This window comes from Anabrus simplex, chromosome 12 (genome assembly GCF_040414725.1).
Source record: "Anabrus simplex isolate iqAnaSimp1 chromosome 12, ASM4041472v1, whole genome shotgun sequence".
Lineage (NCBI taxonomy): Eukaryota > Metazoa > Arthropoda > Insecta > Orthoptera > Tettigoniidae > Anabrus > Anabrus simplex.
In genome coordinates, this window is record NC_090276.1 from 98,953,319 (window position 1) to 99,357,576 (window position 404,258).

Below are 404,258 nucleotides of genomic sequence, written 5' to 3' on the forward strand. Positions count from 1 at the left end.
CAGTTTGATCACATTGCTGTGAGCTTGGTATCAGGAGATGGTGATGGATTTGAACCCCACACTCAGCAGGTCTGAAGTTTTTTTTTCGCCCGTCATTTTCATTTCAGGCTAGTGCTGTGTCTGTACGCTTATGTACATTTTAAACGTTTGAAATCTTAGCCCTCTTTCCTATCCCATTCTTGCCTCACAACCTGTCTTCATGTGATTTAAGGCAATGTATATGTAAAAATCTGGTAATGTTGTTTGACTCATAGTGCTCCTGTACATTGGTTTCTGTAATGTTGTAAGCTTGAGATACACCAACTTGTAAGCTGAAAATATTTTTCAAATGCCAAATGCCGTAAAAGTACTTAGTGGGATGTAAAGCTGTTAGCATTATTATTAAAAGGAAGGACAGATATGTCTTATGTGATAAGTCCTTGAACTTGCAGAAATCGCAATGAATTATACAATCTATATTCCCTCCCCCCTTCCTTTTTTTTTCTTTACGTCGCTCCGACACAGCTAGGTCTTATGGCGACGACCCCCCTTCCTTTAAGAATGCAGTTATAGTAATGCGTACATCAGAATAAAGGCAGGATTTTTTAAAATTAATTTAAGCAAGTGAAGGAGAGAATGTATGACTAGCTCAGGTTGGCGGATTCGAGTTAGGCGGTATTTGAAAGTGCTCAAATACGCCAGCCTCATGTCTAGATCTACCGGTACATAAAGAACTCTTGCGGGACGAAATACTGGCACCTCGGCGTATATGAAAACGATAGAAGTAGATAGTAGAAGTAATATTCAATTCTGCAGTGAGCTTGAAAGCTGACCTAATTTCCGTTCACGTAGCTTGGCACATTAGTGTTCTTATATGGTGGGTTCGAGTCCGGCGGTATTTGAAAGTGCTCAAATACGCCAGTGTCATGTCTAGATCTACCGGTACATGAAATAACTCTTGCGGGACGAAATTTTTTGGCAGTAGAACTTATTACATTATTATTTTCAAATCCGCAGTGAACTTGAAAGCTGACCTAATTTCCGTTCACGGAGCTTGGCACATTAGTATTCCTATATGTTTCCTGGTAAGCTTGAAGATATAACCAGCCTGCAGGCTGAAAATATGCCCAGTAATCTCTCTCCTTACTGGTTACCGGTATTGAAGAGAGAAGGAAATGTTCGCGCAAAAGAAAGGGAAGTCATTGGATGTCTGGAACTTTCGAAAATCACACTGCAAAGATTTATTAAATAAATTGTATCGTTTAACACGCCCCTCTTTTCAAGAATATGGTTAGTACGCCTACTGTATATCAAAATAAAGACAGATACATGTAACATTAATTTGAGTGAGAAAGTGTGTTTATTTCCTTAATTCCTCATTGAGCGTGGAAACCGACTTAATTATGAATATCTTGATTTATTTCATCTTAACTTTTATCATTTACTAGGGTAGGGACACATTCATTATCGGTGTTTATATTGAGGTTAGTTTGTTATGGTTATGTCTGGTGATTTTAATATGTAACCAGGCAGGTTGGCAGCAGTGATCAGCCATTACAAAAAAGAGAAAAGAAGAGCATCGGGCGGCGATATTTACTTTCTGGGGTATTTCCTTACGCGGCGATTACTATACTTCCTCCTCCCTTTTCTCCTTCCCATGACCCTGTTCCACCTGTCTTTTCCTATCCTGTACTCTACATTTCCCTTTCCTACCTTTTCCTTCCCTCCTACTTCCACACATCTCAGCAACAGTTCCCTGTCCCTCATCTTCCCTCTGGTGTTCTACCTCGAGTGACTCGTACCGATTTCGCACAGACACTTGTCCTGAATTCTGATCCTGAATAGAGCCCTTAGCCTGCAATCTCCTTCCCCTTAGAACATTAGACCACCTGTCTTCCTACAACTCCCCCTTTCCTTCCTATCCCTCTTGTACATCTACTGTAACCTATACATTGTTTGAGGGAAGCCTATCTCCCTTCCTGTCTTCTGTGAGAATCCTAATTATCTCCCTCAAACTCTCCAACTCCTCCTTCAGACCCCTCAATGCCTCGCCACACCCACAGTTCATGCACTTGCACTCGTTAGCCATTCTTTACCCAAAACAATGAAAAGGAAAGGAAAAATAAAATAACTTATGTGCAAAAAAATGAACGGAGGGATACATTGTCTGGGATAGTACTTAATGATCACACGGCAATAAGGTAATTAATATACGACTACACTACAATACTAGTTACTCTTACTCTATTTTTATCCTACAACACTCTAACAGGATAAAAACTGCTATTAATTACTGAATACCGTAAGCAATACACAAGAATTACACAATTTTAAACTGCAATTAAGCCTATCCTAATTACAACAACAGAATTTTAGTAAAAGAGTTTCTACGGATATCTCTACTATACCGGTACTACAAAAATATTTTACAATACTAAAATAAGCCCGCTAAATTCTAATAAGTTATTACTCGTATACTGGTGTACAGTTCACTACAATAATTTTAAACTACGTTCAGACGTATCCTAATTACAATACCGCTAGCCTACCGTATGTTACTACTAAGCACAAACACAAATGAAAATTGCAAGTTTGAAATTTGCAAGAACTACTGTAAAAGATTACCAACAAAGCTAAATGCTTAGACATATTATTATTAGTACTATGCTCTAATAGATACACACGAATAAAGCAGGCAAGATACGGTACTATCTAAATATACTGCATGTACACTACAATTCTCAGCTGAAATGTGGTTATATGAATTGTTTACCGCTGGTGGGTTACTATTATTTTCCCTACTACGCGGGATGGAGAATAAAAGTGTCCTTAAATGCTGAAAAATAAGAGGTTATCTACAATAATTTCTGTCAAAACTACGCCGGGGGCTTGAACTGTAATATTATTGGGATCACATATTTCAATAAATTCAACATGTGGATCAATATCTTTTCTTTCAATATCAGATACGTCTTCCATATAGGTATATATATTTATCCGTATTTAATCTCAACTGCTTCAATTGTGGCAATAAACAATCTACCTCCATATAAACAATACTCTGGCATACGTAACATTACCTACAGCATCCTATTCTCAAAATATATCGTCTTGGTTATGGCATGATTTATAATAACGGACTGTTGTTATCGAAAATTGAGTATAGTTTCATACAGTCACTTCCCCACTTTGGTATAGCTTTAACTTTTATGAAGACCACCTAACAACCTTTAAAAATAGGCTACGTCACATTGTAAGATTACTCACGAGAAAGTATCATATATTGAACATATTTCGAAGATATTACGACACGTCTCATTCTAATCCAAGAATACACAATCTATATTGCCTGAAAAAGGAACAAAAATGAACTTATTATACCGTCAAACTTATCTCATTCTGCATTTTGCCTGCCAGGTTGATTGGTTGGTCTCATTCGTCAGCTGCATCAGTCCTCTATGGTGTACACGGATCGGTCATCTGCAATCTGCTCTCGTCTGCCGGTAAATGTCGGCTGGATAGCCCCGGTAGTCATCCCCATCTCGCAGTTTACAGGTGCGTCATGACGTTCTCTTAAGCATTACAAGAATACAAATTCAAAGAAGAAGAAATTAGTGCATACATATTTCCAAGCCTTATTATATTACCAGTGCTGTCTATATATATATATCAGCTTAGATACATGTTTATATTTGGCTGTTGAGCAGACTACAAAAATGTCGGGTTTGGTTTTATACAGCTTTTGTCCGTATACTCTGCTATATGAATGCTTTCTTTAAGATCTGTCTGCTAATGAAATCTCTTCTCTCTTGCGGACTAGGTTTATTCAAGACCGACTCCAATCCTCAGACCGTAATATAAAAAAACATGGCGGCCGAAGTAGCCGGATTGCTGGTATTGGCTAACACGAAAATATAATTCATTCATTCATTCATCTATTTCAATTAATTCCAACGAGCCTGTAGGCTAATACATAGGAATTGTACAGGACATTACATACTGACGGGCACTTACACATCAAAATATAGTTTGTGTATATAAGATTATTAGTAAATGGTTGAGCATATAAACACATACAATATATAAAATATGTACATCATCAATATGAGGATTACAGAGAATTATTTCTGGCTGTATTTACATTTACATAACATAAAAGTTGCAAAGGTACAAGAATAGATTACAGAGTACTTTCATTTACATAACATAAGAGTTGCAGAAGTACAAGAATAGGTTTCAGATTATTTACAATTATATAACATAAAAGTTGCAGACGTACAAGAATTGATTACAGAGTATTTACAGTGGATATACATAACACAGAGTTTCAGGGGTACAAGAACAGATCACAGAGTATTTACATAACAAAAGTTGCAGAGGTACAAGAATAGTTCCGGACAGTTTGCAAGATTGTTTGGGAGAATGACTTATATGACAACTGATATTTTGATTTAAACAGCACTGTACCTTTCCCAAAAATAACGCTTGACTCTTTGTTTGAATTTTGCCAAAGTTGGTGCTGCTTTTACCTCCACAGGGATGTTATTAAATAACTGAATCGCAGAGAACTTCAAGCTATTTATACCATATTTATAAGAGCGAACATTGTATAAGGCAAAGACATTTGCGTGCCTAGTACTATATGGATGCTTGTCATAATTCAGAGTATATGTAGTGTTGTGGTGTATAAATTTATGTTTTATTTTATACATGAGTACAGCTGTATTGAATTCTGTATTCATGTTTAGGGGTGGTATTTTAGCACTTAGGTATAGATATTTTATTGGCGTTAAGTAGGGAAGATTAAGTATATTTCTAACAGCTCTATTTTGTACTACCATTAGCTCATTCAAGTCAGACTTCTTACAGCGCATCCAGATTACATTCAAATATTGTAGGTGACTATGAATTAAAGAGTAGTAGATCTGTTTTAGAAGATGTTGTGGGATAAGATAACTAAGTTTCTTTAAAATTCCTGCAACAGGTCTGATCTTTTTAGTAATGTATTCAACATGCTCTGTCCAGTTTAAGTTCCTATCAATCACCAACCCAAGATATTTGACAGTACTAACTAGTTTTATTTCAGTATTCTGCATATGTATTCTACTGTGTGGGATTTCATGCTGACCTTGTTTTGTCATTATCATATAATTAGTCTTTTGCACATTAATTGTTAATTTATTTGCTTGAAACCAAAAGCACAGAGTATTGAGGTCTTCCTGCATATCCTTAACAATGGAGTCTATATTGCAACCAGTATAGAACAAGTTTGTGTCGTCGGCATATAGTGTGATACGTCCTTTCAAACGACAAGTTGCAATGTCGTTGATGTAGACTAGAAAGAGTATCGGCCCTAATACCGACCCCTGTGGCACGCCATGGGTTACCCTAATTGCTGAGCTCCTACAGTTATTTAGCACATATTATATAAATGGAGGTAATTTGACATGATAAAGGTAATATCATAGGAAAAATCACTTTTACACGTATGAAAACGCTTCGCCAACAAGTACGCACCACACATAATAAACTAGAATCACATATGTTCTACTAGAAAAGAGATCAACAAGGTAATTATTTTGAAATTTCAATTCATCAAATAACGTTTTCTCTTATATTTCACTTCGCTGGATAGATGAAAATACATGATAAAACTGTTAAAATTATATTTCTAACATCATTTTGAATGTTTCAATATAAATTAAGGCGCGAAATTCCTCGATTTATTCGCTCTCATGAGAACTGTGAAAAATAATTTGTTACCTTAGTTCTGAAGTGGTGGACAATTTCTTAACTTCACCACCCAGTGAATGGGAAGTGCACCCGAAATAATAATGTTATTGGCTTTACGTCCCACTAACTACATTTTTTACGGTTTTCGGAGACGTCGAAGTGCCGAAATTTAGTCCTGCACTAGTTGTTTTACGTGCCAGTACATGTATCGACACAAGGCCGACGTATTTGAGCACCTTCAAATACCACCGGATTGAGCCAGGATCGAATCTGACAACTTGGGGTCAGAAGGCCAGCGCCTTAACCATCTGAGTCACTCAGCCCAAGTACAACCGAAATGATTATGTTAAGCCAATGAACGGCCCTGGTAATGTTAACATAATGTTGACATATGGCATAACAGCACTTCACACAATGCTAGTAACCTTAGTAATGAAACGTTCAGTCACTAAAGATATAATAGTTTTTCTTTATTTGCTTTACGTCGCACTGACATAGATACGTCTTATGGCGACGGTAATAGGTTTTTACCCATTAAAGAACATGAGTGCAAAAACTCTATTGACTAAACATTGATATTTAACCACATGGGCGAGCTTCAGTTCGGCGCTGTCGGCTTGATAACATATAACCACTGCATGAATCTGAAGGTGTTCGTAGTGTAAAACCCTACGTTACAAACCCAGCTAATCCCTCTAAGTCACTACTTCTTTTGTGTAACAGTATACAGATTGCTCCATCTGTCACACTTGTAAGTTTTGTTATACTCCAAGATCCAACCAAATATTTCCGCAGGCAAAGCACAGATTATTGAAAAATACACTTGCGTCTAGATCACTCGACATTTTGAAGCACATATACACTGACTGAATAATACAATATCAATTATATTCTATCTAAATTAATATTTTTCGAGGAACACGAATAGTTTGGAAGTAGAGAAACGGCTTCCCTAACCTCAGACTTATTCCCAAAGGGATGTATGCACGCTACAATTTTCTCATGGACTACAAAATAATCACGATGTATATTCCTAATCCATTTCTCTCTTAATGTTCTATTCCGTAGGAAACTTAAGAATAGTTGTGTGGGAGGCATTGCCATATTTAGACTAAAACCTGGTCGACCTAGTGCACTCATGTTCTTTAATGGGTAAAAACACGATTAAAACAAGCACATTACTGCGTATAATTACAGATCCTGTGTGTCCACTGACCCACATAAATACACTCGCACACTTATATTCTACAAGGAAACTAACATTCATCGTCAACTTTCATAAAATTACACCGACTACAAACGATAACAACAAACCAAAACAAAGCCACATTTTCAACAATTCCGGCTACTCGATTCGCCATCTTTGAACGATCGAGAGTAGCATTAAGGTCTGAGGATTGGAGTCGGCCTTGGTTTATTCAGTGCCTTCCTCTTTCTTCTCTACGAAGTTCCATGCCGTACTTCGTATTTGAGGAAATTCGCTGAGTTTTATAGTAACTTTTTACGTGTTTATACGTATTAACGTATAATATCGCCTTCTGAATTATTTAAACTTAATATCTGGAGTTTCTTCTTCTCAATACCTCTTCTTTTATTGAAGTAGTGCGTGCTGAATTATTTGCGAGTTTGCAGTTGTCTTATAACAATTTGAATGTTACACTTGTCTCGCTCGTGGCCACTATGATTCAGATTGTACCTGTATCGCAAAACTTGATCCTTTTCTAACGTTATTGACTTATAGTCCGTACTGATTAATTTCGTTCGCGGTAATCGTGTGTATTTTAACACCGTGTATTTGCAAACAGAACACTGGAACGGCAAACATGTAATATTCCCTTGTTGTATTATGACCTTGCGATTGGCCGTCCCCTTATGATTGGCGTGTTTAAGATGCCATAGTGATGGTAATGCTTTTGTTGAGGGTTGTTAATTGTTGTTGATAGATGAAGGGAGTAATTGGTTTGCCTTAATAAGTTTGAACCTTAATTGTGTAATTACACGTTCCCTTTTTCCCTTGTAAGATTACGTTTGTGGTGATTATTGTTAGGGGGTTTATGGCCTGGTGTAGGTCATTGATTTCCCTGAAACGATTTTGAATTCCGTGCAGATCTTTGGTGATTTTCTTCCCTTCTTGGTGTTGTCTAAGTTCCCCTTTACGGTGGCTTAGCAAGTTTATGACTTCCTGTCTGACGATATCTACTCTTGGGTGAAATCTAATACTAGTTATACTAGTTATGCGTAAAAAGAAAAGGAAGACCTCACTTGAAATTGTAACTTGTGTGTACTTGAAATAAGAAAAAGGGAATACTAAAATTTTAAAATGGGTATTGGAATCAAACAAGAAAATAGTTCTGTCAGCTGAAAAGATTAATTTTATCTTGTGGGAAAAGTAATAATGTTAACTTGTTTCTTTCATTTTATTTCATCGGCCGGACGTGTTTAAAGAGTGTTGATTCATTTAATTCTGATTTTAATTGTTTTATTTTCTCTAAAACGAGGATTACATTTTCAATTTGTTAATTTTCATTTTAACCGTTTGCTTAATTACACTCATTCCGCGTTTTAAGGAAAGTGTTGTTTTTCTTATTTCATGTTTAACCATTCAACATCGAGTCAGGTTTTATCTTAAATTCACGGCCCTCTGGGTAGCAAGCTGTGGTAAGTACTTTGTTTATCTCTCCCTATATGTTGTATCTTTATGGTGTTTGGGCTTCCGTCTCTACTTTAACCTTGTCTTTTACTCGTACTGGCTCAAAGGCGGTACCGACCAGTGCAGAGCTATTTACCATTCGAAGTAAGAATCCGTTGGCGCAGCCGGGAATCAAATCCGGGTCCCTTGTGTCCGAAGGCCGAAGCTGACCTCCCGTTTCCCTACACCACTCCTATTCAAAGTGTGGTATCGTACCTGCTAATCGTTTTCAGTGAGCACTTCACAGCCTGCACATTAGCTTATTTTGATTTAGTGTTTTTGTCTACCGCTACACGGAATCCTCTTTCAGTTTGTACCTCGCATTGAACAGCATTGCACTTTGTAACTCTTCTTTCGAAATCCACTCACTCCATTTTTTTCTGTAGCAGTGTACAGTAGCAACTGTTGCTTTTATTATACTCGTATACATATTGTTGCTAGACAACTCATCTGCCGCGTTCCCTGAGAAGGGAACAGAAGACTCGAATAATCGAGCTGTCGTTACGACCATTGCTGACCGCTCAGCTTTGGGTTTAACGAGGTTTCCTTTGCCCAGCAACGTTAGCGCATTATTGTTATTTTGCGGGAAGGGCCTTACCTGCTCGCCTGTTATCCTGGTGACCAGGTGTTGCTGTGGTGTCAAGAAGGACACAGATCTGTCATGCCTTGCGCCAGTGCAAGCACGATAAGCTGAAGATGATGATGACCACCGTATACTCAGTATTATTTAGCATCTAGCATCAATCATTATCTGGTTATTTCTGGTATGATCATAATATAGTCGTACGTCGAAGGTACGAATGTAAAGCTAGCTACTTGCTTTACGTCGCACCGACACAGATAGGTCTTATGGCGACGATGGGACAGGGAAGGGCTAGGAGTGCGAAGGAAGTGGCCGTGGGCTTAATTAAGGTATAGCCCCAGCATTTGCCTGGTGTGAAAATGGGAAACCACGGAAAACCATTTTAGGGCTGCCGACAGTGGGCGAATGTAAAACAATTGAATTTTTGGAGTTCACCAACCAAAATGTTTGAATACCACTGTTCTACACCAGAGTTGCTCAACTGGGCGCCCATCCTTGGACAGATCTTCTACCAAGTCAGTTCAGCCAGATTTGAACACCAAGTGCAAATATGTGTGGAACAAATAAGAAATTCCACAAATTCATGTAAATATGTAGAAAAGATAAATGACTAGTGCTTGAACTTCATTGATCATATTAAACAAGCATCTGAAATATCCCTGCAAAAACTTGGCTACATAACAAAGTACTCCAGAGGCTTTTCCTCGTGTTCATCCAATACACTGAAATACTGCACGGTACTCACATACGTTATCTATTTCCACATCTAGGATAGAATATGTGCAACATAAAGTTTTACGTTTTTATTCTATATAATTAGTATTTCACATGACCGCATATTACTAAAGAACTGAAAACTCTTAGAAATTACAATCACTTCAAAACTGTCTTATTAGCTTCATTCATAAACTACGTAGCACACAAAAAAGAAAAGTTTTGAATCAATGCAGAAAATCAACACCTAAGAGGGTCGATTCAGAAGTCAAGAAAAAGCTCAAACACAGGAAATATACTAAGTACATTTGAAAATGTATGGCAAAGACCTTTTGATGGTGTGACCACATAAAATGAATCTGCGGTAGACGAATATGGCAAATTGTAAACATTATTTCATTCCTTGTATTCTCGTATACAATGATTTGTACAAGCTGTCTAACACCGTTTAAAATATACAGTCTCATATGAGCAATATCTTACGTGGAAATATTCGTATTGCCCCCATTATTGCCTAGCTAAACCCAGCCAGTGAGCGAGAGATCCCAGGGTGGACCGTTCGTTCATGGTTATCGTTTTCTAGAGGCATTTAAGGGAAAGGGGTTGATGACCAGGCGAAGAAAATAAATTTTAAAACAAAACACTGACATTTATTGACATAAGCATATCAACAAAAAATCCTTGATGGCTTTGTTTTACAATGAACTTTTATAATATTCTTTTCCTCCGCAGTGTTTGAGAATCACACGTATTCCTCGACATCCAGCCTTATTGTTCTGGAATGAAAATCAAAGAAAAATTAGGCCTCCACCGCCTTTTAAAATTAAATACTTGACTGAAAGAATTCAAAACTTTAACAAAAGGGTTTCTACAAAATAATTAGACAGCTGTCTCGCTTATGGTTCCACAATAAAAATTGCTAGAGGTTTCTAGTCTCAGCACGTGGTTTAAGCTGAATTCTGATAAATTTCAACATTCAAAATATATAACATTTCTCAATTACACCAGCATAAGCTTTAATAAAAATCAAAGTTAATTTCAAATTTTCCTAATTAATTAATTGTTGTTATTATTATTATTATTATTATTATTATTATTATTATTATTATTATTATTATTATTATTATTATTAATCTCTAGCCTTGTTTGAGTAACATGTTCTTTACCATCACATGATCGTGTCTCTAATTAATGTATCTCACTACATTATCCGCTTAGCAATTATAATTTATATTTTGAATAATTATTCTTCAGTTAATTATTGTGACTCATCATCACTAGAATTCAAGATAATTATGCCGTTTGTGAACAATTAGTTCTGACATCTGCATGGCATTCACATTTCAAATTAACTTAAAAATGTATCGAAATTTTAAACATAAATGTCTTGGAAAATTTTGTTATCCACGTGTGAGCTAATTAAATAATAATTTACCTTACAAATCGTTTGCCTTTGCGAAAATAAAGAGATGATCTTTCCTTTTAAATCATACTAATCAACAAAATAAAATCCTATTCTAGTCTTCCTCGACTTAAACTTATTAAATTTTCCCTTTAGGGCGCAAAAATAACTTCTCAAGGTGGCACACAACGATGAACGTAATCTGTGTCGCCACAAGTACACGACCAGATAAAATCAAATGGAACAATCAAGATACATGGAAAATACTCGCATTTACACACACACACACCACATTCATACAGGGAAACACGCACTTTTATATACATTATTTACATCGAATCCTGCCCTTATAAGTTTATTCTTTAATTTTAAGCATGGCCACGTCAACATTCAGTAGAAGGTAAATTCGTGTACGGAAATTATTATATCATCAATAGTGACTAGTGATCGAAATTAGGGATATCACTTGGGTTGAAATATTCTCACAACGATGGAGATTCATCTAAATTTTGGAAATATAATTGAAGATTCCAATAAAATCCATAATCACTAGCATCACATGGGTTACAAATCGCAACTACCGCGTTCGTGAGCCTCAATAGCATTTTTATTATTCCCTATCCGTGAAATACACACGCAACACGTACTCGACTTACAACAAGTTCCCTTGTGCTCCCAATGACACAAGAACAAGTCAATTATCACAAATAAATTCTCCAATTGCTCAATTACATAATAAATATCCCGCAGGATTTGCCATATTCCAGACACTTCATGAACAGAGCACATTAAATCTCACATATAAGAAATCTAAAATAAGTTATGGCTCACGAGCGTTTAATTCTCTTTTACCCGATCTTTCGTTAATTTTATTATTACTCTAGTGATTATTACATCTACCAATTCTCATGAAATATCGTAAAATTAGATGACTCGATCCTAAAAAAATACAAGTGATCTTAAAAAGACACTAGGTTCGACCCTATCTCACAAGTTGTACACGTAAATTCAAGTCCGATTAATTTCAATATTACAAAGAAATATGGTTTATCGCGTGGTCAGTGATTTTTAGATACCTAACTCATATGCATGGGAAATCATTCAAAGAAAGACTACATATCTAATCTAATAGGTTCCAAATTTCATTCACACACATGACTCAACCACCACGACACCTCAAGAAATGGAAAAATGAAACGTTTCTAACTACAACAAAAGTAATAGATCTACGATTTAAAGAAGAAAGACCTCTAGTTTTATAAAGATGAGACAGAAATAAAATTGTTAAATGGTACTCAAGTTTTAGATGAGGTTCGATCCCAGGTAGTAGTCAATCATTCCAGCATTTCCCCGGTCAGTCACCTCCTCTTGACGAGATACGCCTCACATTTTAGAAATCCATGGAGACACGGCAGTAGACGTCCCACAATGAAGTTGAGGTGTAGATTCTTGAAGAATTATCCATCTTGATGTGCTGCGATCTTCAGATTGACTTCTGTTGCGTTCCAGACGTGAAAGCTGTAACTGAGACGGTAAAGGTTAATATAGGCACAAACACACGCAGAATTACTAAATATTCTCCTGGATAGTCACACTTAACTTGGTTTTTAAGTTGAATTTTACTCCATAGGAGTTAGTTAACTATTCCACTAAATTGTGTCAAAACGGGCGTCTGATCATACTGCAAATTTATTTCCCACGTGGTCGAGTAACGTAGCGTCGTAGAGTAGAATCACACAGCAGAGAGTTGTCCAGCAGAGAATCGAACATCCAAGAGAGTGATTTACTCGGAACAAGGCTTTTTATATCCTTGGCTTGCGAGGCGTGTACTCTACGAAGACGATAATTGGTTATCGGGTCTCTTGTAATTGGCTCAGACTGTTCGAGAAGCTGGCTGTCAGTCGTTCGCGCGTAGCAGGACAGCACATGGGCTCGTCACGTGATTTACGTTGGCCCTGTCGAAGCTGGATCAATACATCGCCCCTCTGAATGAAGAAAAAACTGGTGTGGAGCTCACTGATTACTTCCCAAATGACAAATTACAGCTCCCGGCAGACAATAAAACTTTTAATATTAATTTGTTGGAAATATTCTCGAGATCGCCAAATTTGACGGGGACATCATGAAGTCTTGTTTGTTAGCTTCTCACCTTTGGTTACTTCCATTAAACAACGCCGTAATCAGACAACCAACACAGGAACGCTAACGGCAAGAATGATTCACTCATAACCCATCTGCTGGAAAGATTTCAAAGTTTATGTAATGTACTTTCAAATGTTTGTCGTTGGCCTGTTTATGGGAAATAAAACACCATTACCATAGGGTAGGGAGGGGTAAATATAAGACAAAATCAAAACATTCATTCTTAGGAATACAAAAAATTATTTAAATTAATGTAAGTGATTAAAATGATGTTACATGGCATGCTGAATTAAATTTTAAAAGCAATTTTGCTCCAGTGTATATACTTCTTTTTTAAAGAAAATAAATCCGTCTTTTTACCCGACAATTGGGGTAAAAAGAAGTCCTACTATCTCCCGGCTGCGCGGTCCTAACCACACGGCTAACTCGCCCGCTTGTCAACGGTAAAAAGACAGTTATAAAAGTTAGAGAACCTGTATGCATAAAAAGTAGGAAGAATTATTACAGTCAAGCTAGTGTAATAATGTGGAACATCATACTGTTTTATTTGATTTTCTTGTTCAAAATACATTTCTAAAAACCTTTTTACAGGGTTCGCATTCCTTAATCATTGGATTCGGACCGTTAAAATCATCTCTACTATCTCCACGATGATTGCAGTGGCGTTGGCATGCGTCTACCTCAAGTAAAGCCTTTGTGTAGAGCGGTAGTTATTCCCAAGCAAAATCTACGTCGAGAGCAGCATACGTTGAGAGAAACTCTGATGGTAAATGGTTAATTAGATGTTGTGGCGTTCGAAGTAAGCTACCATGTGTGTAGTAGGCTGAAATAGCAGCACATACTAGTGAGAAATATATTCTATGTAATGCATCAGGTTTAACGTTCGGTGTACAATACATACTTCGCATTTAGAGCTATGTTTCGTGATAGTGCCTGCGCTTTTTCTCCCCAAGCTCATTCTTCACTTGACGATCCATAATCTTCAGCAGTTTCTGAACACACACTGATGGAAACGGTGACGATACTTTCCTATTTATCCATACACTTTTTAATGGTAGATTACAACTGGCTTTGCGTCACACCGACACAGACAGGTCTTATGGTTACCGGTACGATAGGAGAGAAAAGGAGTAGTGAGTTAGAAGGATGCGGCCTCAGCCTTAAGATACACCCACCCTAACACCCTAACTGGTGTGAAAATAGGAAACCACAGTTAACTATTTTTGAGACTTGCAACAACAGGGTTCGAACCCACTCTCTTCTGGATGTCCAACTAAGGGTGTGAATGAATTCGCATGTTTTATATTGTACCAGGAAACATTGATTTCAAAGAGCATGAGATCTTTCTAAGGGGTGCCTAGTCCTTAGGAGAGGGTACAGAGAGGGAGGATCGCAAGGCGAAATAATAGATATCATAACTTTCTTCCATTTATTCAATCTATGAAAAGTAATCCTATTATATCGCTGAATTGTAGTGATCAAGGATATTTATTGGAAAATATGTTCCAATTCCTACAACAAAATATCGAAAAATTATGTTGATCGTATAAAAAATCCAAATGAGTAATGTTCTCTTCAACCGGTTATGTCCATCATGATTTTCTTGATGTAACATAATAAAGCATGTTGAAATTAAGTTAATATTCCATTTAAACAAAATCCTAAAGTCCTTTCTATTATCATTTGGGATTTCAGAGTATGCTTTCTACGTAAATTAAGCAAAGTAAATTTTATAATTCCTTCTCGTTAAATTCTCAAACTTCAAATATAATACACTTGAAATTTATTTTCGATCTTCTGGTAGAAAGTTCTAAGTTTTGTCCTATTTTACGTAACTTATTATACACTTTATAAGAATATTGCTAATTAAGAGTTTATTGTACGCCTTCACTATAAACAAAGCACTGAATTGAAGTTCTGAAGTTCCAACGAGTGAGAGCATACGATATTACGAGAGCACGCTGTCTTCCAAAAGTCTGTCTGTATTTTTAAGTATTGTAGAACGTTAATTTTTAAAGTTTGCAATCTGGTAATAATTGTTCATCAAAATATTAGGTACCGGTAAGTGAGCTTTTGAATTGAATTAAAGTCCTTTGTCAGCAATGACATTGTCTATACGAGTTCTGTTGAAATCAGAATTATGTTTCTGAATGAAAAGACACTTATATCACCTGAATTGTGTCTTCTTGTTAAGCTCGTACTGTTGAATACTGTTCTGCAAGGCGCAATCTGGAACTCAGCTAACAGCAAGCACCACGATGTTCCATAATACCACGTCCCAGGAACCATCCCTCGTAGTACCAAGCCCACGTTCCACGTCGATCTGCATTAATGTCCGTCGATCTACGTCGTTCTCCGTCGATCTGCGTCGTCTTGAGTCGGGATTTCTCATGTTAATAAAAGAGTGACTTTAACACAAGAAAGTCCATCTGACTAGGCCACTGATAGAGTGCCCTACGTTGAAACGAGCACAATTTGGTTTGTGGTGTTAGAACTGATTATAATAATCACCATTCACTAGATGAGAAATGTTTCGAAGCAATATTTCTTTTTGTAAGTTGCAATAATTGGAAATCTTTTTTTTTTGCTAGTGGCTTTACGTCGCACCGACACAGATAGGTCTTATGGCGACGCGGAAATCTTTACACTCACTGCACACCGTTCGTGTTGTCAGAAATAACTCATTCGAAGCCCAGTTTATTATGACTCACTTTCACAATAAATAAATAAATAAATAAATAAATAAATAAATAAATAAATAAATAAATAAATAAATAAATAGCTCTCTTTCGTAATATATCGTAATGTTCCTTCTCACTGTCACAGTTCCTCAAGTATTCGTGTACGAATCCTATAAATCACAATGTCACTGAATTAGGAAGTATGCGTAATGTATTACGGCGTATTTACAGTTCATTAAACAGTCTGTTCACACGAATTGGTTTCAGATGGTACAGTCTGTTACGAAGAGTAGTAAACAGTCTTTATGTACATGTTAAAGTGGTTTTAGACTTTGATAATATTCAAATTAGTTAACGTGTTGCAAACCTACACTCACGATGTTCTATGTTGAAACAGCTCGTAACCATTAAAATTTAAAGTAGTCGTGCTAGCTTCAAGTTTGTTAAAGTTATTCACTCCGAGTCGAGATATTTTATAAGTTCCAATATTGGCGAAATATTACAAGTCTTATAACTTCGATGTTACAAACACATTCATTTCCTAAGTTCAAATGTCCCTGACGAATTGTAAGTCCAACAGTTTCTCAAGAAAATCCACTGGTTACTCACTGGTGCTCACATAAACTAAGTGTCAACTGGCTGTCCCGTAGAATGAACACTGAGTTCGACTTCACCTGTCGCGAGCAGCATGACTGACGAGCCAGCTGAGAGCGGTTTGCTTCGGCCTGGACCGCGGCTTTTATTCCGTAAAGCCAAGTTACTCGCCACGCCACGAGAAGAAATGTGCTTTCTCTCTCGCATGATATCTCTTGAGCGTCGTGATGGAATTTGTTGAGATTGACATATGTCTGCTTTCAGAACACCAGCTACACGATGAGGTATGTCACATTTCTGTATCTTCATCGGTAAAAAAGTTAGTAATTTTTTCTAGTACATTCGAGAGAAAGGCATATGACATGTGGCCCTGACGTCACCCGCAGGTTCATCGCTCGTGACGTGTCCTGCTTGCCACGAGGAACTTCGTATCGAGCTCACATAAGATGTCGAGCACATAGCGACATATTACTACCGTCCTTTTCCAAATATTCCGGCAGCTTAAAAATAATGTACCTGGCTTAAACAGTTCGTGGTACAATATATATATTCATGCTAGGTGTGAGATTAGATTATTTAATATTAGCAGACGCGAGTTTATTGTGTGTTAGCAGCGAGCAACTTTCCACCAACCGGTTAAAGATCTATGTCTTTCGCAGGAATGCAGGTCAGTAGTATGCGCTATACGGGTTCTGGACTATGTCATCAGCAGTTTTCTGCTGAGTCAGCACACGAGGTCATTGACCCCGCCAAGGTCATTGACTCCATGACGTCATGGCCACGTGACCATGACGTCACATTGCTTGTAAACAAAGCCACGTGCTTTTTGACAGCTGTCAGGACGACAGCGGACCCTAACCTCATTTTTTCGGACAAGAGAACGTCGCTAACATCATTGCTACCATCTTGACAGGGCCTAACCTCACTGCTGCCAACTTAACGACGTGGAGGAAGCGGAATTTAAAATCCACATGCTTTTAACAGCTGCCACCTTGCCAGGTCCTAACCACGTGGGCGTGGATTTTGAACAACTGAACGTCGCTGCTACCTGTACCTTCATCGGTTAAAAAGTTAGTAATTTTTATTCTAGTGCATTCGAGAGAAAGGCATACGACATGTGGCACTGGCGCCACCCGCAGTTCATTGCTCGTGACGTGTCCTGCTTGCCACGAGGAACTTCGTATCAAGCTCACTTCACTGTTGCCATCTTAACTATGTGGGCGCGGAATTTTGAACGTCGCTAACCTTACTGCTACCATCTTAACTATGTGGGCGCGGAATTTCAAAAAGTAACAGTTGTGAAGATGACAGCTGTTATCTTAACAGGTTCTAACCCCGTGCGGGTACGATCCAAACCTTGCTACTATTATCTTGAGAGGACATAGCTAGGGGGCCTAACCACAGTGGATTATAGTTTTAAGGATAGCTGGCCTTCTCGACACCACCTTAGAGGATTAAGGTTTTAAGGCTGGCTGCCCTTCTCGATACAATCTTCATCCTTACCTAGTTTTATCGTCAGATATCCCTTCTCTCCTCCTACTTATTACGCCCAGTTTTACAGAGAGATGCCCCTTCCCTCCTCCTTAACTCGTTTATTTTACAATAAAAATTGCATGATGAACATTATTAGTGATATTTTTGTATAATGCTTACACACCAGAGGCGCGCGTTTAATTTGCGGCACTGAACAGAACAAGAACGGTGACAACTCATCTACAGATTCAATTCCTACACCTAAGATAATGTGTTTAAAACGGATTCACTGTAGGCCAAATTTTAAACCCTATAGCTCAACAGCCTCCCGAAGGGGCCTTGGCCTACCAAGCGAACGCTGTTTAGCCCGATGACCTGCAGATTACATATCCTCTTAACGCATAGCAACAAGTCCCTTTCTGCTACTATCTTGGAGCGGCCTAAGCAGGTTCGAACCTGGCTCAGTCCGGTGGTATTTAAAGATGATTAAATATAACAGAATTTCGGCACCTCGGCATCCACCGAAATCCATAAAAGTAGATAGTAGGAAGAAAAGCCAATAACATTATTATTAAATAACTCGGAATATCTCATTTACATGTTCGATGTACCAGTCACATAGCCAGGTTCAAAATAGAATAAAGCCGCCATCTAACAGCAAAGATAACAATTGCGCCAGCTCCCGTCCTTGTGACGATCGGATAGGAGAAAGAAGCAAGCGACCATGTTCTTAATTAAGGTACAGCATTTGCATGAAGGAAGCTACAGAAAACTTTTGGGGGGACTGCCGACGAACTTACTATCTCCCGGATGGAAGCTTACGTTGTTCTCTCTGATTATTGTTATATAGAGGACAATTGCCTAGTTGTATAATGTTCATCATATGTTATTTCAATGTAAAACCGTAGGTTCGATTCCTGGCTAGGCCTACGGAATTTTTACTTTGATCTGTAGGCCGGTTCGAGGTCTACACAACCTACGCCGTTCTAGTGGTGCTGATTATTGTTTTCGGAGGAAAACCTGTCCCTCCACCGCATTGTTGACTACAAATCTTACATAGAGTGACAGGGATCTGAAACGCGGAACGCAGCGGTAACAGGCCGGTGCGCTGCCACCTGAGCTACGGGGGCTCTCTCAACGTTTAATACGTCTCTCAATAATATTACACATAAGATAATGTTGTACTGGGCAGGTTGGCCGTGCGGTTACGACCGCGTATGCATATGGTACCTATCGCCTCTAGGCCGCCTCGTCAAGTCGTATGTCTCCCTCTAGGAGCCAGCTTTCTCTATAAGAGCCACTATCTTGCCTCGAAGGTCGTAACTACTAGGAAGTTGCATATTGTCGCCATCTTGAGCAATCGCCCCTAGGCTGACTAAAAAGAGCATATGCATAGCCGCTATCTAGGCCCCAGCACCGAGCGATTAGAGGCCCTGCTGCCTGCGCTACGGTGGCTCTCTCAATGATAATACACATAAGATTACAGCGTGCTGACCGTGCGGTTACGAGCGCGCAGCTGTAAGCTTGAATCCGGGACATGGTGGGTTCTCTTGTCCAGTTTTACATCAAAAAATACTTAATACTATATGCAAATCTACAACAAAGTTCATTCATGTTGTTTCCTATCCTTCTGCAAACCCTCTGTTCTACATAGCAGGTAAGAGCGAGATACTGGGTATTCTCTCTAGTTGTATTCCAGCGGTCAGAGGCCGGTGCGCTTCCGCCTGAGCTATTATCCGGGACCTGCAGCACGGCTATCGACCTTCAAGTTTAAAATCATATGCTACAAAACTCACGGTCTATTGTCATGTCAGTCAAAATAATAATAATAATAATAATAATAATAATAATAATAATAATGAAATGGATTATTTATGTCGCATAGCCTGGATTATTGTTGCACCGACACGGTAAAGTGTTATAATAGTAAAGGCAGACATTGCGCTCAATATTTTAAATCATATCACATATTATAAATCTCAGTACAATGTGGAAACGGTACTATATGAAGAAGCAGACAAGTGTTCATCATTGGAATATTTCGCTGACACACGTCCGGGTCAAAGTTTAGTATTGTCATACGTGCACTCGCAGCGAGCCTCTGCCCACTTCTGTTGAACATCGTGCTAAGAGTAGAACTCTCTCCCCTTATGCAGTGAATGCAAATTAATTTTAAACATGATTCTTTTCCCTTTATTTTGAATATGTAAGTATTGATAATCTCAGGTAAGCTAATAAATGTAAATAATGTGCATACGTGTGTGATTACAATATCTATGTTTTACTGCGCAGTGTTACAAAAAATCAGTATTCTAAACACTAAACACCTGTTGTAAGTGTCGACTAAAAGGCATCCAGGAGGGGCTCTGAACTTTAGTGCGCCGGGATTAGCGATAATAGATATTCACATTAACTACTACGCTGCAGTGACGAAAATAATAATCGATACAGTCGTAGCATTTGCTTGGTATTTTTACTATGGGCTAGATCGCGGGGGCCGGGTTCGATTCCTAGCCACACAGACCTCCAACCAAGCCATTTGACATACAGTTTATTCCTACGTCGAATAACACGTTCGTTTAAATAGTGATTACGTTATTTTGAATACTAGTAGTGGCGGTGATTATTGTTTTAAGAATGTAAAACTGCAGAAAGCCATTGTATGTGTGCTGAGGATAGATCATTCATAGCTTCTATTTGCGTAGAGTAAAAAATGTAAAACCGCGGAGGACTTTGCCTACCAAGCGACTGCTGCTCAACCCCGAAGACCTGCAGATTATAAGGTAATGTGTAGTCAGCGTGATAAATCCTCCTCATCCAGGAGTCGCTAGCCCTGAAGCGAACCGTGCTATAGGCTAGTTCGTGGGGGGCCGGCTTCGATTCCTAGCCACAAGCCCTCTAACCAATATATTTGACATATTTCCACAACGTTGAATAACACGTTCATTTAAAGTGATCAGCATATTTTGGATAGTAGTAGTGGTGGTGATTATTGTTTTAAGAATGTAAAACCGCAGAAAGCCAGTGTATGTGTGCTGCGGATAGATCATTCGTAGCTTCTATTTTCGTAGAGTAAAAGCTGTTAGCATCAAATATTCAGTGTTCTAAACACCTGTGTGTGTTAATGTTACTGCAACACCCCTATACCGAGTGAATTGGCTACGCGGCTAGGGATGTGTATTCATAGGTACCGGTAAGTGTGTGTGTATTTTCTTCAATATAATCTACGATTAAAATGCGTGGCTTTTATTAAAATTCTAGACACTGTCGGGAATCGAATGACTAAAGGCCAGCGTGCTAACCCATTTAACCATTAAGCCGAACTAATATAAGCGTGTGCTATTATCAAATGCGTTGCAGGTCCCCGGGGTTCAATTCGCATAGGTGTAAAAATAACAAACCACGGAAAGCCTACATTATTAATCAGTATTCACATGTTCGATTCCCAGGCAGAACAGGAATTGTTTTGTAAAAATATTCGTTAGGAGATGGTAAGTATGATTACACAAAAAGACTTGTGTTTACCGGAATATTTTGAGACGTTTCTAAATTCTAAACGAATATCGACAGTAGATTCAGTCGCAGCATTTGCTTGGTATTTACTATGGGCTAGTTCGTAAGTCCAGCAGAAGATGCTATTTTTATGTATTGTCGTGCATTAGAAGATGGTAAATATTATCAAGAAGGACAGCGCCATCCAAGCCATTCAGCGTAAGTATATACCATTCTGAGTAAACATATCCTCTGCAGCGAGAGGACACTGTTCATAGTTATTTTGTTTGTCGGGTGGGGACGTAAAGCCTTATGCTAACCTTACAATGCTATTCCATGAAAGTATCTCAGTTAATCAAAATGTAATTTCTAAGTATGGTGTGTGTGTGTGTTCGCGCATAGTGATAAAATGTATGTGTGTAAGGGCTAACTCACAGCATTTGCTTGTCCGTATTTTTTCGTGTGTTCGGTTTTACGATAGAGAGTGTTGTGTGTGCATATAACATTAAAATAAGTGGTGCATTTGTTATCATGTATAGACTGTTGTTATCTTACACATCAGAGAGTTTCGATTCCATGTATGTAATTTTTATGGTAACTATGTAGACAGCGTACAAAATAAGGTTGGTTCAATTCCATGTATTAGAGATTTTTCATTCTAACGATGAACTAAGAGAACGGGGTTTGAATCAATGATCTTCTCATTGTTCGAAATCTATGTATTAGAGACTTTTATTTTTTTCTAATGCTAAACAGACTTTGAATCCATGATTTTTATTCTGTTTACGGTGACTATAGTGTTTGCGTCATAAAGTTGATGTTTTATTCGCGAAATAAAGAGAGAGAGGTAGTTTTATTCCATGCAATTTTCATCTGCCTGCGTATCAATTTCTCTTGTTTTAAGATGCCACGCGCCTCATTCTATAATCAAGGAAAGTTTTTTCTGTTCAAAACACGATGGGGAATGTATGCTGACTATTCCAATCTTTACTGTAAGATAACAACAGACTATGTTCTAAACACAAAAAAATTGATGCTCATAGTAGAGGTCACATCATTTTTGTTCCTCTGTAACAATTTTTTATCTTGTTCAGGAGGTAACACGTAACAGTAATTCTCTGATTAACATGTTTTATCTTGTTTAGGAGAGGAGGTAATGTGTCAGATGGAGATGTAATGCCTTAGCGATGGTGGAGTTAGGCTTCCTATAAAAATAGTAGAGGTGGGCATCTGTCCGTAAAACTGTAAGGAGGAGGAGGAGGGGATTGGGCTTACCTCCGTAACTGCGAGGAGGAGGGATTGTGCTGACCTCTGTAACTGTAAAAGGAGGAGGAGGAGGAGGAGGGATTGATCTAACTTTCGTAACGTCAATATAGTGTTGGTGAAGGGAAATGTTGAGAAGGGCAGCCCTGCAGCGGTCTACTAAGGTTAGACTCCCTACAAGATAGTAACAGGGAAGGCTAGACTTAAAACTTTAATTATCTAAGGTTAGGCCCCCTCTAAGATGGTGTCGGGGAAAGGGAGGGATATCGAGAACGGCAGCTAGCCTTAAAACTATATTCCTCTGTAGTTAGGATAATAGCAGTAAGAGATGGTGTCGGAGAATGGGTATATCGAGAAGGGCAGCTAGCCGGAAAACTAGGCCCCTCAAACTTAGTGTCGGGAAGGATATCTTGCCGTAAAACTAGGTTCTGTGTAGTTAGGCGCCTTAGCCGTTCCGCACCTGCACGTGGTTCAGTCCTGTCAAAATAACAGATCGTTCCCTTTTTCAAAAATTCCGCGCCCCCACGTAGTTAGGTTTGCAGCAGTGAGGTTAGGCCCTGTTAAGATAGCAACAGTGTGGGATAGTTACGAGATTAGGACCTGTCAAGATGGCAGCTGTCATCTTAACAGTTGTTTAAATTCCGTAGTTAGTTAAGAAGGCAGCAGTGAGGTTACGACCTGTCAAGATGGTAGCAGTGACGTTAGCCACGTTCACTTGTCCAAAATACGCGCCAAAACAAGTGCACGTGGTTAGGACTTGTCAAGATGACAACTGTTAAAAGCACATGGATTTTAAATTCCACGCCCCTACGTAGTTAAGGTACCAGCAGTGAGGTTAGGACCTGTCAAGATGGCAACAGTGAGGTTAGCGACGTTCTCTTGTCCAAAGAAGTTCGAGAAGTGTTCGTCAAGATAACAGCTGTCACCTTGAAACCTGTCTAAATGCACGTGGCTTTGTTTACAATGTGACGTCATGACGTCCGATCTCTGCAAGTCTCTATTCAAGAAACTAGTGGCGTTGCAGGAGATTTTGCGTCTGAGAGAAGAGTGTGAGCTTCGGAACATCAGTGCAGTAGAGAGCGCATTTAAACGCGCTGTTTCGCGACAGTCCGCATTTCCCACTCTTCTTTCTGGAAAACTTTAATTACTTCTCATGCAGTGCCATTTTGATAAAACTTGGGAGAGCATTGAAGCTTTACAAGAAGAAGAATTAATTCGTGAGTTTAAATTTTTATTTTTATTTCAAGAAAAGTTCTATTGTAGTATCGGGAAAGATAAGCGTATTTTATTCTACATTTCATTTTCCTTTCGATGTACTGGAAGAAGAAGAAGAAGTAGAAGAAGAGGAAGGAAGAGGAGGAGAATTTAATTTATTCGCACCCTTATAGGTTTTGTTTACTTTTATTTTATTTTTCCTTTATTTTTTTCTACTTAGGAAGTAAGGCAAACAAATCTAGGAATTTTTTTTACGTCGCACCAACACAGATAGGTAATGGAGTAGGAAGAAAGCGAACGTGGCCATATGTTATATATCTTTCTTTCTTTCTTTCCTTCTTGTCTTTCTTTCTTTTTCTTTCTTTCTTTCTTCTTAGAAAAGAAAGAAGGCAATCTAATCTAGGATAAGGTTATTTATATATATTAGTCATCGTTAGTCAATTTCTATATATAATTTATTAAGATATATGTTATATAAATGTCTTGAATTAGTTATGTATAGTTGAGACGTAAATATTTTCTTGATTGAGAGTAGTATAATTGGACAGTTCTGCCGCCTCCTCCTCCCGCAGGAAATTTGAATTTTGGCGGGAGACTTGAATTTTGGCGCGAGATTTGAATTTGTAAACAAAGCCACGTGCTTTTTGAAAGCTGTCATCTACAACACCGCATCGCTAACCTCACTGCTGCCATCTTGACGGGCCTAAACCTCAGTGGCACCAACATAACCTAACTAGCGCGAGGTAAACAAATCCACGTGCTTTTTGACAGCCACGTGCTTTTTGACAGACAACAACGCATCGCTAACCTCACTGCTGCCATCTTGACGGGCCTAAACCTCAGTAATACCAACTTAACCTAACTAGCGCGAGATAAACAAATCCACGTGTTTTTGACAGCCACGTGCTTTTTGACAGACAACAACGTATCGCTAACCTCAGTGCAGCCATCTTGACGGACCTAAACCTTAGTGGTACCAACTTAATCTCACTACCGCGAGATAAACAAATCCACGTGCTTTTTGACAGCTGTCATCCGCCATCTTTAAACTACACAGCACCGTGCTGCCCTCTTTATCGCAGTAGCTGCAAATTCGTCACCTGTCATCGGCAGTGCTGCCATCTTGGCGGGCCTAAACCTTAGTGCTACCAACTTAACCTCACTAGCGCGAGATAAACAAATCCACGTGCAGCAGTCATCCGCCATCTTTAATCCATAGAGCACCGTGCTCCCTCCTTAGCTACTTACCTTTGAAATGTGGTACATCACAGCTGTCATCCGCCATCTTGCATCGCAAGCCTCAGTGCTGCACTCTTTGGCTAGATACCTTTGAAATGAAGTGGCGGCAATTTGAAAAATTCTTTATGCTCTTGTTTGGAAACAAACCTATGCGCTTTTTTGACAGCTACCATCCGCCATCTTTCATCCAGAGAGCACCGTGCTGCCCTCTTTAGCTACTTACCTTTGAAATGTGGTACGTCACAGCTGTCATCCGCCATCTTGCATCGCAAACCTCAGTGCTGCACTCTTTAGCTAGATACCTTTGAAAAGTAGTGGCGGCAATAAGAAAAATTCTTTATGCTCTTGTTTGGAAACAAACCTATGCGCTTTTTTGACAGCTATCATCCGCCATCTTTAATCCAGAGAGCACCGTGCTGCCCTCTATGTGGTGGTGGTAAATTCTACGCGCTCTTGTTTGGAAACAAACCCATGTGCTTTTCTGACAGCTGTCAACCGCCATCTTTAATCCAGAGAGCACCGTGCTGCCCTCTTTGTGCCGGTGGCAAATTCCACGTGCTCTTGTTTGGAAACAAACTCACGTGCTTTTTGACAGCTGTCATCCGCCATCTTGCATCACAAACCTCAGTGCTGTACTCTTTAGCTAGATACCTTTGAAATGTGGTGGCGGCAATTTGAAAAATTCTATGTGCTCTTGTTTGGAAACAAAGCAACATGCTTTTTTGACAGCTGTCATCCGCCATCTTTAATCAATAGAGCACTGTGCTGCTATCATGCGGGTAATTTCATCAGCTGCCATCCGCCATCTTTAATCTACAGAGCACCGTGCTGCTCTCTGTAGTAGCGTGCAATTTGAAAAGTTCTGTTAGCTGTCATCCGCCATCTTTAATCAAGAGAGCACCGTGCTGCCATCTTTAGCTAGATACCTTTGAAATGTGGAGGCGGCAAATTGAAAAAATCCACGTGCTCTTGTTTAGTAAACAAACTCACGCGCTTTTTGTCAGCTGTCATCCGCCATCTTACATCGCAAACCTCAGTGCTACACTCTTTAGTTGAAATATGGTGGCGGATAATTTAAAAAGAAAAATTCTACAGCAGCCATCTCTCGACGCTAATTGCACAAGATGGTGGCTATACATGACTCCTTAAAGGTGCTTATGCAAGATGGTCGCTATACATAGGTTCTTATGAGATGCCCTTGGGATGCTTGCGCAAGTTGGCGGTTATACAAGGCTCCTTATGAGACACTCTAGGGATGCTTGCGCAAGATGGTGGTTGCTCTTATGAGGCGGCTTAAGGGTCCTTGCACAAGATGGCTAGAGACGCCCCTAAGGATGCTTGCGCAAGATGGCGGACGCAAGATGGCGGCTATACATAGCTCCTTATGAGACAGCCTAGGGGGTGCTCGCACAAGATGGCGGCTACTCTTATGAAGAAAGCTAGCTTAGAAGCTACTGCGCAAGATAACGGTTGCTGTTATGCATGCGGTGGAGAGCAAATTGAAATTCTATGTGCTTTATCAACAGAGCACCCTGCTGCCCTCTTTAGCTGAAATGTGGTGATGGATAATTTGATAAATTCTTTTGACAGGTGTCATCTTTAAACAGTGGCGACTATACATAGGCTGTTAAGACCTTATCATTCTCCTCCTCCTCCTTCTCTACCTCCTCCGCCTCTTATGTCAAGGCATAGCTTTATATCGAACAAGTTTAAACCTGCATCGCGAAGGCAAGCGTGTGCTGCGATAACATTATTGTGCATGCTTAGACTTGCGAAACATAAGAAGAGTAGAATCAAACGCTGTACTCGAAACAACATGTGATCAGAACATTTATTGATGTGTTCAGAACACAAAATAAGTGATCAAGACTAGAATCGAACACTGTACTCGATACATGTTAGGGGATACCCTTGTTCTAAGAAGATCAGATTGAAACATAACAAGACTAGAATCGAACACTGTACTCGATGTCGTTAACTTTAACATGTGATTAAAACATTGTTTGGTGTGTTCAGAACACTACATAAGTACAATCGAACGTTGTACTTAATACAACATGTTAGGGGATACCTTTGTTCTAAGAAGATCAGATTGAAACATAACAAGACTAGAATTGAACACTGTACTCAATACAACACGTCAGGGGATAACTTTGTTCTAAGAAGATTAAATTGAAACATAACAAGACTAGAATCGAACACTGCACTCCATGTCGTTAACCTTAACATGTGATTCAGAACATTGATTGATGTGTTCAGATCACTAAATAACTAGAATCGAACACTGTTCTCGATGTTGTTAACTTCAACATGTGATCAGAACATTGTCTGATGTGTTCAGATCACTAAACAACTAGAATTGAACACTGTACTCAATACAACACATCAGGGGATAACTTTGTTCTAAGAAGATCAAATTGAAACATAACAAGACTAGAATCGAACACTGCACTCGATACAACATGTGATCAGAACATTGATTGATGTGTTCAGATCACTAAACAAGTAGAACCGAACACTGTACTCGATACAACATGTCAGGGGATACCTTTGTTCTAAGAAGATCAGATTGAAACATAACAAGACTAGAATCGAACACTACACTCGATGTCGTTAACCTTAACATGTGATCCGATACAACATGTTAGGGGATACCTTTGTTCTGATAACATTAGATTGAAACATAGCAAGACTAGAATCGAACACTGTACTCGATACAGCATGTGATTAGAGCATTGTTTGATGTGTTCAGAGCAAAAGTACAACTTCTATGATTTACCTAGTGTAAAAATCAAAAACACACACTGTGCACATATCGCATAGCTATCTCGCCTATCACTTGCCTAGTACGAAAATCAAAAACACACTGTGCACATATCGCATAGCTAACTCGGCAACACTTCAAATGATTTGCTTAGTGCGAAAATAAAAAATCTATACCGCGTAGCTAACTCGTTCACCGCACTGCTAAGACGCTTAGTAATTGCAAATACACTGATATATGTCATACGAAAATCAAGAAAGCACACTGCGTAGCCAACTCGCTCGGTCACTCGCTTAGTAATTGCAACACGACTAGAACACTGATACACGTTACTCTTTTTTTCTCGAAACACACACACACGGATAAGAATGTTACGAGATACTACATACTTACATGTTTTAAAAAAATAGGGGGGTGAAAAATCTTAAATTATATGTACACATGTTGTCTCCTCCAAGTTGAAAGACGAAATAGACGCAGTACTGCGAGTTTCCGCTAAAGCTGGCGAACGGAAGTAGCATGATATCTCGGCAAAAAACGCGTGAGCTTGCATACACGCAAGTCAGACACAATGATGGATACCGCGATTCAAATCCTGGCAACTTATGCCGTCAGGAAGGGCATCCGGCTAGATCATGTAATTACACGTTATGACGATCGCGCCGGTCCCTCACCTAGCATTTACTATTTTTACGGCTTCCGACAGCAGGAGTTCGAACCCTCTATCTCCCGAAGTAGCGAGAATGATTGCAAGTACAAGAGTGTTGATGGTGATTCATCTGTCAGATGGGGGCGATTCTACTGTTACATATTACATTCTCAAGTAGTAGAGGGTGTGCAAAAAGCCAGCATTAAGTAAGGGCTGTTGATGGGGACGTTAAACCTTGTGCAGACTCCTTCGAAAATGATTGTGAGTACAAGATGTTGATGGCGATTCATCTGTCGGATGGAGGCGATAAGCTGTGTGCAGACTTCATCGGTAGGAGTAGGCTATGTGCCGGCACTGGGTTTTACCCTCTCCCTACTGTTGTATATTACATTCTTAGGTAGTTTCGAGGGCGTGCAAAAGCTAGCATTAAGTAAGGGCTGTTGATGGGGACGTTAAACCTTATACAGGCTCCTTCGAAAATGATTGTGAGTATAAGATGTTGATGGCGATTCATCTGTTGGATGGAGGTGATAAGCCTTGTGCAGGCTTTATCGGTAGGAGTAGGCTATGTGCCGGCACCGAGTTTTACGCTCTCCCTACTATTGTATATTACATTCTTAGGTAGTTTCGAGGGCGTGCAAAAAGCCAGCATTAAGTAAGTGCTGTTGATGGGGGGGGGGGCGTTAAACCTTGTGCAGGCTTCCCCGAAACTGATTGTGAGTACAAGATGTTGAGGGTGATTCATCTGTCGGATGGAGGCGATAAGCTGTGTGCAGGCTTCATCGGTAGGAGTAGGCTATGTGCCGGCACTGGGTTTTACCCTCTCCCTACTGTAGTATATTACATTCTTAGGTAGTTTCGAGGGCGTGCAAAAATCCAGTATTAAGTAAGGGCTGTTGATGGGGACGTTAAACCTTGTGCAGACTCCTTCGAAAATGATTGTGAGTATAAGATATTGATGGTGATTCATCTGTCGGATGGAGGCGTTAAGCCTTGTGCAGGCTTCTTCGGTAGGAGTAGGCTATGTGCCGGCACCGGGTTTTACCCTCTCCCTACGGTAGTATATTACATTCTTAGGTAGTTTCGCGGGTGTGCAAAGATGACGATTCATCTGTCGGATGGAGGCGATAAGCTGTGTGCAGGCTTCATCGGTAGGAGTAGGCTATGTGCCGGCACTGGATTTTACCCTCTCCCTACTGTAGTATATTACATTCTTAGGTAGTTTCGAGGGCGTGCAAAAAGCCAGCATTAAGTAAGGGCTGTTGATGGGGACGTTAAACCTTGTGCAGACTCCTTCGAAAATGATTGTGAGTACAAGATGTTGATGGTGATTCATCTGTCGGATGGAGGCGTTAAGCCTTGTGCAGGCTTCTTCGGTAGGAGTAGGCTATGTGCCGGCACCGGGTTTTACCCTCTCCCTACGGTAGTATATTACATTCTTAGGCAGTTTCGAGGGTGTACAAAAAGCCAGCATTAAGTAAGGGCTGTTGATGGGGGGGGGGTGTTAAACCTTGTACAGGCTCCTTCAACAGGAGTAGCCTATATGCCGGCGCCGTGCAGGCTCTTTCCATAGGAGTGAGCTATGTGCTATGTGCTGGGTTTTAACCTCTCCGTACAATCATAATCTTTTATGTTAGGAATTTACACCAGCTAAATTGTACACGGTTAAGAAAACGTTCCGTGAGTTACAAGTGGCTTATCAGCACGCAGTGTCCTCGTTCAAGGTTACTACAGCCGGAAGATGAGTGTACAATTTCAGTCAACGCATGCATTCCTAACCTCGCTCTGACTGACTGCGCCGATACAACTTCAAAGATAGTGTTCTATGTGGTAGAACAAAAAATGTAACCCATAGCCTGTTCCTAAAGCTTAACACTGTAAATGTTTGGAGCTACTGTTTTTACAGCTAGATGTGGTTCCTAACGTAACAAGGCCGGGATTAAAAATATGTTTTACAGCCGAGTGCCCCTTCCTAACATGAGATTTTAAATCGCAAGAATCTGTTTTACGGCCGGTTGCCTTTCCTGACGCGAGATTTTAAATCACAAGAATCTGTATTACAACTGGATGCCCTTCTAGGATTTTAAAAAGCAGTATCTAGCCTCTTACATCATACACTATTGTTTTACGGTGCGGCCGGTTGCCCTTCCTGACGCGAGATTTTAAATCACAAGAATCTGTTTTACAACTGGATGCCCTTCTAGGATTTTAAATAGCAGTATCTAGCCTCTTACATCATACACTAATGTTTTACGGTTGGTTGCCCTTCCTGACGTCAAAGAACTGGGATTAAGAATCTCTTTTACAACTAGACGCTCTTTTTAACACGAGAATCGGGGTTTTACAGCTAGATGCTCTTCTTAGATTTTAAAAAGCAGTATCTAGCCTCTTACATCATACACTATTGTTTTACGGTACGGCCGGTTGCCCTTCCTGACGCGAGATTTTAAATCACAATAATCTGTTTTACGACTGGTTGCCCTTCCTGACACAAAACTAGCAGTATTTAGCCTCTTACATCATACACTATTGTTTTCGACCGGTTGCCCTTCCTGACGTCAAAGAACTGGGATTAAGAATCTGTTTTACAACTAGTTGCCCTTTCTAACACGAGAATCGGGGTTTTACAGCTAGATGCTCTTCTTGGTCCAGGAAGTAAGATTTTAAATCGCAAGAATTTGTTTTAAAACTAGTTCCCCTTCGAGATGCAAGAAATAAGATTTTAAATTACAGTATCTAGCCTCTTACATCATACACCATAGTTTTACGGCTATTTACTCTCCTTGACGCGAGGACTAAGATTTTAACTCGAGAGAATCTGTTTTACTGCTAGATACCCTTCTTAACGCGAGAGCTAAGATTTTAAATCGCAAGAATTAATTTAACAGCCGGGTGTTATTTTTGATGAGAGAAACACGATTTTAAATTGTGTTCCACACCACAAACTATTGTTTAATAGCTAGATGCCCTTCTTGAAGCATAAACTATTAGTATCTAGCCTCTTACATCATACACCATAGTTTGACGACCGGTTACCCTTCCTGACGTTAAAGGACTAGGATTTTAAATCGCAGTATACGCGACAAATCTGTTGTAGCAGGTTTTATAACTAGATGTCCCGGTACCGGCACATAGCCTACTCCTACCGAAGAAGCCTGCACAAGGCTTATCACCTCCGTCCGACAAATGAATCACCCTCAACACTCTTGTACCCGCAATCATTCTCGTTACTTCGGGAGATAGCGGGTTCGAACTCCTACTGTCGGAAGCCGTAAAAAATAGCAAATGCTAGGCGAGGGACCTGCGCGATCTTCATAACGTGTAATTACATGATCTAGCTGGATGCCCTTCCTGATGGCATAAGTTGCCAGCATTGTGTCTGACTTGCGTGTATGCAAGTTCACGCATATTTTTTTTCTGCTGAGATATCATGCTACTTCCGTTCGCCAGCTATAGCGGAAACTCGCAGTACTGCGTCTATTTCGTCTTTCAACTTGGAGGAGACAACATGTGTACATATAATTTAAGATTTTTCACCCCCCTATTTTTTTAAAAAACATGTAAGTATGTAGTATCTCGCAACATTCTTATCCGTGTGTGTGTGTTTCGAGAAAAAAAGAGTAACGTGTATCAGTGTTCTAGTCGTGTTGCAATTACTAAGCGAGTGACTGAGCGAGTTGGCTACGCAGTGTGCTTTCTTGATTTTCGTATGACATATATCAGTGTATTTGCAATTACTAAGCGTCTTAGCAGTGCGGTGAACGAGTTAGCTACGCGGTATAGATTTTTTATTTTCGCACTAAGCAAATCATTTGAAGTGTTGCCGAGTTAGCTATGCGATATGTGCACAGTGTGTTTTTGATTTTCGTACTAGGCAAGTGATAGGCGAGATAGCTATGCGATACGTGCACAGTGTGTGTTTTTGATTTTTACACTAGGTAAATCATAGAAGTTGTACTTTTGCTCTGAACACATCAAACAATGTTCTAATCTCATGCTGTATCGAGTACAGTGTTCGATTCTAGTCTTGCTATGTTTCAATCTAATGTTCTCAGAACAAAGGTATCCCCTAACATGTTGTATCGGATCACATGTTGAGGTTAACGACATCGAGTGTAGTGTTCGATCGAGTACAGTGTTCGATTCTAGTCTTGATCACTTATTTTGTGTTCTGAACACATCAATAAATGTTCTGATCACATGTTGTATCGAGTACAGCGTTTGATTCTACTCTTCTTATGTTTCGCAAGTCTAAACATGTACAATAATGTTATCGCTGCACACGCTTGCCTTCGCGATGCAGGTTTAAACTTGTTCGATATAAAGCTATGCCTTGACATGAGAGGCGGAGGAGGAGGAGGTAGAGAAGGAGGAGGAGGAGAATGATAAGGTCTTAACAGCCTATGTATAGTCGCCATTGTTTAAAGATGACACCTGTCAAAACAATTTATCAAATTATCCACCACCACATTTCAGCTAAAGAGGGCAGCAGGGTGCTCTGTTGATAAAGCACATAGAATTTCAATTTGCTCTCCACCGCATGCATAACAGCAACCGTTATCTTGCGCAGTAGCTTCTAAGCTAGCTTTCTTCATAAGAGTAGCCGCCATCTTGTGCGAGCACCCCCTAGGCTGTCTCATAAGGAGCTATGTATAGCCGCCATCTTGCGTCCGCCATCTTGCGCAAGCATCCTTAGGGGCGTCTCTAGCCATCTTGTGCAAGGACCCTTAAGCCGCCTCATAAGAGCAATCACCATCTTGCGCAAGCATCCCTAGGGTGTCTCATAAGGAGCCTTGTATAACCGCCAACTTGCGCAAGCATCCCAAGGGCGTCTCATAAGAACCTATGTATAGCGACCATCTTGCATAAGCACCTTTAAGGAGTCATGTATAGCCACCATCTTGTGCAATTAGCGTCGAGAGATGGCTGCTGTAGAATTTTTCTTTTTAAATTATCCGCCACCATATTTCAACTAAAGAGTGTAGCACTGAGGTTTGCGATGTAAGATGGCGGATGACAGCTGACAAAAAGCGCGTGAGTTTGTTTACTAAACAAGAGCACGTGGATTTTTTCAATTTGCCGCCACCACATTTCAAAGGTATCTAGCTAAAGATGGCAGCACGGTGCTCTCTTGATTAAAGATGGCGGATGACAGCTAACAGAACTTTTCAAATTGCTCGCTGCTACAGAGAGCAGCACGGTGCTCTGTAGATTAAAGATGGCGGATGACAGCTGATGAAATTACCCGCATGATAGCAGCACAGTGCTCTATTGATTAAAGATGGCGGATGATAGCTGTCAAAAAAGCACGTGGTTTTGTTTCCAAACAAGAGCACATAGAATTTTTCAAATTGCTGCCACCACATTTCAAAGGTATCTAGCTAAAGAGTACAGCACTGAGGTTTGTGATGCAAGATGGCGGATGACAGCTGTCAAAAAGCACGTGAGTTTGTTTCCAAACAAGAGCACGTGGAATTTGCCACCGGCACAAAGAGGGCAGCACGGTGCTCTCTGGATTAAAGATGGCGATTGACAGCTGTCAGAAAAGCACATGGGTTTGTTTCCAAACAAGAGCGCGTAGAATTTACCACCACCACATAGAGGGCAGCACGGTGCTCTCTGGATTAAAGATGGCGGATGATAGCTGTCAAAAAAAGCGCATAGGTTTGTTTCCAAACAAGAGCATAAAGAATTTTTCTTATTGCCGCCACTACTTTTCAAAGGTATCTAGCTAAAGAGTGCAGCACTGAGGTTTGCGATGCAAGATGGCGGATGACAGCTGTGACGTACCACATTTCAAAGGTAAGTAGCTAAAGAGGGCAGCACGGTGCTCTCTGGATGAAAGATGGCGGATGATAGCTGTCAAAAAAGCACATAGGTTTGTTTCCAAACAAGAGCATAAAGAATTTTTCAAATTACCGCCACTACATTTCAAAGGTATCTAGCTAAAGAGGGCAGCACTGTGCTCAAAGATGGCTGCTGTCAAAAAGCATTTTTCAAATTATCCGCCACAACATTTCAAAGGTAAGTAGCTAAAGAGGGCAGCACGGTGCTCTATAGAATAAAGATGGCGGATGACAGCTGCACGTGGATTTGTTTATCTCGCGCTAGTGAGGTTAAGTTGGAAGCACTAAGGTTTAGACCCGCCAAGATGGCAGCACTGCCGGTGACAGGTGACGAATTTGCAGCTACTGCGATAAAGAGGGCAGCACGGTGCTCTGTAGTTTAAAGATGGCGGATGACAGCTGTCAAAAAAGCACGTGGCTTTGTTTTACTCGCGCTAGTTAGCTTAAGTTGGTACTACTGAGGTTTAGGCCCGTCAAGATGGCAGTACGGAGGTCAGCGATGCGTTGTTGTCGATGACAGCTGTCTTAAAGCACGTGGCTTTGTTTACAAATTCAAATCTCGCGCCAAAATTCAAATATCCCGCCAAAATTCAATATTCCCACGGGGGGAAGAGGAGGCGGCAGAACTGTCCAATTATACTACTATTGAGGTAAAGCGCTACGTGGACACCAACAAAACAAACACCACTGTTCCTTGAGAGAGAGAATTCTGCAACAATAGAGAGAGAGATTACTGTAAGTAGGTAAATCGAGTAGTAGTCAATAGAGTTGAAGTGTACAAAACAAATACTATTGTTTCTTGAGAGGGAGAATACTAGTACTGTAGATAAATCTAGTAGTAGACAATAGAGTAGAATAGCAAATAACTAATATTATATTAGTGTACTTACGGCCAATATATTTTTAGAATGCATAGTCCTTCAGAATCTAAGAATTATGAGTGGCGTCGAAACCCAACCAGGATACTAATACTTAGTTTCCTCTTCTGCGTAAAATTTTATCAGTAAGATATATTCCAGATGTTTTGTCTTGTTCAAATCTTGTTCATAGAACGCTCCACATATTGGTTTATTTTGATAGCCGTGAAGCAAGTAAATTCTCGGTAATGTTTCTTTTACTTTTCTTACAGTAAATAATTCATTACTCCAATTGGGAGTATTCGTACCGGTACTATGTCACCTACTTTAAATTTTGGTGGATAAGAAGACTTCTTTTTCTTCATTTCTCGTTTGTACACAGATGCAAGTTGTTGTGGATCATTTGTGACTTCTATAAGTTTCATACCAATCGTACGATGTTTTCGATTATTATATTCGTCTAATAGATTTGGTAGCATATGAAGCTAGTGGTAAGAACCACATGCAGAGAATTTCTGCCACATTCACTGCTTCAGTGTTCGATTGAAGCGTTCAACTACGCTTGCCTTCAAGCTGCTCCTTGTCGAATAGTGTTTAATATTTCTTTTTGTAATCCACTGTTGAAAAATCTTATTATAAAATTATTTTCCTCTGTCAGTTTGAAGATGTTTCGGAAAGCGTTTACATTTTGAATAAATGCGTTCCAGATTTTCTACTGCTTCTTTTCCTGTTTTTGTTTTAAGTGGAACTGCCCACGCATACTTTGAATAAGCACCAATTACAGTCAACATGTATTTATATCCACTATTAACTTTCGAAAACAGACATATCAACAAGATCAGCCTGGTGAAGGTCATCTTTCCCCTTGCTAATTACACTCAGTCTTTCAAAATCTTTCGTAGTGGAGCGTGGAGTTCTTTCGCTTTTTCTTCTCTGGTTTTGTTCATAAAGTATGGGTAAAATAATTGTTCTGTGTCGTCTATTCATTTCTTAAATCGAAGTCTGTCTATAGCTAGTTGTTGCCAATTGCTCCTTCTGTCCTCACATTCTCTTTAGAGAATCTAACCAATTTAAATCCATTTGCGAATGGAAGTTCGTCCCACGCAGTGTTCATTTACTCAATAAAACCCGATTTTCGAAGTTCTTCTTCGACTGAAAAGATTTCGTTTTCATGTGACGAATGACCTGCACTTCTAGATGATATTAACCTTTTCAGTCTCTCTACTAGGTTGTTTGGATCATTCTAATGAACTAATTCTATCTTATTACTTTGTTCATTTTTCCACTTAGCTATTTTTGTTCCCCTTTCTGTATGTTTGTACTTGAGTACACTTACAAATTTTGGTATGTCGTTCTTTTTTTCACTCTTGCATCTTCTACTAATGGCTTGATAACTTTTTGAAATTTGAGCGACTTCGCCCCTCTCATTTGCTTGCCTGCGTCATACTGTTTTCTGTGCACGATAGTGTAATTTAATATATGACCGTATGCTGCTAGATCATTAGACTATCATCATACAAGTTTGCATCTGGATCTTTCTGAAATATTAATTGAAAGAGACCTTCAGTTAAAGGATAGTTGTAATTGTCAATTATGAGATTGTTATCCTGAAACAGTATTTTTTACTCCCTAAATAGTGTTCTCCATTAACTACCCGTATCCCAAATATTCTATCAACTTTGTGTCTTAATTGTGAGTTAAGATAATTTTGCAGGGAGTTGTTTCCTTTTTTCCAGAGCTTCTTCAGATTTTTCTTTTAACTTATGTAACTATTTAATATACGGTTTTTTCTTTGCATTTAATCCATTCGAGTTAACTGTTTTTACACCTTTTCTTAATTTAGCTCATTTATTCTTTTCACAACCTTTTGCCTTAATGTTCGCCCGCATTTTTATAACTGAAGTTAAACATCCATTGTTTTACTCATATATAGTATATTCAAAGAGTGTATAGAGTGGAAGATCGTTAGTATTCCAACATTCTCATATCCCATTCTGTTAGTTAACACATGAACATTAAGATCTCCCATTATCATGATCCCATCTCCAACAATATATGTTTCCAGTTCATTCAGGAACTCTGTACTATCTTCAATAGTTCCTTGTTTACATGTACAGTATGTGCATTATTATAATTCTTTCATTTACATATTCAACTTCAGCTATTGGTTCAACATTCTGATTCACAACAAATCCCATTCCATTTCTTTTCTCTTTACTGTTACCCATCCAGTACAAGGTTCTTAGTTTCTTCATTCCTTTCCCTTTTATTTCATTTAATCCCAGGATGTCGAGTTTTCGTCTCTCCATTAGGTCAATCAATTCATTTTCCTTCCCATTCATTGTTAAAATAATTATTGTTCCAAATCAGGTTTTGTTCTCTGATCTAACACTTGCACGAACATCAGGATTACCATCATACTGTGCAACTGTAGCCAGAGAATTGTCAGTTCCACTTCCATTTTTAAACTTCCATTAAAGACCTGTATTATAGTTGAAAGCAACTACAAATTTACTCATCTGCTGACCTGCTAAGACTAATGCATCTGAGTATTTTCTTTTGGGGTTTACTCCCTTAGCCTTTGAAGATCCCTCTTATCTATAAGGCAGTGGTTTCCTGTTCTAATTTTCCCCAGAGAGGATGGGTTGCCTCATCCACCATCTTTGCCATTCCAAAGATCTCCTTCTCTGCCTAACATGCTGTTAAGTTCTTCACCCATAACCCTGGGCATGTGTTCCACGTTATACCCCATGAGGCAGGGTCCCTGGCTGAATTTAGCTCTCTTTCACACTGGGTTACTGATGTGGAGGATACCCACCCCCGCAACGTGGATGTCCCAGACAAGAATTACTCAAGTGAAGGATAGGGAAGATGACCCTATCTCCTTTGAGCCGGGTTAATGGTTGTGTATGATGCCACAACCAATGGCTATACTACACATATTCTTATAACAACAGCCCTGCAGCGTCTTCCTACAAAGATCTGGAAGTAACGGAAGTGAAATATGAACACTCTGTTATCTACGAGTATGTGGTGAGGAAAGCATGGCTGTTAGTAAGCAGTGGCGATTTGATGGACTTATCCCCCCGGTCCCTGCCCCTATCGGGCATACATCAGCAAGTCATGCGAGGTGGGTCGAGGGGAGAGGGACAGAGAACCTGCTACAATACCTTGCTCTCAGAAATACGTTCAAGGAATTTTTTTTCCAATTGCTTTGAAGTTTTTGTCAATGGAACAATGTGTCAGGTGCTTGCATTATAATGTGCTTTAGATTTCCATCATTCTCATTTGAAGTTTGGGCTTCACCAATAGCCTTGGTAGCCCTCAATATACGCCACTGAGTGTCAGTCAGCTCTCAAATCACTGTTGATCTGGTTCAAATGCCAATGTGATTAATTTAGAATCAAACTGTAAATTCTCTGTTGCATTCATATCTTGTAAGGTGCAATCAGGATCAAATAATGATCACTACAGTATTTGGATTCAGTTTATTGTAATGCAGTGAATGAAGCAGAACTGAGTGATTATGTAAACAACATTGTTTATTATATTGCTGGCTTTTTTGTTAGAAAATTGTTGAAGACCATAGAGTGCTGTGAATGTGCTGCAATGTTGACAGTGTCTATTAAACCAGGCCACAGTTCATACTTGTTGCAGAACTACATCAGATCGAACTGCTTTCACACAGCAAGTTTTCAGAGGTGGTCTTAAATTTGCTTCAGAAGCAGTGTTTAAAATAGTACAGTATTCAGAGAGGTGCTTCCATTCTCTTTTGAGGTTTTCAGTTCATGCTCACTTTGTTTATTCTGTGTGTTGATATCTTACTCTTCATCACCCAAATATTTTTCAATTTAACCATACAATTAATTCTGCTACTGATGTTGAAGATTTATATGAGACCAAGGTACTGAAAGATATTATCTCTACATACATTTTAGTTAGATTAAGAACACAGTGAAGAGCAGTAACAAACAGTGTTACAAATATAATAAAAAACTTCCGGGCTATTATGCCGTGGTCCACTCCTCTAGCTTCTTCCAGACGTTTCAGCTACTGCTGCGGTAGTCATCTTCTGTGGCGTCGTGTAGATACGCTCTCCTGTATCCCGCTGGTGACTGCAGTACCGCAGCAGTAGTCGAAACGTCTGGAAGAAGCGAGAGGAGTGGACCACGGCATAATAGCCCGGAAGTTTTTTATTATATTGACACCGGCCATGAAAGCGTTCATACTTTAGTGCTACTGTACGACGAAAGCTGACAAAGCTCATCAGAATAATGTATACAGCTCCTGAAATTATGTCAAATTTTTCAGTTTTGCTATAGTAATGTACAGTATGAAATGTGAACTTTTCATTCTCCCTTGTCCAGCTCCTGCTAGGTCGAGATGTTGATGGTGCTTCTCCTTCCACCACTTCACTTCAGTAATCTATGGTGGAGTTTAAATTATTTAAGTGGCTAAGCACCAAATGTGTCACGAGAGTACTGTACGATAAGGAGTATCGAACAGACTTTTTCCCGCCCTCCAAACGTCCAGGTTTGAATCCACTGATCGAGAGACAGAGCGCTGAAGGAGTATTGTGAGCATACAGCTAGGGCAAAGGGCGAGTGGAGCTGTTATGTCAGTATTTGGAAACAGAAAGTTTCCCCTTGTGTGCCAAAATCATAAGTCATGAAAAAGTATTTCATTATTCTGCCTTCTGACTGACTAATAGAACTTCTAACTCAGCATGGCTTTCAAGATGTTCCCAGGGGTCTACATATATGATGCAGCATTCTGCATCAAAAATTGCATTTGCAATACTACATGCTTCAGAATTATTCAGTGATAATAAAAGGATTACAAAAAAACCTGTAAACTTCATGGCCATGCACTAAAAATGATTTCCCGGAAAAATTTATGGCTTTAAAATAGTTCCTAAACACCTATTCTATAAGAACAATTTTTCAGAAAGAGGACTGCATTCTTTTAAATTTTAGTTGCCATCATTCACAGTGTAAATCAAGGTCCAGTCAAAAGGGAAATCTTTAAGTTCAAAATATTTTCTTTATTTCAGTTCCAATATGATCAGTTATATAAATACAAGCTACATCACTTCCATTGAGTTCTTGGAGACAAGTTACTGATTTAGTCATTTCCTTTGTAACTTTTCGTAATGTTCTAAGACAAAACTCCCAACTATTATTTTATATTGTCTCACAAAATATCTGCTGTCTCCAGACAAATAGTCAATAACTGCCAATTTTCTGAAGTTTGATCTGGATTTTTTTTTCGATTTGTTGTATGCGACACCGACACAGACAAGTCTCCTGGTGGCGATGGCAGCCCCAGCATGATTTAAATCTTATAGATTACTTCGCCAGAAGTCAGCTTAAGATGTTCTACCATTATCTGAGGAACACGCGATTGTTTGACTGGGCTTTCCAACAAAGACAATGGCAGCTAGAATATACAAGTGTAAGTGGTGGCGTATGACTTTTCGGGACCAAGCAAAACCAGCGTAAAAAGGGTAATTTGGAAGCTACTGTGATAATTTAAATGTTATAAAACTTTCTTCACTTTCGCATCAATGTTTGATTTATTTCCATTTCATGCAACCTATTACTTTTTGTTGAAAGTAGAATAACAAGAGCTTTAAAGGCCTGGCATATTTTGATTTTCTTTTTGAAACGAGATTATAAAGTTTTGCTAAACGTATGAAGAGAGCTCAATATATAATGGAAACACGTTGGTTTTATTGACGATTCAAATACCCAATCTTTTTGCTACAATACCCTATTTTTCAACTTAATCTCCGTTCAATGCTACGGCCTTATGCCACCATAATGTGAGGGCCTGTATGCCTGCACGGTATCATTCCACTGCTCGATGTTGGAGCCATCGTCGTGCTGCATCAGTAACTTCCCCATGACCCATGTAGTGCATCGTTCATTGGGCCACAGGTGGAAGTCAGAAGACGCGAGATCCGGGCTGTAGAGTGGATGAGGCAGGTTGTTGTAATGATGAAACACGCCGCGCCCAGTGACTCCCTGAGCTTTCGTCTGCTGCCAGGTCTCCGTAGACATTGTGAATATCTGTCATGCTCTGGTTTTCTGACAAAGAAACTCAATACTGCTCTCTGTTTGGTACGCACCTCCATTACAGATGCCATTTTGAAGGTTAGTTATAGAGCCACCACCTTTCGGAAATTAATAAAACTCTACGAGGTGAAGTGGGAATATTCGAAGATGTACCAAACAAAATTCCAGTTTTATAAAGCTGAAATTGGCCAAGAAATAAAATGTGTCGCGTTATGTATTGAACATCTCTCGTACATTAACAATAAAAGCCCCGAATAGAGATATTCATATGCCAAAGATAACTTTACGAATAATTGAGAGCTTCATACCCACAGAATACTATGGTTAGAAAGGTGGATGTTTCAAGTACGTCTACAATTAGGACTGACAAGGTTAATGCGTTTGAAGCACAACAGACATGCAGACTGAGTGCAGCCGTTGTAAGGCAGACCCTCCGATGAGGGTGGGCGGCATCTGCCATTTGTAGGTAACTGTGTGTTATTGTGGTGGAGGATAGTGTTGTGTGGTGTGTGAGTTGCAGGGATGTTGGGGACAGCACAAACACCCAGCCCCCGGGCCACTGGAATTAACCAATTAAGGTTAAAATCCCAGACTCGGCCAGGAATCAATCCCGGGACCCTCTGAACCGAAGGCCAGTACGCTGACCATTCAGACCATTCAGACACTGATGAAATGAGACAGTAACACAGTCAAGCCAACAGGGATTCATTAGCAACATAACAGCAGTACCATGCAGGGCGTAACAAGTCCTAGGACACTGCATGCACAGTTAAACCCTAATTAATGCCCGACACCACAGCACTCCTTCCTTCCAGACCAAGAGCTCCCAGCATGTTGTCAACGATGAAGTTCATGGAATCTCTAATACGGCCAGAACTCGTCAAATAGCCTTTGATGACAATACAAAAAGCAGGTATATTAACTGATCCAAGACCGACGCGATACAGCCAGTAGACATCCTTAAAGTGTATGTAAATCTACGGCTTAGTTCAGTTCCCCGTAGTAGAGTTGGGAACAAGGTGAGATGAAGATGTTTTCATGGCTGGATGCCCTTCCCTGTGTCAAGCTAGGAACAAAATGAATTATGGTGAATGAAATTAGGTAACGAGGTGGAAGGAGCTGAGTCTGGCATTTGCCTGGAAGTGAACCACAGAAAGTCATTCTCAGGATAGTCGACGGTAGGGTTCGAACCCACTCCTCTCCGGAACGCAGAACTTGGCTCCATAGCTGTAGCACATTAACATGCTCCGCCAATCTGTTCAGTTCTGCCTTGATAAATACCACCTCAAAAACCTGGAAATCATCAAGATTGTTGAACTCGCAGCACTGACCATCTACATGCATCCTCATGGCCAAAAGTCATGGGAAGACACTGTATGTGTGTTGGAATCATTCTGGAGGGACCCACACGTGTTGCACTATTTGTCTTGTGTAGTTACATGGAGTGTACACCAGCATTGACAGCTCGAATGGATTAAGATCGGGGATCTCGAGGGCGTAACTTCACTGGAGTGACATGTCTCTATTAGGTCATTCTAGGGCCAGAAAGGGATGCAGACGGTCTGATAGAATGTCCACATGATGCTCACCTGTCAGGGCTTCCTGCAGCAGGACAATGGGGCCTAATTGCGACCTTGAGAACGCCGCCCAGACCAGAACCGAGCCACCCCCCGCGTGGACACAATCTTGTTGATGCGCAGGATCCATAGCTTCTTGGGGTATATGCCACACTATCACGCGGCCACGATACAACTGGAACAGGGTTTCATTGGAGCATACCACACACCCCCACCGTTCCATAGTCCATTGCTGATGTTCGCAGGCTCATACATGCCCTTGAGCTCTGTGTCGAGGTGTCAGCAAAGGGACACGAGTTGATCGTTGGCTGGTAAAGCCTATGTGGTGCAGTTGTCTCCTTACAGTCCGAATAGAAATGGGCTCCTGGTTCACAACATTCAACTAAGCTATGATCTGACTCACAGTAGCCCATCGAGTGCCCAGTATGGTTCGGCGAAAGCGACGTTATGTTAGTTTGTTAAACACCTATGGTCTTAGGCATAAAGTATTGAATAGATGGTTTTTTATTAAATTATCCTTGATATCTATGCCTAACGTCATCTTCAATACGGAACAATAATGAGAGTTGTTACTTGTAACCTATGGTCTTCCCGTGCGGCACTTTACGCGGGTGGTAACATTCTCTCTGCGATATTGAAGATCCACCCTCGACACTGTTGACCTCGGAAACCCGAATTAGCGTGCCATCTCTGCAATGATACGATCTGTGCGCCAATGATCATCTCACGTTCAAAGTCGGTTAACTCGCAGTGTGTTGCCATCTTCACGACACTGGTGTCCGTAATAGACTGCTCAGCTATGCCGCAACGCTCAGGGGTCACACAGGCACATTTTCTAATTGACTCCCCTTCCTGTGACTTTTGGCCACTCAGTGTACAGTATTTCACCTTCATTCCTGTAGGCTGTAGATCCTTGTAGTCAGATTACTGCTGCTACAAATAGTGTTCAAATCTAATAAAGTCCAGGCCAGGATGGAAGAAGATCTTATTAAATGAAACACTTTACTCCTTTTAGCAAGTTATACATTTTCTTTATTTGTTCCAACACTTACAGCACATGTCTATGACAATATTTGCAGACCCACTTTATACATTTTGTACCATCGTTTCTGAAATGCCTCTTACATTTACAACACGTGTTTCTCTCAAGTTACAACATGTAAGGATACAGAAACATCTATACTGTTAATTCCATAACAAACAACACACAACCTGAAAGTTTTAAGGTCTGACTTGTACAAGATGAAAACAAGTAAAAACACAAAACATAAAGTTCACAAATGAACAGTTTGTGATAACCTAAGGATGAAGATACAGATTTCTTTATACTGTGACAAATTCTAGATAAATTGAAAGCATGCATTTCAAAAGCTCACTTTATCTTCATTTCTTAATCAAGTATAGTTTATTTAACAAGTCTTTCCTTCTTTTATCTAAATCTTTGTTTTAAATGCTGCAGTTTTCCTAAACAAGCTAATCCAATCATATAGATCTTTGAAATAGTGTTTTATCTTCATGAATGAAACTGGTCTAATCGTCAACAGTTTTGTATGCTACTCTGACATATCTTCCTTAAATCTGCCTTATCGAAGTACGTACTGAAGAGATGCACCTTTCTATGAAGGGATATTAATTGGTGCTGTTTATTGTTTGCATAAAGGATACTTCATGTTCATGGCTGGAAATTAGCTGTGTCTAAAACCCAGAAGCCATTGCAGAAAATTTGCCGAGAGCCTTAAGCTTGAAAACAAATGGAGGAAGTGATGTTAGTGGGGAAGAAGCCTAAGAAGATTGAATGTCAAAACTGGAACAGGTAGGGTGAGCAGACGTTGTCTTATCTGGACGTGTCCTTTCTAGACCAATGTCCGGGTCCGGGTGCATTATTTAAAAAACCCTAAATGTCCTAGTTTTGTAGTGAATCTGCTTATTTTGGGGCAATCTGTTTAGTATTTTGTTTTTACAAGTATTCTTCATTACGCGACAGCATCATTGATGTGATTATATACAGTACATGCCTTCTATTGTGATAATAGACTATTTACCACTCTCTTAGCAATACCCCGCCAGAACACTGCTGTGATAATGTGCGACAGCTGATAACATGACGGGAGATAAACAGGATTTGAAGGAAGCCTATGCTGAAAAGTGATAGTGATTATTGTGATGTTAAAAATCCTTTCAAACTGATAATGTCAAATCTCCTGACGAGTTCTGCAAGTTCAAACAATTCCTGAATGAGTGTAGTGATGACCGTGAATTTAACAAATTACGTTGTAGTCAGAATTGGGCCAAGTATTTCAATTCACGTAAGTTAATTGCCTGTAGTTCAGTGGCATTAAAACTTGCAGTTTTTTTTTTGTATAGCAGGCCACAATGCAAATGTAGAAAGACTATTTTCATTAATTTCAGCACAATGGACTGATAATAGAAACCGTTTCAAAGTAGAATCTGTGAAAACTCTTAACGGTTCAATGTAATCTAAAGGAATTTACATGTGTGTTAGACATGCCAAAACTCCTAGAGGCAACTGAATCTTCAGGAAAGTACCAGCAAGAGGTGTAAATTAGGTTTTTTTTTTAATTTTATCAAGATAAGAGAATGGATAAATTTTGTCTATGTGTGTGAAAATTACAATATATATGTGTGAATGCAGACTCTCATTGTGTCCTCTTTTTTCTACTTGTATTTGGTCATCCTAAACAGGTAGATCGTTTTGAGGGAGAACTTTGCCCAACAAGAGTGAAAGCTGGTACAAACAGTTGGGTAAAGGCAGGAACTCGATGGATGATGCAGTCATGTGAGAGACCAAGGCGACTGTTGAAGCACTCAAAGTATGCAAGTATGAATAAAAAGAGGGAATTTCAAATATCACAAGCGAGTTCTCTGCCAGTATAAGAACAAAGGATTTTCACAAATTAATCCTCTGGAAACAGCAGAACGCAATGGGAGGTATAAATCCTAACAAATTTCTAGATGTGGGCAACTTTCAGTGAAAATTGCTAAGAATAAAGAAACTTGTAAAATATTATTTTTACAATTGGCTTTACGTCACACTGACACAGATAGGTCTTACAGCGACAATGGCACAGGAAAGGGCTAGGAGTGGCTGTACAGACTGCTGTGAAAATGGGAAACCAGAGAAAATCATATTCAGGGCTGCCAACAGTGAGGCATAAAATTCTTGACTTTTATTAGAAGGTCCATCCAGCCAATACTAATGTATAGTCCAATTCAACTAAAAACTGAACATTCACAAAAACATATTTATGAAGAAAATATTTTGATCCATTAGGACCATCTTCAGCAGAGGAAAGTGTACAAATCATTTCAATTACGACAAAAATAAGTATGTACTTTTACGTATAAATATCAAAATACAAGTACAGTACTATTTTTCTGTTGATGAAAACAGTCTTCCTATTCACATGCAGACTAATGAAAATCAGAATAAAAAGTACTCGTTTTTTAATCTTTACAATAAGATTTCCGAATTTGGATGTTTACAAGTTGAAGTGCACTCAATACGATGTTGACCAAACCGGGAGAAGTTTTCTTACATGCTATCAGAAGCACATACACAAGAGACTTTCTGAAATGATGAATAACCACAACCATGCACCCATAGATCAGGATTTAGATATTTTACATAGAATACAGAAAGGCACCTTATGAAAATATTCACATACATATAGATCAAAGAACTAATATGAATGTAATCTCAGAAAAGGTCAATGAACTACTCTATGAAATAATAAGCAACATATCACACAACACAAAATACACTTATTTTATCCCCCTCTCCATGCCTGTTGCCGCAATAGTAGTAGCATTCCGTAGCGATCAACTGATCTTCCAGTTTGATGTTAGCTCAGTTGGCAGGCAGGGAATAAGAGAGTGAGACGAATGGAGAGAGAAAACAAAAAAAGCAAAAGGTTTATTTTCACACCAATCTTGTTTTCTTTTATTCTTTTCTGCTTTCTTTCTAATGTTTCCTTTCTCTAGACATCTTCAGACTCAGATTAATACTATGCATTTCACTGCCATCATTATTTTAATACAACTTAACTATCCGTGTTGACATCAGGCCTTTAATACATTTATGAACAAGATGATTTCAATAATGTATAATGTAAAAATATTCTTTATCTATTTGTCATGATGTTCCCCAGTAATTTTAAAGATTGTAATCTGAATTTCATTATTCTACACATGGATGAGAGCATTGTTTTTATTAACATAAAAAAGTAGGACTTGAATTCTTATATTCATATTTTTAAAATTATGTCAAGTACATATTTGTTTGTTTTTGTTGTAGTTCAATTTTTACTGACTGACTGGACCTTATAAAAGAATAAGAATTTTATGAGATTGAAAGTCAATACCAAACCAACATGAAACTACTGTTATGAAAGAGACGAGAATAAAGAAGAAGACTGTTGAAGAGTCTCAAGACAACCCTTTTTCTACACATTCTCATAGACTTGTAATGTGTTACATTCTTATTACAGCATTTGAAGCCACTATTATTGTCACAGTAACAATCTTAATATTCTTGAATAAAATTAGTTCAAAAAGTCGTCATTTCAATTTTCTGTTTCTCTAAGTCTTTGTTACCCTATGTTTAATTCTAAAACTTAGCTTATCCAAATTTTAAAGTGAAATATCTTGAAAAATGGCGAAGACATGCATTATAAACAAATTTTGTTTCTAAGGAGAAAACCCAGATTTATTTATTACTCCTGCCATGAACAATGATGAATGGGAAGCAGCCAATTTTGAGCTGCATCACCTCTAAAAGAGAGGAGCAATTCATGGCTTTCATCACCATATTCATAATAAGCAAAGTTTTCACTGTGTTTGTGGAAACTGCGGCTCGCAATGTTCACTCTACCATCTGTTCGACTGCATGCATTATGCATTGACAGTGTAATTTCTATATTTTCAAATCATATGTACATATTAACCAGACCCGGCCAAGAGCTGGAAACTGATGATGATGATGATGTACATATTGTGTTTAATATTTTCTAAAGGGAAACCTATTATATTAAAATACATTTTAAAATTAAAAATCAAAGTTTTGTTTCTGTAAGTTTTTCTTATTTTCTCAGAAATCCCTTGGCAAATTCTGAAAATAAACCCACAAAATTAATGCACTGGTTGCCACTGCTGCTCTAAAGTGTTTTGAATTCAACAATGCTGCGTAGATCAGTGTGAATGTGTAGGCACTGCACCATGCTAACCGTTAATATTTCTCCATGCACAATTCATTTGTTTAGCGATTAGGTGACAAGTGGCGAGTCTGAGCCTGGACTATCTCAACCAAAGAAGACAAGGAATGTGAGGCTAGTATATAAAAGTGATGAGTTAAAACCAGACCCCAAAACATACAGACGAAATGCTGTGAAATTCAATAAAATCCTTACACATACACACTTGGATGTCAACCTTAGGATAAGATTTGCAAAATTTTATATCTGGTACATATTTTTATATGGTGTTGAGGGATGGGTGCAACGTAGAACACTGAGGCCTTGAAAATGCAAACATTGAGGCCTTCAAAATGTAGACTTGCCACATGAAGTTCAAATCAAATCAATCACTAGTAATCTGCATTTAAGACTGTCGCCTAGGTGGCAGATTCCCTACTAGTTGTTTACCTAGTTTGTGTGAACATCACAGGAAAACAGCTACACGGGGATATCACGAGTGTGTCCAGGGTGGTGACAGGAAAGTCAAATTTCTTTGTCGATATTAATATTGTATATCATGAAGAAATATCATGTGAACTCCGTCACCATCTACCATGTTGGGGACGATGGCTGAGTTGTGGAAGAGGTTTGCTCTCAAGGAAAGCTACCTAGCCAGGATTGTGCGTGGGTCCGTGCTTCTTTCAAAAACATAAAATTGTACAGTACTGTGTCTTATGCCAACCCCTTGAGGGCCAGTTTCCTAAATAAACGATTATATATAAAAGTTGTGCAAAAAGTACGGTAATTGCCAATCTTGTGTGCATTTTGAGTAATAATTACATTTTTCATGAACAAATATTTCCACAAATATTAGCTCTATCTAAAAGTACGCATAACAATTATAGAAAATATATACACAGTCTCTCAGATAAACGCAGACTGAACATACGGTGTTTGTATTCTGGGCTACGGCAGGCGCGCACGTTTTTGACCTGAATCTCGACTGTTAACATGGTGAGACAGTTATCAATGCATCACCATTTTTTTGTACGTAAAAGTTCTGGTTTCATCTTAATGAACGTGTGAACAGTCATAACTCTCGCTATTGGTGTGCAGAAAGTCGTAAGGGCATTTATGATGTCCCTCATTATGATAGGAAGATTGCTGTTTGGTGTGCAAGACGAATAACTGGGCCTATTATTTTTTAGATGACAGTAAATGCGGAGTGGTTTCGAAATAGCATTTCGATGCCATTCTTCCATTCACAATTAAGTATTTATTTATTTTCCACCTAGTCGATACAGTGATTGCTTAAGGCAATTTTAAAGGTCAAAAGTGGTACATGTTTAGTATATTATCAACATCTTCAGCCACATAACACTGTTTAGATGAAAAATATATAAAATTGACAAAGTAATGCTTTAGAGGAAGTGTCCTTAAAATTAACATAAGATTGACACTTCCTCTAAAGCATTACTTTGTCAATTTTATATATTTTTCATCTAAACAGTGTTATGTGGCTGAAGATGTTGATAATATACGAAACATGTACCACTTTTGACCTTTAAAATTGCCTTAAGCAATCACTGTATCGACTAGGTGGAAAATAAATAAATACTTAATTGTGAATCTATTGAAGTGCGATACGGACCATGAAACTGATTTTATGTAAGCCATTCTTCCACTCGGTTAATGGAAGAAGAAAAATGGCGTGGGTGGTTTCAACAAGATTCAGCCCCTACTCATACAACAGAAGATTCCCTTCTTACAATCTCTGAAGTGTTTGCAGACAGAATGATCAGTGCTGCTCTATTTCCTCCCTCGTTCTCCAGATCTAACAGTGTGTGTTTTTTACTTGTGGGGTAAACCAACAGAAAAAGTGTCTTGAACGTTGGAGGAACCGAATAAAAACATGAATGAAATCAGAAACATTACACCGGCAGAACTTACTCGCATCGGCCAGAATGTGGTTAGCAGATACAATAACCCAGGAAGGACGACACTTCCAGCATCGTTTATAAAGTAAGATTTCTTATAAGATTGTATACATGCTTAAAGCACGGCAGCCACATGCGACATGAGGCAGCTGCCGTAACGCAGAGTAAGAACACCGTGCGCTCACTCTAGGTTTATATGACGAACCCTGTATTTCGATCTTATGTCTGGTGCATTTTTACCATACAAGCTATAATAATAGAGATATTCACTTTTTTTTTTTTGCTAGGGGCTTTACGTCGCGCCGACACAGATAGGTCTTATGGCGACGATGGGATAGGAAAGGCCTACGAGTTGGAAGGAAGCGGCCGTGGCCTTAATTAAGGTACAGCCCCAGCATTTGCCTGGTGTGAAAATGGGAAACCACGGAAAACCATTTTCAGGGCTGCCGATAGTGGGATTCGAACCTACTATCTCCCGGATGCAAGCTCACAGCCGCGCGCCTCTACGCGCACGGCCAACTCACCCGGTAGAGATATTCACAAAGATAGGATTTTATTTTCAAATCCGTCAACAGCAACCATCGCCAAGATGGCAACATTTGCTGCTGATGGTGGTGGTTGCTTAAAAACAACACAGTAGATCAGAAAGATAATGAAGAAGACTACTAAAATGAGAAGAAAAGGTGTGAAGGAATGATCACATAAAGAACAAGGACGAAATAAACCATACAATAAATATTGGCCTGGCATACCACGTCATTACCAGCCGAGGCCTAACTGGTGGCCACGGTGTGGCACCGTGGTTAGCCGGTTCAAGTCTGCGATGAGAATGTCGGCCGGCAGGGTGGGAGAGGTGGTGCTATACAATTTCTAATCACTAGATTGCGTGCAGAAAACCTGGATTAAATTCCAAACTTCCCCACCATGATCATATGAGGTAAATACATATGCCAGTGTTGATGGTGATTCGTCTGTCGAATGGAGACATTAAGCCTTGAGCATACTCCTTGGTGCTATTCGATAAGAGTAGGCTATGAGCTGGTAACACGTTTCACCGTCTCCCCACCTACTATCTTATATCACGTCATTCATTTCATGTTATCTCATCTCATTAACTCCTCTGATGAGGTTGACGTCGCGAAAGGCATCCAGTCGTAAAAACTCTCTGAAGACTCAACTCGCTTCACATATGACCCCGTAGAGAAATGGAGCAAGGGCTGGACAGACCATTGCTAGCTGAGGTGTGCTTTGTCTCTTCTGCTACCACTGATGAATGGTAATATCCTCGTTACATCAGTGCCATTGATGCTTTAACTTTTCACCTTTCTGCTACTTGCTGCCACACGTTAAGAATATCAAATGTCTGTAACAGCCCAGCTGTTGGGCAGAGGTTCAGCAGCCCTCCTCAATAAAAATTACAACCGCTCAAGAAACAGCAAGACCATGTAGCGATCGAAATGATCGCATGATTGCAATTGGCAACAACGGCATGAAGGAGTCTGAATATAAAATGACAATATTGGAAGGATCAATAGTCAGTGCATACGACAGTGTACCAAGGGAAAGAATTTGGCAATGCATGAAAGAACTTCAAGTGCGAGACAGCCTCATAGACAAAGTGAAAATGTATAGTGGGAACAGAAGCTGTATTCAAGTAAGATGCGGTTTGTCCGACTGGTTTGAAACAAAGAGAGGAGCGCAGCAGGGCAGCTCATTGTCACTACTTTTATTTATTATTGTATTGGATGTAGTAATGAAATCTATTAAAAGGAAAGAACATGGAGATATCAAAGCCTTCACATTTGCAGATGATGTTGCGATCTGGAGTGAATCAGAACAGGAATTGGGAGAGAGAATGCAAAACTGGAATGAGGAGTTTAAGAAATATGGCTTAAATATCAGCAAGAACAAGTCGGTGGTAATGAAAGTGTATGGGGAAGGAGCAGAACCAATAGTCATGTTAAATGAAGCCCAACTGGACAGCATTCCAGTTTTCAAATACTTGGGTAGCGTTATATCAAATGACAACCTAGCAAAACATGAGGTGAACAATCGAATCAATAAGGCAACACAATTTTACCACCAGGTAAGACACCTGCTGTGGGATGAGCAAATACCCATGAAAACAAAAATGACATTGTACAAGTCCTATTATACACCAATTCTTACATCAGTCTCGAAACCACAACACTGACCAATAGAGATAATTCCAAACCTCAGGCAGCTGAAATGAAATTCCTATGCACTATGATCCAGAAAACCAGGAAAGACAAGATTAGGAATGAGAAAATTAGAGAAGAAGTAGGAATAGATGATTCTCTTCTCAATAAGATTCAGATATCAAGACTGAAGTGGTTTGGTCACATGAAGAGGATGCCAGTAAACAGAACTGCAAGGAAGGAATTTGACAGAAAAGTAAAAGGAAGACAACCCGTGGGAAGGCCACGAAGGGAATGGATAGATTTAGTTAAGAGCGATGTACTGCTGAGAGGTCATGATTGGGACAAGTTGGTGGAGGAAGAATGGTACAAGGACAGGATGAGATAGTGGAGGCTCATATACCACACCCGGGAGATGGTTTAGGATGATGATGATGATGATGATGATGGTCAGTGCAAAAACTATTTCCTGCATTGACATTCGGAATGTTCAGCCTTTGCGGACGACAGCCATAGTGAGCGAGACGCAAAGAGAGGCAAAGAGAGGACTTCACAGCATGAGTAAGATAGCCAGAATGGTAGGGCTAGTTATGAAAAGACAAGGAGTCTGAACACTAGACCAGAAGGCAGAAAAGTTTAAGTAACTTAGAGAATATGTGAGGGGAAAAGAACGGGAGCAGCAAGGGCATAAAAAAGAGGGTGGAGAAAATGAGGACTACGGTACTGTATACTGACATGGGGCAGAGAAACTGGAGAAACTGAGGAAGATAATGGGATCAAGGGACAATCTGTACCGAAACGTGAGGCTGATCTCTTAAAAAATAAGAGTCAAAAGAGCTGGTCATTTGATCAGGATGGACAGGAAGAGTACGGGAGACAATGGGTAGGACGAAACGAAAGACTATCGACAAAGTATTGAAGAACTGGACTCAGATGGGATCAAGGTTGAAGGGACAGAGAATTGAAGAAATAAATATACATCAACCAATATGCGAGAGTTCAGTCACAAAAAAAAGGTAGAGGGACAGGATAGAGGAGCAATAATAAGGGAAATAAGAGGATTCTCAAAATATTGGACAAAGAACGGGAGAAAAGGAGCAAGATGATGAAGATGTTCTGGGAGGACAAAAAAGAGAAAAATCCAAACCATGAAAAAACAGCCCATGGTCCTACAGAGGCCGTAATGAATGAAGAAGAAGAATTAAACCAGCGTTTGAAACTCGTACAACTACTATGTGAACTAGGAGGCTCGATGGACTGGGAGTTATAAGAGGAAATCTACCTTTACTGTGGACATCAAGACTAGTGGCACTTTCAGTCACAACATGCTCCAACAGAAGAGAAGATGATGCAGAAAAGGAAATCTACTATAATCAACTCCATTGCATGGTAACTGGAAACTTAACGCACAAATCAGCACCGACAGAGGACAGGTGGATCACCAGTGAAGTCCAATGATAACGGAGAATGACTTACGTTGTTCGGTATCTTCAACGGTCCTTGCATTGGAAACACCCACCTAGCACATACAAAAATCAACGAGAAGAGTTGGAGATTAAAGAATGGGACTGATTACACCTGCATTAGTCATTCCTGTTGGATGTACGTGGATAGGAAGAGCAGACGGTGCATCAGACCTTGATCTTCTTCTGTCATCTCTATGTTCCTGCTTGAACTGAATACAGACACCTAAGCTAGGTGAAGGAATCAAAGAACATACCATACTGTCAAAGAAGAATTCCAACTTCAATTCCTTAAATAGTTCAAGATTCTGCAAGACATGAACACTTTCCAAAGAAACTTTTGTCAACAGTACTGAACATAACATCGGCCAAAAAAGAGGATCCCAAAAAGAACAGTGGATCCAAAACACAATATGGATGAATGCAGAAGGGCAATGGATCAGAGAGAATAAGCAAAAGCTCCCAAAGAGAAAGAAGAAACAATAATCCCTAAACAAGAGAACTGTAAAACTGGCTAGGGTGTTAGGCAACAGTCGCATAACAACTCAATAAAGAACGATGCCAGTACACTATAGTCTGGCTGGAGAATTTACACGAGCTAGGATTAATAAAAACGTCCCAGTCAAAAAAAAAAAAAATGGAATCACACTGCTCAGTGACAAAGAATAAGACAGGGGTTGAATTTCAATGAAATATTGAACCAGTCAAATCCAAGAACAGTGAAAAAATTTGACCATTTTTGGTCCTTAGTTGGTCCGTATTGACCAAGCTCATATAAATACTATGGGTAAGAGTTGGGTCCACCCGTCATTATATTCTAAAATTCCTAACTTTATACAATTATTTTGACTCGTACATGTTTTGGGAGACACCAATCTCTTCAACAGCAGCTTCTATATCACAAAACAAAACTTCCCATATGGATGGTGATGCTGATTTACACTTTTACCACTGAGACTTATGTGAGGGCCATTCAAAAAGAAACTAGCCAGAAGCTATAAAATGAAAACCACTGGAAGGATCGCAATGCAATTGCCCACAGAAGAAGATGCGGTCCCAATAAGAGAGCTGAGGTCCTAAACTCGCCACTGGAGGTTCATGGGTGCATACCTCCTGCAATGCACCCAGTCGTGCTGAAAACAGTGAATGGAAGAAAAGCAAAGGGGTGTAGAGCATTTCCTGACAGCAGGAGGGGAATGAAAATTCACTCAAGAATGGCACAAATGTATGGACAGCGCTGCATGTCCATTGTAAGGGTCAAGGCATGCCACAAGCAATTCAGGGAAGGACACGTGTCGTTGACCAATGATGCACAGTCTGGAACGCCACACCGCATTACCGATGCCATTGTCCAGCAGGTGGATGCCCTCAATATGTAAGACAGGCGAGTTACGGTAGCAGGAATTACCGCAGAGTTCGGAAGTGTTCATCCCATCATTAAAGACAGATTGAAATTTCGCTAAAAGTGTGCCCAATCGGTGCCTCACAGTATTCAACCAGCACAGGAAGCATGTCTCTCTTGAACATCTGCTGCGCTGTGCCAAGGAAGGGAATGAGTTCCTGTCACAAGTTATCGCTGGAGGCGAGACATGGTGTCTCGAACCGAAGACAAAACAACAAAGTCTCCAGTGGAAGCATGCAGAGTCGCCGTGACCAAAAAATCCAATGTGAGCTAAAGAAGGATGTGAGAAGCCAACGACTTACCTCGGACACTGACGTCAAGCAGTACGTTCAGAACGGGTTTACAATGCAGCCCCGAGACGGCCATTCACCGCCTTGTGTCACAATGGGACAACTGCCTCAACAGTGCTGGGCATTACTTCTGAAATAACTGTACAGGTTTTCATTTTATAGCCTCCAGCTCATTTCTTTTTGAATGGCCCTTGTAAAACCATGTGAATACTGGAGGCTAACATTGTAACTTCTTGCTCTCTGTTCCATCTTACCTAAACATAAAACACTTTCATTACAGTAATATTCAAAACAGCCTACAAACTGTTTAATGCAGTTTTCAACATGGCTTTAACTTTCAAGCAACCACCGAAAATTTGTACACAACTCCCACGCTTACATAACATCTACAGGTGTCTGGCTGGAGAGCGAGCACACACACCTGTCTGTTCTTGCTGTAATTGAACACTTAAAGTCATCTACTTTATCCTGATAAACTCGGAAAAAGTTAAAATCCTTGTCTTATTGCAGTTTAAAAAAATTCTAAAATAATCTTATCCTCCATTCTTTATAAGATCTATTATTTATTATTATTATTATTATTTACATATTTTACGCCCACATTGGAGCACTGAAATCAATACATTTGAGATAATTTCTTCTTCTTCTCCCAGAACTTTTTCATCCTCTCCGACCTGGAAGCCCTTTGTGTGTCCGATATAGTATATTGTTTCCGTTCAACTGCTTTTAGTTTGAGACTTATGCTTTTGTTCTTCAAAATCCTCTTCTCTTTTCTGTCTTTGATTTGTTGCCGAGTTATACCCAATTCTTCCAAATCGTCCTGAACTTCTTTGAACCAATTATTATTGATTTTATTCTTCAAAAAGTAATCGAATAGTTGTTTCAATATCCTGGTGTCTGCTAATCTTGATATGTAACAGAAAAAGGAAATTCTTCTTTTACGCATTGTAGATATTATTGATTCACATTCACGATAGACAATGTTGTTAGGCAACAATCTCCACTGTCCATCAACTTGGTGTTTTTTATTAATAATTGTTCTAAGAATTCTTCTCTCAGTTTTCTGTAATTTGTCTGTTGTAGATTTTACATTTAATTTGAATAAAGTTTCACTAGCATAGGTTGCCTCTGGTTTAACTATGGAATTATAGTGTTTCAGCTTAGCGTTTATCGAAAGAGATTTTTTTTTATAGGTTGGCCAGGTAAGTCTTTGTGCTTGTTTAAATTTAGTTGTTCTGTGTTCTATTGCTTCTTTTTCATTTGTGTTCCATGTTATTATTTCCCCAAGATATTTGAATTTCTGAACAATTTTAATCTCTTTATTACTGTTCAGCTGAATAACTGGTAAATCAACTTTAAAAGTTGGCATCATTTCTGTTTTTTCAAATGAAATTTGTAATCCCATTTTTTTAGCTATAATTTCTAGTTGTTCAATTTGAAATTTAGCCTCTTCTATTGTATTTGCAAGTAATGCTAAATCGTCCGCAAAAGCAAGGCAGTTGAGTTTTATTTTTCTACCGATCTTGATGGTTGGCATTTCTTGTTCCATTCACGCATAACCTTCTCCAATGCACAATTAAATAACAATGGTGAAAGTCCGTCTCCTTGTCGAAGTCCAGTTCTTATAGTGAATGATTCTGATAATTCACCTCTAAATTTAACTTTTGCCTTCGTATTTTTAAAAGTCATATTAATGAGGTTAACAAGTTTTTGATGTAAGCCAAATTCTTTAAGGCTTTTTAATAATGAGTCACGATGAATAATTACTTTTTTGACTATAACTGGTTGAACAATATCATGTTATGCTGGTGTTAGAGCAGATTGAACCTCCCGTCGTGTCCTTAATGGTTGATATTATTATTTGATTGCTCGATTGTCATACCTGTAAGACCCAGTAGGGCAGTAGGATGGCATCTTATAATTGTTGTTGCTCTATTAACACCACCCAGAGAACAATGGTTACCATTACTGAGCAACATTCAGCCTCCTCACATCAGACAGCAATGCTCAGACTGGACCAGAATACTGAAGAACAGTTACCTCCCAATACATCAGGATACAGATTAAAATGCTGTTAACAAGACTGAAATCACAGAAAACCTGCATGGAAGACTGCAAAGGAATCAGTCAATTCACATTTTAAACCTGATGAAACATGAATGGTCTCAAACATACCCTCACGGCATGAATCCCACTACAAAGTTGCTTGGGTTCAACCTTCCTCGCTCCACCTGGACCAGGATGTGCTTCTACTCTGCATCAGTTGGGCTGGAAAGCCTCTCCAGTTTGTGACTGTGGATCTGAAGTGCAAACAGTTGTGCACATTCTGAAGGCGCCCTCTGCTCCATCGAGGACATACATCATGTGACCCCCTGAGGCACTCTCTTGATTGGAAGAGCTGGACATTCGTCTCTAAGAAACTGAACGCCCTCACACTAAACTCCTTGCTGATGATGATGATTATGATGATGCTTGTAACAGGGCCTAACACCTAGGTCATCGGCCCCTAATGGTACAAAATGAGACAAAATGAAATGATAAATTAAAAGCTCAAAATCCTCCACTGATCACAATTCAAAACATAAGGATGAAGAATGAATGAATGGATGGATATGAATTTAAAACGATCAGTGGAACCGACCCACAGTGCCTCACATGCACAGAAGCTGGCTAGAACAATACTATTACTGACCAAGGGACTGCTTCTATAGTACAATACTGAATCGATGATACTTGTAGTAGAAAAGGGTCCAAAATCCAAGTCAGCGGCCCCGCACAATGGTACTTACCGCTACTAAAATAGAACCATGGTATTTGTCATGTTGCGGTACTAATCAAGAGTAACGCAGACTCGCGGTACTCCACACATCATGGTACTACTCACAGGTAATGAAATTCGCACATGCATTGCAGACCTTCGGTGTTTTGCACATTGCGGCGCCTTTTTTTATTTCTTCACGTCGCACCGACACAGATAGGTCTTATGGCGACGATGGGACAGGAAAGGGCTAGGAGTGGGAAGGAAGCGGCCGTGGCCTTAATTAAGGTACAGCCCCAGCATTTGCCTGGTGTGAAAATGGGAAACCACGGAAAACCGTTTTCAGGGCTGCCGACAGTGGGGTTCGAACCTACTACCTCCCGAATACTGGATACTGGCCACACTTAAGCGACTGCAGCTATCGAGCTCGGTGCGGCGCCATTTACAGGCAACGCAAACCTATGGTGTTCATCACATAAGTGTACTAATCACATGGACTCCTACTATCCAGTGGTGTTCCTCATATAGTGGGTACTAATCACAGGCAAGCTAGAACAAATAGTAATGCTATTTGCTTTATGTCCCACTAACTACTTTTACGGTTTTTGGAGACGCCGAGGTGCCGAAATTTAGTCCCACAGGAGTTCTTTTACGTGCCAGCAAATCTACCAACACGAGGCTGACGTATTTGAGCACTTTCAGATACCACCGGACTGAACCAGGATCAAACCTGCCATGTTGGGGTCAGAAGGCCAGCGCCTCAACCATCTGAGCCACTCAGCCCGGCAAGCTAGAACCATGGGTTCCATCATCCCACGGTGTCACTCATATAGTGCTACTAATCACAAACCTATTTGGTACCCAACATAGTGGTACTACGCGCAAGTAAAAGCGACCCACAGTGTTCCCAGCGTGGTGGCACTAATCACAAGTAGTTTTATGGTTCTAATTTAATCATCCCTTGGTCGCCCCTTTTAGTCGCCTCTTACGACAGGCAGGGAATACCGTGGGTGAATTCTTTGTCCGCGTCCTCCACCCACAGTGGGTATTAACCTCTTTAATGTGGACTTCGTGTGTGTGTGTGTATTCTTTGTGTAAAGAACAAGTGCATAGAGTTGATTGTCACCTGCAACATTATACGCTAAATAATAAATAAATCTTTTTATTGTGTTATAACGGAGCGGAGAAATCTGCTCACTCGCCAGCCAGATATGTACTACCTGCAGATGTTGCGTAAGTGTAAGTGTTATGCACACTTTTTGGTGGTAGCTTGAAAGTTAAAGCCAATGTTGAAAACTGTATTACACAGTTTGTAGGCTGTTTTGAATATTAGAGTAATGAATGTGCTTTATGTTTGGGCAAGACGGAACAGAAGAGCAAGAAGTTGCAGAAGTCTCAGTGGTAAGAAAGTGTAAATCAGCATAACCAATACTGGCCAAATGGACAATAATACCCTGCTACAGAGTTGTCATAGCAGAAAATGTTAGAAATCTCACTGTGGTGCTTCATTGATGCAGGATGGTGCCTTTTTACGTAGTAAAGTGGCAACACTGTGGAAAGAGGTAGTGGTAGTCTCCTTGCTGTTCACGGAACCACCAGTGTAGTTTGGCTGTTTCTTGTGCTGAAAGCGGTTAGTCATAACCTAACTGAAACGTGATCCTCAGTGTAATCTTCATATCAACCCTAAATGAAGCTAAGAAGCAGGCTATTCAGGCACAATGTCCAGGAATGAGTGTGAACCATGTATGGATAGCTCTGAAGAAGACTATATTCTGTTATAACATAGAAGGAGGCAGTGATATCGAACTGAGTGATTCCAACAAGACCGACCCAGAATATTTTGTATTTGAATGCCTTACTGTTGAAGAAGTAGAACGTCTCTTAAATGAATATTTCTTTAAAAAACAGAGGCTTATGCAACATTTGCAGGTAGTATGTGTCTGGCTGGAGAGCGAGCAGGTTTCTTTGCTCTGATATAACCCAATAAGATCAACAACCAGGCTCACATTCTAAGGACACAACGGGAGGTTCGATCCACTCTGTCTAACACCAGTAGAACATGATACTCTTCAACCAGTTACCTTATGAAGAGTAATAATTTAATTGAGGATAACATCATTTTAGAAAGATTTTTAACAAGGCTGAGAGAGAGAGAGAGAGAGAGAGAGAGGGAGGGAGAGGGAGAGTGTGTGTGTGGACCTAACTATTACCTGTAGTATTTATATGACCCAAAAATAGTCTACAGCTTTACTGCCATGATGCAAGAGGGGGAATAATGTTATTGGCTTTACGTCCCACTAGGCCTAACTATTTTTCAGGTTTTCGAGATGCCGGGATGCTGGAATTTAGTCACACAGGAGTTCTTTTATGTGGCAGTAAATCTACAGACACAAGGCCGTTATATCTGAGCACCTTCAAATACCACCGGACTGAACCAGAATTAGTTGGGGTCAGAAGACCAGTCCTTCAACCGTCTGAACCACTCAGCCAGGCAAAATTCATGTCTATGCAAATCCAAAAGTCAATAATGCAGTTCAGTTAGCTGAAAAACAACAAAGCACCTGGATTAGCTCCTGAAATATATCAGAGACAGTGTATTACATGCTCGCACCAAACAGCTGTCGGCAGTGCAAATGCGAACTGGAGAATTTGAGATGAGGAGCGACCTGCCAAAGAAGGGTAACAACAAATGGAGAGGTATGACTTTCCTATAATTTCCTGGGAAGGTCTCTAACCTTATGTTTTTCAGACAAATGCATCACTATATGGAGAAACAATCAGGATTTACAAATCGCACCCTTGTAACAAATAGATCCTGATCTAAGAAATATCACTGAATAGAGCACAGATCGTAAGAAGTCAATGATGATCAACTTCATTGATTTCAAGAAGACATCTGATTGGATAGTTTAAAACTATAGCCTTTGCAGGTGATGATGTGATAAACAAGGCCAAAGTACAACTGAAGCAGAATGATTGGAATGCTATATTCAAGCAATTTTGTCTCACGATAAGAAAGTCCAAAACGGCAGAGTTGCCTGTTAGGCAACAGACCATCACTCTAGATAGATCAAAGTTGGAACAAGTACATCAGTTTTGTTATCTTAGCAGTGTAATAACAACAGATAGTCGATCATCTTCCGAAATCACTAGTAGAATACAGAATGCAGCATAGTTTTAAACATCTTGTGAGAAACCTCCTTTGCGATAAGCAAGTTCCATTAATACTCAATAGAAGCTTCTTTGTACCGGTTACCACACACAGTCTGCATCCAAACCAAGACAACTACGAGCAAACTACAAGCAGTGGAAATGAAGTTCGTAAGAACTATGATCGAGGAAACAGAGAGTGATAAAATAAAAATACGCAATCTTGTCCAAGTGAAACAATCCCGTAGCAAGATGTGTCGAAGCCAGGCTGAAACGGTTTGGTCATCTCACAAGAATGATCCCACAATGAACAGTGGTTTGGGTAGAATGTCAAACGCAAACATTCAAGAGGTTGGCCAAGGAAGAGATGAATCAATCATATTAGAAACGATCTAGCTAGGCGACGTCTAGATTTGCAGCAGGTTATGGAAGAAGTCACAGATAGAAATAAGTGGAGATGCTCATTCACCGCACCCAGGAAAATGGAGCTGGTTCGAGATGATCTGATTGGATACATCGAGAATTACTATGGAACACTGTGAGGACCTATGGCATTCCTCAGAAATTCATCTTCAAAAGCCTTTATAACAAGTCAAGGTGCCGTGTATGAACTGACGTCAATACAGGAGTACGTCAGAGATGTGTTTCCTATTCTCATTTTCATCGATTTTGTAACATGAAAAGTGAAGAATGACTCCAACTTCAGCACACCATGGGAAAACAATTAGTTTAACAGATTTTAACTTGCACTCCTTGCAAGAACGACCAGCGGCTTATCTGTCACGAGAAGACAAAACTCATGTGGAGTAGAGTTTAGACTAATGCCCGGTTTCTGGAACACGAGATATCAAACCTACAGTGGCATCCAATGGTTAACTTGCGTTGCACGGACTTAAGATGCACCTATCGGTTCGACAAACCACCCGCTAACATAGAGGCCCCTTGGCAGGCGCATGAGCAGTACCGTACTGCATATCACCAGCTAATACATTGCTTTTGTGCTTTCTCGAATCTTTCGACGAAGTAGGTCTAGACATGATTAACGTTCTCAAATGATGAGAATTATTATCACTGTCGGCCTAATGTTCTTATGATGTATAGTGAGGATGAATTGAAAGACAGATTCATACCAAACAAATATACTATCATACGTCTGCTTGAGGTTATAGGTGACAATCTGCATCCTGTAAAAAAAATAGTTTTCCATTGTACCCTCTAGATCAAATATTATTTACGATACATTTTTATACTACTGAGTCCCATCATATATGTATCTGTAACCGCATTCATGTCCATGCAAGCAATGGTACCAGCAACTGAGTATAACAGATAATTACAAATTTATAGCCTACTTACACTGGCAGTGGGCACTTACTTTTATAGTGCAAATGTTTTAAATTAACGATATTATATTACAAGAAATTAACAATTTATGCAAGTTAATTATGCGATATTCATACTGTGGTCAAACAATGTGTATATTTTGGAATAGGTTTATAGCACTCGGTGCGCACTCGATCACGTGTGACGAGCTGCTCGATGTCTCAAACCTCCATTACTCGAATTTTCAGTATCTCAAGTAACTTCAATTTCTTGGCCGTCTGCCCTATTTTTCACGTATATTTATTTCTCTATTACTCGAACTTTGGTTACACGAATTTCTTGAACCAAACGTTTCCTGCCTTGAAGCAAAAAATGCTCTATAACTTTAATTTTGCACAACATTGTGCAATACAGCATATGTGGTTTTTGAGGAACAGTTAACAAGTAAAGAAAGGGTTACAGTGATACTGGGAACTTTTAGCGATAGGAAAATCAGCAAAGCGGGTGTGAATTCATTACCAGTCACGACTCCGGAAGTTGTGGATGACTAGCTCCGTTTATGAATCTTGGCTGCGCGCTTTCGAACCTACATACAGAGTCAGTCTTTCTCACAGTTGCCGACAAATATGTGGAAGAAAAGAAGGTTAACAGTAAAAAACAGAAGAGGCTGACAGGTATGTTTCTTGTTTCACTACCATATGTACTGTATTTTACCTTCTAAGAAGTTACTTTTATAAGGGATATAATTAAAGCAATGCCGTAAAATACAAGTTTGTTAGTATATTTTTAAATACTGTATTCAGTATAAGCCCGTAGTACATATGCTCAAAAATGGTGTTCTCTATATCTCGAAATTTCGATAATTTGAAATAAAATTTAGCTCCGGAGGCGATTTGAGATATCGAGGTTCCACTGTATTTCATTAGAAATCCTCAATCTATGTCAAATTCTTCTGATGGTCCTTAAACCCTACGAAACTGACACCCATGCCTGCAAGAACTATTTGGAATACCAATTTCTTGCAGCACGGAAAGCTCAGATTCGACGCATTACTTGTGTGCATGTGTCCGACAGTCTGGGAACGCATCTTGTGGACAAAAACAAAGCAGTGCGAGGGGTGACATCCAGTGAGTAATTATGAAAACTGATCAACGAGCCAATAGTTGGATAACTTGGTTGTTACCGGTATTGCGCTGTGCAATGCAGGAAGATTCATCAAGTCGACAACCGTTACAAATCAATAGCTATCTCACCATTCCAGAAACTGGGCATTACTCTAACAATTTAACTATCTGGTAGTATTCTTCCAACAGATGGAGGAACTGGAATTGGTGTCAACAGCCGTAAGTGCAATCACAAAAGAGTAAAGGAACTTCTTCACTAAAAGAATTTCACATTTTCCGTGTCCATAACTAGGCAATCGCAAGATAAATATGCACCACGATAGTCAATTTCACACAATTACGTTCCTAATTCAGATATAGGCTGCTGTATCATGCGACAAATATTAGTTCCACTTCACTGTACCATTCAACATAAAATAAATTTCTACCTTCTGAATGGAAAGATGTTGATTCCTGAAATATTTGGGAATCAACATCTTTATCATCTGATGGCCAGGCAGGCATCGTGTTTGATTCTGAATGGAATACAAAATACAAGCACTAACAGGCTCACTCTGTTATTCAGCAATCTCGCCACTAACCGCCAAGCAAAACTGAAAATTCTTGAGGCTAATGGCTTGCTCCCCAAAAGTGCAACTTATCCCTTGAAGTTCACGAAGACCTTTTCCCGTAAGTGTGGCGACGGCTCTTACTCGAGTTGCAAATCAGTTTTTTCAGAAGGGATGACAAATACAATAACATTTTCAGGTTTAGGAAATCTGATCGTACTATGCAGTAATAGCAAAAATTTGTGATGCAATTAGCGAGGTATTTTATATATAGATTTAATACGATGAGAATCAGGGCTTCGAATTTATGACGTGCTAAGCGAGAAAACGTGTCATTGAGGAACGCACTAACGAGGTTTTGCTGCATTTAAAAAGTCACTTAGTACAACACATCGCATAAAACTGTGTATTGTGATCACATTTTCGGATAAAGTATTTGCTGTAACGTTCAATGTTGAGTATTGTTTGTTACATATTTGAGGATTGCTGACAACAATGTAACGCTTATTACTGTACATTTCAAATCAGTCTGTCCGTTAAATAGTCAAGGCAGGCAATGCTGTGAAGATGGCTCAAAAGAAATACTCAAGAAAAGTCACGCAATTAGAAAATGGAGATACACTGCAAAGAAATTGAGTGCATCACAATGAATGATTTCTACAATTTGGAAGGACAGTGCATCAAATTATCTGAGCATAAAGATACTGAACAATCCTTAGTTCGACGGTTTAAGCATCAAAGAACAAGGGACCTGTTCTTCAAGCAAAAGCCACTGAAATTCCTTGTAGTCCTACTCCACAAATACTGTGCTGTACTGTAAACACAACACTAATTTCCGTTATGTTTTTTAAGTTTTAACTTAATTCTTTCAATTAACCATGTAAGTATGGAGACTAAAACTTCCAGATATGATATTTTTAGTAAAAACACTACCGGCTAGAACAACCTTGATTGGTGGTCCCTTTGGAGTAGTTATAACAGATTTCAACTGGCATTGCCCACAGCATATCTCCCAGTTGCCATGTTATGTTCAAAATAATATTTTCCCATTTCAGAAATCTTGGATGTACAGAGCTGAAGTCAAAACAAAACCTATCATGTTAGGAATAAGCATAGGAGAAGGTGAAATATGAGGAATATTTTCAAGTTTTCTGAGATTTTCTCAATACAGAACACACAGCACCATATCACATTTGTTAACATGCCCACCAGAACCAAGATAACTTGTCACTATCAGAAATGAGTCCATAAATTTATGTTCAGAAGATGATGAAAAACTTGGTAATTTGTGAACAAGAGGAAGGTAGAGGGAAACCAAAGAAAGTGAAGGACATGCAAGTGCAATTCCAGGGTAAGCATTTAATATTTGACAGATAGTAATTACAATCTACACATGCACGATTCACAAATCTGCGGTTGATCCCGGTCACGCCGTTTCTTTTGAAGTTAACAGTTTACTGACCTATGGTTACAGCAACAAACGGCATCGTTTCTCTTCAGGTTTCACTCAACCTGATTCTGGAATGACAGTGGCAAGAATATTAGAAGCCCTGTTAGCTCCAAAGAATAAGACAAAACATAGAACAATAATTTACCGTATTTACTTGAACAGTTGTGCACTAAAATTTAGGATCATGAAGAAGTAAAAACTGCCAACACAACTATCATTTCAACAAATGGTAGCTCATTGTACTCCTTCCTTGTCCAGGAAGTTTTTTGACTGAGGCTGTTATTGTCTTCAGAATTAGAATTAACCAAAGAGGCAGGGAGAAAACAAGTCTTCTGCGAGAGCTGCTCCTGTAAGTACCGTATTTAAGCGAATAATCCCTGCACCCTAATTTTAGGAAGGATCATTTTGAAAAAATGAAAAGAACTAAAATTCCTTCCATTCACAGAGTAACGTAGGCATAAACAAACATTTCATATCACTCCTCGAGTTTCACGTGGTCTTTACATAAATATGAATGTGACGGATATAGCTACTTTCCCTGAACATATTAGAGATGATGAAAATGCATAATCACTGCTATAAAATATATCTGTCATGAAAATTAGCAAGTAGGCCTTCTTACGTGACAAGTATTTAATTAATCTGAACTTGCAAGAGGGTTGATTTGCTGTAGATAGGAAGATTCTTTGTCTCTTGCATTACTAGAATCCTTAGCCCCGTGGTGTAGGGGTAGCGTGCCTGCCTCTCGCCCGAAGGCCCTGGGTTCGATTCCCGGCCAGGTCAGGGATTTTTCCCTCCACCTGAGGGCTGGTTCGAGGTTCACTCAGCCTACGTGATTAGAATTGAGGAGCTATCTGACGGTCAGATGGCAGCCCTGGGCTCGAAAGCCCAGAATAACAGCCGAGAGGATGTGTCGTGCCAACCGCATGGCTCCTCGTAATCTGCAGGCCTTCGGGCTGAGCAGCAGTCGCTGGGCAGGCCAAAGCCCTTTCAAGGGCGTTAAGTGCTGTGGGGTTTGGTTTTTCCTAAATTACTTAAAAATTCATCACACTCCATGTCTAAAACACTCTACACCCAAAATCGAAAATTACGTAACCCAAGAGAGTGTCGACAGTCTTGACGCAAGTAAAACCCGCACCCCAACTTCGTGCCTCAAATTATTTTTAAAAATATGCGGGGATTATTCGCGTAAATACGGTTGTTGGTCTTGAAGCAGTCAACATGAAACACATACTATTATTGAATTAATAACAGTCGCCTAAGAGAAAGCCAGTCCGTGCTTTTCTGCATTACGCATGAAAAAGTATGTTTCTTTCTGGAGACTAGCTGGAAGAAAGTAAATGGAGCATGCTGTCAGGGTCTGTCCTCTTTGAAGTGATACTTCACAGATTCCGAGCGTGGATTTGAGATATATTTTGTAACTGGGTCATAAAGTAAGCTGTAATCCTGAACTGACCCTCGGCTGTCATGCCGCACAATTCCACAAGTGACAACACAGTCCTCAGCAACGCAGGTCTCTGTGCTGCGGCAATATTTATTTATTGAATACAGACATAAATGTCGATTAACGTACCTTCTTCACACACAAAATACAAAAGATTCTGTAAAATAACTTATAAAAATTACATAACATAAAATATAAAAATGACAATTTTTTTTACACATTACAATTAATTCTTAACATACGTAAATGAGTTAAAACTAAAATTAAAGAAGGAAGGAAAGAAAGAAAGAAAGAAAGAAAGAAAGAAAGAAAGGAAAATAAAAAATTAGAGTACATAATGAGCTTCCAAATCTCCAGCAAGATAGAATTTTTCTTACAATTTACAAACATACATCTTAAGATCTGCGTTGAATGTGTTACGGCTAGAGAATAAGTCTATGTTATCACTGTTTGGACTGGAAAATGAACAAAGTTTTACAAGCAGGGAATTAATGTCATGTACAGTTCTAGAATTAGAGATGTTTGCTGGTGTGAGCCAACACTTGGAACATCAAAAAGGATAAGCAATTCTGAGCAATCAATTCCACCAGTAAGAATTTCCCTTCAAGGTTCCTGTACAGATATTGTTGAACTGTTCTGTAATGAAATAAAGTTTCAAATATTCTGTAACAATCGAGTCAAAGTGTTATAAGGACAGAATGTATTACAGTGGAACCTCAATTACCTGTTCCCGCAAAGTACGTCTTCCCAGATTATGCGTTCAAATTACGTGGTCCCACGAGCATCTGTGCTTTTATTTTATTAGATAAGGGAATTAAGAACTACTTGCGGTCGATTGTCATTTGGCTTGGCGTAATTAGATTTTTCGAAGAGTTTGGCTAATGAAAGTTGCTGAACTGAAAGAAGTTTCCCCCTGTAAAACTGAATAAAAAGTATCGAGATTTTGAACTCGTGTACCGGTAGTTAATGTGCGATGCCAGTTTCGCGGTCTAACTTGCCTGCCTCTCATCTGGAGGGCCTGGGTTCAATTTCCAGTCAAGTCAGGCATTTTTACCCAGATATAAGCGCTGCTTCCAGGTCCACTCAGCCTACGTGATTACCTTTAATTGAGAAGCTATCTAATGGTGAGACGGCAACCCCGGTCTAGAGAGCCAGGAATAACGGCTGAGAGAATTCGTCACACTGATCGTGCGTCACCTCGTAATCTGCAGCCCTTAGAGCTGAGCAGCAGTCGCTTGACAGTCAAACGCCCATTGGGCCTGTAGTTTGGTTTGATTTAGGAGTGTTTGCAAGATTATAATCACCGGTATAGGCCTACATATTTCATTTTTGTGGTGTTTAGCCAAATCGTTGATGGTTTTCATCCATTCCCGGATTTTACGTTTTCCCGTGTTGTAAGTTTTATTTTCATGGTCCCTCCAAAAACGGAGAAACGAGGTTCCACTGTGATCCTTTCCACTCGAATGTCTAGCTCTGTAAGACACAGTCTCTCTACTTAAAAATGTGATTTGTGACCGCTTAAAAACTCATGTCGAGCCTTTTTGACATTTGCCTGTTCAGAAAGACAGCTGCACATGTTCTAACATTTCTGTTAAAAACAATCTATAATGTTACCGTGGTCTTGCATTAGCTGGTAGTTTAATGTCTCAGAACATCTCGCAATGTTCAATTCAGGGCCGATGACCCCTTTAAATAACAAGCATTATGATCATCACATTCCATGGAGAGTAGCCCAGCTATCGTGGCATCCACTTCCAATAGCAACATTGAGGATACAGTACTAAATAGTGACAGTGATTTATCAGACATTTCTGAGTTTAGTGCTGGTGAACAATCCTCAGAGGATCAAAGTGATACTGTGTTATGGAAGAATGTTTCAAGTGACAATTGGGAGCCAATTGAATATCCCTTCTTCAAATGAACTGGGTTACAAGCCGTTAATATACCAGCTGATGCAAGACCACCGAAATATTTGCTTGTTTTATAACGAAAATGCTACTGAGGGTATAGCCAATGAAACTACAGTAGAAGGAAGTCCGCTATAGCGAGCATTCATAACGACAAAGAATGTACTAGTTATAGCGGATTGTCGTTCTATCAGATTTCTTGTAAAAGTTGGGAAAAATGCCACACACATTAAAATCAGTACGAAACGGTAATCATTTTGATCAAATCTTGCATTTTCGCCATATTTCCACACTACGATTTACTTACTAGTTATTTTTCTAACTGTGGGACAAATTAAACGTGTATGTTCAATTTCATTGCCTGCTGCCGTTTCTTGATGGATACAGTACTTTTGTATCCATCCCTTGGCACAGGCCAGAGTCAAGTGTAGCTTTCACCGAAGTAACAGTCTCATCCATGACGGTGACAATATTGAAGCTGCTAGGGTATGGGTGGTGCTGAGTATTGACATTCAGAGCACGACTAGTGCATCTGAGTGTTATGAAAGGTGTTGCTCATAGGGTCAGTCGTGCTGCAATAGCACTTTCTGACCCAGTGAGGAAAGCAATGGCAAACTACCTCACTCCTCATCTTGCCTAGTACGCCTCATTTTGGTGCTGCCATTGGTTTTTGCGGTTTCCTTATAACCGCATAACCTTTGGTGGTGCTATTTGAGGATCCAACCAGCTTCTGGGCTGATGACCTAACAGACAGATGTTCAATTTCATCCTGAGAAATTGTAACAGTATCACTCCAGTGGCTTCTGTGCCAAACGTTTCAGTTTCGTTATTCACACAGAGTCCTAAGCTAATCTCATATGTATCATGAAACCATTGACATTATAAATTTACTTGGTAATAGCCTTTCTGAAATTTAATCAGATTCAAGTAAACACAGTGCAAACTCGTTAGTGCGTTCCAATCCACATCGTATTAACGCAATCGCTTCAGGTTTAATGGTCCCGTGCCCTTGCTTAGAAAGCAGATTTAAATCGTCGTCAACACGAGTCAGCACTACTGTGCACCGCCATAAATGGAACACAAACCAGAATTTTCACGCAGAGTTTTCAGTGAAGCATTCAAAATAATTGTACTCAACAACAATGATGTTAGAACGAACATTTTGTGTGGTAAATCTCTAAACATTCCAGTGTACGTAGACACACTTCTCAATATTCTTTGCTCCAACGTAACTGGCTTATGAACCTGGGACATCAGAATGCTGAGGGCAAAGTAGGCCTTAATTTCATCCTCATTAGTGTCAAACCACTTTCCAGCATCTTTTTCCATGTGGGTCCGATAACTGTTCCACAGTATAAAATATTAGTTTCCCTCGCAAAGTGGGAAAAGACTGGTCCATAACCTCCAAGAATACAGACAATTCCGATACAGAGTTATCTGAATATTTGTCTCTCAGTTGTCCTCATACACCTGGAGAGCCTGACACTCGTATCAGATAATATCACTTTCACTTCAGATCTCTTCTTCAATGTTATCATAATCACCAGCACTGTCCTACGAATCTAAAACACTTTCAATTAACTCAGCAATAGCATTGCTTGCACTATGCCTGGAACCATGGCTAGGAGAATAACTGACACCTGATGAAATATTAGGCTACAATTAGGCAATAAATAATGGTGCAAATTCTTAGAGAGAAAGCTGTAAACAAGGCACATTCTTCTTCTATTCACAGAAGTTCTTGAAAGGGAAACCCTTACAGGGGTGTTCAAAATATAAGCTGGTATGTACGAATCTGCGCGGTGCGTGAAAGTCTCGTCATATGAGTTTAAGCCCTGGCCAATGCACACGTGAACGTCGTGTCAAATGAATCGAATGGGTTAAATCTTTTAAAAATACATAATTTATCGCATCACAAATTTTCACTATTTATGCTTAGTATGATCACATTTTTCCCAGCCCTGAAAATGTTCTGTTATTCCTTCTGAAAGGAATGTAATTTCCAATATGGATTAAAGCCCTGAGCACAGAAGGCAGGTCAGGGAAAGTTGCGCAAGACACGAGATGGTCTTGAATTCCTGAACTTGAGAGTAAATTACACCTTCAGGATGCATGAAAATTCAGTTTTGCTCTCCGGTTTTCATTTATATCGCTTAATAACTCACTAAGCCTGTTTGTGCTTGTATTTTGCATACCATTCAGAAGTTAGTAATTTATTCTGAGTTGAGTGATACAGTGAAGGGTAGTGAATATTTGTCGTGTGATAGATTACCTATGGATTAGGAACATAATCGCGTGAAGTTGACTAGTGTGGTGCATACTTGTCTTGTGGTAGCCCAGTTATGAAGACTGAAAAAGTCGTAAAATCGCTTACTACTGAAGACAAAATCCAGGAAGTAGACAGGCATCCGCATCTTTCAACCTTAGAGTTTCGAATCGAGTCTACTCAAGTTCTGTCACATTCAAGATGGCAGTCGGTCAAAGTCATTCTCTTTTCTTGCACATGGCCGAGTTTAACCTCCAAATAATTCATGGTCAAAGAGTATGACCAGAAAACAAGGTTTAATAACCCAGTGGACCTAAATATAAGGCTTCAGCTGATATTAGTTTTAGAAATGACATAATGCGCTAATAGTTTCATGGGCCCCAGTGCAAATGTTTATATTACTTGTCTGGCGTTTTTACACACCTTTTAATACACTGTTGTTATTAATATGCTCCAGTGGAAAAGATTTTCTTATTTGTTCTCTTGTCTTTCCATGCCTTTTAATACTCGCATCTCATCTTTAAAAATAGTAGGTGACCTATATCTTTCATTGTACCTGTACATACACAATGTAAAATACTCGCATGTCGGAAAAAAGTCAGGTGTTTACATATCCCTGTTGGATAATTTTTATTCGTGTATTCAACAGTACGTTTTCTCGCTTAACACATTCTCCTTCTTTGTCCCCTCTAGAAACGTCCTAATGAGGTTTTACTGAATAAACTAACCTCCAAACTCAATCCACAGCATTAAAATTAAGAGACGTTTGCTTCTTCTAACAAGTTGACTACTGCTATTGGCCACGTTATTTATTATGGAAACATGTTCTCTTTCATTTCGACTCGCATTTATCGAACTCCAGTCGACGAGTACCACTAATCAACTCTGACATCGCCTTAGAGTTCGAATGTCGACAAGAGAGCATGCAAATTCAATACAATCACTGAAGTGCATAAATATCGATAATGGAAAAAAATAACGCATGCTTAATCGCTTGTAATAACGGATGCATCAGCGACAGGATTCTCGCTGTAACCGAAGGATAATACTGTGCACGGTTTAATACAGGAATTTTCAAGGGACAGAAAAAGCTTGTTCTCGCTAAAGCCATAACTCGCTATAGTGGACTTCTTCTCCCTGAGGAGTAACTGACACGTACTCGGTCTACACAAAGGTGACATTTACTGAAATGTTTGTATTTACAACATGGGACTTGTCAACTGACCTAATTCACAATACTACCGTATTTTCTCGCATAATTAACGCCATTGCATAATTTACGCATGCCAATATTTTTGGGTCCAAAGTGGAAAAAAAGAAATTTTCATGTATTTGATGCACCCACTTCTTTGAACATCCATCATGCAGCTCCAGATACATTTTGAAATAAAGATGTCAACTACTCAGGTAGCAGCTTCCTATTGCGGAACCGCGTATTCCAAATACTGGGCAACGGGCTGTTATTAGCCGGTAGGAAATACCACTGCACTAGTTCAGTGAGAAGATCAGCGCAGAAGTGACAAGTGACACTATTCCAGTCTGGCACAAACTTTTTTTACGAGTGTTTCGGGTACGGGACATGGATCTGTTACACAACATTGGATATAACGTTTCTCATGAAATTCTGTCATTTAAAGGACTAGAAACAGCTGCTGCACATGGAATTAGTGTCTCAGATTCGAAGGTTACCCGAGGCTTGATTAATTTTATGAATAGGAATGGACTTTCTCTTTGACAAACAACATTATACCACAAAATGCTGAATGATTTCAACCAAATAGTAATTGATTTTCATCGCTTTGTGATTTGAGAAGCGTAAAGTGAAGGAATGTTTGCTCTCCTAAATAGGAACCACAGGTCAGAAGCCAATCAGTTTCCGTATGCTACAAAGTCGAACAATCGACAAGAAGGGGACATCGAGTGTTATCGTACGCACTATGGGAAGCGAAAAAGAACAATGTACTGCAATGCTTGCTGTAAGAGGCGATGGCAGAAAGCTTGCACCTTATGTTGTTCTAAAGCAATGCCTAAAGTAAAATTTCCGCGAGGGATCCACGTTCGTATCCAAGAAAAAAAGGGTGGATGGACACATCACTTGTACAAGATTGGATACGAAAGGTTTGGGGAAATATAGCAGATGCCCGGCACTTCTTGTGTCGACAATTTTTTTCCTTTTTTTTGCCGGTATGTTATTATTATGTACTTACATGAATTGTACTTTTATTAGTACATGTTTATTTCACTTCATTTCTCCAGTGTCGGTACTTCAAACCCACGTCTCCAACTTACCTGATGTACCCTATTTGAATTTCCAGAAAAAATCTCAACCCTGATCTTTACGCCAAATGATGATTAACCAAAAATGAGTTGAACCAATTGCATGTATATTATATTTGATGTATCTTTTAAATGTAAATGAATGTAAATAATCTTTTAAATATCCGAATTCCTCTAATAATTTACATATCCAAATTTTTCGCCTGTATTTTTTGTCAAAAAAGTATGTTAATTGCACAAGAAAATACGGTATTTACTCACAGCAATGGGTAACACATGCAATTCTTTGCAATGTTTTTATGTGAGTTAGATTTATGCAAATATGCTAGTTTGAAATGAAAAATAAGCTTCAAGACCTACAACTCCAAGAAATCAAACAAGTGGGGAATAATAATTGTTGTTCAAGCCAATTGTGCTACTGCATATATTCTTTCTTTGATTCCTTATTGTGGAAAAGTTACAGAAACTGTAGATAACCTAGATAATGCTGGTAAGCATTCACTACAATTGCCTGCAATTTGACAGACATGCTGAATGTTGAAGTGGAAGGTTACAAGGTTTTCACAGACATACTACACTAGTGTCAGAGAATGAGGCCAATTGTTGTGTGCAATTACACAAAGGAAATGTGTGGTATTGACCGAGCCGATCATCTTTCTGCTACTTACTCATTCATAAGAAAAACTCTAAAATGGTAGACGAAAATGTTTTTCTGGGGATTACAAATAGCCGTTGTAAATTCATAATTTGAAATTTGGAGCTATGCCCACGGACCATCTCAGATTCTGGGGGCAGCTGATAAAACAGCTGACTGGTGATCAACATGTTCCGAAGAAACTGTCTCAACTTATCAGCATTTGCAACCAACAAGGAAGAAGCAGAAAGATTGGATGGAAGAAAACACTTTCTAGGCCAGTGGACTAATTAATTTACCATCAGACAACTCCTAAATCTTTAAATGCTGACACAATCTCAAGATTTCTTTTGCTTAAATACTACTTTTGATTTGTAGTTTTCTTCCTCCTAGTAAATACAATAATTTTACATTTATTAACATTTAAGTATAAATAATTAATCTCACTCTATGATATAATATGATTAATATCCTTTTGAAAGTCATCCTGATCACTTCACATTATCAACAAATAACAAACGTAACTAAAGTGACAAAGAATGTGAGGCTAATCGTTCAATAGGAACAGAAACATAACAGGGTTAAGATTACATCCTTGCGAGACACGAGAAGAATTAATGAAACTTCTAGAAATTTTACTTCTGAATCAAACAAACTGCGGCCTATTATTTAAGTAAGAATGTAATAAAGTGAGTAACAGTTTAGGAAATCATAAATGGCACATTTTGTGTTTTTAAATTTTATGGCTAACCTTAGTCAAAAGCTCTTTAAACATCCATATCCATTACATCAGTGCATTTATTATGTTCTAGGGCATTGTGTACATTCTGAGTAAAACCCAGAAAACTTGTGAAAACCATGCTGAAATATTCGACTGAGTGGCAACAGTGTGGATATAAAAATCAAGCAGCGTGTGAGTATAAAAACCTGTGTGAATTTCAGAAAGAGAGCCATGGAAACTTCATGCAGTAGGCTTATTATGAACAGTTATCACATGCACGAGTGTTTAAGCAGGATACAGGTTTAGCAAATGGCAGGAGGCAGGGAGGATGCTGGATAAGGTTCCAGCTTTTTTTGTGAAGCAATGTCATTCCTAGCTTCATACTGAATTTTATGCTCACACACTGCTCGATTCTTTACATATCATGCAGACAATGATACCACAAGAGAACAGACACCTGGGTAATTACGCTCTATCTTGCCACCTGATGGAATTGTGCATAACCATAGCCAAAGGTCAGTTCAGGGTTGCAGGGTACTACCTCTCCAGTTAATTCTAATTGTTATTACAATCACAGCCTGAATCTCAACAGTTTCCGGAAGATTGATGTACTGTACATGTCCTTGTTAGTTCTACTACGTCACAACCAACATTTCACACACAATGCAGTGCTCACATCAGAAAATCTCAGTAGTTCTGCACAGCAGTACAGACAGATAAGAGAGTGGTAGCTCACTTCACCAAAAACACATACTGCTCTCGATCATGACACTGAAACAAATTTCCACTTTCTTTGGTATATGTTTATATCCAACTTTGATTTGATGAGACACTTTCAACCACTGTGGAGCAACAGGTCACGGTCACAGCACACTTTCTGCCGGCAACAGACAAATCAAGCCTGAGTTTAAAGGTTTTACACATTCGAGTCAAAAGTCCACAAATAAATGAGCTACTGATGGAGTTGATCAGGGAGACGGCTTGCACTATGCACAAATAAACACGGTAAAGGAGAAAGAAAAAGTCACTTCTACGTACATAGACTCCCCAGCTTTACACGTTACACTTGGCTGTCGGGAGCCGGAATCGTGCTATCGATACTTCAGCAGACACGGTTGGCACACTTGCACCTGAGTTTTATTGACCTGGCTCTCGGGAGCCATCATCATGCCGCAGATGTAACATCTCGAGAGTTGGAGGTCCGCGTGTGTCCTCACGTGGTAGGCGAGGCCGTTACTCGTCTTAAGCGTCTTGAGGCACACCTCACACTTGTAGGTGGGATGATGTCCACTGTGGATCCTTGTGTGGACACGCAGTGCACTCTTGCGGCCAAATTCCTTGCTGCACACCGGACACTTGTGAGCCGGCCGTACATCGTGACCCTTCATGTGGTACAGCAGCGAGCGGCGCGTCGAGAAGGTGATCCCGCACAGGTCGCACCGAACTATCATGCCTGGGTTGGCTGGCCTGGGAAGGAAACATAACAAGGTGTTCATGAGAGTTTATACAAATGTTAAGGGACACTGCAACCAATTTCTTTGTCAAAAATCTGTTAAAAACTTGAAATTCCAAGTCAATCTGCAAATAAAAAGCAGGAAGAAAAATTAGGAGCATTTTAAGACTTAACGCACAGACCTGCAACATGATACATAAAAATGTTCCACAGATACCAACTTTTGCTTAAATTTGATGGTATCTTCCATGACTGTTCAAACATAGAACAATAAAATTCGAGTGCAAGAGAGGAAAAAATCCTTTACAGTTTTGGAATGAAAATAAGATGTTCTGCAATACTTAAAAATGATTTCAGGTGAATTTTTAAAGTTACTGGAAATATCAATCTGTAATGTAAAAGACATGTTTTCAAACTGAAACTCTAATGCATGCAGAAGTTTTTGATTATGAGGCCTTTTTAATATGATAATCAGATTAATAAAAGCAAACTAGATCTCAAAACCTAATTGCTCAATTGAAACTTAATTTGGTATACATACTATTCTCCAAACATGAAGTTAGCAGTAAAAATTTCAGAAAATTATCTTCATAAATATGGAAGTTTCACAATTCAGTTCAAATCTCCCTTTTTTTGTCTTTCACAGCCAATGCATGGTGCATGTTAAAGAGAATGGGAGAAGAGACAGATATTAGAAATGGAGTTGAAGGGAAAGAGCCCTAGAGGGAGACAGATGAGAAGTGTTGCAAGCAGACCCAGCATACTGGGAGCAGTCTAGGCTGTCAGAAATAAGAATGTGGAGCAAAAGGAATCCCTGCTTATTTGTTTATTCACTGCAATGAAAGAAATTAAATGAATCTGACTGACTGTTAAACAACTCACGCTGCCTGAAGGGTGAGGCTACTTGGAGCCAAAGGCAGTGGCAATGCACTATGAGAGACTTGGTGCAGTTCCAAGTACCCTACCCAGTGGCCTTCCACCACAAGCACTTCGAAGGTGTGCTAGTTACCAACTGATGAACCCAAATTGGCACACTAGGGCGAAATGCTGGCAACTATATGGCTCAGAATGCTGAGTGACAAAGAAAATGGACAAACAGAAACTTCACGTTGCTCAGATGAGGTTAAGATGGGCTCAGTAAAATTCAAAATGATGCCACCCTAAAATCTTAGAGAAAGTGTGAATACTGTTTCTTCATCTTCAACGATGACTAGAGGAATACCATATAATCCCTAGTACCACCCGCCCCTGAATAAGTCCTGCACCCTATTATTTGAAAGACAAAATTTTAAAAAAAGTTTCACCCAAATTTATTTACAACCAGCTGATGTACCTGTGCTTTGCTACAGGATTCTCAGAAAGACTGACTTTGTGGTTTTCCTAACTGAAGTCAACATAGGTCATTATAAAAACGTCAGTAGGAACGTAGCGATTAAAAGCAATGATATAATACCAATATAAATGGTTCGTTATTGGACATTATAAATTTTCCAGCTAACTCATTCCTGTTTGCCAGCGTTTCGCCCCCGTGTGCTAGGCTGGGCTCATCAGTTGGTACCTAGCACACCTACCAAGATGCTGGCTAGTGCATACCGTGGAGGCCACTGTATAGGCTAATTGCAGCCACCGGCAGTGCCAATGCACTATGAGAGACTTTGTCTCCTTATAACAAAGTCTCCTTATCTTTTGAAAAATCACAGCTAGTAGAAATTGAGAATAATTTGGTAAGAAATAACTCCCAAAATTTCTAACAGACCTTTAAGAATAACCTGAAAGGTTATCAATCCCGGAGTATTTGCTTCAGAGATACAAATGGTAATATTGGCCTTAACAATGCCGAGAATTGTGAGATTCTGGCAAAACACTTCGAACACCTGCTGAACTGCCCTGAGCCAAATCATAAATTAGAATTTTCAGAAATTCACGAAAATCTAGAAGCTGATTCACCTCCAACAGCGGAAGAAATTAAGGAAGCATTAAAAAATCTTAAAAATAACAAAGCTAGTGGGAAAGACTCCATAACAGCTGAACTTTTAAAATGGGCTGAACCATAAATTATAGAAATCTACAAATAATCTTTGAAGAAATTTGGGAAACAGAAAAGATCCCAGAGGATTGGAAAGTGGCTCTAATACACCCATTACATAAGAAGGGTAACAAGTAAGATGTCAACAACTACAGAGGTATATCTCTTGCCAGTTGCTTACAAGATATTTTCAACAATACTACTAAACAGAGTATTATCGACACTGGACAGTCAACTGGGTGAATATCAAGGTGGATTTAGAGAGGGAAGATCTTGCTCTGAACAGATTTTTAACCTGAAATCTATAATTCGACACAGATTAATAAACTCCAAAGACATAGTTGTAACATTTATTGACTTTAAAAAAGCTTTTGACTCTCTTGATAGGGAAATCCTAGATAAAGTAATCCGGGAATTTGGAGTTAAAACTAAATTGGCAAACCTAATTCGTGAAACACTTACAGACACTATCTCGAAAGTAAAATTTATGGGTGAAATATCTCGACCTTCCAAAATAAATACCGGTGTCAGGTAGGGTGATGGTCTATCTCCACTCTTTTTCAATTGTGTCAAAGAAAATTGAAAGAATTTGGAATTGAAAACTGAAAGAATCCAAAATATTGCCACTCATGCTGGGGAAAAAGAATAAAGGTGTTGCAATAAATTGCCTAGCATTTGCAGATGACTTTGCCATACTTTCAGAAAGCCTTACAGATGCAGCAATGCAAGTCAGTCTCCTTGAAAAGACAGCCAACACGACAGGCTTGAGAATCTCTGCCGAGAAAACAAAATTTTTAACGAATATAAAACGTGCCCCAAAGTTTTTAGTCAAATATTGGTCAAATAGAAAAGGTAAAGAAATTCAAATATTTGAGTGAGACAATGCAAGAAAATGATTTAGAAAAATCTGCTATAGAGGAGAGAATACAAAAGATGGAAAGAGCTTACGGTATAACTAAGAATACTTATAACAAAAAGTACTTATCAAGAAAACTTAAAATAAAGCACTACAACACAGTAGTGAAACCAGAATGCCTTTATGCCAGCGAATGTCTAGCACTGAACTACAAGCTCGATAAATTAGAAATATTAGAAAGAAGAATTAAAAGGAAAATATTAGGTCCTCTAAGAATTGCATAGTTTTGGAAATTAAGAAGTAACAATGAAATTTACCAGAACATAGAAAACATATCAGAAACAATAAGAAAAAGGAGATTGCTATTTCTTGGACACATTTACAGAATGGATGACAATAGACTAACTAAACGAATCTTTAAGTACCTTTGGGAAAAGAAATAAACTACCACCTGGATTCAAGAAGTCAAGAAAGGCCTGGAAAGGAACAACATACAAGAAGAAGAATTATTGGAAAGAATGATTTTTAGGAAGAAAGTCTTACAAATGGAAGGATTCCAAGGGAGGAAGGAAAAGAAAACAGGCACAAAGTGGACTGAAGACAGGAAAAAGAAGCACAGTGAAACAATGAAAGAATACTGGAAGAAAAGGAAAGAACAACAGACTAAGGAGGAAGAATTGAAATTGTAACGTGGTGCTTAGAAGGCCGGAACGCAAGAATAATAATAATAATAATAATAATAATAATAATAATAATAATAATAATAATAATAATAATAATAATAATAATAATAATAAATACATATTCAGGGTAATTATGGATGTAAGAATAGACTGCCTCATGTAGTGGCTGACATCAGGGCTTCCCACAGGGGAGGGGTTGACAAATCAGACATATATTGGGGGGATATATCACAAAATTCCCCTCGCTCCCCTAGGCACTTGCCTGCCTGAATGTATATTTATGCTATTTTGTAAGATATTCTTATACAATCTTAGAAATTAATTTTAGACGATGGCTTGTTTTGAATCGTATAGTTTGTAAGGAGAACTGTGTACCTTAGTTCTATATCTGTGATATTGTTCCAGCAATTTACGAACAAAGGCCTCTCAGAAGAGGCTATCATCAATTTCAGCACAGACCCCATGACCCCATGTTTCTACTGCAATTTTCAGAGCCAGTGTGACATTTATAATTATATGTACTACTGTTCCAAGCTTTCCATCTGCATTTTGCACCTATTATTAGCAAAACACCAGTGTAAACTCTGGGTAAAAAATCCTAAATGCTCTCTGGTAAAAATACTTACCACTCCATATCGCGTAGTCAAACAATGTATTGACTCAGATTTTGGTCAAAACCTAAACAGTAGACCCCAATGACATGGTATTTAATCAAGTAAGTAATATTTTGTTCCCCAGGGTTTTGCCCTATAACGGGTTAACATTTCGTTTCAGGTAAAAACTCTATCATTCTTCAAATGAACATTGCAACAGGATAACAATACCCACTTGACCGTCTTATGGATCCAATTGATTACCGTACTAACATAACTAAGCATTGACATCAGCTAGCTCTGACACCTCAACATTTTATCATTAGCAACGTCTCCTACAAGAAATCCCATATTCCTTTCTACAACTTTCTGATAAATCAACAACCGTATATATTTTAACACACTTGATATGTTCACACTTCTATTTGACATTGGTCTCATTATCTTGAACTCATGTTATGGGTGTGGAACAAATATTCCCCTTAGATGACTGTGCATTCACACTCAAGGCCATCATAGTCCTAATGGTGCATAAGAAGAGGATCCATTTTGGTTTTAAACGTTCACATATTTGAGATTAGCCACATTATAGTTTTCAAAACTTTTAATATACAGGATTTTTAACAAACTTTCTGTGCATTGTCCTCATTTTAGATGTTATTGTATAACATTTTATGAAGTCGTTGTTCAACATTTTATTCTATAGTCTATACGATTAGAAAGATCCCATATCCAATAACTAAGATTGATACAGGCTGATGATGCCCATAAAAAAAAAAAAGTGAAACAGGTACCTATTAATTTTAAGTATTATGTATAAATTTTAACCAAATGAAATAGTGGATTGTGTTGTATTGAACAGGTGGATCTATAAATAATTATTATAATATTTGTGATTTACATCATCTTCAATACGGCACCAAAATGAGACTAGTTACTTGTAACAGTACTACGGCCTCGATCTAACAGTCCAAAGTTCCAGAGCTGGAATGACCAGGCTGCAGACTGTGACGAACACTCCTCTGCCAGTATTCCGTTAAATATGTACACTGCTCATTCAAATGAGTGCCTCAGAACAGGGATTGAATAGCTTGAATGCTATGATGAACCAGTGTGTAACGTACAAGTAGTCACAAAAGTTATGAACCAGAGGAATGGCATGCTAAAGAAGAAAGTTATCCAATCCCCAGCTACTTCCCATCAATATTCGGGCAGGCTGTTACACTTACTACGAACGGGCGAGTTGGCCATGTGGCTAGGCGCGCACATCATTGAGCTTGCATCCGGGAGATAGTGTATTCGAACCCCAACGTTGGCAGCCCTGAAGATGGTATTCCATGGTCTCCCATGTTCACACCAGGCAAATGCTGGGGCTGTTCTGTGATTAAGGCCAAGGCCACTTCTTTCACACTCGTAGCCCTTTTCTATCCCATCGTCGCCAAGAGACCTATCTGTGTCGGTGTGACGTAAAGCAATATTTTTAAAAAATACTCTGTATGCAGCAGTAATCCTATCTATCGGAGATGAGTGGCGACAGAAGACACAAAGCACATCACAACAAACAATGGTCAATGTAATGTTATTGTTGATCAATTTTATGAGCTTTCTATATTGTAGGCCTTCACATTTAGTTTTCTTTCGACTCTGTGATATTAGGGCACCTTATAAAAATACTAGCGCTTTGCCCGCAGCTTTGCTCGCATCATAGTTATGTCCCATTATATCATTTTATTTACCATTTTCTTTTGAAGGCCTCCGAACCAACGTTATGCGTTCATTGACTTTCAGAAGAAGTGTAAGACGTGAATGTTATCAACTAAATATTGATTTTTAAAAAGCACCAAAATGTAAGAGTAAATAATTATCTTTGCCCTCCCGCACCATTATTCGAAAGGCATAATAGCTCGCCTCTCACACCTTTTTGCTCAAAAATATTTTTATGAGTATCACGTTGTGGAATATTTATTGAATAGCCATCGTCACCGTAACGAAACATCATAGGATGTTTAAGTGCATCATAAGACGGATGAATTTCAGTGATACGTTTGAGTTTATCATTGTGGCTTTGAATAACTATATCTCATTTTTCAAATTGTTCGCCAACGATTACTAAAGCAACCTCATTAGATGTTGGAGCATTATATCGTCCTCTGCGAGTGTCAGCCGGCTTTCTGTTCGCATGAATAACTACCTTAAAATCTTGACATTCTGAAGACACCTTCTCAAGAGCAGTTTTCAAGTTCTTTACATAACACTTAACATCATGGAGCATTTTCTGCAACTGTTTAACCAAAGCCAGCTTAATATCTGGTATCTTAGAACAATGTATTAGTGCTTCCCTTTCATCTTCGCCAACAAAGTAAATCTGCAAAAATCCAGGATGTTGATGAGCATTTGGCAATAGTCTGCCTATGGAATGCTAAATTTTACCTTGTACTTTGAAAGTTGTCAAAGCCGAGTTGGATGACTTGTTTAGTACCTAAAGATGCCATTTGAAAAAAAATGCTATATTTTCTAATTCGATCAAAAAATTACCATGATCTGGAAGGAAACCCATTAAAAAACTGTACAATGGTTCAGGGGGAGATTACAGTGGTGGCAGCTGAACCTTGCCAGAATCGCAACACATACCTGGTGTTTCATCTTTCCACTTGAGAGCACTGCATGGATCATTGTACCAGTGGTTATCAAGCTGTTATCCTCCTAATTAAACTCAGGAACGTAAGACATCCCGGAACGAAACTTAATTTTAGAAGAACGCAATCGTCTTTCTCTTCGGACCCCAGGGTGATGTTGCTCATATCGCTTGAATTGTCCTGTGATATTTGCGATTATTTTGCTGGTGTGTAGCTGCCGCTACTCTATGAAACTCGAAATGATTTTTCTGGTATGTCGGTGCCACTGCTCTATGAACATTGAGATTGTTCTTCTGGTACGTGCCCGCTGCTGCTCTATGGATTTCGGGATTTTTCTTTTGGTATTTACTTGCAGGAATGGTATGTGTGGAAGGATTATTCTGTAAAAATGTGGCTGCTGCTTTATTAAATTGTATTTTTCTCGTAGCATTTGAGTATCGAGTATGATATTTTTCAGAAACTTCTGTAACAACGAATGAAGAACTTGTTTCTTCGCACAGACATTCATATGTGGTACTTCAAACCGTCCGTTAGAGAGATTACCAGTAAATCGCAATCTTTTTACGGTATTAGCTTCATCACTAAATGTCCAGTAAAACTTTCGATCACGATAAACTTCAAAGCGGAATGGGGATATTTGCAAGTAATCAGCTTCATTTTCCGTATCAAAATTTAATCACTAAATTTTACACTATTGAGAATCTTCCACCGTTTTGATACTTTATTTTGCCTTTTGGCAAATTTTTTATTTATATCTTAACTGTATATGTTTCGTTCCTTGTTTAGGAACATCCTCAGCTGTTATAGTGGCTTAGGTGAATGGTTAGAATTTTAAAATACATAGATTTACAAATACATTGATTCACTTAAGAACTGAATACGAATTAAGATAGATGATATTAAAAACAGTGTGGGGTTAGTGTGTTACTGGTATGAGAGCAGATGATTACATGGTTGATTGACTTAAAACTATGTCTATTCATCAGAATAGTTGTTCAAAAAATTTTTCACTTTGTTACATAAAAAGTCTGTATGCAATTAAAATTATTTAAAAAATGTTTGACTTCATAGCATTGTTCGAATTGTTGAAAGTTTTTCTTCCTTTCCTTCCAGGTAAGTTGTTGTATGTTGTGTGCTTGCTTATAGTGCTTTTGACTGAGTCTAATGTGGGAACTTTTGGAGCTGATTGCTGATCTATTAATGTGAAGGGAGCCTCGTTTCAAATTTCTGAAATGAAATAAAATATGGTAGTGGGAATTTGTTCGAAAGCTGTGTCTTTGCGTAATATAGAATGTATAAAAAAGTTCATTTACCTTGCTATAGCTGAATTCCGATTCTACTGTGACCCTGGAGGGACGTTTGATACTGCTTTGCGTCTGGTGAAGTAATGGTGTGTGTATTCCGTTGTATACTCCTCCCTACGGGGAGGTGGGGCTGCGGAGAGGGGAGAGGGCGTGTCGTTTACAGTGACGGCATCAACTTTGGGAGGGCTGGGTAGAGGGGATGTACAAAATGGCGGAGGCTCTGTCTTGTTCATTCTTCTACTATTTGTATTGTGTCTTTTGCCTAATGCTTCGAGACTTGATAATGTCCCTTCAAATAAAGGGTTTCTATTAACAATAGTTTCATTGAGGTTATTGTCTTGATCACTTTTTTGTTCTAAATAAATATGTAGATTTTCTAAAGTATTAAGGAGAGCTCCTTTGTTTATTTTATGTAATATAGTTAAGTCCTGCTCTATGGTTGTAAATTGATGTCCCGTTAAACTCATGTGCTGGCCCATCGCGGAAAATTTTTTTTGTCTTTCGGCATTGACATGTTCTTGGTATCTTACAGGAAAACTGCGCCCAGTTTGTCCGACATAACTTTTTTTACATTGATGGCATTTTAATTTATAAACCCCTGATTCAGAGTGTTTGTTTTTAGCTAGGGAATTGACAATGTTGTGATTAAAAAATTTTTGCTTCGTGCTGTTGCTGGTTGAAAATGCGATCTTATAATTATGTTTTCTGAATAAATTGGTTACTGTGTTTAGGTTAGGGTTGTTGAATGTGAACTTAGCGTATTTGTCTTTCTTTTTCGTTTCGGGTGTTAGATTGCTTTGCAATTTTTGTTTGAATTTCCCGATTATTTTGTTTATTATCTTTGGTTTGAAACCGTTATACTGGGCTTGTTTGCGAATAAAGAGCAGTTCTTTTTCTCTTTCTGTGTGTGTAAGGGGTATGTTAAACCCTCTGTATATGTAACTGTAATAAGCTGACCTTTTTTGCGATTCTGGGTGCAATGAGTAGTTTTTTATTGTGGTGGGAGTGAAAGTAGGTTTTCTATGTATCTTGAAGACGAACTCTTCCATTTTTCGTGTTACATTTATGTCCAAAAAATTTATTGATTTTTCTTTTTCTTTTTCTAGTGTGAACTTTATTCTGGAATCAAGTGTATTTAATTTATTGAGGATATCGTCACTGTTATTCTCTTTTTGCTCTATAACGGCAAAAATGTCGTCTACAAAGCGTATCCATAAATTAAGACCTTCTATTTGTCCTATTATTTTGGTATGTTCTACGTAGTCGAGATAAATATTGGCTAAAATGCCCGAAGCCGGAGCACCCATTGGGAGGCCTTCTTGTTTATATATTTTGTTATTGAAAGTGAAGTAGTTGTGTTTCGTAATGAATTTGAGTATGTTAATGAAATCCTCTACTTCTGGAATGCCGAGTTGATTATGTTCTATGAGATTCTTTCTGATAATTTTTATTGTTTCGTCCACTGGAATGTTTGTGTACATGTCCTTGATATCGAAGGAACATGTTACTTGATGTGGTGTTAACTTAAAGTTTTTGAGTACTTTGCAAAAATCGATGGAATTTTTTATTGGTGTTGTTGTTTGTTATTTCTTGATCTTGATAAGAAAATATAACCTCGTTAAATTTTATCTTAACTTTAATTTCGTATTTTGAGACCTGTTCACCCCCGCACCTTCTTTCACCTCTGCACATCCACAAAACTCTGTAACAAGTGGTAGCAGAGCGTGGTTGAATGGGTCTCAATTTAAACCCTTTTGACGGCTAAACATTGCTTTGATTTGAACTCTAACAATTATCTCAGTTGCTGGAATTTTTGTTTATTTGCCTTTCACAAAAATTTTCTCTCATCATGTCCGGCCCTCGCGAGGTTCTCCATCCTTTCTATTTGCGTAAAGAGGAATTAATTTATGAATTATCTCTCAGAAACGTTCAATCTGGAGGCACGGTTGCAGTCGACTCCAATAAGCTAAAAGATTCCCTTGATTTACCTATTACCATCCCGACTTTGGGAGAAAAAGAGATTGACGATGCTCTCTCCACGATCAATGACAATACTACTGAGCTAGCATCTGTAGTTAGTTTTTAGTGATCCATCTCCAAATCAACTCAAAAGAGTACAGGCTACGTTGTACCACTTTTATAATAGGGTATGTGATCTATTGTCTCTGAAGTTAAATGACGTTCAGGGTAAGGAAGCTAGCGCTCTTGCCGAAAACTTGTCCCAAATGTCTAGTAAAGTTAGTCAGTTGTTATCTGGACCTGCCATCCCTAAAGTCGACCAACCTATGGTAGTAAATATTGTTAGTGGGGAGGATTCCTCGAAAGAGGAAGGAAGTAGTACTGAGGCGACAACCCAACGTACATCTGCCCCATCAGAAAATATGTCAGATCGTCGCAAGTCCATTCCACCCTTTGTGTTAAATAATGCTCCTTCCGAATCTGCTTCTCCGCCACTTAGGCCCCTTCCTACTACATCTCCGGGTTTCAGCAATTTGCCGCATCCATTAGCAATGTTGCTTAGAGGTATCTCTAAGTTTTCGGTTAACACTACCAGTGACGTAATTGCATTTTTACGGTTCTTAGTTGAGTTTCAGGACCATGCTCTTGTTTTTTCTCTTTCTCCGTGTCAAATTTTACAGATAATTTATCCCTATGCAATTGGTGTTCTCTCGGACAAAATTGTTAGAGCAATAGCGGAACAGTCATCCATTGAAGACTTTCATGCACACCTTCTTGCAAATTTCATTCCTGCTCGTGCGAGGTCATCCCTGATTCAGAAGTACTATTATCGTGTACAGCGGTTGGATGAAAACTTGGCAGATTTCATCCAAGATATTAAGTTCTATACTAGGGTATTTGCTCTTCATTTTCCTGAGGATCAGATTGTACAGGCTATTGTAGAAGGTATTTCACCACCGTACCGATCATACTTGTGTTTTGCGTCACGTCCACAAACTTTCGCTGAGCTAGAAGCTATGGCTGTATCGGCTGAAGGAGTTAGATATGCCGATTCCTTGCGTGTCGCGAAAGAACCCCCTCCTTCTTTTAGTAATCCTCGGCCTCCACCTCGCTGACCAGTCACACCCCGTAAATGTTATGCTTGCGGGTCGCCTGACCATCTTCGCAATAAATGTCCATTGATCAAATCGAGTAGGACAAATAGTGGAGCAGGTTCATCACAAGGCTGTTTTAAATGCGGCGCGTTCTCCCATATTGCCAAGAACTGCCCTAATACCAACAGCACCCCCTCTTGCTCAACTTCGGGTGCAACTTCCAACAACAATCAAAAGTGACTAGTGGCTTCGGCTGAGTCGACTAATCCATCTTCCCGAGGCTCAGCCCCTGGTAAACAGGTCGAAATTTCAGAGAAAATTCAGTCTTCAAATTTATCTTTTGAATGTACCAAAGAATGTCTTAGGATTGCGGCGGACTCCCCCGCAGCCGTACCTTTTCTCAAAATTGAGTTAAATAATGAACCTGTAACAGCTCTTTTAGATTCAGGCAGTGTTTGTTCAATTGTTTCGGCTGAATGGTATTCGAAATTGAAATCTATTTGTAAACTTCCTGACCATTGTTCATCTTCTGTTCAATATGTTTCGGCTAATTCTTCTCCATTAGAAATTTTAGGTTCCTTATATGTCAAAATTCGTATTTTTAAATTTACTTGGAAAGTTAAATTGTTTGTGGCCAAGCACTTGTCTTGCCCCATAATATTGGGAGCTGACTTCATTTCTCACACCGGTCTAGTGCTCGACCTTCAGAGTAAGTCGTGCACATTCAAATTTGCTTCCAATTGTAAAATCCCCTTGTTAAAGTGTAATTCTGTATCATGTTCATCTATCTTGCCTACCCAGGATGAGATGTCGTTAGACCTTAGACATCTACCTGAGGAGCAGGCTGATAGTATTCGTAAGTTGTGTCAGTCATTTTCAGAGGTGTTCTCTGATACTCTTGGTGTTACTGACCTGATCGAATACAAAATTGAGGTCACGGATTCGATTCCTGTCCGTTTTCCACTTTATATGCTATCTCCACCTAAAATGAATGCTCTGAAAGAAATCATTGATCAAATGTTAAAGGATGGTATTATTCGGCTTTCTAAGTCAGCGTAATCTTCACCTATTTTTCTAGTCCCAAAACCCCAAGGTGGCTTCAGGCCAGTCATTGACTATAGGGCTCTCAATCGGAAGGTGGTGTTACAATCTGTGCCCCTTCCTGACCTTCATTTTTGTTTTTCATGGTTTCGTAAAGCTAAATTCTTCACCATCTTGGATTTGAATCAGGCCTATAATCAAATTCCCCTAGCTGAAGAGTCTAAACATCTTACAGCGTTTGCCACGGATTGGAATTTGTATGAATACAACCGCGTGCCTTTCGGGCTCCCCACGGGAGCAGCTGTACTCACTAGACTGCTAGATAGAGTCTTCTCCGACATCAAATTCGAGTACTTGTATCACTATCTTGATGATGTCGTCGTATTTTCAGAGACTTTTGAAGAACATCTAGATCATCTGCGAGAAGTTCTCAATCGCCTTCGTAAGGCTGGGTTAACTGTGAAGTTGTCCAAGGTCGCCTTCGCTAAGCCTTCAATGTCATTCCTAGGCCATATTGTCTCGCCCGATGGTGTTGCTGTCGATCATTCTAGAACACAGGCCACCCGTGATTTTAAACTTCCCAAGGACATCAAAGGGATCGCCAAGTTCATTGGTATGGTGAATTTCTTCAGGAAGTTTATCCCTAACTTCGCTAATAGAGCGGCGCCCTTGAACCTTCTCCGTAGGAAAGGCATAAAATTTGAGTGGGGACCTTCTCAACAAGCCGCTTTTGAAGATCTTAAATTAGCTCTGTGTAATGCCCCTGTTCTGGCTATGCCCGATTTCTCCAAAAAATGAATCGTCCAAACCGACGCGTCGTCGGCGGCGGTAGCTGCAGTCCTTCTTCAAGAGACTGAACTAGGGAGGCGACCCATCGCCTATGCATCTAGGACTCTATCGGCTCAAGAAGCCAAGTATTCCATCTATGAGCTCGAAGGTTTGGCAGTCTTATTTGCCTTAGAAAGGTTCTGTCTCTATCTGGAACATGTCAAATTCGACCTGGAGACGGATAATCAAGCCTTAAGCTGGGTCTTAGGTAGGCCGCGTCGTACTGGTCATATAGCCCGTTGGGCCATCCGAATTTCTGCCTTCCAATTTGACGTTAGGCATATCAGTGGTACTGAAAATGTTGTTGCAGACGGACTCAGCCGTATGTTTTCCAACGACGTTGAGACCCATGAAACGGTCGATAGTTCATCACCTCCCGAGTCCATGCTATCTGAGGTTAATGCCATCTTAACAGATGCCCTCATGCTCTTTAGGGACCTTGAGAAATATCAACGTGAAGATCCAACGCTGGCTCCGATCATGGAAACCCGTTCTTCTGGGGAACATGTTGTCCCTTATGTACTGAGGAATGGTGTTTTATGTTGCCCTTCGAGGCATGATAAGATGATGAAAGTTGTAGTTCCAGCTGTTCTTGTACCAATGATCTTCAAGTACTATCATGAGACCCCATTAGGGGGGCATTTAGGCATCTTCAAAACCCGTGAAAAGATCCGGGAAATGTTCATCTGGAAAGGTATGGACGATGAAATCCGTGAACTAGTAAAGGCTTGTAAATCCTGCTTGCTTAGTAAACCCACCATGTCTACCAAGGTAGGCCTTTTGTCTTCCCATCAAGCGTCGCGCCCAACGGAACGCCTGTATATTGATTATGTAGGACCCTTCCCCCAGTCAAAGGGAAATGCCAACAAGTTTATCTTTGTATGTGTAGATGGTTTTACTAGATTTTCCTGGTTATTTCCGAGTAAGCTGGCTACCGCTCAGTCCACCATTACTTGTTTAAATTCAATCTTTGCTTCTTTTGGTCCGTGTCAATATATTGTGTCTGACAATGCCAAGGCTTTCACATCTAATCTATTTCGTAAATTCTGTTTTGATCTGTCCATATCTCATGTGACTACTTCTGCTTATTATCCCCAACCATCTCTTGCCGAAAGAGTCAATCGCAATCTCAGGTCGGCCCTTATTGCCTATCATCATGAAGATCATTCTAGGTGGGACACGTCCCTGCATTGGTTAGCTTTTGCTTTGAACTCGGCTGTTCATGAATCACATAAATTTACTCCAGCTTCGTTGATGTTCAAGTTTGTTCCCAACTCGCCGCTCTCTAACCTCTGGTCTTTGAGTGATATTCTACCTGAGACAATAGATCCAGATAACATTAAAGATCTTTGGAAGAAGGCTAAAGCCAATCTTAAAGTGTCTCATGAAAAGGTTAGGGCAAGATATGATCGTGGACGGAGACCCACCAATTTGAAGGTAGGCGACCAGGTGATGGTCAAGAATTTTGTTCCCGCGGGCAAGCTTGCCGCCAGATTTCATGGGCCGTGTACTATTCTCGATTTCCTTACACCCGTTACCTTATTGCTAAGCAATCCAGCCACCGAGAGGATATTTAGGGTTCACCTGTCACAGGTGAAACCTGTATAATTTCTGTACTAACTTGCCCTGTATAATCTTGAAAGAAATAGGAAGGTTATATTTTTTTTTTTGGGGGGGGGGTTTCTTTTAAGGCCTTCTGCCCTTGGAATCTGTTTCCCTGTATGTAAGCATTTTTGTAAACCTTCCCCGACCAGTTAAACTGCCATCCTGTCCTTGCCATGGCCATTACCATGCTCCCGTCTCCTGCTCAACAACACACAGTGGCTATTCTAATGAAATAAATATCTCCACGCCGCTGGCCCCTCAACCTCGCCACAAAGACTGTACCCTAAAACAATTATGGTCCAACAAAATTCTGCCGCCGAGCTTTAATGTTTCAGTGCTCCCGCAGCAGCGCGGCGCCGTACCGCCACTGAGGTGGGGTAAGGGCCCGCCCCTCTCCAGTGAGGCCAACCAGGGTACGGCGAGCCGGAGTCCTCCTCCCGGCCAAGGCTGATGTTCGGCGCACAACCTGCAACTGGCCCGCGACCTGCATGTTCGCCGTGGGCGCGGCGTGCTTCAACTCCACTACTCCTCTCATAGTGCGGGCGAGCAGTATCTCAGGGTACTTGAGGGGTCCGAGCGGCCTTCTCTGGACACAAGCAGCAGCGGCCGGTCTGGCCGTCAAACTTACTCAACCTTGAATATATATTTAATCAGCTACATGGACATTTAATATCAACATTACTACTATTTTTGAATTCAACGACAATATCTGGTGGACTTAGAAAAATTTTCTCGATTTTCAAGAATTAAAGGTTTTTCCTTCTGAATTCAACTTCTACAAGCACAAAGACATTACATCAATAGTAACCAAAGAATTTTGAAACTGGATCCAATCATTTTAAGAAAACTTGTTGGTAAATACTTCCGCAATTAACTTCTATATCAAAATCATAACTTGGACCTTATTTTGAAACAAAAGTTATGTTCTTCTGTGTTACCCCTTGGAGGGACTTTTGGGGGGGGGGGGGTCTGTACCGGGTGGTACACCTCCACGCCGCTAATTCAAACTTTGCGCCAGTTGAAACTCCTCTACTGGAGGAAGTCTGAACTTTATCTACAGTGTTAATTCTCAAGTTTCTCAGAAGATGTCCCTACTTGTAAATTTTGAAGTTTCTGAACTGGGTCGTTTTCGATGTATTTTTGTTTTGCCTGTAGTAAGAAGTGTGGACATTCTCTTCCAGATGGCACTACTGAAGAACTACAATTATGCACCCTAGTGCGAAGTGAAAGAACTGTGTTTTTGGAGAAATTTTGGGTTTATAACTTTGTTCTTTGTTAAATTTCTTTCAGTCATTGTTTAAGTTGGCAATATTAACCCTTTCTTTCCGCCAGTTTTGAATTTGACCAATAAGGAATTTCTGTAATTAATTTTCCACCAATAATGTGTTTCTTCTTCATCTAGTGTAGGGGTTTTCGTTGTTAGCCAATAAAATGATTGTGGGCGGGTGTTCTCATTCCTGAAACGCCTCGAACTTTCCACGAGGGTATATAAACTGCTGATTTTCGGGTCTCCGCGCCACTTCAGTAACATCTATCTTTGTGTAAATTATGTAGCAGGGGGCGGGAAGCGCCTCTTTCTTCGGGCAGCAGTTCAACCACCAGGTAATGGCCTTTTAGTAACTTCTTTTCTTGCTAGCTCAGCAGTTTAACTCTCGGGGCAGGTCCGAAGCCTTTGACCATGCAACTTTCCTCTAAAATGTAAAGACACTTGGTATCAATTCTATCTTTTTAAACTACAATTTGGGATAGAGAGTGCTTAACCCTCTCGAGCTCCCACTCATTTTGCTTTGAGGTGAACTTACTTTCACAACCGTTTCTTCTAATGTAATGTAAATCGTTTTCTTATATAAGTCACCTCTTTAGTATGGGATTAGCCCTTGCATTAGCGACCTAGTGCCAAGTAGGTTTTAGTAAAGTATATTAGGAGTGCAGTTTCGCCTCCTCTCAAGTTGGTATTTTGGAGGCCACGTAATTGTCCCGTTTCTTCACTGAATAGGCCTCAGTAGGTTGGCTATTTTTACCCCTGTGTTATTTGTGTTTGGAGGTCAACTTGAAAGTGGAGTTTGGTGTGGCCTTTGATAGGCTTGAACTTAAGAGCGGGTTGCCCTTAAGAATTGTGAGTCCGGGGCTCGAAGCCCAAATTCTGTAAAAAATGTAATTGTACATTTTTAAATTGTTGATATTCAACTGTGTTTCTGTCATCCTTGTTATTTCTTGATCTTGATAAGAAAATATAACCTTGTTAAATTTTATCTTAACTTTAATTTCATATTTTGAGACCTGTTCACCCCCACACCTTCTTTCACCTCTGCACATCCACAAAACTCGGTAACAATAATAAACAAAATAATCGGTAAATTCAAACAAAAATTGCAAAGCAATCTAACACCCGAAACGAAAAAGAAAGACAAATACGCTAAGTTCGCATTCAACAACCCTAACCTATACACAGTAACCAATTTATTCAGAAAACATAATTATAAGATCGCATTTTCAACCAGCAACAACACGAAGCAAAAATTTTTTAATCACAACATTGTCAATTCCCTAGCTAAAAACAAACACTCTGAATCAGGGGTTTATAAATTAAAATGCCATCAATGTAAAAAAAGTTATGTCGGACAAACTGGGCGCAGTTTTCCTGTAAGATACCAAGAACATGTCAATGCCGAAAGACATAAAAAAATTTCCGCGATGGGCCAGCACATGAGTTTAACGGGACATCAATTTACAACCATAGAGCAGGACTTAACTATATTACATAAAATAAACAAAGGAGCTCTCCTTAATACTTTAGAAAATCTACATATTTATTTAGAACAAAAAAGTGATCAACACAATAACCTCAATGAAACTATTGTTAATAGAAACCCTTTATTTGAAGGGACATTATCAAGTCTCGAAGCATTAGGCAAAAGACACAATACAAATAGTAGAAGAATGAACAAGACAGAGCCTCCGCCATTTTGTACATCCCCTCTACCCAGCCCTTCCAAAGGTGATGCCGTCACTGTAACCGACACGCCCCCTCCCCTCTCCGCAGCCCCATCTCCCCGTAGGGAGGAGTATACAACGGAATACACACACCATTACTTCACCAGACGCAAAGCAGTATCAAACGTCCCTCCAGGGTCACAGTAGAATCGGAATTCAGCTATAGCAAGGTAAATGAACTTTATTATACATTCTATATTACGCAACGATACAGCTTTTGAACAAATTCCCACTACCATATTTTATTTCATTTCAGAAATTTGAAACGAGGCTCCCTGCACATTAATAGATCAGCAATCAGCTCCAAAAGTTTCCAAATTAGACTCAGTCAAAAGCACTATAAGCAAGCACACAACATACAACAACTTACCTGGAAGGAAAGGAAGAAAAACTTTCAACAATTCGAACAATGCTATGAAGTCAAACATTTTTTAAATAATTTTAATTGCATACAGACTTTTTATGTAACAAAGTGAAAAAATTTTTGAACAACTATTCTGATGAATAGACATAGTTTTAAGTCAATCAACCATGTAATCATCTGCTCTCATACCAGTAACACACTAACCCCACACTGTTTTTAATATCATCTATCTTAATTCGTATTCAGTTCTTAAGTGAATCAATGTATTCGTAAATCTATGTATTTTAAAATTTTAACCATTCACCTAAGCCACTATAACAGCTGAGGATGTTCCTAAACAAGGAACGAAACATGTACTGTTAACATATAAATAAAAAATTTGCCAAAAGGCAAAATAAAGTATCATAACGGTGGAAGATTCTCAATAGTGTAAAATTTAGTGATGGGGATATTTTGCCTGCTGCCGTCAACTCACATGTTCCACCATACGCTGAATCTTCTGACATGAAAAGTCGGCACTCTTCTGGGGAGGAAGAGTTATTACCAAGATGATTTTCAGACAAAATGGAGAACTCTATCCAATTGTTCACAACTTACGAAACAATAGCTTCACGAACTTCTTTATGCCGAAACCGAGTAGAATATAAAATGTAAGAAAGAGATCTAAATAGACACGCACAGTCACCTACAACAACACTTCACCATTAATGTTTAGATAAGTTACTGCCATTATGCTGTGCGCGTGAAAAAGACGTTATCGCGTAGCAGTCTGTTAGTTAGCTGTCTCCTTGAAATATCACACACCAGTACGTTGAACCTTCTGACATGAAAAGTTGGTACTCTTCTGAGGAGGAATAGTTATTAGCAAGGATTGCCAAGGTTCAAAGCCTTCTTGCTCAAGAGTTCTATCACACTCACTTCATTAGGCCTACTGGTTGACAATATTATCAGTGACACAAGACAGACTCTGGACTACCTCAACAATAAATTATTTCATCTCCACCTGCAACTTGCCAGCACTCTGTCGCTCAATGATTGGACCACGTTAGACAGCATTAGCAACACACAATCCCAGCGTACACTGGAACTAGCCACTGCCAAGCAAAACAAGAAATTCAACCGCCTCTTACAAAAACAGAAACCGAAACCACCTGCTCCACTGAAGAAGAATGTAATAGTAAACCTCACAGACAAGCCACTCAGTGAACCCACTACCTCCGTCTTGAGAAAAGGACTCAACTACGCAGTAACTCCGAATAGTATACCGGTAGAAGAAATAATTAGCAAAGTAGAAATTGCAATCCGGCACCTTCCTACCGAATCTGCAGAGGAGATCAGACAGGATATATCATGTCTACTGAGATCCGCAAAGCCGCCGCCATCCAATTTAACTAAAGAAGAAATTCATGCCCTAAAAACACTACGTCAAGATACGGAAACAATTATCTTACCCGCAGATAAAGGCAACGCTACGGTGATAATGACACGCACAGACTACACTCGGAAAATAGAACAATTACTCACCGATTCTACATACAGGAAAATTAGGAACCCTACCAACCGCATAAAGAACAAACTCCACACACTAGTAAAAAATTCCAGTATCCCAGCCGAAATACAGAAGAAACTGATATCCTCGGACCCGATACCTCCAAAATTGTATGGCCTGCCTAAAATCCACAAAGAAGGCATACCTCTGCGACCTATCGTGAGCGCTATAGGCTCTCCCACGCACGAGATCGCCCGTTACCTAGCTGGACTACTTCAGCCACATACAGGAAACACTGAAACCTACGTGAAGGACTCCCGACATTTCATCCAGCTCCTTAAGGACCAATCAATTGAAAGTACGGACCTATTAGTAAGCTTTGACGTCACGTCACTTTTCACCAAGGTGCCGCTAACAGAAGTATTTCCGCTATTAGATCAGAAACTTCCAGAAGACCTGTCAATACTAGCTAAAGAATGCCTTAGCGCCACTTATTTCTATTTCAACGGGGAGTTCTACGAACAGACAGAAAGGGCCGCGATGGGGTCGCCACTCTCTCCAATAATAGCAAACATGTATATGGAACAATTCGAACAGAAAGCCTTAGCTACATCTGAACTGAAACCGAAATGTTTTCTCCGTTTTGTAGACGACACTTTTGTAATCTGGCCTCACGGGAGCAACAACCTACAGCTATTTCTCGACCATTTCAACTCCATACACGTAAATATTCAGTTCACCATGGAAATAGAAGTAGACGGAAAACTACCGTTCCTGGATGTGCTAGTAATACGTAACCCCAATGGGACGCTGAGTCACGCAGTATACAGGAAACCCACTCACACAGACAGGTACCTACACGCCTCGTCTCATCATCACCCATCACAAAAGCAGGCTGTCCTAACATCACTAGTGAACAGGGCCATAGCGATATCTGACGCAGAGCACCTCGAGGAAGAAAGAGAACACCTCACGGAAACCCTTAGGAAAAATGGCTACTCGCTCAATAACATCCGACGAGTCTTTAAAAAATCAGAAGAGAAGAAAGAAAAGACCGCCGCAGGAGAAAACAACAGGAAAGAAGAACTGACCCGCCAGAAAACAGCGACACTGCCATACATTAAAAACACTACAGACAGGATCGGCAAGATACTGGACAAATACAACATAAAAACTATCTATAAACCTCACCGTAAGCTAGCCCGTTATCTACCACCAGTAAAAGACACAATAGAATTACAGGCCCCTGGAGTGTATCACATTGAATGTAGCTGCGGAGCTTGTTATGTAGGTGAGACAAAACGTCTGATCTCCACCCGCCTAAAAGAACATATCCGTCACACCAAGAACCAAAACACAGATATTTCAGCAGTAGCCAAGCATTCCTACGAAACTAGGCACGGAATATCATTTGACAAGACCAAGATCCTAGCAGCTATCCCTTGGAATCTGGAAAGGAAAATCCGCGAGGCTATCGAAATCAAGAAACATCCGAATAACATAAATTTAGAAGAAGGATACAAAATCAGTAATTCTTGGATGCCCATCATTCATAGTTTAAGACATACAGACCACAACATAAACACACGGGCCGCAACCCCATTACATAACAGCGCGGGCAAGCCCCCACTACCTGGCTGTGACATAAACTTTCCAGAAGCCTCGCGAGACAGCCAGGGCTTACGTCAGCCAGATAGGCTAGGATATAAAAGGCCAAGATCAAGGCCACTCTAGTAGTGTAATTTCTGCCTGCGAGACTGATTACCTCGGATCGAGTAGGGGTATTTCAGTCGCCTTGACAAAGAATACTGCAATGTATTCGAAACGTCGGCAAACTGTACGTGATATACGTACAAGTACAACACGGTTCAACCCGGAAAATAAATTATATAATATTATGCAAGTTGCCTCCGGTCTCTTCTTCTCCAGTATGAGTGACATATCTTCGAACCTTAGACAGTTTTGCAAATAACACATGCGCGCGACGATCATAATGAAGGAAGAACTGGTACTGCTTTCGCCTGGTCTGTTTTACCAGTTGTACGGTTGAAACAATTCATTTAAACTGTAAGCGGCTGCATAACTCGCTAACAAAATATAAAACTGTAATATTTCTCCTTGATAAAACAATATTCCTGTGTTAAAAAAAGCCGCCATCAGTCAGATTCGAACCTGCATTCTTGCATTCTGCAGTCCATTGACTTAACTGTTACACTATCAGGGCAGTGTACCGTAGCTTCTCATGAATTTACTGACAAACATTCGTATATGTAGGCCTATATACTGTTAATTGTATTTTCTTTTCTTTAAGGACACTTGGTTCATTGCCATCTTAAAATACACGGAAGTGGAGTGAATTGGCGCGTACGCTTGTATGTTGGAAAGTGCTGCGGCCATTTTTAACTGGCAAAAGCGAAAGATTCATGCGTGCAAGGGAAGTATTTCATCTAGAAAATCTTGAAAATAAATATATTTACATGTAACTAATCTCATTATTAGACCCGTATTGAACTATGCTATGATATACTAACAATTTGTTGCTTGTTTTGATCCACCTTTTCAATACAAATTACAGTTTGTGTTGCTAAGTTGTAATGTTACAACACTAATTTACCGGGACATGTTTCGCTTTTATTCACAAGCATCATCAGCCTATACAATTGCCTCAAGGTTTGTCATATTTGGATTGTTGTTACAAATTTCATTTCCTTGAATGTAAATCTAATTTCAGTGATAACAATATTTAAAACATAAGAATAATATACACATTAAAAATTATGACAATATGATTTGCAATGTTAAAATGGAGTAACTCTTAATTCTAAAACACATTGACGTCCAAACACAGTTTTTACAATTTGAAAATTTGGCTAAAAATTGCTTGCAATGTTAAAATAAAATTGTTTCAACTATAATTTGGCATTAAAATTTGAGTCATAAATACAGTATAAATATTGGATGTTAATATATAGGAGCCATAGTTTCTGAAGTGCGTTGGTTTCTAGAATACAGTAACATTTCAGTATTGAGAATTTTAGTTAAGAATTGTGCTCTCTAAATAATGTTATTTAACAAGACTGTAATTTTGCATCATGCGTGATTAGACTCATGATGATAATCTAGAATTGAAGTCTTGGGTTCGTTGGAAAATGGCTTCTAGATTTGATGAGGCTTGCTGCTGCAGTTTGGCAATTTGATCAGAGGAAGTATTGACATATTTAATTCTTGTTTGTAGTGACCAGACTCTCCGTTGGAAGTTGATTGTTTTGATTTAAGTAATGGTTAAAAGGGGCTTCAATCCAAATTTTGAGTATCTGATTATATTTCTTTCGATTTATAGAATGGAAGAAGCATCCGGAACAAATGGAAATGAACTTAAGTAATATTGTGTGTGTGTTGTGCTTGTAATGTGAGTGTTGATATTGCATTATCACTTACCCCTTTGTCTGCTGCTATAGAATCTTGTGGACCTTATTGCATTACTGTGACTAATGTCTGTTGTGGTTCTACTCCTTGTGTTGTACGTATGAAAGAGCTGTTGTGAAGGGCAGGTAGGGGGTTGAGGGGAAGAGATGTTGGGCGGGGCGTTTGCTATTGACGTGCTATGTGGTAGGGAATTCTTATCTGTTGTCGAGGTGGGGGTAGAGGACGATCCTGCAGGCGGGGCGTTGAGCTTTGGCGTGTTATGTGGAGGGGGACTTTTTTGCGTTGCCGAAATGGTTTCAGTTGTGAATGTATTTAGACTGAATATTTTAAAGAATTTGCTTTTATCTGATTTGAGATTTCGTAATAATGTTGGCAACTGCTCTATTAACGGACTTTTTATTTCAACCACGTCATTCAAGTTTTTTCCTTTATTAAAGTATTGATCCAAATAAATATATATGTTTTCGAACTCTGTCATTAGCTTCCCCTTTTCGATTCTTTTGATTATTGTAAGGTCTTTGTCTATTGAGGTGTAATGATGGCCGGTTTCTTTCATATGATTACTCATTGCGGAGTATTTATTGTGTTTTAAGGCGTTAAAGTGTTCCATGTATCTGGTTAGGAAACTGCGTCCAGTTTGGCCAACATATGAAGATTTACACTGTGCGCATGTTAGTCTGTATATTCCGGAGCCTTGAAATTTGTTATTGTAGGCATTTACTGTGTTATGGTTAAAAAATAAGTTTTTGTTAGTGTTATATGTTTTAAAGGCTATTTGCATATCCCGTTTTGTGAGTGGGTTTGCTATTTGGTAAATCTTTGAACTGGTGTAAGTGAAGGTTGCGTATTTGGATTTTTTAGTCTTTTCCGGTGCAAGGTTTGTGGCTATTTTGAGCTTTACTTTGTTGATGATTCGATTTACTACGTCTGCTTTATATCCATTGGCAAGTGCTAGTTCTTTTATAAAATTTATTTCTTTTGTAAAATTCGCGGGTGATAAGGGTATTTTGTAGGCTCTGTAGACCATACGGTACTGAAAAAGGTTGCTTGTTTGTGGGATTTGGGGTGGAGTGAGTCATTTCTTATTGTTATTGGCGTGTGTGTTGGTTTTCTGTATATCTGATAATCAAATTTGGATTTTAAGCGTGTTACAGTAACATCTAGATAATTCAATTGAACACAGTAAATGCCTACAATAACAATGAAATTTGTAAAGCTCAAACAGTTTTTCTACATAGGCAGTAGGAACATGCTGTGAAATTGTGGTATGCCTTCTAATGCTCGGTCAATTCCTCTTATAGAAATTTCTGATCCACCCTCAGCTTGTTTTAAACTCTGGCATGGAAAGTTTTCCGATTTTTAATGCTTTTAATTGGCACATTTCGGTAGACACGCCGTATAACAATTCCCACCACCTTTCTGTTACGTATTTGTAGAGAATCTTTTCAATTTCAGGAAACTGTGCACTCTGCCCGCATAAAGCTACAAGATCACTACTATTTAAAAGAAAATCGTTCTCCAACCTTGAATACAAGATTCACCTATATCGTATTTCCTACCGGCGGCACGATTTCCAATAATTTCAGCTTCCTTTATAACTTTCAGTTCTTCATTTACAGTAAAACACCGCAAATGCTTTGCTGAATTCATGTTTACACATGGCACTCTTAAGAATGTGAGACTGTAGACTGCCACCGAGCGCTTACAGTAAAAGAAAAGTGAAAGTGTGTCTAGGCTTGGGGGAGAGAGCGCTGAGAAGCTCAGTTGCCAAGTCACGGCAACCACGAGTGTGCCATGTTTGATTTCAGGTTTGCTCCATACTTAGAAATAATTTTAGTGAGCTTATAAACTACAACCGACTTTAAGGCAAGTTTTACACATTTATATTATAGAACAAATTTCCACTATCACATGAAATATATAAAAGAGAACAATACGGTACTCACAAGTGCACTTGTTATTTTCAAACAAACACTGTTGCAAGACATGGCTGAATCCAGTGACAACCCTTAGAACTAAACTACACTAAATAACGTAACATTCCCTAAGACGGGTGAAGTATTGCGCCGCAAAATGAAAGACTTCAATGAGACGCGCACCCAATTTTTAAAATCGGAGTCTTGGAAAAAAAAAAAAAAAAAAAAGTGCGGGCGGTATTCGGGATTGTGCGGTATGTGGCTCAGAGTAGAGAGGCTCGTAGTGGATGGCCAACAGTCCTAGCAGGTAGAGAGCCTGTGGCAGACTGGAGGACAGTAACCAGAAGAGCCAACCCCACCTCAGTGGGTAAAACAGAAGAAAAGCAGATACAGTGCCATAAAATAGGGGAAAAAAACCATCTTAATTGCACATTTTTAAATTTCCTGCTTTTCCGTGGAACACAAATTTGAGGGCAAGCTCTCACCGATACACTTGTGGCAACATTATTATTGCGATAACAATTCCACTTGAATTACCGTCAGGAAATAACGTAGTGCAGGTTATTAATGAGTGTGAATTAGCCGTTAATCTTGATCTTAACACGCAAGTAGGCCTATGATTACAACAACACAAAATAATAAAATTCGAAAGTAAGCTTTTTCGAGACATAAAAGAGTCTCCCTGTTTGTGGGAGGGGAGGGGGGGGTAAGAATAACACCCACGGTATTCCCTGCCTGCTGTAAGAGTTGACTAAAAGGGGCTCTCAACTCTGGAGCGTGGGTTGGCGACCACGGGGCCCTTAGCTGAGTCCTGGCATTGCTTCCACTTACTTATGCCAGGCTCCTCACTTTCATCTGTGCTATCCAACCTTCCTTGGTCATGTCATGTTCTTTTCCGACCTCGACAGTATTAGAGCATTCGAGGCCTAGGGGATCTTTCATTTTCGAGCCCTTCGTGGTCCTTGTCTTCCTCTGGCCGATACCTTCATTTTTCAAAGTGTCGGAACCCTTCTATTCTTTTCTCTCCGATTAGTATTACAGTATATAGAGGAAGGTTGCCTAGTTGTACTCCCTCTTAAAGCAGTAATCACATCCACCACTAAACGTTTCATTTTGTTGGGTGTAACCGATCGTAAAGATGTGCGTCCTGGAGGAAACAGGAGGTACAATGCCTGGAAAATGCAGTCCAGGATGTAAAGATTGGAAGTTCAAGCATTCGGACAGCCTCCAAGAAATATGCCACGCCATACACTAGTGGAACGCCCACACACCCTGGGCGTCTAAATTATTTCCACAGGCTTCCAAGACTTCAGTAATTTAAAAGAAAATTGCCAAAATATTTCTAAATGAAGATTTCAAATTTTTTAAACGTTATATTATTTTGCAGTGTCAACTATGTAGTTTCAATTCAACAAGAGACTTGAACTTTCATCGTGTGCGACCAGATTACATCATTACACAGGTTCGGAATCCCATGAGTACGTACTGGAGCGAGCAAGCTGGCGACACTGCATCGTTCGTATACAGTTGTCTGCCGTGTTTCCTTTCAGAGTTTTGTTTAAGAAATTACATAAAATGATCTCGTTTCACCCACAAAAAACAATTGGGAAAAGGTGAAACACTTCCAACGAAATGAAAAACTGACTGTAGTAGTGTACCAAACGTAACGTGTTTCTGATAAGCCGAGTACACAAATCATCAATGATCAGATGGAATGCATACAAGTACTAAACTCCACCAGTAATGCAGGTAGGGCTAATAAAGGACGACAGAAAGTTTAGGCCTAGGCAGCTGCAAGACATTTGATTTGAGAAATTTGATTAGCTTGATAAAAATGAAGCCTTGAGAAGTGGTTTCTATGAAATCATGCTGGCCTCACTATGAGCAGTGAAGCAGGTGGACCTCTAAATATTTTGCCGTTATTTGCACTCATGATACACAATGCTGAACGACATATTAAGGGGGCAGTTTAATTTCAGCAGTGGAGGGAGAAATTTAGTTTGTGGAGTGGAGGGTCTGTTGAAATGTGTACGAGGATATCAAACTATGATAGAGTTGGTTAGTTTGTTAGCTGTAATTTTAATAATTTAGTTAAGCAATTTCAGATGTCTAAAACTGTATCAAATTTGTAAGCAATGTCATGCTTAATAAAAAAAAATTTTTTTAAAGAAAATATAGGAGAAAAAATCTATCCAAAACACCATGAATTCACTATAACATCCAAAAACACTTCTGACCATGGCTCCGACACAACCCCTGATGGTCCTCTTCGTGTTTGACATGTAATTTGTTGACAAATGGACTACTGTTTCAAGCGGTACTAATTTTGCATCAAGAGCAAGCACATTTCTAAGGCCTTGATGTGGGAGAAGCATGCTGTCAATTTACATTGCCTTTCCACAGATGTACAGGCCTGCCTCTAAACAGGCGCCATCCCCAGCCAGTTCAAGAATTTCAATTCTGGAAAGGTGTTCAAATTTGTCAGACTAAATGAGGAGCTGCCTGATGTGCAGTTTCGTGTGGCACTCCAGTATCTGCAGGACCTAAGGCTGGACAGAAGTTGGTTGGCAAGCCAACAAGTTATTTCTTTATTTCTGTGGAGCAGTAATAATAATAATGTTATTGAACAGTGTTGGTGATAAGCTGTCACCCTGTCTCAGACCTGTTTCTATCTGGAAGGGTTTGCTGATCTCTCCTCGAAATTTCACTTTGGATATGTTGTTTGTTAGTGTTAACCTAAGTTTGTTGAGTGTTTTTTGGTAGATGCCATATTCTCTCCAAATGTCCTTCAACGTATCTCTATCTACTGAATCATATGCTTTTTGAAAGTCAACGAAAGATACGAAGATGTTCATTGGTCGGGCATTGCAATATTCACTGTTCAACGTGGTTCTGGATAAGGTCATGAAAACACTGTGGAAACATAATGACTCAGGTGCTATAATAGGTAGTAAAAATAAACATGTCAAACCCAAGTGTTTGGCCTTTGCTGATGAATTGACACTCTTTGCCGAGACAGAACAGGAAGCAATAACACAGATAAATGAACTGCAGGAGATAGCCGAGAAAACACGTTTAAAAATCTCCTTCACAAAAACAGAGGTGATGAGCACAGACAGGAATTATGTGAAAAGAATAATGAAGACGAAATATGGCAAAGTGAAGGTCACAAAGCAGTTTAAATACCTGGGAGAGATTATCAGTAGCAATGGGATGGATAAAGAGGCCATGGAAAATAGGAGACTTAAGTTGGAAAGGCTAAATACTGCCACCAAAGCCATTTACAACAAAAAGAATCTTTCCACTAATGCCAAACTAATACATTATGATGCTGTGGTAAAAGCAGTGATTCTGTATGGGGTGGAAACAGCAACACTAACGAACCTGGAAAAACTACTAAAGATCAAAAGAAGAATATTAAGGAGGATTTACAGCCCAAGGGTAGGAGAGGGAAACTACAGATTACGATCAAATAAGGAGATATACAAAAGAACAGAAGACCTTGTGCCACACCAAGTTTCCCTTGTATGTAATACATTCTTTGACTGCAATCGACTTTTCGGTCGATTTATCCCTGGACGTGACGTATGACTCGTTTTCTCCTTGACAGAGTGCGCTTCCAGCCATCAGCCGAAGTCTCTTCAGTCAGTCTTGTGTCCGCTTTCTTTGGAACAAGTTCGCAGGACGGTTGTAGCCGACATGGCGGTCGAGACAACAATGTACTTTTTGAGATACGAGATCTTTGACCTGTGCCGTTTATATTTCCTGCAATATATTTATCTACTTGAATGCCCGACTCTTTATCTCTGTCGCTATTTTGTGACTACCTAAAACTCACAGCAACGCCCGTCTATCAAGGTAACCCTTTTTTTGGCTTGCTATGGTTGCGTGGGCGTATTAGTTATGTACATTTAACCGTTAATGCTGCACTTTGTCTTATTGGTAGTTTTCTCTGATCTTGTGTGTTCTGTTTTTTGTGTGACATAAACCCGTAAGGATGGAGGATGGTTTTAGTCAGTGGTGTGTTTGTTTGGCGTGTATGTGATCTGAAGTTCGAGACCTATTGCCATTTATTTTTATTCGTCGATTCTCTCATGGCCGAGCTCTTGATGCGTGACGTTGTGTTTGACGCTATAACTGGTATTCATGTTCGTCCGTGGTGAGGCGATATGAATACGTTGCAAGCGTGATGGTTACGATGAAGCTACTGTGAATTATGTGGGGATATGCCTTGCCTTGATGCGGCAATCCTTTGTTATTTTACGCGTCTTGTATTGAGCTCATGAGTCCATGAAAGCACTTGTCTTGCTATGCGGATCTCTCTGTGTTCGTTATGTGTCTGGACAAAACTGATTATTCTACCCGTATACATTTCTTTTGGGTCTCTATGGTGAGTGTACGTGTGGTTGTGCTGTATGCTTGCCTGATTAACAGCATTCTCCTTTTCTTACAGTGTTATTTTTTAAAGTATTATTTACATTTTCTTATTTTCATTCCTCAGGCTATTTGCTGGCCTAATTATATATTTACGTTTGTTGCTTTCATTTGAATGAGTCTTCCTTCATTGTTAGCATTGTTTACTCGCCTCGTAACTATGGCAACCATATTTATTCTTTGATTTCTTTCTGGGATGCTGTGCTTTTCAAATGGGGGATTGTTGCGTGATGGATCTCTTCTCTGGGATGCAGGTCCATATACATGGAGATGTGTGAGATGTAACGTGTATGTTTTATTTTGATGTGCGTGTAAGTTCTTTCGATGTATGTCCACTGATATTAATTCATTGCGAGGACGAATGTGTCATACGTCGCGTGTATGAAATTATGTGGAGGAAGTAAATCGTATGTTACAAGTTTGTGATTGAAAGAAGCTTGTGTGGCCAAGTTTGATATGTTTTCAATCTGCCTCTTGATATGATTGGATGAATAGCCTTCACGATAAGTTTCTATGCATATCTCCGTGAGTAATATTTCAAGCTTGATTTTTTTTTTTTTGTTTGATCTCTTTCGCTTTATTTTTCATTAATAAACCCCCACGTATTTTGACCCCGTTCTTTCATTTATCGGGAAGGGTTCTGGGTTCTTTCCGTCTCCCGCTCCTCCCTTTAGTTTAACTTGGTTCGAGTCCAGCTCCAGACTGTTTTAGTCTGTTCCAGCCCGTCCACGGCCTCGTCTCATGAGGTAAGTTGGTAAGTATTCACGGACCTGTTGGTGTGTGTATGCGTGCGTGTGTGCGTATGTATATGTGTGTGTATGTGCGTGTGCGTGTCTACGGTAGCAGAGTGTGTGTAAGGCATGAGTGAGTGTGTGTATGAGTGTGTGCGCGGGGTGTGTGGTGCAACCTGGAAACAACAATAAGGAAAAGACACCTGCGATTCTATGGACACATGGTCAGAATGGATCCAGCAAGGTTAAATAAACAAATTTTTAATAAAATATACTACTTGAAGAGCCAGGAGGGGATATGCCTAGCAGATGAAGGAAGAACTCAAGAGGTTAGGAATTGCAGATGAAGAATGTCGTGATAGAGACCAATTCAGGGAAAGACTTTCCAACATAAAAGTTCTTGTGGAAGAAAAGAAAGAGCACAGAGGGGGAAGATGGACTGGAGAGAGAAGAGTGCAACATTCTGAAAGAATGAAGGCACTGTGGAGAAAGAGGAAGGAAGAAGGGATGATAAGAAGGAAGTGAAGTGGTCTTAACTTTGGCCGGTTCGCAAGAAAGAAAAAAGAATAATATTATTGGCTTTACGTCCCACTAACTACTTTTACAGCTTTTGGAGATGTCAAGGTGCAGGAATTTAGTTATGTAGTACTTTGATGGAACCAATAAAATCAGTATTTAAAAATTAAATTTTAGGCGCCTTCCCCTAAACTACAATTTCATCCAGGGTAAATAAAATTGTTTATAACTTAGACTGTAGTTTCTTATTCTCCGACTCTGTATACCGATTTTTATCCAATTCTGTTAATCCATTTTCTCATGGCTCGGCGTAGATATGGACTTGGCAACAAAAATACAAATTCATGAATATGTGTGCTATCTTAGCGGGTACGGTAACAATGTATGACGTAAATGATCAGAAATTTAATTCTATATAACTTTAGTTATGCAATATTTATCGATAGGGCCACTAATAATATAAATATTTGAGAACTAAATTTCAGGCCTTCCCCTAAACTACCATTTCACTCAGCGTGAACAAAATTATTTATAGCCTAGATTGTAGCGATTCCTCCCCCAACTTCACATACCAATTTTCATTAAATTCCCTTCAGCCGTTTTCTCGTGATGCGTGAACAGACAGACAGACAGACAGACAGACAGACAGACAGACAGACAGACAGACAGACAGACATTACGGAAAAGTAAAAGGTGCATTTCCTTGTTACTGTGGATATGACCGATACAGAAATACCATTCTTTTCCAATTCTGAGCAATGTACAGACAAAACTCGTATTTTATATATACAGTTTACCATAATTTTGTTTCTTGTAAAAATATAGTTTGATGATGTTGAACACAAGGTTGGCTGAGGTTGAGCCATGATGAAGTGGTGATTATTGGTTCATACATACAGAATATAATGAGTACATTGTTAGCACAAGTTCGGCAATGTCTTTTGAAGTTTTTCATGTGTTAGGTTTAGTTTAAATTATTTTTTTTCCGCTAGTTGCTTTACGTCGCACCGACACAGATAGGTCTTATGGCGACGATGGAATAGGGAAGGGCTAGGAGTGGGAAGGAAGCGGCCGTGGCCTTAATTAAGGTACAGTCCCCAGCATTTGCCTGGTGTGAAAATGAGAAACCACGGAAAACCATTTTCAGGGCTGCCGACAGTGGGGTTCAAACCTACTATCTCCCGAATACTGGATACTAGCCGCACTTAAGCGACTGCAGCTATCGACCTCGGTAGTTTAAATTAGCTATGTCATACTGTACCATAGGTAAATGAACCCTTCAACATTGAGAACTTGGCTAAATGACAGACATTATGAAGTATTTAGACAATGACTATTACTACATGAATTATTCAGTGGTAATAAGTAAGTTAATGTAATTACCGTGCCTATATTATCAAAATGCTAATAATGTAGGTTTTCTATTTTATTCTATCGTATGATGACAGGCTTAACCTTGATTTCTTAACCACAATACCTTATGATTATTTTCCTGCTTATTTCTTTATAAATCCTAAACTACTGCACAGAAATGGATCACATTAAGTTAAAAAAGAAACAAAAAAAAAGCAAAGTCATCTCCGTGCAGGCCACGAAGGCCCTTGGAGGGGTGGAACCTAAAGGCTACCACTATCCATAACCTCGGCACTTGTTGGGGTAGAGACGCCTGGCCGACTTTGCCCCCAGGAATTAATATGGCCCTCATTTTCGGTGTAGGCTCAGTGAACCTCAGGACCATATGCACCTCCAGAAATGAAAATTTTGATTCTTAATTTGTTTGACTTCCTGACGGGAAATCAAATCACGCCCTTCCAGGTGAACCGAAGACGCCTTTACCGCTTCGGCTAGGCAGCCCCTGTGTCACATTAAGTAGAGGTGTGACTAGAATGGAATTGCATGTGTGACCTAAAGTACAACGTGCTTAAGTAGTATTTTTCTAAAATTAAAATTTGGTGCATAATTATTTTTCTCAACTTCATAGACTGGATGCAGCCATGAATATTTTTTTTTCCTGTATACATGATATTTCTGCTATGTCTGATTTTTCTCCACAGTGATATCTCTGAATGTGTAGGTGTTACAAATTGTTAGAAAATATTGTGTAATTTCATGAGAAAATAACAAAAAGCTATCAAGCAAATCACACGAAAAGACCTGAGAACAAGGTATTCTTATTTTTTGGAATGTGACTCAAAACAGGTCAGAAATGGGGCAGGACTGTGCAGGAAGTGATGGTAGTGCATGGCATGACAATGAGAAAACACAGGACAGCCAACTTGCTCGGCAACTTCGAGTTCATCTTAATGTTCTGCGACTTACCTAGAAACTAACACTTTGTTCTCCCGAGATCTTGTGCTGTTCTGCTTTGGGTTCTTTTTCTTTTTCCGTCTTGTTTTATCCTGGAAAATGAAGAACTTTCTCAATACACTCTTCATACAGACAATAAACATATCAAATATATACAGCAAAAAGCTTACGATTTAAACACTGTTCGATGTGTGGCACATATGACCAAGTGCGTAACTGCAGTATTCCAGGTTGTGCAGATTAAAACATAGCACAGTGCGTTTCATTGACAAAGACCTTCTCATCAATTAAGCTATATTTCCTATGTATTTTCCTACGATGACTGTAGAGCAATGAAGGGGAAGTACAAGATAAAGGCCAGTAGGTCTCACAAACCTCTACAGCACTAGCAACTTCCACCTATTTCCAAGTTTTCATTAAAGTAAACTATAGGTGGGCCAGTACAACCTGCCAACAGTTGACAGTTGTAGTTCATGTTGGCACTACCGCAAAAAATAATTGAAGAACATCACCTGCCAATCAGAACGACCAATCCACTACTTTTCATGTCAGATACAGTTATGCATTTTATACATATTACTTCATATTTAATTTTATATAGTGCGTATAACCTTTTATTTACTTACAAAATGTGAGCATTTTAAAAAAATGTAATGTTTAAGAGAGCTGCAAAATAAAGATGAACTATTTTCATTCGGTTATTGTTGGCAATACGGCTAGTATAGTATATATAGTATATATATAGTATATACTATATAATATTATATATTATAGTATTGAAAAGTAGACCATTACAACATTAATTTAATAATTATATTGTAATTACAATTCAATATGGATCAGAACCATACAGTATACAACCTATGATTATAACCTATAATATAGTGGTGCCAATATGACTAATTATTATTTTTTTTTTTTTTTTTTTTGCTAGTTGTTTTACGTCGCACCGACACAGACAGGTCTTATGGTGACGATGGGATAGGAAAGGGCAAGGAGTGGGAAGGAAGCGGCCGTGGCCTTAATTAAGGTACAGCCCCAGCATTTGCCTCGTGTGAAAATGGTCAACCACGGAAAACCATCTTCAGGGCTGCCGACAGTGGGGTTCGAACTACTATCTCCCGAATACTGGCCGCACTTAAGCGACTGCAGCTATCGAGCTTGGTATTATTATTATTATTATTATTATTATTATTATTATTATTATTGAATATCCAAAGCAGTTTGGAACCCTATTTTACATAGTATACTAGGGTTATAGTTAAAATACATATTCAGTTTGACAATGAAAATGAATTCATGTATCTAATTGATGGAAAATGAAGTGGATGAAATTAATAAAATATTTGTAACAGCATGGCTTCTTAAACAAATGATACAGGGGTTTTGATAATACAATGTTGCAATAATTCAAATGAGAGTTCAAGTCAAGCCGCCTTCTTTCAAATGCAGCACATTCAAACAGTAGGTGGTCCACCGTTTGTGAGGATCCGCAAACACACACATAGCAATCACGACGATTCATTCCGAATCAATGAAAATAATAACCAAATTTGCTTCGACCAGTCAAAAATTGAGTAATTTCAAAGAATGGCACCAACCCGTTACTTTGCAAGCGGTTGAAAACCTCAGGGAAGAATATTTCTCTGGTGACTTGGCTTCTAGAGGAAGAAGTCCAAATGTTGTTCCATTGATTGATTATGTGCTTCTTTATGATTTTTTTTTAGCGTAGCTAGGTGACGTTTTGTCATAAGAAATTTCCAAATTAGATGTAGCTGCTGCTTTTGCCAGAAGATCAGCCTTCTCGTTTCCAGATATTCCACAATGTCCGTGAATCCAGTCAAAACAGATGTGCAGACTTTGTTGAACTGTTGTTCTAATAGCTACAGCTATTGGATTCAGATTATATTTATTATTTATTGCATTCAACGCAGCTTGCGAATCACTTGATAACCGAGATTTCTTATTGTTAGATTTGCACCATTCGATCGCAGACTTGATCGCCCACAGTTCAGCCTTGAAAATAGAGCGTGTGGAAGAGAGTTTGTACTGGGATAAGAACACCACAGAATCGTTTTCATGAACAATAATAAGACTAATATAGTGGTGCCATCTATAACTAGTTTGACTTCCGTATTGAAGTGTTGCTGTTTGTCATCGCTAGCACGTGGTCAGGTGTGATCGTGCGTTGATGAAAGTGGTGGTTTTTTTTGCGAGATAACTGAAGTTTTTTGTAACTAGTGCAGTGTGATGTCACGGAAACTAAGTGATGAATCGCGAAGTGATAATTTTTTGCGCCGAGGAATGCCCATTAATAATCAGGCATGTGAATTAGTGCAGAGAACTCGTGAGTTTAACAAGAGGGAGAGGGAATTTGTGCGCTTGCATGGTCGTCCCTCTATTCCTGCAGATCAAGTTGTGAAACATACAAGTCGAACATTAGGGCTTTCAAAGCATACCATTATTCAGAACGGTGTTTGCCTCAAGGAATTGAAAGAAATAGGGACTGGGGAACCTAGCAGAAGCAGAAATGGGGCTGATAGTGGGGAATTGTTTCTTAGGACTCCAGGAAAGAAACTAATTAAGTCATCACCTGTAACAGGAATTGATTCTTTCCAGGCTGATGCAATACGGAGACACATGTACGAGTATTACAGTAGAAAGGAATATCCTATCGTGGCAAAATTACTAGTCTCCCTTAGGCAGGAAAATCTTTTCTCCGGAGGTGAAACTTCCAGAAAACTGGTTCTGCGAGCCATAGGTTTCAGATATAACAAAATGAATGGAAGAAAAGTGCTGCTTGAAAAGTCTCACATTGTGATGGATAAGATGATTTTCCTTAATAAACTTGTCGGTGAGGATCTTCACCAGGTAAATATGGTTGGCAGAGACGTGAGCAAATGCTGGGGAGTGCATTGCTAAATCTTGGACTGATGACAGTCCTAAAAGCTCCAGTAATCAACCAACTGGGAGGGGCGCCAGATTAATAATACTCCACACAGGTTCAGCCAGTAGTTTTCTGGAAGGTGGTCGTCTAATGTTCCGATCGAAAAAAAAAGTTGTGATTATCACGAAGATATGGAACATGTTCGCTTTTTAGATTGGTTTAAAAAGCTCCTGCAACAGCTCAAAGGCCCGTCTGTCATTGTTACGGACAATGCACTTTACCACTCCGTAATAGTGGACAAGACCCCTACTTCGAGCGCCCGCAAAGAACGGTTATTGGAATGGCTACAGGCAAGAAATATCCCAGCGCATATGGGTAGGACTAAATTAGCCTTATATGCACTGGTGAAACAAAACAAACCGGTTTCACCGACATATGTAGTCGACGAGGTAGTGAAGGAACAAGGACACAAGGTTGTTAGGTTGCCGCCGTACCACTGTCACTTCTGCCCTACTGAAGTGAAGTGAAACATTACGTACACACAAATAACAAGTCCTTCACAATTACCGAAGTGAAAAGACTGTTCCAGAACGGTATTGCTCTAGTGGATGCAGCTTCATGGAGGAAGAAAGCCATGTCGCAACATTAATTAACTAGACAATGGCAATAGATGGCATCATCAGTGACTGTAAGGAGGTGATGATCTGACTGGACAACGAAGGCGGTGGTAGTGACGGCAGTGATCTGGAGGGTATAGAGCTTCTACCAATGTGAAGGTAAGAAGAATAACATTTCTGAATTTTCGTAAATTTAATAGATTTTACTCGGAATCTTTTGTGTTAGCACCGGTGTTTATTACTGTAACATTTATTAGTGTATTTAAAGTGAAATTCTTGTCTGCCGATTTCTTCTGTATTTTCTAACACCGCGATAATAAGAACTTCGTAGTAGATTTATCCCATATCATTTTGTGTGATGATATGTCCTATTGTAAACTTACTCGCTGTGTTGAAAGTGCGATTATTGTCGGCCAATTACATCTGTATTGTGTATCATCATAACATTAAAATCAGTCCTCCCATGTTTCTAAAATCTCACGTGTCATGCAATAAGCAGTTATGGTGGCAACATCGCTTCAAGCGGCACTGCGGTATGACCAACATATTACAAGTGACTATTCTCATTTTGGTTCCGTATTGAAGTTGACGTATGTCTCAAGTGTTATTACAATATTAGCCATCTTTGACGTACGGGAAGTCTCTTGTACAGTACGGTATTATTAACATACTTTCTTCTACATTTTGTTTCAGAAAATCCTGAACATTTCTTCCAACACATGTTTCAACGGAATTATATATCAACTTGACTATCTTTTAGATCCATTCGACTACCATAATTTCCGAACTCTGCTAGCTTTGACATACGTTTTATCACAAGCATCGCCTCTACAGAAGTTCCATTTTCTTCTTGACTTTCAGATATCCCAATCATATACATTTTAAACTTGTTTATTACATTCACACTTCCGTTTTAAATAACTGAAAGTGATTTTACCACCTTGGATTCAACTTGGGAATTGAAGAAACATCCCCCCTTTGATGATTGTTTTTATACTCAAGGCTTTCACAATCTTAATGATATTATAAAAATATGGATCCATTTTAGTTTTAGACTCTCAAAATCTCATGTTTAATCACGTTTTAATCTTCAAACTGTTAATTTCACTCTTTTAACATACTTTGGTGCATTATCGTTGTTCTAGATGTTATTGTATAATGTTTTACGAAACCATTTTCAACATTTTAACCTATAATTTATAAGTATATGTATTATTATTATTTTTTAAGATTGATATAGGCTGATGATGCCCCTAAGGAGGGTGAAACATGTACCTTTGACTTTTATGTATTATGTATAAAAAACATTTGACCATATGAAATAGTGGATCATATTGTATTGTATTGAACAGGTGGACTTATAATATTGTAATAACACTTGAGACATGACCAACATATTGCGTAGCTGTAATGTGCAACCTTACGTCGACCCACCTATACTAATTTCAAGACTATAAACGTATTGATCCGTTAATTCGCAAGCAAAATGAAGTGGGGGTGTGAAGAAATAGCGAAATGTCTTGACTTGCACACAGTCTAAATGTGTTCATGAGATTTTAATGATGTAAATTTTAAAATTGAAGTCAAACACACAAATGCACTTAAATCTATTATGAAAGAGTGGACGTACTGACGGTTGATGATGTCAAAAGCAAAATCCTTTCTATTAGTAATAACTACACAAATGAACTCAAGAAGATAAATAATGTTGTGGTAGAGTCACGATAGAAATTTATAAATCAAGGATTCCTTGTCCCGATTCTTGAAAATAGTTCACAAAACTTTAACAAAACATCCAGTTAAGACATGGAACTTCAAATACTTAAATAGCTGAATACCTTTACGAAATTCTAAAGTAAAATGCAGAAGCTATCATGAAACTACAGTACTCACCAGTGTCTCCATCCAATTACTTTCATGAAATTAGTAGCAAAATGTAGTGTCATGTAAACTAGTCTTAAACTGAAGAATTAAAGCACTGGCAAAAGAAAAGGAATGGGCAATGTCATCACATGAAGAGTTTTCCCCCGGGTTAGTGCCGAGACAACATGGTCGTCCAGTTGTACTTCCTCTTAAAACAATAATCACCACAACCCCCACACATGGAGCAGGTATTTCTATTTGATGCCCATGGGCAACCTGCATGTCTGAGCGAGTGTTGAGGATGATAATGAGGTAGGGAGAGCCCACTCCTGTCTAATAAAGCCAAGGGGGTTTGCTCAAAGCTTAACGTCACAATCCAATGTCAGATGCTAACACTCCACATCAAGGTAGTTAGAGTAAGACGTAGGGATCACGTGCAGGTCTCCCCAACACGCTTGGCCGTCGGTGACGTCTTCGGAACCCTCAGCACTTTGTCTTCTCCATGAGGTAACGCATAGCTGTGAGTTGCTCTATTTTAGCCACAACTTAGAGATAAGAGAACTTTATTGATATTTTAACCTCACCTCAAAAAAGGCATTAAACTTCATTATTACATTAGAGCAATAATAGATCAAATACAGTATGAATCAAGCAGTGTATTTCGGTCTGTATAAAAGGCTTTAAAAATACTAATCGCAGTGGAATGGCTATTCCATATGTTCATGTTCCCAACACCTATGATAACAATAAGACTCGAACATTAAAGCTTAATGACTGCAAGAAGTATGTCCATTGTTACAAACAATATTAAGAAACTTTATATACTATCCACAACACAAACAGTAAATGTTCTCCAAGTGACAGAAACTAACAACTTCCACGTTAACATTAGATAGGCTATATAAATTAATGAGCCTGTCTATTAACATTGTTAGCACTGGTGTTGTATACAACATAATAAACTGCCTTTCATAAAAAATTAACAGGAGTGTTATACACAAAGAATAATGCTGATATTTTAAAAACTGTATTATCAAACACTTATTTACAGTATCAGTGGAATTTCTTTGCTTTTCTTCTTTCTTTATCAGTATTGTACTAACAAAATCTTTCTCTTGAATGCTTTACTTTTGTTTAAAGCGTTCATTCGAATAAAAGAATGGCTTTTCACGAAGCAACTTGCATATTCATTAATTTAGGGGAATTTCTTCTTCAGGATATCTGTAAGATTTGTGATGATAGAATCATCTTTCAGTTCTTTCCTGTGGTACAATTTGAACTCTTCTTCCATCTGCACTACCGTGGTGTACCATCTCTCTGCAGGCTGCATCGAACTGTCTCTAGACGTCTTTCAAATCCAATTTCAACACCTTGTTGTAGGTTGACCTGTTTTCTCTCCATAATCTCTTTCTATGCCGATGTTCTTCTTCTTTACCCCAAGAGCTATATAGCCAGGGAAGTCTTCAAGCAGTTCATCACGAACCTTGGTTTCACCCTGTCCTCGAGCTGTTCCACTAGTTCTTCGAGGACTGTAACGAACCCTTGTTCATCCTCTGGAAGAACAGGATGTTGTAGGCTCAACGCTGGCCTTAGACTGGCACATGTTATCAGAGTTTCGATCGATTTCATCAGTAGCAAATGATAACATATTTGCAGGTAATGTTTCATAATCGTCTGGAGAACAGTTGGAATTTCTTATCGCCTCGGAAGCACTGAGGCTGAGAAGCAATGATTTCACCCTTTGCATCACAGCTGTCGGAAGAGGATGGTCATAAAATTTTCCGAACCCTCGAAGCTGAGAAAAATAGCTTTCAGTAATGTCTTGACTACACCTTGCTGCCACCGTTTATTTAGGTCAGTGGCTTTAGGGAATAAATGAAAGTGTATGTTTCGTTTCTGTTCGTGCCGGCTATGATTTGTGCAACCTAAAAAGTGTACCTATTACTGCTTTTTACATTTTATCACATAAAAATAAACACACATGGTTTCTTACATGCCACAGATGTGTTACCATCGTGCATTATTAGCCCCTAGCATCTGCATGCACAGCGATTCTTAATTAAACTACCTCTACCTCGTTCAGTGGCAGCTTCAATGCGAGGGTCCTGCATGACGTCACAGTTCTGCTTTGCTACTGCGCATCTCTCCCGTGATCCCTACCTTCTATTCTATGTACCTTGACTCCACATGAACACTACAGAAACACTTGGAATTGAATCCAGAATTTTCACACATAATCTAGAGAATGCAAAATGTATGCCACCACATCTCCTACCCTGCAGTCAAACATTCTAATGGTGAAATTCTTTCACCAACAAGACTCAAACCATGTTGTCAGATTATAAAGAACTGACGCCTTAACTACAGAACTGGCAACTGTGAAATATTCGACGTTTGTATTTCGTCTTGTAATTTCCTCGTTTCTTCAACAGATGTCATGACAGTCTACTTCTTGTCATTCTCGATGTGCACAGCAGCCAGGACTTCAGTTACATTCATATTTACACCCTCATTTGGCACAATTTTACAGAAATAAATGAGTGCAGTTTTCCAACAATTTGTTTGACTACATCTTGCTGCTACCGTTTATTTAGATCAGTGGGTCCATTAATTTTACATGTTTGTAAACAAATCTTCGTGACTCTGCTTTGATACTCTAATTTTATTTCATAGTTTTCCATCCGGTGCGAATTATTTACTTCTGTACATATATTATTACTTGATTGATTCATCATCATCATCATCATCATCAATGTCCCACTCCAGTCGCCCGGGTGTGGTTAACAAGCCTCCTCCACTCCTTTACTGTCCTTCTAATTTTCCTGCTCCATTACTTCCGCCACATCCAATCCAGCTTCTCTAATGTCCTTCCCAATCTGATCCATCCACCTCCTCCTCGGTCTTCCAACCGGTCTCTTTCCCTTCACTTCTCTTTTCAATTCTCTTCTTGCTACCCGTTCCTTTCCCATTCTTTTACATGTCCGAACCATCTCAGTCTTGCTTTCTGTATGTTCTGTAATAACGGTTCTATATTTAGTTCTTCTCTGATTTTAATGTTTTGGAGTCTATCTCTTCTTGTCTTTTTAACCGATGTTCTTAAAAATTTCATTTCTACTGCTTGGATCTTGACTGATTATATGTATTTTTAGTACGTGTCAAAATATGGCACCTTCACTTTATTATAGAAAATTAGAAATTAAGTAGTGCGAAATCTGTTGGAAGATGAAAGTGACGGACCTGACTGAGATTACTGAGAATGAACGGACAGTTTTGGAATGTTTATCAGCTATTTTTTAGCATGAAATATTGGAAAGTGTAAGTGATGACGAACCTCCCATAAAGCACCCTATCAAAACAATGTGGTCTGCGGTCACACCTCCAAATTATTGCATGCCAATACACCTCTCAGATTGATGAAACTTTTGCTAGTGCATTACATACATTATTGACAATTTGTACATCTCAGTCGGTGTATATATGATCAAAACTTTTCTTCTTACTTTGAATTTTGGAAGCCCACATTTTAAACAGACCGCACATTGTTCTAGTCAGAACATTTATGCAATTTTGTGTCACCACGGCATTCCTCAGTGGATTAGCTTTACATAGATATACAAAATCTCGTAGGTTTATTTTGTAACTTGCGGATATTTTGTATTTTATTTACATAACTGCCACTACGAGATTAAATATTGTCAGTTCTAGGGTTAATGATTATGGTCACCAAGCAGGCTACCACTTTACGTACATCTTCATTATAGACTGTTATGCCTGAACCCTCCACATTCTTCTATTTGCTTTGTTTAGTTCCACACCAATAAATCTTTAAAAACCGATCCTGGTCCCATTCGTCTCCCTCTACTTCTCTTACCCGCTGCAGCTGGGTCCATTAATCTCAAATCATCCCAGCAATACAGCTTTCTCAACCAAATTTGTACCCACCATAGCCTGAAACGCTGGTAAGACAATTATCTAAACTGAACAAGTATGTAGGTCTAAGCACAGCCCCAAGAAACAGGTAGCCATCATAAAATGACAAAGCCATATTTAAAAAACAAAGTTGATGAATCAAACTACAATACTAAAAGAAAAGAAAAACGGTCCATGTCAGCAGAAATAAGAAGTTTTCGGTAACGTATTACAACAATTTTCATGCACTTAACACTCAAAAATAATACAAACTTGAACTACCTGTCATTCAGCTTAAGCTATTACAACTGAGGAGATATCCGACAGTCCAGTCTAAAATGCCGAGAGGATTTGTTACGCTGACCACGCGTCACCTCGTGATCAGCTGAACAGTGATCGTTCAGAGTCGACAGTGCCAGCGGCTTGATTTATAAATGTTAAAAATTTTAACTCCACCAATGTCAGTTTCAAGTTATGTAAAGTTTATATATATAGATAATAACAGTAAAAGTTCCAGCTTACTTTTCGAAGAAAGAAGATCAATTTCTACAAATATGTCTTACTCACAGACGTAGATTTTCTCTTGGGTATAAATATAGGCATATTTTATGTGTTTTAACATCTCCAACCTTATTCTTACCAACAGTGTTTTTAATTATAAGTGCTAATTTTGGCATTTGTATTTCTTAACTGAAGATGTTCCATACCTTAGGGATGAAGCATGTACTAATCTTATAGTTAAGTACTTACTATATTACTTATTAGCTGGATTATGTTTGTATTTTCATGAACGAGCTATAAAGTATTGGAAGGTGAGATTCTTCTTTCAACGTTAGTTGAGTTAATGCCTGTTAAAGAACATGGAGAAGAAAGGAAACTATGAAGCAAGGATAACAGCTAAATTACCCAAAAATGAGAAAGGGGGAGTAAAAGAAGAATGGTCCTTAATCAAAGAAACCCTTGTAAAAGAAGCCACGGAAATTTGTGGAAAAACAAGTGCCACACCAAAAGAGAAGGAAACAACTTGGTGGAATGACCGAGTGAAGACAGCAGTAAAAGAAATATACTGAAAAGAAAATTACACCTCGAAAAACAAAAAACAGACGATAGGCAAAATGAATTAGAAACTGAACATCTAGTACAGGAATACTGGAAAAAGAAACTGGCTGTAAAAAGACTGATCCAGGAAGAAAAGGAAAAGTGCTGGGATGACTTTATTACAAGGATAGAGGAAGGCTGTCAAGGAAGTAAGAAACTACTATACAAAATAGTAAACAGTAAAAGAAATGAAAAAACAAACATCCTTGCACTGGAAACAGATGATGGTAGCTTAATACAAACAGAGGAAGGGATCAGGGATGAAATGAAGAAGTACTTCAACATGCTGTTAAATGGAGATGGGGGCAACACCACCACCAATGATTGTAGTATAGATGAAGCCATAAGCAACAAATACCCATTAACATGGCTTGAGGAAGAAACAACACTAAGGAGCATTTGAAATGGAAAGTCCCCTGGCTCAGACATGATAAAGGCAGCTGGAATACCAGGCTTGAATTGGCTATATAGTGTTACAGTGATTTGGGAAAGTAACAAAATTCCAGGAGGAGTCATCATCCCACTGTTCAAAAAGGGCAACCGATGGAAATGTGGAAATTACAGAGGCATCTCGCTGTTGTCACAATCACTTGAAGCTGCTGGAAAAGATCATAGAAACAAGACTTAGGAAGATACTGGAACCTTTGTTTGAGGGAGAACAACATGGCTTCAGGAAAGGTCGAAGTACTGTGGATCTTATCTTTGCAGTAAAGATGCTGACAGAAAAGTACTGGGAATACGGAAGAAATCTTGTGATAGCATTTGTGGACATTGAAAAAGCATATGATAGTGTTCCTCAAAACAAGATATGGGAATATCTGGAAGACCTAAAGGTGCCAAAGTACTTAACTGACAAAGTCAAGATGCTATACCAGAAGTGCTACAGCTGTGTCCAGATAGGCAACGGACGATTAAAATGGTTTGAAACAAAGAGAGGTGTCCAACATGGAAGTGCTCTGTCACCACTCCCGTTCATAATAGTAATGGACAAGGTCATCAAATCTATCAAGAAAATGGACAGTGAACCAAACGCCCTGGTATTTGCTGGTTATGTGCTTTTATGGGGAGAGACAGAAGCTGAAGTCCAGAAGAAAATGAATAGAACAACACATTCAAAAATTTTGGACTGAAGATGAGCAAAACAAAGACAGTGGAAATGACCATCAACAGGGAAGGAACAAGTTCAAATACATTTCTGGAAGGAGCAAAAATCAAATCAGCTTCCCACTTCAAGTACCTAGGAAGAACAATCTCAAAAGACAACACTGTTAGGCAGGAAATTCTCAGCAGGACACAGAAAGCATCAAACTTCTACAGTCAAGTCAGAATCTTCTCTGGAACTGCAAAATACCACAGAAAGCGAAAACAATCATGTACCACACTTACTTTGTACCAATCCTCGTGTACGGTTTAGAGACGTGCTACTAAACAAAGACTTCAGTAGAATCCAAGCAACTGAAATGAGATTCATTAGAACCATGAACTAAACAACCAGAAAGGACAAGATCAGAAATGAAGTGAATAGGAAAGTAGCTGGTATTGAGGTTCCTATTACCAGTGTCATAAAGAAATGCAGACTTCAGTGGTATAATGAGAATGAACAGGGAAAGACCTGCCAGGAAATATTTTGACCTTAATCTTGTAGGAAGACGACCACAAGGAAGACCAACAAAAGTTTGGATAGACACTGTAAGATCAGATGTGGAGGAGAGAGGATACAAATGGGAGGATGTACTGGATCAGAAGATGTATGAAGACAGTAGGAGATGGCGAGTGCTTGTACACCACACCCGGGAAACTGGAGTTGGGAAATTATGATGATAACGATACTTATAAGTTGCATCTAGCCTGCTGACAAGTACATTCAGTTATGCAGGTGTGTAAGTAGTGTTTCTTCCTGCCACTGCCCATTATTATGATTTGACCATCCTGTGGACAGTCCTGTCTTCCACCCCCACCCCCCGCCCCCAGCTCACCTGCCTTATTGAGCATTCCTTTCCTGGTGACAGAAGATCCATCCCTTTGACCTTTGAAAGTGAATTTATAGACAGGCAGACCGCAATGCGTTGATAACAGCAAGTAAATTTTACTATTATCAGCCTCTTCCCTGTTAAAACCTCAAGAGTGGTTCTTCTACGGGCTCCCAGCCTATGCTGTCCTAGGTAAGCTCAATGTTCAGCTTCTCCTTCACAATACTAAACATCATATTCGCTACATCTTCCTCGGGCTATTCACTGATCCTGTGGATGAGGAGGCAATTATGTCTAGAGTATTGCTCTGCTCGGTCCATTTTTTTTCCTCCTGTTCACAGTAATGAGGCTAACTCGTCCTTTATAGAGACCAGTTCAGCTCCAAAAAGGGCTGGGAATTCTATGAAATCTGATTGGAGATCCTGGAGCATGTCGTAGGAGTTACTAGCATTCCTAGCAGCCATGGCCACTCGGTCAAGGAGAGTCTGATCTTCAAAGGATGAAACCTTATTCTGCATGACCTTAAGGGTCACCTCAAATTTTATACACCCTTAACGTTACATTGATTAAACTGTTGTGACAACTAAATGAGTATTTGGTTACCACACAGAGACCAGACGAGCTTCTTGTACTTCAGTACAGCCCAATACATGCCATAGTGTTGTGATTTTAGGGAACAAAATCACTTTTCACGATGCAATTAAACTCCACTTACCTTAGCAACTACAGGAGGGACCTCCTTGGAGAAGTCTGACAAATCGACATCCAGCGCTGGCTTCACATCGTCGTCCTCCAGGAGCAGCTCAGTGTTGAGAATGTCAGGTGGCTCCTCTTTGAAAACTAGGTCATCTTTCCATAAGAGCTCAGGGAACATGCCTGAGTTTGTCTCCCACTCCTGCAACAGCTCAAAGTGTATGGCTCTCTATCACTAAATGCGTCATTGAAGGATTTCAAGCCACCTCCTACACAACAAAGTAGCCTACTTTCTCTCAAAAAATGGTGTGAGTCATCTTGAGGTGAGATGTAAGGGGCAGTCAAATGAAAACCCACTACAACCAAAAAGTGATGATACTTTTATCCCACTGGGAGACGAGATGATCAATTCCAGGTTTGTAGAAAGAGGTAGGCATTTCCTCGTCCAAATGAAACTGATATCCATGAAACCTTTCTTCAGGTCACCAAAAATGTGAAAATCACAAGGTGAAAGATGTCGTCTGTACGGAGGATGTTGAAGTCTTTCCCAAACAAATCATTGAAGCGTAGCCTTCGCCAGATTGGAAGTATGGGGGCAGTGATGTGTGCCATTCTTGGAATCTCCTATGCCACTCGTGCACACTCGTCATGGACATGCAGTGTTCGCCATATGATATAAATGTAGATTCCCATAGGGAACCTGAAATATTTGTCCCGACTATATAACACCAATATAGTCCATTACTGGACATTACAAAACATTATTAACACTGGCAATCAGGAATGAGTTGGCTGGAAAATTTATAATGTCCAATAACGGACCAACTATATTGGTATTATGTTCGCCACACACATCATACATGGGATGATGAGTTCCGTGTACTCCAGCCCCCAGAAAATGAACCACACTTCTCTGCTCCTGTCTGCTTACCTCCATTTCTACAGCTGGACGAATGCACTAGATCAGCCCGCGCACCAACAAGGACATAACCCAACAACTGTGTGCACCTGTGAGTTGTCACTTTAGTTCTCCTACCACAGCAATAGCGGTTTCGATACGTAACAACAGTGTTGTCACTGTGGTATGGCAGGTGTTTGGTTTTCATCTGAATGACCCTTATACATTTTGACAGAACTAGAATTATAATGAAGTAGAAACTTTACCCTTGGTGACATATCTAATGAATCACACTCTGAAAGTGTTTTTAAGAATTCTATACTCTTGTTTATGAGCAAAGTTAAATTCAGTTTGGGTTTAGAAACGGCCATGGTAGTAGCAAACCCAAGTTCTGGTTCAAAAAAATATATTGATCAACAACAAACTGTCTTTGAGCAAACCATAAAATGTATACCAAGATGGAAAAAATCTTCGACATCATACGGAAAAGAAGGACCAGGGGAAGTTAACACTGCAAATACAGTTTCTTGTGACCAGGAGAACCACAGTATGCTGGATCCAAGGGGTACACAGCGATCTAGAAGAAGTGGGAATACAAGAACAAAAACAATGTGATTTTTAAATAAAAATATTTAGACTTACACAGATTTTGAGGACAGAACTACTCCCATGGAGAGAAGAGCGAAGAAGGTTGCAAAGTATAAGAATCAAAGATATTGGACAAGGAGAAAGACCAGAAGAAACTAAGCTGTTACACATTAACGAGACCCTCAACATGGCAACAAAAAATAAGAAAAAACTGTCTTTTCGTGCTCACTGATGAGAAGTTTTTAACACCAACTGCATACATCAACTGAAACATACTGGGCTTGACAGTAAAGATGTGAACCAAATAGCTCATGTCAAAGTGGAGACATGTTACAGAAAGGTGTGAGACAAGGTTATATTGTCTCTGCAATTCTTCGAAACATACTCGGAAGGCATTTTTCAAAACTGATAAAGGAATCAAGATCAACGCTTAAGGAATACACACCTTCTGCTGTGCAGACGACACCGTGACATTTTCTGATAATTCAGGAGACCCGGAATTCATTTTAAACAGCAAGAACAAAGTAAGCAAGAAGGAAACAAACTTCATGGTAAACCGAAAATCTGCAATGCTGTCATCACCCTGGATGTCACATTACAAGTACACAAGAATGGGATTTCAATGTAGATATCACAATGAGAATCATCACTGCAAGACGACGTGTTACCGGCGCTGCTTTATCAATCTGACTGAAGATCAATGGGAAGGTATTGAGTACACAGAGTGGATGTTATCAAGGCTGATCATGTTTGGAATGTTGGTGATTTCAATTACATGTTTCTCAGAAGGGTTGTTTTTTCTCATTTAAGTTATTCAAGACACCCTGGCCAGTTTCTCCACCTCTGTGTTAAATTTTACTTAACAAATGTTAACTAACAACTGTTATTAATGTAAGTGCCCTGTTTCACGAACACATTTCCAACATTTGTTATGAAACAATTGTTAAAGAAAAATTAACACATTTCCGCGAGATTTCGGCAGTGAGCGTCTTTTGTTTCTTTACATAAAGCGCTCCTAACGGTATGTTGGAATAGTATTTTGTCACATGTGGTTGACATTATTATAGGTTATGGTAAGGAGAGACTGCTAAGACTTAAACATGTGCAGTAAGAGGCAACAAAAGCGTTATTATTATGAATGCAGGACAAATTTTGTTATAAGTTTTAATATGAAAGTATGCAAGTGTGCATGAAAAAGGAAAGAATGGACTGCTACCATAACATTCAATAGTATTCTTATAGGAGTGCAATCTAAGGCTCCTAAATCACCAGGTAAATGTGATAATTGATATGTTTTGAATGATTTCCAGGAATTCTTTTCCTGCGGTGAAAAATAATGTAATGCCTTGTTAATGCTGCAATGCCAGCAAGAATTCTTTGCAGAACTGCACACTCTTGTCTTGCACTCGTGAATGTAAGTCTCCTATAATTACATGAAAAGTGTCTCAAGCATAATATCAAACAAGGAGAGGCCAGACCCTGCAGTTAACCAATTTCAACAAGCTTCAATGTACCTGTGGGGGTGCACTCAACAGTAACTCGTGTATAACACTTTCGTTTTCGTAAAAAGCGAGGTCAAATGTCATGACAAAGGATCTGCTTTGCACAAAGTGCAAGTGATAGAACACTAAACGGCGAACAGATTTTACTTAAACATGTCAGGTCCGCAACCTAATAATTTCTGAACAATTCATGCATCCCTGATTCCAATGCAATGCATGTATACTTGGAGTTACACGACAGTCTCACTGAGTGGTGGCCTAGTGATCACCGTACTTGTTTGCGAACCTCATAGACGTGAGTTTGAGTCTCGTTGCAGCTGTAATTCTTGTAAAACATAAATTAATATTGCAGGGAACATGAAGATGAAAATGGGAACAAAAATATTACCAAATTGCAGTACACTATTTTCTACCTGAAATTAATATAGGCCTAATGGTTCTCACAGTTACTGCTGGTTCTCTCTCTTTTCTCTCTGTGTGGGTATATATATAAATTTTTTCTTTCTTTTCTTTCTTTCTTTCTTTCTTTCTTTCTTACTCTATTCACTCTCCAGGGTCGGTTTTTCCCTCAGAAGAGAGGCAGTGTCCTGCAGCGTGAGACTTTCGGTCGGGGGATAAAAATGGGAAGGAGGACCAGTAACTCGCCCAGGTAGCCTCACCTGCTATGCTGAACAGGGGCCTTGAAGGGAGTTTGGAATATTCAAAAGGAGAGACAAGGAAGAGGGAAGGAAGTGGCCACGGCTTTAAGTTAGGTACCATTCTGGCATTTGCCTGGAAGAGAAACGGGAAACCATGGAAAACCACTTCTTGCAGGATGGCTGCGGTGGGAATCAAATCCACCTCTACTCAGCCGACTTCCCGAGGCAGAGTAGACCTTATTCCAGCCCTCGTACCACTTTACAAATTCCGTAGCAGAGCCGGGAAGTAGAAGCTAATCACGCTAACCACTACACCACAGAGGCGGACATATATTAATTTGAGGTAGAAAATAAAGTTCACTGTAGTTTGCCTAATATTTTTATTCGCATTTTTTACCTTTACGTTCCCTTAAATAATAATTTAATGTGTATAAAAAAATATAGCTACGGCAAGATTCGAACTCACGTCTCATCGCGGTTCATAGACAAGGACAGCGAATACTCGGCCACCACTCCGCTTGAGCAACTCTTCAAGTATATACGCGTTGCATTGGAATCGGTGGATTCATCAATTTTTCAGAAATTATTAGGTTGCGGACCTGACATGTTTAAGTAAAATATGTTTGCCTTTTAGTGTTCTATCACCTCCACTTGGTCCAAAGCAGACCCTTCCTCATGACATTTCTCCTCAGTGTTTTTGAAAACTAAAGCATAATGATCCCCTTACACACGAGTTACTGTTGAGTGTCCCCCAACAGGTACATTAAGTTTCGTTGAAATCGATTGGACGCAGGTTCTGACCTCTCCTTGTAAAATCTATAAGCAACTGCTGCACTGGAGACACTTATAAGTTTCATTATGATAATTATTTGGGGATATTAGGTCGTGTATTATTTATTTATTATTTAGTCTGATCCAGGACACCCTAGATTTGCCATAAGACACAGAATAATTCACAATAACAATTTTGAGGGAAGATAAAAAGATTAATGTTTAAAAAATGATAGGTTACAATTAACCATGTTAAATGGCATGAACTCCATATAAATGGTGACGAAGAATCGAAACGGAGTATTTGATGAGTGAGACGACTATCTCATCTTGTAGGCTTCTTGCTAGTTTATATTTTTGTCGCCATGTGACAAAAGATTTGGGAATTGTTCCCCTGGCGCCAAAGAAAAGTCCAGTCACCGTAATTTTTTTAAGGTTATACGACTCAAGAAAGAAAGGGATGGTTGGATTATAGATATCCTTTTTCTCATTGTCTACGTCAGTCGGCTGAGAGGCTGAAGATTCAAAGCGTACCGTAGGATCAATAATTTCTGCTTCGTTCCTCCGTCTGTCAATCGCTATAATATCAATCCTGCGAGTGCTGCCTCCTTCGGCGAGGCAGTGGACTTCTTCGTACACTTCTAGATTTTTGAGACGGAGAGCATTAGTAATCAGGTTTCTGATGATGTTATGGCGTTTGATCCTAAGCAGTTCTCCTTGAGGGCAACTCCCCAACACATGTGGTAAGGTTTCATACTCACTGCAGTGTCTGCAGTGGCCTGTGCTGGTAGAACGTCCCGGCAGAGTACGTACTGGTGCAACCATCGCGGTCATCTTCAACATTTCCCTCCATTCCGAACAAGCTAAACCATCTCTTCTGGTAACCCAAGAATTAGCAGCAGGAACTTGAGCAAATAACTCAACACCTCTTCCTTTTTGCGGATATGCATACCAAGCTTCAAATTCGCGTGTTCTAAGTATATCGCGCAGTTGTCTAACAGATTTCGTTGATGTCTCTTCATTGAGTTGAAGTTCAGATAGGCAGCGAGTTTTTATTGCTGTGAAATTTCGAACAGCATTTACGTGCGAATCATTCACAGCTTCTAGCTTAAGATTGATGTTCAGCTGTTGAAGGTACGCTTCCCAAGTTGCACGCATTCGTGCTAACCCTTTATATTTGTGGCTCGAATAGGTCATACTTGTCGGTGTGTCACTCGGAAGTTGTAGAATTTCTTTAAGTGTGCTTCTGATCATGTTGTCGACTTTTAACAGACTTGATTTGGGAATTTTCTCAACCGAAACAGTCTGGAAGGGGTATATCAGTGTAGGGCCAATAAACTGATTTATTACAGTCAATTTTTGATGCGGTTGGAGTAAGTGAGTCCTGGTAATCTGATCTAAGTTACCTTTCAATTTTCCAAGTACATGATGTTCATTGAAGACTAAAGTCTGTCTGAACGTTGCCCCTAAATATTTTATTTCTTCACTATCATTTATACTTCTAATGTTTCCGGAGACCGTCACAATATCATCAGAATGAAGTTTACCATTTTCTATAATAATGGCATTTGATTTGTCTGCATTTATATGCAAACCTATTTCTTGAAGCAGATTTATGACAGAAGTGACTAGGATTAAAGCTGCTGCTTGGTCTTTAGCTGTGATCACCAGATCGTCGGCAAAGCATAGGGATGTTAAAGGTACAGTGTTAGGACCCAATTGGAAACCATACATTTCTGATACTTTGATGTCTGTGAGTTCATCAAGGATGTGGTTTATACCCCAGTTAAATAAGAAAGGTGAAATGTGATCGCCTTGGATCACTCCACATTTGATGTTTTATCTTATCTGTATGACCACGAGCAGTTTGAACTTGTGTTGTGTTTTCTGTGAGAAGGTTGACTAGTAACTTCTTAATGGATCTGGGTAGTATAGAGTTCTCTATTGTCGCCTTTAAGTGATTGTGTCCAATACTATCGAACGCTTTGCTGATGTCGAGGAATACTACGCAGCCTGAAATCTTTTTCATTACAGCTGTTCGTAAAATGCCATCAACAATATTCACGTTAATGAAAGAGCCAGGGGTCATGACAAAACCTCTTTGGAACTGGTTCAAAGGGATGTATTCCCTTACAATTTTATCAAGGATCTTACTTAATGTGTGCCGAATAATGGAGCAAATACTAATCGGTCTCCATTTGGACAGATCATTCTCTTCACCGCCTTTATGTATAAGAACAGTCCTCGCTGCCTTAAGAACCTCAGGAATGAACCCACTTTCAAATATTCTTCTGATGATATGGGCTAAAATATTAGCAGCAAGTGGATCATAAACAGATTTCAATAAAACCTTATCCGGACCTGGGCTAGTGTCAATTGCTATGCTCTTGATAATAGAGAAAACTAACTCTTGAGATATTGAAATTGTATCATCTGAGGTATCATTCGTATAATCGATATAGGAGTCTCTCATACAATCATTAGGAGTTTCAAATCTGTTCCTAAAATATCCTTCAACAACATCTTTCTCTAGTTTCAAATTATTAGTTCTTTTGCCACTTAAAATTTTTCTAATTGCTTTCCTCCTTTGGTAAAAATATTCATATTGAGTCAGTTCATACTCAAATTTAGCCTTCCGATGTTCACGATCATTCTTAGAGGATCTCTGTAGGTTACTGGAGGTTTTATACTGTCGGTTGTTATTTTTGTAAGTGCCACGTTTACGAGCTTCAATATATCTAGTAACTGGACTCTTTTGGACCTGGCAGTAGGTCTGTAGTTGTGGCAAGGAAGTTTACAAAATTAGTGACTTGTTCATTGAATTCAACATCACTCAATTCATGCTGAAAAATATCTAGCCATTTACTCAGTTCGTCGTGGTATGGTTTACTTTTTTGCTCTCTTTGATCAGAGGTTATTTCCAACTTCGTTGACTGATCATTTTTACTAGAAACAGGAATAGGATCTGAAGGTGGAATTTTACACTGGCTAGATGTATAGATGGATTCAACAAGCAGGCTCTGTATTGCTCTGGGTGTGATTTACTTATATGTATCTTAAGGCCTTTATACATTTGACCGCAAAATTGACATTGTGTTTTGTTATCAGTGGTACTCTTATTGGTGTCATTTGCAGCCATAGTACAGGATGTATAACCTCGATAATATAGTTACAGATTAAATTTGTCAATGATAATAATTTATTAGGCCCATAGACATTATTACTATGAAACTGTAGAATATATCAGAAAGTAGGGATGAGTAAATTATTTCGTCTTGTAAATGCAAACCATGAATTGAAGGTTTTATAGTGGGATATTTAAAGAGAGTTAAAGATGGCTAGAAGAGAGAAACAAAAATATTGAGAACATAGCCTAATTGAGACGTTGAATGATTAATAGACACAGAACACTTATATGATAACAAGCAGCTACCTTAGTAATATGTTGGAATTACCGCCTAGATGTCGTTGGTTTATCTGTAGCTTCTCTGTATACACTTAAAGCTACTGGACATATAAATCAACGCCGAACAATGTAAATCAAAATGGCTGTCATCTTGGCAAAAATTCAGCACACTTATTTAGTGAAAATTTTCTATAATGGGAGCACAGGTATGACGCTGACGCGTTTCAATCCTGCGACCAGAATCGTCTTCAGAGCAACAACAAAGCAAAATGGCTACGGTCTCTCCATAGTCACGGAGAAAGATGTAGACGAGTTAACCATGGAGGGTAGCCATGATCTACTCAGTATATAGTCATCACCTTTGTTAAAATTATTCGGGCGTTTAGCAATTTCTATCGCCTCACGAATGATTCTGGGAATAAAATGTTTCTCTTTACAAATGACAGAAGTTGCATCAAAAATTATTCCATGGTCATTATGTATGGCATGTTCCGCCACAGCAGACTTCTCTGGCTGGCAAAGACGTAAGTGCCTGCGATATTCTTTAACCCTTGTTGCTACTTTCCTACATGTTTGGCCGACATAAACCGATCCACAGGAGCAAGGAATCATATATATTCCAGCGCAGTTTAAACCAATAGGATCTTTGACAGATCGCAAACAATTGCCTATGGTGATATTAGGCTTAAATATGGTTTTGATATTGTGCTTTCTGAGAATATTGCCAATCCTATCCGTGACAGATTGCACGTATGGCAAGAAGGCCAGACTCAAAGGACGAGAATCACGTGACAATCTGTCTTTTGGCTTACGATGTAGAACTTTGTCGATCTGTTTCCCTGAACAGCCATTGCTCAGAAATGTTCTGGTTAGGAACTCAAGTTCACTGTTTAATTTATCCTCCTCACAAACCTCCCTTGCTCAGCTGATAAGAGTGTTAAGCATAGCACGCTTTTGGCAAGGATGGTGATGAGAGGACCCATGAAGGTATCTATTAGTATGGGTAGGTTTACGGTAAACCGAATGACCTCAAGTTCCATCTGATTTCTTAAAAACCAAAACATCCAAGAACGGCAAACATCCTCCACGTTCAGTCTCCATGCTAAATTTAATGTTTGGATGTATGCTGTTGAAGTGATCCAAAAATACGGGTAATTCGTGTTCACCATGGAGCCAGATAACAAATGTGTCATCGACATATCTCAACCAGATGGACGGCTTGAGCGTGCAAGATTGAAGACAACGCTCTTCAAAATCTTGCTTATAGAAATTAGCGATGACTGGTGCCAATGGCGATCCCATGGCAACACCATCCATTTGTTCGTATATTGTACCATGAAAACTGAAATATGTGGTAGTGAGGACAAGGTGAAACAGATTAACAATGTCACCAGAGACAAGGTGTCTATGATTGAAACCCTAGTGAACAGACGCAGCATCAAAACTGACTAGAATATCACCAGGAGAAACACGCAGATTGGATAAAATGCCAATAAAATGCGATGAATTCCTGATGGATGACTCATTACCTATGTACGGCTTGAGAAGTTCTCCAAGGTATTTGGCCAGGTTGTATTAGGGGAACCTATACTGTTAACAATAGGTCTAAGGGGAACTCCGTCTTTATGGATCTTAGGAAGGCCATGACGTCGGGGAATTGTGGAAGCCTGCTGTCGCAAACCACGAGAAACATCATTCGGAATCGAGCTAGCTTTAAGAAGAGACGCTGTTTTCCTATCAATGGCGTTGGTAGGATCATTTTTTAGCACCTTATGGGTGGGATCACTGAGAAGTTCCTCAATCTTGTTATTGTAGTCAACGGTGTTCATAACCAGAGTAGCATTGCCTTTATCAACATTTTATTCCCAGAATCATTCGTGAGGCGATAGAAATTGCTAAACGCCCGAATAATTTTAACAAAGGTGACTGCTATATACTGAGTAGATCATGGCTACCCTCCATAGTTAACTCGTCAACATCTTTCTCCGTGATTATGGAGAGACCGTAGCCATTTTGCTTTGTTGTTGCTCTGAAGACGATCCTAGTCGCAGGATTGAAACGCGTCACCTGGTATTTATTTAATATTACACGACCTAATATCCCCAAATAATTATAATAATGCCATTTAGTGGTCGTGAAAGTCTACGTATTAAGATTACCAAACTCTATGGGGAGAGTATTTATTACGACATGAAACGCTTTGAACGTCTGAGGCTGAAAAAGGCTCGTATATTGTCGTCTCTAAATTTCTGTGTTAGATGTCGGGACAATAACATCGTCCCTAAATTCGCGGTGTTCAAGCATCCGATTGAATCGCCACATGCTCGTAGAATTCTACGTAGGGCGAGCTTTGCTCTCATTCGAGAGCGCATTCATGCTTTGAGAAGGGAACTGGATTTTGTTTCAGGTGAACTTTATAAGCTTCATCTTTAAGTCGGACATTAGAGGTGAACACATTCAATCATCTGGACCTTGTATCTCACATGGCTTTCTTATCACTTTCATCTTCTTCAAGGGCTAGACATGTATCCAAATTTTCCCGTTTATCGATGTGCCAGAGGAAGAATTCTGTCCCACACTTGAATTCTTCTAAAGTAGTGGTTAATCTATCCACCACTAATTTGGATACTCCTATGTCTGTGCTCAAGAAGGGATTAAATTTTGCGATTTCACCTCCTAAGCTTCCGACAGAGGAGATCATCTGTGGTGTTGAGGATTCTCTAAAGCCCTTACCGGATCATATTGCTGAGGAGATTCGTCTTGAAACCGCCACCATTATCAGACATTTCAAACCCCCTCGTCCTAACCTTACTTCCAAAGAGAGGTATGCTCTTAAACAACTAAAATTGAACAAGGACTTGGTTGTGTTAAAGGCTGATAAAGGCAAGCAATACTACTCTGGTTATGAACACCGTTGACTACAATAACAAGATTGAGGAACTTCTCAGTGATCCCACCCATAAGGTGCTAAAAAATGATCCTACCAACGCCATTGATAGGAAAACAGAGTCTCTTCTTAAAGCTAGCTCGATTCCGAATGATGCTTCTCGTGGTTTGCGACAGCAGGCTTCCACAATTCCCCGACATCATGGCCTTCCTAAGATCCATTAAGACGGAGTTCCCCTTAGACCTATTGTTAACAGTATAGGTTCCCCTAATACAACCTGGTCAAATACCTTGGAGAACTTCTCAAGCCGTACATAGGTAATGAGTCGTCCATCAGGAATTCATCGCATTTTATTGGCATTTTATCCAATCTGCGTGTTTCTCCTGGTGATATTCTAGTCAGTTTTGATGCTGCGTCTGTTCACTAGAGTTCCAATCATAGACACCTTGTCTCTGGTGACATTGTTAATCTGTTTTACCTTGTCCTCACTACCACATATTTCAGTTTTCATGGTACAATATACGAACAAATGGATGGTGTTGCCATGGGATCGCCATTGGCACCAGTCATCGCTAATTTCTATAAGCAAGATTTTGAACAGCGTTGTCTTCAATCTTGCACGCTCAAGCCGTCCATCTGGTTGAGATATGTCGATGACACATTTGTTATCTGGCCCCATGGTGAACACGAATTACCCGTATTTTTGGATCACTTCAACAGCATACATCCAAACATTAAATTTAGCATGGAGACTGAACGTGGAGGATGTTTGCCGTTCTTGGATGTTTTGGTTTCTAAGAAATCAGATGGAACTTGAGGTCATTCGGTTTACCGTAAACCTACCCATACTAATAGATACCTTCATGGGTCCTCTCATCACCATCCTTGCCAAAAGCGTGCTATGCTTAACACTCTTATCAGCCGAGCAAGGGAGGTTTGTGAGGAGGATAAATTAAACAGTGAACTTGAGTTCCTAACCAGAACATTTCTGAGCAATGGCTGTTCAGGGAAACAGATTGACAAAGTGCTACATCCTAAGCCAAAAGACAGATTGTCACGTGATTCTCGTCCTTTGAGTCTGGCCTTCTTGCCATACGTGCAATCTGTCACGGATAGGATTGGCAATATTCTCAGAAAGCACAATATCAAAACCATATTTAAGCCTAATATCACCATAGGCAATTGTTTGCGATCTGTCAAAGATCCTATTGGTTTAAACTGCGCTGGAATATATATGATTCCTTGCTCCTGTGGATCGGTTTATGTCGGCCAAACATGTAGGAAATTAGCAACAAGGGTTAAAGAACATCACAGGCACTTACGTCTTTGCCAGCCAGAGAAGTCTGCTGTGGCAGAGCATGCCATACATAATGACCATCCAATAATTTTTTATGCAACTTCTGTCATTTGTAAAGAGAAACATTTTATTCCCAGAATCATTCGTGAGGCGATAGAAATTGCTAAACGCCTGAATAATTTTAACAAAGGTGACGGCTATATACTGAGTAGATCATGGCTACCCTCCATAGTTAACTCGTCAACATCTTTCTCTGTGACTATGGAGAGACCGTAGCCATTTTGCTTTGTTGTTGCTCTGAAGACGATCCTGGTTGCAGGACTGAAACGTGTCAGCTGGTATTTATTTATTATTACACGACCTAATATCCCCAAATAATTATCATAATGTCATTTATGGTCGTGTAAGTCTACGTATTAATCTTATAAGTTTCAATCATTAGAAACTCTAACCTATTTTCAATTTCTTCTAGGACCTTGTTCATTATGGCTTCGGTAATTAGATATCACTCTTCTGACAACACTAAAAAGTAGTTTTTTCTTAGTACGAGTCGTCCTTTGCCTTCTTCAGCAGTACAGCTTCAAACTTACGCCTTCTAGATGCCTCCATTTTGAAATTTTAGCAGCTGTTAAGAGGTTTAACACAGGGCTGCTGCCCTGTTAATTTAACACAAGTATTAACAATTTGTTAGTTAACAATTCTTGACAAGACAACCATTTTGTTAAATTATGCGCTAAGTCCCTTAACAGAAGTGTTAACACTTGAAACTTTAAGAAACTGGGCCCCTATGTTCTTGGAATTTTACAAAATGTAATTTTTGGTCTACGTTTCAATACTTTATAGACTATCACTGAAAATAATTTTAAAAATATGTTTAGTCATATTATATACATGTTTCGACCATTTGTGGGCATGAGCCTTATTTAATTAATAAAACATTGGAAAACATCTTCAAATCTATGAATGAATGGATATATAAATGATGAGCGTTATGAGTGGGAGAAACATTATTTTAAACACTCAGTGAAGGGTGTCATAAGACCTTCTCCCGTCTTTGTTAAAATTCACAATGTATTTGTGAAACTATTCTTGTGGATATAAAAATTGACGCGTTGATCTAAGAAATTCCTGTATTCCAATGTCAACGAAACGTGATTCAGACATCAAACAATAGAGGATAAAGAGAAAGGGGGAACTTAACGGAATGAACTTTGCAAACACTATTTAGCACACCAATGTTTCCGCATTCACATTTAATAATTAGAAGATATTTGCACATGGCCCATGGGAAGTTCCTAGAACTACATGTTCACTTTTATAACAACAAGAATAGTTTCACAAATACATTGGGAATTTTAACAAAGACAGGAGAAGAAGGTCTTCTGACAGACTCTTCACTGAGTGACAGTGAGCACTTCAATACAGTCTAATATGCTCGACAGACGCCATTGATATTGAACCTTAGTGAATTAGGTGGTGTCTGCAGACATTCAATGGCTTAATACTTGGCCACTTTCTATTCTGCATGTCGTTTCCTGCACTGCGCTGCCATCTGGGATGAAAGTGGCTAAATACTTAGACACAGAGTTATTGCATACCTAGCAGTATCACGTGTTGTGTATATTCTCAGTTTGTTGCTATTATCAAGCGTTTCTGGAGTGACTGCAGTATTATATCCCGATATTCATATAAGTACAATGGCTTGTAACTAGTGCACATTTTTAGCCATCAGCCTACAAATGAACAATAGCTAAATATTAAGCCACCTAGTTCTGAACTATAACCTATAAAGGATTAAATAATGTTTCACCCACTCATTTCACTCATTTATTAGTCCATTCATTCATAGATATGAAGATCTTTTCCAACACTTTATTAATTATATACGGCTAATGATGACCACAAATGGTCCAAACATGTACCTGAAACATAACATGACTAAACTAATATATTTAATTATTTGAGTGTTGGTCTATAAAGTATCAAAAGGTGAACCGGAAATTAAGTTTTGTAAAATTCCAAGAATTTGCACGTCAATACGGAACCGCAATGAAGTTCATTCTTTGCAATACATCTTGTGTGTCTGCAACAGCTATGACTGAATTATTTTTACAATTACTGCACAGGGGGTTACACAAGTTCCTCTGCATTGTAACTATTATTACTAATGTCGATTCAATAGAGAACTTTCAACTCACCAGGAAGGAAGCCTCGTCATCATCCAGCAAACGAACATCACTCTCTAGTTCCATGGTCCACCTGTCAAAAGAAAAATGGACATTATGTAGATTTTCATTCCCAAATCATCAATGAACAAAAATACTTCTAAAAAATATAATCTAGACAATCAGTTTATCGATTCAAAGTAAAATTAGAAATACAAATCTTTGAAGGATATTATCATTGTATGCCCACCCTCTTTTGAAAAGTCAGATAACCAGTCTTCTTCAGGGTAGCCAGCAATCTGGCCCTTCCAAATTGGATTCTTTCCCAGTTTTCCAGGATGTAAAACATGATTTTTCCAGGTTTTCTTCAAATTATGATCCATGCATCTCCATGCTAATTGTTGAATTATAATGATGAAATTTATACACTGCTAACTATAGGATTTAATTACTAAGTGAAAAGAAAAAGAAATTATATAAACTAGCAGAAGAAATTATTAACAAATCACAAATACAAAATTATTTTAAATGTATTAACTTATATTTATATTATAATTATAGAAAACAAATAAAAGTATCAGTATTAACTTATAAAATTTAATTATACATAAAATTATCGTAATTGTATTTAATAATTTTCCTGTCCCGTCGTCGCCATAAGACCTATCTGTGTCCATGCGACGTAAAGCGAATAGCAAATAAAATTCCAGCCAAGCAATATGACCGACTCTTCTGGTTTGTTCATCTTGAAAGCATGGTAACCATCTCCGGTAACGAGCTTGGAAACGTTTGACAAATTTCCAAGCTCTCTGGAAACGTTTAAGAAAAAGCCAGGTAAACAACTGCCAGGGAATATGCCACCTGGGTGACAACACTAAGTGCAGATCATTGATAGATATAGAGGGGGTATGTCCGTCAAACTGGTCTAAGCAGGTTATGCAAAGAAACTGTCAGCTGTCTTTAAATTTAAAACTGAATATTTTTAGGTTTACAATAATACTTCATGCAGCAGTGGCGAACTAAACCTGCTGTAGCTAGAGGGAGTTGGATTGAGGGGAAGTTACTGCATAATTCAAGTAACATGAGTAACATGAAAGCAGGGGGGCGGGGGGGGTGGAAGGAGTTAGCCGATAAGAAAATAGAGGTTCTTATCTTGCCTAATCTCCGCACAAACAAATTGCTGCTGCTGTTGTTGCTGCAACCTCACAAAGAATTGGAATATTTAGACTGTGAAGACTATGTAGCAAGTTTAGAAGTCACCGAGTGATTGATGTTTTAATACGTTCAGTGTGGATCACACGCCCAGCGCGTTGTGCAATGGATGCTAGAAAACGTGAATTACAGCTTTGCCGCGTGGTAAGAAAGACTCTCCTCGTCATCCTGCACATCGGGCAAGTCCAATCTACTAGCAGGCCCATCCACAGCCAGATTTGCGCATGCGTATTTCGTTTCCCGCATATTTTCTCTCCGCAGTTTTCGTTATACGCCTTAATTCTTTTTGAGATCTTTCAGCAGCAAGACAACTTCAATGCAACGTAAGAAAATGTATTTTCAGTTTCTTATTATGTCAAGAGAATTAAGAGTGTGATTCCGGTTTTGAAATAAATTCCATTACTGTGCTGCAAGAAGTTCAGTGAAGGACTGAACTTTTAACTGTCATTTATTTTTACATCATATTTATGAGTAACATGAAAGAACTTGTAGTAATCGTTTCTGACTCGGTCATGATGCTTATGTTATCACTTTATTTATTACTTTATTTATATTTTATTCAGATGGCTGACAATGCAGTTCCTTCAATATCACAAGGTCCACCCTGAAGAAATAATGCCACGGCAGTTGGCAATTTTGCAATGATAAAGACATTGTGACATAAAATTGTATAATAGCGAAGAGTAAATATGAATATATTTATGTTGTAATCATACTTATGCATTTGTTTGTTATTTGTGATAAATAATGCCCAGTGATCTACCCATGCACCTGGCGCGTGATCCAGCCGATGACCTGTATTACCTCTCTCCCAGGCATGCAAGTGGAATAAGTCCACAAATTCGAAATAACTGGTCATACCAATGTTCAAAAATTCAAATTATTACAACTTTTAAAGAGTTCCACGCAAATATCTTGCTCAGGTTGGTGGGAATGTTGAGCCCTTATTGAAGTGCTCATTTAATTAATCAATCATTTATTCGAATGTACGGGGAATATTTCATTTTTATTAAGTACCAGTAACTGGCAGGAAGCATCTCATTCAGCAGCACGTCGCAATTTCTACAGGGAGCTTGGAGCTCGGGTTTGTTTGCTCGCCAGCTAAGTTTAGAAGGTGGAATTTCGACATGACGTACACAAAGCAGAACAGGGAAACAATAGAACTCCAACAAACAACATTTCGGAAGCCCGGCGAGAGACTAGAGAAGCCTGCGAGAGACGTTTGAAGTAAGCATTATGACTGCGATGTGCTGGACCAATGATATGATAGCGTCACGGTCATAGGCATTAGTCTATGTAGGTGATGGCCCTGATCGAGGATACAACGGCGTCTTAAGGGGACGAATTAATAAAAACAATGACCACGTGGGCTATCTACCCTATTATTAGGCAAGATTCTGTGCAAGTAACATTGTGAGAAGTTTTTATTTACGCGAGTGATTGTGTGGGAACTTGTAAATTTTGTTGAAAGACACTCAGTCTGCATTTAATCTATTCAAGTTTTCTAAATACTGGGAGAATGGCATGTAACTTTCAATTTCCAGAGGGAAAGAACAGTTTCATTTAATAATTTCGAATGCATAAAAGCCTGCCTGTGTAAATAGTTTCCCAAGGGCATAAACTTTACAATTTCCAGTCCAGCTCTTAAATGGGAAATATTTGACCTAGTTACAGGATTAGATAAAAGAAGTTGTTCTGCGACTGAATGGGAACTGGTTTCACGGTCAGTGGAAATTACCCCGGCTGTAGTATTCTAGTAACTAGCTGGTTTAATCTTGACCTAGTTTCTACATCGTGAACAAGATGTTTTAGATGACATCCAGAAGCAGAAGCGGCAACGGAAAATACGACATCACTTTTCGACGCCAAAATGGAGATCAAAGGACTGATCCAAGTCTTTTCTGAAGGCTTCATCATCGAGATGGCTGGCTAAAACACGATGGGGGCCAGCAGTTCCTGAAATGGCTGGTGACAATAAGTCAACGAAATAGATGAGTACAGAATTTTCAATGTAACTGTGTGAGTGTGAATGTGTGTTATGTTACAAAAGGGGATAGGTTAGTACTAATATTTAAGTACAGGAAATTTTGCTTTGTTTGGAAGGACTACGTCCTATTTAAAGTAAATGATAGGTAGCTTATTAATGTAAATATAATTGTAACGTAAATGCAGACTGCTTGCATAAGGTTGCAGCTTGCTTTCTTACATTTTATTCTGATTTATTTAGCTGAGTGGTTAGCAGTGTTCGTCTCCGAGTTTAAATGTATATGTAAATAAGGATTCAAATTAAAGTCAGGAAGGACTAGATTAAAGTATTATTAATGGGAGCTCAAAGTGTACGGAAACATGCTGTCACGTTTTCTGGGATTTATTGCATGATGTGTGAATGAGAGTGAGAGACGGTGGATTTTGGATCCACAAATTTTGGTAACGTCATCTTCACTACTATTTTGTATATCAAGATTGTATATTAGTAATAGATTCACGAGTTCCGCAAATGCAGTTTCGTATTTCGAGTTCTGAATATTAGAATATATTTTCTGTAAAATGTATTATTTTATTATTATTATTATCATCAATGTGAATTTCCCGAGTTGTATGATTGAGATATTTCAGTAACTTTCCGATGTTCAGACATGATCAATTGTCTATGTGGCAAATTCCCGTTTCAGTTTATCATATTTATTACAGAGTTGGCCAATTTATTATTCATGTTTAACTTTGAGCACGGGTGCTTTGACTTGTGACTAGGGCGGTCTTGTTTCTTTTCGTGTGAGCATATATTAGACATTTTTATATACTTTTCCAGATTCGGCAACTTTAGGACATGAGATATTATTTAGTGTGATTTGAGTAAGAGGACGCGTTCCTCATCTGAAAGGCGTGCATTTTTCTTCATTGTGTGACTTGCCTCAGGTAGACAGTTGAGCAGCGTATGTAAAGGGTTGGACCCTGTGGTTTTGATGTTTGCTACATTATTTTGGGAGACGTGAATCTCCGCTTTGAGTCATTCCGCCGTGTGTTGTCGAGGGTGATATGTTTGTCTACCGAGGAGAGTTTTATTTGAGCGGCCTACACTTCGTGATGATTTTCCTGGGTTTTGTCCATGTCTCTATGTGCTGCCGTAGAAGAGTTTTATATCGCGACGTTTTGTTCGGATTTTCTTTCAGGATATAACCGCGCTGAGGGATATTTCAGGATACAATGTTGAATTATGTGTTGAAAGTTAAAGCCTACTCTGTTATTTTTTGTGAATTTGTGTCATATAATTTATTTCGAGAACCTGTGTTGAATAGGAAGTGTTGCTTAAAATGTAATTTGTTTCCTCATATTTTCCATCGAGGCTATGAGTGAATGAGAGTTGCGTGAATGCCGAATGCTTTTCTTGGTGAGCCCTGGAAAATATGACATGTTTTTCTTTCTTTGAATGTGTATATTTGCCATTTACATTGTAACGGTTCAAATCCCGTTACAAGATGATATCTGTATTTTTATTATTTTATCTGTATTATTATTATTATTATTATTATTATTATTATTATTATTATTATTATTATTATGTCCGTATTATTATTATGTTATCTGTGATATTGTTACTATTACTGTAATTATCAGTTTTATTCAATTCGATTTTGCAATTGCCTGTTGCTTGCAAGATTGTACTTACATGTATGCATATATACGTATGTGTAGAATACAACTCAATACCTGTACAGTGAGAATTGTTGTATATATCAGAGATTGAGTGTGACGTTGGGACATTGTGCAAGATTAGTGGCGATTCTGCCAAGTCATCGCCGCGCCATGGCTATGTCATCGTATTTATTTAGAATATGCGCTCAGAGAGTCAGCCGCCGCAGGGCTGTTTCACCACTGTCTGTAATATCTGTCGCGTAGGTGGGAGTATGTCATTGTTATTTCTGGAGATTACGTAGTTGTGTCAACCAACGTCTATATAAGGTGGGTGCATATTGTAGCGTCAGTCATTAGTTATACGGATGCAGTACAGTGAAGTAGTCTACTAGATCAAGAGGCCTTAGTTAGTCAGTCAACCAGTGTGAACGAGAGATGGTGAAGACTCAGTGAGCCATTATTGGTCATTGAGAGAGTGAGACCAAATGGTTGGTCCGTCACTTAGTGGAAGACACGGACGCAAGGGCTTACCATGAAGTCAGAGAGGGCAAACCAGGACCTGCCAAGAGGTCATACCATATTGACTTACAAAGAAGTCAGATGATATGGAGAAGAAGCAGTCACAAGGATGTATCACCAAGTTAGGCGTGACACATCTACAGTGAACACCAGATCAATGGATTACGTCGTAATTGCACTCAAAGTGTTGAAGGTACAGTCAAGTGAATCAGTGAGGGAAATATTTCGTATAAATTGTTAAATGTCCGGTCAAGAAGAATTCAAATTCATGGCTAGTTTCTTTCAGTTGCAATGTCATTATTTCATATTCTCATCTGTTTATCGCAACAAGACTCACTATTTTTTTATATATTATTTAAAGAATATATATTGTTCTATCAAACGAATTCATAGTTTTATTTCATTGACAGTAAAATATCTTAACCTCAAAATTAATGGGGAAACCGAACGCCAATCTCCTTTTCCCAGAACTTATATGGTATGTTGTCAAAAGTAAGCTTATTACCCCACACCCTAGAGATAGTCAAGAGTCTCATTCTATTATTGCTGTACTGAGTGGCAGCTGGCGCCCTTCAAATAACGTATGTGTAAGTAAGCAGGTAACTAGTAAGTGCGAGTACAAGGTTCGACGAGTGTGTAATTTATTTAATGAATGTTAATTTTCAGATTTTCCATTTTAAATGCAGATATTTCAGATTTTTCAAGTTAAATGCAGTTTTATATGTTTGTAAATATAGTCAGCGACTCAGGAACATGTTCTCAACATGATTTTGATTTTGTGTGGTTCCAATCCACATTGTTTGTTGTGATCAAGGGTTATAAATTTCATGTTGTTGGTCCGTATTGAACTGAGGATAACATATGAATAATAACACAGTAAAGGTTTCCACCTATTCAATACTAATATGTATTTAAAATATTGCTGTGTTATTATTCATATGTTGTTTGTTGTGCTCATGAGATTGCTCATTATTCAGGGTGTATATATTTGTGTGTAGGATGTTTTACCACTCAGCGTGTTATATTTGTACAGTTAGATTAGTTCTTGTCTCCCATTTTTGCGCATTAAATCACATCTGCAATGTCAAGTGTGCAGGGAAAGGGAACGTACTCATCTACAGTTCAAAGTGTTAACAAACAAAGCCAGGAGCGTGGTGCGAGCACGTATACCCGTGTTAACATTAATTAAACTTCAAGATTTTATTTGATATGTTAAGCATGTGTGTCGGCATACAATGAACATTTGTAATATATTTTTGATTCTCAAGATGGATACTATCAAGCTGAAAGAAAAAATCTGAGTCATGTTTAAAAAAATTGGATCACGTGATTTTTTTTCCATGTTTATCTTGATTATTTTCATAAACAGATTTTCCTCCAAAACTGACATCATGCTTTGCCTTGCTTTATTTGTAGTTCTTAGTTGACCTCACCATGTCCATATTTAGCTGTATTTTCCCCATCAAAACCAGGGTGTATATATTTTTAGGATATTATTTTTATCATAGTTCGGACTGAGCACACCTGTGATCGGCTGACTAGTCAGAGGCAAATAACCTTGATGGTAGAAACTGGGACAATGTCATCGTTTACAAACACGCAGTGAACGTGTTAAAGGACAATATAATTTTGATAATCAGCCCCTGTGTGGAAATGTCTGAAGAACAGCGACAAAAACCTTTGGTATTTTCAGCAAGATTCCTGATAGATTCGTCTCGCGTTTAGTGTATTACACCTTGGCTCAACATAAATTAAAATCATATCACACATTTCATTATTTGACAAATCCATTTTTGTTTTTCTGTCCTAAGAGCTTATCTGCAGGTCACAGTCAACTGACCTCGAGACAAATCGATCTGCATTGTACAGCTCTGCAGGGGAGAGCAACAGCTCTGTTGTTGATGTTCTGCTTAACTTCTCAAAAAACGCTGACCAAGTTTTCTAATTTATTTTTTCAAATATTAAGACAGGAAAAGCCTCCGTGGCTCAGACGGCAGCGCGTCGGCCTCTCACCGCTGGATACCGTGGTTCAAATCCCGGTCACTCCATGTGAGATTTGTGCTGGACAAAGCGGAGGCGGGACAGGTTTTTCTCCGGGTACTCCGGTTTTCCCTGTCATCTTTCATTCCAGCAACACTCTCCATACTCATTTCATAGCATCTATCACTCATTAATATATAAATCACTTTGGGAGTGGCGACCCCATCGTAATAACAGCCTATATCTGATTCATTCATTACATCCCTGACCCAGTCAAAGACTGGAAAACACGTTGTAGGTTTTCATTTTCATTAAGACAGGAGTAAAATCTTTGAAGATGTTTGCTTAGAATACCATTTTCCACCACCAGTTCAAATTATAATCATTACAAAATATGAAAGCCATTTCTTAGTAACAATGCTGATGTAGTACTTCAATATACAGTCGTATAAGTACACTAATTTTAATTCATAACCATTTTGACGACACACTCATGTGGAATAAAATATTTAAATTTTAACACATTAATGACGGGTTAACGTTAATTAACGTAGTTTCGTATTGGTGCGCGGGCGACCGGCTAAATAAATTAACGTTTTCTCACATTGCTTCATTCTTGTGCGATTTTATCCTCTCCGTTGTTTATTAATCTAAATATTTTGTGTTCTTTACAAAGTCTTTGTTGATCGGAATTTAGATAGATATATTCTTTCCTTGACAATGCTTTTGCACAGGAAGTGTGGTTTCATAACACTCAGTACTGAGTGTATTGTCAGGTGTCAGCATGGCGCGCCGTAGCAAAGACAGCTTGAACGATGATAAAATATTTGGAGAATTGCATGCTGATAGTTTATCTGATGTCCCTAGTGATTGCAAAAGGGTAAGTATTAGTGATTGTGAAGATATACGTCAACATCAAAGTATACGCGCGGAAGTGAAAGTGCGACATTCAGTTCAGACGAGTCTGTTGACGGCGACAATAATACGAGTGAAGATGCCAGTGAGGTTGATGGATGGACAAATAAGGATGAAAACAGAGTCCTAGAGTCATTCACGGGTTTTATAAGCCTCGCTTATACGGCCAGTAATTCCACGAGTATCCCGGAGGTAGTAGATCATTTCTTGGGTGATGACTTGTTTCAGCTTCTTGTGGAACAATCAAATCTCTATCATGAACAAAATTCAGGGAGGTATAAAACCTCCCCCAAATCCGTGAAATGGAAAAATATAAATGTGGTGGAAGGAAAAAGTACCTTCAGAAGTCTTGCAGAGTATGCGCTGCACACAAGGTACATCTGCTCGGCTTGTCAAGTTCCTTTGCACAAGGGCAGCTGCTTCATGCAATACCACACTAAAAGCAAGTACTAGAATCAGTCGTAAGTGCTCTCACCAAGTTTCAATAATTTATTTCATGTCATTTAAAAGTTACATGTATTTATATTTCATCCTACTTCTCATGCTAGGTGTGCTTCTGTTGTTGGTCCATAGGAAAGAATGGAGTATCACGCACCCAGACCACAATGTGTTAACACTGATTATGGACCTTAGTGTCCGAAAACCAGTTACGAATTAAAATTAGTGTGCAGATATGATTGTATATTGATTAATAATCATAAAACCAGTTCAAATGGCATACCTGATTTCAATTACACCCTGTATCGTCTTTGTGCCGGTACCTTTTAAATGTCGACTTGTTACTTGGTTTTTACAACAAACAAGTTTAATCTCTGTTTCTTTGCTTGTCTGTTACATCATAGGCACGGTATTGAAGTTTAGGATAAGGGGGAGTAGAACCCCCCCCCCCCAATGACACTACAGCCCTTGGCCTACCAAGCGACCGCTGCTCAGCCCGAAGGCCTGCAGATTATGAGGTGTTGTGGGGTCAGCACGACGAATCCTCTCGGCCGTTATTTTTGGCTTTCTAGACTGGGGCCGCTCTCTCAACATCAGATAGCTCCTCAATTCTAATCACGTAGGCTGAGTGGAAATCGAACCAGCCCACAGATCCCAGTAAAAATCCCTGACCTGGCCAGGAATCGAACTCGAGGCCTCCGGGTAAGAGGCAGGCACGTTACCCCTATACCACAGGGCCGGCATAGGGGGCGTAGAATCTTAGCTATAATTTGTTGATAGAAACTCGGGGGGATGGTGGCCATAAACATAAAACTACACGTATCTCCTTTGTGGTTGGTTTTACAGGAATATTGCTCATGACAAAATATTTAGAGTATTATTTACAAACATTTTAATTCTATACCTTTTACAGGTAACGTGAAAAATAAGGGAAACATTAATGCTGGTCATGTGAAAGTATGTTGTGGTAGTTGCTACGGAAATCGTCCTGGCAATTGTTTAAAGGTTTTGTACATCCGTCTGTATTCTACCTCTTAAATATTAACCTAACACTTGATTCTCGCATCAGGAGGAGCAGCAAAAAAGGGAGAAGGGCCACAGAGAGTCAGGAAGCAAGTAGCCTAAGTCACTACCAGCTGCTGACCTAAAATCTCGGGAGCAACAAAAGTGAAATCATGAACATGCTAAGCGATTGTCCCATCAAGGACAGATTCAACAGTTGCTCTTACATGATACTCGAGCTGAAAACATACAAGTGTTTAGCAATATCACTATTACGACCGCTCAGGATCACTTTAATCAATCCAAGTCTCTTTGAAGAGACTGTTCAGGCGTTGTGGTCCTCCGAGTACTTTTCCATGTTCCAATCTGCGTGCCCTTTCTCGTGCTGAAAATATTTGTGTTGCGAGTTTCTTTCTCACGAGTGTGAAGGGGATGTATGTCTCCTGGACTTTTTTAGTTTAATTTTATCTTATCTGTGGTGTCTTCTGGTTAGAGAAGCTGTTCTCCAATTTCGTTGATCCTGTTGTGGTATCAAGATTATACAGGTTTTCCATAAAAGAAATCCGGAGATTTGAGGCAAAATATTATAATGAAGTAAAAAACTTACATTAATGTTTAATACATGATTGGAAAGGTTGCATTTTCAAGGTTTTTTAACAATTTAATAAAGTTCAATATGAGCCCCTTTAGTGCCATGGCACACATCGTAACAGTATTCCACCTCTTCCCATGTCCCGGCCAGCATGTCTGGGGGGAAGGTTGCCACACAATTGATTATTCGTTCCCTGAGATGGCCAACATCACAAATTTTCTCTGCATACACAAGATTCTTGATGTCCCCAGAAGAAAAAGTCCAACGGAGTCATATCAGGGCTCCTTGGAGGCCATGGAATAGGTACTTCCCTTCCAATCCATCTGTTACCAAGTCAAGCGTCAAGTGCCTCACGCACACGCAAACTGAAGTGTGGCGGTGCCCCATCTTCTTGGAAGTAGACTAAACCCTTCTCCACCTCAATGTCATCTAACTGAGGAAAAACATATTCCTCTAACATGTCACAATTGACATCACCATTGATATTTCTTTCAACAAAAATGAAGGGACCTAATACTCTATCATGCATAAGACCACACCAAAGATTCACTTTTGGTGTGTCACGTTCATACTCTACGAACTCATGGGGCGGCTCTGATCTGTTTACAGACCCGTTCACATGAAAAGTCGCTTCATCACTAAAAATAACATTTATTTTTTTAAATCGTAATTTTCATTGATTTTGTTTAGCATAGAAACAGAAAAGTCAAATCTCTTAATCTTGTCTGTCGGTTTAATGTGGTGTAACAGCAGTTAAACGAAGTCCTTTATGAACTGTTGATCTTGGTAACTCCAACTCCAGACTGCGCCTTGTCAATGTTTTCTTAGTGCTTCGAAGGCTTGAAGCTCGGATTCTGTCCACATTCCCGGCGACTTTTGTTTTAAAACACTTCCTGTCTGTTTGAAAGCACTTAACCATTGGCGAAAGGTTTTATCCGTAGGCGGGTCAACACCATAATTACGTCAAAAGTTTCCTTTGTACCATAACAACAGAATGAGTTTCTATTAGCCAAATAACACACTGAGCCTTTTGTTGCGGCATTGCCATATCGCTGCAATCCAGACAGCACTGACTGCCGCTACGTTGTTTCAAGGTCAACGCTCCGCAGTGCTGCCAACTGTTGATGAAACATTCCCAATCGGTATGAGTAAAACTTGAGCTACTTGTTTCAGAGAAATTACCTACTTTTTTTGCTATCTTCTACAGTTATTAAGATACGAATTTTTAAAACCCCGGAGTTCTTTTATGGAAACCCTGTACTGTACCAGTTGTTTCAGAAGTCTAGTTGCGTGTCAGAGAATCCCAGTCTTCTGTTACACACAGTATCAGTAATGGGTTCCCACTCTCTGTATACAACTTTGTTGGGAACTTTCCACCACTGTCCGTCTTTCTGGTATTTTTTGCTGATGCAGGTTCTAAAGTATAGATAAGAAATGTGTTTTTCCACCATTCAATACACAATTTATTTTAATAGATTAAGCTAGTACCGGTTTCGGCTCTTTAACGGCCATCATCAGCTAGTACATGTTTTGTTTTAGCCATTAGACAATACACAAGTTGTTATTGTATTAGGCATCCGGATGTCTAATGGGGGATGGAATAATAGCATATAATTAAAATATCAGTGGTCAGGTTAAAAAGTTATAAATAGAGCATGAGTATGTAAAACATATTAAAAACACACAGGTCACAATATATAACATTTAAAAAGTTTCAACACATTAAAATTGTACGTATAGGTAGACACTTGTTAAAATTTTCCAATTTATGTTATATGGATTCCATTCTTCTGTCCTCTGTGCAGATCCTTCTAAGTAATGTTGATTTTAGTTGCGTAGGGTAATCTTCGAGGACATTTTGAAACTAGTGTACGTCTTATTGATGTGGGCCTTTGTCATGATGAAATTTCGTGATGTTATATATCCCAACTTGTGATATACTATGGCAAGTTTCAATACAGCAAACAGCAGGTCTCGAGCATGTATTTAGAAGTAGTCGGTGGTAACACAACATAGACGAGAGAAGTGTTACCACCGACTACTTCTAAATACATGCTCGAGACCTGCTGTTTGCTGTATTGAAACTTGCCATAGTATATCACAAGTTGGGATATATAACATAACGAAATTTCATCATGACAAAGGCCCACATCAATAAGACGTACACTAGTTTCAAAATGTCCTCGAAGATTACCCTACGCAACTAAAATCAACATTACTTAGAAGGATCTGCACAGAGGACAGAAGAATGGAATCCATATAACATAAATTGGAAAATTTTAACAAGTGTCTACCTATACGTACAATTTTAATGTGTTGAAACTTTTTAAATGTTATATATTGTGACCTGTGTGTTTTTAATATGTTTTACATACTCATGCTCTATTTATAACTTTTTAACCTGACCACTGATATTTTAATTATATGCTATTATTCCATCCCCCATTAGACATCCGGATGCCTAATACAATAACAACTTGTGTATTGTCTAATGGCTAAAACAAAACATGTACTAGCTGATGATGGCCGTTAAAGAGCCGAAACCGGTACTAGCTTAATCTATTAAAATAAAGTGTGTATTGAATGGTGGAAAAACACATTTCTTATCTATACTTTGAGTCTGTCAATACGGAAAATGAAATTTATAAATAATAATAAATGATGCAGGTTCTATCGGTCTGTGATTGTTCGTTCATCCGGAAATGTGTTCCTGCTGCACAGGTTGCTTTTGGTTTTATGACTGTGTTGCAGTGTTTTAGTTTTGCATTTATCGATATGCTTTTCTTATTTTCTACATGTCAGAGGTAAATTTTTGAGCTTTAGCTACGGTTAAGGTTTTTTTTATGTTTAGGTTGTTTGTTATTACTTCTCCAAATTATTTGGACTGGGTGACAATTTTGACTTTATTACCATTTTATGTTGACTTTTGAGTCATCATTTCTGTCTTTTCAAATGATATGTTGAGGCCAATTTTAGCTCAAATTTTTGAAGTTCTGATACCTGTGTTTTAGCTTTTCCTAAGTCAGTTCCTAGGAATACCAAGTTGTCAGGAAGACTAAGGCAGTTATTTTGATTTTTCTGCCTATTTGTACTTCTGGAGGGCATTTCTTAAACCATTTCTAGAGCGCAATTGAACAGTAGTGATGATACTCCATCCTGGCATAGACCTGTTTTCATCTTGACTGTTACCAATAATTCACCCCTGAACTTCACATTTGAGCAGATGTTTGTGAGGGTCAATTTTATCATATTTATTAATTTGGGGTATAGTCTGAGATGTCTTAGAATTTTTTGCAGAGATTCCCTCTGGATGCAACAGTATGCTTTTATTGAAGTCTGTAAATGTTATCACTACAGCTCGGATTGCATCTGGCAGTTCTGACCTTCAGATTTGCTCTGACTGTGTGCTAGACCTGCTGCTCTAACCACGATAACAATGTCATAGGCAGGATCTTGTTAAGTCTCTGGTAGCAGTGAGATGGTTCTGTAGCTGTAGGTTTTTTTTTTTTCTTTGCATGTAATTGTGGACTTGCATGTTTGCATAGCTCATTTGTGATTTCTGCTTGTTCTATAAAACTGTTGTTTTCCAGTGTGTGGTTTTTTTTAATGCTTGAGTATGACTCTTTCTGTGGTATCTTTTTCCAGAGAGTTGTTTCAAAATCAGTCAGTTATTGGTACCTGTTACTATTCTGTTTCAGCTTTCAACCAATAGCACTGGTCACCTCTACTCGTACTTACTTTTCTGGAAATGTATGATTATACTACTGCTATCTTTTCTTAGGGCTAAAACAATTTATTAACAAAACTCAAGCTGGAATAAAAGACACTACATGATTCCACTAACACTAAATAATCAATGTCAATGTGTATGGTACTTTTCAAAGGCCTGGTTTTCTTGAGCAGCTGTTACAGAAGAAATGGGTTACTCTTCCTCCTCCTTTCTTCTGCCTGTTACTGCATACAGCACAGTCCTTCATAGTCTTTCTAGAGTGTGGGTAGATAAAATGTGGCTTTCTGTTAGGTCGCTCTTCATCATTACTGGAGCCGGGACGTCCTCTCTTTCTAGAATTGGTGTTGCGAACATCTCCAATGTACTCTACTGCCAGCTGTTTTCTAAATGTTCCCTGTCTCAAGAGCTCCTTCTGTTCCTTCTCTCTCTGTATACTGAACAGCAGAATGATATTGACAACTGCAACATCAAAAGGCCAAGAAAAGAGCTCGCGCCACCACTTCACAGACCTCCTTCCAAAATTGTAGGAAGAAGTATAGTGATCCGAAGTACCCGTGCCTCCCGTGTAGTCAAGGATGACAGGGGGCTTGAGGATGGGATCAACACTTTTGGGTTAACGGCTGTTTCTCATTGTGCCATGTACTTACGCCATGCCAGTACCATTACCTTGTCTTTCTTTCTGTATGCAACGACTTCAACATGCTTCTCCAAATTTTTTAGTTTCCTTCTTTTCAGTTCATCAGTACTGTTCCTGTTAAATGGAAACCATTATTGTAGAGTTGCTCTGTGTAGAATCTGTCAGTAAAGATATGAAATACATGACTCCCAGTCAAATCTTGAGCAAGTTGCTGGCAAAGCTGCATCACAATCGTTGTTGTAAAGGGTTTGCCAGGAAGAATCAGAGACTCTGTAGTTGTAGAACCATAGTATGGCATGAATGTACACAGATAACCTGTAGCAGGATCTGCAGAAACATATATGCGAAGCCCCCACTTATTTCACTTTTGAGGATTGTAGCATTTGAATATGACTCCACCCTTAAAACTAACAATATTTTCACCAACTGATATCTTCCTGTTAGGAATATACAACTCTCGACACTTGCTTTCCAGATATAGAACTAGGTTGCATATTTTATCCCCTCTTGTTCCGGTGGAGCCTGTACTGGGGGAGGTTGACGTGGAACATCCAAATCACTTGAAAAAATTGTACATACATTATTGAAAAAGTTGATATTTTGCAGCTCAATCCTCAGAAAAATGGTCCTGCATTCTGGATTTTGAGTTCATTCCCATATTCATAATTACACCCAGAAAGGCTTTCATCTCATCCATGCTTCCAAGTGGTCCATAAACTTCTCTCCCGTACTGGCATGTTCTGCTGTTTGTCTCATCCAATATCTCTTTTAAAATATCACCTGTAAAAAAAAAAAGAATAGTGTGAAAATCTATTGGTGTTGGAAGGAGGCACACCAGGTGGTGGTTGGAAACCTGGAGTCAAATTATGCGGGAACATTAAACTCGTTGTGTGTAGAGCAGCCGTCTTCTGATGAACTGGAGCCCTCTTCAACTTCAGATTCACTGGATACTTCTGAAGCACCACGATACTCGCTTCCCGAATCAAGTTCAGAAATACAATCATCTTCACTACAGTTAAAATCATTCAACTCCCCCATGGCGCAACAGCGCCGAAGGGCTTTGGCCTACCAAGCGACCACTGCTCGGCCCAAAGGCCTGCAGATTATGAGGTGGTATGGGGTCAGCACGACGCATCCTCTCAGCCGTTATTCTTGGTTTTCTAGATCGGGGCCGCCATCTCACAGTCAGATAGCTCCTCAATTGTAATCACGTAGGTTGAGTGGACCTCGAACCAGCCCCAGATCCAGGTAAAAATCCCTGACCTGGCCAGGAATCGAACCTGGGGCCAGCTAAAATTATTTATAATTGCACTAATATCAGAACTGCTAGGACTACCTGAGTTTTTCGAGGTCATTTTGCACCTTACCGATGTAAACACAGCGCCTGATATACGTTCCGCAGTATGCTTGCTTAAACTCGCTAAGAATAATATTCAGAAGGCCATAGGTTCTCTAAAGTCTAGGTATTGCCTGAGAATCGCAAAATACTTAAATTATTCCGTTATAACACATTGTTGGAGTAAACATTATGTCAGAACACCTTCGACATACAAGATCAACAGAAAATCGCGATGTTGGAACATTTCTGAAATACGAGTTCTAAGGGTTAAATTTAGTATCATGTTGCCTTTGATGCTTTCACGACCTGTACTTACAGACGTGATACTTTATAGGCTTTTGCCAAGAAAATAAGGTGAAATTATTTACGTTTTGCAGAGAACTGTGCTCATCTCGACTGTCTATGGGAAAGGCTATACTTAAACAATTACTTTTTGAAATTTGGACATTGTAATAGAAGGAGAAATGGTACGTTCATTCATCACCAGATGGCTCCCCGAACGTGGCACAGTGTTCGAAGTGGAAGCTGACGAACCATCAGAATCAGTCTAAGATGGTCCCATAACATGTGTATGTAACATATGACATTGACAGGTGTACGACATGACACAAGCTGGAACGAAACATCTGGCGATGAGGAACGTACAAATTTAGAAAACACACGAGGTGAAATAAAGTGAAGGGACAGGGAAGAGAACTACCTATGTAAATCCTTAATGGCTGGCAACCAGGTATTACTTAATTGATAGCCAGTCTCGCTGTTGAAAGTGTTAGGATTTCTATGTATTTCCACAGCTTCCCGTATAATCTGTAGTGTCTAGTGTGGGTAAGAGCTCGAGCATCTTGGAACATGACATCACAACCCGACGATAGAGCGTGCTCACCTATTGCCGATTTGTCTGGCTGCTTGAGACGAATATTACATTCATGTTCCTTGATGCAGGTACCAATGGACTGGCATGTTGGGCTAATGTATACCTTATCGCAAGTACAGGGAATTTCGTATACCCCTGGATGTAAAAGTGATGACAATTTGTCCTTGGTTTTACTCAGACTGTGAGCAATTTTAGTGGCGGTGGAGTCACAAAATTTTCTTCTGATGATGATGCAGAGCACAGTTCTCTGCAAAACGTAAAGAATTTCACCTTATTTTCTTGACACGGCATAAGCCCAAAAGCCTATACAGTATCATGTCTATTAGTATCATGTTGTTTGAACATTTCTTACTGACACTGGAAATGACTTACCTTGGTGGTTGTCAGATAATGATCTGTTTTCTAAGTTGGCTCCTTTCTTCACTAAAACTCAATTTCCTTTTGTTTTCTCTGGGAGATTGCAACATGATCAGACAGGTATTCTCTTAGTATTTCGTTTGGCAGTGTCCACTTCCTTTGTTTCCTTGTTTATATGATTAATAATAATAATAATAATGTTATTTGTTTTACGTCCCACTAACTACTTTTTAAGGTCTTCGGAGACGCCGAGGTGCCGGAATTTAGTCCCGCAGGAGTTCTTTTACGTGCCAGTAAATCTACCGACACGGGGCTGTCGTATTTGAGCACCTTCAAATACCACCGGACTGAGCCAGGATCGAACCTGCCAAGTTGGTGTTTATATGATTAATTTTGTTTGTTTTTAATTAATATGTATTGTGGATTTCCAGAAAGCATAAGACTCAAGTGACAGGATCACACTAATAATCTCAACACTGAAAAACAGATAGACCTATATCATCATCATCATCATCATCTTTATCTTTGGCCTGTACACCACTTTTCAGCTTATATACTGTATTCATGAGGTCAGCACTCAACGATGTTCAGGCAACGAGGGGACCTGACTTGTGAATGCGAGACAGGCAAGCCGAACAGTATTTCCGTCAGTCAAGCTAGACTTGGCACGACTGAAGGAGCTCCACACTGCACTATCCAACAAATTTACTGCACTACATTTATTAGAAGATACAGAGTTAAAAGTAAAGTCCAGATCCTATCCCTCTATGCTCATCTTCCAGTCGTCCAATACAGCCAGGGATTTCGAGTGAATGTCTGGAACGTTGGGGGGAAAAAAAAAAAAAATGATAAAGCAGACTGACTTTGGACAATACTGAGAAAAAACCTGAAGGCTTCCAGACTTGAGAATTGATCACTTTACAAGAAAACAGGGTAAGAATACCAGGTCAAAAAACGACATCAGGAAAACCACGAACCTTCTGTCTGTCATAAAGACACTGCAAAATGGAAATGCAGCGGGAGTTGATCAAATCACTTCCGAAGTGATGAAGGCTGGGGGGAAACATCTTGCTGGAATGAAAACAGACCCATGACAATCTGGCATTCAGAACACACACCATCAATGTGAAAGAAAGTCATGAAGAAAAGAGATAACCAGGAATGTAAAAACTACTGTGGAATCAGTCTCTTTCCAATTCTTGAAGACCTAAATGGGCATATTGGCACCAATGTGGAAGGAGAAGCATTGAGGAGAGTACGAGAAATGAACAGGGTGAGTGTGTTGAATTTTGCCCAGGCATCGGATCTAACAATCTGTAACACTTTCTTCCAGAAAACCAAGACAGTTAATGACATACAGAAATGGAGGAAAAGAAAGCCAAATAGATTTCCTCTCATGCAGACGATTGTATCTCAAGGAGGTTACGAATTGTAAAACAGGGTGTCCACCAAATCCAAATTTTGAAATTCCCTGACATTTCCGTTTTCCAGACATAAAAACCAGTTTTTTCTCCTGACGTACGACAAAAAATAAAAATTTAAGGAAGTTTCCAGCTATGACAGTAATATTAAAATACATTTTGAAAGCTTAACATCCAAAAAATAAATGAGCAATTAATATGCATATTAAATTTCAAAACATGGAAGTTGAATTTAGTCTAAATTCACTTTAATCACTTTAAGATTTTTAAAAATTCGATTACCATTACTGCTTCAGCGAAGAAATTTCTTCGTCTATAGCCACCAACGTCTGTGAGTTTCTGCAATCACCCTCCACTTCTAATTCTTTCAGCAACAAAGTGACCTTAATACCCTGGCCAGAAACACAAACTGCCCTCTGCCTACCACAGCTACCACAACGAACTCTATCATATATGACTCCACTGCTTCTTCTTCTTCTTTCATTAAAGAAGGTTCACCAGAGGCGAGATGTCTACAGAATTATCCTTCAAGAGAGCAGTAACCAAAGCTGAGATTATATGGTGCATGCATACTGTCATGCAACACCATTTTTACATGCCGGTGAAGCTAGTGTACGTTTGTTTCCAGACTCTGAAATCACTTTGAAAGTTCAACTGCACAGAACGAAAGTTGCATATACAAGCACTCATGGCTTGGCTGCGTTCGTGATAATTCGGACTTGTCTTGGCCTGGTCTGCCTTAGTCTGTCGGAAGTTTTACGTCGTGTGCGACGCTTCGCTACCGGGATGGGCCACCTTCGGGTAAGCACTCTTGAATTCCATTCCGGCTAAAATTTCCGTAATGTTCGGTTGCTGTTTCGTATAGGAGTCTGCCCTACCCTAACCTAGATTCGCCAAATTAATTATTTATGACGCCTTAGCTTTTCAGCTGGGCTTGCCAGTTTGTTTTCGAGGCATTCCCATTTCTTATTTCACCAAATATGTAGATTGTAATTTAATATATTTACCTTGGGGTTTGCCTCTGGTAGTTCAGTGTCACTTGATGTACGCTAGAGTTTGGGAGAAAACGTTCACTTCACTGTAAATTGTAATTGCTTTTTACATTGCTTTTAACCTACTAAATTGCATTGTACAACTCGATTTGTAACTAGATGTATAGTTGGTTTGAAGTTTGAAACTTGTAGTGAAGCCATTATCAAAGAACCTCTAAGATATGTGTATCACAGAGCTTATAGTTCGTAAGTTGTAAGTTGGTGGATTTTGTTTCGGAATGTATTTGTAAAATTTCACTTGTAAATAATATCTTTCAAATTTAAGGATCACGGCGAATTATTTCGGAAACCGCAACCTAAGCCATGTCCATGCCCTCAGTAGGTTGTAGTTCCTTCCACCTTCCTGGTTTATTGTCCACTAGTTGGCCCTACTGATATTTACGTATTATGTTGTTGGCGGAGATCCGCATAGTCCATATGATGTTTCGCTGAGTGTGTAGTGTTTTCTGACATTGTGTAGTCGCTCTTACTTCGCCCCCCCCCCCCCCCCATTGTGTTTAGTGCTTTGTTTTTGTGTAACCACTGTAGTAAAGGTTACAATTTCCTTTGAAATACTGTGCTATAAGATGGCTTGAAAATTCGAAAGTCATTGAACATGCTATAGATATCCTACCTAATGTTGACAAATATGTGGAAGGAGAAAACAGGGACAAGAAAATCCCAAACTGTACAGGATTCAAAATAGTATCAACTTCACTACTGTGCTCTCTTACATTCTTACTCCGCTGCCGCGACACCTGTGTTATTCCACAATTTCTACAACAGAAGACTTTTCAACCCCTTCTGCACACAGAATTTATAACAGGACGGAACAAGCTCTTCTTAGGGAACATATTCATTTTACTTGTAAAGAACCGGCCCTTAATGATGAACGGCTTTTATCACTACATTTGACGACAGGGAACTCGATGCACTGGAGTGACCAGGACTGAATTGACAGGATTACTTACAACACCATGGAACATCGGGAGAAGGATACGCTGCGGCAGAAGAAAAAGTACGAATGTGTAAGTGGCAATATGAGGAACGAGAAATCCGATCGACAGAGTGGATCCTGCCCGGACAGTCGTTAATTTATCTAAGAATTGTTTAACAGAAGATGAATCTACTATTCTTGCAAAAGGAGGCAATTTTGCTGTTACACCGGCGGCCATCCCAATAGAAGATATCATTTCCAACATAGAATCAGCAATACATCAGTTGCCACCAGAGGTTTCCGAAGAAATACGTCACGACTGTTCCAAGATACTCTGCAAGGCCAAGTTACCAAAACTTAATCTTAGGAAGAAGGAGGGACTTGCACTAAAGAATTTAAAAGCCGACGAAAGTATTATCATATTAGCAGCTGACAAAGGTAATGCTACACCGTGGATTGTGAACGTAAGATCAAAGAACTTCTTGATCCTTCGATCTACAAGAAACTTCCCCGCGATCCGACTATGAGTATCCTGCGCAAGACCAATACTCTGATTAAGAAATCTTCTATTTCAGCAGAAGAACAGAAGAAGCTGAAGAAATTAGAAGCCTTGTGTCCAAGACTATATGCTCTTCCTAAGATCCATAAGTCAGACGCTCCTCTTCGTCCCATCGGCTCTCCTACTTATGAAGCTGCAAAATATTTAAGCAATTTATTGCAACCTTACGTAGGGACTAAGGACTCGCACATCAGAGACTCAGCCCTAAACAGATTGCGAACCTTGCAAGTACAACCAGCGGATATACTTGTTTGTTTTGACGTCTCGCTGTTCACTATGGTACCAATCAAAGATACTCTAGATCATATTCAACATCTCTTTACAGAGACAATAGTTTTATTTGAACATGTACTTACGACGACATTTTTCCAATGGAAACATGAATTTTATGAACAGACAGACGGTGTTGCCATGGGAAGCCCACTTAGCCCTGTTATTGCTAATTTTTATATGGAGTTCTTTGAAGAGGAAGCCCTGCAGACTGCTGTAAATAAACCCAGCTGTTAGTTCCGCTATGTGGATGACACTTTTGTGATATGGGGACATGGAGAGGAGGCACTTGACGGCTTTCTTACACATCTGAACAGGATGGAGAATTAGCTTTTCTGGATGTACTGGTGAAGAGGAAGAATGATGGATCCCTAGGGCATCAAGTATACCGAAAACCAACACACACAGACCGATACTTAAACAAAACTTCCAATCACCATCCTGGCCAGAAGCGCGCCATGATGAAGACCTTGGTGGATCGCGACCTTCGTGTCTGTGAACCAGAGTACGGCATCTTGATCTAGCCTTACAAACCAATGGCTACACGGTACAAGAGGTCAGGAGAGCACTCCACCCAGAAGACAGCCAGTGAATAGTAAGCGAGAAGAACGCAGGAAGAAAGGCATCGCTTATTTGCCGTATATGCGAGACTGCACGGATCGTATTGAAAGGCTCCTTGAACGTCACGATGTTAAAACCATTTTTCAGCCGACCCGACAGCTACGAAACATGTTACGTTCTGCCAAAGATCCATGTGACCCTCTAACATCTACTGGAGTTTATAGGATACCGTGCAGCTGTGGAGCTGTTTATATTGGCACGACTGGCAGAAGTATCAATACTCGCCTGACGGAACACAAAAGGAACTGTCGCTTAGGGCAATACGACAAATCAGCAGTAGCAGAGCATGCACTGCTTAACGGAAAGCATGAGATACATAACGAGCATACTGACATACTGGCCACAACATCCCACTTTCACGCCCGTCTCAACAGTGAAGCAATCGAAATACATAAACATCTGGCTAACTTTAATAGAAAGGAGGAAGGACTGAAACTCAGCAAGTATTTTTGTTGTTGTTGGCCAGTGAATGGGAGCCCCGGGGTGAAAAATAATGCCCCCTTACTCATCTGTTTCCGAGAAGTGCCGATGAGGCAGAAAGTCACTGTTGTCGCTACACTGGTGAGGGAAAAACGATCTGTCTGGAAGACTATAAGGCCTTCCGTCAGAAGAAAAACCCCCTTCTTCGCTACTGATGTATGTAATCAAATTTTATAGTCGGAGCGGTATAAATTTGTTTAATTCCCTTCTTAACAAACGGCCCCTTACGGGAGAAGAATTTAGTGGTATTTAGTGGAATTAGTGGGATCTAGTTTGGAAAAGACCGAAAAAAGATTGTTTTAAAATTTAAAACAGATCGTAAGTGATCCAAGAGCCACGGTACTTCAGACGAGTCCGCGGTATTATGTGCTCCCGATATAGGTGTGTTTTTTCTTACCTTGTGCATATTTCAATACCTCCGCTCATATAGACATTGAACTGCTACGTTTTCCGTCTATCTGCTGCCTTGTCTGCCTCACGACTGTTTGTGCTCGCTCCCCTCTCCGCGCCAGCTCCTGACGTCACCTATTTCCAGTACATTCCATGCCTGCCCTCTTCGGCCTATATATCTCACCACCTCGCCTTGATCGGCGGTCAGGTGTGTGTTTCATGTTGTTATAAGCAGTGGGAGTTTATACCGTTCGCACAGCTGGTCCTTGCTGGTTTTATAACCTGTGCTGGCTGGGTGAGCAGACTCGTATTTTATTATGATTTTATGTTAACATCTTTCTTGCTCCTGGTAGACTTTGTTACGATTATCAAGTTTGAACCTTGGTCCCTTTCGGACTTAACTGCGCATTGGAGCACTACCCCCACCTTTGTGAAGGTTAATAACAGTGATGAGGGAGTTATGGTTGGCGGACTAATGAGTGACTTGGAACTTTACTTGTGTCTTGAAATGAAAGTTATTTCGAAGTGGGTTTTTGCTGATCCTTGCCTGTTCTATCATACCTTTACCTGGGTTGTTTTTTTTTCTTTCCTTATCCTTTTCCTTTGCTCTCTTCTTGTGTTTTGCCATTATTACTTCCCATTCTCCTTTTTCTTATGAGAAATTGTAATGGTACTAAATGGTTAATCATGGTCTGCGAATCTGATTGGTATTCTTTCCCTTCAATTGTTTAAAATGGTGCCAATCTTGCTGTTTGAAGCACAGTGAATTCCGTTCGGGAGATTAATATAATGATAATATGCTCATTGTATTTTGGCATCCCAATGCTTAGGGAATGTTTCGTTCCACTTGAGTAAAAATTAACTGGACACCCTTTTCTAAGATATCTTCGTGGAACCTACTTCCTACGATGTCCATATCATTGTGATAAATTGGATCTAGTCATCTGTATGCTATTATAATGTAATTGTACATACTGTCATTTTTAACTTTCTTCTGTAAATTCTACTATTCTTGTACCTATGAAATGCCAAAGATAATGAGTTCAATTATTATGTACCATGTCAGTAAGTCTTTTTTCTTAATGCCGTTGTAATATATGTCTTGCTTTCTTGAAAACCTCCTCCTTTGGGATTTGTTATTTATTTGGCATCCCTTTTATATCAATTCTAACGCTCCTACCACAGAATGCCTCTAGGAAAGGGCCTTACTTTGTGTTCTGCGCGCTGTATTTGTGACGAATTGCGTATTGCCTCTTGCACGCTTCCGTCTGCTCTAATTGGCCGGTCACCTAAATATTGTTCACTACCTTATAATTAAGGGAGTTTCTCCTCTCCTCTTCGCTTGAAATCGTGTTTGAACTGGTCTAACTTAGAGATACGTAACAGCGGCTTCTTGGTCCTCACGATCCGTTTCAGCAATAAAATACCAGGGTCCTCTGAGTGGTTCGAGAGGATCTTAGCCCTGGTCATCCTTACTATTTTATTTATCTGAGATCTAAGGGTGGGGATACGAAGTTCAGCCCGTATCCTCCTGTTAGATTTCAGATAAGGTACTGTTGTCATCATTCTAAGTGTCTTATTTTGAAAGGTCTGTAATTTAGAAAGAGGAGTTTTAGCAATATAGCTCCAGGCCTCATAGCCATACAGCATGATGGGCCTGATACATACTAGGTAAACATTTCTCTTGATGGAGGTATATTTATTGCCTAGCAGAGGTCTCAAAGCTTTCATCCGTGCCGTGGCACGCTGACGGGCCTGTTCTGTATTGTATCTCCAGGACATAGTTCTGTCCAATATTAAGCCAAGGTATTTAATTTTTTCTGACACGGGGACATCATTAATAGTAAGGCGACCAAGGCTAGGCCTACGCCTGGTGAAAATAATTGCCTGTGTTTTATCTGCATTTATTTTCAGCTTGTTTCGGAGACACCACTCCCTGAAGGAATCGATCCATTGTTGCAGCCGCCGGACGGCATATTCATTTCGCTTCATGCTAATGTAAATGGCTATGTCATCCGCATACTGCTGGATCTCTACACCATCCCGTGTTGGGAGATCATTCGCATATAGGCCGTAGAGGGTGGGATTCAGCACTCCACCCTGAGGGACTGCAGCTCTAAGTACCCCAGGGGTGGATTGCTCCCCTTCACAGGAAACTTAGAATTTCCTGTTAGTCAAATATGACTGTAAAATTTTGACCAAATATTTAGGACCTTTATATAGTTCCAGGAGTTTTACTATTAATTTATCATGCCAGACAGTGTCAAAAGCTTTCTCTACATCGAAAAATACCGGGCGAGTTGACCGTGCGCATAGAGGCGCGTGGCTGTGAGCTTGCATCCGGGAGATAGTAGGTTCGAATCCCACTATCGGCAGCCCTGAAAATGGTTTTCCGTGGTTTCCCATTTTCACACCAGGCAAATGCTGGGGCTGTACCTTAATTAAGGCCACGGCCGCTTCCTTCCAACTCCTAGGCCTTTCCTATCCCATCGTCGCCATAAGACCTATCTGTGTCGGCGCGACGTAAAGCCCGTAGCAAAAAAAAAAAAAAACATCGAAAAATACTGCTGGCACGCTACGGCGCATACTGTGACATACTGTGTTAAGCGCAACACCGCAAGAGGGGCACTGCGCCTCGACCGGAACCCAAACTGCTCCGGTCGCAGTATGTTACTGGTGTTAAGGTATCCATTGAGGCGAGAGAGAAGAAGTCTCTTGAATATCTTAGATATATGTGATAACAGGGTTATCGGGCAATAATCTATCCTTCCCTGGCTTTGGGAAGACTATCATTTTACCAGTCTTCCAAATGTCAGGGAAGTATCCCAGTTTGATACAGGCCGAAAAGATTGTAGTTAAAAATATTACTGCTCTATAAGGCAGTGACTTGATTTCCTTATTCAAAACCCTGTCATCACCAGGAGACTTCTTCTCATTTAAATTTTTTATAACCCTACAAACCTCGCAAGGCTGGAAGTCAGGTACGTCATAGTTAGGTGTCCATTGTCCTTCGAAAGCCAAGGCTTTTCTGCGTATCTCACAGGTCCGTAGTTCATCATCGTCAGCTAGGTCGTGAGTTACACATTGACTTTCAATAGCATCCGCGAAAGCCTCAGCTTTATCATAAGGAGAGAAAACCAAGCCGTGCTGGCCGTGGATGGCATGCCGGGGTTCCTAGGTTCAAGTCAGACCGCGAGTGACACGCCAAAAGTCGCATTCTGACTCATGCTCTGAAAGATGTCAGCAGAATTCCTCCCATCTTTCAATCTTACGTTCCAGCAAGCGATTGCGGACTTCTCGGGTTAGTTCCTGGTATTCCGCCCAGTCACTAAATCGTTGCCATCTCTTCCTGTATCCGTTTTTAATTTGGATCAAATCCTTACAGAGATCCGGCATGGTATCGTCCTCAGAGCCTGGGCCATACTGAGGACGATTCTTCTTCTTGTTTCGTTTCGGCCAACTAAGGACCACGTCATTTCAACTGTTTGCCTTGAGCTTTAATGTTGGTCCAGTACTCCTTCATTCGTATACGGTGTTGCTCCTTTCGTTCTTCCGTCCATGCCTTTCCAGTTTTCATCTTCAGCTTTGGTAGGAAACTCTGATGTTCTTGGAGTTTTTTCTTAAGTGGGACACGCTCCTGGATATCTTCAAATGAGATCCCAATCTCCTGCAGATCTTTCTGAACCTCACTGAACCATGCCCCCTTCACCTTTTTCTCTTGGAGGAAAGTGAAAATGCGGTTGGTTAACCGTGTTGAATTCATTCGGGCCATGTGTCCATAAAAAGTAATCCTCCTTTTTCGCATCACATCAGTTATTTTCTCCACATGCGAGTACAACTCCTGGTTGTGCCGTCTCCTAAACTCGCCGTTGTCTTTTACTGGACCTAAGATTTTTCTCAAAATCTTTCTTTCCTTGGCCTCCAATTTCTCCATCATGCCTTTTTTGTTCATGGCGAGACATTCCGCAGCATATAGAGCCTCTGGCCGGATAACAGTGCAATAGTGTTTGATTTTTGCATTCAGAGATATAGATCTTTTGTTATAGACATTTTTAGTCAGATGGTAAGCCATTTCCATTTTATTCATGCGTGAAGAAAAGGCTTCTTTTTCGGACAAGTTAGGTTCTATCCATTCACCAAGATACTTAAATTTTTCAACTCGCTTGACTTTTCCGTGAGTCCCTTCTAGTTCACTTGGCGCCAGTTTGATGTTTGTAATGAATTTCGTTTTCTCAAAGGAGATTTGGAGGCCCGCCTTTGCAGCTTGTGTTTGAAGCTGGTTGATCTGCTTCGTGGCCACATCCAAGGAATCAGCGAAAACCGCAAGATCATCTGCAAATGCTAGACAGTCAATTGAAAGGTTCTTGTTCTTGTGGCCTAGTCTGACTCCGCTTTCGACTCCTTCATAACTCATTTCTCTGCGCCATTCACGGATCACTTTCTCAAGAACGCAGTTGAACAACAGCAGCGAGAGACCATCTCCTTGCCTAACTCCTGTCCGTATTTCAAAGGCTTCTGAAATCTCTCCTCTAAACTTCACTTTTGAGATGGTGTTGGTGAGAGTCTGTTGGATGATCACTCTTGTTTTACTGTCCAAGCCAAATTCCTTTAAGATCTGAAGTAGGGTATTTCTATCAATTGAATCATAGGCCTTCTTAAAGTCGATGAACGTTACTACAAAAGGCTTGCTCCTTAGTTTAAGATATGAAAGGACAGATTTCAGATTCATAATCTGCTCTACACATGACCGTCCTTTCCTGAAACCTCCTTGGTAATCACCCAGCTCTGGATCTAGCTGTTCTTCTGCCCTGATTTGAAGAGCTTTCGAGAGAATTTTGTAGGTTATAAGTAGGAGGGAGATGCCGCGATAGTTGTTAACATCCGACTTGTCGCCTTTCTTATGAAGTGGGTGGATTAGGGCAGATGTCCAGTCACATGGAAGTCTTTCAGCGTTCCAGATTTCATGTATGATGTCCGTTAATTTTTCCACTGCATTGTCACTAGCAAACTTCCACAATTCAGCTATTATCGAATCTTCACCCGGCGCTTTATTATTCTCCAAGGATTGGATAATCTGTCCGACTTCCTCTTTCGTAGGTGGAGCTGAATCTCGGTGAACTGTTGTTTTATCTTCAAATGTGAATCTGGACAATGGGGACGATTGTTATTATTATTATTATTATTAATTTTGGCTGCTCAAGATGTATTTCCGCACGTTGCTGACCTTATTATTAAGGTGAGCAATCGCACGGTCAACATCATTCTCGCTGGTGACCGGAAAGGTTTTAAGATTTTTATTGACATGCCACATGAATTTGTGGTAGTCAAAATTTAATTTAAAAGTAGGAAGAGATGGCTCATCAAGCCTAACCCAGGTAAGATTGAAGATGATAGGCTTGTGATCTGAATTTAGCTCATCAGGGACTAGAAAATCAATAGCCCTGCAGTAGTGTTTTGTAACAACGACATCTAGGACATCAGGTAAGCCACCCCCATCCGGATAGAAGGTAGGTTCCGTGGGGGCGTATACGCTGATGTCAGTATCAATCATATGTTGCTGTAGTATTCTCCCCTTAGGATTAATAGTCCTGGAATTCCAGTCGGTGTGCTTGGAATTTAAGTTGCCTCCAATGATAAGAGGGCGTATGGCTAAGATTATTAAGTACAATATCTAGCTCTGCAGTGTGTAGCGGAGCCTTGGGGGGGAGATAGGCTGCAAAAATATGATAATGATAATTATCATGTCTAATCTTGATACCGAGAGACTCAATAACTCCGAGAGGGAAGTCAATGACGTGATGAGAAAGCTTTGACTTAATCAGCACAGCCACAACCCCGCCCTCTCTGTCAGTTCTATCTTTGCGGTAAACCGCAAAGTTCTTAATTATGAATGGCATATGGGGCTTAAGCCATGTTTCCCCTAGCAGGAGGATATCAATGTTATGCTCAGAGATAAACGACTCGAGTTCGTACCTCTGAGCAGAAACACCCTTACAATTCCAGGCACATACTGTAAGGTCCATAGTCAATAAATGAAAGCCCAAGTAGGGTTCTGAGAAGTACCGCATGGCAGCACTTATCAGTACTCCAATCTTGTCAATCGATGTCCTCAGCTTGGTCATGGTGTCCTTAATGACAGATAGCAGTTTGGAAAAATTTATTTGCCTCACGAAGTTCAAAATGTCGCTGATGTCCAAGAAGTTGAATATGGGCGACGCTTCCTCTGAGGGTGCAGGGTTCGATGCAGGGGTGGGGGCGGCCTGGGCCCCTCCGACAGCAGCTGCGTAGAAGAAGTTGGGGTCTACTGCACGGGAGGGGGGTTGAGTCTTTCGCTTCTCGGTTTTCGAGACTTCTCTGACCACCTTCTGTTCCATGATATTCCGGAACAGATGGTATCCCCTCCAGGAGGCTGGGTGTTCACCCAGGCAGTTGGCGCACTTAGCTGGCGCCTCCGGATTTAAGGGTCAGGCAGCAGCCGAGTGGTTTTCGCCACATTTAACGCACCTAACAGGCAATTTGCAATAATTAGCGGTGTGCCCCCACCTCTGACATCGGAAACATTGTGAGGGGCCCTCGCGACCCCTGAATGCCTCAATTTTGATGGCACACCCGCCCAGATGCTTAACAGAATAAATGGTTTCAGAGAATTTTTCCTTCGGGAGGGTGACACTCATCACACTTAGGGGTATCAGTTTTTGGGTCACTGCATCATGCCTCGTGTACTGATACACGTCCTGAGGCTGGTACCCAAGTGCCACGATTTCCTCACGAACCCAGTCCACGCTGACTGTAGCAACAATATTGCGAATGATTACTTTTAAGAGCCTCTTACTCGCGAGCTGGTGCGTGTAGAAGCTCTTATTGTTTTCTTCAAAATATTGCTTAATGAGCAGACAGTCATGCTCATTTTCAGCGTGGAATTTCAGAGCATCCCTGGTGTTGATAACTCTGATATTCCCAGTGCAACGCGATTTCAGATAATTGTAGTGGCGCTGATACTCCGACTTACCAGCGACCACTATTGGGGGAACAGTGACTTTCTTAGGGGGCGTAACATCCATGGCCTCCCCCTGCCCTCCTTGGGAAGAGCTCTGCCCTGTCTCAATATTATTAGCAGAGGTCGAACTCGCGACCTCAGCGGGCCTAGCAGGCTGAGAGGAGGCAGCGCTAGTGGAGGGGAGGGGCGCTGCTGTAGAGGTAGGCTGCTTAGGCATAAAGTCAGCTAAGGTGAGGTTTCCTTCAATCGGCAAGGAAGCCAGGACACTAAATGAATTAGAGGTGGTAACAGGTTTGGGTAAGAGTTTTGTAGCCTTAGCAGTCTTAAGCTGTCTATGCTCTTTACGCGACTTCTTGCCTGCAGTGTTTGATTTAGGGATAATAGAAGCTATGCTAGCCGGGATCTCTCCAGTTTTCCTATAGTTGGCAACCATCTCCGTAATACTAGGCAGCACATTGATAGTCGAGGCAGCCTTGAAAGCCGACTGACCCGAATTTCCACTCATTCCGGGGTTAATCATGGAAATAAGTGGCGGAAAAACATTTCCACCATCTCCCGATGGCGGGGAGTTAGCCATCATTTACCAAAAGGCACTTATAAGTGAGTACACCAGCACGCAACTAAGCAAGACGATGTAGCACACTTACCAGCTTTTATCCCAAGAAGATACAAAAGGATTGTTAAATCCACTCCAGTACTTCACAGGGTTCAAGCCACAAAAACAAACTCGCACCAATCACCAGAACAAAGGAGACACAGTATCTTCGGCAGATTTTTCTCGAAAAAAAACTCAGCAAGGCCTGGTACACCCCTTTATATAACGTACGGCCGAAGTTTACTAAGATCAGGGACATTACAGTCAACCAACCAGATGATCAATTGCTCAGCACGACCCAATCTGAGGTCGTGCAGTCCGAGATCCAATCAGACGACAGACTGCTCGGAGCGACCCAGTCAGAATTCATGCCCTCATATATTCAACCTGGTGACATACTGCACGGCGCGAACCAATCAGAGGTCGTATACTCAGAGACCCAACCAAACGTCAGGCTGCTCGGCGCGACCCAATCGGAGGTCGTGCTTTCAGATAGTCAATCAGATGTCGGATTGCATGGTGCGAACCAACTGGAGGCCGCACACTTACATATAAATACAGCTGCTTCCCAAACAACTTTTGCAGTCGCCAGCGGAATACGGGAGAGCGTATCTACACGACGCCACAGAAGATGACTACCGCAGCAGTAGTCAAAACGTCTGGAAGAAGCGAAAGGAATGGACCACGGCATAATAGCCCGGAAGATTTTTATTATATTGACACCGGCCATGACAGCCTTCATACTTTAATAACTTCACTATCACTAGGATAGTGTATGCACTTCCTAACAATATCCAACACTAAAACAAGAATAGGTACATTATTATTAAGAATAAAAGAAATAAATTTTTCGCGGCTAATGACTGGCATAGCAAGGATGTTATGGCTGATCGAGACCACGGTGCCAATTTCTGCCGAGTCACATTCTTGCCACTTGTCTTTCACGAACTATACTGAGGTATGGTACACAGACGACCTATATACTAACCAATACGCAGATGTAATTAAAATTACATCTACACTGAAGACTATTAAACATATACCGCACATGCCGAGCCAGGTAGCTTAACAACGTGGCTGTAGACAATACAGTTGGCAGCCAGGTTTCGAGATTGCACTCAATCTATATAAATCAATATGAATGGCAGCTTGGAATTGGTTGAATCAAGACCGAATACATACAATCACACTTCACTAACTCACTTTATTTTAAATCTTGTTCTGTATTCACAAAATTACATGTGATATTACAAGCTACTAGTCGTGCCTCAAACTTCCGAACACCTCAGATAAAAGATAGGTTTAGAAACTCAACATTGCGTGGTCTGAACGGTGTCACGATGAACTACACATTTACACAAGGTTTACCTACATCAGCACATTTAATACTGTAATAATAATAATAATAATAATAATAATAATAATAATAATAATAATAATAATAATAATAATAATAATAATAATAATAATTGGCTAGGGATGTGGCGACCCCATCGCCCAGTGGAAAACCACTGCAATCAACCATCCAAGTGTTGGCAGGAAAACTATAACCTTTTGGGTTAGGAGGAAATGCCTACCCACAGTCACGAACATCGAGGCATCTCTAGATCTCAACAATCGAGTTGTTTTTTGTGATCTTTCCCAAAAGATCACCACTAGTTGTATTTTCAACTTGTAACCCTGGCATGATGGAACACACGCTACTAATGTAGCTATCCCAGGCCCTGGACACACATCCAGTTTCTCCCGATCGTCAGATTCTGGGGGATCTGGAACATCATGCTTCAGAGAAGGATCGGATCTTCTCAAAATCTCTTCGCCCCAAAAAAAGGAATTTCCTTGGAACTAGTACTGCTGAAAACCGGAAAGCTTAAACAACTGACTGATGCCCTGGACAAATTTAATATTCAAATCCTAGCGATCCAAGAAACCAGTTCTAAGATGAGAACTACTTTGACTCTGAAAACTTCAGGATGTTTAAGGGTAAACAAGCCATAAATATCAAAGGTAATTTACCAATACTCGGGGCGGCCTTTGCAGCAAGGAAAACCATCTTAGATTCAGTTATCGACTTTACATCACCATGTGAAAGTGCTTACAGTAAAATCAAGCAACAAAGCATATGCCTTGACAAATGCCCATGCCCCCCACTAATATAGACAATAAGAAAAATCCACAGAAAGTAGACTTTTGGGAACTGCTTCAAGAAACTACAGCAAGATCCCTAAACATCATGTTAAAATCTTATTAGGGGATTTCAATGCACAGGTTGGCAGAGAGAAGAAATACAGATCAATTGTAGGACTTCATCCTGCACATCGGTGTACTAATAAGAATGGAGAACGTCTAGTAAGCTTTTGTACATCATTCATGCTGAGACTCATGTCCACGCACTTTGATGATGATTGATGCTTGGTGTTTAAAGGGGCCTAACATCTAGGTCATCGGCCCCTAATGGTACGAAATGAGACGAAATGAAATGACAAATTAAAAACCCAAAAATCCTCCACTGACCACAATTTAAAACGTGAGGACGAAGAATGAATGAATGGATGGATATGAAATTAAATCGATCAGTGGAACCACCCCACAATGTCTCACATGCACAGAAGCTGGCGTAAAACAATAGTATTACTGACCAAGGTACTGCTTCCATAGCACGATACTTAATCGATAATGCTCGTAGTCGAAAGGAGTCCAAAATCCAAGTCATCGGCCCCTCATAATAGTACTTATCACTAGAAAAGTAGAAAAATGGTATTTGTCATGTTGCAGTACTAATCAAGAGTAGCGTAGACTCACGGTATTCCACACATTATGGTACTACTCACAGGTAATGAAATTCGCACTTGTATTACAGACCTACTGTGTTTCGCACATTGCAGCGCCATTGACAAGCAACGCAAACCTATGGTGTTCACCACCTTCCCTGCTGAGCTTCCCAATTTACCGCATGACCGGTTATGGCAACTCATTCATACCTGTAACCATACGCTCGGGAATTCCCTTCCGGCTGTAATTAGACATAATAGAAATGTATTTAAAAAAAGATTTTATAAATGGTACATAGACTTAAGAAATTAGTATTTAATGTTATTTATTTATTTATTGACTTTAGCGGTGGTGAAGATAGGGCTCGTGGCCCTCTCTTACACTTAACCACATAATTTACAGAAAATACATAGTCTATATAAAAGAAATGTACTATTCTATTAGAAAATCAAAGATAAGCTAAAAATTACACATTTGGACAATATATATTGAAGAAAGAAAGCAGAGGTCAACAAATAAAATAGAATAAAATTCAGAGCATAAAGATAATAAGAAAGAGACAAAGTCATAATGAAAACGTAAGATACAAACTGAAAAATAAGCAATTCATAAAGAGAACACAAGAAGTAATAAAGTAAATGGAAATATAAGTACAGCCATAATATGTAGGCTATATGAGTACGAAGCTAAATATTACATACATTACACTATAATAATAATAAAAAATAATATTATTATGTACTTTTACACTATAAGGATGATAATAATAATAATAATAATGATGATGATGATGATGATGATAAAAATAACCACAATCACACAACCTATTATACATCATCATACACACAAAACAATCAGTGGTATTCAACAGGTAATCTCTACATGCAGTCTTAAATTTTGATATTGAGTTCCTGACAGCAGCTGGGAGTGAATTCCAAAGTCGTGACCCAGCCACAACGAAGGATCTGTTATATATTGAAGAGTGGTTGACGGGAATAGCGAGGGAAGTGCCAAATCTTGTGTTACAATTATGGAATGAAGATAAATGGATAATCTACATCCTCAAGTAACAAGTTGCAGACATTCTGTAGTGGTGACATCCCAGCCCACCAATTTTGACATCTGACTGCGCTGCTACCAGCAACGAAAGCAGAATTCCACTGAACGGTTCCTATGGCTGAGTTAATTTAATTCTGTCGCGTGACACTAAGCACGTCTTACCATCCTTCAAAAATTGACAAACTTGGCCCAGATGGAAACTACCGCAGATACATGTAACTATATGGAACAGCCACAGAACACAGTACTTTAATATTCTCATTTCATTACAATGATTGACGTGAAAGACACACTTTGCCGGTACGAAGTTTTCTAACTGTGCTCAACTGTTTGCACGTACAGGGAGAGATGTATCATACATAAATAAGAGAGACTTGAGTGACTGAAAGCTTTCCACTGTCAAGTCACTACAGAGACAATATAGATAAGGAATTTAATTGTTACTTTCATTGACCTGTCTCACTCTTATTCTTAGCTTTGACAATATGAAAGTGGCTGAGGTATGAGTGACACTAGTAATGCCATTCCTTATGCAGCCAGTCCCTGCTATGAATAGTATGAAAATGTCGCTCATAGAGTCGGTTGGTGCAGGCATTTCAGTGGGCTTGGCACACTGATGTGCAATAGCAACTTCTGGCTCAGTGAGGAAAGCAACGAGAGACTACCTCACTCCTCATTTCCCTAGTACGCCTCTTCAGTGACACCTACGCCATCCATGACAGCTAAGGGTGAACCTGTTGAGGATTCAACCAACCTTTGGGCTGAATACCCAACAAACACACACTTACACCATAACCTATGCTGTTTATAATGAACTTATACTCCTTTTCGCCAGAGTTGGAGTTTGACAGTTGAGCGGCAAAGCGCTGAACTATAGAAAATAAACCAACACCATCAAACAATGTAGCTAGCATCACGCTCCACCCAAGGACTCTCGTTGTTTTGAAAGTCATGATTCATTATCTAAAGATTCATATATTTTCAATAATACACTATTCATACTAAATCCACATGTGAAAAATCACACAATCCTATCCTATCCTGAACTAACCTAACCTAAAAATATTCACACTTAATGAACACGTGAAAACGATCCTATAATATCTTACCTAACCTAATGTAACCTTCAACTAATGACTATAAACAAACTAATGGTAAGCTAATAGTAAAAATAATAACTGCACTGTTAAATGAAAACACGCTAACAATACAAATACTGTATGCACACACGATTAAATAATATAACACGAAACTGGTAAAAGACAGAATTTGAAGGGGAAAGGACACCAAGTGACTACAAAACACTGTTTATCGCCATAAACATGTCAACATTGCCCACGTTACCATGACATTTTTTGCAACACCAGTGCCGACATCAAATCCCAACTCTCGAATATAGACCTATAGGGCTAGAATTTCAAATTTTCATATTTTTCTAGTAACACAGACACATAGCTGTTTCAGTACTTACATTGGTGTTCATATTCTGGAACTTTGTAAGAAATGGAGTAATTATCACTTTTCAACAAGACCCTATTGAATTTATTATTATAAATTTAAAATTGCTCCAAATACATAAAAAACATAAAATAAATCAAACTTGAAATAAGTTTATCTTCTTTTAAACAGAGGATGTTTTTAAATTTATAATTGTGAAATGCATGTAATGTTCAGCAAGCCTTTATGTGGTTTCCTTTGTATTCATTTCGTTGTAAGGTAATGTCAAATCTTTTACCACTAGTCCAAGATTTATGGTTTTTACATAATTTCATACAATTTTACATAGTATTCAGTCAAGAAATTACTCTTTTCTGGGTGATCTATATGCCATTTTGGAATAATTTTCTTGTAACTGTTCTTGCTGAAACATCAATTGTATGATGTTCTCAAACTTCCTGAATTACTCTGGAGGATTTCCCTAAATTTCTTAAGAGTAATAATATGCAAACTGCCCTCATATCCCTTGGGACATACTTTAGGATTTCTACCAGTCCTTGGAGCTGTTTTTCTAGGATTCACTAATTTTGTATTTCTGGCATACTTTTAGAACTGCAAGCACTGTGGCATTGTCACCAGTCCTTCAGACAATCTTCATGGGCATGTGGCCTTCTTCACGAAAGGCGATTGCCCTGTTTTGTTAGTGACCTTTCTTAGAGCCATGTCGAGAATACCGTACTTTACAATGTCACTAGCTGCTCAATAAGGTGGCTCCGGTTCAAATCTTGGCCAGTGACTGATGATATTAAAAGTTACATCCCTGATTTGGATTCTAAGTGAAACTGGAGGGGGTAGGCTACATCAATATCAACAGTCATTTAAAACTACAAGCTTGCTTCCTTTTGATGATTTCTTTCTAACTGACATTAACTTCTGAAGCTATAACAAAGGTACCAGAATGGAAATTTAACTCAAAATGACTAAATAAATACTCAACACTGCTGAAATGGCAGCCAGAAGTAAAAAATGTAGTACCAAATATTCACCCTATTTACAGAGAAATGTTTGATAATTTATAGACCATCAAAATTCTAGCCCTATTTTATAAAATCACTTTTGTTAATGCTGCCTAGTATTATAGTCTTTGTTCAAAGGAGTAATCTTTCATCATTTGCATATTCACACTTGTTCTATTTCCGTTACAATATAACACCTATTCATTCAAAGTACATTTTTAACATTTCAGGTGAGACAAAGAGAAAGAAGATGTGAATTGTGCATATTGTAAAACAAGACTGTGGGGATAGGGAGGAGCATTCTGGATACCATAATTAAGCTGCACTAACGTGTCAACATACAGTAGGCTTCCTTGATAAAATCAAACATTTACAGGCTTGTGTCTTCACATGTTTACACTTAAAATTATTAATTTGCTCATTGGAACATAGGATGTTTGTCCTGGCAGAATGACATTTTACATCTTTCTTTTCTTCCAGTCTAGTAATATGTTTACTCATTTCCATACAGTTTTCCTCCACAAATATCACGTATCAGTTAATGATACTATTTTGTGTTTCATCCAGAAATCCAACCTCTGAGCTAAGAACCATTCAGCATTCAGTCTGCAAGCCTCTGAATTAACCAAGCATCTCCACAATTCAATTTTCTATTTGCAACTGGTCCTGTGGCATTGTTTAGTTCCTGAAATAATTAAAAACTGAGACATATCTTCATCAATTTGGTCTCCCTCCACTTTTCTTACTCTCCATGGTTGACTTCATTATTCTCCTCGGTAACCTATTCTCCTCCATTCATCTCATTATGACCTGAACACTGAAGCCAGTTTATGCATACAGCTTCATTCATAGAGTTTATTCCTAAATTGGGCTTTATCTCTTAACTCTAAATACTCTAAATGCTGTTCCCACCTGCTTGTAAAGACAATCATTCTCACTATCTTCATGTCTTAATGAAGACTGCACAATCCCATACGACAATGTCAGTCTCAAAACTGACCAATGTAGGCTAAAGATAATTTCACCTGAGACCTGTTGATCATAACTGTAAACTCATGGCATTAGCCCTGTTACAACTTCATTAACTCGTTACAGAACATACAGTACATCTAAAATAATCTACGAATATTGGATTTTCATGACCGCATTGTAATCAAAACCGACTTTCAACCTATTAGGTCATGTTGCGTACATTTAGTACGTGTTGAAGAGATGTTACGTACAGAACAAAATTGGCCAACCGGACACCAGTGGGATCCGAACCCACAACCTCCCAATTTCACGTCTATTGCTCTACCAATTGAGCTATGGTGGCCTAGGCCATCTTTGTTCTGTTGGAAAAAAAATTTAAAATTGATACATTTATAGGCTTGTGTCTTCACATGTTTACTTAAATACACTCTACAGTGTGATGGCAGTAGTGCCAGACCTGTGGCTTAGATCCTTTCCAACAGAACAAAGATGGCCTAGGCCACCATAGCTCAATTGGTAGAGCAATAGACGTGAAATTGGGAGGTTGTGGGTTCGGATCCCACTGGTGTCCAGTTGGTCATTTTTGTTCTGTACTTAACATCTCTTCAACACGTACTAAATGTACGCAACACGACCTAATATGGTGAAAGTCGGTTTCGAGTAAATAATCTACCAGTTCCAAGTTTTGTGATGTTCAACCCTCTCACATTTCTTCCCTACTAACATCACCTTAGTCCTGGCATTATCATATACTCTACATAGTAGGCTTTCAGCACAGTCTGCCATTAAAACTAAGTCACTGGCAGGGGCCAACCTGCTTACTACATTTCCATCCAACTGAATCCTTCCGTCATTTTACACCTATAAGTAAATGCTCTCTATATACTATGAGCAACAAAGGTGAGAGATTACAGTCTTATCAAATCCCTTTGAACCAAGAACTGATTCTACCACTATCACCTGATTATGAACGCAAATGCCTTTGATTACCTGCAATAACATATCTCTAATACATACCATAATCCCTCAGTATGGGTGGCGTTTTTCTGCTTGATACTCTGTCATACAGCAAGCATCAATTTTAAATTTCCTTTTTCCTCAATATCTTTTTACAACCTGCTTTATGCCACAGACTGATGTGAACACTGGAAACCACAGAAAACCATCTTCAGTGTTACCAGCAGTGAGAATCGAACCCACTATCTCCCAAATGCAAGCTAACAGCTACGTGACCCAAACCACATAGCCACTTGCACCAGACGAGCCGAACATGTCGGTGGACACTCACAGCACTAAAACGCTAATACACTAAATAAATAAATAAATAAATATCATCTCTCATCAAACAGGCTAGTACAGCAATTACAATGGAAAGGTCAAAGCTAGTTCCTGCACTTGCTTTTAGGGACAGTCCACATTTTTTTTACGTCGCACCGACATAGATAGGTCTTACGGCGACGATGGACAGGAAAGGGTTAGGAGTTGGAAGGAAGCGGCTGTGGCCTTAATTAAGGTACAGCCCCGGCATTTGCCTGGTGTGAAAATGGGAACGCACGGAAAACCATCTTCAGGGCTGCTGACAGTGGGGATCGAACCCACTATCTCCTGGATGCAAGCTCACAGCTGCGCGCTCCCAACTGCACGGCCAACTCGCCCGGTGGAACAGTCCATGGTATGGAACTTACGAACATTTCTCCCAGGACATGGTAACGTTCCTAGTAATCTATCAAACTATTTACTTGAATTAGGTAGTTAGTGTCATCATGGCTGCAGGAAGATTCTGGAATATAAAAAAATATATATCATTGAACCAGACCCTGTCACATGGCAAGCAAATATCAATTTTAATTTTGTTTTTCCCTGATATTTATCATCATTCAACCTAATTATGTCAGAAGGTGATTTTGCAATACAGCAACATAACCTCTCATCAAAGCTACCTGGTAGCTGTGATCATTAAGGCATCAAGTATATATGGTCTGACAACATGGTTAGCTGGTTTGAGTCCCGCTGGTGGAACAAACTTCACCAACAGAATGTAGGTCAGCAGGGTAGAGGAGGTAAGTTGTAATCACTAAATGTGCTAAACCTTTTGACAGTATTCATATGGAGCGAGGTCATATGACGCTGCTGATGGCGATTCGTCCGTCGGATGGGGACGTTAAGGTATGAGCAGACCTTCTGGTGTTGACAGGAGCAGCCTATGTTCCAACATTATCTCATCATTTCTACACCCAGACGTGCAGGCCGCCCATGGGTGTCAAATAAAAAGACTTGCGCCAAACGAGTCGAACATGTCATCGGACACTCACGGCACTAAAATATTAATCTCTAAATAAATATCATCTCCCATCAAACTGGCTAGTACAGCAAGTATAATGGAAAGGTCAAAGCTAGTTCCTGCAGTTGTATTTAGGGGCAGTCTATGGTAATAAAATGTAAACCTAGAAAAGTGGGCTTGTCGTAAAAAAGAAAAGTAATTTTCATAAGTCCTGTACGGTGGTACAAAAAGCATGAACCCACTGAAAACGTTTACTGCTATCTTGTAACCAATGCAGGTGCACTGTACGAAAAAACTCGGTAAAATATATTGATTACACATAATTACACACAGCCATCACAACAAACAAGACTTTGCAAGCACAAGTCAGCTATTCCTTAAACAAATAAATAAGTTCTGCTATGAACAGTGCGCAGTTAGATGGAAATTTATGTACGGGAACTTCACGTAATTACACGATTCTTAAGATCCAAAATACTAATATATTATATTTCTCTCAGCGGAGAATGCAATATTGTGCAACAAACATCCGTTGAAAATGATCAAATTTGTAAATATAGTAAAATAAGACAAAACATTAGTTTGACGTATAAAGGTTATGACAGGCAAATTTTTCAAGGAGAAGAAATGATAACCTACTTTCCCACCGAATTCTTTTCATCAGATCACATCTACGATTTATTTTATTACGAGCAAGATTATTTAAGTGTACCAATAATCAATAAATCACGCATAAACTGGTAAAAAGGCAGAGATTCAGAAATGGTTCTATTGCCAGCACAAATACTGCGTACTTACCGGCGACAAAAGAAAAGCAGTGAAAATCAACTGACAGAACACATTAGACTAAAGTAAAGTCAGCAAGACTCTTCCACTAGAATTAATTCACTGAAGGTTATCAACGGAACTGCTCAACACATTGATGAGCTATCACTCAGCAGACCGCGGGTACGAGGATCAACACTTTCAAGAACAAGCGGGACATGGGTGGAAAATAAACACCTGTAACATAAGTTCCGAGATATCTCGCATGCTGTCGTGACTAGAGCAAGACCGACTGGAGATGCCAAAGACATTGGAAGGAAAACATAAACTCCAACCACGTGCTTGATCGACTGATTAAAGCTATCGAAAGTATATCGACGCGTGTCGATGTGGTCGATGTACACTCGTAATAAATTATGTCGATTTAAGTAGGCGGTGGTGAAGGAGGAGGAGGAGTAAATATTGGTATTTTACGATGGCTGCACCTCCTACAAAACCGCCTCGGGCGGTTAAACACCCCAAAGAAACGGTGAGAAGATTATTCCCAAGCATAATTTTGTTTAATATATTATGTTTTAATTTTATGTTTCAAAGAAAGTAAGGTATACATTTTCTAACCTCAAAATGTTAAGTATGACGTTTGACATCAAAATCTCTTCCAAAAATGCATTTATAATGTTTATAAAAGTGTCATACCGTTTTGTAATTAGAAATGTAATGTTCAAAGAAAACTTTATAAATTATATACTTGTAGATATCTCTGCAAATCATCAAAACATATTTTGGTCCGATTTATTTTTTAGAGTCCTAACCTATAAGTCAGTAGTTCTGGAAAGGTAGACAGTGATATCCGAAATTTTTCTTCATACCTGTCATATTCCTTATTTACAATTGCAAGGAATAAGCGCACCATCATCGTATCTATGGAAAAGAAGTCCATGTAATCTGTATTAATCATATAGGGGAATGAGGATACTTTATTGCACCTGTCATTTGAGAGTGCCTACAAGTGAACTGGCGATGGTCCGCTTTTTTACCATAACCGATAACTTGAGTGTGGAGTCTTGCAGTGTTGGATGAACAACATTTCTAACAGGGTCTTTCTATCTTGAGTCCAGTAATTATGGAGCGACATTTGCCATTAAGATTTTTCATACTTCTTTGTTATTGAAGATGATCTTCGTAGGAAGATCGAAACACGTCAGCCTAACACGACCTAATATCCTCAGAATACAATATTGTAATCTTGCTGAACCTGTCAAGATGTTCTTGTACTTCCTCTCTGTGCTTCACATAGCCTACCACAATATCATCTGCAAACAGCATTTACTTCACCTCCCTGTACCCTTTGTCTCCTTCATAATTTCGTTCCAAACCATTATGAATAACAGTGGTGACAGGACACTTTCTTGTCGTGGTCCAGTTTAATTTCAAATCTACTCTCATCCCCACATGTGTATGGACAGTGCTGCAACAATTTTTGTACATTGCTTGCACATATTCAATCATTTGTCTTCCAGATCCTTTCTGTTGCATTACTTTCCATACCTTTTCTCGGGGTACACTATCATAAATCAAGGAATGTCATATGCTTCCATATTCTGAGTGTTTCCCCATTAATTGCCTTTCATTAATTCCATTTCAAAAGCCCTATCACTCTTCTTGTAATTTTCTTTCCACCTTTCTTCTCATACTCCTTTCTAGTACACTTTTAAATATTTTTGCTACCCGAGATATGAGCTTGATTTCTTGATAATTATCACATATGTTCTTGTCTCCCTTCTTTACACCCATCATTTGGTACAGATCTTTTTTTCATCTTTTCCTTCTCTTGTTGTGTTATAATGTCTCCTTCCCCCCCACTTCTTCTGCCTTGTGTGGACTCTTTGTTTTCTCTTCCTTCTTACAAGTCTATATAGCATCCTTTTACTGCTTCACACATCCTCTTCCAACTCACATGTAAATCCTTCCCAGTTTTTCTTCACTTACTGTACATACTTTCTTCTGTGTTATTCTTATTTCATACTAGCATGCTTTCTTCATGTTCTTATTCCACCATGGGATCTCTCTCTTTCACTCTATTTCAGCTCTTCTGCTACAACCACTCTCTTCACAGCTTGCAAATGCCTTCTCGAACGTGTTCCATTCCACTTCCACAGTCATTTCTGGGTAGGTGTTGTTTAAATTTAAATTGGAATATTTCTTTTACTTCCTTATCTTTCATTTTCCATACTTTTATTTTATTCTCTCTTATTTCTTTCATTTTCAGTATTGTTCCTACCTTCATTTTTGTTACCATTACTCTGTGGTAGCCTTAAGTAGGAATAAGGCACCTAGAATTGATGACATTCCCTCCAAATTACTGACTGCCTTAGGAGAAATCAGCACGGGGAGATTATTCCACTTAGTGTATAAGATATGAGACAGGAGAAGTGCCATCCGAAAGCCGATGCTGACAAGTGTGAAAACTACCGCACCAATAGTTTAGTATCTCACGCCTGCAAAATGTTAACGCGAATTATTTACAGAAGAATGGAAGACAAGTTGAAACTGAGTTGGCAGAAGATCAGTTTGACTTAACGAGAAATGTAGGAACACATGAAGCAATCCTGACATTACGTCTGATCTTAGAGAATCATTGATGGGTCTTGAAAAGTCATTTGATAACGTTGGTTGGACCAAGCTATTTGAGATTCTGAAGGTGATCAGGATCAGGTACCGAGAATGAAGAATTATCTACAGTCTGTATAAAAATCAGTCTGCAGTGATAAGAATCAAAGACTTTGAAAAAGAACCAGCAATCCAGAAAGGAGTGAAGCAAGGTTGCAGTTTGTGCCCCCCCTCCTTTTCAATGTTTACATGGAAGAGACAGTTGAAATCAAAGAGGAATTTGGGAAGGGAATCACAATCCAAGGAGAGGAAATCAAAACCTTGAGATTTGCTGATGATATTGTTATTTTATCTGAGACTGCAGAAGATCTAGAGAAATTGCTCGAAGGTATGGACAGAGTCTTGGATAAGAAGTACAAGATGAAAATAAAGTCGAAAACAAAAGTAATGGAGTGCCGTCGAACGAAGTCAGGTAATTTATTATTTATAAATTTCATTTTCCGTATTGACAGATTCAAAGTATAAATAAGAAAAGTGTTTTTTTAAATAGATTAAAATAAATTGTATTGATTGGTGGAAAAACACTTTTCTTATCTATACTTCGAAGTCAGGTAATGCAGGAAATATTAGATTAGGAAATGAAATCTTAAAGGAAGTAGATGAATATTGTTACTTCGGTAGTAAAATAACGATGGCAGAAGTAAGGAGGACATAAAATGCAGATTAGCGCAAGCAAGGAAGAGCTTTCTTAAGAAAAAAATTTGCTCACTTCAAACATTGATATAAGAATTAGATGTTTTTGAAGACTTTTGTTTTTAGTGTGGCATTGTATGGAAGTGAAACATGGATGATAACTAGCTCAGAAGAAGGAGAGTAGAAGCTTTTGAAAGGTGGTGTTACAGAAGAATGCTGAAGGAGAGATGGATAGATCGAATCGCGAATGACGAGGTACTGAATTGATTTGGCTAAATTTGCCAGAAGAAGAGATAGAATGATAGGACACATCTTAAGTAAACAGCTGGTTTTTGAGGGATGTGTAGGGGGTAAGAACGGTAGGGATAGACCAAGGTATCAATATGCCAAGCAGATTCGAGCAGATGTAGGATGCAACAGTTGTGTAGAAATGAAAAATTTAACACAGGATAGGATGGAAAGGAGAACTGCATCAAACCAGTCTATGAACTGATAACTCAAACAACTCTGTGGTCTCCATCAAAGGCTACTTCTGGCAAGGCTGTTACATTTAATAACTGTCTACGGTCTACACTTTCTACCCAGCCTGTTTCCCCATCCATATCTTGACATCTTTCTACTATTACAAGTGATTATTTTCATTTTGACCGTATTGAAAATCAATTATTAAATGTTGAACATTAATTTATTGAAACCACCTATTCAATACTGGTTAAGTCTTTATGACTATAACAATGTCATTACATTAACTTTGAGTATGGTACATGTTTCGCCCAGGCATCATCAGCCATTAATTCTATCTCCAAGTCAGAGCTCTGAGTGGGTGCTATTTTAGGATTAATCATAGTCAATATTATTTATATAACATTGCAAAGGAGTGATTAAGCCGTCCATGTTTTAAAGTTCTAAAGTGACATTCTACTCATGTTCCCATTTAATGGAATATATTGACTGTTAACTTTCATAATGTCGGTAATGAGAACGGCTTGCTGCAAGTGGAATTAAGTCATCTGTACATTTTTACAACTTATTGGAGATTAACATATGCTAGAACTATTCTTAAACATTATTTTTTACAGCAATTTACATAATGTATATACAAACTTATGGTACATTTTGGAACTGAACTGGTTGAACTTGTCTTGAAGTTTCAATGGAACGTCTTATTCATATCCTGTCAAATGGAGAAAATGCCAATGCTGGGATGGCATTATAGTCTATTGAAGTCATAGTATTTAAATATACCTTTTTATATTTGTAGGATATTGAAACATGTTCAGCTTAAATGTTTTTGTTTTTTTTTTTTTTTTTGGAGGTCTAAATATTCGATAGATCAGTATCACTCCTTAGAAGAATAGAATATAGAATATTTATAGAATATTTGTATAGAATATTTAGACCTCAAAAAAAAAAAAAAAAAAACATTTAAGCTGAACATGTTTCAATGTCCTACAAATATAAAAAGGTATATTTAAATGCTATGACTTCAATAGACTATAATGCCATCCCAGCATCAGCATTTTCTCCATTTGACAGGATATGAATAAGACGTTCCATTGAAACTTTAAGACAAGTTCAACCAGTTCAGTTCCAAAATGTACCATAAGTTTGTATATACATTATGTAAATTGTTGTAAAAAATAATGTTTAAGAATAGTTCTAGCATATGTTAATCTCCAATAAGTTGTAAAAATGTACAGATGATTTAATTCCACTTGCAGCAAGCCGCTCTCATTACCGACATTATGAAAGTTAACAGTCAATATATTCCATTAAATGGGAACATGAGTAGAATGTCACTTTAGAACTTTAAAACATGGACGGCTTAATCACTCCTTTGCAATGTTATATAAATAATATTGACTATGATTAATCCTAAAATAGCACCTACTCAGAGCTCTGACTTGGAGATAGAATTAATGGCTGATGATGCCTGCTATGCCAGGCGAAACATGTACCATACTCAAAGTTAATGTAATGACATTGTTATAGTCATAAAGACTTAACCAGTATTGAATAGGTGCTTTCAATAAATTAATGTTCAACATTTAATAATCTTTCTACTATTCTTGTTTCTGAACCACATATTGCCCACAGTTAACCCATTTCTCACATAAAAATTCACCATCTTCTCGCCTTCATTCCTCTTTCCGTATCAAAATTGTCCTATTATTTCCTCATTATTTTTCTGTCACTTCCTACAATTGCATTAAAGTCTCCCATGACAATCACTTCTACATCCTTTATTTCTCTCTCCAGTGTCTCCAGGAATGTGTCCGTTTCCAATCTGGAGTGCATACAGTTGGATGAAATCCTTTACTCCATTCTCTGTCCTTAACTGTATCTTTATTATTCTACCACATATGTAGTCCACTTTATCCACATAGTCACTCAACACTCTTTTGTTTGCCATATGTCCTCCAGTCCAGTAGACAGTGCATCCTTTCCTCAACTTCTTTCCTTCTTCTCTCCACTTAACCTCACTCAATCCCATCATAAATGTATTCTTCTTCTCTCTGATATCAGTCACATCTTCTGACTTCCCAGTTAGTGAGATGACTGGGCAAGTTGGCCATGTGGTTAGAGCTGCGAAGCTGTGAGCTTGCATCTGGAAGATAGTGGGTTCAAACCCCACTGTGGCTTCCCCTTTTCATACCAGGCTGTACATTAATTAAGGCCACGGCCTCTTCCTTCCCATTCCTAGGCCTTTCCTATCCCATCGTCGCTGTAAGGCCTATCTGTGTCGGTGCGTGACGTAATGCAAATTGTAAAAAGGGAAAAAAAGTCAGTGTGATGAGGTTGATTATTGATACCTTACATAATGTTCTCTACTGGTTGCCTGCTTCTTACATTACCCCAGCATAAGAATTGTGCATTGCTTCCAGGGCTGATTTGAAAGTGACATTTTAGGCTATTATTACCATGGGATCACTCATTTCAGATGCATTTTAAAGCTACTGCCAGCAGATGATCAGGCCGCTCCTAACATGGAGTACAGGTGGTGGTGGTGGTGGTGATTATTGTTTTAAGAGAAAGTACAACTCGGCAACCATCCTCAAACATGGAGTACAGACGCCTTATGCAGCCACCTTGCTACTCGATGAGGTCCATTGTCATTTCCTACACTCAGGAGAATATCAGCCAGGAGACTCATCTGCCCGAAGCTGTTGGTCATGTTAGGGGATCGGTTTATTTATTCCTGCCCGACACTGCCTGTGTGGTCTAGTCATTACCACAGTGGGGTAACCGGCCAGCAGCCTCTGCCTCTTCTTTCAACCGCCCATTCTTCTCTTTCATATCTCTGAATCTTTGAGCCAGCAGGCAGATCATCTACAAAAGGAAGGTCTTCTAGACATTTTCTGTTAGCCCACTGAATCCCCTTTTTCGACCTCTATTCACTGTCCTCAACACACTATCCAGCGCAAGTAGGAAGAGTGCTGGAGAGAGAATACAGCCTTGTCAAACGTAAGATGTCACATGGCTCAGTAAGATCTCCAATGTGCAGAACCTGACATTTATAACCTTTATAAAATATACCCTATTCCTCAAGTGTTTACCATATAACTTTTCTCTTGAGAGAATTGAAGGCGTTCTCAGAATCAGTGAAAGTCATGTAGAGGGTGTTTTGCTATTCTGCAGTCTGTTCCAGTGTTCCAAAAATTATTCTCATATTATTCCTTATGAGGCCGATACAACTGATCCTTCCTAAGATGTAATTCAACACCATCGTTCACCCACTCTAAAATAATCCATGAAAGAACCTCACTGGGTACCAACAACATTGTAATTCCTCTCCACTTATCCCCTTAGTATCTTAACAATCAGAGCTTTATCTCATTCGGCTGGTAGCTTCTGCTCATTCCAGATGCTTTCCGATAGGGTTACAGCAGTTTTGCCAAGGTCTCGACATCTGGTTTAAGTATTTCTGGCATGATAATATCCGTACCTGACTCTTTTCCACATCTTACTGTTTCGAGGTCTTTTCTACTTCTGAACAGGTTCGGGATTATTTATTTATTCTTGAGTCACTGCTTTTGTTGGTTACCAGTCTGCTCTGTATCTCTGCTGAGCACCTCCGAGAAATATTCCTTCTACCCTACTAACCTTCCCTCCTGAGTGGTCAATAATTCACCTCTCTTGCTTTTAATAGGCTTGTTGTTATTGGAGTCGTCAGTCCATAGACTGGTTTGATGCAGCGCTCCACGCCATCCTATCATATGCTAACCTTTTCATTTCTACGTAACTGCTTCATCCAATATCTGCTCTGATCTGCTTGTCATATTCATAGCTTGGTCTTCCCCGACAGTTCTTACCGCCTACACTCCCCTCAAAAACCAGCCGCACAAGTCCTGGGAGTCAAAAATACCTCCTATCATTCTATCTCTTCTTCTGGTCAAATTTAGCCAAATCAATCTTCTCTCACGGATTTGATTCAGTATCTCTTCATTCGTGATTCGATCTACCCATCTCATCGTCAGCATTCTTCTGTAACACCACATTTCAAAAGCTTCTATCCTGTTTCTTTCTGAGCTACTTATCATCCAAGTCTTCAGAGACATATCGATGTTCTAAGTAAGCAAATTTCTTTTCTTAAGAAAGCTCTTCCTTGCTTGTGCTGGTCTGCATTTTATGTCCTCCTTACTTCTGCCATCATTAGTTATTGTACTAACCAAGTAACAATACTCATCTACTTCCTTTAAGACTTGATTTCCTAATCTAATATTTCCTGCATCACCTGACTTTGTTCGGCTTTCAATAACAGCTGCTGCCCAGGTCTTGGCTGGCAGATATTGGATAGCCGTGTGGTCAGCACGCAACATCCCTCAACTGTATTGCCTTACCTCTGTGACCGCTGCTCACTGTAGCTTCGCAATTGCCCTCACGCCGCTGGGCCAACGCCATTCCGGACCTCACATCTTTCTAAACTACTGCCGGTACTAGTATCTAGGGAAAGGTACAGTGATATCCCTAACCTTATATTTAGGTGGCTGAAAATATTCATCATTATATTTTTCACTTGTGCCAGATAAATGTGTAGAATTTAATTTCCTAGCACATACCAAATAATCGGTTATGGTATAAAACACGACTGTTGCCAATATTGATCTTTTTTTTTTTTTTTTTTTTTTTTTTTTTTTTCTTGACATTGGTTAAAGTTCACCATGTCCACAAAAAACAAATGTAAATGCAAAAATGATTATGTTTGTACACCTAGAAGTAAATTGGCAATGGTCATGTCTGTACTGCAACCGAAATGTAGGCTGATTATTAAATACAAAACCTTAGGTGGCCAATTTTCTTATAAATGTTTACACACAGATAGCCTAGTCACAGTAACAAGGCATTCTCTTGATCACAAGCTGCAAATAACAAGCAGCACGGACGATGCGGTGATTGTGATCACATCACTACTAAAAATCACTGATATCAGAAAATCACGATATCAAATCATGCTGTGACTCACAAATCACGGTATCGCTCATCACTAAAATCTGTAGGGTTGTCGTAGTAGGTAGATGTAATATGTCTTGGCTGTTGTATGTTAATAATTGCTACTATTTTGTTTCAGAGTGGTTTGTTGATGTCAGTTATCCGAACACTATCTGCCAGTGAGTCCAATGAACAGAGAGATCGAGAGAAAGCCAAACTAGAGAAGGAATACAAAAGAAGTGATCAGCGCCTTGATGAGCTGGTGTCAGTCCATGACAAAGATCTCACACAGGTTATGCAGGTAATTCAACAAGCTGCCTAGTCTTAGCGCTCTAGTCTTAGTACCAAGAGAGTTTCTAAATCCTGGCATAATAATTATTGTATGTTAATATTTCATTTTTATGTTTATTATTATTCTTCTTCTTCTTATTATTATTATTATTTGGCTCTTTAAGGAGTATGTAGAACAAATAGTTAGCATTGTTCTCCTTGTTATCTTCCCGGAACTTCCTCGTCCTTTAGCCTCTTTATTTTCTGTGTCCATAGATTTTTTTTAGTTTCAGATTTCTTGCCGTTGCTTCCTTGGGTGTGAATTTGTATGAGTTGATTTCCTGCCTATATGTTGTCCACGTAGTTACCAGTGGGTCAGTATTGAATTCTGCAAGATCCTTTTGGGTGTCTACTAACCAGCGTTTGTCGGGTTTCATTGATGATGAGGAAAATTTTCATGGTCAGTCACAAGTCATTCACCCCCTGTGGGTGGGGGGCACAGACAAAGAATACACCCACGATATCTCCTATGTGTTGTAAGAGGCGACCAAGAGATGATGGAATTATGATAATAATTTTGTGTGGCTATTTCTATCCGAATGCAACCCTTGTAGAGCAGACCCTCCGATGAGGGTGGGTGGCATCTGCCATTTGAAGGTAACTATGGGTTATTGTGGCGGAGAATAGTGTTATGTATGGTGTGTGAGTTGCAGGAATGTTGGGAACAGCACAAAAACCCAGACCCCGGGCCATTGGAATTAACCAATGAAGGTTAAAATCCCCGACCCGGCTGGGAATCGAACCCTCGACCCAATGAACCGAAGGTCAGTGCACTGACCATTTAGCCAACAAGTCGGACATGATGGAATTGGAACCATGAGATTACTTGTGATTAGTACCACTATGTGAGGAGCACCATGGGGCAACGTTACTTGCAATTAGTACCATTATGTAAGGAACACCACTGTCTGGGCATTGCCTGTGATTAGTATCATTGTGTGCATTCTACTGAGGCTGAGCATACGGCATCATGGACTGGTAAAATATGTAGGAAAGTATTTAAGATTTATTACCACCTATTCAATACAATACAAGATGTTGACATTTAGGTCAAAACATTTTTCGAATTTTATTGAGACATGTTTCGTCCCTTACTGTGAGGCATCTTCAGTCATTAATCAAAACCTTATTAACTTTTGTCAGACAACATTTTAAACATTTTACAGCTATTATAAAAATGTTCATAAAACAACTAAGAATCTAATATGATGAACAATGTGTAGTACACTTAATGAATAGGACGACATTAGATGGCTCGAAGCCTTGGTCAATATTAGGTTTTTAATATGTAGTGGAAATCATATAAAATCATTTCAATGAAGATATACAGTACATTTAAATGATATTAAAATAGCAGGTTTTTAGATGATACGCTTAAAAATGAAGGTATCGTATGTGACAGTTGATGGCTTATGGCCATAGTCAGAGTTTGAAATATAGGTAAAATAATATGTTAATATACACATATGAAAAAGATTACAGTAAAAAATATAAAATATAAAGGAAAAACATTCCAAATGTTGGGCAACTGTTATTGACGCCAGCGTATATTTGCCCGTAATGTTTAATGGTCACTGTTCATAAGTTATTTATAGATGGGTTCAGCGAGATTGTGCTGACAAGAAGTGTGTAGTTGGCTTAAATTTATTTTGATTCATCCGAGTAAGTTTGTAGAGATGATGAGCTGTTATTCTCTACGTTGTTAAGAATTTTAACACGATGGTGGAATGGCTGTTGTTTTCTTAACAGATTAACAATATATTTTCAAAATGTTGATATTGGAAATTTTTGTATTATTGACAAATGTTGGGAGTTTAATGGGGCTGTTGAAAAATTTTTGTTGATTTGTGGTTCTATGGCATTGCTGGCCCGTTTGACTTGTTGCGTGAATCGTTGTCAAGATACTAGTGGTCGCCAATGCCATAGAACCAACCAATCAACAACATTATGAGTATTGGAAAGGTGGTGTAAAATTATTTCTTCAATTTTTATAAGCCTGTATTGTTGATTGTATACATTTTAAAAATACAGTCAAAGGTTCCACCTTTACAATACTAAAAAAATTAATTAAGGTGACATTAACATGTGTCGGCACATGTTTCATCCTTCTTTTTGGATATCATGAACTGAAAAATTCTTATAAGTACAATAGACAAGGTGAAAAATACACATTAAAATACGATTCGGGTTACAGAGTACATGAAGTTAAAATACATGATAAAATTTGAAGAATATTCTTAAAATGCTGGAGCTCAGTTGCTTTTTTGTTCTGTTGAAATGAAGATAAAATTGTTGAACACACGTAAGAACAAGCATCATCATCATCTTTTATTTGGGATATCCATCTTGTCCTTGGCCTGCCTCTAGGTTGCTTGCCCTCTAGGTCCCTTTCAAGACATTTGGATGTCTTTTTGGATCATTTCATTTCTGATCTTATCTCGTCTTGCTTTCTTGAGCACTGACCTCACGAATTTCATTTCTGCAGCCTGGAGTCTGCTGTTATCCCTTCTGTTGATGGTGCAAGTTTCCATGCCATAGGTTGTTACTGGTAGAAAGTGGGACTGATAAAGAGTCTTCTTACATATCAAATGAATTTTAGTATATTTAGTATATCCTGTAAAGTTAGAACATAGTTTCTGGACTGTCCCAAAGGAGGATCCTGACTTGGTGGTAAAAATGGGCTCCTTTCTGAACTCTGCTGGTGATTTCAGCTGATCTTCGGTCGTCTTAAGTTAGAATTCTGCCAAGGTATTGGTAGTGATCGACTTCTTCTGATTTATTTCCATTCAGCATAAAGTGCTGCTTACTTGCTTACTGTGCGGCTCCATGGCTAAATGGTTAACGTGGTGGTCTTCGGTCACGGGTCCTGGGCTCGGTTCCCAGCAGGGTCAGGAATTTTAACTATCATTGGTTAATTTCACTGGCACATGGGCTGGGTGTATGTGTTGTCTTAATCATCATTTCATCCTCATCACGACATGCAGGTCGCCTACGGACGTCAAATCAAAAGCAGAACATGTCCTTGAACACTCCTGGCACTCAAAGCCATACGACATTTCATTTTTACTTGCTCACTTTCATTGCTACTGTTTTGGTAGGACTGATTGTACTATGTCCGAGGTGCTGCCTCCTATTCCATAGCAACTGGTATCCAGACTCTCGGGACTACAGACTACAGCACGCAGGCGTTGCCCAGGGTTTACGACATAGAAAGTGACTACAGTAACCCTCACCATGAACCATCACTTACATGAATTTTAGTATATTTTTAAACATATCCAGATCCAGTGAAGTTGGAACATAGTTTCTGAAAGCTGATTATGGATGAAATTATTTTTTCAAAGTGTACCGATGTAGGCTGTATTTTAAATCAGTAAATTGTATTTGTGTGTCCAGATCCAGAGTCTACAGTGTAGTCTCTAAGAAGTAACTCTCGTTGATCTGTGTCAGTCTCGTCACTGGCTTTTACGATATGAAAGTGACAGAGATATGAACAGTGCACAGCCAGTCTCTTGTGAAAATGTTGCTCATAGGATGGGTTGGTACGTGCGTTCAGTGGGCCTGGCAGATTGATATGTAATAGCTACTTCTGACTCGGTGAAGAAAGTCTTTTAGCTGTTGAGTTGGGCTGAAAACTTGACATTTAACTTATTTGTCACATCAAAAATGGCCTACTGAAAGCATATAAATTGTATTTATGACAACCAGAGGAAATGGGTGGGAACAATGCCCGGAGGGACCTAAAATCGGAATCCGTTATGTTGAGTAAGGAATGAACTGGTTTCTTTATTGGGTTTATGCGAGATTAATAGAGGAAGATAGGTTACCTAGGAGAGTAATGGGTCTTTGGCTGCAGAGGTTAAGAGAAATAGAGCAAGACCAAGTAGATGGAGGTTACACTTGGTTTTTAGAGATCTTAAAATAAAACGTGGTCATGGAGCTATATGCAAATATATGGTTGTGGAGGTGTTAAGTCAATACACAGAGGCTTGCAGACTGAAAACGGAAAAGTAGAACAGGTGTATGTATGTATAAGTCAAGTGAAAAACAAACCCCCGCCATAACACACATTCCATGCAAAACGTGGCAACACTGTTGTTACATATTGATACTGTTATCACTGTAGTAGGAAAACTGCATGGTGACAACTCACACATGCACGCAGTTGTTGTTGCGCGGACTGTTCTAGTGTCTTCGTCCAGCTGTAGATATGGAGGAAAGCAAAGAAGAGCAGAGAAATGTGGTTCGTTTTCTGGTGGCCGAGGGTGCTGGAGTAGAACGCTGCATGTCCGTGACGAGTGCGCACAAGTGGCATAGGGTGCACATCACTGCAAGGCGATGCTTCAGCGATTTGATTGGGAAAGACTTCAACATCCTCCGTGTAGTCCTTATCTTTCACCTTGTGATTTTCACATTTTTGGCGATCTGAAGAAAGACATTCATGGACGTCGGTTTCATTTGGACGAGGAAGTGCAAGAGTGGGTGTGGTTGTGCGACCTACCTGATTCTACAAAATTGGAATTGATTGTCTCATCTCCCAGTAATTACTTTTGAATAAAACCATTCCATGGTCATGTTGTAGTGGGTGTTGACTGCCCCTTGTATGTATGTATGTATACATACATACATACATGGATCTTCAGTATGGACCGGTATGCCTTTCAGCATTCTATCTCCAGCCTCAGTCAATCTCATTGTTTGCACCCAATCATTCTCACTACTTGGAAGTCTGTTACTTCTAACTTATAGGGCTGCCTGGCCGAGGCGGTAAAGGCGTGCTCGGTTCACCCGGAAGGACGTGGGTTCGATTCCCAGTCAGGAAATCGTAAAATTTAAGAAACGAGATTTCCACTTCCGGAGGTGCACATGGCCCCGAGGTTCACTCAGCCTACACAGTATCAGGTTAATTCCTGGGGGCAAAGGCGGCCGGGCATAGAGCTAACCACTGTACCCCTCCAGGGGCCTTCATGGCCTGTATGGAGATGACGACTCTGACTTGTAACTTATGAGTAAGATATCCTGGTGCTGTTGTCAATTGCACTTTGGGCTAAGAAGCAAGATATCCTGAGTGTCACTCTGATACAGCAAAGTTTATCTGAAAAACAGACCGATGTCTGAGAACTCCCCCTTTTTTATCGCAACTGGGAGCTCACTGCATTAGCTCTGCTGTACCTTGATCAGATGTTAGTTTTGCTTAGTATACTACCAACTTGAGAGAGTACACATCTCGTGTGTGTGTTTTTTTTTTTTTTTCTGATATCTAATTACTTAGATAACAGTCCATTGGCAGTGATGGTGCCATCTGTGGTCCAGGAGTGAGTTACTCGTTTTCTCAGGAGCGAAGAGTGTGTGTGTCCAGTGTCATGACTGCATAGTAAGTTATGTACAATTTATTTATATCGTGTCAGAAGCATACATAAGTTTAAAATTAAATATAAGGAAAAAACATAAAACATAATATAAATACCCCGAAGAGCCACATTAAACTATGTGAGCCCAAAACTTTGCAACATCAAGTGCATTTGGCTTTGCTTTAACCAGGTCTTCTGTTGTGCAGCTGAATGTGCATGAACTACATTGCAGCAAATGGGCTGTGGTCTGCTCTTCTCCACATACACACAAGGTACTGTCCACTTCGAAACCCCATTTCTTCTGGTTTGCCCTGCAGCGCGTAACACCAGAGCGCACTCTATTCAGTGCTCTCCAATTCACCCAATCTGTGACATGGCCAGGAGGGAGCTCCTCTTTTGGGTCATCCATTGACTGATCCTCGTACGTTAACTCCTGATGCGCCATTCTTGAATTCTTGCTTGCTGCGCTGTTCCTGCAAGTGTTGAAGCTTTTCCTAGACTTAAGGCGCTGGCGTGGTGGCTCAATAATTGATTAAATGAACAAAGTTATAATAAATATGGACAGGGCGGACACATCAGAGTGTATTCGTGATGATGTTACAAACTTTCGCCGATGATGGAGGACGACAAATAGATGGATTTGAAATAAGGAACCATATTCCGGAAACGATAAGCAAAATTCTATTCATTTAAGGCCATTTACCTGCACAAGTTTCACAAACTACTCCATTTACAACATATGTTCAAAATGGCTTCCCCCTGCGTCAGTGTACTCGTTCGAACATCCTCGGTGTCGTTTGAACAGCATCGCAGGCAGCGAAAATTTTTGCCAAGAGATCCCCTTCAGTTTCAGCAGGTGTCTCATACGCAAGGCTTTTCACATGGCCCCACAAGAATAAATCAGACAGACTTTTGGTTTAACTTTTGACTGCCGGTCGCAGTGGTGTAGTGGATACCGCATTGGTCCACTAATCCCTAGTTAATGGGTTCAAACCTGATCTCAGTCGGTGGATTTTAAGGGTGTTTAAAGGTGACAACCCCATGTTGTTGGTTTCTGGCAGCTGCAGGACGAAATTCTGACACCCTGGCATCCGTTAAGAACGGACGGTTGTTAAATAACTTAGATTATTAATAACTTTTGTCTTGAACTTTTCTGTATTACAGTTCCTTATCTCAAATTGATCCATTTGCCATCTTCTATCTTCCCTGAAAGTTTGTAGCATCATCACGGATACACCCTATATTTCCATGCATGTTGTGTCTTGTGTCCGCACTCCTACTCCTGTCAAGCAAGATCAGAGGGTCTACTCAGGGCTTGAAGTTCACACCACAATCACTGCATATGAGCACTGGGGTGAAATTTGGTGTTAAACCAAGGCTTTGAGCATGAAGCCTAAGGTTAGCACTTGTCCTGCCCTGGCAGCCAGCAATGTGACTCCAACTAGCTAACTACAGTGCCACCATTTGAAATGATCCTCCTGTTACAGTTTTGTTTGAAAACATGTTTTATTTTTGCAGCTGTTCGGGAAGCTGTCGATGAGGGTCACATCGTCTCGTGAGAAGATCCATGCCGTGAAGGAGAACCTACAAGCATGCAAGATGCTGCTACGTTGTCGTCGTGATGAGCTCAAGAAGTTGTGGCTAGAGGGCGTGGAACATAAGCACGTACTGCAGCTTTTGGAGGAGATGTAAGTGTTAGTGTTCGCATCACACTGAGATCCCTTCATGCCTGTCATTTGGAACTCCAAGTGAGTTGGCTCTGTAGCTGTTGGCTTATGGTGGGTTCCAACCCAGTGTCGGTAGGCCACAGTCACTTCCTGTAGCGTCGTCTCCATAAGTCGATGTGATATAATGGAAACAGTAAAAACCCTTATTTAGTGAAAAATAAAAGAACTGGCCAAAACTGGTACAAGCAATCAGAGAAATCTACAGGACTGACATGCTAAAACGAGGAGGAAGAAGAGAGAAAGACTACAGCCACTCATTGCACATGAAAGAATGCTCGACTGAAAGGAAAGCCAACATAGTCTTAAGAGACCCATTTGCAAAAGAAGAAGAAGAAAACAAGTAACTTTGGCGTAACATGATGTTCTGCTTTTCTCACTTATGTCGTCAAAGTTATGATGTCCTCACAATTTAACCTAGTGATGATATAGATGTTGATTCCCATAAGAACCTAAAATATTTTTCCTCAAGGAGTAATTCGAATATAATTTGTCCGTTATTGGACATTATACATGTTCTAGGTTGCCAGTGTTTCGCTCCAGTGTGTCAATTTGAGCTCATCACTTGGTAACTGATGCACCTAGCAGACATCAATTTCTATAAGTGAGACGAAGTCACTCATAGTGCCAGTGGCTCCAAGTAGCCTACGCATTGGCCTACTATGATAGTAGTAGAAATGTATCCCCAAAATTCTATTTCTGTATGTCCAGTAGTTTTGTTTGAGCATTGATTGATATAGAGAAAGAGAGAGAGGGAGAGTATGAGGAGGGTGGCAGGGGTGGGGGGGACCAGAACTTGATTTGACACTTGTTTGTTCCTTTCCAATACCGATATCCCATTGGGATCCATTTCTCATTTTGTGTTTCTGTATTATCTTTATCCTGTGTTTTCTGCATCTGTTTGTTAACCCATTCACATCGTACGATGAGCTGTGGTTGAGGGCAATTTTCTGGCGCATGAATCAAATTACGAGCTCAGCTCGAAATGACACAGTCCCTCGCTTATATTGGTATATTAGATTCCCTTTGCAATATAATTTCTAACAATATGCACTGTAGAGGTATGTACTGTATTTCTGTATGACACTGGAATTGTTGAATAACAGTTTATTTTCATTGGTATTCAGTATGCATTATGCAGTAGAAGCGGTTTCGCAGTAATGTCGACAAGAGGTTGATAACGCCTGTAGACATTGTTGTAGATGGCGATTGTTACAGTAATGACGTTTTGTAAAATGAATCAAGTTCGAGGACAGTGATAGCAACAGTAAAAGTTAAAGTGAGAGTGGGAGGGAAAGTGCTGCGCCAGGTTCTTCCAAACACAAAAGAATTGTGGAGATTGGAAATTGGAGAGAGAAAAAATACGATAATCATGATATATATCCATTTCGTGGATACAGCGACGTTTCAGAAATACTTACGAAGATGTATAGTCCGTGCAGAATTGCGGTGCTGACAGATCCGCTCTTTTTTTTAAATGATCTCAAATGAACCCACAGCCAGCGGTCACTCAAGGAATGAAGAATGGGTAAGTCATAACTTTCAGTGGCATGAATATGAAATTTGAGTGAATTATGTGCAGTAGTTTTTATTTTATGCATGTTTTTGTGTGACAGGTACGCTCCAAGTACGGGCGGGCAAATTAAATCTGAATCTACAGTCAACAATGTGGCCGTTTATTGTGACTTGAATGGGTTAAAACAAGTTCTGTCAAGGGAGATTGTCCTTGGATGTGTTTCTCCTATTGTGTGTTTCTTTTCAGATTTCAACTGCAGTGTGTTGTTCTCATTGACTCCCAGCTATGCTAAAGTGTGTGAGACACAACATACACACAGCTTGATCAGATCTGAGTACGTATTTCAGGTGTTCTCTTAAAACATGGTATGACTGTTCGAATGAGGAAGAATGAGTCTTTCTTTTCAGAAAAATGCATTCGATTATCTCTCTAGTTTGCGTCCCATTCAATATTGAGTGTGAATCCCCATTGTACATGTGTCCATCTGATGCAAGGCCAGTAGTAGGCAGTTGTTTGCAGGCAGTGATATCAGAAGTGACATTGAAAGTGAATCAGAAATGTGAAGAATTGTTTAGTGGTAGTGGTGACAGTGGCTGACCCAAGAAAAACAATAATAATCTGAAAATTGTGTAGGTGAAGAATGTGACATTGAGCAGCTGGGCTTGAGTAAAAACCTGAAAATTGAAGAGTAGTGGTCATCATTGAGCAGACTGTCTGGTTGTTTGCTGCGTAGTTTCCCATTCCGGTATCTTCATGGATTTGCTTGAGATATGTATATCTTGGTCTTCCTCGAGTAACTGCTATCAGCTGAGAATGGCATAAGGTGTCGGCCGACCAAGAAAGACGTCTTTCCCTTCTGATTTACTCTGTAGTACCTCCGTATCAGAAACCTTTTCTATCCAAGAAACTTTAATTATTCTACAGAAACACGGCTCTTTGTCTCTGCCATACTCCTTCCAAGCAATTTGGGTGTGCAGTTAGGATCGCGCAGCTGTGAGCTTGCATTCAGGAAATAGTGGGTTCAGACCCACTGTCAACATCGCTGAAGATGCTTTCCCATGGTTTCCCAATTTCAGACCAGGCAAATACTGAGGATGTACCTTAATTAATGTCATGGCCACTTCCTTCCCATTTCTAGCCATCTCCTATACCATCATCTCTGTGTTGGTGCAACATAAAGCAAATTTTAAAAGAATATATAAGAATAATGGACGACATCATGAGAATGGCAAAAGCAGCATATGGACGAAGAGAAATGAACATGATGTTATTTGCAGATGATATTGTGATTTGGGGAGAAGACGACAGGAAGGTTCAAGAACAGTTGAATGTGGTGAATGGGAAGATTGAAGAATGTGGATTGAAAATAAGTGTAGAAAAGAGTAAAACTCTTGTTATGACTAGAGGGGAGAAAGAAGGGAAAGGTCAGATTAGACTTGCAGACAAGCCCTTGGAAGTAGTGGAAACGTTTAAATACCTGGGGACTGAATTAATGGAGAATGCTCGACTGGATGCTGAGATTAGTAAAAGGATTCAAGCTGGAAGTTGTTTCTATCATAGTGTAAGAAATATGTTATGGGACAAAGATGTGCCAATGGAAGCAAAGGATACTATGTACAAGATGTATTGTGTACCCATAACAACTTACGGAGCAGAAACTTGGACAGTGACAAAGAAGGATGAGAGTCGAATACAGGCAGCCGAAATGAAATTCTTGAGGAGTATGATACAGAAGAGTAGAAGAGACAAAATAAGGAATGAGAAAATCCGGGAAGAAATTGGAGTGGAAAAAATGAATGATAGAATAGAGAAGAGCCGACTAAGATGGTTTGGGCACGTAAAGTGAATGAGCGACGAAAGAATGCCAAAAAAGGTGATGGAAATGCAAATCCAAGGAAGGAGAGGTCGTGGACGACCTCGATTGAGATGGAAGGATACCATCCAATGCAGCATTATAGAAAGAAACCTGGACTGGGACACAGTGTTGGAGGAGGAGTGGTGGAAAGACCGAAGAAAGTGGAGAGGAACCATATTTGCCCCTACCCGGCTACAGCTGGATAAAGGGAAATGATGATGATGATATACATATATATTTTCTGGATGAGATAGGTAAACGTTTGGACTTCTTTTATCTTGCCACTATGTATCATTAAGTGGAGTTGTTTTGGTGATGGCAATGTAGCCTAGTGGTATAATACTGAAGCAATGCTGCAACCCAAAAGAGACCCTTACTTGGCCAATATGAGTGTGTGGCTTTGCATATCCGTGTTTGCTTCAGAAAATTTCACAGGATGAAATACAACAAGCTCCGGACGTAACATCTATGATTTTTTCCCTTCAATTTTATTTTTTCCTTCATGATCACCTGGAAATAGCTGTAATTAATAAACTGAAGTTTGCAGGAGAACCTACGAATAGCTGTGACTCATGTAAACAAAATACTAATTATAGGTGTGCAGGTAAAATAGTATAGCAGTGCTGTAATAGTGGAGTTGTTTTGGTGATGGCAATGTAGCCTAGTGGTATAATACTGAAGCAATGCTGCAACCCAAAAGAGACCCTTACTTGGCCAATATGAGTGTGTGGCTTTGCATATCCGTGTTTGCTTCAGAAAATTTCACAGGATGAAATACAACAAGTTCTGGACGTAACATCTATGATTTTTTCACTTCAATTTTATTTTTTCCTTCATGATCACCTGGAAATAGCTGTAATTAATAAATTGAAGTTTGCAGGAGAACCTACGAATAGCTGTGACTCATGTAAACAAAATACTAATTATAGGTGTGCAGGTAAAATAGTATAGCAGTGCTGTAATAGTGGAGTTGTTTTGGTGATGGCAATGTAGCCTAGTGGTATAATACTGAAGCAATGCTGCAACCCAAAAGAGACCCTTACTTGGCCAATATGAGTGTGTGGCTTTGCATATCCGTGTTTGCTTCAGAAAATTTCACAGGATGAAATACAACAAGTTCCAGACGTAACATCTATGATTTTTTCACTTCAATTTTATTTTTTCCTTCATGATCGCCTGGAAATAGCTGTAATTAATAAATTGAAGTTTGCAGGAGAACCTACGAATAGCTGTGACTCATGTAAACGAAATACTAATTATAGGTGTGCAGGTAAAATAGTATAGCAGTGCTGTAATAGTAGCAATAGATTAGTTACACAGCTGGTATAGCAAGATCCTCAGATTTTGTACTGATTGAAAACCTTCCAACATTTACATTTGGGAAGTTCCACCACTTTAAAATCTTACAGTTTTGCTTAGAACATTCATCAGCATTTATTTATTTTAATTTTTTACCCAACATAGGACTATTTTAATCAGGTTATGGAGGTTTTTCTTCTTGTCAGCCTAATACTGTATCATCCTTTCTGGTCCTGGAATCACTCTTCCCCTATTAAAAGAGTTTACTATAAACAGCTCCGTCCGTTCTATTGCTTCATTTCTGTTTTATTCTCTCCTGTGAATCTCCAAGTTCATAAATCTTAATCATAAAATCAATTCATTAAATAATAATAATAATAATAATAATAATAATAATTTGTTGAGGCTATTTCTAGGCGAGTACAGTCCTTGTAAGGCAGACCCTCCGGTGAGGTTGGGCGGCATCTGCCATATGTAGGTAACTGCGTGTTATTGTGGTGGAGGATAATGTTATGTGAGGTGTGTAAGTTGCAGGGATGTTGGGGACAGCACAAACACGCAGTCCCCAGGCCATTGGAATTAACCAATGAAGGTGAAAATCCCCGACCCGACCGGGAATCAAACCCAGGACCCTCTGAACCGAAGGCCAGTACGCTGACCATTCAGCCAACGAGTCGGACAAGTCATTAAATGATCACTCCAGTAATTGCACTCGAACGCTTACCGTAACCCGCAATACATGCTGTACTTAGCAGGTTGCTAAGCGCCTAACATTTTCATTAATATTCTGAGATATGTGATTTTCATAATTGCATGCAGGCGTGTTTGATTAATACCTGTCAAGACAGAGAGTGTACACTTCCTCTGATGATGGAAGAATACTATTCTCTGTTAGATATTCTGACCTTCCCCAGCTTCTGCATATACTCGGCAGATGGCAGAGCGTTCCTGCTAAGAGAAAACGTTTGACGTACGTACAGATGAGAAGGTATGAAGTCAACCAGTGTTCTGTATGACCATTAATAAAGTGCAGGGACAAACTCTTGAAAAAGTGGGTGTCTACTTACCCGAACCAATATTCAGCCACGGTGAATTGTATGTTGCACTATCTCGGGCAATGTTGACATCCAGATACGGTGAAAGCTGTATGGAAAGAAGTGTTATAAATTACATTACCGGTGTTAAATGCTCGTAAAAACTATTGAACAAACAACATGACTGCAACAGGCACAGGTCTCATCTCTATCGAGCTTCAAAATTTGTTCTCCTTTTGAGATTTGGATGCAACCACATCAGGGAGTTGCTTTCCAGTCCATTTCATCTGACAAGAAAATTCCCCTTTTCCATTCACATCAAGTTACAAGAACTTGCGTAGCAGTAAACTACTGTTTCATTTACTTTTGAGATCCCTCATTAATGACACATTCCCTATGGGAATCAACATCTACATCATTTGATGGCCAGGCAGGCATCTAGCTCTCATAGTGCATTGGCACTGCTGGTGGCTTCAAATAGCCTATGCAGTGGCCTCCACGGTATGCACTAGCCTTGCGTCTTGGGTGGTGTGCTAAGTCCCAACTTAGCACACAAGGGCTGGAAAATTTATAATGTCCAATAACGGACCATTATATTGGTATTACATCAAGAGTTGTCAAATAATAATGACATTTAGACCTTTTGTCTAGTCAAGGACAAGTTGTTTTACTTATGTACATTTTAACTGTCTGTTTTCTATGAAAAACAAAACCTGTAAAATTTTAAAAAATAAAAAACTAATTTTATAATAAATTAATGTTATTTTAATCTAAGAAAAATCATAAGATTTTAAAGTGGTGGAAATGTGGAACTTCCCAAATGTAGAAGTTGGAATTTGTTAATAACTCTACCATGGGTCAAGATGAAATGTATTTCTTGTAATCACTTACAACTTTCCAGGTGTTAGTACGACCAAACTGAACATCACATAACTCCCTAAAAGAACACCACCTGAAATATGAGTTTTAATATTAAAACCAAAACAGATCCAGTCCACAAGCAACACCAGCTACCATTTGGACATATCCAAACACCGTATGACTAAATGTCCAATTCATGGTTGCCTGGCTGTCTGATGAATTATCTGTTTTAAAATACAGTCAATAGACTGATCTCTAGCCACCACGTTAAATAACCAGAGATGAACTTCTGTGCTGCAGCTACTAACTGCAGTGGGTAAACTATTTCATTTGAAATTATGGCCTCAAAAAGAAAGCACATTACATTTGATCTGAACCAGTCAGGTTAGACCGATGACTAAGTAATTGAAAGTGTGTAAAAGTGAAGATGAGACTGATGAAGAAGCTGGTGCTGAAGTACGTGGAGTATATAACAGGTGCTTGTGGAGCACTTGTATGAGAAAGCATACCACTTCTTCACATAACAAATTCAAGGACTTTTTTTTTTCTGTGTTCAACTTTTCTTAAATATATGACAGATCCATTGTATCCATTGGTACTGAATTAATTTTCTCAGACACTTGTGTTAATTCGGCACATCTCTGGGCAAGAAATGGCTGTTATTTTCGTCTCTATCATGTATTTAGCATTTTTTTATTCCTTGTTAATCGCTGCATAAATAATCAACAGTGTAACCGTAAGTTGAGGTTGTGACTAACAGTTTCACTTTGTCTTTAAATATTTTATACTTTAATGCTTGGTATCTGGCTTCTCTAAGCCTCATTGGAGGCAAATATTAATAAATTCAATTCACTTCACTCTGTCTTATGGATTTTCACACTTCACCCGCTGGACATCCTGATTGTACAATTTTCTAACCTTCTCCAGCCTATTTTCCTACAGAAATATTAACAATATTTGTCTCTCGTTCAGCGACCAGCTCCGTGAGGTGCCTGCTCGATTTGCTACGTTTCTCTCTCGCAAGCACTACCTTCACGCCACTCAACTCCTGGTGTCAGCCCTAGCGCTGGGAGAAGGGAACTTGGACGGAGTGGAAGCTCTGCGGGAAGTTCGGACGGACCTACAGGCCAAGAAGCAAGTGAGTACTCTCGCTATAGATACAACATAAGCAGTTTCAACATTCTGCTGTGAAGTATAACCCTGACCTTTCTAGAGTCAGCGCTTGATATTAATTTAGCCTTGTTTTAAGCCTGGATGCCCTTCCTGATGTCGACCGTACATAGACGGAGAGTGCATGTTTCTGTCTTGGTTATACACAAATGATTGATTTACTATACTTCATGATATGCTCACTGGTAGATAACCAGGTGGTTTCCTCTTGCGTTTCTGGTCCTATGTACCTCATGTATCCCGTCTAGGTCTCCTTCTGCACCAAGCCTTCCATTCATCATTACCCTGGCTTGGGTCCTCCATTCTTATGTCCCCTGAAGAATGCCTTAAAAAGCGGGCTTGCCACTTACGCGAGCTCCATTTTACCAAAGTCTTCTTCCCTGCCATCACTGCTGGTGTGAACTTCACTCAAGTTCCTGGGCAGAATTTTGTGGACTTAGTGCCATTACCTCCACTAAGAATCCGCAAGCCTTAGGGAGAAACATATGAGAGCTCCATTGTAACATTGGATTTGGTAAAGTACTCTTGGTATTTAATTAATTTTCTCAGACACCTGTGCTAATTCGTTACCTCTCTGGATCACATTAGTGATATACTTAACTGTTATTTTCATCTCTACCCTGTACTTGGCACATTTTTATTCCTTGTTAATCACTATATAAAAAATCAACAGTGTAACCTTAAGTGGAAAATGGCTGTTAAGATATCTTCCCCAGCTTGAAAGGTCCCACAACTGAAAGGATCGTTGTCAAAGAGATCAAGATATTTTCTCAATAGTTCCTTTGTTTCTGAAGTCAAACCTTTTATATAGTGTGATCTGCAGCCTTGGGGAACAGGAACATTGCTTCACAATATTTACAAAATCATCATAAATGATTCAGGAATAGGCTCTATACTAAAGATGTTCTCGTCCAGTTCAGTGGTAATTTGTCCCAATCAGGCTTCTTAAAATTTTTTGAAAAGTAACTGTGTGCAATTGGATTGCAGTATATATCTGGCATATCACACGACGATGTTGATTGTTTGTCCCACTGATTTTACTGATAACTGGGATACGTGTTTACTCACAAAGATAATGTCTGGATTATATCCATTGCACTGTTGAATGATGCTGTTATTATTAGGGGTTGGATTCACATGCACTAAAAACTCCAAAAATATGCATGCACATAGGCAGTAAAAATGTTGAAAATATGTACTAAAAATAAAACAAAATACTCTTACCAAATACATTACTTATTTTTATTTTTGCTAATTGTTTTATGTCCCGCCGACACAGATAGGTCTTATGGCGACGATGGGATAGGAAAGGCCTAGGAATGGGAAGGAAGCGGCCGTGGCCTTCAGGTACAGCCCCAGCACTTGCCTGGTGTGAAAATGGGAAATTACAGAAAACCATCTTCAGGACTGCCGACAGTGGGGTTCGAACCCACTATCTCCTGGATGCAAGCTCATAGCTGCGCGCTCCTAACTGCACAGCCAACTCTCCCGGTATTATTTAATTTTAACTCAGTGTTAAATTGATAAACATGTTTCATTCCTTACAAAATGATGCATGGCAGTAGGTTATCAAGAGTTTTTCAATCTTTTCAGGAGTCAAAGACTTTCTGTTGTTAGACAGAATTAATTTATACGCTGAAAATGACGAACGTAACTGGGAAATATTTGTTCACTGGCACTGACTGCTGGGAATTTTCTTCCAGCAAAGACTACCTGATTCCACTTATGTAGTTGCTTAGTCCTGGGCTTGAGTCCAACACCGCACTTAGTTTCCTTTTAACTTTTTCTTCAGTTTCAACAGGAACGCCATTTAAAAAACTACTGGTGGTTTGAATTGACTGAAGGGATTCGTGTAGAGGTGCACCGCGAGTTTCTAGGCCCTTAATCGCCTTTAAAATACAAATAATGCTCGTGGATGAAACTGATATCTTTATATACAGTTTCAGATTCACTTTGCATCATGAACACACGCAGTATGACTATCATCAATACTTCTAACTACATCTTTCACTTGATTAAACGTCTCCTGGTAGAACAATACTGCATATAACCAAGTTTCCCATCTTGTGAGAACAGTTTCCTGCGGAAGAGAAACCTGAGGCAGAGGAGTTTTGTACAAGTGTACACAAGCCGGTGCTTTTAGGAACAACTTTTTTCCTCTTGCAAATTACTTTCTTGACAGATGAAAGGAGGGTACGTATCTGTTCTGCAATATGATGCAATCCATGGGCCAAATGTGACATGGATCAAAGTCAGTCATCTCCGTACAGGTCATGAAGGCCCTTGGAGGGGTGGAAGGTAAAGGCTTCCACTATCCGCAACCTCGGCACTTGATGGGGTACAGTGGTTAGCTGTTCGCCCGGCCGCCTTTGTCCCCGGGAATTAACCTGGTACTCAGTTTTAGTGTAGGCTGAGTGAACCTCAGGGCCATGTGCACCTCCGGAAGTGGAAATCTCGTTTCTTAAATTTTACAACTTCGTGATGGGCATTCGAACGTACGTCTTTTCGGGCAAACCAAGCATGCCTTTACCCCCTCGGCCAGGCAGCCCCTATGTGACATGGATGAGATTTGGAAAAAATACTCTAAGAGACTAACAGCTTTCAACATATACGAAGCTACATTTGTGACTAAAAAGTGCACTATGTAACAATCACTCTCCGTTTCACTAGGCCACAGAAGTTACAGGGAATCGTTAACAAATCTTGAAAGTGTAGCGTGATTGTTTTTTTCCTAGCACTTTGCTTGAAAGTAAATGAGGTTTGCCAGGTTCTTCTGGATATAATTTACTCTCTGTGAAGTTCGCAATGTATCGACCACACGATTGTTTCATGTACCAATATCTAGACAGTTCCCTCCAATGTCAGATCATATCAAATCCACGACAGAAGCGTGCATTGAAAGTAAATAGTCTTCCTAAGGGTAACCATTAATTAACACAATGCTTTTCAAGAAACAAACGTAGATGTGGATTATTCAATTAATGCAGCAGAATGTTGCTGCATACAAAAGCTTTACAAATATCAGTGGAAAATGTACGATACTAACTTCACACTGTGTTTTCACATCGGTTAAAACTAGTCTTTGCGCATTCTTACTCTGTTCATTTGATCTGAGATGCAAAATTGTTTTTGAATGCTGTTCAATTTGATTTTTTTAAATCGCATTTTATACTCTTGTCGCACACTTGACAGTACACTACTTCACCGTCACTTGTATAGTCACTCTTGCCCGATATCCACTGTTTAATTTAAAAAGGCCTAGAGCTCTTATCCTTTAGTACTTTCACAGTTTAATCTGGTAATACTGCAATAGACGAAGCAAGTTAACAGATGAACGCATTTTTTTTTAAGCAAACCTTGGGAGGCTACTGAAAGGAGAAAGGAATGTCAGAAAGAAGGAAATACCTGTTGTGAGAAGTATCATTATCTATCTACCTGCCTGTATTGCAACACTGAAAGCACTGTCCATGATGAGGAAAGGCTTCTCGTGTTGCCAAGGGATGAACAATAGATAAAATTCATTAGATTTTTCATTTCGTTCAGAAATCTTGGATACTCAATCACACATAAGAGAATAAAATATCTGTATACTCCAGCTCCATCGCTAAGTGATTAGCGTGCTGGCCTTTGGTCACAGGGGTCCCGGGTTCGATTCCCGATAGAGTCAGTAATTTTAACAGTCATTGGTTAATTGCGCTGGCACGGGGGCAGGGTTTATGTGTTGTCTTCATCATCGTTTCATCCTCATCATGATGCGCAGGTCGCCTACGGGTGTCAACTCAGAAGACCTGCATCTTACATGTGATCTGCATCTGGCAAGCCGAACATGTCCTCGGACACTCACGGCACTAAAAGCCATACGCCATTTCATTTCATATCTGTATATACGCTAACATTCAAAATATGCATTTACATATGCGCATATGCATTATAAAAAATCTGGGCCCTGGTTTTATGCAGTAGAATTAGATCATAGGAATCATCCCGTTCTGTCATGGCCTCTCTGCTTTTGTTGGTACCTGGATAGCCCGATATTGTATTACGACTGTTAAAATCACCAACCACAAACTTCACATATTGATGCTGGGCTCCACAAATCTAAATAAACTGATGTTGTTGAACAATTACTGAACTGTACTGTGAGAGTTTCAATGTCATCTACTGCTGAAATTCCTGCCATACTGCCATACTGTTGATGAGGATGTTCAGCCACTAAAATCATGCCCTTGATTTTTGGATGGCAAAGATTCATGTCTCGGTGAGTTTCCTCAATACATATTAGGTCACCGTCCTGGTCATGGCACATCTGACTTAACAGCTCTTCCTTGTTAGATGAAAGACCTTCAGTATTAATCAAAATTATTGTCAGTTTTGGTGCTGAAAAGAGCCGTTTTTTATCATTTATATTTCTCATTGATTTGCTTCTGGATTGCTAATGGTCAGTTCAGTACAGGAATGTACCTATGCATGGTTCCAGTTGATGGAGGAGACTGATCTAAGAAATAGTAGCCAGAAAGGCTGGAGGCTTCTGAAGCGTTTGGGCTGTGATCCAACAGCTAGAGAGGGACATGCATATGTAGCACCTAAGCAGATTGCCCATTCCATTGACAAAATTACCTTCATTGTTGAACTTGTTGCAAGCAGTGCAACCAATTACCACCGGACTGTTCAGCCTTTTTACAAGGATAAAGACAATGACAGAAGGAATTAAGTAGAAAATGTTTAAAAATAACTTAAATATTATATTCAAGTGACCTGCCTATTCAGTACGTATATAATTTATTAAATTTAGTACATTTTTCTTCCCCTAAGGGATATTATCACCTAGAATAAATCACACAATTTTAACTCATTCTTAAATATCTGCTACTTGATTTTATAGTCAATACAGGTTTTTATCAAAAATGAAGCTGTTAAAGCTTGTTACATGAAATGGCAGGTGGAGATGAAGACAAGAACAGTCTTCCCTCAGGAATCCCAGATCTTCTATGACCATTTTTGTCAGCCCCTGATGAGGTTATTTCTGCTTCCCTGCTTCATGTCAAACATCAACACTCTTCGCACACTGACCTATGTATATCAATTCTTTATTCCTTTCTATTACTTAAAGATGACTGAAACTTTTTGTGTTTAGCAACTTCACTTGAAGCTGATGGAAGAACTGAGCCGGCACATCTACGTCCACTCAACACAAGAAGTAGTGTCGTTACGAAGACAAGGGTCCGGACGCGAAAACCTCCTCAACTCCCCCTTCCAGAGGGCTGGTGAACTACGCAGCTCAGCTCGTGGCCCCACCAAAGCCCGCCGTGCCCTCTTGGATGTCAATTCTCCATTACCTAACAGTCAGTCACCGAGGTGAGTTGTAAAACTGGTCATTTGTCTCATACAGGAAACTGTTTATGTATCAGTCCAAAAAGATAAATTCTTGCACTATTTCTAAGTTTTAATTGCCTTATCTGTCACAAATGATACCCTGTATCTCTGCGAAAAGTTTTCAGAAATGGAAAGTTCCTGTGCATCATCGTTATAGGCTGTTAACCTTTTAGCGTTCAGTCTTCAAGCGTCTTTTGAGCGTACAAAGCTGATCCTCTTCTTGAAACTAACTCTGTGGCCACACTTAGTTCCACACCATGTATCATTAAAAACTGGGTCTAACCTATTTTTCTCTGTGTTGGTATCAGCCTACTAAGGACCACGTTATTTCAGATGTCTTCTCTGAGCTTTGGTCTTTGCCCAGTGCTCCTTCATTTGTTGCTGATGTTGCTCTTTTCTTTCCCGTCTTCAACTTCGACCTTTCTTCAAAACCCTGGTGGTTTTTAGTTTCCTCCTGAGTGAGTCATCGTCCTCCACCTCGTCATCCTCCTCCTCCTTGTTCACAACGTTCACATTCTGTACTATATGTAGGTGTGATTTTTCAGTTGCGCATGATGGGAAGTGTGATATACTCAAATATACTTCACTACTAAGTATTTTTTATTTTCCACCTTGACGATACACTAAATTGCTTAAGGCAACTTATTGGTTTAAAGTGATACATGTATTATAAACATCTTCAGCCACATAACACTATTTAGATGAAAAATGCATGTAATGACAAAGTATCAATGCTTTAGAGCAAGTGTCCTTAAAATTAACAAACATATGCAAACGAAAAAACGTAAGGAGAGTGTCCAATGTGTAGAAAGGAACCAGAAACTGAACTTTTCATGTAAAAACCAAGATGAAAATCCTATGACGAATGCCTAAGCTTTATTTACGTCATTTCGTAGAACATAACCTGCCTGTAAATTGTGCCGACCACGCAGGCCTTTTGTTCCGCGAAATGTTTCCTAATTCGGAGATTGCTAAACGATATGGATGTGCTAGAGCGAAAACAGCGGCAATCATTACAGAAATGTGCATGGAAGAAAGGGCGAAAATTGTATGACATTTGCAGTTGAATGCATTTTCTGTTGCTACTGATGGTAGCAATATATAAAAAAAAGCTACTTGAAAATATATCCTACTGTTGTAACATTTCTTTAGGCCTGAACTCAATGAAATTCAGAGTTGTCTACTCTCTGTGCCTAATTTAGAAGGGGATGCTACTGGAGCGAACATTGTCAATCTTTTGCTCTCAACCTTTCAGGAATTCTGCATTCCATTAAAAAACTGCCTAACTCTTGGTGTTGATAAATGCTGCAGTAAAGGTAGGATTAAAGAATGGTGTGGCAGGATGTTTGAAGAGGGGAAATATAGGCTGCTCTTGTCACCTAATTAATCTTGCTGCAGAGAAGGGTGCAGCGTGCTTGCCCATAAATATTGATGAAAGTATAATTGATATATTTTATTATCTTGAAAAGAGTGCAAAAAAAGGAAAAAAAATTCAGAGAATTTCAGATTTTACACAACACAGAGATCAGGAAAATTTTGCAGCATGTGCCTACTCAATGGTTATTACTAAGAAGGTGTTTAGATAGGATTTTGCTGCAGTGGAACCTTTTGGTTACTTTATTCAGGAGTGAAATTGTGAGTAAGGATTTTCAGATGGGAACTTTGAAGACTTACAAAATTCCTAAGCACAGTCTAAGTGCAGATGTTTTGTTGTCTGAAAAGGTGAAGCATTGTCATAACATTTCACCACACTCCTCAGTTAAAAGGAAAACCCAGTCATCAGTTTCGCTCAAAAACACTGAAACTACTGAACACAAATTTCCGTTCAAAGATGATCTTTTGCAAATATTTATCCTATAAGTAAAGCATTATTTTCTAGCCTTAGATTTTTCATTAACAAGTTTCCAAACATTCTGACTACTGAAACAGATCATTTAGATAAAGAAACAGATATTCTGCACTCCCAGTTCTTTACCTTTCAGCTCGAAGAAACACACGTGGCAAAAGGAAGAATTTATGTTCAATGGGCATTGGTAGGTCAGATGAAATCAGCTGATGGTGTACTTAAATATGACAGACTCTCTAGGGTGATGCTTGATGTTTTATCAGTTACACATAGCAATGCAGAATGTGAATTGATTTTTAGCAGCGTCACAAAGACAGAAACAAAAACACAGTTCAGATCCTTGCTGTCTGAACAAACTTTGGAGAAACTTTTAATCTTAAAATCAGTTTGGCAAGGCAAGTGCCTTGAGTAAAAATTTAGTTCCGAGTTTCTGAAGAGAGCTACGTCAGGTACGGGTGTGTTGAAGAACAATTAGTCATAATGTGATCAGCATGTTGAAGGATGAGAAGTCACATGTTCTTAAATTTCAGGTATGTCCAGTATTTAGTATTTAGTATTCACATATAAATAATGAAATATATATATGTAAGCCAAATGTTGTATCAAAACAACAATAATTCATTGAATTATAATGAATCGGTACATGTTCTGGTTCTTGGTTCTTGGTGTGACGTTATCTACCACCAGTAAAAGACACAATAGAATTACAGGCCCCTGGAGTGTATCACATTGAATGTAGCTGCGGAGCTTGTTATGTAGGTGAGACAAAACGTCTGATCTCCACCCGCTTAAAAGAACATATCCGTCACACCAAGAATCAAAACACAGATATTTCAGCAGTAGCCAAGCATTCCTACGAAACTAGGCACGGAATATCATTTGACAAGACCAAGATCCTAGCAGCTATCCCTTGGAACCTGGAAAGGAAAATCCGCGAGGCTATCGAAATCAAGAAACATCCGAATAACATAAATTTAGAAGAAGGATACAAAATCAGTAATTCTTGGATGCCCATCATTCATAGTTTAAGACATACAGACCACAACATAAACACACGGGCCGCAACCCCATTACATAACAGCGCGGGCAAGCCCCCACTACCTGGCTGTGACATAAACTTTCCAGAAGCCTCGCGAGACAGCCAGGGCTTACGTCAGCCAGATAGGCCAAGATCAAGGCCACTCTAGTAGTGTAATTTCTGCCTGGGAGACTGATTACCTCGGATCGAGTAGGGGTATTTCAGTCGCCTTGACAAAGAATACTGCAATGTATTCGAAACGTCGGCAAACTGTACGTGATATGCGTACAAGTACAACACGGTTCAACCCGGAAAATAAATTAAATAATTCTTCACACCGTGGAAGCTTCACTTCTAAGATAAGAATTCACCATGTTATTAACAAATACCCTAGTGGCATTGCGCACCATCGAATAAGCATTGCCTAATCAACACAGAAACAAAACAAGAAGTTAGGTGTCAGTGAATTAATAATAATAATAATAATCATCATAATCAGACGCAGAGTACACCCCGTCTGTCGTAAAAGGCAACTGAAAGGAGCGACCAGGGGATGTTGAATTTTGAACCATGACCTTAAGCGTGATTGGTACCATCACGCAAGGAACACCATGAGTCAATTAGTATGACTACGTGAGAAGTACCATGGGTGTGGGCATTGCATGAGATTAGTACCACCCTGTGAGGTACACCACAGGTCTGGGCATTGCATGAGATTAGTACCACCCTGTGAGGTACACTACGGGTCTGGGCATTGCATGAGATTAGTACCACCCTGTGAGGTACACCACAGGTCTGGGCATTGCATGAGATTAGTACCACCCTGTGAGGTAAACTACGGGTCTGGGCATTGCATGAGATTAGTACCACCATGTGAGGTACACCACGGGTCTGGGCATTGCATGAGATTAGTACCACCATGTGAGGTACACCACTGGTCTGGGCATTGCATGAGATTAGTACCACCCTGTGAGGTACACTACGGGTCTGGGCATTGCATGTGATTAGTACCACCCTGTGAGGTACACTACGGGTCTGGGCATTGCATGAGATTAGTACCACCCTGTGAGGTACACCACAGGTCTGGGCATTGCATGAGATTAGTACCACCCTGTGAGGTACACCACAGGTCTGGGCATTGCATGAGATTAGTACCACCCTGTGAGGTATACCACAGGTCTGGGCATTGCATGAGATTAGTACCACCCTGTGAGGTACACTACGGGTCTGGGCATTGCATGAGATTAGTACCACCCTGTGAGGTACACCACAGGTCTGGGCATTGCATGAGATTAGTACCACCCTGTGAGGTACACTACGGGTCTGGGCATTGCATGAGATTAGTACCACCCTGTGAGGTACACCACGGGTCTGGGCATTGCATGAGATTAGTACCACCCTGTGAGGTACACTACGGGTCTGGGCATTGCATGAGATTAGTACCACCATGTGAGGTACACCACGGGTCTGGGCATTGCATGAGATTAGTACCACCATGTGAGGTACACCACTGGTCTGGGCATTGCATGTGATTAGTACCACCCTGTGAGGTACACCACAGGTCTGGGCATTGCGTGTGATTGGTACCACCCTGTGAGGTACACCACAAGTCTGGGCATTGCATGAAATTAGTACCACCCTGTGAGGTACACTGCGGGTCTGGGCATTGCGTGAGATTAGTACCACCATGTGAGGTACACTACAGGTCTGGGCATTGCATGAGATTAGTACCACCATGTGAGGTACACCACAGGTCTGGGCATTGCATGAGATTAGTACCACCATTATTTGTTTTTAGCACCGCTACATGAGAAATAAGATTGTTCTACTTTACCGTTATGAAGGACCGTTGACCTGGAATTTGTACCCCTTTAGACAACAATCATCATCGATTCAGGATGATTGTTGATCGTTGTCTTTTGGAATTCTAGTCAGTGCATTGATTTTGGAATTATTTTTAACTTTGAATATTGTGAGTTGGATCTGCTGATTATTTTAAAGTCATTTTCATCCATTCATTCTTCATCATCAAGTTTTGATTTCTGGTCAGTGGATGAATTTTAGAATTTTAAATTGTTGTTACATTTCATCGTGATTTTGTACTATTAGGGGCTGGTGACCTAGATGTTAGGCCTTTTTTAAACAACAAGCAACATCGTCATCAGTAATAGTGATATGTCCTCAACTACTGTGTGCAATCATTTTAATTTGACAGCATCTGCCTGCTTGCTCGACGTTCACTTTTAGTATCAACAAATTTAACGATATTGGTTCAGTTTTACTCTAGGCATATTAAATGGCGTATTGAATCTGTCTTTGGTGTCTGTAACATTTGAGTAACAACACAGTAAAGGTTTCCACCTATTCAATACAAAATATATTCACAATATTTTAAAATTACATGGAACTAGTTTCGACCCATCTAGGGGTCATCATCAGCCACATCAAAGCAAAGATCACTCTTGACGAAATCCTAAGAACATGTTAATTTTAACAGTAAGATTATTATGGAATAACAAGTGGATGTGGTAAATGAAAAGAAATGTTAGTATGAGACAGGTGAGTAATAGCTAATAAATATACAAGGAATATACATAAGAGGTTTGGAACAAAGTATAAAAGGGGGCTTAGTGTTGTAAAAATTATATAATCATGGAAAACAGTAAGTCCTTATAATTAAGAATGCAATGTGAAATGACACACATAAAATTATATATGGCTTAGGAAGAGTGGTTTTCAGCCATCAGCCAACACATGCAAGATTATAACCATAATTTCACCAATATCGAACAAGACATGGACATACTAACATCTCTTTTCATTTACCACATTCACTTGTTATTCCATAATAATCTTACTGTTAAAATTAACATGTTCTTAGGATTTCACAAGAGTGATCTTTGCTTTGATATGGCTGATGATGACCCCCTAGATGGGTCGAAACTAGTTCCATGTAATTTTAAAATATTGTGAATATATTTTGTATTGAATAAGTGGAAACCTTTACTGTGTTGTTACTCATATGTTATTCTCAGTTCAATACGGACCAACAACATGAAATTTATAACCCTTAATTTGGTGTCTGTGGCTGAGTTCTTAACGAATTTTGTCGGATAAGCATCAAGTGCGTTACCAGAGATCTTTATAATGCCGACGTCATACGACATAGCGTGTTGAAGAGACTTCCTCTGTCCTCAAAATTCTGACTACCTCTGCCGGGTTTAAACATGCTATCTTGGGTTCCGGAGGCTGAGACTGTACCACTGATCCACAGAGGCAGCAAGATAAAGGGTGAAAGACAATCACGAATACTGAGCTAGTTGGCTGCATAGTTTGGGTCATACAGCAGTAATAGTGGATTCAAACCCCACCACTGGCAGTCCTGGAGAAGGTATTCGAACCATGCATATGCTGAAACTGTACTCTGCTTCCTTGTTAATCTGAGCCCTCTGCAATCCTTACTTCACCGTAAACCTTCAGTGAGTGTGTCTTTGCTGTCTATTTGTAGACCCACCAACCTGAGCAAGATATTTTGCGTTAAACTCTTTAAAAGTTGTAATAATTTGAATTTTTGAGCATTAGTACGACAAGTTGTATCGAACTCGTGGACTATTCTGACTCGTGCCTGGTACGTAACCCGCACTGTGGTTGAAATTAAGAGGTAATACTGGTAAGAAATAAATTGACAACTGGGTCCACCTTTTCAATACAAATATATTAAGTAAATAATATTACATCAGTCTTGGAACTAGTTTCACCTACATAGTGGCCATCTTCAACCAAATCAAAACCAAACATTTCATGTGATAACTAAAACATAAATATACCAGACAAAGACAATGTTGCAAGAATAATTATGACGTTAAAATACATATAATAACAAAAATTATGGTTGTGATCTTCTTGTAATATTATGGTGCCTTTAAGTTGACTTAGGACCTCAGGCAAAGAAGTAAATCTCTATAGTGAAATTCACAGTATATCTAATGTCTGATGTTGAACAAGCACTGACATGCAGGAGGAAGCAGGCAATGTAAACAAAGGAGTAGATAGGGAACAAGCACTGACTTGTTGTAGGAGGCAGGCAATGTAAACAAAGGAGTAGATAGGGAACAAGCACTGGCTTGTTGTTGGAAGCAGGCAATGTAAGCAAAGGAGTAGATAGGAGAACAATCACTGGCTTGTTGTAGGAAGCAGGCAATGTAAACAAAGGAGTAGATAGGGAGCAAGCACTGGCTTATTGTAGGAAGCAGGCAATGTAAGCAAAGGAGTAGATAGGGAGCAAGCACTGGCTTGTTGTAGGAAGCAGGCAATGTAAACAAAGGAGTAGATAGGGAGCAAGCACTGGCTTGTTGTTAGAAGCAGGCAATGTAAACAAAGGAGTAAATAGGGAGCAAGCACTGGCTTGTTGTAGGAAGCAGGCAATGTAAACAAAGGAGTAGATAGGGAGCAAGCACTGGCTTGTTGTTAGAAGCAGGCAATGTAAGCAAAGGAGTAGATAGGGAGCAAGCACTGGCTTGTTGTAGGAAGCAGGCAATGTAAACAAAGGAGTAGATAGGGAGCAAGCACTGGCTTGTTGTAGGAAGCAGGCAATGTAAACAAAGGAGTAGATAGGGAGCAAGCACTGGCTTGTTGTTAGAAGCAGGCAATGTAAGCAAAGGAGTAGATAGGGAGCAAGCACTGGCTTGTTGTAGGAAGCAGGCAATGTAAACAAAGGAGTAGATAGGGAGCAAGCACTGGCTTGTTGTAGGAAGCAGGCAATGTAAACAAAGGAGTAGATAAGGAGCAAGCACTGACTTGTTGTAGGAAGCAGGCAATGTAAACAAAGGAGTAGATAGGGAGCAAGCACTGGCTTGTTGTAGGAAGCAGGCAATGTAAACAAAGGAGTAGATAAGGAGCAAGCACTGGCTTGTTGTTAGAAGCAGGCAATGTAAACAAAGGAGTAGATAGGGAACAAGCACTGGCTTCTTGTAGGAAGCAGGCAATGTAAACAAAGGAGTAGATAGGGAGCAAGCACTGGCTTGTTGTAGGAAACAGGCAATGTAAACAAAGGAGTAGATAGGGAACAAGCACTGGCTTCTTGTAGGAAGCAGGCAATGTAAGCAAAGGAGTAAATAGGGAGCAAGCACTGGCTTGTTGTAGGAAGCAGGCAATGTAAACAAAGGAGTAGATAGGGAGCAAGCACTGGCTTGTTGTAGGAAGCAGGCAATGTAAACAAAGGAGTAGATAGGGAGCAAGCACTGACTTGTTGTAGGAAACAGGCAATGTAAACAAAGGAGTAGATAGGGAGCAAGCACTGACTTGTTGTAGGAGGCAGGCAATGTAAACAAAGGAGTAGATAGGGAGCAAGCACTGGCTTGTTGTAGGAAGCAGGCAATGTAAACAAAGGAGTAGATAGGGAGCAAGCACTGACTTGTTGTAGGAAGCAGGCAATGTAAGCAAAGGAGTAGATAGGGAGCAAGCACTGGCTTGTTGTAGGAAGCAGGCAATGTAAACAAAGGAGTAGATAAGGAGCAAGCACTGGCTTGTTGTTAGAAGCAGGCAATGTAAACAAAGGAGTAGATAGGGAGCAAGCACTGGCTTGTTGTAGGAAGCAGGCAATGTAAACAAAGGAGTAGATAAGGAGCAAGCACTGGCTTGTTGTAGGAAGCAGGCAATGTAAACAAAGGAGTAGATAGGGAGCAAGCACTGGCTTGTTGTAGGAAACAGGCAATGTAAACAAAGGAGTAGATAGGGAGCAAGCACTGGCTTGTTGTAGGAAACAGGCAGTGTAAACAAAGGAGTAGATAGGGAGCAAGCACTGGCTTGTTGTAGGAAGCAGGCAATGTAAGCAAAGGAGTAGGTAGGGGGGCAAGCACTGGCTTGTTGTTAGAAGCAGGCAATGTAAACAAAGGAGTAGATAGGGAGCAAGCACTGGCTTGTTGTTAGAAGCAGGCAATGTAAACAAAGGAGTAGATAGGGAGCAAGCACTGGCTTGTTGTTAGAAGCAGGCAATGTAAACAAAGGAGTAGATAGGGAGCAAGCACTGGCTTGTTGTAGGAAGCAGGCAATGTAAACAAAGGAGTAGATAGGGAACAAGCACTGGCTGTTGTAGGAAGCAGGCAATGTAAACAAAGGAGTAGATAGGGAGCAAGCACTGGCTTGTTGTAGGAAACAGGCAATGTAAGCAAAGGAGTAGATAGGGAGCAAGCACTGGCTTGTTGTTAGAAGCAGGCAATGTAAACAAAGGAGTAGATAGGGAGCAAGCACTGGCTTGTTGTTAGAAGCAGGCAATGTAAACAAAGGAGTAGATAGGGAGCAAGCACTGGCTTGTTGTAGGAAACAGGCAATGTAAGCAAAGGAGTAGATAAGGAGCAAGCACTGGCTTGTTGTTAGAAGCAGGCAATGTAAACAAAGGAGTAGATAGGGAGCAAGCACTGGCTTGTTGTTAGAAGCAGGCAATGTAAACAAAGGAGTAGATAAGGAGCAAGCACTGGCTTGTTGTTAGAAGCAGGCAATGTAAACAAAGGAGTAGATAAGGAGCAAGCACTGGCTTGTTGTTAGAAACAGGCAATGTAAGCAAAGGAGTAGATAAGGAGCAAGCACTGGCTTGTTGTTAGAAACAGGCAATGTAAACAAAGGAGTAGATAAGGAGCAAGCACTGGCTTGTTGTTAGAAACAGGCAATGTAAGCAAAGGAGTAGATAAGGAGCAAGCACTGGCTTGTTGTTAGAAGCAGGCAATGTAAACAAAGGAGTAGATAGGGAGCAAGCACTGGCTTGTTGTTAGAAGCAGGCAATGTAAACAAAGGAGTAGATAGGGAGCAAGCACTGGCTTGTTGTAGGAAGCAGGCAATGTAAACAAAGGAGTAGATAGGGAGCAAGCACTGGCTTGTTGTAGGAAGCAGGCAATGTAAACAAAGGAGTAGATAGGGAACAAGCACTGGCTGTTGTAGGAAGCAGGCAATGTAAACAAAGGAGTAGATAGGGAGCAAGCACTGGCTTGTTGTAGGAAACAGGCAATGTAAGCAAAGGAGTAGATAGGGAGCAAGCACTGGCTTGTTGTTAGAAGCAGGCAATGTAAACAAAGGAGTAGATAGGGAGCAAGCACTGGCTTGTTGTAGGAAACAGGCAATGTAAGCAAAGGAGTAGATAAGGAGCAAGCACTGGCTTGTTGTTAGAAGCAGGCAATGTAAACAAAGGAGTAGATAGGGAGCAAGCACTGGCTTGTTGTTAGAAGCAGGCAATGTAAACAAAGGAGTAGATAAGGAGCAAGCACTGGCTTGTTGTTAGAAGCAGGCAATGTAAACAAAGGAGTAGATAAGGAGCAAGCACTGGCTTGTTGTTAGAAACAGGCAATGTAAGCAAAGGAGTAGATAAGGAGCAAGCACTGGCTTGTTGTTAGAAACAGGCAATGTAAACAAAGGAGTAGATAAGGAGCAAGCACTGGCTTGTTGTTAGAAACAGGCAATGTAAGCAAAGGAGTAGATAAGGAGCAAGCACTGGCTTGTTGTTAGAAGCAGGCAATGTAAACAAAGGAGTAGATAGGGAGCAAGCACTGGCTTGTTGTTAGAAGCAGGCAATGTAAACAAAGGAGTAGATAGGGAGCAAGCACTGGCTTGTTGTAGGAAGCAGGCAATGTAAACAAAGGAGTAGATAGGGAGCAAGCACTGGCTTGTTGTAGGAAGCAGGCAATGTAAACAAAGGAGTAGATAGGGAACAAGCACTGGCTGTTGTAGGAAGCAGGCAATGTAAACAAAGGAGTAGATAGGGAGCAAGCACTGGCTTGTTGTAGGAAACAGGCAATGTAAGCAAAGGAGTAGATAGGGAGCAAGCACTGACTTGTTGTTAGAAGCAGGCAATGTAAACAAAGGAGTAGATAGGGAGCAAGCACTGGCTTGTTGTAGGAAACAGGCAATGTAAACAAAGGAGTAGATAGGGAGCAAGCACTGGCTTGTTGTAGGAAGCAGGCAATGTAAACAAAGGAGTAGATAGGGAGCAAGCACTGGCTTGTTGTAGGAAACAGGCAATGTAAGCAAAGGAGTAGATAGGGAGCAAGCACTGGCTTGTTGTTAGAAGCAGGCAATGTAAACAAAGGAGTAGATAGGGAGCAAGCACTGACTTGTTGTTAGAAGCAGGCAATGTAAACAAAGGAGTAGATAGGGAACAAGCACTGGCTTGTTGTTAGAAGCAGGCAATGTAAACAAAGGAGTAGATAGGGAGCAAGCACTGGCTTGTTGTTAGAAGCAGGCAATGTAAACAAAGGAGTAGATAGGGAGCAAGCACTGACTTGTTGTTAGAAGCAGGCAATGTAAACAAAGGAGTAGATAGGGAGCAAGCACTGGCTTGTTGTTAGAAGCAGGCAATGTAAGCAAAGGAGTAGATAGGGAACAAGCACTGGCTTGTTGTTAGAAGCAGGCAATGTAAACAAAGGAGTAGATAGGGAGCAAGCACTGGCTTGTTGTTAGAAGCAGGCAATGTAAACAAAGGAGTAGATAGGGAACAAGCACTGACTTGTTGTTAGAAGCAGGCAATGTAAACAAAGGAGTAGATAAGGAGCAAGCACTGGCTTGTTGTTAGAAGCAGGCAATGTAAACAAAGGAGTAGGTAGGGAGCAAGCACTGGCTTGTTGTAGGAAGCAGGCAATGTAAACAAAGGAGTAGATAGGGAGCAAGCACTGGCTTGTTGTAGGAAGCAGGCAATGTAAACAAAGGAGTAGATAGGGAGCAAGCACTGGCTTGTTGTAGGAAACAGGCAATGTAAACAAAGGAGTAGATAGGGAGCAAGCACTGGCTTGTTGTAGGAAACAGGCAATGTAAACAAAGGAGTAGATAGGGAGCAAGCACTGGCTTGTTGTAGGAAGCAGGCAATGTAAACAAAGGAGTAAATAGGGAGCAAGCACTGGCTTGTTGTTAGAAGCAGGCAATGTAAACAAAGGAGTAGATAAGGAGCAAGCACTGGCTTGTTGTTAGAAGCAGGCAATGTAAACAAAGGAGTAGATAGGGAGCAAGCACTGGCTTGTTGTAGGAAGCAGGCAATGTAAGCAAAGGAGTAAATAGGGAGCAAGCACTGGCTTGTTGTAGGAAACAGGCAATGTAAACAAAGGAGTAGATAGGGAGCAAGCACTGACTTGTTGTAGGAAACAGGCAATGTAAACAAAGGAGTAGATAGGGAGCAAGCACTGACTTGTTGTAGGAAGCAGGCAATGTAAGCAAAGGAGTAGATAGGGAGCAAGCACTGGCTTGTTGTAGGAAACAGGCAATGTAAACAAAGGAGTAGATAGGGAGCAAGCACTGACTTGTTGTAGGAAGCAGGCAATGTAAACAAAGGAGTAGATAGGGAGCAAGCACTGGCTTGTTGTAGGAAACAGGCAGTGTAAACAAAGGAGTAGATAGGGAACAAGTACTGGCTGTTGTAGGAAGCAGGCAATGTAAACAAAGGAGTAGATAGGGACCAAGCACTGGCTTGTTGTAAAAAGCAGGCAATGTAAACAAACGAATCAAAACACACTTTCAACCTATTAGGTCGAGTTACGTACATTTAGTATGTGTTGAAGAGATGTTTAGTACAGAACAAAAATGGCCAACCGGACACCAGTGGGATCCAAACCCACAACCTCCCAATTTTGCGTCGGTTGCTCTACCAATTGAGCTGTGGGGCCTAAGCAACTTTGTTCTGTTGGAAAGGATCTAAGCTGCAGGTCTGGTGCTATTGCCATCACACTGTAGAGTGCGTTTAAGTCTTGTGTTGAGGGCTAAGTCAGTGAATAGTGAATTTTCAGTACCGCATTGTAATCGAAACCGACTTTCAACCCATTAGGTCGTGTTACGTACATTGAGGTGGTACAACAGGAAGTGATTATACCAGCTGGAGACTTTAATTGCAGGGTCAATATTGACAACACTAAGTCGGAGACAGTTCTCGAATGCCTTCAAGGGGAATGTCTGAGCCTGATCAACTCTTACACAGAGAAGACACTCATCACAATCATATGTCTTATGTAAGTCCTCAAATTTCTCTTCCAATTTGAAGAATGCACTTCACAGAAAACAAGGTGAAACACTTAAAATACTAGCACTTGAGGAATTTTCTAGAATTCTTTTTAACATCCAAATCTGTACTTGTCTTGCACTGAATTTCAACAGCACATGCTTGCTTCATAAATTGTATCTGTAATTCATGTAATGCCTTAACTTTTATTGATTTTGACTGATGATGGTCTCTAGTAAGCCTGAAACTAATTTCATCAAATATATGTAACTTTTTTAAGGTTACAATTAATAGTGTTGAATAGGTGGTAACCTTTAGATTTTGTTTTACATTATATTGCTCTTCAATATGGATTAAAATGAAATGTATTGCCTATGATAGACCTTGTGATCTCACAAAACTCTGTTTTTACTTGTTTTTCGTTTCAAGGCTGCTTAGTTAACACAGGCCTGTGGATTGACTTTCCAAAGTAATCACTCTATACTATGTACTACTTACATTACATAATGCGGGTTCGTGTCTCTAGGCGTGACAAGCACCACACTTGTTCTGTTACCTCCATCAAGTTTTATGGTTATACTTTTCAGGCAGGGACTTCCTGCCCTGGATCTCAACAACATCCAAGAGGACGTGGACACTGAAGATCCGGAGGCTAACTCAGAGCACTTCATGGCTATACTTGTCCAGTGTCTGGCCCTGCTCAACAAGCTGCCTGATGCTGTCGAGGTGAGCACTTTTCATTTAATCTATAGTGAATACACTGCACATTAAGGTCCACATTCTGCAGCCATCTGATAGTGTCAGAGGCTTCCAGGCTGAGAATGGAGAATGTAGCACTGCCGCTGAACTGATCCAGCCCCACCTGTTACGGTAGGCCTCTCGAGACACCATCACAGGGTTTTTGGAGGTCAGAACCCTTCGGTTTCATTGTAGGAGTGGGTACGTGTTCCCTATTTATTTATTTTTTCATTCTGAACTGATCCAGCCCCACCTATTACATTAGGCCTGCCGAGACGCCATCAGAGCTTTTTTGGAGGTCAGAACTCGTCAGTTTCATCATAGGAGAGGGTACGTATTCCCTATGTTTTTGTTCATTCTTCCAACCCAATGGCAATCAGTTTGCTGCAAAGACATGGGTTGGTCTTCTTGATCAAAACCATCACTGTTTTGAATGGCAGAGTTGTTGGTGGAATGGGGAAGCGGGTGATACCCAGATCCACTTAACTTTCCTCAGCAGCACTTGTTTCCTCCTTATGTGTGTTGGCATGGGGTTCACTTCAGAGTACAAGCCTCTATTCTCTGCACATACAGCAAGTAGAGTTTCTCTTTGCATGGAGTTACAATAGCCTGGATACCAGGAATTTGGGCATCACACATTCTTTAAGAAGCGGCCACACAGGCCTGTTTCTAGTAGTGAAGAAGAAGTTATCCTCGGCTGTTATAACCACTACAGAACTAGATGTAGAACATGAATCTGGACCTGTGCAAGAAACAGACTCCAAAGATTGTGCATTCTGCAGAAAGAAGGAGACATACCAAGAATTAACATGGATATAATCAAGTTGGCCTCTCAGTGACTATTAACCCAATCGTTTCAGGTTTAATGGTCCCGCACGCTTGCTTAGAAATCAGATTTAAGTCATGTTCAACATGAGTAAGTCATCCGATCAGAACTACTGTGCTCCGCTCTGAAATAAATGCCATAAACGGAACAGCAACCACAATTTTCACGCAGTTTTCAGTGAAGCATTTAACATAATTGTACTGAACAACAATGATGTTAGAACAAAGATTTTGTGTGGTAAATCTTGAAACATTTGGGTATATATATATATATATATATATGTACAGTATATGCTCTTCACACTACTCATTGTCTCTCGAAAGATTGGAATCTCGATCCGATATAATTGGATGTGACCGAGCTCGATAGCTGCATTATAATCTATTAGCTTCATGTCCGTATTGATAGATATTACAACATAAAAGTAATTGAGAAGTCTCCACCTTATCAATACATTAATTTATTTACTAAAGTAGTAAATTCTGTCAGTACCGGTTTCGATCCCTAGGGGATCATCCTCTGCTGACACACAAAAAGATTTATATAATTACAAAAACATCACATATGAGAGATTATACCTTCATTAATAGTCCAATTGAATCAGACATTGAAAGATTGTTTGTTGATATATTAGTGGATTCATCTATTGGCTTAAAAATACCATTGTGTGAGGTATATAACTTTATGTCTAGGTTATTGAACATCAAGTGGGTTTTACACTTGTTCACATTAATTATAAAACTGAGATAAAGTTTACACTTATATACTTGTTACCCCATAGCGTGTACAGTGGTAACACCAAACAAGGTGCAAACACAGTTAAAAGGGGAAGGTAAGGGCACAATACACAATATAAGAAAACACTACACACTCGGAAAAACAATAGCTGGCATTACGCGGATCTCCAACAAAACATGTACGTAAATATCAGTAGGGCCAACTAGTGAACAATAAACCGGGAAGGTGAAAGGCTGGGAACCTACCAAAGGCATGGACATGGCTTAGATAGCGGATTCCGAAAATAAATCGCCGTGATCCTTGGATTTGAAAAATATTATTTACAAAATAATTTTACCAATGCATTCCAAATACAATTCCAAGTTACGAGCTATAAGTTCAGTGATATACTATACATAGCTTATTTCATAGCAGTGTAAATTCAAATTTCAAATCAACTATACATCTGGTTACCAATGCAGTTGTACAATGCAAATTTACAGTGATGTGAAACAGGTTATCCAAAATCTAGCGTACCTCAAGTGATACAGAACTACAATCTACATATTTTAGCGAAACAAGAAATGGGAATGCCTCGGAAACGAACAGGTAAGCCCAGCTGAAAAACTAAGGTGTCATAAGTAACTAGTTTGGTGAATCTAGGCGAGGTTAGGGCAGGCTCCTGTATGAAAAGCAATCGGAACATTACCGAAATTTTAGCAGGAATGGAATTCAAGAGTGCTTACCCGAGGAGAGTGCCATCCCGGAAACCGGAGGATGTTAACCAGATAGGCTGCTCGCAGACAGATAGACCAAGACCGACAGAATTCAGGATACAGAATTCATTCGAACACCGCCTCGCTCACTATTTATAGGAAGTTCCGGCCTTGGGGGCAGCCAATTAGCGTGCACGAGTTCCCTATCGCCACCTAGACTCACCAATCACAACCTTACTTTCGATCGCGAACTTTGAGTAAAATTCTAGAATACGCCTGATCGCGAATGTCGTATTTCCAGAACAGTCAGAAATATTTTCTAGAATACATTACAAACAAAGTAACACACGCTGTTCCATAATTCATGTAACTTTCTGGGTCCTTCCAGGAACTATAGAACAGAATTCTACTATTTACAAATGCCTATGTTACAATATTATACAGTACGGGTTAGGTCATTAAAAATAAAACTTCATATCGTATTTTACAAATAAAGTCTTCAAAAAAATAAAATAAAATAATAAATACATTCCACTCGCACTACATAGTTCACTTGTAACATACTCTAGTGTTTGTAATTGCTGTACAGGTTTAAAGAATCTATAGTATTGAGGCATATCGTTTCATTGTATGTAATCTAAAAGCACCAAGTTTCTTGCATTTATTCTGGGACGTTACATTTTTGTAAAACTAGTCCAATTGGACCAGGAGTTAAAAATACTTATTAAAATAGAAAAGATTTTCTGAATTTAAAATTCCTTGTTGTATGATGTATGTTGCCTCGTGTACCTATTTTTAACGTAAAATGGGGTTTGCACTTCAAATCAAATCAAAATCTCTTTATTTGCAAATGAGGTGTCTACCTCGGTGGCAAATGGTACACTAAAATACATTATTGTCAAGCACTAAATATTAAATTAACAAGAGAAGAAAATTTTTCCTATAATACAATATTATACAATTTACGCTAACAATGTTTTCTATTAAACACACAGCTCATCCTTAATAAATTTATATTGTTTACAAAATTCTAATTGTAATATCTCCTGTACTACTTACAAATATAGTCAACTGATATACAGTATGTGGAATTGCTTCAAATGATACTATAAAACTGGTATAACATTAATATTTACATTGCATTTATTTATTTACTTTTTTTTTTTTTTTTTTACCGTTCTGGATCCTAAGTAGCATAACGACCTGCTGCGTCTTAACCAGAGCCCCCTTTTGCCACCACTTTTCAGAGTTCCTGAAGGGCCTTCACAGCTACCGTAGCGGTCCCAGGGCCCTCGAAGTCCCCACTGTACTTCACCCCTACAGGCAGTCCCCTACTTTGGCTGTCCAAACTCCTTAGACCAGGGGATGGAATTAATTTATTCACACACATTTTTTTATTTACAATAACCTGCACTGGTCGAATGCCCTCTAACACTTCATTTATTTTCTCTGTTGCTGTTTATTCTCTTCTTGAATATCTGTACAGATTTTGGAAAAGGATCAAACACTACCCCTGGTAAACTGTTCCACTCCTTCACACCCTTCCCAATGAATGTAACTTTACCCCAATCGCTTCTGCTAAAATTCCTTCTAATTTTATATTTGTGGTCAGTCCTGCCGATATAATTATTTTCCAACTGAAGCCTCTCACGGATATCTCCCCATGCTGCTTCTCCTGTATAGGCTCTATATAATCCTGTAAGTCTAGTTTTCTCCCTTCTCTTACTTAAAGTTTCCCACCCAAGTTCCTTTAACATTTCTGATACACTACTCTTTCTCCTGAAATCCCCTGTTACAAATCTTGCTGCTTTCCTCTGCACACTATCTATTTCTTTTATTAGGTATTCTTGGTGAGGATCCCAAACACTGTTTGCATATTCCAATAATGGACGAACCATACTCAAGTAACTGTTTTCTTTTAATTCTTTGTTGCATCCTTTAAGTAGCCTCATTATGACATGTAATGATCTGTATGCTTTCCCAACAATGTCATCAATATGACCCTTCCAGTGCAAATTACTTTCAAATCTCACACCTAAGTATTTGCACTTGCCATCTTTTGGGATAACTACCTCATCCAAAGTATATTCAAATTCAGTTTTAAAGCTCCTGTTTGTAAAAGTTGTAACAGTTGATTTGCCTCCATTAACCTTCATATTATTTTCTTCAACCCATTGTTGGATACTTTCAAGGTCCCTTTGTAATTCTGAACAATCCTCAATGTTGTTTATTTCTCTATAAACAATTATGTCATCTGCATACAATCTTATTTTTTATGTTATATTGTTCCCTAAATCATTTGCGTATATTAAGAAAAGTAACGGACCGATTATACTACCCTGTGCAATTCCCTTCCAAACTTTCTCTTCCTGAGATACATTATTTCCTACTTTGACTTTCTGAACCCTTGAATTTAGAAATGTTTTTATCCAACGTGTAACCCTTATGTCCAATCCTATTCCCTCCAATTTCTTTAATAATATTCCATGTTCCACTCTATCAAAGGCTTTGGAAAGATCTATGGCTATGCAATCTAACTGACCTCCTGAATCCAACTGATCTGAAATGTCCTGCTGAAATCCCACCAGTTGTGCCTCACAAGAAAATTTCTTTCTAAATCCATACTGGCTCCTCATGAACCAATTTTTATCATCACATATCCCTCTGATGTACTTCGATATTAAACTCTCCAGAATTTTACAAACTATACTGGTCAGGCTGATTGGTCTGTAGTTCTTTGGTTTCCTTTTATCACCCTTTCCTTTATAAATTGGTATTATTATAGATTCCTTCCATTCCTTTGGTATTACACTATTATTTATGACATAGTCAAAGAGAAATTTTAAATAAGGCACTATGTACCACCCCATTGTCTTTAATACCTCCCCAGTAATTTGATCACTTCCTGCAGCTTTTCCTTGCTGAAGCAGTTGGATTTCTCTGAAAATATCTTCGTTTGTGAATGAGAAGCTTCTTGTTTCCCTCTGTCTCCCTCTCTATCTCCTGTTTCGGTTTCCAACTCTTGACAATCATCGACTGAATCTCTAAATTCCCTACTAAATAGGTTTGCTTTCTCAGTATCTGTTAAATAGTGTTCACCCCCTTCTCCCACCATTGTAGGAATTTGGACTCCTTTTCCTTTTTGATTCCTGATATATGAATACAGCTTTTTCCATTTCCCTTTGTGGTCATTACCCTCTTGAAGTATGCCATTCATATAATTCTCTTTTGCTTCCTTTTTCACTCTATTCAGTTCCCTCATTAGCTGTTTTCTAGTTTCTCTACTCTCCCTACCCTCTTTGATTTTCCTGTTTACTATTCTACATTTTCTTTTTAATTTTCTTATTTCCCTTGTATAATAAACAGGGTCTGAGGTCATTTTACCCTTCTTAACAGGTACAAATCTCTTCTCTCCTTCCCAAATAATTCCTTTAAATTTAGCCCAAAGTGTATCCACGTTACTCCCTTCACTTATCCAACAACTGAATTGTGATTTCAGGTAAGTCCCAAATTCATCAACTTTAGTTTTTCTGTACAATTTCTTGTCTTGTGTAACCCTCTTATTAAGCCTTTTTGGTACGAGTCCTACATCCATTATTACAGCCTTATGGTCTCCTATTCCTTCAATTACCTCAGTTTTATCAACAATTTCCCATGGTTTAACCAAGAATACATCTAGTAAGTTATTGAGACGAGTCGGTTCTTGTACTACTTGTGTAAATCCTCCCTCCCAAATTAACTTATTTGCCAGTTTCTGTTCATGGGCTTCGCTTGCAGCTCCTTTCCATTCAACTTCAGGCAAATTTAGATCTCCCCCAATTATTACCATATCATTATTATTGTTTTTATGAGTATAATCTATTATTTTTTCAAAGATTTCCATGTCTCTTTCCTCTCTTCCAGGCCTGTATGTTCCTATAATTCCCACCTCCTTCATATTATCACAAACTAATTTTATCCCTAATATTTCATCCCTTTCATCGGTAAACCATTCATGTGAACAGTAAGTTTCCTTCACCAGAATAAACACACCCCCTCCCTTTTTATCTCCTCGGTCTCTACGATAGACTGTGTACCCTTCTGGAAATACTTCTCTATTACCCACCCCTTCTTTCAACCACGATTCCACTCCTATCACCACATCAGTCTCATAAGATTCCATCAATGTACCGAATTTTAATTGTTTATTTACTACACTTTGACAGTTTACCAAGAGCAATCTCAGACCCCCTTCCTCCCTAAAACTTGACTGTTGCAATTGGGTAACTTGAAATTCCTTACTATCCTGAGTTTCTTTTTCTAGTTGACTGAGCCAGCTTGAAGTACAGCTGGCTCTTTCTACTAGTTTTCCTGGTCAGTATTATAACTCAAGGGAGTTGCCTGTTTTACAGTACATATCTTAAGATTAATAAAATCTAGAACAATATTTGCTATCTTTCGTTTACCTGAATTGTTTGGATGGAGGCCATGTTTTGTATAACAGTATCTCTCAAAACTGCTGCATTCAATAACCTGAGTATTCCGAAAATGTTTACAAATTTTAACAATATCTGTATTGACCTTGTCCACTTCAATGTTCACACACGAGTCTCTACTCAGATCATGCCTGTGGGGCACGTTCACTACAAAAACGTTAGTGTGGGTCAGCTTCCCTAGTGTATGTTTAAGTTGTGATCTTACATTCTTGGCGTCGTCGCGAGCTACGTCGTTCGTCCCACCGATGATAAGCACTGCATCGCCGCTCCCGAAGTTCCTAGTTGCTGCTTCTACGTTTTCCACAACACTGCTGATAGAAGCTCCTGGATATATTTCTCCGGTTGCTGCTATATTCTCGTCGTTAATCACTCCCGCAATTCCCCTTCCTTGGCTATCACCAAACACAGCTACCTTCGCTGATTTAGGCCTAACTGGGTCTTGAATCTGAATTCTAGGCCTAAATTTTAAACTCGGCACGGCAACGGATCGCGATGATTTGGTTTCACACGCGCGATCACTTTCTTCCAGGATTAAATTATTTAGGGCAGAAAACCTATTTCTAATGTTTATTTCCGGAAATTCAGTTGTAGATTTCTTCTTAGCCGGCCATCCACGAACTACTTGACACCACGTGCTCGAGTTTGTTACTTGTACCGGTATATCACTCGAAGAATGGTCAGTCCCAAATTCTAGCGATCGCAGTCTTTCTTTTAATTCTTGATTTTCAACTTTAAGAGTCTCATTGTCCTTTTTTAGAATGTTTATAATTTCTAATGCACTTTTATATTCCTCATCGACTGTTTTCGGTGCTTCGTCAACGCCGTCCCCAACAACAACATTCCGAACACACTGCTCACAAATCCAGTCAACATTTTCATTAGTTTTTACGTCTCTAGGGCAATTTCCGCACTTATAATGCCACCATCGATCACATGAATCACACAACATTCCATTTTTCACTAATTTTCGACATTTTCCGCACTTTTCGTCACATTTTACGGTTAATTTACTCGGAGAATAAAACACTACGTCGTCATTACCGGGCGCCATTTTGAAAAAGTATTATAAAATATGTATCAACATTATCGTCTTATAGTGTACAACATAAAAAGTTTTGATCCGACATAGCAAGCCGGTTAAAAATATTTGTAAACCAGGTGAAATAGTAACAAATGGAATAGGTACAATTCCTTATTCTAATTTGCACTGTTTACATTACTACACTGCACTAGTGAATTGGTAATTATATTGTAAGTCGAAGCTTATGTTGCTTTATCATTAGTTGCGATTTTTATGGATTGTTGCTAGTGATGAAGTTATCTTGCTTTGTAAATATCATTGAAGAGTTACATATGCCGTCACTGAATCAAATGGTGACTGTTATGATTTGAGTTGCGTTTGATGTGTCGTGCATCTTGAATGAAGTTTAAATTAAGAATATGCGTTTATAATGGTGATAGTGTGGAGGCTTCTTATATGTTGTAGAATGTATGTATCTGCAAATAGAAATAATCGGTATGAGAGATAGTGTATGATAAACTGTGGAAGGTGAGTTGTGTGTTGGATTACTTACGTTGAGTGCTGGTGCTATGTGCTCTGTGTGGCTGCCTGTCGAGATCTGTTTCGTGTTATTCTGGGACTGTAGTTAGCGGCGGCGGAGGGGAGGTTTGGAGGGATGGGAGGAGTGCTTGTGAGGGGAGCGGAGTTGAATCTTTAGGCGGTTCATTTGTATGTGTAGGTCGTTGTTTGTTAATTCTTTTTAAATAATAATTTGTTAGGAGGGGAATGACTGCATTGAACAGGATATTATTTTTATCTGTGGTTTCATTTAGATTGAAATTTGGGTTGACGTATTGATCTAGATTTATGTAGAGTTCTTCTAGTATGCTGAGTAAGGGGCTCTTCGGATTGGTGTTGAGAATTTGCATGTCATTGTTGATATTTGTGTATCTATGTTTTTGGTCATTAATATGTTGTCCCATTGCTAAAAATGTCTGTTTGACTGCATTTATGTGTTCATTGTATTGTATTTGAAAGTTTCTCCCGGTATGCCCTTTGTAGCTGGCTCTGCAGTCATTGCATTTCAGGTGGTAGACACCTGAGTGGTGATATTTATTTATATTATTGACTGATTTGGAATTGTATAATATGTTAGTGTTGCTGCGTGTGGTTTTGTATGCTATTTTCAAACCTTGTTTTTTGAAAATATTAGTTATGGAATGTATGTGGTTGTTATTGTAGGTAAATAATACATAGCCTTTCTTGTCTTTAACAGTTCTGGTTAACTTGGTTTTTGATTGTTTTTTTATTTTGTTAATGATTCGGTTTATCATTTCTCTTTTATATCCATTTTGTTTAGCTATTTCATGTATTAGATTCAATTCTTTGTTTAAATCTTTTTCCGTGAGTGGAATATTTTATGCTCTATATATCATGCTATAGTATGCGGCTTTTTTGTGGGTGTGTGGGTGGGTAGAATCTATTTTTATTGTGTTGGATGTGTGGGTAGGTTTCCTGTATATTTTATATGTTAAATGGTTATTGTGTCTAGTTACGGATATATCTAAGTAATTTATAGTGTTGTTATTTTTGGTTTACACAGTGAATTTTATGTGGGGATCTATTTTACTTAGTTGTTCTAGGATTTGATTTTCATTGGTATGCCTATTGTCTATTATTACAAATACATCGTCGACAAATCTGCACCAAAAGGAAATGTTGTCTAGTTTTTTACTTTCTTCTAGGTGGTCTATGTATATTTCAGCTAATATGCCTGACGTTGGTGATTCCATGGGAAATCCTTTTTGATGATATATAGTATCGTGGAATTTGAAATAATTATTGTCAATAGCAAAGTGTAATAATTTTATAAATTCATCTATTTCTAAATTACTGACCTTGCTGTGGTTTTGCGAGATTGGATTCGATGATTGATATGGTTTTTTGTGTAGGTATGTTAGGATACATATTTGTTATGTCGTATGAAGCTAATATGTAATATTGTTCTATCTTTATGTCTTTGGTAATGTTGCAAAGTTCTATTGAGTTTTTTATGGTTTTCTTCGCTTGGAACACATAATGTTTTTTAAGGAATTTTTGGATGAATTGTGATAATTTGTAGGTGGGACTTGGTCTATAGTTTATTATGGGTCTCATGGGAATGTTGTCTTTGTGGATTTTAGGGTATGCCTTAGCAGTAGGTAATTTTGGGTTCATTGTGATCAATTTTGTGGTTTCCTGTTCATTTAAAAGGAAATGAGTGTTTTTCAGTAAAATTTTGAGGTTCTTTTGAATACTATTGGTGGGATCTTTGTTCTTAATTTGGAAAGTTTCATCTTTAAAACAAGTTTCGGTTTTAGTTATATATTCATCTTTATCCATTATTACTGTTGTGTTTCCCTTGTCTGCCTTGGTCACTAGTATGTTATTTTGTTGGATTTTGTTTTTGAGCTTTTTAAGTTGTATGTGGTTTATGGTATCTTGCTTATTAGTTTCTTGGTTGATTCTATTAATATATTGTGGCGATGTTTTTTTTTGATTTCATATCTAATTTCATTTTGTTGTTCCTGAGGTATTTTGTTTATGGCATTCTCAGTTTGTGATGATAGTGGTGATGTTCTCAAATACTGAGTTATTTTTCCAATTATGTTTGGGCCCCTTGCTCAGTATAGTAGATTCTATTTCATTAAATACTATATTAGTTAGATTTTTCATTGGTGGATGGAATACATGTTGGTTATTTCCAGTAGTTGTAGTCAAATGTTGTCTATTGTGTGTATTGTTGTGTGTATGCTTATTTTGTGATTGTTTTAATGCATTTGTTTTTTGTTTAGTGTATATTGCTTTTGCATGGCTATGTTTGCTATTTTTTCATTGGTTACTTGTTGAAAGTTGTTCCAATATATGTTTGGTAAGTCGCGTGAAGCTTTGAGATGTGTTTCATACATTTGTATATTAAGATGTTGTTTCTTTTTGTACATGAATTTAATTTCTTCCTTGAGCCATATTCAGTTTGTCTTTTTTTTTTTTTTTTTTTTTTTTTTGATATTCTGGGTTTGGTTGGTGTTCCTGTGTTTGTTGTATTTCCTAAGAAATTTTGGAGTTAAATTATTTTGCAGACATTGCTTCAGGAAAGTGATGTTTTTGACAACGTTAGTGATTTTGATTTTCAGATTTTGATATCTGTATGCTACTTTTTTTGCCTGGTTGGCTGTTCTATTATAATATGTAGTAATGTAAACAGTGCAAATTAGAATAAGTAATTGTACCTATTCCATTTGTTACTATTTCACCTGGTTTACAAATATTTTTAACCGGCTTGCTATGTCGGATCATAACTTTTTATGTTGTACACTATAAGACGATAATGTTGATACATATTTTATAACACTAATATAAACAAGTGTAAACCCCATTTTACGTTAAAAATAGGTACACGAGGCAACATACATCATACAACAAGGAATTTTAAATTCAGAAAATCTTTTCTATTTTAATAAGTATTTTTAACTCCTGGTCCAATTGGACTAGTTTTACAAAAATGTAACGCCCCAGAATTAATGCAACAAAACTTGGTGTTTTTAGATTAGATACAATGAAACGATATGCCTCAATACTATAGATTCTTTAAACGTGTACAGCAATTACAAACACTAGAGTATATAAGTGTAAACTTTATCTCAGTTTTATAATTAATGTGAACAAGTGTAAAAACCCACTTGATGTTCAATAACCTAGACATAACAAAGTTATATACCTCACACAATGGTATTTTTAAGCCAATAGATGAATCCACTAATATATCAACAAACAATCTTTCAATGTCTGATTCAATTGGACTATTAATGAAGGTATAATCTCTCATATGTGATGTTTTTGTAATTATATAAATATTTTTGTGTGTCAGCTGAGGATGATCCCCTAGGGATCGAAACCGGTACTGACAGAATTTACTACTTTAGTAAATAAATTAATGTATTGATAAGGTGGATACTTCTCAATTACTTTTATGTTGCTCGATAGCTGCAGTCGCTTAAATGCGGCCAGTATCCAGTATTCGGGAGATATTAGGTTCGAACCCCACTGTCGGCAGCCCTGAAGATGGTTTTCCATGGTTTCCCATTTTCACACCAGGCAAATGCTGGGGCTGTACCTTAATTAAGGGCACGGCCGCTTCCTTCCAACTCCTAGGCCTTTCCTATCCCATCATTGCCATAAGACCTATCTGTGTCGGTGCGACGTAAAGCAACTACCAAAAAAAAAATTGGATGTGAGGCTTATGAACCTGGGGCATCTGAATGCTGAGGGTAAAGTAGCGCTTAATTTCATCCTTCTTAGTGTCAAACTACTTGTCACCATCTTTTTCCTTGAGCATTCAGTAATTGTTCCATAGCGTAAATATTTGTTTCCAGTGCTATGTGGGAAACGACAGGTCCATAACCTCCAAGGATACAGACATCCGACAACAGCTTGGATTGGAAAGAAGCTTGCTGGAGACTCTAGAAGTGAAGAGATTGCAATGGTATGGTCACATGAAAAGAATGAACCCTCACAGGACTTCTCGAACATACTTTGACCACAATGTTCCTGGGAAGAGACCAAGAGGAAGACCTCGTGATGTTTGGGAAAAACAGATAATGAAGGACCTTGAAATTAGAGATGTGAACTCTTGTCACATATATGACAGGGATAGGACAAACTGGAGGAGGCTCGTACACAAGCGCACCCGGCTTGCTGGAGCGAAGAAATGATGATAATGATGATGATGCCTGACAACGACTGACACCTGATAAAATGTTCCTGTTTCAAAGGCTACAATTAGGCAATAAATAACGGTCCCAGTTCTTAGAAGGAGAGCTGTAAACAAGCCACATTCCTGTTTTGTTCACAGATGTTCACAAAAGGGCGTAATCAAAATATAAGCTAGTACATACGACTCGGTGCAGTGCATGAACGTCACTTCAAATAAGTCGAGTGGGTGAATGTCCACCCTCCTGATGAAGTTGCTAAGCAGAAAGAAGCTCATGTGTTTGTCCTTTTCTCCTCACACAGTCACCTGTCATTGTGTTTATCCTAGCTCCATACTTTACGATTAAATAGATAAACTTTTCTTTTCTTTTATTTCCTTGCCCACCAAGTCAACACTAATGTATGTTAAAATTTTATTAAAACATGTTTCAGTCCATTGGACCTTCTTCAGGTAAAACTAATTTCCAGTTATTAAAGGTTACCCAGAAATAAAATTCAAGTTTCATTTTCTCATTTATTAAAGTAGTCTTCTCATTATATCTGAAATACACATTAATATGTTCTTTCTTTAAAAATTCCTTGAGAACCAGTTAGCGAACTTTAAGAAAATGGTTAAACCTTCTCATATGTAACAGCCTTGTGTAGAAAATCCTTGAAAGCTTAATGGCTATGTGATATTGAAACTATGGTAGTAAAAGATGTGATGTAGGGCATGATCAAAACGTTTCCACCTGAGGTCGTTGCTGCTGCGGGCATGCAACGTAGCGCGACTCCGATGCGAGTATATAAACACAGACATGTAGGCAAAGTGTGGCTGTCATGTCGTGCCGAGGTGCGTGCATTAAATGCAGCCACCTGATCTATGGCGACGTCATTACTGAATGTAACTAAACAGGACCAGCGTGCTGTTATTCTGTTCTTGGCTGCCGAAGGACAAACACCGTTATGGTATGGTCGCATTTTGACATGACACCCGTCGATCTGGTCGTCACGCAGAAGGTACTCGAACTCAAGTGGGAGACACGCAAGCACAGACCCAATAGTCCCCGCGCCTTTGGTCCCCTCAGAAAGGCCTTGAAGGGTCGACACTTCCAGTTGGACAAGGGTGTGCAGCAGGCGGTTATGGACTTCTTCACGCATTAGGACACTTGATGCGTTGTTGGGATAAGTGTCTCACGCCCTTGGCGATTTTGCCTGATTGGCATCCCGATTCAGGACTGTGTGGCCATCGAACAGAATCTTTTTTATTTTCCCTTGTATTATACATGAAATTGAAGATGTCTAGAAAAGGAAAAGAAATAAAATCTACTATAAAAAGGTAGAAAGGAAACACAAAAAGTAAAAAACACTTAATACCAGTGTGTACTCCCTACCCGTTGGCCTCGGTCTACTGTTGCTTTCCAAGCTGTCAGTTCGGTTGAACACTACAGTGGTGGTGATTATTGCTTTAAGAGAAAGTACAACTAGGGAACCATCCTCTATATAACATTAATCAGAAGGAAAAATGGAAGGGGTCCAACATTTTGAAACATGAAGGTATCAGTCAAAGGAAGACAAGGACCATGAAGGCCATGAAAATGAAAGACGCCTCGAATGCTCTAATACCAAGGGAGGTTGGGTAAGACAGGTGAAAGTGAGGAGCATGGCACATGTAAGCGGAAGCAATGCCAGGACTCAGCTAAAAGCCCTGTGGTCGCCAACCCACACTCCTATATATTTTTTTTACATCGCACTGACACAGATAGGTCTTATAGTGACAATGGGATAAGATAGGACTTAATTTTTTTGCTACTGGCTTTATGTCGCACCGACACAGATAGGTCTTATGGCGACGATGGGATAGGAAAGACCTAGGAGTTGGAAGGAAGCAGCTATGGTCTTAATTAAGGTACAGCCCCAGCATTTGCCTGGTGTGGAAATGGGAAACCATGGAAAACCATCTTCAGAGCTGTCAACAGTGGGATTCGAACCCACTATCTCCCGGATGCAAGTTCAGATATAACCTCCAATGCAAATTCAGAGCCGCGCGCCCTAACCGTACGGCCAACTCGCCCGGTAGAAAAGGACTAGGAATGGGAAGGAAGTGGCCGTGGCCTTAATTAAGGTACAGCCCTAGCATTTGTATGGTATTAAAATAAGAAACCACGGAAAACCATCTTCAGGGCTGCCGACGTTGGGGTTCGAACCCGCTATCTCCCGGATGAAAGTTCACGGCTGCGTGGTCCTAACTCCGTGGCCAACTCGCCCAGTATTCACAAATTAAGAGTGTCTGGGGCTCCTTTTAGTTGCTTTGTACAATAGGCGGGGGATACCGTGGGTGTTATTCTACTGCCCCCAACCACAAGGAGGAGGGGAGGCAAGAGATGAGGCTGTATTGCGTGTTGTATGTAGAATAGTGTTATGCTGCTTGCTGTTAATATTTTATTGTATATTGACTTTTTCTGAGATTTCATTGACATTTAAATTGGGTTATTTCTTTGATCTAAATAAATATAAATATATTTCATAAATATTAAGCAACACAACCTTTCTACAATGTATTTAAAGTGTCCGAATGCTGATCTGTGGAAGTATGTGAATGTTTAAGGTCATCCATATGTTCCTCATTGAGCAACATGTCATTGATAGCTCCTCCCCATATCGCAATGAGTGCATTTTAATTTGTGTACACATGAATTTTAAAAATCTGTTACTTGTATTAATAACCTGTGTATTATAAATTAACTTGGAATTTGTGTTACTAGTTCTGAATGAGTTCTTAAAATTGTGTCTTTTAAAGATGTTAGTGATTTTAAAAGTTTTATTGCTATTATATGTAAATGTGACAAATGTTTTTTTCTTTCTTCAGTGTCTCTTTTTAATGTGGTGACAGGTTTATTTGTCAGCTTAATTGTTACTTTCTATTGTAGCTGTTGTTTAGTGCTATATTGTAAATAGTATTTCTTATCATTTTCTGTGGGCAAAGGGATATTTAGGGCTCTAAGAGACCAAGCTATAAGAGGTAGGTTTTTTTTTTTTTTTTTTTTTTTTTTTTTTTTGAATCTTCGTGAAGAGAATGTTGTTCTGTTAGAGTAGGCTTTCTGAAAATGTCATGTTAAATTGTCATTATTTCTAGTAATGTTAAGGTCAAGATAGTTTAAAGAATGTATAGTAAACTTTATGCAAGGATCTATAGAATTGAGATATTCTAATACATTTTTTTCTATCTGTTCTGTTGATCTACGGGAGCAAAAAATGTCATTAACATATCTAGTCCAGTAGAAAATACAGTTTTGCCCATCAGTGATTTTCGTTTTTTAGAAATTATCTGTTTAATTTTCTGCTAAACTTCCAGAGGCTAGTGGAAGACTGTTTTGTTGGCAAATAAAATTTTGAAATATAAAATAATGATTGTCCAAAACAAAACTTACGATCTTTAAAAATTCATCAGGTAGATGCTATTTCTTTGCAGACCATCAAGGTGGAGATGCAGACAGAGCTATTAGCCATCATCTCACGGACCACTCAGCAGATCCGGGATGAGGCAGTTACCAACACGCAGATACAACAGGACCCCTCCATGGCACGCCAACAACCCTTGCTAGAACTTCTGCAGACAGTGTTTGAACAGTTTCGACGAGTGGCTGCGGCACACGCGACCGTCTTGCAGAGCCTGTCTCACGCTGCAGACAAATACAGGGTGGAGATACGACTGTACGAGATGGCAGATGTGTGGTCCAAAGTGCAGGCAGTGGTAAGTGATTGAGTCCGTCAAAATTGTCTCGTTATACCGTTAGTTTCCCACGCTGAGTAGCTCAGGTGGGAGAGCGCTTGCCTACAGGACACAGCTTGGCAGGAGAGTAAGAGGGAAATCTACCGTTCAGTACAATACTAAAATGAAATATTTATCAATTACAACATTTCATATTTATGGTACTACTTTCGACCTTCCCTTGATGTCACCCTCAGCCATACAATTCAAAATTACCATGCGAGTTGGCCGTGCAGTTAGGGGCATCCGGGAGATACAGTAGTGGCTTCGAATCCTACTGTCGGCAGCCCTGAAGGTGGTTTCCCATTTTCACACCAGACAAATGCTGAGGCTGTACCTTAATTAAGGCCATGGCTGCTTCTTTCGCACTCCCTAGGCCTTTCCTATCCCACTGTCACCATAAGACCTATCTGTGTCGATGCCGTGTAAAGCAACTTGTAAAAAAAAAAAATCAAAATTGGCAAGTGCTGTTAAAAATGTGTACAAAAAATTTTAAAATACACTTAAAGAATAACATTGAGTTTACAAGACATGAATACACTTTTAAAAAATAGGACTTAAATTTAGACAAGTCAGATTAAAAACTTTAACGAATTTTCGAGAGCATTAACTTGTCACAAATGAGTTCAACAGTTTTTAGATATCATATGAAACACTTCCAAGTCCACATTTGCTGACTACATATTGATCAGGATTTGTTGTTGTTGAGGTTCCGAGGTTCCATTCTAACCTAATTTGGCTGCCTTAGATTAATATTAAAAAATGAAGAAAGTTGGTGAAGCAACTCCTGGTTCTTTATGTCTTGAATAATGTATGGCTTTTGTCTTTATCCTGGGATTCCTGGTTGAGGGGGACGTCAATGTTGTTAGTAGGTCGAATGGGTCCAAAAGTATGCTTCTGACCGTGTCAATTTGAATCGAGGTTTAAGGTTCAGAAACACGTCTGCGAAAAGAAAGAAAATAGTGTAAGTGATGAAGAAAAGATATAACCCCTCACTCGCTGTCATTGGCAACTCGTTTGGTTACTGTGCTCAGGTCAGAGCGAAACTACCTGCTAAGCTCATGGTTCAGGGAGGGGACCGAGAATGTATGGGTAACGCTGTGCTTTTGATAGATATTCCACATAGATGGGGATGGTTACATTAAATAAACAGTTAGATTTCCCAGAACATTCGTTAATATTATGATTCGGATTAGAAAACTGCTCTAAGTGTATAAAATAATTTTCAAGAATATTCAACAGAGGGCCTTTGGTTGCAAGTCTTATGATGTTCAAGTCCTGTTCAATAGACAAGAATTTATGGTTTGTATCTAACATGTGTCTTAACTGAGAACCCGTTATGCTTGATACTATTAGCATGCTCCGCGTAAGATATCAAGAATCTCCTACCGGTTTGACCAACATAAGTGGTTTCACAGTTTATATAGATATTGAACTTGTACACACTTACACCATCCAGTTTATTTATGTAATCAGAGACTAATATTTTATTGAAAAGCTAAGAGTTGGATAAAATTCTCACAGAAGAAGAAACAGCAGAATATCTGTTCTGGGAAATGATAACATGATGGGAGTATATGTGTAAATGTAACCTTGATTCCAGCTCCAGCTGCTACTCACGGACTACCTGGACATACAGAACACAGCAGCGGACTCGCACCAGGCTCCGGCCGCCTTCTCAGAGCCTACCAGCGACATTTCAGCGTTCTTCACCAGGCGCAAGCCTGCTCGTCAGAAGAGGACTCCCCTCTTTAAGTTCGATTACTCGTCGCATGCCCTGAGTATCAACAGCTACTTGAAGGAGCATGGCAAGGTAAAACACACAACCACTTCACTTAGCATAGAACAAGAACCGCATTTCTCCGAATCCAAAACAACCTTGAATGGAAGACGTCCCCCAATTTTTCTTCAAAATATTTAATCACGCTTAAAAAGTGCTTTGTGAAATCATATGAATGCCTTTCTTATACAGTACGCATTTTTAGACTGTCTTTGTCTTCACGCCAACACCGAACATTGGCTTTAGTTATGCCATATATTTTTGCAGCTGCACAATTATTGCTTTTTTCCCCGCGAGTTTCATAAACATTAAATTAAAATTGGCATCATTAACTGTTCATTTTACTAAGCGTCAGGTACAGTAGACGCATTATAATTCTGCCACTGAGCAGCCGTGGCTTTTCTAAGAATTTGAAGGCTCACGTGTTTTGATCCCATTCTGCTGATTTGGGGAACTTTTTTGTAGAGGCTAATACAGGGACATATTTTAAACCGTTCAGTGGATTGTCAGTCGCCCACACGGAGAGCCTGTCTCCCACCACCATTTCCCGAGAACCAGTGACGTTACACAGACACACTGTACAACCGATTGTCGCGACTAGTGATGTAGCCTAGAGGCCTAATAAAGGCGCGGGCATTGAAGGTTAAGTGGGGTTAAGGGAAGCAGCATGGTTCCTGTGGTAGCTGCCAGTGGTCTCATTACTTTTATGTCGTGAATGCAAAGCGAACCTTGATTTTCCACATGAGATTCTGAGAAAAAGGAAAAAGTCTTGGATTCAGAGAAATACGGTATCAGCAGTACTTTCAGTGCTGTTGTGTAGATTTAAGCTTTAAAACCACATGTATGACATAGTGAAATTGTTTTTTGTAATGTTTGGAAAGTGGAACTGAAGGAAAATGAGAAACTTTCAGAGGTTCCGGTATCATTCAGGTATTCTGCCTTAATGGCAGGTCTTGTCAGGGGATCAAGAAACAACATCCTGGAAAATCTAGTTACGGAACTTAGATGATTTGGGCCACATGGCCCAGTACTTGGAAGGATGATGATGATGATTATGACATAACCTCTCCTGCCCAAAGGCCAACCTCACCTTCCCGAGATGAAAACCTGTTCCCAGCCCTGTTGACAGAGTCACGGCGGTATAACCGTTACATCCATTATGGAGGAAATGCTGTGATTTCAGCTAGTCCATTAGCTGAGAGGTGGCAGCCCCACCAATGGTCTTACTTCCTTCAGGCTAGCAACCCGTCGGAAGGACATTTGACTGCTTTCAAGTCTTGCAAAAAGTAAAATGCAAGACCGTAACGGGTCACATGGCCCAATACTTGGAAGGAAGATGATGATGATGACAAACAAATTGAAAATGATTTTCTGAACTTTGTACACTCGTGTTCATAAAAAACAAAACACCTTGAAAGACTAGAGATAGAAAGTTCATATTCACAGGACATGTTCATTAGTGTGTTCTGCAGAAACGATTAGCATTTCAGTCACTTACGTTCAGTATGTGTCCTGTTGCCTATTAGGCACTGGGTCCTCTATGGGCACTGATAACTTGCTCCATGCGCGATTGCATCGGCACGTATAAGGCGCGAATGTTGTCCTGGGGTATTGCCATCCATGCTGCATTCACCTGGTTCCACAGTTCATCTTTGGTGGTTGGCATATGGTCACAGCACCGCACCCATCGTTTCATCTTATCCCACACATTTTCGATTGGCGACAAGTCCGGTGATCTGGTGGGCCATTCTGTGACAACAAGAGGGCACGTGTTTGTGTGCAGCAATGTGTGGACACGCATTGTCCTGCTGAAATATGGCATCGGGGGTGTCGTGCAGAAAGAGTATGGTTACGGGTCGCAGGATGTCGTTCACATAGGTCAAACTGGTCACAGTGCCCTGGACACGCGCCAGCTATGATTTGTGGTTGTACCCAATAGCACCCCTCACCATAAGGCCTTGAGTTGGCGTTGTATGTCTTGTGCAAATGTAGTCAGTTTGATGCCTCTCCCCCTGTTGCAGCGAACCAAAATGCGGCCATCATTTTCAAACAAACAGAACCTGGATTCGTCCAAAAACACTATCTGGTGCCATTCCTGTCCCCAGTGACGTCATTCCATACACCATTGCAGTCTAGCATGTTTACGCACATTAGTCAAAGATAGGTGGAGAATAGGATGACGCGTCGGTAACCCAGACCGTAATAAACGGCGACAGACTGTCAGTTCTGATAGTGTATGATGTGTTACACTGTTCCACTGTTGCGCCAGAGCCGAGAAGGACGCAGATCTGTCCTGCAATGCCATTTGGATGAGGTGTCGATCTTCTCAGGGGTTGGACTATATTGTAGTGCTATAATTTTGAGGACTATGTGAAATCACCGCTACACCGGGAATTTGTTCGTGTGAAATTTATAAGAAAAGGTCAATGGAAACTATTGTTTAATCTTGCCCAAGTGAACGGAACTCTGCAATAACTAATTGTTGTACATTTAAGGTTCTTATTGGTGTGATTTGTACTATAACGGTGGGCGTATCCATCACCATTGGATATTCCGTGGAGCTTTGTTGTTACGAAGTTGGTACTGGTCAGCGCACGACTCGACTGTTAACTGTTGTCCATAGCATGCCCTTGTGTAAGCTGCTGGTACCGTGTTGTTGGTGGCCATCTCCGCCTTCTGTTACAATGACTAGCAGACGGTCTGTGTGTGTGTTTAAACCACCTTAATGTGAGCCTTCTTGGTGAATTATATTATTGTTGGTGGTGGGTGGATGATAGAAAATTACTAGTATTTGTGTGGAGTTCTTATTTTAAAGGTTTAAAGTGACCATTCCCTTCACATCGAAGCATGCCGCATTACACGGATAACATCGCCTCGGATGTAAGTTTTAAAATCTTGACAATGTGAAAAGGCTTCATCACCTCGTTAAGTCCAACTTTATTTTACACTGACTGACAGAGCAAATGCAACACCAAGAAGGAGTGGTTCGAAAGGGATGAAAGTTGGGGAAAAAACAGAGACGGCACGGACGAATAATTGATGTTTATTTCAAACCGATATGCAGGTTACACAATGCGCACGGCATCGACTCAGTAGGATGTAGGACCACCGCGAGCGGCGATGCACGCAGAAACACGTCGAGGTACAGAGTCAATAAGAGTGCGGATGGTGTCCTGAGGGATGGTTCTCCATTCTCTGTCAACCATTTGCCACAGTTGGTCGTCCGTACGAGGCTGGGGCAGAGTTTGCAAACGGCGTCCAATGAGATCCCACACGTGTTCGATTGGTGAGAGATCCGGAGAGTACGCTGGCCACAGAAGCATCTGTACACCTCGTAGAGCCTGTTGGGAGATGAGAGCAGTGTGTGGGCGGGCATTATCCTGCTGAAACAGAACATTGGGCAGCCCCTGAAGGTACGGGAGTGCCACCGGCCGCAGCACATGCTGCACGTAGCGGTGGGCATTTAACGTGCCTTGAATACGCACTAGAGGTGACGTGGAATCATACGCAATAGCGCCCCAAACCATGATGCCGCGTTGTCTAGCGGTAGGGCGCTCCACAGTTACTGCCGGATTTGACCTTTCTCCACGCCGACGCCACACTCGTCTGCGGTGACTATCACTGACAGAACAGAAGCGTGACTCATCAGAGAACACGACGTTCCGCCATTCCCTCATCCAAGTCGCTCTAGCCCGGCACCATGCCAGGCGTGCACGTCTTTTTTGTGGAGTCAATGGTAGTCTTCTGAGCGGACGCCGGGAGTGCAGGCCTCCTTCACCCAATCGATGGGAAATTGTTCTGGTCGATAATGGAACAGCCAGGGTGTCTTGCACATGCTGAAGAATGGCGGTTGACATGGCGTGCAGGGCTGCCACCGCTTGGCGGCGGATGCGCCGATCCTCACTTGCTGACGTCACTCGGGCTGCGCCTGGACCCCTCGCACGTGCCACATGTCCCTGCGCCAACCATCTTCGCCACAGGCGCTGCACCGTGGACACATCCCTATGGGTATCGGCTGCGATTTGACGAAGCGACCAACCTGCCCTTCTCAGCCCGATCACCATACCCCTCGTAAAGTCGTCTGTCTGCCGGAAATGCCTCCGTTGACAGCGGCCTGGCATTCTTAGCTATACACGTGTCCTGTGGCACACGACAACACGTTCTACAATGACTGTCGGCTGAGAAATCACGGTACGAAGTGGGCCATTCGCCAACGCCGTGTCCCATTTATCGTTCGCTACGTGCGCAGCACAGCGGCGCATTTCACATCATAAGCATACCTCAGTGACTTCAGTCTACCCTGCAATTGGCATAAAGTTCTGACCACTCCTTCTTGGTGTTGCATTTGCTCTGTCAGTCAGTGTATATAAACTGTCTCGGCGAGTTTGAAGAGTGTGGCTTCGTCAGGTTCAGGCGAACTAAATTCAAAATGTTGGATCGGCGTATAATATTATATTTTATTTTTGACTGAAGATACCGTTCACCTTCCGATCATATTAATTTTTTGAGTGCACATTTTGTGGTTGAAATTTATTAATTCCACAAGATTTAACCATGCGCAAGCTGTTGTGTTATTTTCGGGCGAAGTATATTTTTAATTGAAAGGACATACTTCTACATCACGAGACCGTGTGTTTTAAAACGACCTGTTCTTTTAACAGAAGCTGGGACAAGTTAAATCACTGTATCTGTTGTTATTAATTTAGAATTCTTTCCCATGGAAAGGAAAGAAACCAAATGGTAAAGTATTTACAAGCTATGTAGTCTGGTTGTATAGTTAACCTACTAAGGGCATCTGAAAATTAAAGATTAATGTAACGTTATGTTAATTTTTAAACCCAAGTGAATACTGAAGCTGCTTTCGGTCAAATTTAATTTAATTCCATTTTCCTTTTAAATTAATTTCCTTTGTATTATTATTATTATTATTATTATTATTATTATTATTATTATTATTATTATTATTATTATTATTATTATTTTCCTTTCTTTAAATTTTGATAAATGTTATTTATCTAAAGCTACACTCCATTTTATTGCATTGTTGGGGTATGTTCTGTCTTTTGTTTTTCTGATAACGGTTTGATTTTAGTTTGCATTATCGCGGTGTGGTCAGTGTTGTAACAACAATATTCGAGATGTGCTGACGTTCGTTGTTGCATGGCGTACCCATGCTGTTGATGTAATGAACTGAGTCACGAGATGAGTTTTAATTGCTTCTATATTATTTTGCTACCTTATTATTATTGTTATTATTATTATTATTATTATTATTATTATTATTATTATTATTATTATTATTATTATTGATTTCCTTCAATCATTCATTGTTTTTCTTTTGAAGTGGGCTCTTTCTTAATTTTATTTTTTTGTCTTCCTTAATGTTTCTTGAGGACATTGTTGGTCCATTAGGGGACGCGGTTAAAGGTTTTAATTTGAAACGCTTCTGTGTTCACTGAGTAATTTCAAATATGTAATAATTTATTGTTTTAATGCCTGTTGGTTTTTAATTGTTCAAAAACATCTGGTAAATCGTTTGGGTAAAATTTATTTGGACGCGCGTACCCACAAGTAAGTTATTAATGACTTGGAAAATTATCATTATTATAACTTCTTTTGAAGAAAGATGGTTTCAAGCTTGAACAAGCAATTTGTAATGAACCTCTAAGTCAAACTGAAGTTAATTCCGTCTGGAAAATGTATTGAATTTTTTTAAAATTTGGTTGTAATTGTTGGTATGGTGACTACGAGGGTAGTAATTCTGTAAATGAGCCTTGTCATTAGTTTTTCCTTTTTTTACTTAATTTTTCATTTTATATATTTAAATTGCACCACCCACCCTCCATATTTTCTTTTTTATTATATTAAATTTTGGTGTTTTAAGTGTGACGGAGAGTGTCATTATAGTGAATTGCTCTATCTCATACTCCTTCCACCCTCTGATAAGGTCTTTGACCTATTGGCTTTGCCCAGATTCCCATCGCTTCTCCTTTCTGTGTTTGTGTTTTATTGAGGCCCTTCTCTCCATTGTTGGCATGATTCGCGCTAGGAGGCGCTTCTTATCTCTTTGGTGGCTACGCTGACAGTCGAGGGCTTGGGCTGCGGTATTGTGGTTTCACTTGTTCGATTCCCCACTTCTTCGATTGTCAGTATGCCACAGTATGGTGCAACCAGACCCATCTCCTCGTGTTAAGATCTTGCTTCCTAGTGTATGTAGCGTGTATACTGTGGAGCTTTATGCCATCTTAGAAGCTCTGCAGTTTGCACTGGGTGACAAAAGGAACCACTTTCTTATGTGTACCGACTCGTTTCTCTACGCTCTATTGAAACCTGTTTCTTGCAACACCCACTGGTGCAGCAGATTCATGACCTAGCCAGGTTAAGTGAAGCTGGCACCAGAATCACTTTCGCATGGCTTCCAAGCCACATTGAAATTGCAGGAAGTGAACTTGTGGATATAGCTGCAAAGGAAGCAGTACTTTTACCTCCAAGACCTATTAATGTACCTGCTAAAGATATTTGTTCTCAGCTACGTCGAGCCATCTTGACGTCCTGGGAATTGGAGTGGCCAGCTATCCGAACTCCCAGCAAGCTGAGATCAATTAAGAAGACAACCTCCATGTGGCGGTCCTATTTCCGGCCTTCACGTAGAGAGGCCATAGTTTTGTGTAGGCTGAGGATAGGTCATCGACGATCAACGCACTCTTATCTCCTAAAGAGGGAAGACTCGCCCCAGTGTGTTCCTTTCGTGCCGACTTCACCGTGGCCCACATCCTCACAGACTGCGCCGATCTCTCTGGTCTAAGACAGAGCCTCGGTTTGCAGGAAACACTCGAATGCACACTAGCCGATGATGCGACTACTGCTGATCTCTTCATCCGCTTTATGTGCGACAGTGGATTAATCAAGGGTACGTAAATTACAAGTGTACTGTTACTCAGGGAATGGACATTCCCCTTTTGATTCGTTAGTAACTTTTTGGCCTAATTCAATAATTTTTTGTTGTATTTTGTACTGCATTTCCAAACTCCTTTGTTAAATAATTTATTTTATTTTAAATTTCATTTCCACTAATTTGTTCAGACAGGATGATTATCTAGTTGTACTTCCTCTTAAAACAAAAGTCACCACCACCACTACGGCCTTCTGTGAACAGTTCTGTACAAACCCGTTGGACTGCCGACACACTTTGTCCCACACAAGCAGCAATATCCTGGATGGATGCATCACGTTCTCTCATGCCAGTAATGCGCCCTCTTTCAAACTCACTCATTTGACGGTACGGTTCTTGCATACGTCTGTGGGGCATCCTGCACGGCTGCTCCATTACCTTAGGTTAATATCGACAACAAGAGCCGCAGGCACACTTTACCGCTCGGTGGTGGTGTTCCGAGATATCGCTGCGGGCCTTGAACCTGAGGGCCGACATGGTTTCAATGCTAATCCTTTCTTTAAAACATACTAATGCATACAGTGTAATCCCGAATACCACCCGCCACCGAATAAGACCCGCACCCCAAATTTGAGACAGAAAAAAAAATTGAAATAACTTACATACCTATTTAATTTTCTTCAAATATACCACAAATATAAATAAACAGCTTACAATTAATAAAATCATCACAAAAATCGCAAATAAAATCGGTCCAATACTCGGATTATTCACAATTCACCGTCATCTGAAGTTTCACCATAGGAACTTTTGTTGCTGGATTCTTTCCACAAATAGTCGTCCTCACTACCGTCCACTGAATTTGAAATTCCACATTTCTTAAAGCTTTTGGACACTAGATCGTTGTGAATGCACGCCCATCCGGTTTTGATCCAGCTGCACATTAGTCCCACTTCAGGCCTTTCACTCGTCCGCTTGGTGATAACGCGTGATCACCATCAGACATCCATTCGGTGTACAACTGTTTCATTGCAGTTTTGAAAGACCGGTTCACTCACATATCCAACGGCTGTAGAATAGAGGTGAATCCTCCAGGAATTATCACAAGATCGGTTTTTCCTTTCCTCATCATATCTTTTATGGTGTCAGTTGCATGTCCTCTGTAACTGTCCAACACAAGCATGTTTCGTTTTTTTAACAAAGCTCCCGGGCGACGTTGCCAAATGCACTTCACCCAGTCTTCAACTAACGCACTGTCCATCCAGCCGGACTTGTGTTCTAACAATAACCGGACAGCAAGTTTCCTTTCGAGTTTTCCTTTTCAGAACCACATATGGAGGGAGTTTGATTCCATCCGTTAATACACACAACATTACTGTGCATCATTGCTTTTCGTTACCACCTGTTCTGATGGTTACACTTGTAGAACCATTCGTATCCACTGTATTTTCCAACGGCACTTCATAATAGACAGGTGTCTGTTCAGCATTCCCAGTTTGCTACAGCAAATAAGAATTTTGCTTCCTAAAATAAATAATGTGACGCTGAAAGGCCATTAATTTTTCTTCATACGCCCCAGGAAGACATTGTGAAATAGACATACATCTCCAAATGCACAATCCCTTTCTCAGATAAAAGTTTCGGATCCATCCACGGCTTGCAGTAAAACCCTGTGTTTTGAGTTCTTTTGAGATTTCTAGTGCTTTTAATTGACACATTTCACTAGAAACACCATATCCTAACTCACGTTTTTCTGTCACAAATTTGTGGAGTCGTTCTTCAGTTTCCGGAAAAACTGTACTCCGCCCGCGGAATGCTCTGCTTTTTAGAAGATTTTCCTTCTTCTGCCAATCACGAATACACGATTCATCAATATCGTACTTTCTGCCAACGCCACGATTTCTGTATATTTCGGCTTCGCTTACAATTTTAAGTTTCTCACGCACAGTAAATAACCGCAGACGCTATTTTGAATCCACCGCTTACTATCGAGGCAAGACTTTCACGGGACAGATACGGAACTCGAAAGTGAGCGAGGTAGAATTCCGTAACCAACAGTCTCGACTTTCGCAAAGTACGATATACCGCGAGATCAGCTATTCGCGCACCCAGCATACCGGCAACACTTGCGAAACAAATGACGATCGAGCATCCGCAGCAGCGGCTTTCATATTTACCACACATTTACCCATATTTTTTCATTTACCATATTTCATTAACTTACATTTCGCATTTTCATGCCACTGTAACCGTATCGAGGAAAAATCGATCTTGTTTTCTAGAACGCAACTAAAACACAATAAGACTTGAATGCCCGTTTACATGTGGTATATTGAGTACGGTAACCATTTTCAAATCTATTTCAATACTCCATGTAAACGTAGTAAATATTTACGAGAATGAACGGCTTGAATACGACCCACACCCAAGATTTAGAACCAATATTTTGGGGGAAAAAGTGCGGGTGGTATTTGGGATTATATGCTATGTCCTGTAAATATGAACTTCCTATCTGTAGTCTTTCAAGGTGTTCTGGTTTTTATGACCATGAGTGTAAATCCTTGTCCTATAGTCATATGGTGATAACGTTTGTAGATTTCAAAAAAGCTTATGATTGCATCGATAGAGAATCCCTGTTTAAAATTTTAAGACCCCTTGGACTACACCCCAAATTAATAAACATGATAAAATTGACTCTCACTAACACCAAATCAAAATTGACTCTCACTAACACCAAATCAAGTGAAGTTTAGGGGTGAAATATCAGAGACATTTGAAATTAAAACTAGACTACGGCAGGGAGATGGGCTTTCACTGTGCTCTAGAAATTGTAATGAGGGAATGGTTTAGGAAATGTTCCCCAAAAATAAAGATTGGCCAAAAAATTGAAACAAATTGCCTGGGTTTAGCCGACGATTTAGCATTACTAGCAGTGACATAAAAGAAGCAAAAACCCAAATATCAGAACTTCAAAACATTGCAAATAAAATTGGCCTGAAAATATCATTTGAAAAAACAGAAATTATGCCCCAAAAACCAACACAACTTATTTATTTATTTAGCCAGGCCATACGATTATTTATTTTAGCGTATGGCTTTACAGATACAACACACAATGATTTTGAAGAACAAACTATATATTTATATCCAGGTTATTTATATAGCTAACTGTCTCTGGAAGCGCATGAACAAAGTCACTGATATTGCCACTGTACTTTCTTTTTGGACATTCGCTGATAATGTGCAGGATGGTCTGCTTGGAGGCACCACAGTCGCAGTTAGGCGTAGGAATTCTTTTCCACTTATAGTGGAAATCTGCGCAGTTACCATGGCCGGATCGTATCCTGTTAAGAGTAGACCAGGTTTTCCGAGGAAGCTCAAATCCAGATGGTAGTGACGATCCTATGTGTGGCAAAGTTGACTCAGGCCTAGTATCTTGTCTTCCCTGCCATTCCTTAGTAATATTGAAGTTGGTATTCTTCAGTTTCATTGCAGTTCTTATTGGTGGATTTTGGGACCTTGGACGATTCAGATGAACATCGGCGATGTCGTCATTCATTGGTAATTGGGGATTATTTATTAATTTCTTAAATTCCCTGAGGAGAGCCTTTTTACTTCGAAGATCTGGTGGGGAGATATGGCTGAGAATAGGTAGGCAATATGTGGGTGTAGACCTTATTGTGCCCGTGACGAGACACATCGTGGTGTTGAGCTGCATATCTATGAGGTTGGTGTGAGGGCTATTCAGCCAAACAGAAGCGCAGTACTCAGCAGCCGAGAACACAAGTCCCAAAGCGGTGCATCGGAGTAAAGTTGCTGTTGAACCCCAAGTTGTACCATATAACTTTTGGATTACGTTGTTGCGAGTTCTTACTCTGGATTGGACATTACGAAGGTGTTGTCTAAAGGAGAGTGTTCTATGTAAGGTAACTCCTAGGTATTTAGGGAATCTATTATGTCTCAATAACTGATTTCCAATGTACACCTGCAATTGTTTGTTGCTGTTTAGATGGAAGCAGCAAACTTCTGTAAGTGTAAGTCTCCACAATTTAAAGTACTGTACCAACACTTTTATGTCCTCCGTTAAGGTTATCTCGGATTCCTCGAATGTTGTATCTCTGGTAGCAATAGCCCAATCATCGGCATATCCAAATTTTCTTGAAAATGTGGCAGGCATGTCTGAGATATATAGCCTAAATAAGATTGGAGCAAGAACAGAACCCTGAGGAAGTCCCATTATTTAGTGATCTTTTGGTGCTCACAGAATTCTGCATATGTACTTGGAAAAGTCTTTGGCTTAGCATATTATTCAAGAGCCGGGCAGTCATCTTACATGGTATCACTTTCAGAAACTTGAAGAGTAGGCTATCCTTCCATACTGTATCATAGGCTGCTGTCACATCAATAAAAGCCACTGATGTCTTAAGCTTTCTCTGATAGCCTGCTTCTATGTAAGTTGTAAGAGACATTATTTGGTCTGTAGTGCTTCTGTTCGGTCTGAATCCTGCCTGCTCCACTCGGATTTTCTCGAGGATCTCTGGGCCAATTCTGTTGAGAAGGAGCCTTTCTAGTAATTTATATGTCACACTTAACAGGGCAATAGGTCGATAGCTCTCTGGTTTATCACTGGCTTTACCTTTCTTCAAGATGGCTATGATCTTTGTTTGTTTGAATAGCTTTGGCAATTGCCAAAGTAAGAAGTAAGAGAGGATCTGAAGGAAAGAGGCCTTACAACATAAGACACCACAAATAAGATAAAATTGAATACAAAACTCAAGAATACAAACCTCCGCTTTACCTTTCTTTGTCTTCTTCTTCTTCATGGGGCCTCTAAATATTAGTTCCTAATTAGCGTCGACATCTAAGATCTTTTGCTACCATGTTTTTCCTTCATTCCCCTCTAGATATACCTGGTCGCTTCACAAAGCTGCAGGTTGTTCTTATTGGGTCTTCTTGGATTTTTTCTCTCTCTTCACCTGGTAGTCCTAGAGTGGAGAGTCTGATTCTACCCAGCGCCTTAAATTTGAAAAGTATGTGTTCAGCTGATTCCTCTGCTTCATTGCATTTCTTACATATGTTGTCTCTTATTACTCCAATTCTATGCAGGTGTTTCTTTCAGATGGCAGTGTCCTGTCAAACTACCCATGTTATATTTTCTCTGCTGAGTTTCAACATTTCTTTAGTATGCTTCTTGTTTGGTCCTTTTATCAGTCCTTTGCAAGCCTGCATCCTGGAGTATTTTTCCAGTTTTCCATTTGTTCTTTTGTACCCATTTTCCTATGTAGTACCGGGCTTGTCCATAGGAAATCCCACATACAGGTTCTGGGTCTACAAAATGTGTTTCTGCCCCTTTCCTGGCTAGTTTATCTGCCTTTTCATTTCCTTGTATACCTGCATGCCCTGGTACCCATATAATTTTGACAGTGTTGTACTTTGAGAGCTTCAGAAGAAGTGAGTGGCAGTACCAGACCATTCTGGATATTATCCAGACTGCCCCTAATGACTTAATGGCCGCTTGGCTGTCCATAAAAATGAAAATGTTCTTATTCCTGTAGTTCATTTTCAGATTTTCTTCAAGACATGTTGTGATAGCTATCACTTGCGCTTTAAAGACTGTAGTGTGTTTGCCCAGGCTTATCTGGATTGATCTCTCAGATCTTCCCCTGTTGATCCCTCCTCCTGTGTCATCCACAGTCTTTGAGCCATCAGTTCACCACACTATATCATCTTTTTCAGTATTCCAGTTGTTGATATCCCAGTCTTCCTTTTTTATTATCTGGGTCTCAAACAGTTTTTCGAAGTTGTACTTCGGTATCATATGATCAGAAGGCATGTGTAGAACTTCCTCTGTTATTACTCTGTTAATTTTACAGTGTCTTAGATTGGGTCTTTGTGCATTCCACCACTCTGATTGTGCCAGTCTATATGAACTCAATCTAGCCTGTACTTTTATGAAATTGCATAGTGATGGGAGGTCTAGTAAAGTATTCAAGGCTTCTGCCGGCGTAGTTCTCATAGCTCCAGTTATGGCTACGCATGCCATTCTCTGTAGACTATCCTATCTACTGCCGACTTTTCCTTGACTTACTTTCTGCCACCAGATGATTGCAGCATAGGCCATCAACAGTCTAATGATCCTTGTGTATATCGACATTACCATTGATGGTCTTCGGCCCCATGTCTTCCTAATGGCTCTTTTACATGCATACGGCAAGTTCTTGGCCTGGGTTATGTTCCTTTCTATATGTGTATTCCAGGTTAGATTTTCATCTAACACTACACCTAGGTGCAGTGCCTGTTCTTCCATATATATATATTGCCCAAAGAGCTTCAGTGATCTGTTTATAGCATTTAAAAATCAGACATTTGGGATTTTGATTTTCAAATTTAGCATTTTTAGCATCTCTCAAATTTAGTGTTTGATACCAAATTTGTTAAAAATAGGCATAATTTGCAAAATTGCACACAACAGTTGGGAGTAATCACAAATTGCTCGTCATGCAGTTTTGAATACACTATCGAAAATAAGACAAACAACAGCATAAGATTGCAAGAAATATTAACACACACACAAATTTGCAAGTTTACAAACACAATTTCAAAGTGAAAAATATTATTCATCTATCACAGTACAGCAGACCTACAAGGAAGAATGTCAACATACCAATTGTTTGAACTGTGTCCTCCTTTATTTGACTCTGCCTATCAGTTACAATCATGTAACCATGGATGCCTCTCTAGCATGTGTGGGTGAGGCCTCCACTTTCAAGCCTTGACTTGGGCTAGTAACAATCACAATTCCTCAAGACGTTTTCTGGCAATACCTGTTTTTGGTCCGCGAGAGGGTATTTTATTTCCCTCAGACCCTCCAGACAAGTCCGAAGGGCCCCCCTATCCATCACCTGGGACGCGCCCAATAGCGGAACAGGTAAGAAAACCCCCACGGGCCGCTTTACCGTTACGCGAAACAAACAAACCAACAATATGCACATTTTCAACCAAGGAAAGGGCACGAAGATCGGAGCATCTGAAGAAGTACTGGGAGGACCGCAAATCCCAAACAATCCCTTCAAAGAGAGCTGAATGATGGACTGAATAAAGTGATTCTATGCGGTCATAAAACAAGAAGAAGAAGAAGAAGTCATATGCAGAATATATATAGACTCTAGACAGTTGGAATTTGCTCACCTGCCATGACAGCTTTATAAAAAGTAATCGCGAGAGGCAGTGTTCTTGCTGCATTTGTCAGATAACAAGTTTCTGTCTCTGATCACATTGCATCTCTTTTGGAATGCCGAGAATCACATTGTCAGAATCTTCCATCCATCAATCACAGATCTTCGAGCCACGATCTCATAAGAGGGGGAACCCCTTCCACAGGACATCATCCAGTGATTAATTGAACATATGGCACAGAGAATGCAGGCTGTCATCCAAGCTCAAGGAACCAAAACCTATTTAATGTTAAGAATTTCATTCTTCAGGTTCCGTATTGAATCAAGATTCACAATAAAGAAAGAAAAAGGTAATGTCCACCTTTTCAATACTATATATTGAACCCGAGTGAATGGGGTCCAAAGTCAATCATGATTTGATTTATGAAATAATATATGGTACATTTGTTGAAGTACAGAAAATTTTATTCCATATGAGTAATTTTGAAATACAAGTTGGTTACCCTACAGACTGGAGCCGTGGAGCTTAGTCTGTCACAACAGCATAGAGCTGCTTCACAGCAGGGGAGCTCATTAGTTTGGCGACCAGGAAAATACATGTCCACAAATAAGTTTCGGTCAGAAGGAGAAAGGCTAGTTTGAGACAATGGGGATGTTGCAACTTGAACGCTGCGAGAGTATATTCTACGTCACGAGTTCTCGGAAATAGAGAATGGAAAAGTACAGTGTTTTCTGCGACAATCGTTGGCCCAGGTTGTTCCAGGTGGAAACTTAAACCACGTGTGCACTTGTAGTCCAATCACGAAAATTTAGATGGCGACTCAGGGATACCATCTTGAGGGATCTGGGGGAAAGAATAAAAGTAGCTTCGAATATATTCATCAATAAATTATTACAGTTATCTGGATCAACTTACGGAATTTTTTAGATGTTATATGTAGAAGAATAATTAATAATAAATTACAAATTAACTTAATTGAAGAAAGACTTTCTTGGAATTTGAGCTCCTCGATTGCCATTGGCTGAGAGACGACAACGTGGAGATAATATAGATGTTGATTCCCAACGTGGAGATAGACGCTTTCGAAGGCACTAAAAGTCAGGAGTGAAATCCATCCAAATCTTCAAAATCTATTATCGTCAGGAGTTCATATTTAATCCAGCGTCTATTCTAGAGGAGTGCATTAATGTGATATAAATTAGAACATCCAATTCGGAATGCAAGTACCGATATTAAAAATCCACCCCCTCCCTCATGGACATGACGTCAATGAATCCGCGAGGGAAAGCTTCATCCATATATATGAGCGCAAGGGACACTCGCCAACACACGTGAAATGAATCTCTGGAGCTGAACCGTCGTTCGCAGCTGACTTCAAACCCGTCGTGCTTACAGTAACTCAACATTTATTGGCGCAAGCATCCGCCAGTACTTATAAAATGTGATCGCACTCGAGCACCATGAACTGGAAGTAGTTAACTTAGGACATTGTTTGCCATTTATAAATATCGTAGTGAAGTCAATTAATTGCATTGTAAGAGTGAGTAATATAAATTTCAATTGCACAGCAATAAGTGCATAAATAGAATACTGTGTGACGAACAGTACCTTGAGGGAATAATAGCCGGTACTTTGGAAGATCGAACCGCTATCGTGAACACTTCAAAAGTGCCATATAAATCGGGCATATCGCGTCGGACAACGTAAATCGCACCTGGCGTACAATTCGACAATCCGTCATATGTGTCCATGTCCTTTTGTGCGGTAAAAAGGACGAAGTTCAAACAGGTGTAAAATAATAATCATTTGGGTCTAGGGTGTTAATTTGTTCTGTATAAATCAACTTTAGTGTTAACAATGTCAATGGCGAAGTAGTGTGATATTTAAAATATTAGTATTAAGATGGCGATGTGCCAGGAAATCTTTTGTGGAGTAACGCCAGCAAGTATGGGCGAGTAGAACGGCAGAACGGGGCCGTAATAGTCTCTCTTCTGCTAAGCTGCAATGGATATCACATAACCAGATGAGTGCAATATGTAAATAATATTTGGGAAATGTCAGCGTGATTGGGAAAATGGGAATAATTTGATTGGACTTGGTTACCTTATGTAACAAGATAGGTCGCTTCACGACACCATTCTAAATTGTAGCACGGACAGGATTAGGTAATAATAAAGTAAATATCGGGTCTGATTATATATTTCAGTTTGTTGTAGATATAAATTTTGTAGATATAGGATAATGAGTTAAGTCATGCATGCATTAATATTTCTTTATAGTCAAGAGTTTATGTTTGACATTTGATTTTGTTGTAATATTCAGATCGACCCGAAGTGTGCTTTTCTGTCAGTCAGTTGACGAGTTATATAATAATGTTAAGGAAAATTCAGCCTTGTCATGCCAGCTGTGTTGTTGTTTTTATCAGTGTGTTCATATTTTCAAAATGAGGTGGTACAAGTTGTGAGAAGTGAGATTAATAATAATAATTCATGAGATATCGGAATTTTACGTGAACAGTGGTTAATAATAAAATTTGAGTGATAATGTGTTGAGATTATCGAGAATCATTTAATGACGGGATGTCGCTTTAATTCGGAATTAAAGTGTGTGATAATTTAATTTGATCAATTAATAATATTGAATAATAATATCGGTGCTAATATCCGTACATATTAATGAACGTGTTGTTTAAATTACGGTCCAATAATTTTATGAATAAATGTCGTGTCTTAAATTTGCAATTCATTAGCCGGAACACATATGACTAATATTACGAAACCATGATTGTCAAATTTTGGTAAATATAATTTCAGACTGTTACGATTATTTGTGGAGAATGAACTAAGACGTAAATCAAATGTGAATACAAAGGTGATAAAAATCATCGCAGTCAGATAATAAAATGTCATACGATGTCAGAAGTGGAATATATAAGTCAGTTGATAATTCTGTGAGGAAATAAATGAATAAAGGAATATTGAGATAGAAAGGGATATAAATTCCGTATGAGAAACACTTAGCATATTGAAATGAGTGTAAAATATACGGGCAGTGGCACAGAGAAATACTGAATTATGTAGCGGGTAGAATTCGAACCCGTGACAGCATGTATGAAATAAATAGACTGCGCAGCTATTCGTCAAGATACTACGAATCTAAGGATAATGAGAGTTCGGAGTCCACATAAATGATCGTATGTTGTAATCTTTGTAATGACGAGTGATGATAATAATAAATATTGCAGATAAAAGGTTGGACTGTGATAATTAAAGGGGCGATGATAAAGATGTTAAAAAGGAATCTAAATGATAATATGCAACCAATAATAATAATAATAATAACGTTAGGACAATGATAAATCATCGTGGTCAGATTAATAATAATTGTCATAATAATAATAGTAATGTCGTCTTTTGGTTGATCATTGAATAATTGTAATCGCGACCGATATCTAAATGCATTTTTGGCGGAAGTGACTGGTTCATTAAAGATAATAATAATAAAATCTTGAGTGACATTAATAATAATAATAATATCTTGAGTGACGTCATAATAATATCTTGAGTGATGTCATAATAATAAAATCTTAAGTGACCTATTCATTAATAATAATAATAATAATCTTGAGTGACGTCATAATAATAATGATCACAAGAGGGAGATAATCATAATAATAACAGTAATAACCTATGTGTTTGCGTCCCGCATAATAATGACGATAATAATCAAACGTGACAGTGCCAGGAATCGAGCATAATAATAATAATAATAATAATAATAATAATAATAATAATAATGTCAATAATGATAATTTCATGGAGGCAGAACTATGCTGACGATAGTGTATTAAATAATTGATGACAACATCCCTCTGATCGTATAGTTTGAATAATAATAATAATAATCATAGTCATTTTGGTTACTTCGTTATCGTGCGGCTTCCGCACGAGACAAGTTACTGTAATACTTAGTGTGTTTGTTTACTTCACTTGTGATGCGAGGAGAGGTCATCGGTACGGTATTTCCCACCGCACCTCGTTGTCTCATTTGTGCCAGTAGTCTACTGAGGCCACTTTGAAATATTTCAGATCGGGTGTAAATAAAATATAAATGTTAATTCAGTGGTATGGCATCGGCTGGATATCGTAAGATATGGCCTGTTCATGTAATACAGTTCCTTATGATCAAGAAGACATTACCCAGTCCGAGTACCGGCCTCGGAAAAATGTAGATAGCCGGGGCACTACATCTAGGTTAAATCGAGAAGCCGACCAAAAACATAATTATGCTCGGGCTCTCGATATAAGGAAGGCTTTTCCTGGAACGACGGTTCGATTCAAACGTAATCGATCCGTAAATTATACCCCAAAATGTCATTTTATTTCAGGATAAACCCAGCAGCATATTGTTACCACTTGCGGTATAGCAAGTGATTTGTTTTATGTAACGTATGAGAAATTTAATTGTTGTTGCCAAATGTACCAAAATTCCGATAAACTGCTCCTTCTGGCAATTATTTCAAAGGAAACCATTCTCATAATCTTTAAATTGTAGTTTGATGTTATGCCTTTTTTTTCAATTTAAATGTCACTTCCTAGTCCTATCATGGAGTCCTTAAATTCATGTTGCGAGTTGGCCGTGCGCGTAGAGGCGCGCGGCTGTGAGCTTGCATCCGGGAGATAGTAGGTTCGAATCCCACTATCGGCAGCCCTGAAGATGGTTTTCCGTGGTTTCCCATTTTCACACCAGGCAAATGCTGGGGCTGTACCTTAATTAAGGCCACGGCCGCTTCCTTCCAACTCCTAGGCCTTTCCTATCCCATCGTTGCCATAAGACCTATCTGTGTCGGTGCGACGTAAAGCCCCTAGCAATAAATTCATGTTTACAATCGAGCTTTCCCCATTTTAATTTTAATTGCTCCGTTCATTCCCGTGTTCACCGAGGCCTCTATATTTACATATTTGTTGACTTAAACAATGAACCGATACCCCTGAGATTAATGCTAGTCTGGGACTCGGGAGGTGGACGGACCCAATATTATGTGAAAATTTTACATATTTGTTAAATCATCACATTTTTTGTACATCTGGTACCGGTTTCGACAAGATTCTATGTCATCGGCCAAGAACAATTACACAAAGACAAAATACGTTAATCATGACTCCCATAGTAATATCACAATAATAGTTTGAGAAACATGCATGATAAAGCTAAAATGATATTTATATATACAAGCTGATTGTCAGTGAGATAGAAATGGTTGTTTTTCTATAGGGTGTACACCTTAGTATTACTAATTAAAAGAATGACTAGTTAAAAGAAATTAATTCTACTTGTAGCAAAAAACAATTGTCAGCTTTGATCTATGTTGTTTCTATCTGTTGAACAGTTGGATTCATTTTATAAGGCTTTATGGCGATGTTTGACATGTTAAAAGAAGTGAACAAACACTTAGTCAGAGTGTTCCATATGAATAAGTGCACATTTAGAAGTAAAATTATTCTAATGGGGCTGCAACTTGGACTTAACAAATGAAGAATTTTAATATATTGTCCAATGTAACCAATGGATTAGTTGTCACTGCAAGTTGATATTGACAAGCAAAGTGTCCATTGGAAAGTTCTATATATCAGTTTTTACTCTGATATGTTTGTTTATATCGTTTTAAGGAGTAGGTTGAACATAGTAAAGTAGCCGAGGTTCTTGTTGAATTGGTACTTGAAGAAAGACTCTTATGATGCGAGTTGTAAATACATAGGTTGATCTAGAAAGGTCCTGAACCAAGACGGAACCTATAAGAAATGAGACGCGATTTAGAATTACGTAAACCTGGAAAAATATATTATAAAAGGAAAAGGAATAGAAGATTCAGCTCAGGTTCCAAGTTGATAGCAGATGTAACGGGGAGGAACTGACAGACTAAATGTCGAGGGACGGACCTTCAGAGGGGATGGGGAGGGGTGGAGTTTCTAAGTGAGAGGAAGGGGAAGCGCGGTAGAGGCGGGGCTATGATCAGGAGGGCGCGGACGGCGGTAGGGGTAATATGTAAGTGTGTTATGTATAGTTTTGAAGATTGATTGATTTTTGGGTATTTTAAGATTATTCAATATTTTAATGAACGTATCAAACAAAATCGTGGGTTTTTCAGAAAGGTCATTGAGATTAAAGTTTGGTTTATGGTACTGATCAAGTGAAATATAAAATAGTTCTGTTAAATCAAGTACAGGGCCTTTATTTATTATTTCAATGATGTCTATATCGTGGTCTAAGCCATAAAATTGGTGTTTATAGTCGTTTATATGTTGACCTACTACGGAAAATTTTCTGTATTTGATTGCGTTTACGTGTTCTGTGTATCTGAATTTGAATGATCTACCGGTCTGTCCTAAATAAGTACTGTGTGAGAGGAATATTAAATGCTCGGTGTACTAGGCTGTTGTAGGTGGCCAGTTTATGATTAAGGGGATGAATAGAGTCCTGTTTTATTGTTGTTGCAGTATGTGTGGGTTTTCTATAAATTTTATATTTAAAAGAAGAAGGAAGCCTGGTATTAGTGAGATCTAGGAAATTGATGGCATTATTGACTTTGGATTCTAGCATAAATTTAATGTCTGCGTCGATAGTATGTCGAAATCAGGCCTTAATAAAGAATCAAACACTATACGCAATAATGCATTTCATAATGGCTACAATAAGAATTTTATAGAAAGTGTAATTAGTAAGTTCAGACATCGCTCAAAATCTAACCTACTTAAAGAAACAACTAAATCAAAAACTTTTTCAACTTTTACATTCAACTGTAACATCCATAAAATTACAAACATATTCAAGAAACAGAATATCAACATTTCTTTCAGAACTAATAATAGAAACCTAGACATTTTACATAACTCTAACTTAATTAACACCTCCAACCATTTTGATAAGTCAGGTGTCTATAGATTTCATTGTAATGACTGCCACAGTACTTATTTCGGACAGACCGGTAGATCATTCAAAATCAGATACACAGAACACGTAAACGCAATCAAATACAGAAAATTTTCTGCAGTAGGTCAACATATAAACGACTATAAACACAAATTTTATGGCTTAGACCACAATATAGACATCATTGAAATAATAAATAAAGGCCCCGTACTTGATTTAACTGAACAATTTTATATTTCACTTGATCAGTACCATAATCCAAACTTTAATCTCAGTGACCTTTCTGAAAAACCCACGATTTTGTTTGATACGTTCATTAAAATATTGAATAATCTTAAAATACCCAAAAATCAATCAATCTTCAAAACTATACATAACACACTTACATATTACCCCTACCCCTGTCCGCGCCCACCTGATCATAGCCCCGCCTCTACCGCGCTTCCCCTTCCTCTCACTTAGAAACTCCACCCCTTCCCATCCCCTCTGAAGGTCCGTCCCTCGACATTTAGTCTGTCAGTTCCTCCCCGTTACATCTGCTATCAACTTGGCACCTGAGGTGAATCTTCTATTCCTTTTCCTTTTATAATATATTTTTCCAGGTTTACGTAATTCTAAATCGCGTCTCATTTCTTATAGGTTCCGTCTTGGTTCAGGACCTTTCTAGATCAACCTATGTATTTACAACTCGCATCATAAGAGCCTTTCTTCAAGTACCAATTCAACAAGAACCTCAGCTACTTTACTATGTTCAACCTACTCCTTAAAACGATATAAACAAACATATCAGAGTAAAAACCGATATATAGAACTTTCCAATGGACACCTTGCTTGTCAATAGCAACTTGCAGTGACAACTAATCCATTGGTTACATTGGACAATATATTAAAATTCTTCATTTGTTAAGTCCAAGTTGCAGCCCCATTAGAATAATTTTACTTCTAAATGTGCACTTATTCATATGGAACACTCTGACTAAGTGTTTGTTCACTTCTTTTAATATGTCAAACATCGCCATAAAGCCTTATAAAATGAATCCAACTGTTCAACAGATAGAAACAACATAGATCAAAGCTGACAATTGTTTTTTGCTACAAGTAGAATTAATTTCTTTTAACTAGTCATTCTTAATTAGTAATACTAAGGTGTACACCCTATAGAAAAACAACCATTTCTATCTCACTGACAATCAGCTTGTATATATAAATATCATTTTAGCTTTATCATGCATGTTTCTCATACTATTATTGTGATATTACTATGGGAGTCATGATTAATGTATTTTGTCTTTGTGTAATTGTTCTTGGCTGATGATGACATGGAATCTTGTCGAAACCGGTACCAGATGTACAAAAAACGTGATGATTTAACAAATATGTAAAATTTTCACATAATATATAGTATTGAAAAGGTGGACATTATCTTTCTTTATTGTGAACCAAAACCTGCTACTAGTGTGCCATAGAGCTTGTATCTTCCACGTAGGTTGACATTTCCTTAATTAACCATCGGTACAGAGACATTTCCATTCAGCATTACTTTTTTTTTGTCATGGTTGCTTTATTTATATCCTTAAAATATGATAAACTTATGTTTCAATACTTTCTGTGCACCATGATTAATGATAATTATGAATAGTGTCCTTTTTTTATTGAGTACAAATGTTTAGTTTCAGTAAATATTCACACAATAACACAGACACTGCCTGCAATGTAATTGTATGGTTTAGATGTTGACCTCTTTAAACACCCACTTCTCAGCTCATTTGCTGCAAGAATTGCTGCTAAGTTTGGTCTGTATTTTGTGAGAAAGCGTTAACCTTCGTGTATTGAAAGCCTCAAGCAAGATGCATGTTCCAGTGTGACAATAACTAAAGTAGACAATTATTGGCTGGCGGTGGCTTTAACTCGTTTCGAAGTAATTAACTTCTTCCAATAAATTCACTACCATCTGTGGATGTACTTTCGATGGTTGAACAGACCAATTCTAGCATGGAATAATCATCCACACAGATAACACAGAATTTTTGGAGGAGGGCGTGGTTGTGCTGCGCGGAGTTATTGTGCTTCCCTCCTGTCCTCTTCAAATCTGTGTCGTTGCCCTTCAAACATATTGACAGCAGCAAGGATGGTCCAGTGCCAAATTGTACGGTCTTGACCAAGCGTGTCCCAGGTTTGTGGATTGAGACCTGTCATCCTCATAGTGTGCTTGAGCTGGTCCTTGTAGCACCTCATGGGGGCTCCATGAGGTCTGGGCAAAGTTCAGCATACAGGATTTGGCGTGGAAATCTGGTATCACTCATCCGACGGACACGGCCAATCCATCTAAGCTGATGATCAATAATGGAGAATTCTATGCTCTTGGCATGCACTTTCTCAAGAACAGCAGTGTTGATGACATGGTCTTCTCTTTTGATCGCTATGAGCTTGCATCCAGGAGGTAGTAGGTTCGAATCCCACTATCGGCAGCCCTGAAGATGGTTTTCTGTGGTTTCCCATTTTCACACCAGGCAAATGCTGGGGCTGTACCTTAATTAAGGCCATGGCCGCTTCCTTCCAACTCCTAGGCCTTTCCCATCCTATCGTCGCCATAAGACCTATCTGTGTCCGTGCGACGTAAAGCCCCTAGCAAAAAAAAAAATCTCTTTTGATCCTAAGGATGGATCGAAGTTTTTGTTGGTGGAAACACTCAAGCTTTTTTGAGTCATGTCGATAAAGGGTCCATGTTTCACAACCATACAGTATTGTTGTGATGACAACAGTGAGCTACACCATGAGTTTCGTCTTCACAGTCAGGTCTTCTTTATTCATGAACACCTGGAGTGATAATCGTCCAGTTCTCCATTTTTCTTCCTGTCTGTGCGCTGTAGACAATTATGAAATACAGTAGAACCTCGATTATACGTTCCCGGAAACTACGTTTTCCCGTATTATTCGTACAAATTACGTGTTCCCGCGAGCATCCTAATTAAATCACGTCCCGCATTATCCGTTCCTCGAAGAAACTATTTCCCGGGTCAACCGTCCAGAAATTTCAGTTCCGTCAACGCTAAATCCTCGATCACGCGTTTTTCAAGAAACTGGATCTTTCGAAAGGACGGCTGCGGCATACTTATGGATCTTGGTGTACCGAGTTCGATAGCTGCAGTCGCTTAAGTGCGGCCAGTATCCAGTAATCGTGAGATAGTGGGTTCGAGCCCCACTGTCGGCAGCCCTGAAGATGGTTTTCCGTGGTTTCCCATTTTCACGCCAGGCAAATGCCGGGGCTGTACCTTAATTAAGGTCATGGCCGCTTCCTTCAACTTCCTAGGCTTTTCCTATCCCATTGTCGCAATAAGACCTATCTGTGTCGGTGCGACGTAAAGCAAAATAGCAAGGATCTTGGTGTTGACGTCCCGTCATTGCGGTAATTTGAGTAAGCGGAAAAGCGATCGGCGGTGAACTTGTTTAAGGGATAATCTTAGCATAGCATTCGGGTAGTATTATTTAGAGAATCCTCGGAAATCATAAAGCACAGAGTGCCCAGGACAATTGGAAGGAGACAGCGCATTTAGACAGCTCTATTTGAAGACGGAACGAGTTTCGTCAAATGTTCGTACTTGCAAAACGTCTACATTATGTCCAGGGTTAGACGTTTTTTTGTTTTTTACTTTTTTTCGAGTGTACCGTATCGCCGAACAGGTTTTCGGCATTTTCCTTAGGGCACTATATAGTCACTGGGCTTTCAGGCAGGAATCGAAACGGCTCCTTCTTAAGTAACACAAATTTAGTATTACGGTACCGTAATGATTATGTTATCGAGACCAGAACAGATATTGCACCTTACACACGGTACATAAAGCCATGGGAGGTTTTGGGATTGCCTATTACTGTTTTCGTCCTAATATAAGTCTGAAAATTTCAGGTTTTTGTGTTAAAATGTTACAAAAGCCGCAGTCGTTTTATTTGCGCACGTTACATTTAAAAACTTTGTATCATTTCGCACTCGTTTAGCGCGCTTTCCAGCTGAGCTCAAGGTCGCGAATAATCGTAATTTCGGAAGTGTTAATGATTTTTTTTTCTCTTTCCAATTTGATTGTGATTAGTGAGGGGCATTCGAGAACTTGAGGATTGATACTTTCGAAATCGTATTGTCGAGTTCAACATAACCTTTAAAAGTCGGCGTAGGCCTAATTTACGCGGGACAAGATTTCCATAAAATGACGAGGAACAGTATACCGGTGACCAAATTAAAATGGAAGATTTAAAAAAAAAAAAAAAAAAGGATTTTGCTATCATGTTGGACGCTTTTGTATCTAATTTGCTTTTTATTAGATTAGAGAATGAAAAACTACGTGTGGTCGATTGTTGTTTGGCTTGGCGTTTGGCTGGGATCAAAGTCCTGAACTGCAAGAAGTTTTCAAAGGAGTGTGACGAAGTTTACAGAGGAAACTGTCGAAGTTTCCCAGGTAAAAAAGAATGTAAAGTTTCGAGTTTTTTAAGTCGCGTACCGGCAATTAACGTTTGAAGCCAGCCCCGAGGTCTAACTTGCCTGCCTCTCACGCGGAGGGCCCGGGTTCGATTAATGACGAGGTCAGGCATTTTTACCTGGATATGAGGGCTGGTTCCAGGTTCAGTCATTCTACGATTACCTTTACTTGAGGAGCTATTTAATGGTGATATGGCGACCCCGGTCTAGAGAGCCAGGAAATAACGATCGAAAGGATCAGTCACACTGAACATGCGTCACCTCGTAATCTGCAGGGCTTCGCACCGAGGGCGGTCGCTTGGTAGGCCGAAGGCCCATTGGAGCTGTAGTTTGGTTTGGTTTAGGGGCGTTTGTAAGATTATTAGTATACTTATTTCATTTTTTGATGTTTAGCCAAATTGTTGATGGTGCATTTTTTCCCGGATTTTCCGTTTTCGCGTGTTGTACCGGTACGTTTTTTCCCGTGGTCCCTCCAAAAACTGAGAATCGAGGTTCCACTGTAAGTGAATACAGATGAAATTAATAGAAGACAAAACTTCCCACAGCTTGGGTTATTAGGCCATGTTTGTACCATTGGACTGGCACGCCTTTCCAAGATGCTGTCTAGCATTGGCAGACCGTATACCTACCTATTAAAAGCTTTCATTCTATTCCTTGAGGGGTATGGTGGGCCTCGCAGGAGATTTGTTGCAGTGATTTGAGGTGTGGAGAAGGTTGAGGCAGCTGTGGCCTATACTAGGAACCGACCCAGCATTCACCTTAGTGAGGAGAATGGAAAACCATTCTCAGGACAGCCTCTCCACCTGCAGAATGTAGAACTACAAGGGTGCTAGAAGTAGTCGCTGCTGAACGGAAGTCTATGATGTCGTCTGCTGCTGCTCAAGCTTTCGTTCCATCTCTGAAGGGGACAGTCAGCCTCATAGGCAGTAATGCCATCTCACAGGCCAGCAAATTTTGATTTGATGAAGGCGATATTTGAAGAAGGTTGAGCCAGGCGTGGCCTATACTGGGAACTGGCCCTGCATTTAGCACGGAAAACCATTCTCAGGGCAGCTGATGGTGGGGACCAGCCGCTCTCCTTGTCCTGAATGCAGAGGTTGTGAGCCACGGTAGATCCACGGCCACCGGTACACCCGAAACCAACTCTGCCCTTGCTAACCTACCATCCATTCCTTCCCTGAATGGGAACATGGGTATCTCAGACCAGTAGATTTGTGGTGAAGGTGAGACAGTTGGCAGCCGTGCCCTATACTAGGAACTGTTCTGGCATTTGCCTTAGCGCAGGAGAATGGAAAAGCACGAAAATCGATTATTAAGACAGCCAGCAATGAGGACCAGCACTGCTCCTCTGTTCGGTTGGTCAGTTGGGAGCCCGCTGTGCAACCGCCGACGTACCGTCTACACTGTCTTGCAAAGTTAGCAGATAAGGATTGCCAACTAGCCAGAAAAAAATCTTCCATTTCTTCACAGAGGTATAATGCAACATAAGGCTTTCAGAGTCAAGATCAAATAATTACAGCAATAGGAACCTTTTGGGTTACTAGGCTGTGTGTATTGGGCGGCGATAAATAGCCTGACCCACTAAAAGGACCAACAGCTAAGGGCGGAGGAGTCCTTATAGAAGGCAAATGGCCTCTCAGTGGAGGAAATGCCACTGAAACCCCATATCAAGTGTAGTGTCTGTACTCCAGAGGAGTGGTTACAAAAGGCGTCTGTTCTCCATGTTAGGAGCAGCCTACAAGTTTCGGCTTGCAGTAGCTCTAAAATGCCTTTGGGAGTGGCGAATCCATCGTAATAAAAGCCTTTATGCTGACAAGTATACTGAAGCCTCGGAAAATGCTAGGCCATTCCCCACAAGTGACGTGCAATTCTTGTGATGCTAGGAGAAATGTGAGAAATGGGCGACCAGCAACCAAATACATCAAGATAGCGACCATCAGTGTAGTGACACTAACAGGGAAAGTGGAAGAAATTGTAGATTTTATGGTTGACAAAGATATAGCATTGCTGGGAATCAGTGAGACCAAATGGAAAAGAAAAGGTGAGAGGAAACTAAACAAAAGATACCCCTTATTCTGGAGTGTAGGAAGAGAAGCCAAAAATGGTGTAGGTCTCATAATTAGAAAAGACCTAAAGGAATACCTAGAATTGGTGGAAAACATAAATGACAGGCTGATTAAGGTCAGATTGAAACTTGAAACTGGTGTTACAGATATAATTCAAGGGTATGCTCCACAAACAGGAAATACAGATACGGATCTAGAGGAATACCTTGAATATCTGGAAAGCCATATACAGGGCAAACAAGTTGTATTATTATTATTATTATTATTATTATTATTATTATTATTATTATTATTATTATTATTATTATTATTATTATTATTATTATTATTATTGTTATTGTTATTATTATTATTATTATTATTATTATTATTATTATTATCATAGGGTGTTTACTAGCATAATGTGTAAAAATATACAATGAACTTAGGTTAAAATATAAAAGTAATTTGACTAGAATGTCCAGCTTCAACAACCAGTCCACTACACTTGGTGTCAGTTCGTGCAGAGCCCGTAAACCGTCCATAAATGCTGACAGTGGACAGCTTTCAACAATATGAAGCAATGTCTGCTTCTCAGCACCACACTCACATGCAGCACTTTCACAATATCCCCATTTTTTCATCATATATCAGCACCTGCCGTGGCCTGTTCTGAAGCAATTGATTTTTGACTACTCATGTCAAAGATGAGTTCCTGTGTGCTAAGGTCTTCTTGAGCAACTGTATTTCACTGCTTTTCTCCTCAGGTCAGGAAAGAAAAGGAGATGAAGAGATTATAGGATCATAGGTAAGAAAAACAAGGCTGGAGATATTTTTGTAGACTTTTGTAGAAGAAATAAGCTGATCGTTGGGAACACTTGGTTTAGAAAGAAAAACAGTCAGAAGATAACAAGATATAGTTGGGGCAACAAAATCAAAACTCTGATAGATTATATTTTGGTCGAGAAAGGTAACAGGAAAATGTTGGTAGACGAAACAGCCCTCCCAAGTGAATCTTTTGAAGGAGATCACAGAGTTGTGATAGCTAAGTTACAGATGGGAAAGATACAAAAGATGACTGAGATTATGCAAAGAGAGCTAAGGGTGTGGAAATTGCTGGTGAAGGAAATAAATGAAGAGTTCGAGACACACATTAAAACAAGTGTACCTAAGGAAGACATCAGAAGGGTCGAAGAAGAATGGGCGTACTTTAAAACAGTCATGGTAGAGTCTGCAGAGAAAACCTGTGGAAGACTATCAGGCAGGAAGAAAGATCAAGAAATGCCATGGTAGAATGATAGTGCAAAAGATATAGTTAAATGGAAGAAACAAGCTTGGAAAAGATGGCTGAGAAACAGAACTACAGAATGCAAAACAGAATACAGGCACTGCAAGAAGGAGTGCTCCACTGTGGTTCAAGAATAGAAAAAGAAATGCTGGCAAAAATTCACTGAATCTCTGCAAGAAGATACAACCGGAAGCAAAAAGATCCTATTGTAGTGAGTAAAAAAGAAGAAAAACCCAGGTGAAGGTGCTGACTTTTTTTTTATGAACAGGAGGAAGTGATGAGACAGAACGGGATATATTACAGAGGTGGGGAAAATAATTTGAACAGCTTTACAACGTGCAGAATACCTCGGTAGGAGGAGAAATCGAAGAACCAGATTTAGTGCAGATGGAAGATAAGGAAAATGAGGCAAGGCAGCTGGAATTGACGAGGTCACCATAGAAATGATAATAGCAGCAGAAGCAGTTGGTCTACATTGATTGTATAGACTCTTCAGAGTGATATGGAGAGAAAAGAGTGGACGAAAGGGGCCGTCATACCAATTTTCAAGAAAGAAGACAGAAAGCAATGTGAAAATTACAGAGGAGTGACACTGATACCTCATACAGCTAAGATCCTTGAGAGAATCTTGGATAAACGAATAAGAGACAGAGTAGAAGGAAAATTGGCAGAACACCAGTGGATTCAGAAGAGGCAGGTCCACATTTGACTCAATATTTACATTGCATCAAATGATGGAAAAGTATTGGGAATATGGAAAGGACATGGTATTAATGTTTCTAGAGATTGAAAAGGCATATGACAGTGTCCCAAGGAATTTGGTATGGAAAATATTGACAGAGGCACAGATTGGAAATGAAACAATGCAGATGGTAATAGCACTGTATCAAAATTGTGAAAGTTGTGTTAGAACCGAAGTGGATCAAACTGAATGGTTCAAAAGTTGAGACAGGCTTAAGACAGGGAAGTGTATTATATTCCTTACTCTTCATTATTCTACATAATATCAAGGAGAAGATCATGGACGAGCAAGTTAAGTTTATGCTCTTTGCTGATGACATTGTAGTTTGGGGAGATAATTGGGTGGAAGTACAGACACAAGTTGATTTATGGAATGAGGAGATAAGAAATTTCGGAATGAAGATTAGTACTGCAAAAAGGAAGACTTTGTTCCATGACGAGAGGTAACAGAAAATCCAGGGGAGTGATAAAAATAGGAAATTAACCTCTTGAAGTAGTGAAAAATTTTAAATATTTGGGCAGCAAAATGTCACAAGATGGATTTTTGGATGGAGAAATTGATTTAAGAATACAGGAGTCTGCAAGTTTCCACCAGTGTGTGAGAGACGTTGTATGGAACAAAGATGTGCCAGTGAAGTGCAAGAAGGTTTTACACTCATCCTATTGTAAACCTGTACTGACCTATGCTTCAGCAGCCTGGACGTTAACTAAGCGGAAGCAAAGTAAGATACAAGCAGCTGAAATGAGGTTCCTGAGGAGCATGCAGGGAAAGACAAGACAAGATAGAATACGAAATGAAGAAATAAGGAGAAGCGTGTGTAAACTTCAAGAGCAGATTGATATAGCAAAGCTAAAATGGTTTGGACAGATGATGAGAACGCCAGGAGAGAGAATGCCAAGGAGAACATTCATGGATACAGAGACTGCAAAGAGGCGTCGAATGAGATGGAGGAGCTCTGTTGTGGACTGTATTGCAGATAGAGGAGTCGATAGCAATAAAGTACTAGCAGAGGAATGGTGGAAAGGTCGAGTAAGGTGGAGGGCTTTGATACACTACCCTACCCAGAGAGAATCTGGAAAAGGGAATGGATGAAGAAGAGAAGAGGCCTAGTGGACGCCCTAGAATGTCAGTTGATGTGACATGCCCAACGGCACATTGTCGGTGAAACACTGTACTAATAACACGAAAGGTTCTCATTGCTCTGATTTCTTGATTTGTGGACATGAAAGCCTTCATGGGGAATGTAGGCCTAATACTGTACTAACCTTCTTTGCCCGCCTGGTGGCCATGAGCGTTCCGGCATCAAGTCTATATGATCTAACACCGGTTCGTGTCCCGTTAGTGGAAAAGAAATATTCTATCAGAATGTTGGCCAGCAGGGTAGGAGAGGTGGTGCTATACAATTGCTAACCACTAGATTGTGTGTCAAAATCGTGGATTCACTTCCAAACCTCTCCACATTGTTCATGTGGAGTGATTCGTACGTCAGATGGAGATGTTAAGCCTAGGGTTTCATCTTCTCCCTACCTCATCATCATGCGCAGGTCGGCCATGGGCGTGAACGAGAAAGACCTCTCTGGAAGGCGCACTACCCTACTTCGGTACCCGTCTCTCTTGCATCCTCATAACATGTTCAGACCACCTCAGCTTATTTCTCCACATTGCAGTTTCCTTCCTGATGTCCTTTCTTGTGTTTCCTATCTCACTAGCCTCTGCTGTCTTTCCATCATTCTCCAGGTGTGGGACAATCATAAATCACATTTCTTTCCCCCAGATGTAGATCCTCACACTCTGTCCTTTTGTGATCTCTATGTCCAGCTGGCCCCCCACATTCTTAAAGATTTCCACAATTACTCTTCCCCTCAGCTCCCTCTCCCCATATTTTACACAGTGATGACAGCACACTTCCTTACCCTACGTGGACACTGCTGCAACAACAATTGTCGTACACTACTTGCACATCACTTTCCAAATCCTTTCTGTTTTATGACTTTCAATAACTTTGCTTATATGTCTTTTTTAAATTAAGAAATATCACTGTTTCTCTTCCACGTTGCTGTTCCATCGCTGCCATGAAAAAATATTTTCCATACTGTATGAATTGTCACTGTGTAAATATAAATTTCTTCTTGGATGAATCGCATTGCATTCACAATGGATCATGAATCTCACCAGCCTGAAATGTTTCTGCACTAACCATACGACGGTGACATCAAGGTTTACACTTCCACTGGTCTCTGTTAGTCAGTGAATAATACATAACACATGGTGAACATAGAAGCTTTGCTATAGGAGAATGCTGGGAATTAGTTGGAGAGAAATGGTCACCAATGAAGAGCAGGAGAGAGATGATGTTTTATGACACAAATAAAAAGACTGTGCGATCATCTTATAGGACATAGACATGATGGGTTATTGAAAAAAATAATAGAGGACAACCAAATTAGAGTACATGACTCAAATATTAGATGATGTGAAATGTGATTCCTACAATGAACTGAAAAGGAAAGCAGAGAAACACCAGCCAGCCTCATGGCTGGGTTAGAAAAGTTAAACATTAAATTTACAAGATCTGACTATTTATTGTCCTTGTGGGTCCACTTCAGTCATCGACCTATCAAAAGATGGACATGTAGTGGTAAGCTGATTATATTTTTCAGAGAAATGCGTCTGCAATACTGATTTATGGTACAATCTCATTGCAATATACAGAGCTACCAGTGACATGTTATCTTCCAATGTGCCCCCAATCCATTTATGATACCTTAAACGTGGTGGATAGTGAAACACTTTATCTAAACCGTACAACTTGACCGTCAGCACTATCGTTACCTCTTCCATTGTCAACATTAAAGGAAATTCTGAACTAGAACCTACCTCTAACAACGGATGGCTTTAATGAACATAGGTTTTCGTGGCTCATTGTATTAACATAAAGAAATAAATGTGTAACCAGAATTGCATTGGCGGAAAGCTCGGCTTTATTAAATAAATATTTATATAGTGGCTTTAATCATGTTACACATTTATTTCTTTACGTTAACTGATGGATTTCTTCATTTTCAGCGGTAATGTTATTCCTGTTGCCATTGATGCTTTCACGGCCCATACTTATAGATTTTGGGCTTATGCCGTGTCAAGAAAATAAGGTGAATTCTTTACGTTCAGCCACACATTGGACGTACTGAATCATATATCAGGGACTCTCGGTATTTCGTCAACAAGCTGTCAACCATAACCCTTCAATCTAATGTACTTTTGGTGAGTTTCAATGTGGAGTCCTCGTTCACTAAAGTGCCGATTGACTCGGTCATGTCTCTCATTGAACACCGGTTCCCTGAGGATGTCCGTAGTGGCTAATTTCCTTATGGAGCGTTTTGAGGAGGAGGCTATTGCTTCGGCGCCCGTCAAACCTATGATATGGTGGAGGTATGTTGATGATGCATTTGTGGTCTAGACAGAAGGTCCTGAGAAACTTTATTTATTTGTTTGTTTGTTTGTTTGTTTGTTTGTTTGTTTGTTTGTTTGTTTGTTTGTTTGTTTGTTTGTTTGTTTGTTTGTTTGTTTGTTTGTTTGTTTGTTTGTTTGTTTGTTTATCACAAGCTACAGCTACACTGAGTAAATTTCACTTGCGCTGTCAACAGACTATTTAACAAATGTAAACTTTTATAATAAAATATATCAAACATAACAAAATATAACAAGATCAGCACAGCCTACTAATAAAAACTGTCCGAATCGAAAACCATGAGAATGTCCATGTTTATAGCCAAGTCGTGGGTCAAGATGGCGGTATAATCCCTTCACATCAACTTATCTTTAAGAGACTATTTACACACCTCTCGAATACACTTTCATTTCATGCTATATCAAGCTCTTGTCTCCTATTAATATTGTTAAAGAGTGTTGGGAGGCGGGTTAGGAAAGATCGTTGAAATATTGAGTGCTGAGTGTGGGGAATGTGGAGATGTTCTTTCGTTCTGGTGGAGCGGGAAGGAACACGGAGAGAGAAGAGTGAGACAAGATGTTCCGAGCGGTAATGCCCATTTAAGATCCCGTGAAGGAAACTCAGGTCAGCTACCTGTCGCCTGATGTGCAGCGGTGACATATTAATTGCCATTAATACCTGCTGCGTAGACAGATTTTTGAGCTAGGCGATTCTGTTCCTTACTGTTACAGCAAAGAAGAACACTGCTCTGTCTAACTGCTTAGTATTGGAGGGGGAGGCTGTTGTCCAAATCGGAGAGCAGTAGTTTTTTTTTTTTTTTTTTTTTTTTTTTTTTTGCTAGTTGTTTTACGTCGCACCGACACAGATAGGTCTTACGGCGACGATGGGACAGGAAAGGACTAGGAGTGGAAAGGAAACGGCCGTGGCCTTAATTAAGGTACAGCCCCAGCATTTGCCTGGTGTGAAAATGGGAAACCACGAAAAACCATTTTCAGGGCTGCCGACAGTGGGATTTGAACCTACTATCTCCCGAATACTGGATACTGACCGCACTTAAGCAACTGCAGCTATCGAGCTCGGTAGTCGTAGTTTAAGAGTGGTTGAATGATCGTGAGGAAGAAGTGACGAAGAGCAATGGGGTCAGAAATTTCTGTGAAGCGATAGAGAATGCCTAGTAATTTCATAGCCTTGGTTGTATATGTTTCTATGTGGGTCTTAAATTGTAATTTTGTATCGAATATTACACCTAGGTCACGCTGTTGCGTAACTACGGTGATGGGCTTTTCGAGTAGGTAATATGATAGTTAAAATTGAAATAATTGATAAATAGATTCAACCTATTCAATACAAAAGAATAGGAAATGTACTAAATTACATTCCCATTTAATAATAAGTAGAAATGGTACTGGTTTCGACCCTAGTCCAGGTCATCATCAGCCGATTAAAACATGAAAAACAATGCATAGGAAAAGGAAAAGATTAAGTACACTCCGGATCAGTAGACGAGGTGATATAAATGAACGGGGGTAGACACTGTAAAACTCAGAAGAAGTAAAATGCAAGTCACTCGAAAGAAAACAGTGCGCAATTCTCTGAGCGGCAGCATGGCACACGCAGCGCTAGGCAAAGTCCCACAATGTTTACGAATAGCGGAGAGCGGTTAAATGAGCCAGTTTTTAAACACTGTCAGGCATGAAGTCACATCACAATCGAGCACATACGAAGATCCATAATCGTGCAGGAGTTGAAGACGAGTAGATCCATTGAAGCAACTTGCCAGCTCCCAGTGATCAGCGCGACACATTCAATATCAGGCACTGTGGTTTCAAACGCCAAAGTAAAATGGAGAAAAGCTTGAAGATCCAGTAATTTTCCTCGGTCGTGGGAAAGTAAGTATATAGATAAATATAATACAGTTCAATATAATTGGATAAGTAATTGTGCTCCTATAGAATACTTAGAATAGTTGACGTGAAAAAAACAATTGTGAAGAGCAAAAAATATAGTAAAAAGCGCAATACCGGAAACAAATGAAAACGTATATGCACAGTGCGCAATTTTTTAAAACTTAAAAAATTCAGGTCTTGATTGAAGTAGTCGAAATCGGCGCAAGGCAGGAGTTGAGTATGAATGAGAAGAACCGAAATGAAGGTGGAACTGAAAGAAAAGATAGAATAAATTAATAGAGGAAGGGGAATAGTGGAATAAGATAAGAATAAAATAAATTGAAATTAAATGGTGTTGAGGAAGGATACGATAGGGAGATAGACGAAGGAGGGGTAGTTTAGGGTGGGTTAGGAACTTTGTAAGGCATGGAAAATAGAATTGGGGTTTTGAAATTTAGAATTTTTGAGAAGAAGAATTAGGAAGTCGAAAAGGATATTGGGTTTTTCAGAAATGTTGTTTAAATTGAAATTAGGGTTGAAGTATTGATCAAGGTGAATAAAGCAATTTTCAGTAGTATTTAAGAGGGGACCTTTGTTTATGGTTTTAAGTATTTTCATGTCTTTTTCAATATTGGTGAAACTATGATTGGAGTCTTGTATGTGTTGTCCTATGGCGGAGAATCTATTGTATTTAATGGCGTTGATATGTTCGGAGTATCTGATATTGAAGTTGGGGCCAGTTTGTCCGATGTAGGAGGAGTTGCAGTTGTTACATTTGAATCTGTACACTCCAGATTTAGAAAAAGCATTCGATTTATTTAGTGATTTAGAGTTGTGTGAAATATCTAAAGACATAACAAAACAAACTGCATTTTCCACTTTCACTTTCACTCAAGATGCTTATAAAATAACTATAACTAATATTTTTAAAAAACACACATGAAAATTTCTTTTAAAACTGACAATAGAAATTTAGATATTGTGCACTGTGCATATACTTTTTCATTTGTTTCCGGTATTGCGCTGTTTTACTATATTTTTTGCTCTTCACAATTGTTTTTTCACATCAACTATTCTAAGTATTCTATAGGAGCACAATTACTTATCCAATTATATTGAATTGTATTATATTTATCTATATACTTACTTTCCCACGACCGAGGAAAATTACTGGATCTTCAAGCTTTTCTCCATTTTACTTTGGCGTTTGAAACCACAGTGCCTGATATTGAATGTGTCGTGCTGACCACCGGGAGCTGGCAAGTTGCTTCAATGGATCTACTCGTCTTCAACTCCTGCACGATTATGGATCTTCATATGTGCTCGATTGTGATGTGACTTCATGCCTGACAGTGTTTAAAAACTGGCTCATTTAACCGCTCTCCGCTATTCGTAAACATTGTGGGACTTTGCCTAGCGCTGCGTGTGCCATGCTGCCGCTCAGAGAATTGCGCACTGTTTTCTTTCGAGTGACTTGCATTTTACCTCTTCTGAGTTTTACAGTGTCTACCCCCGTTCATTTATATCGCCTCGTCTACTGATCCGGAGTGTACTTAATCTTTTCCTTTTCCTATGCATTGTTTTTCATGTTTTATTTGGCTGATGATGACCTGGACTAGGGTCGAAACTGGAACCATTTCTACTTATTATTAAATGGTATTCCTATTCTTTTGTATTGAATAGGTTGAATCTATTTATCAATTATTTCAATTTTAACTATAATATTCTTCAATACGGAACAATGAAATTTTTAACTTTAAATAGGTAATATGATGTCGGTAGAGGAGATTTACGCAGTGTTATGGTCATTAGGCTGTATTTTTGTGGATTGGGGATAAGTTTCCAAGTATGGTACCAGTTCGAGAGGGCATTAAGTGAGAACTGTAGCAGAGCTGCATCTGCTGGATTCTTGATCTCCCTAAATATCTTGCAGTCGTCAGCAAAGAGTAGGGTATTCGCTGTTTCGTTGAGTTCAGATGGTAGTTCGTCCATAAACAAAGAAAACAGCAAGGGGCCAAGAGTACTGCCTTGCTGCCTTGTGGGACACCGGAGATGACTGGTAACCATGAGGATGAAGTGCCTGATATTACTACTCTCTGCCAACGGTTATGTAGGAAGCCAGTAGGAAGGGTCAGAAGACTGCCATGTATATTGAATCGTTCGGAGAGTTGATGGAGCAACAGAGTATGGTCTACAGAATCGAAAGCTTTCGAAATGTCTACGTAGCAGATATCCAGCTGTGATTTAGCTGCAAATGGCGTGTGATGCAAAGCTATGCAGAGTGGCCAGGTTTTTTAGACAAGAGCTCCCTGGTAGAAAACCGTGCTGCTTGGTTGAGATATACGACAAAGTGAATGCAAGGAGACGCTGGTGTATAATTTTTTCAAAGATGAAGGATAGTGTGGGGAGAATAGAAATTGGTCGGTAAGATGAAACATTAAATTTGTTGCCTGATTTGAGAAGTGGAACAATATTTGCCTGTTTCCAGGTAATAGGGAAATAGCCCGTGGCAAAACATCTGTTAAATAATTTAGAGAGAGGGACGCAAAGAGTGCTGGCAGTATTTTTTAGGAAAAGAGCACCTATAGTGTCGACACCACTAGCTTTGTTGGTACGAAGAGTTTGAAGAAGGTTATGAACTTCACTTGGTGTGGTAGTTATGCTTGATAGGGTTCTGTTTGAAGCTGTACCAACGAGAGGGAGAGGTTGGATTTGTAAAGGAGGGGAGAAGTTGGAGAAGAAATACCTGTTGAACAGTTCATTGCGATCGGCGCCGTCTGCTGTTGCATCGTTGTAGTTCACGCTGTCAGGAATCCGCTCCGTCCTTCTCCGTGTGTTGATGAGACTCCAGTAGCGCATGGGATTGCTGCGGACGTTTTCAGTGACAGTGTCTACGTGTGTTTTGTAGTCTCTTCTGACCATAAACCTCGCGTGGCGGCGGATTTTAACGACGCTATTGTGAGTGTGTGGGTTAGGGAAGTCTTTCCACAGGCGCCAAGCTCTCTTCTTATTAAATAGTATCAGTCTGGTCTCTTGTGATATCCAGTGTTGATATTTGCTGGTAGTAGCCCGTTGTGCAGTCACGAAGTCTTTAATTGCAGCTTGCAGCCAGTCGTACAGCAGGTCAAGAGCCAATTTGATATCAGCTATTTCGAGCAGACTCCAGGGAAGGCATTCCAGGGCACGACACATTGCAGGCTATTACATAAAATCAGCTTCATGGTCCGTATCGCACTTCAATAGATTCACAATGAAGTATTTATTTATTTTCCACCTAGTCGATACAATGATTGCCTAAGGCAATTTTTATTGGTCAAAAGTGGTACATGTTTCGTATATTAACAACATCTTCAGCCACATAACAATGTTTAGATGAAAAATATAAAATAGACAAAGTAATGCTTTAGAGGAAGTGTCCTTGAAATTAACATAAGATTGACAAGATTAAAACAAACAAATAACTCAAGAGAAAAAAAAAAGAAAAAAAAAAAAAGAAAAAAAAAAAACTGTCTATAAAGTATGTGTCACAGTTGTTAACTGACAGTCCGGTAGTTGGAGAAGACCACTTTATAGACAAGACAGGTTAAAGTCGCCCATTGAAATTACTTCACCATGAGGGAGAGCTGCAGTGACTGAGTCCAGGCACTGTTCAAGGTCACAGAATGGGCTGTTCGGTGGTCTGTAGTAACATCCCACAAGTACAGGGCGTCGAGGAAAGAGTAGCTCCACCCACACTAACTCGCAGTTCCGTTCAAGATCTGTCCTTCGTTTACATGGTAATGCACTGTTCACTGCTAGCATCTCTCCACCACCTAGAGTAGCGCGATCACGACGGAATATGCTGTAATTATCATTGAGTGGTAGTTCACTGTCACTAGCCCACAAGAGCCATGTTTCAGTAAGTCCGATCACGTCAACTTCTCTTAAGTCTGGCAGGGATAGTTCACAATCAGACAGCATATTGTTTAGGCTTTGGACATTCTGACAATAGATGTTTATGTCTGTTTTCATTTCACAAGTGGTGGGACCGGGGTTTAAGTGGACATCTCCAGTCAGTAGTAGGAGGCAAAGCAGGCCCCTAATCGCTGAGCGACCAGGCCTAGGCTTGTTCGGCTCAGAGCTAGTAGGGAGGCGCCTATAAGTCTGGAAAATGGCACATCCAGTCAGAGAGAACGCCGGAATGTAGTAGTTTCTCTCTGCTAGGAGCCATGCAAAAGGAGAACTCACTTTTTCACTTGCACACACCGATTCCTTAACTTGAATAGACCCGTGCAGAGACCCGTAAAGCACAACAACTCTGATTATTACCACACAAAGAACACAAACTGCAGCAGCACTAAGCTTGCACGTGTCTACTCTAGCCGCCATCTTGACACCAATTTCTAAACCACCTAAATCAGCAACATTCTTCAATAAAATTCACTATGGAGATGGAGTTGGGTGGATGCCTTCCTTTCTTGGATGTTCTAGTAAGAAAGAAACCAGACTGCTCCTTAGGACATACCGTTTATCGTAAGCCTACCCACACAAATCGCTATGTTCATGCAGATTCTCACCACCACCCAGCACAAAAACAAGGCATTCTCACAACACTCGCCAAGAGGGCAAGACAAATTTGTGAACCATCACATATCCAGGTGGAGATGGACACACTCAAAGTCGCGTTCAAGGGTAATGGTTACAGCGATTTGCAGATTCATAGAGCCTTGCACCCCAGAGAAACGACCAAGCAAAGCTCACAGAAGGAAGAAGTGAAGGGAACTGCCTGCTTGGCTGACATTCACAACACCACAGATCGAATTGCCAACGTCTTCCATAAACACAATATAAAAACCGTCTTTTGCACCGTCACTAAAATTGCTCACAGTCTGAGTAAAACCAAGGACAATTTGTCCCCACTTTTACATCCTGGGGTATACAAAATTCCCTGTACTTGCGATAAGGTATACATCGGCCAAACATGCCGGTCTATTGGTACCCGTATCAAAGAACACAAACGTAATATTTGTCTCAACCACCCAGACAAATCGGCAATAGCTGAGCACGCTCTATCGTCGGGTCATGATGTAATGTTCCAAGATGCTCGAGCTCTTACCCACACTAGACACTACAGGTCCAGGATTATACGGGAAGCTGTGGAAATACGTAGAAATCCTAACTATTTCAACAGGGACACTGGCTATCAATTAAGTAATACCTGGTTGCCATCCATTAAGAATTTATGTAGGTAGTTCCCTTCCCTTCCCTGTCCCTTCACTATTGTTATTTCATCTCGGTGTTTTCCATATCTGTACGTTCTTCGTCGCCAGATGTTTCATTCCAGGCTTGTGTCTATATCATACACCTGTCAATGTTATATGTTACGTACACACGTTTATGTGAACCGCTTAGACTGATTCTATGGTTTGGTCAGCTTCCGCTTCGAACACTAGTGTTGTGCACGTCCTGGGAGCCATCTGGTGGCGAATGAACGTACCATTTCCACTTCTATTATAACATCTAATTTCAAAGAGTCATTGTTTAAGAAGCCTTTCTCATGGACAGTCGAGATTTCTTGTGAGGACGCTGAGCACAGTTCTCTGCAAAACGTAAAGAATTTCACCTTATTTTCTTGACACGGCATAAGCCCAAAAGCCCATACAGTAACATGTCTATAATGTTATTCCTGGTCACTAATGCGATACTAGCAGGCAGAGAGCAGATGGACGGATGACGAGAAATAAAATACTCGTTGCTTTGCCTTCAGTAATAATCTCAAACTATTTTCAAGAGCTATGTAAACATGTATACATGCTTATCCGCTTGTTTGTTAACACACCAGCGTGAGCAGTACTGGGAAAATACCAAATCGACAAAAGTCGACTCCTGAAGCAGAAGAATTAAACGAAAGCGGAAGAAAGTGTAGTGAGGAGAAACTACCTGCTAGTGTCTATTGAAATTATTGGTACCTCCTGCCTTGTTTATGATCCACGATACAGGGAAAATGATCCCAAAATAAAAAGCAATGATAACCAACACAATAGGAAATCAGAAAATGACAAGGAAAAGTACTCCACAGAACACAATAAAAAATGTAAATGGAAAGTAGACTTACCTTGTCTCAGTAATCCAAAAGAAACAACAGGAAGTGATATGGTTCATAGAAATAAATAAGAGGTGAGGATACACTATTGTCAAGTTGATTAAAAAAAATTATGTTGGCTGAAAACTGCATCAAATAAATCAGACCTTTTTAAGGAATAAAGGGATGATTATATTAGAACCATGAAACTCCTTACGATTAGTACTACCATGCGGGGAACAGCATGGGTCACTTTTACTTGCACGTAGTTCCACTGTGTTAGGTACCACATAGGTTTGTGATTAGTAGCAAACGAGAGCGCGACAGCTTTTACAGTACCTGTGATTAGTAGCACTATATGAACAGCACCATGGGATGACGGAACCCAAGGTTCTGGCTTGCCTATGATTAGTACCCACTATACGAGGAACACCACGGGATAGTACGAGTCCCTGTGGTTAGAACACTTAGGTGATGAACACCATAGGTTTGCATTGTCTGTCAATGGCGTCGCAATGTGCGAAACACCATAGGTCTGTATTACATGTGCGAATTTAATTACTTGTAAGTAGTACCATAATGTGTGGAATACCGCGAGTCTACGCTACTTTTAATTAGTACTGCAGCATGGGAAATACCATGGTTGTATGTTTCTAGCAATAAGTACCATTGTGAGGGACTGATGATCTGAAATATGGACTCCTTTCGTCTACAAGCATCATCGATTCAGTATCGTGCTGTAGAAGCAGTCCCTTGGTCAGTGATACTATTGTTTTACGCCAGCTTTTGTGCATGTGAGGCACTGTTGGTCTGTTCCACTGATCGTTTTAAATTCATGTCCATCCATTCATTCATTCTTCGTCCTCACATTTTGAATTGTGGTCAGTGGAGGATTTTGGGCTTTTAATTTGTCATTTCATTTTGTCTCATTGATCGTTTTAAATTCATATCCATCCATTCATTCATTCTTCGTCCTCACATTTTGAATTGTGGTCAGTGGAGGATTTTGGGCTTTTAATTTGTCATTTCATTTTGTCTCATTTCGTACCATTAGGGGCCGATGACCTCGATGTTAGGCCCCTTTAAACACCAAGCATCAAATAACTTTAGGTGACTTGAATAAATTAAATATTGATAAAATTAAAGAGGTCTACAGATATGAGAAGGAGTTCAAGCAGTTGATGGAAATGAACATCAGTTTCAAGTTCACTGTATAAATCATAATTGAAATTGAAAGTACATAATATACTGTACAACCAACATTGAGATATTACCCAAGAATAATTAGCATTGTTGATTTAATTATATAAATTTAGAATTCTTTATGGGCTGGAAATAATAATGCTATTAAATTATTCCTAACTTTCATTGATCAGTTGTGTAAAAGAAAATTTTCCAAGGATGAGAACTGCATGCGGTTACATTGTTAGGCGCTGAATACTGCTTAAGTTACCATTATGTTGTTCACATGCAATTTGAGCTTTATATATTCTTCAACATCACAACCAGTTACTCACATAGGTATCTTTGCAACTTCCTTGGCACTACATAATTATCGAGTCACACACAGTACGTAAATTATCCTTGTTCAGGAATGTAGATTGTACAAAGTGCAATGTTAGCTGTCATTACTTCTCCAGTAGACATGGTGAAGCATGCACACGCCAATTCCACATCAACAATACAAGATAGTTTACATGCATAATCTTACGAAGGAAATTCAATTTAGATAATATAGTAGAAAAAAAGATTAGTGAGAAGATTAACACAAAATTCCAAAGTACTCCCAAGTGATAATTAAATGTTATTCATGTAAGAGACGGTTTGGTTAATGAGGTTAGTGAATGTGCTGCATTACTGTACAGGAGCACCCAGAACGGGGACGTCGTGCTCGGGAACGGTCGCTGGTGTGCCCTCCGGACCCTCGCAACATCACCTTCGTCTTCATCCCGCTGATGAGGTTCATCGAGGAGGTGGAAAGTGCCGTCGGCAGCAGACCGTGCACTCTCAACGCCTTCCTGGCCGACTACGTGAAGGAGGTCTTCCTCGGCAGACACCACTCGTTGGTGGTGCGCTCCATAGAGACGGCCACCAAGGCTCCCGACGCATGGCGCGCCACCACCAGCCCCGACCAGATGAGGTGCCTTGGTCTCTCCCGGCCGCTACTGCAGGTACTCACTTGTTTGATGAGATAATTCCTTTCCAGGTGGAGCCTCAGTTTCCTCTCACTTCAGTAGGCTGGCAAACGGAAGCTGACTCACAGTGTTGCAAATTATCATCCTTATCATCCGTATCGATGTGACATACAATCGAGAGAAATAAATCAATGTTTGCACCTAATCGACACTATCTATTTGCCTTAGGCAAACTAAAAACTGTAGTACATGTTTCAATCAATCAATCAATCAATCAATCAATCAATCAATCAATCAATCACTACTGTTCTCCATTTAGGGCAGTCAGCCAGGTGACAGAATACCTATCTGTTGTTTTCCTACCTTTTCTTCAATGATTGCAAAGGTATTGGAAATTTATTGAATATCATCCTTGGTAAGTTTTTCCAATCTCTAACTCCTCTTCCTACAAACAAATATTTGCCCCAGTTTGTCCTCTTGAATTCCAATTTTATCTTCATATTTTGATCTTTCCTACTTTTAAAAGACACCAATCAAACTTATTCGTCTACTAATGTCATTCCACGCCATCTCTTCACTGACAGTTCAGAACATATAATTTACAATGATTCAATAACAGTAAATTTCCACCTTTTTGATACTTATATTTATCGGCAGCCCTGAAGATGGTTTTCCGTGGTTTCCCATTTTCACACCAGGCAAATGCTGGGGCTGTACCTTAATTAAGGCCACGGCCGCTTCCTTCCAACTCCTAGGCCTTTCCTATCCCATCGTTGCCATAAGACCTATCTGTGTCGGTGCGACGTAAAGCCCCTAGCAAAGTAGATACTTATATTTGCATTAAGCAAATCAATTAATCATTTACAGTACATGTTTCATTCCATTTGGAACATCTTCAGCTGTATTACAACGCTTAGGTGAAATTACAAAGTATTTATCCTCTTAAGAACACATGTACCTTGTTTTACTTAAAGTATACAGGAATTTAAAAATGAAAATAATTAAAATTAATGTGGATGGTTAAATTGGATGGTCAAATGGGAAGGAAAATAGATTTACTTATTTTAGCCTATGTTAAAATGATATTTATTCACTTGAACAGATGTTAAAAAATGTTTTTGTTTCCAGCACTTTTTTCACTATGATGTATGATATTCTAATTGTCTACTAATAAAAAGTTTTTGAAAAATAATTTTCCTTCGTCACTGGAAGGATGTTCTCTTCATTTGCTCTTTCCAAGGCGAATGTTGTTTGTTTTCATTTTATAAAAGTGTCTCTTGAATTCAATTAATTCAGGATCCGTGAAGCTGAGTGCTGTCCTACTACCTATATTATTAAAAGAGCTGCCCCGAAATCTGAAATGAAATAAAATGGGGGATTGCTTTCAAAAGCACGTTTTAACTCTGCACAAGGAAAACTAGTGTATAAAGGAGTGGTTTCATACCTTGTTGACAAATCTACTGTATCCTTGGAGGAGCGACGGCTGATGCAGCCTTCCGTCTTGTGGGGAGGAGGCGTGTCGCTTACGGTCACGGTTTTGGCTTTAGAAGAAGGGGTAGGGGGCATAGATATACAGGAGGATGGAAGTTTGGTCATTTCTTTTTTTTTTATTGTCTGTATTGTTTTTCATGCTAATGCTTCCAGTTATGATAATATCCCTTCGTATAAAGGGTTCCTATTATCAATTGTATCATTCAGGTTATTATCGTGATTACTTTGTTGATCTAAATGAATATATATATTTTCTAGTGTATTTAGAAGACTACCTTTATTTGTTCTACCTAATATTGTCAGATCTTGCTCTATAGTGGTGAACTGATGGCCGGTTGCACTCATTTGTTGGTGCCATTGAGGAAAATGTTTTGCGCCTCTCGGCGTTGACGTACTCTAAGTATCTTACCGTAAAACTGCGTCCAGTTTGCCCTACATAAGTTTTTTCACATTGATGACATTTTAATTTGTAAACCCCTAAATCGAAATGTTTGTGTTTCCCTAGGGAATTAACGCTATTGAAGTTAAAAACAATTTTGCTTAGTATTATTACTGGTTGAGTACGCAGTCTTATAGTTATGTTTTCTGAACAGATTCGTTCCTCCATATATATTAGGATTGTTAAAAGTGAACCTGGCATATTTATCTTTCTTCTTTATTTTGGGTGTTACATTGGTATGAAACTTCTGTTTGTATTTTCTGATTATTTTATTTGCAATATTAAGTCTAAAACCATTATATTGGGCTTGTTTACGGATAAAGAGCAGTTCTTTTTCTCGTTCCACGTGGGAGAGTGGTATATTGAATGCTCTGTATATGTGACTATAATAAGCTGATCTTTTTTGTGATTCCGGATGTAATGAGTGGTTCTTTACCGTAATAGGAGTAAAAGTGGAATTTCTATGTATCTTAAAAGTAAACTCTCCCTTATCCCGTCTTATATTTATGTCTGAAATTTTATGGAACCTTCTTTTTGTTTTTCTACAGTAAACTTTACTCTGAATTCTAATGAATTTAAAATATTGAGGATATTATCACTATCACGCCTCCTCCCCACTCCACATCATTACTTCACTAGACGGAAGGCTGCATCAGCCGTCGCTCCTCCAAGGATACAGTAGATTTGTCAACAAGGTATGAAACCACTCTTTTATACACTAGTTTTCCTTGTGCAGAGTTAAAACGTGCTTTTGAAAGCAATCCCCCATTTTATTTCATTTCAGATTTCGGGGCAGCTCTTTTAATAATATAGGTAGTAGGACAGCACTCAGCTTCACGGATCCTGAATTAATTGAATTCAAGAGACACTTTTATAAAATGAAAACAAACAACATTCGCCTTGGAAAGAGCAAATGAAGAGAACATCCTTCCAGTGACGAAGGAAAATTATTTTTCAAAAACTTTTTATTAGTAGACAATTAGAATATCATACATCATAGTGAAAAAAGTGCTGGAAACAAAAACATTTTTTAACATCTGTTCAAATGAATAGATATCGTTTTAACATAGGCTAAAATAAGTAAATCCATTTTCCTTCCCATTTGACCACCCCATTTAACCATCCACATTAATTTTAATTATTTTCATTTTTAAATTCCCGTATACTTTAAGTAAAACAAGGTACATGTGTTCTTAAGAGGATAAATACTTTGTAATTTCACCTAAGCGTTGTAATACAGCTGAAGATGTTCCAAATGGACTGAAACATGTACTGTAAATGATTAATTGATTTTCTGAATGCATATATAAGTAGCAAACGGTGAAAATTTACTGTTATTGATTCATTGTAAATATGATTTGATACAGGAAACAAAGCTAATCAGCTAAGCAGCACGTCTCCTTTCTCCCAGTTCTTCCCAGCCCAAACTTTGCAACATTTTTGTAACGCTACTCATTTGTCGGAAATCAGCCAAAACAAATTGAGCTGCTTTTCTTCGGATTTTTTCCAGTTCTTAAATCAAGTAATCTTGGTGCGGGTCCCATACACTGGAACCATACTCCAGTTGGGCTCTTACCAGATACTTATATGCCCTCTCCTTTATATCCTTACTACAACCTCTAAATACCCTCATAACCATGTGCAGAAATCTGTACCTTTTATTTACAATCAGATTTATGTGAACTTCCACCCCATCAACGCAGTAATTAAAACTCAGAGGACTCTTCCTATTTGTGAATTTCACAACCTGACTTTTAACCCCGTTGCCTGCTGTCCATCTCACAACATTATCGAGGTCATTTTGCAGTTTCTTACAATCTTGTAACTTATTTGTTACTCTACACAGAATAACATCATCCGGAAAAAGACTGATCCCTCATTCCACTTCTTTCCTCATATCATTGATATATATAAGAAAGGTCCAATAATAGGGCCTTGAGGAATTCCCCTCTTAATTATTACAGGAACAGATAAAGCTTTGCCTACTCTTAATTCTCTGAGTTCATTTAGACTTTCACGGCCCGTGTAACTATTCATGATGTATATTTTGGGTTTATGCTATGTAATGAACTATGTAAACACTCTCAACACATTTCAAAAGGAACCTTGCCTTTCTTCATCAGGAGAAACAGAAAAGTGAAACATGATGCATCAAAGGTTGCTAAGACAAAGCAACAAGGAACTTAAAATCGCGCCCTAAGATGTAATAGGGACGCCATTTTAGCCCCATGCTAGAGACAACGAAGGCAACAGCAAAGCCTCACTTTCTGATGATTCTAGACTGATTGATTGATTGATTGATTGATTGATTGATTGATTGATTGATTGATTGATTGATTGATTGATTGATTGATTGATTGATTGATTGATTGATGTTAAGTCCCTAAAAGCATGCATTTTGTTTTGTACTTCACTGCTTATGGCAACCTTTAAAGTAATTTGTTATATTCCTGGTATGAGGTGATTACAATGCATGTTTTTTCGCGCCTATTATGTAAACGTCGTGTTGAACACAATGTACATACATACATACATACATACATCTTCATTATACACCGTTATGCCTTTCAGCGTTCAGTCTGCAAGCCTCTGTGAATTTGCTAAATGTCATCCCAATCCTCTATTTGTAACTAGTGCTGTGGCCTCATTTAGTTCTAAACCTCTTTATCTTTAAATCCCTAGAAACTGAGTCTAACCATTGTCGTCTTAGTCTCTCTTTACTTCTCTTACCCTCAATAACAGAGTCTATTATTCTCCTAGGTAATCTATCCTCCTCCATTCGCTTCACATGACCCAGCCACCAAAGCCGGTTTATGCAGTCAGCTTCATCCATCAAGTTCATTCCTAACTTAGCCTTTATCTCCTCATTCCGAGTACCTTCCTGCCATTGTTCCACCTGTTTGTACCAGCAATTATTCTCGCTACTTTCATATCTGTTACTTATAACTTATGAATAAGATATCCTGAGTCCACCCAGCTTTCGCTCCTGTAAAGTAAAGTTGGTCTGAAAACAGACCGATGTAAAGAAAGTTTCGTCTTGGAGCTGACTTCCTTCTTACAGAATACTGTTGATCGCAATTGTGAGCTCATTGCATTAGCTTTACTACACCTTGATTCAATCTCACTTCCTATATTACCATCCTGGGAGAACACACAACTTAAATACTTAAAATTATCTAGCTGTTCCAGTTTTGTATCACCAATCTGACATTCAATTCTGTTGAATTTCTTACCTACTGACATCAATTTAGTCTTCGAGAGGCTAATTTTCATACCATACTCATTGCACCTATTTTCAAGTTCCAAGATGTTAGACTGCCGGCTTTTGGCACAATCTGCCATTAACCCCCTGTGGGTGGGGGAGGCAGACGAAGAATTCACCCACAGTATGCCCTGCCTGTCGTAAGAGGCGACTAAAAGGGGCAACCAAGGGATGATCCAATTAGAACCATGATACTACTTGTAATTAGTACCATCACGCAGGGAACACCATGGGTTGCATTTACTTGTGCGTAGTACCACTATGTTACGTTCGCAATAGGTTTGTGATTAGTAGCGACAGTGTGTGAATCAGGTGGGTCCTACAGTACCTATGATTCGTATCCCTATATGAGCGACACCATAGGATTAGCGACACCATGGTTCTGCGTTACCTATGCTCAGTTCCCACTATGTGAGGAATTCCACGGGATAGTACGAGTTCCTGTGGGTAGTCCACTTATGTGAGGAATGTAATAGGTTTGTGTTGCCTGCAAATAGCACCGCAGTGTGCTAAACACCATAGGTCTGTGTTACATGTGCGCATTACACTACCTGTGAATAGTACCATAATGTGTGGAATACCGCGAGTCTACGCTACTTTTGATTAGTATCGCAACATTAGACATAGCATGGTTCTAATTTCCTAGCGATAAATACCATTATGAGGGGCTGATGATCTGGATTTTGGACCCATTTCGACTATAAGCATAATCGATTCAGTATTATGCTATAGAAGCAGTCCCTTGGTCAGTAATGTTATTGTTTTGTGCCAGCTTCGGTGCATGTGAGGCACTATGGGTCGGATCCACTGATCGTTTTAAATTCATATCCGTCCATCCATTCATTCTTTGTCCTCGTGCTTTGAATTCTGGTCAGTGGAAGATTTTGGACTTTTAAGTTGTCATTTTATTTCATCTCATTTCGTACCATTAGGGGCCGATGACCTCGATGTTTGGCCCCTTTAAACAACAATCATCATCATCATCAATCTGCCATTAAGGTCAAGTCGTCAGCATAGGCTAGACTGTTTACTACACGTCCACCGAATTGAATCCCTCCCTGCCACTTTATACGTTTCAACAGATGATCCATGAAAACTACGAACAACAAAGGTGAAACATTACAGCCTTGTCTAACCCCTGTAAGTACCCTGAACCAAGAACTCATTCTACTATGAATTCTCGCTGCAGCCCAGTTGTCAATATAAATGCCTTTGATTGATTTTAATTATCTACCCTTGATCCCATAGTCCCCCCAGTATGGTGAACATCTTTGTACTTACATGAAAACTATATGCATGTATTGTACGGAGTAGTGTAGTTATGAAAGTGTAATGTACACCCATCCAGGCTTGCGCTCTTGATGACATCCTGTATGTATAAGAAAACATGAAGGTCCAATAATACTGCCTTGAGGAGTTCCCCTCGTAATTATTACTCTAATTCTCTGAGATCTATTTTCTGGAAATATAGCAACCCATTCAATCACTCTTTTGTCTAGTCCAGTTGCACTCATTTTTGCCAGTTCTCTCCCATATCTACCCTATCAAATGCCTTAGATAACCAATTACGACACAGTCCATTTGACCCCCTGAATCCAAGGTATCTGCTATATCTTGCTGGAATCCTACAAGTTGAGCTTCCTAAACCCGAACTGCCTTCTATCGAACCAGTTATTAATTTCGCAAACATGTCTAATATAATCAGAAAGAATGCTTTCCCAAAGCTTACATGCAGTGCATGTCAAACTGTCTGGCCTGTAATTTTCAGCTTTATGTGTATCACCCGTTCCTTTAGTGACTAGACATCATCATAGGTAAGGTTATATCCATCTCTTTTTAATCCTAAGAGACAGTTAAACAACTTAGCTCAAACTAAAGGAATGTTTTATGGGGGTGAAAATATCAAATTTTAGTTTAGAAATTATTTAACTGTTAAAAGTTTTTAACAGGTTGGCATGTTCCCACACACGCACACACACACACACACACCAGATGGAAGGCTGAGGGAACAACTGAGAGGCTAGTCTGGAGAAATGTAAATTAAAATAACACTGGATGTTGAGGGATCGAGTTGCAACCCACCAGCCAACTAACAAATGCAGTCAAATGCAAAACAACCCTTAAGATTCTCGTTTGCAATGCCAGCCCCAATGCAGTTATGATTCTCTTCAACACGTGCATATTAAAGCGAGAAGTTTGTCAAACGTTTTTTCAAACAAGATCCAGTGTCATTAGAAGATGACAACAACTCATCACTTTCCCAGAACATCTGAGGACTACTTACCTTTTAAAGTCATCAAAAAATTTTAAACCAAAATTTGACATTTTCACCGCACCTTTCTTTCCATAACGCATTCCTTTAGTTAACATTTTTTACATGTCTTTTTCGGATTAAGAAGAGACGAATATGTCCTTTCTTGTCGTAATTTTTGCACCAAAACATGACGTTGCTGATGATGTCTAGTCACATGTACTACAGGTTTTAGTTTGCCTGAGGCAAATAAATAGTATTGATTAGCTAGGCCAGCTCATACAGTCTCACTCACTCATCCGTCCTCCCACGCAAACTGAACATTCACACAGTAGAAAATTTTTGTTATGTACAGAGGTTTTGTTATATATACATTATTTTTACCTCTTTAGAAAATTTTCTGCAGGTAGTTCTTTTATCTGTGGTGAGAGTACATTCCACAGTTGACCAGGGATTTTCTCAGAAAAGCAATATTTATTTGTTTACAGAGAGCTGTTATGGGGGGCAGTGACCTGGCTGTATTTAAATGACTGTCTTAAGTAATTAGTCATTCTGCTCAGCATTGAACTCCCTCTAGTTTCGTCATTTTCTCACTGTAGAGGGCTACCAGGAAGAAAGCCTGTAACACACTATTGGTCATACTAATGCTAAATGGCTGTTGGAACTGCTTTCTTTCTGGCTCCCAGTAGAGATCTGCAGATGAATCCCAGGACTCTGTATGCTTTGCACCATATTTCCGCAACACGCTTGTTCCATTTTAAATTGCTGCAATGTGAATGCCAAGCAATTTTATTGAGGTGCAAGGCGTAATAGAGACTGGGCGATAGTTGTCTACATTTTCCCTGTCACCATCTTTGAACATGGAAACAACAATTTGCTTTCTTCCATTCTTCTGGCACAGTCTCACTGTTCATTGAAATACTGCACAAAGAGAAGTTGCCAATGCATCTGCACAGCACTGGAGAATTCCGGGCCATTCGCAGCATGAGATCTAGTTCTCTGAAGACTTGTTGTGACCTCATTAGCAGTGAAGTACAGGCTAGTTAGGGGCAGAAAGGGAGAGGTTGTCCTTGTGATGAACATGTCTTCGACCTTATCAGCCGTGGTGAATTTATTGTTAAATTTACTGTTAAAGGTGTCTGCTGTTTCTTAGAGAGAGGAAACTGATAGTCCATTGTACTTGAAGACGGATGGAGCACTGTTGCCACCTTTGTTTCTGATGAAAGCCTGTAGCTCTTTTACTATTGGAACTAAGCCTGTGAATATATGATCTGTAGGTGCTACCTCATTCTACAGGGGTAACACTAAACAAGGCACAAACACAGTTAAAAAGGGAAGGTAAGAGTACAATACACAATATAAGAAAACACTACACATTCGGAAAAACAGTAGCTCGCATTACGTGGATCTCCAACAAAACAAGTACGTAACTATCAGTAGGGCCAACTAGTGAACGACAAAATGGGAAGATGGAAGGGCTGGGAACCTACCAAAGGCATGGACATGGCTTAGATAGCGGATTCCGAAACAAATCCCCGTGATCCTTAGATTTGAAAAATATTATTTACAAAGTAATCTTACAAATACGTTCGAAGTTACGAGCTATAAGTTCAGTGGTATCCATAGCTTATTTCGTAGCAGGATAAATTCAAATTTCAAAACAACTATACATCTAGTTACCAATGCAGTAGTACAATGCAATTTACAGGTTATCCAAAGTCTAGCGTACCTCAAGTGATACAGAACTACCAGAGGCAAACCCCAAGGGAAATAATACACATATTTTAGTGAAACAAGGAATGGGAATGCCTCGGAAACGAACAGGTAAGTTCAGCTGAAAAACTAAGGCGTCATAAGTAACTAATTGGTGAATCTAGGCGAGGTTAGGGCAGACTCCTGTATGAAAAGCAAATCGGAACATTACGGAAATTTTAGCAGGAACGGAATTCAAGAGTGCTTACCCGAGGAGAGTGCCATCCCGGAAGCCAAGGGACGTCAACCAGATAGGCTGCTCGCAGACAGATAAACCGAGACCGACAGAATTCAGGTACAGAAATTAATTCGAACACTGCCTCGCTCACTATATATAGGAATTACTGGCCTTGGAGGCAGCCAGTCAGCGTGCACATGTTCCCTATCGCCACCTAGACTCACCAATCACAACCTTACTTTCGATCGCGAACTTTGACTAACATTCTAGAATACGCATGCTCGCGAAAGTCGTATTTTTCCAGAATAGACAGAACACACTTTCTAGAACACATACCAACAAAGTAACACACCCTGTACAAAAGTTATGTAACTTTCTGGATCTTTCCAGGAACTATAGACAGAATTCTACTATTTACAAATGCCTATGTTACAACATTATACAGTACAGGTTAGGTCAATAAAAATAAAACATCATATTGTATTTTACAAACAAAGACTTCAAAAAAAATACATTCCACTCGCATTACATATTTCCCTTGTAACATCTTCCTCCCCCCGAAAGTCGAGCCCTGCTCGACCAATAATATAACCTCACTGGGGAGCAAGCGATAGAACGTTTTCACACAGTACCGATAGTAAAGGTAAATTACTTTAACACACCTGATTTCTTGAAGTTAACTTTGTCATAACCAACAACACAAACTGTCACATAATTTTCAAAAATAATATAGATCCACCTCTTGAATAAATATCACAAAATCCACATGGATTGTCACATTGCACTTCAAAATGCCTTCTTTCACAGATGAAGAGACAATTTGTAGTCTGTCCACCAAATCATGTACACCATACTTTCTTCCAAATGTTAGAAATACCAAAACTTCTCACTTGTTGCTAACACTTTTGCACTACTTTCCCACAACAGTCACAGCACAGCTAGGCCACAGGTTCTTGCTGATGATGCGGCTGCCGACACGGCCGTTTGCCGCCAGCCTCCATTCAATGTCAGTCCAAACCCGACACCTAGGTGAGATGCAGTTCAGTGGTCTCTTGCACCAAATAAGCAGGGGTGAGACACCGTCCAGTCCGCCTGCCACCAATAGGTCGTTCCCCGCAGGATAGTGGTGCCAGATGGTGACGCCCAAGGCACACAGTGTGCCTCCCAATTTGGCACTTCAGGTTGCTGTCCGAAGAAGCTGGTCACTGCAGCCACTGTAACACACACAAACCGCAGCAGACAGGGGAATACTTTGAGGTAAAAGTATGCCGCTGGGTTCAAGATCTCGCGTAGAGTCACCCGATGGGTGGCTTAATAAGTATGCAGTAGGGACTCTCCCTCGCACACCAGAGATATTAGGGCACCAGCCCCGGGGTAAGCACTGCTATCTATAATTCACGTGACAAGATTATGGTGGGGGTGAAAAGAAACTACAGGAGGGTGCCCTAAACCTGACCGTAAGGGGAAGAAAATTCCAAGTAGTGACCCTAAACTAAAACTTACCTAACTAGGTATTACACTAGAGGATACCTAAGGTATTCACTTACACAATTACTTACAACTAACTTACAATAAAACTTATCATCTTATAACTAAAACCTTATAAATAACCTTACAAAAAAATTATGTTACAACTAAATTCTTACAAATAACTTACAACTAAATCTACAAGGTCACCAATGATGGTATTTACCCTTCCCTACCAGACTTAAGGTACCTTGATCTGGGAAAGATGTACTCTGCTGATCCTTTTCCTTTCGGGATCGCTCACCAATAATGTCACCGGGGTAAGGAACTTTAAGATGGTGCAGGGACCTCAAAACCTGGGGGCCAACTTACTGATAACATGGTCCGCAGCACTACTGACGGGATGTGTTCTAATAAACACCTGGTCACCCACAGAGAGATTGTGCGGTCTTCACCCGTAGTTGTAATTATGCTAGACCTTAGCGTAATAAACCTTCAAGTTCTTTCGTGCACGGTGCCAATTAGCTGGGATCTTTTCTGGGCTGACATCGTCGGGCAGAAGATCATTAATTGACCATAGGTTAGATAGAGGAGAATTTGGAGTAAAAGCCAGCATCAACAAAGCAGGGGTTTGCTTGTGGCTTTCATGGACAGCAGTGTTAAATGCAAATGACAACCAATTCAATGAGGAATCCCACTTGGAGTGGTCTGAGGAGTGATAAGCGATGAGGGCAGATCGCAGGTTATGATTCACTCTCTCAGCATAATTGGGCTTCGGGTAATACGGAGTAATGGTTACATGAGCAATGGATAGATCAAAACAGAAATTCCGGAACTGGGCCGAAGTAAAGGCTCTTGCGTTATCACTTACCAAGAACTGACAGGGTCCAAACGAAGCGAATATCTGTTTCAAGCACGAGATGGTGGTGTTGGCGTTAGCCATCCGAGTGGGGAACAGCCACGTAAAACGCGAAAAGGCGTCAACACACACGAGTATGAAACGATGACCATTCCGAGATCTCGGGAAGGGACCAATATAGTCTATGAACAGTCTTTCCATGGGGCGAGAAGCTTGCTCAGAAGACAAGAGACCTAGACGAGTATTCGGGGCAGGTTTACTGATGTTGCAAATCTTACAGGACTTGACAAGGGTACGGATCTCACTATCCATGGATTTCCAAATAAAGTGGTTACGGAATTTTACTCTTGTTTTGAAAACGCCCAGATGACCACCCACTGGGGATTCATGAAAGTATTTGAAGAGAGCCGGGACCAGGTTAGTTGGGACTACAATTTTGAGGTCTCTGCGACCACGAGCAGGACAACACAAGACACCACTCTTAAGAATATAGGGCTTAACAGGCTCACCGGATTTAATCCTGTCGACAGTGGCTTTTAACTCAGGATCATCCTCTTGATGTTTGGCAATATCCTCGAAAAGGAAGGGAGAGTCAGTAAGAACTACACTGACAAAAGCTGATACTTGTTCGGGAGATGAGTCTACTGGCTCGGATTGAGGGTCAGAGCTGTCTGGATGGAACATTCTACTGAGGCCATCAGCCACAACGTTTTCCGTGCCACGAATGTGGCGGGCTTCAAATTGGAAGGCTGAGATGCGCACTGCCCATTGTGCTAGACGACCGGTCTTTCGCGGGCTTGGCCAGTACCCAACTCAACGCCTGATTGTCAGTTTCCAGATCGAAAGGGAGATGTTCCAGGTACATTCTGAAGCGTTCTAAGGAGAAGACATCAGCCAGGGCTTCCAACTCATAAATGGAATAATTGCGCTCAGCAGGATTCAGGGCACGGGAAGCATAAGAAATAGGACGACGCCCTTCTTGAAATTCCTGTAGAAGAACTCCGGATATGCCTGAGGAAGAGGCGTCAGTCTGAAGAATGAAGCGTTTAGAGAAGTCTGGCTTAGCCAGTACAGGGGCGTTATATAAGGCAGATTTCAAGTCCATGAAGGCTTCACGTTGGGCGTCACCCCACACAAATTTGGCATCCTTTCTTCTCAAATAGTTCAAAGGAGCTGCACGTTCAGCAAAATTAGGAATGAATTTGCGAAAGAAATTCACCATGCCAATGAATCTGGCTACAGTCTTGATGTCCTTTGGAGGGGGAAAATTCTGGATGGCGGCAGTACGAAACTGATCGATTGAGACACCCCTCCCCGACACGATATGTCCTAAGAAGGACATCTGGGGTTGTGCGAAGGAAACCTTGGATGCCTTGAGGGTTAGACCTGCTTTACGCAGTCTTTCGAGCACTTCCTTGAGATGGAGTAGGTGTTCCTCGAAGGTTTCGCTAAAAATGACGAGATCGTCAAGGTAATTATAAACGTACTTGAACTTAATGTCCGATAAGACATAATCTAGTAACCGTTTAAGGACGGCCGCTCCAATCGCGTTCAAATTCATATAGGTTCCAATCGGTTGCAAATGCAGTGATATGCTTGGATTCTTCGGCAAGGGGTATCTGGTAATAAGCCTGATTTAAATCGAAAGTGGTGAAAATTTTTGCATTAGCGAACCAAGAAAAACAAGAGTGCAAATCAGGACGTGGGACAGATTGGAGGACTACCTTACGGTTCAACATCTGATAGTCCACTACAGTGACATGTAATTAATCTCATAATAGAACCGTATTGAGGACGATATATTAAAATTATAAAATCCTTTTATTAACAACCACCTACTCAATACAACACATTACTCATTGAATTATAAAATAATCATGAGGTGTCTTAAATAATGGAACATGTTTCGTTCGACATAGCGAACATCATCAGCCGTTAATTTATAAAGATTAGGTCAGGGCCCTGAGCTGAAATGATAAAGAATGTTAAAAGAGTGACAATGCCGTAATAAAAAGTAAAATGATAACATTAGACTTGAAATTGTAACAAATATGTACAGATTAACAGCAAGCATTTTTAGTGGAATACATTGAACGATGGTAGTCTGTAAGGTTAAAACAATCATGAGGTTGTTAAAGTAAAAAAATAGATACGGTGGACCTTAAAATATATGTCAATGCGTGAAGCGTGGATAATTATTGACGATTGAGTTCTTTAAATTGAGCAAAAACAAAAGTTGAAATAGAGTTATTGAATAGTACGAGTCAAACTGAACCAGTTAAAAGGCGCATGGCGACGAAACTAAGGTTGATATGACATGAACTCCAGTAGTTAGGAATTCTGTAGGAGAGCTAAACACAATGCCAGAGGAAATACAAGTTGAACTAGTCCGTATTTACACGCTAGCAGTAAAATTATTCGTATATAACGTAGGACACCAATGGTGGACTCGTTAAAGAGTAACTATAATCTTGAAAGTAGGGAGAGTTCCAGCAAACCAGATGGATGGAGCAGATTATGGCACAATTGGAGTTAGAAATCTGGAAAGAAAGAAAAGGGAGGAAAAATGAAGTTATGTTATTACGAAGAAAGAAAAAAAAAAATTGAAAAAGGAGGCTTACCCTTGGGACTAGTGTGAGGTGTTCGCTAGCGTTGGCTGCGTGAGGCAAACTGGCGAGTAACCTTATTGCTGCTTCTAGTGTTGTATGTATGTATACGTAGAGGCGGGGAGTGAGTCATGTGAGGAGGAGGGGTGACCGATTCCTTGGGCGGGTCGGGTATTCGTGGAGGGGGTGTCGCATGAGAGGGCAGTACAGTAGTAGTTGGTGTATAATTAACAGTTGTATAATTAAATATTCTCGTAAAGTTACTATTATTTATATTGAAAAGAGAGAGTAGTTCTGGAATTTTCTCGATTATTGGACTTTTAATTTCTGAAGTATCATTTAAATTTTGATTTCCGTTAAAATGCTGGTCTAGTAATATGTAAATGTTCTCAAACTCTGCCATAAGTTTACTTTTATTGACGTATTTCAAGATTTGAAGGTCTTTTTCAATTGTAGTAACTGTGGCCAGTCTCTTCCATATGGGTGCTCATGGCGGAATACTTTTTATGTTTCGAAGCGTTGTAGTGTTCAAGGTATCTGGTCAAAAAGCTACGTCCAGTCTGTCCGATATAGGAGAATCCACAATGGGTGCATTTAAGCCTATAGATACCAGATTTCGAGAATTTATTGTGATTAATGTGGACTATATTTGAATTGAAGAATATATATTATGGTTCGTATATCGGGTTTGTTTTTAAAAGAATGTATGATGCATGGACTAATTCCCAAATTTCTAAAACACCTTCAAAGAAGAAACTTTTCGACTTCTGATTCACGTAAAACTCAAAAGAAAGTTAATGAATTTTGGTTAAAAAACGAAATCAAGGCGCATTACAAAAAGATATCATTCCTAAACCTACAGCTTTATAAGACGCATCTTGAAATATCCTCTAGTATGTCCCCATTAGAATGGATCTCATACTCCAGGTTTGTCAATGAAAAGGTACATGACATAGTGAAGAAAAAACAGACAACATTAGACAATAAACTGATACAATTGCAAAACACTAAGAATAAACTGAGTAGTGTCAACAGTAAAACTAACCTCCCTTCCACCGACTTAAATCATTTTCCTACAACGGTGAACTTATCTAATACCGACTTTTCAGATAATGAACTATCCCTCCTTGATAAAGGCCTGAAATTTAATTGGCCTAACCCGAAAAAAACCGACGATCTGATTACTACAGTCGCGGAAATTGAATCTAACATTCAAAAACTCCCTGTAGAAGTGCATAAAGACATTAAATATGAAATAAAGAAAAAGCTCCCTTTTCTGGCGAAGGAATTGAAAACTACCTCGAATCTGACCCTTAGCAAACAAATACATGATGAAAGAAATAAAATTAATAATAATTGTTTGACATAATATTGGCAACAGCACAGATTTTTGAATGGAACTCCAATGAGTCTAAACCCCATATTGTACCATATGTATATATCTTAAGTAATATTATAATAGAATAAGGCATTCTTGTTAAATTAGTTTTAGTAATGTTTTACATACTATCGCTATTTAGCAGGTTCACCAACAGCTGATGATGACCTTTTCACAGGTCGAAACCGGTACTGTTTCAATGTAGATAACTTCAAACATTTTATAATAAAGTATTGATTAGGTGGAAATCTCATTCTTCATACTTGCATTCTTAATTCATCAATACGGACAATGAAGCTGATAGATTATAGTATTCAATCTTGAGCATAATCATATAATGGTATCCTATGATATTACCAATATGTATTCCAATATTCCGGTAAGCAAAACTGTCAAGATTATTAAATCAAACCTTTTAAACCACAGTAACCTTAGCAAATGCGAAATAGATAATTTCATCAGCCTGTTAGAATTTGTACTTGATAATAACTATTTCACCTTCAATAATAGAATATATCATCAAAAGGGCCTAGCAATGGGTGACCCGATCTCGGGCATTCTAACTAATGTCTTTATGGATGATTTGGAAAATAACAAAATAATCAATAATATGAATGGTCTTCAATTATGGTTAAGGTATGTTGATGACACTTTTGCCATTATAGATACACAGAAAAATGATAGTCACAGTGTGCTAACATCCCTTAATGAGCTTGACAATGATGTCAAATTCATTAAGGAAGACGAGATCAATGGTTCTCTAAACTTTTTGGATTTAAACGTTTCAAGAGAGAATAATAAGTTCATTTTTCAAATATTTAGAAAGCCTTCTTGTGCCCCCATCACTATAAGAAACGATTCCTTACATCCGCAATCTCATAAACAAGCTGCATTTTTTAGTCTTGTCTATAGAGCATTAAAAATCCTGCTGACTACTGAAAATCGCAAAAAAGAACTAAACTATATTAAGGATTTGGCCAGAATTAACGGCTATAATCCCTTAATGATTAATAAAATCATTAACAAGATAAAATTAAAAACCGCAACGAAATTGATTCTGGACAAGCCTAAAAAAAACGAAATATGCTCCCTTCACCTACACGAATCCAGGCCTATTTCAAGTTACTAACCCTCTAAAGAAATACGATATTAATATCGCTTATAGAACCCGATATACAAACCGTAATATATTCTTCAATTCAAATATAGTCGACATTAATCACAATAAATTCTCGAAATCTGGTATCTATAGGCTTAAATGCACCCATTGTGGATTCTCCTATATCGGACAGACTGGACGTAGCTTTTTGACCAGATACCTTGAACACTACAACGCTTCGAAACATAAAAAGTATTCCGCCATGAGCACCCATATGGAAGAGACTGGCCACAGTTTTACTACAATTGAAAAAGACCTTCAAATCTTGAAATACGTCAATAAAAGTAAACTTATGACAGAGTTTGAGAACATTTACATATTCCTAGACCAGCATTTTAACGGAAATCAAAATTTAAATGATACTTCAGAAATTAAAAGTCCAATAATCGAGAAAATTCCAGAACTACTCTCTCTTTTCAATATAAATAATAATAACTTTACGAGAATCTTTAATTATACAACTGTTAATTATACAACAACTACTACTCTACTGCCCTCTCATGCGACACCCCCTCCACGAATACCCGACCCGCCCAAGGAATCGGTCACCCCTCCTCCTCACATGATTCACTCCCCGCCTCTACGTATACATACATGCATACAACACTAGAAGCAGCAATAAGGTTACTCGCCAGTTTGCCTCACGCAGCCAACGCTAGCGAACACCTCACACTAGTCCCAAGGGTAAGCCTCCTTTTTCAATTTTTTTTTCTTTCTTCGTAATAACATAACTTCATTTTTCCTCCCTTTTCTTTCTTTCCAGATTTCTAACTCCAATTGTGCCATAATCTGCTCCATTCATCTCTGGTTTGCTGGAACTCTCCCTACTTTCAAGATTATAGTTACTCTTTAACGAGTCCACCATTGGTGTCCTACGTTGTATACGATTAATTTTACTGCTAGCGTGTAAATACGGACTAGTTCAACTTGTATTTCCTCTGGCATTGTGTTTGGCTCTCCTACAGAATTCCTAATTACTGGAGTTCATGTCATATCAACCTTAGTTTCGTCGCCATGCGCCTTTTAACTGGTTCAGTTTGACTCGTACTATTCAATAACTCTATTTCAACTTTTGTTTTTGCTCAATTTAAAGAACTCCATCGACAATAATTAATCCACGCTTCACGCATTGACATATATTTTAAGGTCCACTGTATCTATTTTTTTACTTTAACAACCTCATGATTGTTTTAACCTTACAGACTACCATCGTTCAATGTATTCCACTAAAAATACTTGCTGTTAATCTGTACATATTTGTTACAATTTCAAGTCTAATGTTATCATTTTACTTTTTATTACGGCATTGTCACTCTTTTAACATTTTTTTTCATTTCAGCTCAGGGCCCTGACCTAATCTTTATAAATTAACGGCTGATGATGTTCGCTATGTCGAACGAAACATGTTCCATTATTTAAGACACCTCATGATTATTTTATAATTCAATGAGTAACGTATTGTATTGAGTAGGTGGTTGTTAATAAAAGGATTTTATAATATTAATAGTCCACTACAGGCCGATAACCACCTTGTGGTTTGGGAACCAGAAACATTGGAGAAGAATAGGCTGACTTGGAAGGCCGTATCACTCCGTCAGTGAGCATTTGATCAATGATAGCCTTCAGGGCTTTCATTTTGGGAGGTGACAACCGGTACGGAGGAGAGCGAACAGGTATGTTATCTGTAACCTCAATTTTGTATTTCAATACATTGGTGATGCCTAACCTGTTGGTGAAGACATCAGGGAACTTATCGCAGAGTTTCCTAAGTTGATTGGCCTGCTCTTCGGGTAAGTGATTAAAATCAAAAGCCTTGGGTTCATCAGAATCTTCGGGAACAGCGCTAACATGGCAAGGCAGAATAGGGGAGCGATTACACAGCTCAAATGCTCTTGCACAAAATTTAAAATGGAATCTGTTGAACTGGAGGTCCAACATCATGCCTGTTTTAGCAATAAAGTTTGCACCCAATATGAATTGGCAGGATAAATCTTTTGCCACTAGCACTGCCATTTTCCAGGTGAAATCACGGACTCTAATCTTGACCTGTAGGGACCCTACAATATTCAATGAATTGGAATTAGCAGTATGGCAGGTTAAGGACACGGGTTGTAAGCTTGCAAACAGTTTTCATAGAATCATACCAGGTCTCACTCACCAAGGTGACACTACTCCCGGAGTCTAGCAATGCACAGAGAGGTTCATTATTGACCTCTATGCATAAATATGGTAGTTTACAAGAAGGTATGGCAGAAATCCTACAAGATTGTAAGAAATGAAGACCAGAGTCAGACTGGAAGCAATCATTAGCCTCAGAATAAAGGAAATCAACCAAGGTACAGTCATGATCGACAAGACAAGAAGCCATGCTTTGGGATTTGTCAGCAGAACCAGCGGTTAGTCATCTAGGACTACTACGGCCTGGGGGGTCCAGAGCCAGAAGTGTTACGTGGGCACTGCCTAGAGAAATGCCTAGTTGATCCACAGTTACGGCAAGAAGTATTGGTGGAAGAGCCTCCACCCATCGCAGGTTTCCTATTGCCTAATGTCCCGGCCTTGGGACAGTCCCGCTTGAGATGAGCCGTGGAGCCACAATTGAAACATGAACGGGGATTACGCGAGTTGGAAGCAGGTGACGGGGTGGTTTTAGAATCCTGAGTAGGGGGTACGGTTATAGGAGGTGGGGCTAATGCCAGGCGTAGCTGGTCAGCATATCGAATGCCTTCAGCGGACACTGTAATTGCTTCCAACTGGGGGAACGTTGCAGGTCGGGGTGAAAGAGCCAGATATGATCTATAGTTCGGGGCGAGACCTTCAGCTATGTTGGCAACCATCTGAGCCTCTGAATAATGGAGCCGGAAAATCTTAGCTTGGAGCTTAATGTCTTGAACATACTCAGATAGTGACTCATTAAAATGTACTCTAAAATAGTGCTTCTGCACTAATGCAGACAAGGCACGAGCAGGAATGAAATATTCAAGAACATGGGCATGAAATTGATCTACTGACCATCTTTCAGTAATGGCCCTGACAATGTGCTCAGAAATAGCTCCAGAGACATGTGGGTATAGAATTTGAAATACGTTGTCGTTACATTATACACTATTGCCTGATCCTTGAACTCGGTTAGAAAGCGAAGGAAGGAAATAACTTCATCAACGGAGTTAGCTGAAAATTTCGAGATACCTTTAAACACAGTGGTCAATGGGTGAGGCAGATTGGAGAAAATCTGGGGGAAGACAGGTGTAGGGGGTGCTTGGGAAGGCTTAGAATAGTCCAGAGGGTTTAGCAAGGCCTCGTGCCTTTGATTCGGGTGCCCTTGTGAAAAGGACGGAGTACAGGATAGGTTAGGATTAACGTTATCCTGCAATGTTACGGGCGCAGACAACCTAATTTGAGAAAGGTTCTCACTAATCTGAGAGACCATTTGGTCATTAACCGGTTGTGTAGAGGTTATGCAACTCGATACGGGTGGCGCTAGGACAGGTGGGTGGTTTTGCACCATTGAATCAGAACCGGGTTGATTAGGAATAGAAGGTAAACACTGAGCTTCAACAGAATTAGCAGGAATCATAGGAAAACTTGTACGGTTACCATCACTTTACAATGGCGAAAAGTGAGAGTATCCTCCTATTCAATACATCATATATTCCATCATTACTGCGACAAAATTCAGTGAAACCTAAGAAACAAGGGAATGAGAAAACAAATGATGCAGATGGAAATGAATAATAGTAGCACATGGTGAGGTTGTGGACCTCATAGTTTACAAATTATTGGTTTAAAAATGACAATAACGCAGTTTTTAGTATCAATTATTATTTCAAATTAACACCTGTTTCACTGAATTTTGTCGCAGTGAGTTGTTTTTTGCTCTGCATATTGATGTAAATATTGTATATTTATGCTAATTTTGTTTCCGTCTAGGCTCTCTTTTGTTTGTTTTTTCGTTTACTCTTTCATTATGTTTTTTAGCATTTTTTTCAACTTATATTATGTAAATTATTCCAACCCCCCTAATTTTTTTTTCACTGAAGATGGCTCAAGCGAGCCGAAACATGTCTGAATTTGTTTGCTCCGTCTAATGACGGAATATATGATGTATTGAATAGGAGGATACTCTCACTTTTCGCCATTGTAAAGTGAAAACCGTCAATATGGAATGATTCTAATATCTTGTAATGGTTACCATCATGAAAAAGAGATGTATCATTAGAATGACTTACAGGTGTCCTAGGTCCAGACAAGGAAACAAGATCCCAGGGCAGCATTAGTCACCTCAGACTCCTGAATAGGCCTAACACCAGCACTAGGTGTCAGATCGCACACTTGAGCAGCAACAGATGCCTCGCCACAATTAACACTGTCACTCATTCCAGATGGGATCGACACTTGAATTTGAGAAACGGTGTTATTTAACTTATTGCCTTCAAGCAAACCACTGATTCTGTCAAAAACTTTGGAAGACTGTTCTAATAAGGTCTGACATTTCTGCCGCTCAACTTCCGGCAATTCAATAGACAACAAATCCTTAATCCTGCCCAATAATGTAATAATTGCCCCTTAACCCGCGCTAATTGGCCATGCGAGGGCTTAGAAGCACTAAAGGACACAAGAATGGCGTTAAATTCAGGTAACCTATCTTCAATCACGGCCAAAGACTCACGCAACTCGTCTGTAGTTAGCTCAGGTATGGTTATAGGTAGGTCAAGGGACTGCTTCAACAGGCTAGTGTCATCTCTGACATTCCCTGTCGAATTAATTTTGTGAATTTTTAAGTCGTAAATCAGTTCTTCCTTTCTCAAATGGAAAGGATTAGGAACAGCACGAGCCATCCTGACTGGTAGAAACAAGATTTCAAGTGATATATGAACCACAACTTTTACGGAGTTTTAGGTTAGTATGATCATGGTTCACTTTTCTTCTTCCGCAATCTAGCGCTTGCCTGTGCTACCAAAATGCTACCTCATTCTACTATTTACAAATGCCTATGTTACAACATTATACAGTACAGGTTAGGTCAATAAAAATAAAACATCATATTGTATTTTACAAACAAAGACTTTAAAAAAAATACATTCCACTCGCATTACATACTTGTAACAGTAGGCATCACGGATTAATGATTTGATTTTGTTCTTAGCCAGTCTGTACTACTTCCACCTACTGTCACTGGGATTTTCCTTCAATTTCCTGTATAAACAATTTCTCTTTCAAATGCCTGATGTTATCTCTTTAGTGGGCTAATCCATGGCGTTTTTTGCTTATTGGAGATGGAAACTTTCGGCACAACTTGATCGATGCATTCAAAAAAATACTTTTTTCCAGTTTTTCCAGATCTTGTTGATATTTATATTGACGGTGAAGGACATGAGGGAAATAGGAAGTTTTTTTGATGGAAGAGAGGAAAGATCGTTCCATTGGTGCGGAAAAAAAAATATTGCTCTGGAGTGAAGTTTTTGGGAGGGTTTTCTGTTGGTCAAACTTGTAATTATAGCTTGGTGATCACAAAATCCAGAGACTGGACGGATGATGGGAAGTTAGTAAGGAACAGGTCTAGCGTGGAATGGGAATTTTGAGTAATTTAGCAGCATTTCGCATTGCCAGCAAGTCCACGTTCTTCCCCTTTTCTTTTATTTCCTGTAATCTGCCTGGCCATCAGATGGGAATCAATATACAGTGGAGTCTCAATTATCCGACGTAAACGGGACCCGGAGTACGTCGGATAATACAGAATATGAACTGAAACAAACAGGAAGGCTTGCTTTACGGTGCCCAGTTCAGTTGTACAGTACATTAAACGAAAACATTCCAGATGTCTTACGAAAAGATACTTTTCTCCACAGATATTAAGCTACCTAACACCGTACCGTTTTTGCCACCGATCACACCACCCAGCACTGGCAGGAAAATTAGGGTCCCCTTCATTAAACTCCTTCTGGAAATAGTGTACACAGCCTTTTCCTGCAAAATGGTGCCAGATATAGGCAGGCCCTTTTCCCGGTGCTGAGATACCAAAGAAATAGTGCTTCACTTAATTTTTCGTACTGACATGTTTTCATTGTTTTCCTCTGCTCTGGTAGAGCACAACTTTTCAATTCCTTCCCTCTGTTTGTCCAGTCTGCCACAGTAACACGTCCAACACCCTAATCTGAAGCCACATTACGAAGAATTTCCCCTTTGTCCAGTCTCTTTAATGCACTCACTTTGCGTTCTATAGAAACAATCACTTTCTTCCATTTACTCGCCATACTCACAGAGGATATGAAAACTATAACATCCGCACCCAACCAATACTACATTGACTGAACACTCACTGCACTTGTCCTTGAGAAAAACCCACTCCTACCGCCAGCGTTCAGACCAGTGCTTCTCCCATGGTCGCACCCTCCACAGCGGGTGTGCCTGAATTTAGTCTCCACCAAAAGTTGAAATTAAATCTAACAGTGTCGGATAACACGGAATGTCGGATAAGCCAAGGTCGGATGAGCGAGACTCTACTGTATATATCATCTGAAAGCCAGGCAGGCATCAATTTTTGAAAATGAGACAAAGTCTCTCATAGTGCATTGGCACTGCCGGTGGCTCCAAGTAGCCTACGCAGTGGCCTCCATGATATGTGGTAGCGATGCATCCTGGTAGGTGTGCTATTTACCAACTGATGAGTCCAACTTAGCACACTGGTGTGAAACATTGGCAACCAGGAATAAGTTAGCTGGAAAATTTATAATGTCCAATAACGAACCAACTGTATTAGTATTATAAATTTACTCATTCGGGACAAATATTTCAGGTTCCCTGTGGGAATCAACATCTACAGTATAACACCACAAGAGAATCTGGTAGTACTTCTGAGTCATAAATTGTGTCTGAAAGCCATGTTTCACTGATACACACCATAGAGGGATTTAGGCTTGAGAGCGAAGTGAGAATATATTCTTTTCTACCTGGATGCAAAATGCTGCGTGCATTAAATGCAAAGAGAGTTTGTTTATTAATAACATATTTACAGTTATAGCTATTTACAGAGTCACTGGTATTGGAAAAGAAAGTTTGTTAGTGGCGGCATTTCGCATTGCCAGCAAGTCCACGTTCTTCCCCCCTTCTTTAATTTCCTGTAATCCAAAGTTGGAATTTGTGCACATGTCCTGTGGCTACTTGACAAACAACTGTTACAGTTCACAAACAGTTGATTACGACGTCCACATATTGTACACTGCTGAGGTCTGGGGTTCAATTCAATATCTTCAATTAATGCAAGAGTTGGGCACCACAGTGGCTGCCCAGCGATAGGAAGTCTGACTACTTTTGCCCTCCCCATCACGACGCGGCCGCACTACCGCCAGTAGTCCAAGGCTTTTACTGCCACACCAAGTGAGACACTTAAGAGAACATTTCTTGCTTACCAAGAGTTTTTCCAGTAGATGACCCTTCTTCAGATTAGGACAAGACTTAACTAAATGCACTTATATTCAGACAAGCTAAGGGGAACCAAAGTAAAATGATCTACTTATTTTACTTATTTGTGTCAGAAGTACAAAATATGGAACATGAGAACATAACAACAACAACAACAACAAAAAGAAGCATAAAATAAAGACTAGTACACAGGTGGTTTTTAACAATTCCACCCAAAACTTAGCCACTTTGAGAGCACTTGAATTAGCTTGTACATCTGGATGGGCACAACGTACAACATAAGAGATGTTGTGTTGTTTGAAGTTTGCCACAATCACATAGAACTGTCTTGGTTGGAAAATGCCACTTGTATAAGTTGTCTCTTGTTCATGGAACTTCAGCTCGCAGTCTGTTCAGGACTTTCTGATTGGCCAGTTCTGTATGTGGCCAGGAGGTAGAGATTCCTTCCGTTCCGTCCATTCAGACAAATTACTAGTTCTCTTGTTACATATGACAACTCCTACTAAATTCTGTAAACTAAAACATGTTGCTCCTCACTTGCAAGTAGAGAAGTTCACAATGTAGCACAAAAAATGTTATCGTTGTCCCGTCATATTTGTTGAGATGAACTGCAGCAGTGGGGGGGGGGGCTGTATTATGAACTTCTGGAAGCCAAAGACCCAAGAGATGGCAGAGCGTACAAGAGAACGACTTGGCTTTTGAGAATGAACAGGGAAAATGAAGAGAAATGAAATTCAGGTGCATCATCTAGTCTATGAGCGGGTGAATGGGTTAAAAACAAAAATCGACGTGATATGAAATGAGTTTGACTGGTTGTGTTACAGAGCACAGTGACGGTCGAGCGGTGTATACGAGACCTCCACGAGCTAATGCAGGCTCTACCAGCTTACGCAGAGCACTTCCTCTCCATCATCTGTAACATCCTGAGGAGCTATCGTGAGACCTGCCAGGCTGCTTACCGGGGGACGGTACAGCCCGACTCGGAGGACAAGAGGGTGTGCAGTGCGGCCTGGCTCAAGGACGAGGACATCAGCCGCTTCATAAAGTAAGTTCTTTTAACCCAGAATTTACAAGTCACAGTGTTATTTGTGGGTTTTCATATGAACTTTAATTTATATCTTACCTCTGGTTATCATGGTGTGGAAAATTCTGAGGCAGTCGGTGATGTACATTATCGTTCTCATCGGCTAAAGAACAGGCTGTTGTGGGCTACAGATCTGTCTGAGTAATATTGGAGCTGTACCACAAAGTGCAAGTTTTTGTGGTTTGTCACATTGTCTCCCAGCCCTCTATTTGCACTGTTCATTCTTTGGTTTTTTACTCAAATTTGGCTACATAATATCACAGTAGTCATTTTGAGAATTTTATGATTCAAGAGCTGATTGAGTTCATGAACGACAAGGACATAGGCATCCTTTCTATTAGTGAAAGTAAATGGAGAGCAAGACAATAAATGGAGTAGGAATGTCTTGGAATATGCGGAGGAAGTGAAGAAGATCATTGCAAGGCTACAGATCTGTTCCAAGTATACACTCCACATACTGGAAATAAGGAAGAAATGGAGAAAACATAGAAGATAAGGAAGTAATTATAATGGGCGATCTGAAGACATTAGTAGAAAGAGAAGAGATTCTTGGCCCATATGGATATGGCAACAAGAATCAAGAAGGGAATATGGAGTAATTTTAAGAGTACAGTTGTAACGTAACGGCTAAACAAGGCCTGGTTTCCAGTCCTGAAAGCATTTATTTTTATTTAGCATATGGTACGAGTTACGAGTAACATGTGAAAGCAACAAATAATTTACAGAGTACAATAAGGTAAAACATAAAGAATCACCATCATGTTTTGTTGTAACGCACTCGGTGAAAAGGAAAATCCTCTAATAATTGGTAAATCCTTGAGACCCAGGTGCTTTAAAAACATGGACTTAAATTGTCTTGGTGTCGAATGGCATGCGAATAAAAAGGCATGCATGACGTCAGCAATATTCGAGAATTGGCTCCTAGCTTTGGATTCCAAGATGAAGGCCAGAAACCATAATGTGATCTTATTGCTAGATAATGCTTCGTGCCATCCAGAAATATGGCTTTCAAATGTAAAACTCTTGTTCCTTCCACCCAATACCACTTCTTATCTTCAGCCATTGGATCAAAGAATCATTCAAGCATTCAAATTAGACTATCGTAAGAGGGTTTTACGATTGTTAGTGGCGCACATGGATGAAGCAGACTCAGCTTTTGATTTGATGAAGAAGATCAATGTTGGCGATGCGGTTTCGTGGACAAAGGCAGCCTGGAATGCAGTCAGCGAAACCACAATCAGGAAATGCTTTGCGAAATGCAGCATTGTTAATTCTACAGTTGAAGAACAAGCAGAGGTAGAGGTTCAAAATGAATATGATGAACTTCAGACTTTAACAACCAGCTGAATTGACGTATGATATTGAAGCCGAAGAAGAGAATATTCCTTGCTGTGACGATCTCGATGCCGACTGGCAGTCCCAACTCCAGGACGCAATTTACGGTAAGCTTTCTGTGTTATCAAGTTATACAGTAATTGTTTGTTGCATGTACTGCAAGGTCCATGTTTGTTTGCACCTCAACTCCTCATTCATTTTCTTCTTGTGATAGACAACTTTTAATTCTTTTAAGCTAAATTTTCAGTTTTCATTTAATTCACTGCACTTCGCAAATATTTCTAGCTGTCCATAGCAGCCTTCATTAGTCGTACAAAAGGACCATTTTGAATAAAACCTTTTATCGTTTTACAGAGCCCGAATCAGGAACGAAAAGTGACGATGACGGTGAGGCGGAAGAAGAACAAGAAGTTCTGACAATGAAGCAGGGACTAAATATGCTTAAACAGATAAAGAATTTGTATATCACGCTGGACCGCGAGTACGGCGAGAACAGTATGGAACCATTTAACAGACTTGATTCCGTTTTCGAGAATATCGCAGTTAAGAAAACCTGTGCTAAATTTACACAGACGAAGCTTCACGATTACTTCACGAAGCTGTGATGCTTGTAAATGATGTAAAATCACTTATAATAACTCTCTATGAAATACTAACACAGAAATGACTTAGAATAATAAAAATAAAAATATGTATGCTTATATTTAGGGTGGATGTTCTTTGCCGTTAAAATGTTCAATTATTTTTACAAACTTATTTTAGCGGTCACCTCTCGTAACGGACATTTTTCCTCGGAACCAATGGTGTCTGCAGAAGGGAGGTTCAACTGTACTTTTATTGCGGTTAGTTTATCTTTATTACATAAAATCAGCTTCATGGTCCGTATCGCACTTCAATAGATTCACAATTAAGTATTTAATTTATTTTCCACCTAGTCGATACAATGATTGCTTAAGGCAATTTTTAATGGTCAAAAGTGGTACATGTTTCGTATATTATCAACATCTTCAGCCACATAACACTGTTTAGATGAAAAATATATAACATTGACAAAGTAATGCTTTAGAGGAAGTGTCCTTAAAATTAACATAAGATTGACAAGATTAAAACAAACAAATAACTCAAGAGAAAATATATAAATTATTTCTACAATAGAAAGCAGTCGTCAAGGAAACACTTGTACAATATTCCATAGAGAAATTGTCCTAATAAATATTCTTTTCTTAATAATTCATGAAAAAAGATCAATTTATAAATTAAAAATTATACAATTTATAAGTAATTATCGAAACGAAGAAATCCTGATATCACAGTGCGGCTCTTATTATTAATGTAGATGAAAATATAACTAATTCCTAGTTGTCAAATCTTATTAAGCCTGCTTTCCTTTGGAACAGTAACTCCTGTCATTCTTTCACAGTTTTGCGCCGGGTGTAATATTGATGATGCAATCTTCCTTGCTCTTGCACCTGAGGAGGTGGAGGAGCGGGGGATATAGGTGTGTCAAGAACTTCCTTGCTGTCACCTATAGCTTCAACTGAGGAGGAACAAGTTGTAGGGCTATCTGTAGGTGGAGAAATTCCAATTCTTTTTTCGTGATCCTTCTCAAGCATTGGAATTTCTCCACCTACAGATAGCCCTACAACTTGTTCCTCCTCAGTTGAAGCTATAGGTGACAGCAAGGAAGTTCTTGACACACCTATATCCCCCGCTCCTCCACCTCCTCAGGTGCAAGAGCAAGGAAGATTGCATCATCAATATTACACCCGGCGCAAAACTGTGAAAGAATGACAGGAGTTACTGTTCCAAAGGAAAGCAGGCTTAATAAGATTTGACAACTAGGAATTAGTTATATTTTCATCTACATTAATAATAAGAGCCGCACTGTGATATCAGGATTCTTCGTTTCGATAATTACTTATAAATTGTATAATTTTTAATTTATAAATTGATCTTTTTTCATGAATTATTAAGAAAAGAATATTTATTAGGACAATTTCTCTATGGAATATTGTACAAGTGTTTCCTTGACGACTGCTTTCTATTGTAGAAATAATTTATATATTTTCTCTTGAGTTATTTGTTTGTTTTAATCTTGTCAATCTTATGTTAATTTTAAGGACACTTCCTCTAAAGCATTACTTTGTCAATGTTATATATTTTTCATCTAAACAGTGTTATGTGGCTGAAGATGTTGATAATATACGAAACATGTACCACTTTTGACCATTAAAAATTGCCTTAAGCAATCATTGTATCGACTAGGTGGAAAATAAATTAAATACTTAATTGTGAATCTGTTAGTTTATCTCTCGTGATTTCAGTATGTAACTAGTCAGGTTGACAGCTGTGATAAGGCATTAATAACAAAAACAATAGGACAGTGATATTTGTTTTTTAGTGTATAGCGTTACGTGACGAGTGTCTTGCAGCTAGCACGGCATTGGGCTTAAGAGTCAGCAACCAAGCCACTCGCTCTTTGTCGGCCGCTATAAGGTATTTGCTTCTTATTCGCAGGTCTCTTCCTAACTGGACAGACCTCCAGCGTCAGAAACATCGCCACCAACAACGACGACCCCTGAGGAGGGAGGAGACGACGGAAGAAGAGAGCCCCGAGGACATTCGACAACGGAACGTTCGAGAGGCAGAGATCCTCGCCAGTAACCTGGGAGAAGGAGGCATCAATGCCCACGAGATTCTGTCCGATGTGGGGCAACTCAGGGGACTGGCACAGCTCCAGGAGAGCATGGTACTTAGTCTTTTATACCCCTGACACTGTGCTAGCTTGTTTGAGTCCTGCACTGTCAAAATGTTGGTCAGCTGAGTATGAGATGTGGTGGTATGCCTCTCTGCCCGGTCAGATTGCACTGCTTGCCACGTTGGTCGCTGATGTGATACTGACCGCGACCTGTTTATACTGTTCCGGTTGTATAGAGAGCTTTGAGCGCTGTGCGTTATAAAGATATTAACTGTCTAGAACATCTGAAGGTCATATTATTATTATTATTATTATTATTATTATTATTATTTTACAGTTCATGGAATCAAAGGAAGTAGATTCATGAAATTAACGGGGGGGAAAAAGAGAAGAGTTCTTTGAATTCCACCATCTTGGAGTTGAACTCAATTCATCTACTGCTACCAGTGGAGGGAAAAAGAAACAAATTCTGCAAAAAGGTTCAGGTTATGTTGTGACATTCCTAACTGCATAGGAAGCCTAGATGGGAAATATGCCGGAATAAAATTTCGTGCAACTAGTAGCTCAAAATTCTTCTTACAATTGTTCATTCTGATTACAAATTTGTCTATGGATATAGGTTTCCATGGGGTACCTGAATTATTTGTGACAAACGAGTAAATTTATAATACCAGTATAATGGGTCCTTTATTGCCAGTGTTTCACCTCCGTGGGGAGGTACAGTTTAAAATAATATTTCGCTTTTCAAGAGATAATATAACGGACTAGTTTCTTAGGCCTGACACATAATAGTGGCAGTACAAAGTAGGTTGTAGAGAGGGGTTCTGGATTATCACTACGCTAATTCAGGTAGAGTTTGTGGCAGAAATCAGATAGGAAAGGGCAGGGAGTGAGAAGGAAGGGTCAGAGCCTTAATAACAGCCTCAGAATTTGCCTGGTGTAAAAATGGGGAAACTACAGAAAGTAATTTTCAGGGCTGCCAAAAGTGTGTTTTGAATCTACGATCTCCAGAATGAAAGCCTAGATCTATTTGGCTCATACAGCTCATTCAGGCCAGGCTGAGTGGCTCAGACAGTTGAGCCTCTGGCCTTCTGACCCCCAACTTGGCAAGTTTGACCCTAGCTCAGTCCTGTGGTATTTGAAAGTGCTCAAATATGTCAACCTCGCATCAGTAGATTTACTGGCACGTAAAAGTCCTGCTGGACTAAATTGCAGCACCTCGGCGTCTCCAAAAACCATAAAAATATAGGTAGTGGGACATTAAGCCACTAACATTTTTATTATTATTGGAAGAATAATCTCGGGTTGCCTAAAACCAATGCCAGTGCAGAAACTGTACCCAATTGTTGGAATAGCCCCACCGGAGATGACGAGAGAACAAAGCAGGAGAATGACCACTCCATGGTCACCAAGCTGCAAGGTCTCGCCTCAACCCTCAAGATCTTCCTTGCTACGGCTCTGCCGCTGGAGAGACAACTCGTCTTAACAGATGGAAGAGCTCACTGTCCACAGACATTTCACCATGGCGCCAACCTACCTTACCCTGTATGGAGGTCCCTCAACTGCTTAAGAGTGGGCATCCCTCAATGAGACCATCCTGAAGAAATGGGGATCTTCCACCAAACGCACACACCTTACCTCCTGTGAATGTGGTGCTGAACAAGACCCAAGCCACATACTTATCTGACACCTCCTGGACAACCCATGTTTTTACTGGAAACTACAAGGCTGCAGTTTTTTGGAAATGCTGACCAGACACGGAAATTAATGAATGAATGAATTCTTCTTCTTGCGTTCCGGCCTTCTAAGGACCCCGTCACAATTCCAATTCGTCCTCCTTAGTTCTCTCCTTTTCTTCCAGTATTCTTTCATTGTTTCACTGTGCTTCTTTTTCCTGTTTTCAGTCCACTTTGTGCCTGTTTTCTTTTCCTTCCTCCCTTGGAATCCTTCCATTTGTAAGACTTTCTTCCTAAAAATCTTTCTTTCCAATAATTCTTCTTCTCGTATGTTGTTCCTTTCCAGGTCTTTCTTGACTTCTTGAATCCAGGTGGTAGTTGATTTCTTTTCCCAAAGGTACTTGAAGATTTGTTTAGTTAGTCTATTGTCATCCATTCTGTAAATGTGTCCAAGAAATAGCAATCTCCTTTTTCATTGTTTCTGATATGTTTTCTACGTTCTGGTAAATTTCATTGTTACTTCTTAATTACAAGTGATGAAAATCATTTTTCGTCCGTATTGAAAGTTTCATAAACTGTATATAGGATAATATCTTTTGTTTATTTCCACCTATTCAATACATTACAAGAAGTTGGCATTTACTTTAAAACATACTTTAAAACATATCCTATATACAGTTTACTTCTTAATTTCCAAAACTCTGCAATTCTTAGAGGACCTAATATTTTCTTTATAATTCTTCTTTCTAATATTTCTAATTTATCAAGCTTGTAGTTTAGTGCTAGACATTCGCTGGCATAAAGGCATTCTGGTTTCACTACTGTGTTGTAGTGCTTTATTTTAAGTTTTCTTGATAAGCACGTTTTGTTATAAGTATTCTTAGTTATACCGTACGCTCTTTCCATCTTTTGTATCCTCTCCTCTATAGCAGATTTTTCTAAACCATTTTCTTGAATTGTCTCCCCCAAACATTTGAATTTCTTTACCTTTTCTATTTGACCAATATCCGGTACTAAAAACTTTGGGGCACTTTTTATATTCGTCAAAAATTTTGTTTTCTCAGCAGAGATTCTCAAGCCTGTCATGTTGGCTGTCTTTTCAAGGAGATTGACTTGCATTGCTGCATCTGTAAGGCTTTCTGAAAGTATGGCAAAGTCATCGGCAAATACTAGGCAATTTATTGCAACACCTTTGTTCTTCTTCCCCAGCATAAGTGGCAATATTTTGGATTCTTTCAGTTTTTTATTCCAAATTCTTACAATTTTCTCCATGACACAATTGAAAAGGAGTGGAGGTAGACCATCCCCCTGCCTGACACCGGTATTTATTTTGAAAGGTCGAGATATTTCACCCATAAATTTTACTTTCGAGATAGTGTCTGTAAGTGTTTCACGAATTAGGTTTGCCAATTTAGTTTTAACTCCAAATTCCTGGATTCCTTTATCTAGGGTTTCCCTATTAACAGAGTCAAAAGCTTTTTTAAAGTCAATAAATGTTACAACTATGTCTTTGGAGTTTATTAATGTGTGTCGAATTATAGATTTCAGGTTGAAAATCTGTTCAGAGCAAGATCTTCCCTCTCTAAATCCACCTTGATATTCACCCAATTGACTGTTCAGTGTTGATTTTACTCTGTTTAGTAGTATTGTTGAAAATATCTTGTAAGCAACTGGCAAGAGAGATATACCTCTGTAGTTGTTGACATCTTGCTTGTTACCCTTCTTTGTAATGGGTGTATTAGAGCCACTTTCCCAATCCTATGGCATCTTTTCTGTTTCCCAAATTTCTTCAAAGATTATTTGTAGATCTTCTATAATGTTTGGTTCAGCCCATTTTAAAAGTTCAGCTGTTATGGAGTCTTCCCCACTAGCTTTTTTATTTTTAAGATTTGTTAATGCTTTCTTAATTTCTTCCGCTGTTGGAGGTGAATCAGGTTCTAGATTTTCATGAATTTGTGAAAATTCTAATTTATGTTTTGACTCAGGGCACTTAGCAGGTGTTCGAAGTGTTTTGCCAGAATCTCACAATTCTCGGCATTGTTAAGGCCAATATTACCATTTGCATCTCTGAAGCAAATACTCCGGGATTGATAACCTTTCAGGTTATTCTTAAAGGTCTGATAGAAATTTCGGGAGTTATTTCTTACAAAATTATTCTCAATTTCTACTAGCTGCGATTTTTCAAAAGATCTTTTAACCTGCCTTATTATTCTTGTTGTTTCTTTTCTTTGTTGTTTAAATAGCTCATAGTGTTCACTCTTTCCGGAACATTTCCATTTTTTCCACTTTTTCGTTCTTCCGTAAGTGCTTCCTCACATACGTTATTCCACCATACTTTCTTTTTAGTTTTAACTGATCCAAATACTTTCTTCGCTGCACTATTAATCTGTTTAGATAATTCTGGCCATTTGCCATGCTGAGTTATTTTAATTTCTTTCTGAAAGTTTTCTATAGTTGCTTGTGTAATGTTGAGCCTATCTAAATTGTATTTCATTAATTTTCTCGACCTTCTTTGATTCCTGCGAGGTAGAAGCTTTAGCTTAATTTTAGAGAGGTAGTGATCGGAGTCAAACTCCCCACTTCTTATTACTTTAACATTCATAATTTCCTTAATACTTTTTTGAGAAATAGCTACATGGTCCAATTGAAACTCACCTAACATCGGGTTTGGGGACACCCATGTTTTAGCCTTTCTTGGAAGTTTCTTAAAGAAGGTCGACATTAATTTTAGACGAAAGGATTTACAGAGATTAATTAGTCTCATGCCATTTTTTTTTTTTTGTTCTTTTGTGTGCCAGATATGCCCCTACTGTTTTGCTGAAAACTTTTTCTTTGCCTATCTGTGCATTAAAATCACCTATTGGAATAATAACATTTGATTTTGGAATTTTTGACATTTCATCATCTAGAAGACTCCAGAATTCTTCAGTTTTACTCGGGTTCTTGCTATTATCTTCATTTATTGGTGCATGACAGTTAACAAATGTATACTTTTGTTCTTGCATTTAGGTGTGAGAAGAGATAACCTTTCTGAACTAGATTTGAATTCCATTACATTATCAACTATTGCTTTATGGACATAAAAGGCGGTACCTAGTAGTGGCATTCCTTTCATAATTTTGATTGCTGGTTTACCTTTAAAGATTCTATAATTTTTGGTTTCTGTTACATTCTCATCCATAAACTGTGTCTCTTGAGCTGCTAAGATCTGGATTTCATGTCTATCTAAGAAAATTTCCACTTCTTTCTGTTTGCCGGTTTTTAGCAAGGAATTTACATTAAGAGTGCCTGCAAAGAATTTCCTCTTAAATTTAAGTCTGAAAGGATTCCAAGGATGCTCCGACTCACCCTTATTGCAGATGTTGGGACTCTCCAGAACCCTAGGTCCCGATGCATTGCATAACGCAATGGTGGATTTCTCTTCCGAGCTACCACCTCGGGTAGTGCTTTCATTCAGCGGACTTTCCATTCTGCAATTGAAATTGTACATTGTACAAGGTAGGAAATTAATTCCCAGATAAGATCGGATTGTTAGTCTGAAATGATTTTTTTATTCGTGCTTTACTCCACTAGGTTCTTCCGCTTTCTCTGTCGTTGGGGCATTAAATTCCTCATCCGCCTTCATGACCGTTCAGCAGGTTTCACCTGTAACCCTAGGCAGGGGCCCTTACAGGGTGCTACCATCCGGAGCCAGATGGACCCAGGTTTTTTTTATGAGGTTGTTACTCCTCCCCATCCTCCTTCCTCTCCTTCTTCCCCATCACTTGCAAGATGAGGGCCCGGGCTTGGGACCGGCAATGGTAGAGTTGAATGAATGAATGAATTATTATTATTATTATTATTATTATTATTATTATTATTATTATTATTATTATTATTATTATTATTATTATTATTATTATTATTATTTATTGGCCCATTCGGTTACAGATTACTATAGTTTCTTCTTCCCATTGCCCATGGGTACTTGTATTACACTCAGCGCAATCAAAGCTACACTTCTTCGTACGGTGGCGTCTCACTTCACTCTCGATAATATGAGATTTCATTTCCACCGAAAGCAGTGTTCTTATCTGTGAGCAAGTCATTAGCCATATTTGTGTAATGTGTCTGACAGACGACACCTGATTAACATTCGGCCCACGCGCCAACGAATTTTATAGATTGTGACTAGCAAAGAATCTCAAAAAAAGGGCTTTCACAGCCGCAGATCTTTAGCACGTTAGCAAACTTGATTTGCTAACACGGCGGGACCACACAGTTTGGTCTGCCACTGCTAAGCAGAGTCCTGGAGGGGCGTGCCATTCCAGCTGATGAGTCCAAATGGCACGTCTGGACGAAACTCTGCATAATGCACACGGCCTAACCACCCAAAAGCTGGTTCTATTGCTGTGATTATAGCAAAGAATCTGTTTACGTTTTCAAAGCGATATTGAAACTTAAATGACATCTAGCTGAACACCGGCTGAAGATTATTTATGCAATGGAACTTCGAGCTTAACTTAGACATTGTTTAAGTAGACGTTATCTAAGGCTTAAAACTAGTCATCATTTTTGCAATCAACCTCGTAGCTCTATTATAGTTGCAACGTCCTTTAACCATGATCGTGAATGATGGAAAGATACCTTAAGACATACATTTGTCGATCCTTTGCGTAACTGTTGATTTGTGCAAACAAATTTGTAGATTGCTAAATTTTAACTTTGTGAAAAAAGTTAAATATGTTGACATAGAATGCTTGTTTATGACAAAGAATGAGTTTTTAAAATGTATAATACTTGAGGAGTAAGAAGTAAGAAATAAACAATTTGCAAAACAGGTCATATGTACCAAGCAAGACAGCAGTGCGGTTAGGGGTGGATTTGGGAGATAATGGGTTCGAACCCCAGTCCTGAAGATGACTTTCCGTAGTTTCCCCATTTTCACACCAGGCAAATGCTGGGGCTGTACCTTAATTAAGGCCATGGCTGCTTATCCCATCGTCTCTATAAGGTCTATCTGTGCCAGCACCACATAGAGCAACTTGTAAAATAGAAAAAGTCATATGTAGGAAGATTGAAATGGGAAAGGATAAATGTCAGTGTGAGAGGAGGAGACAAGGACAATCTTCACATCCCCTCCACCAGCTGCAGCACTCATTAAGACTGAAGACGTGTTTGGAAACAGCCTGTCTAGCCTCATCCACTATTCCTACACTGACCTATTGTGTTCTTCATGTTTGTATTCTTCTGTATACAAAGGAAAATGTTTTGTTTTTTCCCCACTGTACTTGAATGATTGCATGATCTTTTTATAAGTAGCTGAGCTGAGTGGCTCGGACAGTAGAGCGCTGAGCTCAGACTGGCTCAGTCCAGTAGTATTTGAAGGTGCTCAGATTCGTCAGCCTCCTGTGAGTAGCACGTCAAAAATTCTGGAACCTCGCCATCTCCGAAAACCATACAGGTAGGTAGTAGAATGTAAAATCTTTGACATTATTACATTATATTTCAAAGTACATTCTTAGTTTGATTAATCTGCATGATTGATCATTATGTCTCTGGTGCTCCGAATCGCCACAATCCTCTATCTGACACCCTACCGTATCCGAATGGTGTCTTCGTTTGGAAGATTATATAGCTGTCCAAACTTGTGGATTCTTTTGATAGAAGATTTCCCATATTAGGTTGATTGTCTGATCAGTGATAAAGAGTCTGACTGTGGTCAGGGTTTGCAATTCCAGATGTGATCTGAAAAGGTGATAAATGAAATATGATGTGATGGAAAATGAGATTGTGAAGTGTGTGTGTCTCAAGATGTTCTCTGGCTGTTATTTTATGGCATTGAGCCAACCTCGAGTTACAATTCTAAATGTTATTTACAAAGTCTAAAGTTAAGTTCAGAAATAAAATATCTGAACCATTTGAAATTCATACTGGTCTTCGACAGGGAGATGGATTATCCCCATTGATGTTTAATTGTGTGCTGGAAAAAATTATGCGTGAATGGAATAAGGTATGTCCTCCGACTGTTAGGATTGGAAGAAATATTTGACTAAATTGTCTTGCATTTGCTGATGATCTGGTGCTATTGGCAAATAGTGTAGACGAAGCAAAATTTCAAGTAGAGGAACTGCAGCCAAGGTTGGGTTGAAAACATCTTTTGAGAAAATGGAAATTATGCCATCCTTTAAAGTTGACAATCCACATATTATATTAAATAATACTCAGAAAATAAAAGTTGTAAATAAATGTGGATATCTTGGTGAAATTGTCACTTGGAATGGTAATGAAAAAAAAATCCATAGGTAATAGAACTCTGAAATTGAGATGAGCACAACAAATTACATGGCCGAGTTACAAAAAACAGTCTCTTTCAATCAATGCTAAATTTCTCCATTATAACTCCGCCACCAAACCAGAAGCAACGTATGCAAGTGAAACATTGTTCAAACTTAATACCCAAGCAACAACAGACAAACTGCAGAAAGTGGACAGAAGAATTCTCTGGACAATTATTAATAAAAAACATCAGGTTGATTGCCAGTGCAGACTTTTACCCAATTCAGTAATTTACAAGGAAAGCAAATCAATTATTGACATGATGAGAAAATGGAGGATTGCATCTTTTAGACACATACACCGTTTGCCAAATTTTAAGACTCCTAAAACAGCTTTATGATTTCTTTTTAAATAGTAAAATAAAAAATATGTGGTTTAAAGAAATACAAATGGATTTGGATGAACTTAAAATTACTACAGAACATATTGAAAATAGAGAAGAGAAGAAAATCTAAACAACAAATTTACAAAACTGTCACTTAAAACATCAAAACGTAAGCAGTGTGTTATATCAGCAGAAGAACGAGCTGCAAGATCGTCTAGGATGAAAAAGTTTTGGGAAAAGAAGAAATTATCAAGGTTAAAAAATTAACTTATTTTTTGAAGATTTTATTGTATATGGTTGATTTTTGGTGCTCCATTGTGGGTGTAAACAGTGTAAATAAATAAATATTTCAAAGTATTCCAGTTCTGCTTACAGCATTTCTGTCTGTCCTCAAACATGTGAAGCAGGTCTGGTCCTGACAGTTATCTCGGGGATTTCTTGAGCAGTGCTTCAGAGGCCTCAGGTGGCAGGAATAAAAAAGTGGCAGTAAACAATATCAGGATTATAAGGTAGATGCAGTCACTTGATTTATGACAAGAGGTCTTGCTTTGTCATGATGAAGTCTCTACCCATTAAGTTGTGGTTGGTTTTTCACATTGTCCCCAATATTGACAGTACTAAACCTCTTGCGTAAATTCCATTTTGTGGTATAGGAGATGTAAGCAAGGTCTACAACATAGTATGTTACTACCAACCAACCGGTACGACAGTGCACATTATACATAAAACCGTACTCTTGCAGATTTGTAACTGTCAAGCAAGCTATGGTCTTTCTTAATCAGCCCTTCTTTGACTTCTTTGTTCCTTTCCATTGCCTATTGGATGCTGTGGAACACATCTTGTGATACACTGTACACCCTGCATGTTTTAATGTAGTTTCAGGATTCAATACAAAGTCTAGATTTGTCTCTACAGGAATGGTTCGCCAGTTCGGTGCAGCTGTTCGCCACACATCTACCTCGAGGCGATAGCTCGTCGCCTGTGGTGCATGTCGGTCCCAACGGTATTCCTGCCTTGCCTGAGGCAGCGGTACAAGCCTTGGACCAGCTGGCGATGGAGTTCGAAGAGTTGGCCAACACTTGTCTGTTGGTGTTGCACCTGGAGGTAAGCTGTGTCGTCATTTTAGGGACTGTTAGAGGCCGAGGTTCGAGTGTTGGTAGTGCCACAGGAAGGCTGGTAAGTAGATGCAGTTCTCCCCCTGGAAAGAGTTGCACCACATCGAGGAATATGAAGATACAAGTTTAGCTGTCGAAGCTGTCGCTGACGGGTTACAGTAGCAGCACTGCTATCTAGCGGAGTTGACAGTTTTATGGGCTTAGGACAATGTAGGCCACTGCTCCAGCTCGACGATATTAGCGCATCAGAGATTGATAGAGTGTTTCATTTTTACCTCCCTTCATGACTGTCTTTTCTCATATTATTTTTCTTCGTCTTTTCTTTCTTATTTCAATGGTCACCTTAATTACAATCTACATAGGATGCTCATTCGTTGTGTATATTAATAATTCAGAATTTCTGAATAGACAGATTAGCATCTTCTACCACTATTTTTCAAGCAGAACTCTTTGCAGTAAGTAACAGGCAGTAAGATGGTGCTTAAAAATTGATCATTCTGCTTCTTCAAGTGCCATCTCCTCTCAGAAGGTCGGCTACCATCATAGAGATTCTTGCTTTAGATGATGCAGCACAAAATAGCTCAATAGTGCAACAGTTGAAACAAGTTCTCAGATTATCAATCCAAGAAATACGCCTTCTTCCTGGTCTTCCTTTGCCTTGTATCTATCTCTTTGAATGACCAGTAGATATTTCTCTCCTCGCGCGAGATACTACAGCATTCTGATTTTGACGGTATTTAATATTTCCTTTCTCTTTCCCATTCGCATCTGTCCAACTCAACCACAATATCGTTCTGTATGCCTGTAACTCGAATGCCTCTAACATGTCCATTTCTCTTTGTTTTACGGTCCAGGTCTCAACTCCATAGAACAAGTTGGAGAAGATGTAACATCTCAGAAGTGTAATTTTTAGATCTAAACTAAGAAATCTACTACAGAACACACTCATTTTATTGAATGCATTTCTGGCTTTATTTTGTCAGAATGGTAAAGCAGTTGGTGTAGCTGAAATACCAGTTGAACTACTCAAAGTACTGCAGGGGAAAGGAAAAGAGATATTTGTAAAACTTTGTCAAGAAATATACTTAAAAAGGAAAATGGCCAAAAGATTTTCTGGAAAATATAATAATACCAATAGAAAAAAGGAAAAATAGTAAGAAATCTGAAGAACACAGGACACTAAGTTTAATTTCTCATGCAGCTAAAATACTATTAAGAGCAATAAACAGAAGGATTTACAGATGAATGGAGAATTATATTGGTGAAGAACAATATGGATTTAGGCATGGAGTAGGCATAAGGGATGCCATTGGTTTACTGAAAGTCATAGGAGAAAGGTACATAGAGAAGAATAGAAAAGTATACACAGTCTTTGTAGACTTAGAGAAGGCATTTGATAAAGTGAGGTGGGATAAGCTCTTGGACATACTTAAAAAACATGGAGTGGAATGGAGAGAGAGAAGACTGATCAAGGAATTATATTACAACCAAACAGCAAGAGTGAGAATAAGAGGAGAATTAACAGAAGAAATAAGATTGGGAAAAGGTGTTAGACAGGGTTGCTGCTTATCACCGACTTTGTTTAATATTTACTTGGAAGAAATTATTTGTGAATGCTTGGATGGTAAAAGAGGTGTCAACGTTGGAGGTAAGAAAATTGAATGTATAAGATATGCTGATGATATGGCAGTAATAGCTGTAAATGTGAAGGACCTCCACAAAATGCTGAGAGAATTAAACAAAAAGTGTGAAGAGTATGGAATGACCATAAACAAAAAGAAAACCAAATTCATGATACTTGGAGGTAAAGGTTAATAAGCGACAATCAAGATATGGGGAGAAATTATTGAACAGGTGAATAAGTTTAAGTATCTTGGAAGTATTGTGACTGAAGACCTTCACTCTATAACAGACATAAAGGCTCGAATTGCCTTAGCCAAGGAAAGCTTCAACAAGAAGAAAAAAAACTTTTGTGGCTCGCTAGAGAAAGATCTGAGGAAGAGACTTGCAAGGTGTTACGTATGGAGTATAGCTCTATATGGCGCTGAAACATGGACAACAAAGAAGGAAGAATAGAGACATTTGAGATGTGGATTTGGTGAAGAATTGAAGGAGTAAAGTGGGAAGATAAAATATCAAATGAGGAAGTTCTGAAGAGAGTGGGAGAAGTGAGGAGCATGCTGACTGTAATCCAAAATAGGAAGAAAAATTGGATAGGGCATAACACCTTACTACGAGTAGGAATTGAAGGGATGATAAAAGGAAAACGAGGAAGGGGAAGGAGACGATACCAGTTATTAGACAGCTTTAGAAAAAGAAAGGAAGATTATGCAGAAGAAAAGGGCACAAGATCAAGAGATATGGAGGTCACAGTCATGACTGGACCTGCCGGATGGCAGAACAACCTGTGATGATGATGAGTAATTATAGTGCTGTCAGTCTACCATCACCACCACACGAGACCCATTGTCCTCAAACATTAGGAATCTAATCCTGCATGTCTGTTTTAGTTGGGTTAAACTTTATTAGCAAGATCCTCAGTTAGATGGGATATAGATTTCAGCTTCTCTATAAATCCCATATCTGATGTAAGAAGATAGAAAGTTGGAACACGGTATGGACATGTCACCCAGGAGTTGTTCTCTCCAACCATCTGCCTACTTTTAATCTCACAATTCTTCAAACCCACTTTAGTACTTGCACAGTTTATGACTTGACATGGTAAATTTAGAAGTTATTTTCATTGGTTTAAAATGCTACTACCAGAAGAATACATTTGTAAATGTCAATCAGAACAAACACTACACGCCGTCAAGGACTCCTCAGTTACTGCAATGTAGGCTATTTTTTTCCCTGCCAGTTGGTGATATATTTGTGAAAAGGTGTTGAATTTTAATATTTTCTCAAGTGATTCATCACTTTCTGATTACCAAGAACAGCAGACGAGTCAACATCTATGTCGGTGTGTTTTATGTCCTTCATTGTGCACTATGAACTATTGACAATATTGACGTCGCCCAATACTGGCCAAGAATCTTCTAGCTCTCGTATTGGTGCCATATATGTGACTGTTTGTATAATAGACCTGTATATTTGTATAGTAGGAGTGTAGATATGATTTTTTTTAAATATATATATGTAAAGTTAACCGAATCAACGCCTTTGAAATTTGTTGTTGGAGAAGGATGTTGTGAATACCGTGGACAGCCAGGTGAAGAAATGATTCTGCATCTGGGAAATTGGAATACAAGAAAGTCTATGTCAAGTTGTGTACCAGATAATCCTGCAATTCTTTGGTCACACTATGACAAGGAAAAGTTTCTGCCACAAGGACACGGGGACGGGCTGATCAAGTAAGAGGGATCATGGACTTACCCTGTCCAGAAAACGCAAGTACGTACAGAATGGTATCAGCTTACAACAAAGTCCTTGGGTCACGTTACTCAGTCATGAGTGAAACGACTGGAGAGAGTTGGTACTTCTGACACGAATAAAGAAAAGAAAAGACCTTTAATATTGCATTGTTATAAATGTTGATGACATGTCATCTTTTTATTGAGTGCTCGGGTGCAATATATACAAACTCTGTTCATGACAAATAGGCTATATCCTTTTTATTTTGCATTTAGCAAACTCAACAGTACCACCGTAACTTAGAAGACAAAATAGTGTGTAGTCGACATACTTTGTCCTTGTGGCAGCCTCCTCATGGGAGAAGTTGTATTAATAATAAAATAAATTGCATTCTTATTGCAATTCTTGTTTTTTAAATTATAACAGTATTTTCTTTGATTTTGGAGAATTATTCTGTCATTTATGAAGAATTTTGTCATTTTGTCCCGTTACCATATTATTTTTTGAAATTACACCTGGAAGCCTTAACTAGTAGTTATACAAAAGCTAATGTAGAACGCAGCTTTTGGAGGTGTAAAAACTTCTTGAGAGATAATCGCAGATCCTTCAATTTCCAGAACTTAAAAATGACATTTGTAGTTCAAACTAAGATGTATTAAGAGAACACATAATTAAGTAGTCTTATTCTTGTTCTTTCTTGTCTTTGTTTGTGAATCATATTTATACCTTCACTTTTGCAAAAATTAATTTCTCAAGTTGTCTCTTATAATTTTTTAAAATGTTTTTATAGACCTTATTTTACAAATCCTCTTTCATTATTTCAAGTTCTTTTCAAGCTACAGTGAAACCTTGTTAGTGTGTTCCTCATTAACACGTTTTTCCCGCTTAGCACGTCGTAAATTTGAAGTCCCGATTCTCATCATATTAAATTTACAGTAGAACCCCTATTTAACATTTATACAGGGACCTGATTTTTTTAACCTTAAATGGGGGTTTACCTTAAATCGAGGTTTAAGTAGAAAGCGCACCTTTTCCAGAGATCTTTGTCTGTATTAACAGAAATGTACGATCATACATTATTTACACAGTGACAGCAATAAAACAAGGAGATATCTACCCTACACACTGCACTGCAGTTACGGTTTGTGCTTCATTTTGACAAATTTTTGTCAGTGAATGCAAAACCGCTTCAGTTTAAGGTTGTTCTTATAACGTTACACATGATTTTTCCATAAAAGTCAGGAAAGATACCAAACTCGCACAAAAAACACATTAAAATGTGTATGAAACAGCATACAGTTTGTTTAAATATTTTTGCGGATGTTTTCCAAGCAGTGGCTTACTCTATAGCATGTATTTTCTAATTCCAACAGTCTGAACAGTTTCATTCTTAAAAACTGTAATAGTATAACTCCAGAGGCTTGTGGCAAACGTTTCCATTTTCTTACTTCAAACGGCGCCACCTAACCTAGGTTTACCGAGCACGTATTATGAAAACATGTTTCGAGCTCCCTATAGAGCTATAAATTTACATGGGAACAACCTTTCTGAAAATTAACAAGACGTGAAAATACATAACCTAAACTCTGAAATGAGTTAAGCGCACCACTGTATCTTGAGAAGTATCACATTCTTATTTTATTTCAGTACACATTAATAAAATTAAGCAGTCGTTTACTTCAGCCTTTATTTCTAAGGAGTTAACAACTGCTGTCATTGCAGTCATTGTGAAAACATGTTCTCCTGATGTTTGTTTACACCATTCGGAGTTGTGAGACCTCAGGCTCGCTCAAGATTGACTCGCTCGCGGGTAGCGAGGAATCGATACGGAAGATGATCGATCGCATTCATTATAAACGCAGGAGTCGAGTGTATGAATACCGATAATGGATAAAATCTAACATGCCGGAATTTGCCCGTAATAATGGAAGAATCACTAAAGGGTTCTCATTGTAACCGAAAGATATTGTACAGAATAATATAGGAATTTTTGAAGGTTATAATAACATTGCCATTAAACCGAGGATTCTCTTCTACTACACCAGCTGCAGTCGGATGTGTATCAGAGTCCGACATCTCAGTTTAGCCGTAAGTGCCCGTGGTCTAAATTCCTCTTCTGCCTTGAATCATCCTTAGCAAGTATATGATGTCTTGTTCATAGGTTCTTAATCCATTCGCCTCACATTTAAATACCATAGGAGTTCACTAAGAAATCACATTTAAATACCGCTCTACGGCCGTCGTCATCACACTATTATTCAGAAAATCATACAAAACCAACCAGTAAATATTCCTTTCTGAAAATCTGCATGCATGATAACAAAGTAATAAACTTACCAATGCCGCTAGTTTAGTACGTCTGCTGGGTGTGGTACACCTCAAAACATTCTTCTAAGTGAAGAGCTATGCCACACTTTTTGCACTGCCAGCAACTTTCACTTCTTTTACCCCAGCTATAGCACTCAACACATCTTCTTGTGACTTTTGATTTCTTCTCTGTAGGGGGAATACGCATGGGAAAGTGGGCCCATGATTTAACTTGAAATCTGTTTGGGGTGGTGTTCGCTGAAGGTCGACCTCGAACCGAGTACTCCGGCAACTGAACAGTCTCTAGGAGCTGCTGTGCAGTGCTAGTTCTGAAGTCCGTGTAGCTCGTCTTTCTGTTAGCAGCGATCTTGTTATACACAGTGAAGGAATTGAAAATACACATATCTAGGAGGTAAAAGAATATTTTCCTATACCCTTTCACTGTGCGCCGCATGACGGGGAACAGAGCTGTAACCTGATCCCCTTCTGGTATTCAAGGCCACACTTGGGCTTTATCACTTCTTCCCTCGGGGTTTGTCCTCTCTTTCGTCTGAGTTTGCCTGTCCCTGTGTTTAGTGGTGAGAAAGCAAACATCCTTGTTATCTTTCCACTTCACACACAACATACTGTTGGCAGCCCACGTCTCATACTCTCCACGTCTTAGTTTCGTCTTACTGATATCGCGAGGCATGTCTTTTCGGTTCTGTCTTACAGTTCCAATTACATTCATCTGGTTGTCCTGTAGCCTTTTGAATAAATCTGGTGAAGAATACCAGTTATCTAAAACCAATGTATGCCCTCAGCCTAACAAGGGTTCACACATGTTGAGCACAACGTTTGTACTTGCTGGCAGACTTGGATCCGTTACATCATCACCTACATAAATTTTGAAAGACAGACAGTAGCCAGAACTTGATTCATAAATTTTGTAAATTTTTATTCCAAACCTAGAACGTTTAGACCTATTACACTGGACATATGAAAGGCGGCCTCTGAATTTCATTAGACTTTCATCTAGAGCAATGTCTTGTGAAGGTAAATATAATTCTGAAAACTTGGAGCAGAAATGTTGTATTATAGGCCTAATCTTTCTTAGTTTGTCACTACTATCGACTTGTTCATCATCAACAAAATGTAAAAATCATTAAATTATAGTAAATCTTCCCCTGCTCATGGTTTTACGAAAAATAGGAGTGTTTATACACCAGTTTTTACTCCAGTATAACTGTATTCTTGACTTTCGCACTTGTGACATTAGTATAACTAACGCAGAATATGCCCTAATTTCGTCGGGTGTAGTCTCAAACCATTTGTCATCGTCTTTCAACTTTTTTGTCAGGATTGCTCAACTGTTTTGCTGCATATGAATTTGTCTCGACAGATATTTTGTCAAACAAAGGGTTCATGTTTTCACAAAAAACTGAGAGTTCAGATAGTGGCTGCGTATCAAACTTTTTCAATAAGTTTTCGCTAACCCCACTGTATTCACTAAACTTATGTACAACAGGTTTATTGTCACTTTTTGTCCAGTTCAAGTCAGTCAAGGTAGTCTGTGCCGAGGTACGAGCTCGTTTCGAAAGACTCGGCACACCATCGTTATTTGAATCACTTTCTGTGTCATCAGAACTTTTATACGCATTGCTAGTACTCAAACTACGGACTTCAGGGTCTATTTCGTCATCACAAACATCACCACCTTCAATATCACTCTCTAAAACACTATCTATTAGCTTCTGTATTCCTTCTTCATCAACACCAGCACATCTGCTTGACGCCATGATGGCAGCTGACAAGAGCAAAATAATATGAAAAAAGATTCTGTTATCTCTTGTTCCGGAAGTGTGGAAGAACCTGGTGAAAGGGAAAAAACTGAAGCCACATGTGTAAACTTCAGCTCAGAATGCATACAAGTGGCAACTGTGGGTTAGTGACTGAACTACATGGATTGATGTACAGCTGTGCATTCACGCGAGCAGAGCTCGTCATTTGATACATATGCCACGAATAACTATGACGAGCTAGGATCGTCATATGATGCGATTGGGTTAATGTCCCATAACCAAAACAAATAGAAATAAATAATTGAGAATTTTAATGTTTCCTTAGTGCTAAATGCAGGTTTTGCCCTATTGTGAATTACGTTAAATATAAAATTGCATTGCTCTTATGGAATAATTTTTGGGACTGGGAATTTCTTCCGTTAAATGCGGGGTTACGCAAAATTGGGGTTATACTATATAGAAAAATACCTCACTTACCGCGTCACGAATTCTCACTATTACCTCTTAGTATGATCACATTTTTCCTAGCCCTGAAAATGTTATTTGTCATCCCTTGTGAAACAAACTGATTTCCGACTCGGGTAAGATCCATCGCCACTGTTGCGTGATTATGGAAAAAGGCCTTAAATTCCTGTACTTAACAGGATAAGTTGCACGTTCGGGGAGACTCAGGAACGTTCAGTTTTGCTTGCCGGTTAGTCTATTTCACATTCCATTCAGATGTTAGAATTTTATTTTGTGTTGAGTGATACAGTAAAGGTTTGTCGCATAATACAGATTACTAACATAACCGTGTGAAATTGACTAGTGTGGTGCATATTTGTCATGTGATAGCCTAGTTAAATTGAAATAATAAATATGGTAGTTCAACCTATTCAATACAAGTAAATAAGAGATGTAGAGATTACATTCTTATTTAATTAAAAGTGAAAATGGTACTGGTTTCGACCCCAGTCTGGGTCATCATCAGCCAATTATAACTCGAAAAACAATGCATAAGTAAGAAAGAAGTTAACGGTCAAGTCCACACAATATCAATTGAAGAGGCGATACAAAAATGATGGGGCTAGGCACTGTAAAATTCAGACGAAGTGGAATGTAAGTCAATTAAAAGAAGTAATGCGTAATCTTCCGAGCATCAGCACGGCACACACGATGTTTGGCACTGTCTCACAATGTTCATGAAAAGCAGAGAACAGTTAAATGAGCCAGATTGCATACACCGTCAGGCACAAAGTCACAACACATGTGACACATCTTTATGCACGCAGAGTTCGCGAATGTTGAACTCGCACCTTTGAGTTTTGACTCAATTGCTCAAGTTGGTCAAAGTTTTGTTCGATTCAAAATTGTGTCGAAAGTCATTCCTGCCAGTCGCAAATGGCCGAGTATAATCTCCACTTCACTGTCAAAGTGTGACCAGAGAATAATGTTTTATAACCCACTACTCCGAAATAAAATGCTGCTAATAACATTTGTTTCAGAAATAATACATGGATATTTTTATTGGCCTTCGTGCATATGTTTTCATATCAGTTGTTTGGTGTTTTTCACACCTTTTAATACTTTCCTCTGATATGGTTTTCATTGTAGCCACAGATACACAATGTAAAATGCCCTCATGTCAGAAAAAATCGTATCTAGTGTTTCCATATAGCTGTTGGATAGTTTTCATTTGTATATTCAGTAGTTTGTTTTCTCGCTTAACACGTTCATTTTTGTTGTCCCCTGCAGAAATGTCTTAACAAGATTTTACTGTATTCATTTTTCAATCATTATCCTTTGTATTGTGTATTCTTTGTTGTCGAGCAGCCTCCTAATGAAAGACCTGTATTTTTGTACTTTGTAATTTTGTGTCTAACCTATTATTTTGTGAAGAATATATAAACATCATTTTATAATGCATTTTCTTGACTTTTGGGTCATCTATTAAAGTCGTGTTTAAGTGCATTTTTTAAATATTCTTTACGTTGTCAGCATCTGGGCCTTAGTTATACATTATAACCCTAAGGAAGTTTTTCCTTGTAAAATAATAATTTAGAATAAATAATGGGACATTGATGATGATGATGATGAATAATGGTCTCCTTAATTAATCTTGATGACTATGGGGTGATGATGACGTGCAGTCACCACGACTACCATCACTATTTCACCTTGACCATTGAACAGTATTTCCATGTCACTGATGTTTGGAGAAAGAATCCTGGTTTTTGTTGATTATGTAATGGTATGGAGTGACACAGAAGCTAGACTAAATCTTTGGTATGAAGCTTTTACAACCTTAAGTCTTAAAATCAACCAAGACAGTTGGTTTGGTGATGAGTAGAAACTCTCCAACTGTTCATCTAAGAATTGGAGATGAGGAGATGGATATTGTAGACAACTTCCAGTAGTGTTCTCTCCTCAGACAGTACTAATAATAATAATAATAATAATAATAATCGTATGGCCTCAGCTACCGTGTGCAGACATTTCAATTTGACGCCATCTGGCTGTCTGCTCGTCAATTTAGACGTTCCGTTTTACTCTAGGCCCCCACTAGATGGCAGACCGAGTAAACCGAAACTCTCTTGGGCGTCTATGGCTGAGATTTAATTAATTTTGTCGGGTAAACACCAAATGTGTCACCAGAGATCTTTTACATGCCGACATCGTACGACATGGAGTGTCGAATGGACTTTTTTCCGCCCTTCAAAAATCCGACTACCTCTGCCGGGTTTGAACCCTCTATCTTGGGATCCGGAGGCCGACACTCTACCGCTAATCCACAGAGGCAGCTAGACAGTACTGTACAACAGGAGATTAGCAACAGAATACAGAAAGCTGCCGCATTCTATTGCGCTGCATGTCAAATACTTCGGGATGAAACATTTCCAAGATCAGCTTGTACAGAACATATCTGGTACCTACTGTATATTGACATATGGTCTGGAAGCAGCAACACTTACTGGATCAACAAAGAGTCGTCTTCAGGCAACAGAAATGTAGTTCCTTCCTTCTTGTCTACAAAAAACAAAAATGAATAAAATAAGGAATGCGGATATCCGACAACAGCTTGGATTGGAAAGAAACTTGCTGGAGAGCCTCAAAGTGAAGAGATTGCATTGGTATAATCACATGTATAGAATGGATCCCCCACAGGATTCCTCGAGCGTACTTTGAGCGCAGTGTCCCTGGGAAGAGACCAAGAGGAAGACCTTGTGCTGTTTGGGAGAAGCAGATTTTCAAGGACCTTGAAATCAGAGTTCTAAACTGGCGTTGTGATTATGGACGTTACCTGTGGATGGACAGGACAACCTGTAGGAGGCTCATACACAACCGCACCTGGCTTGCAGGAGCGAAGAAATTATGATGACTTTACACCACAAATCTAAATTCGTGAATATTTCTGTTATCACAAGTCATGCAAGAAAAAGGTGTGAAACGTGGTAATTGTAATTTCTGTAACTTTTGTTATGTGCAGGTTTTAGATAGAACAGGTATTTCTGGATTTAATTGGAAGCCCCTTTACAAATTTGAATGTAACCTAAAACCTTGCGTTCCAACATAGTGTGAATATCCCCATTATTTGTAAAGTGGAAGTGCATGAAACATGAATGATCGTAAATTGTACTTTACACAATTCTTACAATGTACAGTGTTTTGATACGGCTACTGTTAATGCCACTTTGCTATTGTAAACTGAACTTAAACACAGAGTTTCATGAATTCGCTGTGATGTTCACACAAGCAACCAGACAGGAAGGAATTGAACTGAGTCCACTTTTGTATACCGCTTTAATTTGTCCGATAACACGACAGGGCTGTGTTGTGGACATGACGTATTTCGACTTCCTTCAGGACTTTGGTGTTCCTAATCCAGATTATGAAGCAAAATGTATACAGTATTGGGACTGAAGTCAGTGACTAGGAATGAATAACAAGCACAAAATATCTCAAACTGTTCGGTTTAGAGCCAGCGGTACTCGCTTTACGAGATATAGCGGAGCACAATCGTCCCTGAAAGCTTTCCAGGTTGCACGGATGGCCATGTTGGAGATATCTTTTCAACAGTCCAAACACACTAAAATCCATTGGAGTCCTTCCCAGGAATGTCCTAACCGAATTACATTAATTCCTAATGCTCATTCCGTTTCCTGAAAAAGCCGCAGAGATGTTCCGCTCCATACAATTGTGGGATGTCTGTCTCATAAACAAGTATCATAATGGAAGGTGTCTTCCATTCACTTTCACTTTTTTTCCAACCGTGTGAACCATCAACTTACTTGCCTGTGACAACCATAAACCCATCATAAGTTATGAATTTCATTGTGGTCCGTATTGACAATTGATCACTTTTAAAGAAATCTCTTATTCAATAAGCTAATGTATTGAATAGGTGGACCTTTCTCTACCCTTTAAAAGTAACCATAAAGCCATGCAGAAAACTGTCCCAGCAGTGTTGAACAAAGCTACTGTGCCCCCTGTGACTACTGCCAGTGATACGGACATGTTCTTCATCCATTGTAAGGTTTCGATAATTATGTACTAAAATATTTTTTTATTTTAGTAAATTATTATTTTTTTTTTTTATTTTTTTTTTTGCCATTTCATAATTAAATACATTTTCTGAATATTTATTCACAAATACATATTTCCTATATTCGAGCAGGTGTAGCAACAGGTTTCGTCAGTGCACCCTTGTCTCTGTATTCTATTTCAAGACAGGCAGTGGGCTGGAACTGTCAATCTCATGAAGCCTCATTTGCCTTTCCACTCGGTGGAATTTACAGTGGTCTGAGACATAGACTGAAACTATGGAGTTCTCACTGGAACAAGCCCAAAAGTGTGAAGATTGTTTCTTTGAACTGTTCTCTGCGTGGACATTTTTAAAACTATATTATTTTTGTGACCTTTCTGAGAAACTTGTAGCTTGAGACATGCATTCAGAAGTTATGCAACATATTGCGATAGCAAAACACATGAAATGTTAAAGAAGATAACAAACATGATGTTTGCTTCAAGATATGCTAACATTTGTCAAGCATTTCTTTCTGAGCGGCTCCGATCTACAAAGCCGACAATAAGTACCAAGAGGATTCCTCGTAATCCTTCAGGCTGGTACAAGAAGGCCCATTATGGCTTTAGTGCCATGAGGTCTTTTTTTTTTTTTTTGTACCATAAAGTTACGACCAAAACATTTCTTTTTCATATTATTACCGTATTTATTGGAATCCAAGGCAACCCTGAATGCAACACTACTGCCACTTTTTCCTTCAAAAAAATTCAGTCAGGCTTAAAAAGTGCTTTGTGAAATCATAATTTTATTTGTACTGGTAACAAATTTCAAATTTAATTTGAGAAATAAAATAAACAGACACAAGTATCATGTAAATCCTACCTGCTTCCCTAATAAATTTCATTAGAGGTATCTGATAGTGTCTTTGAATGTTCAGGGAATTCCTATTCGCGGGCCCGCATTTGTATCGCATCTTGTGTTATGGCCATTCTAACCTTGCGTTTTAAGCTCGCATACCTCACAATTTCATCTTCAACTTCTGTAAAGCGTCCCTGTTGCGGACTTCTGAATGAATTTTTGTATAGTACACATTTTTAAAGCTATCTTTGGCTTCACGCTAACACGGAATATTGGCTTTAATAATGCCATATTTTCTTATAGCTGCAAAATTCACATTATAATATCGATGAGAACCCGTTCAAAATTTGCCGGCATTACCTGTTCCACGTGTCTCTACAATACAACGATTCACCACGAAACTATTTCTGCTGTCTATTTTTACTAAACTTCAGGTACAGTAACCGTGGTCTTTCTAAGAATTCTAAGGGTCATATCCTTGCTATTCCAATTCTAATGACATTTCCTGCACAGCTGGGGCTCGGAAGTACGTTATGGTCGATCTTGCAATTAGCTTGAGAGTAGGCCTAATGTTTTGATGCCATTCTGCAGATTATAGAAACATTTTTGTAGAGGCTAGTAGAATGTCATTCTGTTCCGAGAACCAGTGACTGTACAATGGACTGCTGCGACTAGTGATGTAAAGAAGGGAAGCAGCGGGGTTATACATCACTAATGCAAGACTACCCTTGATTTTCCACATGAAATTCTGTGAAAAAACCGCAGTCCTGGATTCGGAGAAAAATGGTACATGATTAAGGCTGTCTCTCTCATACATATCAGATCATTGCACATTGTGTTTACAGGTGCGTGTTCAGTGCTTCCATTACCTGCTACCTCGAACACACGCGTTAACGAGCAGCACAGTGGACTCGCAGGAGCCAGACCCCAAGGTGTTAGAGCTTAGCCGAGTCCTCATCGGTATCGATGAAGCCATGAACTCTTGTCTACAACCTCGCAAGTCTAAGGTATGTATTGTTCTGTGGGGTGGAATACTTTTTATCAGATGTATATTCTACCTTACCATAAACCATCATTAAGCATAACTTGTAAGTGTGCAAGTTTCATGTTACAGTGAATAATAATTTCTATTCAAATAAAATAGAATTAATGGTAATAATTACAAATGCTGGGCTGAGTGGCTCAGACGGTTGAAGCACTGGTCTTCTGATCCCAACTTGGCAGGTTCGATCCGGGCTCAGTTTTGTGGTATTTGAAGGTGCTCAAATACGTGAGCGTTGTGTCGGTAGATTTACTGGCATGTAAAATAACTCTGGGAGGACTAAATTCTGTCGCCTCGGCGTCTCCGAAGACCGTAAAAGAGTAGTTAGTGAGACATAAAGCCAATAACATTATTATTAGTAATAATTACAAACACATTGTGATAGTAAGAAAATATTGCAAAACAACTAAGGTATTTAATTTTTTAATAAAATTATGATTGTTGTACTGATCTTCAGGCAGCACTGAACATGGAATTGTGTACATTGACAAGGAGCATAGAAGTGATCTCTTAACAAGGATATGGGCCCCTCTAAAGTGTGTATCCCCCCTTGTTTGTTTGTTACGTGGATACTTCTCATGCTGCTGACCAATTTCTTGGGGATGTCCCCCACTCGCTCCAATGATTTCCATGTCTGTTAAGTTGTATTTCTCCAGGTAGTATGGATTTATATAATTTTCTTTCCCGTGTTTACTTACATCTGGAATCGGATGGACAAATACCATTTAAAGGTGTTTATGTTAATTCTTCTTGTCCCACCGATGCCATAAACGTCGTCTTATACGATATAACCATTCTGGTGCAGTGTATCAGCCATTGAACATCGAATCGTGTGGTGCTTAAACTATTGCTGATAGGACATGAGCCTGACTTTTCCCAGTGCATTAAACAAAATCATCTCTCCAAGATAGTTAAATTTAATATTTCATTGTTCCATATTTGGTATTGAAAAATGCAATCGTATCACGGTGGTCAGTCATCATAGGAAAGCTTATTCTTGTAATGTTTCATCTGTCGTTAGCGCTAGATGATCTCAGTTGATGGTCCAATACCATTATTAGCTTGTCTGTGTCTCTATACATAGATGACATTATGAGGAGGTGGGTGGATGAATGCAAGTCTTAATCAAAATTATCTAAATATTTATCCATGAATTTCACTTGTGAAAAGGTGTTGGTGAGAGTTTGTTTGAAAATGGAACAGGTCTTGTTGTCCTCGGCCATATCCTTCATTACGTCTAGACGTGTGAATCAGTCGATTGAGTTGTACGAAACAAAAAGGTAAACCATCTCTATGCAGGCCATGAAAGCCCTCGGAGGGATGGGACGTAAAGGCTTCCACTATCCGCAACCTCGGTACTTTGTGGTGTAGAGTGGTTAGCTTTACATCCGTCTGCATTTGCCTCCAGGAATTAACCTCGTACTCATTTTCGGTGTAGGCTGAGTGAACCTCGGGGCCATTTGCATCTCTGAGAGTTGAAATATCATTTCTTAAATTTATTTACTTCCTGACAGGGAATCGAATCCATGCCCTTAGGAGTGAAGCAAGCAAGCCTTTACCACCTCAGCCAGGCAACCCCTGAGTTGAAAACCTTCTCAAAATTAACAAATCCCACTACAAGTTATTTGTCGTGAGGAGATCAAATTCCGATTACATTCTTTAGTAATAATAATAAAATGACCCCGGATACTGTCCAGTATTGGTGGCTGGTAAATAATGTAACGAGTATTTTTAACCAGTATGCGCTTGTAACAGTAAGTAACAATAACAGGAGATATCCATATACTAAAATAACAGCAGCTCGGCAATACTCGGGTGAACTCTCATAACATCAGCAACTTACGACCGTACTTGCTACCGATAACTGTGAGTTGTTAACGTGTATTCTTATTGTCAGGGAAGTTCTAACAGCAGCTAGTCGGTGAACTCTGTTAACAAGGCCAGCCTGCGACCGTACTCGCTACCAGTAACCACGTCTATTAACTAGTTTTGAGTTGTTAACGTGTATTTTTATCATCAGGGAAGTTCGAACACCGGCTAGTCGGTGAACTCTGTTAACAAGGGCAGCGTGCGACCGTACTCGCTACCAGTAACCACCTCTGTTAACGAGTATTGAGTTGTTAATATGTATTTTTATCATCAGGGAAGTTCGAACACCGGCTAGTCGGTGAACTCTGTTAACAAGGGCAGCGTGCGACCGTACTCACTGCCAGTAACCACCTCTGTTAACCAGTATTGAGTTGTTAACGTGTATTCTTATTGTCAGGGAAGTTCTAACAGCAGCTAGTCGGTGAACTCTGTTAACAAGGCCAGCCTGCGACCGTACTCACTACCAGTAACCACCTCTATTAACGAGTATTGAGTTGTTAATATGTATTTTTATTGTCGGGGAAGTTCGAACAGCAGCTAGTCGGTGAACTCTGTTAACAAGGCAGTGTGCGACCATACTCACTGCCAGTAACCACCTCTATTAACCAGTATTGAGTAGTTAACGTGTATTTTTATTGTCGGGGAAGTTTGAACAGCAGCTAGTCGGTGAACTCTGTTAACAAGGCAGTGTGCGACCATACTCACTGCCAGTAACCACCTCTATTAACCAGTATTGAGTAGTTAACGTGTATTTTTATTGTCGGGGAAGTTTGAACAGCAGCTAGTCGGTGAACTCTGTTAACAAGGCAGTGTGCGACCATACTCACTGCCAGTAACCACCTCTATTAACCAGTATTGAGTAGTTAACGTGTATTTTTATTGTCAGGGAAGTTCGAACAGCAGCTAGTCGGTGAACTCTGTTAACAAGGCCAGCCTGCGACTGTACTCGCTACCAGTAACCACCTCTATTAACCAGTATTGAGTTGTTAACGTGTATTTTTATTGTCAGGGAAGTTCGAACAGCAGCTAGTCGGTGAACTCTGTTAACAAGGCAGTGTGCGACCATACTCACTGCCAGTAACCACCTCTATTAACCAGTATTGAGTAGTTAACGTGTATTTTTATTGTCGGGGAAGTTTGAACAGCAGCTAGTCGGTGAACTCTGTTAACAAGGCAGTGTGCGACCATACTCACTGCCAGTAACCACCTCGATTAACTAGTATTGAGTAGTTAACATGTATTTTTATTGTCAGCGAAGTTTGAACAGCAGCTAGTCGGTGAACTCTGTTAATAAGGCCAGCCTGCGGCCGTACTCACTATCAGTAACCACGTCTATTAACACGTTGGCAACTATTAGACCTGCCGGCGGCCTTGTGACACATTATATTTGGAGCCCTATCGCGCGTCGTTCACAGATTATGTTTTTGTCATTTCCGGTTCGTCTCTACATAAGGCAAACTAACTTCGTATACAGTGGGACATGCAGGGAGTACATAGGGGCTAGGATAATTAAGAAATTATTCAATATGCTTGTTCCGTTACTTAAATCATTTTCTATGAAGAAAATATCTACAAATATAAGAATAGAGGCATTAAGGTTAACACTGTTCAGAAAATAATAATTATCGGTTGTATTGGAGTTGAATATTTAACATAAACTTATAATAATAATAATAATAATAATATAAAGAAGTTTGTATCGTACACATGGATTATTAAAACAGTTAATATTTTGTTAAAATAATACACTGATGGGAAAAAAGGGAATGAATGTAACAATGTGAGGTACCACTTCACTTTTGCGTATGAAAACAAAGCAGACACAACGATGGCTTCTTGGGACAGTCCTCACAGTACGTGGACACTTTCTTGCAGTGCTTCTGAGCATAAGTTCTGTCATTTATGCTGACTAGTTCTGCAGAACAACCGGCGCAACGTTTACGTACTTTTCTATTTCGGCCATCTTTTTCTTCTGTTTCCTTCAAAATATGATGGTGTTTGGGAGAAGTGGAGAGAGTAGCTGCTGTTCTCACACTGTTCCCCAAAATTCCAATGACTAACTCCTCTCTAAATTTTCCATTTTGCAATTTCTTTCCCATAACTTCATTATATAAAATGAGCGCGTTCACAATAGCCGTTCCAAGCAGAAGTTCCAGCGCAACTTTATGATACCACCAGTTGGTCAGATTAAGTCAATACCTTGCTTCTTTGGGTTGTAGTATAAAATTGCTTCAGGTTTCACTACATTTTCGCCTTTCCTATTCTAATTTATGTCTCGTAGAGATGAATCTCATATTATGTTTATCTTTCCAGTTTGCTACAACAATTCCAGAATTACTTTCTTTGCCAACTATCTCTCCCTACTTCATTGATGGACATAGCAGTACATTTTTGGGAATACCTTTCATATTTTTTATTCGAGTTCCTACTAAGTGTGTGTCATTTTCTATCAAATACTGGGCAATTGACAAATTACTATAGAAGTTGTCTGTTACCAAAGTACATACCTTGGCCAATATAATCCTGCATTAACTTTTTAACAACAACATATATTACTGACTCGGTCATCAGATGTAGAAGGCACATGGGTCACCTTTCCCTGATAAACAATTACCTCGTAAGTGTATCCTTTCGAATCGCACAACTTGAACAATTTAACACCATATTTTGAAGCTTTACCAGGGATGTATTGTCTAAAAGACAAATGACCTCATAAAGGCACCATTGTTTCATCAATTATTACAGCTTCCCCAGGAACTTTGAAAGTTTTGAAATTACGCACAAGAAGGTCAAACAAAGGTCTAATTTTACCGACCTTGTCTGACTTATCTAGTGTGGCATTATCTGAAAAATGAAGAAATCTCAAAATATCCTTAAATTGTTCACGTGTCATTACTAATGGTACAAAAGGACTGCGGTATAAAATATGCTTTAACCAGTAGTCTGATATTTTAGGGTACCTTATTAGCCCCATATAAATAATGAGTGCGAAGAAGTTCCACAACTTGGGCTCAGTTACATATGTCCACTTATTTTGTTTTGTGTTTTTTCCATTGCGGTTTGCTTCCACCAGTATCAAGTTAATAATGTCATTACTAATTAGACCTTTGAGTATCTATTGACATATCCCTGTTACATAAATTCTGAATTTTCTCTGTTGGTGGACATTGGAACTGTTTAAGATGTTGTCCAGTGACATAGAACCATGAAAGATTTATTTTCTGCCCTACCTGATTCACTGGTATTTGAAGGCCTGGTTGTACATTTGCCCTGTATGTTGTGTTCGTTGTCGCAGCTGATCCCCAGATGGTTGTTCATTAACTTGACGCTGGAGGTTGTCCCTCTTTTGTATTTTACGTGGACGAGGCCGATCTTCTTTCTCCGAGTCTTCGACGTATGAATCATCTGAAGTACTTTCAGATGAAGCCACATATGATGAACTGCTGTCATTTGCGCCTTCTGCATCATCATCGCTTACGGAAAGAATCGCGGCTGATGAACAGGTTTCCCGCAGTCGATTTGGAGTCTCATGAGAAGTTGATGGAAGGGGATCTGAAATGCACATGCTTGATTCGCGAGAGTTAACTTCAATTTTGTTTTCCATACTCACTACCAGTAACCACCTCTGTTAATGAGTAATGAGTTGTTAACGTGTATTTTTATTGTCAGAGAAGTTCTAACAGCAGCTCGTCGGTGAACTCTGTTAACGAGGCCAGCCTGCGACTGTACTTGTTACCATGTAGTTATATCATCACAGAAGTTCTGAAGAGGGCAAAGATGAGCTCTATGCGATCATATTTTTCCATGATAGATAGTGAGTTCGCAAAGTGTTCTATGTGTGGGAAAAAGTACTCTTATAAGTCATCCACATGAGATTTTTTAACAGCACGAGAAAAAGGTTCATCCAACAATGAATTTAAAAATAGCAATGCCAGCGGCCGAGACAAGTATTATAAGAAAACCAGTTTTGTGCTCTCACCCTTTAATGTAAACAAGCAAGGTAAAGGGGAGCAAGTGCTTATAGTGTTCGCTGTCGCTCTCTTTGCTCATTGTTGCGGGATCCACTCCAGCCAGAGTTATGTGGCATATAGAAGGCTCATGTCAGTAATTTAAAGAACCTCTTTTCAAGACAAAATACCATTACTCTGTTGTCTCTCAGATACCTATAACAGTTGATAAACATTGAAACTTAGCATTATATTCTTCTTCTTCGTTTAGGCCTACAATTGATCACGTGGTTCTTAACTCTGGTGAGCTCTTTTCTTCTTCTTAGCCCAGTATTCCTTCATTTTAGCGCTATGGATGTCTTTTCTTTCTTGAGTCCATTTCACTGCTACTCTTAGACACAGTGATTTAGCTGTTAGTGACTGGAGAGAGTCGGATGTCTTGATTCACTTTCTGAACTTATCTCGGTTGTAAATGTCCGTGTGATCAATGTTTATGTATTGTAGGTCTTTCCGAGCTAAATTCGTCCATTTGGCATTTATTGCTTTCTCTCTAGATATAGTGTTGAAGATTCTTGAATTGAGTCTCCAGCTGTCCATCCTGACTATGTGACCATAGCACATTAATCTTCTCTTCCTCATAGCTGTTGTAATGCTCTCTATTTTACTGTAGAGTTCCTTATTGAGCCTGATTCTGTACCCATCTCCTTCTTTAATGTAACCCATAATCCTTCTGAGGATCTTTCGCTCTTTCAGTTCCAGTTTTCTGAGTTGTCCTTTCCGGGTCATGTTTAGGCATTCTGAGGCATACAGTACAGATGGTCTTACTATGGTATTGTAGTGTCTAAGTTTAAGATTCAAGGAAAAGGGATTTAGACTTGTATATTGTCGTTGCCGGGACAAAACCTCCTATGTGAAATATTTTAGCTTAGAACTTTGGCCGGTAAGGTTCTGTCATCTAAGGGCCAATATTGTGTGACAATTGTCAAGGCATTCTTGCTCTTCATAATGTATGTGCTGCGGGTCAGTATATCTCCAAAAATATTAACACATAGGAGGTTTCGTCCCGGCAACGACGATATGTTCTTACAAAGATGATAAGCTCTTTCTAATTTGGAGCATCTACTCTTCATTGCAAGGTCCTCATTGGGGGTTATCCAATCCCACGATACAGTTGAGTTGGCCTGTAGTATTATTTTGTCCCCCAAAGAAATGAAGTTGGGTGCTTCTCTGATGTTAGTCAGAAACTCAGTTTTGTTGACAGCGATCATTAGCCCTAATTTAGCTGCTATGTGTTCGAAGGAGGATAACTGGTATGTAGCTTCTTCCATACTCGAAGCTAAGAGTGTGAGGTAATCTGCAAAGGCTAAGCGATTGTTAACTTGTCCTTTTTGTAACCGATTTTTAATCCAGAGTTGTCAGCCAGTGTATTCGTCCATTCCTGAATGACCTTCTCCAATAGACAGTTAAATAAGAAGGGGGACAAACCATCTCCTTGTCTAACACCTGTTTTGATCTCAAAGATTTTTGATAGTACCCCTCTGAATTTGACTTTAGACCTGGTGTTTATTAGAGTAGCCTTCACAAGATTTAAAGTCTTCTTATCTAGTCCCAGTTCAGTTATTGTCTCAAAGAGGGACTGCCTGTCTACTGAATCGTAGGCCTTCTGGAAGTCAATGAAAATTGCTATGTAGGGTGAGGCACTGAGGTTTTCGTAGGTAAAGGTAGTTTTTAGGTCCAGAATCTGCTCCAGCTTGGTACTCTCCTGAGCAGGAGTCATGGATGGTATAAGTAGCATTTTGGTCATTCAGAGAAAAAGGCATTTAAACATCTTTAACACTCATATAAAGCATGCTGTTTGTAGTTATATCACCCATCACTAGAGTACAGAATATTACCGCTATCACTTGTATCTCTTTGCTGGTGAAAGGATACATCCTCCCGGAGTTACATCCTGCACTTAACTCATTTTTTTTTTTAAATGTCACTTATACCATTATGGTTTTCATCCATTCAGTTGTGCCTTCACTTTTCTAAGCAAAGCTTTGGAGAAGATTTTGTAAGTCACTGAGAGACCCCATCTGTAGTTAGTTGTCTCCTTTCTTGTGCAGCAGGTGGATGATAGCTGAAATGATCCCGTGGATACTGTAATTTGACTCTTCATCTGCATGTTCCATAATTCTGCAATGATGCCGTTTTCGCCTGCTGCTCTGTTGAATTTCAGTTCAGAGATGATCTGTTAGATTTCTTCTTTGCTAGGAGGAAGGGAATCATAAAGTTTATACAAGGAGTAATTTTAATACCACCTATTCAATACAATTTTTTTCCACTATTGTGTGGTTAAATACACATGGAAATTATCAGACATTTGAAGGGTACATGTTTCTTCATTGTTCATTTTCAGTTCCTCATCTGGTCCTCGAAGGTGAAGTATTGGGGCTGAGTAAGAGTTTGTCTGAGATTTTAGAATTTTGTATAGGTTACTGGTGGTGTTCCTTTGAAAGTCTTTCTCGGCCTGATCTATGACATCGTCGTTATATTGCCTCAGCATTTCTGATGGTTTTGGCCATGTTCTTTCTGAATGTTAGGAAGGTTGTATGATTTTTGTTGCAGTTCCATTTCACCCATGCCTGCCTTCTCTCCTCTATTGCCTTATCACATGTTGACGTCCACTATGGGTGTTTACTCCTTTTGGATGCTATTTACTTTACGTCGCACTGACACAGATAGGTCTTATGGCGACAATGGGATAAGAAAGGGAAGGAAGTCGGCTGTGGCCTTAATTGAGGTACAGCCCCAGCATTTTCCTGGTGTGAAAATGGGAAATCAAGGAAAACCATTTTCAGGGCTGCCGACAGTGGGGTTCAAACCCACTGTCTCTTGGATGTGCTCGTAACCGCACAGCCAACTAGCCCAGTCCTTTTGGTTGCAAGGATGGTTTCTGTTGCTGCATCCATCAGTGCCTTCTGCAGATTAGACCAATCCTGTTTTTTTCTGATTATTACTTAGGACCTTAGTAAAGTTGTTGTTGTCTTTCAACTGGGCTGGATTAAATTTTGGGACTCTGGACCTGGTGTAGTTGTTACCTATGAACTTTGTGAGTGGAATGAAATTTGCTTTGACCAAAGATAGGTAGTGGTCTGAATTGATATTGGCACCTCTCAAAACCTTGACGTTCATGTATTTCCTTGCTATTCCTTCTACTGATGGCAACATGATCTAACTGGTACTCTCCTAGCAAGGGATTGGAACATCTCCAGGTCTTGGTTTTTCGGAGCAGGTGTCTGAATGCTGTAGATTTTAGAACAAGTTTTTGATTCTTACACAGATCGATCAGCCTCTGACCATTACATTTGATTCTCTTTGTGCTCCAGGTACTCTCCGACTATGTTCTTGAACCTGCGCTCCTTACCAATCTGGGCGTTGGAAGTAGCACGAACGGATACCGGATGCGACTATTTAGCAGGCTAGAGTCTCGTTCGTTATCGGAATTAACCAGACAAATCGCTCCACCAACTAAGAACGGCCATGCACCACCACCCACCGAATCAAGAAAGAGCTCTCAATCTGTCAATCCTTTCAGTGTCCGGGCCTGGTGAGGTTTCCCATGTTGAGTCAAATTAAGCCGTAGGCTCCACTCCTGGTGGTGCCCTTCCGTCAATTCCTTTTAAGTTTCAGCTTTGCAACCATACTTCCCCCGGAACCCAAAAGCTTTGGTTTCCCGGGAGCTGCCCGCCGAGTCATCGGAGGAACTTCGGCGGATCGCTAGCTGGCATCGTTTATGGTTAGAACTAGGGTGGTATCTGATCGCCTTCGAACCTCTAACTTTCGTTCTTGATTAATGAAAACATACTTGGCAAATGCTTTCGCTTCGGTCCGTCTTGCGACAATCCAAGAATTTCACATCTAACATCGCAATACGAAATTCTGAAAACCAACAAAATAGAACCGAGGTCCTATTCCATTATTCCATGCACACAGTATTCAGGCGCAGCCGGCCTGCTTTAAGCATTCTAATTTGTTCAAAGTAATCCTTCATCAATATGACCATGTGATGTTCTGGAATCTTATCGATTCTCTCTTCCAATTCTTCCCAAAAACATTGAATGCTTTCAATATAGCTCTTATTACTATCATTGGTAGGTGAACAGAAGCTAAAAATCGTATAGGCTTTGTTGAGACTTCTGAAGGCTATAGTGGACATTCTCTCATTGAATGTTGAGGAGGAGATAATGGATTTGATCATTTTGTTGTTGACTATTCTGCCCGTTTAAGCCACGACTAACACATTAGAGACACAAGACACCCTCAGGGGTGATCAGTAAGGGATTGACATGTTCCATTAAAAAGATGGTGTGGATCAAGGAGATGGGCAGATGTCAGTAAATAATGAACCATCGAAATACAAATTAATGGTGGATGATTTATTACAAAATAATTCCGTCCTTCTGAGAATTATGATTGTGTGAGATGATCACTAAAATTTTAAATTTTATGTTTAATCTTGCTGTACATCCAAAAATTAAAGCAAATGGGATGGTACATGTTAATAAATTCCTACTAATTCTGACAAAAAAAAAAAATTCATAAAAATCATTGTCGAATATTATTTCGAATGTTAAATTTGATTTGCTTAGAGAATGATGCTCGTACGCATATCAAATCATGCCGGAAAATCTGGAACAAGATTTTAAATGCTTGAGTTACATGACTGGTCAAAAGATGAAAATACAAAAAAAAAAAAAAAAAAAAATTAATTTTGATGGACACTTAATTTTACTTGGTAATTGATTCTCCAAATTTAACTTGACCTTTCAGTGATTATCTGTTCAGCGTGATCTCAGAATACACATGACTACGTGATAAAAGTAAGCGAGAAGACAAAAACAAATTTTTAATTAAATCTTTAACCATGTGCCATGACCTTAACACAACGCCGAAACTTAGAACAACGATGGTAACACACACATCAATAAATCACAATAAAAATAAAATCACTCAACCTGTGGAAATAACAAAATAAAATGCACGTAATAAATCTCCCGTTACCATCATCCACCAAGGAAAGAATCGTAACCACTACAACTAAGGATACTATTTTACAAATATACACACATGTCCACACGTTATTCATCCATTTTATAGAGATGGAAGACTCCCATAAATGAAAGCCTGCACAAAGTAATCAATCCAGTACAAATAGTCTGGGTAATGGTGACTGATAATATTGTCAATATCTACATCGAACTCAGGACATTACAAAAATTTATCAAATATCGAGGAATTGAGTAGTATTATACAGCTACGATTTTGATATTATGGCGACGACGCTCATCCAGTATGACAAAAGGCTCTAACAATCTCATACGCTCAATTTTATTTTATAGGAAGACATGTGGTTTATCTCGTGGTTCAATAATATTTTGTGAAGACGCTATCGCCTATGGTTCTCTCACGAAAACAACTACTCACAGATACATCAAATGATGATAAATAGCACATAAAATCACCATAATCCAATGCAACATCTCTCCGCATGACACAACGTGAGAGGTAAAATATAAAAAATAATTCGCAACATCCGTCAGAAATATCACGGGAAAATTTTCATAAATGACTGGAACCACACATAAATATAATAATCAGACAATGCCCTCCCTTAAAAGTATGAAGTCAGATCCAAAAGAAAGGTATCCGTTCGTTAGCATAGCATTAATATGTCAGATGAGCCTGCTCCCTCATGAAGAATGTAGCAAACACTTTTGGTAAAATATAAGAGAAATAAATTCCGAAGAATAAAAATATTACACATACACAATCCTCAATACTATAGTAATTGAATGGAAAAGTAATATTCCTTAAAGGTTAGCCAATGGCTGATATTTAAACCAGATACTTGTCCAATGACATGACTATTGAAACTCGCGTGGTCGATGATGTTGACATACCGTCATCATGTACCTAAAAAATCGTATAGTAGGAGAAAATACAAATTCAGCGTCGTATAACACAAGAAAAGGACATGGTAAAGATACTAGAAATCTACTCAAACTACTGTTCAATCAATAATCCCTTCAAGAAGAAAGTTAACTACTTATTACAGCTACATAGAACAGATAATACCAAGTATAAATGAATTGTCGACTTAATTTGGATGTCTTGATGACCCTGGTCTCCTTCTAGGCCGGATTCATGGCATTAGGACACTGTCAGCATCGGTCCTGCCTTTTAGCGATGCATTTTGATCTGGGCGATGTCTCCGGGGCACATGAATTTCGTACTGTAGGTCTTCATTGCCTTGGCCGGTATCAAACTGGTACTGCTTGATGTGCACTGAAACTTTCACGAAAATATTAGTGGTTTCACAACTGACATGTAATGATACGTACTTTCTTCATAGACACTATTGACGTCTGCTATGACTGTAGATGGTCTGTTAAACTACCAAGAAATGACACTGTTCTCCTCATGGTGCAAGTATCAGCTGTCCAGGTCTATAAAAGACCTCCCTGCGTAGTGAGCTTTTGAACAACACATGTAGCCATCAAGTAAGCAAGTAAGAGAATCCTTGTTCGAGTTTGCCACCTATATTTTGAGCCGTGACGTCATACCTCGTGATTCGATTGACATCCTGAATTCCTCTACGTTGTAATTAACATGTCCCCCAATTTCTTATTAATTAATTAATTTAATTTCCTAATATTATTATTTATGCCTTCCTAAAATTGCAATATCAAAGCTTTTATGCACACTTGTAGGAGAATGTTTATTATGACGTCGAATCTGAAGTTTTGATATTACGAAAGGTTTTGAATGTAATATTTCTCGCAGTATTTAAAATTTTTCCCGTCTTCTCTTGTGGTGATAAGGCTGCTCTTCACCCCTCAACAGGTTATACAAAAGAAAAAAAGAAAGTCATCCCTTTGGGTTCCGCCGCAAACACTCTGCGCGGAGCACATGGTGTACAGTCCTGTCACATAAAATTCACTGCCAATTACAATAGACCTAAAATGTCACACTATGAAGCATGTACCCAGATGAGGCATAGTCTTCATCACTCTCTGACATGGCTGTCCCTTGTATATCCTGAAGCCTTGTGATTCAAATGGTTCTTCATCAGTAAATCTTGTCTCCTGCAAAACCGTTATAAGGATGTTGATGTTAAAATCTCCTTCTGAACCAACAATAATAACGCTAAAGTCTTACACAACTCATCATCTGTTAATAGAACTGATTGTTTTTCATAATCCGGTGTATATAGGGTAAAATGCAACAGCTGCAATTTTTCTTATATTGGAGAAACAGGAAGAAGCTTTAAAATACGATACTTGGAACATGTCGATGCCCTAAAGCACAATAAATTTTCTGCAGTTGGTAAACACATGAATGATTATAATCATAAATTTACAGACATTAAACATGATATGGTAATTCTCAAAATTATGAATAGAGGACCCCTCCTTAACATAACAGAGAATTGCTTTATAAATCTAGACCAATATTTTAATCCAAACTTCAATCTTAATGACATTTCCAAAAAATCGAACATTCTTTTCGACCTGCACATTCAGTCAATCAAAATCTAATTTTAAAGGTCCGATTTTTCATTCTTCTTTTGAATGGGCCACCAGAGGACCACGTGCCAATTTCAATTCCTTCTTCTTTGTTCTTTCCTTTTCTTCCAGTACGCTTTCATCTGTTCACTATGTTTCTTCTTTCTGTCTTCAGACCATTTTGAACCAGTCTTTTTTACTTTCCTACCTTGGAATCCTTCTATTTCAATACTTTTTCCCGAAAGCCTTCTCTGTTATTTATTTCTTCTGTTGTTACATTGTTTTTTTCTAAATCCTTTCTTACTTCATTGACCCAGCTTGTCGTTGATTTCTTACCCCACAAATATCTAAAAATCTTACTGGTTAATCTACTATCTTGCATTCGATATAAATGTCCAAAAAACATAAGTCTCCTTTTCCTCATTACATCTGATATATTTTCTATTTTTTTATTTATTTCAGCATTACTTCGTAATTTCCAACCTTCTGCTGTGTTTTGTGGGCCTAATATTTTCCTCATGATTTGCCTTTCTAGTATTTCTAGTTTATCTAAATTATAGTTTAATGCCAGACATTCGCTTGCATATAGGCATTCTGGCTTCACTACTGTGTTTTAATGCCTTATTTTTGCATTTTTGGATAGGCATCTTTTATTGTAGATATCTTTGGTGACACCATAAGCTCTCTCCATTTTATGTACCCTCTCCTCTACTGCTGATTTTTCTAAACCATTTTCTTGGATTATTTCCCCTAGATATTTGAATTTTTTTACCCTCTCTATTTGGCCAATATCTGTTTCAGAAATTTTGGTGCATCCCAAATAGTTGTTAAAAATTTTGTTTTTTCTGCAGAAATTCTTAAGCCAGTTCTGCTGGCGATTCTTTCCAAGACATTTACTTGGGTTATAGCAGATGTCACAATTTTCAGAAAGTATTGCAAAGTCATCTGCAAATGCAAGACAATTTATTTCGATCCTTTTGTTTCCTTTTCCTAACCTTATCAGTGAAATGTTGAGTTCAATAAGTTTTTCGTTCCAAATTCTCACTATTTTCTCTAGGACACAATTAAAAAGAATTGGGGATAGTCCGTCGCCTTGCCGTACACCAGTTTTTATTTTGAAAGGCTGTGATATCTCTCCCAGCTAATGGGAATGGGAAGCGTATGCTGGACTTCTGTGCTAGTATGGGTTTAGCTGTTACGAATACATTCTTCAAGCATAAGGCTATTCACCACTACACATGGGAGGCTAGGGGTACCAGATCCATAATAGACTATATCTTGACAGACTTCGAATTCAGGAAATCTGTTAGGAATGTACGAGTTTTCTGCGGATTTTTCGATGATACAGACCACTATCTGATCTGTAGTGAACTAAGTATCTCTAGGCCTAGGGTAGAGAAAGTGAAATCTGTCTGCAAACGAATAAGGGTAGAAAATCTCCAGGACGAGCAAATTAGACGGAAGTACATGGATATGATTAGTGAGAAGTTTCGAACAGTAGACAGTAAGCAGGTTCAGGATATAGAAAGTGAATGGGTGGCCTACAGGGATGCTGTAGTAGAAACAGCAAGGGAATGCCTAGGAACAACTGTGTGTAAAGATGGGAAAAGGCGAACATCTTGGTGGAGTGATGAAGTGAGAGCAGCTTGTAAACGTAAAAAGAAGGCTTATCAAAAATGGCTCCAAACAAGGGCCGAGGCAGACAGGGAGTTGTACGTAGATGAAACAGAGCGAAACAAATAGTTGTTGAATCCAAAAAGAAGTCCTGGGAAGATTTTGGTAACAACCTGGAGAGGCTAGGTCAAGCAGCAGGGAAACCTTTCTGGACAGTAATAAAGAATCTTAGGAAGGGAGGGAAAAAGGAAATGAACAGTGTTTTGAGTAATTCAGGTGAACTCATAATAGATCCCAGGGAATCACTGGAGAGGTGGAGGGAATATTTTGAACATCTTCTCAATGTAAAAGGAAATTATCCTGGTGGTGCTGTGAACATCCAAGCAAATGGGGAGGAGGAAAATGATGTTGGTGAAATTATGCTTGAGGAAATGGAAAGGATGGTAAATAAACTCCATTGTCATAAGGCAGCAGGAATAGATGAAATTAGACCTGAAATGGTGTGAAGTATAGTGGGAAGGCAGGGATGAAATGGCTTCATAGAGTAGTAAAATTAGCATGGAGTGTTCGTAAGGTACCTTCAGATTGGGCAAAAGCAGTAATTGCACCTATCTATAAGCAAGGGAACAGGAAGGATTGCAACAACTATCGAGGTATCTCATTGATTAGTATACCTGGCAAAGTATTCACTGGCATCTTGGAAGGGAGGGTGCGATCAGTCGTTGGGAGGAAACTGGATGAAAACGAGTGTGGTTTCAGACCACAGAGAGGCTGTCAGGATCAGATTTTCAGTATGCACCAGGTAATTGAAAAATGCTACGAGAGGAATAGGCAGTTGTGTTTATGTTTTGTAGATCTAGAGAAAGCTTATGACAGGGTACCGAGGGAAAAGATGTTCGCCATACTGGGGGACTATGGAATTAAAGGCAGATTATTAAAAGCAATCGAAGGCATTTATGTTGACAATTGGGCTTCAGTGAGAATTGATGGTAGAATGAGTTCTTGGTTCAGGGTACTTACAGGGGTTAGACAAGGCTGTAATCTTTCACCTTTGCTGTTCGTAGTTTACATGGATCATCTGCTGAAAGGTATAAAATGGCAGGGAGGGATTCAATTAGGTGGAAATGCTGTAAGCAGTCTGGCCTATGCTGACGATTTGGTCCTAATGGCAGATTGTGCCGAAAGCCTACAGTCTAATATCTGGGAACTAGAAAATAGGTGCAATGAGTATGGTATGAAAATTAGCCTCTCGAAGACTAAATTGATGTCAGTAGGTAAGAAATTCAACAGAATCGAATGTCAGGTGGGTGATACAAAGCTAGAACAGGTCGATAATTTCAAGTATTTAGGTTGTGTGTTCTCCCAGGATGGTAATATAGTAAGTGAGATTGAATCAAGGTGTCGTAAAGCTAATGCAGTGAGCTCGCAGCTGCGATCAACAGTATTCTGTAAGAAGGAAGTGAGCTCCCAGACGAAACTATCTTTACATCGGTCTGTTTTCAGACCAACTTTGCTTTACGGGAGCGAAAGCTGGGTGGACTCAGGATATCTTATTCATAAGTTAGAAGTAACAGGCATGAAAGTAGGAAGAATGATTGCTGGTACAAACAGGTGGGAACAATGGCAGGAGGGTACTCGGAATGAGGAGATAGAGGCTAATTTAGAAATGAACTCGATGGATGAAGCTGTACACATAAACCGGCTTCAGTGTGGGGTCATGTGAGGCGAATGGAGGAGGATAGGTTACCTAGGAGAATAATGGACTCTGCTATGGAGGGTAAGAGAAGTAGAGGTAGACCAAGACAACGATGGTTAGACTCGGTTTCTAACGATTTAAAGATAAGAGGTATAGAACTAAATGAGGCCACAACACTATTTGCAAATCGAGGATTGTGGCGACGTTTAGTAAATTCACAGAGGCTTGCAGACTGAACGCTGAAAGGCATAACAGTCTATAATGATAATGTATGTATGTATGTATGTATGTATGTATGTATGTATGTATGTATCTCTGTCAACAGAATCAAAAGCCTTTTTGAAATCTACAAACATGACTACAACGTCCTTTGAATTAAGTAACCTGTGGCAAATTATTGACTTAAGATTAAATATTTGTTCTGAGCATGATCTTCCTTTCCTGAAACCACCTTGATATTCACCTAAATGATTGTCTAGTGTTGTTTCTACTCTGTTTAATAAAATCTTGGGAAATATTTTATATGCCACTGCTAATAAAGATATTCCTCTGTAGTTATTAACGTCCTGTTTATTACCTTTTTTGTGCAGTGGATGTATCAAGGCTACTTTCCATTCCTCAGGAATTTTTTCAGTTTTCCAGATTTCTTCAAAGAGTAATTGTAGCTCATTTGCTATATTTGGCAAGGACCACTTCAAAAGTTCCGCTGTAATAGAATCTTCCCCACTAGCTTTGTTGTTTTTGAGGGTTTTAATTACTTTTTCAATTTCTTTTATAGTTGGTGGTATGTCTTCTTCCAAATTTTCATCAATATCTTGAAATTCTAATTTATGACTTGGTTCAGGACAGTTCAAAAGTTGATCAAAATATCTTGCTAATATCTCACAATTTTCAGTATTGCTTAGTCCAATTCTGCCGTTTTCATCCTTGAAACTAACATTTGTAGTTTGGTACCCCTTTAATTCATTCTTAAAAGTCTGATAAAAGTCACGGGTGTTATTTTTTATAAAGTTTTTGTCCATTTCTATAAGTTTCTCCTTTTGAAAGGCTCGTTTAGTACTTCTGATTATCCTTGCTGTTTCCTTCCTTTGTTGTTTAAACTGATCAAAATCTTCAATTTTCTTTGAGTATTTCCATTTTTTCCATGTTTTAGCCCTCTTGGCTAAAGCTTCTTCACATATTTCATTCCACCATATTTTCCTTTTATTTTCTATTGGCCCAAATGTTTTCTGTGCTGCATAATTAATTGCTTTGGATATTTCTTGCCAGTTGCCTTGTTTAGCCACTTTAATTTCATCTGGGTAGTTTTTAATTGATTCTTTTGTTATAGAAAGTCTGTCTACATTATATTTTATTAACCTCTGTGGCTTTCTTTGTTCTTTATTAGGTAGGAGTTTGGCTTTAATTTTAGAGAGATAATGGTCAGAATCAAATTCACCATTCCTTACTACTTTCACATTCATAATTTCTTTTGTACTTTTTTTTGAAACAGCCACATGATCTAACTGAAATTCTCCTAACATTGGGTTTGGAGATATCCATGTTTTAGCTTTTCTGGGGAGTTTTCTAAAGAAGGTTGACATTAGTTTCAGGTGATAGCTTTGACACAAACTTGTTACCTCTACTACAGTGGTAACACCCAACAAGGCACAAACAGTTAAAAGGGGAATGTAAGAGCAAATTACACTATATAAGAAATCACTACACACTCGGAAAAACAGTAGCTGGCATTACACGGATCTCCAACAAAACATGTACGTAAATATCAGCAGGGCCAACTAGTGAACAACAAACCGGGAAGATGAAAAGGGCTGGGAACCTACCAAAGGCATGGACATGGCTTAGATAGCGGATTCCAAAATAAATGGCCGTGATCCTTAGATTTGAAGAATATTATTTACAAAATAATTTTACAAATACATTCCAAATACAATTCCAAGTTACAAGCTATAAGTTCAGTGATATACATAGCTTATTTCGTAGCAGTTGTACAATGCAATATACAGTGAAGTGGAAAAGTTTCTCCAAAATCTAGCATACCTCAAGTGATACAGAACTACCATTGGCAAACCCCAAGGGAAATAATATTAAACTACAACCTACGTATTTTAGTGAAACAAGAAATGGCAATGCCTCAGAAAGGAACAGGTAAGTCCAGCTGAAAAAACTAAGCCGTCATAAGTAACTAATTTGGTGAATCTAGGCGAGGTTAGGGCAGACTCCTGTATGAAAAGCAAATCGGAACATTACCGAAATTTTAGCAGGAATGGAATTCAAGAATGCTTAGCCGAGGAGTGTGCCATCCCGGAAACCGGGGGACGTCAACCAGCTAGGCTGCTCGCAGGCAGATAGACCAAGACCGACAGATTTCAGGATACCGAATTAATTCGAACACCGCCTCGCTCACTATATATAGGAATTTCTGGCCTTGGAGGCAGCCAATCAGCGTGCATGAGTTCCCTATTGCCACCTAGACTCACCAATCACAACCTTACTTTCGATCGCGAACTTTGACTAACATTCTAGAATACGCCTGATCACGAATGTCGTATTTCCAGAACAGTCAGAAATATTTTCTAGAATACACTACAAACAAAGTAACACACCCTGTACAAAAGTTATGAAACTTTCTGGATCTTTCCAGGAACTATAGAACAGAATTCTACTATTTACAAATGCCTGTGTTACAATATTATACAGTACAGGTTAGGTCAATAAAAATAAAACATCACATCGTATTTTACAAATAAAGTGTTCAAAAAAAATACATTCCACTCGCATTACATAGTTCACTTGTAACAAGACTGATTAGCCTAATACCATTTGTATTTGTTCTTCTGTGGGCTGGGTAATGTCCTACTACATTTCTAAATTTCTTTTCTCTACCTATTTGTGCATTGAAGTCACCTAATAGTAATATGGTGTTCATTTTCGGAATTTTGGATATTTCATTTTCCAAACGAACCCAGAATTCCTCTGTTTTCTGAGGGTTTTTCCTATTGTCTTCATTTATTGGTGTATGGCAATTAACAAGTGTGTACGTTTTGTTTTTGCATTTAATTGATAGGAGAGATATTCTTTCTGAGTTGGATTTAAATTCTGTTACATTTCCTATTATACTTTTATGAATGTAGAAAGCTGTACCAAGTAGTGGCATCCCCTTCATAATTTTGATTGCTGGTTTGCCTTTAAAGATCCTGTAGTTACAAGTGTCTGTTACATTTTCATCTAGGAATCTAGTTTCTTGAACTGCCAAAATTTGAATTTTGTTTTTCTCTAGAAGTATTTCTAGTTCTTTTTGTTTACCAGTCTTGAGTAGAGAATTTACGTTTAAAGTGCCAAAAAAGAATTCCTTTTTGAATTTTAGTTTAGAAGGATTCCAAGGTTGCTCCGACTCAACCTTCTGATTGCAGTTGTTGGGACTCCCCAGAACCTTTAGTCCCAATGCATTGCGTGACGCAATGGTGGATTTCTCTTTCGAGTTACCACCTGGGGTAGTGCCTTCATTCAGCGGACTTTCCATACTGCAATTGAAATTGTATAAAATACAAAGTGAGGAATTAGATTCCAGGATAAGATCAGATTGTTAGTCCGAAATTTGATTTTTGTTCATGGTTCACTCCACTAGGCTCTTCCGCTCTCTCCACCGTTCGGAACTAAAGCAGAGTTCCTCTTCTGCCTTCAAGACTGTTGGCCAGGTTTCACCTGTAACCCTAGGCAGGGGCCCTTACTGGGTGCTACCACCCGGAGCCAGATGGACCCAGGTTTTTTAACGAGGTTGTTACTCCTCCCCTCCTCGCTTCCCCGTCTCTTGATAGACGAGGCCCCGGGCTTGGGACCGGTAATAGCGGAGTTACGATTTTTCATTCTATTTATAGTACTTTTCTTAAACAATCTTCCATATTTCCACATCCCTCAGCCCCACCTTAATATCCTCTCCCCCTCCCACTTTTCTTCTCTTTTCGTTCTCCCTTCACCTCCTCAAGATTTCCTTTGAACCTCACCTATTCCCATTTCTCTCTTCAGCTTATTACAACACGCGTAAATTCCCTTATGACATATTTTATTTAAATATTTTCTTCCACCTGTCCAATTTACTTTCTTTCTTTCTTCTTTCTTTCTTTCTTTCTTTCCTTGCTGTCATTTATTCAGAGTCAAATATATGGTCCGCATTGAACTGCGAATTTCTATCCACCTTTATTTAACTCCATATATGTTAATCCTCCTCGCGTAACATCCATCGTCCTTCAAGATTCTAGAAAGAGAAGAGCTTTCTTCTAGCATCTTACTTCGCATCGACATTTATTTCAAGTTTATAAACATCTTGAGAAGACAATGTTACGGTACAGTAATTTCAATTGATCTCTGAATGAACAGCAGCATCGCTTGAAAACCAACCTTTTTCGATTTCCATGACCAACAACTTAAGTATTACTTTTACAACTTGTTACTTTTATACGGCGCACGGGACCTTTTTATGGATCTCTATTTTTTAACATAATGTAGCGTATCTCTGGATTCTTAAGCCTCCACACGCAACAATTTCCTTCCTTCAAGTTCCAAAAAACTGAAGAGCCTTTCCAGCATCCATGTGTTTTTACGTCTATGAATATCTTAAAAAACGGCGTAACTTCATCTCGGTTGTTCTTCGAAAATACAGCAGCAAATTTAAGAAGCCAGCATATGTTGAATTCCTTGACCAACAACTGAAAAATTTCCATCCCTATCAACTTTTTAATCCTACACGGCGCACTGGTCTTTAATCGTAAATAAACTAGGTGACTTCAGCTCAATGGTTCTTCAATTGGATACCAGTATCTTGAAGGAGCCAGCATATTCTAATCTCCTTATCCAGCAACTCAAGAATTCTTTTCTATAACATCTTTTTATTGCGCACTGGACTCTTTAATGCTATATGGCGCACTGAACTTCATTCATAAATAAACGACGTAACTTTGGCTCAGTGGTTCTTCAATTGGATACCTGCATTTTAAAGGAGCCAGCATATTCCAGCAACTCAAGGATTCCTATCTATAACATCTTTTTAATATGCACTGGACTTATTATGAATCTCTTTCAGAGAGTTATTTTTTAACATAGTGCTGCACAATATCTCACATGGTATGTACTTTTACGAGCCCGTACGTGTCTTTACATTGTTTAATTTCTTCGTTATTTGTGTTTTAATTTTGCATTAGGCTGACGATGACCTAGTACTAGGCCGAAACTAGTCTCTAATCATTTATGTAATTTAAACTATTTACATTTTGTATTGAAAAGGTGGACCCAAATAATACATTAATTTACTCTATTGTAATTACAGTTCAATACGGATCTATCATTATGAAACTTATTTCATTTAATTGTTAAGCACTTGCCGTGGATTTTCTATGAAGTTATTGAAGCATGTATTTTACATTCATTTACAGTATTCTTTTGTTATTTGGATGTAATTTTTCGCTGATGGACTTCATGTTTTTTTCCGTGTTTGAGTGAACTATCTGTCAGCAGAGATGTATTTGCATAAAAGGGAGTTGTTATGACTCTTAACTTTGGTTACTTACATCAGCCTTGCAGTTAGTACATGTTCCTAGTCCCCTGACGCTGCCTGCTCCAAAGGGCCTTTGGCCTACTAAAATTGACTGCTCCTCACCCCCAATGTCTGCAGATTATGAGGTGATGTGTGGTCAGCCCAACTAATCCCCTCGGCTGTTATTCTCGGCTTTCTTAGCGGAGGCCGTCATCTCACCATCAGATAGATACTCCTAGAGTCTACATCGATGGACTTCTCGAACCAACTCTCAGATGCAGTTAAAAATCTCTGACCCGACCAGCATGCTACCCCGAGACCACCGGGCTGACACCATATTTCACTATTACAGCAAATGTTAGATACCTTTAATAAGTGACCATTCTTGTAATAGAGGTTATTTTTAACCGTTAACATTAACAAGTATTTTTGAGTAACTGCTCCAGTTATAACCATTAAGCACAATTAACATCCCTACTGTCTACATATTTTAATATGATGCCATCTAGACTGTCTGCAGTTCAATTTTGACGTTCTGTGTTGCTCTCAAGATGGAGGAATAATGGGTTACCTATGGCTGAGTCTTAATTTAGTGCGGTAAACAGTAAATGTCATCAGAGTTCTTTTACATGTCGATGTCTTAGAACATAAAATGTCGAATGGACTCTGCTGGGTTTGAACCCACGATTTTGTGATCTGAACTACAGCTACATGTGTTGCAGGAGCTGGCTTGATATTTACTGATCTGCAGTTTATGTGATTTTGAAGTGCAATTCATAGGCAAGTGTATGAAGAGTTATTCACATCTCTTCCATATGCTGCTCATTGGGAATAGTTTCTGATTCCCATATATCATGAAAAATGTGTTCCATTTTGGCAACAGTGCTGGGAGCAGCCATTTGCTGAAGTTTGGCAATTCTGGAATCCTTGTCTGACGTTTTGTTGTTGGGGAGAGATGCAAGGATGTGCATGATTTCTTCTCAATCAGAAGGAATAGAATAGGGTGAAACGAAGGAGGTTAACTAGGGACCCTTCACTTCCATGAATTCTTCTAGCTTGTAAGGTACTTGTAGATGCAATATAAATGGGGGGTTTTATGTCTGTTGCACAAAATGCAAGTTTATTAAGACAATGACCTATCACAAATTTTAGTATTTTTTAATATTTTTTGCTATTTTAGGTAACTCACCTTTTTTGGCAAATTCCTGTGTAATTCACCACATGTATCTTTTTGCAATTTTGGAAAAATGTATTAATTTGCCATTCTAATCAAGTCATTGGATTTTGAAAATATTATATCACTGCACGAGATAATTATGTACCCTGTAAGATGTTCAATGTGAAATAAATATTATACACGATGTATCATAAGTATAGGGATGTTCTTCGTGTTGTATTAAGAGCAAGGCACTGCCTGTTGCTGTATGTCAGAGGAGGGAAGGGAAAGGTGTGACACATGCAGAGCCAATAGGCAGTGTACAGTTTGTTCGGCGAACCCTGTAGAAATAGAAGATGAATTTGTACCAAGAATACAGGCAGCTTTCCTTATCAGAGTCTCTGGACTGCATCGAAGTAGGAGGGCGGTATATTGAACATCTACTGTAATCAAACCATTATTTCCTTCATTCCATTTACAATGTTGTGAGTGAAGGAATACACAATCGTGGGGCATGGTTACTGCGACCAACAGACGAGAGGAGAAACGATCTGGTCCATTCCTTAATGCGCAGTTTAATAAACGAACTGTGCATATTGCCTGTAAGAGACGAGGAAACTTGTGCATACTCCGTCTCCATCATGCACAGCAGTGGCTTGTGGTACGGCCTAGCAAATATGGCGAGTTCATCAATTTGAATCACGCACACAAGAATAACGAAGCAACCTCATTAATCAAAAAGAAAAATGTTTCTCCACCAATCCGATTGCACTATTGTTCTTAACACGACAGTATAGTTCTGATACACTCTGTACATTGAATAATGACGAGGTGGATTCACTGTGAGGTGTCATTACGCACAACTATATGCCATAAATCTGGTGAAGTTCTGACAGCAATATCCTGCATTTCGAGACATTGAAACTGACTGCTACACTGCCTTTATTGGACTTGATCTAAAATGCTTTTAACATTAATTTATTTTTCAATGTGTAAATACAGTATATTTAGACGTAACCAAATGATGTGCAGCATTGTGTTAACATACCTTGAATCTCTTCAGTTATCTTCATGCATAAATATTTTGATGGAACAGTTTCTCTTATAGCATATAGTATTTAATAAAAAATAATTAGACATTTTGTATATTATATTACTCTCTGCTGTGCTGCCAGGAAAAGGGTTCATTAGGCAGAATTAATATTAACATAGCAAAGTGAGTTTTCTAGAATTCTTCGACACACCCATTCCCATTATCAACTCTCTCTAAGCTAATAAAAATTACCTCGGCTTACTTAACAACCTTATTTACCTCTCGACACCTTTTCTTCTTGTATATCACAGCCTTCATTTTTATCACCTTTAAGAAAATTTTTAATCATTGGTAATGAAGCATTTTTCTCACCCTTTTCTAGGGCCTCTGGTCGTGACTATTCACACTAAGATTGTCATTTTCTTGCAAATGCAACGAAGGGGCTTGGTTGCTAAATTATCATCATCATGATTCTCATTTCAAGAAAGATTTATGTACTTGTTGACGGTGCATATCTGTTGGATGTCAGGTTGAACTTCTGGTTTTTAATTTTTCAGTACATCTTCGAAGGCCTCGGCCATCTGATAGCCAAGATCCTCATCAGCTCGGCGCAGTACATGGAGCGTATAGACGATGCTGGAATACAAAAGATGTGCCGCAACATATTCGCCCTGCAACAGACGCTGACCAACATTACCATGGCCAGGGAGATCGCCTTGGATCACGCGCGCCACTACTTCGAGCTCTTCTACCTCACGCCAGAGGTATGTGACTCTCTGCTTCAAATAGTTGTGAAAAGTGGAATTTCCTTGTTCCAACCAGCTGAGATACTCGGCAGTGCCCGAGCTCAGTTGGGGTTCATTTATATAAAAAATCTTCAGCTTTTCATTTGTTATAATTAGTGTCTCTTCCTAACTAGCTTTGTGAAAATCAGTTTTACGGCTATATAAAACTCTAGAATCTCTATCAAAATGAATTCAAATTTTTTTTTAGTAATGTTTTAACAGGTTGATTTGTTGATTGAAGTGGAATATCTTCAGGAAGAGGATTAAGTTCTTATTATTAGGAATAAATACATTATAAGATAAAGATAAGATATAAGATAGACACATGGGGAAAGTGTGTGGAGGAAAGGGAACCAGGGTAGAATGTTATCCAGGAATTAGGTTGAGGCAGATGCTGAGAAAAGTAGAAGAGAAGGAGGAGGGGAAGGAGAAGGTGGTAGTTTTTCACGTTGGTACCAACAACATAATGCAAGCTAATATAAGTACCAACATAATTGGGGATGTGTGGGATCTGGTAAATGCAGCACGGGTGAAGTTTGTTATCAGTGGAATACTGTGTAGGAGGGATACTGACTGGAGGGTGATTGGGGATTTAAATGAGACTATGGAGTGGGTATGTGGGAAACTGGGAGTGAAATTTCTAGATCCTAATGGGTGGGTAGGAGATAGGGATCTGCAGCTAGATGGCCTTCACTGTAATACTGTAATAGGAGTTGAATCATAGCTGAGAAATGATATAATGGATGCAGAAATTTTCTCACAAAACTAGAGTGTGTATCGTAGAAATAGGATAGGAATGGTTGGAGGGGGAGTATTCATTCTGGTGAAGGAAGAATTTGTAAGCTACGAAAAAGTTAAAGATGAGAAACATGAAATTCTAGGTGTAAGGCTCATTTCTAAAGATAATAGGCAACTTGATGTCGTTGGAGTGCACAGACTGGGAAAGGGTAGTGCTGACACGGATTCAGAATTATTTAAAAGAAATAAGTTTCATAATGATAGGTCCGTATTGAACTGTGATTACAATAGAGTAAAATAATATATTATTATTGGTCCACCTTTTCAATACAAAATGAAAATAGTTTAAATTACATAGGGACTAGTTTCGTCCTAGTAATAGGTCATCATCAGCCTGAAGTAAATTAAAGCGTAAATATCGAAGAAAACATAAACAATGTAAACACAAGTACAGTCTTTTTAAAGGTACATACCATGTGGGAAATTGAGTAGCAATATATTAAAAAATAATAACTCTTCCAATTGACGAAGCACTGAGCGGAAGTTATGTAGGAAACGACATGAAAAGGAATGTGATTGTAGCGGGAGATCTTAATTTACCAAATGTCAATTGGGATGGAAATGTGAACGACAGGAAGCATGACCAACAAATGGCAAATAAGCTAATATGGGAAGGACAGCTGATTCAGAAAATGATGGAACCAACTAGAGAGAAAAATATCCTGGATGTGGTGCTGGTAAAACCACAGCTCTATAGAGAAAACGAAGTAATCGATTGTATTAGTGATCATGAAACTGTTTTTGTTGTAGTTAAAAATAAATGTGATAGAAAGGAAGGTTTTAAAAGTAGGACTATTAGGCAGTACCATATGGCTGATAAAGCAGGCATGAGGCAGTTTCTAAAAAGTAACTATGGTCGGTTGAAAACGGTAAATAAGAATGTAAACAGACTCTGGGATGGGTTTAAAGCAGTTGTTGAGGAATGTGAAAACAGGTTTGTACTTTTAAAGGTGGTAAGATCCACCTTATTATAATAGAGAAATAAAGAGACTAAGAAGGAGGTTCAGATTGAAAGAAAAAGAGTTAGAAATGGCTGTGGAAGTAAGGAGAAATTGAAAGAACTTACTAGAAAATTGAATCTAGCAAAGAAGGCAGCTAAGGATAACATGGTGGCAAGCATAATTGGCAGTCATACAAATTTTAGTGAAAAATGGAAGGGTATGTATAGGTATTTTAAGGCAGAAACAGGTTCCAAGAAGGGCATTCCAGGAATAATTAATGAACAAGGAGAGTGTGTATGTGAGGATCTTCAAAAGGCAGAAGTATTCAGTCAGCAGTATGTAAATATTGTCAGTTACAAGAAAAATGTCCAGATAGAGGAAGTGACTAATGCTAAAGAAGTATTAAAATGTACATATGATAACAACTATATTTTCAATAAGATACAAAAGTTGAAAACTGGAAAAGTGGCTGGAATTGATAAGATTTCTGGGAATATACTAAAGAGAATGGGTTGGGATATAGTACCATATCTGAAGTACTTATTTGATTATTGTTTGGTTGCAGGAGCTATACCAAATGAATGGAGAGTTGCTATAATAGCCCCTATATACAAAGGAAAGGGTGATAGACATAAAGCTGAAAATTACAGACCAGGAAGGCATTTTTTCTGATTACATTAGACATGTTTGCGATATTAATAACTGGTTTGATAGAAGGCAATTCGGTTTTAGGTAAGGTAATTCCACAGAAGCTCAACTTGTAAGATTCCAGTGAGATATAGCAGGTATTTTGGATTCTGGAGGTTAAATGGACTGTATCACAATTGGCTATCTAAGTCATTTGATAGGATGGACCATGGGAGACTACTGGCAAAAATGAGTGCAATTGGACTAGACAAAAGAGTGACTGAATGGGTTGCTGTATTTCTAGAAAATAGATCTCAGAGAATTAGAGTAGGTGAAGCTTTATCTGACCCAGTAATAATTAAGAGGGGAACTCCTCAAGGCAGTATTATTGGACCTTTATGTTTTTTTATATGTATATATACTGTATTTATGATTTGAGAAAAGGAGTGGAATCAGAGTTAAGGCTTTTTGCGGATGATGTTATTCTCTATAGAGTAATAAATAAGTTACAAGATTGTGAGCAACTGCAAAATGACCTCGATAATGTTGTGAGATGGACAGTAGGCAATGGCATGATGATAAACGAGGTTAAAAGTCAGGTTGTGTGAGTTTCACAAATAGCAAAAGTCCTCAGAGTTTTAAGTACTGCGTTGATGGGGTGAAAGTTCCTTTTGGGGATCATTGTAAGTATCTGGGTGTTAATATAAGAAAAGATCTTCATTGGGGTAATCACATAAATGGGATTGTAAAAAAAAGGATACATATCTCTGCACATGGTTATGAGGGTGTTTAGGGGTTGTAGTAAGTATGTAAAGGAGAGGGCATATGAGTGTCTGGCAAGACCCCAACTAGAGTATGGTTCCAGTGTATGGGACCCTCACCAGGATTAATTGATTCAAGAACTGGAAAAAATCCAAAGAAAAGCAGCTCGATTTGTTCTGGGTGATTTCTGACAAAAGAGTTGCGTTACAAAAATGTTGCAAAGTTTGGGCTGGGAAGAACTGGGAGAAAGGAGATGAGCTGCTCGACTAAGTGGTATGTTGATATAGATGTTGATTCGCATAGGGAACATGAAATATTTGTCCTGAATGAGTAAATTTATAATACCAATATAATGGTCCGTTATTGGACATAATAAATTTTACAGTTAACTCATTCCTGGTTGCCTGCGTTGTAGTAAGGATGTAAAAGAGAGGGCGTATCAGTGTCTGGTAAGACTCCAACTAGAGTATGGTTTCAGTGTATGGGACCCTCACCAGGATTACTTAATTCATGAACTGGTATAATAATTGGTATGTTCCAAGCTGTCAGCGGAGAAATGGCGTGGAATGACATCAGTAGACGAATAAGTTTGATTGGCATCTTTAAAAGTAGGAAAGAACACAATATGCAGATAAAGTTGGAATACAAGAAGACAAATTGGGGCAAATATTCATTTATAGGAAGGGGAGTTAGGGATTGGAATAACTTACCAAGGGAGATGTTCAATAAATTTCGAATGTCATTGAAATCGTTTAAGAAAAGGCTAGGAGAACAACAGATAGGGAATCTGCCACCTGGGCGACTGCCCTGAATGCAGATCAGTAGTGATTGATTGATTAAACAATGCTAATACAGTCCCCAGCGGTTAACCTACCAACAGCACAGTGTCGTTAACATCCATACAGTGGGTCTCTTCTGCAGCAGTGTAAATTACCAAAATATTCTCGCACTTATACCTCAATCCTTACCCTTCCTCATTAACATAATTTTAGACATCCATAAAACTATTAAGCAGTCTCCTTATGAGGTCACACATCCAATCATTACCTTACAAGTCAGTAAAGAAATAAAAATGATATGTCAAAATGTTAAAAACTAATGTCTTTTTTTGTCACAACCGTTCAATTATCGACATACAACACTAAGTGTTTCATATTGTAGAAACCTTTAAAATTCAAAAACAAAAAACAAAACATATAATAAAATCATTATATGAAATGAATATTTACATAATTCAATAAAGATATGTTGAACATTAATTAATAGCAGCTCTTTCTGTCTTGAGCCACCTGCTTTACTTTTCATTCCTTCTTGATCTTTCTATGGTAAAGGACTAACTAATTTCATAGTCTTACAATTAAAAAATCAGTTGAATAATTGAGTAACTTACAGATATGGCTGCTTGTCGACATCTCGTACACAAACAATTAGACCTTCACCTTAATTGATATGAATTAACCATGTGAGACAAACAACTGTCTCATTCCTTTAAAATAAGAAAACAAATTTAAAATTAGGAAACATCCTACAAAAAACATAAAATAATTAAAGACTATTTATTACTCACTTATTGGATCAGTTGTAGACAGAAAACTTTGTCGCATGCAATGTCAACTTTACTCTCTTGTCTAAATCAAAACAAATGTTATCTTGCTGCCGAGTGACTGTTGGGAGGATACTAGAGGGTTGTAAGGAAATAGTCGCTACTAGTTACGTAATGGGAGGGGAGAGATCAGTCAACGACAGGATCTACTTCATTCGCTGTCTATTTCTTCTGTGTGTAATTACAAGCTATTATTTCTTTGGTCTAAATACATCCATATTTCCTCTGAAACATCCATAAACTTTCCTTTCTTTACCGTGTGTAATATTTTCATGTCCGTCTCTATTTCCATAAATTTGTGATCGTATTGCTTCATGTGCTCACCTGTTGCTGAGAATCTTCTGTGCCAGACTGCATTTACTGTACATGCTCTTTGTCTAATCTCTAGGCTCCTGCCAGCCTATCCTCTGTACTGTCTTGCACAGTTTTGACATTTCATGCAATACACTCCCGATTTATGAAATTTATTGGACTTGATTTTATGCGAATTAAACAAAACTATATTATCATTATTTAAATGTCTGTTAAAAATCTTTTTTTAGTCCATAAGAATGTCTATTGTGAAAGGTAATCATGGCCACACTCTTGATTTGGGTTTATTCATTAATTTTTTATTTTTATTTTATCTACATAATTCTTGAAATATCCATTATTGTATTCATTTCTTTTTCAAAATTTTGTCTTTTTAAGGGGACTTTAAGTGCCCTGCTAATAAAACTGCAAAACATGACCTTTTTATGCTGCCCCAGATGGTTTGAATCATTTCTAGTGTATGTCTTCTTTCTGGTATTCCAATTCTCTATTTATTCTACAGAATGATATGTCAAAATGTTTCTCTATTTGTTAGTCATAAGTCCATCATTGACATGAGTAGTATAATAAGCGGGTTCTGCCGCACCTCCGCCGCCGCACGCCTCCTCCTCCGCCGCCTCCTCCGCCGCCGCCGCCCGCGGGAAATTTGAATTTTGGCGGGAGATTTGAATTTGTAAACAAAGCCACGTGCTTTTTGACAGCTGTCATCGACAACAACGCATCGCTAACCTCACTGCTGCCATCTTGACGGGCCTAAACCTCACTAGTGCCAACTTAACCTAACTAGCATGAGGTAAACAAAGCCACGTGTTTTTTGACAGCCACGTGCTTTTTGACAGACAACAACGCATCGCTAACCTCAGTACTGCCATCTTGACGGGCCTAAACCTCAGTAGTGCCAACTTAACCTCACTAGCATGAGGTAAACAAATCCACGTGCTTTTTGACAGATTTGTAAACAAAGCCACGTGCTTTTTGACCGACAACAACGCATCGCTAACCTCAGTACTGCCATCTTGACGGACCTAAACCTTAGTGGTACCAACTTAACCTAACTAGCGCGAGGTAAACAAAGCCACGTGCTGTTTTGACAGCTGTCATCCGCCATCTTTAAACCACAAAGCACTGTGCTGCCCTCTATATCGCAGTAGCTGCAAAATTCGTCACCTGTCATCGGCAGTGCTGCCATCTTGACGGGTCTAAACCTTAGTGCTACCAACTTAACCTAACTAGCGCGAGGTAAACAAAGCCACGTGTTTTTTGACAGCTGTCATCCGCCATCTTTAATTCTATTGAGCACAGTGCTGCCCTCTTTAGCTACTTACCTTTGAAATGTGGTGGCGGATAATTTGAAAAATGCTTTTTGACAGCAGCCATCTTGCATCGCAAACCTCAGTGCTGCCCTCTATGTAGACAAATCCACGTGCTTTTTGACAGCCACGTGCTTTTTGACAGCTGTCATCCGCCATCTTTGAGCACTGTGCTGCCCTCTTTAGATGTTAAATTCTTCACCTATCATCGGCAGTGCTGCCATCTTGGCAGGCCTAAACCTTAGTGCTGCCAACTTAACCTTACTAGCGTGAGATAAACAAAGCCACGTGCAGCTGTCATCCGCCATCTTTAATCTATAGAGCACAGTGCTGCCCTCTTTAGCTACTTACCTTTGAAATGTGGTGGCGGATAATTTGAAAAATGCTTTTCGACAAGCAGCCATCTTTAATCCAGAGAGAACAGTGCTGCCCTCTATGTGTTGGCGGCAAATTGAAAAATTCCACGTGCTCTTTTTTGAAAACAAACTCACGTGCTTTTTTGACAGCTGTCATCTGCCATCTTTAATCAACAGAGCACAGTGCTGCCCTCTTTAGCGATTCCACATGACAGCAGCCATCTTTAATCAAGAGAGCACTGTGCTGCCATCTTTAGCTAGATACCTTTGAAATGTGGTGGCGGTAAATTGAAAAATTCTACGTGCTCTTGTTTGAAAACAAACTCACGTGCTTTTTTGACAGCTGTCGTGCAGCTGTCATCCGCCATCTTTGAGCATAGTGCTGCCCTCTTTAGCTACTTACCTTTGAAATGTGGTACGTCATCCGCCATCTTGCATCGCAAACCTCAGTGCCGCCCTCTATGTGGTGGCAGACAATTCCACGTGACAGCAGCCATCTTTGAGCACAGCGCTACCCCTCTTTGTGGCGGCGGGAAATTCCACGTGCTTTACAAACCTATATGCTTTTCTGACAGCTGTCATCCGCCATCTTTAATCCAGAGAGAACAGTGCTGCCCTCTATGTGGTGACGGTAAATTCCACGTGCTTTACAAACCTATATGCTTTTCTGACAGCTGTCATCCGCCATCTTTAATCCAGAGAGAAGAGTGCTGCCCTCTATGTGGTGACGGTAAATTCCACGTGCTCTTGTTTGGAAACAAAGCCATGTGCAGCTGTCATCCGCCATCTTTAATCACCGTGCTGCCCTCTATGTGGTGACGGTAAATTCCACGTGCTCTTGTTTGGAAACAAAGCCATGTGCTTTTTTGACAGCTGTCATCCGCCATCTTTAATCACCGTGCTGCCCTCTATGTGGTGACGGCAAATTCCACGTGCTTTACAAAGCCATGTGCTTTTTTGACAGCTGTCATCCGCCATCTTTAATCACCGTGCTGCCCTCTATGTGGTGACGGCAAATTCCACGTGCTTTACAAACCCATGTGCTTTTCTGGCAGCTGTCATCCACCATCTTTAATCAACAGAGCACCATGCTGCTATCATGCGGGTAATTTCGTCATCTTTAATCCGCAGAACACCGTACTACCCTCTTTATGGCTACTACCTTAAGCACGTAGTAGCGGGCAATTTGAAAAGTTCTGTTAGCTATCATCCGCCATCTTTGAGCACCGTGCTACCCTCTTTAGCTAGATACCTTTGAAATGTGGTGGTGAAAAATTTTACGCGCTCTTGTTTGGAAACAAAGCCATGTGCTTTTTTGACAGCTGTCATCCGCCATCTTTAATCACCGTGCTGCCCTCTATGTAGTGACGGCAAATTCCACATGCTCTTGTTTGGAAACAAAGCCATGTGCTTTTTGACAGGTGTCATCTGCCATCTTTAACCAACAGAGCACTATGCTGCTATCATGCAGGCAATTTCGTTAGCTGTCATCTGCTATCTTTTAATGAACAGAGCACCGTGCTGCCCTATGCGGGGCAATTTCGTCAGCTGTTATCCGCTCGCATACCCGCAGTGACACATGTTTAGACTTGAACACACACATACTACTGTTCAAAACTTATTACAACTTGAACTGCATACTAGTGCTCGATGTTGCAGAACACAGCATTGCGAGACTAGAATCAAGCACTGTTTAGAAAAACAAAAAATTCTCTTCTCAACATACTTACTGAGCTGCTCTTCCTGCTCAGTGAAGGTACATCTCTATCGAACGTGCATTGCAAAAGCAAGATTGTAAAACATAACAAGACTAGAATCGAACACTGCACTTGATGTTAACTTCAACATGTGATTAGAACATTAAATCAGGTTCAAACATAGCAGGACTAGAATCGAACTCTTCCTACTCTTTCAAGGTACACCTCTATCGAACATGCATTGCAAAAAAACAAGATTGTAAAACATAACAAGACTAGAATCAAACACTGCACTTGATGTTGTTAACTCCGTGATTAGAATATGAAATGAGATTAAAACATAGCAAGACTAGAATCGAACATTGCACTCGATGTTGTTAACCTTAACATGTAATCAGAACATTAATTGATGTGCTCAAAACACTAGATAAGTGATCAAGACTAGAATCGAACACTGCACTCGATGTCGTTAACCTTAACATGTGATCAGAACATTAATTGATGTGTATAACTTCCTTTACCTTTACTTACTCTGTCAAGGTACATCTTTATCGAACATGCATCGCAAAGCGAGAGTGTGCAAGTTTAGACTTGAATACATACCACTGTTCAAAAAACATATATACACATACTATAGTGCGATGTTGTAGTACACTATATTACAAGACTAGAATCAAGCACAGTTTAGGAAAAAAATCTCTTCTCAACATACTTACTGTGCTAGACGATAACATACTTACGAATTTAATCAACATCTTCTTTCTTGCTCTTCTTCTTCTTCTTCGAGAGGAAGGAGTAGGAGGAGAAGGTAATACCTAATCTAAAATAAAAGAATATGCCAATTCTACAGTATTTATTCACATCTTGTATGTACTAGTTTTATCATGAATGATTTTACTTGTAGTGATGTTTGCATACTTTTGCTTTCTCGATGTAATTCTTGTATGTACATGCTTTTACGCATCAGTAAAACTAATAACACAAGATTTGTTCTCTATGCCGTGATATATAATGAAAATAGAACGTTGATTTAGTTCTTCTATTTCTAAATCAGTTAGCACGCTAAATCTATTAGGTAAAAAAACTTGAAAGTCTTCGCAGACACATAAAATCCTTTCTCCAAATTTTGTTTTTAATCTTCGTAGTGAAATTACTTTAAATTGCTCATTTAGCGGTAGACTTGTTAACGGCTTGGTAGTTGGAGTTGAAATATGACCTAGCTGGTTAATCTTCTCCATGGTTTTTCTAAAAAGAATAAATATATAAATGTAGCGTTAGCACTTGCATCACACATATTAATAATAGGATATAAAAGGGTAAGTGTGCTAGCCTAGAGTTACGATGTTCGGAAGAAAGCAAGTTTCAACCTATAGAGGTCAGACATGGCTATGAGTTTGAAATTATAAGATTAACCTCTTCTACAGCATGAAAGATTGAAGAAAATAACTATTTATCTATAGACTAAAGTTGCTATGTTCGGAAGAAAGCAAGTTTCAACCTATAGAGGTCAGACATGGCTGTGAGTTTGAAATTATAAGATTAACCTCTTCTACAGCGTGAAAGATTGAAGAGAATAACTATTTATCTATAGACTAAAGTTGCTATGTTCGGAAGAAACCAAGTTTGAACCTGTACAGGTCAGACATTGCTGTGAGTTTGAAATTATAAGATTAACCTCATCTACAGCATGAAAGATTGAAAGAGAACAACTATTTATCAATACTCTAAAGTTACGATGTTTTAGAAGAAACCAAGTTTCAGCCCGTTGAGGATAGACATAGCTATGTGTACGTGTTTGAAATTATACCACGTCTATAGCGTGAGGATTAAAGAGAACAACTATTTATCAATACTCTAAAGTTACGATGTTTTAGAAGAAACCAAGTTTCAGCCTGTTGAGGATAGACATAGCTACGTGTGCGTGTTTGAAATTATACCTCGTCTATAGTATGTAGATTAAAGAGAACAACTATTTATGATTAGCTTAAAGTTACAGAAGAAACCAAGTTTCAACCCGTTGAGGACAGACATAGCTATGTGCGCGTGTTTGAAATTATACCCCGTCTATAGCGTGAGGATTGAAGAGAACAACTATTTATCAATAGACTAAAGTTACGATGTTTTAGAAGAAACCAAGTTTCAGCCCATTGAGGGCAGACATAGCTATGTGCATGTGTTTGAAATTATACCTCGTCTATAGTATGAGGATTAAAGAGAACAACTATTTATGATTAGCTTAAAGTTACGATGTTCGGAAGAAACCAAGTTTCAACCTGTTGAGGATAAACATAGCTACGTGTGCGTGTTTGAAATTATACCCCGTCTATAGTATGTGGATTAAAGAGAACAACTATTTATGATTAGCTTAAAGTTACGATGTTCGGAAGAAACCAAGTTTCAACCTGTTGAGGACAGGCATAGCTATGTGCGCGTGTTTGGAATTATACCACGTCATGTGTGCGTGTTTGAAATTATACCACGTCATGTGTGCGTGTTTGAAATTATACCACGTCTATAGTATGTGGATTAAAGAGAACAACTATTTATGATTAGCTTAAAGTTACGATGTTTTAGAAGAAACCAAGTTTCAACCTGTTGAAGACAGACATAGCTACGTGTGCGTGTTTGAAATTATACCACGTCATGTGTGCGTGTTTGAAATTATACCACGTCTATAGTATGTGGATTAAAGAGAACAACTATTTATGATTAGCTTAAAGTTACGATGTTCGGAAGAAACCAAGTTTCAACCTGTTGAGGGCAGACATAGCTATGTGTGCGTGTTTGAAATTATACCACGTCTATAGTAGGAGGATTAAAGAGAACAACTATTTATCAATAGACTAAAGTTACGATGTTCGGAAGAAACCAAGTTTAAGCCTGTTGAGGACAGACATAGCTACGTGTGCGTGTTTGAAATTATACCACGTCTATAGTAGGAGGATTAAAGAGAACAACTATTTATCAATAGCTTAAAGTTACGATGTTTTAGAATAAACCAAGTTTCAGCCTGTTGAGGATAGACATAGCTACGTGTGCGTGTTTGAAATTATTCCTCGTCTATAGTATGTAGATTAAAGAGAACAACTATTTATGATTAGCTTAAAGTTACAGAAGAAACCAAGTTTCAACCCGTTGAGGACAGACATAGCTATGTGCGCGTGTTTGAAATTATACCACGTCTATAGTATGTAGATTAAAGAGAACAACTATTTATGATTAGCTTAAAGTTACGATGTTCGGAAGAAACTAATTTTCAGCCTGTTGAGGGCAGACATAGCTATGTGCGCGTGTTTGAAATTATACCACGTCTATAGTATGTGGATTAAAGAGAACAACTATTTATGATTAGCTTAAAGTTACGATGTTCGGAAGAAACCAAGTTTCAGCCCGTTGAGGGCAGACATAGCTACGTGTGCGTGTTTGAAATTATACCCCGTCTATAGTATGTGGATTAAAGAGAACAACTATTTATGATTAGCTTAAAGTTACGATGTTCGGAAAAAACCAAGTTTCAACCTGTTGAGGACAGGCATAGCTATGTGCGCGTGTTTGAAATTATACCACGTCGTGTGTGCGTGTTTGAAATTATACCACGTCTATAGTATGTGGATTAAAGAGAACAAATATTTATGATTAGCTTAAAGTTACGATGTTCGGAAAAAACCAAGTTTCAACCTGTTGAGGACAGGCATAGCTATGTGCGCGTGTTTGAAATTATACCACGTCATGTGTGTGTGTTTGAAATTATACCACGTCTATAGTATGTGGATTAAAGAGAACAAATATTTATGATTAGCTTAAAGTTACGATGTTCGGAAGAAACCAAGTTTCAACCTGTTGAGGATAGACATAGCTACGTGTGCATGTTTGAAATTATACCCCGTCTATAGTATGTAGATTAAAGAGAACAACTATTTATGATTAGCTGAAAGTTACGATGTTCGGAAGAAACCAAGTTTCAACCTGTTGAGGACAGGCATAGCTATGTGCGCGTGTTTGAAATTATACCTCGTCTATAGTATGTGGATTAAAGAGAACAACTATTTATCAATTGCTTAAAGTTACGATGTTCCGAAGAAACCAAGTTTCAGCCCGTTGAGGGCAGACATAGCTATGTGCATGTGTTTGAAATTATACCACGTCTATAGTATGTGGATTAAAGAGAACAACTATTTATCAATTGCTTAAAGTTACGATGTTTTAGAAGAAACCAAGTTTCAACCTGTTGAGGGCAGACATAGCTATGTGCATGTGTTTGAAATTATACCACGTCTATAGTATGAGGATTAAAGAGAACAACTATTTATCAATAGACTAAAGTTACGATGTTCGGAAGAAACCAAGTTTAAGCCTGTTGAGGACAGACATAGCTATGTGTCCGTGTTTGAAATTATACCACGTCTATAGTATGAGGATTGAAGAGAACAATTATTTATGATTTGCTTAAAGTTATGATGTTTTAGAAGAAACCAAGTTTCAGCCTGTTGAGGGCAGACATAGCTATGTACGCACCTCGTCTATAGCGTGAGGATTAAAGAGAACAACTATTTATCAATAGACTAAAGTTACGATGTTTTAGAAGAAACCAAGTTTCAACGAATAGAGGTCAGACATACCTTAAAATCTTCGCGCTGCAAACTGTTACTCGGATGTATAAAATGCGTGCGTTCAAGCCTGAAACTCGAATGATAATATTCTCGTCGTACCTAGAAAAAGAAGAAACATATATGAATGTAGTGTAGGGTGCATCATCTAACCTAGTTATCTTTACAACTCAAAGTTCGAAAACATACCTTTTAAAAAAATGCACGTGCTGCAGACTGTTACTCGGATGAATAAAATTGCGTACTTTCGAACGGTACCTAAAAAGAATAAACATATATGAATGTAGATGTTTAGCGTAGAAGTTGCTTTGCAAATAAAAAAAGTAACTAACAGTTCTACCTTACCTTAAGATAAAGGCTGAAGAATAATATTCACTGCAGACGGGAGATGTGTGTGTACGTAATAAACGCATACAGAGAACTGTGAGCACTTCGCGCAGACTGCAGCGGCTAAATATTCTGCTTGTTACCAAGCGGATGTGAAAAAATCGCTGACAACTGCGGCACAGTCGGAACGAAGTGTTTATGCAACAAGAGCTCCCACCTGCAGGCTGACGTATTCGAACCTCCTGTTGATGCCGAGGTGTCAGAATTTAAGAGTTCGAGCCTTGGAAAGTTAGCGCGCGATCCTCGACTTCTCGAGGGTACATCCGCGGTATTCCTTACCTGTAGGTATTGAGCTAAAGCTAGATCATGTAATGACGATCGCGCAGGCCCCTCGCCTAGCATTTACGGCTTCTAGTTCGAACCCGCTATCCCTCGAAGTAGTGAGAATGATTGAAGAGTGTTGAGGGTGATTCATTTGTCGGATGGAGGCGTTAAGCTATGTGCAGGCTTCTTCTAGTCGGGGTACGCGATTCAAATCCTGGCAACTTATGCCGTCGGGAAGGGCATCCGGCTAGATCATGCAATGACGATCACGCAGGTCCCTCACCTAGCATTTGCGGCTTCCAGTTCGAACCCGCTATCTTCCGAAGTAGCGAGAATGATTGAAGAGTGTTTGAGGGTGATTCATTTGTTGGATGGAGGTGTTAAGCTGGCTTCTTCGGTAGGAGTAGGCTATGTCGGGATATCGATTTAAAATCCTAGTCAGGAGGGGCAACCGGTTGTATAAAACTATGGTGTGAGGTGGGGTGTGCAAAAGCCAGCATTAAGTAAGGGCTGTTGATGGGGACGTTAAACCTTGTGCAGACTCCTTCGAAAATGATTTTTTGAGTACAAGACTTGACGGTGATTCATTTGTCGGATGGAGGCAATAAGCCTTGTGCAGGCTTCTTCAGTGGGAGTAGGCTATGTGTCGGTACCGGGATATCTAGTTATAAAACCCGCTACAACAAATTTATCGCGTATACTGCGATTTAAAATCCTAGTCAGGAAGGGCAGCCGGTCGTAAAACTATGGTGTGAGGCGGGGTGTGCAAAAAAGCCAGCATTAAGTAAGGGCTGTTGATAGGAGGCGTTAAACCATGTGCAGGCTCCTTCACCAGGAGAAGCCTACATGCCGGTACCGTGCAGGTTCTTTCGATAGGAGTAGGCACTGTGTGTGTTTTAACCTCTCCGTACAATCATGATAGTTTACGTTAGGAACTTCCATAGGCTAAATGCTACACATTCCGTGGCAGAGCCGGGAATCGAACTCGGACCTCCGAGGGTAGCAGCTAATCACACTAACTACTGCACTACAGAGGAGGACTATTTCAGAATATTTTACAACCTTAATTAGTACTGTGTTTTAAGAGCTTACATGGGCTGAATGGTACTCAGCTAAGAAGACGTTCGTGAGTTACAAATCGCTTATCAGCACGCAGTGTCCTCGTTCAAGGTCGAGCCGGAAGATACGTGTACAATTTCAGCCAACACATGCATTCCACACAACTCGCTCAGAATGACTGTGCCGATACTTTCAAGGACTGTAGAACAAATCTATAGCCTACAGTTTAGTTTAGCATGCATGCCTCTCACCCAGTAGTCTCGGGTTCGATTCTCTTGGGAATAAAAATGTGTTTAAATCACATGAATGTGTTGTGTTGTCCTTCCTGATGCAAAACTAGCAGTATCTAACCTCATACACTATAGTTTTCAACCGGTTGCCCTTCCTGACAACTCGGATTAAGAATCTGTTTTACAACGTCTAACACGGGAATCGGGGATTTACAGCTAGATGCACTTCTTAGATTTTAAATCACGAACTATTGTTTTACGGCCGGATGCCCTTCCTGACGCAAAACTAAGATTTTAAATCGCAAGAATTTGTTTTAAGACTAGTCGCCCTTCCTGATGCAAAACTGGTAGTATCTAGCCTCTCACATCATACACTATAGTTTTCGACCGGTTGCCCTTCCTGACGTCAAAGAACTCGGATTAAGAATCTGTCGAGAATCGGGGAGGATTTACAGCTAGATGCTCGCCGGATGCCCTTCCTGACTAAGATTTTTAAATCGCATGAATTTGTTGGGTTACCCTTCCTGACGCAAAACTAGCAGTATCTAGCCTCTCACGTCATACACTATTGTTTTCGACCGGTTGCCCTTCCTGACAACTCGGATTAAGAATCTGTTTTACAACTTCTAACACGAGAATCGGGGATTTACAGCTTAAAGATGGCAGATGACAGCTGTCAGAAAAGCATATAAGTTTGTAAAGCACATAGAATTTACCGCTACCACATAGAGGGCAGCACGGTGATTAAAGATGGTGGATGACAGCTGTCAAAAAAGCACATAGCTTTGTTTCCAAACAAGAGCACGTGGAATTTGCCGTCACCACATAGAGGGCAGCACGGTGATTAAAGATGGCGGATGACAGCTGTCAAAAAAGCACATGGCTTTGTTTCCAAACAAGAGCACGTGGAATTTACCGTCACCACATAGAGGGCAGCACGGTGATTAAAGATGGCGGATGACAGCTGCACATGGCTTTGTTTCCAAACAAGAGCACGTGGAATTTACCGTCACCACATAGAGGGCAGCACTCTTCTCTCTGGATTAAAGATGGCGGATGACAGCTGTCAGAAAAGCATATAGGTTTGTAAAGCACGTGGAATTTACCGTCACCACATAGAGGGCAGCACTGTTCTCTCTGGATTAAAGATGGCGGATGACAGCTGTCAGAAAAGCATATAGGTTTGTAAAGCACGTGGAATTTCCCGCCGCCACAAAGAGGGGTAGCGCTGTGCTCAAAGATGGCTGCTGTCACGTGGAATTGTCTGCCACCACATAGAGGGCGGCACTGAGGTTTGCGATGCAAGATGGCGGATGACGTACCACATTTCAAAGGTAAGTAGCTAAAGAGGGCAGCACTATGCTCAAAGATGGCGGATGACAGCTGCACGACAGCTGTCAAAAAAGCACGTGAGTTTGTTTTCAAACAAGAGCACGTAGAATTTTTCAATTTACCGCCACCACATTTCAAAGGTATCTAGCTAAAGATGGCAGCACAGTGCTCTCTTGATTAAAGATGGCTGCTGTCATGTGGAATCGCTAAAGAGGGCAGCACTGTGCTCTGTTGATTAAAGATGGCAGATGACAGCTGTCAAAAAAGCACGTGAGTTTGTTTTCAAACAAGAGCACGTGGAATTTTTCAATTTGCCGCCACCACATAGAGGGCAGCACTGTTCTCTCTGGATTAAAGATGGCTGCTTGTCGAAAAGCATTTTTCAAATTATCCGCCACCACATTTCAAAGGTAAGTAGCTAAAGAGGGCAGCACTGTGCTCTATAGATTAAAGATGGCGGATGACAGCTGCACGTGGCTTTGTTTATCTCACGCTAGTAAGGTTAAGTTGGCAGCACTAAGGTTTAGGCCTGCCAAGATGGCAGCACTGCCGATGATAGGTGAAGAATTTAACATCTAAAGAGGGCAGCACAGTGCTCAAAGATGGCGGATGACAGCTGTCAAAAAGCACGTGGCTGTCAAAAAGCACGTGGATTTGTCTACATAGAGGGCAGCACTGAGGTTTGTGATGCAAGATGGCTGCTGTCAAAAAGCATTTTTCAAATTATCCGCCACCACATTTCAAAGGTAAGTAGCTAAAGAGGGCAGCACTGTGCTCAATAGAATTAAAGATGGCGGATGACAGCTGTCAAAAAACACGTAGCTTTGTTTACCTCGCGCTAGTTAGGTTAAGTTGGTAGCACTAAGGTTTAGACCCGTCAAGATGGCAGCACTGCCGATGACAGGTGACGAATTTTGCAGCTACTGCGATATAGAGGGCAGCACAGTGCTTTGTGGTTTAAAGATGGCGGATGACAGCTGTAAAAACAGCACGTGGCTATGTTTACCTCGCGCTAGTTAGGTTAAGTTGGTACCACTAAGGTTTAGGTCCGTCAAGATGGCAGTACTGAGGTTAGCGATGCGTTGTTGTCGGTCAAAAAGCACGTGGCTTTGTTTACAAATCTGTCAAAAAGCACGTGGATTTGTTTACCTCATGCTAGTGAGGTTAAGTTGGCACTACTGAGGTTTAGGCCCGTCAAGATGGCAGTACTGAGGTTAGCGATGCGTTGTTGTCTGTCAAAAAGCACGTGGCTGTCAAAAAACACGTGGCTTTGGTTACCTCATGCTAGTTAGGTTAAGTTGGCACTAGTGAGGTTTAGGCCCGTCAAGATGGCAGCAGTGAGGTTAGCGATGCGTTGTTGTCGATGACAGCTGTCAAAAAGCACGTGGCTTTGTTTACAAATTCAAATCTCCCGCCAAAATTCAAATTTCCCGCGGGCGGCGGCGGCGGCGGAGGAGGAGGCGTGCGGCGGCGGAGGTGCGGCAGAACCCGCTTATTATACTACTGACATGCAAATTCAGTTCAGTCATCATGTCACGATTGTTTCCAGAATTTATTGTGTATTTGGTACTTAGTATTGAATAGGTAGAACCTTTATTAATAATCTTGACGATAATGACCAGTATTGGGTCCGTATTGACTTAATCACAGTAAATAGGGAGATGGGTAATCTGCCTAGTCAATAGTATGTAGGTAGAACATCGCGATAACATTTTTCTAAGAATTAAGTTTAATATTGTTAAATTCAATACGAATCGAACAATGAAATTTATAACTTGTAATTATTGTTTTTTATAAGCTGTAGGATGAGGAAGATAATGAAAAAGGAAAACATGAAGGAACAAACACTCAAACAGTGACGGAAAAAAGAGAATATAAGAGTGGGAGTTGAAACTCTACACCTTATACCACTCAGCCAGAAGAAAAGAAAATGTCCTATGCCCCTACCTGTTCTGCCACTGCTAGTGCAGTGACAAAAAGCTTACATAACAGCCAGTCATTACAGTCCAACTCTATTTCCACTGTAACATCAGGCAAATATGGGAATAACTACACAATTAACACCTTCAAAGTAAATATATACAAAATTTTATATCAAGTGCTCTCATTTTGATATTTTTGTATCATGAGGTACTTTCCGAAGCATTTGTTGGGATGGAGTCCTGGGTTCCGTAGATAGCCTCCACAGAAAAAAGATGTGTACCACTCTTCACTTTCTTGCCTGAACAGTGACACAGTCCTTTATTTTTTTATCCTTTCAGGCATCCATGATGTCTAACTTCTTGTTGGGACTAAAAATCACCATCAAAATCACCACCATCACGTAACTGCTCGTAAATATCATCGATATGCATGGTGCCATGATGTTGCAGAACGTGATGATGTGTTTTCAGGCATAACACTTCTACATCATAGATGTTAACACTATACAAAGGAACAGTTATGCTATACACTAGGTGCATCAAATATAAACCGGTATTTAAAATTAGCGGCTCCGGTAGTGAATGGAAATGAGTGGGGCTTTGAGAGGACGTTGGTGGGGATATCCAGAGTAGTGGTCTTGATGCGTCACACACCACAGAGCGACCGCTCACTTAAGTACGCCATGAGCGAGCAAGAGGTATACACGTCCATTGCGCAATGCATCATCATCAAGTTTCTGGGAAAAGAAGGCACCACAGCTTCGTAAATTTTGAGAAGGCTCTGTGCACAGTTTGGGGACGCAACTCTTTCGAAGACCCAGGTGTATGAATGGCACAAACAACTTTTGGCAGGACAGAAAGAAGTGGAAAACGAGCCCCACCAAAGACGATCACAGACAACCATCACTGCAGACAGCATTTGTGCTGTATGTGACTGTATTGAAGAAGATCAGCATATAAACGTTTCTGAAATTGCTTCACTCGTAGGAATAAGCTTTGGAAGTGTACAAGCCATCGTCAATGATGAACTTGACCTTCGGAAATTGTCGGCCTTGTGGGTTCCTCGTCTCCTCACCCAGGAACAAAAAGGAAATTCTGCCAGGATGTGGGTCAGAGGCATTTGAATCGCTACGAGGAGGAAGGATATGATTTTTTGTGTCACATTGTGACTTCTGATGAAAATTGGATTCATCATTACACCTCGGAATCAAAACAAGCAAGCGTGGAGTGGCGGGAACAAGATGCAGTTGGCCCAGTGAAGGCCAAAACATGCCTTTCTGCTGGAAAGCTGCTTGCAACTGGTTTTTTTGCGATTATGCAGGCATTTTGCTTGTGGATTTCTTGCATGAACGAAGAACAGTGAATGCAGCCTATTACTGCCATCGTTTGGTTGAGACAAAAGCTACATATCGCAACAAACGTTGCCGGCAACTAATTCGAGATGTTCTTCTTCTGCACGACAATGCAAGGCCTCACATGGGAAAAACCAGAGGAAATGTATTGGACACCTCCTTACAGTCCGCACTTGTCACCTTGTGACTACCACTTGTTTGGAGCACCGAAAGAAGAACTGGGAGGAAAGCGATTTCATGACGATGCAGCAGTAGAGGAGTGCGTGCGCAACTGAATGCACACATGTTCTCCTTCTGTTTTCGAGAACGGCATAAAAGAGTTGCCAATTCGGTGGCAAAAATGTGTCTCAAATTTGGGAGATTATGTAGAAAAATGAGGTGTTTGTTGGTGGATTCAATAAAGTTTAAAAAATTATTCTGATTTATATTTGATTCATGTAGTACAAAGTGTCCCACTAGATTAGCTACCAAAAATCCCAAAACCACTGAAGATATTGCAATGAAATGTAAGCAAGAATACATTCATTGGGAGAGCCTGTGAGGTGCTTACGCAATACCATACCCCCTGTGGGTGGGGGTGGTAGAATAACACCCACGATATCCCCTGCCTGTTGTAAGAGGTGACTAAAAAGGGCCCCATGGCATTGCTTCCACTTACTTGTGCAGGGATCCTCACTTTCATCTATCCTATCCTACCTCTCTTGGTCAACTCTTGTTCTTTTCCGACCCCAGCGCTATTAGGTTTGCGAGGGCTAGGGTGTCTTTCATCTTCACGCCCTTCGTGGCCCTTGTCTTTCTTTGGCCGATATCTTCATTTTTCGAAGTGTCGGACCCCTTCCATATTTTCCCTCTGATTAGTATTATATAGAGGATGGTTGCCTAGTTGTACTTCCTCTTAAAACAATAATCACCACCACCACTTGCAATACCGTATGGTGGTTGTTACTGTAGTTCACATGGTCTGGAGGGAAACTGCATGGCGTCGTCCAAACATGTCGAAGAAATTCATGTAACAACAGTGGATGTACTGGCAACAAATTTTCAGACCATGGTGCATGCACGGGGATAAATTCTATTTGGACACAAATTGCAGCCACTTCCAGCTAATGTTATGATGTCATTACACTCCGTACACAGTCTTGTTCAAATTTCATTGCAGTATCTTCTTTGGTATTGGAATTATTCGGGCAATACCAGGTTCAGTAGCAAGAGAGACACTGTATGGTAAAGCATGTCTAGCATTTTCCCCCAAATTTGCAAGAAATCTATCCTTGAAGTTACGTCAGACCAGATCAAACATAGGACCTGAACTGTGTATATTACCTGTGTCAGACTGAGTCTGACTGAGGACCCCAGAGGGTTATTAAAATATTGTTCAAACATGTTATGTGCATTCAGTTCTAACTACATTCAAATAAAACTAATTTGTACATTTTCTGGTGAGTTTTATACCAACCCTCTTAATCAGTTCATTGTCTCAACTTTCTTGGATACAGATTTTGATAAGCTGTCTGTCTGCAGGAAATCCTCAGCAATGTACTGGAGAAGGGTCCGCAGTTTTCGGAGCTGGAGTACATGAACGCATTCCAGCTGCTGCAGAGAAGCCAACCAGACTCAGACTACGGGGCCATCAACGTACACCTGGGCAGACTGTCGGACATCCTGGGAGAAGTGGGCGTCACCGTCTGACGTTTATATATTGTACATAGCCTTGTATAGTGTTTCTCCGAGTGAGGTTCTTTGCTTGTACTAGCCCCTCTTGTGTGTTGGAAATGTGTGTGAGAGAGTGTGTGTGTGTGTTTTGGGATTATTTATATAAAACAGTCAAAAACTCTAATTTCAGTATTGATTTGATGATTATTATTACTTTTTTCATTCACTGAGAACTGTGGGTTACGAATACACAAGCCACATGACGTTTCTTTTTTCTCAGACTTACAGCTTTCTCTTTACATCATCGCCAAAGGATTTCAAACTTGGATTGTTCTCTCTCATTCTTTCATGGTTTATCAGGTTGTTTTTGAGGATCATCCATCAATTCTGCCACTTTCTTTCAAACACAAATCTGTCTTGAATTTATGCTGGTTTTATACGGAGGCTACTGAAATAAGAACCATTACATATTATAATTTAAGCTACTCTTCAAGATAATTTCATGTTTATTTAAACATTTGTTTACCAAAAAAGTGTCTGAGCAGTTTGGGTCACGTAGCTATCTGCTTGCATTCGGGAGTGAGTGAGTTCGAACCCCGCTGTTGGCACCGTGAAGATGGTTTCCCACCAGGCAAATGCTGCGGCTTTACCTTAATTAAGGCCACAGCCACTTCCTTCCCTTTTGTATCCCATTGTCGCTGTAAGGCCTATCTGTGCCGGTGCAAGGTAAAGCATATTGGGAAAAAAAATATTGTTGCAGTGCAGGGCGAGTTTTTATATACCCTCATCGTAGAAGTCTGCCGCCTGCAAGGAAATTCATTTCCGAATTTTTGTTTCCATTTGATCATTGGTGTAAAAATCCTTACGCTGAGGAACTTGTTGAGATGGTAGTCACGAGGTGCTATTCAACTCATCCTCCCTGCAACCCTGACTTTGCGCCTATCATCTCTTTCTGCATCTAAAGAAGTTCCTCAACGGCAAGCATTTTCACACTGACAGTGGAGTGAAAGACGATTCAGAAATTGTTTTCCGTGCAGGCAGCAGAATTCTACTATGAGGGTCTACAAAAACTTGTCCTCTAGTATGAAGAATATTCCAAGAGCATGGAATTAGAAGGTAATAGAAAAAGAAATTAAGCAGTGGCTCCTTTTTTATTGGCAAATTGTTGTTAATTAAGAAATACACCCCATATCCCCTTCACGTAGATCTTTGTGCATGTTTGTCACCCAGCTGGGATGGGTTGTCCGTTTTCCTGAAGAATAAGTATCTCTCTTCCTCACTGAGATGGTGATACTTCCAGTTGGCCCTTAAGTGGAAGGTCCCCTCATTATTGTTATTGACTGATCTTGCTTACAGTTACAATGAAAGTATTGTTGCCTATGCTGCAGATTTCATAATAGCTTTCTGTTTGATGACGATATTTTAAACCGTGAATGATGTGGAGAGGCATGAAAGTAGAAATAAAGGGCAGCTCTGTAACGTACAGTATTCTGCAGTTTAGAATAAAAATACCTCGGTTAATTGGTCTCTGCAGATTGCAATCCATAGAATCAAGGCTCCAGCAACTCTCGGTTAACAAAAAATTACTGTATGTCTCTCTTGGAAGTGCAAATTCCAACACAAAACACTAAGGGAGGAATTAGAAGTTAAAGAACACAGAATCATGAGAGAAATTCTAGGACCTAACACCAAAGACACAGTACATTTCCCTAAACCCAATGCAAAAATTTACAAACAAATCCCCAAAATCACAGATCAAATTCCTGTTGCATACGAAAGAATACTGGGCAAAAAGAAAAGCCGAGAAGTGTTGTAACTCACTTGCAAAGAAAGGCGGTAGGCAGTCTCTATTGTAATCTTGTTTCAACTCTTTCTTTTGCAGGTTTTTGCCAAATCCTAATTAAATCTTTATTTTCCATTATTATTCTATACAAGTGAGCGCGTGCCAGTGAACCACTATTTCATGAAAACTATGTTTCACTGGTACCGCTGTTATCTGAAGATAAGCTGTTACACTTCCCTCCCCGTAGTAACACTGTCTATGTTTGTCCTCGTGTTCTCCCCTTCCTAGCAATCGTCGTTCTGCCATGTTGCCAGGTCTTTTCTGAATCTATCAATGTATCTGGTGTGTCCATGGTTCAGAAGGACTTGCTTGTATTAAATCAAATATCTGGTTGGATCCATGCACTCTCTATGTCCATAGAACTTCGGCACCATAATGATCTTTAAATTATAAAAATATACGTTGAAAGAATTAATATTTAAAATCTAAATTACTAATATAAACAAATGGCTGTGGTGCCCCTAGGTAGAGATCTTTGTGTTCGCTGTTGTAAGACTTGAGAGGGATTTCCTGAATGATGTGATTCACTGTCTGCTTCTCAGCACCACAGTTCCAACATGGTCTGGGTCTTCTCCACTATTTGTACAGATCTCTGTGCAGTAATAATAATAATAATAATAATAATAATAATAATAATAATAATAATAATAATGACGTGATGTTGCTTCTGGAGAGGCCTTCTGCAGGTCTTTCAAGTTGATGTCCTGTGTGTCTTTGAAGACTATGATGAATGGTAATACCAAAGACGGCACAAATGCTCAGCTTCTGAGACTTTCTGAGCCAAGGCAATTAACCATCCCTGACCCGGCCAGGAATCTAAATCTTGGACAAAGGGCAGCATGCTAACCATTTAGTGATGTAGCCAGAAATAATAGTAATGTGCGATTATTTTTATGTAATGCCATTAAGCTGCCTGCATGTCCATTTCAGATGGCAAGAAACGGAAACTAAAGTGAAGCCATTTCTACGCGTACCCTTCGAGGAGCAGTGGAACATGTAACATCGGCACTGAGTAAGATGTAGCGATTAGCTCTAAACTCAGCCGTCTTTGCTTCCAGGAATAAACGTGGTACACCTTGCACCCCTCCAGAAGCGAAAATATCTTTCCCGAACTTCTTGTCTTCGTAATGAAGAACCATGTTCTTGTGAGTGAACAGAGTTTGCCTGACTTGCCTACACAGTCAACCGGCAATCATTTTGTTAAATATTCACCAATTACATACCGATATCAAACAACATGATGAGCCAGTTGGACTTTTTTCTGCCTATCGAAAGTAGCGACTATGCCTGGTGGGTTTGAACATTCCGTGTGGGGATCTGAACACAATCTAATATGTTGTACTGAATATAAGGACAAGTAGAGAGACAGGAACACAACAAGAGGTCAGTGTGGGAACAGGCTCTCTGCTCATCATCCCAGATCTTTGAAATTCTCAGCCCCAATGAGTCCATCTCATCAGGAGGGTGGCCTTCTTGATGCAGGAATTGTGGGGAAAGGAAAGGACATAATGAGTACAGGGAAAACAGGACAGACACGGCAGGTGATTAGTTTACAACGGAAGTTGCACAAACCTGATGTTAACGGAAATATTCCATGTCTCCATGAAATAAACACTAAGATTACCTGTATTTAGCAGAACATGGCCAACGCGGAAAATATTACACAATTTTATCTGTGTTGTATTTCATTCATGAATTATTCACAAGTTTTACATGTTTTTGTATTTCTGTGAAACTTTAATAAAAGCGATCCTACAAGTTACATTATCTCCAGAAATCAGTTATTGTAATTGTTGCGAGAAATTTAACTTGCTTGAGAACATGAAGAGCAGTGTAGCGTAACGATACAGTGGTCTGTTGTGACTAAAAAATATCTCGGACCATTGTGCAGAACTCCTGTGCGGTGTACCTTATATCGCGATTACTTGTTCTCAACGGAAGCCTGTGCGCAGCAGAAAAGAAACGTGTTGCCATGAGATTCTGTTGCATACAGATTTTGGTGTAAATCATAGATTTACAAGAGAAACACATTGGGAGTGCTATTGTAGATACTCTAACAAACGCAGTTCTTCGTCTGATACAGTTAAAGACTTTTTTCCTAAGAAGTGATTTTTTTTTTTACTTAAGGTCGTTATCTTCCTGGATTTTTGGAGTTGGCACCTGATTTGGGTTCGGCCTACTTTAATGGCCTGATACGCTACATCGAGGGACACATTCACTGCCGCATGTGATGTGCATTGAGACGTACATGTTAACCAAACTAGAGGAATTAACCGTATGCAGTTAAAATCCTGAGCTGAGCTGGGAATCGAAGTGAAGATGAGTAGGATGATTGCTGAGCCAAGGAGCTGGAAGTCGCCTCCCTCTTACCACACTGATCATTGCTGTATTCATACCTCTGAGTGGGTGTGTAAAGCAGCTGAGAAGGGTCTAGTTCTTGAAAGGAGCCTCACTGTGTGAAGTGTTCTTATTGATAGAAATGTATGTCATTTATTAAAAACCATTTCAACCTATACAGTAATGTTTTTCTCATTTCTGTTTCCTATATTCATGTAACTCTGTAGCTCTGTATTCAGGAGAGGAGGGGATTTGAACTGAAGATTGTCTTCATACCAAGCCGTACCAAAAGGAACTAATCATGACTGAGAACGCTGAAGAAATGGTCCAGGACCGGGTGAGTTGGCCGTGCGGTTAGGGTTTGAGCCCCACTGTCTGCAGTCCTGATGATAGTTTTCCATGCTTTCCCCATTTCACACTAGGCAACTGTACCTTAATTAAGGCCATATTCACTCCCTTCCCACTCCTAGTCCTATCTTATCCCATCATCGCCACAAGAACTATTTGTGTCGTTGCAGCGTAAAACAAAAATAAAGAGAATGAGAAGAAAGGGGAAGGGACAATTACAGGAAGAGCAATATGACTTTCAAAATTGAACATCAATACAATAGACCCCATCTTCAGTATAAGGAAAAACATTGGTAACATGGAAAAAAATGAAATGACGTATGGCTTTTAGTGTCGGGAGTGTCTGAGGACAAGTTCGGCTCGCCAGATGCAGGTCTTTTGATTGGTAATATGGAAGAAATATAGGCATGACATTTATTCAGAGCAAAGATATGGAAAGTAATGCAGAGGAAAGAATTTGGAAAACAAATTATAGATTATGTAGAAAAATTGTTGCATCTGTGTTGAGACACATCTGAGGAGGACAGAGTGGTTTTCGAATGTAACTAGACTACCACAAGAAAGTGTGCTGTCACCACTATTATTCATAATGGTTATGGACAAAATTGTAAAGGAGACAAAAGTAAAATATGGAGACAGGGAGCTGTGTTGTTTAACTTTGAGCTCTATATGACGCACATCACGCCTGCTAAAGTGTTCACCGTGATGCTAACTCTTCTTTATTTCAGGCATATTGCCGCAGTCCTCCACTTGTTTATAAGCAGTGAACAACTGGAACGGTAACAATGAAGCTGGTTGTTTTGGAGGGAATCTCTGTCGCAGTACCTGACGTGCGGCAATAAGATTGCTCTGTATACTTATTAAAAACCCTGTGCGAGATTATAACTTTTGAACAAATAATAGCTAACGTACCGAGTGGCTGCGCAGTTTGGGTCTCGTAACTGTCAGATTGCATTCGGGAGATAGTGTCAGCAGCTCTCAAGATGGTTTTCCATGGTTTCCAATTTTCACAACAGGCAAATCCTGGGGCTGTACCTTAATGAAGGTCATAGTTGCTTCCTTCCCACTCCTAGGCCTTTCCTATCCCATCATCGCCATAAGAGCTATCTGTGTCGGTGCTATGTACAGCAAAACAAACTAACTTATGTGTCCCTCTGACAAGTGCCATATGGGTAACCTACCTCCCGATTCATTCAGTGCAATGATTTCTTTGACATCATTAAGCTTCCTCCAAGATCGTCAACACAATCTTGACTCATTCCAGGTCTGTATTTGTTACTCCCACTGAGCAGCGATATTATCAGTAAAACTGTTGGGCTGGTGGGAACATCACTCTGCAAAATGCGTATTGTGTTTCAGTGAAAGAATTTGTCTTGCAATACATTTTCACAATAAAAACACGCTACTCCATGTTTGTATTATGACTGCAAACTAATTTAATAACAGCCAATAATAGTCAACAATGTATTCTTTCTGTGATAAATTTCTAACATAACAAGAATGAGGGGAAACTGAAGAAAATTTCAACTTAAAATTTTATTCTTGTTACTGTCTGCAAAAATGTGCCTTTCTGTATTCATAATGATTTACTGCATAATGTATATTTGCATTTGTATATAATTGCATTGGATGCCAATACTGTAATTGCTTGGTCGTTCCCGAGCTTTGGAACGTCGTGCGAGATGACTTCCCACACTGTTGCACATGGAAGCGATGCTACGGGGTTGAGACGGGTGTTTCAGTAATGAAAGATCCTTGTTAACTTCGACTGTTCGTTCACACACGTGTTTTAACCCTTGTAGCGCAGCGATGGAGGGACATGGTTTCTTAGTGACGACTTAGTGAGCGTTTGCACTTCTAAGGAGTTGGATCTGTGCGCAATTTGGTGTTAAAGTTGACTGCAGCCTGCGCTGCTGAAGAGGATGTTATCCAGTAGTGGTTAGAAGAAAATAGTGATGAGAATAGTGCTATACAATGTGACAGTGTCAGACTTCCTCAGATGACCACCAGGATGATAGTGATGGGAAGTGGAGAAAGTATAATGCACAGCACCATTCTCCATTTGCCAGGACCTAGGGGGTGCAGACTGAGAAATTTCCAGATGAGAATGTTGAGAAAATTGTTACGACCTGTCCCAAGTGATACAACATAGACTTGGACGTGAAAGAGGTGCAAGGCCTACAGATGAAGTAGAAATTCGTGCCATGTTTAGTAATTTCTTTCTAATAAGGTGTTCAGCTTCCAGATCAAGGAACAAGGTAGGCCAGTGTTATTTGTGTTGTCGGAGTAGACAGATCAATGAGGAGAAGAATCTGCCCTCATCTGTCAGCTCTTCTGTAGCGGGAGTGATTAGATGAATGAGTGACCTTTGTTATTCTTTCTGTGTTTCCCCACAAACATAAATATATCATAATAGGCTCAGTAAAAGATAAAATCAAGACGCTGGCTGACAGATTTTTGAGGCTGAAAATATCTCCCTTTTTTGTTTTTACCATACCTAGTTCAGATCTGATTCAGGTGTTTTTTTTTTTTTTTTTTTTTTTTTTTGTAATAAACTATTCACAATAAATCACTGTTCAAAATATGGAGGATTTATTAAGTTCTCGCAAACCAAAAGTCTCCTAAACGTTTTCAAATGTATGCTATTTTCAAATACACTAGAGTCCCGATAAACCAAACCCTGTTAATCTGAAAGTCGAGTCATCCGAACTGAAATATTCAATTTTTTTTAAATCTCCTTATTGAAATGAAAGAACATATTTATTATAGAATGGAGATTTACTTGCAATATATTAGTCATACAGTATTTTACTAGAATAACTTAATGTAAACATAATTACATATAAACCATCAACAACTGGTCGTTTATCTTTACAAAGTCTGTTAGTTTCTTTTGCCGTAGTGATTGGAACCTACTTGAAGATGCAGTGTTAAACAGTGTTAATTTTGTATTTAAACCTAACAGTACAGAGATCTACTTTCAAGGAGGCTGAGGATATACTGTTCTGAAGATCTACGGGTGATGGATGAATACTTTAGGAAGTGGAGACTTCAGCCAAGTCCTTCGAAGACAAATAGCCGCATTCCATCTCAACAACTTAGAGGCTACTTATCAACCTAGGATATGGTTCAGGAATCAACTTTTGAAATACAATAGTACACCAAAATACCTAGGTGTAACTTTAGACAGATCACTGACATATCGAAGTCACATAGAAAAAACAGCCGCCAAACTTAAGACTCGGAATAACCTGCTGAGCAAGTTAGCTGGAACTTCATGGGGAGCTGACGCCAATACTTTGCGAACTACCGCCTTGGCCATGGTGTATTCTACAGCTGAGTATTGTGCCGGAATATGGTTAAGTAGCTCTCACTGCAATCTAATTGATATCCAACTTTGCCAGGCTATGCGTATTGTATCCAGCACGCTGTACTCAACTCCAGAAATGGTTACCTGTCCTTTGCAACATCTCTCCCCCTCATATAAGGAGACAACAAGCACTTAATAGCTTGTGGTGCAGAATAGTGAAGAATGAGGCCCTTCCTATACATCAGGATATAAAACACCACACTACAACTAGGCTGAAATCAAGAAAGACAGCTTTGGACCTGTCATGTCCTCGGTTCAATCCCAGGAATGCCTGGAGAGAAGAGTGGAGGCTGTCATCACCCAGTGGCTTATGTGATATCTCCTACTCCAGCATGAAACTGGCTGGCTTTAATCTACCTCGTGCTGTTTGGTCAACCCTGAACAGGATCCGATGTTGTGTTGGTAGGACTGGCGCAGCCTTACATCTGTGGGGATGGGCTGATTCTCCCTGCTGTGACTGCGGTGCTCAAGTGCAGTCTATCAAGCACATAGTTCAAGAGTGCCCCCTACAATGCATTTCCTGGCTCTGTGGAGGAATTTTTTGAAGTAACACCAGAAGTGATTATGTGGATAAAAAATTTGGACATTAAAATATAAAAGTGAAGTCCTGATGCTGTCACCAACTTGTATATTTGTATATTTTGATTGTCATGTACACATCATATGCTAATAATAATAATAATAATAATAATTTTGTATTTTATTAATGTAACTGTTAAAGAATGGACATTTCAAATTACAGTATGTTCTGTATTGTAGAAACTATTTTCCTGAGACGGTTGAAGCGCTGGCCTTCTGAACCCAACTTGGCAGGTTCAATCCTGGCTCAGTTCGGTGGTACTTGAAGGTGCTCAAATACGTCAGCCTCGTGTAAGTAGATTTACTGGCACGTAAAAGAACTCCTGCGGGAGAAAATCCCGGCACCTAGGCGTCTCTGGAAACCGTAACAGTAGTTAGCAGGACATAAAAACAATAACATTATTATTAGAAAATATTTTCCGGTTAATCCGAAAATTTCGAATCTGAACAGACTCCAGTCCCAATTAGTTTGGATTAACGAGACTACTGTTCATGAAATTGGAAATTACATGATTTTACTAATTAATTAAAAAGAATATAAACCTAAAAAGTGGCTTGAGCTGAGTGTAAGATGTATTAGAGTTAATATTAATTAATTCCTAAGTGTAAAATACAACATGAAATTAAACTAAATAAACAAAAAGTAAAATAAGTTAGGCATGTAGCCCACACGAGTGTTCCTGTTACAGTGCCCGAGGGTTAAGGGAAATGTCCAGCGTCCCTTGTAAACCTTTTGCGTGACACAAATTTTCCCATATTTTCAAGACTAAATAAAATTCCTACTTTACCCCAAATTCTATGAGAAGAATAATCATGAAATTTGTCTTTATTTACTTATTTTAACCTCTTGATGAGAAAGAATTATTGTGTCTTATAGAAACCAGCATTGTTGTAATATTGCAAGACAAGATGTCCTGGACTGGTCTTGAACATTTCAATTAGCATTGCATTTTTACAAATGAGAGTAGGTGATTATATTTGCTATGTCTACATTTGCAGAGAACTCGTCATTTAAAAAATATTCATTTTTATCATGTAAAATGCAAATGAATGTATCAGTTCAGATTTTGTTAATTTTCTTGAGTTTGTAGATTTTCTAACTAGCCTAAATGTTGATTATCCATAACTTGAAAATCAGTAATTCCTTGTGTTCTTATTTAGCCATGACATATCTGATTTTAAACGTTTAGGACATTGCTTGGTAATCCAAATGACCATGCAATTTTCATTTCTTTATTAAATTTTCTGAACGTTGCAGTCTTTGTTGGATGTTTATATGTTAGAGATTAGTGACCCTTACTTTAATCTGTGAAACCCTCGTATGTGAAGGCTGGTTGGATCCTCAGCATCTCCACCATCAGCTATCGTAGATGGCCTAAACATCACTGATGAGGTGCAAGGTAAGCTTTCCTCACTGAGCTAGAAGTCTACTGAAATGAACACACCAACCAGCCGAATCGCTCATGCCTCCGTCACTTTCACACTGTCAAAGCCAAGGATGAGAAGCAGGTCAAACACTAGGTCTCACCAGTAAAGGGATTGTACTTGTACTTTGAAAGACATTTCTTTATTCAAATAATAATACAATTAGTAGTAAAAGAATATAGATATAAAATCACGTTCACAACAATGAAAAGTAGTCTACTTCTTTCACAACGGAAACAGCAGCACACACTAGTGTTCCTAGTTTGTACTTTGTAGGCTTTGTCTTCTCTGGTTGTGAGCTCATTTTTCAGCTTTGAATTCTTAGTCTGTCTACTAATGACGTGTATTTATTCATAGATTCATTGTAGGATATGAACAAAAGTATTCTATTGCTTAAAATACTAATTAGGGATTTAATCACTTCTATCCTAGCATTTGTCCCATTGCATGCGGGCTGCTTACCTTGTTACAAGGTGGGCTTTTTTTTTTTTTTTTTTGTATGAATGAAATAATTTGTCAGTGCAGTTGTTTATTTTACATTTTCAATATACACTCATGTTCATAAAAAACATAACACGTTGAAAGACTAGAGATAGGAAGTTCATATAAACAGGACATGTTCTGCAGTCACGATTAGCATTTCAGTCACCTAGGTTCAGCATGTCTCCTGTTGCCCAGTAAGCAACTTGTTCCATGCGTGATGGCATCGACACGAAGAAGGCACGAATGGCGTCCTGGGCTATAGCCATTCACCTGGTTCCACAGTTCATCTTTGGTGGTTGGCATTGGGTCACAGCGCCGCACCCATCGTTTCACCACATCCCACACATTTTCGATTGGTGACAAGTCCTGTGATCAGGCGGGCCATGGCAACAGTCTGACATCCCGTGACAAGCAGTTATGTGTTTGTGCAGCAAGATGTCCTGCCGTGCAGAAAGGCTATGGCTACGGGTCAAACTGCTGACAGTGCCCTGGGCACACACCAACTGTGTGTACCTAATAGCACCCCCACATCATAAGGCCTTAAGTTGGCGCTGTATTTCTTGTGTGATGTGATGCCTCTCCCCCTGCGGCAAACCAAAATGCGGCCATCATTTTTAAACAAACAGAACCTGGATTCATCCGAAAACGCTATTTACTGCCATTCCTGTCCCCAGTGATGTTGTTCCATACACTATTACAGTCTAGCTTGTTTATGCACATTTGTCAAAGGTAGGCGAAGAAGTGGATGACGCGCCGGTAACCCTGACCGTAATAAATGGCGACAGACTGCCACTCCTGATAGTGTACGATGTGTTACACTGTTCCACTGTTGCGCCAGAGCCGATGAGGACACAGATCTTTCCTGCAGTGTCATTTGGATGAGGTGTCTATCTTCTCAGGATTGTTGTGTTCTACGGCCTTCTGTGAACCATTCTGTACACATCCGTTGCACTACCGATGCACTTCGTCCCACATGAGCAGCAGTTTCCCGGATGAATGAATCACGTTCTCTCATGCCAATAATGCGCCCTCTTTCAAATTCACTCATTTGACAGTACGATTTTCGCATACATCTGCGAGGCATCCTGCATGTCTGCTCAAGTTACACCGATCCATTACATTCAGTTTATAGCGACAAGGAGAGCCGCAGGCACATTTTACCAGTCGGTGGGGGGTTGCGCTGAGATATCGATGTGCACCTTGATCCTGAGGGTCGACATGGTTCAAATGCTAATCACTTCTTCAGAACATACTGATGCACATGTCCTGTGAATATGAACTTCCTATCTCCAGTCTTTCAAGCTGTTCTGGTTTTTATGAACAAGAGTGTATTACGTACCTGTATTGGACAGACCACCGAACAAATACAGTAGTATTCAAATTTTTATCAAAATCTTAAAACAATTACGAATAGCCACTGAACCAGAAGTATATTAAAATCTCCCTCTTTGTCTGAGTTTAAAAGAATTATGTAAAATTTGTACTTTCAAAACAATACAAGAAAGTAATAAGACTCTATTAGTTCTGGCAGAGTGCCACAAACAGTTCTACATATTAAAAAAATGCTTGTTCAGATATACAGTTTCATGTATTTGGCAGTTTTAACATTGATGATATTGTGACATATCAAGCAATTTTACTCGTCAAGATGACAAAGAAATATTTTAGTATATTTTCAGTTCCTCTGGGCGATGTTTCACAAATTTTATGTAGACAGACTTAGAAAATTATGTTTGCTGTTAAGGAATGAACCCAAAGCCAGCTTCCTAATAATTGTAATGTACTTTTCTTGATCCAGTGACATTTGTCACACCTTGAAACAGAATCCTCTGGGATTTCTTCAAAACTTAGTGGTGAACTGTTTCCTTGTGCCTCACCACCATCGGACAACATAAAATATAACTAAAATATCTATAATACAGAAAGCTGTCATATTCAGACTAGAGAATGAGATGAATGTACGAAGATGAAGATGAGTGTATGACAGTCTTATTTTGAATATGACTCACACAACATTTATAAATAGCTCTCGACATTGGACCAGTAACAGGCTGCCAGGTCTGACCACAGTGGTTGCTTCTTCCTTGTTGCATTTCTCAAAAATATGTTTACAAAAGAGCTTCAGAAAATCCCAGAAATAATTTGTCACAGAGAAATGAATTACCTCAGGTTCATTTACTTATTGACCAACACGATATGATGGAATCCTTGGTTCCCTAGGTTTTTAGGTGGTACCAAGGATTAGTTTAAACCTGATACACGAGGGAGGGAGTTACATTGAATGTACATGTGATAAGACTGTGAAGTAGAGAGGATCGATCAGGCGCACTTCACATTGGGACCTTTCTGAAATATCTACCCAACATGTATATTTAGTAAAGAAATTTAGCATACATTTCCTCCATTTGAGGGTTGCCTACGACCCAACAGAGACAACTAGCCCCAACAAACTGTGGAAAGTTTCTTGTTACACAACAACCAATGCAGACTGATGTACCAAAACTAAGTTTTTTTGTAGACATAATATGGGCTATTATCAAGAAAACAAGGTGAAACTCTTTAAGTTTTGCAGAAAACTCTGCGTCTTCAGAAGAAAATCTCGACTGTTCGTGAGGAAGACTTCTACAATAATGAGGGTTTGAATTTAAGGATGCATTACCGCTGAAGCTGTAGTGGTCGCCAGGTGGCTCGCTGTATGCTCAAAATGGGAGCTGATGACAACATTTAGATGTTCTATCACACCGCTTGGAGCGCTGTGAGCCACCTGGTGACCACTACAGCTCCAGCGGTAAAGCGTTCTTAAATTCAAACCCTCATTACTGTAGAAGTCTTCCTCGTGAACAGTCGAGATTCTCTTCTGAAGACGCAGAGCAAAAGATCTCTGTGAAACGTTTTCTTGACATGGCCCATATCATGTCTACAAGTTGCCAAAGTGCAAAAGTGGTAAAGCTGCAGGTTTGGATGAAATCTGCACTTAGCAAATAAAGCACTTCGGTTCTGGAACAAAATTGTGGCTTGTGGAATTATTCAACAAATGCCTAGCATCATACAACATCCCAAAGATTTGGCGGAAGGCACGGGTGATTGCAATCCTAAAACCAGGCAAAAACCCTGAAGATCAAAAAAGTTATAGACCAATATCTCTTCTATGCCACTTGTATAAAATCATGGAACGAATGATTTTGAATCGCCTTACTGAAGTTATTGACCCACTTCTTATCCCACAGCAGTCAGGATTTAGATATGGAAGAAATTGCACCTCCCATATTTTGCATCTAACTCAGCACACTGAAGATGGCTTTGAGTTTTAAAAAAGTCACAGGCATAGCATTTGTTGATCTCACAGTGGCGTATGACACGGTAAACCATAGACTCCTGTTAAAAAATCAACAATCTTACTAAAGATCTTGAGTTAACACGACTGGTAGCTACACTTCTTCATAACTGCCGATTCTTTATTGAATTTCAGGGTTGGCGAACTCAAAAGAACAGCTTGCCTCAAGGAAGTGTACTGGCGCCTTTGTTATTGAATATATACACAAATGATCAGCCACAGCCTCAAGACACCAAGAGTTTCATCTATGCTGATGACCTTGCTCTCGCTGTCCAGTCAGATAGTTTTGAAGCGATAGAATGCACCCTGAAAACTGCCCTAGAACAACTCGGCAACTACTATGATCAAAACGAACTTGTGCCAAACGAAAGTTTGTGCATTCCATTTACTACATCCACAAGCCAACAGAAAACTCATTGTGACATGGAATGGAGCTACGCTAGACCACTGCTTCCATCCCAAATACTTGGGCGTTACTCTCGATCGCAGTCTCACCTTCAAGGTGCACTGTATGAATGTAAAGCAGAAGGTATTTTCCAGGAACACATTACTTATAAAACTTGTTGGATCTACTTGGAGCACACATCCACAAACTGTTAGAACTACTGCACTAGCCTTATGTTACTCTGCCGGTGAATATGCCTGCCCAGCGTGGTACAAATCTGCCCTCGCAAAACAGATCGATGTGACACTCAATGAAAGTTGTAGAATAATTACTGGTGTCCTGAAGCCAACTCCTCTCGAGAAAATAAATTACCTTGCCGGTATTGCTCCTTGTGATGTCAGGAGAGAGGTTGCTGCTAATAACGAAAGGCTTAAAACAAATCTAATGCCTTCACATCCACTCTTTGGATACTAACCTGCCCAATGAAGACTGAAGTCCAGGAAAGTCTTTTTAACATCTTCAGAACACCTGGAAGGAGCATCAGACAAAGTCAGGATTACCAAATGGAAACAGAAGACCCCTGGCCTCTTGAAAATGATGGAACCACAGGAAGTGTTGCCTCGCGGTCACACCGAGGACTGGTTGACTTTGGAGGTCCTTATACAGACTTAGATCTAGAGTGGGTAGAACCAGAGCGAATCGGCAAAAATGGAACTTCCCCATCGATACGGCCTTTTGTGACTGTGGTGAACTTCAGGCAACCAAACACGTGCTATGCTGCCCCCTGTGTCCATCAAACTGCACAATGAAAGACTTGGTGCTGGCTAATCCAAATGCCCTTGAAGTGGCCAAATTTTGGGACGAATCTGTATGACATATTGCTGAAGACCTTTTACTTGTATACATCTGTGTATATAGTTTGTTTCTTTTAAATGTAGTATTATTCTATTTTACTTCTGATTCGAATAAAGAAAGATGTCTACAAGTACGGGCCGTGAAAGCATCACTGTTATCAAAGTTTCTCTTCTTCTGCTTCTTACTTGTCCTCCAAGAACGCTGGCGATCAGTAGTCTATAGAAAGCTGAACTTGGGCCGTGTCCCAAAGCTCAAGTGACTAGCAAGCTTTAAATCGTGGGCTGACATGATGGTTCAGTCCTGTCTGTTTAGTGTACTACTCATAAGCAAGCATTTTCATTGAGCAGCCATGATTTCCGACCTTACATCCGGCTCTCTAGTTCACTTCAGCTGTAAATGTAGCTTTGTACACGGCACATGACATTACCCACCACCTCCGGATAATCATGAAAATTTCTGTCTCGTCCTTCATGTGATGCAGTACTTCCATATTTGCAGATAGAATACCCATGTGTCATAAAAATTTCAATAAAAACCCATAGCGCAACAGCCCTGTAGGGTCATGGCCTACCAAGCGACCGCTGCTCTGCTCGAAGGCCTGCAGATTACGAGGTGTCGTCTGGTCAGCACAACGAATCCTCTTGTCCGTTTTTCTTGGCTTTCTAGACCAGGGGCCTGTTCCACAAAAGTATGGTCTTGTACATTACAAGTAAATTCTCTAGTAACTTGTACAAATACCGGAGTTTCTGTTCCACAAAAGAATTTTCTACAGTTGTACTTTACTACTCCATACTTACAAATTACTAGTGAATTTTTATAGGCGTGTTCCACAAAAGTACTAGTACTTGTAACTTACTAGCGAAATGAGAAGAATTCTCTACCAGTGAAAGGACAATAATATATAAATGTACTAGTGCTATTTAAATACGCTTATTTTGGATACATTTTGATAAATATGTGGTCTAGCTGTAGTGATAGTGATGGTGATGAAAATGAAAACTATCGTCTGTACAGGGAAAGAATAAACTTCCAGTTTAACACTGTATTTGAATACAATGAACGTTTTAGGTTAAGCACAATACAAGTGGAAGAACTTTTGATAGATATTGGCCATAGCTTAAAATATCCTACGAACAGAAATAAATCTCTCTCTGCTAAACAACATTTACTAACAACATTACATTGGCTAGGAAATGGTGGTCAGTACCATGGTACTGCAGATATGCTTGGGATGGCAAAATCTTCGGTCTGTGGTAGCTGCAATAAATGATATAAAATTTCCTCAAATTGTTTGTTGGCCTGAAAATACTGAGAAAAAAAAACAAACCATATTCCAAGAAGGACATTCCTGGAATCATTAATGAGCAGAATATCTCTTACATACGTCCAACTTTTCACCTCAAAACCTCCATGAGCTTTTCCCAAGTCAAATATTTCCATCCAACCATTTATTTTGTCTTGTTTTTTCAGACTCTCGCTGAATCCAGCGAAACGAATATCTTTTCTACCTTCTATTTCCTTCAAAATGAATAACTTTGTTTCTCTTGACATCATTTTAACAATTCATGCAGGGTTTGCAATTTCGTAACAATTAAGTTTGGCGGCCGAATATCGTTATTAGCGGCATCTGATTTCTAATGACAGACCAAGGTAGGTATATATGTTAGACTCTCGTAGAACATACGCGAGGATCGCGGAAGAACAGAATGGGTGATAATAACGGAGTAATTTCCTATCATCAAAGAAATAAACTGAAAAATAACATCGTAGCATTAAAAAATTCACAGGAATATTAGTTCTTTCAATCTTTGCTGCATAAGTTACAGTAAAATACGATATTACGATAAATGAGGCAAGCATAACCTAATTCAACGAATGGAATACGAAGATAAACAGCTGATTCATGCTATGACGTAGTATGTTTATTGATATGTCGTCACTTGTAAAACTTGTAACAATTCACTGGTAATATACAAGAGACTATCAATCTTTTGTGGAACAGAAATGTACAACTCCATACATTACAAGAACCCACACTAGTAACTTGTAATGTACAAGACCATACTTTTGTGGAATAGGCCCAGGGCCGCCATCTCGCCGTCAGGTAGCTCCTCAATTGTAATCACGTAGGCTGAGTGGACCTCGAACCAGCCTTCACATCCACGTAAAAATCCCTGACCTGGCCGGGAATCGAACCCGGGGCTTCCGGCACGCTTCAATATACCGCGGGGTCGGCCATGTATCATAAAGGCCAGTCACTACATCGTATTGGTTCATTAGACTCTGACTGATGCAGCCAAATATCTCGTTAATCGATTTACTCTCAGTTAAGCAGCGATGAGTACTGGAATTTAAAATGAGTTAGGTAACGGAAACAATAAGTGGATTTTGGAAGTACGGGATGTCGCATCATCCATCATCTCTTACAGCATTGTTCATATGTCATACATATTACCGAGCTCGATAGCTGCAGTCGCTTAAGTGCGGCCAGTATCCAGTATTCGGGAGATAGTAGGTTCGAACCCCACTGTCGGCAGCCCTGAAAATTGTTTTCCGTGGTTTCCCATTTTCACACCAGGCAAATGTACCTTAATTAAGGCCACGGCCGCTTCCTTCCCACTCCTAGCCATTGCCTGTCCCTTCGTCGCCATAAGACCTGTGTGTGTTGGTGCGATGTAAAGCAACTAGCAAAAAAAAAGTTAGCCTATACATATTGCCATCAGTTTTTAAAAATGTCGGTGAAATTCAAAGAAATGTGCTTGGCTGGCCTAAGAAGACGATCCAACCACTGAGCTTACGCAATCCCACCAACGTGTGAAGGATTCAACAGGGTTATTCTCAGTCTGTACTGGACGACAACTACTGGTTACGCCAGTCATACAGCTGTGTTTTGTGAACTCGCACCTCTGTAATAGGCTTCTTTGAAGAAGATTAAAGTAAATCATGTTAATGTCAGCAATGCAGATGCAAGTCATTGTGAAGTGAGATTCATTGGAAACGGAGTTAAGGAATACAAAATCCGAGAGGCTGAAAATACAGAATATGGACTAGTGCACCACGAATAAAAGAAAGAGATATTCTATATAAGATGCTCAAAAACGAACGGCAGTGGCAGAAGAGACTATGATGACTTCCTCGCACAACAAACAATTTTCCGCGCCAACTTTTAATACTCCTGTGACAAGGCAGATTTGAATTCGTAAATTAAATATTAATGATATCGAACGCAGAAATGGAACAAAGTATTGTTATAATCTGAAATATAAATTAATGTTGCATATATGCAATTTCTTAAAATTACAGAGTATCATTTCACAGCAAAGTCTTGTAATTGGTACTCCTGGTGAGAATAATGCTGATGACGTGTTTGTGGCCACCACGGTCAAAGTGACTACTGAGTGCTAATATTCCTGGCCAATAGCAGCGATTGGGGGGAGGGGGCGCACTTTGTTTTATGCTTCTGAAACTAGGAATTATATGAATGATTAAAACAAGCAGTTTGTACAAACCTTGTTGTCTCATCAGCATCAGCTAATAATTTCCTTTATTTTCTTTAATTATTAACAATTTTTTTAGCGGAAATACGTACCAGATGTCGTTCGTCGCGGCTGACCGATCTGTATAGCGCCACAGCAAGTAGTGTGCTGTGAGGAAGGGTAGCATGGACACCGAGGTATAGTTCACCCGCTTGCCGCGCGCACCGTCAGTCTCTTTAGTATTTATTTATTTATTTATTTATTTATTTATTTATTTATTTATTTATTTATTTATTTATTTATTTATTTATTTATTTATTTATTTATTTATTTATTTATTTATTTATTTCGAAGTTAAGGCTCACGGCCCTCTCTTACACTTAACCATACCGAGCTCGATAGCTACAGTCGCTTAAGTGCGGCCAGTATCCAGTAATCGGGAGATAGTGGGTTCGAACCCCACTGTCGGCAACACTGAAGATGGTTTTCCGTGGTTTCCCATTTTCACACCAGGCAAATGCTGGGGCTGTACCTTAATTAAGACCACGGTAGCTTCCTTCCCATTTAGGCCTTTCCTGTCCCATCGTAGCTATAAGACATATCTGTGTCGGTGTGACGTAAAGCAAATAGCAAGAAAAAACACTTAACCACGTATTATCTAAAATAAACTTCATTAAAACAGCATAATGAAATAATATAACAAAATATAAATCCTAACCTCATGCATTCTTCCATTCATACTGCCATTAATACAAGCTGGTTTTAAATTTAATAAGAAATCTCGGCAAGACCGCTTGAAAGAGAATTCCTGACACTGACTGTAAGAGAATTCCATAGCCTTGCACCAGACACTTGAAAGGAGCGGTTAAATGAAGATGAGCGATGCACAGGAATTGAGTGTGTCGTAGTCGATCGTGTGATGTGTTCATGAGAGGAGGAGAGTAAATTAAACTTTGAGGATAAATACTGGGGTTTAGATTCATTCAACATACGAAATAGAAGAGTTGCAATGTGAAGATGTCGTAGTTTATCGATTTTTAACCAGGAGATAATTTCATAATAGCGGGAGATATGAGTTGAAAATTTAATTGAAAATATAAACCTACTGCATGAGTTCATTTCCCTCTGTAATTTAAATGTTTGTTCCATGGTGGCATCTATCTTTACAATATCACAATAATTAAGTATAGGAAATATGAGGGTCTGGATAAGTGTAATTTTTCATGCTTAGTGGAAGAAGTGATAGGTGAGTTTTTAGACGGTGAATTGACGAGTGAATTTTCCTACAGATGCATGTTATGTGCTCACTCCAGTCTAGTGTGTCACTTATGATAATCCATATTTAGCTGCCTTTGTTGCCCTATTATAATAGCTTGTGTATGTTTAGGATTTATTAATAAACAGTTCTTATGATGTCAACAAGTACAGAGGTATCTCTCTCTCTTGCCAGTTGTTTACAAGATATTCTCAACAATACTACTAAACAAAGTAAAATCGACACTGGACAGTCAATTGGGTGAATATCAAGGTGGATTTAGAGAGGGAAGATCTTGCTCCGAACAGATTTTCAACCTGAAATCTATAATTCGACACAGATTAATAAACTCCAAAGACATAGTTGTAACATTTATTGACTTTAAAAATGCTCTTGACTCTGTTGATAGGGAAACCCTAGATAAAGTAATCAGTGAATTTGGAGTTAAAACTAAATTGGCAAACCTAATTCGTGAAACCCTTACAGACACTATCTCAAAAGTAAAATTTATGGGTGAAATATCTCGACCTTTCAAAATAAATACAGGTGTCAGGCAGGGCATTGGTTTATATCCACCCCTTTTCAATTGTGTCATGGAGAAAATTGTAAGAATTTGAAATGAAAAACTGAAAGAATCCAAAATATTGTCACTTGTGCTGGAGAAAAAGAACGAACGTGTTGCAATAAATTGCCTAGCATTTGCAGATGACTTTGCCATACTTTCAGAAAGCCTTACAGATGCAGCAATGCAAGTCAATCTCCTTGAAAAGACAGCCAACATGGCAGGCTTGAGAATCTCCGCCGAGAAAACAAAATTTTTGACGAATATAAAAAGTGTCCCGAATTTTTAGTGACGGATATTGGTTAAATAGAAAAGGTAAAGAAATTCAAATATTTGGGGGAGACAATTCAAGAAAATGGTTTAGGAAAATCTGCTATAGAGGAGAGGATACAAAAGATGGAAAGAGCTTACGGTATAACTAAGAATACTTGCAACAAAAAGTGCTTATCAACAAAACTTAAAATAAAATACTACAACACAGTAGTGAAACCAGAATGCCTGTATGCCAGCGAATGTCTAACACTGAACTACAAGCTTGATAAATTAGAAATATTAGAAAGAAGAATTACAAGGAAAATATTAGGCCCTCTAAGAATTGCAGAGTTTTGGAAATTAAGAAGTAACAATGAAATTTACCAGAACATAGAAAACATATCAGAGAGAATAAGAAAAAAGGAGATTGTTATTTCTTGGACACATTTATAGAATGGATGACAATAGACTAACTAAACGAATCTTCAAGTACCTTTGGGAAAAGAAATCAACCACCACCTGGATTCAAGAAATCATGAAAGACCTGGAAAGGAACAACATACGAGAAGAAGAATTATTGGAAAGAAAGATTTTTAGGAAGAAAGTCTTACAAATGGAAGGATTCCAAGGGAGGAAGCAAAAGAAAACCGGCACAAAGTGGACTGAAGACAGGAAAAAGACACACAGTGAAACAATGAAAGAATACTGGAAGAAAAGGAAAGAACAACTAAGGAGGAAGAATTGAAATTCTAACGTGGCCCTTGGAAGGCCGGAACATAAGAAGAAGAAACAGTTCTTATTAGAATAGATAATCAGATTTAAAATAGAATTCATCCCATTAATTCCAAACTCAATATCAACAGCTTTACAGGGATAATATGTTTGTAGATCATCTGCATATAAATGATACAATTGCTGAAATATCATTGATATATAGAGTAAACAGAAGAGGTCGTAGCACAGATCCCTGTGGGAAACCTGTTTGCTTCGTCTTCCAGTCCGTGGTCATACCGTTTATGACAACACGTGGTCGCCGATTGGTGAAGTATGAAGCAAAGAGCTGAACAGCAGATGGACTCAGATTAAATCTTTGTAGTTTCGCTAACAATATGTCAATATTTACTGTGTCAAACGCAATACTGAAGTCAATTAAATTAGTATTGTCACTTTCCGCTCATCTATTTCAACCATACTGGAAGGAATTGAACTACATAGCCAACTCTCACTTACAGCAATTATATGAAGTAAACGGTCTTCAAATATGGCTTTCAGTTCATCATGGTGAGCTACAATAGATTGACTGTTAACATGAGCACACAACAAAGCGCGTGGAAATGCTTTGACTTCCGTTTCTAAAATACTACGAACAGAAAGATCTGGAGAGAGAATCTGGGAAGAGGGAGGGTAAGAGGAGTACAACTAGTAATCGGTACTAAGGAGAAAGAAGGGGTGGTGTCTGTGTCCAAGTCTATGGTCGCAACAGAAGTAATTGCCATTGTTATACTTAAATCCTCAGACAGAAGTTGAAAACAGATAGCGGCTTACCTTCACATAGCATAAAATATAACTTGCAGCTGATTCACATAAACACACACACTCACTAACCATTACTAACCTAAAACATAGAATGCTATAACATACAGTGGCGTATGCTGGGATTAAAACGTGGGCTACCACTAGACTTAGGTTACCCCTTTTCGGTAGTTGGTGTAGTGAACGTGAAGCCTTCAGCATTTTGAGCTGCAGCCAATAGCAAACGGAGAAGCCGGTTGTGTTGTGAAGGCAGCTTCACGAGCTACTGCCGTGGCCTCTGCTACTGTCAATACTCAACACCTGATCAGTGGAGATGGAAGCCTAAGGTTTAGCAAATTAAAGTCCAGTTTTGTGACTCAATGGACAAAATGCTTGCCTATGATCCCGGTTCGATTTTCAGAATCAACCCCCTCACAATATTAATTCCCCTGGCTTGGGGACTGAGTGTTTGTGATGTCTTCGCCATTCATTTTATACCATACAATTTTAGCAGATCTACCTATAAAAAGAAAACTATATTACTCCTATAACAGCAGCCCTGCAGCGTCTTCCTACAGGGTTGTTGAAGTAAACGGGAGTGAAATACGAGAACTCTGTTATCTATACAATTACGCTAAACATATGGAGGTGGGGAAGTATATACGATGAGTAACGCATGGTTGACAGCAGTGGCGATCTGGCGGAACGAAGCCTAACACAGCTATCACCCCGGTCCCAGCACCTATCGGACATACATCAGCAAGCCGCGTGACTTGGGTCGAGGGGAGAGGGACAAGAGTCTGGGCTGCGATATCGGTCTCCGATGCTTAGCTCTCAGAAAGATGTGCGATGTTTTTTCTCATTGCTTTTAAGTTTTGTAAATGGAACAATGTGTCAGATGCTTACATTATAATGTGCTTTTTTAGACTTCCATCATTCTCAAGAGAGGTTTGGGCTTCACTGATAGCCTTGGTAGCCTTCAGTATACGCCACTGATACCATAGCAATAACAAGAACACAATCATAATTATTTCCTAGAGCTAATTTCGCCTAACCGTTTAATCAAAGTATTTAATTCTACAGGAGTGTTTAAGTGCATCTTATTTCCATTGGCTGTGAGGACGATAACCGTGCCATTTTGCGTATGGGTGTTACGCATTCCAAATATATCGCGTGCCTTACGGAACATCTCCTTCCTTGTCGCTGTCAGAAATTCTGTTATAAGTGCCTTTTAGCAGCCGCTTAGCGCGCCACACTCTATCTCGTTGCTGATATCTGAGAAATTTTATGATAACAGGTCTGTTTCCTGAGGTCACCACATCAGCAGTCGATCTCTGTTGTCGCCCTACTCTGTGGCATCGATCAATGCAGTCCACATTCAGGACAATCTGCAGTTTATCTCTGATGGTATCCAAAGTCTTGCTATACACATCTTCATCAGCAGTCTCATTAACACCATGCAACAGGAGACAATTGCGTCTGCTGTATTGGGCCGCTTCATCTGATAATGCTTCTTGTAGCTCAAGATGCTGTTCAATTTCACTTATCTTTCTCTTCACATCGGATATTTCCGCTGAAGTCGATTCTCGACAGTCGTGGAAGTCACGTTCAAGCAGACGTAGCAACTTTTTGGTATTAGTGGCATTGTTAGTAGTAGGAGTAGCAGTTAGAGCTTCCTCCAGGCGCCGTTGGAATTGAGACATACATACGTCTTTCAAATTCACTAATCTTCTCACTCACAGCTTTGAGAGTCATTTTTTGGTGCACTAAAAATGATATATATATAGTGGATTCCACTCGGGGTAAATATGTGTGATATATCTTGTTATTTGGTAGGCGAATTATGGAGCACTTTCACACACGTTCAACTACAGGCGCCATTATTATTAGTTTCTTAGTGTGAAATCAATTGCTAAAAGATTTTCAATTGTATAATCACTACGTACTTTAATTTAATTTTAATGCGTGTGTAATATTGTTCCTTTGGTGAAAGTTTTATCATAGAG

The 404,258-nt window shown here is 39.4% G+C and overlaps 2 protein-coding genes across 6 annotated transcripts; one reads left to right on the forward strand and one right to left on the reverse strand.

The window, feature by feature from the left end:
- Nucleotides 1-73,580: 73,580 nt before the first annotated feature.
- LOC136884540 (zinc finger protein ZFP2) lies at nucleotides 73,581-177,563 on the reverse strand. 4 transcript variants are annotated; one of them, XM_067156791.2, is made up of 6 exons: nucleotides 177,323-177,563; nucleotides 136,709-136,852; nucleotides 136,492-136,552; nucleotides 122,329-122,508; nucleotides 109,282-109,361; nucleotides 73,581-76,481 (listed from the first exon to the last, which is right to left on the reverse strand). In XM_067156791.2, the coding sequence occupies exons 3-6, from the start codon at nucleotides 136,543-136,545 to the stop codon at nucleotides 76,106-76,108; spliced, it is 690 nt and encodes a 229-aa protein (XP_067012892.1). In that variant the 5' UTR covers nucleotides 136,546-136,552; nucleotides 136,709-136,852; nucleotides 177,323-177,563; the 3' UTR covers nucleotides 73,581-76,105. The 4 variants fall into 4 exon arrangements, with proteins under 4 accessions (XP_067012892.1, XP_067012890.1, XP_067012891.1 ...); XM_067156789.2 differs by having other exon boundaries at nucleotides 122,329-122,517; XM_067156790.2 differs by lacking the exon at nucleotides 136,709-136,852.
- Nucleotides 177,564-177,707: 144 nt separating this feature from the next.
- Sec8 (Secretory 8) lies at nucleotides 177,708-384,592 on the forward strand. 2 transcript variants are annotated; one of them, XM_067156380.2, is made up of 15 exons: nucleotides 177,708-177,818; nucleotides 186,162-186,323; nucleotides 193,222-193,391; nucleotides 200,965-201,130; nucleotides 206,297-206,517; nucleotides 219,954-220,092; nucleotides 236,039-236,320; nucleotides 237,942-238,151; nucleotides 280,920-281,225; nucleotides 306,275-306,495; nucleotides 310,387-310,618; nucleotides 319,802-319,990; nucleotides 333,648-333,809; nucleotides 358,797-359,003; nucleotides 380,105-384,592. In XM_067156380.2, the coding sequence occupies exons 1-15, from the start codon at nucleotides 177,765-177,767 to the stop codon at nucleotides 380,270-380,272; spliced, it is 2,889 nt and encodes a 962-aa protein (XP_067012481.2). In that variant the 5' UTR covers nucleotides 177,708-177,764; the 3' UTR covers nucleotides 380,273-384,592. The 2 variants fall into 2 exon arrangements, with proteins under 2 accessions (XP_067012481.2, XP_067012482.2); XM_067156381.2 differs by lacking the exons at nucleotides 177,708-177,818; nucleotides 186,162-186,323; nucleotides 193,222-193,391; nucleotides 200,965-201,130 and adding an exon at nucleotides 202,556-202,653.
- The last annotated feature ends 19,666 nt before the right edge of the window (nucleotides 384,593-404,258 follow it).

Excerpts from the sequence above, each read along its gene's own strand:
- LOC136884540 (XM_067156787.2), bottom strand. The coding sequence starts at position 136,545 with ATGGAACTAGAGAGTGATGTTCGTTTGCTGGATGATGACGAGGCTTCC. Across the intron at positions 109,362-122,328 it reads TCCCTCCTGTAGTTGCTAAG|GATAAAACAAGACGGAAAAA; the intron begins GTAAGTGGAGTT and ends TTCATTTTCCAG. Across the intron at positions 76,482-109,281 it reads AACAAAGTGTTAGTTTCTAG|GCCAGCCAACCCAGGCATGA; the intron begins GTAAGTCGCAGA and ends TTTCCTTCCCAG.
- Sec8 (XM_067156380.2), top strand. The coding sequence starts at position 177,765 with ATGGCTGCACCTCCTACAAAACCGCCTCGGGCGGTTAAACACCCCAAA. Across the intron at positions 177,819-186,161 it reads TTAAACACCCCAAAGAAACG|AGTGGTTTGTTGATGTCAGT; the intron begins GTGAGAAGATTA and ends ATTTTGTTTCAG. Across the intron at positions 333,810-358,796 it reads TACAACCTCGCAAGTCTAAG|TACATCTTCGAAGGCCTCGG; the intron begins GTATGTATTGTT and ends TTAATTTTTCAG.